Source organism: Panthera pardus, unplaced genomic scaffold, assembly GCF_024362965.1.
Source record: "Panthera pardus isolate Hobbes unplaced genomic scaffold, ASM2436296v1 HiC_scaffold_2, whole genome shotgun sequence".
In the NCBI taxonomy this organism is placed as follows: domain Eukaryota; kingdom Metazoa; phylum Chordata; class Mammalia; order Carnivora; family Felidae; genus Panthera; species Panthera pardus.
This window is the reverse complement of record NW_026526765.1, coordinates 60263451-60752338: the sequence shown is the minus strand read 5'-3', so window position 1 is coordinate 60752338 and position 488888 is coordinate 60263451. Positions and strand designations below refer to the sequence as shown.

At 46.8% G+C, this 488888-nt stretch overlaps 5 protein-coding genes across 12 annotated transcripts; 2 read left to right on the top strand and 3 right to left on the bottom strand.

The window, feature by feature from the left end:
• Positions 1-22017: 22017 nt before the first annotated feature.
• On the bottom strand, positions 22018-33093 carry LOC109267484 (uncharacterized). The gene is made up of 3 exons (XM_053907089.1): positions 32971-33093; positions 32316-32400; positions 22018-25323 (listed from the first exon to the last, which is right to left on the bottom strand). The coding sequence occupies exon 3, from the start codon at positions 25143-25145 to the stop codon at positions 23106-23108; it is 2040 nt and encodes a 679-aa protein (XP_053763064.1). The 5' UTR covers positions 25146-25323; positions 32316-32400; positions 32971-33093; the 3' UTR covers positions 22018-23105.
• A 6842-nt stretch (positions 33094-39935) lies between these two features.
• KCNIP1 (potassium voltage-gated channel interacting protein 1) lies at positions 39936-381884 on the bottom strand. Of its 4 annotated transcripts, XM_019450271.2 has the most exons (9): positions 250928-251101; positions 58965-58997; positions 53929-54053; positions 53049-53118; positions 51493-51563; positions 50671-50778; positions 45408-45512; positions 44445-44507; positions 39936-40794 (listed from the first exon to the last, which is right to left on the bottom strand). In XM_019450271.2, exons 1-9 carry the CDS (start codon positions 250986-250988, stop codon positions 40747-40749), a joined length of 684 nt encoding a protein of 227 aa, XP_019305816.1. In that variant the 5' UTR covers positions 250989-251101; the 3' UTR covers positions 39936-40746. The 4 variants fall into 4 exon arrangements, with proteins under 4 accessions (XP_019305816.1, XP_019305817.1, XP_019305818.1 ...); XM_019450272.2 differs by lacking the exons at positions 58965-58997; positions 250928-251101 and adding an exon at positions 381748-381884; XM_019450273.2 differs by lacking the exon at positions 58965-58997.
• On the top strand, positions 348869-359111 carry KCNMB1 (potassium calcium-activated channel subfamily M regulatory beta subunit 1). 3 transcript variants are annotated; one of them, XM_019450277.2, is made up of 4 exons: positions 348869-349013; positions 351391-351548; positions 352960-353131; positions 358051-359111. In XM_019450277.2, exons 2-4 carry the CDS (start codon positions 351415-351417, stop codon positions 358318-358320), a joined length of 576 nt encoding a protein of 191 aa, XP_019305822.1. In that variant the 5' UTR covers positions 348869-349013; positions 351391-351414; the 3' UTR covers positions 358321-359111. The 3 variants fall into 3 exon arrangements, with proteins under 3 accessions (XP_019305822.1, XP_019305821.1, XP_019305823.1); XM_019450276.2 differs by lacking the exon at positions 348869-349013 and adding an exon at positions 349101-349235; XM_019450278.2 differs by lacking the exon at positions 348869-349013 and having other exon boundaries at positions 351436-351548; positions 352921-353131.
• A 46446-nt stretch (positions 381885-428330) lies between the features above and the next one.
• On the top strand, positions 428331-474067 carry LCP2 (lymphocyte cytosolic protein 2). 2 transcript variants are annotated; one of them, XM_019450268.2, is made up of 21 exons: positions 428331-428624; positions 433201-433263; positions 439071-439117; positions 448104-448169; positions 448626-448657; positions 449269-449306; positions 452152-452353; positions 454550-454647; positions 456134-456200; positions 456306-456389; positions 459784-459809; positions 459924-459943; positions 460040-460147; positions 461976-462006; positions 464223-464235; positions 464923-465052; positions 465835-465884; positions 469363-469457; positions 470065-470142; positions 471646-471801; positions 473330-474067. In XM_019450268.2, the coding sequence occupies exons 1-21, from the start codon at positions 428547-428549 to the stop codon at positions 473450-473452; spliced, it is 1605 nt and encodes a 534-aa protein (XP_019305813.1). In that variant the 5' UTR covers positions 428331-428546; the 3' UTR covers positions 473453-474067. The 2 variants fall into 2 exon arrangements, with proteins under 2 accessions (XP_019305813.1, XP_053763063.1); XM_053907088.1 differs by lacking the exon at positions 464223-464235 and having other exon boundaries at positions 428332-428624; positions 461976-462019.
• Positions 474068-475467: 1400 nt separating this feature from the next.
• CUNH5orf58 (chromosome unknown C5orf58 homolog) lies at positions 475468-483407 on the bottom strand. Of its 2 annotated transcripts, XM_019450269.2 has the most exons (4): positions 483220-483407; positions 481731-481784; positions 480889-480982; positions 475468-475748 (listed from the first exon to the last, which is right to left on the bottom strand). In XM_019450269.2, exons 2-4 carry the CDS (start codon positions 481758-481760, stop codon positions 475597-475599), a joined length of 276 nt encoding a protein of 91 aa, XP_019305814.1. In that variant the 5' UTR covers positions 481761-481784; positions 483220-483407; the 3' UTR covers positions 475468-475596. The 2 variants fall into 2 exon arrangements, with proteins under 2 accessions (XP_019305814.1, XP_019305815.1); XM_019450270.2 differs by lacking the exon at positions 481731-481784.
• Between the last annotated feature and the right edge of the window lie 5481 nt (positions 483408-488888).

The following is a 488888-nucleotide window of genomic DNA, read 5'->3' as shown; positions in this document are numbered from 1 at the left end:
TTTTCCATTTACTCAAAAGTCATGTTGCCTGGAGAGGCATCTCTGGGTTTTGGGAAAGTGACTGAACTAAGGACTGGCCAAAGGCCATGTGGTAGGGACAGCAACCTGAACGCACACAATGCTGGCACCCTCCCTTACCTTCTCTGCTCAGAAGCCAGGTTGAGGCTCAGGCAGAGCTTAAGGCAATCAAATAACCTCCTGGTCTAGTCCCCTTTCCTGTGCTTCCACTAGGATTGACTCCAACACCATGGATTCTGTAACCAAGACTCTGAGGCTGGGGCTCTGGGAATGAGCCCAGAATTGAAGCAGGTTCCCTGCCCCCACCGAGGTAGTGTTGACATCATCCTACACTTGAACTCTGCCATGACTCTCTTGTCTCTTCTAGCTACTAAGATAATAGTGTGTGTAGGGCTCTTCATAGATTATGAATTGCCTTATCCAGCAGTTAGCTGATAGGCTAGGAAAGATGCTATTTGAGTTATATCTGGTTTCTTCATTCTCTGATTCAGCCAATAATTATTAACACCTACTCTGGGCCAAACCCCATGCTAAGTGCTGAGAAGGTAAAGATGTATATGACATGGTCTGTCCCTTCAAGGATTCATAGTCAGCTGGAGGAAAGAAAGTTATAAGCAACCTCTGTGCAGGGTGGGAAGTATCATCATAGAGAAAGATGCTCAATGTGCTGGAAGAAGGGAAGAGAATGGGTGGAACTATCTGGGAACTCTAGGAAGACTTCACCATGGAGGTAACAGCTGAACTGGTTCTTGAAGGATGGCTAGCAAAGGCCCTTCTGGATGGAGGGAACAGTGGGTACAAAAGGCCAGAGGCTGTGAAGGGGAGAGTGTGTCCCAGGAAAACACCCAGGTGGGGGACAAGAGGAATGTCACATGGTGGGCCTGGTACTTATTTAGAGAAGCTAAGAAGTTTGGACTTTATCAGATGGACAACTGGGAGCCAAGAAAGGATTCATCAGAGAGCCATCCACTTGGTGTATATAGCATGGGAATGCGGCCCATGCATTGGAGAAGAGCTTCAGGTCTGGGATCTCATGGTTGGTTCCAAGCAGCAGTAAGGTTTAGGTGAGGAAACTCTCATTGCTGGGGCTGCAGACTAATCGTGGTTGCCCACCACACTCATCAACTCTGCAGATCTGGTAAGAAAGTATAAATGACTCAACCAGCTTCCATCCCTATAACTGAAATATAAGGCAGCACTGAATGTACATCTTGTCTTGCGAAGGACAGCATGTAATAACCAACAAGAATAGAGCCTACATTTTCTAGCCAATACAAAAATGCAGACATATATCCATAGAAGTTTGGAGCAGGAGGGTCCTAATACACGTTTTCATTAAATTTTATTTTTCTTGTGGGTTTCAAAACTAAAGATCCCCTCCTTTCCTCCTAGTTTTCTAATGATCAAAGATCATCCTTTGTTTTAAAGGTGGGAAAACTGAGACCCTGAAAATGTAAGTGAATTGCCCCAGATCCCATTTGTGGTCAATGGCAGAGTGAGTGTGGGAACTCTTGAGGACAGGGGTAGGGGAGGAGGCTGGGATTCCTATAGATGAGGATGCGCTGATGAAATTTCTTAGGGAATTTTCTTTTCTGAAACAAACAACCCCCCTCCCCCCACCTCCCGCCCCAAGTAACACTATCTTCTACTTGACTTACCTGATTCTCAGGGCCAGAAGCTACTATTTGTCATCCATGTTTTCCCAGCTTCTTCAAGATCAGCCTTCAAGAACCCAGGAAGGAACAGCAGGACGGTGGGAGGAGGGAAGAAAGTATCTTCCTTCTTGTATTGTTGCCCTCGCCATCCAAGGTTCCCAGGCAGGACCCCAAAGGCAGGCTTCTTCATGGAGCATCTTAGCAGGGGTTTCAGTGGAGGGCAACATAACAAATAACACTGCCCCTCTCTCTGCTGTCCTTTCATGTCAGAGAAGTTTGCAAAACAGGGAGGCAACCATTCTTGCCCCCCATAGCTGGGATTCCCTACTCTGTTGCTTCAGTGCGGAACATTCACTACTATTGTGGGGGCATCTCTGCAGCTGTGTTTAATATGTAATTCACTAAGAAGGATGAATGAAAACTTTTCTCTTTCGCTCCTATATAGCATTCCCAGCTTTGGCAAATGAAAATATGGGACATCCATTAAATGTGAATTTCAGATAAGCAACGAATACTTTTCTGGCATAAGCATGCCCCAAATATTGCATCCGTTGATGCTTTTTCAAAATTTAAATCTAACCTGGTGTCCTGTATTTTATGTGGCAACTCTACTCCCACCATAAGGAAAATGGCCCCATGGTCATTTTCTCTGACCAGAGAGCAATTGCTTACACTGGTCTTTGCCCTGATGATCTGTTTTGAACTTGTTAAAATAATTGGTCAAAATGGATGTGTGCCTAGGGAGTTCAGATGTCTGCATTTCCAGAAGAGGGTGGGAAATCGAATCCAAATATTGCTATTTCTGATGATTAATCATTAATGGCGTTTGTGTCTAATGCCAGCTCCCTCTTTCGACTGAACTGCTAGATCAGATTAGTGGGGAAAAGCCAGCCACTCGCATCTACCTGAGCCCAGGTAGCATCTGCGCTTTTCAATGGGTGGTTCTGGTGTTTGGAACTATTGTGGTTATATGTAAGTAAGCCATGGAAAATACCTACTTGAGGCCAAAACCGGTCTCACTCTGTAAACGCTATCTTTATTGATTGAGCAGATAAACTCTCCGTACCTAACAGAGGGGATGCTCCCCTGTCCCTACCCCCCTCCCCCAGTAATTTAGAAATAAAGTAGCCCCTTGAGAGTTACAGAGCACATTTCACAGAAAATGAATGAAGGAAATCATCTATAGACTTATCCAAGAGGTTGACAGAGTGTTTTTTGAAAGCTCGCACTCCAATAGACGGGACGTGGGCAATGTCTCCTGGAACAGGTCCCACAGTGGAGTTGTAACTGAGGAAGCTGATAGGGCGGCAATAGGATCACGAGTCTCTGAAGAATATGAGAGTTACCCAGAGGGGAGGGTCAGCCTGGAGCCTTGAAAAAGGGAGCTCACAGACAAAGAGCCTGGCAGTGTTCATCCAGGACCTGCCAAGGGAAAGAGGCTGGAATCTGCCAGAAGTGTTTTCAGGTCACTGGAAAGATTTGTCTCTTGCTGGATAAAGGATAGTTCATGAGGCCTCAGCACAGCGCTGGGTGCCCCTGGTGCCCCCCACACCACCGCCTCATCTCTCGTGGCTTTTCACCAAGAAGTGATGTTCTGTTTATAATTTGGCTTTCCTTTTGAATGTGTTTGCAGAGATACCAGCACTGACCTTGTAGCATAACTATTCTGGCTTCCTCCCCACCCTCCCTCCTTTTCTTCCTTCCTTCTTTTCCTTCTCTCTGTTCCTTCTTCTCCTTCCTCTCCCTGTCCTCCCTCCCCCACTCCCTGTGTTCTTCTTCTTCTTCTTTTCTTGTAACTCTATTTCTCAAAATGAATTCATAAAGTGAAGTGAATTCTAGTTTGTCCCCGAGCCTCTTGTGAGAGTGGGTGGTATAAGCTGGTTCCCTCAGGGTCTCTCAGAGCGTTGGCATAGTCAAGTTGCTGGACTGGTAATGCTAGGGCCGGGCCCTGGAACCTGGCTGCCCCACCACAGCTACCGCATCACGGCCACCACACCATGGTCTCCGCCCCTGGGCCCGGCTCAGCGGCTCACCTGGCAACGTCTCTGAGCTTTTTTGAACTGCAACATCCTTGGGCAAACATGCAGTCGGTTTTGTGGCTTATCACCAATCCTGGTTCTATTTTATTTCTGTAAATACTGCCTGTATTTTTTTCCAGAGGCCTTTATCTTATTGTACGAATTCTTAAAAAAAAATTTTTAATGTTTATTTATGTTTGACAGAGAGAGAGGGAGGCAGATAGAGGGGGTTCAGAACATCTGAAGCAGGCTCTGTGCTGAGAGCAGAGAGCCTGATGTGGGGCTAGAACTCAGGAACCGTGAAATCATGACCTAAGCCAAAGTAGGACGTCTGACTGAGCCACCCAGGTGCCCCTTATTGTATGAATTCTTATAGACAGACACAGGTCTCTTTTGGAGTGAAGGGAGTATAAAGAAATGCATGGTTTAACTGCTAGGGATGTAACAGAAAATATTTAATTAAATACCATTCTTAAAAAAAGGCTAGGGGCACCTGGGCAGCTCAGTCAGTAGAACCTCCGACTTTGGCTCAGGTCATTGATCTCATGGTTGGTGAGTTCGAGCCCCGTATTGGGCTCACTGCTGTCAGAGCGGGGCCTGCTTCTGATCTTCTGTCCCTCACCCCCAGCCCCATTCTGCCCTTCCCCCAATTGTGCGTTCTCTCTCAAAAATAAATAAAAGATTAAAAAAAAAGACTAGTCTTCTTCAGGTGACTTGAGGTGGGGGAAACTGATCAGTATAAAATGCAATGTTCCTGTGTCTAAAGAATCCAAGACCCCTTGAAAAATGGGCCCCCAAACCTTCATATTAAGTACCTATTCACTGCTGCTTCCTTTGGCAAGATACCAACTGGCTAACCCTTCTGCCTCGCTATAGAAAAGGTGAGCAGCTGTTTGCAATTTTAAGTGCATATAGAGCAGGTCACTTTCATAATCATCTCTTCCACATCGTATATAGTATGTGATGAAGCTATACGCAGAGGCTGGGGCTCTTATGGCAGGTGGGGACTGGGTGTCACGTTAAATGCCATTGTCCTCCTTCCTGGAGATGTGTTTGCCATGTTGACACTGAGCCAAAAGGAATGTCCAGAGTGACATTTCAGGTTCCTCTCCTTTTGGTTATATTTTCGAGTTTTGTTGCTCAGGAGGCTGACTTAAACAATGTAAGAAGGAGGCAATTAATTTAGTTTGAAGGAAGGTTCATGCGTTCATTACATAAATATTAGCAGAGCACCTGCTATGTGCCCAGTGCTATAATCCCCTTTCAGCCTAACAGGAATGAACCTGAGAAACAAGCAGCTTGTTTGCTGGTTCAGTGGTGACAGGCATTGTGTGGTTTGGTGGCCTGGGCCTATGTCTTGTTGTGCATAGAACTACAGGTCACCACTAGGTCATGGAAATGGGAATAGAGCTGAACATAGGACAAATATGCGGGGGGGAGGGCAGGGGAGGGGAGTGCTGATCTGAGAGATATCTAGACCTGGGCGAGGATCCAGGCTCCCCCCAACATTCAGATCCCAGGCCCTAAGACAGGGTATTTGCATTTTATTATCCGCATTATACGGTTTTATCCAGGCTGGCAAGGTAAGTGGATGAAATGCTGGGTATGGTGTCAGGATCTAGGAAAGCCATGGGAATGCGAAGGGCAGAGTCTAGTAAGACCATCAGGATGATAGAAGAGAAAAATCTCTCCATCCCTCCACTTATTCATTCATTCACTCATTAATTCATTCAGCACACCTTTATCAGTTACCTGTTATGTGAAACACAAAGATAAATAAAACATGACACATACCCTCAAAATTCTTAGGACCTCAGGGGGGAGAAAGCAAGTCAGTCATAATGATTAGAAGTACCAACTGGGGCTTGCTATGTGCAATACATTTTCGTGCCCACCCCTACTTTCCTCAGGGTGACAGAAAGAGGGCCAGGTGTCACTTGCACACACCATGGGTTGCATTATAGGAGAGAAAACCTGAGCTTGGGGAACCTGAATCTTTTATAGCGGACAGTAAGCTTATCTGCCCTTAGCTTTGGAGGGGGACCATATCTATCCCATGAGGTCATTTGCTTTACAAACATGCTTGAAAAGATTCTCCATAACTAAGACGATGTCCCTGCCCACAAGATGTGCAGAAACATGAGAGACTCTTGGAAAACTGCATCCCAACAATGATCAGTTTTATGTCTTTGGGATGACAGTTTTTGTGGAAACAGAGAAGGGGATACTGAGGGAGGTCCGCAGCTTTGGTACCAAAGCAGGCTTTCACCCTCCTCTGGCAGGACTCAGTCGTGGGGTGTGGCCACAGTGGAACAGGTCAAAGAGGTTACCAGCAGGAGTGGGGAGGGGGTGGTGGAATCGGGCACCCTCTCCACTGGACAATGATGAAGGCTTTGCTTTGTGGAAAACATAGGGAGTCATCCTATTACCATCTCAGAGCAGGAATCTAAGACGAAAGGCAACCTTCCCTGGGTCAGCATGAGGGAGCGTGTTGTGTACAATTCCATGTGACGATCTGAAGGAAGGAAATTAAAATCTGCTCAGGACCTACTACGTACCATGTTCTGTGATCAACATTTCATTTCATTTAATCTCTTACTAAGCTATTTTTTTCTTTTTTCTTGTGGTAATGTACACATTACATAAAATTTACCATTGTAACCAGGTAAAAGTATACAATTCAGTGGCATTAAGTTCATTCACAGGGTTCTGCCACCATCACCACTACCTAGTTCCAGAACATTTTCATCACCCCAACGGAAACCCCTGATCCATGAAAGCAGTCACTCCCCGTTCCTCCCTCCCGCCCCCTGCAGCCACTAATCTGCTTTCTGCCTCTATGGATTTGCCTATTCTATATATTCCTAACAACCATTTGCTATAAGTATTGTTTTCCCCATTTAATAGATGAGGAAGCCATAGCTCAGAGAAGTTCACATCTTGTCCAAGGTCATAGAACTGGTAGGGGATGGATGTGATGGGTTCTCCACTGAGCTCCCCAGGTAGAGAAGAAAGGTCAGTCACTCACATGACCCTCAGGAGCACACCCCTGTTTAGCATGTCCGGAGTGTGGAGCAGGGCAGAGGAGGGCGAGCAAGAGTCCAGCGCACCAGGCCTGAATCTGGAGGGAGACAGGAAGGAGAGCTGCTCCAGGTTGAGGAAGGTTCAAGGTGTTGACGTGGGGCAGCCGGTCAGCCAGTAGACCCAAGGCCCCCGCAGTGGGAGGCACTGTGTTGCAAAGGTGGTGCCCGGAGCAGGGGCAGCCCCCCTGATTCTGAGGGAACTTGCAGCATAGCAGGCTGTGGCCCCCATACTTCAGACCTAACCGCTTTGTTCATCCGGGTGAGGCCACCAAGAGAACACCCCAGGAAGCCAGCTGACTCAAGTTTCTTTTTCTCCAGGGAAACCCAGACCTGTCTTTGGGTGAAAGTCTCTCTGTGAGCTGCCAACACCCCCAGGCTGTCTGGGGGGCTGAGAGACTGCGCAGAGTTCATGAATGGCCTTTAGTCAGAGACAGCTGCCAACTGACGCCTCCTGGGTCACTGTGTGGGCCTTTTGTTCATTTCCTGGGAACCCATGAGAAGCTGGGTGGGGGTGCTGCACACCCACGGCAGCCGGGCCCCTGCAGCTTTTTCCTCCTCCTTCAGCTCTATGGGGTCACTTTTTGGGCCTTCACCCAAGCCTTTGGGACTCAGGAGCCCTTTTCTTTGGGGGTATATGGTAGATGTTTGGGTGTTCCTTCCTTAATTCCTAAAACCTGATAGGAACATGGTCTCTCCCTTTGGGGAATGTTGGCCTCTCATCTTCCCCGTGCTGCCCACTGCACCCTGTCTTCCTGGGAAGCAGAAGGGCATGGGGGAAAGGGGGGTTCCTCTAGGGTACACTGACTCATCCTTGGTGGAGGGGACTCTCTTCTCTTAAATATCTCTCTCACGGGGGTATGGCATCCCTTGGCCCTGAGGGTCCTCAGAAGGGTTAAGTGTTCAGCAAAGAGAGCCCTTCCAGATGGGCTGTGCTGTAGCAGCTGTCGTTAGGGCCCCCGAGGGCCTTTGGGATACCATCGTGACGGCATCTGGCTGTGTCTGAGGCCAGTCAGATGAGCTGGGAGGTAAGGCATGTGGCTTCCTCCTGGCAATGATCTGTCTGTCTGTGAATGTGACCCCACAGATGTCTGTCTGTCTGCCTGCCTCACACCGCGCCTCTCTACGAGGAATTTCCAATGGCAGCCCGGGTCCGTGGGTGAGGCAGCTCCTTGGGGTTGGTTAGGGTGATGACCGTACAGTGCCTGGCTGGGGCGAGTGGGAATGAGGGGGACAGGGTAGGCACAGGAGACATGTGGCTGCCAGGAAAGATGGATCCTGGAGCAGGTACCCTATTCCCGCTTGGCAGAGCTGGCATGGAGGCAGAACTGACTGGGTTCACCCAGTGCCACCACGTGTGGCCCTGTGAACTTGCATAAATCCCTCTGCCTCAGGGAACCTTCGCTTCCTCATTTGTGAAAGGGGATAATACCTACCTTATTGAGTTGTTGTGAGGCTTAATGAGAGAGTGCATGTGAAGTTCCCAGTGGATGGGCAACAAATGTAAGGTTATTCAAGTCTAGTTATTTGACTTTGCCCCTTTCTGTTACCACTAATACATTCTAAAAGAAAGATGAATTTGCTCAGGGCCCCCTGTCTCTGGGAGAGCCTTTGACCTGCCCCAGCCTTTTTTAGGATGTTTACGTGATCAGTGCCCCTGGTTTGGGCCTCTGACTCAGGAGGGGACCTGAGGCATTGACTTTCTGTCCTTTTGGTAGGAAGTAAGGCCCTCCTGCTGTGTGACTCTCCCCTAAAGCCAGCTGCACTTCTCTTCTGTAAGGGAGGAGAGCCAGCTTCCACTCTCCTACTATCTCTTAGGCTCCCACCTTCTCTGCTTACCTGCTTTTTTGGGCATCCGTCAAGCTTGAAGAGGGTCAGCAGTGGACCCTCGGCACAGTTGTCTGGAGGAAGCCGTTCCTGTGAGTAAGGAATCCATGTTTGGGGAGCAGGGGGATTCAGAGGAAGGAGGAGACCGGGGCCCCTCTCCTGGGGAGCCCCTGTGGGGAGCACTGATGTCAGGGAATGCCACTGGAAAGAAAACTTCTGGGTTCGGTCCCACCTGAGCACCCCCAGATCAGGGGGGCTTATTCTGGAGGAGAGAAGGGGAATAGGTGGGATGACCTTCTGTGGAAATGGGGAAGTTTTCCCAGTACCTACTGTATAAATTACAAGGCCACAGTGAGTGGAAGTCGCTTGCCTTATCCGCTCTTTCTGGCCTTAACTCCTCTGTCCGTTGGCTGTTGTCTCCATATGACAAAAAGGGCAGCTGGGCCCAGTGCTGACTGGCCTGGGGGCCTTCACACACTCCCAGGAGACACCTCTCTCAGAACAGAGTGGGTGACAAGAAAAGACATGGCTGACGTCAGGGACTGTGTCTGTGGTGGCATAGGCAGACAGATGTTCTCACTCTAGAACGCTTTGGTTGGTTGGGACCACAGAGATCACCTACACCAATCCTCATTGCCCAAGTTCCAAGAGGGAGAATAGTCAGCCTTAGGTTGGGTTGTCCAACTTGTCGATTCAGCAGTAGGGCCAATGTCTCTTTGGTCAAAAGTGTGAGCTAGTCCTTGAATAAATTCCTACTGACTTCCTGAATATATGTGCGTCTGAGGGAGGTGATTTTGGTAGCCTGGCTGAAACTGGCTTAAGAGGAATGAGAAACACCATCTTGGACTAAGATTCCATTATTTTCTTTAGGTCTGTAAGGGAACACCACAGCAATCTCTGCATGGGACAGATCTGTGAGTGCATGTCATTTGTAGCAACAGTAATAGCTAACACTTGAGGTGTGCTCACCATCCTGAACAGTTTGCATGAGGTAATGCGTTGCCTCCTCACAGCTCTGTGAGACAGGCACTGTTATTACTGTTTGTGCTAGTTCCAGTCCTTCAAGAAGCATAGGCCAAGGTGCGGTTAGCTGAGCCAGAGACTTAGAGGACAGGATACCTGTGAAGCATAGAAGGGGCGGGTTGCTATAGGTCTGAGAGCTGCAAAAAGGAGAGAGGACAGGAGAGGCTGGGCAGCAAGAGACTTAGACAGCAATGCAGCTCTGAGAAGTGCATGGCAAGGCTGATGGGAGTCTCTGTGCAAAAGTTGCTCCTTAGAAGCATTAGGTGTCCCGCAGGAATGGGCTGGAACTAACATGCCCTCCATGCTCAGACACTGGCTGAGCACAGCGTAGACCAACAGCAGCCATCCCCAGGGTCTCTCTCTCTGGGGGTGGAGTGGGATGGTCACATTAACACTGTTACCTGACTCTCAACCCTTATGCATGAGGTGGTCAAGCAAGTTCTCCTGAAGGAAGTCTGACCAGCACATCTCCATGGCCACCATACCTCCATTTTACAGGTGAGGAAACTGAGGCACAGAGAGGTTAAGTTTCTTGTCCACGGTCCCATGGCTAATAAGTGGCAGAGCTGGCACCAAAGTTGGCTTGGTTCTAAATGCACCCTCTTAACCACCAGGTCATGCTGTGGGCTGTTAGATTGTTTGATGATGTTTAGGGGAAAGTACCGTTGTGTAAACTTTGGAATCAGGCAGACTGGCATGTAGCCTTCTCCCTCTGGCATGCACTAGCTGTGGGAAAATTGGGATTGGAGTGTGTGAAGTACCTGGTACAGTGGCTAGCACATAGTAGGTATTCACTAAATACCAGTTCTTGTCCTCATTCCACAGGGGAGGCCACCAGATGTCACACAACATAAACAGGGACGGAAAGAAGATATCCAAAAACAGGGTGGTGGTGTTCTCAGTTGTTTTCTAGAACGGCCCAGAGAATCTGAGAAACAGCTCCCCAGGCTGTCCCCATCATTTTGACCAACACCTTCAGGCCAGGACTGCTCTGTGCACAAGGGCTAGTTATAAATCAAGCCCCTCCTTGCCTCCTCCCTGATTACCATTTGCATGATCTCAGCCTAGGGCTTTATTTTCATGCAAGAGGTGGAGGTGTCAAGATCCAGCTTTCTGGATTGTTACCAGTAGTCCAAGAGTCCCATAAAGAACCAAGCCTGGGACCTGGGACCATGTCCAGCAGGAAGTGGAAGCACTCCTGGGTGGTTTAAAAGATGTGCCTCCTGCTGTCCCCCATGTACATGAACTGAAGCCTGGGGGCAGCCTGGCTCTAAGGAAAACCCAGTGGAGGAAGAGAAGGTGTCATTTCCTGGCCATTCATGTGAACTCAGTAGTAACGTCCAAGGTAGTGCACTTCTCCAAGTTATTAAAACCTCAGTGGTGCTGGCGAGAGATGCGTTCACTTAGCAAAGAATTCCCGAGTGCTTGTTATGTGTAGGCGCTGAAGGAGGCCCTGGATATGTGTGATGTGGGCCTTCTCCTCAAGGAGCTTGCAGTCCTGGGGGATGGGGACACGGCAACATGGAGCAGGTGCTCGGATGTGGAATGTGCAGTGAAGGAGAGGTCAGCCACGCTCAGGGCTGGGAAGCCTTCTTGGAAGAGGTGACAGTTACATGGGGCCTTGCAGGATGAGGTGAGGTTTGCCCATGGGCTGGGCGGAAAGGGCATTTTGAGAAGAGGGGCAGTGTGCACAATGGCGTGGACGTAGGAAACGCTGCAAATGAAGCTGCCTATAGCTTGGTCTGGCTGAATATAAACTCCTGGGAAAGAAGTGTCTGCAGCTGGGGGTGGGCAGGAGGAGGGGGCAGGCCGTGAATGGCCTTACAGGCCTTGCTAAGTAGGTGGGATTTTATTAGATACACCGTGTGGCCGCCTTCTTATGGAGCACAACTGAATAGAATCAACAACAAGGATAATTACTCTTACACAGATATAATAATTATTATGATTATTATTCTATTTTTTATAACTGAGTCCTTACTATGTGCCAGATGTTTTTCTAAGGGCTCTCCCCGAGTTAATGTGTTCATTCTTAAATTTAACACCGTGATAGGTGTCATCATCAGCCCCGCTTTACAGGTGAGGAAACTCAGGCATAGGCAGACAGGAAGTGGTTGGATTGAACCCAGGCTACGTGACTCCAGGGTACAAATTTGCTACCCTTTTTGCCTAGTGAAGAAAAGCAGTTGCATGAAGCCCAGAAATGTGACAGAGGCCCTGTTCGTTTTGGCAATCCATAATTCCCATCCTCGCCTTGTTTCTGAGATTTTGTTTTTACTCAGGGTTTGGTGTCAGACCGTTGTGAGAAGGAGTAAGTGAGCATTTCAGAGGTTCTTAGATCTTGAGATATGAGGTTTCGTCTCTCAGATCTAGGTTTACAAATAACTCACGGTTTGTCCATTGTTGATGTCGCCTGGTTAATGTCCCACTCTCTCTGAATGTCAACTATTATTCCCAAAAGACTACCTGCTGACAGCGGGAATATTTCTGAGCTGACTATGCTGTGGGCACCAGATTTGCCCGGGGCTCAGGGTGGATGGGTGCCGGGGCAGGCGCCAGGCCTGGTCCTGGGGTGTCCTCCCTACTGAAATACAGCAGCAGCTATCCCCAGCCTCCCCTCCTTCTGTCCTGGGGAGATTAACATTATTGACTTGACTATAGGCCAGGCAAGGTGCCTACAGCTTTGTGTCATTTAAGTTCTAAGACCTGAGGTAGGAGGTCTCAACATCTTCCTCTTTCAGATGAGGAAACTGAGGTTGATGGAGGTGAAGGTTCTTGCCCAAGATCACATAGCTAATAAATAGCAGAGCTGGAATCTGAACCCAGTCTGACCTCCTATAAAACCCACTCACTTTCCCCCACACCATGCTAATCTTGTGAGGTAAGTTATTATCATCTTTGCTTTATAAAATGAGGAAACAGAGGCTCAGAGAGGTGGGGTCACTTACCTGAGGTTACACAGCAAGCACATGGCAGCAGTGGGGTTGGAGCCCAAGCCTGTCTGACTCCACAGGCTCCGGGACAACCTCTTATTCTGGTTTAGCTGGGACTTTGAGGAGGGCACAGGCCCTGGACTCAGGACAATCTTCTGTTCTCCAGTGCCCAATCTCCAACCATAGCACCCACTCCTAGCTTTGTGGGTCTGGCAGATGGAGAAACGAGAGGGTCGTTCTGCCTTTTCTGCTGCATTGTCCCATGGCCTGGGGGCCCTGGTGCTGCGGGTACCAGTGTGAACATTGAATCAAAACCCAGAAGGCTGGGCCAAGGCTCTGCGCCACTCTCCTGACAGTGGGCAAGTGTCACTCATTATAAAGTGGGGGTGATGAGTGCCCTCTTGGCTTCTCAGGGAGCTGGGAGGAGAACCCAGCAACGTGAAGGGCCAGAAAAGACTTTAAAACAAGCCTAGGATTGTATGACCACCTGGGCAGCGTAAGTATTATTATCATTTTGTTGTTTTCTTCCTGCCCTCTGCCCTCCTGAAGCCTCCACCAGCAGGGAAGACACTGTGCAGGCCACTTTCTAGACTCACAGTTGGTCAACTCCCCTCCGGTGCCTGGTCTGGCACGTCAGACTGCATTTCTCACAATTCTCCCGCCCTCTGCCCTCCAGCCCTCCAAACCTGGGCCTCCCACCCAGCAGAGTATTCCCTAAGGGGGAGATTCCAGAGCGGATAACCCAGCTGCCTTTGTGACAAAAACCAAAAGCAAACAGAAGAATATTTACTGAGTACCTGCAACTTGAAGTATTTAATCCTCCAGCAACCCTGAGAATTTTCTCCTGTTTACTTTTGATGAAAGCAAGGCTCAGAGGGGCCACCTGCTTAGGGCCATGCAGCTGGAGAGAGGGGGAGCCAGGATTCCAGCTCTGGGCTGTCTCATTCACTGGCAAGACAGACCCCTTCCTTCCTGTCATTGTGCGCACACAGCATGCTGATGGGCACGTCCTTCTGATGGCCCAAGGACCATGTCTGTGGCTGTCTTTGCAGGAGGCAGACACCAGGCTTAAACATTTGGACCGGGAGGGCTGACTCTTCCTCCAGGCTGCCCAGGATTTCTCAATCACCAGAAGAAATGGAGACTCTGGGGACAGTTCTGCACAACCACCCTTAGTCCAGGCCGGTCTCAGCCTCTGAGCACCGAGTAGGCCTGAAGGAGGCTGCCTGGGGAGCAGTGCGCAGAGGCCTTTGTCTGGACCCAAGCAGGGCCCTGACTGCCCTGGGCAGCTTCCAATGTGGGCAGGAAAGGACGCTGCACTTGGGGGTCACACAAGCTGCTTCCAGCGGGCTCATCAACAACCAGTGTGTGATCTTGGACGGGTCTCATCACCTCTCTGAGCCTCAGTTTCTAGGTCTATAAAATGGAACCATATCCTCACCTCCCTGCGGCGTGGGACCGATACATGAGTCAGGATGTGAAAGTGTTGTACGCAGAAAGTTCTGGGTAGGACCTGCTGAATAATATGTTTGCAGGGCCTGGGGCAAAAATGAAAACGTGGCTGCACTTGTTCACACATTATGAAGGATTTCAAGGTGGTGGTAACAGAACATGACACCAGGCGTTGGGTGGACCCTTGGAAGCGCGGGGCCCTGGGCCTGCGCAGGTGGCACTTCCTGACGCCGGCCGTGGTTGGGGGTTAGGAGAAGAAGGGTGAGTCCTTCCCCGCAGGCAGGCACCCACCCCTGCCGCCCACCTGGGCAAGACGCTTGGCCAAGTGGAGGGTCCCGCGGCACGTTCGGCGGGGCGCCTGCGCCATCTAGCGGCATCACGGCGAGCAACACCCGCCGCTCGCACCCAGCCTGCCGGCCTCGGAGGCCCGGTAGCCCTGCCTAGCGAAGACGTGCGGGTGCTTCGGGGCCCCACGTGAGGCCCGCGTCTCCATCCCTCAGCTTTAACCCTCCACCGCGTCCTTTACGTCGTGCTCCGGGTCTCTCACATTGCCCCACTCACTCCCCGTGTTTGTTTTTTTCCATGAGGTTCCCTGAGGTCCTCAACCCTCCCTCCCAGAGCTGATCCCCTCAGGCCTCTCTGGAGCCCCCCCCCCCCCCCCCCACCCCGCTCCATTCCAGCCTGCAGGTCTGTCTTCCCTCTGCATCTCCTCGGAGCCCCGCCGAGGCTCTCTGCCACCTCCAGGGAAAGCCCATTTCCTTAGCCTGGCATCGAGGTCGTCCATCCTGGGGCCTGGGCCTGATTCTTCAGTTTCCCTGGCCTGGCCTGCTCCTTGTCCTTCAGACGCACCTGGCTTCCTGACACCCATGCCCGACTTGTCCCCTCCTCCTGCCTGTCTTTCTAGGTCCCACCTCTGAATGAAAGCCTCCCAGGACTACTGAATCCTAATGGCGCCCACGCCCACGGCAGTGCAACAGCAGCAACGTGTTGTCAGCGTGAGAGGCGGCCAGGTCAGGGGTGTGCATAGAGTGACTTTTTTTTTATGAAGATTAAATGAAATGACTTATAGTAGACATTCAGAACGGTAGTGTCTGGCTCATTATAAGCAGTGACTAAATGTTACAATCATTATTATTATAAGTTCTGTATCCCTTAATTATTAACGACCTTGGTCACGTGATCTCACCTCATTGCGCTCTTCCCATCTGCAAAATGGGGTTATTATTTATATTCCTAACTTTTCTGAATAAATGTAATTCACGACAGCAGCACTTTCTGTTTCGTGGCGGGGGGGAACTATTAATTACAAGGGAAAGGGAATACATGGAATTAAACGATTATAGTAAACATAAAGAGGGAAAGAAGTATAGAGAAGAACAAAGAAGGGTTAATACATCAAATCGGGTACTCACACGGTGCCTGAGTGGGTCAGTCCATTAAGTGTCTGACTCTTGGTTTTGGCTCAGGTTATGATCTTGGCTTTATGAGTTCTAGCCCTGTGTCAGGCTCTGTGCTGATAGCGCAAAGCCTGCTTGAGATTTTCTCTCTCTCCCTGTCTCTCTGCCCCTTCCCTGTTTGTGCTCTCTCTCTCTCTCTCTCAAATAAAATAAATAAACTTAAAAAAAATGAGTTACCGTACATACTTACAAGGTACAAATAAACAAAAGACCTAATGGAAAAGAGGCAAGGAAACAACAACAACAAAAAAAATCGGGTACTCACAACATCCAACCTCCTAGCTGGGAAAGCCCCATGGTGAAGAGCCTGGTTGGAGTCCCGACTGAGGGTCCTGGGTGGAGCATCCAGAACAATCTTAGGAGCCTGGGTGTCTGCATATTTCTCTTCTCTCCCTCATCCACTCCAGGGGCCAGCCTGGTCTGGCTCAAGGAGGTGAGGCAAGTTAAGCCCTCTTGGCGTCAGGAACTGAAGGGCCAATTCTTTTTTTTTTTTTTTTTAACTTTAAAAAAAATGTTTATTTATTCTTGAGAGAGATAGAGAGACAGAGTGAGAGCAGGGGAGGGGCAAAGAGAGGGAGATACAGAGTCTGAAGCAAGCTCCAGGCTCTGAGCTGTCAGCATAGAGCCCGATGTGGGGCTCAAACTCACAAACCAAGAGATCATGACCCAAGCCGAAGTCAGATGCTTAACTGACTGAGCCACCCAGGTGCCCCCAGAAGGGCCAATTCTGATCCCGAGGCCGGATGTAGAGCACAAGCCAACTTAGCCCCCCACTCCCTGCCATGATTGTGTATGTGTGGCTCTGGGCAGAAACGCATGACAAGTGACACAAGTTCTACATAGAACATTTGGTCCTTGGCTTGTCAAGCGTTATATGATCCCAGGCGAGCATGTAGAGTCTCTATGAACGTGTAGGATGTCTTTGATGAAACCTCCCCAATGTGGACACCAAGTAATATTCCAGGAGAAGTGGTGATTTTGTCAATTTCATGCTGCATATCATCAATGAGATCATTAATAGTTTTGGAATCATCAGTAATATTAAAACAACACATTCAAGGAAATCTCTGACATCCGAAATGGTGCAATAATAACAAATAATCTACGGTTGCCCTATTTTGTTAAGTTTTTTTTGTGGATTATTTCCCTTATGCAGGCAGAAGGAGCTCATGTTCAATACATTAGTTGCTAAATGTAACCACAAATTATTTTCTTTTAGAGGGGTTGTGGGGTTGTTATGCATGGTTACTAGAATAGATTCCTGTTTAAATTCAGTGGAGTCCCTTTTTTGCAGTTTAATACATATGTATTCATCATCATTAGCTAGAGTTGAATCCCTGAGACAAATGGTGAAATTATTATATTGTTGTTGCATTTGGTCTGTCACATTCTGAAAGCATCCAGCATGTTTCTGTGAGAAGGCTTCCAGTCCATTGTGGTACCAGTGTCCTGGTCCTATGGCCAGGGAGCAGTAGGCCCAGCAAGACAAGGTTAATTAATGACTGTCCCGCTGGAATAGAGATTGTCTTGGGCTGTACTTGAAGTACACAGTTAGGGCACATGGTGTAATTTTTCATCACCAGGATACATGACTATTACCGTTGTATCTCCTCCCTGTGCCACAATTTCTGCAGGGGTATGGATTCTGTCTGGGGGTTTAGTTACCCACTTTGACTTTCTAGGAGTCCGTACGTTTAAGTCCTTTGTCTCCTCTCCCTGTCAGCCGAGAGGGAGGTGTTCCATCTCAGCTCAAGCTGTGATTATAGGCAATAGGAGTAATTGTCCAATCTGGCCATAAATCTGAATTAGTAGGGGTAGTTTCCCTGAGTTGTTATTTCTTCCTGACAATCAGGGTCAATGACTCCCCCTAACACTTGTGTTCCTTTTGAGGCTAACCCTGACCTTCACATGAAGTGTCTGGTGGGCAGCCTGTGGGTATGGTTTGTTGACTTAGTATTTAGTTTTATTTATTTTATTTTTAAAATAATTTTTTTATTTTATTAAGAATTTTTTCCAATGTTTATTTATTTATTTATTTATTTATTTATTTATTTATTTTTTAACGTTTATTTTTGAGACAGAGAGAAACAGAGCATGAACGGGATAGGGTCAGAAAGAGGGAGACACAGAATCTGAAACAGGCTCCAGGCTCCGAGCTGTCAGCACAGAGTCCGACACGGGGCTCGAACTCACGGACCGCGAGATCATGACCTGAGCCGAAGTCGGCTGCTTAACCGACTGAGCCACCCAGGTGCCCCAATGTTTATTTATTTTTGAGAGACAGAGTGTGAGTAGGGTAGGGGCAGAGAGAGAGAGGGAGACACAGAATTCGAAGCTGTCAGCACAGAGCCCGACGCAGGGCTCGAACCCACGAACTGTGAGATCGTGACCTGGCTGAAGTCGGACACCCAACCGACTGAGCCACCCAGGCGCCCCAAAGTAATTTTTTAAATTTTATTTATTTTAGAGAGAGAGAAAGATTGAGAGAAAGGGAACAGAGGATCCGAAGCAAGCTACGCGCTGACAGCGCAGAGACTGAGTGGCCGGTGAACTCATGAACGGTGAGATCATGACCAGCAAAGTGGGAGATTTAACAGACTCAGCCACTCAGGCAGCCCTTAGTCTTATTTCTATTAATGAATGCAAGCCTGCACCGACTGATTCAGGTGTGGCCCCTATAGGGGAGTTTGGCTTCATTTGATATTTTCAGCAAAGGGATTCTGGGCCATGGCACTTGTTTACACTGGTCACTTGTAACTTAGGGGGTTTTCATTCATCCAATTGGAGTTTTATTTCCACCAATGAGTTGATTGTTTACACTTTTTAATGCTTCTATGAAGTGTTGCTTCCAATTTGTTAAAGAGCCATTACCCAGACTTTTTAGCTGTTGTTTTAACATATCATTCATTTATTCTACTAGTCCAGCTGCTTGTAGATAGTAGGGAATGTGACAAATCCATTCAATGTTACAAGAAGCAGCAAAAACCTTTACCAACCTACCTGTAACATGGAGGCCATTATCACTCTGGATCTGTATTGGGGTGCTGTAATATAATAAAATTATTTCTAATGTTTTGATAGTATTTTGTTGAGTTGCATGTGCAAAAGCACGTGCCACCATATACCCAGAATAGGTACCAACAGCAATGCAAATATATTGACCTGATTGGGACCATGGTAAAGGCCCATATAATCAATCTGTCAAATTTGTGCTAGGAATTCTCCTTACCAGATTTGTCCTTTATAGTGCTGGGGGACCTCCCCTTTAATGCCAAACCTGCCATATGGGACGTTTTGATATAGTTTCTTTAATTGCATCCTGAGTGATAGGAATCCCACGGTCCTCGGCCCATCTGTAAGTAGCCTGCTCTCCCAAATGTCCACATTTTTCATGAGCCCATCATGCCAGTCCGTAGTCAGAGGATGGTTCCAGAATTGTCACTGCAATGTGTGCTAGAGAGTCTGCTACTTTCTTGAAGTTTCATTCTGCAGAAGTAAGCATACTGTGAGGATCTACATGAAAAACAGTGATTTTGGCATTTTGTCCCACTGCAAATTATCTTCCCAGAGAGGGCTTTTCCTACATTTCCTTTCTGGTAGCTGTCCATCTGTGTTTTTTCAAATGGGCCATCCATACTTTCAGCCCATTAGCAACAGACCAAGAGTCAGTAAATAACATTGCCCTCCTTGTTCATATTTTATGGCTTAATAAACAGCCAACTATTCATTCCTTCTCCCTGAGTCTGAAGGTCTTTTCTGACATGGGTTAATATAGTTATTAGCAAGATTTAGCTCCTTTAACATTGAGAAGTTTTAACTTTAACTAACCAAAGACTTGATAAAGACCAAACATAGAAACTGGTTTTCCGGGACAGATAAAATTTCCTTCTCAAGAGCAAGCCAACAATCCAAGAAACCTTGCCTTTTTAACAGACAGCAAAGCAGAATTTTAATCTTATACCAGTGTACTTTTAAAATCTATTTATTTTAACCTTTGTCTATCCTGAACATACATAAAATTCCTTTCCAAAAGTTCCCTTCACAAGCCTTCTACAGCTTTTCGTTGCATTCGGATTTTGTCCCAAGCCATTTCTCTCCAGTCAGTCCCATTTAAGGACAAAATTACTTTCTTTTACCTTCAACAAAAGTGTATTTTTATTCTTTACAACTTTCTTACCTATCTCCTACTTTTCTATGTACAGAGTTACTTTTCTTATTCCTGTCAGTCTTAGAAACCTTAGTCTCCAGTGAAAACTAGCTAGTCACCAATTGTGAACGGTTACACCAGAATTCTTTAGACAGCAAATGCATGAAAGCACAAAGCATGTTTTTTCCAACAGATTTAAAAATGCTTAGTTTTTCTTTGCAATAAGAAGTCAAAAGCACAAACCTATGTTCATCAATCAATGCTTTAGTATTTTATCCTATCTGGAAAAGACCTAGATGTTCAATGAATTCAATCCCATTTATCATGCAAGCAAAACTAAAGTTTCAGGTTACCAATGACTTTGAAAGCTATCTTAACAATTACCCATGACAACTTGGAGATAGAATTAATTATTACTTTAAGTCATCTTTTTGTTAACAAATTGCAGAGATAACGCTAGCTTATTTGAACTTCAGCAAACCTAGACAGAATAGAAGTTATATATTTAATGCACAACTCTAAAGACAGGTCCATCTTAATTAAACCAATGAACTTAAATTAGTCTAAATACCAAATTATGTTCCACCTGGGTTCATTTAAAGTCAACCAACTTCGGGGCGCCTGGGTGGCTCAGTCGGCTGAGCGTCCGGCTTCGGCTCAGGTCATGATCTCACGGTCTGTGAGTTCGAGCCCCACGTCGGGCTCTGGGCTGACAGCTCAGAGCCTGGAGCCTGCTTCTGATTCTGTGTCTCCCTCTCTCTCTGCCCCTCCCCTGCTCATGCTCTGCCTCTCTCTGTCTCAAAAATAAATAAAAACATTAAAAAAAAAATTAAAAAAAAAAAGTCAACCAACTTCAAGGCACTGAGGATGGTATTATAACCAGTTATGCAGGCCACACCCTAATGCCCTTGCAGAAACAGGAGGAGGAGAAGGGGAAGGCAGAGAGGTCAGGTGCCCCCAGGAAGGCTGGAGGCAGATAAAAATCCAGAGGGCAGAGAAAGAGGTCTTCCGGTCCTAAAGCCTGTCATCTCAGACAGATGAGCAGACACAGTGTTTTGGGTTTTTGTCCCCCCCACCCCCACCCCCCGCCCAGCCCAACAAGTGTAATTAGACAGTCCAAGTCAGTCCAGAGAAGACAGGGAGCTTCCTGAAACAAAGGGAGTTTCGGCAGCTACTTGGGAATGTTCCTTAAAGTCCCGTAGACTAATCACAGTTAGTTCCAATTATTGTAACCATTATCCCAGAGAATGAATGAGGGAGAGGCCCCCACATCTATTAGGAGGAAGAACAGTGTGAGAGAGAGGCTCAGCATTCCCTTCATCAGGGATGGCCTGTTTCCTCCTATAACCTGGGTTCCATCCGGAGAGGAGATTAGACTCTACTCCCTTCCTGATTGTCTTCCTGCCGCTCTAGGCAGCAGCACCGAGAGAATGGGTTTGAGCGGGTGAGTCTGTTTCTCATGTTTATGCTCATTGCTCCAGTCCATTCCTGTTTTATCATCACCCCTGGTATCACCAGGCATCAGGGTCCCAACCCGGTCCAAAAGTTGCCAGGGCTAAGTGAACTTTTCTGGTATTAACCTTTCTCTTTCTCCTTCTTTTTAAATATTTACATTTAAATACCTGCATGGCAGCCTTTCTGGCCCCATGGTGATATGTGTGGACTTCGTCCGCCAATACGAATGTTGGGCATTGCAGCATAGCCATTCTGGACTGCAAATCTGCAATCTCCTTCTCTAGTCTTACTTCTTCCTGACACTCAGCCCTACTCCCTGTGGCACAGCGATAGGCTGTTAATAAGCACCATCCCCCACGCTCCAGGAAAGCCACATGGTCCTTACCAGCAACAGACTGGAGTGCCGCCATAACCTGCGGAGGTTTAAATGATTTTAGTTTCGTTCCCCCATTGTTCACATAACCCTGCTCTCTCTAACCATTCTTTTGCTAGAGAACAAAACCGTGGGTCTTCCCAGCTGAGAATTTCCATGTGCCGGTTTGAGTTTCCTTGTGGAAACAGAAATGGCGTCTCATGCATCCTGCCAACTTTGCCAATTTTGTTCTGAATAAATGTAGTTCCTGATCGCTGCACTTTCTGTTTCATAGAGGAAGGCTTTATTAATTATAAGAAAGAGGGAATTTAAGGAATTAAGTGATTCTAGTAAACACAGAGAGGGAGAGAAGTAGAGAGATGAACAAAGAAGGGTTAATACTGTCGCAGGACTCTTTACCTCAAAACCTGGGGTTCATGTCTCCGCACTTCAAAGAATGAAGAGGTGGACATAGAAAAGAATGAGCAGCAGACAAAAGTTTATTAGAGTAGAAGATCAGAAAGTAAGAATAGTATTGATGGGGTTTTGGAGTGGTGGGGGTTCAGAGCTGATGGCCAAGAAAGAATTCTTGAAGACATCTTTGGTGCACAAAAGGTGACTTTATTAAAGCATGGGGACAGGACTGGTGGGCAGAAAGAGCTGCATTAGGGTTGTGAAGAGTGACTGGTTTTATACTATGGAGTTGGGGGAGGTAAAGTCAAGAGGAAGTTTCTTAAAGGAATTTCCATATGCTAAAGACTCACAGATTACTGGAGGCCTAGCTATTGTCAAGCTAAGGTTGTTATTCCTGTCTAGCAAAGCATTAACATTAAGACAGTAGGGAGTTCCTGGACATCAGGCTATTGATAAGATTGTCTTTTTCTTGTAATTGTACTAAGATATTTGTAAACTGATGGAGACTCTATCAGTTTAATCACTTGTTTTCTGTCCTTTCCTTTGTTCTTGGGCAGCCAGGAGTGCCTGAGGAATAGCACACATCCCACCTTGAGTGGGGGGTGTGCCAGCTTGGGCCTGGCCCTCAGCTTGCCTTGTGCTCCCTCATCAGTTTGAAAGCCCTCTTTGCTGAGAGGGGGCATTCGAAGGTGAATGCCTGAGACAATAGGCAAGGGTCTTTGTTTTATAAAGTTCTGCTCCACCCGCTTTGTTCCTTCTCAAGTTGTAGCCTTACTGGCCGGATAACTCTAGGTGCTGGGTTGTCCGTTCCTGATTGGCTCCACTCCATTGTGTGAGGAGTCAGACTATGGTCACATTGTCCCTCATATGATGTAAGTTTTATGGTATACTTATTTTAGTTAGGTATTTTGATGGTCAAATTCCTGAGAGGAACCTGAGGGGAGTAGGTGGTGTTTTACATTCTTAAGAGGAGCCCTATGCCTGAGAGGATTTGCTGTGGTCAGAGCTCCCAGCATTGTTACAAAATATGTGTTTTTCCCACCCAGGGGCCTCAGATTCTAACTTTTCCCTCTCTGCCTATTTTAACCTATCTTTTCCCTATCATATTCCCCCTCTGAACACGTGACTCCTAACTGCCATTAGGAACTGGGACGACGACCAATCTTAACTGCTTCCTGCTGAAGGGGGGCGATGACAGGGGAAGGGCAGTCAGGGCAGGTTCAGAGGTCGATCCAGATGTCTAAAATAATGGAAGGGTGTTTGGAACCTCTGGGCTAGCAAAATTTCTTGGATGTCTTATTTTTCTGGCATATGCGACAGCATCTACAAATGACATATAAAAAGACTATCAGACCAACAAGCATCAATATTCCAAATGCAATGCCTCCCAGGGAAGAAGCCACACCATAGGAAAGAAAGATGCATTGTAGCCACCCAAAATATCTCTGGCATGTCTGGTCATATTGTTTTATGAATTTAACAATAGTTTTTCCTCCCTCTTCCATATTTGTTTCGATCTTGTGATATTGTTGATTAGAATAATTAAGCACCTGAATTAGTTCACGGCCCTCAATCCTCAATTCCTCCTTTGGCCATCCGGTTTCCATAGGAACAACTCCATGAGGCATATTTAATTCTATTTCAAGGAAAGATTGATCTTTGATATCCAGATTACTGTAAGTCTTGTTACTCTTTTGTAAATGTATTCGACCAACGGTTCCAGTGTTGCACCATACTCCAGTATGATTTAGTACATGATACATATGCTCACAAGTAAAGCTCTCTGTGTCAACTATTTCCCCTTGTTTACCTTCCCAGCAAAACTTCCCTCTACCCATGTACCAAATGCTATTGGTTATTGGGGTAGAGACGAGGGGCCAGACCTGAGTGAAATCAGGGTTCCATTTTTGTTGAGGGCACAGCCAGATTTTATTTCTCTCTTCACAGTTTGAAAGCGATATGGCAGCCCAAGCTGACTCATTTGGCATTACAGCCCATCGACTCCCCACTGGCAAAATCCTTGTCTGATTTAATATAGTCCCTATGCCTGCAAGCTGAACTATTGGATATGAATTAGCATGGTCCATCCGGGGCACATGTGCCTTTAAAAAGCAACGCCTCAAGTTACAGCTCCCATTAATAATCTTCCATAACTTGGGGCTTCCATACATGGGCCATAATTTTTGAGTTTCCACTTCAGCATTCATTAGAGTAGGCCATCGTCTCATAGCCACCTCAGATTCCATCTGCTTTAACATGGTGAGCAATCCTTTCTGGGTTAGAACACATGCCCTTTCCCAGGTTTGAGTTTGGAAATGTCTTTGTAGGGTTTCTCTGGTCTTACTTATCCACCCTACTATGGCCTCATTTTCTTTTAAAAGAACTTCCCATCCTTTACCTTCTTCTTGAAACAAAGTTCCTTCAACATGCCCTATTTTTGATAAGGAATCCTTTTCTAAATTGTGTTGTTCTTCATTGGCAGCAAATTCCGCCTGCCCCAATATACGTAATCCTGTTCCTAGCCGTCCTATAAGGTCTTTTTTCATTATCTTTTTGTTTTCTGGCCAGTATTGTTGTATCCACCATAGGTGTTGTTTCCGTTGTAAATCTAAGGAGTGGGAACAATTGGGATAGTAAGTATCAACCCAAAACCTCTGGGTGTCCCAAGTTAGACTTAACAAAATCCAGGAGACTCCCAGGTAGGCGGTGGTTTGGGTTTGCCACAAAGGTTCCCAAAGCCTTCCGGGTCTAACTGTGATGTTTTCCATGGGCACTTGGGTCCACCATTGGACCTTTAAGAATAATGTGTTATTAGCCTTCCAGCCGCATTGGCAGGGCAGGAGACTATTGGGACAAGCAGTACTATGGCATGTCACACATCCAGCCGCAATATCTCGGTCTTCATAACCTGGGACCTTTTTAATTTCTTTATCATCTATATCTATGGCAATACAATGTATCTTTTTATTTGAGTTATATAATTCCCTTCCAGTTTCATTATTGGGCAAAATTTCAGTCCAATATTTATGACTTTGGTTTAATTTTATAAATAAGTAACCTGAAAAAGGTTGGCCCTTAGGTAAATTAAGGGTATGGCTATTATCCCAATGCCAAATTGTAAAATTGCCATATTCCAAGTCATATTTTAAAACACGGTCTCCCTCTATAAAAGTTAGGTTAGCTGCCTCAACCAAAGGGGTCCCGTCGTTCAACCCTAATAGTGGTGGGGTCGGTGGAATACAAACAGGATGTGTTTCTGAACCCCATAGGCATATTATTATTATTTTCCAATATATTGCATTACTTATCTTCATTCTGTGGTGTCCTTTTTTTGAAGATCAATATAAGGCTTTCTCCTGCTTCACAAGTCTACTAGGGCTCTGTGTTGTCCTGTTCTGATGGAAGAAACCACAGCTTAACTCCAGAGTGAAGAATCCAGGATAGCAGTAGGAGTTGCCAAGATTACCATATGTGGCCCCTTCCACACTGGTTCTAGAGATGGGGACAAAGAAAGAAGGGTTTTCATGAATACTTGATTTCCTGGATTATATAGAGGAGACTGGTCATCCTGGAGTTGACATGCAGATAATTCCTGAAGAATCTGTTGGAATTTAGCCAAAGGAATTATCTAGTTCATCAAATCAAATACTTCTTTATCGGCCAGCAAGTCATTAACAAGAAAAGGTCTTCCATAAAGAACTTCAAAAAGGCTTAGGCTTTTTTTGTAGGGGTATTTCTAATCTGAAGCATAGCAATAGGAAATAGAATATGCAGTTCTTAATTGTTTCTTGGGCCAGTTTTCTAAGATGCTTTCATTGGTCTTTTCTACCTTCCCCAAGAACTGTGGCCTCCAGGCACAGTGCAGATGATAATCGATACCCAGAGCCCTAGATACCCCCTCAGTTACCAAGGATTTAACGAGGGACCATTATGGCTTTGAAGGGATCTAGGGAGTCCAAACAGGAATAATTTCATTTATTAGTGCCTGAACCACCTCGGAGGCTTTTTCAGTCGTGCAAGGAAAGGCTTTGACCCAATGTGTATGTGTGAAGGTATCTACCCATACCAAAAGATATTTATATCCTTGTGTTTTTGGCATATGTGTGAAATCTATTTGCCAATCCTCCCCGGGATCATTTCCAATTCTTAGAAACCCTATTGGAGCCTGCAGGAGAAAGGGGGTTATTTCTTTGGCAGATTTTGCAGGTTTAATAATATATTCAATAGTCTTATCTAAATTCCTTCCTGTAAAAACTTTTTGAGCCATTTGTAGGATTTCATCCCTACCTAGATGGAAGGTATAGTGTAGAGTTTCTAAAACCTTCCACTGGTTGGTGGCCGGTAAATGAAGTCTGCTGTCATCTGCCTGTAACCACCCTGTAGGCTGGGGAGTGTAACCCTGTTCTGATGCCTGTTGTTTTTCTTCCGTCGAGTAGTGGGGCTTTTCTTGAGTTGTAGAACCATCCCACACAAGGGAGGCAACAGTGGGGCTAACTTGAGATCTGGCTGCCAATTTTGCTGCGTCATCAGCCAGTGTGTTTCTCCCTGATAGCTCATCCATTCCTTTTTGGTGTCCTTTACAATGTATTACTGCTACCTCTAAGGGCTGGTGAACGGCATATAAAAGTCTGGTAATTTCCTGGTGATACTTGATAGGAGGCCCTGAAGCTGTTAAAAAATGTCTCTCCTTCCTTGACATGCCAATGGCATGTAAGACTAAGGAGGCATACTTAGAGTCAGTATAAATGTTAACTCTCTTATCTTTGCTCAACTCTAGGGCTGTAATAAGAGCAACTAATTTGGCCAGCTGAGCACTAGTTTCTGATGGCAGGGCATCACTTACGAGAGTTTTATGAAGAGTCACCACTACATACCCAGCTTTTCTGGAGCCTTGCTCAACAAAAGAACTCCCATCTGTGTATAGAGTCCATTCTGGGTTTTCTATAGGAGTTTCCCTTCAATTCTCTTGGGCAGCGTAAGTTTGGGGTATGATTTGTTGTATTAGCTCCATACCTTCCTCTGGCAGGAAGGCTGCTGGGTTCAGAGAGGAGCAGGTCTTTATATGCACAGCAGGCCCCTCCAGAAGGAGTGCCTGATACCATAGAAGGAAGCTATCTATGAGCTGATGGCTGCTGTCCCCCTATTATCCATCCCTGGATATTATGTGGGGCATATACGGTAAGGTCTTGCCCAAGGGTTAGTTTTGTAGTTTCAGGAATTAAGAGGACAACAGCCACGGCGGCTCTGAGACATACAGACCAGCCACAAGCTACCAGATCAAGTTCTTTGCTAAGACACCCCACTGGTTGCTGTACTGGGCCTCCTTTCTGGGTCAAAATGCCCAAGGTTACCCCCTTTCTCTCTGTAACATATAAATTATAAGAATTTCCAATGGGAAGGCTCAAGGTTGGGGGTGCCCAACAAAGCCAGCCTAAGTTTTCTAACTAAAAGCTTGTTTTGACTCACCTATACCAGCAAGTGAATATTTGCTGCCTGTGTGTTCTTGATTAGTTGGTAAGGAGTGAGCTATCTCTCCATATCCTGATATCCGTAAGCGGCAATAACCGGTAATACTTAAAACCCTCTCAGTTGTCTAAGAGTTTTCAGAAGGGAGTATGAGACAATAGACTGAATTCTGTCTTAACCTAGTCTTCTCACGCTTTCCAAAAGGATTAATCCTAGATATTTAGCAGAGGTCTCATACAGTTGGGGCTTTTGTTGGGAGACTTTATAGCCTCTTTCTGCTAGAAAATTTAAGAGGGCCTTGGTACCGGCCTGTATACTTGGTTCAGAAAGGGCACAAAGCAAGAGATCATTCACATATTGCAGCGAGGTGCAATAATCAGCTGAAAATTCCAAAAGATCACATGTTAAGGCCTGTCCAAATAGACGTGGACTATTTAGAAAGTCCTGAGGCAACATTGTCCAAGTTAATCGTGAAGCCGGATTGATAGGATCCTCAAAGGCAAACAAGAATTGAGAATCAGGATGTATTGGACTACAGAAGAAAGCATCTTTTAAATCTAAGACTATAAACCATTTCATAGCTGGTGGAATCTGGGCCAACAAGGTATAGGGGTTTGGAACCATGCAGACGGGGGCTGATGGGGACCACTGCTTCATTAATGATGGGTAGATCTTGCATTAGCCTCCATTCCCCATTAGGCTGTTCCCAATATTGGAGTATTACAGGGGCTGTTACATTTCTTTAAAAGTCTCTGTTTGTTTAGGGTTTCTATAATTTTTATTAGCCCCCTTTCAGCATCTGTTTGAGAGGATACTTCTTCTGGCATGGAAAAGAAGTGGGATCCTTAAGGTGTGTTTGGACAGGTATTGTGGTTAAGGCTTGGCCTGCTTCTCCTTGTATAGCCCATACTCATGAATCAATATCAACTTCCATCAGCTGTTTATCTCACCTGGATCCAGCAGCAGTATAGTCCCTAATTCAGTCATAATGTCCCTTCCTAGCAAGGGAGGGGCTCTCTGGCATTATCAAAAAAGAATGTGAAAAAATGAAGTCTCCCGAGAGTGGCTAAAATGAACAGCTCAGGAGACTACAGATGGTGGCGAGGATGTGGAGAAATGGGAACCCTCTTGCACTGTTGGTGGGAATGCAAACTGGTGCAGCTGCTCTGGAAAACAGTGTGGAGGTTCCTCAAAAAACTAAAAATAGAGCTACCCTATGACCCAGCAATAGCACTACTAGGAATTTGCCCGAGGGATACGGGAGTACTGATGCATAGGGGCACTTGTACCCCAATGTTTATAGCAGCACTTTCAACAATAGTCAAATTATGGAAAGAGCCTAAATGTCCATCAACTGACGAATGGATAAAGATATGGTTTATATACACAATGGAATACTACTTGGCAATGAGAAAGAATGAAATCATGCCATTTGTAGCAACGTGGATGGAACTGGAGAGTGTTATGCTAAGTGAAATAAGTCAGTCAGAGAAGGAGAGATATCATATGTTTTCGCTCCTATGTGGATCTTGAGAAACTTAACAGAAGACCATGGGGGGAGGGGAAGGGGGAAAAATAGTCACAAACAGAGAGGGAGGAAGGCAAACCACAGGAGACTCTTAAATACAGAGAACTGAGGGTGGATGGGGGGTGGGGGAGAGGGGAAAGTGGGAGATGGGCATTGAGGAGGGCACTTGTTGGGATGAGCACTGGGTGTTGATGTAAATCAATTTGACAACAAATTATATTAAAAAAAATCAAGTCTCCCCGTATGCACCCCAGTGGCTGGGAGAAAATTTAGTCATAAGGTTTCCAGAGACATCTCTAATCATTACACTGTGTTTGGATAGTTGGCCGGTTTTGGAAAGAAGGACAGAAAATGTGGCTCCAGTGTCAAGAAAGAAATCAACTGGTTTCCCTTCTTTTTCCAGAGTTATCCAAGGCTCTGGGTTTCTGATAGGTAGCTGGTTTGGGGGGAGCCACCCTAAAGAGGCCCTATTCCCTCAGTCCCTTTCAGGGACATTGGTTATCTGAGCCCTCACAGATTGAGGTCCCTGGGGGCATTCAGATCTCCAGTGATTGTCTCCATACAAGGGGCAGAGCTGACAGGGATTCAACTTCGGTTGTCCAGAGCCCTGAAGGGCCACATAAATGGCACTTGGTGCCAGGACCTTGGGAAGTCTGGTCTGACATAGTACCTAAGGCTGCAACTAAGGCCTCAGATTTTTTCTTAAGCCTCCTTCTTGTTCCATATTCTCCTCTTGATCTTGGTTGTAATACATCCAATTGGCAGTTCTTAAGAGCTCCTCCAGGGTCCCTTCTGGGCCAACAGCCAATTTTTGCAGCTTCCTTCAAATATCGGGGACTGATTGAGTGACAAATTTGTCCTTTAGAATCATCTCAGCCTCAGAGGTATTAGGGGAGATAGCCATCTATTTAATGAGAGCTTTTCTTAACCTTTCCAGGGAGGCCACCAGGTTTTAATCCTGTGTCAAATAGTGGCTAATTTAGGGTAATTTAAGGGTTTACCCTTTGTTCTTTTTAATCCTTCCCAAATGCAGGCTTAGAAATGGCAGTGACACCATTCCCCAATGGGATTATCATAGTCCCAATTAGGATCTTGGGATGAGACTGCCTGAACTCCAGTAGGGGACTGGAAGTTCCCTATATAGGACCTCCAGTCCCATGATAATTAATGAGTTGCTCATCCCCATATCTGTCAGCTGCTGCCAGAAACCCATGTTTCTCTCTTTCATTATGAGTCTGATTCCACAGAAGCATTATATCTTTCCAGGTTTATTCAGAAACATACATAATATTCTGAAAAGCCTCTATATACTTACCAGGATCATCAGAAAACTTATGTAGTATCCCCTTTTATCTGTCTTAAATTTTGTAATGAAAAAGGTACTTGTATCTTATCATAGTGGTGCCTCCCTGAGTCCCTCCTTCTGGCACTCCAGCTTCTTGTAGAGGAAACATGCCTGTTACATTACGGGGACGGCCTGGGTAAAGTGGGCAGCAGGGAGCAGAAGTGCATGTTTTTAAGTCTGGATATATAGATCGAGAACCTGAGGAGGAGGAGGTGGGGGTGGAAGGCTTCCCTTCCTCCATCTCTAGGTCTGCTTTGGGTACTGGCAAGGTGCCCTTGATTATTTCCCCTCCTGATTGCTGGACTTTGGAAAGGGTTGCCAGTAAGTCAGGATTAACCTTACATTGCTTGCACATATCTCTAATTTTTCTTAAGGCCCAAAAACACTGAACATAGGAAAATTCTCCCTATTTCCCCTCACGTTTGCACAACAAGTCCAGTTGTAAGATAGTATTATATTGATATTTCCCTCCAGCGGCCAGGTTTCCACCTCCAATTTGTATTGGGGCCAAGCCCCAGTGCAAAAGAAGATGAGTCGCTTTTTCTTCAGGATTTGTGGATCAAAATCATTCTAATTTTTCAGAATGCATCCCAAAGGAGTATTGACCTTGGTTGGAGAATTACCCATCTATAGGAAAAAGAGGAAAAGGCATCCCTTATGTCAGTTTCCTACAGCTGGCTAGGCGAAACCTCATCTCCTGACCCCAATTGGCCAAGAGAAACCTCATCTCCTGGCCCTGCATTTTGGCTGGCTATGCGACTGGCAGCCAAAAGCCCTGTCAGTCTCACAAGGTGCTGGGATTGGTCGCTCTTACTCAGATTTGACCCTACCTCTGAGAGCTGACCTTGTCTTCCCCACTTTCTCCTACCCCTCTGTTTCTGGCCTGTGGGACTTTGGGGGTATCGACTGAGACCAAGTAAGACCCCCCTGGTTGTAAAAGGTAGCACTAATTTTATTTTGGCCCAATGGTAATTTACGTTTTGATCATAATAAAACTGTTCCTCTTTATATTTCAAAAGGCTGGTGAAAACTATTTTTTGTAAGGATAAAATCAGCCATTGAGGGGAGCTAGAAGAGCCAAAGTTGGGGGCTAGTCTCCTGCCTTTTTCAGCAATGCCCACATAAATATGTTCCAGCCATGTGGGTATCCATTTTAAAGTATCTAGGTTGAGGGCATCTGGGTAGCTCAGTCGGTTAAGCACCTGACTCTTGATTTCAGCTCACGTCATGATCTCACAGTTTGTGACTTCAAGCCCCACATCGGGCTCCATGTTGACAGTGCAGAGCCTGCTTGGGATTCTCTCTCTCCCCCTTTCTCTCTCTGCCCCTCCCCCACACACTTTCTTTCTCTGACTAAATAAATAAAAAAGTTTAAAAAAAATATCTAGATTGGTACAAGTCACATACACTGGGCTAAGTGTAGCACAATGGCTCCCGTGTACCCAGTAAAAGCCCTTCAGATGCCATAGTCCTCTGTCCTTCATATGGCACAGACACCCGTTCCTCCACCTGGCAGAAACAACACAAATGTGGAGCATCTGGAGGTCAGCAGCGAGGACATCACTGTTGTTTTCCTAGGCTTTGGATCAAAGGAGGGGCAATTTCAACCAGGGCTTGAGCAAAACAACTCAAAAGGGAGTGCTCTCCTGCCCTTTTGGTTAAAATCACAGTTCTTCCCATTTTTCTTTTCCAAGACCATGAAGAACAAGAAGGGATACTGTAAATTCTCTTCTATATTTCCGTCAAACACACAGTGAATCCAGCATCCCGCAATTGATGCTAAAACACAAATTAGAGCCAGAAAGAGGAGAATTCCTCTGATTACCCAAATGGGTGGTCAGGGATCAGGTTCTACCGACAGCCTTCAGGCGTCCATCGGAGAGTAGACTTGGTCAGGACCCTTCAGTTGCTGTTTGGCCTCCCCTGAGTCTGTGCATCTAGGGGTCATTCTCAAAAGAAATAACCATACGTTCCCAACTATGCTGGGGGATCAGCTGGGAGGAGACCCAAGGAGCCTGTCACCTGAGATTTGAGAATGGCAGCCATACTATTTGCTTTTATCTGGCTGACAGGTGCCCATTGTTTGGTTTGAGAGTTGTATTTAGGATAGAAAGAAAAGAGGGGGTGCGGCTGTTCTCTACTTACAGTTAGAAGACGTTGATATCCCAGATGAGCCCCCAAAGTAATGTTGCAGGATTCTTTACCTCAATACCCAGGGTTCGTTGTCTCACTGCTTTGAAGAATGAAGAGGTGGGCACAAAATGAGCAGCAGGCAAAAGTTTAGTAGAGTATAAGCTTAGAAAGTAAGAACAGTATGAAAGCTCTCTTTGCAGAGAGGGGGCATTGAAGGTGAATGCCCGAGACAATAGGCAAGGGTCTTGGTTTTAGAAGGTTCTGGTCAGCCCCCCTTCCCTTCCTGCTCTTCCTTCTCAGGTCCTACTCTTACTGGCTTGATCACTCCAGGGGCTGGGTTGTCCATTCCTGATAGGCTGGACTCCATTGCGTGAGGATCCTGACTAAGGTCATACTGTGCCTTGTATAACATAAATTTTTATTGTTTACTTATTTTAGTTAGGTATTTTGATTGTCAAATTCCTGAGGGGAACCTAGAGGGAGTAGGTGGTGTCTGTTACATTCTTAAGAGGAACCTTACGTCTGAGGGGTGGTTTGCTGTGATCAGAGCTCCCAGCATTGTTCCAAAATATGTGTTTTTCCCCACCCAGGGACTCGGGTTCTAACCTTTCCCTCTCTGCCTATTTTAACCTTTCTTTCCTCTGTCATAATACATCAAATCGGGTACTCACAACATCCAGCCTCCTAGCTGGGGAAGCTCCGCGGTGAAGAACCTGGTTGGAGTTCCGACTGAGGGTCCTGGGTGAAGCATCCTCCCCTCAGGTGAGGCTTCCAACTAACTATACCCGCCAGGGCAATATATACACTACCCATGTGTGATCTATGGTTAGTCATTAAGTTTGCCCCAGTGCAGTCTTGAGCAAGCTGGTTGTTTCTCTGTTTCTCTTATTATATTGCACAATCTTAGGAGCCTGGGTGTCTGCATATTTCTCTTCTCTCCCTGATCCACTCCAGGGGCCAGCCTGGTCTGGCTCAAGGAGGTGAGGCAAATTATTCCCTCTTGGCATCAGGAACAGAAGGGCCAATTCTGATCCCGAGGCCAGATGTGAAGCACAAGCCAAGTAAGCACCACCCTGCCCCATGATTGTGTGCGTGCAGCTCTGGGCAGAAATGCATGACAAGTCACACAGACAAGTTCTACACAGAACACTATCCCAGAGGATTGTTAATACTAAATGAGGCACTGCCCAGAAGATGCTACGCATGTAGGAAGTGATTGAGAGAGGTGGTCCTCTCCTTTCACAGCATGCTCTGATGCTCATTGGATAGTCCCCTTTCATAGATCCTTCTTAATTATCCAAAATGATTTAATTCTGATATGCTCTGGAGGCCAAATTCCTTCTTCCCAGGACACTTTAGTCTTTTTCTTTAAGGCCTTCAACTAATTGGATAAGGCCCACCACATAATGGAAAATTATCTGCTTTACTCAAAGTTTACTGAATTAAATGTTAATCACATAAACCAAATACCTTCACAATAACAACTAGAATGGAATTTTACCATGGTACCATGGTCTAGCCAAGTTAACACATAAAATTAATCATCACAGTGAGCTAATATTTATCATGTAAGGACTTCTCTCCTTCGTAGAGTCCATGATAATCGTCTTTCTCCAACTCTCCTCAGTCATATACCTATTCTGTGTTGGCATTACCAGTGAGAGGCTTTGGCCTCTTAGCCAGGGAAAGGAGTGGGGGGTTAGGAGATAGGATTGGATACTCTTAGTTCCTAGTCCCCTGCCACAAAATCCTTGCCCCTTGTCAGGCATTCTAGTCTGGATAAGGGGCCTTGACTGGGCTTTGGAGGAGTGCAGAAGGGATGGGACTGGACTTAGCAGCCTTCCTGGTATGGATGGGAGTGATGTGATGTAGCTGAAGAAACTTGGCTGGGAATGAACTGGCCAGAAGAAACACCAGGGAAGGGAGGATGATGAGGCTTATTAATGCAAAGTACTTCTTGTGGGGGTCGGGGGTCTCAGAGTGGTAGATAGCCCATGAAAGGTGTTGGTGGCCCTGGGATACCAGACCAAAAAATTTTTAACAGTTTTAAGTTGACATGGAATCAACTACACACATTTAAAGATTATAATTCAATATATCAGATACATGTATGTACTCATGAAACCATCACACAATCAAGAAAGTAAACACATCCACCACTACCCAAAGTCTCTTCTTTGGTAATCTCTCTTACCCCTTGTCTCTACACTGACCCTCCCCATCCCCAGGCAACCACTGATCTCCTTCCTGTCCCTATAGATTTGTTTGCATTTCCCAGAACTTTATATTAATGGAAACATACAGTATGGACCTTTTTTTTTGTTTTGTTTTGTCTAGCTTCTGTCATTAGCATCATTATTTGGATTCATTCATGTTGTTCTATGTGTGTCAAGAATTCATTCTTCTTCTTCTTTTTAAAAAATTTTTAAATGTTTACTTATTTTTGTGAGAGAGAGAGAGTGCACAAGTGGAGGAAGGCAGAGAGAGAGGGAGACACAGAATCCCAAGCCGGATCCAGGCTCCGAGCTGTCAGCACAGAGCCTGACATGGGGCTCCAACTCACAAACCATGAGATCGTGACCTGAGCCAAAGTTGGATGCTTAACTGACTGAGCCACCCAGGCGCACCAAGAATTCATTCTTCTTTACAGCTGTATTGTATTGCATTGTATGGATATACCACAGTTTGTTTATCCATTTACTTGTTGATGGACAGTCGACTAGCCTGATACATTACCTCCACTTGCTAGTGGGGAAATGTGATAATAGGATTTAGTGCGGAGGTTGCAAATTGGTGACCCCTGTGCCAAATGCAGCTCCTACACTTGTTTGGTTTGGTCTGTCTGCTGTCTTTTAAATATTGAACTAGTTAATACAAAAGTTGGGAGATTTCACATGCAAATCCAGATTTTCAACTTGGAGAATTGTCAGGTCTAATAACTGGGCCCCCATTCCAGCAATATGACAGCAATCTCTGGAGCTATGACAGATTGCCTCCTTTACACTGGGCATGTATTCTTTGGGTTGCCACTAAATTCTTTAATTCTCTTGGCTCCATAATCTCACTGAACCTGGCAGTTCCTGGCTTGCAGTTAAGTGCAACAGTCAGAAAGTCTTGGGTTCAAATTGCTCTGTCACTTATTAGCTATTTGATCATGGCCAAGTTAACCTCTCTGAGCTCCAGTTTCCTCATCAGTAAATGAGATTAATAACAGAACCAGCCTCAGGGTCGTGAGACTAGAATACATGTGAATTATTTAGCATGCAATAAGTGCTCAGTAAATGATATTTAATATTCTTGTCATATTATGGTTGCAAAGTAGATGGCAGGGCAGTATAGTGGATATGACACCAGACTAGATTTCTGGTTCGAGCTCTGCTACCACCCAGCTGTGTAGCTGTGGGCTTTGGTTGCCCCATTTGTTATATAAAGCAGTGGGGCCTCAGTTAGCATGTGCCAAGTCACAAGTTTCGGAAAGTGACTGCTTTCCGAACTACTTTAAATTTCAAACTGCTTTAAATAATAAAAAATGAATTTATCGATGTATGCAACACAAACCGCTAGAGGTACGTGTAGCTTCAGGTGAAGTTTGATCCAGCAGTTCCAAAAAATCATTTGTTTCATCTCTCTGCCTTGATTTCTGTGGTATGATGTTCATCTGTAGATTGGTTTCTCTGTAGGTTACAAAATGATTGCCTGTATGTGCTAGGGCTATGTGCTTATTTATTCATGTCCAACAGGGAAGAGTGACTTTGTTTCATTCTTTTCAGCAATAACTCTAAAATTCATGCAGTTTGCATTGGCTGAGGTCTTAAGCTACCCCTGAACAAGTTGCTATGGCCAGGGGCATGGGAGAAAATGATTGGCTTAGTATAGGTCAAGTGTTCCATTTCTAGAACTGAGAGTGCAGTCAGCTCCGAGGGTTTCATGAGTCCTTGAAAGTCCACTCAGTGGGGCTGGCTGCCCTAAGGTTTTTCCCTGATCTTCAAGATCTGGATTTTTTTGGTCTCCAGGCAGTCACTGGACTAGAGTACAGAGCTTGTGGAGGTCTGGGACTTAGATTGGGCTTTATTTTGATGTGGAGGGACATGCTAATTTCAGCTCTTCTGAGAAACCATATGGGCATCTTTGCACATGTCCTTGGCATTATTCCCTATAGAGGAAGAGTAATTTGGCTTGAATTCATGGACTTGTTTTCATTGCTTTTTACTAATAGATTCATGGCAGCTGCTTTCCAACACCTTCTGGTGTTTGTATATCATTAGAGCTAGTTTTAGGAATAGGTGGGGAATGGTCTTCATGCTTTCTGAGAAATGGAGCTGAGCATACATTTTGGAGCATGGAATACTTTAAGCCCATTTTCAGCCATGTGGAGAGGTCCCTCTGTGTCTTGGGCGCCATTTCTTTGTCTGAAAAGCAGGTGCCTAGAATACCTGTCTCACAGAGTTGTTGTGAGATTCAAGTAAGATATCATCCATAGACAACCTGGCACCGAACAGTGGCCATCAGTCTCATCTACACTTCCTCCTAGGAGCCTCTCCAAGTGGCCTTGCTGGCCTCTGCTCAGAGGATTTGCTCAGAAATGTGATGTTAGAGAACCATAGGGTGGGTTGTGGTGAGATTCTACATTTCCAGACATGATTTCCTTATTGGAACAAGGGATATCCTCTTGATTGCCTGAGCAAGAAAAGATAGCAAGCTTAGGCCCAGATTTTCTGTAACTGCTTGGTGATCCTTCCCACCCCTGGTCCACCCAAGACCACATCAAACTCCACTCAGAGGAGACTTCCCTCCCCGCCCTGTCTGGAATAGCCTCCCTTGCCACCCCAGTCACTCTCTACCATGTCATACTTGTATTCTCTTCATGTCACTTTACTGAAAACATGATCTATTGTCTATTTACTCCTGCGAGATACAAGATTCATAAGAGCAGGTCACTTATCTGTCCTGTTCATCACTTTAGGTTAGCTTTATTCATCATTTTAGGTTAGAAGCCAACACTGACACATGGGTGAGGGGTTCAGTAGTTGATCTGGGAGGGGATCCAAGGAAGCAATGGTAGGGAAGTATAGGGAATGAGAGAGGGGACGGAAGGAGGTTCAGTAAGGAGTCCACTGTTGAGCACATTATTGCTGTGGGCTATTAGGGCTCAATGCTACTGGGGAAGTCTGGGAGACAGTATAGAAGTCACCCTGGAGTACTTCCTATGGAAAGGAGATGGGTCTGGGGTATTTATACACCAACTCTTGTCAGCCATTGGTTAAGGGCTGCTCCGGGGAGGTGTTAACTACCTGGTTCTTCTGGCCTGCCCTGCTCATAGGCAGAGTGCAGACGTCCTGGTCAGGGTCTATTTGTGACAGTCACAGTTATAAACAAAAGTCACAAGCATTTCCAGGTGGCACATTTGAATCCAACTGTGAGGTAATGGTGAGTGTCAAGGGTGTCTGGGTAAGACAGCCACAGTACCTGCTATAGGCACAATTGCTGGCAAATGGTGGCAATTTGTTAGACGATTCAGGAGGAGTAGGATCCCTCCAGAAGGACAAGTTGGAGCTGGGTGTTCCAAGCAGAGAACTTTGTTTCTCCAATAGCCCATTTTGTTTCTGAATATCTCCAGATGCTGATTTCCCTCTTGGAGTTTGGTGCTCAGGACTGAATTGTGTTTCTTGTGCTCTGGCCAGCACAGGGAGAAGAGTACCAGCCCTTGCACTCTTCTATTGCATGGGCTTTTGGCCCTAGGTATGCACTGGAATCACCTGGAGAGCTTTTAAAGCAGAGTGATGCTCAGGGCTCTACCTGTAGAGGTTCTTATTCAGTTAATCTGGGACAAGGTCCCCTGCCTTAGCACTTTAAAAACTTCTCCTCCTCTGCTCCCCAAGTGATTCTGATATGCAGACAGAGTAAAGATAAACTGGCTTAGATCTTATATAGGCATCAAACACAGGCATCTGAAAAGATCAGAGGTGTTCCTAGCTTCAGGTCCAGCTTGATCCAGCAGCTCAGTGATCTAATCAAGGTTTCAGTTTCTGGTGTGTTTTGTTTTGTTTAAACATCTCTGCCTTGCTTTCTGTGATTCTGGTTTATCTGCTCTTTGGTTATTGGATAATCCCTCAGAACTCCTAAATCACTACCAAAATGTCCTAAGAGTGCATGCTATCTCATGTATGCCCAGTAGAAGAGAGACCATCTTTGCCTTTTGTTCCCAGCACAAATCTTGTGATTCATGCTGTTTTGGACTGGCTTAGGTTTCAAGCCAATCCCTGCACCAATCATTATGGCTAGGGGGATGGCTCAGATCATGTGCTCCATTCTTAGCACTGAATTTGGTCAGTTCCCCATCTTAGCTCTGGATACACATTGCAATCACCTGAGCAGATTCTAAAGAATCCCGATGCCTAGGCCTCACCTGTAGAGATTCTACTTTAATTGGTCTGAGGTGGTGCCTGGCCCCTGGCATTTTTCAAAGTTCCCCAGGTGATTGTGATGTTTAGCCAAAGTGGAGAACCAGGGCCTAGACATTGTATAGACTCATGATGCAGGTTCAGACCCCTCATGGGTAGGGCCAACAAGTACAGGTCCTCTGCTTGGGTCTAAGTGTATGTATGCCTGGCTAGGGGCTGGCCACATGTCTAGCAGCCCTCGATGACCCCATAGCAGCACCCAGGAAGCCTGGAGAAACAGAGCTGCATCTTCTACAATTTCCAGCCATGAGTGGCAGGAGCCAGTGGCAATCATATTGGGAGTATGTCATGCACGTATGACATGTGGTGGCCTGCTCTCGCTGGTGACCCATGGGCACCTAAAGCCTTTCTCCCCTTTACCGTATCCGTTTCTTCATCTGCTATTTGGATTCAAAGAATACCCATGCCTTTTGAACGGACTCCAGATGAAAGAGGCATTTGTGTGGTACCTTCAGTTCTTTGCAGGGAGCCAGTTTCCCTAGCAGGAAGGCTCTATTACAGAGTGGGAAAAGTTTAATCTCTATGGAGCTGTGCTACCCTAGGTAGGTCCCTTTACCTCTGTGTTTCAGTGTCCAAACCAGTAAAATGAAGACTCTATCTCCCAGAATGCTCTACATGAGCATGAAATGAGGTAATGTATGTGAGCCCCTAGTCAGCACCTGGAACATACTAGGGGTTCAGCAAATTACTTTCCTTCCAAGAATGCCACGGTTAGCTCTAAATCTTTTTAAAGTGATGTCAAATGGAGAATCTAAGACATGGTGTCCAACATAAGTAATAATTTGTTGCTGATAGGCTGAAGCCACTCGATCAACCCTTGGACTCCAAGCCCCTCAGCAGGCAGTTCCGGCCACCTCTTCACCTCTGTATCCCCCACCATACCACATGAGACGCCAGACTTTCTACACCAGAGGGTCTTGAGAGTGACAATCTTGTTGGAAGGAAGGTGTTGTGAAGCATGTCATCTCAAAGAGGTATTTGCTTCTAGTCACAGTATTTGCTTTTAAGTGGGATATTTGCTTGGGGTCAGGGGAGGATGGTGCCCTGAGTGGCACCGGGTCTGGCACAAAGCAAGTACTAATAACTGGACGCCAATGAATGGACTAGCCTTCCCTTCTCACAGCTTACCTCTCCTGTCCAATGGAGTCATGAAAGAAATGAAGATTAAGAGTGTAAGAAATAGTTCTGTTTATTGATTAGAACATGGTATAAAATTACAGCAATTTTCAGGCATTCTGGGCTTTCTGGGAGGGGCATGCAGTGCTGGGCTCTAGCAGGAGATGGAGTGAGGGCATGGACCATTGGGCATTGGCTCTCTTCCTGGGCACATGAAGGGACTTGCATTACCAGCACAGATGCCGATGTGAGAGAGAATTATTGGTTCTTTCCTCTGGAAACAAAGGATGTGGGCAATTTGTGTCACCAGACAATGCCATGCTTAAGAATTCAGTTCTAGCCTACATATGTTAGGTGCTGGCTCTCCCAATCTAGTCATATACAGATTCATACTGTTCTGTGTAATGCTCATTCTTCCCACCAAAAGAAGGGAAACAGGCACGTTGGTTTGGGAGGCCATCAGAGGATGGTGTGCATTTGGCTCAGGTCATCTTGCTTCCAGACGCATCAAGGTCTGCTGGAGGCAGTGGGCTGGGGCACGCAAGCAAAAAAGTGTGCACTACTGTAAGCTCAAGCAGAGGGACCTTCCATAGGGCAGCAGTGTGAAGAAATGAGCATGCTTCCAAAACAAACCCAATTTCATCTTGTCTCTCTCAAGAAGACGGAGAAGGAAGAGCTGGCAATCAGAGACTGAGCCATATGATGCTGGGTTCCATAGAAAGTCTCCAGTGGAGAAGTCTTTCAAAATGCAAAAGGTGTTTCTGTCCCAAGAGTCGGTGTGTAAAATCAGAACGAGGGCAGAGCAAGGTATTAAGAAGTGGTTGTTCAGTACAACGTCTCTGAGAGCCAGATGGCTGGGTTCACAGTTACATGACATTTTGGAATAGCTGGAGGGACCTCATGATGTTGTCATCCTGGGAAGGGAGGAAGGGGAAAAGAGAGGACAGTTAGAACTCTCTGAGGATTTTCCCTGAGAAGTTCTGTTATGGTGAGCAAGTCTCCAGCATGGGTTTCTCGTGCAGAAAGAACTCTGCAAGGGAATGAGAAACAGGGGTGGGGGCCCAGAAAGTAAGCAACTCAAGGCAAGAAGCACCTTCTCTGGCCTTAAGAAATTTGTAAGAAATAAATTATCCAGTGAAACAGTGAGTATTGCTTCTTTTTAGAAGCTCTGGGCAACTGCATTTTATCAAATGATTTTTCTCCATCTACTGAGGTGATTGCATTTTAAAAATTCTATTATGTCATTAATTATATTGATGAATTCTTGAATGTTAAACCAATCTAGCATTCCTGTAATAAACCCTATTTATTCTTTTTTTTTTTTAACATATTACAGGATTTGATTTTTTGTACCTGTGTCCAGAGGGAATATATTAGCCTGAAAATTTTCTCACTTTGTAACAGCTTTGTCATGTTTTCTTATTAGGGTTATGATAGCCTCATAAATCAAGTTGAGAATTTTTTCTTCTTTCTCTATTCTCTGAATTTTTATGACATTAACATCCTTTCTTCCTTAGAAAGAGTTTGAAAGAATTTACCAGGTAAGACATCTGTGTTTGCCATTTTCTTTATGGGAAAGTTTTATTTATTTTTTTAAAGCATTTTTTTAAAGCATTTAATTTTGAGAGAAAGAGAGAGAGAGGAAGGGACAGAGAGAGAGAGAGAGAGAGAGTGGAGGAAGAGCAGAGAGAGAGGGAGACACAGAATCTGAATCAGGCTCTAGGCTCTGAGCTGTCAGCACAGAGCCTGACATGGGACTCGAACTCACAAACTGTGAGATCATGACCTGAGCCTAAGTCAGTTGCTTAACTGACTAAGCCGCTCAGGCACCCCTATGGGAAAGTTTTAAATTACGGATTCAATTTCTTTGACACACATAGGACTATTCAGATTTTCTATTTCTTTTGGTGTTAGTTTTGATAAATTATATTTGTAAGGAGTTTGTAGACTTCGTATGTTGCCAAATTTATTGCATAACTGACTTTTATCTTTACGATGTCTGTAAAACCTGTAGTGTTTTACATTCCTGATATTGATAGCTTGAGTGTTCTTTCTTTTTTGTTTAAATCAATCTTGCTAAGCATTTATCAGTTTTATTTATTTTTTCAAAGAGGCAAATTTTGGTTTTATTGATTTTCTTTTTGCATGTCTCCATTATATGTTCTCTATTTTACATTTACATTTTTCTATTGTATATTTCCTAAGAAATAAGTATTGAATGTAGAACATGTTTGGCTATTAAACAACATACTTCTAAGTCCGTGGGTCAGAGAAGAAAATATTTTGAATTAAAATATAATGAAAATATGACATAGTATAATCTATGGGATCTAAAGCAGTAGTTAAAAGAAATTTTATCCCTCTGTATGCACGTATTAGAAAAGAATGGTTAAAAATAAATGATCTAAATCTCCATCTCAAAAAGCTAGAAAGAAAACCTAAAAATTAAATTAAAATGAAACAGAAGGAAGAAAACAATTTACAGCACAAATGATAAAGTAGAAAGCATACCTATAATAGAAAAAAAATCAACAAAGAGAAAAGTTGATTCTGGGTGTCTGAAATCTTTAAAAGTTGCTAGACCTTTTTTTTTTTAAGTTTATTTATTTATTTTGAGAGAGAGAGCATGAGCAGGGGAGGGGCAGAGAGAGAAGAGAGAGAAAGAATCCCTTTCTCTGCACTGTCAGTACACAGCCTAATGTGAGACTCAAACTCACAAATGGAGAGATCATGACTTGAGCCAAAATCAAAAGCTGGACGCTTAACTCACCGAACCACTCAGGTGCCCCTAAAAGTTTCTAGAACTTTTAAAAGAAGTCTATGGAGTCAGGCTGTCTAAATTCAAATCGTGGATCTGTCATTTACTAGCTGGGTGACCTTACTCCCTTTGTGCCTCAGTTTCTTTATGTTAGAGTAGCATCCATCACCATATATATCTATGGGTGGGTTGTGAGCAAGAAATGAGTGAATTAATGGAGAGCAATAGAGGTTGCTAATGTGAGAAACTAATTTGAAAATTTCACTCACCTGTTAAGCAAAGTCAAAAAAGCACACTTAAATAGGGCATAGGATTTAAAATTAGAATGAAGTTCAGGGGGATCCTGGGTGGCTCAGTTGGTTAAGCATCTGACTTTGGCTCAGGTCATGACCTCAGAGTTCATGGGTTTGAGCCCCACAGGGGGCCCTGCGCCGACAGCTCAGAGCCTGGAGCCTGCTTTGGATTCTGTGTCTCCCTCTCTCTCTCTGCCCCTCCCCTGCTTGCACTCTGTCTCTCTCTCCCTCTCAAAATAATAAATAAACATTAACGAAAAAAAAAAAACCAGAATGATGGAATTCAAGTTCCATCTCTGTCACCTACTGGGCATTAGCCACATCTCTCAACTTTGCAATGTCTCAGTTTTCTCTTCTTTAAAATGTGTATGATCAATACTACCGTGCACCCAGTTCATGATGGTTAACATGTTGAAATATTTCTATCCTTGTTGGTAAATGAGCCTTCCATCCAGCATCTGTGCCTCTGGCTATCTGGTAACTGGCACAGGACCGCTGGAGCACCCAAAGATCCATCAGCTAGTGGGTTGGCAAGCTTAGAAGGATCCCTCTAAGGCACAGCTCCTTGACCATGAGGTCAAGGTCAGTTAAGAGTGGTTAGTTCTCAGTCCACTCTCATTATAAAACATTTTGAATATCACGACCAAGGCTAAGCTCGTACAGCGCCACCACCTCTCAGGATGGTTGTGAGGTTTATGCAAAATACCTGAAACTTGGTAGGTGCTCAGTATGTATTGATAACTTCTCCTCTGCTTTGTGTATCTGCAGTTCTTACTGGGTGAGCTCAGAGTAACTGTACTTTCTGAAATAAATTGGGGATAGAAATGCATTTTTCTAAAGTAGATAAAAGCAACTATTTCTAGTTCAATTGCTGGCAGAGGCTCCGGGCTAGTCTATCCTTTTGCGGAATGAAAATGTCTTCCAAGGACCCGCAGGATCAAGATCATCTGAGTGAGTGTTAGAAAAGCAGTGCCTCAAGCCCTGCTCCAGACCTACTGAATTAGAATCTGTATTTTAAGGAGATCCTCAAGGAGGTTGGTTTGCACAGTAAAGTTTTAGCAGCGTTGATCCCCAGGACATTTGTGTTAAAACAAAGATTTCTAGAGCCTCGCCCCCAATCTAGTGTTCATTTTCAGAACCATCTGGGCAATTTTGGGGCATACCATGGCTTGAGAATTACAGCTTTAGATTTTTTTCCCAGCTACCCCTCGTAGTCTGAGGAGTGGGTCACTGAGCTGGAAGCCTGTTGAAAAAGCAGAGTGTTGTCCACTTGAGAAGCCTATGGTTTCACAGAGACCCCCTTGGCCTTTCACATCCCCCCACAATCCTTCTCAGGCTGTCTGGCTCAGCCTGTGTTTAGCCAAGACCAACCACAGCCCAGCTCCAGGAGGGGATGGAATGGAATTCTACCTGAGGTAGAGAGGGTATCTCAGCTCTCCCTTCTGCAGGGCCCCAGGCCTCAGCTTTTCTTTCCTGGATCTAGTATGTTTTGTGCTCTGAGGTCTCTCCTTACCTCCTGACAGGATTCAAGAAATTCGTCTAAAGTCACGATGCCATCTTTATTTTTGTCCATTTTCTGGAAGACACAACAGGAAGCACTTTAACGAACCTGGGAATCTGCATTCCAAAACTTGCTCTTTGTTAACCACCTTTGCCCCGAGAATTCGGGTGGTCTTTCACTGGCCAGACAATCCCACCCAACTCCCTGGTTACAGCATTTTGAGCCCCATAAGCTTCCTTAAAATTGAGAGACTTGCTCCAGACTCTCATTGCCTCATCACCAGATTATTCTGCTGATACCCTAACATGTCTTCCCCAGACTCTCCCCCAGCCTGTCCACCTGGCAAAGAGAACACTGCATGTGAGAGGTTCGACTTCTGTCTCTGTCACTTACTGTGTGACCTCGAGTGAGTCTTTAAGCCTCTCTGAGTCTCTGCTTTTCCCATCTGCGAAGTGAGAGGATTAGACTAGAATGAGCTGGGACATTCTTCAATACTCTACCACTCACTTACTTTCTTACAAAAACACCACTGTGGTCATGCTACTCTTCCACTCATGGAATAACTATAGTCACCCAAGCAAGACTGAACTCTTCAATGCAAGACCTCACACTCCAGCCCCTCCTCGTTTCCAATCTTATCTCCCACTACTCCCCAGACATAAATACTTAACACTTAACACAAATGTGTTTAATGACGTCTTCTCTGGTTACTCTGCTCCACCAAGAATTTGTATGGAATGTAGAAGCTGTACTGTAGCATTTCTATTTCATAATACACTTCCCTGTTTCATTGTCTAGTTTATACTTGCTTGCTTAATGAGATCATCTATTACTTGAGGACGACGCATTTTGTAATTCTTTTCTGTTTTCTACAATGCATAGGACAGAGTTGGACACACACCACTTGCTCAGAGGCTTGTGGGTTGGCTGGTCTAAGTTGGGCTTAAATCTTGCGCACGACGTGTGTGCACTTACCTGGAAGAAGACATCCACGTGCTGCCTTGGAGTGTCTTCTCTGAGCACGGGATATGTGTATTTCCCCATCATGTCATAGATGGCTTTGACAATGTCCATCATCTCCTGGAGGATATGGAAGCACAGTGTGAGAACATGAGGTCAGGCTCTTTTTATGTGACAGTTTGGGGCTCCTTGTCCCCCTTGTGATTGAAAGTGATTAAAAGGACTCTCTTCAGCTGATGAGAAGGGCTGAGGGGCTATATTCTGAGAGGAGGCAGTGGGACATTCTCTTTGCCTTCAGAAGCTCTTGGATAGGTTACCTTTTCTTAAGCATTATCTTCAGTGAGAGGTTATATGGGGGGTTGGGGTGAACATGTTTGTGTACTGATCGGCCCACACTCCATTTTTGGAAGACCCTCTCCCTACTCCACAATTCCCTTGAATGGTTGGCCTGGGTGGCTGTGTTTGTACTGGGTGACCTGTCTCTGTGACCACTGCTAATTTGGAACAAAGGTGGACGTCTGACTAAAGCTGGGCTACTCTGTTTTTCTTCCTGGAGAAGTTTAGGTGATGAGGCACAGAAACTGTAATCAGGAGTGATAGAACCCTGGGACTCGAAAGTCAAGTGGCGTTGGGGCCAGAGTCAGTGCCACAGGCAAGCCATTTCCAGGTTTTAGCTGAGGTAGAGTGAAAACAGACATCAAAAACTTGTGCAGAAGAGTAGAAGTTCTGTGAAGAGGAGAAGGGAGCGAATACACAGAAAGTAGAGAAGAAGAGAAAAATGCAGGGAGAAAGAGAGGAGAGGAGAGTAAGGAGTAGAGGAAGGAGAAGGGAGGTGGGGGTGGGGGGAGAAACAGACACCTGTTCCCATGAGCACATACATGCATACCTGCACACACACACACACACACACACACACACACACACTCACACTCTCACTCACACTCACATATACTCACACATACATACTGTATACTCACATACACTCAGGCTCTCTGAGAAAAACAGTTGAAGAAGACAGAAACAGTAACAAGGACTCAAGAAGCCGCAGAGAGGCAGTGTCTCAGAACCGTTACTCTATAAACTAAAACCTCCTCTTGCACCTCCCCACCCCTCTGTTGCTAGCAACTTGAACCTGTCATTCTTGCAGAGGAGTGTGGCCATCTTGATCTCAGCAATGCTGGAGGAGGGTGAGGAAACAGGGGACAAAAGGGGGGTGGAGAGAGAGAGAGGAGACTAACAACCTTATAGTTTCAATAGAGTTTACACAAGTTCCATCAGACTAACTGTATCTTTATAGGAAATCTCTCAGCTTAAGATAATTTATTTTGATGATTTTTTAAAAAGTTTATTTCTTTATTTTGAGAGAGAGCATGAAAGAGTGGGGGAGGGGCAGAGAGAGAGGGAGAGAGAATCCCAAGCAGGCTCCACACTGTCAGTACGGAGCCGATGTAGGGTTTGAACTCACAAACCGTGAGATCGTGACCTGACCTGAAACCAAGAGTTGGATGCTTAACTGACTGAGCCACCCAGGTGCCCCTATTTTGATGATTTTTTATATTTGTAACCAAAAGACCTCTTTCTACAAAGTCATTCTTGTTTGATGGGGCCTGATAGATGTTACAAATGCTGTCATGTTTTCTTTCTAATCTTTCAATGCTTCTGGATACAGAATAAGTGATCATTAAATATTTATTAAAATAGTTAGATTGTTCTTTTTATTAGTTTATAGATCTGTTTCCTCAAGACCGTGAACTCGTGAGGACATGCTTGCTCTTTCATTGCTAAGGTCTCTGCATGGGCTGGGAGCCCAGTAACTGTTGAGTGGGTCTGTGATGTTCTGATCACGTTGACCAGGCATGGTATTCCATGGCCCCTCCTCCAAATGCAGGCAATAGGGTGCAGGAAGGCAGCCTTGTCTTTGAGATATTTGAAATAGTGTCTACGGAGACCCAGGGGACAGACTCTATCTTGGGGTCCTTGTCTGCTACTCCTCATTCCAGGTGCTTATTTTACTTGTATTTGTTTTTAACCTATTAATACTTTTAGACTTATACAAAAGCTGTAGGAATAGAACAGAGCATGCACCTATACCTTTGACCCAGGTTCTCCTAATTTTAACTTGCAAAACCACAGCACAAGGAAACTGACAGGAAACTGACCCAGGAAACTGACATTTCTACAACAATGCTACAGTGCTATTAAGGAAACTATCAAGCTTATTCACATTTCAACAGATTTCCCCCTAGTGTCTTTTTTATGGTTAAGGATCTCTCATCCATCTAACTGTTGTGTCCCCTTAGTCTCCTCAAACCTGTGACCGTTTCTGTTTGTCTTTCAAGAGCAAGGCACTTCTGATATGAAGTGTCAGTTATTATGCTGATCAGTTATTTTGTAGAATGTCTCTGCTCATGTTAGTTCCTGGTTTTCTGATGATTAGGTTGAAGTTATGCATTTTTGACAAGAATACCAAATCAGTGATATTATATCCTTCTTGGTGCATCCTATCAAAGTGGTTCTTGATATATCGTGTTAATGGTGATGTTAACCTTGATCATTTGATTAAAGGGGGTGCCTATCAAGTTCCTCCCCTGATCTTAGTTTCTTTCAGTGGATCTTGCCTGCAAAAATGATTACTGTGGTGTTTGCCTAATGCTGACTTTGTATTTCCTTTATTCCTTCTTTATTTATTAATTAGAATTCTTCTTTAAGGAAGAATTGTCCCTTATCCCCTATTTATCTATGAATTCAATTATTTATTTGAGTACATATTTATTATTTATTTGAACACATATTATTTGAATACATATAATCTATAATTATATATATATATAATTTAGTAGGGACTCATGGATGTGTTCTTTATTTTAAACCTTATAATCTAATACTAACTTTTTTGTTTTTTTTTTTTTTAGAGATAGAGTGTATGTGCAAGCAGAGAAGAGGGGCAGAGAGAGAGAGAGAGAGAGAGAGAGAATCTGAAGCAGGCTCCACGCTCAGTGAAGAGCCTGATGCAGAGCTCGATCCCACAACTCTGGGATCATGACCTATGCCGACCAGAGTTGGGACACTCAACTGACTGAGCCACTCTGGCACCCCTAACGCTAGCATTATTAGATATGTTGCTCAAATTGTTCTGGTTTTGGTGATTAGGAACTCTTTCAGGCTTACTCCTGCAGCTTTTTGACATGTCCCAGGCTTCCTCTCTCCCCCCCCCACTACTTCTTCCTTCCTTCCTTCCTTCCTTCCTTCCTTCCTTCCTTCCTTCCTTCCTTCCTCTCTCTTTTTCTTCTTTCTTTCTTTCTTTCTTTCTTTCTTTCTTTCTTTCTTTCCTTCTTTCCTTCTTCTTTTTCTTTTTTCAAGCACCCCAGTACTTTCCAGCACTACAAGATACTCCAGGCCCATCTTGCAATTTCTCGGTCCCAGTCCTGGAATTGCCCACTTCTTGAAGGAGACTGGTTCCTTTAGCTGGAGGATGATATTCAGACACCAAGGTCTGGGTGCGAGGTGTCCTCATTGCTGGAGGGGTGTCATTGTCTTAGACCCTCCCAAGAAACAGAAATAGGAAATAAACGTCTCTACCCATGGGTTTATTTTAAAATGTAGGCTTTGTAAGTCCTTCATATCTGCATTGTTATAGGTTTCTTTCCTGAGTACCTTTTATAAGAGGAAGGATTTAAGACCAATTTTGATTGCTGTCTCAGGATTTTCATTGCCTATAATTTGGATGAGATTATCTCCAAATGATTGTCAGGGGGAAGATCCAGCTATCTTTTCTAGGAAGCTGCTTATCCACACTTTCTTTTTCTTTTAAGGGGTTCTTTATTAATTCTGCCATCAAGAGAGGTCTGATGGGTATAAATGGGAACAATATTGTCTGGTCTACAAACAAGGAAGAGGGAGCTGGAGATAGTGAGATTATTCAAGTGATGGAATTATGGCTGAACCAAGGTTGACAACCGTGTTATAAGTCCCATTTTAGGGTCTTTTCTTTATCTATTTTGTAAAGTAGTATTTGAATATTTTGTCATAGCACATATTTGAGTATGTACAGAAGCATTACATTCTTTGAAAAATTGAGATAATATTATACATACGATTTTAAAAGATGAATTTTTATATCTTAATACTTTTGTATGATCTTAAACGGCCATCTGTTATCCCATTACATGTATTTCCTGGAATCCACTGAACATATCTGTTATTAGTAGATATTAGGGTTTTCACATGTGGGGGATCATTCACCACTTGATTTTCAGCACCTAGAACACCTAATAAGCCCTCAAATATATGTTGAGCAAATGCACGACTGAATGAATGAAGACTGAATGTCAGAGGGAAATTTGCAGGGCTGGGGTGAGACCTGGAGATGCTATTACTCTAGGCACTGGGCTTGGCACGCAGAAGCTCAGGGAATGGGATGTTACAGGATGCTATGTCCAAGCTTCAGCTGAGATACCAAAATACAGTAGATACCAAAGTGAGTTTTGAGACAGACCTGTGGGTATTTCACTCGCTAGACACCACATGTGGCTCTAAAAGTGTCAGGCAGTGAAGACTCAGACATTATTTGTGATTTGTTAAGAGATGGCTGCACTTGCCATCGTCCCCTTCTGTGCTTTTATTAGTAGGCAAAATAGATTGTGGCCAGTGTGATCCTATTGTAATCTCCCTTCTCTCTTCTGGATGATGTCTGGATGTTGTCTGCAATTCTACCTTTCCAACTTTTAGCTTTATTTTTTTTTTTAATGTTTATTTATTTTTGAGACAGAGCGCGAGCTGGGGAGGGGCAGAGAGAAAGGGAAACACAGAATCCGAAACAGGCTCCAGGATCTGAGCTACCAGCACAGAGCCCGATGCAGGGCTCGAACCCACAAACCATGAGATCATGACCCGAGCCGAAGTCGGACACTCAACCAACTGAGCCACCCAGGTGCCCCTCCAACTTTTAGCTTTAATTTGTGACTATTAACCTGTGAAATGTGAGTTCTCCTAGGAAGAGTAACTCTACACAAAAATCATTTGCATTCCCTTTGGAATGTGCACTGAATACGTGTGACCCAGTGACAATAAATGAATCTGCTTAATCCTTTCTTGAGTACTTGGGGGCAGGGCAGGGTGGGGCAATGGGGTAGGTCAAAGGTGACCAGGAATCTCTCTGTTAGCCCCAAGGCAGATCCCTCCTCATTCAGACAGTTTCATTCTCCAGACGGGGCTGTTTACTGTTTAATTAGATGCCTTCATTGCGCCTCCTTCGTGACCCTGGCCTCAGCTCACTTACCTCTTTGTTTATGTATCCATCTTTATTGATGTCATACAAATTAAATGTCCACCTTAGCTTCTCATGGACGGTTCCTCTCAGTAAAATCGACAGAGCAGTTACAAAGTCCTGACAAATGAAAGAGGCATTAATGACATTAACCACCAAGCCATGGGGTGGGAGGAAGCTCTGTCTTTGGGTCAGACTCTATGACTGCTTTTATATAGTGGTATCTCCCATGTCCTCCCCTGAAGGACATGGCCAAGCTCAGCGAAAGTGCCCCCCTTCCATTCCCTACCCTGCCCCATTTTGGGGGGACAGAGCGTCCTTGAGGAAGAAAGTATGTGCTGACATCTCCAGACACAGGTAAACACAGCCTCCTGTGGCACTGCCCTATCCCACCGCTGCAGTTAGCCTCAGAAAGGCAGTATAGTCTACCACCGGAGTTCAAATCCCTGTTACCACTTCCTAGCTGTTTGACCTTGGAAAAAACACTCAATCTTTCTTTGCCTCACCGTCCTCTTCTGTAAACTGGTAATAAATAATAGAACACTACCTTGTGGGTTACTATGAGGATTAAATGAGTTAATACATGGAAAGCATTAGTACAGAGTCTGTCTCGTGGTAAGCTCGGTGTGAACGTGAGCTGTTACACTCTTTTCATTAGTCCCTCTGAGGCCCTGAGTTCCCAGAGGGGTGGGGCAGCTGCTGTTTCTCTATCTTCAGGAAATGTTTGTTAAATGGATGACGGACTGAAGCATCTGAGGACCCGACTGTCCCATCAATAGCACACAGTTTAGAAGAGGAGATGGTGGGGACCCCGGGACTCTGAGACAAGCATACCTCGAACTTCACGGAGCCTGTCTGGGTGGTGTCGAAGGCGTGGAAGAGGTAATGGGCATACATGCTGGCATCTGAAAGGCACAGAAGGAAAGGCAGGTGACAGGAGCCGGGGCTTCACAGAGGGAAGGGAGAACGCTTGGAAACAATAAGGAAGAGAAGAGGGTGCTGCTGGGGTGATGGAAAGGAGGAAAGGCAGTGTGGGCAAGCCCACTGTGTAAACAGGGACCCATGTGGCTGTCCTGGATTTTAGGTGGAAAGTTCTCAGGACAAAGACAGGCCCTCACCCTACATCTAGCCATCCCTGGAGGAAGACCCTCCTGCTGGTTCACATGGGTAATTCTTGGTGGATGAGTGACGTGGCAACTGTGGGAAGAAGGCGCCCTTCTGAGTGATGTGCAGTGGTGCCATGGAGTGAGTACTCACTAGGGAGCAGACAGACCTGGGCTTGGCTAGCAGCTCTCTCCCTATGTAGCTGTGTGAACAGGCATCTAGCAGAACCTCTCTGAGCTCCTCTTTCCTGTCTCTGTACAAAGGGATGTAGCAAAACCTATCTCTTGGAATTTTTGAAAAAGTATGTTGAACTTTTCACATAGTCACATCATCTTAACCATCACCATGCCTGCCAAATGGTCAAAACTCAACAAACTGTGGCTCAACAGAATTCAACAGCAGTGTCTGGGGTCTTCATGGGGTGAAGCTGCTCCCCACCTTGCAGAGGGGCCCTGTATGGGGTCCCACACCTTAGGAGGGCCCCATCTGTGCCGAAGAGGCCCATGAGAGACAGAGCTCAAGAAATGTTTGGGACACTTGGATCCATTTCATCAGGACCCAGGGAAGGGATCCTGCAGGAGATAGCTCCTGGGGGCAGACAGTGAAGTGGCACGTGACTCATAGAAGCCTTGGGAAAGAACCATTGATGTCTTAGGCCCATGGAGGCAGAGCAACTTCCTTCAGGAGTCAGGCACGGGAACAGAGTGTCTGTGGGCCTGGCACACTCACTAACCTGGACTTCTATGCACAGCTTTATGTTCCCTACATCTTTTTGGATTCATTTATTTCTACAGTCTCTGGTATTGAAATTATTTTTCAAAGTTTCACCTTGCCCTCAGCTGTTGTAAGGAAAAGAATGGAGAGTGTGTAGAAAAATGGTGGAACCAACATGGCGGAGCTTTACATCAGACACTTATGGGATAGAACCCTGCCCTGCTACTTACTGGCTGCGTTATCTTGATCTTGATCTTGAGTGAATTGCTAACTTCTCTGAGATGTTGTTGCCCATCTGGGATATGATACAGTACCTGCTTTCTAGAGCTGATATGAGACTTTATGATATTGCTTTATTAATCTCTTCTCCTCTCTTGGAGAGGATCCATTTCAGAGCTCTTTTCTGCTAAAACTTTAGCTAATTCCATGTCTTGTAATAAGGGAGGGGAATCTTACTCTGAGTTGTCCCTGCTGTTGAGGAGGAGACAGATAACAAGAAACATGAACCTGGAGGAAGAAAGGCTGCTCACCAGAGAAGGAGTTGGGAAGGATCTTTTCAAGATCAGACTCACCTCCATGAGGGAAAAACTGAGCGTAGATCTGCTTGAATGTTTCTTCATTGACCACACCGCTGGGACACTCCTGCATGAAGGGGAGAGAGTCAGTGGGAGGGAGGGCTGATTGGCCCCGAAGGAGGAGACTGGGTCCAGCCTTGGGGTTTAGGATTCCTCATCATCCCTGATGAACAGCGACTGGGCAAACACCTGTACACTTCTGTGCCTCCAGGTGAGTGGCCAGGAGATAGCCCTGCCTTAAGAATGAAGCTGCCTTGCAAAATGATGAGACATCATCAGAGAATTGGCACTGTGAGGTAGAAACAGCTTGGGATTTGGGCCTAGGAAGGTCTGGGTTTGGATCCTGGCTCAGCCTCTTCTAGGCTTTGCAACTTTGGGTGAATTAGTGTCTGATCCTCAATGTCCTTACATGTAAAATGGGGCTAACAGTACCTTCTGACAAGGCTGTCATGAGGTTTAATATATGAAATAATACGGCAAATTAATACATGGGCATTCAGGCTTACACATCAGTCTCTATGAGCTCAGTTAGCACAGACCTAAATCTCGTCAGTTCTGGGCACCGACAATATTGACAGTGTGAATGGGTCACACTAAGGCTAGAAGTTGGGCCAAGGTGAATTCTCCAAGGTTGTGCCTGCCATGTTGTGAAGTTCCTAGGCTATTGGCCAGTTTCCCATCTATGGAGATAGTCTCTTTCTTGCCTGAAGTCTTTCTTTCTAGCCAGGTGATCTTGCTCTCATGTCTTTATAGAACTGGCCTTTCTTTTACAACTACACATATGGAAAACTCTCTGATGGGCCCTGTTGACATTTGGAAGAGCTTTGCTCCAGATGGGAAATCCTGCCTGGGCCTTCAGATGCCCTGTGGGCCTTACATTTTTGAAGCCTCGATAAAGAACTTGCAGCTCCCTCTTGGTGAAATTGGTCTGGGCCTCCAGCTGCTCCAGTCCCTCAGGCCGATGGCAAACCATGGTCATCTCCAGCTCATCTTCAATCTTATCTGGAACCAGAGGAGATGGCATTGGAGTGGCTGACTTCAGTAGCCACTTGTCAGACCACAGTCTGGGCTGTCAAAAGAGTAGCGTTATAACCTGGGATAAGGGATTCGGGGCTGGGGTCACACTGCAGATGATCCTTCTGCCTTGACCACCCCCCGACCCCCAACCCAGTCACTTCTGTCTCACACTCAGTCCAGTCATTACCCCAGGGGTGTCAGGCACTACTCAGGGAGGGAGCTTCAGGCTGGAGATGAACACGTTCCAAGTGGAGATGAAGGCAGGAGTGCTAAAAATAAGTCTATAATGAAAACTTTCCCTTTCTTTCAAAATAACTTCTTTGCACATTCAATTTGCTGCCCACTGAACCATGTGAATATTCTAGAGACACAAGTAAGTGAGTGGAATGATTAACAGCTTTCAAACAGCAAAGGGAAACAACTCTATTAAAAATGTAGAGCAAACTCTTACCATTTGGTACGAATAGATGAAGGCTAACCCAATTTGGCAAAAAGTTCCAATTATGGCATGTTAAATATTAATTTAAGAGTACGAGTGTATTTTACAGTGTTGTTTTGTAATGTCTACTAGACATTCTTAAATAATAGGCAAGTGACTTAAATGGGAACTACTTGATATAAATCAAAGCTTCTGAAGCGTTTGAGGGGTTCCAAAAACAGTTGTCTGAAGTAGCAGTTTGTTCCTCCAATAAGAATGACAATGTAATATAATTTTTCACCAGTTATTGAAAAAAGGGTCAGTCAAAGCAAGAAATCTGCCCATCTCCTACTGAAGGGCCACAAACTGAATAAGCGAAGGTTTCCACACTTTACCATCACAGCAGGATAAATGAGTGTTTTCCTCTGGGTCCTGCCAGACGCTTTCTATAAATTTATTCCAATCAAGAATCAATTGTCGACTAACCTTCGCTGCCCACAGCTGTCGTGCAGACATTAGCAAATCCATGTACTGAACATGTACTGGGCCGGCAAGAATAGTGATGAGATGGGCAAGCTGCTGGGAACGCCACACTCCACATCACATCCCATGACCACAGAGGGTGGGGGGCAGGCTGTGTTTCTGAGAGAACAGGGTGAGCAAGTGCTTTCCACTGAGTATATCTGTCTAGTCAGTGCCAAGCTCTTGCTATCAGATTTTCTCTTCAATTGTCACTTTTCCTTTTGAGACTGTGATCTTAATACAAAAGGAAACTCTCCAAATGGGTTTGCGTCTTGGACATCTTCCCTAAGGAAATGGATGTTTGGGGAAGGTGCCAGGGAGAGGCAGAAGAACTTGGTGATAATTGCCAGTGGTTGTCTTTCTTGTGTGCTGGGCAACTGGTATCACCTTATCCTCTTGGGAGTAGGGCAGATTATTTAATATAAATAAGATACTCTGTTTATACAACATAGCTGCAAGTGACCGATTTCTTTTTAATTCTTACAGAGCCTTTAATTATTGTTTTGTTTGTAGCTAACAAGTGGCAATTACCTTAACATTGCAGCATTTCTATGTAAATCAAAGGGCTGATCCACCCCTCCAACGCCCCCCCCACGTAAATTTAATTCAGAATACTTGCCTATATTTTTAGCTCATTTTAAAATAGAAATAAAATTATTGGTTTGAATCTCCCAGTGTTAGATTTAATAGCAACTTTATTTTGGAAAACACACAGATATTTAAAAGTGTGAAGAGAGGTGAACTATTAAAATGGAAACAAGGAAGGCAGAAATGTATTTTTTGGAAGAAATGATGTATTTTTGCAGGCATATAGTATACCATTCTCACTTTAACTTATCCAGAAGCTGAAAAGACTTCTTTTGAAAGATTGTCTTGTTTCTATTAATCTTCCTGTGACTGAATTCTTCACAAGATCAGGGAAGTCTGTTTGCGGGAGTCTGTGAGAATCTCTCTGATTCATAAGCTGCACTTACTTACCATCTCCTCTATTATAAATGCACTAAGTAGTTACTGAAATATCAAATATTAAGCCCACTTCATTAAGGGAGAACTAGACTTTATCAATAAATGATTTGTTTGCTGTCTGGGCAGAGGGATCAATTTCCGTATTGGATTCCATAATATCTGAATATTGGGATGATGATTGCCAAGCTTTGGTTTGGTTTTGCTTCTCATCACCCTCTAATTGTCAGGCTGTGGTAACATCAGTCACTGAAGGAAATTCATGTCTTTGGGGCTCAAGATGCTGGGAAGTAGCCTGCGTGTCTTCAACCAGTGGTTCTCAATTTTTTGTTTTAATGTATTTCATAGTAAGAGCTACAATTAACAGCACATTCCAGGATGCACATACATATAAACAAAGATTTTATGACATATTTTGAAGCAAAAATTTCCTTAAACACTTTTCCCTATTGATGTGAGATGTACTCTGTTCTCAATTTTAATCTATTTCTTTGTAAAATTGTGTTAACCTTCATGTGTCATGACCTGTGAATGGAAAACACTGAGTTGTCTACACTTGTGGCAACCTTCTAGAAGGGCCCACATCTCAGCATTCCTCTCCCTCATACCTGCTCTCCCTTCCCCTCCTTCATCTAGTTCCAGCCACTATAAATATATTCTGAAGAAATTTCTGAAGGGGCTGCTAAGGTTTTCACATTCCTCCTGTTGCACTGACCCCCCTCTCTCAGGGAGTCCCTGGGTGCTGCCCAGGTGGTCCCTCCCAGTAAAGGAAGGAGGGAGGCCCAGCTCTCGGGTTGGAGGAGGAGGAAACAGAACTAACAGGTGGGGAGCCTCTTTGACAGTTTCTTCTGTTAAGAGTCTGCAAGGTGAAATGTTGCTTGATATTATTTTTGTTATTAAAAGTAATGGTGAGTCAGTTACTAAGTCAGATTGAGTTTGGATGATAGACATTAAAATTAACCTAGAAATTTAGTACTATGGTGGTAACTACATAACAAGAATTAGAATACCTTCTGTTGGTAAAATACTGTTAATCTGTAAAATGTTTTCATGCCTTTTGTCCCACTACAACCTTGTGTGTGGTGGGGAGCGAGTATTAGAAAGATGGGTGTCTTAACAGACAAGGAGATTGTCTAACCGTGAGTATCTTAAACACTGATGAATTGCCTATTACTGCGGGTAAAGCAAGATAGAAAAAATCAACGGGAGGGGATTTACAGCAGGAAATTCCCAGACTGAAAGAGAAGTTGGAGAAGATGATTCAGATTAAGTGGTCTTTATTGTTTTGAGGTCACGGACTCTTCTGAGTGTGGGATAAAAGCTTTAGACTCTCAGAAAAAGAAAATGCACCTAATTATGGCATTTTTCTGTACTTTCAGTTAGGTCTTGGATATTTTAAACACATGGAGACATGTTAAGTGCTTCTAGCACAGGAGATCTCTTCCAAGCTCTGTCACTAAATGGCTTTGCCTAAGACAGAATGGGACCTAGAATCGAGCCAGTCCCAGGTCTCTTTTATAGATCTGGCTTCCATGTGCCCCTACAATGGCTTCCCTTTCCCTTAAGCACAAACTGCAAATTTGTTTGTGACCAATGTGACAAAGTTTGCAATATTAGGAGCTATGCTCCTAACAAGCTCTGTACAGGTCACACCCTTAGGTTATGAGTTGTAAGAGGACCCAAGCCTTTAGTCTCCTCCCTAGTGAATCTCCTCTGTTAGTTCTGTGACCATGACCAAGGCCAAGGCCAAAAACCATGGCCATGATGACTTCCTTCTCCCTACACTAGAAAATAGTCTCTTCATCGTGGGGTCTCTGGGTTGGACTTGATAATCACCTATCTGTTTTCAAGGTTACAAAATGGTGGCCCTTGACATAGAATGCAGCCCCCAAATAGGTCTTGTTTTGTTTATAAAATGTGATTTTTTTTTTGTTTGTTTTTGTTTTTGGAATTAACTGCCACTATTGAAAGATGAGAGATCGACAAATTCGGATATTTTATTTCTCTTGGAAAATGGGATTATCTAACAACTTTTAGTCTCAAATTCTCACAAGGAAATAGTTTATGAAAGCTGAGCGGTGGCTGTTCCCTCTGAGCAGCCAGAGCCTCTAGCGCTCCACCTGTACACCTGTGGCTCACTTCCTTCATTTATGCTACCTTCCTGGCCCCACAGGCATTTGACTTTTCCCTTTCTGATCTCTGCCCACTTACCGCCCACCTACCTACCTTTTTTCTTACCTCACTCACCATCCAGTCAACCACCTTTTCTCTCCTTACTACTTATTTAAACACATTCCACTTTGTTTCACAAAGGGCTTAAAATTGATTATAGGAAATAAATATAATAAATTTAAAAGAGATAAAGTAACAAGAAAAACTGCCTCAGAAAATGTTGATTTGATTAAGAGGTCAAGGCCATGGGGAAAAAGACAACTTAGAAATACAGGTCATTTATTCCAAGCAGTGACCAAGCTTGAGTCACAGACTGGCTCTGAGCTTTTACATATTATCTTGTTGCCCATTAGAGAAAAACATATCCGTTTCTTATTAGGAGCAAACCTCTTCCTATAACTTGTCTCTAAAAGAAAGTTTCCGGCTGTTTCTATATAGGTGGTGTTTGCTAACAAGGGGCAAAGAAAGTTGGTGAATGAGTAGACTAATTACAAAATCTATTTGATTAAGAAACTCTTCCTTCGGAGGCTCTTGGGTGGCTTAGTCGGTTGGGCGTCCGACTTTGGCTCAGGTCATGATCTTGTGGTTCATGGGTTCAAGCCCCTGCGTTGGGCTCTGTGCTGCTGGCTTGGAGCCTGGAGCCTGCTTCAGATTCTGTGTCTCCCTCTTTCTCTGCCCCTCCCCTGCTCACACTGTCTCTCTCTGTCTCTCTCAAAAAAAAAAAAAAAAAATAATAATAATAATAATAAACGTTAAAAAAAGAAGCTCTTCTTTTGAAAGTAATATGACCAAAGTAGTCAAGTTAGTTTAAACTTTTTTACCTCTCTGAAACTGGTAATACCACCAGGCGATGTCTAGGAAAAAGTAAGAAAACATTTTACCAAATCCATTCATCGAAAAGACAAAGCATACTTTTATTTTCCATGGAGGTTCCACTCGGAGGGTGTCCAGGTCACCATCCAGCTCAACATACGCAAAGAGATCTTGTAGCAGAGCTGGTGCTGACCTTTTCCTTATCCTTTTCCCCAGGTGGGAGCAGGCAAGAGTAATGGGTCACCTCGCAGTGCCCACGGCTCCCAGCAGGGGGCTCATTGAGCATGCCCGCAGCCATGCAGCCATGCAGCCCGAAGAGTGATGGGATGGCATGGGGCAGAGGATGCACGGATGTGGATGGGTCCTTGAAAATACCTGCACGTTTGGTTGTAAAGTGGCTTATATGATACCCTTCACAACAGAGGCCCCATGGTCCCCCTCTGCTACCTTGTCATTTGAAGCTGCACATTTTGTAGGATTCTATATTTGCTCACTCAACAATCATCAGTGACATACCTACATATTTCAGTGAATGAAACGACTCTGTTCCCTGCTCTCCTGGAGCTTACAGTCTACAAGCCTATGCTTCTCTTTTCCCTTTAGGAGCTTGATAAGTAACACCGATGCAGGGGAAAACAAGGTGGGGGGGGGCTGTGGAAAAAACTAATTAGCACATTAGAACTTGTGAGCAGAGTGGAGGCAGGTGAAGTCCCCTGTTGTGCTGAATACGAAACATAAGACGGATTATCAGACCTGGAAACTCCTTCATGGCACCATAGAGTTGGCTGGGTCCAGGTCCCAGAGAGTAGAAAGTGGGGGTCTTGTTGCTCTCCTGCAGGCCTTTGGGGTTGATTTGGGGGGTCAACTTGGTTTACCTCTGTAGGCTATTATTTGAACTTCCTCCTGTCCTTCCATCACTCCTGACCAAGAGTGTGTGAGCCAGTCCAGCTATCACTTTAAGTGTGTTTTGGTCACTCCCCACCCATAACCCCAGACAGCAGGGGCTCATTTTCTGCTGTGGTGGTATAGGGGCGCCTAGGTGGCTCAGTCAGTTAAGCATCCAACTTCAGCTCAGGTCATGATCTCACGGTTTGTGAGTTTGAGCCCCGCATTGGGCTCTGTGCTGACAGCTCAGAGCCTGGAGCTTGCTTTGGATTCTGTGCCTCCTTCTCTCTCTACCCCTCCCCTGTTCTCTCTCTCTCTCTCTGTCCCCCTCAGTGCTCTCTCTCTCTCAAAAATAAAATAAAACATTAAAAAAAATTTAAGTGGTGGTATAGGTGGATATCCATCCTCTGGTAAATATTTCTGCTCTTGACCTGGTCCTGATCTGAATCCCATGGGAGAAACTTATTTTGCCAGATTTAGTTGCCCTCTGTTATCACTCTGATTAATAGCATTTGCACTTATTTACCATTTCTAATAGACTTTATTTTTAAGGCAGTTTTAAGTTGACAGAAAAATTACGTAGAAAATACAAAGTTCACATGCACATCACCTCACGGCTTCCCCTATCATTAACATCTTGCACTAGTATGGTATATATGTTACAACTGATGAACCAAGATTAAAATATTTTTAGCTAAAGTCCATAGTTTACATTAGAGTGCACTCTTTGTGTGGTGCAGTTCTGTGGGTTTTGACAAATGTATAATGTCATGTATCTGCCACTACAGAATCCTCCAGAATAGTTTCACAGCCTTAAAAATACTTACATAGCATTTTTGTAGTGGTATGTCTACAAATAAGGGTTCACCGTCTCTGCCATGCCAGGGATGGGATTGGGAGAGAGATGAAAAGACAGACTGTTCATATGGAGCTGTCCGACTAGTGGTGAGACATGCACAGAGACCAGGATTACAAACTCAAATGCCAGTAGTAGTTGGTAAGTAATTTAAATGAGTCAGGTGCTGGGTGTACAACTTGAGTGGCAGGGACTGAGAACTGGTGAGTCATTACCCCATGAAAGGGAAACAGCTCTTACACAGCCAGTCATTGTTATATAGAATTTAGGTTCACAGAGCCCAGATTTTTAGTTTTTCTTAAGAGCTGCTACAGTTAAGATTGTTTGTGTCCTGACTCTTAGCTGTTATCAATGACTTTAACATTGGAAACATACAGCATGGGCCAAATATGATATTCCCATTTGCAGGATGCTATGGATTGCTGGCCTGGAACCCTTCGCTGGCAAATCATGCCAAGGCCAAGTAGTGGCATGGCAGTGTGGACATGGCTGAGGCATTGGGAGCCAAGAGGAGGAAGCTCTTCATGAATAACCCCTGGATGGCAGGAAATTGAAAGGGGTGGCAGGGATGGCTCCAAGGGGAGCTGGTAATTTATTTGAGTCTTCAAGAAGGAAGGGAAAAAGGGAATATCTATCATATGTGATGCTACAGAAGCCAAAAGGCCAGGGTGAGCTCTCCTCTAGTACAGCTGACTTCTTACTGAGAACAACTGGAAAAGGAGTATTAAAGAAATAAACCAATTAAAAAAATTTTAAAAATTACCATGGTAACAACAACAAAAAGACACCTAAAGACTGGGCAGGGGGTGGGGGAACAGGAAAAAATACCTTAACACATGTGTTTGAAGGCACTGGAGAGCTACCAATTTATCCTATCTTTAGAAGCAATGATTCTGGAGGGAAGAAAAACTCATTAAGGTGAGCCTGACAGTCAGTGCTGCTTTTCATCTCACAGGGTATGCTGATTTATAAGTGGCATGGGTTCTGAGCTTGAGAAACTGAGCAAAAGGGTCTGCTAAGGGGAAAGAATATAAGCAGAACTTTCAGCAATCTGGGAAGACAAAAATGGGATCAGTCCTACGAAGACATTCAGGGCTCGAGGGGCCAAGACCGGAGGGGCCACAGAGGAGGGGAGCACAGACATAATGTTATCAACCTGAGCTATCGTAAGTGACTGAGGTCAATGGAAACTAAGCAAAAACCACAGCCCAAAGGTTGCAGAGCTAAATGGAGCTCTTGGCAGGCTCACAGGGTTATGGGTTAGCAGTTAGATTCAGGGTCTTCTAGGAGGTAGGTTCCTGGTGAACATTCAGGCTTTCAGTTTGACCCCTAAAGGACTGTGTTCTAGGAGCAAGGCATATTAGAAGTAGATCAGGCCTCTCAAAGATTGAAATCCAGCCTCGAAACAACTCAATCCCTATTTGGATTAAGTTTATTTGCTCCTGCTCAGTTACCTTGCAGAAGTTGAAGGTTCAGCCAGATAGTGTTCACATTTTGTATTCTAATGTTCACCACTCATTGCAAGTTTGCCAGGCATATTAAGATAGGACCAAGAGAAAAAGACAGAATACAGTAATAGATTCATAGTGATCTAAATATTGGCTTTATCAACTGTGGGCCTTAAAATAATGGTGAATATGCTCAAGAAAATAAATAAAAAGATGGAGATTCCACCAGAGACTTGGAGAACTGGGATATATATATATATATATATATATATATATAGTCCTAGAATTAAAAAATATATTATCCAAGATTAACAACTAAATAGATCAATTTAACGGCTGGTTGGGCACAGATGAAGAGAGAATGATTTGGTGGATAGGTCAATAGAAAAATATAGACTTATGCACAGAGAGAGAAATACGAAAAATACAGAGAAGACCATAAGAGACATATTGGACTCGAAGAAAAGTTCTTTTATATGTATATATACATATATATATATGTGTATATATATATATATACACACACATATAGTTTTTTTTTGAGAGAGAGAGAGGCAGAGTGTGTGCAGAGGAGGGGCAAAGAGAGAGGGAAACATAGAATCCTAAGCAGGCTCCAGGCTCTGAGCTGTTAGCACAGAGCCCGAAGCGGGGCTCAAACTCACAAACCATGAGATATGACCTGGGCTGAAGTCAGATGCTTAACCGACTGAGCCACCCAGGCACCCCTCATAAAAGTTCTAACATATGTGTAACTGGAGTTCCCAATGGGGAGGAGATAAAAAATGCTGTTGAGGCAATATCTGAAGTGACAATTGATCATTTAAAAAAACCAATTAAATATATCAAGCCACAGATGTCAAGCCACAGATTCTGGAAGCATAAACCCAAGCAGAGAAACTCATAGGAAACCACACCAAGGCACATCACAATAAAACTGTTGAAATGCAAAGCTAAACAGAAAATCTTTAATACAAGAAAGCCATCTTCAGATAAAAACCAAGCCCTAGCTCGATGCTTATTAATTAGGACACAGAAAAAGTAGAAATGAAAGTACAACACGCAAACACATGTCAAGAAAAACTGGCTTGGCTATTTTAACACTAGAGGAAGTAGACTTTAAGGCAAGAAGCTTTGCTAGAGAGAAAGGGAGTTTGCATAATGAAGGTGCCATCCACTAGGAAGATACAACAATTCCAAATTAGTATGCACAAATAATATAGTTTCCAAATACAAAGCAAAGGCTGACAGAGAAAAGAAGAACTAGCAAATTCACAGTCATAATTGGAGATTTCAAAACCCTTCTCTCAGCAACTGATAAAAAAAAAATCGATGAGGGTATAGAGGATATGAGCAATGCAATTAACAAATGTGTCTCCATTGATAGGAGTGGAGCTCTTTATCCAACCGCCATAGATACCGCACATTCCTTTCAAGGGCTCAGAGAACATTACCAAAATTGACCACTTCCTGAGTAATAAAGCCAATCTCAACAAAGTTTGAAGAAATGAAATTGTTCAGAATGTTTTCTATCCATGTGGAATTAAACAAGAAATCAAGAGAAGAAGAAAAAAAGAGGAAATCTCCAAATGTTTGGAAACCAAGCAACATGGTTCGAATTCGTAATAACCCGTGTATGGAGGAAGAAACCTCATGGAAATTAGAAAGCATTTGGAATCAAATGATAATGAAAATATAACATATCAAAACTGTGGGACGCTGTGAAAACTGAACCCAGAGGGAAATTTAAAGAGCATGACATACTTGAGCTGCAAATAATTTAGGTGACAGTATGCATAAAATTGAATGCCTAAAATTGAATGCTGTGCTGCCTCTTGAAATCATATTTCTAGTGCTTCTAGTGGTTCATTTTCAGTGTTGCCTAAACTATGTTGGTTACATTAAAGACTACATTAGAGATGGCATGCTGGCATTTGAAACTGTGATCTTTTCTCTCCCCTTAAACATGGTCGATTGATTTATTCTGGGTGAGACTAACACCATTTTTTTTTTTGGATTGACAATTTACCCCATTATTATTAGCGATGAAGATCCTTGGTGGTGCCTGTATGGACCAGGGTGGGGGGCGCAGGGGACTGGGGGGGGGGGGGGACAAGTTCTATCTGGTCCTGAAGTGTAATCCTGGAGGCTGAGGGCTGAGATTCTTACAGCAGGGGCTTGGAGGTGAGTCATAAGCTCACTCAGACACACACAGCACACACAATCGTCAGCTCTGAATTTTATAAACTTAACGATGAGTCCCGGGAGTGCTGAGCTGAGCTTTGATAAAGATTTTCTGAGTGTTCCAGACATTTTTTTCAGTCTTCTTGCTTCAATAAAACTCAAATCATGTTTTGCTCCAAGCGTTTGTTCTCTTAATCTTGAAACCCTCCTGCCCCTTTTAAGCGAAATTGAATTTATACATTTCTCATTCATTTACACCTTAGTCCTGAAAATCTTCTGAAAAAAAAAGAGTCCCTCAAAGAAAATCTTTGAGTATTGCTTGTTCCATTTGATGGGAGATTTTCCAGGTCAAATGACTTGAAAATTCTTCCACATATAGCATATTTCGGTTCTCTGACCTTTCTCCCAAAAGGAGGGTGTTTTTGAACATGGCCTTCAGATCAGCACATTGGGTGGGTGCGTGGGTGGGTGTGTGGGAAGGTGAGTGTCAGATGTACCTCGGAAGCTGGTGGTAGTAGAGATTAGGTGTCAGAAATATAATGTAATTATTAAAAGTCCACAAAGCCATTATGCAGACATAAATCACAATTCTGTTGGTTGTGTGACAGCATAACATTTGCACATTTTCCACTGAGATTGAAAAAAACAAAGAAACTTCTGGGAAATAAGTGGGTCATTTAGATCCCAGAGTTGGCAGAAAGGAGCCCTAAGTGGTACTTCAGGACAGGGAGCAAGGCCACATACGTTAGGGACTCTTGTGTCTCCTCACCTCCAAAGCAACATTTCATTCCAGCTAAGGCTGTGGCCAGGCTGCAGGGTAGAAATGTCAGGGTCACTGCAGTGTCTCAGCTGCAGGTGGAAATCTCTCGATGATGTTTTAAGTGGACCTCTGTGTCTGTAAAAAGTGTCCCAGGATGAAACTGGATGGTGTACTTAGGTGGCACCAGCAGTCCTCACAGCTCTAGGAGCAATTAGTCACACAAGGCCCAAATCCTGCCACCAGCTAGCAGTCAGGAGGCAGTGGGGAACCTCCCGCCATTTCTCCTTTGGTCTCGGGGGACCCTGCCCTGAAGTTCCAGCACGTGCAGATGGCCAGTTCATGAGTGGTGGCTGCCCTGAGTTGGGGGGTGGGGGGCATGTTGCCCAGGATAAGTGAGTCTCGAATATTTCTGCACGAGATAAGAAGAGCACGTAGGTAGGATTTTGTTACTGCTCTTTTCCACGGGGAAAGGGCACTGCTAGTTTTAAGTTGGAAATACGAAGGTGCAGAGAGGGGTCAAAAAAATTACTCAAAGGAAAAGTAAGATTGCTGTGTGACTAGGACTTCTGTTAGGTTGGGCATAGAATCTTCTCATCAGTGGAAATTCCCTGGATCAAGGTCAGGCTAAGGTGTGAAAATCTTGTCTTTTAGCCTGTGTTTTGAAGGGTGGTTCATTGCTATCCAGCTAACTTAACAACTTACCAGGTGATAGTTTCCAGGCAGAGGGCTTGCCCTGGTGGGCTGGTAAGTGTTTAACAACTGGCATTTGGGGATGGGGGAAAAGCCTGATTGATACCATTTTCCAATTTCTTTGGTGTAAATATTCCCATCAGGCTGTCAACTGAAGTCACAGGATGTGGATTTGGGAAGTGCAGTGCACAATCCGTGGGTATGAGCCAGCTCCATCATATTACTGCTGCTACGTTGGCATATGTTTAACTATCCCAAATTAGTGTGCTAAGGGCCTGAAAAACAATGCATAAAGCAGGCTCAGCTCCAGTAGTCTAACCAAATAAACCTTTTCTTTGTTGCTATCGTGAAAATAAGGTTCTGTACCTCATATAGAATAATCACAAGCAGGGAAATAATGGAGATTGGCCTGGTAAGCTTTTGCTGGAATTCAGTATTAATGTATCCTCATATTAAGTGCCTGTCTTGGTGAGCTCAGAGAGCATGGTAATAGTTTTAGGATTGATCTAATCATCTCACTGTCCCTAGGAGGTATATGGTTATTAGGCTAATTCCAGCTATAATCATACCCACCTTGTAGTTGTGAATCTAAATGAGATAAGATATGTAAAGGGCTCTATGCACACAGTAGGTCCTCAAAAAATGTTTTTCTCATCTAATAGTGTGTTATGTCTGTGACTTTAAGGGTGATTCTCAAAGGCAGAATCCAGTAATCAAGTCTGTAGATACTCTGTAGGCCACAATTACGCCTTTTCTGATGGATCTAGTTAATTGTGCTTTTCTTTAATACAGGAAGATTTGTTTGTTCTGTGATTGACTCTGTCAGAAAGGCACTCAGTTGCCAGCTCAGGTTGGACATTAACTGATTAAAGTGAGTATTATCATTCTATATTAACCGCAATGGACAGAAGCAAACACAAGATGCTGGCTGAAAGAGCATCGAGCACCTCGGGCTGCAGATTGTCAGGGAACAGGGCAGAGCATCAGTGAGCGGTGGACACCAGAAACACAGGGCCCAGAGTGTAAAGTCTATGGATACAATAACTGACCGTCACGGAGAAAATTTCCTGCCTCTTCTCCCCTAGAGTTACTACGTGACTCCATGTCCTCTGCCCTTAATAATCCAGACGGTCAAAATGTGTATTGTTTTGGTCCATTTCTTAGCTGGAGAAGTCTATTGGACGTTACCCTCGCACATCCACTGCCAAATGCAGGGAGTGCAGCCAGTTCATCGGAGCGCGGATGTCTGCCTGCCCAGAGGCAGGGAGAAGATGGCAAGGTGTCATCTGTGGGACTCAGCTCAGAAGCCTCTTAACTGTGCACTTAATAAATGAAGCCTTGGCAGACATACCTTGAATTATTAATGGCGTTATTCAGCTTTGATTGTTTCCTTCTTTTGGGGAAAGGTTATTCACTCAAATGCCTTTGATTAGACTATACAATACATCACAATTGGGCATATTTTATGTGCGACTTTATGGTGATAATAGTTCTGTCTCATTTAGAAGCAAATCAGACATTATGAACTTCGTGATTTATTAATGTATTGATTTCTATAAATGTCAGCGCATCTCACATCCCGTCAGAGAGCCCGAGAGCAATCAGTGGAGAGCCAATAAAAATGTAAAATGAAACCATCATAAAAAAAAAAAGGAAATACGGCCTGTTTCAAAGCCCTGCTGCCTCTCTGAATTGTTTCAGGATCCAGATCATTACCATGAAGGCATCTCCCCCACCCCTGAGGAAACAGCCTACACGAAGCTGTCAGGGGAAGCTCTGGCCTGTTTGTCTGTTCTGCGTTGTGTCAAATAAGAAAACAAGAGGCAAAGAGTCAGACCTAGAGGGGCCTCTGGACCCAGTGCCCAGGCTCTTCATCCTGGAGGATGCAGGAGGATAAGGGGGTCCCTTTCCATCAGCTTTGCCCCATTACAACCTACCAGCTTCCTCCTGAGGGATCTTCAGGGTAAAGTCTAGATTCCCCAGCACAATTCTGCACAACCACCCTGCATGGGTCTTCTGCAACAGGCGCAGTCCCCTGTCTCTGCCAGAGTGTGTCATCAGCTGATCTCGATCTCAGCCACCCTTTAAACCTGCCTCGAGAGCCATCTCCTCTGGGCAGCTCTCGCAGACCACCGCAGGGAAAGCTCTCTCTGTCCAAACTCCTGAAGCGCCTACTGTCTCTAACCGTCCCCCAGCAGGTATCAGAATCTACCTTTGGGTGTCGCAGAGGTCAGTTACGGGAGTGAGGTGGGGTAGGATAGGGTAGGGGTGGAGAGACTGTGTCTTGTGCCTGTTTTTGTTCTGTTTTTATTTTTGGTACCTCACTTTTATGATGTCTAGAGCCACTCTGCACACAGTAGGCGCTAAGCGCTCATTATTTGCTCTAAGTGTGTAGAATTACGAGAAACTAAATAGGATATAATGTTGAATCCTGAGAAAGCTGCCAAGAGAGTATCTAGAAAGTATTTGGCTAATTTAGTGGCTAATTCTGTCGTCTGACAGTTTAGTTTAGAAATCCCAATCTGGCAGCCCACGGGGTACAGTTGTTGTTTCACTTCTTTTAAATGTGAGTTTTGACAACATTTATTGCACATAAAATATGGGGTTTTGGCTTCTCTTTAGAAATTGGAATTTATGTCTGTGTGGGCCTGCATTACCACATTATCACATGGCAACAATTGGCTGGAGCTGAGGAGCGGCTGCTCGCTTCAGACACGGCACACGCTCGCTAGTAAACCACAGTCCCCACTAGTCCCTATTACATCCCCAGAACTAAGACCGAGGGGCAGTCCTCCAATATCACTCATTCACATTACCTGCCTCTATGAGCCCAGTTTAACCACCCCTTTCCCTACCCCATATCATATTTTTCCAAGTGACTGTTGTGTATTTTGTGATAATCTAGAAACATGACAATTTCATTTTTTGGGTCCCAAGCAGCATGGAGCAAAAAGGGATGCCCTGTGATTAGAGAGGACCTCTGTACAGATTCAGGCTGTGTGAACTTCTGGCTCAGTGCATTTCAGCCTTCGATTCTAATAAGCCACTTTTCACATCACACAGCTCCTATGAAATAAGTGTTATATTGTTCCCATTTTACAGAGGAGAAAACTGAGGTGCAGAGAGGAAAGAGAACATATTAATTTTCCCATTTGAAGAAATGGAATCAAGAGTTCTTATGAGACCTCCCTGAAATCACAAAGATGGTGGGCAGAAGAGCAAACACTGATCTCATCATCTGATTAACACTCAGATGCTTTCTGGCCTAAGGGACCATCCCATGGGTCTCCCCTGGCCTCACTCCTGTTTCTTTGTGGTTGTTGCTCTGTCTCAGCAAGACAGGGACCAAATTCCTCTGCCCAAGCTTCTCACACTTGTGCGCTTGAGAATTTGAGGTCCCAGTGGGCAGGAGGGCAGACACCAAATGGTTTCAAGGGTCCCTCCCCCAGCTCCTCCCTTGCCTCGAGCTCTTTGCCATCCTTTTAGCATTTCCAATCTTGTTTCCCCTTTCTGAGAACGAAAGCAACCTTTGCTCTGGGTGACAGGCTGTGTAAGTCACAGGGCATATAAGTTACAAAGAGATGCTCTTATCCTGCCCTCTGACTTCACAGATATGGCTGCTGGGGCCCAGAGAGCAAAGTGGACTTATCCAAGGTCACACACTGGATTCCTGACAGAGCAGGATTAAACTCAGGTCGGTCTTCTTTTCATAGCACCATTCACTCATTCAACAAATAATCACAGAGCACCTACTGAGGGCGAGCCACTCTTGTAGGCACTGGGGGTCGGTGCATAGAGCAGTGAACAGAGGTGGTGATGTGTCTCCTGTCAATGAAAACAAAGCAGGGTTCCAGGACTAGAGAGAAATGGGTCACGGGGGTCATCATTTTATACACAATGGTTGGGGAAGGTGGCAGCCAAATTCAGCATCAGCGAGAGGGGAATGATGATGGTGAGCTTTGCAGTCAGAACAGTCAGACTTGAATCCCAGCTCTGCAGCTCAGCAGCTGGTGAGTGTGACCAAGTCATTTCCAGCCTACAGGACTCAGTGCTCTCAGTGGTACAATGGGCTCAGCAGCACCCACCTCCCCACCTGTTAGGATCAAGGAACCACTTCAGAGTGGATGCCTGTCATATTGAAGGCATTCAATAAAGTCCCCTCCTCACTCGTTGGGGAGAGCTGGGGCTCAGTTTCCTAATGGGTGTCTCTGTTCGGCTGAGCAGCTTGCAACCTATGGAGAGCCCACAAAATAACTCTTAGTAGTCAGGGTGGCCGGCTGGAAAACTTGTATAGTTTTAAGAGGATAAATGATCCAGGATTAATTATCTGAGTTAGTTTATGAATATGTTAGTGGGTCACAGGGCTCTGAAGCTTTTTAATCTGAGGGGTGGTGGGTGGCAACCACTAAGCCTAGAGTGATGCTTTGCTGGAATTTTCCGGATTGGAGCTCTGGCTTGGAATTCCTAGCTCTTCTAACTACTTTGCCGAGAGACAGCAGTATTTCTCCTCACATGAATCCCAAAGTGCCTTACCAGAAAGCTTCAGTTGGATCATAGGAATCTTTGAAAATTAAATCTCACATTTGAGAAACCCAAACAGCTTCCAGTCATGCCTCTCTGTGAAGCCTTCCCCGACCTCCCTACCTGCATCTCAAATCCTGAAACACCTTGTCTATAATGATCACTTCTGTAGGATTATGGGATGAGGGAACTGGGCAAGGAGGCATACTTTCCTTTTCACCTTATCGCTCATTACTGTTTGAAATATTTTTAAAGCTATGTGTGCGGATTGTTTTGATAATTTTAATGTTACAATTAAAATCATGATATTTCAGGTGGGATAATGTAAGTAGATGCTATTTGTTTCATTGTGAAGATGGTCCTAGCAAGTCTGGTCTAGTGCATTTGGTGTTCAGTTGTGTGTGTTGTGATTTTTGTGGAATAACACCTTTTTTTCAAACAAAACATAATCATTTGGTGATGACTAGTGCTGTCACCAACTATTTCTGGTTCTCTTCCTTACAGGCACATGCTGGGATGCATTTCCAGCCCCTTTGAAGTTAGGCATGATCATGTGGCTAGTGCTGGCCAATCAGATGAGAACAGGAGTGCTGCTTGTGTCCTTGCCTGTGGGCAGATATCAAATAAGTACTTTCTGAATTACAGTTGAGGGAAGTGCTATGGAGGGATGCCTTGTGGACTTAAACAGGTAACCACGGGGGTCCTCTGTGGCAGTCCAGATGCTGAGCCAAGAACAAGAAGGGGATGGCCAGGTGCAGTGAGGGAGGGAGCAGTCTCTCCAAGGACTCCAGGATGGGAAGGAGTGAGCCTGCTCCAGGGCAAGAGAGAGGGTGAGGTTGTGTCTGGAGGCAGGGACTCCATGAGCAAGGGACAGGGGAATGAGAGGCGGACATGGACCGTATGGTGCTGGGTCCTGGGGTCATGTTAACAGTTTTAGTGGCGTCAAACAGCAAAGCAAGTAGAGTACAGAAGGCTTTCCTTTTTGAGAAGCCAGTGGAGAGTTATGAGTTATAGCATTAATCACCCAATGAGAGCTGATATTAATCATAAGAGAATAGAGATGTCTTTGGCCCCTCCCGACTTGTGGGGACTTCACGGAGAATGGCTTTGCAGGGTCAGTTCTCTGCCTGTTGGCTTTGTGTCCTTCCTCTCCTTGCTGGCTCATTGCAATAGAGAGCCTCCATTAATCAAATAGGCCCAAGACCTTAGGCTCGGTTCCAGCTTTCTGCAAATGAGTGACAGAGAAGAAAGCCTGTTTCTCCCTATGGGTTAATAAAATCCACAATGTGAGATATTTGAAGTTTCTGTTGGAATGCCAAGCAACCTGGTAATTGCTGTTTAGAACGCCAAAGGTGAGTCAGGCTTGGCTGGAGACCTGACTCTAGGGCATCAGGAATATTATAAAGCTGGAGAAAATCTCCCAGGACTAAAACTTCTAGCTAATCTGCAACTTACTCCTTTATTCTTACTTCAGTTAGCCCATACCTTGTCGGGGGCGGGGGGGGGGGGTGGGGGGGGGGCGGGGGGAGGTTGGGGAGGACAGGTTCAGTTGTCATTGAAAGGGAGAGATTAAATATGCAAAAAAGGGGGCAGCTTGGGTGGCTCAGTCACTTGAGTCTCCGACTCTTGGTTATGGCTCAGGTCATGATCTCATGGCTCATGGGTTTGAGCCCTGTGTTGGGCTCGCCACTGACGGTGCGAAGCCTGCTTGGGGTTCTCTCTGGCCCTCCCCTGCTAGCTCTCTCTCTCAAACTAAATAAATAAACTTAAAACAATATGTAAAAATATGCAAAAAAGGTATAATAATAATTAAAGAAAAAGACGAGGGAGATAGGAAACAATAGGGGCCAGGATTAAGGATATAGGTAATTCCATACGCATTTCAAATTATTTCTCAGAAATATTCCCAGAAGTGGAAAAAAACAGGTTTTGTAGAACAGGAAATTATCTATCAATCTATCATCTATCTATCTATCTATCTCTAAGCTATCATACATAAAAACTTTTAGCGGTTATCACTGAGGGTTGGGGCTATGGATGGCTGTTATATTCTTTGTGCTCATGTGTATTTTCTAAACTTTCTGCAACGAGTAGGTACAGATCTCTAATAAGAAGAAATCCAAAAGGTTATTTTTTAAATCGACTTAAAGAGCAGATGGGGAGTGCCTCAGAAGCCCTGGGACTGGGGGTGGGTGGAGCCCAGAGCCCAGGGCCTTTTCCCTGAGGAGAAGCCCAGGCAGCCAGGCAGGTGACGGTGGAGTGCCTCCGGCTTGTAGCCTTGGCAACAGGTCAAGTTTACCAACCCAGTTTCAACACTGGAAAATGGTGGGAACGATCCTTACTTGGCAGGGCTCTTGTGAGACTCAAATGAGGTAATGAGAGTGGAAGTGCAGCTGGCAGGGAGTCTACGGTGTTAAGGGGGTTGGACAGGATGCCCTCCATTCTGGTAGAGGCATTTCTGAGACACTGGGGGGCAAGGGTAGGGTTGCGGGGGACAGGGAGGGGGAGGGGCCAGTCTTCCACGGATCAGAACGGTAGCGGACATTTTAGAAGCATTTCCTGGGTACTGGGCCCGCATCTAGTGCGTCTTGTACATTATCTCGCAGAACCTCCCCAAACCCTGTGAGCTCCATCCACCCTGCTTCCCCCTTGAAGAAGCTGGGTAGACTTAGAGATGTGCCGTGTCCTGCCCAAGGCCACAAGTGAGTAAATGGCAGACACGGGGCTCAAATCCAGGTCTGCTTGGTAGTAAAACCCACGTTCTTGGCTGCTGTGTTATATCATATCAGCTTATAACCACAGCGAACTGGATTAAAATGCCAATTCTGCCAGTCGGATGTGATCCTACCCATGTCTCCTGGTCCTCATGAGGACCCAGTGTGAAAAACACATGTGTCAGACCTGTGCCTGGCGCCCAGCACTCCTTGTCACTGGGGGTCCCCTCGTTCCCTCATTTGGGTCCCCAAGAGGACATTCCCACAGCACTTGGGTCTTTTGAGGAAGCGTCTCAAAACGACGCTGCTGAAAAAGCAATTTTTTTTGCTGTAGCTGTGTGGATAGATTTTTAATATTTAATTAGGAAGACCTTCTGCTTGGAGAGAGGGCAGGACTTGTTATTAAATCCCCGCTGCTTGGTCTCCCTCACTTGCCCGTGGGATTATTCATTCATTTCCAGTCACACAATTTAATATTGCAACAGCTAATGGGGAGATGTTGATAATTTGTAAAACTGGTTGGTCCCAAGGCCACTGGAGAAGCTCCTCGCCTGGGCCTGATTCCGGGGGCTACGGCAGATTCTCGGGAGACGAGGGGGCCGCTGAGCTTCCTGTTCATTATCTGCAACATTCATGAGTGTCTTCTGAGGTACCATGTGGGGGGCCACGAGGATTAGAAAGGCCTTCATCACACAGTTTTGTCTTTGAAGAGTTACGACCCTGGGACACCTGAACACATCACAGGGTTTTGTGTTAAAATGTGTACTTGGGATTTGTTTTAATCAGGTACAGTAAGACATGCAGAAAGGGACCATCACAAGGGAAGAAGTTTATACTCAGATCCCTACAAACAGGAGGCATGGCATGCGAGGCCACACAGGGAAGCACCAGGGGCAGTCAGGAGGCAGAGAGGGATGAGGGGACAACATGGCCCAGAGCCTCGATTGGGGTATTCGTGGGAAAGAATGGGTGAGGCAGTATGCTGAGTAAGTTTAGGACTGGAAAGTTGGAATGATCTTGGCCATCTCTAGGCAGTAGGGGTGTCCCTAGCTGTCTGGTACCCGGCCCTGTGGTGATTTAGAGCAGAGGGAATACTGCCTAGGTGTGTGAGAGCTAGAGAAGAGAGATGGTTGGGTATGGGCTCCGGATTGCTGGGTTTGTGTACCCAAGGTCCACTTGCAGGGGAGTCATTGCTATCCCTAGGAATTAGCCAGCCTGGGGAAGAGAGGTCTCTCCAAGATCAAAGCCCAGATGCCAGAGTATCAAGAAAACGGAAAATAAAAAAAATACAGCCGGTAGAGTTTGGTTTTGCAGTTAGGTGTGAGTTCCAAACGCCTACTTTGAGGGGCGACTGTGTAGCTCAGTCAGTTAAGTGTCTGCCTTCGGCTCAGGTCATGATCTTGCAGTTCGTGGGTTTGAGCTCTGCTTTGGGCTCTGCACGGACAGCTCAGAGCCTGGAGCCTGCTTCAGATTCTGTGTCTCTCTCTCTCTGCCCCTCCCCCACTTGTGTTGTCTCTCTCTCTCTCTTAAAAATAAATAAACTTAAAAAAAATTAAAACAAACCAAAAACCAAAATGCCTACTTTGAGATTTCTTAGCTGGGGCATGGGGCATGAACATCCCTTGGGCCCAGTGCTATGCACTGAGCATCTCTCCCCAAGACTATTGGAAAACTGCAGCCTCCAGCCTGTGGCCTCACTCTACCAATGGGTTCTTTGCACGAACAGGCAGAAGGCTCTTTGTAAAGCAGTCATTCATAGAGCACTTAACTGTGGGTTATCCAATATGTGCCAGACACTTCGACAGTGTGACTACAATGGTGAGCAAAGACAGGTATGGTTCTTGTCCCCAGTGACGTCACAGTTCGGTGCATGAGGGACTTCACCTAAGAATCAGACACACATATAATATTGTGACTGTGAGATGTACTGCAATTGGGGAGGTATTTGGTACTACAGATGGAGTGGCAGGGGCTCTGGTGCAGGGGAGGTAGTTAGGGGAGTCTTCCTTGAGGGAGTGAAGGTGGGCCTGAAATCTGAAGGAGCGGGAACTTACTAGATAAAGGAAAGTGTGTGTGTGTGCGTGTGTGTGTGCGTGTGTGTGTACGTGTGTGTGACATTCTAAGTGCAGAGGGAAGATAGAGGGAGCTTTTCAGGAACCTCTTGTGTGGAGGCTCTGGGGAAGGAGAAAACAAGATGTTCAAAGGAAATGCATCTGAATATGTCCCTTGCTTTAAAGCCTTTAAAGGCTCGCCACTGCCTGCAGGAGGAAGGCCAGCCTCCTTAATAAGGCCTGGAAGGTCTTTTATTATCTGCTCCTTGCTTAGCTTTCAGGGTTTGTCTGTTGCTTCCCTCCTCCGCATTACCCAGCACCACACGTTCTCACTCTCTAGAAGTACTTGCTGTTTCCCCAACCCGACTTCCTGGGTGACACTTTCATACCTTTGCACATGCTCCTGCTCCATCTAGCACCTGATTTCCTTCCCTTTGCTGGGTTATTTCTTGGGTTTCCTTCAAATCTGTCCCATTACAGTGTACTCCTCCAGGGGACACTATTTAGACTATAGTGTGAATGACTCCTACTGGAGTTGTATGGGTCCTCTACAAAATGTCACCTCACGGGCTACTTCCTCTAAAATGGAAGTTTTTCTTTCTTTCCCAGACAGCATCTTTACGGCAAGATCTCTCTCCTGCAGCACCCACTACATTGCACGATAGCTACAGAGACCTTTCTGTCTCTCTTGACCATGGGCTCCTTGAGGGGATGGTGAGTTCCTTCACTCACTTAACAAAGGTATATTGAGCTTCTATTCTGTGCCAGGTACTGTTCCAGGTGCCAGCAACACGGTCACAAAGAAGTCAGGCAAGTCCTCTGTTCAGCGTGACTGACACATTAACTCAATAATCACACGCACGGATATGCAATTATGCATTGTCTTGAGTACTCAGATGAAAAGAGTGGGGGCAGGGTGAGGAAGAAAAACCAGAAGGAACCTGGTGTGAGTTAGAGGGAGGGAGAGTCTGCAGACATGGGAGCAGAAGTGTAAAGATGAGAAAATGTGGTAGGAAGGGTCTCAGAGAGCAGGGACAGCATGTGCAAGGGCCAGGAGAGGAGAACGAATTTGGTCTTTTGAGGAACCAAGTAGAGGCCACGTGGTGGAGCAGAATGACCAACATGTCAGGTAAGATGGTAATTGGTCAGACCAGTCAACTTAGGAGTTTTCTCTTTATTTTTTTTTTTTTAATGCTTATTTGTTTATTTTTGAGGAAGAGAATCTCAAGCAAGCTCCACTCTCAGCATGGAGCCCAACACGGGGCTCAATCCCATGACCATGGGATCATGACCTGAGCTGAAATCAAGAGTCAGATAAATATTGAGCCACCCAGGCATCCCAGGATTTTTATCTTTAAAGCAAAGGGAAGGAGAGTTACCAAGTTTATAATTCCCCCAAGCCAGAAACTCACCCAAGTGTAATTAACATTAAAATAAACAACAAATTGTTAGCATGTTGACACAATGAAATGTTGCATAGCAATTCCAACGAGTTAACTACCCCAGCGTCCAACAATATGGATGAACATAGACTGCAAAATGCATCTGCGCTGTTACAAGTCAGGAGAGCCGTTATCTTGGGGGACAGGTGACTGGGTTGGAGTGAATAGGGACTTCTGGATGCTGTAATGGTCCTCCTCTTCTTTTTTTTTTTTTTTTTTTTTAATCTGGGTATTTGTTACATGGGTTCTGGTGCATATTATGGTTCAATGAGAGGTTTTTGTTGCTGTTTGTTTTGTTGTGTTTGTTTTTAGTAGATGCAGAAAGACCTGCTAGGAGACAGTTGCAACTGGCTGAAAAACGTTAACTTTGAAGGAGACCAATGAGGGGCAGATTTCCAGTCTCTCCAGCAGATAGAGTCCACCAGACCTGCTGATGTAGGGGAGGGGAGCGTGAGCGAAAGGGATCAAGAGGTGATGAGGAAGCTCTTCTAGGCTTGAGCAATTGGGTGGGTGTGTTGGAACTGGGGTGTGCAGTGGGGAGGGTTGGAAGGGGGCTTGTCACACCTCCCTCTGTCTCCTGGTGGGAGCAATGGGCTGTTCCAGGGATGGGTTTGGTTAGTGCTGATGTACCTTTGGCTAAATTGTAAGTCAATAACCTGATGATCAGTGCTGGAAAAAGAGCTGGTTACCACCCTTGCTTTCTACACATCTCACCTTCTTAGAATAGTTCAGACTTATTCTCCAAACTCAACAGCTTTTTGTGGCAGGGTTCCTGGATGCTTGTCAAAGGGACAGAACGTATTTGTTCTCTTTGTAGGTACTATGCCAGGTACTTGGGCACATGGGGGTAATAGCTTCAGATGTTTCTCCTGATTCTAGATGTTAGGAGGAGAGGAAGGGACATTTAAAGAGAGCCTCTCAGTGCAAGTTGCTGTGTCCAGTGGATTTCATACCCTGCATTATATACCCCTTAAATAACCTCACCAGGATTACTTGATAAATACCCATCATTACGGCTTGGTTATTAGTCATCAAGTAACAAAGCTGGAATTTGAACTATGTCTGTTTTTTATTTTGCCATGCTGATTCTGTCTGATCAAAGATGAAGGTCAGGGGATCAATGGTGTCTCACAGGGTAAGGGAGGCCACCCTCACGTCTCAATCTCCATGATGTCAGCAGGGAACACCAACGCTTAGGAAGTGCTTGGAGATCTCCAAAAGAGGGCAGCTCTGAGATTGTGTTTTGCCATTTTTAAAAAACATTTACCCATAATGTCTCTTTATAGGATAATAAAAATGAACCATCTGTGGTTCATTGGGAAACATGTCTCAGGCTTATTAAAAATATATGAATTTTTATTTTAAGATGGGATGGCCATATTATTCAAAATTGTAAGCCAAAATGTATTATCTATTATTAATTTATTTTTAATAGACATCTTTCTTATAGATTAGCATTCTAATTACTTCTGAAAAAGTGGGCAGCAGCGAGGCGAGGTTTCCAATTAAAATTGTCCTGAAGATAAATGGAGGGCTTGGGCTGAGAGACGTCACCCTCTCCCCGTCTGGGAGCGATCACATCTGTCACCCCCAGAGGGGCCAGGCCAGGCTGTCCGTTTGTGCTAGATCGGCCCCAAGAGTTTGAGGTTCTCCTCAGGAGTGAATGGGGGTGCTTCCAATGGTGCTTTCTGGAAAGGGCTGCACAGGTGAAGGTGAAGGCCATGGGGAGAGCCGCCTCCAGTTCTGTTGCTTTCCCTCCTTTCAGCTGCTTGCCCTTCCTAAGGCCCCTACACTGCCTGCCTGCTCGTCCCTCTCCAGGCAAAACCCCAAGTGCCTGCTGCAGTCGCTGCAGCTCACATTATATGACAGGAGAGTGTGTGGGCTCTTTCAAACCCTTATGTAATTGAAACATCTCTGCATTTATAGGTTAAAAAACTTTTTTAATGTTTATTTACTTTTGGGGGGGTAAGGGGCAGAGAGAGGGAGACACAGAATCTGAAGCAGGCTCCAGGCTCTGAGCTGTCAGCACAGAGCCCGATGCGGGGCTTGAACTTACGAACTGTGAGATCATGACCTGAGCCGAAGCCGGGCGCTCAGCTGACTGAGCCACCCAGGCGCCCCCACATTTATAGTTTGATTGAAGCTCAGTCACATCACTTCCAATCAGGTCACGTTGATGGCAAGCCTTCTGCTGTCAGATATTTGAATCTGTCAACTGGAGACGTGGAAAGGGTTGGATGCTGTGCAGAGGGAGTGTGGCTTGAATCCCATGCCTGTCACACACTCGTTGTGTGGCTTCCACAATTTCATTGCCTGCCCAATGGCATTTCTTCATGTGTGAAGGACACTCACTACTTAGGGTCTTCCCAAGGATTAGGTGGATACCCAGAAGTGTGCATTTAGTCGGTGTGCAACAGGTGTGGTTCCTGCCTTTTCCCCTCCTGTCCGTTTCTGTGTGTGGACTGGGTCACTCTGCTGGGTGTCAGTCTGGCACCACTTTTATGGGACAATGTGTAGGAGGTCTGGTCCCTTCCCAGAAAGACCAGCATAGGGCAAAGCACACTGAACAACATCCCTCAACCCCCTGGTTCAGTGTTCTTTGCTGAGCTGGACATTTCCATTCTCTGGGCTTCAGTTCCTTCTGTAGTAAAAGGGGTGGGGTGGACAGGGACCCTGCCTTTCTACTTTGTAGCCTTACCAGTACTCTGTATTTTTAGTTTACTAATCAGTTATGGATCTAGTCTTCAGAAACATCTCCAAAGTCACCTTGAACCTATGCTATTTTCCGTTTATATTAATTTTCTCTCAAGATACTGAGTTTTATTAAGTTTATTACTTTTGGGTGAGTCAGAGTTCTTTTCATCAGTCTCGTTTACTTCTTTTAACCTTCTAATTTTACTATATTTTAGATTTTCTCAACATTCTTGTACTTGTTTAACAAGCACGTAAATATGTCCATGCTCTCTGTATTCAGATTTTAGAAAAAGATGTGTAGAAAAGAAGTTTAATGAATTCCTACTATGTGAAGATATGCCGAGTGCTTTCACTATTTGTGAAATCTCCTTTTATCTTTCCAGAAATCTGGGGAGGTGATGTAGGGATCCTCAGTTTGCCATTGGACAAGCTAAGACTCAGAAAGCTTGTGTGACTCTCCCAGGGTCCCACAGGGAGCAAGCGCTTGTTCCGGGATCTGGAGCCAGATCTTTTTGTAATGAACGTTGTAATGCTGTAGTGTTGTGCCTGGCTTCTTTCCGCTTTCCTTCTCTTCTTTATACATCGGAGAGATGCAAGTTATTATTCCCCAGAGTTCCTCAGGACCGATTCTTCGCATCTTCAGACCTGGAAGATTTTTTAAAAGCCTCCCTATCTCGTCTAAAGTGCAGACTCGATAGGAAGGGGCCTCCAGGGCTCCCATCCAGCAGCTTGCTTCTTTCCTGTTGCACTTGACCGAGGAGGGATCTTAGGATAAAGTGCTGTGATTGCCTCAACTTAATTCAGACCCGGCCGAGTAGCAGCCTGCACATTTAACACCATGCATGTTTAATTGCATCTGGCCGATGAGTGCGTTGCATGTTTGGGTATCTTAGGTGGTTCTTGGGGAAAATTGAGGGCATGTATATCAAGCAATTTTTGAATTATGTCTCTATTAGCATCTGTGAATGTCTCCCCGGGGGAAGCCAGGAAAGCTCTATTAGCAGAGCAGTTTAAAACAGGATTGGAGGAAGCAGTAGGGGAATATCCCGTAGGGAACAATAATTATAAACAGCACTTCCATGTAAACAGGTCTTAATGTGTTTTCTATATTGAATTCCTGAGAGTGAGACTCTTGGGTGGTGTCTCAGCGCCCCCTCCAGGGAACTTAAGTAGAAGGCTTAGTGGACCCCTTTGCCTCCCTGGGCCCCAGAATCCTCTCAAACCATGGCAATGCTGAGCTGTAGGCAACATGATCATAAAGCCATTGTTGTGTGACCTTGGGCAAGTCACTTCCTCCCTCTGGGCCCTTGTAGAGTTATTTATAAAGTGTTAGCACTAAGCCAAATGCTCTCATACAACTCATGTCAATTAATTCTCCCAACATCCTACAAGGTGGGTTATAGTACCCCATTTTACAGATTAGGAGAGTAAGTCTCATGGGAGTTAAGAACCTTGTGCAAAGTCATTAGTCAGCAAATGGCAGAAGTGGGGTTTGAATTCTGGCTTCTGACTCCAATTCCAGGGTTACTTCCAAGACTCCAGATCATTTCCATGACTTTTAGGGTCTTGTCCAGCTAAACATTCTATGAAATATACCTTTTTGGTAGCAGAAGTTTGGTGATCTCATCTTGACTTTTGCAACCCTCCCTCAACTTATTTAGGCTCTGGCAGCCATGGGGACAGATATATTTCTCATTAGTTCTATGTTTTATGGCTGCTGCTGGCTTCAGTGTTCTAGGGTGTATGGCTCAGACCAGTGTACCCATTTGACACCCTAACTGAGGGTTGGTTGTCACGGTGATGGTGGTATAGAGAAATGTGGCCCTGGCTGGGTCATATCCCTTCTGTCTACCTCGAAAGCTAGTATATCACGTGTCTTCCTGTGAAATCATGAGATCATGATTCAAGTTTGGATGGATCTTGGATGTTATCAATGGTTTTCAAACTCCTATTAAGGCAAGGAATTCTTTAATGAAAAGCAATTTTGCATGGAGGCTAAGTAAAATAGATGAAAGCAATTAGATGCTGGGGTTAAAGAGGGAGAGCAGGAGAATGTTTTGTTTTGTTTTTTGTTTTTTCCTTCCCCAAATCCCGTATGGTCCTCCTTCTGGAAATTTTATAGATCAGCATTTGGAAACCACCGATCTAATTCAACCTGCTCATTTTATGGTTGGCTAAGGTAAACCCAGAGAGGAATGTGGATATTGCTGAGGGACAAGGCTGAGGCTGGAGTTGAGGGCTATGGACATGCTGCCTGGGGCTCTTTCAAAAACAAAGAAGTACCAATGAGGTGTCCAGGGTTGGGCTTGAAAGCATTCCCAAGCATGAGCAGGGATGGCCATTAATTTGTGCATTAATCCATTCATTCACCAGCTTTCACTGAGTATCTAGTTGTCAAGTAGGAGAGCTTGCTCTATTCTTGGAATGTTCTCTGAAATATCAAGGGATTACTCCCAGGGCAGCCCAGAGTGGGGAAAAGAAAGCTTGTCAATAATTAGGATGTGTATTAAGAAGGGAATGTAGAGGTCTGGAGAAGGAGCCAAGCTGTGGAGGAAAACGAAGGCCCAGTGGAGGGGAGTGAAAAATAACTCTGTATGGTGTGGGATGTGGAGTCTTTGCTGGAAGGCTTGGTCTTAGTCCCCCAAATGTATCCCAAGGTGTGAGGAAGCTTTGCAGGTAAACCTCGTTATTCGTTCATTCATTCAACACTTCTTGAGCATCTAGAACGTGTTGGGCACCATGCTGGGCAGAAGGAGTGTGTGTTGAACAGGGCAGACGTACTCTCTTCACAGACAGCCCCTCCTCAAGTCTCCTCTTTGTCGTCAGAATAAAGGCATTTGTTCATTCATTCAACAAATGTTTGTTCTTGGTGCCAGAAGTAACTCTTCTCTCAAAGCTGATTCCCTCGGGGGGTGTAGCTTAGAGTGTCTCGTGAGGGGGAAAGGTCACCCCAACCATGTTCTCTCTAGTTTTTAAAATAAGCAAATGTGAAAGCAGGTAATAGCCTAAAGCCAGTATACTATGTTAGTACCATAATTTAAAAACTTTTTTTTTTTTTTTTTTTTTTTTTTTTTTTTTTTACTCAGGCTCTTCACACACAGATTCACGGACAGGATGATTGCCTAAGTGGGGATCTGTGTTTCAGGGGTAGTTGGAGCTCAGTCAGTGTGCAGAAGGGTATACTTTGATGGAGGTGGATTAAAAGCCAGGAAGTCAGGAGAGGATGCACAGAAAGACCAGCCCAAGTGGGCGTCCCAGTGGAAGGGCCTGAGTCACTTGAGAGAGGTTGAGAGCCTGGGGCTAGAGAGACAGAAGATGGGGTGGTGGGGTAGAGGGGTAAGCACGGAGAGGGAGGGTGAAGGCAGAGAGGAGGAACCTATGAAGAGCTTTGACTTTTTCACCTTTGAATATTGCCTGGAGGGAAATAAAGGAACAATACTGCAGTGCTCACTTATTTCAAGGGCATGGGATCAGTGGTGTGCCTTGCTGAATAGACTACACAAGTGACTATGTGTGTGCCATTGAACTCTGACTTCAGAAAGCCTCAGATGCCCAGTTGGAGAGATGCCTGAGGAGGAAGTAATGAGACAGACTGCCCTTTCCAGCCAGGTGTGTGGCATCGGAGACAAAGGCAGGGTTCCTCCCTGGGGCTGGTTTGGCTGGGGAAGGCAGGGGGGTGGAGGGTGGTGGAGTTCTGGCTACAGCTCAGGTGCGAAGTCGGCTCCTAGAACTTTCTTTTGCAGCATACGGTCTCTAGAGACTGGAGTACAAAGAGCAGTTGGTAAGCGTTAATAAGCTAAGCGGACTCCTAAAAGCTGATGATTGTAGGCTGGAACTCACTGGACCCCCAGGTGAAGGCTGGAGGATCCAGAGAGCTGAGAATGCACTGAATCCACTTCCTGTGGCTGCCTCCCGCCCTTTCTCACTCCTGCCTCTTCACCCTCTCCCCAGTTCTGACCATTTCTCTCTTCCTCCCTCTTTCCTTCTGCCCCTCACCTTCCTATCTTGTCTCTCCCATTCTCCTTTCTCTCCAGGTTCTTCTGTAGTTGAAAATATGATAGACTTTCTCAGCAGGTTCAGTTTATTCCTTAAGCACATGCTATATTCACTTTTCTTAACATAAAATCAGGTGGTGATCCTTCTATGTCCATAGCAGGAATCTGAGCACTGGTGTCACAGCAGTACTTGGCCCTGGGGACAATGTGGGACTGGGATGGTAGGCCAACTATCACTTTGTTTGTATGGTAGGGGATTGTTTCTTTTTTTTAAAGTTTATTTATTTATTTTGAGAGAGAGCGAGCATGAGCATACATACACCTCCCGCGTGCCCATAAGCGGGGAGGGTCAGAGAGAGAGGGAGAGAGAGAATCCCAAGCAGGCGTTGCACTGTCAGGGTGGAGCCCACCTCGGGGTTCGAACTCATGAACCGTGAGATCATGACCTGAGCTGAAGTCAGACGCTTAACCGACTGAGCCACCCAGGCCTCCCTGGAATGGTTTCTGAGCACAGAATGCATCCTCCTGATGCAGAATGCATTTCTGTCCTCTTGGTGGTCGTATAAGTAGAAAGTTCTAGACACAGAACTGGGAGCCCATTCAGAGCAGGAGACAGGATTGTCCTCGTGGGAGATGAGAGGCCTGAGGAAGACCCTCCTAGTTACCTTGAAAGATGTTTTTGGGACATCATAAGCCTCGGCAATGTAAAAATGATAATATAATTAACAGATTTGGTAGGTAGAGGGAGACAGGAAGAATAGAGGAAGTAAAAGTGTCCTCGTCTCCTGATATTAAAGAGAAGGTGGGCAGTAGATACTGTTCAAAGCCAATATTGAAGGAGTCAAGAATTAAGGACACCATTGAAAGTATAACAATATCGACAGAAGCATTAAAAATAATGAGACCTGGAGGTAGAAAGAGGAAAAAGAGAAGAGAGGTTTGAGGCTACGTCTGTAGAGGAGTAATCTACTTGGGTTCTTTTGTTTACTCAGTGGTGGGAGGGCATATGAACCCTGGGTATATATCTATAGGTGTCAGCAAGGCCATGTTCCTTTAAAATTTTTTTAATGTTTATTTATTTTTGAGAGAGAGAGAGAGACAGAATGTAAGCATGGGAGGGGCAGAGAGAGAGAGAGAGAGAGAGAGGGAAACACAGAATCTGAAGCAGGCTCCAGGCTCTGAGCTATCAGCACAGAGCCTGACGCGGGGCTCGAACTCACAGTCGACGAGATCACGACCTGAGCTGAAGTTGGATGCTTACCCTACTGAGCCACCCAGGCGCCCCTGCCATGCTCCTTTTAAAGTCTCTGGGGGAGAATCCGCTCCTGACCTCTCCCAGCTTCTCATGGCTGGCAGTGTTCCTTGCCTTGTCCGTCACTCCAACCCCTGCTTCTAGCTTCACATCACCACCTTCCCTTCTGTCTATGTCCGGTCCCTGCCTGCCCCTCTTTTATGACAACATATAAGACTTATGATGACATATGCAACCCACCCGGGTAATTCAGGATACTTCCCTCATCTCAAGATCCTTAACTTAATCACATCTGCAAAGAACATTTTTCCTTATAAGGTGACATTCATACGTTCTAGGATTAGGGCAGGATGTCTTTGGGCGGCCACGATTCAGCTCACTACAATCTAACTGCGTTAGGTTATGAATACTTTGCCAAGAGGAGGGTTACAAATATTCAATGGGTAGAAATAGTGATATTATCAATGCTCCAGGCATGGTTTAATTACAAATTTTCCTACATTTGGACAACAGAAAGTGCTTGTAGTGGGACCAGAAGACTTGACTTGAGTCCTGAAATTGTTACTTTATAACCGTGTGGCCTCGAAGTCAAAGCCTCAGAACTTCAGTTTTTTAAAAACTATGAAATTAGTTCAATAGCACTATAGGATCTTCATATCCCACAAGATTTCTCTGCTGTCCAAGTTAAACACTTGATGGACGATGGGTGCCTATGCTATAAAGTACTACACAGGCACTAAGTCCATAAGAAATCACTAAAGCTGGCTATATGTGCGTAGCTGACTTCACATGAACCACATTTCAAATCTTTTGCCATCAAGTAGACCCAGCCAACCTCTGGAGTAATAATTCATGTTTCATACAATTTAGAGTGCATAGAAAGACAACTGTTTCTAAAGACTCCAATAGACACACTTGGATTCTCATGGTTTCCCTGAGTTTGTGAAGTTATTACTATTACTGCTATTTTTTGGGGTGGTTTTCAAAGCCTCTGACATTCCTGATTCTATAAACAAGCTATGGTTAGAGACATAGTGAAATTACCTTACGTTTAGATAGGTGTAAGATATGGCAGCAAGAGAACCCACTTTGAGAAACACCGATGTATGCCTCACTGTTACAGTTATGCCTGGACCTGTAACAGTAGGTCGCTTCCGCAGTTGCTGTAGCAGTGCCAGGAGACATGATGCTTTGGGGAAAGGGGACTCCCATCTGGCAGGGTGAAGTTGCCTCAGGCTGGCCCAGTGAGCAGCAGGTGGGACAGAGACAGAGAATTAACTGGTAATGGTCTCTGAACTTTCGGCGGGGGGGGGGGGGGTGGGCATTACTTGTCTGTCACCCCGCACCCCTGCCTGATCTCCTCTTTGCAGTCCCTGCTGCCCTCACTTTGGCGGAATGGGTGAGGAGTCGGATTGATCTGCAGGCCATGGCAGTGAGGGCTGGGTGTGCACGGTGACACTGCATACAAGGGGAAAGTCACCCCAGTCTGGTTTCTACTCTGGAAGTCTCACTGGCAACTTCCAAATCCCAAGGGAAGGACTGTACTGCCCAATAGGCCTGATGGACTTGGGTTTTGTCTTTTTTTTCTCTTATGAGCAGGGTATTCATTTGATTGGCATGATCTAAGGCTGAAAAATAATTGAGCTTTTAGGAAGTACCTGCTATGAGGCAGATAATAAGCTTGCTACTTTCCCATGTGCCACTTCATTCAATCCTTACAACAACAATCTGCAGCATTTACTACTACTGTTATGAATTGAGTTGTGTCACCCAAAAAGAGATGTTGAAGTCATGAACCCTAGTACCTGTGAATGTGACCTTGTTGGAAATAGGATCTTTGTAGTTAAGGTGAGGTCATCAAGGTGGCCCTAATGCAATACGGCTGCTGTCTTGGAGGAAGAGGGAAGTACTGAGTGAAGAAGAGACACACAGGGAGAAGATGGCCGTGTGCAGATGGAGACAGATTGCAGTGACAGTGTCATAAGCTCGGAAACACCTGGGGTTACCAGAAACTGGAAGAAGCCAGGGGAATTCTCCTCTAGAGGCTTAGAGGGAACATAGCCCTGCCAACTCCTTGCTTCTGGATTTCTGGCCTTCAGGACTGTGAAAGAATACGTTTCTGTTGTTTTGAGCCACCTGCTTTGTATAATTTGTTACACTAGCCCTAGAGAATTAATACAACCATCATCCTCATGTCTCCCTTTTTACAAGTGAGGAAAGTGAAAGCTGGGGAAGAAAAGGGCCTTGCCCACGGCCCTTATCACACTGCTGATAAATGGCACATCCAGGATTGGAACACACCTCTTTTGACTCTAGGCCCAGTATCTATACTCTTCTAAAATCACTAGTGGAAAATAAAATGAGAATAAGATGAGGCCCTAGGAAAGACTACCGACAGGTTCTTCAGAATTATTCCCCTGCTCTCTTTAGAATGGCTTCATCCCATTGGTCCTGGTGTACTCAACAGGAGGTGGTATTCTCCTCTTGGTACTCGAATGCGTGAGCAGAATTTCCCATGTCACGTGCACAATAAAAATGGCATTTTGGACCATATGGGGAAGGCTCTAGTATAACAGGCTGTGTGGTGTAGACTTAATGACAGACCACAGACGCCATCTTACTTGTTGAGCCACTTGGAATACAGGATGGAGGGCAAAATTTTAGAGACAAACATCTCCACCTTATTATTGCTGTATTTTTGGAAATTTTATCTAATTTCTCTAAACCTGAATTCTTTTTCCTTATATAAAAGGCACAATGATATCTACTTTCCAGTGTTATTTAGTTTTTTTCCTTAGAGTGTTATTTTGAGGATTACATTAGCTCATGTACATAGAAGCACCTGGCACTATACCCAGGACACTGCAGGTGCTGAATAAATGTTAATTTCTTCCTTCACCTAAGGTTCCTGGAGGCAGTCTTAAACATATGCTTTCTACATTTCACCCTAATCCCCTCATTACTATAACATTAGATGAGTAATTGATATATTCCGTGGTAATAAAACCAAAAGCTGTAATACTGAGAAGCTAAAGCAGGGGAAGAGAGATGGTTATGTCCGGATATGGAAAGGAAGAGCAAGGCACTATTTTCCACGGCACCTTTAGCCTTAGAAGGAAGTTTCTCTGGAAATTTCTCTTATGTTAATTTGTAATCTCAGTGGGTGTCTGCTTTGAAGCTTGGAACAGGGATGAAACACGTTTTTGGGATCTGATGGTGAACAGGGGCTTTGCTCAATTTGTTATAGACTGGCAGGCTGAGTTGGGAGCTCTAGAGAAGCACATATCAGGGGCCGAGCCTGGGAGAGTTCCTATGTGCACACAGAACTGTTCTACCAGATTGTTCGATTTCAGGTGGTTTTCAAGAAAAAGAATTTTTTGAATGTGCTTCAGCTTACAACATCTCAGGGAAACACAATCAGTTTTAGCTGAAGCCTAGCATACAGGCCTGGCATATAGGGCAGATAAAGTGAAGATGGTTTTGTTGAAGCAGGGACATAGGGCGCAGGATCTGCCTTATTGCGCCCAGCACCAAACTGAAAACAAGGAAACGTTTGGGTCACTTCAGAATGCCATGAAGCAGAGATTGAAAATCATCAATATTCTCATAAGGAAATTTAGATCCAGATAAAAAATGACTTGACCAAATTTAAATAGAGAGTGATCATTGATAGGAACCAGGTCTCCTGATTCCTAATCCAGGGCTCATCCGACCACATTATCCTGCATTCAGTCTCTGGTCTACCTCAGCTTTGTACTTCAGCTGGTCCTTTGTCTACAAATGTATCTCATTATTATGTATAGCTAAGGCATATGATGCTTCTTGGAAGAGAAATTCTGTCTACACAACCCAATCCAGTTATGGAAGAACATATATCAAATACACATTGTATATACATTGAATATAAATTACTGGAGGTTGGTTTTGTTTAATGCATTGCTCATCAAAATTGGAATCTTTCCAGAAGTCTAATTTTACGTGATAAAAATTATATAAACAAATGGTATCCTATTGGGGACAAAATTTCGTAAGGAGGAAGAAAATACTCTTCATTTCTTGAGCTCCTTTAACTTTGGAAACCAAACTACTAACTTTGTAGTCATAAACAGCATGGTTAACCTGAATTTTTGACTACAGTCTCACTAAGGAATGGAAGCTAAAGTCACAGCTAATGAGGTGATTTTAGGGTAAGGATTCTTGTGAGGGTTGAGGGTGAAGGGGTGAAGGAGGGGAAGGAATTGGCATTTGGTAATGATTAGCATTTCACAAAAGTTTTTAACACCACAGTCTTCCCACCTGCTTCTTAACTTTCATCAACATAATGACTTCTAAAAGTCATTGACTTCTACCAACAACAGAGCTATCAGACACTCTGAGAGAGGACTGTGATGTTATGTGCTATTCTCACACAGCTAGTAATCCACCAAGACTCACACGCACACGGGGCAGGAAGAGAATATTTAACCCCTTCCAGTTCCCCAACTCTCCAGGCACCACATTTCTGTACCATGGACAGCGCATCATCCCTGGGTCAACCTGAGCTCCGCGGCGGGGGCTAGGGTCAAAATGGCTGGAATTTAGCAGGGCTTTTGCAAAGCTCTCGGGTCTACGGGGTCTACGCGCTACTTTGCCGGGCGTTTTCTAAACTACTCATGACAACCTAAGCTGAAAAACATTCTTATAAAATAGGGAAGCTCAAGAGCTCGCTTACCGTCTGACAAGTCAATCAGCCCGAGGTAGTGCAAAAGTTTCAGAGAGGAGCACAGGACCACCACTATTCCCAGTGTTTGGAGTCCCTCGGACTCGCCCTCCGCCCACATCCTGCCAGAGCCCTGGCGCCACCAGCAAGAAGCCAGGCAGGCATTTAAAGCCCGTCTTCCAAGCCGTTCTTTCCGCTGTGCTGATTTTCACCACTCTCTTGGCATTCCCTCCCTCCCTCCCTCCACTCCTCCCCACTCCCTCCACCTTCCTCCTCCTCCTTGCCAGCAACCTCTACGTTCATAGCAGTCTTCGCTTTTGCTTTTACTGTCTCTTCTCCTAAGGCAATTCCCCCAAAGGCTTAACCAACCCCTGCACATCTAGTACCCGAGTGTAGCCCTAACCGGCAGCGTCTCATGGCTATCCTCTTTGCGACTGGGAGGGCACGTGTGTGAATGTAGACTATTTCAGACATAAAGGAAAACACTTCACAGCTTTCTATCTGCCATAGGCTTAGAGGGGAGGCTATTTTTCAAAAGGACAACAATTTGCCTGTAGTTCTCCAGTAAAAACCTATCAAGCTTGTTCTGGGGTACAAGCGGTCCCTGTTCTGACATCATCAAGTACCCCTGGAAACAGTATCACCAAGAAAGTATTTGTAAACTGGGCTGAGTCTACAGTTCTATTTGTGTTTAGGTTTTACATCAGTAGAAGAAATTACTAAAAGCAAAACTGATTGAGCAAAACTAGAAAGAAAGTAAAAGATGGGGAAGGAAAGGAGTAGGGTTATTGGTGTGTCCAAGCTTCTGGACTCTGTGGGGGCGTCACACTCTGCCTACACTGGATTGTTCCCAGTGAGCCTGGTGGAGAAGGGCAGCCAGCATGGAGAAGAGGGAAGACTGAGACTTCAATCACAGACACCTGCCCTTGGGAAAGTTCCTTGATCTCCACAAGGCCCTTTCCTCTTCTGCGAATAAACCTGCCTCAAATAAGGGAGTCCTCATCAAGTGTGATGAGCTTGCAGTTAGCAAATGCTGGCCTGAGATTTGGAGAATACAGCATGCGGGCAACAATGCAGGGGAAAGACATTCTCATGACTTCTTGGTAGGGATGTAAATACATACAACCTCTCAGGAGGGAAAATCTATCAGAAATAGAAAGTGTATATACCCTTTGATCCTGGAATTTCACTGATAGGGATGCCTACATGTGTGCACATGTGTGTTTGTGTGTGTGTGTGTGTGTGCATGTGTGTGAAAGGATATTCATTGTATCATTTGTTTGTAACAGAAGACAGAAAAAACTTATATGCTTATTACTGAGGAAAGTGGTTAAATAAATTATAGAGCATATGTAAAAGGAATACTATAAAGCCATTAAAAATATACAACACAGGAGTGCCTGGGTGGCTCAGTTGGTTAAGCACCCAACTTTGGCTTAGGTCATGATCTCACAGTCATGGGTTCGAGCTGTGCTGACAGCTCAGAGTCTGGAGACTGCTTCTGATTCTGTGTCTTCCTCTGTCTCTGTCCCTCCCCCACTCATGCTCTCTCTCTCTCTCTCTCTCTCTCTCTCTCTCTCTCTCAACAATAAAAAGTAAACCATTAAAAAAATGTAAAAAATACACAACATATTTATGTATCTTTTCTTGGAAGAACACGGAAAATATATCATTAAGGAAAAAAGTAAGTTGTTTAGTAGATTATCATTTTAATTTTGAAAAGGGACACACACACACACACACACACACAAACACACCATCTGCAGGCCTATACATAATATAGTTTCAGAAGGATACACTGATAATTGACAATTTAATTGCCTCTGGAGAAGACCACTGAAGGTGTGGTGTCAGAGGGAGGCCCATTGTTGAAATTTTCTCCTATGTATACAATCTGTTTTAAACCACAATAACTGAATGTGAATGCTCATGTCTCCTTTTCTTTCTTTGTGAAAGGGGAAGATATTCTACATATCAGACTGAGACTCGTGTCTCTGCTCTGCACTTTCCTTCTTGGTTCTGTATATCAATCTCCAATCTCATTTGCACCTGGGCAGTGGTGTCCTGAACCAGCCCATTCCAGCTCATAGTTAAGTTTTTAGGAAATTAACAAGGCAGTTGTTAAATCTTTGGTGGTTTGAGCAGCCGCAGTAGGAATATTTACACTATGGAGATTGGCAAACAGCACACGAGTGCTTCCTCTCCCTCCCTTTATGGCAGGGACACCACTTTGCTTTTCCAGACCCCACCTGCCCAGAAGGAAACCTGACAAATGCACCTGCCCAGAGGTGTTCCTGACTTTCTGGGTTTCCTCTCTTCTGGAGCCCTAGCAAGTGTAATAGTTAACCCAATGGGCTTAGTGGGATTTTAGGCATCAGCATAGCCAGACATGAGGAACTAAAGTAAGAACGGAGAGTCTTCAGTTTCTGGTAAGTCAATACTTTGTTCTCTTGGCTTCTCTAGCCTACACCTCTCCTGGTTTCTGCCTGCTTCTTCCCCTCTCTTTCCTGCTTCCTTGCCAACAACTCCCTGCCTTATAAGACTGGTGCTGTCCCTGACTCTGTTCTGCCTCTGCATGCTCCCCTTTTGCAAGCTTATGCCTGCTAACTGCTCTAGATGTCAGCTCAGGACTGAATGGCACTGACTGCAGCCATGATGTGTCCAACAGGGTTTCACCTTTTGCCCTCTTTCACGTCATGCACAGCACTCCCAGCTCAGTTCCACCGACACGTATTACTGAGCGCCTGTTAGATGGAAGGCTGGGTGCCAGGAGTGAGATTTCATCTCTTGTGGCATTCTGGAATTTCTGGGAATGAAAGGCATGAAAAAGAGGAGTAGTGGCTCCCATGTTCTGCTTGCTGTCACCATGTAAGGACTTGAATTTTTCCAAGAGCTCTGGTCTCAAAGCCTGGTCCCCTCCTGATTATCTCTGAACCCTGAGCTTTAGGGACATGTGTCTCCCAGGTGCCTTAGCTCAATGGCAAGCAGACAGACCGAACTATTTTCTAGCAATTGTGGGGTGCTTTACACAAGCCATCTCCCCAGATTCTCAGAACAGATCTTTGGGGGGGTGTTGCCATTTTCATCTCTAAGAAGATCAGAGGGATGTTCAAGTCTCATAGGTAGTGGGCGTCTGAGCGTCAGGCACAGATCTACCTGCTTCGGAAGTCCATACTCTCCCACATGTCCAGCTGATCAATGATGAATCTCTGGTTTGGTACTTGTGAGAGATACATGAATTGTTATTCGAGAGCCTGCCTTGGTCTCATATCCCATTTCCGTTCAGCATCACGTGGTGTCTACACAGCTCTTCCCTCTACATGTAGCCTCCTTTTAAATTTTTATTGGAGTTCCATCTTTCACTTGATGAGAATTTTTTGCCCTAACCGAAGCAATCATGGAATCCATTTGACAAATTGCTTTTTCTTATTTCCACACAGATTGTAAGGTGAATGTGTCTGCATTGTGGGTATGGGCCTGCACAGAATTGGGCACTTCTCTCACCAATTTGTCCCAATTGACTAGTTTTCGGCCAAGAATCTTCACTCTGGTGGCCCTCTTCAATTTTTTGTCAGCACTGGCAGGCTTTATTCCCCACCCCCCACTCTGGGCTGTTTGCCATAAAGAAACAAAGGTTTGATCATTCATGGGACATTCTCTTTGGGTAAGATTATAGCAGGAAGGGCTAGAAGTGAGGTGCTGAGGGGGGAAGTGGGTGGTGAATCAACCTCATGTACCTGATATCTGACTTTTGTTCTGACCCAGACACCACAGAAGGCTGGATTCCAATTCAGATCGTCACATACTGACACATGAATACCGGCCATGGACTTCAAGGTCCCTTAGGAATCTTGGGGACCACTCTGGTCACACTCCCAAATGCCTAGTGTCTTCGCTCAGGCTACTGTAACGAGATACCATAGACTGGATGGCTTGAACAACAGACATTTATTTCTCACCATTCTAGAAGCTGGGAGGTACTGATATAGGGATCTGGTAAGAGGCCTCTTTCTGGCTTGTAGATGGTTCCTTTCTTCCTGTGTCCTCACATGGTAGAGAGAGAGCTGTAATCTTTTTCTCTACTTATAAAGTCACTGATTGTATCATGAAGGCTCGATCCTCATGACCTCATTTAAACCTAATTACCTCCCTAATTACCACTTCCAAATACCATCAGATTTAGAATTAGGATATCAACATATGAATTTTGGGGAAACACAAGACATTCAGTCCATAGCACCTAATTCTGCCAAACAATCACATGTTCACCAAATCACTGGGTTTGAATTTAGATCTTCCAGCTACTAACTATGTGACCAGGGACAAATAATTAAACTTATGGAGTCAGTTTCCTCATCTGTAAATGGGGATAACATTTTGGTAACCATATCCTAGGATTGTTGCAATGATGAAATGAGCTAATGCTATAACCTCTTAGCACAGTCTCTGACACCCAGTGAATGGGGCTGCAACACAGAGGTTCAGAGCACAGCCTCCAAGACCAGACTGCCTGCACGGACTCTTAACTCTACTTCTTACTTAGCTCTGTGACTATTGGTTAGTTACTTAACTTCTCTGTGCCCAAGATTTCTCATCTGTAAAACAGAGATAATCATAGTACCTACTTAAGGGTTGTTGTAAAGATTGAAATGAATTAGTAATTAAGCATAGAAAGAACCATATTAGTACCATTATCATTGTTATCCATACTAAGCTCAAGGGGATAATATATTAGCTGGGGCTGATGGAGAAGTTATAGATTAAGTTGTTATGTTCTGGAGGTTTGGGTCTGGGGAGAGAAAGGAATACTGCTTCAGGTAGGGGAATCAGACCTACTCTGGAGATTTCTGGGTATTATGAACTTCAGTTCTCCAGCCACAAATCTTCCTTCCAGACAAATGGTTTCAGGCAAGTATTTGTTGCTGCTTAAATTTCACTTGTGTGTGGGCCCCTAGCAGTCAGCAAATAAAACTCTCTTTTAGCTAGCTACTTCTGCTGCTCTCAGCTTGCTCACTGATGTGTAACCTGAAGTAAACAGAGGTGTCCTGTGGTGTAGCCTCCCACAAGATTGGAGCAGTTGGCTTAGCTAACCAAAACCACATGTGCAAAGCCACGTCCACATTCATTGGACTCAGTAGGGCTTGCTGGTAGTATGTGGGTTTCTGAGTGGTCTCCTGGTAAGGTACTGTCTAAATCTCATTTGGATAAACTAATTTGGTAGGAGCCTCATCTTCCGGAATGTTCTTCTGCAGTTGGCATAAAAATAATGCCAATAATTGCATTTGGAGTTTTCTTTTCTTTAAAAGGTGTAAAGAAATGAAAGAATTCCTCAGAGCACCATCTTTGAGCTCTTGATTCTACCAGGAAGCAAATTATTTAACTGCAAGATGGTTATGGTTCAGAGAGAAAATCATTACTATTCCCATCACTGGTCAAAATGGGAAAATTATTTCTGTGTTCTTTTCCTAGCCCTTATCTTGCAGCCCTTTTGGGGGCACTGGCTGGGTTTGTTTAAATTAGTTTTATAGGGGTGCCTGGCTGGCTCAGTCAGAAGAGTGTGCAATTCTTGATCTTAGGGTCATGAGTTTGAGCCCCACATCGAAGGTAAAGATTACTAAAAAAAAAAAAAAAAAAAAAAAAAATAAATAAATAAATAAAAAATAAAATAAATAAATAAATAAAACTTAAAAAATAAATTAGTTTTATAATGATGATGATAACTGTACAATAGGAAAGTAATGACATCTTCCTTTTTTCTTTCCTTCTTCCCTTTCCTCTCTTCTTCTCTTTCTCTGTTACCACGCTTGTGCGAACACAAAAATAAAGGCTTTTCCCATCAGGAAGTTCACAATATCTAAAAAGTCCTTTAGGATTTTTCCTTTGCAAGTTCTGTTTCACCTTTTCAATTATTTTGCGTTATTGTAGTTTCTCAACAGATATTTGGTGAAAAAATACTATGCCCTAACTTTAAGTTAGGGTGCAGAATTATTTCCATTTTGCAGATAAGAAAACAGGAGCAAAGAGACAGAAATAAATGCTATTAACATTTTCCTTGGATCAGGCATTGTGCTGGACTTTCACATGGGTCTTCTCCTTTATCTTAATTGTCATAACAACCAATTAGATGCTCACTGGTGGCCAGCTTCCAGAAGAAGCTCAGAAAGGGTGAAGTGTCTCCCAGGAGGTGACACAGCTGGTTGGTGGCAGAGGCCAGACTGAGTTCAGATCTCTGTATCCTTTCATTCGGGATTTCTCTGGTTCCCCTGGTCAGGAGTGGGGTGGGTGGTTAGGGATGGGGTTTGGAGTTGGTCCTGATCCCCAACTTTCCTGTTTCTGCTCAGTTCTTTCCCTTGGGCCCTTTGCTTCTCTCTCCAGGAACAACTATGGTACCAATAGCCACCCCCACCCCACTGGGTTAGATATTCTACACATTTTATCTCATTTGGTCCCAGCAATGATTTGACTTCTTTTCTAGTCGTTAATGCCCCTGATGGGATATTTATGGATTTATGGGATGGGGCAGATGCTGAAATGTAAAAAAACAAAACAAAGCAACAAAAAAACCTCAATGCATCTAGCTGGAAACCTATCTCTCATATGCACATTGGGAAGAGGTGTCCAGCTCCAAGCAGCTTCCCGCAGAATCCAACTGGGCTGGTTCTCCATCCCAGGCTTCAGCACTTGAGTAGTCAATTCTCAAAGCCACATCTGTTTGTTTGATTTTGATTTATCACCACCCCATGGAGCCCGGGGGCAAGGAAGACTATGGTAGGATTGCTTTCTGGTTTTTCCTCTGCGATTTTAGAAAACCCTTAGGAAGGACCATTCCAAATACCTTAGGAGATCAATTTGGGGAGGATCCTGAACTCTGCTGCAACAATTCCATATCCGTTAGGATGAACTTCAGGACCCCCTCTCTCCGCACCACCCCAAATGTTCAGCCTGCAGACTCCTTCAACATTCTGCCCTTCCCTACCAGGGTCCTAGGCTGAGGAAGGAGAAATGTAGGTCTCTTTGCTTAAAGCAGGCCAGAACACAGGAGTTCACATTGCCCAGCAGGGAAGAGTAATGAGCACATTTATCAATGAGGCACAATGTTTGTGTCAATTGTCAGCGCGAATCATTTGTTGGTTAGAGCAAAACCTAACTGCCATTAGTGGAAATTCATTTGCAAATGAAGTCAGTGAGATATGGCATTTAGATATCCACTGACACGTTTCCATGTTTACCTCCTTTGCTTTCTCAGGAGGGATCCAGGCTCTGCTGGAATTTCAACAGAAATTCCCATTCCATACACACACTGTTTCCATCCTTTCTATCCTTGCCTCCCCTCTTCACTGCTTTCTTCCTTCCTGCCATCCTACCTTCCCCTCTCGTCCCACCAATATCATATTTCCTGTGTACTATGCCCCAGGCACTGGGGATACACCACTGACTAAGATCTATCTCAGCCACCAAGGAGACTCCAGTCCAGTGACTGTCCTTACAAACAGAACCACAGATGGGGCACCAGTTCTAACCAGCTATGTTCCCAACAGAATGCATTTGACATTGCCTTCCTGACCTGCAGAGCTTGACTTGCACTGCCCATTCTCTTGTCTATTTCCCCATATGGAATGCTTGCTCTTCTTTTCTATGCCAAATAAAACCAATTCAGCCATCTGCTCTCTTTTCTCTGAATGCAGAACATGTATTTGTCAGTCATGTGTTTTTTGGGAGAAATCTCTTGCTTTAGTTTCTTGCATTACTAATTAACTCTCAATTACAATGGTAAGAGTTATTACTGCTGTAGGAAGGCAGCATGACAGGGACATGAGATCTGAAGGCAGATTTGGGTCTATTCATGTCTCTGACATTTACTAGCTGGATGACTTTCAAATAACTTGACTTTGCTGAGTCTTCATTTTCTCACCTGTCAAATGAAGACAGGTGGTACTTCCTGGGTCTCAGGACACCTCTGTTGGCCATGAATACAAGGATGGTTTCAAGCACTCTGGCAGAAGCATCCACTTTCCTTCAAGGAAGGTGTTTTCCTCCTACCCCCAAGGGATCTGTCTTCAAGGTCCTGTCCAGGGCCCAACGTGAACAGTCCGTGGGCTGAGCTTTGAAAACTGGAAGGAGGTATGTTTGCTTATATATATTTTTATCCACACATATAAGATGTCCCAACCCAATTATTTTATGGGATCATAGAATATTAGAGGGGCAAAGTAAGTCTGAGGACATACCCTCAAGAATTCTCCAGTGACCACTGATTCTCAACCCTATAACACCTGAGGGGAAGACACATTTTATTGGGAACACTGGCCAAGGCATTGACTCTTGTTTGATGATATGGGGAGTGAACTGGATAGAAGATTTCAGAATCTCTAAGAGGCAGATGTGTGTAATCAAGGACAGTTCCCTAAATGATTCTTCTATGTGCCCTTCCCCCATTAGAACCACTCAGACTCCTTTAAAAATATTATGAAATATTTCAGACATAGGAAGAGGCAGGAAAATAATATGATGATACTCATATACCTATTTTGGGAGACAGCTATCCTTATCTATCTATCAATCAGTAGAACTGAAGCCCATATACCCTGCTCAGATTGCACTCATGTCCCCCCCGCCCCAGGAACCATATACTGAATTTGGTTATTTTTACTTCCATACATTTCTTTTTAGTTTTACTACACACACACATGTATGTGTATATTCCTTAAATAGTATACAGCATCATTTTATATGTCATTACATTTTATATAGGTAGAATCATACCACACCGAAACTTCTGCAACTTGCTTTTTATTGCTTTGCTCAGTCAAGCCTGTGTTTATGAAATTCACCCACGTTGACACGGGCAGCTGTGGTTAATTTTCATGTTGTATTATATTCCATTTGGTGACTATGCTGTGCTAAATACACTATTCAACTGTTGGTAGATTGTTAGGCTATCACTTTTAGGCTATTGTAAATGAGGTGGCTCTGCTCATTATTGAACATGCTCCTGTAGCCCATTTGCAAGAGTTCCTTTAGGGCGGTGGTTTCAATGGGGATTTTGCCCCCCAGGAGGCACGTGGCAACAATATCTGGAGACTTTTTTGGTTGTCAGAACTGGGGGATGCTAGTGGCATCTGGTGGATAGAGGCCGGGCGTGCTGCTAAATATCCTACAATGCACAGAATATCACAACAAAGAAATCCCTGTCCCCAGTGTCAACATTGAGGAGGCGGAGAAACCCTGCTTTAGGGTGACTGGTAGCATTGCTGCATCACAGACTCTTTACTAAGCATCGTCACGCTGTTTTCCAAAATGGTTGTAGTAAACTTACACCCAAACCAGTGGCCTGTGTAAGGACTCCTACACACCTCCATTTTATAGATTGGAAACCTGAGGTGCTGAGTGACAGGGACAAGGGTATGGAATGACATTCAAAAAACTTTGACAAAGACACAGATGTTGTTGTATTTTTCCAGAGAGGACACATCAAAGGAAGATAAATCTAGTCCTTCAATGCAAGAGACATTTACACAGTGTCTACTATGTTCCAGGAGCCATACTTTACACACATTGTCTCTCGTCTTCTTCAACTGCAGAGCTTGGTACATGAGGATCACACAGCACACGTCATGGCATGGACTTTGAGGTCAGAGGACCTGGTTTTGGGTTCCTGAGCAGTTATTTGCCAGCCCTGTGCCTCGTGAAAGTTACTCGACTGCTCTAAACTTCAGTTTCCTCACCTGTAAGACAGGGCTTGTACCCAGTACCTACATCACAGTGGTGTTGTGCCAGAGGAAATGCAGTGGTGGCCCATGAATATTAGCGGTCATCAGCATCGTCATCACTCATTTATAGATAAGGAATGGAGCCTCAGAGTTTGAATATGTTGCACAAGTGATAAGTTGTAAGTGGTAGAAATAGAATTTGAACTCAGGTCTGTCTGACTCCAAAGTCCATCTCATTTCAATTGTGTCATGTTGCTCCCCAAGAGGGGAGCGCTCCTAGTCCCATCCCACTAATCTGGACTTTGGGGCAGAGGGTGTAGCCCATATGAATTACTAAAAGTCAGCCTTCATCAAATACTTTTAAATGACACATTTGAATAGTTTCATGAATATTTAGTAACTCAACTAAGTAAAACAAATGCTGCCAAGGCTTAAGTGCCCTGGGGACCTGCTGGAGTAGATCGACAAGGATGATCCATAATTATAATACGGACTTGCGTGCAAACGGTGATGCTGCAGAGTATGAAAACACCTCACTCTCTTACAAATTATGACTCTCTCCTTTACTATGTTACTGCTGTTAACCTGCTCCATCTTTGAAGACAAACCAACTGAAACCTATCGCATCTGCAAAGGATCACAAATTTAGTATTAGTGGTGTCAGAATGAACGATGCTTGCCTTCCTACACCCTATTTGCAATCATGTCCTCCAATTTCTCCTCCACTCCCCACCCCACCCCCTTTCCTCCTGGGAAGACATTTGTCTTTAGAGACTGGCAATGAGGCATTTGCCATTATACACATTATGACATATTTTACATATGCTCCAAGAAGCTGGGGCTAAATTACACTGGTGAGTTATTAAAAACAGCTCTCAATGCTATTATTATTTATTGCATTTCCAACTCTCTGCAGCAGCTGATTACACTGCTTAATCTTGTATTTTTTTTTTAATTCCCCCTTCCCTGAAATTAATTCTCCCTGCAATGAATAAGCAGGGTCAGCTGCACTGAGTGCCCACCGGGAAAGAAAGTTTGGATTCTAGAGAAGAGTTTGATTGACAGCTCTGGGACCAAGCCTCTCTTTCTTCAGGGGAGGAAGTCATTCACTTGAAATATGAGCACCTTTTCTCCAAAGTACTTCCAGAGTTTTCCAAATCACAGGTCTCTCCATGCTGGTCCCCTCCATACAGTGTCTGTTGCCATCTCTGATTGTCATCGAAGGTCTTCAGTGCCATGGCCACTGCTCACCTCCCAGCCTCACCTCCTACAGCCCTGCCTCTCCACCCAGGATGCAGTCATCCGCGGGACTTACAGTTCCTCCAGGGCCAGGCTTTGACTTGTGAGCCTTCCTACCTAAGGGCCATTTCACTTGAAATCCTACCTCCACCCTTATTTCCTTGGCCAACACCTTTTCCTTTCAGACTCAGCTTAGGAAATATCTCATTTGGAAAGCCTCCCCAGTGTGGAACCCGAGTGTTTCTCCCCTGCCTCCATGAAACCTTGCACTTAATGTGGATTGTAGCTCTTGACACACTGTATTGTCATTGTGTGTTTACATATCTTTTTCTTGTCACACTGAACTACATGAGAGCAAGTTGTTCAAGTTCCCAGTATGAGGCCTACTGCAAGTTAGTGCTTTAGAAACTAAGAAATCCCAAACTCGGAAGTAGTTAGTGGAGTAGAAAGAGCCAAAGCTCTTGAATTAGGCATTTATGCTTTCATTCATTCATTCATTCATTCAACAAATATTTATTGAGCATCTGTTATGAACCAGGCACTATACTAAGCCCTAGAGATACAATGATTAGAAATCAATGGTTATAGTGTTAATGGCCTAATAAGGGAGAGGTATAAAACTCAAATAGCAGCATAAGCATATAATTATAAACTGTGATAAGTGCTATAAGAGAAAAATACTCAGTTATGACAACATAAACACAGAGCCCAACCCACACCAAAATTGGTGTAGGGAGTATCATCAGTGATGCCTTTCTTGAAGAAGTGATACTTGACCTAAGAGCTGCAGGATGAATAGGTGTTAACATGGGTAAGAGCACTTAAGGAATAAGTGAAAGCATGTGCAAAGGTCCTGAGGTGAGTGGCAGCCTGAGTGCTCAAGAGGTGCCTGGGAACTGACTGAAGGCCAGTGTAGGGGCCCAGGGAATGGGCACGGATGGAGGGGATATGATGGAAGATAAGACTGGGAGGCACTCAGGGGGTAGGCCACACAGAGTTTGGTAGACCATGTTATGGATTTGTCTAGCCTGGGCACAATGTGTTTTAAACAAAGGAATAACATCATGAGTGAGAGAGAAAGAGAGAGAGCAAGCATGTGTGTGTGTGTGTGTTGTATGTTTTAAAATGCCTGTGATGGAGAGAACAGAATGGAAGGTGACAAAGTACACAGATATTGTGGGGTATATACCTGTAAACTGCCTCAGATGACACGATGGCAAGATGGACTTAATGACTGAAGCACCAGTTGGAGGTGGGAAGTCTTCCAGAAGTCCTCATAGAGACACCTGGATCATATGTCAGGGTCGCAGACCTGCTCCAGGATGTGCCTCTTCCAATGCAGAAACTCATACTGGGGTTAGCTGGTTTGGGGGCCTCTGCTTTAGAGTTAACCTCCCAGGGCCTGTCCTACCTGAACTGAGGATGATTTATAGTTTATGCATCTAAGGTAAAGAGGTCAGAGAGCGAACTTCACCTCTAAATTCTGCCTTTGACTTCTAGGTCTTGACAATGTTAATTCAATTCCAGACTGGACTTAATTTTCTACCTTGGGAAGAATGGGACCTGGGATGTCATATGATTCATCTTTCCATTCTATCCATCCATCAATTTCTATCTCCCATTCATCTATCCATCCATCCATCCATCCATCCACCCATCCAACAAATATTCCCTGGGACAACACTGGAGAAGTGTCTAGGACATGGCCTCTTGATCCCTAATACAAGAGTGAGATCCCTTGCTCTTCCCTGGTCCACATCTGTCATTATGAGTTAGCGTCTCTCAGCTATAGCCACGGGGATGGAGTCTGACCCAGACACTTCACAGAATTTTGTTCTTTCAGTTCTTTGGTTGCTGAATTGGAGCCACAGGCAAACCCTGCATTCTTTTCTCCTGATTTAATTGGCCTATTATTTTAAACTTTTGTAGATAAGGGAATAAAAAAGTCAGTGGAATATTGTATTCATCACATTCAAATTAATATGCTTCATTACCATAAGACAAGAAGTGTAGTTGCAATATTTTCTCAAAACTTTTAATTGAACAGAGCATGGGAGGGAGTAAAGCAAAAATGGAAACCACCAAGCTCAGATGTTGTTTTTCACTTTCTCAGAATGTGTGCTGTTTGTGATCCACTCATCTCATTAGTGTTAATTATGAACAAAAATAAAATGGCATTTAACACTGTGCTGAGACTTTAATTAAAGACAAACCTTCATACCCAGGAACTCTCTGAAGTCCAAGGTAGTTATTCTAAAATGGTATAAACATCTGCTGAGCCAGTGGTACCCCTATACCCACTCCATCCCCTACTGTTGGAAGGCCACTTCTAGATGGAAGCCATCCATCCATCCATCCATCCATCCACCCATCCCTTCAACAGATAAGATTTAACTTGCTCATTTAAACTCTAATGTAGTTCTGGGGCAAGAAAACAAATATTTGTTAAGTACCACTGTATTTATCATTTTAAATACATTATCTGAAGGCTGATAGATCAGAAGGAATACAGGGAACATTCAAGTAAGGGTAGTTAGTAGTACTATTCACATTATCCCATTTAATCATCAAATGGTTCCACGAGGTGGGGGCAAATTATTATTGCATGTAATTTATAGGAACTAAAACCAAAGTCCATAGAAATTAGGTCACTTGCTGAAGGTCATATTGACTCCATATTTTCCTGCTTTACAATGCTAAGCTAGAAAGAGTATTCTGAATTATCTAAATACAGTTATTCATTAATTCAACAGATCATTTATTGTGTGCCAAGGTCTGTGCTAGCCGCTGGAGAGAGCGCAGTCCCATTGCTTATAGGTTCAGTGGAGTAGGTAGACAATTGGATGGTGATGACAAGTCAGTCAGTGATGGGTGCTAAGATTAGCAGAAGGACTGAGAGCATGATGCAGGGACACCGGGCCCAGCCTGGGAATCCGGGAAGGGTCCTCCAAGGAGGTAAGACTAGTGGGACAGTTTCATCGGAGATTCCTAAGAAGGATCCAGTGAGAAAGGAGCCTTCTTCTCTTCTTCTCTTCCAGAGATGGGCAACCTTGAGTCCAAGTGGACTTCCAAGAAATACCTGGAAACCGTTCCCACACAGCATGCCAATGAGTGACCGACCACATTCATCTGGGCTACCGTGCACGAGGCTCCATGGATAGTGATGAAGCATCAGTGTCTGGCACAGACTAGGCACTGCTATATATTTGCATTCCCTCCTCCCCTGTCATCATTCCCCAACTCTGTCTGGTTTCTGAGTTCTGATATCCTAACTGGGTTCCTCCCCTGCAGGCCCAGAGTTTCTTTATTTGGAGGAAAAATCAACACAAGAGAGCAATCACTGATATGGTCAGGGATTCAGGGATTTCTAGGGCTGACATAGTGTTAGGACAATCAACTCACCGCTCATTGACAAGGGAGGAGGTGGTGGTCCAGACTAGGGCAAGCCATCTCACCCATGTCAAACAGCAGAAGCAGGACTTGGACTCAAGACTCAAGGCTCTTGACTTCAGTTTGATGGTATTTCCCTTATCCCAGCCCTGCCCAGTGGAGAACATTTTAGGAGAGCCTAGTATAGGATACTAGGTGGAAGGCCAGGGTGCTGTAGAAAGTGATTCTTGCCCAAAGAGTATCTTCCTGTTTATCCACCTATGCTTTACCTCCTCCCCTCCCCCATCACCCAGAGCCTCACTGCACAGGGACTCTGGCTCTCTGTGACTTGCCCTGTCGGCTAAATAGCAGCTTGAGGGTTTCCCCTCTAAAGCTCCATCTTCAGGGAAAAGGAAAACAGTTTCAAAGAAAGGCACATATTGCTATGGGCCTCCCCACATCCGTTCCCTGAGATTTCCTTTAGGAATGAAACCTGTGGCTCAAAGTGGCCAGCCCAGGCCTAGGATCTCCTCAGTCACAGTGACTGGTTCAGAGATGGGCACATGACTCGATCAGAGCCAATGAGATTCTGAGAAACTCCGACATTCACTTACAGGGGTCAATAAATACTCTTTGGCTTAAAACAATAGTGGTTGGTTTTGTCACTTGCAACCTAAAGAATCCTGAGTGACGAAATAATAAACATAGTAAATAATAAGAATTGAGTGCTTACTCTGTCCAGGTACTGTTCTGAGTTCTTAATTTTGCCAACTTACTTGGTATTCACAGCAACCTGATAGACAAGCAATATGGTTATCCTTACATTAGACTTGGTGAGGTTAAATAACTTACTGAGTGAGAGTCACCTCGCAGGTAAGTGATGGAACCAGTGTTTGCCCTGCAGGAGCTCAGCTCTTGAGCTCTTGTTCTTGACAACAGTGCAATACTGCCACTACGTATGTATTCTTTTCAGTTAAGACCCCAGAGTCCTCTTTTGCATTGCTGGTCCTCTCGCGAGACGGTTCCTCACCCAGTCTGCCCAAATTCTCGGGAAGGACCAGATCGATTTCATGAGGTCCCCTGCATGGAAGTAGTTTGCTTGTGCAAATATGTCCCTCCCAGGGGCCTGCTTACCACCCTAGGCCATGCTTCTATCATTGGGGGTGTGTTTCTTTGGATTATTAATAATTGTAATTACAGCAATCACAGCTTTTACTTGTTTAACACCTGCTACATGCCAAGCCCTCTTTTAAGTACTATGTACACATTATCTCGTTTCATCCTTAGAAAAGAGAAAAGGTGAAGTTGACTATCATGTCCCAGGCCCTAGAAGCAGGAAGTGTTCTCAACATCAGAGTCTGCTGGAAGAACCCTGACTCCTGGGTTTCTTGGGTCTGTGAGCCTCCAGAAAGAGGAGTGGGCAGGGACCCAATGCACAGACAACACAAGAAAGACCAGAATGGTTCATCCGATCCAACCATAGCTGTGGGACAGAAGGCAAACCAGTTCTCCACCCCCCAGGTATCCTTGGTCTGATGGATAAGATGAAGAGTGAAAATACAGAAAGGACTTCTCAACAGCCAGCAACTAGAAAAAAGACCAGGTGGAAATACCCAAAATATCAACTGTGGCTCTTTTTGCTGTTGGGTTATTAGGGATACTTATATTTTCCCTATTCCTTCACAGAGTTGCTAAATTTTCCACAACAAGCATGACTTACTTTTATGCTCATACAAAAATGAAACAAAACAGCAGCCCATTATGAAAACTAATATAAAAAAAAATCAGGGTTCCTTGGAGAAATTGCTGGTTCCAGGGCTAAGTCAGGAAATACACAAAATGAGCATAGACCATCTTGTAGTTCCAGAGAGTAAGGAAGTGCTTGAAAACAAACAACTCCCCCCACCCAGTATTGATGAGGATATGTCAGAGACATAGGAGCCAACTGACAGAGCTTCCAATGGCCAAGGAAGGAATAATTTGAGCAAAAAAAAAAAAAAAAAAAAAGTAAAACAATATTGGATTATAGCCCAAAGTGTAAGCATAAATATTCATGAGTCCGTACTAATTTAAACAAATTTCCTGTGCAGAAGAATTCCAAATAATTTATATAGATACTCCACCCTGAAGGAGGTGGAACATAACTCCCTGCTCTTTAAGTGTGGTTTGTGCAGTGACTTCCTTCCAAAGAGAACAGTGTGGAAAGCGGGAGGGAGAAAAACTTTACAGAGGAGAAACCTGACAAGAACTACCTCAGCCAGGTGGTCAAGGTCAACATCACAGTAATAAGCTACGTGATTATAAGTATCCTTGACACGATGTGATGTGGATGGCCCTTCACCCTGTCCTCCACCTAGAACCCATAACTTCAGTCTAAGCATGAGAAAAACTTCAGGGTAAACCCAAATGAGGGATATACTGCAAAACACCTTCACAGTAAACTCATCAAAACTGTCATGGCCATCAATAGGAAGAGAAATATGAGAAACTGTCACAGCTAGGAGGAGCCTCAGGAGACAGGATGACTAAGTAACGTGATATCTTGGATGGGATCCTAAAACAGAAAGGGCACATTAAGTAGAAACTAAGGAAATCTGAATTAAGAATGGACTTTAGTTAATAATAATGCAGCAGTATTGGTTCATTAGTGGTGAGCTAAGGTAAGATATTAATAAGGAGGAAGCTGGATGAGGGGCATATGGGAACTTTCTATACTGTTTTTGCAGCTTTTCTGTAAACTTAAAACTATGCTAAAATGAAAAGTTTATTTTAAGAAGTGAGATGGAAACGGGATGCCAGCAATAGCAGATGCATATTATAGAGGCTAGGGATGATCACTCAGTTCTGGCAGCAGCTGAGCTGGAAGGAGATACTGTTCAACTCCCAGTGAGTCTTACTTTGCTTTTGTTCCCTTAGAAAAATCTGGAGCTCTGTAAATAAGTCTGTTTGCTGGACTGGAAAGGAGCAAGGTTATTGTATCTAACTGGCCTTCCCCAAGTCCCACAGGGATTTCATGGCAGTTAGATTCATTAACTTGGTATTTTCTAATCATTAACGCTGATCAATAATCCACTGGGTCTGGTCCTTAAATCAATTGCCCCATTAATGAGAATGAAAGCACCATTTTATTATCAAGCCCTGGACCTTTTGCAGAAAAGGCTTCTGGGGTTTTCAGCTGCCCTACTTGCTACTGCACATTGGGTTAATTAAACTCCCACTCATGTCCCTCAAGCCTCATGCTTGTGACTTGGAACAAAATTAGCCAGAGGGTAAAACTTCTAGGAGCATGGATTAGAGTCTTCATTCAGGATGACAGTGAGCCAGCTAAGTTTTTCTGAGGACCTACTAAGTACCCAAGTCTCTGGTCAAATGTCATCTCCTCAGAGAGACGCCTCCCACCTTTTACCACTGTATCTAAAACATCAATGCTCATATACTCAGGGGCCACTGCTTTAGTTTCCTTCAGAGTATTCATCACTGTTTGATATCATATTTAATATGTCTGTTTATTGTTGTTTTTGTTTTGCCTCCCACTAAACAGAAAGCCCCATGAGGGGCTTGATCTGGAAGGTGATGGCAGGCCACAGAAAGGAGTGGCATGGCCAGACTTGTGTTCTGGAAAGCTGACTCTGCCTGGAGTGTGAGGACAGGGCTGGAGGAGGCTGTAGACAGGATTCGAGGGAGGTGAAACAGGACTGGAGAAAACTGGAGACAGAATTACAGGAGAGAGCTAGATTGGGGGAGGGTATGGACGGGACTGGAGTCTCATTGCAGGGCGGGTGAATGCACACAGGGAGCTGGGGGGCAGTTCCGGGATCTAGTGAGACACGGTGCTGATGGGGTGGAGAGGACAATTGCCCCAGGTTCTTAGGAGGTGGAAAGGACAAGGGAGGTTAGATGACCGGCTGCGGGTGAAAAGGGAAGATCTCAAGGGTGACCCCGGGTCTCTGCCTTGGGCACCAGTCCCTGAGGCTGGGAACACTGGAGAAGGACAGACATAAGACATGACCTATGATCAGGTGTTATCATATGTCATAGGAAAAGGGCATTTGATGTGGAATCCAGATAGTTTTCTTTCTGTTCTGGTAACCCTGACGGTGCCCCCCACTCCCTGTCTTCCATAGCAGAAACGCTGGAGGCTGAAGCTAACATCCCCAGGAACTGACCCAGGAGAGAGTGTGTGGGAAGGAGGGGCTGGTGTGGTGAGACATGAAGCCTCAGGCCACCTCCCTCCTGGTTCCTATAGAAATGTGAGGTGTGCACAACGTTAGTCGGACCCCTCAGGGTGGTGCAGTGGGAATGAACAAGTGGGTAGCCGTGCAATATATAATATTACATTATATATACTCTATTATTATGTTGAATTGCAAAGACATGAGAAGGGCTTCTCATTACAGAAAAATCAGAAGTGTTAGACTCTGAACCCCAGCTGGCACTGCCCTGTGATGTACTTCAAGCAGAAAAATTAGTGCTTTGTATTAAAAACATTCTCCTTTAAATATTAAGGGGGGGAAAGTTTTCCAGTTTTTTTTTTTTTTTAGCATGGCTTTTATTATCTCTTGAGGGCAAAGACTTCCAATTTCAAAGTGGAAATCAATGTGAAACATGATTGAATTTTGGAAACTTGGTTTTACCACCAACAGTTCTGGACTTTGTCAGAAGTTCTAAAGGCTATAAATAGAATATATAATTCATACTAACAGTCTGGGGATTTAAAAGGCAACTTTCCTATGTCACTTTCCCATGAAGCTAGCTTAGAATCCAGCGTCACTTTATGCCTGTAATGTCCTACGTTCTTTTGGTGCTAGTGACATATTGAGATAACCTTATTTCTTTGTACCTTCCTCCACACTCTGCCCATCTCGGTGAGACAAGATAAGGATTAAATAGACTAGTGAGCATCAAGAAATAGGCAATACAGAGCAGGTCTTATAAACATTCTAATCTTGGAAGCCCAAAGGGGCCAAGAAAAAAATCTAGGGCGTTATCAGTAGATGAATAGCAGAGTCATCATGAAATAGAAGTAATAATTCCTATAGTAAAAGCTCGTCTCTCAGGATTAAATTTCTGCAAGTGCATGAAAACACAACAAAAAGGCAAGGAGTCTGGTTCAGGGCCTGGCTTAAGACAAAAACATGGAACGTTCCGTATACTGTGTGCGTTAGTTCTTTGCTACCCTTCACATATTTTTGGAACCGCAAGAGATTTTCAGACCTGCAGGATGCTGTGTGAGGCTTCAGGAAAGAACTCTCTAGAGAAATAAGGAGACAGGGAGAAGGGAATTCTCCACAAAGTGTCAACAATACTTCTGGCTGGTGGCAGTAGTTCAGGTGGCTTGTTTTGTCTTCTTGCCAGTCCTGTTTTCCAAGTTCTCCATAATGAACATATATTGCATTTATAATAAAGTCCCAGGTTCCTGTACTCTTACAGTGCTTCTCCTATATCCTGCCATACTTCTGTCATTTGTCCTTTGGAAATATACTAATTTGAGGGTCCATCTGTTTTGTTGGGATCCTGACATACACTTGCTCTGCACAGAAGGCCATTGGAACCGTAAAGAGAGTAAAGTGAATCAACGCCACGAAATTCTATAAGAGGTTGTTGCTTGCCAAAGGCTCTAAGATCCCCACCTGCCTTCTTTTGGTTACTAAAAAAAAAAAAAAAAAAAAAAGTGGATGGGGAAGACTGGCTTATCTTTGAGAAATGCTAAAGGCATGTGCCCAAGAAATACAACTTTGTCTTTGAAGTATATGGAATAGAAAAGAGGAGAGAAAACAAGTAACCTTCTTATCACCTGCCCCAATGTTTTTGTTCTAGGGCCAGTGTACCAAAGGCCCCATGCTTCTGGAAACATTGTCTTACGTGACTGCTCATGCTCTGTCCGCCAGGAGATTGCAAGAATTTCTAGGCCCCCAAGGCCAGACAAGAACCTGAGCACTGTTATGTGTTCAGACCCTTCGTGGAAGACATGGTCGAAATGGAAATATGGGACTCATGCAGTCTTTAGAGTGACCTGTTTCAAATGCAAATCTGACTGTGTCACTTGGCTCCATTTGCTTCTTCCTGAATTCACTTACTCAGTAAATAACATCCTATGTTTCTGCAGAGGCCAGGGCATTGGGCTAGACTCTGTAGCCTCGGTGGGCCACAAGAGACTCCTCCCTGGCTCTTCCTATAAAGAAGTGTTTGTACATGTGGGAGTTCCTCCATGACCTGCCTCTCTGCCTTTGCTTTTAAAATGCATCTCCTGCCATTTCTGAGAAAAGTGATTGCTGGTATGACACCCCAGTTTTGATTCAGTAGACTCCCCCATGCTAAATGCTTTTTTGGTGTCTGTGCTTTTGCGTGCACTGATCCCTCTCCCTGAAATGCCATTCCTTGAGGCCCAGCTCAGCTGTTACTTCTTCCATAACGCAATGGCCTTCTTAGAGACGGCTTCCATAGCCCCTGTGGGACTCCTATCTCAGTGGTTATTGCATCTGAGGCCTTGTCTATGTCCGTCTTGGGGTGTGAACACCTTGAGGCCAGGGTCTGGGTCTCGTTCACTTCTCAGTATGTCTGGGATTCGGTACAGAGTCTGGCACGCACTTGACATATAGTAAAGGTCTGCTGAGTGACTGAGTGACAGAGGAAATCCAGAGATGCTGCGTGGCCTGGAGATAAAGGCACCCGATTTCCACCAGTCCGCAGGTATGCACATGTTCTCCCAGAGTGCTTGTGTGGCATTAGTACTGAAGTCTGTCTCTGTTTTTAACTCTAATCTACCACCAGTAATCAGGAACCATAGGTGATGGGACAGGTTGTTTCTGGAGAGCTGAGGAAGCATGAGGGGCTCAGAATAATGTGGGGCAAGTTGTCTGCTTTTAGGAAGTGGTCCATCTCAGGGGTGTCAAGGGCATTTGACATGGAGCCACAGACCTGGAGGCCCGGAGAGACCCACAAATCTAACACTCTAGCATCCATATGGAAAACCGTGGCCTGGATGAGGGGTGGGGTTGGCCCTAAGGATGGGTAGCAGAACTGGGACTTCAATCCAAGCCTCTCCCCTCCTACCCTCACCTCCACTTTCTATGACTCAGGAGCATTATCCTTGGGACCTCTACTCTTCTTTGAACCTAAAAATAAAAATATGGTTGGGGGGTCCTTTGGGAGAGACATTTGAGTCTATTTTTCCAGGTGTCGTGTGCCTGGCACGTGAACTGGCAGAGGGCTCGAACTGGCTGTGTCCATCATGTAGGGCAGGGCGTGGGTGAGCACGTGTGGGACTGGCAGAGGGCTTGAACTGGCTGTGTCCACCAAGTGGGAACAAGGACATGGGTGAGCACGTGTGGGGGCTACAGTGGGAACGAGTACACGTGTATCATGTGAGCGACCTTCTATGGGTCCCTCCTGTTGTGGGTTTTTAAAAGGACAGAAAGAGACATCCTGAAGTTGTTATAGTGATGCTCCCCAAGTCTTACTTGAACCATAAAGGTTACACAACGTAGGAGAGGGAAGAAGATATATTTGAGAGAGTAACCACACTGCATAGTTTCCTGGGCCCCTGCATACCCACACTACCTCTGTCCCCAGATGGCCAGAGGCCAGAGTTCTGAGCCTTGTGGAGGAAGGCACAGAGAGTCAGTGCCAGGCCTATTTTGTACTCTTTTCCCCTCACCCTTGCCCACCCACACCAGCTCTTTGGGGCCCCAAGGCCTTTCTAGGATCCTTGTTCTAACCACCCCCAAGCTTTCTCCCAAATGCAGATCTTTTCTAATTTCCTGCCCTAAGAACTATCAGTCAATGAACAGGATGACTGATTGGTCTGAGATGGACTTGCTTCCAGAATAGAATTTTCCCCCACAGCAGGAACATGATAATTAAACTTTGTCTTAGTTGAGAGAACAAAATTTCCCCAAGCAGAACGTCAATTCTCAGAGCACAATGCAAATCAGAAATGGAGTGGAAATGGGGTCGGGATTCCAGCCATGGAATGTGCCTGCTCTTACCATGCTGAAAGCCAACCAAGTTTGCACCACTCCGATACACCAAGGGGCCCGGGTGGGCAAAGCTAGTCTGGACCGCCTGACGCTGGGGGAAGAAATTAGCTCTGTAGATCTCTGCATATTCCAAATGGCCCTTGGCACATCCAGGACCTGTCTTAGTGAAGATGGCAACGGTGCTTGCAGCTGGCCTGTGCAGGAAGTCACTTCAGACTCTGGTTTTAGCTAGATGCATGCAAATTAAACCAGGTAGAGGTGAACTCTTTGGTTATACTTGAGGGAGGGAGAGAGGGAGGGAGCAGGGTGGGAGGCAGCTAAGGACAGGAAGAGAGGTAAAATGGAAGTGGAGGAGAACTTCAGTGTTGCCATCTGAAGCCAAGCCTCACAGTGAGCCATAAAGTCTCCTGGCCTTGGTTTCCCAGCAGTGCCTCTTCTAGAGAGCATCACGTTGGGCTCAGTGTGCCCCATATATTAACATGACTAACATGAACATACATCACACAGGTGTTTTTGTACAACGAAGCCCCAGATATGCACCCACTTCTTCCTCTGATGCTCAACTAAGGAAAGAGAGATTTATCCTGATGTTGGAGGAAAAAACAGGTTTTGTTGGAGGCATTTTAAATTAATATATTTTCATATATTGTATTTAAGGATGATTTAGAGAACTTCAAGGACAATTTTGACTACATCCAATTGTTATCTTTTAACTCCAGAGCCACTGAAGTCATTATTTTGCAATCTTCTTTACCTATTTAACTTCCCAATCCTTATTTGTATAAGTCATAATGACACAAATTTGATCCTGGCTCATTTTTGAATGGTTCCAAATTTCATATTAGCATGCTCCAAAATAATGGTTTTATAATACACATTATAACTAGAGCTCAGAACCAGACAGTGTTAATATCATCTTACTATCTTCCAAAAATCCATAAAAAAAAAATTACTGTTTGTTCAATTAACCAGATAATGTTAATGCAAGTCATGTACCTAAATGTGAAACTGCTGGCACCAAGAATACTCTGGAAATGAGTTAACATTGTAATTTTCACCAACAAATGGCTAACCTAATTTAGCCACAGGTAGACTTGAGCTGTATCCAGATGCTTGATATGCAGGTAAATCATGGATAATATCCACATAGGAAAGAGTAATGAGCAAATTCAATCGTAGCTGGAATGAACACTTTGTTTTAAATATGTTTTACTCTCATTAAATGCATTAATATTCATGAGTAAATAATCATATATATGAATTTCCTTTGGTAATTATCCAGATTCAGCCAATCATGGATACTCAGCATCCAAGTACAGCACGATTTTGCTGTGACTGGAGAGGCATATGCAATTTTATGAATTTATTACCTATTTCTGGACATGACTGGAATGTGAGTTCATTCAAGGTTTCAGTGGCGATTTACCCTTTGGGGCATCCCCATAGCACTGAGGTGTGGAGCCTGGCACATGGTGGGCACTTGGCAACATCTGACAGATGGAAAATACAGGCACCCAGGCTTGTGGCATAAATACTTTGCGGCAAAAGAGCACAGAGAAAGTCAGGTCCCAGGGGCTGCAGGGACCAGGGCAGCCTTCTGGGGATGGTAGGAGGGAGGGACAGAGCTGAAACCCAGAGGAAGGGGAAGGCTGGCAGCTGCTGAAAAGTTGTGCAGAGGACATTTCTGAATGAGAAGAGGGAAAGACAGAGGCGATGGTGCAGGAAAAATGAAACATTGCAGGAAAGCAATAAGGACTGTGTAACTTTGTGGAAGATGAATTACTGGGGCATGGGGTCACCTGTGGGCTGGTCAGACCAGCACCCTCTTTCCTGGGAAATGTCGTCTCCAAGTTCAAATGTTTTTAGTGAAAACTGCCATATTCCTACCATATGAGCTGGCTGCTTGGCTGCTAGCTGTTTGATGGGTGGGATCTGCCAGTCTTCTTCAGGGGATGTGGGAGCTAAGGATATCAATTCACTCTCTGGGGGACCAAGCCTTTGACAGGAAAGAGCAAGGGAAGCAGAGATGAGAGAGAGCAAGTGGGGCTGGGGAGAGGGGAGCATGCTGCTGGGGGAACCTGTGCGCACCAGGCCATGGTCCTCCCCCACCCCCAGTCCCAACAGCTACCTCCATCAGCACGCCTCTGAGAAGTCTTCCCTTTGGCCTGAGATAAGAGGAGTTGGTTTCTGTTACTTAGCACCAAATCAGAGATTTTCATGTGCCTCTGTAGCATGAGTTTGGATTGGGCAGTGAAGGCCCCACAAGTCATGGCACAAAACCCCACCTCCAAGCTAGAGGTGGTCTCACAGATCCATTCATGGCCATGAGGAAGAGTGAGAAGATTCATGACCATAAGGAAGAGTGAGGAGATTCATGACCATGAGGAAGAGTGAGGAGATTCATGGCCATGAAAAAGAATGAGGAGATTCATGACCATGAGGAAGAGTGAGGAGATTCATGGCCATGAAGAAGAGTGAGGAGATTCATGACCATGAGGAAGAGTGAGGAGGAGGATGCCAGGGGGGAAATGCATATGCATGACACCGCTTCCTGCTCTTTGCCAAGGTCATTGGGCCAATCACATCTGGGCAGCAAGAGCACTTCTCCCACTCCCCATGTGCACACAAGATGCAGAATTCTGGAAAACTGACAGACGCCAGCCCCATGGCCAGTACTGAAAGAAAAGCCATCTGTCCTCCTCCTCTTGATCCATGCCAGGTCTTCTGTCTGCCTCCTAGTCCTGCCTGCCTGGGACTCCCACCTGTGACACCCAGCAGTCAGACAACCTCTCCCTGCAGATGGGAAGGGGGTGCTTCATACTCTGGATGCAGGCCTAGACCTTCCCCCCTTCACCCCTGTCTGGGTGTGTTTTCTGTCATCCCAAAACAAGCATGGAAGAAATGAAAGAATGAAAATCTGGGTATGATAATGTCCAGAACCAACATTAATGGCTGTAAGCTTCTGGAAGGCAAACACTGTGCTTTAGCTTTTTGGTTTTTTGTTTTGTTTTGTTTTGTTTTGTTTTCTTCCAGAGTGGGGAGGGGGAAATGCACTGTGGTGTCAGGAAAAGCATTTGGGTCTTTGTGCTTTGCTTAACCACTCTCAGTTCCAGCTTCTTCATCTGTAAAATGGGAGAGCAGTGACCATCTTTCTACAGGGATGTTTTAATGATAAAGAAAGAGGTGATGCACTAGCACATGCCTGGCATGTTGTAGGTATATAAACAAATGGTGGTCCCTCCCTGCCCACCAGGAACCTTGAGAGTCTGACATCTAATGTCACTCAGACAGGTACACGTGAAAACCTGAAGCCTTCTCCCATCCAGCCCTCTGTTTTTTATCTTAGGAGGGCAATGCCTGTGTCCTCTGTGTCTGGCTACCCCAGAGGAGACACAGTAACTTCAGGCCTTCTCTTCCTGGCCCCGGAAGCTCCCTCTGCACCCCGCCCCCCCCCCCCAAACAGCTGGCAGCAGGTATCACAGCTCTATTCTGCTCTTCATCTCCCATGCTCTCTCCTTCTCCCCCACAGCCAGCCAGCTCCCCCATCGCTCACCCCGACAGCCACAAACGCCTATTTATTTGCCAACTAACTTCCTGGTGGTTTAATATCCCCTTGAATTACTGTACAATCTCTTTCAAGTTATATTTGATTATTTTTCACATTTAAAAACATGAACACAATTACCCAACAAAGGCACGTGCTGTTACAGTCAGGAATAAAATAGTATTGCAATACTGTCTATGCATCTTAGACAAGTAGTCCGTCCCTGGAAATTATGTCTCCAGCATGAGCGAGATCTGCAGTGATAGGTACCATATAAATGTATATGAGACAATAAATAGTTACAAAGGGGGAGGATGCTGAATAATTAATCCACCCGCCTCTCCAGGAACATTCTTTATAAATCTGTTCCAGGCATTCATTTGTTTTTGTTTTTTGCTTTTTTTGTTTTTGTTTTTAGAGAAGCAGATATTTAAAAGTAAAGAATAAGTAATGTCCAGGAAGGAGAGACATAAAAGGGAAAAAATCAGTGGGAGGGAGACAGAAGATTATAGACTGCGAGGCTTCTAAGACTGCTGTAACATAGACTGGATGGCACTTGTAAGGAGATGGACGAGGTGAGGACAGAATGGAGTTGCTCCATGGGGAGACAGGATTGGCCTGGGGTCAGAGCTAAGCATTAGATATTCATGCTGGAATAAGCAGTGAGGGGGGCGCCTGGGTGGCTCAGTCGGCTAAGCGTCCGACTTCAGCTCAGGTCATGATCTCGCAGTTCGTGGGTTCGAGCCCTGCGTCGGGCTCTGTGCTGACAGCTCAGAGCCTGGAGCCTGTTTCAGATTCTGTCTCCCTCTCTCTGACCCTCCCCCGTTCATGCTCTGTCTCTCTCTTTCTCAAAAATAAATAAACATTAAAAAAAAAATTAAAAAAAAAAATAATGCAGTGGGCTTCTTACCTGGGCCCAAGCCTATGTGTAGTTGGAGAAGGAAAAACTCATATGGACACATTTTGAAAGTTCTAGAACTCTCTTCCCTTCCCTGGATCCAATCCAAACTTGGCTTTGATTTGCATCCCTCTGCTGAAGGGTACTTACTACCTATCAAGGTGACTTGTCTTATCTCTGCAGACCCTGACTGTTAGAAAGTTCATCTTCTGGCCTCTAGAGGTGTTTTACTGACCCAGCTTTCCCCAATTGTCCCCACAAGAGCCAAGAAGAGCCCAAGCCCTTCTGCCCTCCAGATGTATTACAAGAGATCGAGTCCCACCCGCCCTTTCTCCTGGGCCTAAACTTCCCCTGATTGTAGATGCCTTTGGATTCACAAGTTCCATTTTAAAATGTGCTCCTTGTACCAGTCATTCATACCTTAGTGGGAAATATGATTGTCATTCCATCTGTAATTTCAGATCTACATTAAAAACATTTTTTTTAAGGTTTATTTATTTTTGAGAGACAGAGCATGACCATGGGAGGGGCAGAGAAACAGGGAGACACAGAATCCGAAGCAGGCTCCAGGCTCTGAGCTGTCAGCACAGAGCCCGACGCAGGGCTCAAACCCACAAAACGTGAGATCATGACCTGAGCCAAAATCAGATGCTCAACTGACTGAGCCACCCAGGCACCACTCAGATCTACAGTCTTCATCAGTTATATGCTTTGCAACTATTTTCTCTCACCCTGTGGCTTGTTTTTTCTTTTTCCTAAAAATATATTTTTTTAACGTTTATGTATTTTTGATGGGAGTCGGGGCAGAGAGAGGGAGACACAGAATCCGAAGCAGGCTCCAGGCTCTGAGTTCTCAGCACAGAGCTTGATGCGGGGCTCGAACCCACGAACCGCGAGATCATGACCTGAGCTGAAGTTGGATGCTTAACCTACTGAGCCAACCAGGCACCCCTGCCTATTCCTTTTCTTAACAATGTCTCTCGGAACAGAAGTTATAAACTGTAATGAAATCCAATTTGCTAATAGAATGATGCTAAAATGTAAAATGGTACAACTACTTTGGAAAATCCTATGCTGGCAATTTCTTAAAAAGTTACCCATTCACCTATCATATGATCCAATAATTCTAGTCCTAGGTATTTACTCAAGAAAAATGAAAGCATATGTCCATATAAAGACTTGTACATGGGTGCACCTGGGTGGCTCAGTCAGTTAAGCGCCCGGATCTTGGTTTTGGCTCAGGTCATGATCTCACGGTTTGTGAGTTCAAGTCCCGCTGTTGGGCTCTGGGCTAAGTGTGGAGACTGCTTGGGATTCTCTCTCTCTCCTTCTTTCTGCCTCTCCTCCACTTGCATTGTCTCTGTCTCTCTTTAAATAAATAAACTTGAAAAAATATTAAAGACTTGTACATGAATACCATAGTAGCTTCATTTGTAATAGCCCCAAACTGGAAACAACCTAATTGTCCATCAACAGGTGGATGGATGAACAAACTGTGGCATATCCATACAATGGAATACTATGATACTACTTAGCAATACAAAGGAATGAAGGAACAAATGTATACAACAATATGAATGGGATCTCGGAATAATCATGTTGGGTGAAAGAAGCCAGATAAGAAAGAATACATATTGTACGATTCAAAAATGCAACTAGTGACAGGAAGTGGATCAGTGTTTGCCTTGAGGTGGGGGATAGCAGGATGGGCATGATGGAAGGGGGGATTAAAAGGGGCATTGGGGAAATTTTGGGGCATGATGGCTAAATTCATATCTTGATTGTGGTGGTTTCATAAGTGTCGCCATATATCAAAACCTAATAGCATTTTATCCCTTGAACGTGTATAATTTCTTGTATTTCAACTATATATCAATATATGTTTTTTTTTAAAAATAGATTTGAACCTTTACATGAAAGTATTTCCAATTTATAACCCTTGGCAATGCTTCTTAAAATTCCCTTTTCTTTCCTCTCTGATTTTCTTCCTTCTTTCAAATGCTTGGGACTCTCACTCTGTAAAGCAGAAAGCTCTCCAGGGCATGAATCCTCTGTGACTCTTCTGGATCTTTCCCTTACTCACCCCTAGCTCCTCTTAATATGATCACTTGTGCCTCTCTGGCTTTTCCAGTATTCTTTCCTTCCATGGGTCCCTTCCCTGAATCTTCATGACAAAGGCAGGACAAAGGATTGCCTCACCTTCCTCCCATTTCCCTGGTTTCATTACACAAGCCCAGGTACCTGCCCAGTTAGGACAGGATTGTGCTGGAATGGAGGCATTGGGTGGAAAACAGGGCAGGGCTCCTACAAACCTAAAAAGTACCTTTGTGTGAATTAGAAAATGATGCTCACTCTGGGTGGATGAATTAAAAACATGTCCTCTACTGAGTAGGGCCAGACTTGTAGGCACCGGGTTTGGGGAACAGATGGCACCACTGTGTGAAGTAAAAGGTGCCCCCTTTCTCTGGATAGACATTGCCCTATACCAGGGCACATGGCTTAGGGAGCAGAGCAAAGCTGGATTTCAGATGCCACTCACCCTCTCAAGACCTTTTGTTTGGTGCACCCTCTAAGCAACAGACCATGACAGCCCTGGAAGAGAAGAGACTTTGCTAGCTGGCAAAGCCAAATATACTCAACAGGAGGGGAAGTTGAGGATACCACTTGATAATAAATCTTGTCCCTGCATGTATTTGTATTTGTATTTTCCATAAAATGAATGTATTCCCTCAACTCTTAAGGAACATTTAAGTGGTATCCAGTTTTTTCTGTTGTAAATGGTCCAGCAACAAGCAGAATCACAGGTGTCTTGAGGAACTTGTTCAAGAGTTTCCCTAGGGTGAATCCTTCATTGTGGCAACTAGCAGTTGTGAAAATGTACCTCTCTGTGTCATAGTCTACACTTTTCTGACTACTAATGATGTTTAGCAGCTTTGCATAAATTGTGGGCCTTTGAATAATTTTTCTTCCTTGAAATTCCTTTTTACATCTTTTGCCCATTTTTTATGTTGGGATGTTTGTCTTTTCAGCGTAGTTCATAGGCCATGTTTATAGGAAACTAGTCTTCTGTTGATTGTATGTGCGGGGAATATTTTCTCCCCTGCCATGGTTTGTACTTTAACCCTCTTTTTAAAAGTGTCTTGGTGCACAGGGCTTTTAATTTTAATGAGGTCAATGTACCCATCTTTTCCTTTTTGGTTGATACTTTTCGTATCTCATTGAAGAAATTCTTCTCTAATCCGAGGCCATAAATGTATTTTCCTGTATTGTCTTCTGAAAGTATTATCATTTTTCTTTTCACATTTAGGTATTTAATCCCCCTGGAATTGACTTTTACGTGGGGTGGGAAGGAGGAGTTCGATTTCATTTTTTTCCATCATAGATGACCACTAGTCCCAGCACAGTCAAGTCCATCACCCTCTCCACTGCTCAGCAGGCACCCCTGCCACACGCAAGCATCTCCACTCGTGTGAGTCTTCTGAGCTCTCCACCGGTCGACTTGCTTACTCTTGCACAGCCGCACCGTCCTCACTGCTCCTGCTTTATCCTGAGTCTTAGGAGTGGGTTCAATCGGTCTTCTCATCTTGTTCCTCTCCTTCAAAAGTGTCCACATTCTTGGTCATTTGCATTTCCATAAACATTTAAGGAGCAGCTCTTAAAGTTCCCCAAATGTTGGAATTTGATCAGAAATGAATCACATTCGTAGTTCATTTTGGGACAAATGGACACCTTTACCATGCTGGGTTTTCCAATCCAGGACCACGGCATACTATCTCCATCTACATAGGTCTTCTTTAATGCCTTTGATCAAGTTTTGGAAATTCCTCCACAAATGTCTTGCACCACTTTGGTGAGATTATTCCTACATATTTTATACGTTTAATATTATTTTAAGTGGTACAGTAAAACCTTGGATTGCTAGTAACTTGTTCTGCCAGTGTTCCACAAGATGAGCAAACATTTCTAATAAATTTTAACTTGATAAATGAGCGACGTCTTGCAATATGAATAGTAGATGATGCTGAACATCACATGATCACGACAGAGCCAATGGTTCTTGAAATTCACTTTGATATAAAAGTGCTTTGAAGTACAAGCATGTTCCCAGAATGAATTATGCTCACAAACCAAGGTTTTACTGTATATTAAAAATTGTTTTCTATCTTTTTGTTTCTGGTGTTTGTTTTTCATTGATTTTTATCCAGAAACCTACTGAATATTGAAATTCTATTAACATATCTTAGATTATTTGAATTTAGGCAAACATATCTTCCATAACCAAGTTTTTTTTTTTGAATGCTAACTCATTATATTTATTTTTTTCACTTTCCTGTGCTAGCTTGGATTTCTAAAACCATGCTTTAAAGGGAGTGATGTCAATGTCCCCAAACCTGAAGGGAATACTTTCAATAATTCTTCCCTAAGTGTGATGTTTGCTGTAGGCTCGTTGTAGATATCCTTTATCAGGCTAAAGAATTTCTTTCTATTCCTGTTTTTCTATGTTTAAAAATATAATAGATGGATGGCATATTTTATCAAATGCTTTCACTTCATCTGTTGATGAGAATATGATTTTTGTCCTTTGTTAAAGTAAATATCTTGAAGTGAATTTCTAATATTAAACCAGCCCTGCATTTCTGAGACTCAACTTTTTTATGTTGCTGGATTCAGTTTGCTAGTATTTTGTTGAAGATTTCAAAAAATTCTGTATCTCTACATGAGTGATATGAGCTTTTAACTTCCCTCTCTCTGTCAGGATTTGATGTTAGGGTTATATTAGCTTCATAATGAGTTGGGGAGGTTTCCTTCTTAAAATTTGCCTTGAATATTCATTACAGTCTACTGGTAAAAGTGTCTGGACCTGAAGTTTTTTGTTGAGAAAAGGTGTGTTTCAACTGATAAGATCTTTAAATTTTCAGTTTCTTTTTTTTTTTTTTAATTTTTTTAACGTTTATTTATTTTAGAGAGACAGAGCATGAACGGGGGAGAGTCAGAGAGAGGGAGACACAGAATCTGAAACAGGCTCCAGGCTCTGAGCTGTCAGCACAGAGCCCGACGCGGGGCTTGAACTCACGGACCGCGAGATCATGACCTGAGCCGAAGTCGGCTGCTCAACCGACTGAGCCACCCAGGCGCCCCAAATTTTCAGTTTCTATAAGGTTTCAATTTCTTCTTTATTCAGTTTTGGCAAGTGTTTATTTAAAAAAATTTTTTTTAACTTTTTTTTAACATAAATTTTTTTAAGGTTTATTCATTTTTGAGCATGAGTGGGAGGGGCAGAGGGAGAGGGAGACACAGAATCCGAAGCAGGCTCCAGGCTCTGAGCTGTCAGCACAGAGCCTGATGCAGGGCTTGAACCCACGAACTGCTAGATCAAGACCTGAGCCGAAGTTGAAGACTTAATGGACTGAGCCACCCAGGCGCCCCTGGCAAGTGTTTATTTTTATAAAAAATTTTATATTTTCTATTGGTTTTCTAATTTATTTCAAGGAGGTTGTTCAGAAAATCCTCTTAAATCTTTGAAGGTCTTCAACATCTGCAGATAATACTTCTTTCTCTTTCCTGATATTTATTTATGTCTTCTCTGTTTTCCTTGATAAATCTTGACAAACAAGTTTATTCTTTACAAAAATTAATTTCTGCTCTTATCTTTATTAGTTCCTTTTATCTACTTTCTTTAGATTTATTCTGTTCTTTTTCCAATATGTCAGGTTGCATACTTCGTTCATTAATTTTCAGCCTTCCTTTCTTGTACAAGCATTTAAGTCTTCCAGGCCAAGCTGCACCGGGCCTGCAGACTGTCCTGAGGCCTAAGGGGTGCCCTGCCTCATCTCTGGGCCCCTGATTCACCATGCTCACTGCAGCAGAGGCTTCGGCTGAACTGCTGGTGACCTGACCAGGGTGGCAATGGAGGCCGTAGAGTCAGCTGGACCTCGGATTCTAGCTGGCACCCTCACTGAGGGACCCAAGTCTTTCCAGGCCCCTCCACTCTCAGTCACCTTGAATTCTTCTCCACCTCTCTTGTTCCCAACTGCTGTTGGGACACCCATCATTTCCCCCTGGGCATTTACTCTGGGACCTGCCTGGGTGCTGGGGATGTGGACACAAATCAGAAACGGGTTTTGGGGAGACAGGCAGGCAATCATGCTCAATCATCACTCAGCTCAGTCCCTCCTCCCCACATCCCTGAACTGACCCAATAGTCTTGACTCTGCCTCTGGCCCCTCTGTTCTGCTGCGCTCACCTAGAGAAGTCAAACTGATGCTCACAGATGTCAACATATTCATTCCCTGTTCAAAAGTCTACTGTGGTTTGATGGCTGACCACCACAGGCACTTGTCTGGCCACTCCATGATGGCAAGGACCTTGTCCCTTGTGGACACCATTAAATCAGAGTCTGGCTTTGGGTAGGTATGTGGTAAATACTTGTAGAAAGAATGGGAGAAAGGTGCCATTTAAGGTCCTTCATAATCTGGCCTCACTTTACTCTTCTTAAGACTTTTTACCTGCCCTGCACCCAGACTTCTCCATGGGGACAGAGAGACAACAACTCTGCTCTGGGTTAGCCCTGCCAGGCAGAGGTCAGCGCCGATGAGAAGGGTAATGCTCAGAGAAGTTCAGCAATCCATCCAGTGAGGGCTGGTGAGTAAAAGCCTGAACACGCATAACTCTCTTGTAGGCATCACCTCGCTTTATCCCCAGAACAACTCTGAGAGGGGCCGCTAATGTCCCATTCCAGATGAAGGCATTAGGTCCAGGTGGCTGAAGGCCTGGCCCACAGCCTCCCAGCTGGCTGGGATCTGAGCCCAAAATCTGACTGTAATTCCTCTGCCTCCTACTTGACCACCTTTTCCTACTACGGGGTGGGAGGTGAAGAAGCCACACAAGCCACACAAGCCACACAAGCCACACACGGGAGATAGTTAAATAGGCAGGGCCCCTGTCCTAGAAAGAACAGGATCTCAGGAAAAACTCACCGTGGCCATGAATAGTGTGTTTTGTTCTTAATCAGGGGAAAGTGAGTCCCACTTCCTGGGCATCAGTTACACATCAGACCCCGGGGATATAGTGATGGCACACCATGGTCCCGACTTTAGGAGTCTCTGAGTCCAGGGGAGTGACGGTGTCAGACCAGACAACTCCCCCCGAAGCAGCAGAGCCACCAGGACCCAGCACATGGCAGAGCAGTGAGGAAATGCCAAGTCAGAAGACTTGGGATTGGAACTTCCTATAGCCGTTGTAACAAATGACCACCATCTTGACAGCTTAAAAAAAAAACACAAATTATTCTCTTATGGTTCTGGAGCCAGAAGTCTGAAATCAGTTTTCCTGGGTTGAAGTCCTGGCTCCCTGGAGGTCTGGGGAGAACTGGTTTCCTTGCCACTTCTAGCTGCTAGCTTCCTTGGCTGTGACCCTGTCCTGGCCCCGTGCCAACCTCTGCTCCCGTGGTCATGTCTCCCTCTCTCTCTTCCTTCTGCCTCCCTCTTCCAAGGACACTTGTGACTGGACCCACCCAGCTAACCCAACACCCTCTCCCCATCTCAAGATCCTGAACTTAATGACACCGGCAAGGTCCCTTTTGTCGTATCAGGGAACATCCACAGCTTTCATTCTGGGCATCATTATTCAGCCCACCAAGCTTAGATCATTCACTTTTTAGCTGGTTGGTCCTGGGTAGGTCACTTGGTCTCTCAGAGACTCAGTTTCCCCCCATATCAGTGCGGATGATAATTCCAACTGCAAGGAGGTTGTGGGTTTATAGTTTAAATGGAATGATGTGAGCAAGTCACATTGCATTTCATGGGGTGCTGATTTTAATCGCTGCGCTAGAATGCCCTTTGCTCAGATCTGTCTGCAGCCCGTGGCCCTGCCCTGGCTAGGTTTGATGCAGACACGGGAAAACAAGTTCTAAAACAAAATAGGGGAGGGGGGACTTGAAGTACGTTCCCTTTGGAATTTCCCCTCATCCAACCTTTACACCTGGCCATGGGGCAGGGGAGCACTGTGGGGCCCGACGCTTCACTTTGATGGCCATACGTGGAAAGCAGGATTGGAGGCTGCTGTCCCATGTTTATTCAGTGTGTGAGGACCCTCTAATGACAGGGTGCACACTGGGAGAGGGGCAAGTGGAGCATTCCATCTGCTTCCAGAAGCTTTGAAGGTCTGTGACTCCAGAGATGAGTGTCAAGTTCCTGGCACTGTGTGCACACAGTCGGTGCTCAATACATGCAGGCTCCCACTCCTTTGTCTTTTAGGTGCCCCACAGTTCTTGAGGGCACCTCTGGGGCTCTTAATGCCCTTTTTCTTTGGTCTAGAAAGCCATGAGGGGTGGCAAAGGCATTAGCTAGGGCTCCCCTGAAGCACTGCTGCCTCCTGACTGGTGGTCCGGGGCAGTGGCTGAGCTGCCCGGTGCTCGGTTCCAACCTGCTTTCGCAGGAGAGAGGCTTCAGACCCCCCCAGGCCACGGCAATAAATGCTGGCAGCTACCTGGGAGTCTTGCCCCTTTACCCTTCTCAGGGGTATTTGCAGTCTCTGGGGTGGGGGAAGGAGTGAAGACTCCGCCAGAGGGAGGACAGTCCGGGAGGGACTCTTCAGGCACAGGGGAAGGTGGAGACATCTGGGGCATTGGGGGCTGTGGAACTCAGTGGCATGCCCTAAGGACCTGGGAGTCACTTCTTATATGGGCGCCCTTGCCTGATATGGGCACAAATAATCATTCATCCCCACTTTCCAGACAGGAGAGGTTCGGACGTTGGAGTTGGGGGGGTGGGGTGGTGGATGTGGCTTGGAGGAGGAGGGTCTGTGCATCGGGTGGGGACTGGGACCTGCAAGAGGTGACACTTGGGTGCCTTCTCTCTGCCTCTCACAGTGTTTTGTCCCCCTGCCTCCATTAAGAGCTTTTCATCTTAGTCCTAACAATCACCAGACCCACGGATCACCTTACAATTATTTTAAAAGAGACCTTTAAAGTGTTTAAAAATGAACTACCCTTATGCTCACAGGGCTTTTGTGGGCATCAGACCAGAGAATGTATGAGAGCCCTGAGGCATCGCCTCCCCCCCCCCCCCCCACCGCCCCCGGCCTCTGGTAGAATATGTTGGGCACTTCAGTTACCTCCTCCCTCCCTCTCTGCAGGACCCTAGGCTTCTGAGCCCTTTCTCCAAAGGCCTCATTTATGCCAGAAGGATTCTGTGCTGGGGAGAATGGAATGGTTGATGAGCAGCAACATTTCATCAATTTGATTTTGGGAAAACAAAGCCAATTGGAAGGCTAAAACATCCCCAAGAAATGATGTTGCTTTGGGGGCCCAAGACCAGGCTGTAGCCCAGGGGAGCAGGACTCCCCCACCCCAGCCACAGGAGGATCCAGGGTCTGGGATGAGGGGGTACGGGCATGGGGTATGTCCTGGGGAGAGACCCGTGGATGTCCCCGATCTCAGGGACATTTCACTTGTCAGAGAGGGCAGCCTCGTGCCAAACCCTGCATTTCCTGCCTCAGATTCACTTTCTTAAAGCTGGGGGTATGAAGGCAGTTCTTTGTCCCTTCATCCCATATTCCCATGGATACAGGGTCCAGGAGCAGCCGCCCCAAAGCACCTCAGGAAAAATCATTTGCAAGCCCTTTAGCACCTATTCTTAAAGCACCCTGGGGACAGTAATTTGTATATCCCTGCCATGTCCTATTCCCTTAAACTCCAGAGGAAAATAATTTGCTTAGCACTTGGGGGAAAATGTCCCGAACGTCTTTCCAGGTGAGAGAAGGTCCTGTCCAGATGACCCTGTCCACAATAGGGTCCTGAAACCACAGAGAAGGTAAAGAGGTTCAGGAGGAAGAGGAGCTCCCAGCTCCTGGGGCTACACACACAGACACATGCTCCCTGTGCTGCCCTCACAGGTGCCTCCATGAGCCATTGACGTTTAGGTGCCATAAATCAATTGTTGCCTCAGAAACCTGGCCCTATGGAGACCTTACAATCCAACCTTCTCACACACACACAGGTTACTGGAGTATAGAACTCTTTCCCACGGGCTGGAACCTTGATGTGAGGTGATGGGTGAGAGACAGTGATGGGAAGAGACATAGAACCGGGGGTGGGTGACATGTCTCGTGGGATGCCGTGAGTTTGGAAAAATGGCCGAGGCTGCATGCCACCAAGGACGAGGGTCTTCTGGAGCATCCACGCGGGACTGACGAGATCCCAGAGAGCTCCCTGCACCCCTCCGTTCCATGCCAGTAGGTCTCAGCCGTTTGAAGCTGCCAGAGGAAGCTCTTCAGAGCCGATGTCTTAGGTCACAGGGAGACGCCCCCCTTGGAGCAAGCAGCCCAGTGCAAGCCGCATGCACAGACAACTGGGCCAGATCCTGGCCCGACGGTACCTGAAAGCCACCGTCACCTCTGTCACCCCCAATCAAGGCTAAGCAGTCAAGGCTGAGGGCCCTCAGTGGGACCCCGAAGTCCAGCATCCTCTTTTCCAGACCCAGAGACATCTCCCTTGGGACAGGAGAGGTCTGCACACTGAAGGCTACCCCAGCTGAGAACTGAGATGCAATGAATCAATCATGTCTTACTGTGGCCGCTTTTGCTCCCAAACTGCCAACTGTGTCATCACACGCCCTCCCGGCCGCTCGAGCCTGACTTACCTGTAAGAAAGAACACAGATGGGGATGACAGACACCTTCCCTGGGGACCGGCACGGCCTCCAGGACTGGGCAACTGCAGCCCCTTGCACCACAGGAGAGCTGGCTCTGAAAGGGCCACGCTAGCAGGGCAGAGCCATTGGGGTAACCTGCACTCTTCTCTTGATATCTTGACCTTGACCAAGTCAACAGCTTGAGAGAAATGTGACCACACATAGAGGTGGGGGCTGGAAAGAGGCTCTTCCCCAGCATGATGGGGAGGCTGTGATGAACACGAATGCACTTCTGGAGGCAATCAGGGATTTGCCTTCTGGGCTGAGAGGTGAGTAATGCCTCTGGGTGTATCTTTTGCTTGGGGAAATGAACAATAGGGCCAAGAGATACTCTTTTTATTTCACAACCAGAGTGTTTGTGGTTCACTGAATGCTTTACCCTCTGCACAACTGCAAGCCAAAAGGAATCTGCTACTGTGCGGTGGAGTTCAGATTCTCCTTTAAAGATGACACTCCCCCTGCCTGTTTCCTGTGTGTCCAAAGGAAGCAAAGAGTCCATTCTGTTCATCCCATGTCAAGCTACCTTTTTATTGTGTTTTCCTTGTAGGATATTCCCAAGCTCCATAGTTCTCCAGACCATGAGGTGTGTTGGGGTCTCAGGCAATGGCAAGATAGGGCTGAGAGTTATAAATACCAAGTCTTCTCCTCAAATATATATAAACATGACTAACACACATGAGGAAATTTTAGTAAACATGGTTTATCCCCTCAGGTTATGCTCCATTTCTGATTGAGTTGATATCCTTGGTGTGTATGTGGAATAAAGAACACTCTTTTATTGTCAAAAGCTTGAAGTGCTAAACACTTTCACTATCAACTTTCCCTTAACAAGATTAATTTTAACCCAGCTTTGAATACTGACCTCAAGTTTGGGGGCACCACCATCCAGGGGCACACAGCACAAACAATAAGGTAAATGTTCACCTGAAATTCAAGATGGCAGCTCTGGACTCAAGTTCACCTAGATTTAATTGACTTTTTCACAGCCTGCTAATGGTTTTCTAGCACCAGGTTGGGTTAGACAGGTTTCTGCCCTGCATGCTTCCTCATGGTGTTGATATGCTAATGCAGATCGTGACCCTCTAGAGCCCACCACTTTCTGGCCAGTGGATCACTGTCTTTGTCTCAGGAGATGGGAACAATATCTAATCTGGCCTCACATCAGCCACTCACAAGTCACCCTTTGAACCTCCCTGGTCCTCATTCCCACAGTGAATTCATCACCAAGTTCTGTTGGTTCTACTCTCTAAAGCTCTCCGGAATCCACTGCCACCATATTAGACCAGGCCACCACCATCTATGGAACCAATGGCGAGTGCTCAAGCAGCCATCTTGGAGCATGAAGCAGCAGCCATAGACTGGTCTTGGCAGAACAGGTAGATAGAAGGAGCCTGAATTCCTCAGGATTCCTTGAAGCTGCCATATCAGCCCTGTACCAACCATCTCTTGCCATCTCTTATGTGTGAGAGAAATAAGCCTCTTCATGGTCTAACACAATGCTATTTTGGAGTTTGATCACACGCAGATGAACCCCATCCAACTGAATCACTGAGGTAGAGAGACGGGAATCTGACCTGTGAACATATGTACACCAGGTGGAACCGGCATGACTCTTAAATTAGAAAGGCTTGGGGGTGGGGAGAGAGGAAGAGAGGAAGGTTCCACAGGTGACAGCAGACCAAGGCACACGTGAAGGAAGTTATCACTGCAATCACAGGCGGTTGTGCTGTTACACGAGCATGGGCACTATGCGCCCACCCGTGTTAAACTCAGCCACGCCTCACAGCGCACAATCCTGAGTCTGGCTCCATTACGATTTCCATTTTACAGAATATAAAAGTGAGTTTAGGGTGGCGGAGTAATAAAGGCCACACATTTAGTGTCGGAGGCAGGATTCAAGCCCGGGAAGTCTGGCTCCAGGGCCTAGCCCGCCCCCAACCACTGACTTCCAGAGGTGTGCTTGCTTTCCTGAACTATCCAACCGATAGGTGTTTTGTATGGGATATTTTTGTGTTGTTGAACTACAAACTGAACTGTCCGTCTGGAAGGAAACTATAAGGTACTTTAGAGGGCTTTCAGTTTATTATTATTATTATTATTAATCAGTAGTGGGTAGGAGCAGCTGGAGAGGATTTGGTCAAGCAAAATCTCATGTGGCACCTCGTGAAGAAATAAAAGATAGCCTGCTGCAGGTGAAGCAGGGTGTTTGGTCCTACAGAAACCTTGCTTACCCTCCAATTCTGTCTCTCTTCCTCCCCCAACGCGGATACACCAGGGCTCTCCTCCCTGCAGCCTGGCTCTGGGCCTTCCCCAGGCTGCTGCTGCCCTCTGCTGGGCACATCTGGAATTGGTGGACCTCTAGCTCCAGACGCAGGTGAGAGGGTCCTCCTGAGGTTTCCTCTGGGGCCACTGCTCCCACTGCCCTGTCACTGTTGTGTGGGGGGTGGCCACACGACCTGTCAGGAGCTGAAGGAAGAGACTGCTTTATATGTACCTGGCCGCCCGCAGGAACTACCCACAGGGTTGCTCTGGGCGCCCGAACCAGGATGCAAGGGAAGAGGACTCAGTTGGCCTGGAGTGAGTTAGGGGTCAGGAGGAGCAGAGGAGGAAGGTCTGCTGGAGGAGCTGGGGCAACCTCCGTATGGCCTTTAAGTGACAGGCCTGCCTCCAGAATACAATTGTCACTTTCCTTTTCAGGAAGGGCCATTCAGAGTGGTGAGATGGTATGCATTCCACAGCTGCCGAGATCTTAGAGTAAGGGCTTTGTCTGCATTCCAGTCTCAGACACTAGGTGTGCAACCTCCGCAAGGTACTGCCTCTCCTCCGGGCCCTCTGTTCCCATTGGGAACCGGGGGTGCTGCAGGCCACGGAGAGGCGATGGGACAGGCACCCGTGAGCTGGTGCAGGAGAGTGCGAGCACAGGCCTGGCGTGGGGGAAAGAGCAAAGCCGTGGAGCAAATGCGATTTCTGTCCAAAACACACTTAGCAGATGGCCGCAGGGCAGACAGCTGTGAACAAGGCTACGTGCAAGGGCCAGGGTAACAGGTGGCGCTGTCCTGTGAAATGCCGGCTCTACACCTGGGAGCATCTGCGCCCTCCTGCTGCCACCTCAATTCTGGCCTACAGTCTACATCTTGGAGATCTCTGAGCACTTCCTCCACCGCCAGGAGCCACTCTCCTTCATCCTTTGGACACCTCTCCCTTCCCACTTTGAGCTGAACGGAGAGGGCAGACAAATCTTTCTCCTGGGGTCCCTGCACCACTTTATTCGACATTCATTCATTCAGCAAATATGTGCTGAACACCTTTTCTGGGCCCACCACCGTTCCAATCAGCGGTGAACAAAACAGACAATCAACCTTCCCTCATTTAAGGGAGATAGGAAATCAATATGTAAACAAGTACGATATATAGTATGATAAATGAAAATACCAGGGAGAAATACAGAACCAGGGCAGGGGAGGGGGTGTTGTTATCTGAAATAGGGGATCAGGGAAGTCTCCCTAAAGGGACCTTTAGGGAAAGAGCGCTCTAGGCAGAGGGTACAGCATGAACAAAGGCCCTGAGATAGAAATGTGGGCGCCATGTTTATGGAACAGCAAGGCTGCTCCTTGTGGCTGGAGCAGAGTGAGTGGTGGGTGGAGGGAGGGGGTAGAGGAGCTGGGGTGGGTGGGGGAGGGAGGTTAGGATCTCGCAGAGCCTTTACTTTGGGTGGGTTGGAAAGCACTGGAGGGGTTCTGAGCAGAAAAGACGTATGGTCTGACATTTTGTAGACTATCCCTTTGTCTACTGGCTGCAGAATGGACTGTATACAACAGTAAGGGGCAATGGCAGCAGTGGGGAGGCCAGTGATGAGGCTCCTGCAAGAATCCAGACCAGAGAGGTGGGGGTGGTAGTTTCCCAACGAGAAGCCCTGCCAGACATTTAGGGTCTGAGAAGAGGAGAATAGGGGTAGGAGAGGGAGGGCTGGGCCAGTGGTTCCTGGCTAGTAGGTCTCTGAGGGTGCTGGGGAGTATCTGGAAAGGACAGATGAATCCATATTCTCACTAAGTACACATATATATGCAGAATACGCCTGAGATACATGTATATACCCTTATTCTAATATACGTAGATGTTGTTGTCATAAAAAGAAAGCTAATTTTTAAATGTTGCTGATTTACCATATGCTTTGAAGGTATTCGTGTTTTCATTCAGTGGGTCCTACCCATTATTCTGTTGGTGGTATGCATGGATTGGAGGTGCTGGGGCACTGGGGTGTGAGGGCACCGCTCCCCTCGCCCCTTCCCTGCAGACACAGAAGTGGACTCTGGATTCAGACAGAGTTTGTAGGCCTGGCTCTGCCACTCACAAGTCGTGACCTTGGGCAGGTCATTGCACGTCACGTCTCTAAACCTCCATTTATCCATTTGTGAAGTGAGGCTTATGGGACCTACCTCATAGGGTGGCCAGTACTCTGGGTAAGGCACTCGGTATGCAGAAACTGTTTATAGGGGTTGCTCACTTTCCGCCCTGCCTCATGCCCCTGAAAGCTGGCGGCTGTTCTTGCTTGAACCCTGGCTTTTACTGTGCGATCGTGGGGGACCTGTCCACCTTGTTGGCACGCCATTTCCTCCCCTATTAAACAGAGATAAACCCAGGATGGATAATGCATGTTCAGATTGCTGGGATCAGGGAGTGTGACCGTGTCACATGGTTGAGCCATTGATGAGGTCTCTGCGTGCAGCAGGTGCTCAGTTGATATTCTCCTTGGGAATGAATCAAAGCCACTGGTGCAGAGGGGCAGGCCCAGGAGAGTTCCTCGGGCTCTAAGGCCTTGGGCCTTTCCACTCAGTCCCCCTGTGGTCACAGCTTGGGCCTGCGAGCAGCTGGCCTGTTTGCCCTCAGCCCCCAATGTCCCTGTGCAGGCAGGCCCTCGGGGCTCGGGTCTCCTCACACCCCTCTCTGGACGCTTACTGCCCAGTGAGCTCAGCTGGAAGCCAGCTCTGTGCACTGCCTGAGAGTCCACACTTGGTCTCCGCCGCGCCTGAATTCCAGACCCTCATTTCCAGCTGCTTTGTTCACATTTCCCCTTCGTGTCTAACGGAACCCTCAGACTTAATAAAACAGGACTCCTGAGATTTTCCCTCCAACGTGCCAGCGCTATGTCTTCCCGTGGCATTCAAGGGTGACTCCTCCCTGCTTCTTAGACATAACTCCTGGGACTTCCTCGATATTTGTCTACTGCACCCCCACCCAGTCCGTCAGTGTACCCTGCTGAGTCCTTTAAATACACACCCAGACGCTGGCTACTTCTCACCACCTCCACCTCCACCCCTGACCGCCCACGGCCCAGGTACTGGCACCCTCCGCTCGGCAACTGCAGTGGCCTCTCGTAACTGGTCTCTGGGCCTCCCTCAGTCTGTTCTCACTGCAGCTCAGTGATCCATCTATAAGTTGAAGTCAGATCGTTTTATAAATTCTGTAAATTAATGCCCAGATGTCTTCTTAACCCCCCCCCCCCCAGAAGCTCCTGATTTCCCCTCAGAACTGAAAAAAAGATCCTTGCAAAGAAACTTGCTTGGCTGGAGACAAAATTCTGAACGAGAGAGAAACTGGGCTTACCCCGTGGAGCTTACAGTGGGGGAAATCAGACAGCAGGGGCGTAAACAGCCACATGCACAGATGGTTTCAGACTGCGATGGTTCTTTCTTTCTTTTTTTTTTTTTAATTTTTTTAACATTTATTTATTTTTGAGAGAGAAAAACAGCATAAGCAGGGGAGGGGAAGAGAGAGAGGGGGACAGAGGATCTAAAGCAGGCTCTGTGTTGACAGCAGAGAGCCTGATGCGGGGCTTGAACTCACGAACCATGAGATCGTGACCTGAGCTAAAGCTGGACACTTAACCAACTGAGCCACTGAGGCACCCCCAGACTGTGATGGTTCTATGAAGACCCTGCTGACTTGGGTGGGAGACTACCTTGTCCAGGGGTTCCGTGAGGCCTCTGAAGAGGTAATACGTAAGATGTCAAAGAGCTGAAAGGGACTCCTGAGACATCTATTTTCAGTCTTCCTGCCCCATTTATATATGGAGGAAAAAGAAGCCCAGAGAAGTAAAGTGACTTGCTCATGGCCACATAGCACAGTACTTACAGGACTGGACTTCCAAGCAGGCCTCCTGACAGCCTGGTCCATGGCTTATGATTGCTGGACTAAAGCTACAATTCCTAACAGTGATGTCTGGGAAGGTTATGAGATATTAAGCTCCTCTTAAAATATATATATATATATATATATATATATATATATATATATATATATATATAAAGGGCACCTGGGTGGCTCAGTCAGTTAAGTGTCCAACTTCGGCTCAGGTCATGATCTCACAGTTCATGAGTTCGAGCCCCACATCGGGCTCTGACAGCCCAGAGCCTGGAACCTGCTTCGGATTCTGTGTGTCCCTCTCTCTCTGCCCCTCTCCCCTGCTTGCACTCTGTCTCTCTCTCTCTCAACAATAAATAAACGTTAAAAAACAAACAAAAACAAAAAAACCCCAAACATATATATAGATATTATATTTTAGTGTTAATTTATATATAGTTTATCTGTTATTATATTTATTCATATTTATTTTTAACATCTCTATATTATTTAAATAATATATATTATTTAATACAAATATATTTAACATAGCTCTATATTATTTAAATAATATATATTATATATTATGTAATACATATATATTTATATTGATTATACAAGATATATAAAATAAAAGGAGATCTATAATATGTAATGTAGGTTATATACAGTATATAATTATAACATATGACATAACTGTACTATATAGTTGTAATGTATAATTATAATTATGTAGAGAATATATGATATATATTACATAATACATATCCTTTATTTTTCAATACAAAAGAATCACAAAATCAAAATAAGTTATATTAACTATGAGGCCATATGACTCAATGCATCCGCACGCTTGATCTTAGCCAAAGGCCGAGAAGCGATGACTAACTCAATGCATCTGAATTAGTGATGCTGGACACCACCGATCACCCCTCCTTTCTGAAGCCCTTTCTCCTTGGCCCCCAGAGCATCACATCTGCCTGGTTTTCCTCGCATTTCCCTGGTGTTTCCATCCCAGTCTCCAAAGCTGATCCTTCCTCCTCTCCCAGTCTCTTACCCCTGCAGGGCCAGGGCTCCGGACTCAAGCCTTTTTTCTTCTCCCTTGACACACACATCCCTTGGCGACATCCTCCAGTATCATGGTGTTTATGCACCAAAGACTCCAAAATTCTATCTCCTGCTAAGGTCTCTTTCCGGAACATCAGAGTCACATACCTAGTCACCTACTTCAGCGCTACTCGGAGTGGTCTGCAGTCTGGCAGCATTGGGCACCACTTGGGAACTTGTTAGAAATGCAGCATCTTGGGCCCTGGCTCAGACCTAGTGAACCAGCACCTCGGGTAGGGGAAGGCCAGGAGAGTGTCCGGCATCTGGCTAACAAACTCTCTAGAAGACCTGCCATTGTGAAGCTTGGGAAGCACCTCACTCCCTGACCTTTCCACTTGGATGTCTAATAGGCGTCTCACACGTATCATGTCCAAACCTGAGCTCCTGAAATTTCCTCCCAGTGAGCTCCTCTACCAGCATTCTCCTCTGCCCTTTGCTCAGGCCAAAACCCTGTAGTCACCTTGGACTTCTGTCTCCATCTCACGCCCACATTCAGTCTGTCAGCAAGCCCAGCGGCTCTGTATTCAAAATATGTCCAGAGTCCCAGCCCTGTCCCCACCTTCACTGTTACTCCCTGGCTGGACCCACCATCACCTCCCAGGGCTCCCGCTTCTGCCTGGGACCGGACAACCCGGCAGCCAGAAGGACTCTGTTGCAATGCAGTCAGATCTTGTCTCTCTTGTGGTTCAAACCCTGTGCTGGCTCCCTTTCTCATGCCGAGTAAAAGCCATAGCCCTTACGAAGACACTGTAGGTGACACACTTTTGTCCTCTTGTTACGTCCCTGGCTGCATTGCTCTGCTCTCCTCCCGGTTCCGCTCTCACCCTGGCACACTCCTGGCCCTGCACTGGCTGTTCATTCTGTCTGAAGAGCTCCCCTCCCAGACACCTGCACATTAGGCCCTGGCATCCTTCAGGTGGTACCCAAAGTCATTGTCAGTCAGACTCCCCCGATCACGACCTAGCTGAAATTTGAATTTGTTTCTTATTTAATTTTTTATTTTGCTCTTTATTTTATGCAACACTAGCTGCCCTACCTATTTTTCTTATCCTGTTTGTTGCCTACATATTCAGTAGGGCATACACTTCCCTAGGCATCGCGCTCAGGGTACCCGCCTCCATCAATTATGCCTGGCTCCCGGTACCACTCAGCACAGACTCCCACTTAGCCTTGTATTGCTCACTTTGAACACCAGGTGGAGCCCCACACTGCTCCAAGCTTCCGGCTTCCTCTGCTCCCCTCTTGAAGGAGTCAGAGAAGCTGAGAAATCTGCCCAGGGAAGGCTGGTGGCCTGATCCCTCCCATTTCCTCCCACCTCCCAGCGACCTCCCCTTGAAAGAAGGATATGCTTTTTCTGACCTCACAGTGAGGATGGCTCCTCCTTGAGGTGGGAATTCACAACTCATCCCCATGGAGGCGGTAGAGGAATGGCCTCTTCCGGGTTCAGTCTAAGCTCAAGTCCTCCCACCCCGCCCCGTAGCAGCCCACACCAAGGAACACTGAGGAGGGCCTGCTGGGTGCTAGTTGCTGTGCTCAGTGCTTTTTCCCAGCTGTCCTACGAATCCTTGCCGTAGCTCTGTTCCCATTTATAGACTTTTTGGATGTGGAAACTAAAGTTTAGAGAGGCCAGGTTGTTTGCCTGAGGTTACGCAGCTGGTAAGTGCCGTCCTGGGAGTCCAGCCTGGGCCCATTTGACTCGAAAGGTTCTTCCGCTGTGTCAAATGTGTTCCCCCTCTCCCCCCAATTCACTGAGCAGAGAATGGCCTGGGGAAGAGGCAAATCCGGTCCATCCTTGGGTTATCACAGTTCAGAAATCATTTCACATTTCAAGAGAAATGATACTTGTTTGTGTGGCCACCTCCTTCCATTTACTCATTGCTCACATCCCTGATGATAAGGATGTGCCAGCTGAGCCCAGAGAGCCTACGGGCCCTGGCCAGAGGTGAGGCAGAACTGTGTTCTTTCTCCTGACCTCCCTGCCTTTGGGGCCTGCACGGGAATGGGGGGAGGGGGGAGGGTTGAGAGGCAGAGCTCTCTGCAGCCTACACCAAGGGAGGTCAGGTGCAGAGAGCGATGGGTAGTTTCTCCGCAAAGCATTCTCCAAAGCCTTGCAAGGAAACACTAGGGGGTGGGCTGAAGCCTAGGAGGGGCCTCCTGTGTCGGAAAGAGATACAGGATTGGAGGACAGAATCCCAATTACAGCAGAATTAATGATTCGGCCATCCAGGTGGCTTTGGTTGGACAGGGCCTGATTTCGGGGTTTTTCTAGTGTTTTCTGAGTCTCTTCCATGCACTGTCACTCTGGGGTATTTTCTTCCTGTAATCACTTTAAGCCTCCCTAGATGCAGGTGAGTCTGGGCTGGGAAATGGGCAGAAGGACAGAAGAAAAGGGACAAAGGGCCTCTGCTGCAGGGGAGGGCTCAGAACTGAGTGTGAAGGAGAGGCGCACCCTGGAATGCGAGGTCGTGGGTGTGACCAGCTGGCCCACTGCTGCCACTGCGGTGGCTGCCATCATGGAGCTGTGTGCGTAGGCACTGTGCAACGCCACCCTTTCCCTCGTTGGGACTTGAGCTATGGGCCGGCGGGCCTGACCCTGGCCCCCAACTGGTCAGTGGTGGCGCTGGGATACCTCCCGGTTCTGTGGCCTTGCTGGCTAACCGCAGGAGGTTAGAGCCTTTTCTTCTGCTCTTCATGAATCAGGAAAAATAAGTAAATCAGGAGTCTGGGGACTGGAGGCTCCGTGCTAGGGAACACAGATCTCCTTCTGTGCAAGGAGATAATTCTGTGTTGTTGTTTTTTAAAAAATTCCATCTGGGAAAGTTCCTCTTTGGGTCTCCAGCTGCTTTTGAAAAGCCTTTGATATGGAGAATGGCAGAGACTAATCACGGAGGCTCAGACTTGCCCTTGATTCCTGAAGCCCATGCCTGGGTCCTGGGGCCATGCTTGTAGACAGCAGCAACATGCTCCGTGTTTCCTGAGCACCTACTATGTACCAGGCACAGTGCTCATGCTCTCACAGACAATCTTTGCCTTCATCCTCACAGCTGCCCTGGGAGGTAGGAATCATTATGCCCCTTTCCTCGAGGAGGCAACTATGTGTCCAGTGAGCTACAGACAGGAGGTGCCCTCTCCTGTACAAGGCAGTTCCACAGCCATCATCTCCCAGACTGCCCCCGTTCAAAGAAAAGGGAACAGAAGCTGTGTGGCTTTCCTTTCTCAGGTTCCAGTTTCATTCATTTTACAAATATGTTTGGGTGTGCATTTGGTGTCTCCAGTGGGTGTGACTGTGCTGGGGATACGGTGGGGTGGCGTGGGGGTGGGGGAATGGAGGTGGCAGCCCTGAATGCTGGAACAGTCCTGCAGGGGGAGGGCCAGCCAAGGCCCGAAGAGGGGTTGAGTCAGACACAGTTGGGCAATGGCGAGGAGGCCAGGGTGGCTGGAGTAACAGAGGGAGAGTGCGGTGGGACCCAGATATCCCAACTACCACCTCTGGGCTGTAGTGGCTTTGCAGCTCTGCAGGGCCTCCCCTTGGCTGCCTGAGACCTCTCATCACTCCCCCTGCAGGGAGATGGGTCTCCGACTGAGGTGGTGGGGGGGGAGGCGGGGGGGGGGGCGGGGGTTGGCTCTCTAGGCCTCCTCTAAGGGTAGATAGGACACATTCCCAGAGAGCAGCTCCTTAGCCTATCAAGAGTTTCCGACTCACCCATCTGATCTACCTCTTTTCTTCTGGCCCTGACCTAGGATCCCAGCCAGGAGGTCCCTGCATGGACAAGTGCTCCCCCCGACCCCGTGACTCCCCGGGTCAGACTCTCCAGGCCTGCCTGCACCCTGTCACTCTGAGCTCCCAGACCTGTGCAGGGTCAGGAATGAGTGTCTGTTTCCCAGGCAGGGAGTTTAAGCAGCTAGGCTAGCATGAGATCGATGCATATGTCAGGGGTGAAGGAGGGAACAGATGTTTTCTGAACAGCAAATCCATAGATGCGGGAGGTGGGAGGGGAGGGAAGGAGGGATGAAATGATTTTGCATTCTGGAGTCGGCCCTGGGGCATGATGGATGGAAGTGCTCCGTGAGACTGGGTGTGAGGGGGAGCCTGTGGAAGCACTGGGTGGGCTCCAATCCAGAGCTGTTCCCAGCGCCAGGCTGCAGGCCCGGAGGGAGGGGAGGGGTGGCCAAGGGCAGATTTTCTCCCCACTGGGGGCTGGGGGCCAAACCTGCACTGCACGCCAAACATGAATCCTGCAAATTAACCTTGAACTCCCCTGTAAGAGAAACTCCATTCCCAGAAATGTATACACTGCAGCAGGGTGTGTGTGTGTGTGTGTGTGTGTGTGTGTGTGTAAATATGCATGTAATGATGGGCATCTTAGCGGGACAACCAGGCCTGGAGTGAGAGTATTAAATCATGGCTTTAGTTCTCTGATCCTGGGCGTGGAATATACCCCATATTGCTTTTTATGACACTTATGAGGAAATAAGTGCCTCCTTCTTTACTACATATTTTATTATTTTCCCCAAACAGTATTCCTAGCAGTTTCCTCATGGGGTCTGGGGGCGGGGGAGGGATTATAACCAAGGAGAAAAAAAACACCAAAACCTTTGGAGTCAGAACGGCTGCAGTTGAAATTCTTGCTCTAATGCCTATTCTTAATGCAATTTTGAGAATCTCCACCTCTCTGAGCCTCAGTTGCCCCACTTGTAAGAATGGGGATATTTTGTGAAGGTGCTGTTATGCGGACGGAATGCCATGGCTTATATAAGGGGAGTCAACCTCACAGTGGCCCTCCAGGATGGTTTGTCTGAACTTTCAGTGATGAAGGAGGCAGTGTGTGTGTTTGAGAGGAGGGTGAGGGGGGTGGCTGGCCAGAGGGTGTGACTAACAGGCTGCCTGGGAAGTCACTGGGCCCAATACTTCCTCCAGTGGGGTAAATGCCACCACAGAGACCCTCTGGGCTGCATTTTCATTTCCTAATGCCATCTCTGTGGTAGAGGGTGGTCTCAAAGGCAGAAAATCCTCACACGCTTCTCTGCAAGTGGGGAGAGGAAGGAAGGGTGGGCCAGGCCAGGACCCTCAACACCTGTGAGATTAGATCAGGCGTGGCATCTGGGATGGAGACTTTTTAATGAAAAGCTCTTACATTTATTGGAGAGAGAGGCCGTCTGGCATTCCCATGCTGCTGAGACTTCTCCTCAGCTCTGGAGTCAAGGGGGAGCCTCCAAGTCCTTCTCCTCTCCAGCCCCATCCCTCAAAGCATGAACAACTCTCCAGCCTGGGCCTCTGTGCTTAGTGGAGCTGAGAGGGCAGGGGGCAGGCAGGGAGCTTCCCCTTGGGCAAGCCTCAGACTTCTTGTGTGTCACCCAGGGGGTGCTAAACACGATAGGCTGATTCAAAACAGACCCCCTAAGTCTTCAAGTCAAACCAAGGTACTGTAGGCTTTGGCGGATGGCTGCTTGAGGCCCATGAGCTTGCCCACGGTGTCACCCAGGCCCTTGGGCAGTGGCAGGGGGACCTGGAGCTTTGTCGCCTTTCTGGGATTTGCAGTGACCTCAGCCCCTTCCCAGCACAGCTTGTCATCGTGTGAAGCAATGCCAACTTTTCGGGCATAGGCAGTGGCAGTCTGGAACATTCTCACCCTAAACTGGTGTGGGTCAGACAATCTAATGCTCATTCTGATGGAGGAATGCAGGAGATTTGCTACTGGCAGAGGAAATCTGCTTATAGGGGCTCAAGAACCAAGGGACCTCCCAGTTCAGGAGGAATGTGACCTAGTGGGCTGCCCCATGAGGGTTCCATCCCAGGTGGGGCAAGTGCTCTCAGCCTGGGCCTCAGGCTGCTGAAGATGAAGGGGGATTAATGATCCAGAAGGCCAGAGAACCAGGCCTGCAGATACACATATTCTCTCTTCATTATAAAATAATTTTTTCTTATGTTGTTCAGGGCCATTAACAGCTCTGTCACAGTAGCATTCTTTGAGAGCCGCTGAACAAATGGTGAGTGAGCTATGGGAAAATGCTGGAGAACCGTTCCCATTCCTGACTGTCTTCCCTGTGAAATCCACATGTATACACACACACAAACCAAAGTCAGGGCACAGCCAGGGCCACAGTCCACAACAGCTCCCTGGGAGGACACAGGCCGCAGCTCCTGCTACAGCCACCAGTTACCTTCTTCCTGGTTAAGTCACCTGCGGCTCTGTCTCTGGTTCCCAAGTTCCCTGGGCCATGAACATGGCCTCACGTGCTAGCTGCAAGGGAGTCTGGGAAAGTGAGTATCTGGCCTTCCAGGCTTCTCAGTTGGGAAGCCGACCCTGTCTCCCACTGAACACAAAAATGGAAGAATTTCTCAAACCAAGGAAGTGTTTTCAAAGGCTGAAGTAGCCATAGTAATCCCAACCCTCAAAAGCTAAATGTCACTACATGCATCTTGTGTAACAACCCCCCTGCAATGTGCCACCCAGGCTTCTTGGGCCGCAGCCCTGGTGAGTCCAGCTTCTGACCCCGGTCTGGGCAGCAGGAGGGCAGGGAGGCCCAGGGGAACATTCCTTGGGCCCACAGAGTCAGGGACGGCAGCAGCAACCCCTTCCCAGGCTTGCCCTTCCCTGTGTGAGTGTCCTGCCCCCGTCCTACCACAGTTAACTGGACGTGGGGCTGATAGAGCCTCCCTCCCAGCAGCATCCACTCCTCCATGGTGGGTTTCCAGGCTCATAGGCTGGGGAAGTGACACCTCCTCAGGGTGGTGTGAGAGCAAGTGGCATTCCCGAGCCCCAGTTTCCCTATTTCCTGAGTACAGGTGCTCAGACCTAGCCGACAGGGTTATTCTAAGGATTAAAGGAAGTAAAGACTTTAATAGGCTGAGCATAGCACCAGCACGCACACAGTCCATTCTCCACAACAGCTTCAAGTGGCCACACCTCCCCTTGGCTTCAAACTTTCCAGGGACACCCAAACTCCTCCCCATGCACTGCAAGACCCTGCAGGCCTAGGCCAGCCTCCTCTCTGACCTTACCCCGTGCCACTTACCCCAGCACGCACTACACTTGGGGCCTCTTGTTCTGTTCCATCCAGAGAGGCGGTTCCCATGGTGGGGAGGGGTGGGGGGACTTTGTCTCACCCTCCAAGGTCTGTCTGCATGGTCTGGATGTTTGCAGCCTGGCTGTGGCTCCGGGGCTCCAGGCGGCCTCCTAGCAGTGCGGCCCAGTTCCCCTCCCACCTCGGCTCCTGTGCAGTAGGTATTTCGAATGCTTTGCCCTCCCTGAAATCACTGTGACAGAAGGCGGAACGAGACCTCCTGCTGCCCAGGATTCTGGCGAAAGCTTAAAATCCGGGACAATGGCTGGGAAGCAGCTCTGTATACATAAATAGAACCGAGCTTGTTGGATGCACGTTAGACTTGCTGAGAGAAAGTGGGATGGGTTTTGTGACCATCTCCCTCCCAGATATACAAGCAAAGGCCAAGCATTCCCAAGGGGATAGAAGGAGCTTTGCAGCGGTAGAGAGCGCTTTGGACTTCCTCCTTCCCCTCCAGGCAGGGGTGCTCCCCAGGCCACAGCTCAGTAGAGGGCAGTGGGGAGAGCCCCTCCCAAAGATGAGAGTGTTCGTGTGAAGAGGAGCCCTGAGCTGGACATACAGGCCTGAAGTGTGGTGACAGAGCCTGTGAGAGAGCTTCCGGTGTCCCTGGGGACTGGGGGTGTCTGTGGACATAGAGCCTGGAGGCTGAACCCCCGCTGGAGAATTCAGGAGGCTGGGACACACGGAAGCAGCCTAAAGAGAGAGGCCGGCTGGGCGGGCTGCACGCCTGCCATCTGGTAAGGCAAGGTTAGGAGTTTCCTGTGGCCAGGGGCACTCTGAGGAAGGTAGACAGGCTGCCCAGGCAGCTGCTGCCAGGCGAGAGGGGCCAAGCAGGGGCGAGGGGGGCCAGAAGTGGGGGGCATGGGGAGCTGACAGGGGCATCTATCCACAAAAGCCCGGCAAAGAGCCCTCCACCCAGGAGCCCAATGCCTGTAGCGCACCAGGTCACAGAGTGTCGCAGACAGCCCGTGTTGGCCCAGAGAAAGTCCCCAGCAGCCCCAGCCAAGTCCGAAGACCTTTCCTGGTCTCTCTTTGCCAGGCGTCCTCCTGCCAGGGCCAGAAGCAGGAAGGCAAGGAAGCAGAGGGAAGTGTGGAAGCTCCTTTCCAGGTCTGAGTCTGTGGCCGTATCTTGCTTTTCCCAGCTTCCTGTCACTGGTTTCCTGTGTATCCAGGAGATGGACACCTCTGTCCTACAGCAGATTCCCTCAGCTAGGGACGGAAGCACAAGGTCCCAGGAAGCAGGGTGTACAGGCTGTTGGCCAAGAGGATTCCTGGGTCCATGAGGAGAGTCCCTGTACTGCTCTCAGTTTCAGACCACTTAAGAAAGAGCAGAAACCATTCCCTGGAAAGCCAATTAATGTGGGTGAATCTGCATATCTAAATGGGTTTATGAAAATTGCGACAAGCTCCCTGTAGACTCGGGGGTGGGTTCAGGCATGGTGAGTATGTGAAGGTTTTTTATTAGTTAGGATGCTTCTTTTATTTCTCCCCAAATTTAACTTTATCTGGTTTAAGTAATAGAGGGCATTCACTAGCTCCTGGATCTAAGGTGTCCAAATACAGATTTCAGGTATGGTTCGATCAGCCCTCAGCATCATTTTCTGTAATGCTTGCTTCATCCTCAAGTTAGTTCTATTAGGGACTCATGGCGAGTCCCTCCAAGGTAGTAAAATGGCTGTAATAGCCCCAGCCCTCATTTTTGCACTAAACTCCTTCCAGAGAATGCTTCTGTCTTCCTAATCAACAAACTAGATTTCTGAGCTCAAATCTTATTGAACCAGTTAGGTCTTGGACCTTCCCTACACCAGTGGTTAAGGCCAAGGGAACCAATGGGATTAAACTGCTGGGTGCACACCCACTGGAGCCCCCTTCCAGAGCCGGAGGTGGGGTGATGTCATCTCAGCTGGGACAGCACAAGGCAAGGGCGGATGGATGTTGAGAAGACACCCCAATGTCCACCATAAAGTTCTCCTGGGGGAAAGAACATGGAAACGATGTTCTTTGGGCAAGTGCTATGAACCAAGCCCTATGTTAGTTTTTACAACACACTGCACGGTATGTGTTTTTATTTCCGTTTTTGAAATGAATAAACTGAGACTCAGAGGTTTGTAGTTCATAACACTCTTGAGGTTAGCAAGGGGTAAGCTCTGGGTCAGGGCCTTGGGTCACTTGCCCCGGCTCCTGCCATCCGCTGAGGGGGTTCTGGCTCTGTTGCTTCCCTACCTCCATCTCCTTCTTTAGGCCTTTCACCCTTCCTCCCATCTGGAAGTCTGTGATGGGGGATGCCGGCACAGTTAGGTCTGAAGATCCCTAGCTCAGAATCCAGTGTTAACTGTGGCAGGAACTTGCAGAATCCTGTAGTTTTCCCTAGCACCATGAACTATCATTCCCCTTACAGGCTGTTAGGTAAAGGCACAGAGAGGGCAAGAGGTTTTATTAAGGTCACACAGCAACTAATTAAGGGGCAAGAACAGCAAAAGCGAGAAGGCCTGAGTTCTGATCATGACTTCTCTCAACTGCTTTCGGTTGTCTCTGGTGTTTGGGGCCGACACAGCATAGGAACCTAGTGTTTCTGTCCTGGATGCTGGTGGACACTGCCAGTACCTTCAGTCCAGCTTCACACATGGGAATCACTTTGTCCAAGTCTGTGTCACCCTGGGTCTGACTGTGAGCTTCTCAGGGCCTGCCAAGAACTCCGATCCAACAGACCTCCTGGTGCGCCTCCTGCCCAAAGTCTCCCAGTAAGGCTCTGTCTGGGTCCATTAGGCCCCGACCCCTCAATGAATGCCCTGCAAGAGGCAGGGCTCACTCTTCCTGGGTTACAGATGAGTAAGCCAAGGCTCAGAGAGTTCAATCACTTGTCCTGAGTCATGAGGCAGGCTACGAACTTGGATCACACACTGGTGCCTGACTCTGCCAACTTTGGCTGAGGCACTGGGGAAGGGTTTAATGAGGAGGCGGCATTACATCTGTTGGGAAGGGAGAGGAGAACGTTAACCAATCAAAGGGTCCCCTTCTCATTGGTACAGTGCTTTTCAGATCTCTTGCCCAGAGAGTCACTCACTCATTCATTCAATCATCCATCCCTTCAATAACTATTTATTGAGTGTCTACTATGTACCAGGCACCATTCAGGTTCTAAGGCTACAGTGATGGACAAGTCAGGGTCTCTGTCCTTAAGAAGTTTCTGGTTAGGTGATGTTTCAACAACAGTGTGAGGCAGCCCAGATGTCAAATTGTCATCCCCATTTGACAGCCTAGGAAATTGAGGCTTAGTCAAATGATGTGACTGGTCTAAGGTCACACACATAAATTGAGTACCATTACTAGGATTTGAATTTCAGTTCTCCAGTCCCTTCAGTTATACTGCCCTGACCACCAATGAGATGGCAAAGGAGAAAATGTCAGTTTTCTTTTTCTTCTTCCCTCCTTCTCCTTCCTTCCTTCCTTCCTTCCTTCCTTCCTTCCTTTCCTTTCCTTTCCTTCCTTCCTTCCTTCCTTTTTTGGCATAAAAATATAGAGAAGATTGTGTATCTTTACTAGGGTCTATGTGGAGAGTTGCAGCCACAGGGGACACTCCCTAGGCCTGGGGACCCTCCCTGAAGGTTCCAGAACTTTGCAACCAAGGTCCTTGTAGGGAAACCGTTAACACACATGTAAGTCATTGCAGCCAACCCGGGGTTTTTAATCAGGCAGCATTTAAACTGTCCCATTTTGTCTGTGATTGCGCCGGATGTTTACATCATTTGTAATGAGACAAATTGGGACAAATTGCCAAGGACACTTATGTAAATGAAACCAACAGAAATGTTCCCATCTCCAGTGGTCCGTTGGAGGCCTTCTTTCACTCTCTCTTTCCTTTCTCCCCAGGGATGTTTAGGGGGAAAAACTGGTGCTTTATATTCTGAAAACCTTCTCCCTGGGCAAACAGAACATTCCCTATAGGGCAACTGCTTCACATCTCTGGTTGTAATTCTCTCCTTCGTCTTATTTACTTTCTCCTCCACCTCAAAGGAAAAGTAAGTGCACAATAAATGCGATTGCTTTAACTTGCTCGTCTTTGTCTTTCCTGCACAGAGGGTGGGTAAGACCTGCATTTCCTGGAGTCTGTCTGCAGAACCTTTGGCGGGCCATAAAAAAAGATGGGTAATTCCATTGAGTTTAGGGAACAGGGCTACTGAAATTAACCCAGTCTTTCCCGCAGGGGAGCCTTTGCTGTGTATGAGCAATGGGACTTTCCAAGAGTGGATGTGGTTTATAGGATCCAGAGTTCCCTTTGTAGGAGACCTCTTATGGAATTGGTCATGAGCAAAACCAGCTTTGCAAAAAGTCAAGGGACATTAAAATATAGAGAAGGCATGCTAAAACGCGTCATCTCCGGGCACGTGGGTGGCTCAAGTCAGTTGAGTGTCTGACTCTAGATTTCGGCTCAGGTCATGCTCTCATGGTTCCTGAGATCCTTTTTGACAATGCAGAGTCTGTTTGGGGTTCCCTCTCTCTCCCTCTCCCTCTGCCCCTCCCCTGCATGTGCTCGCTCTCTTTCTCTCTCTCAAAATAAATAAATAAACCCCCCCAAAAAGAAAGAACATTTATAAGCACTAGGTGCTTCCACACGTGTTCTCCAATTCTCAAAACTACGTTTTGCAACTCGAAATATCATCGTCGCTTTTGGGGGAGGCTTGGTGGGAAAAGGGTCCCATAGTCAGCCATTGGTGGAGCCAGGATATGAATACGAATTTGCAGATTTCTGCTACTCCAAAGGCTAAAATTATATTTCTTCAAAGGCTGCTGCCACTACTAAAGTAACCTGCTCCCACACATCCCCGTTCTGCCTCTTCTGAGGTGACACAGCTCTCTGAGCTTTCTGGAGGAGAGATAGTAGAACCACCACCAAAATGAAATAAAGAATAGACACTGTTTATTGAGCGCTTACTATGTGCCAGACAGGACTTAACCTGCATCAATTCAATTAATCCTCACAGCACCCATACGAGGTAAGTATTATTATCACCCCACTTGACAGATAAAGAAATCAAGGCAGTTCAAGTAGCTCAAGGCCCCAGCAGCACATGGTGAGATCTGGATTCAAGTGCCAGACTCAGCTGGCATTCCTCTGATCCCACGGCTGTGTAGGGTGCCAGGCGGTAGAGAATTCGTTTTGCCCTTCCTGCAACTTTGGGGGAAAACCTCACACTGCTGGGATTCTCTCTGCAAGAAACGAGCAAGATCATGATTGTAATGGGGATGGTTTTTTTTTTTTTTTTTTTAGGACAGACAATTAATCAGGAGTATTAATGAAAATGCCAACTCTATTATTGCAGAAACTTAAGTAATTTATTGGGAATTGAACTCAGGCCATTAAAATGTTATTATGGGCTTGTCAGTCGGTGCTGGCGTGCTTCTGTTACGGAACCACTGCCTTAATGAAATTGTTCGGTGTTCCTGATTGAGAGCTGATGATGTCTGGGTGTGCTGTACCGGGGGGGTGACTTCCCACAAATGCACGTGGCGCTGGATCTCCAGGCTGGGGCAAAACAGCCACCACGTTCTGTCTTGCTTTAACCACCTGTGAGGCTCCTACTATGCACCAGGCACGGACAAGGAGAAGTACACAACGTAGACGCAGGCCCATCCCTCAAGGAGCTTGTAAACCTATGTGGGAAATCCATGCACAAAGATGGTGGCACGAATGTCAGGACAACAGCAAATGCAGCGATGTGAGGAAACTCAGTTCTGGCTCACGGTGGACGGGAGGCTTCCTGTAAGAGATGTCTCCATGCAAAACACATTTCTGTCCTGCTGAGTTGTTTTTCTCCCCTAAAATCCAATGGGACTGATTACAAAAATGTGTCATATGAAGGCTCTAGTGTGCAGCACACCCCTCAGTGGGGATAACAGCATCCCCACGGGGGTGAAAATTGGTTCTTCCCAGGGATGCAGGTGTGTGTGAAAAAAAAAAATCTTACTCTTACTATGTTTAAAGCACAGCTATCCATGTAGTACATAAACGGGAATAGAGTATATTTCTGGTATCAAAATTGCATTAGTGATCACCACTAATTTGGTGAAAGGGCAGGTTAGAAAAAGAGACAAGCCTCAGCAGAGGAAGGGAGATTGAAGCTGGAATTTTAGGGCAAAGCAGGTGTTTGCCAGGTGGAGACAGGTGATCTGAGGACAAAGAGATCTGACACGATAGTCACTGAATTGTGAGAGGTGGACACGGCTCTGGGTCGGGGGTCTTTAGCAGGAGACAGTCGTGATCAGCTGTGAATTCTAGAAAAACCTCTTTGCTGGGTGAAGAGTGGATGGTTCCAGAACTCAGTCCAGGACCTGAAGGGGCTGTTGCAACAATCCAGGGAGAGGCAGAAAGACTTAGGGGGAGCAGAGCCCACAGACTGATTAGCCCTTGGGGGTAGATGGGGAGTCAGCCCTAGGTTTCTGGCACACCCAAAGAGAGCAGAGCAGGACACAGAGCCACTGTCTGAAAGAGGGTAGACCATGGGTCAAACTGAGTTCCCTGAATTATGCTGGCCACATTCGCTAAAAGCTGAACCTAACCTCGTTAGTCCGGGGCAGGGCCATCAGTCTGTTCTCCTGCCTCCCTGACAACGACACTCCACACCATTAAATGAATTTGCTCCTTCTCCCTAGACTCAGGAAAATGGGAGCAATCTCTGGGGAGGGCTGTCTGATCCCTGACCTCCGGTTCACCCCAAGGAAGCAGTGCCTTTTCAGTTCTGTAGGCAGAGGGCCTGTTTGCTGTCATTTGCTGTCACTGAGGTTCCCAGGCTGTGTGAACCTCCTCTCCAGTCACCCCCGTTAGTCTCAGAAGGGGGGAGCGAGTGCTTCTTCCTCCTGATGGCTTAGTTCGCTAATTGCGTTTAATTCCTCCGCACTGTGCCCAGCAGGGACCGGCTGTGAGCTGCCAGCATTCTGGGAAGCTGGCTGGCCCAGGCCCTTGGAAGCCAGGCCTGTGGCTGGGCAGGAGATCTGGGAGAGGCAAGTGGGGGGCAGCGGCTCAGAGCGGGAGTGTGCTTTCTGCCAGGTGTTTTCTGGAGCTGATGCCTGCCTTTGGCCTCCTGCCCCTTCTGAGTGGTAACTGGGCGTCTGTATGTCCAGTTCCCCGTGGACCATAAGCTTGCTGAGGACAGGGATTCTGCCATGGACATCTTTGTCTTCAGGATCTGTCCAAACCTGCCACAGGGTGAACAGCCAGTAAATGTCTGTGCATAAATCAAGGGGTTTATTCACTAGAATGTAAGCTCCATGCGGGCAGAGATTTGTGCCTATTGTGTGCTGCTGCCTCTCAGCACCCAGTGCAGTGCCAGGCAAGTATTTAATAAATACACACGGAGTAAGTGAATGAGCACATCCTCCCTCTCAACCACCCTGCAAGGTGGATGTGGCAGATCGCATCGTTTATCGTAATGTTTCACTCCCTCCTTTTCCAGCCCCACTGACTCAGGGTTTGGCTCTGTGACTTGCTTTGGCCAATACAGTGACTGGGAACCCCGGCCTGACTCCAAAGTCCCTGCCTTTCCTGTGTGAGCTGCTAGGTCAGGAAGGGTTTACATTGGGAGTGGGGCAGGGTGGGCTTTGGAGGTGGGTGTGCTGGCTTCCTGGAAGGTAGCCGTGGTCGTGGACTCCAGGAAAGAAGGGAGGCTGCACAGATACATGTCTCTGTGGCCCCGACCCCGAGTGGGTTTGGTACCTCCCCACAAGGGCTATATGGATGGTTCCACATCATCTGACCTTTTCTTGCTCTGAGCAACTGACCCTAACTCTCTGCCCTTGGACTCTTGCTACACTCTTTCGTGGCCTGGTTTTCATGGGAATTAACTTCACTTTTCAGAGATGCTGTGTGGTATGGGGTAGAGAACTGAGCACCAGGTGTGGACAGCTGGAGTACTGGATCCGCGGAGGTCTCTCTAGGGACCCCAGAGAAGCAAAGCCCCTCTCAGCACCTGGGCTTTCACAACTGTGAACCAGGGGTTTGAACCACATGAGCTCAAATGCCTGGCCCTGCTCGGATGCTGAAAGCTGCCTTCCTTCCCCACGTGCACTGGGGCTGAGAGCCATCTCTCCTCGAATCCAGGGAGCCTGAGAGAGCAAGTCTGAGATCCTCAGGAAACAAGTGGTAAATCAGAGTCAAACTGCCAAGCCAGAGACCTGGAATCAAGTCCTACCTTTGGGGCTTCTTCCCTGTGTGACTTTTGAAAAGTCAGCTCATTTGGGGGACCTCAGTTTCCTGGTGCAGAATATGGGCAATCATAGCTAGAGTGCAGAGTTGTTGAAGAGGCAAAACGAGATGATTTATGTGAAAGAACCCGGCCCATACTAGGAGCTCATGAAGTTTGAAATAGGCATCTCTAGAATAGACCTCCATGGAGAATGGGGGGCATCCCACTATTGATGGTGGCAGGAGACACGGATACAGGCTGGCGGCTTGCATGATTCACTCCATCAGTTTATCATCATTGGGCCATTTGTTAAGTATATTAGCAGCCATTTAAACACACTGCCCATCAGCCCACTGAATTTTTAGAACAACTCCACAGAATAGGTAGAATATTCTCTCATTTTCTACACGAAGAAACTGAAGCACAGGGAGGGAGGGAATTTTGGAAACCGACCAAAGCCACTCAGTTAATGAAAGGCGTAGCCAGGATTCAAATCTGGGTCAGCCTGGCTCCAAAGTCCTGGCTTCTACCAGCTATGCAAGGATGCTCGCCGGGCTTCTCAGTCTCAGGGCTGTGCAGGAGCATGAAGCCAGGCCATCGTACTGTGTGTCCAGAGACACTGCTTGGGCCCTCTGGAGCTGCTTTCACTGAACTGTGCCTTCCTAAGTCTCCATGGGTCGACACTGAGGGGAAACTTAAGGAACCAGCCCTTGCACGTTCACGATGGTGTTTACAATGGGGATTTGGTTAGATAATCGCAAAGGGCTTACAAGAAATCTTTCCTAGACATCCACATCAGGAAATAGTGTGTTCTCATTCTAAGGTAAGTGGTTCACAGGTTGGAATGGGTTATCACCATCACCTGGAGAGCTTGTTAAAACACGGATGGCTGGACCTCACCCCCAAATTCTGGGCTGGAGCATGAGAATTTGTACATCTCACAAGTGCTCAGGCGATGCTGAGGCTACCGGCCCGGGGACCATATGTTGAGAACCACTCCTGTGGAGATTTGCATAACAGACCTTGCTTCCTTCTTTGCAGTGGCAGCAAGGAAGCTCACAGCCAAGTGGCCAAGTCAGGAGCCACTCCAGGAGCGTTTTCCATTCTAACTTTATGCCCGGCTTCCCTTTATTTTTCCTATGTGCATTTGCCCATTTGTCACAATTTCCTCCCTCACAAAAACGAGCAAACCTGCATTTAAAAAAATTTTGTTCAACTGTATGTCTGTACACATCACCAAAAACCTTGTGCAATGCATGAAAAAATATGCTATCGAAAGTTTCAGTGAAGGAGCTAAGAGCTTAGATTGCAGCGTTAGGCTGACAAGGGATTCAAATTCAACCCCTTTATGCATCAGTTTCCTCATCTGTAAAATAATAACTTCTGCCTCATAAGCCCTTTGCAGAGACTGCATGCGGTAACACACGCAGTGAAGTGCTTAGCACGGTGCCTGACATAGCTCGATAAATGGAAGTGATTATTATAATTATGATCGGGGAAAAAAATAGCCTCGTGGCTGTCATTGATCTCTGTTGACTCTCCCATGTGACTGGAAAGAAGAAAGGAAGCGCTTTCTCATTGTGCGCGATAAGAAGTCGCCGTGGGGAAACAGCTTTCTCTTTTCTGGTCTTTGCTTTCTACGGTTCTGCAGGAGACACCGTGAACAACACACACCGCGGTGATCAGCTTCTCCTGCCCAGAGCATGACACTGTGGGGAGCACTGGGAGACCCCATTATACTGCTACCACACTGGGAGGAAGCAGACATCTCCCTGTGGGAAAGTGATGAAAGGTAATGATGAAAGCACAGAACCCAGGCCGACAGAGCCCTCACTCTGAGCCAGAGAAGCTTCCCTGCCTCCACCCAGGAACATGCTTCCGACGAGGGCCTTAATCCTGGGTTTTAAACTTTTCCTCCAGCAGAGAAGCCTTTCCTCCTGCAGAAGGAGCCATATGGCCTTGTGGCTGTCATTTCCCTGAACAAAGTGCGGTCACCGAATTTCACCTTCATGCTAATTTCATTATGAGTCTGTCAGGTAGACAGAGTTCTCCCCCTTTTATGGATGAGTAAATGGAGGCTCGGAGAAGCAGAGGTCACACACGGTGCCATCTGACTTCAGCAGCCATCTTCACATGACTATAATGTGTAATCCAACAAATCTGCTGCCTCTGGGTTCAGAGCTCGTCCAGCTGGATGCATGCCCCTTCCCCTTCACCACACTTTATTCTTCTCTCGGGTTTGCTTATCAACAACAATGATGGCTGGATGAAAGAGGCCTTATCTGGAATGAGGTTAGCTGTGTCCTCATTCTCAGGAGAGTCTGGGTCCTGGGCAACAGCTGTGGGAGGCTGGGGAAGGGGCAGGATATGGGGTGTGTATCAGACAGAACTCCACTCTTTCCCTGTCCCCCCCTCTGCTAGCCATAGCATAGGCCGTCAGGTGCAAACCTTCCAGATAGCATCCAGGTGACCCAGACAGGCCCTAAGTCAAGGGACGTGACCATGGAAGACCTAATGGAACAACAGGTGGGAACCACGTGCTGAATTGTAGTGGAGGGAGCACTGGACCTGGGCTCAGAAAACCCAGTTCTAGCCCTAGTGCTCCTGTTTGCTAAAGGTAGTATGATCCTGTGTATGACCTGAGTGTGAAGCAGCCACTCCAGACAGCCCAGTTTCCAGCTTCACACCCATCTTGAGGCCATATCCTTCATTCCATCCTTCCTACAACAGGCTGAATAATGGCCCCCAAGATGTCCTTATCATAATCCCTTAAAGCTGTGGATGTTCCCTGATACAGCAAAGACTTTGAAAATGCAACAAAAATAAGGGTATTGAGATGGGACACCACCGAAGATTATCCAGGAGGGCCCTAAATGAAATCCCATGTGTCTTTATAGGAGGAAGTCAGAGAGAGGTTTGACACATTCAGAAGAGGAGGAGGCAATGTGGCCAAGGAGGCACATGTTGGAGGGATGCGGCCACAAGCCAAGGAAGAGTGGTCGCCACCAGAAGCTGGGACCGGCAAGGAACAGATCTCCCCTATAGCCGTTGGAGGGCATGAGGCCATGACAACACTTTGATTTCTTGACTTCAGCCCAGATATACTGATTTCAGATTTCTGACCTCCAGAATGGTGAGAGAATTCATTTCTGTTTCTTGCAGCCCATCTACTTTGTGACTATTTATTATAGCAGCCACAGGAAACATATACACTCCACACACAGATTCAATTCTAAAAGCACTGGCAAATCGGGAGGATTTTACTGAGTTTTATGGGGAGTGCGAAAAATAATTCACATCGAATCTGATAGAGCTAGAAATTAACCAGACTCTGCATTAGAGATCTCTGTCCTAATCACTCAGCTATAACCTTCACCTTGTCTCTATACAACCCTTCTGTGACCCTGGAGTGTCCTGGACGGTTCATCTACTGCCATCTTCAGGCAAACAAAAGGGCCTTCCTTGAAACAGAGCACTCAGGAGGTGGGGATTGACTGCATGTAAGAAGACACTGCATATTTTTGGCCATGAGTGAAATGAACACGGACTTTAGAGGCAGACAGATCCAGAGTCGTCCTCCAGGCTCTGTCCTTCACTGCAGGGTGCCTCATGACCTCGTCCGCTAAGCGGGGGTTGGGATACCTACCTCTTAGGGTCATTGCAAAAAAAGGAGAGGGCCCTAGCCCTGGGTTTGGTATATATTCATCACATATTGTAAGGATTCACTCATTCATTCTTCACCTCTGCTCTATGAATTAGGAGTTGTTGCCACGATTCCACTTCATCCATGAAAAAATGGAGCCACAGGAGGCTAAAGATAGGAATTGAAAGTGACTATGGCTCATAAGTGGATCCAAACCATGGCGGTTCAACTACACGGCCATACCCTTTGCCTTTCAGGACTCGGAGGAGAGCCAGATGGGGTCGTCCTGTTGAGAACGTAAGACAGGAATCGACCGTGTCTGGGCACGCGGCTGAACCGGGCGTGGTCCCTCCATGGGCCTCGGCAAGGGGACCCGAAGCATTTCCTCTAACAGAACACACCCCAGGGGAAGGGAGCATGTAGGAGGAGCAGGGCAGTGAGAGGGAAGCATTGTGGCATCTGGCCCCAGCCAAGGGCACTGCCTCGTGGGAGGGAACCATTTCTCGGACAAAGCAGTGCTTCAGGGGAGAGGAACGAGAGCAGCAGGAGAAAGAAACAGCTGATGCCGCATTCGTAGCTGACGTGGAAATACAAGCCGGGGGCATTTAAATTATGATTGTGGCTATGGCCCCACTGACACAGGCTGGTGAGGCAACGGTTATGAATTTTAATAAGGGTTGTTCTAAGGACTAAATGAGGTCGTGCACGTGTACTAGATGTGTCACATGGCCTGCCATGCCCGGTCCCCAAACTGCCAAACCCACAGGAAAGGAGTCCGAGATGGCCAAATTCAGGCCATGGGACTCCAGGCCCCTCCCACCCTCCTGTTCCTCAGCAAACTGACTGGCGAGCAAACATGGTCAGCATTTCACAGGCTGTGGACAGAGACTGGTGCCCGCTGAGGTTAAAAAAAAAAAAATGTGCTGCACACACATGAGGGCGCCTGTAATTTTTTACAACGGAGGACAGAAAGTCTCGGCAGGGATGTGGCAATGTTAGGACCCCTGTCCGTTGCTGGCGGGAATGCAGAGTGGTGCAGCCGCTGTGGGAAGCGTTGGCACTGCCTCAGTAAGTGAAACTCAGAGCCATGACTGGCAACTCCACTCTCAGGCACACACCCGAGAGAAGTGGAAACAGGTGCGCAAACAATAATGGGCACATGAACGTTCATAGCAGCACTATGCGCGAGAGCTAAAAGGCGGAAAGATCCCAAGTGTCCATGAATCAATGAATGGATAAATGAAGGGATAAACTGTGGTCTGTCCATGTTACGGGATATTACCCTGCTGTAAAAAGGAATGGAACACTGATGAATGTATACTATGGATGACCTTCTGAAAAAATTTTTTTTAACATTTATTTATTTGAGACAGAGAGAGAGAGAGAACGAGCAGGGGAGAGGCAGAGAGAGGGAGACACAGAATCCAAAGCGGGTCCAAGCTGTCAGCACAGAGCCAATGCGGGGCTCAAACTCACGAACTGTGAGATCATGACCTGAGCTGAAGTCGGACACTTAACTGACTGAGCCACCCAGGCGTCCCTACCATGGATGACTCTTGAAAACAGGTACCAAGTGAAAGAAGGGAGACACACAAGGCCACGTGTGGGATTATTCCACTAATGTGAAATACTGTAATAGGCAGTTCCACAAAGACAGAAAGCAGACGGCTGGTTGCCAGGGGCTCGGGGAAGGGTTGCTTAAAGGGTACTGGGTTTCCATTTGGGGGTGATGACACAGTTTGGGAACTAGACTGTGGTGACAGTTGCACAACATTGCGAACATACTTAATGCCACTGAAGTATATACTTTAAAATGGTGAAAACAGCCAATTTTACCTTATGCATATTTTGCCACAATAAAAAAAATAAAGATGGGTTGGGTCTATCTGGTTTTCCCCCTATCTGCCACAGAAATTGTTAACTGAGAAATGACAAGAAAATAGAGAAATAGGAGCACAGGCTTGATAATCTTGAGGAAGAGTGGGGCCAGAAGGGCTCAAGGACCTGCTACAGTCATAAGGACGCAGGAATCGGGATGCGCGGAGACAAGATGGAGAAGAGGGGGCAGGCAGCTGGCGCCGGGGGCATGGCAGAACATCTGGAAAGACCCACGAGCTCCCACTGCTAAGGTGGTTCACCTCATTCTACAAGGGCAGAACTGGGGTTCAGAGAGGCGAGCCCACCCTATGCTGCCCACTGACTCAGAGCTGAAAGTCAAACTCAGGTGGTTAACCTCTGTGCCACACTGCACTCCAGGTTGGGTCGTCCTGCTGCCTGGGTCACTTTCTGAGCTGGAGAAGGGAGCCGGGGAGACTCAGTGGCCCAGAGAACTGGATCTGTTGGGGAGAGAGGCACTGCAGGCCGCCAGTGCAAATGGCCCTTTGTTTCTCTGCCAAGAGGCTGTTTGCAGAGACCTTCCTGGCCTCTGGGATATACGTGCACGCGTGCATTAGCTGGTCCTCTCCTGGGGGGCCAAACCTGTCTTGATGCAGTTCTCAGTCATTGCAGCTGGGTGACAGACTAAGTCAGGGAAGCGCAGATCTGGGATATGCCTAAGCCGCCCTGTGTCAAGGGCTCCCAAAGGTAGCTCCTGAAGGAGGGTCTCCAACTTCCATTAGGTACTGGAATGAGCAGAGAACATTATTTTTCTGTGGCTTACACTTCCTCGTGTTGGCTCCTCCTCCTCCCTTCTTGGGGACAACACAGCCCACGTTTGCACAAAGGCTTGCCATTCCCAACTGCCCTTTGGCATCTCTCCCTGCAGTGTGACATGAGCCACAGTGAAGGTCAAGATGGGCTCTGGGCCAAGGATCCTAATATCCTGCTCAGCTCAGTGTGGTGTCTGCGGTTTCCTTCTGCTGCTCTGCTCCAGACCCCCTCCACTGCTCTGTGTCCAATATGGTGCTGCCCCATGGACCTTTTAGGCAGGGCTACTGCGGCTCCGTTACACCCCACCCTATTTTTCCTAAAGGTCATGGATCAGTATGTTCCCCAATCTCATTCCAGCTGACTTTCCGTCACTGGCAACCAAAACAATCCTGATGAATAGGACCCGAGGAAATTTCCCTGAAAGCAGACGCACCCTTCATCCCAGCCCCCCAGCTCTAGCAAGTGGCGCCACCTGTTGATCACGTCAGATGCCTTCAAGGTCCCTACTATCCATCATTCCCTCCTGGGCTGATTTGACTTCCTCCGGTCTCTTGAATTTGTCCTTTTGTCTCCTCCTTAGTTCAGGACTCATGAGTTCTTGCCTTTAGCAATGTCCCAATTGGCTTCCATACCCCCAGTCTCCTCCCTTCCACCTCTTGTTTTTCCCCCAGTCTACCTTCCAATAGTAAAAGTAAAGCCAGAGTGAGTGGTTTCCCTGAAACACAGATTTTGTGCCCTGTCCTCCCTGTCAATAACACCCATGGGCTGGAATACCAAAGTCCAGGTGCTTTTGCTTGGCATTCAGGACTCTGTCTGACCTGGGCTCTGCATATCCTGCAGCCTCAGCAGGAGCCCTTTCCCTACCACATGGAATTCCCAAGTATGCCAGGCTCTCTCCCCGCCCACCCGCACTCATGCTGGCTCCTCACTGGGAAACTCGCCGTCCCCCTGTGGCTAACTGGTCACCTCCATGAGTCCTGCCCTCACTTGCCCATATTTGTATCCCTTGCCCTCCCTGGGGCTCCTACCCAAATCGCCATGCATCTCCTATTGCGTCACATGTGTTGTGACCCTCTGTTCACTTGTCTGCCTCTGTGAGTTCTGTGCATCTAGAGATGGCATCTGTCTCATCTGTCAATGTGCGCCTGGCTCCCATCACAGGGCCTGCCACATAGTAGGGGCTCAATGTCAAATCAGTAAATAAGTTAAGAGAAAATGGTCAATGCACCTGAGTTCAAGGCCCTCGACTACGAGGTAAGGAGAGTGGAAGCTTTTCCTTCTGCCCCTCCTTCCCTCCAAAGGTGGGATTTGGATCATCGCGGCTCCTCTTTGCACCAATTCGGCTCAGCAGAACCTCTAGCGACACTTTGAATTCCTGTAAATTACTTCTCTGCTATGACTTGTAAGCGGGGTTGCCAAGCAACGGGAAGGGATTTGGTCCTTATCAAGGGGCCTCATCCACACATTATCCACTTGAAAGATGTCCTGGAACAGGTCGGGGGCAGGCAGAACCCCACTCCCTCAGCCCTCCACCTGCCTGGGTACTCCAGCTACTGTGGGCGTGTCACCTGGCCCTGAAAGGAGCTAGCCTTTCTCAGATGGGGACATCTGAGATATCTCTTGCTGAGATGCCATCCCGACTCGCTGACTCTGGGGGCAGAGAGGAGAGAGAGCTCACTAGCCGAGAGACCGGGTGCAGAACACCGAGACTACGTGCGTTGGAATCAGGAAGCTTGGGGTTTGCAGCCCAGAACTGGCACTCAGTGATGTGCCCCTGGGAGAGTCCTCCTCCCTGGGTCCGGTTTGCTCGTCAGATCCCTGTAAATATTAAGACCCAGCTGCCTGTGCTGGGGGCAGCTTAAATGGGATAATGTGGGAAAAGCCTGCTGCGGTGGCTGGCACTGAGAGGCAGCACAAGAATGGCCGCTGTGCTGGTCCTGGAGGGCTGACACTGTCCGAGGTTCCTGGCCACCATGGCACTGGGTGGTCAGCCTCCAGCGAGAGCCCTTACTTGTGCTCTCCACTGAACGAGGGGGCCACCGGAGGGACGCTCAAGAGAAACCGAGGTCACTGTTGCAGCCCTTTGGGAACGTTTTGTCACCCCAGACATCGCAGCCCATGTGGCAGATGGTGGCTGCCCAGCCCTCCAAATTTCCCTCCAATACTGAGGGCTTTTGCAGCTGCCATCTTCTAGCCTCTGCTAGAGCCAGGAAGTGAGCCAGGAGCCCCTCTCAGCATCCCAAACAGACAGTGATGAGGCTGTTAGTGTCTCCCTTAGCACCAGGGCTCGGCTATGGGGTCTGGGTGTAGCCGTGCCAGGGCATGGGGACCCGTGATAAGGATTTGTTGACAGGCTGGCCTTAAAAGCAAAGGACACCCAGGCTTTGTGTGGGATCTGATCTTAAACGGTCAGAGTTCTAGAACTTCAAGGCACCACAGAAATGTTCGCGTGTGGTGCAAGGTGAGCACCTGGGCTTCCAGGCACACACAGAGGTAGCCGCCTGCCTCATCTAAGTGGTGACAGTCCTGGGAGAGGTCATTTGACGCTGACCTCCGCGTGGTCCTCCCAGAGCCAGCTCAGTCTGCTGGCAGCTTCTGTCCCTTTACTGCCTGTGTCACTGCTCTCTCCACCAGGCTCAAGGCCCAGGTTGGATGCCAGACAGGCTCCACCTCTTCGAGGGTATCTCCCCCCATATCTGAAAGCTGCACTGATGATCCCTTATGTGCTGTGATGCCTCCTTTACAGTGCAAAGCACACGTTCCAACACCTTCTGCCCGTCTGAGCACAGGAGTCAGGGCCCGTCTGTCTTGGTCCACAGCACCCAGCACAGGGCTGGGGACAGACAGCAGGTGACTACTGGAATGTCATGATGGAATTTCTTCTTGCTTTGTCCACTGCTAATGTCCTTATTGTTTCTGCCCTTACTTGCCTCCTGATTTCATTCCATTTCCTCCTTTCATCTCGCGTGACTTTTTAAAACAACTTACATCCTGTTAGGATTAAGAACTCAGAGGATCCCTGCACAGACAAGCTGCCTTATCGTAAGAGAAGGTGTGCAGCTTGAGGGCAGGGCTGAAGCCAGCCTGACGTCCCACGGGGGGCTCTAATCCAGCTCCAGGCAAGGCCCCACCCTCAGCCTCCATCTCCAGTTCTGTCTCCGGGGATGGCTGGCAGCTGACTGTGGTTCTGATCCATTGCTCCCATAATTACTTCCAAATGTTATTTTCATGAAGCCATATTCTCCTCCACAACGCTGTGACTCCCAGCTGTCCCCAACACGTGCCCCATCAGCTCCAAACCTGGAGCTGGTGTATTTAAAAGGCACTGCTGCCCAGCCCACAGCCCTGGCGTATGAACTGGTACAGGACTTCTCTGGAGAGAGGGCACAGGAACAGACTTTTGTCGAACACCTACCTATAAGGTGTCTCAAACGTGGCAACGGCAGCCACGCTCTCTGCAATGATGTTGCAATGGCATTGGTACTGCATTTATAATCCTGTTTTAAATTCTGAAGGCACACAACCTGCCAAGACCACACAGAGGGTCCATGGCAGAACTTAAGCCTATGCTAGGGCTATCTGGTCCCCAGTCTGTGCTCTATCCCTTGCCCACACCTCCTCCCACAGATGCCACAGGTGACCTGGGATCACCTCTTGAGAAAGGCAGATCTATAAAAGCAAGAGAGGCCCCTTCTTGTCCAGGCAGTTCGGTACCCTCCCTCCATCCTCCCAGAGCCCTCTTTCCCTTGAATGCTTGTAGCTGGGAGTCTGACCCCGCAGTCTCACTCTGGGTTGGCCCAGGCCAGCCTCCCATGTGAGATTTCATGTCATTAAGTGCCATTGCCGAGCCCATGGCAGGCCTAATTCAACAAACACGCACTTACATAATGGAGGGAATACTGACTGAGTGCTCGCTGTGTGCTAGGCACAAAAGTCTGTTGAACTGAGCCCTAAGAGTAAGCCTGCTTGCTAGATGGGGAAACACACTCAAAGTGAGTGACTTGTCCAAGGTCACAGAGATGGTTAAGTGGTGAAGCTGGGATTCAGAACTAAGTCTGTCTGATTCCAGCCCAATTCTGAGGTGCAGTGTTTCCAAACATTGATTGGCCATCTGCTCACTGCATGTCAAGCACTGTGCTAATCAATTTATATGAGCGATCTCAACGAATCAGCATAAGGACATTGCAGGCGCATCTATTTACTATTAAATCAAGTTTATAGAAGAGGAAACAGAGGCTCCAAACAGCTGGCTGACTTGCTCAGGGTCACATAGCTAACAAATGGCAGAATGGACATTTGAATCAGGCCCTTTTGGTTCTAGAGCTTAAGCTCTAACCATTTGCTGTCCTGCCCCTGCAAATAGTACATGTCCACTGAATGCAAGACATCAAGCTGGGCGCTTAGGAGACAGCAACGAAGGAGACATGTTCTAGAAGAAGATGACAAGGAAATCCTCAGCTTCGAGGTGTTGGACTGGGGAGGGGGCAGGTGGAGTGGGGACGGGCATGGGTGCACAGAGCTCAAAAATGGCTCCCAAGAGTAGGGGGACCTTACACTGGATCTTAAAGAACAAGTAGGACTTGGGAGAAACAGTGGGAAGAAGGGCATTTGGGAGAGGGAACAACCTGTGCAAAATACAGCATGATGTACGCAGGGAAATGTAGGTCAATCCATGTGGCACTGGCCAAGAGTTCCAAGTGGTGAGCAAGTTAAGGTGAGGCTGGAGAGGCAGGCCAAGGCCATGCTGAATAAAGTATGGGTTAAGAACAGCAGTGCAAGGACTAGTTAGCCCGAATTCAAGTCCAAGCTCTATCACTAACTAGCTGTGTGACCCTGAGAAAGTTAATTGACCTCTCTGGGCTTCGGTTCCTTTATCTGGAGTGGTGACAATAGGGGGACCCACCCCACAGGGTTGTTTTTATAAAGATTAAATGAGCTGGTGCCTGTAATAGTGTCTGTCACACACACACTCAATAAATATTAGCTCAGGATTGACGCGGATCTTGAGTACCAAGTTAAAGAGCCCTAGTTTTCTCCTGAAGGGTGTAGGTGGTGGAAAGTGAATGGTTTTAAAAGCAGGGAAGTGCTGTTCTATTTCCATTCAATAAGGACTCTTTGATTAAGCCCTCTGTCTGTCCTCATTCAAATAACTCAGGTCAGTGCTGGAGCAAGGAAGAAAAGAAGGAAAATATATTTAGGTTAAAATCATCATTTTGGCTTCCTGGGTTCTCTAGTCTCTTCTCCTTTCCCATTCACGGTGTTCTGACTTTTAGCTCCCTGCTCCCAGACCCATCATATGCTCATGTCCATCTCACAGTCCTGAGTATCATGGAATCTTGGAGTGAAAGGGCACCTCTGAGCTTCCCTTGGCAACTGCCTCCTCCTCCACCTATAGCCAGAAAGGCTCCGCTTGATTGCTTCTGGTGATGGGAGACTCATTTTCTGAGATACAGGGCCTGTAACTCTGAAGAACTGGGCAGTGGTAAGACATTATCTGCCCTGGTCTCATTTGAGAGGTCAGAAAACTAAGCACATGCCACCACTACATGGCTCAAGGCTCGAAATTCCAGGGGCCAGGAAAGAGCCTGCTGGGCCGTGTCCGGATGAGAGGCATGGTGTGGTGTGACAACTTCTCTCTCTAGTGTAACCATAATAGCTAGCATTTACTGAGCATTTACATTATGCCTGGGACTAGATGAGGTCATTTTAATGGCCGTTTCGGCCTTCACTCACAAACTGATGGCAAATTTTTAGAGGCAAAATTTGCTGGAGGAAGGAATGAGTCCCTTCTGTCTGGCACATGGTCTAGTGCTCTCCAAGCCTCTGATTCTAAGAGAACATCAGTGGGCCTTGACCCTAAAGCAGCCATGTGGGTCTGTGTAGGCCTATAAGTCTAGAAACAGCCTTACTTATGGTCTGAGACCTCAGCCTTATGTTCCCTGTCCTGTCTTCCCCTCCTACCACCCTCTTCTACCGTGCACATGCGTAGGGAGGGGTACCGGAGGGGGCACATCGGATGTGCTTCGGGGCCTGTTTGCACTCTCAATATCTGGTTTTGATTTTGGCATCTGAAATGGCCCAAAGGTCCTCCCCCTGCACAGCCTCTGCTGACTTCTGTCCAGTGGTCCCATGCAGAGCAGGACAGCCCCTGTTCTTGTGGAGGGCCCTTCAGAAGTGTGAAGGATCCCCTCAGGTACCTCCCAGGCCTCCCCCGTCTGTGCAAGACAGAGATCTCTTCTTCTGCAACCTCCCAAGCCTCCCCTTTCTCAACTGTGGGTGTCCCTGGAAACAGGCCCTGCCCCAGGCCTGAGTGTGTGCAGTTTGAGCCAGATGAGCTCACTGGTTCCAAGGGCATGGGTGTTTGTACAAGGTTCCTAATGCTTAAATAACACCTCTGCCATTCGCTTGTAAGACTGAGTGTGTTCACCTCTCTTGCTCCTTTGATCCTTACAAAACCCTGTGAGAGAAGCCAAGTAGGTATTACTGTCTCTATTCTAAAGATAAGAATTATTGTTCCCATTTAACAGGTTAGAAAAATAAGGCTCAGAGAAGGGACTTGCTTCCCAAGAGCTGGAGTGAGAAATCAAACCAGGTCTATCCGAATCTTGATTCTCTGCTTCTTCTAGCCATTGATTCTGTGGGTTTACTTCTCTACTCACAGGACTAGGTCATGTGTCTGGGGTCACATGGCTGAAAAAACAACAGTGATAGAATTTGAACCTGGAGGCCATACAGGTGTCTGGCGAAGGGCAGATGTTCAACAAATGTGGATTCAGATGACCCCCCCCTCCAGCACCCCCCTGGTTGATTGCCTCCTCTCCTGCCTGTTCCTGTGGGTCTGGGCTCCCTCTGGTCATGGAGCAGGCAGGGGAGGGCTGGAAATCTCTCCCCTTCCCCAGCTTCCCTGGCTGCCAGAGAAGCAGGTGGTTTTCCCCTCATCTCCCATTCAAAGGGTGTTGAGCTTGCAGAAGGCAGATGAATGAGCTGCTCAGCCAGGGAAGATTTTGTTGCTAAAATACACGGTCTGATTACGAGTGATTGAGGGGCTGGAGAGAGAGAGTGAAGTTGGCTGTGATTTGTTCTGATTTGAAGTAGTTCTAAACAAGTCACTGGGAGGCAGGATGGGGGCTGCAGAGTTCAGAGGCACAAGGCTTGGCAATGATACATTTCCCGTGGACGCCAGGGCTGTTTCTGACAATTCCGGACAGGGTTTTCAAACAGTTTTTGAAATCAGATTCAGAACATTTATCTTGTCTCCTTTCCATTTGGCATGAAAGCTTCCCCATTTTGTCTTCCTCTCTTCTCTCTCTGTCTCTCTCTGTCTCTGTCTCTCTCTCTCTCTCTCACACACACACACACACACACACACTCATGTACACACACATATAATTTTACTTTTATTTCTCTGCAGCATCGGAAGTGAGCCACAAATTAAGTGGAGGCGGCTTGGGAAACTGCAACCAGCCTGGTGTGGAATAATGATGTTATCCGTGGCCCAAGATTCGTAGTGGCACTGCCTCCCGTGTCTGTCTGACAAGGAGAATCTGCTTGAGGGAATTCATCCTGTCAGGACTGAAGGCAGTAATTGGGGCCAGTGATTCATGACCCCTTTATGGGCTCATGAATACATTCATCTTCCAGATTTATCTCATTTCTAAAACCCATGATTGTCCATTCCAGCAGGAGGTGGGGTGGAGCGGGGTGTGTGGCGGGGGAGGGAAACGGGGGAGAGGCCTCTTTGCAAACAAAGATAAAGGAGGGACATGGGGCAGCTCCTCCGCGTGATGGGAAGTGGGGCTCAGTGGCGAGGTTTCAATTAGATGGTTTCGAGACGGCTGACTCAACCATGCAATGAGCCTGACAGCTCTTCTCTCACTAGGAGGAAAGGAGGAGAGTCAGGCCCCTCCATTTGTCACTTCTGCCTTGGTTTAGTCAGAGGACTGCCAGAGCTGCGAGTGCCTGTCCTGCTCCTGTCCTTTAAACTGGACTGAGCCAGCCTCCCACCGCTGATGAGTGCTCTGGGGGCCAAATGCTTGTTCTGGGTGATGGCTCTGCACCTATCACAATGGAGACAAGAAAACCAGCAGTGACGAGTGAGGGCCACAGATGCTGGAGCCAAGGCAGCTGAGTCCAAACCCTGGCTCTTCCCTCCAGTGGTTGACATGTCGCTAAAGTTCTGTGTGCCTCATTTTCTCTGTAAAAGTCACCTACAGCCTGATCGTGTGGCAGAGGAGTGAATCTATATTACACACCGAGCATTGCCTGGTCCACAGCAAGTGCACACTTATCGTTGGCTAACACCATCCACTCTCCTTTGCTCGGCCTGCCTACTTCCCAGAAGCTCGGGCGCACATCTGCTTCCAGTTCCATTGGTTGGGGACCTTGGAGGTACCTTCCTTTGGTCTCCAGAATCCCTATTTCCTGCACACATTTGGCCTTGGTCACAGCTCCAGATCAGGCCCACCAGAATCCCGGGGACTAAGCAGGTCCTGAGCTGGACGGGTGTGTAGGCAGCTTTGAAGCTGCTGTCCAGTACAACCTGTCTGCAGATGGCTGAGGCCCAGGGGAAGGAAGGTACTCGCCGGGGGTCACTAGCTGGCACCCTGGCACCCTGGCTCCTAGTCCAGTGCTCTCTCCAACGTTCCATGCTGTTTCAGATGGTATTTTTTTTGTGATGCCATTTCTTTTCTCCTTGACTGTGGCTCAGCCTGGAGTCCTGGTTTCTGCATAGCGTCCTGCATGAGACCTCCAGAACATGTGAGTCTCTTAAGTGACACTGTAGTCTGTCATAGGTCTCTATGGCAGGACTTTCTCCCTTAGCTCTTGGTCTAAGAAGCAGTTGCGAAAAATGTGATAGGATTTCCACATAGCGGCCGTGGCCTCACAGCCTGGGCGCATGGGCAGGCACGGCGCAGGGCATTCGTGTTCGCAGAGAGAAACGTGCTGATTTACAAATGGACACAGGAGCCTGCCTGTATACGGGTGGGGGCTGGGGGATTCTAATCTTCTAGAGTAAACTGGATGACTGGCTCTTTCTTGAGTATATGAGAATAAACAGACCCTTTGCATGCTGCTTCCTTTCTCTGCTTTCAGACCCCTGCTCTCAAAACCCTGTAGCTTCAGCAACAGCTTTTTGGGTCCCTGCATCTTACTGCTGAGAAGGCACCTCAAGCAGTTTGGTATTTGGAACCCCGACAGCCCTGTTCAGAATGAACTTAGATGAGGCCCGCTACCCTACCACTCACCCAACCCCCCCAGCACACTTCCCCAGACACATGCCTTCCTTGAGACTGGGGGAGAGGACTGCATGTCTCTTCCCATGATGCAAACTCGAGCAATGTAAAGGGATGACTGATAGACTGTAAAGAGCCTGGCTCTTTGGAGTCACAGACCTGGCTTCAAATCCAGCCATTTGCTAACAGCGTGACCTTGGCAAGATTATCCTTGGTATCTAAGTCTCTGGTCCCCCTCCTGTCAAATGGAATAAAAAGACTTATCTGGCAGAGTTCTCATGGAGACCGAATGAGCTAGCATACGTGTTCAGTAGGTGCTAGCTCCTTCTCCTCTCCCCTTCCTTCCACGTTCTAAAACCTGAGCACGCTGGCTGTCAGACTGCATCCTGGAGAGTTAGTCCTGCTGAAGGGCAAGGTATCAGCTCTGAGAGGCCTGCAGGGGAAGATGCAGAAGTCCCTCCTTCTCATCATCTTGGGCCTCTCTCTCAAGCACTTCTAGGCAAAGTGCTCAGTGCAAATACAGTGCTCCCTTGCTCAGGAGATCCCAGAGCCTTTCCCTAGGGGAGAGCACCTCTTCTCAGATGGCTCAGGGGTGGGGAACCTGGGGAGTGTGGGCAGCGTGCAGGGTTATCTGCCTCTTTGGCTAATCACATTTGCATGTGAGTTATTTTCATGGATTCCCCTACTGATGAAACTGGACGCAGTCCTCTCAGACCTAGCTCCCAATCCATGGGCCGTCCTTCAGAGCAGACACACAACTGAGTGCCCACAACGGTCCCATACTCCGTCCCCACCCCTACCTCCACTCCTCACCCCTCCAATCCCTAGCCCAAGCTAAGCCCCATGAAAACCAGTGAACACCTGTCCCTCAGGACTCTTGGAAGGGGCCAGGCCTGGGGAGCTGGATTTTATCTGACAGAATTTTGGTGGCCTTGAAGTGGACCTTTATATGTGCTGTGAAGGAGGTAGCCTGGGGGGGTCCTTCTGAAGAAGGGGTGGCTCAACTGGGTTGACCTGATGTTCCCCCCCTTCCACCTACGCACAGAGCACTTAAAACCATACGTGGACACTGGGCCAGGTCCTGCCTTTCACAAGTCCTTGAGAGACGACTACAGTTGTTTCCAATTTATAGGTAATGAAACTGCATTGAAATAGAGTCTATAGCATGTCCATCCCCGTGGTGGGAGAGGCTGTCTTTGAACCCTGGTGTTCTGACTACAAAGTGCTATGCTCTTAACCACACAGCTATACCGCTTTCCTGGAGACAGAAGAGCCAAATGCCGTTTCTTTCTACCCAAAGCAAGGGATGATCCGGGGCACTTCCCAAGGTGTTCTGCACCCTGGGGCTGGCTCTGTGCACCCTACACCATCTCAATGGATGTCATTTATTAGGAAGGAGGAAGAGCCAACAAAAATCAGGAAAGACAGGAACGTTTGTGAAGCTCCTACTGTGTGCCTCATACCGTGCTGGGTATCATTGAGTATTTAAAGACCCTGGTCCTGCCCGTGTCTAGGTGTCATGTAGGGGAAGTCACCTTTTTTGGAGCCTTGTGTCCTTCATTTGTAAAATGAGAAGGCCTTCGAACAATGTCAGGTGACTCCTTGTTGAGCATGAATTATATCCTAACTCCATCTCTTATGGGTAATCTTGTTTTCTGTTATACAACAGAGGTCCGGAAAGGCTAATTGGTATTTCCTAGCTCAGATCCCTCCTGAACCTCGAGCCTGTATTCTTCCTGCAATCTCCCACCTCTCCTCCCTTTTCCACAGTAATGGCTGGGAAGGGAAGTACCCTATCACTCATTCCCAAAATCCAGACCTCTCGGAGGCCCACACTGAGGCAGCACCCTGCCCGCCCCACCCCCACCTCCCTCTACTCTGGGAAAGAGTTGCTGAGAGCACTGGGAAGAAGGACCCCAGCCAGGGATGAAGTCTTGCTTAATGAGGGATTGTGGGAGGGTGGAAAATGCACCCAATTTATCTTTGTTGCCTAAATACCTCTTAAATTCTCCCTTGAATACTTCTAATTCAGCAGAATGTGAACAATTATAGCAGGAAGCTATTCATAGGTGGAAGGGGGCTGATGGAATTATTTATCAAACTGACATTTTAATTATAGTGAAGAATGAGTTTGTTGTCACTGAGATGGAAGGCGGTGTTACCAGGCCTCCACACACCCCTCCAGAGTAAATTAAAAATGCTCCCTCTTCATGATAACTCCATTAGGTGCTGGAGATACAGGAAGCAAATGGCAGGTTCTTTCCGGGAAACATTCCTGGGAGTCGGTGAGGTGAATCCCTGTGAGGGGTTCTGCTTCATGCTGGGATGTGTGGGGTCTCAGAGACACAGGAGGTTGGTAGATACAAGCTGGATGGATTCAGGACAGTCTTTTCTGCTCTCAGGGCTCCCTTCTTCCACCCCCACCCCGTGGACCAAGCCACTTGCCCACACTTTCCTAGTACACACACTCTATTCTAAAGGGTGGTGTAAGCTTGCGGTAAGTTCCAACTATACAGACATGTACACAGCAAAATTTAAGTCTCTTGGAAAAAGTGAGCCAATTTCCTTCACCTCCTGACCTCTGGCTCTCCTCATCTGAGGCATCCAGTGTCCAGATTCTCCTCAACTGGTCCGGAGATAACCTGCACATATTCAAGCACACTAGCAGTCTGTGCTGGCTTCGATTCCCTTCTTTAGTTGGAACAGGGTTCTTTTATCTCCCCAACTAGGAGGGAAGCCTGCAGAAGGCAGGCATTATGTTCCAGGCTTCTTCTCTCATGTTCGCCCCAGCTCATAGCACAGCCGCGTTCATGAAGTCCGCCATTCACTCAGCACCTACACCACGCCAGGTGCCGTGCTCAGCACTCCGCAGAGGTGCTAGTTAAAATCTGCCAGACGGGCCACGGAGGACTGAATTTCCCTCCTCATTTTGTGGATGAGAAAACCCAGGTGCAGAGCAACAACGACAAGCATTCTGTTGTGCCATGTGGTGCTTTCGGGTGCAGCACGGGTTGCATCCACTCCTTCAAATTTGACAGATTCTTACCCACGCCTACGACTGTGTCAAAGGTGAGGAAGAGCGTCTCTGATCTCCAGGTGCTACTTGCAATCTACGTGTGGTGGTGGGGGGTGGGCAGGGAAGAGGGCAGGTAAGTATATCCATGTGATATCATGTTGTGATGCTAGTTTAATAGAACGTGCTTAGTATTTGGAAAGAGGAAGGTGTGCTGGGGAAAAATGGACTGTTGTGTTCAGCCACTGAAACTCTGGGGCTATTTGTTACAGCAGTTGTACTGTTATGACTAATACATTGGGCAGAGGACCCAATCATTTCAAATAGAGACAGTTTCAGGAATAGTCAACATACTAGTAATTCCCTCCCAGCTGGGTTGGTGATAGCTGTGAGGGTGGGGGGCGGGGTAGGCACGGGCAGTTCAGTGTAAGACTAGAAACTTCCCATCCCTCCCGTCACCCTGTAAGCCAGTGCCCCCCGCCAACACTGACCATCACCAAACCATAAACCACAGCCCAGCTTCTAAGCCCTGACTAACTCGATAGACATGGTTCAGTGAAAGCCAGCCAGCCACCCACCCCCTCAACGGGGGGCTCATTTCTGACTCCAGACTTGCTTGCCCACACTTGCTTTGTCTGCCTCCTAGCCCTGAGGTTCAATCATCAGGGTGTGAATCTCTGGTCCCCAGGCTTTCCCTGTGAGCACCTGTGTCTGGTAACAATCCCAGTTGATGCCCTGGCTGGGAGTGACTTTGGCCAAAACCAGATATTAGGGTTTTCTGGGATGACAGCTCCTGGGTCTTCCCCAGGCGAGGCCAGGGAAGCGTAGAAGTTTCCAGCTGCCTTCCATTCACATTCAAGGTCATCCCTACTTGCTCTGAGTTGCCAAACTCCCATCCAATAACACGAATATCAGCACATCCCAATTACAAAGTGTGCGCTTTGTGCCAGGGCCTCTGCTCACACTTCCCGTGTTTTCTCTTCTGATCCCCATGCCCTTCTGGGCAGTTCTGAGCCATCCCCATATCCATGAGGCAGAGGAGGAAAGGGGCATTCAGAGAGGTAAAGCCACCCACTCTAAGCCATGCATCTCAAGAGTGGCAGAGCTGAGGTTAGACCCTCGACTGTGTGACTGCAACGTCCGCTGCTCCAGCCAGATTTCAGATCCTGAAGCCCAGGGGGCTCCCAGGCCAGAATCAGCCCACAGAAAAAGAATAATTTAAGCAAATCATGAAGCATCTTCCCATACTCTTCTCATTCAAGTCTGGGAGCCCATATCACCTTCTCTGAGAAGCCTTCCCTGGGCACCCACTCTAAAATAAACACACCCACAGGCACTCTCCACCCCTTAGCCTGCTTAGTGTTCCTTCAGAGCACTTGTATCTCTGAACTGACATGTTTATTTCTGTATTGGGTGTCTCTACCACACGAGTATGCAAGCTCAATGAAGACGGGGATGTTGTGATTTCCTGCTGTACTCCTAGCGTCAAACAGTGCCTGGCACAGGGTAGGTGCTCAATAAATATGTGAATTAATTGATTTGAGACTCTGAATACCTGATTAAATTGGGTAACAACAAACAGTACTTATTGGTACTTTTTAGGTGTTCGGAATCATGTTAACGCTAATATGAAAGTATTGTCTCATTTTATTGAAAAGGTAAACACCGTTATTATTATCATTATTTTAATGTTTATTTTTGAGAGAGAGACAAAGAGAGTGAGAGAGGAAGCAGGGGAGGGGCAGAGAGAGATGGAGCCACAGAATCTGAAGCAGGCTCCAGGCTCTGAGCTGTCAGCACGGAGCCCGACGCGGGGCTCAAACCCACAAACCATGAGATTGTGACCTGAGCCAAAGTCAGATGCCAACCGACTGAGCCACCCAGGCTCCCCTAGGTAAACACCATTATTATACCCATTTTATCAGATGAGGAAACAGGGTCAGAGGAGAAGTGACATGCCCAAGGCCATCAGCAAGAAGCAGAGGAGCACGAAGAACCCTGGTCTAATTCCCAAGTCTGGATGCTGAGCCTCTGCACAATACACTCTTTCTCCCTTTGGGCTGAACTTGGAGCTCAACTTGTGGCCATGTGCAGTCACACGGAGTCACGGGAAGCAGCCTCGGTATGTGAGCAGGGAACGGTCTGCTCTGCAAAGCTACCAGGCCCTCCTGGCGGAGTCTTGTACCTCTTCCCCAGGGGAGCTGTGCAGAGCAGCCGCAATCCAGGGAGCTGAAGGGTTTGGGGAGGAAGGTGGGAGCTCTCCCTTGGTCCTGCCTTTCCCCCAACTCCACCTTGTTAAATGACAGGGCATGCTCACAGGCACGAATGAGTGACAAGCACAGCCAGAAGCTGATGCGTGCTTTTTAAAATCTTGCAAGACTGCAAAATCATACATATAATCCAGCAGGGAAATAGGACGTTCCCTTGAGGATAACGCTGGGCAGCCCCAGGAGTGGGTTTATTAAATGTGCAGGAGAGAAATAAGAGTGCTGGCTCGACTGTCAGGTAGTTAGTATCAAGTCTCACTGGCCCTTCCGTCCTCTAGCTGTGTGGCCTCAGGTGAGCGACTGCACCTCTCTGTGCCTTCGTCCCTCTCTGAGAAATGGAGACAACAGTGGATGTTGGAACAGAGGGCTGTGGATTAGATAAAGCATCCTGCATGGGGGGGCCAGTACATGGTTGGTTCCATAGGTCCCTCCCTGACTTTCAGCTCTAGGGCACAATGAGGTTGCAAGGTTTAACTTTCTGGCAGTTTTGACCTTTGATGCTTGAGGGCACATCTGTAACAAAGCAACAGGTTCTCAGGGGACCCATGGCAGCTCATTGCAAGTCTGGACTGTTTGGGCCAGCCTAGCCTTGTCACTTTCCCTCTCTCTTTCTCTGCTGTTCGTTCATTCGTTCATTCATTCATTCATTCATTCATTCATGGCTTCTGCTGTACCAAGCACTGAGCCTAGTGATGGCAAGCACAGAGCCTACCTAAAGTAGATAGCCCCTGTGAGGTTGAAAATGGCCCCTGAAGGATGCCCATGTCCTAATATCTGGAACCTATGAATATGTTACTTCATATGGTAAAAGGGACTTTGCAAATGTAACTATATCAAGGATTTTTGAGATGGAGAGATTATCTGGAATTATCCAGGTGGGCCCACTGTAATTGCAAGGGTCCTTATTGGAGGCTGGTGGACGAGAGGCAGAGAAAGGCGGTATGAAGACAGAAGCAGAGCTTGAAGGTGGAGGAAGGAGCCACAGGACAAGGAATGCAGGTAGCATCCAGAAGCAGGAAAAGGGGAGGAGACACATTCTCCCCAAGGAACACAGCCCTGCAACCCCTTGGTTTTAGCCCCTTGGAACCTACTTCTGATTTCTGACCTCTGGAACTATATATAAAATAATACATTCGTGTTGTTTTAGCTACTAAATTTGTGATAATTGGCCACCGCAGCGATGAGAAACTAATATCCCTCACCCATCCCACATTATTCTATACCGTGCAACTTGTTGGCTTTCTTCAGAGCATTTACCTCCACTTGCAATGATAAACCGGTAGCTCGTCTGTCCTTCAAGGCCCACATACAAAGCAGTACACAACCCCGCTCTCACGGGGAGTGCTAATCCGTGGGTGGGGAGCCCAGAAATGTAATGGCAAGAATAACAGCAACGCCTGCTATAAATTGAATGTGTGCTAGGCCAAGAACTGTGCTAAGCACTTTAGGAGCATGGCTTCATTTACTCCTGCCAACAGCCTTATAGAAAATGAGGGACGGAGGCCCAGACTAGGAGCGATGAAGTAACTTCTCCTGGTCACACAGAGTGATAATAAATTGCAGCACAACTGTCTTAACTGTCTGCTTCCAAAGTTCATTCAATTTCCATTGTGACAAACTGCTGCCCTGTGATTTCTAAGATCCATTAGGACTTTTAAATCTTCGCCTCTTCTCCTCCTTCCCACCATTATCATTACAGTATCAGTATCATCACTATTTTAATCACAACATCTTATTACAGCACCTAATATGTGCAAGGTACTGTGAAGGTTACACAGAAGTAAACTTTACTACTATTGTTATTATTATTGTTGCTGCTGCTGCTGCCACTGTTTGTTGGACACCTACTATATACCAGGGACCGATTCAAACACTTTGATACATGATCACCTTTCATTCATGTGGCCATCCCATGGCATATGTAGCAATTATTCCCATTTTACACACAAGGGCACTGAGACTCAGGGAGGTTGACCAGCTTGCCCGGCATGAGGGCAAAGTTGGAACTTGAAAGCATATTCATTCAACATCAGAGCCTGTGCAATCAACCACTATATCCCCCAGCCTCCTTACCTGCAGGGTCAAGGCTGTGTACTTGTGAGGTGCTATAGGAGGCATGCAGACACACAAGCTCCTTCCAGGCAGGACTCAGGAGGGCCAGGGTCTAGGGATGGAGAGCTCTCTGAAGTGTGACCAGAGTGGGAGACAGCCCTGCTCCTCAGAGGTGTCAAGGTGGCCCTGCAAGTGGGTTCCATGTGAACATCTGCCATGGGCCACTCAGAGAAGGGCCCCATCTAACATGGAGGAATTTTCGCCACGAATGCATTCAGCTCTAATTTTCTCCATTCCCTACGCCATTATGAGCCGAGTTCTAGAGGCCACTGGGTGCACTGATTGCTCTAGTAATAACACAGTCATCTCTGCCGTGGAGATGAGAGGTGGGAGCTGATATGCTCACAGGTATTGTGAGTCTGGTAATGGGCAGAAATGATGTGCCTGGGAAACTTGTAGGTGCAGCTGAACATCTATCTCTAAGCAAGGGGGATGGGGAGTCACAGGGCTGAGGGAACAGGGAGATGTCGTGAATTCAGTCCTTGTTAAGGCCTTGTTGAGAAGTTAGTTGTCAGGATGGCATCCAACAGGGGGTAAAATGGCGGACCGTGCAAGAGGAGGTCAACAAGCAATACACAGTAAGTTCTGTGGATTCATGCTTCCTTCTACTAGTTCAAGTCCCAGCTCATCCTGTAAGTCGCTGGTAACCTTGGGCAAAACATATCCCTTTGTGGCCTCAGATTTTCCCTCTGGAAAGTGAGGGAGCTGTTGGGATTAGAAATTCTCTAAATTCACTTCTACTAGTGAAAATGTTATCGCTTAATTAAGCCAGAGGCATACGGTTAAGAGAGCAAGTTTTGGACTTAGAATTTATTTATTTATTTATTATTTTTTTAGATTTTAGGTTTTTTTTTAAGTTTATATATTTATTTTGAGAAAGAGAGAAAGCATGAATGGGCGAGGGGCAGACAGAAGGGGAGGGAGAAAGAGAATCCCAAGCAGGCTCGGGCATTGTCAACACACAGCCCGATGTGGGGCTCGAACTCAAGAACCATGAGATCCTGACCTGAGCTGAAATCAAGAGTCAAATGCTTAACTGAGCCACCCAGGCACCCTTTAGATTTAAAAGCAATTTTTTTTTAACGTTTATTTCTTTTTGAGAGACTGAGACAGAACACAAGCAGGGGAGGGGCAGAGAGATAGGAAGACACAGAATCCAAAGCAGGCTCCAGGCTCTGAGCTGTCAGCACAAAGCCCGACGCGGGGCTCGAACCCATGGACCGTGAGATCATGACCTGAGCCAAAGTCAGATGCTTAACTGACTCAGCCACCCAGGCGCCCCTTAGATTTTATTTTTAAAAATGATTTTTGTTTCTAGATTTGCCACTTCTTAGCTGTGTGACTTGAGGCAAGTTACTTTGCGTTTCTGAATCTCAGTTTTCCTCACCTGTAAAATACAGATACTAGTAGTTCCTACCTCCTAGGGCTGTTGGGGGTTGAAGGGAATACTGTCTGTGCAGGGCGACCCTGGGCTGGACACCGAGAGCACTCATGAATGGGGGCCACCGTGATGCTGGCCATGATGCCATAGGCCCCTCTCTGCTCTGGGCTGCCAGTTCCTTGTCTTTGGGAGAATGGGGGAGTCTTAGATTCCGGAACACTGCAGAGGGGAATGTGGAACAAGGGAAAGAAAGCACCTGGATTTCTCTATTACCACTGATTGGAGCTGAAAATAAAACTGAAATTCAGCTAGAAGGAAGGAGCATGTGAGTCACTGGGGAAAAGAGCCCTCTGCCAGCCACCGAGTCCTATGAGCTGTCCCTCCACATCTTCTTGTCTTTGTCACTGTGACCTTCCTCTCCTGTGGGCTGGTCACCTCCTCCACACCTCACAGTGATTATAATGCTCTCCAAGCTGCTCTTTCAGTCCCCTCAACTCCTTGCTGCCAGATCCTGGTGTTAAATGTGGGTTTTCTTACATTACTCCCCTGGACCCAAACCTTTTGCGACTCACAGGCTCTGAGTTCGGCATTCCAGGCTTTTCTCTGGTCCCAGTCTCCACAGTCATTCTTATCTCTAGCCGCCCAGCCTGGCCTCTGAAGACCCCTGTGAACAGGCCAGGAGCAACCGCTTTCACTTCCTACCCCAAACCCCTTCTCTAAACCTGGCATTAACGAAGTCGTCCATGTCTCCGTTAATTTATCCAGCCAATAGATGGGCATCAGAATTTCTAACAAGCAGACTCTAAGGAGCATGGCATGGCACTGGTGGCCCAGGGGCGACCTCTGCCCAGTCCAACGGCCATGGCAGACATTCCTAATAAGTCTCAGCACGTTTTAGCTCACCAAGTTCAGATTCAGCCTCAGAATTCTCAAAGCAATACCTCAGCCAGCCTCTACTCATCAAATGAGTTGGCAAAATCCATACTCCATCTTTAGGTCGCACAGTCAGACAGATGGGGGAGCCAGTCCCATCCCAGGGCTACCATTTAACCCTTAACCGGGCATGACCTCAGGCAAGGCCCATGTCCATTCTGGGCATCTATAGCCACACTTAAATAAGGCCAATTATTTTGACCTCACAGGGCTACTGGAGGATTGGAGCTCACGCACACTGCAGGATACTATTCTGGGGTTTTCTTGCTACCTTTCTCCCATTTGCTCAGCAGCATTCATTGCCTCAGGGGTGGGGGGATGCGATGGGAAAGCTGAGAAAAGATTTTCAGTTTATAGAGTCACAAGAGCCTAAGCCCTCCATGATCATCTTGTGTCCCACACACAATAGATTTCAAAGAGCAGAGGAAGAAGCAGGCTATTCTGCCCTCAGACTAGACAAAGCTTCTCTAGACCAGGGCAAGGAGGGGAGAGAAGGGCACTAAGATGCTGGAGGTCACTGAGAAGGGCAGGCAGTAAAGCGAACCCCTAAATCAGTTTGGAGATGAGGATGCACCTGAAAAGCCCGCTGGGCACCAAGGTCTCTGCGTACAGCAGGGCACGAGGGCAGCAGGGACGTCTAGAAGACGGGCAGAGGCAGCCTCCCAACGTGGGCCCAGAATGACAGGCGGTTCCTCCCAGTTCCCGGGAGGTGGCCCGGGCAACGGGAGGCCCTGATGAGGTCTTGAGTGGGACAGAGGGGAGGCAGTGGGGACTGCCCAGGATGGGATGGGGATGAGGGGGTCTCTGCATTCACCGAGGCAGATGAGGACAACTGAGAGAGAGCTGGGTGTCCCCAGCCTCCAGGGCACCTTCCTCCACCTGCAGCTCCTGCCCCATGCTTGGACGAAGTGGCTGACAGAGAAGTTGGGAGGGACCCGAAAGGGCGAGGACTACGGTCCTCCTACCCAAAAGGCTGGGGGCTCAAGATGGACACGAAACTCAGTGACAGCAAAGCAAATTCACATTTCTCTTTCTCCTGATTTTGAGGACTGCAAATTATCACCACGTGCATCTATACAAAGTACCTGGTAGTTATTAGTATGGCAAGTTTCAGCCATTTCACTGATAATTATTACTGTTAAATGGAAGTATTATAAGTGTCATTGTTATGAAGATTAAGTGGAATAATGTTACGTAAGCCATCTGACACATAGTACCACCAAGTACTGAGTACTGACACTCAGTATTAGCTTCCTTATTTTTTCTTCCCCATTTGCAGAGCTAAAACCCACAGATTCTGAGAACCTTCATTTCTATCATGTAGGTAACTTGTCAGGGGCTGTAAGACTTATGATCTGACTGGCCACTAGCTCTGTTTTCAAGTACATTTGATCCCGTTCATTTAAAAAAAATGCCTTGGACTTTGATAAATGTGGAAATAACAGGCTTGGGAGGCAGACTGCTCCCATGTAATTCAAGGCAATGTGCAATCCTTCAACATCAAGCCCCCAGTAAACGTCACATTCATTGTCTCTGGCTCTTCCCCAACATTTAGGACGATGGTGTGGACTTTGAGAATCCCCATGAAGGAGAACTGGAGGGTGAAAGGTGTTATGGAATTAAGAACTTTTCCTGGCCTCTCTTCTCCCACCCCGGCTCTCCCCTTCTCTGTCAGCTGGAATGCTGGTCCTCGGATCTCTATGAGAACAAGGGACTCCAAAACTCTGCCCCAAACCAACAGCCTGGAGTTGGGGACCTGTGTCCGCTGGCAATCTGTTTCTGGGTGGCCAATGCTACAAACCCTTTAACAACACAGAGAGATGCTGACAACAGAGAAGGGAGTAGATACAATATTATAATGGTAGCAAGTACTAAGAGAATGCTTAGCAAATGCTAAGCCTTACATTGTGCAAATGGTGAGCATTACATTGTGCAGAGTACTTGACTCACATTTTTCTCAATTTCTCGTGGCAGCCTTGTGAGGAAGGACTTAGCCTTCATTTTACCAAGTAGCAAAAAGATCTCAAAGAAGTACCAGCTTATGACCATCCACCAAGTAAAGGGTATGGCCATCCATGTGCCACCCAGAGCAAAGCACCTGAGTAAAGGTGAACTAGAAATTGTCAGTCCAAACTATCTTTGTGTCACCTGTCATCTGCTCTCCATTGTTGCGATTTAAGGCTACTGTGTCTTTTTCTTTCCATAGGTTGGCTGAATCATCATAAAAAGATCCTTGATTCCTTTTAATAAATAAGGGGGGCAAGGCCTTATCTCACCTTGTAATCTTCTGCAATATTCATATCACTTCCAGAGAGCTCACTGTGCACACATCCAGAAAGTCAACGTGATGCATTAGCTCAATGATGCCAAGTCCTTGGCATACAGGTTGTCACTTCTCCACCTGTGCCAGAGGCAGCCATCATAAATGATTTACAGATCTAATTTCCACTGAACCCAGATGTGGCCCCAGATTCCTTCTGCAACAGCTCTTCAGGAGACCATGCTGGGTTCATTAAAAGCTGGCACAGGAAGTGAATCCTATGTACCACCTCTGCTTGAGACGATTGTGAAGTATCCTTCGTGCTATGACGCGCCACAAGACCACAGGGTGTGGGAAGTGAACTGGCAGCAAGCTCAGGATCTGGGAGCCCGAGTCGAGCCCGACTCAGCTACTTGCCAGCTCTGTGACCTGGGACAAGTTTGTCCCCGTCTTCAGGCCTCAGTTCCTTCATCTGTATCATTTAGCTCTGTGGTCCCATCTAGTTCCAACAACCTGTGATTCATGACAGATCACCTGGTGGGGATTGGATGGGGAGTGATCCCATAGAAAGTGCATCCTAGGCCAACAAAACGTCATCTGGGAGCGATAATACCTACCTGTAGGCTTGTTAAGAAGGTATCTGTGCTGGGCGTTTGAATGACAACATAAAGTGGTGTTTGAGATGGGGGGGCTGATGAATCATAATAGAATCACATTTACTTGGGATCATAAGTGCCTCAAAAACTATTTGAGTCATGTGTCATGTGTATCTTACATTTAAGACCCCTTTATACCATGCCCAGTGAGATATTGCTAAGTAAGCTTGTATGCCTCCCATGACAGGGTGCTTCCTACTTCCCAAGGCAGCACAACCCTTTTATTGGACACTTCTGAGTATTTGAAAGCTTTCCCTAACTTGCTGCCATAACTTTACCTCCCTGGACATTACAACTCTTGGGCTCACACAGGGCCATCTAATCCTTTTTCCTCTTCTGGCTTCTGAAGTTAGCTTTCATGTTCAAGTTGGTCCTTATTTTCTGTTCAGCCCTGCCATGAGACTACCTTATCTTCATGCTAAAACATCCTCAAGTCCTGTCACCACTCTTTATGTGATGTGGGTCTGAGTAACCGTGCCCTGGATATGCCTGGGGTTGTCTACACAACATCCAATGTGAATGTAGCCACGCGGGCATGGTCTGCTCAATGCAACATGAAGAGGCAGGTGGTGAGGAGGTTGAGATTCTGGGTCCTAGGATCAGAACACTTGGATGTGGACCTCCACTCTGTGTGACCTTGCATAAAGGACTTCTCAGAACCTCAACTGTTTTATCAGGAAATGACAGTGATAATGTCAGTGATAATGACAGTGATTGCCTCATGGGGTCAATACAAGGATTGCATTGGTTAATACATGCAAAATACACACAGGAAGTGCTCAGTTAATATTAGCTATCACCACCCCATAGTTCTAGAGGTGATATTTCTGTTAGCATAAACCAAAGAAATAACTTTATCACAGTGTTTCTAAGAAAGTACCGAGCCCGGGGAGCAATCTGGTCATTTTGACATGGGCATGGTCCAGTGCCTGGTGGTGGAGGGGTCTGGAGGAAGTTAGGCCACCCAAGCAGTTAATGGCCAAGGAACCAGTAGCCAACTCTCCTTAAAGATGCAGAAAATCAAATTGAGAGCAGAGAAGGTTAAATCCTGGCCTGACAGAAAGAAAGCTTATCTATGAACTTGCAAGAAACTCATTAGTTTCTTTTTTTTTCTTTCCCGATTAGGGCTGTTCATTCTAGGGTGTTTAAGAGCTGGTTCAGGGCAAAGTACATGAGCTGGTAATGAGCTTTCGGAATGCTTCCCCCCACTCAGGCAGGGATCAGAGGAGATGTACGCAGGGCTGTCACAGAAAGGCGGAGAACACTCGCTTTGATTCCTTGTGAGCCACTCTAAGTCCTGGCCAGCAGGTCTTCCCGCCTCCAAGCTAGGAGCCAAATCCGGCTCTGAGCAGGGGATGAGGAGCCTCAGAATCCCAGGAAACCTCTTGCGGCTGTTTGAAGAACCTCTGACTTCCCTTTGAAATGCCAGAGGACCCAGCAGAGCTCAGTGGGGTGCAGAGCTCTTGGGGATGTGTGCTATAGTCAGGAAATGCCATTAACTCCTGGCTTCCCCTGGCTGGGCCAGCCACACAGCCTCACAGGGAAGAGAAGCACTTGCTAAAAATGCCCAGGTGTGCTTTGTGACCTTGGCAACTGGTGGGGTCAAGGCCAGCTTCTGCTTCACCCTGAGGATAAATAGGTAGAACATTTTTTCTGGCCTGCCTGTGGCCATCTTTGGTGAATTTACCACCATTAATTCTCCAAGTATGGCTCATGGGCCTCCTTCCTCAAAATTACTTGGAATGATTTTTTAAAATGCAGATTCCAGGCCTTTCCCAGGCCTGGGTGAGGTCTAGCATGTTATATACTCAACCAGTTTAATATGTGTTTCTCATGCCCATTAAAGTTTGAGAGTTGCTGCATCTAGAACTAGTTCTTATATACTCAACACGTTCTGAGTCTGCTGTAGCTTTCAGAGCAGATAGGTTGTATACAGGGAGGTAGTGAATATGGATGGAAAGAGAATAGAGTTTGGAGAGACTCATAGTCCCAGCTAGTTGTTGTATGCTCCTGAGTTCTGGGGTGGTTTGTTACACAGCATGATAGTGACACTTGCTGACTGATACACTGACTCCCGCCATTTTCAAAGGAGCTCACTAGGCTCTAGTCACATCTGCCTCTGTTCCTCAACATAACAAGCTTATTCTAATCTCAGGGCTTTGCTGTTGCTGGTCCTTTTGTTTGGAATCTCATTCTCCCAGTGTGCTCACAACTATCCCTTTCTCAATATTCACATTTTAGCTCAAACATCCTCTCCTCACAGAGATTCTCCTTGACCAGTCTAAGTAGACCTCTTCCCTCCTCAATCCACTTTATCTTGTCCATGACATTTATCACTTTTTGAAATTTGTTTGTTTGTTGTCTATCTCTTCTACTTTTTTAAAAAATTGTTTTAATGTGTATTTATTCTTGAGAGAGAGAGAGAGTGCAAGTGGGGGAGGGGCAGAGAGAGAGGGAAACACAGAATCTGAAGCAAGCTCCAGGCTCTGAGCTGTCAGCACAGAGCCCGACACGGGGGCTTAAACTCATGAACCGTGAGATCATGACCTGAACCGAAGTCAGACACTTAACCGAATGAGCCACCCAGGCACCCAATCTTCTGCTTTAAGATACCTTATCGGTTATGTTCATTGCTGGGTCCTCACTGCCTAGAACATAGCCTGGCATACAGTAGGCGTTCAACAAACATTTGGTGAATGAGTACATGCACCGCTTTCCCCAGTATCATGTGTCCAAGGTAACCAGTACTAGCTCTGGGATGGTTCTTTCAATGTCCTCTCATCTGTGGCACTCATGACCCCTGTCTAGCTTTCCGCCATTCTCAGCCCGACCCCCCTCAGTACTCACTGCTGTCTGTGAGGTTCCTCTAGCTGTCTTTCCTCCCTTCTCCTTCTGTTGGTTCCATGGAGGTGGGAACCTTTTGGTCCACCAATGGGTCCCCCAGTGTGTGGAGCAGTTCCTGCCTAGCACATAGTGGGCACTCAAGACATACTTGCTGGGGCGCTTGCGTGGCTCAGTCGGTTAAGCATCCAATTTTGGTTCGGGTCATAATCTCAAGGTTTGTGGGTTCGAGCCCCACCTGCGTTGGGCTCTGTGCTAACAGCTCAGATCCTCGATCCTGCTTCGGATTCTGTGTCTCTCTCTCTCTGTCCCTCCTCTGCTCACGTTTTCTGTCCCTCACTTAAAAATAAATAAATAAACATTTTAAAAAATGTAAAAAAAAAAAACCACCCTTGCTGACTGAGTGGATAATACAATACACACTTTATCCTAACAATTCCACATCTAGCAGTCTGTCCCAAAGAGGTAATCAAACCTGTACAAAATTGTTCACTGAAACATTTTTTAGGATAGCAAAAAATTGTAAACAATTTAAAGTTTGCTGAGAAGGGACTGACTACAAAAATTGTGATGAAGAATAATATGGGATTTGCAGCGAGTATAAATGAAGCCATTGATTTCTGTGCATTTAGGTGACTTCCAGCTCTTTTTTGCTGCTGTAAGTAACACTGCATTGGACATCCTTGTTCTCAAATACATTTGTTCATCTCTGATGTCCTTGGGATAAATCTCTAGAATTTAAATTATTGGGTCATTTGGTATGAACTCTTTAAAAAGTCCTACCAAATACACCATGCTGTCCCCCAAAATTAATCAACAAAGTTACTTAGAGCACTTGAGAGAACACTGGTTTTTTTTATTTCTTTAACCCTTTTAAATCAAATGAAAACAGTATTGGCCCAGAGCATAATTAACAAGCAAGACATTTTCTATGAAAAGATTCAGTTAGAATGAAGACAAAGGCATCATATGAGCTCTGACATTCACATGCAACAGACACATAAATGGATTTCTCATAGGCTCCAGCTTTTGACTCAATGTATCCAGGCAACAGAAGTCTGGATTTAATAACAGATGTTCGCTGCATAGCAATCACCATATAATGCCAGGGTAGACTAAAACAGCATTTTATCAACCAATAAATGTGCTGTTTGCTTTATTTTACCATGTTGTTCTTCAGTTGCCTTCAAAACCGAGAGGACAGATTGAGTCACTCGGCATCTGCTGGGAGCAATATGCTTGGCTTCATTTAAAATGAAAAATCAGGTCTGTGTTTACATTTTTCACCAAAGCTTGGGATCTGATGTGCTAACACTCCCAACTGGGCTAGCCGGAAGGGCTTTCAGGAAAATCTCAGGGAAATGGGACCAAAGTGGGGAGTCAGTCACCCTTCTGGGAAAGACATATGGTGGCCCATCCACTTTAATCAGCCCCACCAGAGGGAGGTCCAGGTTTCCCCCACCGATAGACCAGTGTGGGCAAAAGGACCCCTGCTGGGCTCCTTCCCACAGCCAGCAGCTTTGATAACCAGACTCTACTTTCAAAAGGCCAATCACCCCGCAGCATTTGAATAACAATCTATGTGTAACCTGTAAATTGACGGAATAAACACATACAATTTTCTGAGGGAAAATGCTGCCAAGGTGGTAGCAAAGAAGAATGCCATTTGAGTCTGTCCCCAGTTGATGAGATGAAGCTGGGGAAAAGAGAATGAAGCTAACATGTGTCAGGCAAGGTGCTACGTGCCAACTATCAGGCTAACTTTTTATATGTAATCTTATCTAATGATCACCGCATTACCTTGTGGTAATCCTATTTGTCCTCACTCTAGTGGAGGAGACAGAAGCTTGAAGACTTAAACTCACTGGCCCAAGCAGCTAATGGATGATGTGGAATGGTGGCAGGCAGGTTAGATGGCTCTGGGTGACTTCTGAGGCTAGATCACAAAAGGCAATACAGCTGCTCCCTTTGTTGCTGGAATGCTTGTTTGTGAAGCCTTTAGACTGTTCTTGAAGCAGTCCAGCTGCCTTGAAACCACCATCTACTGTGAGGCCCAAACCAGAAGCCTATGGAAGAGCTTACGTAGAGAAGAAACAAGCTTCCTGCCGGTAGCTCTCAATCAACAGCCAGCCCCAATTTACCAACCACATGAGTGAGCCAGCTTGCAAGTGGATCCTCCAGACCCCAACTGAATTATCCCAGCTGACTGCACATGGAACAGTGACAAAGTATCCCTACCAAGGCCTGCACAAATTACAGGCTTGTGAAAAAAAACAAATTATTTTTATTGTTGCAAGGTATTACATTTGGAATGATTTGTTACACAGCAATAGCTCACTGGTACACTGGGGAGTTCAGAAGATGATTTAAAGAGCTCCATGTACTCTCTAATTTTCAGTGCCTGGGTAAAACTTTTCAGCAAAGAAAAAAGATGTTTTCTACGTAACAGTTGTAATAAAGTGAATTGTTAAGAAGAAAGACCACTTATCGTTAGTTGTCTCTCTCACTTCATTGTCCAACCCCACACATATGCTTCTAAATGCATATTGAGAAAAACTGCAGGCTCTCTTTGTCCAAAAGGGGAGAGGATGAGGGGAAAGTAGTCTGAGTGGGTGTAAAGGAAGCAGGCAGAAGGACTAAGTGAGAGGAAACTTTGAGCCACTCTGCATAGCAGAGCCTAAGGGATGGACAGTGGAAATCAGCACACTCAAATACAGGGTAGATGGGGCACGTGGGTGGCTAAGTTGGTTGAGCGTCTGACTTCGGCTCAGGTGATGATCTCATGGTTCATGGGTCAGAGCCCTGCATTGGGCTCTGTGCTGACAGCTCAGAGTCTGGAGCCTACTTGGGATTCTGTCTCCCTCTCTCTCTGACCCTCTTCTGCTCGTGTTCTGTCTCGTTCTCTTCAAAAAACAAACATTAAAACAATTTTTTAAAATAATAATAACACTAAAGCAAATACAGGGTAGACACAGGAACAATGTTAAAAAATATTTAACCACCACCCTAAAATGAGAACCTGGTTCCAGCTTAAGCTTAGGGTTCTTATTTGATAATCCCCTCTCCCCTCAGACTGATGTGGAGACCTTCCCAAATACCTAAGATAGAATTTTCTAGCAGGGTGGCAGGTGGCAATTTAGAACAGATTACACTGATTTAAAGATACAACGTAATTGATATTTCTTACATCCACTTTTTCCTGCTTAAACTTGAGTAACATATGCCCTATTAAAGGGGAAAAATTTTAATGTGTTGATTTAACTTATTTTTATCATAAAGTTACTTAATATAGACACACATAAAGCTAGGTATAAAATCCTTATGCTTATAGCTCTTATTGAGCTATAAAACGGAAACAAATTTCCAAATTAAACACAAATAAGACTGCAAAACCAATAAACTTCAAATTAACAACATTAGTTTAATGCAAGGTAGTTTGGTTGAAAGTGAATTGCTGTTTGCAGTGCGATTGTGGTGTGGAGTTGACATTTTCTTACATTGTGCTTCAGCCTGCCTGTCTCTCTTATGCTATGAGGGCTCTCACAGCGCCTCTCTCCTGGAACTGCTAGAAAATTGTTTTTGTTCACAGACAGGTGCTTTAGGTACCTAAATCCTTCGCTATTTCTCTTTCCTTATTCTCTCATGACAGTAAAAGTAAAAACAAACAAACAAAACCCCCCGAATAAATAGGGTACCCAGGTCAGCTGGAAGCAAATGTCAATATGGATTGTAAAATCACACTGCATAGACGAAGCGTTGGTAAACTTGTTCCATCAAGGGCCAAAAAGTCAATGTTTTCTGCTTTGCGGGCTGTATGGTTTCTCTTGCAACTACTCAACTCTGCTGTCTTATTGCAAAAACAGCCATAGATAACTTGTAGGCAAATGAGTGTTGCTGTGTCTCAATAAAACTTTACTTACAGACATTGAAATTGTAATTTCATACAATTTTCAAGTATCATGAAATATTCTTCTTTTGATTTTCTCCCTAATGATTTAAAACTGTAAAAATCATTCTTAGCTCCCAGGGCCTACAGAAACAAGTTGGGCATTGATTTGCTCCACAGGCTGTATAGTTTGTGGACTCCAGGCACAGATTGTTACAGGTGGTCATGACAGATAATCAAGAATATTAAAGTGATGTTTAAATTATTCTTATTTAAATGCACATTTTTATTTTATTTTATTTTTTAATTTTTTTTTTTTTTTTTTTTTTCTGAGAGAGACAGAGCATGAATGGGGGAAGGACAGAGAGAGAGGGAGACACAGAATCTGAAGCAGGCTCCAGGCTCTGAGCTGTCAGCACAGAGCCTGACGCGGGGCTTGAACTCACGAACTGTGAGATTGTGACCTGAGCCGAAGTTGGATACCCAACCTACTGAGGCACCCACGCACCCCTAACTGCAAAAATTTAAATAGAAATCAGTTATCACTTCTCGGCCTTTTGGCTAAGATCAAGTGTAAAAATCAGTTTTCTTGGAGAATTCACAGACCTGGGGAGTATTTCCAAGGATTTGAGTTTGAGAGGCACAGCCGTAGAGCATCCACAGAAAGCAAGCTCCAGGCATATTCAACAGAAATGTAAGAGCTGGTGGAGTAAATCTCCTCAGTCCTCCGCAGCATCTTCCTCCCCAACCCCCAGCACAGGTGACATATTAGGGGCGTAACAAAAGTCCCAGCAGCACCCTAGACCACCCACAGAAGTATTGTAGTAACTGGAGTTTTTTAAAAAAAAAAACCACCTGTTCCTTCCCGGACGGCTTGAAAAAGACTGTGTGGTCCATGCTGCAGCTGGACGTATGAAAACAATGCCTGAGCTGAGGCAGGAGCCGTGAACACCGAGCTGGCCTCTGCTCTACCGCTTGTTTGTTGTGTGCCCTTGGGCTTAACCTCTCTCTGCCTCATTTATTTTGTGTGTAAAATACTCATGCCGCTGTCCAGGCTCCTTATCCTCCCCCTCCCCAAATACATTATGAGGTGTTATAAAGCTTAAATAAGAAAGGAAGTGTGATGTACCTGGCATAATACCTGGAACATAGTAAGCATTCCATAGATAGTGGCCATTAATTGTCATAGTAATGCCTTTGTCCGATAGTTATTTGAGCTTCCCTGAGTCCATTGGTAAATGGGGGTATGGGGTAGTCTCAGTCTCAGGGGTTAAATGAGGCAACATAAAACACTGGGCAGCACACACATGCCTCAAGCAATCATCAGCTCATCCCCGGGACTTGCATTTGTTCCAGAGGCCAAGTCTCGAAATGAACACTTCTGTTCCAGTCAATAACATTGTACAAATTGTGGTGAAAACAGAGAGGTGATTAATCATTGAAACCGGAAGCACTTGATCCTATAGCAGAGAGGAAGCGGGAACAATATGAGTGATTTGGGCGCTCCTCATTCACCTTGATCTTTTTAAGCACTGCCTGGTTGGGTTATAAATATCTTTCCTTTGGTGTGGGGGTTTCTGAAGCTTCAAGAAAGCACCGTGAACATAAGAAGGGAGTGTTTCGGTGTGCACAACCCTAAGCATTGCTTGGATTTGGGTGTTGGGGTCCCACTTGAGTCCATCTGCAAGGCGATTTTCTCTACTCAGCAGGAAAACGTATGCAGGAGTTGCAATCTAAGAACCCAAACCTCTCAGCAGATGTTTTATTTGGCTTGTTTATTTTGTTTTTGCTTGCGCGTATGCGTGTGTGTATGTAATTGAGACAACTCTTAAAAATTGGGATATTATACATGCGGTCTATTTCTAGCTTTGTTTGAAAAGGCAGGAGATGTGGTCACATTCCCCGGGGCAACAGCAGACTGGGGGTGAGAAACATCTGTCCCTTTAGATGGGACCTGTGCACCTCCATTCACCACAGCGCCCCCCCAACTTCCTGTCATCTTTCCAACAAGTAGACTGCCTGGGTCATCATTTATTACTATGCGTGGGGTGCTATTCGTCTTACAGTACAGACATAGTTCTCTGTATTCACATCTCTATTAAACGTGGGGAAATGAAAGATAGATCAAGAGGGATGCATTTTTCAAGGAAAATGATGGAATACATATTTTCTTGTGATATTGAAGAATATGCCTCTAGATTTTGTATGCAAATGGCCAACTCTGTTCACTTGCATGCCTCGTCTGGCCCAGAGTTACAGATTCTGCCTGATTCCCTAAACCTCCAGTCTCATTATTTCTATAACTCACTCAGCTACTGTCTACCGAGTCCCTGCTCTGCACTGGGCAGCATGCTTGGTCCTCGACTACAGTGGGGAATCAGGCAGTCGTGCCTTCTGTCCCCTTGCAGCCTGGCCAGCCAAAGGAATCCCAACAATGCAAACAGGCCATCCCAACAAAGAGCTGGCTGCTGTAACAGGAGGAAAGCCATAGCTGTATCTGTTGGGGAGAAAACACCTAATTAGGAGTCAGCAATCTTTCCAGGAAGAACTGATGTTTCAGCTGAGACCTGGAAGGTAAGATAGAGTGAGATGGTCCAGGCCTGGGGAAAGCATGTGCAAAGGCAGGAAGGCATTTGAGAGCTGGGGGAAGCTGAGTCTTGTTGGAGTATGCAGCACGGAGCTGAGTGGGTGGGAGTACTGTCCAAAAAGGATTCTGGGGAGGTGAGCAGCAGCCGGGAGGTGATGCACAGACTATTGGAGAGTGTTAGGGGTTCCCTGGTGGGGTGGGGTATGAAAAGCATGGATAAATCCCAGTAGCCACAGGAGAACAGGAGTCAGCCGCAGCCCATAAAATAACCCTGCAGGGGAGGAGAGGGAGGCGAGCAGGCCGGGCAGACAGTGCGGGCTTGGTAAAGGGAGGCAGGGCACCTAGGGCATCAGCGCTTCCCTGCACAGAGGGGTGATCGAGGGACAGAGGACACAGTGCAGGTTTCGGAGCTGGCCAGGTCTGGCCGTGTCACTTTCTGATGGGCCTTGCATTTTGTAGCCTCAGTATTTGTAAATGCCTCCCTGACTTGCTGTGAGGGCTGAATGGGACTAAAAGTACCCAGCACTTAAGGAGAACATAGTAAAAAAGCCGATTTTCAATTGATTTTGGTGTGCAGTTTAAAACCCGATGCCTAACCTGGGGTGACTTAGCTTTCCGTCTTCCCACAAGGCATCTCCTGCTCGGTGCCCCCACCTGGGAGGAGCCCTCCCCAGTGCCTGCCATCTGTCGCTGGCGCTCCAGTGCTGACCTGGAGCCTGGCACAGGGCTGCAAGGATAATTACCACTTCTGAATCGATTCCTTCGAGCCCTTGTGAGCAGGCTGAAAAATGCTGTGATTAAAATGATTAAAAACCTGCCTCCTATTTTACAGCTTTTAATATTTGATAAGATTTTGGAGAGAGGAATAAGAACAAGGCATGAGATCTGGCAGTTTACAATCCCAGCTTCCAGCCCTCTCAGGAACCTATCGGGGCACTGAAAAGGGGAGAGAGAGAATGACAGCCAGAGAGAGAGAGAGAGAGAGAGAGAGAAACAGAGAGACAGAGAGACAGAGAGAGAATGAGTGGATATGAGGAAGGATAAACTGGTGTGCATTCTCCAAGGGGGAAAAGCATGGAAAGAAAAGGAGATGAGATCTTCATTCTTCCAGGTTGTTCAGGGTCTTGAATGCCAGTAATAATTAACGTTATTATTATGAAAATAATGAGAAGAAGAAGACTATAGCTTCCATTTGTCAGGTATATATGCAAAGCATGTATGTAAGGAATATATGTCCTTGGATTTTCCCAATGATTGTTTTTCCCTAATTGTATAGAGAACAGAGGCTCAGAGAGATGAAGTGACTTTTCTGGTATCACTCAGCCAGTTACTGGAAGAGCTGAAATCCATATTGGATCAGCTGGACCCTGCACCCCACCACGTACAGCATTGTGGTACATAAAGCAGAAATGAGAAAATGCTGCAGAAAGTAGGGGACCTTCGATTGCTTTCTGTCCCCATCCGTGACAGCTGTCTTTGGAGAGAACAGCTCCAGTGGTCAGATATCAAATGCCTGCTTTTACTCTTTCTGTGACAGCAGCTCATTCTAAGCCTCTCTTCATGTTACTTTCCTTCGTTTCATCGAATCTTGATTACTCTGCTGGAGTGTAAGTTCGCTGAGGACAGCTTCTCTGTCTTGGTTAAAATAACAAGCCTAACAAAGCTAACCCTGGGCTTGAGGCTTCCCAAAGTGAGGTCTGGGAGGACACAGAATGTCTGCCAAGAGTGTCATGAAGAGGTCAGGGTTAGAAAACCCAGTCAGTGAAAGTCCCTCTCCTGCTGTGCCTTGGGAACAGATTTCGGGGAGCTCAATCAACTGGGTCAGAATGGGCTCCTTAGAGAGAGCCAGAGAAGTTGATTTGTTCTCTGAATTTTGGGAATGTTCCAGGTTACCTCGAAAGAGCTCTATCTCTATCTTTCTGAGGTCACCCCAGGCTGCAGGGAGGCCATCACTGTTGGTGAAAGGGTCACAGGGTTGCAGCAATTGGCTGCTTTCCACCTTTAGAGGGAAGGGATACACTGGAGCCCATTCTGAGAAGGGTCACTCAATAGTGCACAGAGTCGAAAAACCATCCTGATCTAGAGAAGGAGGCTGAGTGGGTTAGCCACTGAGAATTCCAAATGGGATGCAATGTGGGAGGGGAAATAAACAAGTCTAGGCAGTGTCAGAGAAAGAGCCCAAACCAGGAAGATATTAGCTCAACACAGGTAGGAATGTTCTAGCTACAGCGGTCTGTGAAAGGAGTCATGTACCTCTGGAGGTGGTGAGCTGGCCACCATTAGAAGTGTGTAAGCTAAGGCCACTTATTGGGGATGTTGTATAGGGTACTTAAGCCTAAGGAGGGCATTTATGACCTTTAAGATCCCTTTCAAATCTCAGTAGTGTAGTAAACACAGAACAGAAATCAATCTCTGTTCCTCCACATAATTTCAGCATTCAGCACGTGTCTGATACATACCAACTGCCAGGAAATGTGTGTTGAGTGAATGAATGATTCTCTGCAACAGATATGCACCAAAGTGTTCAGAAACACCAGAATCATGTTCCAATGATCCAACTGGATCCAATGATCCAACACGATCCAATGATTATGTTCTATAAACGATTATTGGAATTGTGTTCCAATAATACAAGCCACAAAGGCTATAGTTCAGGTAATCCACCATGGTAACCTCCTTTACTGCTCCCATTTTATAGATGAAGGAACTGAGGTTCAGAGAGAGGCAGTAACCTACCAGAGGTTACACATGTAGAAGGTGGCAGAGCAGGGATTAGGACCTACCTGGGTCTGACTTCATAGCCCATGCTCTACACACCAGGGCTGCCCTGACCCTGGATGCAAACCTCACCTTAAGCCCAGGGCAGCTCTTCAGTGAGACTCTGCCTCGTGCCTGTAGTAAGGAGTGTTTTTGTGGTCAAAACAGGAGGTGTGGCATGAGCAGCTGCCCCCACAGTCAGTTTTTCTGGATGGTTTGCATGTTCCTGCTTGCAAATTCCTGGCTAGGTTTTTGCTTTCCTAGAGAACTCTGTCTCTGGTGGCCTCTTTCTCCTTCTCAGGGCTCTCCCCTCTACCCCTGCTTTCAGCCATTGCAGATCACGTCCAACCAGCAGCCCGCCCTTGACTTTTAGGGCTCAGGATGGAATTTTAGATCTCACAGTCCGTTGATGGCCCCTGGCAGCGAAGCACTCAGGCCTCTTGGCTTTATTCAAACTTCTGTCCAGAATGCCATTGCCTTGACCCACAGCCAACACGCTCACGTCCCATCCAAACTTAGACCAAGTCTGGCTCCTTGTCGACAGCCTTTCTTCCTGGCTCTGGCTTCAACTGCCTTTCCTCATTGCTTCTTGATCTTTGCTTCTTTGATGATTAGATCCCAACCTTCTGTCTGAGCTCAGAAATTCCTTTGCACCTTCTGACTTCTTGCCTGACCTCCTGTATGATCTCCTAATCTGACTGATCACTTACCCTCCTTGTGTCCTCTTAACTCAATCTCTAGTCTGACCTCTTTTCCTCCTGACTTCCCATCTGATATTTGGTCTGGCCTCTAACTCTCTCATCTCCCGTATCCCACTTCTTACTCATCCTTTAGACCAAGGTTTCCCTACTTTGGGCTTTTGGGACCAGATAATTCTTTGTGGTAGAAGGAGGTCCTGTCATTGTAGAATATTTAGCAGTACATGTGGTCTCTACTTTCTAAATACCAGTAGCACCCCCACCCCAGTTGTGATAGTCAAACACACTTCCAAATAGTCTCCAGAATTCTCAGGGGTAAAATCCCTCTATGTTGAGAACCAGTGCCTCTCACCTGAGTGCCTGCCCCTGCACCTTAGGCACTGACCTGTATTTCATTGTCTACAACAATTGGGACTTGTACACTTCTGTTTCCAGCTCTTCTAAGTGACAAGTATTGCCAGTGCCCAAGCTACAAACCCCTGCTTTCCAGAATCAGATTATGCTTCTGAATATCCAGCTGCTTATCATAGATTTTGTGTTCTCCATACTCCATGCCATAGCTTCCTGCTTCCTGGTTCTTTGTGCTTGTTTTCTTCCTTTTCCTGGTTTATGGTTTTGGATTTTAATAACCAGTTCTGTTTCTCAGGTGCTTTGGGTGGGTCATTAATTTCATGGTGCTCCACTCTTGTTAACAGCACTGCCTCTGACAATCAGGGACCCATTTAACCTCCATCCTTACCTTTCTCTGCCTTGTTTTTTTGCTTCAGCCCAAACCTTCTTCACTGGTCCAGTCTCCAAGAGAGAAATTAACAGTGGTCCATGCACCAATGTAGACTATGAGGTCTCTGAACGATTGAAGATCTGTTTCCCAGGGGGAGTGAGACTGCATGGTGTTGGGGGTAGAGCATGGGTATTGAAAACATACACTTCTAAGCCCTGTCCTGGTCCCTCCAGTCTTTGTATGACTTTGGGCCAGTCACTGAATCTCTTGGAGGCTCAGTTTAATGCAATCATCTCCTTTTCCTTGAAAAAATTAAATGTAAATATATAAGGAAACAGATAGCTCAGAATTAGAAGACAAGTCTCCTTCCATAATTGTTTTCTTCCAGAATCCATACTGATAATATACTATTGTTAATATATGTTCTGTACTTGCCTCATTTTTGTCATCTTCTTACATAGTAGGCATCTTAACATTGTACTGTGTCGTGTGGAGACAAGACACTTGGATTTAAATGCAGTATCTAATTATTCCTCCCAACAATCCTGGAAGACAGGTATTATTTCTTCCCATTTTTCAGATGAGGAATTTGAGGCCACCAGGTCTCATAGGCAGAAAGTGGCAGGGCCAGGGTTATAATCTTAATTCTCCCTACTTAAAACACATGCTTTGAAACAAAGAGCATATTGCTTCCCACATAAAGCAGATATGCACCAAAGCATTCAGAAACACCAGAATCATGTTCCAAATTAATGGATTTGAATGAGATAATGTATGTAAAGTGCCTAACAGTGCCTGGCACACAATACTTAACAAATGTCAATTTTTCTCCTTACCTATTTTTTGGGTGGGGGGAGGGTAATAAATGGAAACTGTGAGTTTTTTAAAGACAGCAGAAGACCTTTGTAAGTTCTTCCCCCTCCCCAGCCACACTCCCCACTGAGCTCTTGGTTCTTTTAGGCAGAGGTGGTATGTGTCCCTATGCTTCCTGCAGCACCTCAGAGAAGGTTTAATAAATACTTATCGATTTGACCATTGATTAAAGCAGCACTGGGGGTGCCAAGTCACCTCTGTGGTGGCTCCGTGGGGAGCAGTGGGGCTAGTGTGCTGGTCCATGGCTGCTCTCAGACAAGGGCATTTGCATAACTGGAACGTGCTGTCCCCATCTTTAATAAAGATCCGAGCGTCACTAATTGGCAGGCAGAGGCTGTGTTCTCTCCATGGGAATCAGAAGAGAGCAGAATGTGTCCTGAATGTTAATTTTCTCTGCAGCCTGCACTTGAAGGTGGGGGATGAGAAGGGGAGAGGAAGAAGGGCCGAGGGGCACAATGCACTCTACACACGGAACTCCTGTCTGGTGGCCATTTCATTAAAATGTCCTGAAGTAAAATTAAAAAGACAGAATTTGGAGCCAGGTAATCTGGTTTAAATTTCTGAATGTATTTCTTACAAGCAAAGTCAGAAACAAATCTCTCTTGGCCTCAGTTTCTGTATCTGTCAAATGAAAGTAAAATGATAATAAGTGTAACCAGAAAAACATGTATTGAATGAATGAAAACTGATAGATATTGCAAAGGGATGAGGCATCAGCAATAAAAACAGCCTATTCTGAAAGAGTGTAAGCAGGAAAAAGTCTCACAAAAATACAAATAAAAAATAATGACAAACCACATGCAGGCTTCCGGGTGAGGCTGGACAAGGGTCTGTTGCCTCCCGTGGAAAAGAGCAACATCATGTCCTAGCCCTGTGGTGCCCGGGGTTGAACAATTACAGGAGGTGCTTTTAAAGATATGGACTTATAGCCTGCAGCTCTGAAGAGAGTGTTGTTCAATCAGCCAGGGAGGGCAGGAAGAATCCAGGAATCTGAATTTTTATCTGTGCCTCCTGCGATTCACCCTGTAGGCAATGCTTATTCAGGACCATGGTCAACACCACCTCACGGCACTTTCTCTGCTACCAAATACGACCAAATGGAAAGATACAGGAAAGATGCTGTTCAATTAAATGTTGTTCTCAATTTATCCTCCAGGACCCTTAGGGACATTTAAGAATATCTGAGCAGGGGTGAGATAATCAGATAAGAAGAAAAGTATGGTGCCATGATTTTTAAACACCTGAACAGGAGCACAGTTTTTAATATGCTAATAGCATCAGCTACTGAGTTAATATACACTGTGCCTTATCAAACATGCATAACTATAGCAATTAAAAGTGAGGAAATATAAAATTATCAATAGAAGGCCAATGGTTTTTTCTGTATCTCTGATAACCATTTGTGTACCCTTGGGGTACGGGCTCCTCATTTTAATAATGACCGCTGTTGAAGATTCAGCAGACTTTAATGTGCATCTAATCCTTGATGTGTTGTTCACTGTGTGCTATGACAGCAATGAAGTAAGGAGGACGTGGGGTAGTTGGGGACTATGCATACGTGTGTGTGTGTGTGTGTGTGTGTGTGTGTGTGTGTAAGAATAGTGTTTGGAGGCAAGGATGTATTGAGATAAGAAACTTCTTAAATATATACAGAATCATAAAATGTCCTCTTCTAAATTATGTGCATATTCTTTTGCATTCTTCCACAAGTAAGGTAAAGGAAAGAAGGAGACTAAGGAAGACTTTAACTGTATCTTTTATGCCAAATACTTGCGTAGATCCTCCACCTTAGAAATCCCAGGCCAGACTGTGAGGTGCCTGGGGAAGAACAGGAGAGGAAGCTCAGTGCATGGGCAGGTGGTGTCAGGGTTATAAAAATTGAATGCAGGACTGTGAGCCTGTGTCCAGCAGGCTCTGAGTACCCCGTCATGCAGTTCCATCAATAGCAGCCACTGGGATGTAATTTCAGTAAACTGAGCAACTGATTGATCCGCAGTCAGAACACTCACTACACTCATTCCTTCCCCCGCTGTGCCTACATGGTTGGGCAGTGCAAACTGTACCCCAGCCAAGGCAGAGAGCAGCAGCACCTGCTAAATCAACAGGCAAGAGAGTCACTTCCACTCCGGGAGAGGCTTCTGACCAAGAACAGGGATGAGTAAACGACAGATTGGTGGATGCAAGACAGGGAAGCTCTGGGTTTCTTGGGCTCTCCTAGCAAGTCTCCAGCACTTCCCAAGACTGGAAGGGCATATTATGAGGGAACCAGATCTGTGTGTGGAGGGGTATGGGCAGGGTGAGAAATGCCTCTGGAAACCAAACCAAAAGGCTAAAACTTTGGAGCCCTGGGCTCCCCTTCCAGAATGGAGGAGAAGATGGACACTGCCTTGGGGCCAGGACTGCAGGAAGCCACAGCACTACACCTGGCCCCATGTGTGATTCCAGGGCCTGAACCCCATTCTGGGCAGATGTCCCATTTGCTATGTTTCATTCTCTACCTGCGGCATGGAGCCCTGGGCTCAGGAAGACATATTCCTCTGTACTACAATTCTAGGAAAGTTTAAATGCAAATTTGCCCCGTGTTGAAAGGACTCTTGAGAAAATGGAGCATGCTGTTCTCAGACTCAGTGGCTCAGGGGCTGAGAGACAGCATGCAAGGGAGGAGGGAGTGAGGTACCTATAGGATTCTAGGCTTTGAAAAGGGTTCTTGCAAAATAAATGTACTTGCAGGGACCCACTGGACTTTGGAACTGGACAAGGGGAGGGAAGCTGGAGAAGACATCCACCAAATGTTTACCAAGTGTCTGTTATGTGTCAAACACGCTTCCCACCACTGGAAACATAGTAGTGAACAAGACAGATGAGGTCCCTGCTCTCACAGGGCCCATGTGCCGGTGGCAGAACCCCAAACAGTCGTGTGGTCCCTGTGTGGTCCCTGGACACAGACTTCACAGCGAACCTGTTATGTCCATGTCACTCACCACTCATTTATTCCTTGTCCCTAAGTACTCCTAGGCTCACCCCTAGCTTCACACTAGTGTTGGGCCCTCTGCCTAGAACTCCGTCTGCCTCTGATCTGCCTTGCAAATGCATGTTTGTTCTTTCTGTCTGGCTTTATTTGAGGTCCCCTGGGAGCTCCCCCTGTCATCCTTGCTGGGCCAGCTGCCTGTGCACCCATCTACCTTAGCATTTGCCTTTTCTATTTGTCTTCGAAAACATGATGCACTCCTTGGGGCCGGGTCTGAGTCCTCATCATTTTGTAGCCTTGGTTCCTAGGGTAAGGTGTCCCACCCAGTGGGAACTCAATTAATAAGTACTGCATTGAACTGAATAGACTATCCTAGTGTACCCACTGTGTGCCAAACACTGTGCATCCCAAGCATGATGGGTGGCAGGGAGATGAATCAAACACGTGCCCCCTGCTTCAAGAAGCTCCCAGTCCAGTGAAGGGTGATCAGCAGAGACTTTGCACCTAAGAGGTAAGTGCAACAAGATGAGCTTCAAGCAATGTCCTGAAGGGGCAGGCGTAAGAGCAGAAGAAGGCCAACGCTGCCTCTGACCTTGCCTCCCACAAGTCCCCTTCATACACCTGCTCTGGTCCACCTTGTGCAAGGCCTTGCTCCTGGCCTGGCGCCATCCCCCTCCCTGACTCTTTTCATGAGGTCCTCCAAGCCTGCGTGCTCTCACAGCCACCTCAGCCCACTCAGAGTCTGCCCACCCCTAATGTCACGGTCACTGTGGCTGCCGTGTCATCTGCATGCCGATAGCCCTCAGTGGGGCTGGCAGTGCAGGCAGGAGGGCAACGCTTATCTGAGGATCTAGGGGCCGGCCAAGCAGAACAGGGACTTTTTAATTGACATTTAAATGTCAATGCACCACATTAAATGTTACGGGTGTTTCATTGCAGCCTGAGAGGAGCATAAACACATCTCCAGCTCCTTAATCACTGCCCACATTAATTACAGATGCCCTTTGGTAAGTGGAAACAAACCACTGCAGATGCTACACTCCAGCCAGGAGGCTGGGCTCCTGTCTGCTGGACATCAGGAAAGTCTATGTTGTACAGGGTGCTTGGCCTGGCCACTGGGACCCAGAGGGGACCTTTTCTAATGAGGAGGATGGACAGTTAGAGACAGAAGTAGAGAGAGACCAGCAGAGAGGGAGAAGCAGGGGAGAAGGAGTAGGAGAGGTAAAGGGAGAAGCAGAGAGACGGATGGGGAGGAAGAGAGAGAGCTGAAGCAGGTGGAGAGAGAGAAGCAGAGTGAAAACCACTGAGAGGAAGAGCATTAGGGACCAAAGGAAACAAGGCGAAGGCAAGAGACAGCTTAGATAGAAAAAGACAAAGACAGAGCAAGGCAGACGGAGACAGAAAAAAGACACAAGCATACACAGAGAGGGACAGAGAAAAACTAACAGAAAGAAGAGAAAGAGTCAATTTCCAAGAAGAATTAGTCTCTAAATGAAATGTTTCTTACTAGACAGTCCTGAAAATTCTGGAAATCTCTGAGACATACACAAGCGGCCTGCCCCCTGCTGCCAAGATTGGATCACCCTGATCCCGGGGGGTAGGGGAGTGGGGAGACAGAACTACTGGCTAACGTAAGGTGGTCCTGGGAGGGAGAAGGCCGGCAAACTCACAACACTGTACTGTGTGCCAGGGAAGTCCCACTGTTCTCATGAGGCCCAAGGTCACAGGGTGAGATGCCTAGGTCACAGGCAGTGTTGAGCATAAAACCCAAGGTTTGTCTTTTCCAAGGCTTTTGCCACAAGCCGGTGTACCTGTCCAGACATTCTGGTTCTCCCCTTTGATCAGATCTGAACACTGACCCCATGTTTTTATGCTTTCAACCAAGATCCAGGCTGGGGTAACAAGTGCTGGGGCACACACAGCCCGCTGGGTCCAGTCGTTGAGAAGAGAACAGATAATTCTAAGAAGCTTTCTACTGCAGGGTCTGGAGACTGAGAGGTGAAACTGGAATATGGGTGATGGGTTGGCTTACTGAGCTCTGCCTGCCCCCCACAGCCCAGACTACCCTAAAAGACTTGGCTCTTCCTGATAGTTCCCTGGCTGTTGCTCAGTGCTGGCTCCACAGAAAAAATTTAGGAAACTTCTAGAACGTGTTTTACTCTGACCACCAGCATTATTTATCAACTGTAAATTTTGTTTCATAATTTTTTTTTTTTGCAAAGCAGTTGAATTACACAAAATGAATCTATGTAATATACGTCTATGTTGCCAAGCATACCATGGAACATCATCTATGAACTACCTCTATCCCCAGTTTTGGAAACAGAACAGTGACAAAGTAGCTGAATGTTCCCTGGGAGACACTGTTGGCCTTATTTATATGGATAAGAGATAAGCAGTAGGGAACAGGGGGTGTGAGAAGATGGTCAGAGGGGTTACAATGGCAATGAAGACACTGTCTGGGGCTCAGGATGAGATGTCTACCACTTTGAGGTCTTGCTTAGTTGTGGGCATCTGTCCATGCTGAGGTGGTTTTATACAGACCCCTGATACACCTGTCTAATGGCTTTACCATTGTCAGGCAACTAAGTTCATTTACCCTAACTTGCACTAAAGCCCTCTTGGATCCTGCCCAAGAACACTGGGGATGCAGAGGTAAGATGCCTAGGGACCTTTCTTTGAAGGCCCTCAGCCTAGAGGGAAGGACTGACAATAAACAGGCTTTGATAGCACACAATTTCCAGGATAGTAGAAGGGGTATGGGTCTGAAAGACCCCAAAGTAAGACTTTGCCTGGAGAAGACAGAGTTTAACAGAGGAAGGGATTTGGGGGTTGGACTTTGAAGGATGAACAGGAGTCTGCCTACTGGCCAAGGATATGGTAGGGCCAGCCTAAGCAGTAGATAGAAAAGGTGTGGAGTTATGAAGTTTGAGGAACTATGGCACGTTGGCTTACAGTTCCTATGCTAAGTACTGGGGAGGAAGCCATAACATGTGTTCTGGTTTCGTAGGTAATTTGACCCATATGCACATAACTGTGGGTATATTGTGATAGCTTAAATAAGAATGATTATAAACAATGCTTTGGGACTACAGAATTTTGAAAATAACGCATTTAGCTTTACCTCTATCAAATCTGTAAAGGAGTTTATGTGGTCAGAGAGAGGAATTAATTCTGTCTATAGTGATCGTGGCTGCTGCCTTGAGGAATGATATTTAAGCTGGGATTGGGAAGAGAATTCTCAAGAGCAGATAAGACAAGGTGCCAAATAAAGATACTAGGTATCCCAGGGTAGATCTGCACTAGGAAATATTCAGAATCAAAGCCTGTCTGAAATGGAAGGCAGGATCATCGTCTTTTTTAATCCTTGTATTTTACAGATGGAGAAACTGAGGCTCTGGCAGGAGAGAAGACTTGCTTAAGGCCATACAGCTTATTAGGGGCTAACAAGATACAGCCCCATATGTCGATCTGCAATTTATGGGTTAGATTTATAAGCACTTTGTTTTATTTTATTAGATTTGTGTGTCACAGCCGATACCCTTAAGGATTTCTGTTTGTGCTTTTCCAGCTCATTAAAACATAATAATAGACTTGGGGACCATTAGGGTTTCCCTGAATCAGCACTCAGCTGCCTCTTTCTGGAAAATGCACAGGTGGGCTAGATGGCAGCCCCAGGGTCATTCCCAGCTGGTCCCAGGGGCTACACAAGCTGCTACATTGGCAGCTTCTCTGACAGCACAGTCGAGGTCACACTGAGAGGCCTCCTGAGACCTTGGGTGGAGGCACTCTGTCCACTCCCCACCTGCTCTGATCTTTTTCTATAGGTGAGCTCCGTGTCCAGTGATGCAGCAGGAAGGGATGTTTCCCTGAGGCCCCAGTCAGCTTGCACCTTCTGATTTAGATGCCAAGAGCAGTCTGAATAATGAGCATATTTGACCGTAGTTCTTTACTTCCAAGTTCATGGTCACAACCACCTGGGAGATGATGCAGCCATTTTATAAAAGCCCAGGGAAGAAAGGGGGCTTGGCTGGGGCACACAACCAGGGAGGAGCAGAAATGAGACTTGTTGCCCAAGTCCATGTAACTTTAAGTACAGTGTTCTTTCCTAAGCCAGAATGTCTATAATATGCTTGTAGACAAGAGACAGCATGGGTACTAAGTGTGGAAAGATGAAGAGTAGCCATAATAAAGGCTAGCAATTATTTAAGGCACCAATATGCTAGATGTTGTTCCAAGTACTTTCTTTACCTTTCTCCTCTCACTTAACCTTCCTAACAACTTTATGCTAGAAAATCCAGACAAAGCCCAAACTTCTCATTGTGATTGCAGAGTCCTCTATGATATGATCCCTGGCTATTCTCCAATTTCATTTGTACATTTTTCTCCCTCAGCCAGTCCAGCTACTCTTGCCTCCCTCTTGTTCCTCAAACATGCTCCTACCTCAGGGCCTTTGTACGAGCTGCTCCCTCTGCCTGGAAATGCTGCTATTTCTAATGGCTATATGCCTCAGATACCACATTCACAAAGAAGCCTTCCCTGATCCCTACCAGCACTATTTCACAATCCTGGAATTGTCTGTCCCTAAGAGGACGGGGGCCACAGTGTTCATTGTTGAGTGCCTAACTTCAAGCACAAAGTTGGGCACACAACAGGGGCCTCAGTAAATGCTTGTTGCATGAGCTGCATGAAGAATGCCAGGGGGCGGCAAGAGAGGAAGAGGTAAGGGAAAGAAGACATGAGGTACCAGAACCACCCACCTGTTGCCACTCTTCCTGGTCACACTTCTTTGAGATGCCTTCACAACGGACGTATCTTTGGGAGAGAAAACTGTTGACCGAAGTTTATCCATATTCATTCCAGAAAATACTTGCCATGCCCTAATAGTGGCTAATAAGAGCACTTAATATGTGCCATATGTCCTTTCAATGCATGAGTTTGCTTTGTCTTTTTAAAATTTTTTTTAATGTTTATTTATATTTGAAAGAGAGAGAGAGACAGAGTGAGAGCAGGGGAGGGGCAGAGAGAGGAAGATACAGAATCGGAAGCAGGCTCCAGGCTCTGAACTGTCAGCACAGAGCCTGATGCAGGGCTTGAACTCATGAACTGTGAGATCATGACCTGAGCCAAAGTTGTACGCTCAACTGACTGAGTCACCCAGGTGTCCCCCCCCCTTTAATTTGCTTTGTCTTTTTGACAACCCCACCAGGTGGATACCTGTGGAATCCTATTTTGCAGCTCAAGAGCGAGGCCCAGGGGTGCTGAGATACTTGGCCAAGGTCACACCGCTAGCAAGGAGATTGCACACTAGAGCTGGAATTGGAGCTTTGGCAGCTTTGACTCTGGAGTCTATGCACTTAACCTCTACACTCCATGGCCTCTCAAGGAGGTAGAGGGACCTGCTCAAGGTCACACAGCTAGTATATGGAAACCCTGGGATATAAACCCAGGTCTGTCCAACTCCTGAGGCCAGATGACCCAGGATGTTTTTAACAGGCAACCTCAGTAATTGGGATCCAGGCTGCAGATCAGATTAATTCCCCTATATGGCAGCTGGAGTAAGATGATCTAGAAACCTTCTGCTACAGTGAGGGGGGGGGGGGGTCCCCCAAGTGTCTTTGCTAATCGCAGCTCAGATTCTGGAGCAAATGCCCAGGACCTCTCTCACCAAATGAGTCATCCACAGATGGGTCTGGATGGGGACAGTGAGAAAAGATCCTTCAGCCTGGCAGCACTGGGCAGCTGGCTCCAGCCTGCTGACACCAGTCTTCAGGAGAAGGCTCAGTCTGTAGGAGGCGGGGCCGCTGATCAGTGAGAGGAGGGGAAGTGTAGACAGCGCCTGAAGGTGCTCCTGAGGGTGGGACCACCAGGCAGCGAAGCCAGGGCCTGGACGGCACACGGTGGAGACTCCAGGACCCTCCTGAGATTGGCAGCTTAGAGGCGTTCCTCCCCACAGTCACCTCTGAAACCATTCCTTAAAGCTCCTCCAAGAAAAGCTCTGGAGGCTGGGAGCCCTTGGAACCTAACCCATATGGAAAGGGATTTTACAACACGATGGTTCAGACAAACCGTCAGGCCTACCTAAGCCTCACCCCTCATCTGCTGTTCGACCTGAGGGAAGCAGCTTGGTGAGTCTCATTTTGCTCGTCCATTAAATGGGGACAGGAGCATTTGCTTCATAGGGTCTTGCGAATTAAGTGTACTGATGTGTTTCACATACCTAATGCTGTGCCCCGTAAATATTTTGTGCTTGATAACAGGCAACTTGTTGCTATGGTCATTGCTGGAATGGGTCAAAGGTTCCGAGCAGGCTGGTGGCCCAGCCTTGCCTGGCACTGCGACAAGAGGCCAGGTCCCAGGGCACCTGGAAGCCAGGCTGAGCTTGGGTAGTGTTTTCAAACCATCAGCCTTTCCTCAGCAATACCCTTCCCTTGCCTCGTCTTCCTGGTCCCCCTGAATTACGCACAGTCTCAGTAAGTTGGTTCTTTACAGTTCCTAAGCCCTTCTCAATTTTCCCAAGACTTTCAAAGATGCCATCCAAGTTCGTTTCATGAGAACTCTGAGCCCACTTGCCAGATGAGTTCAACCTCACTATAGAACCCCTGGGCAGCATGCCTGAGGAGGAAGAATTTGCTCCTGACTTGGCTAGAACTTTCCAGCAGCTACCCAATAGCAGAGCCTGGGGGTGGGGGTGGGGTGGGTGGCATCCCCAGGACACAATGCCATCAAGTAGAAACAGCAGAAGCAGTGGGGTCAGCTGGTCCTGGTTAGAGTCCTGACGCCACCTTAGCCAACTTTTCCTCTCAGAGCCTCAGTTTCCCACAGATAATATAGGATGATAATGCTGACCTGGCAGCAGACAGGTAGAGAGTAGGTGCTTCATACATGGTGGCTCCTGGAAGGGTAACCTCTGTCCTTTTGGAGGCCGTGGTCCTCACCTCAATTCTTCTGCCCTAAAAGGTCTTTCTTGGGAGCAGTTTCCCTAGTGCATGAAGCAGGTGCTCTGAAGTCCCCCTCGCCCCACGCTGCTGCTGATAATTAGGCTGAGTGGCATGTCTGCATTAACCTGAATCATGGCCGAGCTCAATCTCGGCCTCACTGGTGAACCTAGGCATGCAGGCTGTTTATTGGTGGAGCAACGGAGCAGCCTGAGTACTCTTGTTCTAAGAAGATGGGGCTGGGAAGGAAAGTGATTCTGCCTCCGCCTGCCAGCGACGAGGGATAATTACAGTGCTTGTCAAAATAAGATGTGGAGATAGAGCCCATTGCCCGCCAGCCGGCTTCTCAAATCCCCTGGGAATCCCTGGTTTAATTAAATACCTGCAAATGCACAGCGCTGGGTGTCGGCAACACGCCTGGATTAAAAGTCCACCCCAAATGGAGCCAGGATGAGCACGCTGCCCCCACCCCCCCGCCCCTTCCCTGCACAGGCTCTGGGTGATGCAGAGGAAGTGGGAGGGGGAAAAGAAAGAGAAGAGAAAAACACAGGAAAGAAACAGATAGACAGTGTCGAAGAAAGCTCTGGCTGTAGCTGAAGAGACTAAATGGAACATGAAAAGAATTTCCCAATTGGGAAGAGTGCCTGCAAGAAATTTTCTCTCTTGATTAAGAAAATAAAACTCACATCTTTGAGTTTGGCCATGGGTGGTGAATCTCCATTTGGGAAGGGTTGCTGAGCTGTCAGCCCTGAACCTGGCCTCTAAGATACTACAGCTCTTTGAGATTCATTCTCTCATGAGGCTGGCTTCCACCATCCCTCTTGGCCTCCTTCTCCCACCTCGGCCTAGTTTTGGACACAAGATCCATCCTGTAATCCCGCTGCAGAATGGCCACACTTGGCTACAACATTAGACAAGATAAAACTAAAATCCTGGGATGACAACCGGAAAATAAACACCAATCGTATCTTGAATCTGGCTAAGCCAGCATGCAAAATGCAACTTCCTCTCAGAGGCTCCCGGGACCTTCTCATCTTTCTTCTCACCAACCAGAGTCCATTCTGGCCCATCTCCTGCTGAATCTGGACTGGAGGCCTCAAACCAATGGCCCAAGGGCTTGATCAGGCCAACCCTTAGATATATTTTCTCTGGCATACAGCCTTTTAAAGATCAGTTAGCTTTGTATGACATCTGTATATTCAGGTTCTCATGAAAAAATCTGAATCTCCTGAAGACCTGGCCACACTGGCCACATTCCCACAGGCTTGAATGACCAGCTGGAGCCAAGGAGCATCTGCTCCCTTTATTTATTTTTATTTGTTTTAATTTTATTTAAATCCAAGTCAGTTAACATACATTGTAATAATGCTTTCAGGAGTAGAACTCAGTGATATTCATCACTTCCATATAGCACTCAGTGCCCATCCCAACAAGTGTCCTCCATTTTAATGCCCATCACCCATTTAGCCCATCCCCCCACCCAATGCCCCTCCAGCAACACTCAGTTTCTTCTCTGTATTTAAGAGTCCCTTAGGGTTTGCCTCCCTCTCTGCTTTTACCTTATTTTTCCTTCCCTTTCCCTATGCTTATCTGTTTTGTTTCTTAAATTCCACATATGAATGAAATCATATGAAATTTATCTTTCTCTGACTGACTTATTTCGCTTAGCATAATACATTCTAGTTCCATCCACGTTGTTGCAAATGCTAAGACTTCATTCTTTTTTGGTTGCCAAGCAGGATTCCATTGTATGCATAGACCACATCTTCTTTGTCCGTTTGTCAGTTGATGGACATTTGGGCTCTATCTTATAATTTGACAGTGCTGTTATATCAGCATTTTTGGATGCTTTGGATAAATACCTAGTAGTGCAATTGCCGGGTCGACCCAGCAGCTGCTCCCTTTAGATAGAACATGCCCTTGCAAATCTTTGACAGTGTCACACTGGCACGGACCCCAGAATGTGAGGGCAAGAACCAGAGGCTGCCCTCCTGCCTTGCCCGCCTGCATTGTACTAGGTATGAGTCAGCTGTAAAAATGTCCTCACAGACTTTCTCATGGGAAGCATAAGCCTGTGTTCAACCACTCGTGTACCCATCCACGCGTCAAGCGTTACCGAGCACTTCCTCTTTTCTGGGTACCGTGTGAAGCTTGAAGATAGAAGTTTAAACCAGACAGACATCTTAGATCTACCTTCTCACTCAAGCTTCTTGTCCGAGGTCTTCCCCTTACTTGGGAATAAGAACTGGGAGCAACGTCCCCTTCCAGACAGGCCAGCCTGCTATGAGGTGTCCTTACCCGCACAGACCCCAAGATGGTAGCTGTGCCACTAACCAACTCTGCAACACCATCACATGTATAAGACATGTGTTAGCCTGCTGGGGGCAGAAGGTGGTAGGGGAAGATCTTTCTATTGTTCTCGCTCATGAACAGTAGAGGCGAGGTGGCATCATGCAGGGTTAAAAAGAATGTGGATTCTGGGACAGACTGCCTGGGTTTAAAGCCTGGTGCAGTCAGTACTACTTAGACAAGTTAGCCTCTCTGGGTCTCAGTTTTCCTCACCTGGCAAATGGGGATAATGATGGTTCCTACCTTATGAAGTGGTTATGAGAATTAACAGTTGTCAAGTGATCGGAATGTAGCAAAAGTTTTATTTAAGGATATAATTAATAACTAATGAGAGCCAGGGATACACACAGGTTGTGAGATAGGAGTGCGATCACGTGATTTCCAGGCATCCTTCCCTGTTCGGGATTCTAGGATTCATCTGCAAAACAGAGGTGTTCCTCATGGGACTGGTTGTGGGTGTTATCCAGAAAGTGCCTGTGGTGTTGTACCCAGTGTCTGGGCTGCAGGAGGTGCTCCCTGGGGTTGTTTCCTCCTTCCTCTCTCCCTCAGGCACTCGGCTGACAGCTTGATGCTGGTGTGTAGCCTCACCCTTGGGAGGAGTTCCCTGCGCGGAGCTGAGGATGATGTCATTCGTTGCAACCCTCCCGTGCTGCCAGGGTTTCCAAGGAAGAGAAGGCAGTGCTGGCCCCTGCTCCACACCAGCACTAGCCCCGGCCTGGACAGCTCCCGACAGCCTCTGGTGCACACTATCCCCTCCGCAATTCCTTCTCCACTCCAAAGTTTGAAAAGCATCAATGGGAGCTCATCATTCCTGCTTAAAACCTGCTAGAGGCCTCTCCTTGCACTTAGAATAAAACCCCACCTCCTTAGCATGGCCCACAAGGGCCTGCATGGCCTTGCCCTTGTTCACCTCTTAACTGCTTCAACCACCCTCCCCCTCATTTACTGTGGTTCAGACATGGCTGCCTTTGTTCTCTTCTTTCTGCCTGGCCTGAGGGGCCTTCCTTCTTCCCCCAGACGTTTACCTATCTGGTCCCTTCCTGTTTCTGAGGCCTGAGCACAAATGCCACCTCCTCAGGGAGTCCTCCAGGATCTCCACATTGAAAGCAGCTCTCGACTCCCCCTGCATTACTCCTCTCATGTCCCCTGTTTATTTCCTTTGTGGTGCTTATCATTCCCCCCAATTACCTTATTGGTTTGTTTCCTTGATTGTTGTCTGCCTCTACCCCAATTCATAGAGCAAAAGATCATAAATCCCATGAAAACAAGCAATTGGTTTTGCTCTTTTTTTGTTTAGCTTTATATCCTGCCCCCAGCATGGTGCCTGGGACACAGCAGACTCTCAATAAATATTTGTAGAGTCAATGTGGGAATGAATGGGTTCATTCCTTTCAGAGGCCAAGAGACGTGCCCTGGTCCCTCCCAGGGCCTGATGCTGCACTGAGACCTCCTGTGACAAATGGTTCTAATTTTAATAACTTCCTAAAGACTGGAAGAACGCAGTGTCCTTGATCTGTAGAGTGGAGGACTGGTTCTTCCTCCAGCCCATCCCTGACTTCACCATGGACATGCACACACAACCACCACACACACATAACAACATGGCTCTAGTGAGGCCACACAGATAAATGCAGAAATCATGCAGGAGACTAGGCAAAGGCACACAACAGTCCATTTTAGAGCAGAGACCAGTCAAAGCCCCAGCTCACACTGTTAAGTTGGACCCTGAAGGATGAGTATAGGTTTTGCTAAAAGACAAGACAAAGAAATGACAAGTAAGGGGACGAGGACGAGAAAGGCATACAAGTGTCAACATACATGGTGTCCTGGGGTACAGCGGGTTGAGTGTGGCTGAGCAGGGATACGTGTGAGAGGGGAAGAGATAAGGCTAGAAGGGAGACTGTGCAGCTTCTGGAATCCCTGCTAAAACACCCGGGCAGCTTCGGTACAGGCCCTAGGGAAACCCTGGAGGCTGTCTGGCAAGGGGCTGTCATGGTCAGACTGAAGCTTCAGGATGATTACACTGGTGCGGAGTTGGGCACGATTGGAAGACAGGAAGTTAGAGAGAGGGAAGGGAGAAAAGGCAGTTGTTGAGAAAAGACCAAGGCCTGTTCTGAGGTAATGGAATTTCAGAGAGAAATGAGAGGGTGTATTCAAGAGTTATTTGGGAAGTAGACTCATGGGCGGCTCAGTCAATTGAGCGTGTGACTCTTGATTTGGGCTCAGGTCATGATCTCCCAGCTCGTGATACGGAGCCCCATGTCAGGCTCTGCACTGTCAGGCAGTGCAGAGCCTGCTTGGACTCCTCTCTCTCTCTCCTTCTGCCTCTTTCTCTCTCTCTCTCTCTCTCTCAAAATAAATAAATAAACATTAACAGAAAGAAGTAGACTCACAGTTCAGCTCTTGGTGGCCAAGTGAACACAGTATTAAGTGAAAGGACAAAGTTAAGATTACTACTGCTATTACCATCATCATCACGGTCATTGTCATCTCCACCATCACTGCCATCATCATCATCATCACCATCACCATCTTCGTCATTCCAGCTAACATTTACTTGACTTGAACTCTGAATCAGACACTGTTACAAAGCTTATTTTGGGAAGACTCCTCAGATCTACTGGGATTCTGTAAGCCTTAAAAACCACCTACTTTGCTTACCTGTCTTCTCTGAACTTCCTCTCCTGGATAAATGCTTTCTTCTGTTCCAGAACCAAGTGTGTTCGTGCTTACTGTTCCTTACAGTTCTCGTGAGGGGTACAATTCGGTCAGTAAGTTCTCAAGCTTCTAGTGTAGACACAATGGCCAACTGCCCAGCTAACTGCCCAGATCATGGGGCCTGTTCCATGGCTATGGTCCAATAGCTTAAGGAACCACTGGGTTCTAACCACTTGATATTTCTTTCTTAATGCTTCCCATGACAGTTTAACGCTCTTATAAACTCCACAAAACAGAAACCACGTCTGTTTTATTCACTAATGTATACCGATAGTGGTAGGCATAGTGGGCATTTAACATGCATTTGTTGAATAAATGTTATTTATATCTCTACAACCCACTTTTCAATGTTCGTTGATGACATACATATCTTGTGACAGAAGTGAAATCTATCCAAAAAATGAATTATCACTGTTCCAAGTTCCTTATATTTTTGTGGTCCAATATTCTCAAATATGATGAAAACATCAAATTGAACAGGCTTTTCATGTGTAGGACTTCTCAAAGCCTTTAGTGTTCTAACGCATGTTGTGAATCTCCAAGTGAAGTTTCAAGTATATAACATTTCTTAAGCTTATTTAAACACAGAGGCCTCTATGTGGTTTACGGTTTCCAGGAACACACTTTAAGAAATGCTGGAGCTAAGTTCAGTGCTCAGTGATTTCAGCAGCAATAGGCCAGCCATCATTATCCCAGGTTTCCTTATTTACACTGTCAACATAGTTAAGAGACAGCAAATCCAATTTATCAATTAGTTGCATGAATGTCAGTTCCTTAAATCAGAGTAGGTTTGCTTAGCCAAGAACATTTTCATGGGCTAAGGTTGGGACTAAAAGTTTTTCTTTTAAAAATTTAGAACCCAGGACCATCTATGTTGAGGGTATTATGCTAAGTGAAGTAAGTCAGAGATAGGCAAATGCAAGATAATCTCACTTCTGTGTAGAATCTAAAAAACAAGCAAACAAATAAAATCACGAACACAGAGAAGAGTGGTGGTTGCCAGGGAGGAGGGAATGGGTGACGTGGCAGAAGCGGGTCGGGAGGCACAGGCTTCCAGGTGTGAAATGAATAGTTCATAGGAGTAGCTTGTATAGCATGGTGATGATAGTCAGTGGCAATGCAGTGCATATTTGAAGATTGCTGGGAGAGTGAATCTTCAAAGTCCTCATACAAGAAAAAGAGTTCCTTTTTATATCTTTTTATAGTGACTGGACTTCTGGTGTTGATCGTCTACAGTGTAAACAGGTACCAAATCATTACATAGTACACCTGAAATTAATATAATGCTGTATGTAAATTATACATCCAATTAATTAACAAATTAATTTTTAAAAAGAAACCAAGAATTCCATATTTGAAACTGTGGATGAAAGTATAGGTTAACCAAGGCATATACTCTTTTTTTTTTTTTTTTTAGCACAGGTGAGATTTGTTTTCACTACAATGAATACAGCTTCTGACGACAAGATAACTGTCCCTGTCAGACCTGGAGTGGAGAGAGAGGGGCTCACCTTGGGCTGTGCAGAAGCCAAGTAGGGACCCTATCCCTCACAGTGACCATGAGCACCTCCCAGCACTAGAGCCTGGAGCACTCCCCAGATTCTCCAGCCTGTCTCTATCTTAGAGGTCTCAGCAATAGGACTCTCTCATCTAAAAAGAGACAGGTAGTTCAGCCTGGAGCGACTCTGAAAGAGATGACCGTGAAAGCAGGGCTAGTGCACTTAAATAATGAAGGAAACAATCAGCAAAACTAAAAAGCAACCGACAGAATGGGAGAAGATATTTGCAAATGACATATCAGACAAAGGGTTAGTATCCAAAATCTGAAAAGAACTTATCAAACCCAACACCCAAAAAACAAATCATCCAGTGAAGAAATGGGCAAAAGACATGAATAGACACTTCTCCAAAGAAGACATCCAGATGGCCAACCGACATATGAAAAAATGCTCAACATCACGCATCATCAGGGAAATATGAATCAAAACCACAATGAGATACCACTTCACACCTGTCAGAATGGCTAACATGAACAACTCAGGCAATGACAGATGTTGGCAAGGATGCAGAGAAAGAGGATCTCTCTTGCATTGCTGGCGGGAATGCAAGCTGGTGCAGCCACTCTGGAAAACAGTATGGAGGTTCCTCAAAAAATTAAAAATAGAACTATCCTATGACCCAGCAATTGCCCTACTAAGTATTTATCCAAGGGATACAGGTGTGGTGTTTCGAAGGGGCACATACATCCCAATGTTTATAGCAGTACTATCAACAATAGCCAAAGTATGGAAAGAGCCCAAATGTCCATCAATGGATGAATGGATAAAGAAGATGTGGTATGTGTATATATACATATATATATATATATACACACACAATAGAGTATTACTCCACAATCAAAAAGAAGGAAATCTTGCCATATGCAACTACATGGATGGAACTAGAGGGTATTAGAGGGTATTATGCTAAGTGAAATTAGTCAGAGAAAGACAAATATCATATGACTTCACTCATATGAGGCCTTTAAGAGACAAAACAGATTAACATAAGGGAAGAGAAACAAAAATAATATAAAAACAGGGAGGGGGACAAAACATAAAAGAGTCTTAAATATGGAGAACAAATAGAGGGCTACTGGAGGGGTTGTGGGAGGGGAGATGAGCTAAATAGGTAAGGGGCATTAAGGAATCTACTCCTGAAATCATTGTTGCACTATACGCTAACTAATTTGGATGTAAATTAAAAATAAATAAATAAATAAATAAATAGTGAGCTGTAAGAGTTATGCATTCATGGGCTACTCCCAACTCCTGAGGTTAACTACAACCTTGTTTAGAAACCAGGATGTAAACTTAGTGGTGTCCACATAAAACTTGAACCTCAAAGGACTACACCTTTAATATAATGGGAGTAAGAAATTATATCTTTACTATAAAAGCGAGTAAGAAATGAATTAACACAGAAAATCTGCCTCTCCTGACTTTGATGTTGGGGTTAGGTGGGGAAGGAATGGGACCCATTTTTCTGGGAATCTGTAACCATATGCTAGCCCTCACTTGGGTTTGTGGTCTGAAAAATCTCAAGGAGAAAATTTTATTTAAAATGATTGTGGAGTAGTAGTTTTCCCAGGTAAGTGGGAGAAGCATATAGTCCTTTCTGGAGAAGTGAAAATTTAACTCAGTCCTCAAATAATTCTCAAAGATAAGGTTCCAAGGAACATTCACCCTCAAACATTATAAAACATACAAAGAAACAGGGCACTATGAGAGACAGCCAGCAGGAATAATAGATAGCAAAATTAGATCTGTAAAACTTCAGATATCAGAATTTCTCTCAGAATACAAGATGAGGATGTTTATATGCTTAAAAAAATAAGGGAGAGATGTGAAAATACGAGCAAGTAACAAGATACTATAAAAATGTCTTACCAGATTTGAAAAAGAATCATATAGAACATAGAAATGAAAAATACCTTAGTTAAAATGTTTAAAAGTCTCAATGAATGGATACGTATAGGTTAAAGCACAAAGTGGACCTAATTAAAGACAGAATTAGTAAATAGATAAATACAAATAAAAATTTTCTAGAATGCAGGCTAGAAAAGACAAAGATGGGAAACAAAATATGATTAAAAGATATGGAGGATAGTGAGAAGACCTAACTCGGGGCCACTGCTTGTGATCACTGAGGTAGGATACAGCAAAATTCTAGAAGGTGTACGTTACATCACAACAGACGACACAGAAATATTAAAAGTAGTCAAAGAGAAGAGTTAGATCATTGACAAACAGCAATTAGGGTAGCAGCTGTCTTTTTGACAATAACAATGGAAGCCAGTATGTAACAGAATGATATTTTCAGTGTGTCAAGAGAAAGTAATTCACCACCTGCAAATGTATGCCCAAGAGAGATTATATTTCAGGAATGAGAGCAAACTAAAGACGTTTTGGACAAAAACAGAGTTTATCACCAACAGATCCTTACCAAAGAAATTCTGAAAGACATAGCTTAGCCAGAAGGAAAACTGACCCAGATACAAGGTCTCAGATTCACAAAGGAATACTAAGCAAATATGTGATTAATATGAAGGTAAATCTAAACTAATATTACTGTATAAGTTAATAATCATGTTTAATTTGTTGGCTTGAAAATAACAAGATAGAGTACTATTTTCAGGTAAGATATAGTAGATCATGGCAAAGAACTCTCCCAGTGTAACAACTACAAAAAACATTTTAAAAAGCTGCAAAAACAAAAATTTTTAACATACAAAAGAGTATGGAAATGAAGGTTAAATGTACCAAAACTGCAGAAAGAGAACAGCCCTTCCTAGTTAAGCTGATGAGTATGACAGCTTCCTTTCCTGGGCACATTTGTGAGTCTGGACATGGGTTGAGGCCTGCCTCGCCCCAAGCAGAGGTAGTCTACTGAAGGAAAGGGAAACTAGCAGAGCTTTGGACAGTTGTGCAGAACTGGCATGATGGATTGAATACTAGAAGAGCCAGAAATATATGGACAATTTTCCCCTAGAACATTGCTGAGTGCTGGAGCACAGGGAGCATGGAAGCTGGGATGGAAGGTTGGAATAAAATCTCATAATCTCAGGATACTTAAGAGACAGAGTTCCATGAGGGAGAGAGAGCCTGACATAAATGCTTGACCGTTTTGCCCTTTGTAGGAATGAGGGGACACAGACCACCTAGGCTCTCATTCAACAGCACTGGAGGGCAACACTCAAGGAACAGGGACAAGCCAGAGATGATAGATTCAGTGTGCTATGAACTGCAACCCCTCCATGATGCAGCTCAATTCCTGAGTGGACTGAGATCATCAGCCTTTCATCCTGTCCCCCGATAGAAGAAAGGGGAAATCTCTCTGGTAGAATGTATCTGCTGAAGCTTCCACAGTACTACACAACATCCTGCAAACACTCAAAAGTATGAGGACTGTGAAGAGGCAGGAAGAGTAAGAAAAAAGGAAGCAAACAACAAAAACAGATCCACAGAAGGTCCACATATCATGGTCATGAGCCAACGATGATTACTCTGTTAAAGAAAACAGAGGAGGGGCACCTGGATGGTTCAGTCGCTTGAGTGTCCGACTTCGGCTCAGGTCATGATCTCACAGTCCCATGAGTTCAAGCCCTGTGTCAGGCTCTGTGCTGTCAGCTCAGAGCCTGGAGTCTGCTTCAGATTCTGTGTCTCCCTCTCTCTCTGCCCCTCCCCCACTCATGCTCTGTCTGTCTCAAAAATAAACATTAAAATAATTTTTTTTAAATAAAGAAAACAGAGGAAATTAAGGACAAAATGGATGAAAATATGTAGCCTCCAAAGTCTGCTACCTTTCAAGAGTTACGTGGAATCAATAAAAAAAAAAAAGGTACAAACTTACTGGATGGGTTTAACAGCAGGTCAGACATAATAGACTGTAACATCAGTAATTTGAAGACAGAACAATGGATAAAAGCTAAACTAAAATCAGAGGGGAAAAAGTAACATTAAAAAAACAATAGAGTATAAGTATGATGTGTGTCATCATAGAAGGTCTAACATACACTTAATTGGAGTCCCAAAAGCAAGGAGAGAAACTGGGCAGAAGCAATATTTGGAAATATAATAGTCAAGAGCTTCCCAAACTGCTAAAAGACAATTCAAGAACCCCGTGAAATCCCAAAAAGAATAAACACATAGAAAATCACACTCACACACTTTACAGTCAAACTGTTGAAAACCAAAGACAAAAGAAAAATTCTCAAGAGCAGTCACAGAGAAAAAAAGGACAAATTATATTCAAAGAAACATTAATAAGTCTATTACCTGACTTTTCAACAAAAGCAAATGAACTTTAGAAAATGTCTTTAAAATGCTGTAATAAAAAAGTAACAAAACTGTCACTCTCATATTTTATACACAGCAAAAGAAATCCTGCAGAAAATAAAACAAAATAGGGAAAGTTTTAGACAAATGGAAACTAAAAATCAACAAAAACTTAAAGCCATCAAACCAGCACAAGAAGATATACCAAAGGAAGTAAAATTATTTCAGCCAGAAACACAAAATTGTAAGAATAGAGAACAGTACAAAGGAAATAATCTGAGTAAGCATGCAGGAATATTGAGATTTAAAATGACAGTATTAAACATGTTTTGTGGGATTTAAAACATATGTAGACGTCAAATGTTTAACAACAATAGCACAAAAAGCAAACAGAAAGCAATGGAGTTCATTTGTTATAAAGTTCTTGTGTTGTTCAGGAACTAGTAAAAGTCCAAACTTAAAAATAAACTAGGATGTCTAAGCCTTATACAGGCTAAAGATTTATACGAAACTTGTGGGGTCATCACCGAAAAATAATTCTGAAATATGAAGCAAAAAGACAATATTAAAAAAAGACCTAGAATAATGGAAACATTTGTTTAGTTTCCAAAAAATACAGCAAAGAAAAAAATGACAAAGAAATGACAAGTAGAAAACATATAGCAAAGTGGCAGAATTAAACCCCACTGTATCAGGTAGTATGGTAAATGTAAATGGATTAAAAATAACATGATAGAACTAGAATAATGAACCATGGCATTTAAGTTGGGAAGAAGGTAATCAGAGTCCAAACATTGTAAAACTATCATTACTGAAAAAAAGGGTAAAGATATCAGTGAGATTTAGATTTTGTTAAGTGTGCATGTTAAAATATCTAGGATACACAATTAAAAAGAATCAACCTAGTAAGCTCTCTATTCTGAGTTCCTTTAGAAATTGTTATCAGTTACTCTAAATTTGACAAATAATTATTCAAGTCTGCACAGTTACAAGGTTTGGTAGAGAAATAAGTCTTCCTAACATGAAAATATTTACTAAGGAGCTGGCTACTTAAATATTTAGCTTATACTCAAGTAGTACTCCCCATTAACACTGTTTCCTAACCTTATTCATCTCACCTATATGTTTGTTGGGTTTTTTCAGCTTGTTGGTTGTTGTAAATGCCTGGAAAAGCAATGGAAATTCAAAGGAAATTGATGAAAAGAAAAATGCAAATCTTGAAACAAATCAGAATTTCATGAAATTAGCAAAAGTGCTGTTGGAAAACTGCTCCACTGACATTTAAACTACAATGAAGAATTGGCAGAGTTAAACTAGTTAAGAATTGAAGAAGAGAAAATTGACAAAGATGCCAGGTGTTTCAAAAGAGAATAATTTTATCATGTAATGACTAGAAGATGCCCCTGGGAAACTGACAAACCTCTGAAATATTGGCTCAAAACGAGCCAATCTTTATAACGAGCCACTCTATATAATCGTGCTGGGAGAGTCAAACACAAAATGAAGAATGTTACGTTGCATTAAGATATAACTCCATCTTAAAAATTTCACCCTCCCTCAAAATAAACCCTAATCAACACTTGATAATTCCTATTTTTCATTGAAAAAATGAGCCCATTTGACATTAGAACCTACATTTTGTTAAGAGAAGATAAAAAAAGAAATGCTTTCCTGCTTTCAGTTTCAGTTTCTCAAGGTATGACCCCATTCAAACTTTTTTTCCCTCAGCAATTACAATGAATACTTGTTATTTTGAGAAGCTTCTCTTTCAGTGGTATTTCACTGGTACCAATTTTTCTTAGAAAAATGAGGACTGCCTGTGTCTTCTTTCTTTTACCCAATAAGCCTCTTTTTGTGTATGTAGGTATGTGCCTCTTATTTTCTTTTCCATGCAAGACTGAGTCTTGGCACTTCCTGGGTTTTGACAGTTACCATGAACCAGACACTTTGCTGAGTGCATACCTATGAGACGTTTAGACTTAGAAGCTGAGGTCTATAGAGTTTAAGCGATTAACTTGCCCAGTGCCACACAGGGAGTTTATGAGTCAGTCCCAAACCAAGCTTTTGATTTGGATGCTACACTTTCCTATTCATTTTTCTCTCCCCTATTTCTCTTTCTCTCCATCACAGAGTCTGCCACATAGTAGGTGCTTAGTAAATGTTGGCGGGTTCACATCATACCTTAACTAAGGTCCTCGGGTCAGTGTGATGTGGCCAAATAACTATCACTACCATTGTTCAGTTTGACTTTTGGGGGTATGGCTAGGAGCCCAGGTGCTATCAATCTGTAGATGGGGCTACCTCTTTAGGACAGGAACTGCCAGTAGAGAATCTTTTTCCTAACTTACTTTATAGATATCACTGGTATCACTGGGATGGGAGAACTAGAAGGGAACCAGCAGGTCCTGAGTTTCTATATGTGCCAGGCACTCAGTGTCCAAGGTGTTTCAAATCTATTACCTGCATCTCCTAAGAACTGTGCAGTAGGTATTATAATCTCCTTATTGCAGATGCACAAACTGGACCTCAGAGAGGTGAAGGCACTTGCTAAGGCTGTACAGCCCACAAGCGGCAGAGACAGGATTCAAGCTGACTGACCGCAAACCCCTTCCCGCTTTGGAACACTACTTTATTGACTATGGTTTGGATCCTCCAGACTGGGTCTGAAAGTGATTCGTGGTTCTGTCCCTGCTGAGAAGGACTCCAAAGTACTCCTTCATCTGGTGTGGGGGGTGGAGGGGGATGGAGGGTGAGGTTTCAGGAAGAGAGCTTGCTGGTGACAAGTATTGACTCATCTAGCCCTAGTTTCTGGGGCATGGCTGAGAGTGTCATTCACACAGCTGAGAAAGGTGAATCCCTCCCAGTGGGATGCATGGAGCTGGTAGCACTTGCCCTCACGGACTGGCTAAAAGTTTGTTCTGAGTTCAGACAGAAGCCTCGCAGTTGGGGGACTTGAGGGACAACATAGTAGACTCAAGAAGGTCAGGGAGACAACTGACCTATCCAAGAGGGATGCCTCAGGCCTGGCACTCAGGACAGAGAGGTCACGGGGACTTGAGGAACATCAGGTCACTTGCAGCATAGAATCATGTAACGGTAGGAAGGGGCCTCAGAGGTCATCCTTCTGTCACCTGCCACCTTCAGCCCATTTTATAGACAGGGAAAACAGGGTCCAGAGAGGGGAAGGGACTTGTCCCAAGTCATATAGCCAGTGGACATCCAGCCCATTATTTTGATAGTGTGATTCCATTTATTTAAACTTCAAATTAAATGCAATATTTTAAAATGTATTGCTTAGGGATAGGTCCATTAGTGGTAAATTTAAGAAGAAAAACTAAGAGAAAGGTAGAGGCAAAGGGGACTGGAAGGAGGATTGGTACTTCCAAGGTACTGGACTATTTTGTTTTCAGCAAGGGGCAGTATACACAGTGTGTTTTGTTTTTAAGGCTCTCCAAGCCCATGTTTCATAGTTGGAGAAGCGAGTTCAGAAAGGAGAAGTTGTTTGCCTATGGTCACCCTATGAGATCATCCAACCCTACACCTCCATTCTATAGATGGGACCACTGAGGTAGAGAGGACACATTTCAGGCCCAACCCAGAAAGGCACAGGGAGCAGCACCAGATCTGCCGGTTTCCGCACACCTTTCAGTGCAGCCACAAAGACCTCCACCAGCGCCAGCGAGAAACGCTTGGGGTTCTCGTGCCACTCACCACACACTTCCACTGTGTGGCCCACCCATCCAGCTGTGGCCTTTCTGTGGCCTCAGCTTCCGCAGCTGAAGGAAGGTCAGTCTGACCGATGAGCTGGTGTCATGCAACCTTTAGGGCGGACATGGGAGCAAGGTAACCCCCTCAGTGCTTCTGATTTGTCAGTTGCCTCAGGGCCCTGCTGAGGGTGGGTCCCCATCAATATCTTATTACTGAGGAGGGGGACTGCTCGATTGTCTCAACCTCTAGTCGGAATTCGCTAAGGGAAGGGTCAGTCTTCATCACATGGGCCTTGGGCATGCCCCACCTGTTATGTGAGAAGCACGTGGTAGCCCGCGTAATTGTGGGTAAGTCGTAGTCTCCGTGACAGGAGCAGCGGAACCAGGCAACAGGACGTGGGGACAATAGCTCACTGTGGAGGTGCTTTGTGAGGAAGGTGGATTCATTGTCTATTTGCCAAACCCAGGGCCAGAAGTCTCTCTGGGCTCCAGCCAGCAGCGTCCTCACTATGCCTCAATATACCTTTTGAGACTCTTGCAGGGTGGAGGGAGGATTGGCTCTGGGGCATGTGCTCCATCCACCGAGCACAGCTGGTCTCTCTGCAGGGCATGGGCTGTAGGAGCCATGGCCCAAGAAAGCTCTTGGGTCGATTTCCACGCCTAGAAATCTTGGAGGTCTCCCCTTCGAGTCTTCCCGGTGTGTAGTGAGAAGAGATTTCTCTGGGATCCAGAAGGGAAGCGGTGTGAATCAGAGCCTCATTTGACACAGGAAGAACTCAGGCTCTGAGAGCAGAAGTGAACAGGTCAGATGCACACAGCCAGCTGGTGGAGCCACTGAGGCCAGGATATGGCTTGAGGGATGACTCCCTTATTATCACTATTTTTTTAAAAATCAAATCTCCTCTTAGTTCAGCTTGAGCATAAAGTCACTGGGGAGGATACATTTTTACTCACCCTGAGATCTTCACAGGCAAGGTACTCGAGGAGCCCTGAGAGCAGAGAGAGCCGGGGTTGGAAGATACACTTAAACTTGGAGCTACGTGCTTGGTGTGCACTCCCTTAAAGATAACTTGCTTAGTTGGGGTGCCCGGGTGGCTCAGTCGGTTAAGTGTCCGACTTCGGCTCAGGTCATGATCTCACGGTTCGTGGGTTCGAGCCCTGCATCGGGCTCTGTGCTGACAGATCAGAGCCTGGAGCCTGCTTTGGATTCTGTGTCTTCCTCTCTCTCTGCCCCTCCCCGGCTCACACTCTGTCTCTCTCTCTCTCTCTCTCTCTCTCTCTCAAAAATAAATAAACATTAAAAAAATTTTTTTTAAAAGAGGGGCGCCTGGGTGGCGCAGTCGGTTGAGCGTCCGACTTCGGCCAGGTCACGATCTCGCGGTCCGTGAGTTCGAGCCCCGCGTCGGGCTCTGGGCTGATGGCTCGGAGCCTGGAGCCTGTTTCCGATTCTGTGTCTCCCTCTCTCTCTGCCGCTCCCCCGTTCATGCTCTGTCTCTCTCTGTCCCAAAAATAAATAAAAAAACATTGAAAAAAAAATTGAAAAAAAAAATTAAAAAAAAATAAAAAAAAATAAAAGATAACTTGCTTAGCACCTATGCTGTTCCAGGTCCTGTTATGGGTGTTGGAGAGAACCCAGGGAACAGGCTGACACAGTCCCTGCCTCAAGTCTAGCAGGGGTGACAGGCACTAGGGCATACAAATTCCCAAGATACGTTTAGGCTGGGATAAGTCTATTGGGAAAATAAAGTGGGGGTGAGGTGAGACACCCATGTGAGCAGGGCATACTTCAGCTATAGCGGTCCAAAATATGAGGAGGGGGCATTTTTACTGAGGCCTGAATGCTGAGAAGGAGCTACCAGCATGGGAAGGTCTGGCAGCCGAAGGCAGGAATGAGCCTGTTTACAAAAGCACGAGGAATCCACAGTGAGCGTGGAAGATGAGTTCTGGGAGGTCAGGGGTCAGGACAGGGGGTGTCTTGAGGGCTATAGTCAGGAGTATGGATTCTATCCCAGGTGCCAAAGGAAACCCCTGAAAGGTTTATGCCAGGGAGTGATAGCCTGACATGTGAAATGATTTGCAAGAGGTGTGTTGGGTAGCAAAGAGACCAATATGGAAACTACTGCAATAGTCCAGGCTAGAGGTGAGGTTGGCTTGGACCAGGGGGTAGTGGACAAGGTGAGGAGAAGTTGAACAGTCAGGATGCATTTTGTAGGTCATGACTACAGGAATTGCGAATTGTATGTGATGATGTTTAAGGCTAGCAGAATGGATGAAACCACAGAGGGGTGAGCCCTGGGGCCTAGAGCCCTGGGGCCGGCCACAGTTTGGTAGGTAGCTGTGGAGGAGAAGCCAATGAGGACTGAGAAGGCCTGAATGAATGAATGCTTGAGGGGACATGGCCAAGTCTCTGCTTCAGAGGAACATGTGGTGAAGGGCCCCTAGGAAGAACGATGCCCCCAGTTGGAGTTGAGAGCATGGAGCACTGAGCTTCCTTGGTCATTTGCTTCAAGATCACCCCCATGGACTGAGCGCTTTTGAGGGCAGGACCTGGGCGTCCTTTACATATCTCTTGGGCCCAGGACATGGCGTGGTGTTAAGAGGGCTTCTGGAATGACGACTGGAGGACACAACCATGCATGTCATGGGATATGAGAAGTGCTCAGGGCCATCTATCCTGAAATAGTGCCCCCGCTCCGCTACTCCCTCAACTCCCCTCACCCCCAGTGGCAAGGCGGTCTGAAATTCCAGCATTAAACCTACTCCGGGCCTGAGTCTTCCGCTCTGAGTGAAGTCCTGTCTCTAATTAGATTTTACAGCCCAGAGGGGATGCATGTTTTCTCCCACTTCCCTAGGCTCCATGCAGGGAAGGGGAGGAGCAGGAGGGGACAGCAGGCTTGAAGGCAGGCTGGGAAGGGGGAGGAAGAGAGGTGAGAGTGAAAGGGGAGACCCCCACCCCGTGAAGTCCAAAGCCGCGGCAACCTGCTGGGGTGTTGAAAACAGGAGTTGCCAAGGCTAAGAGGCAGGGGCTGGCCTCAGGGGACCCTACTATACAAGGGTTTTGTATTAATAATACAAACAGAAATGTAGCAAACAGAATGTTTACTGTGTACTGTGTGTCTGCCTTATCAGGCCATGTGGGGCCAATCAAATCACCCGTTTAATTATCAGCCCAGATTCCAGGCTGGCATGTTCCTCAGAGTGGGTGTAGGGATGATATGTCTACTGAGAACATGCCTTGGAGGTTTGAGCCACACGCACTTAGAGGCCCCTCTGCTCATACCAGGGAGGGAATCCAAGATAGTCTTTAAGGGCTCCAGACCTAGCCCTGGCTGAAAGCAATTCTCAGTGCCCCCATTTCCTCATGTGCAAAACGGGAAGAACCACAGCGGCTTCCTCCCAAGGCTAGTCGGCTAGTTGGCTAGTTGAAAGGTTAGGTGAGATTTCATTTGTAACCGGCTTGGCACGGAGCTAAACTCAGCTTGTGTTCATTATTCTTGCTTTAAATGCCTGAAAGGAAATAGTGCCATGTCTGTGGCTACAGGGACAGCTGCTTCATGGTCCCAGGAGGACACAATGGCCCACTCAAATTGGGTGACTTGAAGACAGTGTATAACAGGGGGACTATTTACAGCGCTGTAGCCAGGGTGTGGGAAAGCACATGGACAGGGCAGGACCCTACACAAGGAACAGTGGCAGCCTCTTGCACCCCATCTGAAGAGTGGAGGGTGGCTATGAGCACCCAGGGGCAGAAAGATCTGTGTGGGGAGGGAGACTTGTCCTTTTCTCGATTGGCCTAGGAAGCCCACTACCACCCTACAGGGAGGAGCCTGTGAGGAGATACCTTGATATCATTCTTCCTCTGCCCTTAGACTCCTGCTGGTGCCTCCATTTGGAACAGCCAGAAGCCAGAGGCAGGGGTCTCACTGATAGGGTCCCCCCAGGTTGGCCGCCCCAGCCCACAGGGAAGAGGAGGCAGAAATAGAGACGAACAAGCACAAGGGTTCATACAAGGAGAAGGGGTAGAAAGCAGACACTTGCTCATGCCCACGTTACAGATGGAGAAATTGAGGCTCAGAAGGGTGACATCACTTGCCCAGAATTATAGAATTTGGACCACCTGACTCCCAAGTCCATGTCCTTTTCTTCTCTTAATTTTTTTAACCTTTATTTATTTTAGAGGGGGGGGGGAGGGGCAGGGAGAGAGGGGGACACAGATCTGAAGCTGTCAGCACAGAGCCCAACATGGGACTCAAACCCACGAACTGCGAGATCATGACCTGAGCTGACATTGGATGCTCAACGAACTGAGCCACCTAGGCGCTCCCCAAGTCCATGTTCTTAACCATTATCTCACATGGCTCCACTCAATATTCTGAGCTGGGTGTTATTTTCCTCAAATACAGTTAAGGGAACATATGCTCAGACTGGTAAAGTGACCAGTCTAAGGTCACACAGCAGAATCCAGATGGTAGAAATGAGGCCTGGAGGTCCCTTTTCCTCGGTTGCTTTTATCACTCAGCACAATCCTGACTTGGCAGGAGGAGACAAGCTTCTGGAAGCTGTTTAGCTCAGAGCCACTACCTCTCTGAGCCACCACCCAAAGTGAGGTGGCCTATGTGAAAGAATGGCTGTGAGGGTGGGGGTCCAGGGAGAGTGGGCTCTTCCCCCTTCTCACTTTGAGAAGCCCTGTTTCAGTGAAGCTGTGAGGCATAATGTCTCCTCAGCAATGATTTTTCCCGAGCAGAGCTTCATAGGTTTGACTCTGTTCTCCTTAATCCATCTTGCCTAACGCCCCGGAGACATTTCCTACTATCCTACCTCCCTTCTTTCCTGTCCTTTACCTTCCCTTCCCCCTTCCTCCCCCCAGCAACTCTCCAGGCTTCTGAATGGGTTTTCTTTGACTCTGTTCTCTGCACTAGACAGATAATACATAAGGCTGTTTGCCAAGGTCATTTTTAACTCCAGTGCACTGCAGGTGAGGGAAGGAGGGAGAGTTAAATCACAGAGAACCAGCCCAAGGCAGCTCCCCTCTCCCTAAGTTCTCAGCAGGTGTGTGGAGGGGGAGGGGACATTCTGGTCTCTCCCCCCTCCCTCTAGCTTGACAGTTGGGACTGGACTGGCAACAGGGAAATGTTTGCCTTCCTTATTTTATCCTTGGGGAGGGTGGAGTGAGAAAAGAAGGGTCAGAGGAGGAGAGGGGCATCTTGATGATGGTAGAGGAAAGGTTCGGGCCAGTCTGGACAGCAAATGGTCATCTCTTGGGAGAAAGTGAGAGAAGGCTCTGCCTTTTCCTAAAGTGGAGGTCTGGCCCTCTCTCTAATAATATTCCCATTCTGCTGATGGGAAAATTGAGTTCCAGGGAAAGTAAGGTGGTACCCAAGGACAGACAGTAGTAATTTGGTGGAATGAGACAGCAAACTACACCTCCCCTGGGCCAGTGAAAGGAGCTCTCAGGTCAGGACTAGGAGTTCTCAGTTTGAATCTAGGCTCTGCTCTGATGTGCTGTGTGTGCCTGGACAAGCCACTGCCACTCTCTGGGTTTTGGAGTTTGATGGTTTTGTTTTTACTAAGCACCATGTATGAGGCACTGGGATACTGCAAAGAATAAACAAAATCTTCCTTTTATGGAGTTTATATTCTGAAAGAGAGTCTCATCTGGGTCCTCGGCTGGCATCACTTCTAATCCCTGGCACCCCCATCTAAGAGAGGGGTTACTAGTGCCACTTCACAGGTGATGAGTCCAAGCTCCATTTCTGCCCTGGGGGGACCAGAGGAGGAGATTCTTTAGACAATTCTCTCCCACCCTGATGCTCTGGCAGAGAGAAGCAGAACCCAGCTCAGGTGATAATGCAGATCTCAGAGACCTGAAATTTTATTTATTTGGTCTAGAGATGAACGATGAGATTTTTTTTATTCAAAAGTAGATTTACCTTCTTAATTATGTTTGAGTTAGATTTGCAGTGATATTAATTTCCACTCCCTGAATGCACACGGGAGGCAAGTGTTTATTTAGGGAAAGGCCTCTACGAGTGTGAGAGGCAAGGGATGGGGCTGGCGATTTCAGAACTTCCTGCAGGTTTCCAGAGGGTGATCATTCACATGGTAGAATAACAGCGGTGGGGTGGTTCCGGAGTTACAAAGAGTTTGGGATTAAATAGGAGGGAGCCTCTGAAAGCATTCCCTCCCATCTTTCCTCTGGTCCTTTATCAACATGAGCAGGGTGCTCGTTATGTACCTACTAGATGTTGCTGGGGAAGCAAAGTAATGTGCAACACCCAGGGCCCTGTTGCTTGGTCTGAATGTTTATATCCACCCCCCCCCCCAAATTCATATGTTGAAACCTAATCACCAATGAGCTGATATTAGAATGTGGGGCTTTTGGGAGACGCTTGGGTCATGAGGGTGGGGCCCTCCTGAATGGGATTAGTGCCCTGTAAAAGAGGCCCCAGGGAGCTCTCTCACCCCCTCCACTGTGTGAAGACACAGTGAGCAGGTGTCCTTCTATGACCTAGGAAGTGGGCTCTCTCCACACAGAAACCTGGCAAAGCCTTGATCTTAGACTTCACAGCTTCCAGAACTGTGAGAAATGACTGTTGTTGTTTACAAGACACCCAGGCTATAGCATTTTGTTACAGCAGCCAGAACAGACTCAGACACCTGTCTTCTGGCTTCTTCTATCCCACAAAAGCTGCTGGCCTTTCCTCGTGGCCTCTAGCTCAGAGTAACCATGTCAAAGAAAGCTCATGCCTTCCCTTCTCTTCCTTCATCCATGGGCACTGAGCTGTGAGGCCAGAGGTCAAAGCTGGGGAGTGGGGGACAATGGCACCCCCTCCTAAAGTCTCCAGGGACAGGAGCTAACCTAGTCTGTGCCCTCTGAGACTGAGCCTGGCAGGCACCACTGCTCCTGGTCCCCTTCCGGGTTGTGGGAGTGGCCCTGGGACTGTAGGCCTTGCAGCCCCTGCAGCCCTCACTGGCTGAGTCAGCCACCATAGGGTCTGCTGCCATAGGGACAATTTAGCAGCTAATGAGAAATGGAAACTTTGAGAACAAATAAATGAAGCAGCTACTGCTGTGGAGGGAAACACATTCATCAGACTCTCTCCGAGAAACCGAGGCAGGCAGCACAGGCCACTGCACACAGGAGGAGGCTTCTGCTAAAAGCAGTGTCCTAGGCTGGGAGGCGGCTGCCCTGGCCCCACTCCCAAGAGGCCCCGTGCATCACCGCACAGGCTCATGTCTCCTGGGCCTCAGCCCTGGGCCAGGTAGCCGGTCTTGCCTGGAGCTGGTATGGGTCAGAGACTGCCTGGAGGCTGGGGCTAGATGCATTCTGGGGCCATACCAAACCAATGACCCAATAATGACCCAGGAAAACATTTGGGGGCATGACCCCATAGCCTACCTCGTCAAGTCTGTCACCCTCCTGCCCTACTCTCTGCCAGAACTGACATTTGTTTACAATGTCATCGGAGACATCAGGTGTGCCCAGTTTGTAGATCAGGAGACTGATATTTGGAGAGGGGCTATGACTTCCCAAGGGTCGTGATCTAAGAGATGAAATTTAAACTTTGTGCACCAAGTCTTAGGATGCAAAGTCTGAGCTCGTTTGGTCAAACTTTAACCGGAGTCACTTACGTCCGCAGCGGCCCTTGGCTGAAGAGCCGATTACCCACATCGTAAAGACCAAAGTGAGGCCTAGAGGTGTTGAGCCACTGATCTGATGCCATGTCACTAGGAGATTACAGAGCAGAGGTCCATCTGCTGGGCCCTACCATGTACCAGCCACTGGGCCACGTGCCATAGAGCCCAGTGGGTAAGGCTCCTGAGGCTTAGACTGTTAGCGGGGCTGTGGGCTCTGGCAGCATGACCTCAGGCAAGTGAGCCAACCCTGTCTGCATTAGTTTCCTTGGGTGAAGAATCAGGATAAAAATAGTACGTGCCACATATGATTGTGAGATAGCATGAGGAAAGGAGTGCCTGGCTCACCAGTGAGGCCCCATAAGTGTTGGCTCAAATGAACCCTCCCCACATGATGCCCCAAATGTAGAGATGAGGGAGACGCCTCCTTTCCCCTCTCTGAGCCCTCTGATCCATGTGTTCCCCTTTCCTGGTATTCTCAATGCCCAGAGACCCTTCCCCAATTTGGGGTGCAAGCAGTGTTCCACACCAACCATTTCCGGGAAGCAGATGACAAAGAAGGCACTGCTTGACTTCTGAGCCTCTAAACAGACTCGGAAAACTATGGGCAAGGACTTACAGACATGAGAGAAAAGCTTTTTGATCTCTTGGGCTCTCTGAATTCCAAAAGCCCAGAGCTTTGAAGGACGCACACAAAAACAACAGACATGGAAGACGAACAAGCCTGGTCAGAGAAACCTGAACCTCGTCTTTCCATTCCCTGCCCTGTACATAAAATGTGCCTGGACGAGGGTGAGGAGGAGGAGGAGAATCAAAAGGGAAGGAAGATGAGGCACTTATTGGTGGTCATCTGAAAGGGACTGTCACCCTGCTCCCTAACCCAGTCTCCTGGGCAGGGGGAGGCAGACACTCCCTACCTAGCTGGAAGAGAGCAGAGGGTAGCCAGGCAGCTTTGTGACCCATGATCTAGGCACCAAGATGGTTTTCCAGGGTGTCCAGGGCAGTGGGTCTGAGGTGGTGTCAGAGGACCTCATTCCACAAAGCTCAATATCTCTTTGTGCCAAAGGGGGAGGGAAGAATGAACTGGACTCATGAGCCTTTGAAGTTAAAATGAGGAGAATACCCCAGGGATCAGCACCAACCTGTGATCTGAGGCAAGATGGCTCAAGGACATCTGGGTAGATGCCAACACAGACAGAAGACAGAGGACCAAATGCCCTCGACCCTGCTCCGTACTTCAGCACCCCTGCCTGAGATGGAATCTGTCAGACATGGAAATGCAACTCCAGAGAAGAGGGAGGAAAACCCAAGTTGACTAGGATTTTGTGTCTTTCACTTGGCATAATGGGAGCTTGAAGTTGGAATTAAGTTGGGTTCCTGAAAAATAAAGGAAACAACAGTTCTTACAGGCCCAAGTCTGTGGTCTGAGTTTGCTGCAGGCTCTAAGCCAAGAAAAAGTCTTAAAATGAGGTACTGATCTCCAGGATTTAGGTCAGCCTAAGGACTAAAAAAAGGAAGTGTCATGGATGGCTTCTTAGAGGAGGTGACTCAGGAACTGGAGTTTCAGGTCACGGAGGGTACCGTTGGTAGCAATGAGGGTATCCCAGGCTTGGGAACTGCCTATGGAAAGGTTTGGCAGATAGAGGGTAGTTTTCTTCAGGGAGTTGAGAGTGGCCTAAGACCGGGTATCAGTGGAAAATAGTATGAATTCGTTTGGAAAGAGATAAGGTCAGGACTTGGATGTTTGTAAGTGACGAAGATTTCAGTGAAGATTTCAGAGGCTTTGCTGTCTCAAGGAGCTGCTTCCCATGGGCAGGGGACTGGGGTTCCTGCAGTGCCTCACACACTGTTGGCACACTGTGGCACTCTCTGGGCTGAGTTAGAGGTAAAAATAGCATGCCACATTCCTATCATACTGCCCCGTGGGGCAAAGGAACCAATCCTGTTTATTCAACAAAACAAATTACTCCTCGTTAGGAGCAGGAGCGGCATAACAAAGCACCCTAGTTATGAGATTTGAAGCTCTCCGTACCTTAGGACCGATATTACCAAAGATTGGAATGATTGTTAGTAGTGGACTTGCCAGGGAAGGATTTGAGCTCATTATTTCATGAAACTGTAGTCAGCACTTATGTAATGTGTAACGTTTTGTCTGAGGCCTAAGGGTCACAGGAACCTCACCAACTTTCTAGTAGTCCTTAGACTACCAGCATCAGCAAAACCCGAGTCGGGGGAGAGCTGGAAATGTAAGATCCCAGGTCCTAGTCCCGACCTCTTATATCAGAATTTGCACGTCAGCACAACAGATCCCCAGGTGATGTGTGTGCACAAAAGTTTGAAAGTGCTGATGTAGAAGACAAAAGCTTCCAAAGACCTACTGATGTAACAATTCCCCTCTCTGATTCCCTGTTTGTTGCCACATCCTCACCTGCTTCTATGGACAGTCCAGAGCTCATGCTGCCTTCCCACAGGACCATGTATGAGGATGATGATGGGTCTATCATCAGGGATCTTGGTGGCAAACTATGGTATCCCCTCCAGTTGGTTTATCCAGGGAAGGAATTTATTAAAGGATATTTGGTAATTCAGAGAGTCTCCAAGAGGGTCCAGGTGTTAGATTTGGAGGCCAACTTACCTGGGATAAGTTTCAAGCGCTATCATGGAGGCCTCTCCAGGAAAGACCCCATCTGCTATCCCCACTGCTCAACATAGGTGCCATGGACACAATAGAAGGAGACCCCAGAACTTCCCCACCATGACATCCAGAGAGCTGCTGGCCTCTGCTGCCACCTTCATCACAAATTGACTCCATACTTGATCCATTCCCTCAGGTATACCTCTTCCAAATAAAGCCTCACCTGGGTCGCTATGCTATCTTAGCCTTAGATGCAAGGGTGGTAGGAAGTCTGAGTGTGAGTTCCCACCTTAAGGAGGGGGAATTTCTGATGTTGGGAATTCTCTGAACATAGAAAAAATGTTCAATAGATCATGGAAAGCCACAAACTGCCCAGCTAAGGGGCCAGTCTTGTGGGTATCTCCCTGGGTATGTGAGGCAGGGGGTGAGAGGGAGTAGGGCAGTCCATCCTTGTCCTTGAAATCCAGCTATGTGATATGCTAGACTTTGGGCAGATCATCTCACCTCTTTGAGTTCAAGTTTCCTCATCTACAAAATGAGAAGAGTAATAACATCATTAGGATGATTAAAAGGAGCAGTTCGCAAAGCCCCTAGTATAGTACCCGACACATTGGCGGCCATTAACATAATACTCAATAGCTATGAGGTCATCACCAACATAATACTCCCATCCTGAAGTCCCAGCAACCTGCTGTGCTTTGATTGTATCTGTGTTGCTATCTAAACAATCAGACATTTGATGAACATGCAAGGGGGAGCTGGAGTAGTAGATGAGAGATATAGCCTCTGCCCACCAAGGGCTGGCCATCTAGGAGAAACAAACACCCCTCCCCCACCAGTTCTGTAATGAGCTGAGCTGGCGACCATGGTGGTGCGGAAAAGCAGCTCTCCTGGTATTAATCCTGGAGGAAACTATTCAGAGGAGAGAGCATTCAAGGACAAGTTTTGCAAGTGAGCAAGGAGTGGAAAGAAGGGTACCTAAAGTCTACAGACCAACAAGAACAAAAGCATGGAGGGGGGAAGTTGTGAGGCACATTTTGGGGAAGAGTATATGACTAAGAGTCTACACTCTGATGTCAGACTATTTAATGCGGGTTCAAATCCAAACTCTGCCATGTATAAGCTCTAACTCTGGGCCACTCTGTTCCTTTACGTTGTAAGTGTACAGTTTGCCATCTATCAAATGGGAATATTAGTAACAGAACCAATCTCAGAGGTCCACAAGAAGAGGTGTGTTCAACAACAAGCACAGCACCTAACACAAAGCAGGTGCCCAGCACACATAAGAAAGAATGATATGATTATTCAGACTGGAGGGGAGAGTGAGCAGGGTCTCTGCATGAGGTTAGGTTTTACCAAAACCTTGCATCCTTTTACAAGGCAGTGACATCTGTTGTTTATGCTGGCCCAGCAACCATTCTTCTTCTAGGAAGAGCTCCTTGGTTTTCCTACTCTCCAATTATAGTCCATTTGGTTGATGAGATGGAATTCTCCTTGTCCCAGATGCTGGCCAATCAGAGCATAGCACATGATCAATCTAGGCCAATGAGAGCCAGCCCTGAGACTTTTCCTGTGACTGGTGAGAAGAAGCTTTCCCATGGAGGTTGCTGACCTGGCAGGGTATAAGTCTGGGGCTGCTGGTGACTACTCTTGGCACCCCAAGGTTAGAGCTCTCCTGAGAACAAAGCCCAACAAGAGGAGAACAGATCTGAGAGAAATGGAAATCAACAGATTCTTGTTGACATTTTCTTTGAGCACCTGGATGCAGGTGTGACTGAAGTTAACTCTATCCTGGCCTTCCTATTACATAAACCAACAAATCCTCTTTTCTTCCTAAACAGTAAGAGTTGGCTCTCTGCGGTTTAAAACCGAAAAGGTCCTGGCTAACACAGATGGAATGCTCACTCACCCTTCATCCCACAAAGGGTCCACAAGCCCATCTTTGAGGCTAGTGGCCATCTCCTCTTTAATAAGACCGTCAGCTCTGTTGAATAGTTTAATGGAGCCTACTGGGCTCCAATCTCAAAATCAGAGCATTACCCTATCTGGAATGACATTTCCACTTGCATTTAGAGACAGTATTAGTTCAAATCCCTGAGAGAAGTTTCCTCCTTCCCAAATGAAAAACTGCCTAAAGTCCTTCTAGACCCTTCCTTGGATTTCTCTGACTGGGTGTCAGTGATCCTGTGACATCTTTGGTCCCAGAATGGGTCCCATATTTCTTGCCTAAGGCAGAGAGTATGCAGTGGGAGGTAATGGGCCCTATTTACTCTAACATCCCACAAAGCCCTCATCTTTCCAAATAAGCCTGGGACTCGTCCCATATCAGCTACATCGTGTTCCGGGGCATTTGTTTCCAATCATCTTCCAGACACCTTAAGAGAATGAACTAAGTTTTCTGGAGCTCCTGCTGTGCCCCAGGCACTAGGCACAACACTTCTCATTTACTGTCCATGCCAGCCATGCAGGGTGGCCCATTATAGACAAGGAAGGTTGTCCTGCTAGCAAAGATCACAGCGAAATGAAGTCTGGCTGGCAGTCCTTTGCACTAGTCCACATAGTGATGAGAGGGTCTGAGGCCTTCAAAACAGCTCTCCAGATACCAGGGACCATTCACCTGCAGCTCAATCCTGCAAAAAGGACCTGCTGACTGGATCAGGATGAGGTGGGGGTGGGGGGTAAGGGGGTAGGGCGGTAGGGGCCAGGGAGCTGCAGGAGCCTCAGACTCCAGAACAGCTGGGATGCTGAGCCAGACCAGCTTGGGTGGAACTGGCTGCTGAGATGCAGGTTTCCTCCAGGGCAGGCCCCGGGCAGAAATCATCCAGTTCCTACTGCAGTGAATCCTTGGCTCTCAGGGAAGCTCCAGAGGCCTTTCCAGATCTTCCAGCTCACAAATGCCACTGAGGCCTCCCATCTCCCCCAAGCAGTAAAGGAGAACTGAAAAGGAAATGACCCCTTCAGAACTGCTGTGTTTCTATAAATACAGAACAATATTGTTTTTGAAACTATTGAAATAAAACTCTGACCCCAAATAAATGCTATGTAACATCAGATTACATCATTAGTCTTCAAGGTGTTTTTTTTTGTTGTTGTTTTTTAAGTACTTTGGATATCACTGAGCGCTCAAGGGCAGATACAGGAAAATGCAATCGCTTTCAGATGTGTGTGCTAGGGGTGGGTATGTGAGTGTGCAAGCACATGTGCAAATTTCTAAGCCCACTGACACTCCCACACCTCCAGGCCTCCAAAGAGCACCATCCAAGTTTGCACCTTTGCAAAATAATCAATGACCACCTGCCACGCTGTCTTCCAATCATTCGTGAATATTCTAAAAGGCCAATGTCAAAGTCCTCTGCTTGGTTCTGCCACAGCTCTGAGCTGCTGACCTCAGCATATGGCCTCACACTGGGTCTTTACAACATTCAGAGCCCCATTTAATGGGAGAGCTAACTTAGGCTGTAGGAGATAAAAGGACTTCTCTGAAGTTCTACAGAAGCAATAGCATCAGGTTCAGAATTCTCGCCTTGATCTTCCTGATGTCAGGCCCACATAGTTTCTCCTGGGTCAGCACCCCACCTCAGTCTAATTCAGCTCTGCAAACATTCATTCATTCAGTTGTCTCGACTCTTTTTTTGTAATGAGGCAGAATATTGGCAAATAAGTAGGTAAATATATAGCTTTATTTAACTCCTGCCATGTGTCGGGCACTGTAAATGGTAGGCTTGCTCTCTGACCTTAAAGTTTCATGGCCTGGAGCTCCGTGCTGGGCTCCTATGAGCAGCAGTGTCTTGAAGCATAGAGAAGGCTAACTTAAGCCAGTCTTGGGATGGAGGAAAGACAAGGGATGGCTTCCTGGGGGAGGTGATACCTGTTCCAAGTCCCAGTGGACACAGAATAGCTCGTCAGAGGGAGGTGTGAGGTGTAGCTGTGAGGCTGGGCAGAGAAGCTCCTAACACTGGGGACAGGATGGATGTGGCCAACAATGTCTCAGTTTTTCCCTCCCAAACGTTATGACCTGCATTCCACTGGTGACTCTCCAGTTCCAGCAAATCTTCAAGGCCCAGAAGGACAGATCTTCACTTAAAAAGAGGCACGATCTGGTGCAGTACATATCTGATATGCTGGAGGATGAATGAACCTCTCCAGTGACAGATCCAACACAGCTCAGAAAGAGCAGCAAAGCCCAGGATTTGAAACTTGATGGGCCTGGGTTCGATTGCCCCCAAGCACGTCCCTTGACTTCATGGACCTCTCCCTCATCAGCAGAAACGGGCTCCCATGTCAGGTTGATGATTTTGAGCATGTACTACTGGCCAGGCACTGTTCTAAGCTCTGCAGACTTAGTTCTGACTTGAGAGTCACAACATACAAACTGGCTTTTACAAGTGAGGAAACTAGGTCCCCAGGAAGGTGACACGAGCCTGGCAAGTTCACACAGCTGGAAGGTGGAGGAGCCAGGTTTTGAACACAGCCATAGATGAAAGTGCCTAACAGTCCAGGCATAGAGTGGGAGCCTCAAACGTGGGACTCAGCAGGGCTGAGCACGGGCCTGGCACCTGGGAGAGACTCCAAGGTGGTTGTAAGACGGAATTGCACGGAGTGAATGTTGCCCCAGGAGCACAGCCTGGCTGGCTCTGGCTTTCTCAGCAGCCCCGTTTCCCTGGTGACTCTGACGCAGAGCCCTGTGCAGAGAGGAGGCTTCTGGGCACGGGACACCGGGTAGGAGGCACTGTCAGCACGCCCCTTGCTGACGGGGACAGCAGAAAGACAGTTACTTGCATTACTCCCTTCAACCAAACTCCCTTCAACTCCTTGGGGAGTCAGACGGCACCTCCATCCCACTCCAGGAGACGCTTTCAGAACACCCCTGCCTCTCCTCAGTTGTCTGAGAAAGGGGCTGGCTTTTCACCACATTCTGCTGTCACTGCAAAACTTCGGTCTGAGTCAGAGACCCACGTGGCAGGAAAGGTCAAGGCTTCCTAATTAACTCGAGGAAAAACTGCCAGTCTGCAAAGATCTATGTAGGGTGTTCACAGAGGTCTTCCTTCCTGTGCATTCCAAGGAAGAAATACTCACTGATCGTGCGCAGGGATGGATGCCCTACAGATACTGGGAACTCTTTATTCCCAGTGTTATCTCACTATTAGGTGTGTGTGGAACCTTTGCTAAGTGTCAGGCATGACCTAGCAGCTTTTACACGAATGATGTCCTTTATTCCCACAAAACCCTATGAAGCAGGTGCTATTATGAAACCCCTGTTTTATAGAAAAACAAACAGAGGCTTAGAGAAGTTAAGTCACTTGTCTGAGGTCACCCAAATGGTAAGCACTAGAGTCAGGGTTAGGACCCAGGCACCTGGCAGAGTACAAGCCCAGCCCCTCTGGGACAGGCCCTTTGGACACCAAAGACAGGGACCTACCTAGAGACAGGGAGCTATCTAGCTCTACACTAGGTGGGCAGGGCAGCAGAACAGAGAGCTCCAGGCTGGCATTCAGGGGTCAGCCTCCAAGGGTGGCCAGGGTGAAGCCTTTCCCTTCTCAGAACCTCAGTTTCTTTCTCTGTACAATGAAGATGTGAACTCTTTGGAATCTTTTTTCTTTCTGGATTTGACATTTTGTGAGTATCCACCTTGGGACATGCAGAAAACTAGATAAAATAGCTACTGTGCACTAATTATGTTCTGAGTGCTTTACATGAATTATTTTGCTGAATCCTCCCAAGAACCCCATGGGATAGGTTCTATTGTAACTATCATTGCTATGTTATAGATGCGAAGAGAGAAGAGCAGAGGGGTCAAGTCGTTTGTTCAAAGTCACACAGCTAGCAGGGGACGGAGCCAAGATTCAAACCCAGAGAGGCTGGCTCCAGAGCCTGGATCATTCATCTTACATTCTCCCATTCCACACATATTTTCAGGCACGACAAAGCCACTTTTGAGGAGCCAGAAGTGCACAGCGACATCCAATAGGCTTGGTTGTCATGAGAATGGCAGGAGACGCAGTGTGGGAGCAAGGCCAGATTAGGAAGGGCCTTAGGCAGCCTGAAGGGGTAAAGCTGATGCTGAGGGTGATGGGAAAACATTGGAGGCACTAGGAATGGGAAGATGCAACCAAATTTACACTGAAAGAGAGAGATCTGAGGCAGTGGGAGGATGGTCTCAAGGGGGTGAGGGTGGAGGTAAGGAGGCCAGTGAGGAGGCCACTACAAGAAAGCTGGAGATGACCAGGGAGCCTGGTCCTGGGCCGTGCAAGTGGGGTGGGAGGAGAGGCAGAATGAAACGACATGATGTGGCCTCACATGACGTGAGGACGGTGGAGGAGGAGATCAGGATTCAGGTTTCTACCTGGGGGTCTGGTCTGGGACAATGAGGTGTTGCTGGCTGAAAGGAGAATACTGGCAGAGGGGCAGATTTGGGTAAAGGGAGCAGAGCTGAGGTTGGGGTGTGATGAGCTGCTTCTGAAGGAGATGCCCAGCATGCATTTGGGGATGTGCGGCTAAAGCTCAGAGGGCAACGTGGGTGCCGGGGAGCTTGGCACCATCAGCATGCAGGTGCTAGCGGGAGGGGATGGGCTCTCCCAGGGAGGCGAGGCCTGGAGGGAGTGCACAAGGGGGCTTGGGCTAGAACTCTGGGGGCTCCTGCCCTGAAGAGGGTGGGTAGAAGAAGACAGAATGCATCAGCTTCCCACCTCTCTTGGCTTTATGTCTGCCAAATCCTGACCCTGCCAGGTAGGATTCTTAGGAAGCTGAATGGTTCCCCTCTTTCTTTCAGACTCAGCTTTGAGAAGCAGTAACCGGCCGCAGTCCCAGAACCCTGCCTTTCTGTTCTGGCATCAGCCCAGGATTCTCCAGCAGGCTCTGAATCGTGTAATTATCCATGCAATAATTATGCCTGGCAGAAGCTGCAGCTTTGCTGGGGGAGGGCTTCCCAGAGCATCACCTAACAGTCGGATCACCATCAGTCTGCTCTGAGGACACCCCCTGTAGCCCAAGCAAGCCCTGCCCATGATCAGAGCCAGTCCCTGGCCTGAGGGAGTGGAGACATCCCGTGCAGGAGCAGGTGGGCACCTGTTAAGTCAGTCTCTCCAGGAAACCTGTCAGCACCATTCGGTTTGGCTTCCTGGATGTACACAGCCCCATCTCAGACTGCTCCCACCCAGAGAGTTTTCATCTCCCACGGCCCTGTTTATGACCCAGAGGGAAAAAAAATCTATCAACTCGGAGCAAGCCGCTAATCAGTTTACTTGGTTGCCTCAGGTCTTCCAATGTAATTATAATTCCTACTAAGGCACTGGTGAGTGTCAGACTCATTTCAACAACTGCTGCAGACACAATAATCAAAGCACCAGGATTCCTTTGTTCCGAATCCTGTACAGACGAGGCTCACAAGGTATGCTTTGGAGGGGAAACTAAGCACGAGATTGTTTTTTTCTCACCTCCTCTCCTTCCTGCTTCCTTCCTTCCAGAGATCACGGAGAAGCTGCTGGAATGTCCCACATGCTGCTGGAGACAGACCCGGACCTATAGGGCTGTGAATGTGGCTCCCACATGCACACGGACCAGCCAGAGAAGTCTCGTGATGAGGCAGGGGAGGCTGCTGGCTGCTTCCCAGACACCTCACAAGGTGGCATTTACCTTGGCACATTCCCCAGCCTCTGGCCCCTAGCCTTGGAGGTTCAGAAACCTGATTTTGCTGGCACGCACGGAAGGGACTCATCTGTCAGGAGAACACTCTCATTAACCCAGATCATGAGATCAAAATATAAACCACACTGAGAGAAATGGAACTGCCATGCAAACCAGGGCTGCTGAAGTTGTCACGAGCAGCACTGTGTTTTCTTTCCCTGAAGACAGGGCTGCCTGGGGAGGCACATTGTAACAATGTTTCCCGGTGAACCTAGAATTGGCCGGGGTGTTGCCTGACCACTGGACGTCTTGGGCTCTGACTGCTGCGTCTTTTCCCCCGGAGGGAGACGGCTGACACCATGATCACACAGGCATGTCCCTGGTCAGGGCAGGACTGCCCTAGACAGGTTCCGTGTGAACCCTGCCAGGTGACCTCTGGTTCTTGAGCTTCCCTCCTCCATGCCCAAGGTGACCCAGTGGCATCTGAACTCAGACTCCTTCCCCAGGCAGGACCCACCCTGCTGACTTCTTGACCGTCCCTGACTGTTTCCTGCTTGTGCTTTCTCAAGCGTGTGGGGTTGTGACTGGGTCAGCCAGAGACCACATTCTCTGACCTCCCCCCCACTCCCGGCTGCCCTTCTGTCTGGGTGGGGTTATGAAGCAAGCTGTCCCCAGTGAACTCTGAACATAGTGATGTCTGTCACTGCCAGGTCACAGTCATTAAAAGGCTGTGTGCCATCTGTAGTTCCTTCACCTAAAGGTAAAGGGGGCCATAGGATTGGTAGAGTGACACGATGGGAGGAGGCTGGGTCCCTGAGTAACCACACAGAAGAAAGCTACCTTGCTCATTAGGAACACTCATGCTGAATAGTTCAGAGATACATACAAACCAACCAACAGCAAATGACTGGAATGTTCTTTCAGCCTGGAAGCACAGTTCAAACATACACACACAGTCACACCCACACACGAACTCACAAAAGAAGACTGGAGCCAGATAGCCTGGGCTGTAGAGAGGGAGAAACAAATATGAACTTCATCAGAACTAGGACGCAAATAAATTTCAGCTATCTCCCATGCCATCTGTAATCAATCGATAGTGGCTGGCTGGAGTGCTGTGTTAAGAAGGATTCTGAGGCCGCCATTATAGCTCTGAAGGAAAAAGTGCTGTGATGGGTGATCAGCATGTGCCATGGGTAATGGACAAGGAGTGATGGCACATGCCAGGAATTTTCACACTTGTGCTTGAGACTAGGATGTGGTCGCAGAGGAGCTTACAGTCATTAAGGCTATAGCCTGAGACTCGCTGGGCCAAACCATAAAACTCTTGTTAACCCTCAAATGAGTGTCTACCCTAGAACACGTATTTTATATACACTTTTCTAACTAATCATCACAGGAGAGAGGAGATAGTAGGGGAGAGCTATTAGCCCTATTTTACACATGAAGGTCCTGAGGCTCAGAGAGAACAGGTGAATTACCCAAGATCACAAAGCTCAAGAAAGGCAGAGCTGAGTTCCAGACCAGGGCTGCCTGGTTTCTAAGTCTCACCATTATGTGGGGCATCTCTGAATTAAGGGGGGGGGTCTGGATTGAGAAGAGCAATGTATGTCAGTCTTTTGGTCTGGCTGTTGCCCGCTGACCTATTAGGGCAAGGTGAGGGTGCGGGGAAAGGGGTTTGTCTCCCAGGCAACTGACTTGGAAGTCATTAAAGGACCAAATGGGTTTGGGGTTTGAGCTTCCTAGAGCCTTTCCCTGCCTCTTGAGTTGGTTTATTGTTCCTCCAAAGTCCTGGAAGAAGGCCAAGAAAGGCAGGAAGAGAAGGAGAAGGAATGGGATATTCTTGCACTGTCAGTTTCAATGATGTGTGAGCCACCAGGGTGAGATGGTGGGGTTGGCAGTCAGGAGAACTGGGGACGAGTCCCGGGTTGCTGCAAGCTGGTTGTGCAGCTGTGAAGCCTCAAATCCCCCAAATGTCAAATGGAGCTATCCCAGGTAGTAGGTGTAGAGTCTCTAAGCGACAGCGCTACAGAGAGTAAGGGACAGAGAGGTCTGGGTTCAATATTGTCCCTACACTTACCGGCTGGTTGACCTTGGGTAAGTCACTTCTCCTCTCTGAGCTTCAGTTTCATCACTGCTAAAATACATACAATAACAGTATCTCCCTCATAAGATTGTGTGATGATTAAATGAGATGATTTAGAGGATGTGCCTGGCACGGTGTCTCACATTCCATACGTTAGCGTGCTTTCCTTCTACTCACAAAGGCACACACACCAAGCACCCTTTAAAGAGCTCTTCCTGTTCAACACACAGAGTCAGTGGGTGGGATTACAAGTTGTAGGGGGGCGGATGGGAAACAGCCTGTCTCAGTGTCCACGCTTTGTGGATCGCACATGGTGCTTTGTAACTTAGACCAAATTCAGCCTAGGATCAGCCTGTGTTTGCTTGAGTTCTCCTTTCTACCTGAATTCCTTTCCACATGTTTAACAATAATAGCAATCAGAACAATAAGTGAATCCTCTGTCGACTGCTTGCTATGGGCATGTAGCCTGTTACCTGCACTCCACGTGTTTACATTTCCATCCATACTCTTGTTACCCCTCTTCCTTCCTTCCTTCACCCCCTCCTTGACTTTGTTCCAGGGTTTGGGGGAACAACACATCAACTCCAGAGACTGATAAAGGCTGCAGGCAGCTCTAATCCCAAAAGCACTTCAGTCTTTCCATTACCTGCAGTCCTGAGCTGCCTGGAAAACAAATGTCCACCCTTGCTCCATTTACACTTTATTTTCCATATTCTTCCCAAGGAACAGATGTGGTCAGTATTATTAACCTCACCGGACACACAAAGAAACCAAGGTTCACCTCATAACTTACCTAGGATCACGCAGCCAGTGAGAAGCAAGTCTGAAATTTAAATCTAAGATTGTTTGGTCTCCAACTCGTATTCCTCGTTCAACAGAACAGCACCTAAACCCAGTTGCTTACAGGTCATCCCCGTCTTTCTCAACAACCCCCCCCCAACAACATATGATCTATTCAGGGGACACTGTGGGCTCAGTTTCCAGATCAGGGTATCCAAAATGAATCCAAGCCACGTGTATTCCATGCAAAAGAGATATGCAAAGTCTATGGTCTATCATTATTCACCACTTTTTATGTTAATCTCTCCACTAATGATAGAAATAATAAATGCTACTGTTGTTAAGAATTACTACCATTTAGGCACCTGGGTGGCTTAGTCAGTTAAGTGTCCACCTTCAGCTCAGGTCATGATCTTGCAATTCGTGAGTTTGAGCCCCGCGTCCAGCTCTGTGCTGACAGCTCAGTGCCTGGAGCCTGCTTCAGATTCTGTGTCTTCCTCTTTCTCTGCCCCTCCCCCACTCACAGTCTGTCTGTCTGTCTGTCTCTCTGTCAAAAATAAGTATTAAAAAAATTACAAAAAAAGAATTACTACCATTTATTGAGCCCTTACTGTAGGCCACATACCTAAAAGCCACAAGAACACTACAATGTCGACATGTGATTATTCCTTTTTTCCAAGGAATAGAAGGGTAGAAGGGTAGAATATGGGTTACGGAGACACTAGATTTGAAACTACTTCTGTAATCCCTCCCAGCTGCCAAGAAGAATGTCTCCAGGGGCAAAACATGCCTCTCATTCATGATGCATCAGAAAAGGGGCTAAGGAGAGAGGCATGGACACTCCAGAATTTGCTGGTGGGACGTGCCATTTTCTCCACTGTTTGTTGTGCTCAGTCAGTGCAGAATCAGGGCAGAAATGGATCAGGCCAGGATGACATCCAGGAGGCTCCCAGGAAGTCTTCCCAGCCTGTTAGAATAGAAGGGCAGCTCCATTGCCAATACTGGTCATGGTGTGAGAGCAGGTGCATTCCGACGGGATAGACAGCTACCTGATGACCTTGTGTACCTCTGGAGGTGGGACGTTTAAATCCGATGAGTTCATCCAAGAGTATAACCTGTGTCCTCATGCAAGTTTACTCTTTCACTCCACAAATTTTTACTGAAGATTGACTATGTAGCAGGCGTGGCACCATGCTATGTCCTGGGAATGCAAGTGTCAAGAAGACAGCTTGTACGCAAATGATTCTGAAAGTGCCAACCATGGATAAATCTAGAGGCATGAACTAATGTGTCTTATTCTTTCCTACTACTGACAGATACATCTAGGGGAATTCAAAGTCTCAGGGTTAGAAATCCTTCTGCATAGACTAGTCAAAGAAGATAGATTGAACAAAGGGAAAGACAGCCTCCAATCCACTGCTGCCACTACCACCACTACCCCTATTACTACCACCATCATCCCACCAGCAATACTACCACTACCACCACTATTTCGCCACCACCATTAGCGCCAATGTCACCATATTGTTATCATCATCATTACTAATACCACTTCTCATCACACTACCACCATCGTGCCCCCATCGCCACTGGCGCCATCCCATCACTGTTGTCCCTACCAGAATCATCACAATTACCACTAACATTATCATGCTCCAGCAACACCATGACCCGCCCTCACCACCATTAGTACTCTAATACAACTATCTCTAATACACTCTAATACACTGTCGCCAATATCTCTGGTATCGCCAACGTTATCCCTACGGTAACCATCAACACCCCTAATGCTATCTGCTACCACCTGTCACTACCATCATTGCTCCCACCAACACAACCATCACCGTCACATGCACCGTCCTTGCCACCGTCATCAAAAGTATTACTATACCTGTGATCACTATCATCACCTACGTACTAATACTCACCACTTACGCATTGCCTTACAGTTTATAAACACTTGCATTCACCTGATCTCATTTAATCCCCATGACAATCCAATGAGTTGATATGATGACTGCTGTTAATAGATGACAGACCGGACACGCAGAGAGGAGTCAAACAATTGGCTTCAACCACATAGCTTGTAAAGGGTAAGCTAGGACTGGCCTTTAGTTCTATTTCACCCAACATGCCATACCTTTTCTATGAACTCTGAGCTGTTATGAAATAACCTCCAATGTTCTATTTTTTTTTTTTTACACTAAACCACTGTCTTTGATGTTCTGGATCCTGTGAATATGCTGAGGGGAGCCTCAAAGCTGTGCCCAGGCTTCTTTGCTACATTAATCCCAATTAGGGAATTCCAAGTCCTCATGCATCTCAGTATAATGTCAATTCAAGCCACCAAGTACCAACCATGTGCCCAGAACTGTGTTGGACTCCTTGGAGTCCAACAGAAGGGCAGGAAGGAAGGTTCCAGCCTTTGAGGAAAGTGTACTCTTACTGAAGGGCCAGACCATGTTTACAGGAAGTGATTATAGAGCAATTCAAGGCAATCAATTGCTAAATCATGCAGGACAGTGAGTGCATTGGTGGTGGGGAAGAGGGAGCAGCTGTGGGCTGAAGTGATCACTGGGAGACTTCTGGGAAGACAGGGTGAGGATGAGAGGGGACAGCCCTGGTCCCCAATTACTTTGTCCTTTCCTCATCCTTCCTCTCGGCTACCTTTCAGGACTTTCCCCCGACCTTCCTGAATGTGGACACCTGACTCTGGTCGCTGGCTCCAATCTGTTCCCTCACATTTCTTTCTTTCTTTCTTTCTTTCTTTCTTTCTTTCTTTCTTTCTTTCAAAATGTTTTTTAACATTTTATTTTTGAGAGAGCCAGGAAGGGGCAGAGAGAGAGGGAGACACAGAATCTGAAGCAAGCTCCAGACTCTATGAGCTGTCAGCACAGTGCACGACATGGGGCTCAAACTCACGAACCGTGAGATCACAACCTGAGCTGAAGTCGGACGCTTATCCAACTGAGCCACCCGGGTGCCCTGACTTCTCTCACGTTTCTAATAACAACCTTTCTACTGACTTCCTCCGAGTCACAAAAGTGCTTCACTGCCATTTTTATTCCTTCTCTTTTCTTCTCATCTACTTCAATGATGTTGCTCATACCATTCCTTTTACCTAGAACTCTACTAACCTACATTCTTGCATGGGTCAAGCCCTTGCTCTTTAATCAATCTGAAATGCCATCTTTTTCAGTCATCCTCTCTGATTCTTCAGCCCTGTGCCTCTGGTAGAGATGGTCTCTCCCTCCCATGAACCCCCACAGGGTAACACAATCTGCAATGTGGTATAGGTAGACACTCAGATACAGTCTAGCTTAGTTGATTAACCAGGCAGGTACAGGTGTTGGAGTCAAATCAGCTGGGTTCAAATCCTGGCTTGGCCACTTTCAAGAGGTGAGACATTGGTGAGACATTGGACATTTCCCTATGCTTTCTGTTCTTCAGTTTTCTTATCTGTAAAGAGTCCAGTAATAATGCTGACTTCCTGGTGATGCTGTAAGGCCTAAATAAAACCAAGCCGCTAAAGTGTCTGGCACATAGTGGGAGCTCTATAGATTTGTTGTTAATATTATTATTACGGTCACCAGAGTGAAGCACCTTGAGGGCAAAGATAGTATCCTCCATAACTAATCTCCTTCTGGCAGCTTCTTTCCTCAGGGGGCAGATGGGAACCTGACTTAGCTCCTATACAGCTTATATGATGTGGACCAATGCACAGAGTGGTTGCTCTGGAAGGTCAGGAAGATCCAGGGATGGCGGGAGAGTAGCACAAGATGAGGGCAGATGTAATAGGCAACGGGAGGACTAAAGGGGACCCCTGAAAAAGTCAGGACAGGATTCTATACTCAGTCTTTACTCCAGGCCTTCCTACCCCTCCTTATAACACACTCTAGGGATGTATCTGCATTTGGAGACAGTCAGAGTTGGTGAGAATCCTGGCTCCTCCACCAGCCATCTGGGGGATGCTTGGCCAAGTCACTTCCTCCAAAGCCTCAGTTTCCTTATCTATCAAGTGGGGAGTTGAATGTTACTTCTCATAGCATGAGATTTCATGTGTTATATGGGGATAATCATAGTATTGGGTTATTGTAAGGATTAAATTAGTTTAATGTATCAAAAGAACTTAGAATAGTACTTGGCAAAAAGTGCTATATAAATCTCATTTCTTTTTCCTATTCTTTTTCTTATTATAAGAGCTTTAAATTGTATTTGTGTTGTTGTTATATTTGTCAATAACTTGCATGGTGCCTGGCACAAAGCAGGTCCTCAATACAGATTGGTTTTTGTTTTTTGTTTTTTGTTTTTTTCTTTTTCCTGTCTGGTTCCAACTCCGATGCAGAAATACCAATAGGCACATTCAAGAGATGTCTACAGCACCAGCAAAGTAGAAGCATCAAAATTGTGAGCAAACATGTTTTGAAAATGTATTATCTTTTTTTTTAAATCATCAAAGTAGTCATCATGAAAAAAAGTCCAAATTTCATTCCATTTCCTTAGACTTACTTTCCTGTTTCAGTTGTGAATTGTCTAAGTAGCAGTTGCTAGGGTCAGGGGCGGGGGGATGGGAGTGTGGCAGATATAATCATTTTAGCCCTAGGACCTTTAGGGCTTGGAGTCCTAATCTAGCCCAGTGCTGGCAGGTGCAAAGGAGAAAGGAAAAGGAGTGAGCCCCCTGCTGTCCCCACTGGGTGAGCAGGGAAACCTCTGGAAGGGCCCCTGCTGAGTGTGCAGTGTGGCCATCTGGGAGAGTGGCACATGGGTGAGTACCAGGGATGGAGGGAAAACGCGACCTCAGCCCCACACGGATGCCAGTGCACTGGCTTCCCCACAGCAGCTGGGTGCTGCACAGCCTCCAGAAGTCTCCCCCAGCTGCCAGCCCTCCTCTCTCTTGGGGCCAAGGGTGGGCATGGGTGAGGAGCTGACAGGGCCAATGGGGGAGGCTGGTGGCTGTCATGTTCGGTTCCCAGGGGCTCAGAAGCTAGAAGCAGTTGTTCAAGGCTTTCCTGGGCGTCAGAGGCCTGCTTGTGGCCTGGATGTGGCTTGGGTTGGAGGAGGAGACCATGTGGTGGGATGCCTTTGTCTCAGGCACACTTCACATCCTTGCTCTTTAGTCATTAGACAATCATAGAAGCTCCATGAGCCTCAGTTTCCCGATTTGCAGAGCAAGATGAACAACACAACCATCACAGAGCTAATGTAAAAGTGAAAGGAGACTAGGTATGCAGAAGGGTCTGGGACACGCAGGCCCTTAAAAAATCCAAATCTCTTCTCAAGCAATGCTGCCCTATCCCTCCAGTTTCTACCCCAAACAAGCCTAGTGACCCTGGATGAGTCCTGCTTAACTGTTTAGTGCAGAAAGCTTTCTACAACAGCCAGTAGGATTGCTTGTTTTCCAACAGAGAGGTCCTACTATGCCCCATGGAAAAGGCATTTAACTTCCATGCTTCAGGCTCTTCCTTTGTCTATTAGACTTCTACTAACTCTGCCATACCTGGGTTCAAATGCCACACAAACACTTTGTAAGGAAACCCGGCTGCCAGCCTGCCCTAAGATTCTGAACGTTATCAGTGAAATCCCTTGTGGAGAGAGGTCTTTGGTCCTGCGCTCTGTCCTGGCCCATGTCTGAGATGCAACTGGTTGAAGACTCAGAATCCCTCCTTGTCATACTGTCTGGTAACACAGAACTTGGAGGTATAGCTAAGGTGAGGGCTGGCAGAATCAAGATTCAGGATCTCACTTGGCTGGAATAACATTTCAAATTAGTAAATTAAAACTTAATGGGCATACGTAGCCTGGCACTTCTGTTTTATTTTAAAAAGAAAGAAAGAAAAGCTCAACGGAAACCATGTGAATCTGGGGAGATCTGACTTCAGAGCAACTTATGTGCAGACAAGCAGGGCTGGGGAGGCCTAGGGTTCAGGCCCCAGACTGGACACTCCAACTGCGTGACTGTGGGCAAACCACCCACCTCTCTGGACTCCATTTTGTTATCTTAAGTGACACTCGAACCAGGAGCCTTCAAAGGCCCCTTCCAGCTTGATATGTAAACTTATAAATAAACACAAAAAGACATATATATGTACTATAATCTGTGCTCTAGGTCGTGGGCACACGAGCCACCTGGCGATCTTAGCAAAATGCAGGTTACGATCCAGGACCTGAGGCTGAATTTCTAACAATCTCCCAGGTGGCATCAAGGCTACTGGTCTGAGGACCACACTGAGAACAGCACAGCTCCAGATGGTCATATCTCACCGCTACTGCGTTCGTGCTGTCCTTTGGCCACTGGGGTCTTACGTGCATTCTGCATTTAATCCTCATAACGACCCTGGAGGGAATTGCTATCAATATCCCAATTGTCTGGATGTAGAAAGGCAGATTCACAGAGTTGAAGGGCCTGCCTGAGGCCGCATGGCTAACAATCTGCAGGGCCAGACTTTGTATCCAGGTTATGTATATGTCCATAATAGCCACACCACATGCATATGTGTAATACAGATTTAGGCCAACATGTGGCCAAGGGCAGAAAGGAATTAGTGAGAGAGCAGAAAGCAAACACACCAGCGAGGTCCTGTGTTTGTTTCCTCTGCAATGATGACCACTCATCAACTGGCTGACCCCTCTCTGCCTCTCTGGACCATGTGAAAACACTGACTGATTCTGGTCCCTGATTTGGAAGGTTTGGAAATCTAACACACTTGAAGACCGATGTGCTCGATCCTTCACTGACAGGCAATGATGGCTGCAACAAAGGGAAAAGAATGTAGTTCACATAAATGATTAGAGCAGAGGAGCAATGTTTAATCCTATTAATGAATTTGCTAATTGGCCTTATGCCCCCAATCATTTCATATTTAGGCTTTTGCAGTGTCAGATTAAATAGAAACGGATCCAGGGGTGGTTTGAGATGAGGCTAAAAGCATTTTGCTCAAGGCCTACAGATGGCTCGGTGGTGTGGTATGGCTAATGAGGGCTGTATCTGAATGCCTTCTCTCCACATTCCCCACTGGGGCTGCTCTTTCGTGAGGCAAGGCCAGCAGGGGAGGGAGAGGGTGTGGTGCCTAAGAGCTCACGGTCAAGGATTAGCCGGAACTGGGCACTGCTATCCAAGGGCCGTGTGACCCTGGGAAAGGAACTTCGCTTCTCAGAACCTCAGTTCCTCATCTGCAAAATGGGAACTGTAAAAGGGTCTGCCCTCCAGGGCTGGGAAGAGGTTAATAAAGTAACAGGGAAAAGGGCAGAGTAAGGTGCCTGGCAAAGAACAGCGGTCAACATCAGCTATTATTATTATTATTAACCTTGGCAGATGATCCACATTCTCCCATCTCACCACTGGGAAGTTTTCATCATCTAAAACTGCCAGCTTCCCTTAGGAGTTACCAGAGAAACTTCTCGGGATGCTAGGGGCCAGGGTTGTGATGGCTCTGGGTCCCAGAGGGATGGAATCAGAGGCCACAGTTTGAAGGACACAGATCACCAAGGAATGCTCAGTCATAGTGCAGAGAAAGCAACAGAGGAGGAAGGACCTGCTCCAAGATGGATAAAGGCAGCAGCAAAGCCAGTACAACCCGAGTTGTTAAAATCATCTTATCGTATGTGAAGCACAATGCTCACTACCTCTTTGGCCCCATACGCATCCCTGTAAGGTAGATGCTGTCATTGTCCCCATTTTACAGAGGGGGAAACTGAGGCTCAGAAAGGCTCAGCTAAGGAGTCACAGAGCCAGAGTTTAAACCCAGGTCTTACTTTCACTCAGGGGTCCTAACCATTCTGCAACCCTGTTCCTAACCCCCTGATTTGAGTGGAATGCAGTTCCCATTTCCCCCCACTGCCCCAGTGAGGATTCCTGCCTGGACTGGAATAATAAGAATTAATCCAAAGTTCTGCTCCCATGGCTAGTGTATGGGAAACCAGCGATATCCCAGCGGATTACAGCTACTCCCCAAAGGTGACCCATTTAAAACACTCCCTGGAGGGAGGGGAAGCATTTAAAGATAAGTCAAGTTTGTCTGAAGGTCCCAAGACTCTCAGTCACAGTCTCTCTCTCCCTCCCTCCCTCCTTCCCTCCCTGCCTCCCTCCCGCCCCGCCCCACCTTTCCCCCTCTCTCTCCTAAACACTGCTCATTCCTTGCCTGATGAATGGGAACATCAACTCCAGGGCCATTATGCAGAACTTTGCAGTGTTCCCCGCCACGAGCAGACCTGGATTTCTCATCTGTGCTGCCGCATTCTTGCACTACTTGGAGCCATCAAGAACACGCCCTGCTCCATCCATCCTTACCTCCACACAGCCAACATCCATCAGGTCTGGGCCCAATATCAGGCCTGACAGAAACACTGGAATATTACTCATTCCTTTAGAGCTAGTCAGAGAGATAAATGTATAAACCCATAATCACGTAATGTTCATAATTGTAGCGTGCAGAAGCAGCAACAGCTGCAGAGGTAACAGGGGAGGGAGAGATGTGCTCTACCTCCAGGAGCCTGGGAGTGGGTGATATTGAATGAGGTCTTGAAGGATGTGTAGGAGTTTGCCAGGTGAATGGGGAGGTAGAGGTGAAAGGGTGAGTGGAAGCCAGAGTGGACCTCGGGCAGAGGTAATATCAGGGAAGCAATGCTTTAAGGATACTTCAGATGTTGCTTAGTGAATCAATAAATGGGCAGACAAATACACAGGTTCTTGGTCTCACCCAGACAAGGTAAAAGTGAACTCAATATACAAGGGAGGTCATTCTGGATCAGTCCTTGCTTTAGATTTTTTTTTTTTTTTTATCAATCAACAAAAGAGCGAAAGCTTAAGAGATACCTTCCCATCTTCTTGCCTTCCCCCAAAACACTACACACCTACTGATACCCAAAAAACTACAGGGCTTTTCTTGACTGAATTTATAATTTTTAGCTTTCTAAGAAGCACATGCTATGTTTATTATTATCTGTACCATGGCTTCCTGTCCCATGGACTCCTTCTAGTTTTCATGGGGGATAGCTTAGATCCAGGGTTGGGGTAGCATGACAATCAATGCTCTTCATGAAAGACAGTCTTTCACTATAGCCTTCCGAGGACTTCATTACTCATTCATTAATTTATGGATACATTCATTCATGCATGTACTCATATCTTCAATCATTCCCTCTGGCATTCATTTGATATTTCATTTGCTCCCTTTCATTCATGTATTTACTTATTCCTCCATTCATTCAATCATTCATTCTTTCACTCACATGTCAACATATGCACTCACTGTTCATTTTCACATTTACTAAACATTCATTGAGCAAAGCCTTTCCAGGCATACAAAGAGGTCCAGACTGTGTCCCTTGCCAGGGACAAACCTCCTCATTTTAGGCAGTAGTCCCTCACTTCTATCTTTCAAACTTTCCATTTCCCTCTTTCTGTTCACCTTGATCTCCACTGAGTTTCTTCTGGGATTGAGATCCCAGAACTGTGCCTGGCACTGGGTGTGGGCTCCTCAAGCTTTTGTGACTCTCAGGAGCTGGGGAGTAGGAACGCTGTTCTCAGCATCTCCTTGCTAAATGGTAAACAGATTCAGTACGTTTCATGGACAAAGCCAATTCAAAGCCAGCAGACCAAATAAGAGAATTCATTCAAGGCAAAGGGCTGGTAACCGAAATTCCAGCCGGAAGCTAACTTTTCCTGCAGGGTCTGCAATTCTAGAAAATAACAGAGAGTGGCCGACCATTCCATTATTTATAATTTCCTCCAGAAAAGATGTATTGAGTACCTACTATGTGCAGGAAACCAGGCTGAGGACTTTGAGGAATGATTCAGACAAGTTCCCTGCAAGAAGCTGACACTCCGGAGTCAGGGGTTGGGGGGGGGGGGGGGTTGGGGAGGTGTGGTTAACACCTCCATCCAGTGCCTACTTGAATGCATGACTTGAAAGTCATGAAAATGCATACTTTAAACTATTTGGGAATGTAGATGAGAGAAATCACTGCCTCCCGGGGCCCAGGGAAGCCTTCTTGACTGTGGAAATAGCTGAGTGAGGTCGTGGGTTATGGGTGGAGTGATAATTATTGGACCAGGAGATGGCGGAATGGTAACACAGAGTTAGAAGGGTAACACAGAGTTAAAAGGATGGACAAAGATGCAGAAGCAGGGGACACCCAGCACAAACGCCTCCGTAAATTAGTACGCCTCTCTTAGACATAAGGAAACTGGCATCTCCAAGGTGAAATGATTTGCCAAAGGTCCCCTGATACAAGGGCTATGCGACAGCAGGGTTTCTGCTCCTCCACGCCTCGCTGCCTCTCCTTGGTCTCCCAGATCTTCTGGGTTGAGCATGCTGCCCGATTAAAAAACTACAAACCCAGCTTCATCAGGAACCCTCCGGTTCCACAAATTCTCCAAGGTGTTCACTGATCTAGGAATCAGGAAACCGATTCCATATTTGTCCCTAACTTGCCACGGGGACTTAGAAAAAGCATCTCATAGCTGTGGGCTTTAGTTTGCTCATCTAGTCAGTGAGCACTCTGGAGATCCCAAGCTCAGACCTTGCTGAGGGTTCTGAATGTTTTCTTCTGGCAGTGGAGGACTGATAACCCATTTGCTTACAGGCATACCTCCACTGAGATGGCCTTGGTCTAGTGATGTTCTGCCTAAATTCTCTTGGCCCGCACAGGCTCCACAGCTGCACCTGCATCAGCCTTCTCTGGTCACCCCACACCCCAACCCTTCGCACTTACTTGTTAAAGCAGTGTCCCGAGCAGTGTCCTTGGTATAAGCACATGCAAAACTCCTGGAGCCAGAAATTCTACCTAGGACCGGGCTGCAGAAGCTGAATCCCCCAAAGCAGGGTGGCCTTTCCTCATTCTTAATTAAAGAGAAACAAAGATCCCAAACAGAGAAAGAAAATGAATTTGAATGTTTTTAGTCAGTGACCCTGCTCTTAAACGAATTCAGATTTCGGCTGCCTTCAGGAAGCTCTCCCTGAACACTCAGCTTGGGCTATGTGTGTCTCTCTCTCAGCACTAGTCACATGGGGTTTTGCCCTACTTAAAAAAATGTATACGTGCTACCAGATTATATTTTGGAAACACGCAGGGATTTGTTCAGCAAGCTATGTTGTTTTCAGGACCAGCCACGGAGCAGAGGTCAGTGGAGGCTCAGTACCAGGACCAGCCTCGGTGTATCTAAAGTTTTGGGTCCTAGTTATCTGGACAGTGCTGGAAGAGGGCTCCAGAAACAAGGTGGTAGGACTCCCAGAGGCACTGCCTACTTCCAGGATGGCCTCACTCGAGGCATTTGGAAGCCACAAACAGTTTAGAGCCATAAATTGAACAGAAGCTAAAATGTGCTGACCACTTACTACATAGCAGAGCTCGTGCTGAGCATCTGACTTGCATTATCCCTGAAATTCACACAACCCAACAGCTATTTTAAAGTGGTAACTACCACTACTGTCTCTGTTTTACACTTGAGGCAAACATGGCAAGTGAGTGGTAGGCCTGGATTTGACTCCAGCAGGAATTGAAAATCCCCACCATCCTCTTCTTACTGCCTCTAATTAGATCCGAGCCTGATGTCTCAGAGATCATAGTAGCAGTTCCAGCAAGAGCATCAGCAATAAAAACCTCCAAGTTTGAGAGCAGGATGGAACCTGAGGAGAAACTGAGGTCCCAAGGTGGGGGGAAGGGAACTGGCCAGGAAGTGATCCCTGACCACTAGCCTCCCCAGCCAGTTTCTAAGTCACTTCTCTCTGCAGGAAAGGTCTTCTGCTGATTAGCATTCCACAGAGGAAGATGGTAAGATAAGACTCTGCTCGGGGGCAAATGCCGGGAGAAATATACACAGCTGGAGCCCTGGACAATTCAGCCAACGTGGTGGAACTCTGTGCAAGAGGGGCTGACCACTCAGGGCTGGGGCTTGCCATGGCGGCCTGCCCCACAGCCTTGACCCGCTGTGAGCTTCAAACAGGCGTTGTTGTGACAGTTAAATAAGAAGGCACAGAAGAAGCACCCAGAACTGTGCCAGGCACACAGTAAGGGCTCACCGAATGCTGGTGCCCCTCTTCTCTTTCTTAGGATCCTGGGAGAGAGCAAAGAGCTCTGGTCTCTGGGACTCCAATGGGAATTCACTGGGGTGACCTAGAATTTTGTGCAGGAGAAGGGAATGGTAGACAGTAATGTTTGAGCTTTTAATCTTTGCCTGACCCTGTGCAAGGAACTTCATATCCATCCTTCTTTTTTTTTTTTTTTTTTCATGTTCTTACAAGTCTCCTTTGGGTCCCTGGTGGCTCAGCCAACACTGTATATGTAGCATGGTCCTCCCTCCCTGTACTTCCCACACACCCAGTTTCCTGCCTGGATGTAGTATTGTCACCCATGTTATGGATGAGAAAACTGAGGCTAAGAGGGGTGAGGCTGGCCTGAGATCTCAGAAGGAGGCGCTGATGAAGCTGGGATGCACACCCAGACCCCACTGGACTCCAGAGCTCAAGATCTTTCTGTGACACTTAGCTGCCTCCCAGAAGTGCCACAGTCATTGAAAATATTTCAAAACAAACCCCTGGGTTTCTTGTACCCACAGTCCCCTGGCCTCTGGGGCCTCACAGTGGTCAGACAGATGATGGGGCTTTGGTGCTGAATTGTGTTCCCACACAAGTGGTATCTGAGGATCTGTGAGAAACAGGGCTCTGAATGTCAAGGTCCTGGACCAAGGCTTGCAGACCTGTCCTGCCCAAGACTGGTAAAAAGGCAACCAGACCCTTCCCTGCCAAAAGGATGTGTAACTCACGTGGCCTTAGACTCGTGTTCTAAGATGTAAACACCAATCCAGCTTCATCACCTAAGATCTACCTCCGGAGATCTCACTGCTCAGTGTTCAACCAGCCCAATGTCTCTGGGAGCTAGGCCAGATGCCTGGACCCCTTGAAGGCAGGTTACGCATGAGGAACTCTGAGACACAGACCTGCCTAACGAGTCAGGGGAGACTAACCAAGTCCTAAGAGCAGATCATTGAACACCCTGGGGTCCAGCCTTACCTTAATACAATTCGAATCACTAACCAGCATTAAGGATTGGGAGCTATGACCCCCACCTATAGCCAGAACCTGAGCTCCAATGGTAGAACTTGAAGGTTTAAGTGTCAGTTTACTTGAAACCCTTCTGCCACTCACAACAGGATTTGAGCATTAAATGAAAGAACACAAAACCCATCATTTTCTTGCTTCCTAACTGCATCCTGTCCTAACTGCATCCTGTCTCTTCATTCCAACAACCAACTTTCTAACTGCTGGATAGGAGGCCTGCGCAGTCTCCCGTGATGCAAGATATGTTTGCCCCAACTTCACATGGACCCATTTGACTCCTGTCCCACCGGCGGGGGAGACTGGGCATGTCTCAGCTGGGGAAAGGCAGCTATGGAACAGGGTCCAGGAAGGAGGGACTGCAGGGACTCACAGTTTCTAATCCCTGACATAAGCTCACTGCTCCATCACACCTCATCGGTGCCTTCAGCACCCTGGTGGTTCCCAGAGCATGACAGCACCCTTGCGTGACACCCTGGCTCCTAATGACTCCCCCAGCCACCAGGACATGAGCCCTGGGAGTTTCACCACCTGGCAGCAGCTGATTCCTTTTGGCTTGCAGAGGTTTATTGGGGTGGGCACACAGAGCACTGTCTCCCGGATGAGGGACTCCTAGGTCTGCACCAGCACTACTACCAGGAGGAGTGTGTGCATGTGTGAGCACCCCTGCTGGGTGCCCACAGTTGCACAATCGCCAGCAGTCATGGGAACGGGAAGGGCTTCCCAACATTCCAACCAGACAATCCAGTCACCTCCCACCTGTGAATCTGACTCTTCCTTCTGTTCCCAGAGATTTCCAGGAGGAGTGTCCTGGCACCCAGCGCCCTACAGGGTATCTCCCCCGCCCCTGGGGCCAGTGCCCACTCTGGCTCCTTGTGCGTGTTCAGGATATTCACACCAAACCTCCCGCCAGGTTTCTGACTCCTTCGGATACAAGAACCTGCCCTCGCTCGTGATGGAGAGGAGGGTCCAGGCCAAGGAAGGCAGGCGGCACACCCCAGCTCAGCACGGAGCACCCCCAAACCCAGCCAGGGGAACAAAAGGAAGAAGGAGGTGGCTTACCTTTAGAAGGTCGCCTTTGTTTGGTTTGCAGAGACGAGAAGGTGCCCATGACGGCCCCCATGGCAGCGAAGACTTGTGTGCGACTTGGGACCCCTTGCCCGGCCCCTCCCCTCCCCTGCAAAGAAATCAGTGTGGCTCCTCTACTCTGAATTGGAGGAGGGAAAAAAAAAAAAAAAAAAAGCACCCGGCAGCTCGCCTGCAGCTTGGTATTCAGTGAGCGTGGGGCTGGGGCGCTGGGAGCCTTTTCTTTCCTTCTTCAGCCCCGCACATGCACTGACTCACAGGGCCAGCGGCTCCCCGCGAGCCTTCGGAACCGGGCCGGGCCGCTTCGCGCGCCACCGGCCGAGGACGCTGCCCCGCAGCCTGCTCGGTGCCGGACACGGGGCGGCGCGCCCGCCGGCCAAGGCTCCCGAGCCAGCGGCGCGTGCGGTGCGGGAGCCGCGCTCGCCCGCCCCTGCTGCCGCACGCTCCGCTCCCCTCCCGGCGCTCGGGCTGGCTCTCGGGGGGCCGGGTACCAATCATGAATGAACAGAGCCAGGGACCGCGCGGAGCGGAGCCGCGCGCCCGCCCGCCCGCCTGCCCGCGCTCCGGGCGAGTCTGAGGCGCGCGGAGTGGCCGGCGGGTAACCCCGGAGGGGCGGGGCGGGGGGCCGGGCCCACGAGGGGTGCCCGCTGCCCGCGCCGCTGCCCACCGCCCTGCGCGCCCGCACCTGCGGGGCCATGCGCCCCTCCGGGGCTGCGCCCCTGGGCGCACAGACCGAGGTAGGCACCTGGCTGATGGGTGGGGTTCAGGGGGCGGCCGCAGATTGCTCCCCGAGAGAACGTGTGCCTGTGTGTGTGTGTGTGTGTGTGTGTGTGTGTGTGTGTGTGCGCGCGCGCGCGCTCGCGCGTGTGTGTGTTCCTGCGTGTGATCCGCTATTTCATTTGACTTCAAGGGAAATCTTATTTAACCCACCACCTGAATTCGCGGGATGGGGAGAAAGTCTGCCCCACCCAGGGAGAGATGTAAAACATACATCCAATTGGGTTGTCATGGGAGGAAGGGACCCTCCCGCTCCTGGCCAGGGCCACCCTCTACTGATGGAAAATTGGGGGAGAGGGGCAGAGGAGCCCCTGTGGGCCTTGCCTTTTCTTTTTCGTTTCTCCCCTCTTTCTGTCCCTCCTTCATCCTTCTACCTCCTCCTGCGTCCCCCTTCCCCAATAATTTCTTAGCCATCAGCTACAGGGCAGGCTGAGAGTTAGTGCTGTGGGGGTAAAGGCTGAATTTAAGAAACAGTCTCCCTGCTGTGAGTTTTCCCTCCAGACCACGCAGAACCCCAACGGCTATCTGTGTCTCATGCAAAAGGGCAAAGTGTGGGTTCACTCTTGTGGGTTCTCCTCAGCTCTCTGTGGTGCTGAAATGCAGTCTGCTCCCTGGAAGCCTGAGGAGGAGGCACCCTCGTTCCATGCAGGAGCCGCCTCAGTTTCCACTACACACTATGCTTGCACATCACAGGGTCCCGCAACACATGGCCTCACCAAAACACACATACTTACACAAAACTATGGGCACAGTCCCACAAGTCCCACTTTGACATTACTGTGTTATACACATAGACACACTCAGCCCATAATACACTCAGGTGCATCCTCAGGACCCCACACAAGATCCAGACACACGACCACAGAGGCACAGAGACGTGCACACAGCAATGCAAAATGGCATCACGATTACCCACATTTATGCAGGCTCAAAGCTGCACAGGCATATAGTCATACCTCAAGGATAGAGGGCGCCTCAGGAGCTATTTCCTGTCATTCCAGCCCATTAGCTGCCCCTTCAGGGACAAAGGTGGCCTGAGTCTTGGCCAGGGACCCTGAGTAATTTCCTTTACCTATTCAGCGCTTAATTCTTTCTCAGATCCAAACACACGCCATATTCTGTGCAACAGGGAAGGTGTACTTAATAACATCTGTCCCTGTAATTTGCAGTCCCCTGTGCTGTGTATAACACACACCACCCCATGCCCCGTGAAGTTAGACAGGTCATGTCTAATCATTACTGTAGCGAGAAACTGAGGTTTACCAAGGGTAAAGGATTTGCCTGAAGTGACTTAGCCAGAATATGGGATTAGAACTTGGAGTACAGGGCTCTGTCACCACCTCTTGTTGGCAGGTGGGGACGCTGGGGGCCCCTGAGCTGGGGAGATCTCTTCTGGGTCCCACCAGATTCAAAGCTTCAGCTCTTGTAAGTGCCAGGGTTTATCTGTCTGTGTCCATGAGGCCTAGAGTTCTGGCTGATGAATAAGATTGGTAGCGGCTGGCCCCCTGCCTCCTGCCTGTGCTCCCTGCTGGAGAAGAAGGGTGGGGGTGGGGGTGGGGTTGAAGCCACGGGTCAGGAGAGGACCCATCAGGATGGCCAGGACTCAAGGAACAGAGGAGAGAGCTCTGCCAGGGAGAGGGTGGTGCAGCCTTCTAGTGCCCCTGGACCCTCAGGCACCTGCTCATCTCTACACTACCTGCAGATGAGAACCAACACTTGAGAGTTTACAGAAGACTAGGATGCTACTCTTGCATTTCTTCTTCTTCCCTGTGACTGTATGAAGAGGCAGAGTGGAGATGAATTGCTCCATTTTACAGATCAGAGATAGTAAAGTACCCCTGGAGGAGTTTCCGACTGGCTGCCTCTGAGCCGTGGGAATAAAGTCAAGCCACCAAGATAAAGTCCAAACTGAGGAGCATGCATTATGAGGCCCTTTTGTGACCTGACTTCATCTCCCAATCACCTTGCTCTCTGGTGCTCCCTGTGGGGCCCCAGCCACACAGAACCTCACTGGTGCCCTCTAGGGTTGTGTTTCAGGGCCTTTGCACTTGCCGTTCCTGCTGCCTAGGATGTCACTCACCCCTTTCACCCCACATATCCTGGACCATCTAATTCAAGTATCATTTGCTCCAGGAATACCTTTCTGGCCCTGAACTGGTGCTTGCCTCAGGGGTTCCTGTGGCACTCGGGCCTTTGTGCCCATCAGAAAACTCATTTCCTTGGTTCTCATTGTGCCTTTCCTGTCTGTGTCTCCCTCTGCACAGAGAGTACCTTGGGAGCAGGGACCACTACTGATTTAGCTCCTCACTGTCTACTTAACCCCTCATTTCTAACAGGGGTGCAGTCAATCTGTGCTGAGTGAATGAATGAATGAATGAATGAATTTTCTTTGCTCAGCGAACCAATTATTAAGTAAAAATTGGTGATTACCAGATCATCCTAGCTCTTCAAAGGAAGAAGCACACTCCTCTAAGTAAAGATTCATTTATTCAACAAATATTTATTCATTCATATGTCAACCATGTACCAGATATTTACACGCACAATAGCTCACTTATTCCTGGTGATGCCCTGTGTGGTAGGCATTATCTATAGATAAATGGACACACACATGCATTGTATGATGCGGCAGACATTGCCCGGGAAAGGCTCGCAAAGAATGCGTCTAGGGAGGAATGCACGTCAAGTGTGAGGGAGAAGAGAGAGAAGACAGCAGACCTGCTCCTGCCTCTTGGAGATTCGCCACAGAGAGCAGAGTACCGCGTGGGCAGTTTGTCCTGTTGTCCCCAACATGTACTCACCGAGGCCATCTTGCCAGCCCTGTCCAGCTGGGGCTTCCCTGGCTGTGGCTCCTTCTACTCTTGAAGGTGACCTGATTCATGCCCTATGTCCAGGTGTTACCCCTCCCTCATCCACGCTCTTATGGGCTGAATGTCTGTGTCTCCTCAAAATGCATATGTTGAAGCCCTAACCCCGAGTGTGGTTGTATTTGGAGATGGGACCTAATTAAGGCTAAATGAGGTCACTAGGGTGGGGTCTTGATCCTAGGGGATTAGTGTCCATAATGTCTTATAAGAACAGACATCAGAGAGTTCCCCCAACCCCTGCACACATGACTAAGGAAAGGCCTTGTGAGCACACAGGGAGCAGAAGGCAGCCATCTGTAACCCAAAGGGAGAGCTCTCACCAGACACCCACCCTGCTGGCACCTTGATCTTGGACTTCCAGTCTCCAGAACTGTGAAAAGATACATTTCTGTTGTTTAAGCCTCCCAGTCTGTGCCATTGTGTAATAGCAGCCCGAGCTGAGTAATACACACCCACGGCGCCTGTCCATGCCCTCAGAAAGCTCTGGAGGCAAGGCCTTCCCTTTCCTCTGACATAAACACCCGTGTAGCACTCCTTAGGGTATTCCTGGAAGGCTGTTCAGGGAAGAAGGGGTGAAATGGTCAGAGACCTGCAGGTCCCATGTTCCCTCCCCCTACTGTCATGTGCTCACTCACCCCTGTTTCTTTCCATCCTTGCCGGCTGGGAAATTCAATAAGTTCCCACCACCCGTGGAAGCAGCAGTGTCAGATTAACAGCGTGGACCTGGTGGTGCTGCTAGATCGGGGTTCAAGTCTTGATTTTGCTGCTTTTTAACTGTGTGACCTGGAGCCTGAGGAGTACCTTCTCTGCACCCTACTTTCACCTTCTGTGGATTACATTAGTACCTACCTTATAGTGCTGCTGTGAGGGCTTGGAGGTGATGTAAGGCCCTTGGTAGGTGCCCAGCACACAGTGTGGCCAGTTACGGAGGGCGGACTGCCACTGTCACTGTTGCTGTGGGCCAGGTATCGTGCTGGGTTAGAGGGGTATAGAAATGAGTCAGCCACAGCCCTTCCCCTTGGCTTCCATCTTTGCTCTTCATCTGTTTCATAGGAAGTCTATTCTCAGGGTCCCCATCTGGTATTAAAAGACTCAGATTAGTTAAGGAAGGGAATGTGGTTGGCACCTGATTATGTGCAATTCAGCACTATGCTAGCTGCTGTCTTGTACCATTTCCCAAATGTTCTGCATGCATAAGTCTGGCCTCCTCAAATAGATCCTGAGTTTTTAGAAAGCAAAGCAGGCACCCCTCTACCCTGCCCCCATCCACCATGGCTCGACCAGACCCAGGACATCCCAAGTGTTCTGCAAACACTCACGCTGAGATCAGCGGGATAGGGGAAAGGGCACCATCATTTAGCCCTGGGATCAAGTCCCACTTCTCTTACCAAATGTACCTCTGGGCCTGGGCTACTTCTCTCTGAAACACGAACAAAGTCCTTTCAAGGATGGTGTGAGGATTGGGTCAGATAAAGTAAAGGGAAAATACTTTGTTCCCCTGCAAAGCAGTCACAAATGTCCTTTATTATTATTTGCTCTGGGCCCTATTTAATTATTCATTCAATCAACAAATACTTATTAAGCATGATCCACCTGCTAGGCACCATTCTATATAATGAACAAAAAGAGGCCTTCAGGGAGTTGGCAGGCTAGGACCAAAGGCTATCAGATCCTCTTACCATTACAAACTGTGACCAGACTGGTGGGGAGGAGGGGACAGATGAGTTTGGGATGAGGTGGGGTGGGGGGGGATGCTCAAAGCCAGTAGGATGAACCTTTTGCAAACTACAAAGTTATGTCACAACTGAGTAACAACAAAGACAGGGAGTTAGATACAGCTTTCAAGTCAAGGAGATCAGGTTACAAATGCTGGGTTTGTTGGGTGACCTCAAGCAAGTTATTTGACCTGGGAGAGCTTCAGTTTCAGCAATCTGCAAGCAGAATAATTCCGCCAGCCTCAGTCGCAGGGTGAGGCTGAAAGTGATCATGATTACAAACGTGCCTGGCAGGGGGCCTCTCGCCTAGAACAGTCCTGGCTCAGAAAATGCTAACTCCGTTCCTCAGTTTCCCCTTCTGGTCTTTTTTGTAAACAACTTCTTCACCCCCTTCCCAGGAGGAAGAAAAGATCTTGGAATAGGACCTGGGCTGGGGAATTGTTTCTCTGAGGCCACATCCTTAATGCATCGACAATGACCTTATCTGTCAAGGTTGAGTGTGACCTTTCAGGGAGCAAAACTCATTCTTGGAAGCCAGGTCACAGGCTCTGTCTTTGATGTCCTGCTGGCTGCACTGCCCCAAGGGTTCCCCCTTCATGCTCCAGTGCTGGAACAGTCTCTCTACCAGGGGCTGAAATGAGTTCAGACAGAGTGCAGCCACCCACGCAGCCCAGACACTGGCAGCAAAGCACTTCCAAGTTACCCAGATCCAACGAGGGGGGAGGACATTCCAGAGCATGTTGGCTTTCAATTATCTAAAGCAACATACATAATGTGTCCTGAGAAGTCATGGGTGCCCTCCTTAGGCCAGGCGCAAGGTAAGTACTTCGTGAAATTGATCAGAAGGCTTTCTGCGGGTGTATGGAAGGCTGGGTAGAAGGAGGAAGGGTGGAGAGGGAGGTAGATTTAAATATGTTCAAATAAACATTTAAATATCCAATGAAACCTGTGAACCTTCTCCCCCAAAGTAGCCATGCATGGGTACACACACACTCACACCTTGCATAAAATTTTATGGAGTTTACAACTCTCCCACATGAAGCACATCCGTGGACGCCTAGTTAAGAAACTCCGTACTACAGGGGGAAAGATTCTAAGGGATTTTATACAGTCATTTCTTAGCTGTCTGACTTAAACTTTTCTGAACTTCAGTGTCAACATCTGTAAAATGGGTGTAAATAATTGCACCTATTTCTTAGGGCTGTTGTAAGGATTAAATGAGTGCTGGTCTTTGTTAACCTCCTCACTAAACTGCATTCACTCACTCACTTGTTCATTCAGTCACAAGTTAGTGAGTGCCTCCTGTTCCATCACACCCTGAGCTGATCTCTGCGGCTGCAGAAGTTTATGCTCACTTGCTTGGGGGACTCACAGTCTGAGAGGGCAAAGGGCAGATAAGCAATTCACGATAACACCCCAGACTTCACCAAGAATGAGTGGGAATGACTACTCTAGCTCTGCTGCTGAGAAAAACAGCCTATGACTCTGGCCAGGATGGCTCCCACCAAAAGTCCTGGGAGAAGCAAGTGTTTGGATTCAGCAAGGTCAGAGGCCTAGATCAGGCTATGAGGGCACAGGTCAGGGTGGAAGCAGGGGGGAGAAAGGCACAGGGCTGGAGGTAGTGGAGGGTAGAGTCAGGGACAGAGTAGGACTGAGATGGGGCGGGGTGGCCCTGGACAGTTGCCATTGCCAGAGTTGTGTGACACTGAAATGGCTGGGGCAATGAAGACAGAAATCAGGGCAGAATTTCTAAAGTGCGTGCAGAATATGGATCCATAATCTCCTTGGGTAAATGTGCAGGAGGTTATCATGTTCACTCCCCTCCTTTAGTCTCCTTAGATTATATAACCATTGCCTTAACAATGGTAGCCACTGTCCGTGGAGTTTTTACTATGTGCCGGTTTGTTCCTGGTCCCATTACTCATTTCAGTAAGGTAGGTATCCTCATTATCCCCCATTTTATAGAGGATGCAACCAAAGCACAGAGAGGTTAAGTGACCTGCCCAAAGTCACACAGCAAGAAGTGGTAGAGCTGGCTTTGAACTTGATGGTCTGACTCCAGATCCCACACTCCCTTTCTGGCTCCAAGCCCTCCTGCTCTACTGTAACTTATTTTTTCTACCACTGTTTCTCTGGGAGGCTACAATTCACTGGGGATTCACAGGTATTGTCTGACTTCTTAGAGCCAAGGGACAAATGCGAAGGTCCCCTGGGTCCTGGCCCTCTGGCTGGTGCTTGTGGTGGTTGCAGCTTCCATTCAAACCCTCACTGCCTAGGGGCTACAGCCATACCCACCTGCCTATGGGAATGCAGAAAAGCACACAGGGTCTGTTTTCCCTCTGTGGCTTCGACAAACTGAAGACCCCAGAGGAAATGAGCAGGGAAGGAGGGAAGGAGTAGCAGCCATGCTGTGTGATGATTAGTAATAATGCCAGCGATGAGCGCCCCTGGCCCTACACGGCCCACTGAACCTGTCAGCGCTGGCCCCCAGCTTCCCAGCTAGGCGGCTGCAGCCACAATTGGAGCCTGAGGAAGAAAAGAAAAAAAAAAAAAAAAAAAACCCAGGAGCAGGGAGAGAGGGAGGAAGGAAGCGGGGAGAAAAGTCATGGTTGCCTCCATGCTGAGGACTGACTCTGGGACAGAGCTGCAGAAAGGAGGCAACATAAAACTACAAGATAACAGTGGAAGTTTCTTCTGTTGTTTCCTGTGACCACAGACCCTGCCCCATACTTGAGACCTGTGGCACTCACTGCCTGGGGCAATATGACACAGAAACAATGGACCCATCTTCTTAGATTTTGACTTACAAAGGCTCTGGTCTGATAGAAGGCCTAGAAGAATGGGGCTTGGAGATTGGGTTTGTCCTTGACCCACCTCAGGCAAAGCACCATTCAGCAATGAAGCCCCCAGACTCCAGTGGAATCTGGGGGCCAGGGAGGCCCTTCCCCTTTCCCAAGTGGAGTCTGGGAGAGTGGACAAAACCCCAAGTGGCCCTCCCAGCCCTGCCCGTCCTCTGTGCAGCACAGTGTCCACTCCACTAGTCTGTGTGACTTTGCTGCGACAAGGATCCTGACTTGTTTCTCCTAGCTGAGCCTGGCAAGGAAAGGAATCTTTCCCCCACACTCAACAGAGGCATGGCCTACCATGCCCCAAAGAGTGGGCAAACCTTAGGTGCAGGCCAGGGGCCCTAGCTATGACCTGGATGGCAGAGGGACCACAGAATGCTCAGGAACCAGGACGTCTCAGAGGCCACCTGCCTGGAAAGGCTACAGAGCAGAGGCCGAGTATACCCCACCGCTCAAGGCTTCATAAGCCCCCAGAAGAATATTTGGGCAATGCCGAGGAGACAGGAGTATTGTGAGTTTCTTGAGATTTCATTTCTGGCCCCAAGAAGAGTGGGGCTTTGGAATAGAAATTAGGTTCGGCACTTTAAGAAATAAGCCAAGTAGCACTTGAGGCGCACCAGGGGAAGTCGCCTGAAATCCTTAGCTACCCACAAAACAGTGCTCAAAATACCTCTGTCTCTGCTCTCTTCTCCATTTTAGGCATTAGCAAATTGGAGGTCAGAGAGGTGAAGTGATTTGCCCGTGGCCACAAAACTGGAGATAGCTGGAGAGTCAGAGTTTGAACCCAGTTCTGTCTGTCTTCAAAGCCCATGCTATTACCCATGAAGGAAAGGAGGGGAGGGAAGAGAAAGAAGTGAGCAGAGGGGGAAGCAGAGCAGTGTCAGGAAGAACAGGAGGGGTGAGGGGGTGCTCTCCACTCACGGTCCTCCCTGAGGATGCCCTGGGTCGGAAGAGAGGGGCTGCAAGGAAGCTTTGTTTTGGCTTAGAGGACCACGATGGGTCATGGGTCATGTGCACTGACACTGGCACCCAGGTGGCCTGGCTTGCAGCTGGCAGGGTGGAGGGAAGGGCAATGCAGTACCTCCAAAAGCAGGAACACCATCCCTCCTCCCGAACGCCCCTAGGAGCCCCCTTCTTGAGAGGACGCGCTGGCCTCCTCCTCCACTCCCTCTATATAGAGGCTCCCTTCCCGGGAGGCTGCAAGGCATTTCTTTAACCACAGTGGCACTTCAAGATGACTTCTGTGTCTGTTGTTCCTTCTTGCCCTGGCTGGCCCCTAGTGAGTGAGGGGATTGGGAGCTCTAGCAGGTGCTTGGGGGAGCTAATTGACAGTCCAGGGCTCTCTTTCCCTGAGCTGGCATTTGCATGCTGCATTAGTATTCTTGCCCACAGCTCAGGGCTGTTCTGGATGGAGGATGCTATGCAGATGAGCATCGAGCCTGGTGTGTGATGGGGACCTGATGCAGTTTGCTAGGAATCAAGGCTACGGAGGAAGAGGAGGCCGAGGGAGGCTGCAGAAGAGACCGGGGCTCTTCTCCTGGTTCCCACATTGCCAGTCCCTGAAATCTGTCATCTGTGAAGTATGAGCTCCCAACCAGTCCCTGCAATGATTTGACAGCACTGCTGAGCCCTTGCTCTGCCCCACCTGTGCTGGGGTGGTAGCAGAGATGCAGAGACAGGTGAGGTGGGCTCGGTCCTGGCCCTTAAGAAGCTCCTGTCCTGTGGGGACACAGTGACGTACAGAGTCCATCTGAGGACTAGAGGATAGGCCTATAGCAATCAGCTGAGAAGCCACACCAGCTCCGAGAAGAGAAGTCTAACTCAACCTACAGGAAGAAGACTGGGGGGACGGGGCAGTCAAGCAAGCCTTTTCAAAACAGGAGATGCTGGAACTGGGTCTTAAAAGACAAATACGAATTTAGCAGCCACACATCACTGTAAACACATGACTTGGTTCAGGGACCATCTCCTAAGCAGCTCCATGAGAGCCACAGTCTATTTTGCTCCCATGGGAGTGTCTCACTGGCCAGGGCAGCAATGCACCATTGGTCCCATTTATGGGGACCTATAGTTGGATGGACTTTGGAGAATGCTGGCCCAGGCACCACGTGTCCCCATGTGACAGATGATTAAAGTGAGCAACTGAGTCATCCCGAAACATCTTTAGGGATGGGAGCTTCCTGGCTTCTGTATGCAACCTGCTTTGGGGTTTTATTGTGCCCAGGGCTAGGAAGTGACTTCTAATGTCTTACTGGTCTGCTAAACTGAAGGACACTTACTCTTTATATTCCAGAAAGCAGGGAGTGGAATGCCTTGTTCAGGAGCCCTTTGTGCAAACTACCAGAGCCACACAAAGCTCTGATCACCCCAAGCCAAGCCCTCAAGTAGGAGGGGAAGCTCAGTTAGGTGGGAGATACAGCTATTTTCTACAGTGGAAACTGAATGACTGGGGAAGGGGGTGGCTAAAGGACTTGGGCTGTATCCCAGGCTCTAAATCTGGATGTGCCCTCATCTCAAAAACTCTGATTCTCTCCAGAGTTGTACCCTCTTCTAGGGTTATGTTACTCAAAGCTAAAAAGGACCTCATATGCCACTTTACAGATGGCCAGGGGAGGGAAAGAGATTTGCTCAGGGAAATGTATGAAGGGAACAATAGAATTGGGACTAGAACTCCAGGCTCTGGAAAGGGTCTTACATATTTTAAAGTACCAAAAGTTGTCCTCAGAACCAGATTCAAATTTGCTCTTGACTCTCTAAGAGGCATGACATTATGGGCATAGGAAATGTGCCCAAAATGGACCTCACTCCTCTTTACTGAAATTCCCTCCAGATGAAGTGATATCAAATAAAGTTTATAGTACAAATCTCTGGAGGAAGTTGGTACTGACCTGGAATTCAAACTAAAGTTTAAATGAGATGTTATACTATAAGCCAGATTTGCTGGCAATTAGGAAGCTTAGCAATGAAGAAGTAAGGGCACTGGAGATTTGAACTGTATGGAGGGGTGGGGGACCGGGAGAGTAGTCTGGGCCTATAGTAATCAGGGAGGTGATATGTGTGTGTTTAAATAACAGTGTGAGTCCTGGTGGAGAACCTCTGCACGAAGTAACTTTTTTTTTCTTTACCTATGGCTCAAATGCAGTCTTGTGTGGTGTATCCAGCCAGCCAGCCATCTACCATTAATAAATATTCACTAGCCATCTGCAGTACCTATCCCCGTTGTAGGTATGGGGATCCACCAGTGACTAAGATGGACATTTTTCCTGCTCTCTGTAGCTTCCATTCTCGTAGAAGAGCGGTCAGGACACAGTGAACAGCAGTTAAGCAAACAAATAAGGTCATGTCTGCTGATGGTTGGCACTGTAAGGACACCAGGAAGGTCCCTGTGGGAGAGATGAAGGGGTCAACCTGAGACAGAAGGCCTCACTGAGAAAGAGGGTTGCTTCTGAAACGTGATTGACAGGCAGGAGTTACTCACGCCTAAGTTTTAGGGTGAGAGAACATGAGGTGAAGGCCCGAGGCCCCGTGGAGGGAGTTTGCTGGGAGCACAGAGAGAAGGGCAGTGGGGTTAGGCCGTGCAGAACAACGGAGGAGGTTCTAGGGAGGCCAGCTCGCACAGGGCCTGTTGTCCTTGGCACAGTTTGGATTTATGCTAAGGCAAGGAGAGGCCATAGCAGAATATTTTTTCACTTTTTATTAAAAAAAAAAAAGTGTAGACTCACAAGAAACTGAAAAAATAGTACAGAAAGGTACCCTGTCCCCTTCATCTGGTGTCCCCCCCACACGCCCCCGCCTCGTGTTAGCTTCTTACATAACTATGGTGTAATATCAAAGTCAAGAGATGGACGTTGAATCCAAAGACCTTGTTCAGATCGCCCCAGGGTTACACGTGCTCATCTGTGTGTGTGTGTTCCTGGGCCATTCTATCCCAAGTGTAGACTGCTGTAACTACCACCACAGTCAGGATGGATACCAAACTACTCCATCTCCACAAAACAACTTCCTTGTGCTCCCCCTTTATTGTCACCCCATCCCCCTGCACCCCGTCACCATGAGAGAATGTTAAGCAGGGAGCCAGAGAGAGAAGATGTGGACCTGTCCGCTGGGGCAGGGACATAGCCTATGCATCTTCAGAGGCCCCGGAGGCCTCTCAACTGTGAACACAGATTGTTTGGGCTGGCTTTACTTTGCAGCTGAACAGCAAGAACAGAAAGACTAAGCAACTCACACAGAGTCACACGGTACAGCTCATGGCTCACTGGATGTCTCCTAATTTAGATGATTCTGACAACTCTCTGCTGAGCTTGGTGTGCTGGTCACTAGGGGATCGTGGGTTGCGGAGAAGAGAGGCCCGGCCCAAGGCCACCACTGCAAGGCCTCATCCCTCAGTCTCTTGTACTTCCCTACCCCCTCTGTCACCCACTTCAAACAGTCCCAGTGAGGAATTGATTAGAAGACACTTGCAAAGTGCCAAGCATAAGGGAAAATCCCTTCTGCAGTCAGCATGCCAACATTGACCCTAAAGTGTTTGAGAGAAACAGCGGTGCTTCCTTGGGCCTCCCCTCCAGCTTCAGTGGGGAGGGTGGACATGGGTCCCCTGGGAGATGGGTGACCAGCCCTCTGATCCTGTAGCTCAGCCCCTTCCTCCAGATGCCTGGCTTACGAGTGTCAGCTCGTGCCCCCTGCATGTGGCAGATGGCCCAGGCCATCTGTGCATGCAGGAGGCCCTTCCAGTGCTCCTGTTGCTCTGGGTGGGACCCAGTGGCCAAGTTCACTTCCTGAGGCTACATGTTCTGCCCCACCCTCCAGTGTAGCTCCCAGCAGTAACATAGGAGGGGCCTTCACTGCACCCAAGCTCTCCATCTATTTCTCAAGTGGTCCGGGGAAAAGAGTGGGATTGATGGGACCAACAATTGATGGGACCAACTCCAAAGCCAACAACCCAGGCCCCCTTGGTCACTCAGTCAGTTAAGTGTCTGACTCTTGATCTCAGCTCAGGTCTTGATCTCAGGGTCGAGTTCAACCCTGCATTGGGCTCTACCCCAGGCATGAAGTCTACTTAAAAAACCAAACCAAACCAAAACAAACCCCCAAACAAGCATGGCTCTGTGCACAGAGTTGCTGCTCCAAAAAACACCACACTTTCCTTTAGAGTGGTCTGCTCAGAACTGCCCAGGGATGAGGTGGGGGGGTGGGGGGGGGGGTGGGGGGGGGTGGACAGGGATGAAGAGATGGGGTTGAGGAAGATGGGAGATGGGAAGAACTGGGGTGGCTCTGGGGCCTTCACAGGGCACTGAGGGAGACTAGAAAGGTCAGTGTCCCCCACCCCCACCAGTCATCACACCACCATTTGGCCCTGGCCCGAGTTACGTTGGCCCCCGACAGACTCATTCCTTCTCTGCTCACAGGGGTGCAATCAGTACTTCCTATAGCATGGCTTCTCCTTTCTCGAGGAGACGTTCTCTCAGTTTCTGGCAGCTGTCCTCCATCTTGCAGGGTAAGCGCTGAGGTAACAGATGGGGTCCTGCTCTCCCCCCTCCTTTAGTGCCAGTAGCTCCCAGGCTGCTCAATCACCATTAGGGGCCATGGGGTCACCCTCCCCGCCTGGCCAGCCTCCTGCCCTCAGGCCTCAGCAGGAGCAGACACATCCGTCCTCTGTCCGACACTAATGAAATCTTCCTTCTGCTCAGTGCCTGGCCAGACTCAGGGTCAGTATTTTTACCCATTCAGCTCTGCCCTGTGCTCCGGCTCAGTAATGACACTCACACCTCATTACAGACAGGCTGCAGCAGCACACCGGGCAGGCTTCTCTGCACCATCACCCCCTTGGAGCCTTAAAAAGTCCTCGCTGGGCTGCAGGGACTAGTGATCCAGCCCTTGCCTGGCATCTGCTCACACGAATGCCCTTTCCATCACACAGCTTCAGGAGACCCTTCCCAGGCCCCTGTTCCGTTCATCTGAATCCTATTCCTTACTCCAGACTTCGCTCATATTGCCCCTCCTCCAGGAAGCCTTCCCTGATTGATTCTACCATCTCCTTCCACATTCAGAGACCTTTGATTCTCTCAGGGACTGCTTGCTTCTCTGAGCACCAAACACCAGGCATTGGGCTTGGTTCTTTGCAGGTGCATAAAATAAATGGGGAGCAGATGAATGCATGAATGGATGAATGAGTACATGCTTGTACATCTATCCTCCTCCTCTGACACTTAGCCATATGTTATTTGGTTTTGCTTTTTAACTGCCTCACAGAGAACGATGAAGGAAAACCCTTGAACGAAGTGACCTTTTCCGAAATGTGATTTCTTCATCACCCATGCACATTTAGTAAACCTCTTAGTCTGCACCAGGCACGAGGCCTAGAGAAACTAGTGAGCTCGTCTCCGCCCTTGAGAAGTTCTGCCTCATGTCATGGCTTCTGACTTCATGTGACCCTTCTGAAAATCCGATGCATTTGCAAACCCCCACCTCAGAAACACACACAAACACACACACCCACAGCTAAACCCACCCACAAATGGGTAAAATGTGGGGTCTAATTCAAAAACTCCTGAAGTCCACAGCCACAGCTGAAGATTTCCCGGTGTGGTGAGAAAGAGAAACAAGTTAGCATCTTTTGTCTGGGGCCCCGCCAGGAGGCACGGAGAGCGTATACTGGCCATCACAGAAGACAGAATGGTTAACTCGCTTTGAGTGGGATGGAGTCTCTCACGGAGGCTGGAGTCAAGGAAGAGATTTCAGAACGGCTGGCTTTCGAGCAATGAGTAGAAATTTGCAGGGCGGGCAAAGGGAGAGGAGGAGGAGGGTGAATAAGCATGTGCAAAATACAGAAGGTTTCCAGGAGCTGGGAGAGGGAGGATGGAGGGGTGAATGAAGGGCTGGGGTTTCTTTCCAAAGTGATACCATGGTCTGTGATTGGATAGCAGTGATGGTTTCATGGCTTTGTGAATATGCTAAAACTCCTCGGTTGTACATTTTAAATGGGTTGATTTTATAGCATGTGAATTTTGATGGTTAATTTTAGGTACCAACCTGGCTAGGCCACAGTACCTAGTTGCTTCATCAAACATCAGTCTGGATGTTGCTGTGAAGGCACTTTAGAATGAAATTAACATTTAATTCAGTAGACTTTGAGTAAAGCCAATTAACTCCCATAATGCAGGTGGGCCTCATCTAATCAGGTGAAGGGCTTAAAAGAGACTGAGGATCCCCTGGGGAGGAGAGAATTCTGTGTCCCCACTTGAGCTGCAACATCAACCCTTCCTTAGGTGTCCAGCCTGCTGGCCTGCCCTGCAGATTTCTGGCTTGCCAGACTCCATAGTTATGTGACTCAATTCTTGAAATAAATCTCTCTCTCTATGGAGTCTTATTTATTATACATATGATATATATAATACTGTTACATATAATAACCAGTACATTTATACTATTGGTCCCGTTTCTCTTGAGAACCCTGACTAATAAGCGAATTCTATCTCAATTTTAAAATCCTTGCTGTGGGGCAAGGGGTGAGGGGCCTGGCTCAATATATGACGGTACAACCATAGAAAACAAGTGGGCAGGCATGATACAGGGCAGCACACTTGGAGTATAGCAGGCACAGGTAGGAAGAAGCTGGTTGGGGCAGGCTGGGAGGCCTGACCATAAGCAGCCTTGATTACCACACTATGGTTCTCTATTGACCGAAGGATAGTGATATATTAGAGTTATTTTTGGTTGCAAGCAACAGAAAATGACTCTAGCCAACTTCAGCTGAAGGAAGAAATTATGAGAAGAGTATGAGGACACACACACCCAGAAGATGCTTAACAACTAAACTGCCAGGAACTGCCAGGAACCTGGCTGGTTCCAGAAGTCTTGGCAACGGGAACTTGTGAGCAGGGTATCTTCAGGGAAAATCCATTGCCACTACTTTTTGTTCTAGGTTACTCCGCTCTAAATGCACAATTTCAGAAAGGAAAATTCAATGACCACTCTTGAGTCCATATGCCCAATCCTCAAACTGGAGGGAGAGGCAAGATCCCATATTTGACCTTCCTGCCAGTTGGGTGGTAACTGGGTTGCACAGTCTGGGAGCTGCTGCTGGACAGATGGAGGGTAGTTGCCGGCAGGTGCATCAGCAGAAGTGCATGGTGAGGATGCTGCTGGGGTCCTTGCCCAGCCAATGGGCATGAGCTGGGGCCTGATGTTCTGAATTAAGTTTCTGGGTCTGCATTACAGCAGTGACGCTGCCCTATACCCAGTTGTGTCAGGGCCACAGAACCCCTGTTGCCAGGGAACAGAGTTATTTAGTGGGAAGACCGGAGCTGGACAGGCCTTGATACTTCTAGCTGTGTGGGCTTGCTCAAGTCACTTAGCCTCTCTGAAACTCAACATCCTCATCCGTTTGGGTCAGGCCCAAACCTTCTTAGGAAGGATAAATGAGAAGACAAATGGGATGAAGCCTGGCCCCGGGTCTGATAATTCCAAGGGCTCTGTTCTTCCTTCCAGGGATGGTCTTCAGTCTTAACAATGATGTTGAGTCTAGAAGAATGATACAGGGGATCTTGTCCAGTCAGTTTGCAGTTAAACTGAGACTACTGGGCCTGGGGTCACCAAGGTGAGTCCTGGGGCCAGGCTCAGCTGTTCTCTCCTCGGGGTCCTTGCTCCCTCTCCCTTCACGTGCCAGGCCCAGTGGCAGCCTAGAGGCTGCCTACCTTCCTCTGAGACTGTCTCCTCAGCAGCTCCCCCTCCCCAGCCCCTTCAGGAAGGGAACAGAGGCTCAGCCCCTGAGAGGCGGGGGGTGGGTCCTATGGAGACTCAGACCTGCCCCAACTCCTTTGCAGATTCCTGGAGGTGGTTCCCAGAATAGTCCCTGCAAATCTACATGACCCTGAAGGTGGGGTGTGTGAGTGTGTGTATGTGTGTGGGGGGGTGGGGAGGGGGGGTCAGCCACCTTCTTGGTCTAGACCCTGGGCCCAGAGCTGGGCTTTGTGGGCTTGGGTTTGGGATATGGGGGAAGAGTTGGTGAGGGAGGGAACATTGCCAGCAGCTAGAAGGAAGATGGGATTCTGCTCTAAGCCCAAGCAAGGCCAGAGACCCAGGCCAAAAGTTCTGAGAGGAGCGAAGAATCAGTTCTCACTCCTGCTGGGTATGGCTGGAAATGGGGTCGCGACTTGCAAATGGAGGAAAATATGGAGGAAACAGGAAAGGGAGAAGAGCCAGAGAGATGGAGTGAAGGACAGAGAGACAGAGGGAGGGGGAAACAGCAAGGAGACAGAGAGAGAGAGAGAGAGAGAGAGAGAGAGAGAGAGAGAGAGAATGAGCACTCTGGCCTTGGAGGGAGAGGGAGGGCTGAGCAAGGCTCTGTGACCCAGGTTCATGCCAACCTCTCTAAGACTTGTGTGTGGCAGAGGGTGTGCTGGTGGGGAGTCACCAGCTGGGGCTCAAGGAGGGGCCACATGCCTGGTTAGCTTGTTGGCTTGTTTTCGCTCTCTGATATATGACATGCTCTAAATGATCTATTAAAGCAGAGTGAATTCTACAAATGCTTCCACCCACCGCCGCCCCCTAGGGAAACGTACTATATTTGTGAGGTGACTCATCTTGCTGCCACAACCCCTGGGGATCTGATGCAGAATGCTTGTCAGGAGTTCACCTTGAAAAGGCTACAGGGACAGTGGGGATGGCCCTAGAGGGGGTGAGTGTTTGTGGAAGAGAGACTCAGATGAGTGAGTTTGTCAATCCCGTTGGGGTCCATGTTAATCCAAATGACCAGCAGGGCAGGGGAGTGATGGCAGAATGTTGCAGATACTGTCTAGGGATGGCTTGAAGTGACTGCTCTCCTGCTGCCCCTATTAGGCTAAATCCCACTGAGGAACCAGAGAACTTGCCTAAGAATGTCCTGTTTCTCTTGGAAGCAAAGCGATGAGGTGGAAAATGGCTGCTCTCCCTTCTGGTTGCAGGTCAACCCCCATTTCATGCTGTCTTAGTACCACCTACCTCTATCTCATTGTATTTCCCAGGGGCATAATGTTACACTTTTTGGTGAGGTATTCTCACTGTCATTACCATCTGTCATGCCTGGTAGACTGAAATGAGAGAGCAGATAGGGGCTTGGCTCAGGATTGTGTCTTCAGCATCATGTACCCTCTCGAGAAACATTTACAGAACGAATAAACAAACATTAATGCACCTATTTGGAAATCCAGCAATGCTGAGATTGTATACAACAGAGGTATCTTTTATAATCCTTTTGCAAATGAGGAGAATGAAGCTCAGAGACATATGTTTACTGACCCGAGGGACCAAAGCTAAGAAGGGGAAGAATGGGGGTTTATCCCACCCAGAACTGTCCAATTCCGGACGCATCCTAACCATCACTCCGGAACTTGCAGCCCCACACAAATCATCATTGACAGATCTTTTCCAGAGTTTTGCAGTTATTTGTACTTTTCTGTTGCATGCTAACTCCAAAAAATAAATTTGATATCTTTAAATAAAGAGAAGCAAGGGGGACCATAGCATACAGGAGAGACAGTGTTACAATGGACTCCAAAGCTTACCTTAGGCAGATCTGATCACTAGCCCAATGATGGTCACAAGAGAGCACAAAAGTTACGTTTCCTCCTGGAGTGGCTTTTGGCTTTCACCCTTTCAGTCAAAAGGTCCCCAGCCTTTGGGTCACCCTAGGTTATTTCCCCCACAACCCAGCTGGCTCCCACCTCACAGTCACCTGTAAATTTGGGGTGGGTCGGTGGGCACAGGTAAGTGTAGCTGTAAATAAACACCCGTCTCAACAGCCTGCAAATGAATATTCTCACTGTCCAGATTTTCAGGCACAAGACTCACTTTTGACCCCATTCATCCTTGGATACAAGACTGAACAAAAGTGAAGAAAAGCTATTTCCCCCATCTGATATTTTCAACTTAGAATTTAGGCTTAAGACTTCCAAGGGTCATGTGGAGTCTGGTTATTGCTTCCTCGAAATACTGTTAAGACTAAATAAAACCTTTCAGGACAAAGAGACTGGGACAGCAGTAGCAAAAATGCTTCTCCTGATAAGTATCCCAAATACATGGCTGTGAATGTCACCACGGCTGTATCAGTGGAGGGAGGAATTGGTGAGAGAGGGCTTTGGAAGTTATTATAATTTTGGAGTTAATAAATCGCTCTCTCTCTCTCTTGCCTTCTCCTCTCTCTCTCTCTCTTTCTCTCTCTCTCTCTCTCTCTCTCTCTCTCTGACAGCCTTGGCCTTGGACATTGCTTGACTCCCATAGCATACTAGATAAAATCTTCCATAATTCTGTCAGGATTCTGTGGACTTTTAAAATATAAATGCTCAAGCCCCAGCAAAGACAAATTACATCAGAATCTCTGGGGGCTATGGCTTTTGGCAGGAGGCATGGTTCCTCAAAACACCAACATCACATATGCCCAGTTCTGAGTTCTGCCATTAATCAGCTGTGAGTCCTTGAGAAATCACTTCAGTTACCTGATCCTTGGTTTCTTCAAAGGTAAAATGAAGCAAATAATTGTAAAAATTTCATGGGACTATTACGAGGGTTTAATGATATAATAACTGGAAAGAGCCTCGTGCTGTGCTTGACACACAGTAGAGATTCAAGTTGGCCATTGTTGTAATTATTGTTGTTATTCCCGCTAATAAATATTGACTAATCCTTGGCTGAAAGTCGACACTTCCTTGGCCTCCGGGGAAAGGACATAAACTGGACCTGAAACATCCAGAGTTATGGCAGGTCTATGGAGCAATGTCGGAGGAAGCTTAATGGCGTTACTCAGGAAGTATCTGGTGCTATCTACGTGGTAGATTTCTTCCCAGAGTGGATTCCAAGCAGACAGTGTCTTTTCCTGCTAACAACTCTTTTGAAAGCATTAGCATCTTCTATATTCTCAATTGGCCTCACACACCACTGCTAGAGGGAATGTCAATACATCATGCTTGGTGGAAGATATAGATTGCACCGTACCTTGTCACCGCAGCCAACATTCTGTTAGCCATGTCACCGGGAAGCAAAATGCCTTAGCAGTGGATAAAAGACCGAGATTCAGAAATTCACTTTACTATATCTATAAACCAAGAATAAGACTTAGAAAGAAGGGCTTAGAAGCAAGCAATGGCAGTTGCATTTCATATGTGACCGTGTGGGTCACTCAGAAAAAAACCCCGGCATGGACTGGGCCTTTTTGCTATGAAATAAACTATAAATAGCCATCATTATGGAATATGGGTGGGGTTATTCTTAACAACATTTCCTTCTGTCATTGTAATAAATTCCAAATAAATAAGCCTATTTATTATAGAGTTTATTTATCTATTTGTTTGTTTGTTTATTGAGAGAGAGACAGAGCGTGTGTGCATGTGAGCACAAGTGGGGCAGAAAGAGAGGGAGAGAGAATCCCAAGCAGACTCCATACTGTCAGTGCAGAGCCCAATGTGGGGCTCAATCTCATGAACCTTGAGATCATGACCTGAGCCGAAATCAAGAGTCGGGTGCTTAACAGACAAAGCCACCCAGGAGCCCCAATAAGCCCCTTTAGGTATGGTTAGATGTAAACCCTTCACTAAAATGGATTCTACCTTACTTCTACATTCTCTAATCACCTGACTACGGATTAGTGAAAAATATTAAGCATTTTATATGTATTTATTTTATAAATATGAAACAAAAGACAAGTGAGGTACAATTTACAGTTTGGATGAGAGGTTACACTGGCACGTCACTGAGAAAATATATTAGTAACTTTTACATCAAACAACATACCTGAGCTATGCTGCAGTTAAATTGGAAACGCTAACGTGAACTCCTCAACTTTAAACGTTTTCCCATCTCTGTCGCTAAAAGTGGCCACAGCAGCAGCATCTGTATCCAACCACCAACTCTCATGTGCCCCCTAATGCTCAAATTTTGTCTCTAATACTTCTCTCCACTGAAAGAAATGGAGCTCTTGGAGGGTAGCCTTAGGTAGGAAGGAAGTTCCTTTTTGCAGAGAAAGCAAAATGTCACAGAGTAATTCTGAAAGGACCAAAAAACCTAGAGTAGAGACTGCCATTCGTCAGGCTCTGACAATTTGAGTATCAAATGAGATTGATAACTATAATTAATTTAAGCACATGGAATCTGTGAAGGGCCATAAGTTCCTAATGAAGCTCCAAGGAGAAAAAGTTGATATAAATTGTACAAAAAAATGGTGAACATGATCCAGTTCCATTTTATATTAAATAGCTGCCTATCTGAGTGATATTATTTCTTCTATTAAATACATGTTGGTTTATTAAGTACACAGGTACTTTTTTCTATCCTTGCAAGGAAGAAAGAGTGGCTTTTGAATACATCTAATAGTCATGGAGAAAAAAATAGAAATGAGTAGTCATGTACAATAACAGGAGGGAAACAATAATGTGGTAGGAGATGCTGAGTTGGCTAAATGTCTTCACGAAGATAGCAAACTTCTGACTTTCAATCCCTGGTTTCGTGGGAGATGAAACATCACTTTGAGAAAAACTTCTGGTCACAGAAAAGACGTCTCTGTGAAAAGCATGGACTTTCATATTCTTAGTGAGGCCATATTTAATAATGCATTAATAGTAAGTGTAATAATGTTGGGAGACCCTTTACTGGGGTCCCAAATAAGAAACAGTAACCCCCAAACAGCTGGCCTGAGATAACATTACTTTTCTTTTGGTTCTGGAATAAATCTGTAATCCTAGCAGAAAATAAATTTTGTTTGCCCTAATTCTAGAAGCTATCATATTAATTCTAAGACAGTAGCTCTGAGTTGGGGCACCTGGGTGGCTCAATCAGTTGAGCGACTGACTTCGGCTCAGGTCATGATCTCACCATTCGGTTTGCGAGGTCGAGCCCCGTGTCGGGCTCTGTGCTGACAGTTCAGAGCCTGGAGTCTGCTTTGGATTCTGTGTCTCCCTTCGCTCTCTGCCCCTCCCCCACTCATGCTCTGTCTCTCTCTGTATCAGAAATAAATAAACCTTAACAAATTAAAAAAAAAAAGAAAAGAAAGTAGCTCTGAGCAAGTGGTAAGTATAAAAATAATGAAAAAATCAATATATGTCCCTAATCTTTATACTTTGTAACCAGTTTAAGAGTAACGGTAAGTATACATTTTTCAGTCATGGTGGTGTTCTATGTACATTTTGGCGGACTTTTTAGGCATTTGAAGCATTTAGGAGGGTCTGACACATTAAACTTATGGTTTTAATGAAACATTTTGGAAAATGTGGGTAACTAATGTAGTAACCAATATGTATAAGCTTGAGAAATTCTAATTGTTTCAGTTTTTAAGAAGTTTTGATCCATCCATTAGGTAAACAGTGTTTGAATGTCAAGGAAAAATTGCTTAATAGATTCCCAATCTCATGATTGGGAAGTTGAATAGAAAACAAAGTGCAAATAGGTGTGCGGGTCACTCCCTCCTGATGACAGATGTCCCACAGGCATAAAGGACCTATCGGCCAAAATTCCAGAGCCCCGGGTGGGCCAAAAAAGAGATATTATCTTCAGGAAACAGCAGTAAGACAGGAAAGACTGAAGATTATTTTTGCCCTTGGGTATGCCATGCTGTGCTTGAATTTTCACGTGAAGATTCCTAAAAGTGGAGAAATCTTCAAGTCTCAAAGGAATTGATCAACTGAAGCTTTTCCAGGTCCTATGCAGAAAGTGAGAGGGGTCTTTGGGGCAGGCGTCCTGACCTCTCACCCAATTGTCTTCAGCCCCTCCCCTGAGGTTGCCATTATGATGGTGATACTATATTAGATATATATTATAATATATATTATTATCTGGTATTATTATTATTGCTGTTGTTGTTTTATTTAGAAAAGCAACATTTTATCATATGACAAACAATAGGTCATTTCCTGTTCAGTACCTTCAGCTGGCAACTTCTTCAAAACGCCCCCAAGGCAAAAAGTCCTAGTTTTCTAAGCAACCACTGGGTGGGAGGGGCGCTCTTTGAAGACCTGCCCCTGGATAGCAACACCATGCAATTTGGATTCCTCTGGTTTGATGTTTCCTTGACAGGTAACTTGCAATCCCACTTTTCAAAGTCCAAAGGAAACAGGATTGAAACATCTGGGGGCAAATGCCCTGAAAATACTGCTGACCCTTTTCTTTCCTTTCCTTTCCATTGACCACCTCGAGAGTCATGCATGGAGCTCAGATCCATATTGCTGTTTCATTGCAGGAAGTGTTCAGCTGTCTGTGTCATTTTTATTCACCCAAACCACCTTGAAAATCCTGCTGAACCGTAATCTTGAAAGCTAACACCTCACAAGAACCTTTTCCTTTTTTACTTTAGAGCTTACAAGTGTGTCCTATTTAAAAGGAACCCAAGATGCCAAAATTCTCACCTAGAAACTCAGACATGCTGAGAATTGTTCTGACAATGGAAAACTGGGCTCAACAGGAAGATGTTCTCCTGGGGAGGTGAGCATGGAAAATTGACTTTGGAGTCTCATGGTCTTGCATAAACCCTCAGGCATAGGCTGAGTTTGGAGTCTCCAGGGTCATCATGAGTGCCCAGGGTGTAAGACACCCTTGTGGGAGTAGCAGAGGAAGCATCCTAGAGGCCTGAGGGATCCGTACCCTCATCAGGACCTGCATCGGCAGCAGGTTCCCTCCCAGGACTGGAAGGCCAGGAAGCCTTGTCCTCTGACCTGGAGTGCTGTTGCTTTTCCTTGTCCACTGAAAAAGCCAAACTAAAGGAACTCCTATCCTTTGCCTGCGTCTGACCATCATGCCACCAAACTATAGGGCAGTCACGTAATAACTAAGCAAGGAACTCGCAAAAGATATCAAGAGAACATGACTCTGAGAAAGTCTATTTGAATAAAGCTCCAATTGTTACCTCCAGGGTTCCATCATTCAACCCCTCCCGCCCTTCTGGCTGCATCTTGAGGAGCTCCCCTGACTCGCCCTCTGCATTGAAGTATGTAGACTTCCTGGATTCAACCTGTTACTCCAAGCCTGCAGGAGGCACTGAGATCCAAGATCCAGCTCAATGACGCTTCTTCTCTGAAGCCCTCCCTTCCCCTCCCCCCACAAGTTGACTTGCTTCCATCCTCCTTGAGTGTATGACTACTGGGGTTTTTGTCATACCGGATGGCAAATGTTAATTTACAAATCTCTGAAGAGTGAACTCCGAGGACAGGGCCCTGTTGAATTCATCTCTGGCTCATCAGTGGCCTGCAAGAGGGCCCACACAGCAGCATTCAAACACGTTTATTCAATGATTGAACAATGACAATAGCCACTAATGACTCTAAACCAGGCTATTAGGTAAATAGTTAAGAGCCGACCCAAGAAATAAACAGATGGTTGTCTTAGACTTGTAAAAAGAAATATTTACTTTCCAATAGGTATAAAATCCCAGAGGGAAGTTATAGGTCCAAGTAACATATAGGAAATGTCCTGTCTGTGGGCCCAAGGGAAGGCCATTTATAGTAAAATATTTTGCATTTCAAAGCTGTCTTTGTGCTTCGTAATTTATGTTGAGCATTACTGGTAGGACGTGGTCAGAATATTTTCGTTCTTCTTGAATCTGAGGAATTTGAGGCTCTTTGCTACATAGTAGGGAGTGATGTGTTAGCATGTGTGATAACAATGCTTTTCTCTGAGAACAGCTCTCCAAAGCAGAAGTCAGCAGAAAAACAGGTAATTTTATTTACCAAAATTTTCTTTAAAATCAAAGTTTCAGGCTATTAACCATGTCAGTGAGTCATATCATACCACTGTCCCAAAACGGTAATTTAGAAACAAGCCGTTATTTGAAAGGTCAAAAGTCAAGACAAATGACAACATGTCTATTTTAAAAGACTGAACCAAAATCTTTTCTTTTCATTCTGTTATCAACAGTATGCCTTTCTGGTCAGCCATGAAGAGGGAAATAAAAAACCCAGATTGGAACGGAGACAAGTCTGTCATCTAAGGTGGGACGATAAGGCAGTGAAGTCAAACTGTGGAGAAACAGAATGTATTGGCTCCTGAAGGAAGGAAGTGGCAGGGGGGAAGCTCTGTGCTTTGACATTTCATCATCCCCTGCTGTAATTAATCGGAGAATGAGCATCTAATAATTTGGAACTGCAAATTGGAAACAAATTTAAACCCAAACCAATCCAATAATCCTGAGCTCATCTCCCTGACTCCCTACAGCATGGGCCATAGCCACCCCTAAGCCCATCATTAGAAAAGAGGGGATACCGGGTCATCCGGGATTTCACCTTGAGCTGAGCATAGGCTCAGCTTCCTTGGGGGATGGATTTGTGAGCGAGATTAAGTCTGTTAGCAGGGAAGTAAAGAGGAAAGGAGGGAGGAAATGCAAGTTGAGCAGATGACCAGTGTCTGGTCCAGCATTCTTTAAGGGCCCTCGAAACTGCAGATCAAAACTTCCCAAAGGGGCCCTTACCCCAGTTGTGTTAGGAGTTGTATCCAGAACAGAAAGATATTTTGAGAGTTCTTGTAACTTTGTGCCTTTCTCTTTTTGTTTTGTTATTTTTATCCCCTCTGTTTCCTTGTTTTACCAGAAGAGAGAATCCTTAACTTAGAACAACCTAAGAAAAGCTGCCTGCTTGCTCCTGGGACAGCAGCGTGGGAGACCGCTTCCCTGGGTCTGAGGTGGGAGCCAGGGAAGCTCCTCCCCCCAGAGACCCTCCCCTTCCTGGGCCAAAGTGAGCAGGCCAGGTAATGATGGCAGGTTCAAGCGCGCCACACACTGTAGGTGCTCAGGGTGAGGCTGGAATGAATGCGTGGAGGTGGATATGATACAGAGGGAAGCAGGGCAGCAGAGGAGAAACGCTTTGAGGTCGGCAAGAACTGGGTTTGACTCCCAGCATTGCTATTAGCTTGGCTGTGTGACCTGGGGCAGGCCACTTAGGCTCTCTGGGCCTGTTTCTTCATCAGCAAAATGGAAGTAATGCCGATGACCCCAGAGGAGTCTTGCGGGAATCAGAAATCATTGTATGTACAGCTTATGGCAGGATGGGGCCTGGCACTTCATAGGTCCTCAGTAAATGAAAGCTGATTTCACTCCTTCTGGACCCATGCACTGTAATTATTTTCAAATTAATATGCCATGTCCTAGCCCTGTGTGAGCTATACCAACACCACCTGTCTCCTTGCTCACCTCCTAATGTGAGTGGGGAGCAGAGAATCAGCAAAGTTGCCAGGGATTTGTGGATGAGATGGCAAGATTGGAATCTGTCTCACTTGTAAGCACAACAGGTGTGCCCATCGCCTCCCTATGAAGCTTCCCGGGACCCTGGTGCTCAGCTAACCTCTGCATTCCCCTCAACTTTAGGGTGAAATCACCCTGATTATAAAAGTTTCTGGTCTCTCCCTGATTTCTCCCAAGGCATTGTCCTCAAATCTGGCTTCACCACCAACTAGCTCCGTAACTTTGGGAATATTGCTTTTGCCTCCCTTTGCCTCAGTTTTCTCATCTGTAAAATAGGGATGCTACTCGTCCCAACCTTGTCACGCTAGTAACAACCAGCGCTGTTGTGAGAATTTTGGGATTTGGTGCACCTAAAGCCCTCAGCACAGGGCCTGGAATAGACAGAGCCCTCAGTAAAGGCAACTGTGTCTGTCTCTGGATGAGGTGCAATTTTACCCCGTCCCTTACCCAGGTAAGCTGATTCATAGGCCATGGGACAAGTGCCATCATGTCCAGCTTGCACACCCGCGGGGTTGCCTCCATTGGCCTGTTGGAGTGGCCTCTCACTCCAGGATCTTGCTTCTGACCCTCAAGATGGCTTTGTCAGGTTTGGACCCAAACTATTTTCATTTTGCAGGTAAGTTGAGGCCCAGGGGTCTATATACAGGTGCCCCCCACATTGGGAAAGTTTGTGTTATGTTACTTCACTTTTACAGAAGACCCACATTAGTACCTACTTCCCCTAACTGAAAGAAATCTGAAGAAGAGTTTTTGCCTTTGCAAACAAAGGTGAAAGTGAAAATAGCCTGCAGTGTTGGTTTCGCAGAGGCCCAGCACACACCAAGAGCAGCGAGAGAGGCCTCACCAGCTCCTTCCCCGGGAACCACACTCAGCATCTCAGCGTCAAGCCACCACAGCTTTGAACCGTGTCTGTGAGCATCTGTGCTTTATCTCCATTTATTGTGTGCATCCATTGGCAAGATGTGGCCTAGGATATCAAAAAAGCCTAGGAGAGGTGATTTTTTGGGGTCTGGGAACGCTCAAAAGTTCTTCCATATAAGTAACTGCTTCTTCACTTTATGCCATTTGGCCTTGGGAGATGTGTCATAGAAGCTCTCGACTTTTTTTCTTTTTTTTAATTTTAACATTTATTTATCATTGAGAGATAGAGAGAGACAGAGCATGAGCAGGGGAGGGGCAGAGAGAGAGGGAGACACAGAATCTGAAGCAGGCTCCAGGCTCTAAGCTGTCAGCACAGAGCCCAACTTGGGGCTCAAACCCACAGACCATGAGATCATGACCTGAGCCGAAGTCGGACACTTAACCGACTGAGCCACCCAGGCACCCCTAGAAGCTCTCTACTTTCATACAGTGGGGAGACCTGTACCTTCCCTGCCTGGCGGTCTGTGGCACAAGCAGGACCTAGTCCCAGGCCTCCTGACTCCACGAGGGGTGCTCTTCTGCCCGATGCCTCCAGTATGAAGAGTAAAGGCTGAAGGCTGGGGGAGAGAGGGTCAGGGACTTGCCCCCTCACCTTAGCTCCTACAGGGCCAGACAGGGCTCTGACACTGCCTTCCCTGCAGCCTCCACTCCTCCCACCTGGCTGCCAGGAGGCCTCTAGCAGAGAAGTGAAAAATGAGCCACTAAATGTATTATGACTTGTGAGGCTGTCTTAATAATTAAGTTTTATTAAAACGAACACCGAGAAATTTCCTGACACGGCTTGCCTGGCAGAGCTCATCAAAAGGTGATAAATGGGTTCTGAGGAAAGAGAGATGTAGAGGAGGGGAAAAGGGACACAGGGAGGGCCTCAGGGCAGGGCAGCTGGAGGAAGGAGGCCTGAGCCCCCTTCCCCCAGCAGCACACAGGGCCAGGCCTGCTGCCTTCCGGCTTCTGCTGGGATTACTGCCCGGGGCCGGGGACTTGTGGGGTGGCATGGTGGGTGCAGCTTCTTTGTCAGAACAGACTTCAGAGCCCGGCTGGGCCACTGCTGGCTGTGACAGCTGGCCTCTCTGAGCCTTCCTGAGCTTTAAAAGAGGGATGAGAATTTTCTTTGTCTAAACAGGGGTGAGCAGCCATCCCTTGTAGGCAAGTTGGCCACTGCTTCCACAGACGGTTGCCAAGCTATTCACCAAACCAATGGTGGCTTCTTCCGGAAAAGGCTCTGGGACTGGCGGGTGAGGTTACTTAAAGCAATTCCGTTATCTGGATCTTCTCTTCTACAATAGTCATGTATTGCTTTTGTACAGGGAACCAACGGATACCTCTACCCCACGCACATCCTAGAGTGCTGGGCTGAGGGTCAGGGCAAGGTGGAGGGCACAAGTCAAACCAGACCCGGGTCCTGCCCAGGGAAAACCCACGGTCTGGGCAGAGAGCTGTGGGGCAAGAAGGGATGTTACTCATGGTGTGCATGTGCTAGGGGCTGCGGCAGAGGTGAACCCAGGCCAGCAGGTCAGAGAGGAGCCTCAGGAGAGGTTTACTGGACAAGAGAACACCTGAGCTGAGTTTTGCAGATTTGGACTGTTTAATAGAAGAAAGGAGGAAGTGGGGGAGGGAGGGACGCAAGGGAGAGCCCAGAGGCGTGAACAAGTGCTAGGGATTCAAAGACTTCCAGGTTCTTCTGTAAGGATGGAGTAGAATCTCTGATGGGCTCTTCAGTTTCTGCACAGGGGTATCAATTCTAGCATTTGCTGATAGTTCTGCACCCTCAATCAATAGCCCAGAGTAATACATTCTGGACCTCCCCAGAAAAGAGTCTTGGACCTCTGTTATCCCCACATCTTATTAAGAAAGAAGGAGAAAAGCCTGTGGAGGGAATTGTTATTTATGGAGGATTGAGTGAAGGGCATTCATGCCCTGGAAGAGTCTAGGTTTTATCCTTGAATCAAGTCAGATCATCAGAAAAGTCGCACCCAAGAAAAGAGAGATCAATGGTACCAAATGGAAAGGCCAGAAATAAGCCTTAATGCCAATGGGAATTCAGGGCCAGATAAAGGTGGCTTTGCAATTCAGAGAGGAAAACATGACTCAGCCCGGAGGCTGGAGGAGGGTTGACTCGGCATCGGCATCAGGAAGAAAACAAAGCTAAAGGCTCATGCCTCACCCCCAAACACTCATCAAACATTTGCATGCCAAACAAGAAAGAAAAAGAAAGAGAATACACAACATAGGAAGGAACATGGATAATACTTTTATAATATTGGAGTAGGAAAAAACTCATTCTGAGAAAAACAATGAATCTCAAAAGCCACAAAAGACTGACATATTTGATCACAAAAACATAAAAATGTCTATATGTTGACAAAAGTCAGAAGAAAAATGATCGTGTGGCAAAGAGCCTTTCAGTGGGAAGGCGTTAAAGGGTTTTAAGCAAAGGATTGTGGGGAAGTGGATGGAGTGGGGATGAGTCGTCATAGTTAGGTTTACATTTGGAAAAAAGTGAACAAAGAAACCCTCTCTGGCCATGGTAGGGATGGTGGAGTGATGTGGAAAGAGAGAGGTATGGGGATCAAGACAGGGTTGGTGCCATCGGCTTGAGAGGAGATGATGGCAGCTTGGGACAGGCCGCAGGGGGCCCAGTCAGCTGCGGGAGCAGAAACCTTCCGGGGGCATGATAATGCAGCGGATAAAGGGCTGGATGCTAGCACTGCCATCCACCGCAAAGGACAGATTTGGTGGTACGGTGGGAGGTGTGTGCTTCTTCCTGGGCTTGAATTTGATATGCCTTTGAGCAGGGCCGGCCTCATGGGTGCAAGGCCTGTACAGTCACATCAAGCCCCACACATGGTTTAATATTCTTCTGTCTCCATCTTGAAACCCTTAGTACATTTTTAGCAAGGGAACCTGCATTTTCATTTCGTACTGCGCCCAGCAAATTCTGTAGCCAGCGCTGCCTTTGAGCCAAAGGGGAACAGGTACTCCTTGAGTAGTTGTCCAGATCTGTCGAGAGCCTGGAGGGGGCTTCTGGGTTGGAGAGGTACAAATATATACAAATATATGCGTCCACTGTTCATAGGTAGGGAGGGAAGCCGTGGGCAGGGACACACTCACTTCAGGAAAAGGTTTAGGATGACACGAAGACACTTAAGGACCGGATTTTGAGGTACTTATAGATGTAATGTCTAGGTAGGAGAGCATGTGAGGATAGAAGAGGGTGGAGGGCGGTAGAAGGCAGAAGACCATGGGAAGCCCAGTGAGTGAGAAGAAAGAGAGAGCCAAGCGTCAAACCTACAGATCAAGGAAAAGAACTGAGGCCTATCTGGTGATTTGGTGCTGTGGAAGCCATTGGTGCCTGGGTATGTGCCGTTTTGGGCACCGAGGGGGTTTGTGGAGTGGGTGGGAGGGAAGTGGAGACACCTGGGCGTGGGGCACTAGTTCTGGGGACAAGTGTGGCCCTGACTTGGAGGAAAGAGGTGAAGACCTAGCCCAAGAGAGAGAAGGGGGAGGGGGGAGGGGAGCAACTCTTACCTTTATTTTTATGAGCTACGTGGATATGTTTCCAAATTACATCATTAAGCAAAAAAGCAGTACAAAGCATTAGACAGACTAGATCTCTTTGTATACAGAATGGTGGAATGGGGGAGGGTGGGCTATCTGTGTATGTGAAGAGAATTTCTGGGAGGATCCCCAAGGTACTAGCAGCGATGGTGACCTAGAGGGAAAGGGCCTAGGGGTTCACCTTTTCCCTTCCATGTTGTTGAATTGTTTATTACAACCATATGTTTTTTAATAATAAAAAACTATTAATTTGATGCCCTCAGGAAAGCTCTTGGACCCTAAAAATATTATTCAAAGGTTTTTTAAAATTAATGTTCAATTTATTAAAGTTACAAATTCATACAGACCCAGGTCCTTCCACAAGCTTTAAAGTTTAGTTTACAAATCCTATTATTTATTTATAAGTCCAGCAAATTTTAACAATCACTTTTAAGGGCACCTTTGAGAAATGTTTCTTCTCATTTATAAATGGGTTTAATTAAATTGCTGTAAACATTGTAAACTGCATTTATACATTTAATATATTTGAATTTCTTTTTAAGTACTTCAGTTGTCTAACAAACCTTCTTAAGTATTAAGTAACTAGTATAAATCTAATTCATTAAACTTACAAATACAGCAAATCTTATATTCTTTTGCAGGCTCCAATACTTACTTAAATTTAGTCAGATTTCAACTTAAAATCTGAAGTCAATTAATTGCTCAATTAATTATTTTACATTAGAATGAAAAATTTAATCTATAACTCTAAAAGGCCACGTATTCTTAAACATTACAAATACATAAACACAGCTTATTTCAAAGCACAAATATTTTATTGCAAAGGGTATGATTCTCTTCTACACTTCTATTCTTAATTCCAAATCTTTCCAGGGCTAGTATGTGCTCACCTACTGTGGGCTGAAGCTCCTAGCTGACCATAAAACTCATCTTCCAGAGTGTAGGGACAGTTAGGTATGGCCATGTGACCAAGTTCTAAGCAATCTGAATATAAGGAGTGACAGAAACACAAGTCTGGCCCATAAAAACCTCCTGTGTGCATTCCTGCCTGAACAGAGACATCCCCCCCGAGAAGCACACATTAGCTAAGTCTTTTGTCTTATGATGGCTCCCTTGTTAACAAGACTAAGAAAACTTATACTTCCACTTAAGATCAATTCATCAGAGAACCTGAGTTATCATTCTAAAATTTAAAAAGCGAAACTGAGAACAGCCCATACTAAGCATGTCTAGGATAACCTCTCTTGGGTGTGGTGACTTTCCCTAACTTTATACCTTTCTGAACTTTGAAAAAAGTCATATTAATTATGAACCTGAATTACTTTTTTTGTTTGTTTAAAGCTAAGTTTGTTTACTTTGAGAGGGGCAGAAAGCAGGAGAGAGAGAATCCCAAGCAGGTCAGAACTGTCAGCACAGCGCCTGACGTGGGACTCGATCCCATGAACTGTGAGCCAAGATCAAGAGTCGGACGCACCGATTGAGCCACCCAGGCGCCCTATGAATCATTTTTATGAGAACAACTGTATAGCTTTAACATGTATTCCAATCTGAACCCTCCCATAGTAGCACTCACCGAACTGTGCTTGAGGCATATACAACTGACCATTTCATGAACCTGTCATTGCATTTGTCCCTGGATGTCTTTCATCCCTCCCTGTCTCCCCAACATCTCCTCCTCCCTTTCTATAATTGCTGCTCCAAGATCCTAATTTCCTCTTATTCTCAGCATTGTCTCATATGCCTTGTCTCCATTCCCATGCCTTAAATGACTCCATCTTGGCTCCTCAGTGACCACTTCCACCATGGCTCAAACCTATGGCCCGGCCACTGTTGCCTCCCTCATCCTGAGAGGATGCCCTCCTAACCTGGACCACTGGTGGGGTCTCACTATGCTTCCTGCCACTGCACCTGCCCACCTCCGTACACCTGTACCTGCCTCTCCTTTCTTCCCGCTGGAGTAGAGAGCTGTCCCTCCTCCCAGCTAAGGCCCAGACTCCCACCCTTGTCTTGCTGTGATCCCTGCACTTTCTTACATGCCTGACATCCATCATTTTTCTCCCTCCTATACTATTTCACAGTTCCCTCTCACTTGGATACTTCTCATTAGCATTTTAAGCATGCTTAAGTCCATCTAAAAAAAAAAAAAAAATGGATTAAGAGAAAGCACTGCAACTCCCATGCCCTGTGAGCCATCTTCCCCTTTATCTCCTCCAGGTCACGGCCAAACTGCTTTTGAGCTGTCTACTCTGGGCGTCTTCCTGTCTCTACCTTTGTCTATCCCTTAGCACACTGCAGTCTGGCTCTGTGTCATCGCTCCACCAAAACTTCTTTCCCTAGGGCTGCCAATGATAACCACATCACCGCATCCAGTGGTCAGTTTCCAGTCTTACTTTACTGGACTTCTCCGTAAAGTTTGACTTAAGATCTTCTGCATGTGAGACATTATATTCCCCTCTCTTCCCGAACTCATCCTTGTTTCATTTTCCTTTGTCCTGCCCGGCCGCCCCTCTCCCTCCTATGCTGTAAGACTTGGCTGCAGATGATTTGTTCTTCTCACTTTTCACTCTTTCCTTGGGGGATTTCATCCATTCTTTTGACTTCAATCACCATCTCTTTGCAGATGAGGTTTGTATCTTTCCTCCAGACCTGTCCTCTCAGCTCCAGCCCCACATAGCCGCTTGCCGACTGGACATACTCACCTGGACATATACTGCAGCTTGAATGCATGCCCTATCCCCAGCCACCCACGTCTTCCTCTTGGGTGTCCTCTCTCAGTGAATGACTCCACCATTCACCCAGTTATGCGATGCAGATTGGGGTGTCAAGCTTGACTCTGCCTTTCCTCTCCTGCCTCACACCTCATCTGTCACCATGTACTGTCCATTCTTAACTCATAAATATCCCTTAGCCTTCCCACTTTTCCTCATCTCAATTTGAAACATCCTAGTGCCAGCTGGGCACTGTTTCTTTCCTGCACCATTGCAAGAGCCCGCTCACTGTCCCCTCACTTGTCCTTTAAACCACTGTTCATAAATGCGAGGCTTATCATTCTACCCATCCCTTCTAAGGCCCCTCGGTTAAATGTGACTCTTAAGGTAAAACTTTAAGTTCTCAGTGTGGCGTTCCTACCCTCCCCTGCCCAATTGCCCCACTGCTCCCCCTACTCCCTGTGTCCCAGAGAAACTGGTCTTTCAGTGGCAGGAATGGATGATCTCCTTCCCTCTTGGGACCTTGCTTATGTTCTAGAATGCTCTCCTGGTGTGCTCTCATTCCTGTCTGACCAGCAATACCTACTCATTTCTCAGATCCTAGTTCAGAAAGCTTTCTCTGCCTTCCGGTTCAGATGACATTCAGAGTAGTAGAGCCATATCTAATTATGTATGCATTAGTGTGTTGATTTGGTCAAAGTCTGTCTTTCCCAGTGAACTATAAGCCCCTCGATGTCAGAGGCCCTGGACAAGTGACTGAAGTCTCTAAGCCTCCGTTGTCTCATCTGTACAATGGGAATAATGACACATGCTAGGGAGGAGAATTCCAGGTAGAGGGAGTAACACAGCTGAGACCCAGAGTCTGGGAATGCAGGGAATGGTAGGAAAGCTGTTAATAGCCGGATGTAGCCAAAGTGAAGGAGGTCAGGTAAGTCATGCAGAGGAGCATGTGAGGTTGGGTTTTATCATGAGATCAAGGAGAAGTAGGGCAGTTACACGGTTAGATATAGTCCAACAAATCGGATGTTAATTGAGCGTCTACTATGTGCCAATATTTGCGATACATCAGTGAACAAAATAGATAAAAAAAATTCCTTGTCCTGTGGAGGTTATATTCTAGTAGAATGAAATAGACAATAAGTAGACTCAGTAAACAAATTAATTAAATAGAATGTTGAAGGAGATAAATACTATGGTAAAAATATAAATAGAGCAAGAAAAGGGAAATTGGGAGCTCCAGGGGAGGTGTGGGGAAGGTGGGTACAAGTTATAATTTCAATTTTTTTTATGCTTATTTATTTTTTTTTCAGAGAGAGGGAGACACAGAATCTGAAGCAGGCTCCAGGCTCCGAGCTGTCAGCACAGAGCCCGACAGGGGGCTCGAGATCAGGACTTGAGCCAAAGTCGACGCTTAACCAACTGAGCCACCCAAGTGCCCCACAAGTTATAATTGTATACAATGTCCTCAGGGTGAGGCCTTGTTGAGAAGTTGACTTTTGAGCAAAAACTTTAAAAAAGTAAGAGAGTGAAACACATAGTTATTTGAGGAAGACATAGTCCAAGCAGAGGGAAGAGTTAATGCAAATGTCTCGAGGCAGGAATGTACCAGATGTGTTGGAGGAAGAGAAAGGAGCTCAGTGTGGCTGGAATGAAGCACCTGAAGAAGAGAATGGAAAGAGGTGACCTCAGAGCTAAGAGGGTCAGATCAGCTTGGCTATTATAGTGAATTAACTTTGGGGTGACATGGGAGGGGTTGGAGGATCTACTTTATGTATGTTTTAATTGTGCTGGCGAGCCCACAGAGAAGATTGAAGGTGGGCAGTTGGAGGCAGGGTAATCACTGGGGATCTTAGGGATAGCTAATTCATGTTTTTATGTAACAGAGTTACTGAGACATCATTTACATACTATATAATTCACCTATTTAGAGTGTATAATTCAACGCTTTTTGGTAGATTCACAGAGTTCTGTGACCATTAACACAATCGCTTTTAGAACATTTTTATCACTTCCAAAAGAAGTTTGTTCCCACTAGTAGTCACTGCTCATTTTCTCCCAAGCCCCATCTGCAGTCCTCGGTAACCACTAAATATACTTTCTGTCACTACAGATTTCCCTATTCTAGGCGTTTCTTAGAAATGGAATTATATAAGAGGCAGTCTTTTGTCGAAAAAAGCCTGCAGCCTTTTTTTCACTTGGCTTAATATTTGCAGGGTTCATCCATGCTGTAGCACATGTCAGTACGTCGTCTGTTTTTTTCTTTTCGTGGAGGAATGATATTCCGTGCGTGGACTTACAGCACTTGTTTCATCCTTCAGCATTTGATGGATGTCTGAACAGTTCACCCCCGTTGGCTGTAGTGCATAGGGCTGCTGTGAATATTCAGGTACAAGTTTTGGTTTGAACACTTGTTTTCCAGCCTTTGGGGGATACACCCAGGAGTGGAATTACTGGGTCATGTGGAAAATTCCGTATCTCACTCACTGAGGGAGCACCAAACTGTTTTCCACAGTGGCTGCACCATTGTAGATTCCCGGCAACGGTGCATGAAGGCTCCGTTTTCTCCACATCCAATCCAGAAGCAGATCTCTGGGGTAGTGGATATTTATTAAATGAGATGTCAGGCACTATTTGAAGTGCTTTTCATAAGTGTCTCATTTAACCCTCATAATCACTTGATGAGGATGTACTGTTATAACGCTGTTTTAGAAATGAGAAAACTGAGGCTCAGAGAGCTGCAGAGACTTGCCCAAGGCCACACAGCAGGTGAGTGGTAGAGGGGAGAGAGATGAGGGTGGTGTAGACTAAGGTAAAACAGATGCACATAGGGGTGCCTGGGTGGCTCAGTCGGTTAAGCATCCGACATCGGCTCAGGTCATGATCTTACAGTCCGTGAGTTCAAGCCCCGCGTCGGGCTCTGTGCTGGCAGCTCGGAGCCTGGAGCCTGCTTTGGATTTTGTGTCTCCCTCTCTCTGACCCTCCCCGTGTCAAAAATAAATAGACATTTAAAAAAATAACATAAAATAAACAGATGCACATGACTTAACAGAACTTATTCCACAGTGGGACCCCCCCCATCTCCCTCTTCTAGTCATCACCCCTAAAATTAGCGGCTTTAAACAATACCATTTCTTGTCTCTCACCATCTCAGTGGGTGTCTCTCACCGTCTCAGCAATTCAGGAAAGACTTGTTTGGGTGTTGCCAAAGATTCTCATACAATTGCAGCCAGATGGTGGCTAGAGCTGGGCCCTCCTTGGACATCCATCTCTCTTCATTCAGGTAGCCTTAGGGTGTCTTTACATTGTCCATGTGCATGGACAGGTTTGGACCTCCTCACAGCCTGGTGGCCTCAGGCAGACTGCTTACAGACCAGCTGAAGGCCTCAAGAGAGAGCATTCCAGTGAGCAGAGAGGAAGCTGAGTTGCCTTGGACGACCTAGCCTTAGTGGGGTCATTTCTGCTGAACTCTATTGGCCAAACAGTCACGTGCCATGCAGATTTCAAGGGAGGGTACACAAACCCCAGTTTCAGTGACAGGGTTGTCCAGATGACACTACAGATGATAATGTGGGATGCAGTCATCCTGGGAAATAGTCAGCCATGTCCACCCTTGGAGGAGGACGGCTCCAGGCCCAGCTCCTAATGGGTGAGTGCACTGTGACCCTGCACTCTAGGGGTTCCTCTGTTTAGCTCCTGCCTCTCCCCTTCCCTCCCAGCCTAAGGTGTGAGGCCCTGAAACAGGACTCTCCCTGAAGGTCAAGGTCTAGCTTTGACTTAAGATGCTTTGCATGGGATGGTATTTTCATAGGGATTTTTAGCTCAGCTCTAACCTGGGACTGGACTCAGGGCCAAGAGACATTAAATGGAGCTGAAGGTGTTGGCCAAATAGAATTCCACTGGCTAATGAGCACTGGGGGAGAAAATTGACAGACATGATCCTCTTGGTGAAACAGATTTCCAGAGTGAGGTCCAGGCTGGACTAGACAGTGGTTATAGAGGGTGAGGAGGGCAGCAGAGCGAAGTACACTTATCGGACAGCATCTCTGCACCAGGCACAGCCAAGGCACGTCTCAGGCATTCACCTCATGTCACCATCCCAGCAACCCTATGGGGGCGGGTAGTATGTACTTCTAGAAATGAGAACACAAGGGCTCAGAGAGGTGAAGTAATATGCCCAGAGTCACACAGTTGATAGGAGGTGGAGCCAGGACTGCAAGGAAATTCTTCCAACTTCAACTTCTGTTAGAGTGCTCTTCAAGAGATATGCCCAAAAGTTACCCTTAGATCCATTCAAAAGTGAACTGGCGCCGTAGGTGTGGTCCCATTCCTTCCATCCAGCAGAGTGCACGGAAGTGTATCTGCAATCAGTGGGCAGCATGACGGCCATGGATGTGTGCAGACTGCCTTCCCCAGGCCTCAGCCCTAGTCCAGCACACTGAGGGACACAACAAAGACCATTATACCGAGATGGGGGCTACTTCCCCTAATACAGTAACTTTCCTTTAAAGTTAAATTGAGAAACTGAGTGGCTGGGTGCTACCCTTTTAATAGCCGCAGAGCGTAAATGCAGTTCGAGGGCAAATGGTCCTTCAGAAAAGAGCATTTCTAATGTTCTTTCAAATTGTCAATTTGGAGGGTGAAAGGAAATGTGATTAGGAGACCAAAATAACACAAGTTTTGAGACCAGCAAAAACGTTGACTGCACGAATGTGTAATTTAAACCACCAAAGTGCTAGCACATTTCTTGATGCCAAATATACTTAATCAGTAATAATCCTATCCCTCATGAAGGCTCCTAATTTGCTTTATTGCCTTTTTAGATTTGTCCCCTTTCATTTTCTAAAATATAATCATAGTTCAGCGACTCCATCTGTGAGTGCTCCGGCGACGAATTCTGGGTGGTAATGATGTACAGCCAGCGAGTAACAATTCCTTAATCACGGCTTTTCCTCTATTGTCGCCTCATTTGAATTCATGGTTTTCAGAAAATTCAATTATATTTGCAATTTCATCAAGAAATTACTCAGATAAATAACTGACAGAGTAACAGTTCATTTATTTGTCAGGAAGGGAGCGAAAGGGAGGGGCGAGAGAGAAGAAATGGCAAAAGACAAATTTGATAAAAAGCGTCATGAAGAAGTTTTGCTTTGTCAAGGGGCGAGGGGAAGGGTGACAATTTTACACCTGCCCGTGTGAGCTCGGCCTGAGGATGGGATGTGACGGGAGCCCCTGAATGAGGCTTTCTCATAGATCAGGCCTAGCCTAATGTCCCTCTCTGGAGCCATCGCTGGCCTTTGCTGACATTTGTGATGCCCTGGCCCTCATTCCAGGTAGAAATTTATGATGGGACATTTGTGACCCCCCACTGGCCATCTTTATCATCGGAGTTTCATATTGGATTTCTGCTGCCATACCCACCAGGTGCTTTCTGGCTGCTGAGGAGAGGCATTATTTGGACTTTTATCTTGCCCATTAAGAGTCTCTGAGTTTCTACAAAGAAAATTAATCATCTTCCATAAGGCAGACTGACCTCTGTTAGCCTCCTGCCTCTTTTAAAGAGATTCGGCCCATTATGCATCCACTGTCAGAGAAGATCCAGTCACCACATAATACGTCTGTGCTGGGCACTCAGCACCCAAATCTGTTCTGTTCTCAGTCCCAGGTGCTATCAACTAGACTTCCTCCTGGATGTTTGCATGGGAATCAGGATTGCGGGGGGGGGGGGGGGGTGGTGGTGGTGTAGAAATAGAGCCACAGAGGTGTCCACTGGATGGTAGTGATATCACCAGGCATTTTTGAGGATGGCCTTGCAGACGGTTACCAACCTATGACAACGGCCACCGGCTCAGACTTTACACAGGGACGCTCCTGGGACAGACGACATCTGCCCCATGTTTCCCAGAAAGCAGATGCAATTATCCGATGATGACACTCATGTTTTCCAAGAATGTTAGCTGATGTTCTTTCAGATGAGACGTAGCCAGTCACAAGCAACGGGGACGTCCGGCTGAGGCAACTCTCTGGGAACCAGTGTGATACTCAAGGTACTCTGCTTTGGCACAAGCTCTCTATCGGAAATATATTCCTCACCATTAATTAGTGTGCCGAGGTTTTCAAATTGAGATTTCTTTTAACAAATTCAGGGTGACAAGAGCTAAATGATATGAGTGCGCTTTAACCAAAGACCTCCGGGGACACACAGTAGCCGAACTGAGTTGGGTTTATTGACACTGCGGTGAGAGGGAATGTGCATCATGGGGGACAGTGACGTGCCTGAGCAAGAGGGTGTGAGGAAAGACTCACCAGAGGACTTAGGCTTGTGCTAGGTGAGTTTAGGGCGTGCTCAAGCAAGTGAGGCTTTGCTCTGGATTGGATGTTGTCAGGCTGCAAGGGTGATTCTGTCATGAGGGATCTTTGGAAATTGTATCAGGAAGGCAGACGGAATGATACTGCCATTGATAAACAAGCAGCCGCTACGCAGATGAAGCTAGGAAAGGGGGAAGCTGGTCCTGTTTATGGTTTGGACAATATTCCATTTTTGTCTCTGCTCAGGCATGACTACAAAGTGGTCTTAGTTGTGTCTTGCTCCATCCTGGTCAGTGTAGCCTCGCCTGATGTCTCTGTTCTGTGAAATCATTTACATCCAACAAGTAGATGCTAGGGCCCAGCTGTGAGTGCCAGGCCAGCACCCACCTGCGATAAGCTTCTTCAAGGTCACGAATACCTTCTTCGTGTTTATATTCTTAGTAAGTCCATGTAGTTTTCGAAATATTTTCAAGCACCTCCTCCTCTATTGCCAGGACACAGCTCAGCCCTCCCTGGTCCTGCAGAAGCAACGATTGCAGTGGACGGTGGTGAATACCCGGCTTGAGATACACAAAGGTGTTATCAGCTACCAAATGCAAGACACTCTGCATGGCCAGGGGTTTAGCCTTAAAAAGAAATAGGAGTGGGCCAGGGAAAGGGAGAAAAAAAAGTGTTTCTAGTCGGGGGAACAGTGGGTCAAAGCTTAGATCCTTAAGATCTGAGCGCTACAAGTGGTTTCGTGAGGTGAAGCTGGACAGCCGGGAGGGGCTAGACCAGGGGAGGCCTCACAAATTTTTCAGGGGGGTCTGGGTGGAATTGAGCCTTACAGAGAGCCATGGGTGGGTATTCAGGTGGGAGAGACATGATCCCATTTTACACGAGGAGATGCTCACAGAATGGGGAGAAAGGAAGATAGCCATCGATGGCCGAACTGGGCATCTCGATTCGTGAGTGGAGACCCCAGGGCCATACAACTGTGAAAGCAGAGAAGAAACTGCTTGGGGAGGTGGGCCCAAAGGTGCAGTTGAGAGTGCTGGCCCATTACCGAGAACCGGGCTGCATCAACTGGGCAGTCACCAAATTCGGCTGATGCTGTTCAAACCTCCATACACAATTGTTTTATTTTATCCTTACAACGATCCTATGGAGAAGGTGCTTTTTCTTAGCTCTGAGTTACAGGTGAGGAAACTGAAACGCAGAAACCTTCAGCAATTTGCTCAAGACCATCTAGCTGGTGGGGCTGGAGTTCAACGCTAAGCAGCCATCTCGGGATCTGTGTCACTTTCCTCTGGGCTTCCCCCAGCCCTCCAGCTGCCAGGCTCCGCTCTGAGCTCTACATGCTGCAGCCCTTGTGGACTTCACAAAACTGAGTGTGGAGCTTGCAGGGGCAAAGTCAGGGATAAAGGGCAGTTTGGAAAGGAAAGGCCACTTTCAGGAGTGGACAAGAGGCCTGGAAGGTCAGCAGTTACGGAGAAGCCTTTTTACCTTAGCGAGCGTACCAAGTGCCCCAGCACAAAGATTGCTGGTTTTGCGCTGAGAGTCTGAAATTGTTATGTAGGTCTGAATCAATAAATGAAGCAATGGAGTGCCTATCTTTGAAACAGATGACATTAGAACATGGTGCCGATAAGACACGAGGAAGCTTTCTCATGAAGATGCTATCACAATGTCAACAACAAAAGGAGAATTTGCTGCCTTGAACCAAGTGTAAGCCTAAATGCTGCCCCTGCACTTCCCAGCTGTGCAATCCTAGACAGGTCATGCATACTCTAGGAGCCTCAGTGTCCTCATCTGAATGACGGGAATAATGACACTTTATATACAGTAGTTTCCAGAATTAGAAAATAGGTCTTAAATGTCTGTTGAGGTATGTGGCACATAACAGGTGCTGGGTAAATAGATGGTAAGTATTAAAAACTGTGGTTTTATACCAGTGTTATAGATCACTGAAAAGTAGAGCGTTCTTGCTTTTCAGTGGGAGTAGAAGAAGAGTGAGGAACAGGCCTTGAATTGGGTCCAGACCAGCTCATGCACTATTATTTGTTTGCAGTGTCTTTTCACTTGTGGCTTTATGTCTTGCCCAGTCTTGAAAATGGTGAAATAAATGGCTGCTTCTTTGGTAATTGTTCCCTTTGGTGGTCAGTGTTTTTCAAGCAACTCTCTCTATTACAGAGTCACCATGGCAACTTCCCACTTAAGAGGCTTGCAGCTGGCCCATGCTTCTTCCAGGGAGCAAGCGGCCACTCCTCCAGCTGCCCAGAGCCTCCCCGACTGGGCTGATGGAGGAGGACAGTGGCGATGCAAGCACTTCTCCCTGAAGGATCTGCAATGTGGATGAAAGAGGGAAGGGAGAGGTGTGGCACCCAGTAGATACACACATAAGAAGTGCCGGTGGAAGTGGCATGAGGCAGCACCATTGCAGGGAGGTATTCTAGAACAGGGCAATTGCCCTGAATCCAAAAACGTATGATGCCTTATTCTGCCAGGGACAGGGCAATTGTCCTGAATCTAAAAACCTAAGATGCCTTATTCTGCCAGGGAGTGATGGTGGGGGCCTCTACTGGGAATTGTTGTGGCTTGGGATAGTTTCATCGTTCATTTATTTGTTCATTCAACAATATTAATAGGCCAGGCACTAGTATATGATGGAATCGATACAGTTTCTATCCTCATATAACTCACAGAGTAGTGAGGCAGACACAGAAATAAACAGACAAGATCCAGAGAGGCAAGTGTTATCAGGAGGGACACACAGAGTGCAGCAGGAGCCCAGACTTGGGCAATATGGGAGGTTCCTAAGAGGAAGAGCCATCAACCCCGACACTCAGCTGGATAAGTGTGAGTCACCCAGAAGAGCAGGGGGTGTGGATGACTGCTCCAAATGCAAGAAATGGCATGTGTAGATGACTCCAGTTGGAAGCTCAAGACCATCTGTTTCGTTCAGGGTCTTATTTGTAAATGACAAATAGTAAGCTTGGCTTATCTGAGCAGAAAGGGGATTGATTAAGTAACATTATCTGGCTCACTGAATCTCTGAGAGACCAAAATCAACTTGAGGCCAAGATCCAGGAGCAACTCCTGAAATGACATTGAAGAATGGGCCCTGTGACGACTCCTCAGCCAGGCAGCTGGCCCTGAGGCTAAATTCTGGATGCTGCTCCTGGAAGCTAGATATGGAGGCTTCCCTGACACTCCCTTCACAAATAGGTTCTGTGTGGTTCCTCGTTCTTCAAGTCACAGCTTCTAGTTCAAACTTTGGGGGCAGGGGACTTGGTTGATTTGGCCTAGGACATTCATGTTCAGCATAGCTGCAAGGGAGGCTGGGACAGAGGGTATTTGGCATTCCCAGATTTATGGTGGGAAGTGAGATCTGCCTCATTAGAGGAAGGCTTTTCCAAATATAGTGTGGAGGGATAAGCAACAGCAGTGAACTGACAAGGAGAGCATCATCATGGAAGACATTGGGCCCACAGAGGTGAACAAGACATAATTGACTTCAACCTAATGGAAGTGACAGTACTCTCCATCAGTAACACAAGAGGATAGAGAAAGTGCAGGGAGGGGATCAGTACTATCAAAGATGGGCAAGAAATAGGAGGAGTCAATGTCAAGGCTCCAAGTTGGAATCCTAGGATTTTGATGCAGTAGGAACCACTTTGATACTGTATATGAGTAATGCTGACCTTGCGCCATGCTGCCTATGAAGTCTGAGTCAGTGGGACCAGAAGAACCTAATGGTCCTACAAAGATAGGGTCATCCTCCAAACATCTGGTTACCCTTCATCGGTCATTAGTCTAACCCTTCCAGAAACAAATTTCTATTTCATATCTGTAATGATATACATTATTGGATACTTGAACTCTCAGAACTGTAATTTCACACCCGAGTTCTCCAAAAACATCCCCTCCAATAGTTTGGGCTGTTGCCTAATGAATATGGTATAACTCCTTCAAAGTCCTGGTGGATTTGGGTGGTCTTCAGCCTTCTGAGAACAGGAGAAAGTGCTGGGGGAGTCTGAGAAAGCAAACATTAATACCTCAATAGATTTGGAAGCTATAATGGAGGCCCAGCTAAAGGAGGGAGCATTTGGATTCTTATCTCTTTGGACAGGATCTCTGTTTTCCAGGATATACGTACCAAATCCCTTAAAGCCCTTTATCTCTTAGATAGGACCACTGGGAGACATCTGTATTTCTTTTTGTCCTAGAATGTTTCTGTTTCACCTTTCAGATTTTCTTATTATGTTTTTATGTAATTCTGCTGTTCGTCTAACTTGCTAATGCTGGACAGACATTGAGAAAGTCCATAGTCACCTAGAATTCTCAGTGCTTGTGGTTGGTGGGATAATGGACACCTCAAATATATCCATGTCCTAATCCGTGGAACCAGTAAACGTATTATGTTACATGGCAAGGGAGAAGTAAGGTTGCTGATGCAAATAAGGTTGCTAATCAGCCGACTTTAAAAGGAGGAAACTACTTTGGATTATTCAGGTGGACCTGATGTAATCACAAGAGTCCTTTAAATGTGGAAGAGGGGGCCAGAAAACAGACTCAAGAAGAGATTTGACTATTCTCTGCTGACTTTGAACATGGAGGAAGGCAGCCACAGCCAAGGAATGCAGGTAAACTGTAGAAGATGAAAAATGCAAGGGAGTGGATTCTTCCTTAGAGCTTCCAGAAGGAACCCAGCCCTGCTGAAACATTCATGGTAGCCTGATAAAGCCCATTTTGGACTTCTGACCTCCAGAACCCCAAGATGATAAATTTGTGTATTAAGCAACCAAATGAACATTAATTTGTTATAGCAGCAAAGGCAACAGATACAGTGCTCATTGACAGGGCTTCACTATCAGGTAAGAAGCTACAAGAAGAAGGAAGGTCCAAGACCCTTGTAGAGTTCTGAATAGAGAACGAATGCCCTTATGTACACACTTGCTCCTGATAAATAACGAGCCCAATTTCCTATTATGGGAGATTCGATCGTATGGTGATGGGAAGAAGGTAGTCTGAACTGAAAGGAACTATTTATATTATGGGGCATATAAGGGGCTTAACCTTAAAAATATATACTCCCTTGAACTGGTCCTGAGATGCCAGTTCATGAAATCGAGATTTTGTCAGACAGACAGGTTTCCGTTTTCTGTTCTCAAAGGGTCAGATCTACTGGTGGTGGTAAAAGACTTGATGAGCTTGGAAAATAGTGTTGAGTTGATGGGGGGCGGGGAGGACTTCTCAAATCCTAACGGAATACTGGGGTGATCTGCAGCCAGTGGGGGGGTGGTGGTATGGGCTCCTGCTACTACAGGGGTGACTCCCAGCTTGGTACCGTAGGCCGAGAACAGAAGAGAATGGAACTCAAGAGGTTAAAATAGATCGTAAGTGAATCTGCAGGACAATTTCAAATAAGGAACCCATTTCTAGGGGTTTGATGAGAACTGAACTGATGGTAATGTGAAACCAATGAGACCGGGGCAGATTTTAGGGAAAACATCCGTTATTCCCCTTCTGCAAAGAAATATTTCCCCCATTTCCCTTTGAGAAACCACCCACCTCCTACTCAGTCTTTTTGGCTGAAATGGGGTTGCATACATCAGCTAACTCGAGGATGAGCAGAACCTAGAACTGGCCAATCACAGGCTTCCATTCCTCTGGCCACAGTGATTGGTTCAGGGTTGGGCACGTGGCCCACGCTGGCCAATGAAAGCCCCCCTCATGACCGTTGGGATTGCTAAATGGATGGGAGGGGGTTTGGGTGCTGCTGAGGACCACCTTGTTACCAGAGGGGAGAGCCTCAGGGGCGGTGAGGACGGCTTAGTGGGAAGCAGCCGTAGGGAAGGGAAGGGCTCCGGAAGGTGTCCAAACATGCAGGTCCAGCCGTGCCTGAAGCCCCTCTGCTCAGTCGTCTGTGCCGATAAATGCACCCCCGCGCCCGTGCAGCAGGAACTGAGGTCACCTCGCTGGCGGTGGGAAGCGCCCCCAGCTTGGAGCCCAGGCGGGGACGCAGCACCAACTCCCACTGTACGTGTGGGGGCACTGAGCCGGGCACTGATGGAGTGTCACGGGAACCCCGCGGGGTGAAACAAACAATGGGAGACACGGACATCTGGAGAATAAAACTACATTTAAATGACACCACCGGTTAAGGCAGGAACACTTATTATGACTTGGGCACGGGAGAAGGGAGACCGAGTTCAGTCAGGACCTGGAGGGGGTTCCCGTGTTCACCTCCCCCCCCCCCCCCACCCCGGAGGGGGATCCCAGGCGAGGGATGTGAAGGCCCAGGTAGACGCTTGGTGGAGTGCTTGAGGACAAGAAACGGAGATGACGACGTGCCGCAGGTCCTGCCTGACTTTACAATAGGGCTAGGGGTGAAAGTGGGAGAAGTGGGGCGTCAGATGCTGCACCCCCAGACCTGCTGTGGTTTCTTGGCCGTTAGGGCGACGCAACGAGACTCGAGCTCGGAGAGAAGATGTAATTTCGAGTTCACACGCCCCGTGCAGAGTCGACGAACTCCAAACCCAGTGCTCTGTGCACTGCGCCACCGGAAATGGATTATTCCGGTCAGAGCTTTCTAAGCCTCAGCAAGTGAAACAAGGGCAGAAAATCCCCAGCTCTCCATCCCCTCGCTGCTTGACTGATGCCAGCCGTGCTGCAGGGACGCTTGCTTGGGCTTAGTGTAACGGCTGTTCTCACTCAGAGCCTGTTCAAGGGTAGTCAAGGCAGGAGCTGCTCAATGTATTTTCAACTGTCAGTGTCTCTAGGTTGCGCGGCACACTTAGGAAGGATTGAACAGAACAGATGGAGGGTGGCAGTTTCCCTGGTCTTGGCGCGGACTTCCTGGAAGCTGCACACACCAAGCACTTCTATCGTTGCTCAGGGAAGGTAGCAGAGAGTGATCAAGGGAACTGAGGAGTAAAGGACTTAAGTATTGCCCCCAACCCAGCCCTTTAACCTTCTTCAGCCCCCTTCAGCATAGCCTGGCGTTGAGGTCCCAGTGATTAAGATGCAAGGAGATCTCTAGAGAAGGGAAGGCAGCAGGGCGTAGGGGGAAGGAGAGGGTAATACAGCTGCTGGATGGGATCTGGGGAAACCATATATGTACCTGTGAGGAAAGGAGGCAAGCTGCTGTCCTTGTTCAGGTTCAAACCCCAGCTGACTCTTACTAGCTGTGTAGTCTTAAGTTTCTCCTTGGTAAGTCCGCCTCTTCATTTGTAAAGCAGGAATGATAATAGGAGTCAACTCATAAGGTGGCTGTGTGGATTGATACAATCTAGCAGATGCTCTTGCCAGCAGCAGTAGGAATCCACCCCAGAACTCCTTCACCACCTCCCTCTTCCCACGTCCTCTCCTCCAGCCTTGGTAACACGTCTCCACCAGCGCTCCTCTTGCCTTGCTCGCTGCTTTTTCCGCTGACCTGATACAGTCATTAACTGTCAGATCAGGAAGAGCTATTCTTTCAACAAACATTTACTGAGCGTCTACTATGTGTTCAAGGCTTAGGGAGAGACAACCGTGAGTGAGAGAGGCGAGGGCCCTGCCTTCATAATGGGTCTCTTTACTGCTCGTGAGATTGATAAGAAAACTGAGGCCCAGAGGGAGGAAGGTTCCTGCCCCCAGTGACTGAGCTAACCAATGAGGTTAGGACCCATGTAGTTACCACCTCTGTATCTCCAACTACAAGCATTAGGCCTGGCAAGAGTAGATGCTAAATCAATATTTGCTGAACTGGTGAGTACATAAATCATTAACTCCCAGTCTAGTGCCCTTTCTGCGGCCTGTTCTGAAATCATTGGGGAGAGAGCATGTGTACAGAGGGGTAAGGGTTAGTACTTTCCATCGTGTGGCCCCAATTGCCTTCCCCCTTTGCAAAGGGTAGGCTGAGAGAGTTGGAGGGGCTTTCTATCTCTACTCTGAGGACATTACCAAAGTAACAGAATCATGCTGTTCAGAAACGTGGAGCTCATGCCCAGGCCTGCCAATTGTGTCCGGTACATAGCCCTGAGGTCTACAAGAAATCAGACTCTAAGGAGAATTGTATTTTTTAAAAGTAATTGTCAGGCACTAATACTGTTCTTTCAGCACTCAACAAATCATTCTCCAAACTTCTGTAGGGCTTGGGATGAGAATACAAACGGAGGCTGTGGTGGGCACAATAATAGCCCTCCAAAGATGTCCACGTCATTTTTTAAAAAAATATAATTTATTGTCAGATTGGTTTCCCTACAACACCAGTGCTCATCCCAACAAGTGTCCTTCTCCATGCCCATCACCCACTTTCCCCTCTCCCCCACCCCCCATCAACCCTCAGTTTGTTCTCAGCAAAGATGTCCACATCCTAATCCCTGCAGCCTGCAGATATGCTGTGTGGCAAAGTTTGCAGATAGAATTCAGGTGGCTAATCACCTGATGAGATTATCTGGGGTTATCTTGGTGTGCTCATGTAATCCTAGGGGTCTTTATAAGTGGAGGGTGAGGCAGGAGAGAGAGAGAAACAGAGAGATGGCAGTGTGAGAAAGACTTGGCTGGGCATTGCTGGCTTTGAAGAGGGAGAAAGGGGCTTCAGGCCAGGGAATGCAGGGATCTTCTAGAAGCTAGAAAAGGGAAGGAAACGGATTCCCACTAGAGCCTCCAGAAGGAAGGTAGCCCTGCTGACACCAGGATTTTAGCCCAGTGAGGCCCAATTCTAACCTCCAGAACTGTAAGATGAGACACTTCTGTTGTTTTAAGCTTCTTACTTTGTGGTAATTTGTTGTAATACCAATAGGAAACAAATGTAGAGGCCCACTTAACCCTCTGTCTAAATGTAAAGTTATAAATCAAGTCAGTTACTTGCTGAGTAAAATGTGTTCTACCTTCCTATGTTAACAAAGATAGCTTCTTAGCTGCTCGAGTTTGCAGATTTTTAGTCTCCTTGGGGTTGCTCAGGAGAACATGGTCGTGCAGGGAAAGCAGGTCCTACTTCCTACTCCCAGCCCACGGCCTGACTCCTTTCTCTTCTTCCACGGCTCACCCCTATTGGAAGAGGCCTTCTGCACATGCATGTGGTCACCCAGGCTTCTGTCCAAGCCTGTCCACAGCTCCTGAAAACAGCTGCTTTTCAGGAAGGCCAACCCAGAAAGCAGGCCTGTGCAGATTCTAGAAGCAGTTTCAGGGCTATTAGGACAGGGAATTCTGGGGTCTTGGCATCCAGAATATGGTCTAAATAGAAGGAAGGTATGAGTTCCTGGTGCACAAAAGCCCCGTGGCCCTTTCTGTCTCCTTGCCTGTGGGGAGGGCACAGCAGGAGGGGAACCAGATGGGGTCACCTGAGCAGGGGTTCTGTTTAGGAAGATCTCTAGTCCTTCCTCCTGTCTCCTTTACTTTCTTTTTTCTTTTTATTATTTTTAAAGTATTTTATTTATTTTTGATAGAGACAGAGCACAAGTGGGGGAGGGGCAGTGAGAGAAGGAGACACAGAATCCGAAGCAGACTCTGGACTCTGAGCTGTCAGCACAGAGTCTGACACGGGGCTCGAACCCACAAATTGTGAGATCATGACCTGAGCTGAAGTCGGACGCTCAACCGGCTGAGCCACCCAGGCACCCCTCCTTTACTTTCACACAGAACACTTCATCAAACATGTAGGGGTCTTCCCACACCAGAGAATTCTCCGTGACACCGGCTGGATGTCCTACAACTCAATATAATTCTGATGCTGCCTACACGGAGATAGTGTCGGATCCCATAAACGAAGACCTCAGTCCCACCAGACTGATGCTACCCCACTTCAGATGCCACCCTCCAAGTCTAGGTTGTCCTGTATTTCTGACCAATCAGCTATAAATCTGGGGTTCTCACAACTCCCTCCTTGGGTTCAATTAATTTGCTAGAGTGGCTCACAGAACTCAGAAAGACACGTTTACCAGATGAAGAGATCTATATGGTGAGGTCTAGGGGGATCCTGAATGTAGGAGCCTCTGTCCCTGTGGAGCTGGGATACATTACCCTCCCAGTACATGGATGGGTTTACCAACCTAGCTCCTTGAACCCTGTACTATTGGGATTTTTATGGAGGCTTCATCACGTAGGCACAATCGATCATTAGCTCCATTTCTAGTGCTTCTCCTCTCTCAAGAGAAAAGGGATGGGCTGAAAATTCCAAGTTTCTAATCATGGCTTGGTCTTTCTGGCCATCAGTTCCCTTCTGGAGCCGTCCAGGAGCTCACCCGGAAGAACTTTATTAGAACCAGAGCTATACCTATCACCTAGGAGATCACAAGGGTTTCAGAGCCCTGTGTCAGGAACCTGGGGTTCAAAGACCAAATGGTAAAACAAAAGATGCTCCCGGTGCTCTTATAACTCAGGAATTATATGCATAAGGGTTTTGGTGGCTCTCTGTGCAGGAACTGGGGGCAGAGCCAATATATGTATTTTCTAGTATCTCACATGTTCCAAGCCCAGAGAAAGTTGAATAAGTTGACAGGCAGCTGGGGTTTGTTGCCACAGGAAAGTACCTCAATTTTTCCCCCCATTTCCTTTACTGATGGAGTAAATCTTGCTGCACCTGTTATTTCACATTAAGGCAAATAGCTATAGTTCAAATCCATGATGAGGCCTCAAAACCCAAATGTGTCATGGGATAGAGAACTGCAAAGTCCAAGGTCAGGATCAATCCAGAAAAGTGGGAAGAAAGCAGGATTGGCCTCAACTTTTCACTATTCAAGAGATTGCCCAGTAAAGTAGTGAACCTCCCATGGAAAGGAGTATTCAAGAGCAGGTCAAATGCCTATTTCTCTGGGTTTTGTAGAAGGGACTCCTACACACAAAGGCATGGGATTCTGTGTCTCCTAGAACATATTCACATCAGAAAACCTATTCTAACAGACTGAAGCCCTGCTTCTACTCTCCTCCTGTGTTCTGGGTTCTTGTCTGTTATGAAACATGCCTGGGTTGGCAACGTTATTCTAGGTGTGCCCCCCACCCTCACCCTGAGGCAGAAAGATCTTTACCCCAGAGGGGTTGTGGAAGACATCAAGTTACTCAAACGTGGTGACATCGTGTCCAGATTCACTTGGCAGAAATAAGACACTGTCCTGAGTATAGAGACAGGGTGCTTTGAGAGTCACATGTGGTCCCTGCAGCCAGACTCAGCAAGGCCGGCGGGATGGGTTTCCCTTGGAGACCCTGATCCTGTATATTAAGTGAGGACCCATCTCCAGTTAACCCAGGGCAGACACCCAAGGTTGGACTGGATCCTAGGTCAGGTCCAGAGCCCTTGCAGACGAGCACACACTGAGCTGAGACTGGGGGAGGGACCCGATCATGGCACATATCTAATTAGTGCCAAAGCCCTTAGTAGGGCTCCAGGGACCCTGTGGATCTGGCCCTGTCGCCCTCTCCTGCTTCACAGAGGCTTTCAGCCACAGGCCTCCTTTCTGTCCCTAAAAGGACCATCCTTACTCAGCCCCCAGAGCCTTTGCAATGTTGTCTCGTCCACAAGGAACTGCCAAAAGGGAAAATGACTTACCAAAGGTCACAGAACTCATCAGGGGCCAACCTAGGATGTGACTCAAGCGTCTAACCCACTGCACAGGCCTGCAAGGGGGCAGCGTTCAATAAGGTTTTGGGGGATGGATGAATGCTGAGAACAAGCTTGGCCCCAGCTCTGATTGGTTGCTGCCTCTGCTAGAGCAGCCGCTGTGCTTGGCGGTAGTGAAGAGTGTCAGCACCTGCTCATTCATTAAAGAGCTTCTCCTGTTCTCCCAAGAGCCAAGCGCTGCGATGGGTCCCAGGGACCCCAGGCCAGAGCAGAGAGGTGCAAAGTGCATGCGGAGCCGTGCACAAAGCCATGCACATGGGCGCAAGGCACCAGGTGCTCATGGACAGGGACCCAGTTTCCAATACAGGAGGCGCGAGTGCAGGCTCTGAGGTGTCTCTCCTCATGGGGCACTCCTTTGTTCCAGGTTCCCTGGAGCTAGCCCTGTTACCTGAATCACAAGGCCTCACTAAAATGGCCCCACAATCCCTCTACTTCCTACCAGACAGATTTCCAGGCAGGGCCACTGCATATAATTGGCTACGGATGAACAAAAGGGGCTTCGAGGTCTGATCACTGCAAACGTCCTGCAGTCCTCCAGCAGGACCTCTGCAGGCCCCGGATGGTGCCCAGAGGAGCCAACAACTCTCATGCGAACCAAAAATAAAGTTTACTTACAAGATACACAAGAAGTCACCTCCTTGCACCCCCGAGGCTTCAGACTTTAAATACATCCTGGTCACACAGGCTCAGACTGATTGCTGACGAGGAGGGATAAGGCAGGTGGAGAGAGGGATATAAGAGCAAAGGCACGGAAAGGACAGACATAGACGGATGACGGGCTGGGACACGGATTTAGCCCTGGGGCGGGAGGGAGAGAATATGCAAAGCCAGCAGCCCTGCCTGCCAGTGAGGGGTCGGACCTCTGCCCGGCAGACAAGGATCCTCAGCTGTGACTGCCTTCCTGCTCCGGTTGTCTCCATGGCCACCATGCTTTCTCAAATCACCAGCTGTTCTTTGGCCAAAATTCCATTCACATTTCTAGGCAGCCCCATCTCTGCCCCAGACTCAGGAGGCAAAGCCATTGCTGCACCTACCAGAGTCCCCACTGAGCTCCCACACCTACGAGAGACAGGGTTAGCCAGAGGTGAGATCCTGGCTGACGCAAGGGAAAGAGAAACCAGGAACTCCACCCCGAATGTCTGAGCCCCAGGGGACTGACCCTTGGGTCCTCCGTACCGTCCTGGGCAGGGGCTTCGTCAAGGTTAAGTCTTTCTCTTGTCCTTCATCTTTTAGAGTTGACAGCGGTTTGCATGTCATGGTGTCATCCAGTTGTGCTGACTCTCCTGTGAGGTAGGTGTGGTTAACTTCTCCACTTTGGACTTGAACCAGGTGAGACCCAAGGTCACATCACAGATCTGTGGTCACAGCTAATTTGAACTGCAGACCTCCATGTTCTTCTTTTACTACTGCCACCGAGTGGATTACACATCCTATTCCCGTCTTGCTTCTGCCCCCATCACCCAACAAAATCAACTCTTTCTGAAGTCATGGCCGACGTCTGTGGCGCTGAATACAACATACTAACATTCTCCTCTTCGGCTTCCAGGATACACTTGGGTTGGTTTTTCTCCACCTCCTCCTCCCTGATCCATGTTCTACCCTTTCCTGTCCTGCTCTGTCCGCCTGGTCTGTGTCACCCTGGCTTCCTTTTTCTCTGACTCTGGCTGCGTTTGGCCAACGAGAGAGGCACCAGCAGACTGGAGAGTGAGAAGAGGAGACGGCAGGCACTTGTTGCTCCAACCCCCTCCCATCCATCTGCAGGGCCGCGTCCCTTCGGCCATAGCCCCACCGGGCACTGTATCCCTGCTGCCTCAGGCCCAGGGTTGCTAGTTCCTGGGTATACTGCCATCCTGGGGTTTCCTCAATGCTGCCTGTACCTCTATACAAAATCCCCTCCTTAAAGTCTCTTCCTTTAGACCTACTGAGTATGCTACTGTCTCCTGCGGGGACCCTGAATGGTACAAGGCTCTCCCACTTTTCCTTCTAGTTCTCTGGCCATTCCTGTTTTGCCTTCTTGTAAGGCTCAATATCTTTTATCTGTCTATCAAACACTGATGGTCCTGCAGGATTGGTCCAAGATGGTCTTTTTTTGTCATTTCAGTACCATCACGCTGGGTGATCTCCTATGACCCCAGAGCTGCAATTGCCACCCACCCAGATGACTCATCAAGGTCTCTTTCCACTCCAGCCTTGTCTACTTGTCTATGTCTTCTAGAGCCTTTCCTTTCCTTCTTCCTTCCTTCCTTCCTCCCTCCCTTCCTTCCTTCTTTCTTCCCTCCCTCCCTCCTTTCCTTCTTTCCTTCTTCCCTTCCTTCCTTCCTTCCTTCCTTCCTTCCTTCCTTCCTTCCTCCTTCTTCCTTCCTTCATTTCCTAAATGTTTATTTATTTTTGAGAGAGAGAGAAACAGAGTGTGACTGGGGGAAGGGCAGAGAGAGAGGGAGACACAGAATCCAAAGCAGGCTCCAGGCTCTGAGCCATCAGCACAGAGCCTGACGCAAGGCTCGAACCCATGAATCATGAGATCATGACCTGAGCCGAAGTTGGATGCTTAAACCAACTGAGCCACCCAGGTGCCCCAAGAGCCTTCCCTTTCTTAAGGAATGATGCCGCCATCAACCTACATATGCAAGGCGGCAGCCCAGAGGTCATCCTCGACCCTCCCTAATGCTCCCCTCCCACACCTCAATCTATCGCCATGTTCCGCGATTTCTCTTTGCACCTCCACACACACCTGGCCCTGGCTACCCTCAAATTTCATCTTGGCGCTTGGCCTGCCCCCACTCTTGTTACCCCTCCCAGCTCTCTGCAGCTGCTCTTTCCTATGTAGTCAGAGTGATCTTTTCACAATACACAATTGGTCACACCAGCCCGAGGCTTAAAACCTCCAGTGGCCCCTGGTTGCCGTTGGTACTTGCCTCTCTGCCAGCCTCTCCATGTGCCATGGCTCACTTGTTTTTCACACGGTGGTTCCCGAGGGTCTCTCCTTCCAGATGGCAAGCTGGCCTCTCAGCTCCAGCCTCACTGGCCCTCAGGCCTGGGTCCCACGGGAAAGAGCCAGAGGACCCATTGCTCCTGATCACCAGGTAGCTTTCCTCTGAGGTGGTGTCTTCACATGCTGTTCCTACTTCTTACTGCGGCAGCCCTCAGTGTGTGTGTGTCTTCTCTCCCCCATTTCTGTTGGCCTGGGTGGCCACATGGCCCAGGCCCAAAGCCAGTTGTGGGTCTCATTTCCCCGGCCTCGGTAATGAGTTCAGGGCCGGACATGCGACATAAGCTATTCGATCGGCAAGCATGCCAGGAGGTTTTCAGGAGCCACAGCCAAAGACTCTGGCTCTTTCCCGTGGGACCCAGACCTGAGGGCCAGTGAGGCTGGAGCTGGGAGGCCAGCTTGCCACCTGGAAGGAGAGACCTTCGGGAACCACTGTGTGAAAAAGAAGCCCACACAGAAAAGCAGGGCCAAGAAATGGAGGGAAACCAGTCCTGTTCACACCCCAGGACTCAGCAGCGCCTGAACTCCTCCTACCCCTGAACTTGTCAATTATGTGAACCATGAAATCTCTACATTGCTTATGCCAGTTTGGGCTGTGGTTTTTGCCACTTAAACAAGATAGAGTCCTCACTGAGACAACCTCTCTCTGTCCTCTCCACATCCTGATGCTCCCAGGACCTTCTCAAGGTCTCAGCGGAAAGTGTCAGGCAAGGCTCTCACCTGGAATCTGTTTGCTTTGGCTCCACTTTGACTCTAACTTGCTGTGTGAGCAGGAACGTCTTTTTCCTTAAGGCCTTCAGTTTTCTGATCTGTGAGATAACACCCTCTGCTCTGGGATCCAAGGCACCCCATGCTTTTTCTGCCATGGCCTTATCATAATTTTCTGTTTAATTATCTGAGTCCCCCTTGCATCCTGTGGGTGGCCTGGCAAAGCCCTGGAAAGCAAGGATGGACCACTCCTTTGGGCTCCTGAGTCTTCTAAGGTCTGTAGGCCCATCTACTCTCAGGAGGTCCTAAGCTGTCTGCCCCCAGTGAGCAAAATGGCCACACACATGCCATCCCATGACCGATGGGATGGGGGTGGGGGCCGATAAGGCCTGGGGAAGGAATGTCTCCAGTGTCTTAAAGGCTCACCAGACCCCGAACTGCTGTTTCAGCCTGGAAATAGTGAGGTGGAAGCTTCCCCAGGCTAAACCTTCTTAACCAAGAAACTCAGAAGGGCCCTGCAAAGTGCGGGAACCCCGCCCACCCCTCTCCTTCCCTGAGCAAGCATCAAGTCTTCTTACTGAGACACAGTGGAAAGCAACAGGGGGACAGATGCCAAGATCGCCCCCCTCCCTCCCATCATGCTCGGCTCTCCTGACACATTTCAGGAACGAGCTGCAGCGGCAGGTGGCGGGGGGACTTCCTGGAAGGCAGCCCGGGGCCCTGGCACTCGGCCGAGCCTGCATGCTTACTCCTCACCTGTGCCTGACTGCCAGTTAGCCTGACGAGCTTTAGAAGTGCTGTAATCTGTGGAATTAAAATTTTCTTCCTATTTTCATCTGGCAGCATGGTGGCTGGGAGCAGAGGAAGGCGTAGGTGGGGCTAAAGGGCTCTGGTTTTTTCCTGGGCCTATAGTGGAGGTGCTAAATGACAGGGACCCCCTCCTGCCCGCCCACCTGTAGGGACAGGGAGCATCCATGGTCCAGGAGGCTCCTCCAAGGGACAGAGGCAGGGGATGGACATGGGTGAGAGAAGGGAGCTAAGGGGCACAGGCTGCAGTGGCTGGGGTGCCAGCGGGAAGAGGCCCAGCATGACAGAATGACTGCGAGCCCCTCCTCATTGCTTCCAGGCTGGTTTCCCCATCATCCTCACAGGGCAGGCCAGAGGCAGATCCTGCCACGACACTGCCTTTGTCCTAGGTCAGTTTCCTGGAAGCGGACCCTGAGACCAGAAGTCGCGTGCATGAGATTGATCAAGGAATTGCTTTCAGGAGAAACCAGTGAGGGTGGGGAAGAAGAAACTAAGGAAGGCAAGATGCCAAGGAAGGAGGTGATCTCAGATGTGATCCTGTGGGACCTCAGGAAGGCCACCTGCATTCGGAGTCTGTCCTGCCTCCAGGCAAGGGGGAAGGGCTTTCCCACTCCCAACTTCCGCCAAGGTCCTGTGTGAGACATAAACTCCCAGGCCCTTCAGGCTCTGGGCAACTGAAAAAGCAACTGGAGCAGCCTGGGGACAGATTTCAGAATGGGCTTGACGGGACTTGTGCTCACCCAGAATGGCAGGAGGGCAGCCTTGGTTTCTTGCCACAAAGTAGACCCAGAATGTGAACACAGGAATCTTGACCCCTGTGACCAAAGGGTCTGGAGGGCAAAGTTGAACACTGCTGAGGGAGGAAGTGAGGGAGTGGCGGGGGGGGGGGGGGGTGGGTAGCTAAAAGTCGGAGCAGCTGGCCAGCCTAGGCCTGACGGGGAGCTGAAGGGCCTGAGCAACACCCAGAGGAGCCAGGAGAGTCACATGCCTCTGGAGTGTCCCTTGAGCCCGCTGGGGACCTGTTGGTGGAGCCAGCACCCCAAATGTTGAGTCCCCCTGAGTTTCTGGAAACAGTAAGGCTGGTGCCAAGAAGGACAGCAGAGACCTCATGGAAGGACCACGAATGGCCAGGAATGACAAAATGTATGAAGCCAGGACATCAGCCTCAGAGCAAACTCTGGGAAAAGGCTTCTTTCAGTGGCCCAGGCTTGGCTTGGTCATGCGCTGACAGCACAGGCCTGAGGGACCAGGAAACCCACTGCAGTGTGGTTCTGAAGACTGTGAAGGCCCAGGGTTGAGGAACAGCTTGAAGGTTTTTAGATCTTCCCATAGTTCCATCTAAGAGTGTGAAGAGGGGGTGCCTGGGTGGCGCAGTCGGTTAAGCGTCCGACTTCAGCCAGGTCACGATCTCGCGGTCCGTGAGTTCGAGCCCCGCGTCAGGCTCTGGGCTGATGGCTCGGAGCCTGGAGCCTGTTTCCGATTCTGTGTCTCCCTCTCTCTCTGCCCCTCCCCCGTTCATGCTCTGTCTCTCTCTGTCCCAAAAATAAATAAAAAACGTTGAAAAAAAAAAAATTTAAGAGTGTGAAGAGGTAAGAAGAGAGAAATGATGTGGCAGTGGTGGGGGGACTGCCTTCCTGCCGCGGGCCCTACCCAGAGTGGCGGCTCAGAATCTGGGGACGGGGATGGAGCCCAGCTTTGAAGGAGAGATTCTGGTTCTACCTGTTCCTTGGTGAGCTCTCTGTGCCCTTGCTAATACACTCGCCCTGTGACGGGCTCCAAGTGTCCTTCCTGGGCCAGATGCCCTGGTTTGAATCTTGGCTCACTTCCTTGGGCAGTTTGCTTCACCTCTCTGAGGCGGGCACGTGTGGGTTCGTAGGTTCGTTTTGAGGACTGGCTGGCATACAGACAGCACATAAGTACTTAGTAACCAGCCTAGGAGGGGTGCTGCAGACAAATGCCTGGATAGGGTTTGTGGATCCTAAGGGGCTGGGTCACAGTTGCTGTTTCTGTTCTTGTCTTGTTCTCTGTGGCTGAGAATGGGGTCTACAAGCTGGTTCCCAACCAGGAGTCTGAGCTGAAACACCGCAGAAAACAAAAAACAGGAGAACACACACACACACACACACCTGGGAATTGATCAGAAATGCAAATTTTCAGGCCCCAGCCCAGACCTCCTGAATCAAAAGCTGGGGGTGGGCCCAGCCCCCTGGGTTTCACGGAGCCACCCTGCCCCTCCCCAGGGTGAGCTTGGTATGTCCTCAAAAAAATTTTTTTTAAATATAATTTATTGTCAAATTGGTCTCCATGGTATGTCCTCAAATTGAGAACCGCTGAGCGGGGACAGGCCCACCTTACCGGTTCTGGCCTCTGGCCCAGCGGCTGTTCCCTGTCACCCAGCATGCAGCCTGTCCCCCTCTGATGTGGTTGCTGAGACCTTTCTGTTCATCAAACAGAGCAGGAATTGGCCCTATGGGGAGCAACCTGACTCAGCCTATATTTCAGGCTCTCTTTACCTGGATCCACATTCTCTCCCAGAAATGAATAGGCTTGAAGGGCTGCATATTTGCATGATGGTTCTCTTGTCCCTGTCTCTTGCCTTAATTGTTTTGGTTACTGCTTCCCTAGTCTGGTTGCCTAGAGCAGTGGTATTTTGACCTTGCAGGCCTCAAAGACACCTGGGCAGCCTGTGAAATGGCAGATACCCACGCCCACCCCTTCCTCATTCCAGAAGGAGGTGTAGCTGCAGTGTAGCTGGAAGCTGCATTGACACTGGACGTAAAATCGAGATGAGGCCATGGTCTTGGCCAGTGAAGGGGTGTGAGAATGTTGGTCTCATTGAGATCCCCGCGGCTGCCCTCCAGAAGCCTTCCAGGAGCCTGATGGCTCTGGGGCCCCTCAGGTGGTGGTAGGCTCCCTGGAGGTGGGACAGGAAGGTGATGGGAGGAAGGGAAAGACATGGGGTACCGGTCCTTGAAGGAGCATCCTCCTGGTGGGCTCCGAAGGGTGTGCCCTAAGGAGCAGTGGTGTTGCTCCCTAAGCACGGTGCCGGGCACTGCGCATGTGGTTTCTCATTTAATGCTCCTGCAACCCCACAGGGTAGGGGTTTTATCTCCAACTTCACAGAGGTTAAGTGGCTCGTCCAGAATCACATCACTGGTCAGGAGCAACCATAGTCCTGCCCTGTTTTGGAGCCCGTGCCTTCAGCACCGTCTTGTACTTCCTCCTCCTGGGAGAGAAAGTCAAGGACATAGCTCAGTGTCTGGCGCAGAGTGAGCTTACAACAAAGACAGCTCCACAAACAGCCCCTTCCAACCCCACTTTATAGATGAGGAAGCTGAAACCCTAAGGGCTGCCTGGACCTGCAGATGCCGGGACGCTCGACTCTGGAGCAAGAATGTAAGGGCTTATTCCCTGTTTGCAGTGAAACTTCTAAGCAGCCTAAGAGATTCCGGAAGACCTCCTACTTGGGGTGAATGGGAGAAGAGAGGCAGGGTGCCTCCAGCCTTTGGGAAAGAGGAGGGAGACACTGAACCCAGGAGACTGGGCTTGGTAGTAAAACCTTGCTAGAAAAAAGCTGGGCTGGGGAGAGGGAGCAGGCCAGCCTGTGGCCTGTGCCGCCCTCTGCTGGTCATGGGTGGTACTGGTCACAGCCGGCAGGGGCCAGCTCTTGGGACTTTATGGGACTCAGGCCAGGTCACCAGGGGAAATTGTCTGAGACCTGACTCTGGCCACTTTCACTTCAGCTCAGACAGTCTCACATCAGCGTCATCCAAGACCATGTGTTGGCAGCTGGCTGGAGCCACGCACTCCCTTCTATTCTGTTCTTGGAGAAGGTATGACAGTCACATTACCCTCTCCGTCAACCCAGGTCCCTGGTGCTGTTCTTCTGGTTCACAGGGATCGGCCAAAGTAGCAGTTTCCTGCTGGATCTTCCATGGTGCCCATCCTGCCTGAGCCAGAATTCCTGGCTCTCCTAAAATTGTCCATTCTGACTTCCAAGGAGGGGCTTGATAGGATACCCCCTGATTTGGGGGTTGTTGGAAAGTAAGAGTCTCAGGGTGCCTCTCACTCCAGCTCCTGGAATAATATGAACAGTGTCTGACATTAACTGAACACTGACTATATTCCAGTGGCTTTTCTTTTTATGTATTTTATTTTATTTTATTTTATTTTATTTTATTTTATTTATTTATTTTTTTTTTATTTTTGAGAGAGAGAGAGTCAGAGTGAGAGAGGGGAGGTGCAGAGAGAGAGGGAGACACAGAATCTGAAGCAAGCTCCAGGCTCTGAGCTGTCAGCAGAGAACCCAACCAGGGCTTGAACTCATGGATGGTGAGATCATGACTTGAGCCGAAGTTGGATGCCCAACCGACTGAGCCACCCAGGTGCCCCCAGTCACTTTTCTAAATATAATGAATACGTAGTAAGTATATGCATACAGAGTTGTCACAAAAAACTTAGGAGGGAGGTACTGATACTATCCCTGTACTGTAGAAGACAAAAACTGAGATTCAAAGAAACCTCACCAACAGTTTGAGATCCCACAGCCATTAAACAGCAGAGCAGGATTTGAACCCAGGATTTGGTTCCTCCGCCCTTGCTTTCTAGCCATGACACTGTGCTACTGAAGGTGGGCATAATCCACAGACCTCCCTCTGTGGCCAGCCCAAAGCAGTGGCATCCGGGCCGGGAAATGGTGCTGAGGCAAGCAGGAGGCACCTCTGGATGGATGGAGATACAGAAGTCAGGGGAAGGAATTCAGTCTCTCAGCCAGGTGGGCCTGGGACAGGATCTCAGGACTGCCCCTGGTGAGCTGGCGGACTCTGGCAAATTGTACCCTGCTCTGAGCCTCAGTGTCCTTATCTGTGAAATCATACTAATAATAACATTCCTTTCTCTGAGGGTTTTGGTAAATGTTAAATGGGACAAGTAATGTGACACTCAGTAAGCCCTCAATAGAGGTGGGTTTCTTTCTTTCCTTTGAAATTGGGCTTAAGCCACCAAGCCATCTGGGGAGGCAGAGGTAGTGATGATGATGGAGATGTTGAACATCCCAGCTGCTTATAATTATTGAACATCTACTATGTTTAACAGGATAGCTATGAATGTTTATTGTCTGCGAGTGCATTAGCTTCGGACTTACTTTTTGTTCCATTTCAGTGGTTCATCCATGAAGCTTTTAAAGACACTGGTACCCAGGTCCTACTGATTTAATTGGACTGGACAATACAGGATCATGGCTTCCCAAGGGGTTCATATGGTGCAGCTGGGATTGAGAGCCACTGAGAATATTCCCATTTAATATTTACTTATCATTCAGATCTCAGCTCAGATGTCACCGCTTTAAAGAAACGTTCCCTGACCACCTAGACCAGGCCCATTGTCCTTGTTTCATACCACTGTATATTCCTTTCCCTCAGAGAGAATTTATCCCGTTTACATTTATTTGTGTGGCCATTTCAATGTCTGTCTCTTTCACTAGACAGTTTTCTCATCTGTAAAGTGGGGAGATAAGTTCCTACCTCACAGAGCTCTTGTGAGGATCTAATAACAGACTGCAGGTAAAGAGTTTGGTGATCTTCTAGGTGGTCCCTGTGAGTGGTGATTCACTGCCTGTCACCCAGGGGGCCTTTGGACTAACTCACTGCTGTCTTCTAATTTCGTAATTAGCAATGTCACTCATGGACCTGGCATTAGTCTCTGTGGATTTAGGCTGTGAGGCGATCCTCAGGTCGTCTGAACTTCCCTGTTAGTGTGACCTCATATCATAGCCCCTAAGCTATGGAATCTGAGCCCTCAAGTGCCAGCTCTGAGCTAGTATTCTTATTCTGTGTGCCCAGCTGGCCTGTCCTTTTAATAATCAGATTACTCACTCAAAAAATATGTAACTAAGGCCCAGTTAGGTGCCAGGCCTCGCCCCAAATGCTGTATACATATTATCTCATTTAAGAACTTTTGCTGTTTCAATAAAGCCTGTCCTCTTATTTCTAGTTAAAACCTAGGGATGAGGGTTGATATAAATGAGTTCCGGGAGAGTTTGAATTGGGGGGGGGTAGTGGTGGGAGAAGTGGTCCCTTACCTGCTGGGATCTCAGGCCTCATGGAAAGACTCTGCTCTTTAGCATCATCTAATTGTTTCTGCACAAGCCCAGGCCTGCCAGATTGCCCTACTTTTAAAGAGAAATCAGCAGCCTACATTTCTATATGGAAATCTTGGCTTTTAGAAAATGGCTCAATTTGGGAAAAAAAAAAAAAAGAGACATAACACCATGTCTAACCCAAACTCAACTATATGATGGGATCTACTCTTGAACAGACTTAAGCCTTTGAGGAGAGAGGGTGGGATGTCCTCGAGCCAGGCAAGGACAGGACCAGGAGGAAGCTTGGGGAGAAAGATGGAAAAAAGAGAGACTCATCTCCTTAAATCCAGAAAGAGGCTGAGAATGTGCGTGGGTGGTAGAGCCTTGGTGGGAGTGATGGTTAATTCCATGTGCCAGCTTGTCTGGGCTAAGGGATGCCTAGATTGCTGATAAACATTATTTCTGTGTGTGTGTGTGTGTGTGTGTGTGTGTGTTTGTGTGTGTGTGTGAGGGTGTTCCCAGAAGAGTTTAGACTTAGTACTTTGTCAGTGCAAGTGGGTTTCAGCCAATCCCCTGATGTCCTGAATTGAACAAAAGCCAGAGGACTGGCAGATTTCCTCTCTTTGCTTGGACCAGGATGTCCATCTTCTTCTGCCCTCCTCTGACCTCACATCGGGCGCCCCTGGTTCATGGGCCTTCAGACTCCAACTAAGACTAATACCACTAGCCCCTGATTCTCAGACTTTCAGAGACAGCCTGGGTTTCCCGGTTGTCCAGGCTGCAGATGGCAGACTGTGGGACGTCTTGACCTTCACAAGCACGTAAGCCAGTTCCTATAATGAATGTCCTCTTATGTACATCTACACGGATCCTATTGGCTCTTTTTCTCTGGAGCACCCCGAGGAATCCAGTGGTGTGCCTGGCTCCCTATGTACCAGTCTGGAAAGCCCAGTTTCAGCAGAGACTTGGTGCCCCACAGACCCCAAATAGCAGAGCCTTGGACTTGTAGGACCCTGGGGGCTTGGAGATATATATATATATATATATATATATATATATATATATATATATAATCTAAACTCTCCCAGATTCTTGCATGAAGCTAGAGAGGGGGAAGTGCAAATCATGAGACAGGAGACACCACCCCCGGCCCAGGGTCCCATACTTGGTTTCAAGAACAAATGACAGACAAATGGATGGACATTCCTTCCACTGCTGGACACAGGGAACATGACTCTGGAACACCCCTCATGCCCTCCACAGACAGCTGTCCAGTCCGTGGAGGAGAAGCCTGCACGGTGACAGGCAGCAGGTCAGCCTGGGAAGGCCACCAGTCGGGCCGACTGGTTTCTGTGGAGCCTGTAAACTTTAGCGCTCGAGTCGATTCACAGCCCAATTGTCTGTAAAATGAGGCACTTTCGGCAGGTCCCTTAATTAGAATCCGTTTCTCTAACTCAGAGGCAAGAGGCTGAGGCTGCTCTGCCAGCATCTATTGATGGAAGGAGATGGGTGAATCTTCCCTGCAGGAGCAGAGGGGCCGGGAGGGACAGGGTGGCAGGGGAGCGTGCTTGGGGTGTCCAGCTGTGTGAGGGAGACAGTGAGCAAATTTTGGGATCTGGGAAGCAGTTGCTCTTATTCCTTTTGGAGCTAGTGAAGATGTCAGTTAAAGAACGGAGATCCAATAATAACACCTGCAGGGGCAAATAGTGACAGCCGCGGCTACCACTTCTGGGTCACTTCTTATGAACCAGCAAAGTGCACACCGTCTCACATAGTCCCCATGGCAATTCTTTTCCATTTCCATCCTTCCCTGGTTCTGAACAGGGGGCCAGGGGCCCCAAGGTGAGCCTCCGGTTTAGGCAAGCATTTACTGAGTGCTTTCTTTGAGCACAGGGCTACAAAGGTTCCTGATAGGACTTTCCAGTCCTTAGGTAGAAATGAGTATTTAGGAAAGTCACCAAGTACCAAAAAATACTAAGTTCTGCATTAACCATACAGGGTATGATAGAGTCAAGAAAACAACAATGTGATCTCCTTTGGGTGGAATAGTTGCCTAAGCAGGGTTGGGGGTATGAATAATGGGCTTTGAAGGGTATGTAGGAGTTTGCCAACTGGAGAAGGTAGAAGGAAATGCCAGGCAAATAGAACACCTTGCACAGAAGCATGGGAGTACTGGGGGGAGTAACACACACTGCAGTGTGCTATTACCCTGGGGTATAAGAATATATGTGTTGGAGGGATAATAATAAGAAAGAAACACCAGGCTGGAGTTGGTGACAAGTGTGACAAGTCTCATGCCATGCCATGAAGCTAGATTTTATTCCCTAGACACTGGAGACTCACGGAGGGGTTTTAGCAAGGAGAACGATTTATCTAGTCTAGCTCTGTGGTGTAAGATGTCCCCTCTGGCGGCTGATTGGACATGGGCACTGAAGGAAGATGCATGTGGTGGGACCAGGGCAAAGGAAAATTCCTGGAAAGTCACCTTGGGCTCATGGAAGGAACTACCTGACACATCAAGCTGTCATGTGATAGGAAAGGGTGGTGCCCAGAAGTAACAAGTTCCCCGTCAGTGGAGGAATCCAAGTGGAGGGGAGGCCTCCTTCGGTTCGTTTTCATCTTGAGACTTGGAAACTGAGTGGATGCGAGAAGGACATTTGTAGCTGGGGCACAGTAGAGAAGGCCTCTCCAAGCTCACTCCCCCCACCCCTGCCGGCTGAGCAGGGGTGCCCGAGCCCCCTTGGGCCCCTCTGCTGCAGCTTGCTAACTCAACTGCCACCTCTGCCCCCTCGGTGGCAAGGTACAGCTCTCACGACAGAACTGGTAAACCCCAGATCCTTTGCCACACTCCCAGCAGAGGAGCAGGGGCATTGGGTCAAAGTCGGATCTAGGGGGCATTAGGCAGAGGAATATTCTCTTCCCACATAAAGGCCGGAAGTGAAAGACATACACACCTTTCTTCCTGTCTGACACTGGATGGGGTAGGTCATACAAGACTGTGGTGCCTGTGACCTACTGACAGGACAACAGAGAGTCACAGAAGCCACCCCAAGGCTTGGCTGAATCACGACCCTAAAATTGTCTACACCCTGACTGTTGATCTGTAAGGCAATAAATAGCAGGGTTTAAGCTATTTCGAAGTCAGATATTATGTCTCTTGCTGCTAAATTCAGTCAGGAATATTGCCATAATAAAAAAACAAGATAAAATTAAACACAGGTCCAGCTCCCAAAACACTGGTAAGCAGTGTAGACTTTGACTTAAGTTGTGGGGAGACTGCAGGAAGCATTATGTCCGACATTCTGCCTTTTGGAAAACCCCCTTCACCCTTTCTGCCCTTTCTGTCAAGTTCAGGTGCTTGCCACATCATTTTCCCCAGCCTCCTCCCATCTCTCAATCCCCTTTCCATCCTTTTTTCTTATGTGGAACGAGTTAGGTTTTCCTCAACTTCTTTGCTAAGGAAAACAGAGGTTCTCTCTAGGACACATTCACACCAGAAGGCGGGCATGGGAGGAACAAGGGGGAGGGGAAACTTGAGCATGGCTTTGAAGCACTAAGAAGAGTTCACTGAGTCAGAGAGGGAAGAAGGAAATAGGGAACTGCACTTGTAAATCTAGCAAAACTGTTTTATTTCTATCATGCACTGAAAATGCTACCTTTGAGGCTAACCCTCTCATCTAGGAGGCTCGGGGAAGCTCGCTGACTCTGGGGTTGGGGATCGGACCCAGACACTGTAGGGAGTGTGAGCAGAAGAGGTGTCCCTGGGTCTTGGCAGCCTGACCTGCACACTGTCCCTTGGGAGGGAGGAGAGGGGTGGGGAGCCGACTCTCAGGAGCAAGATGAAAGTGTCAGACCCCTGTGGTCTGAGAATAGCCCTGGTGCCTTCTGCAGGCTGGCACACGGGGTGTGGCTCACATCCCTGCCTGCACTGGCTGGGGACTCGGGAGCTTGGGTGCAAAGGCTCCCGGGGAGGAGGTCCCTTCCATGGCCCTCGTGCTAAGCTGTGCTGGGCGGGGCCGGGTCGTACTATTCACTGACTGTGTGAGCCTGGGAAGTCACTTCCCCTCTCTGCCTTTCCCTGAAGGGGAAATAAGAACGCCCGCAAAGGCAGGATGAAATGAAGTGGTTGTAGCCAGAGTATTCTTGGCCACACTGGAGAAGAGTGGCCATGAAGGATGCAGGCCTGGCTCAGAGTCTCATACCCTGTACAGTGTCTTTGTGTTGGCACCTAGCAGGAGGCACAGCAAGAGAAGACCAGGCTTCCAAATTGAGCTGGGAAATGAAACACATAGGACATGTGGGCTAGTAACAGGTTATCAACATGTGTGTTATTATTAACAGCTGCTTCATTGAGCTAATGGGCCTGATAATGTTGAAATAGGGTGTGTATGTGTCCATGCGTGTCTGTAAAGCCCTTTCAATCACAAACACCTAAACGAGCACCTCCCCAGGTGTGACAGGCCCTGAGGATACAGAGACCAGAGGTGGACAAGAATGGTCCCTTCCCTGGAAGGGCTCTGCATCAGAGTCAGTGCAAAAAAGAGGGACCACCTGGATGCTGTAATGAGGAAGGGACTTACTGAGGGAAATGGGGGGGCCTACGAAGTCACTGGAAGGGCCAGAGAAGTAGCCTCCAGAGGTGACCCTGGAGCACTGCCTCTGGGGTGGCTGCTGGCATTGCTGAGCTCAGGGCACGCTGCTGGGGCTGCAGTTCGGGAAACAGGAAGCTGCCTCTACTGTGCCGGCACAGCAACTTCCTCTAGTCGCCAGGAAGCTGTAGGACGGATCGCGGAACAGGGCCACAGACAACCTGTCCCCCGACTTGGCCTGCCAGCAGAGAGCTGCCCCAGGAGTGGGAAGATGGCTTCCGCCTTCCAAATCTCACTCAGGCACGTGTGACTGGTGTCCAGGGTCTGGGCTTCAAGAGGTCTGGGGTTAGCTATCTGGCCTCCATTGCAGAGCAAGGGACACTTGTAGGAGGGAGGCTGGGGTTGGAGCCAAGTCAGGGACAGTGACTGAGTCTCTGGCAGTCACCACTGGCTGTCTAAAGCCTGGCCAGAACCAGCAACCTGCCCCCCGTTCTATTTCCTCCTTAGACTCAACTTTGCAGAGATGGGGACACTGGTTGGCCCTCCTTCCTGTGGATACAGGAAACCCCAGAGGGTCTCCTGGATTTCCTTCACCAGCTCTCTGCCTTACACCATGACTGACATCACCTACAAGGCTGGGATACATACAGGAAGCTTGGGCCTGGAAGTGACAAATGGTTTTCAGATTCAAATTCTCTCTTTCTGGGGGCCAGGCTAGGTTTACCCTCATGTGGGTGTGGGGGAAATGGATGTGGCAAGTTAATTCATTTATTCAACTAATATTTACCAGATACCTTCTATGTTTCAGACATTACCCTAGGGCTGGGGAAATAGAGGCGAACAGCTCAAACACCTCTTGTGGAGCCTACTTTCTAGTGAGCCAGAATATAATAACAAAGTCAAGAACTGAGAAAAAAATAAGCCCTTCAAAGTAAATGACACAGAACTATGTAATGAAGAGAGCCCAGGGGAGGGCAGCTTTTAATGGAGGGTGCAGCTGAGGGCCTTTTTGGGGAGGTGACTTTGAACTGAGGTTTGATTGATAGGTTGGAGTCAGCCATGGGAAGATCTGGAGCATGAGCAAAGAGTTCAGCATGTGCAAAGGCCCTGAGGCACGCTTGCTCTTAGTGCATCAGAGGACGAGAAAGAAGCCAGGATGTCTGGACACAGGAGAGTGGTAAGGAAGAACAAGCAAATGTCAGCATATGTCATTTCACTCAAGACCTTGAGGGTCATGGCGGGAGGTTGGGATTTATTCTGAGAGTGGTGGGAAGCCATTGGAGGCTTCTAAATAGGAGAATGGCATGGTCTCATTTACATTTTAAGGAAATGACTGAGGCAAATGGGTGAATGATGGATTGAGGTGGGCAAGAACGAGGGCAGGGAGGCTGGCAGGAGGCTGGCATGGTGAACAGGTGAGAGATGGCAGAAACTTGGACTAGGGTGCTGGCTCAGGAAATGGCGTTCAGATCAGAACTGTTCCGCTCCCAACCCCCCAGCCCCAGCTCAAAGGAGTCCCTAGATCTTTGAGCCCTGCTCTGGCCTTTGTCAATCTCATCATTGCCAAAAGGCATAAGGTGTGTGGAGTCTGGTGGGTGGGGTGATGTGCCCTTTGTTCTCAGACACACTGTGTCGAGGCCCGGGCAGACCTGGGTTCAAATACAGGCCCTATTACTTACTGTGGGAACTTGAGCAGGTTATTTCATTGCCATAGGCCTCACTCAGTGTCCACATCTATAAAACAGGAACAATAATGCCTTCTTTTGGTGAGGATGAATCGTGAGAAAGCCAGCCCAATGGTACACACCCAGTACAGGGTCTCTGTAAGTGGCCGCTTCACTCCTGTCTCACAGTCCACATCCTTTTACTCACACTCCTGCTACCCAGCACGCGGGTAGGGAGGAGGGGGGCCCAGATGGTCTGTCTAAAAAGTCCCCCAGTAATGAAAATGTCAGCAGCAGAAGAAAAGGAGCCAGGCTCTGCTCTGACGGTGGTGATGGCAATGAATGATTTATGTCCAGCATAATGGTTACATAAGCAGCTGTTACATTTTAAAAGCATCATGCAAACAATATGAAACATTTATTTAAGTGGTTCTGCACTATGGGGAATTTGATTTAATCAGCCTTTATTTCTGTTCTCATTAGAATGAAGTCTGGCAACTCTAGTAGACAGCCCTACCTCCATTTGGTAGCTTCCAGCTACTGAAAGCAAATATTTTTACTGTGCCACAATTAAACATTTATACAGCACCCGGCTCCCCATCTGGCCTGTGGATGGGAGGGGAGGTGCAGTGAATTCGTGCCACGAAAGTCTCACATACAATGAAGGAAGAAGCACCCCCACATCTAGCAGAATTAATAAAGCATACAAAAAGCCCATTTGAGAATTAAAAAGTTCACTGATTCATAACATTTTGGATACGCTGGGAGGTGTAGGTAGGTAATCTGAGGATCCTTTAGGTGGGCTTTTTATCTTTGTTATTGTGGCCTGAGTGAGATATTTTGTTTTTGTTTTTAAATTCTAAGACCCATCACAATTTATAAATCATGGACGATGCTAAGAGGAGCCTGTGAAGATGATGGGATTTACTTGAAATTCCACCAAGATTTTCATGAATTATGTTACCAAATTCAGGATAGGGGTTCCCTTGTGGAGAGTCTTGGGGGGGGTTGTTACACAAGGGGTTTTTACTGACTTAGCAATGCTTTATTTACTTTTTAATTTTATTTATTTTAATTTTTTTAATGTTTATTTTTGAGAAAGAAGGAGAGACAGTGTGAGCGGGGGAGAGGCAGAGAGAGAGGGAGACACAGAATCAGAAGCAGCTCCAGGCTCTGAGCTGTCAGCACAGAGCCCGACGTGGGACTCGAACTCATGAACCGTGAGATCATGACCTGAGCCAAAGTCGGACGCTTAACCAACTGAGTCACCCAGGCTCTTATTTATTTTTTTTAAAGTTTTTATTTATTTATTTTGAGAGAGAGAGAGAGCAACTGCAAGCAGGGGAGGGGCAGAGGGTGAGATAGTCCCAAGAGGCTCCATGCTCCGTGAGGAGCCCGACGTGGGGCTCTGTCTCATGAACCGTGAGATCATGACCTGAGCCAGTATGAGGAGTTGGACCCTTAATCGACTGAGCTCCCTGGGTGCCTTGGCAATGTTTTATTTCTTAAGAGGGTGGTGGCAACATGGATAACTCTGTAGATCTTTTGCATGTGTCAAATAGTGTGTTCTATTGGTAATAGAAAAAAAGGGGAAAGAATTTGCTGGGTATTGGGGTAAAAAAACTGAAATTCCAGTCTTGTCTCTGCCACTGTCTCTGTGAATCTTAGACTCCCCTCCTGCCTTTTCTGGGCCCCAGTTTCCTTATGTATGAAAAGGCAGAATTGGGCTAGAGCAGTGTTTCTCAAAGTTTGTTCCCTGAATCACTTCTCAAGTGATGGCCCTTAAAAAAAAAATTCCATAGTTAAATAAGTCTGGGAAATACTGTGTACTGTCTGCCCCCTGGGAAGATCATAGAATGTTAGAGGTTCTGAGAAGTCCTGTGGCAAAGAGGTGTCTTTTGTTAAATACCTATTTAACCATCATGAGGTACCAGCATTCTGTAAAATAGCCTTTGAGATTTGTTATTCTGGATTAGTTCAAAGATCCTTTTAAGTCTACACTCTTTAATAATTTAAGCCAGCTTCCTGCCCCTGAATAGGATAATCGCTAACTATCCCTGGAATAGAGAATGAGGACATCCCAGCCCATCACTTTTCTCTAGGTGAGCCAGCTGATATCCTTCCTTCCTGCAGTCCTTCCTCTTTCGGCACCTGGGCTCATGCCCTCCCAATGCTGGGAACCTCTTCCTCAGCCACTCATTGAAATTCCTAGGTGTCTATCTTTCCTTTCTCCTTGGCTCCCCACCCTGTAAGTATAAATTTTCCAGATTGTCTATGGCTTAGTATGAGATGATAAAACTGAGGATCAGAGAGGTTGTGTGGCTGAGACATGGCCACATGGCCAGGGAGTGTCAGGGCTGAGACCAGAACCAAGTTCCCTTCTCATTCTCTTCAAATGCTCAAATGCTTGCTTTACATCCAGTTTACAGCCTGCCCCGTGCTGCGATTGAAGGACAGTTTAAGTCCTTGCATACTAACCTGATGCTGTCTTTTCTTGTTATTGTTTTTCTATGATGTTTGTTTGCTTTTTGTTTTGGTATGTCTCCCCTGGGAAGATTAATAGTCTCCTTAAAGGTGAATGTCATGTCTGTGTCTGTACGAAACCCAGCACCGTCCCAAGGATAGCAAGGTGCTGATGACCCTGTCAATGCCCAGTCAGTGAATGTCCCACCTGCTTCTTAATCTGCCTGCCAAGCCATCTTGGTGCCAAGTACTCCTCTCTTGAGTGATGCTGTGACATGATTTTCTTCACACAAAGTCACGGTTAAGGCTCCCCCTCCACTGTGGGGTACTTCAGAAGGCGAGAATCATGTCAGCTCTCCTCATAGGTTCTTAGTCAATTATTCACGTTGGAAAAAACCTTGATTAACTGGAATCCTTGAGCAACCACACCCCATTTGAGTGAGAAAGAGACAACTTGGGGGAAACCAGGTTTTTACCGTGGATTAAAAGAGAGCTATGTCATTTCTAGGGAGAAGCCCTTTATACAATCATACAGTGAAATTAGGTGTGAAAGTGAAAAAAAGGAAGTCTGCCTTTTTGAAGGATGGTTTTAAACACATCCTGAAAAACAGTATCATTTTCTGCGAAATCCTTATGTGACTGGGAAACAGAAATGAACCATGGCTGAGGGTCCCTGATAGCGTGTTGATTTGAATTTGCTCCGTGGCTGCCTATCTGCCCTGGGGGCCAACTCAGAAATGACACTCCCCCTTCAAATTCTTTTGGGGGAGCTACTCCTGAGGTGGGTTGTTCTGGATGCAGTTTTTCTTTGGAGATGGTTTTCCAGGAGAGGAGCACACCCACTAGATGGCAGTGTGCCTGCGGCCGGATCTCACAGGGCCTGTCACACTGGGCTGCACCCACGGACCCCCACCACATGTGTCTATTGAGCCCTGGAAAGGTGGCTGGTCTGAGTTGAGCTATGCTCTATGTGGGGGGGTGGGGGAGGGGTAATGTACAACATTTTATGAATAATTGTTTTCTATTGATTGCATCGATATATGGAGTTAAAGAAAACACAATATTAAAACTGATTTCACCTGTTTTCACTCGCTTTTTAATGTGGCTACTAGAAAATGTAAAATTACATATATGGCCTCATTATATTTTCATTGGCAGAGAAGAGAGAAGAGAGCAGGTGGGGAAGGTGGTGTTAGGACAACTGGGCAGAGCCAGCATAAGGTCCTGTGCAAAATGGAAGCCTGTGGGGTTTGGCAAACGATCAGCTGGGCTTGGGTTGTGGCTCCTCGTCTGTTCTGGACTCATGGCTCAATCATTTTAGGCATTGTTTCCTCCATCTGTAAATGGGCAACAAGTGTTACTTCGTCATATGTATGTTGAAAGGCTTAGCTGTAGGATAGCCATGAGCTGTGGTCCTCTCAAGCTTGCATCCCAATGCGATAGTAACAGCACCCACTTCAGTCCCAGAATCGTCTCAGTTAAAACAATAAATTACATGGTCTCCCTCGTTAAGTGAGATTATGAATATTGAGCACCAGGCACATTATAAGCACACGGCTTTATATACAATAGATCCCACAACTCAGATATGAAAGATGCTGACTTCTGTAACTCCGTGCAATTCTAACTTCGAGCCCTATTTCTGCTTGAAGCACAAAACTCAGCCTTGGCATTTTCAGGTAAATTCAGTTATTTCAGAATTACATTCAAATCCAGAGCTCCGTCTGTTTCCTTTCTTCCAATGTTGCATCTAAGTTGCATCTAAGCACCTAAGTTGAGGGGTGGTCATGCAGGTGGATGGCATTGGGCAGGGAGGGGATTTTGGCCATTTACTTGTTTTCTCCAATGGACTGTGTTCCTCCACCTCTCTGGTCACTGTCCCCATGTCTGATGAAGTCACAGCCCATAGCACCTCATCTGTTGTGGCACCCTCAGCCCCTCCTCAGGTCTCTGCACCCTCCTGGAGACTGGCTGTGGTTTGCAGAGGTCGGCACCAGAGGCTGACTCTGTAGTCCCCTCCTGGGGAAGCTCCCTCCTTCCTCACTCAGACGATGGCTTTACATTGTAAAGCAAGAAGGTCCATTCGTTCAGTAACCACAGAGACTTTGCACCTACTTAGACCAAGACCTATGGCTGAGCCCATGGGATACAGAGACAAATAATAAGTGTCACCAGCCTCACCAACCATCTTAACCAAGACACTCACCCAAATACCAAGTGGAAAATAACCACTTCCTAGAAAGAAGTGCAACTAAATTAGGACTTTGGCATGGGTTACTCATGGGAAAGAAAACCAGGGTTGGGACTGTGTGCATAAGCTTTGTTGAATAGCTTCTGAGGACACTTGGAAAGGTGGAGGGATGGTGATCCAGCAGAAGACCCAGCATGGGCAAAGGCTTGGGGATGTAAAGACCCAGAGTTTCAGTGTGTTTGAAGGTCTTTAGGTGGAAGGTTGAGGTGTTTAGGTTTGGCTGAGTTGGCCTTGGGTTTTTGAGTGGAGTAGGGAGGACCAGAACTGTGTTTCAAGGACCCTTTGCCAGAAGTCACACATAACACAGACTCAAGAGAGGAGGTGTGGAGAGACTGGAGGCAAGGGGAGCCCACCAGGAGACCTGGATGAGGGAGGGAACTGGAGAAATGGCATGAATGGGGCTGTTTGAAAAAGACATTGCTGAGGTAGCCTTCACAGGCTTTGGGCACTGAAAGGATATGACAAATTAAAGAGGTGCAGATAACGATGATTCGAGGTTTGGAGTGGGTGGGGGGGTAAAAGGGAAAAGAAGAGAGAATTCGGTTTGGGAATCCAAGTCAAAGTCCTGCTATGGGCATGGGTGTTATGAGTTTCCCGGTTGTCCAAATGAAGATGTCTTGTGAGCAAGACCAGATGCCCGGAGAGAAAGTCAACTTTGACAAGTCAACAGGAGAGTCATTTTATTTTAGGGATTAGGACCGAGGAAAAGAAGAAAAAGCAGATAGGATAAGTGTATCGGTCAGAGTCTGAACCGGAAACAGATGCCGTACTCAATTCTGGTGATGTGAGGAGAGTTTTTTTTTAAAAAAGGACTAGTGGCAAAGTTGTCAGTGGAGTACAGAGACAGCACTGGGAGAGCTGGGGAACCTTGCTTTCTCTCTCTCCTCTCCTGGACGGGAAGGTCACCAGAACCCAGCAAACAGGAGAGTGTATAGACTCAGACACCTTGAAAGTGGCCATCTCTCCACGTGACCTCACAGAGAGGGAGCCCAGTGAATGCACATCCTGGCCTCATGCTCCCTCTCCTCCCCTGATCACCTGCATCGTCTCCCCGTTGGCTGAGAGCAGATCCTGAGAGATAAATGGAAGGTTCCAGCAAAGCAACTGTAGCCCTTGTCGTCAGACAAGATGCTAATTCCTCAGGAGAGAATGATTTCCAGCTGTTTATTCTTTTATCCAATAAATTTTATTGGGTTTCTTGCTTATTACAAAGGTAGTACATGTTCGTTGTAGGAGAACTAGAGACTATAGGCCAGCCAAAAGAAGAAATTAAAAATCATTAGCAATCCCATTGTTCAAACCAAATCGCTGTTTATAAAAATGCAATTTCTTGGACTTTTCTATTAAAAATGTAGTGTAGATGTCTTTCCATGTTGGTACATATGGATAATGTCATTCTGAACAGCTCTTTTTATACGGAGGAACCACAATTTATTTAAATAACCCCTCTTCATGGAGATGCCGGTTGTGTTCTACATTTTAAATAATAATGCATCTCTGCCACTGAATGCTTATACCTCCTTAGGCTCAGTTCCTAGGAGTGGAATTGCTGAAGCAAATGGCTTATTCATTTTAAAAGATAATGTGACATATTCTGGCATTGGTTTAAAAAAGAGAATATAATGTAAGGGTTAGAGTGTGGACTTCTTGACCAAACCTGATTTAGAATCCTTAGTGAATCTAGGGAAATTAATTCACCTCTCTGGGCCTCAGTTTCCTAATCTGTAAAATGGGGATAGTCATAGCATGGTCCTTACAGGTTTGCTGTGAGGATTCAGTGAACTATTATACATGATATGCTTAGAATAGAGCCTAGAACATGGTAAATATTCAATACAAAGTGTGCTATCTCTCTTTCTCTCTACCCCTCCCCTGCTCTCGCTCTTTCTCTCTCAAAAATAAATAAACATTAAAAAAAAATTAAAACAAAAACAAAACCAAAAACAAAACAAAGTAGCTGTTATCATTACCGAAAGTCTTCTTATGCCAGAGATACTGAATAGACTATAAAGTTCTTCATATCAAATGCAAAAACTCAGCTTTATTCTTCAAGACCTTCAATACCAGCCCAGCCATAGCACTGCAGCCCAGAATGAGGAAAGCGGCTCTGATAGGGTGGAGTTAACCTGACCCAAGGGCTCCCAGATGGTTTCACTGCGCATAATGAGTCTCTTTGATACTCTTTCCTACGTATCACTTCTTTAAGCTGATTTCTGTGAGGAGCTGCAAGCAGAAAGTCCAGGCCTTCCTTGCCAGGGCTTGGATTTGTGGTTTCCTGTGTAGCGTAAGGGCAGGTCCATGCCGGTGCAAAAAGTGGCTAGCTTTTGCTGAGAGAGGAAATACCTGGGCAGCTTTGCCTCCTGGATGCAAGGACCCTCTCCCACCCCGAGATGTGGCTCGGGGGCCGCATCAGCTCTTGCTTTAGACTCAAGAGTTCAGACCAGATTTAGAAATCCTCCCCACCTGCCCATGGTGAGGCTGGAGACCAGGGAGAGAGAAGAAAGAGACCGGAGGCCAGGAACAGAATTTGTAGGCATCTAGGGGGTCTCCAAAGGGCTTTCTGTCACTCTTAGAACAGGGTCTGCACTCCTCAGCTTGGCCTTCCGGACTTCCCAGTCAGGCTACTTTTTGGCTCTTGGCCCTGCTCCTCCTATCTTCCCCTTGCCCCCTGACAGCAACCTTCACATGCCAAGCCCATCCCTGCCTACGGGCTTTGCAATGGCTGTATCCTCTTCCTGGAATGCTCTTCCTCAAACTTCCCATGGCTGGCAACTTCATATCCTGGAGATATCACCTCCAGAGAGAGCCTTCCCTGAACACTTCCTCCTTGCCTTCATCCATTCAACTGCATTTATTGAGAAGCTACTAGGTGTTGGGCACTTCTAGGACCTAGGATAGAAAGATAATCAAGATAGAAAGGCCCCTCATGGAACTCACATTCCAGCATAGAGAGGCAGACAACACACAACAAATTATCAGAGAAAGACAGTTGCTCTGCAGGGAAATAAAGCACCATGACAGGATGGTGAGTTCTGAGACTGGCTTGAACCTAGTGGTCACAAGGCTCTCTCAGGAGGTGCCTTAATGCTGAAATCTCTCAGAAGGAAGAAACCAGCCATGTTCCCAGGGAAGGTGGTGGCTAGGGCGCAGCACCATAGCAGTAGTCCTCAGTCTGGGAATTTTGCTCCCTGGGGGTCATTCAGCAAAGTCTGGGGACATTTTTGGTTGTCACGACTTGGGGTAGTGGGTTGCTATGGGTATCTAGAGAGTAGAGGTGAGCGATACTCCCAAATGTCACACAAATGCACAGGAAAAGTCCTCTGTGACAAAGAATTATCCTATACCAAATGCCAGTAGAGCTGAGGTTGGGGAGCCAGAGCTTTGGGTTAGGGGTCCAAGGATGGGGAACATATGAGGGGAAATATGAGAGACAGACAGACAGCAAACAAACAAATACAGAAGTGAGAATAATTGGCAGGAAAATCCCTCCCTCTTTCTTCCATCCAGCTCATCCCCTCACTGAGAAAAACAACCAATGTCCACATGACTTATCCCAATTAACAACCATAATGTTTGCTCACAGGGAGAACAATTTGACAGGAGATGGCATATTACATTCAAATTCAGCTTACGTGACAATATTCATGAGTCACTAAAAAATACACAGAAACTGAGCTCATCCTTCAAAATTCATTCCATGAATATTTGCCAAGTACCTACTATGTGTCAGACATTAGAAACCTTACCAAGTACATCGAAGAAACTCTGCCCTGCTTCTACCTCTTTTCTTGCTACGCACAGAAACAAGAAGCAGCCGGAGTGGGAAAGCCTGAGTAGATTTTAAACATTTAGTTATACTCCAAAGAATACTCTTCAGATTTTTGGTTGAAGAGCTCAAGCAGGTTTTGATAGAGAAAGGATAGCAAATAATGATTTCCTTCTTACACACACACACACACACACACACACACACACACACACACACACATTTTATGAGTTTGAAACCTGGATCCATATGAAAATCAACATCGACATTTAATCATTTAATATTTAATATAGACCTTTTCCAGAAAAGTTGTCATTAGGTTGATTGCATGTCTCAAAATAGATTTGGCTAGATATAAGAAGGGATTATTATATATGACATTTACACGTCAGTTCCCCCTCCTTTGCCCGGGGCAGACATTGCTAACTGATGGCAGCACTCTTGACTGGATATACAGAGCTATGGACCCAGCTCTTCTTAATGTAGCATGCCAGGCACTCAGTGCTGGTAAATCTAAGTTACCACAAGGACGGAACATTTTTGCCTTCTATGCTGACTGTTTTTTTGCATTATGTCATTTCTTCCTCATACTCAATTTGTGCAGCTGTTTTGTTTTGTTTTGTTTTGTTTTGTTTTTTAACCTTAGCTCAGGAATGGTCACAGATACAGTTAGACAAGATTAGGGAAACATTCAGGATGCATAAATGGCTGGGGTTTGTTGATTTCTCTACAGGAAAGAAAGATGATGGGTTCTGAGTTAGTTGATGGCTTTTGTTCCTCCTCGCCGTGACGGCAGGTCCCAGGGGCATGCGGGACCAGTGAACAGGGGAGCAGAGTCCATGATGAAACAGAGATCATTTTTATATTTTTATATACACGTCAGGAGATCATTTTTATATATTTATATACACGTCACGTCCAAAGTGCTGGGCAAGGCAGAACTGGGAGTCCCCGGGCTGAGGGCAGATTAGACGTGAGTTATGAGTTGAACACTGTCAGTAGACACAGAATGATATGGAGTCACCCCCTTCCCCGATTCAGGGCCAGCTCCTGGCTCCTGCACAGGATGGTTCTGCTCTGGCAGCCTAAAGCCATCAAGTAGGGCTGGAAACTCTCTTTCACAGACCAGTCCTCTGCCCCTTCCCCATCCCTTGCCAATCACAAATTGTCACTGTCCTTGAGCTTCATAGAAATTACTCCCTTTAATGGAGTGCAGGACCTGAGCCAAATCTCCTCCCTTCTGCCTCTTTCCTCACCATTTCCCAGGCACAAGCACAGAACAAAATAAATGCAAACCGAAAACACGGAGTAGGTTTTACTCCCCCAGGAAATTCTGGAACAGTTCAGATCTCTGCTTGCACTCAGACCCGGCGGACAAAGAAAATGAGCTCCAAGTACCACCACGTGGCACTTACGTTAGGATTCTGGGCTGGGAAGAACTCAGAAGGTGTCCCTCTCTTTCTGCGCCCGTGCACCACCTTCCCTTCCTTTTCCCTGGTGCCAAATATGCCTTCATTCATAAATGAAGCATGGGAACACCTGCCCTTGTTCATTCGAGAATCACATAATGTTGGGTTATCTTTGTGATGCTTTTCAATTGATAAAAATCAACTACAAAAATGGTTTGATCTTCACAACACCCTGTGACATAGCTACTGTTACTATTCCCATCTCACAGACAAGGAAACTGAGGCTCAGAGAAGCGAAGGGTCTTTCCCAAGAGAGAGAAATGGGTAGATACTTGGGATGTGAGTCCACGTCTTCTGACTCACGGCCCGGAGTCCTTCCCGGTACAACACAGCTGCTGTGTAAGCGCTGTGACCTTTTAATCGAGTGCGGCTATGCTGAGAAGGGTTTCATTATGATAGGAAATGAGCCCACCGAGGGCCAAGGCCAGGCGTAATTAATTTGAGAGTGTCCACTGCACTTTGGACACCTGTCGGTAGGGCACCGAGGAGCTCAGGCCAGCATCCATCTGCCGAGACCCTGAGGGCCTGCAGCAGCAAGGAACCCCCCTGGCCTGTTCCCTAGTGCTCAAGCTGAGGTCGCGCGTGAGCCACACACTTAGAGATCCACCTACCCATCATTCATTCATTCATTCATTCACGCACTCGTTCGACAAGTCTTCACTGGGGGCTCCCTGTGTGCCAGGTGCTGCCCTAGCCCTGGGGATCTGACAGCGTGCGGAACGGACAACGATCCCTGCCTGTGTGCGGTTCGTGTGCCAGTGCGCATGTGGTTAGGGGACAGTGGAGACAGGTACACAAGACAGGTAGACTGTGAAGTACGTCAGGTGGTACCAGGTGATAAAAGTAAAACGGGGGGCATGGGGCAGCAGGGGTTTGGTTAACCGGGGGAAGGAAGGAAATTTCATAGGGTGGTCAGGGAAGGTGTCGCGGAGAAGGGGGCATTTAAGCAGAGCTGGGAAGGAGTGAGTCATATAACTGGGCAGAGGAAGAGCACTCCAGGCAGAGGGAACAGCTGGTGCACAGACCCTGAGGTGAGGGGCAGGAGGGGAAAAACGGGGAGCCGGGCTGCTGGAGCAGCTGGCCTGCTCTACGCTGTACCCCCAGAGGCAGCTGTGTCCCAGTGCTCTCTGTCTTAGACTACACTGCAAGGATCTCCAGAGATTGTTCTTTTCTGTGTGTGTCCAGTGATCTCCTTGGGCAAATGTCCAGAAATCAAATTTCTGGATCAAAGAGTTTGCACATTTTCAACGGTAGGAGCCACTTTTGGAAGCTTTCTCCAAAGACATTTTTCTTCTTTCCTCCTGCATCCGCACCCCCCCCCCCCCCCCGCCCTGCCCCATGCTCGGTACATTTTTCTTAGAGACCCACATTAATCTTCCCCCAAACTGTTTACCTCCTGCTATTTGAATGTTCAGAGATCCCAATGGCCACCACTTGCCCAGAGGACAAGGCTAAGCTTTTTGGCCTGGAACTCAAGGCTTCCTCCGTCTGCTCCTAGCAGATTTCTCCCACGTTTCCTCCGGCTGCTCCCTTACACCGTCTACTCACTGCTCCAGCAGATGTTTCCCAGGATGTGTTTGGTCCTGGAAAAAAGGGAAAGCTGAAAACTGAAGAGTGTCAGTCTGGTTGGTGGGGTCACAGTCAACTGAACTGCACTTGGTGGGATGTTAGAGGTTCAGTGGCCAGCCACCCCCATACTCCACAGTCCCTCAGCCACACCTTGCCTCTCAGCCATGTGTCCTCTATTTTCATTGGATCCAACATTTATTCACTCCGCAAGCACATATCATCCCCTGCTAGAGGCAGGCTCTCTGCTAAGCATGGGGACCCCTAAATGGGTATGATTAGGGCCCAGCTCTAGTGCCTTTCCCATTTCTCTCTCTGAAATCTTCCAACCCTATTGGGATTCCACCTACCCTAGGAATCTCCTTGACCACCTGGGAGCCCAGTCAGCTCCCTCCTCCCACTTCCCACAGCACCTGCCTTCCATTTGGCACTTGGCATGAGTTTATCCACAGTCACTAATATTTTTATTTTTTTAATGTTTATTTTTGAGAGAGAGAGAGAGCGAGAGACAGAGTGCAAGTGGGGGAGGGGCAGAGAGAGAAGGAGACACAGAATCCGAAGCAGGCTCCAGGCTCTGAGCTGTCGGCACAGAGTCTGATGTGGGGCTCGAACTCATGAACTGTGAGATCACGTCCTGAGCCTGAGTCAGATGCTTAACCGACTGAGCCACCCAGGTGCCCCAACACTAATTATTTTTTGGTAGTTGTGTGTTTCATTGTTCCAACTAGACCGGAGCTAGGAGAGGACAGGGACTACAGCTTATTTTACATCTTTGTAATGGTCTTTGTGCCTAATAGATTATCTGGCACATTGTGCTTTCTTACCAAATATTGGTTTGTTGAGGATCTGGTTATGCTTCATCTCTGCTCAAAAAACACTTGATAAAATCCAAATTCCTTAGCCTGTCACTTAAGACCTTCTCTTTAGGACTTGATTGAATATCGCCTCCTCCAGGAAGTCTTCCAGGAAGGATTATCTTAGGTTGAAGCTCACCTATGCCCCACCCCCCCCCCCACACACACACATGCGCACACACACACACACACACACACTCCTCTGTTGTCCTCTATTACAACAGCTGTCTGCAAGGTGGATGAGAACTTGGTCTTCAAACTCACAAGCCCCTGAGTTCTTTCTTTTTTCTTTTTTAATGTTTATTTATTTATTTTTTCGAGAGAGGCAGACTGCAACTGGGGGAGGGGCAGAGAGAGAGGGAGACAGAATCTGAAGCAGGCTCCAGGCTCTGGGCTGTCAGCACAGAGTCCATCGTGGGGCTTAAACCCACGAACTGTGAGATCATGAGCTGAGCTGAAGTCAGACGCTTAACCGACTGAGCCACCCAGGTGCCCCACAAGCCCCCAGAGTTCTAACCTTGGCTCTGCCACATAATGGCCACATGGCAGTTCCTTCAGCTCTTAGACTCTCAGCTTCCTCGTCTGTTGAATAGGCATCATAATCACATTTGCCTCCTGGCAGGGATAGAGGGCCATGCTGTGAGAAATAGTAAGCAAAGGTGGCCACGGGCTCCAGCACCACGCGTGGAAAGCCACAGTAAATTAGCATCATCTTCTTACTGGCCACGTCAGGTGTCTGTGTGCTCCTTTAGGACCGTCCAGAGCCGGCTTAGCTCCCCTCTGAATGGCTGGTGCCTGTTAGGGTCTGGGACAGGGAAGATGCTTAACCAATGCTTGTTGGGTGAGCGACCAGACACATTTACCTGTCATCTCAGGAAAACAGAGCTAAAAGCCCACTGATAAGGCATTGGGAACAGAGCTAAGGCCTAGCGGGATTGAACTCGCCTCTCCTTGGGCACGTTCTCCTATTTCATGACCCTGCCAGGCTTCCTTGGGCAGCTGTGCTGAGCCAACCTCAATATCTTTCTGACAGATTCACTCAGATTCATCTAGACTCCACTGAGTTCTTCCTTTTTTATCTTGATTCGAATGTATATTTTCCCATTATAATTTAATTTTCTCCCTTCCTCCCAAACCAGAGCACTTTGCCCATAGAGATATGGGCCACTGTTTGCATTTATAGCATCCTTATTAATCCTGCCCTGACCTCTGGGCTCAGCGCTCAGCCTGGGGAACAAATTTAGTTCCCTTTCCACAGGGCCTATTAAAATGCCTTTCTTTTAATTGGTCCAAAATGGAAGATGAGCTAAAAAAAATATGCCAGCTTTCCTTTTCCATTTCAGGGTGCAGGAAGGACACACGATGTGCCTGCGTTGTGTCACAATGCCCTGTGTGAAGGACTCAGGGGAGCCGAGTGAGGCAGGCTGATGAGGCAGGGTGGCTGGTGGGGGCTCAGGGATCCTCTGAGGGCTTTTCTGGGTTTCTGGCGGTGACCCTGGGGCTTAGAACGAAAAAGATGTAAAATTGCATAATACTGCGAATTCAAATTTGGCCATCAGCAAAATTGTCCTTTAAAAATGCTGGTCAGATACTATGGATAATATAGATACTTATTACATGGTTTGAACACTTACTATGCTTTAGGCTCTGCTCTAAATGCTTTCTGGGTGTTCATCCCTCAAACCCTCATACATTGGAGAAATATTTTTTTTTCCATTTTCGGGTGAAGACATTGAGGCACAATGAAGGTATAAACTCAACCAAACAACCTAGCTCTAAACAGCAGGGAGCTATGGCTAACTCACATGGATCCTTTCTAGAAATGGTGTAGGACGTCCTGTTCTCTTGGTGGTGGCCCAGCCTCCACAGCTTGATGATAGGAGCACCGGGTACCAGCCCTCCTTGCCATCTTGGACAGAAGCCCTTGCACAAGGTATAAACTACCCAACCTCCCATGGTGGCCCTGGTGGCAGAAGTAGGATCTGAACCCAGACTGGCTCTGGAGTCTGTATGCAAAAGTCCTGTGCACCCCAGCCCTTGCTGAGCTGGCTCACTGGGAGGGGGGCTCTTCTGTGCCTGAGTTACCGGAGCTGAGAGCAGAGCTGGGGACGGAGAAGTAGCTCAGGCTTGTTGGTTTGCTAAGATCAATGGGTCAGGAGGGTTCATGAACATGTTGAGACCCAAGGATTTAGCCCCGAGGGCAAAACTTTAGGGTCTGAAGATCCTGAAGGCAGGTCCCAGGCAAGTCTCTGGATGGATTTGTGTAGGTTAGGAACCCACGCTCAGATAAGGCGGAGTACAAAATGACACTGTCAAGTTTGAGATTTTGATTTCAGGAGATGACATGGTGGAGAAGGAGAGGCACGGCTTTGAGCATCAGACAGAGCAGGGTTTCTGTCGCAGACCCACCTCTCACCGCCTGCGTGACTTTGAGTGCATTAGTAGGCAGCCACGCTCAGTCTGAAGAGGAACAAAGTTGTCCTTGTTGGGTGCCTAAAACAGAGTCTCCCCGCTCTGCTCCTCATCTCTTCAGCTGTGAGGGTATCTCACGCCCCCAAACCTCCCCTGCCACATCAGCCCCCCCTCCTGCCCACCCCCCGCCCCTCAGCTGGAGAAATGAACAGAGTTCCTGCTTGTGTGGGCCCAGGGGAGTTGGTGCCATCAATGAGGAGAGGCTCATGGCCTTTAGGAGCCCAGATGCTCCTGGGGTAAAATGTCTTCAGAACCCTCCCCTATCACCTTCGTTTTTATGCAACACACTCACTCAGAGACCCACAGGCTGAATCTTCATTCTGTTTCTCTTTTTCTGTGCTTATTTTTCTTTTCCACTGAGACTTTTGATCAGGGCTATGGCAACAGCCAAGAAAACATTCTTCAAGAAGCCAGAGAATATTTAAAATACAATTTTAAATATTTGCCCTCATAAGAATGACCAAAAATAAACCGAAACACTGGCCTGGACCATTTCCTCCTGGTCTGGCACACACATCTCAGGGTCCAGGGGGAGCAGCTAGGGACAAATGTGGTTCTAACAGGGTGTTCTCAACCCTCCAAGTTCAGGATGCAGGATAATTCCACTCACATCCTCACTCCTATTGAGTTACATCACAAAGAACTCACTCACTCAGCACTTGGCCGAGCAGATTATGGACCAGCAGATCTCTTGGCCAAGCCCAGGAGATGATTCGAGGAATAACAAATGCGCTCACGCCCAAGTAGCGCATCTCCCTCTGGTGGGCCTGGCCTGTTTCGTGAAGGCCCCGACAGGCCAAGGACTCTTCTGCAAGCACTTCTGCTCCAGCCAACAGTCATAATCTCCTTCCATCATCCAGTGTCCTCCTCCAGTTAATCCTGTGCACCATTGACTATTGGCCGGATTTCGAGATGACAGTAAGGACAAAATGAGAGCAGCTGGCATTTGCTTTCTCAGGAATTGTTCTACGTGCTCTACTCATATGATCTTCCTTCATCTACCTCAGAAGCTAGGAGCTGTAATTCTCCCAGTTTACAGATGGGAAAATGGAGGCTCAGAATGATTAAGCAACTTGCCGTAGGTCACACAGCTGAACAAGTTGTGGTTCAACAGAACTCACACCTTTGAAGGGCTGCCAACCTAGACAAGATGCCACCGGTGGGGGTCACTGGGCTCACTCACGGGGAGTGCTTTCCAAGTGCATTTTGTAGGCATGTATTTCCCTAAAGCGTTAATACATCTTCTAAAAAAGATTCAGGGGTCAGATTTCATTTGTGAAGCAGTGGGCTAAGCATTGCCAGTTTTGTTTCCCTACCTCAGGATGTCTTAGGACTTTTACTCTCCTAATCTGCAGGAGGCTCCCCACGCTGCATTTCCTTAATCACAAAGGTGTCATCAATTCTAAGGTGCATCATTTATGCAACAACTACTTTCCTAGGAAATAAACATGTTCGCATAGGCCGTATATCAAGTGTAAGACACGTGCTGATTTCCGAAGCGTTTATATGTGGCAATCAAAGAAATGTGTTATTAGGCAGGGTTTTCCCAGGACTTTGGGCCAAGGAACTCATCTTATTCAAGACTGGTGCTCCTCAGAAAAGTCTTTGGCCACCACGGGATGCAGGAGAGAGCTGTCTCAGAGCTGGGTGGCCGGGGAGACATCAGGGAGGCAGCCTGGAAATACGTCTTGAGATCTGGGCAAGAGGGGAAAAGAGAGGCTGAAGTGGGCTGGGTGCTGGAGCACATACAAGGAAGGGCTGCCTCCTTCCCTCAGGACTGTGTCCTGCCTGGCACCCCATTACTAAGGGGGACTGCAGGGAAGAGGAGGAGGATGTTCTCGGGACATGTTTCCCCACCACCACTCAGCCAAACGCTAAATACACAGAACAAGCAGCCATGGCTCCTGCCCTTGGGACCTCACGGTCTATTATGGAGACCTTGAAACCAGCAGTTTCGGCACCAGCCAGGCATTGCTATGGCAGGGGAAATGTGCGTGCTATGAGAGCTTAGCGGGTACTCTTCATACCTGGGAAGTGGTCAGGGAATGTTTCCTGGAGAAAGTAGATTTTAAGCCAAGGCCTGATGCATAGGGGGTTGCTGAACAAAATTAATAATAGTTAGGGTAGCTGAGATGTTGGGGTAGAGAAATGGGACACTGAAAAGGCCCGGGTCATGCAGGGTTTTGATGACCATGGGAGGACATACGGATCTCACCTTGCAGACCGTGGAGATCTGGTGTGGGGGTTAAGACCAAGGGACTTAAACACACTAAGTCGGAATCCCTGCTACAATCTTGTCTAGCCTAGGGCAAGTTTGTCTGCAGAGCTAAACCTCAGCTCTGTCATCTGTATAATGGGGATAATGACAGTACCTACTGCAGAGTTGTTGTGAAGGTTGTATAGGAAAGTGTGTGCAAAGTGCCCGGCATGGAGCAAAGTATTATTGTGGAAGAGCCCTGGCCCCAGATTTGGACAGTACAGATTCAGGTCTGGCTCTGTCACATGTTAGCTGCAGGCCTTATCAACACACTGGACCTCTCTTTCCCACCTGTTCAAAGGAGATGGTACCTGTCCAAACTTCTAATGTGGCATTTTTTTTTTTTAAATAAGTTTTTGGTTACACTCATTAGTAAAAGGAAAATAGAGGTATCGGTCAATGCAAGCATTCTCCTTTCTCTTTCTTTCTAAAGTCCTGCCCTTTTTTAGATTTATAAATGTTCCTCCCATTCACATTGACTGACTGTCAGACATGTCCTGAGACCCCAGGCTGCCCCCCAGCTTCAGCCCCTCAGATTAATCTCCAGGCTCCATATTTCTCTGAGAATTGCATCAACTGATTCTTTCTTAGGCCAGATATCTCCTGAGCAAAAGGAGAGCCACAAGGGCTGTTTTGTCTTGGAAAGTTAACGAATTATTTAAAACTGTGCTGGGCTCAGGTGAGTGAGCTAATGGCCCCACAGCACTTGGAGGTTTTACTTGGCGTCTCCAGCTCTGAGACCTTCTTCTGTCACTTTCTTTAGAGAATCATGGCACCGACTTAGGCACATGGCTTTCCCTCCTTTCTGGCTTTGGGTCTCACCAGTGCAGAAGGTCTGGTGTTATCAAGCTCTAGGCAGGGAGGAGGGTCATTTATGTGTCAGGATGCTTCTGGCTACAAGGTTGCCCAGTCTTCAAAAGGAGGAAGGAGCCTAAAGGGGAGAGTGGATGAATGAACCCTCTGTCTTTCCCAAGCTGGGGCTTGGGAACAGGAAATAGGGAAAGATACTGTGGAGGAGACAGAGGAAGCTTCTTTGGATAGGAGGCCACCTTGCTGGTTCTGGTCCCGCTGAACAAGTCCCAGGCAAGGCTGCTTTGGACAAGCCACTTTCCTCTTTGTGTCCGAGTCACTTTTTAAAAACTCAAGAGGTGCAATTATTACTACCTGCTGTTTATTGCCCAGATCCTCGCACTCACTCCTATGGATGATTACGTCTATTTTACAGATGGGAAAACTGTGGCACAGAGAGGTGAAAAAACTTGGCCATATTCCCAGGACTAGTAATGGGTAGAGTGGAGATTGGAACTGGGGTGTGTGAACTCTAACTCAGTGAGCTCACACACAGTACACACAGCCCCTCTCCAACCTACCCCTCTTAAGGCCAGTCCCTTCAAACTCCAGAGAGCTCTTTCAACATCTAGACCCATGTATCTGTGATTTCCCATGAAAACACCCCAGATATCTCTTCCACCAACTCACTAATCATGCTATCCACTATTCCCCCCAGATTATGCCATGTGTTTCAGAGGGTTTCCACACAGCTGCAAGTCTGTTATCTTAGAGGAAAGCATAGTAACTACAAACACAAGCGTTTATCTGATCAATTAGTGTTTTAAAATCACAGGAACTGAGGAAATAGCAGAAGAAGCAAATAAGTTTTGAGGAAGTGGAAGAAGGTGTCCCCACTGGGAGGTTGAGCCCAGGGGGGAAATATGGATGAGCCCTGAGTCTCCATCCGGAGGTGGGAGCAACCTCAGTGTTGCCAGTCTCGTGGGTTTCCAGGAGGATCACCTGGAATCATGGCTGAGCAGGGGCTCTATACACAGCCATGGGAGGGGTTGCCACACCCAGCCCAACACCAGAGCTCGTCTGGGGTCCCATCTGCTCCCCAGCTTGGATGCAGGTGGTACAGGTGGTTAGAATCACTGGTCCAGGAGTTATATTATCTATGCTTTGACAGACAGGAGATAGGAGATTGCAGAGACCTCAGTCAGTTGCTGTCTACCACAAAGCTGACCTGTAGGCATGGACCCCAGATGCTAACGTGGCCCAAGGAAGGGTCTGCCCAGCCTGGGCTTTATTCCAGTTTCCTGACCTGGTGTACCAGCAAGCAAGAGGATCCCAGGGAAGCCAGGTGGCCCACAGGGAGACTTGCATACAGGCTGGTGTTGAGAATCTCTCTTCTTCTTGGGGTTGGAGAAAAAGCACCACATATTTGCAATGCAGCTGGACAGCATGTATCAAGGACATTAAAACAATTTATCCTGGGGCACCTGGGTGGCTCAGTCGGTTAAGCGTCCGACTTCAGCTCAGGTCACGATCTCGCGGTCCGTGAGTTTGAGCCCCGCGTCGAGCTCTGGGCTGATGGCTCAGAGCCTGGAGCCTGCTTCCGATTCTGTGTCTCCCTCTCTCTCTGCCCCTCCCCCATTCATGCTCTGTCTCTCTCTGTCCCAAAAATAAATAAACGTTAAAAAAAAAAGATTTAAAAAAAAAATTAAAAAAACAAAACAAAACAAAAAAACCAATTCATCCTTTTTGACTCTATCTGGGAGACTATTCCAAGGCAACAATCAAAATGACCAAAATACCTACCTGCATAAAGATGTTCTGTGCAGCCTTATTTATAACTGGAAGTAATCCTTATGTCCAACACTTAGGAGACAATTGAGTAAACCGTAGTCTATCTACCTTCTCACCCTTATGCAGGCAGTAAAAATAATGTCATGAAGACTTTGTATTAACAAGAGAAAATGATGATAATACAATAATAAATGAAAAGGCAGAAGAATAAAAACCTTGCAGTGGTAGATTGCAAAAATGGCCACAGTGTTTTGTAGATTTCCCTATCAGGAGGCCATCTTTCTTTCCCCTCTCGAATCTGGGCCAGCCTTGGGACGAGCTGGGACTAATAGGATGTGGTGTGATATGGCACGAGGGCCAAGCCTGGACCTTGAGAGGATTTGCAGCTTCCAGTTCGCTTTCTGCTCTTGGAACCAGCACCATAAGAGCAGGCTCATCTAGTCTGCTAGGAAACCCCTTGTCACCCGAGTCACCTGGTCACTCCAGCTGATAGCCAGCCACCCGTGGGACGTGAGTGAGACCTTCCAGAGCCAAGTGAGTACATGAGTGGGCCCAGCTGAGGTCAGCCAAGCTCGGATCAGACGAGAAGGACCACACAGCAGAATTATGAGCCTCTGTTGCTCAGTTTGGGGGTAGTTTGTTACACAGGAGTGGATAACTGACACACAAGCCTATGAGTATAACCAGGCACAGAAAAACTACTTACAAGGGGGGAAAATAAAATCCTGGAGGACAAGATTCCAAAATGCAAGGACTAGGTTTATTAAATGGTGGTGGGATTACAGATCATTTTTAAAAGATCATTTGTTTCAAAATGTTAAGACTGTGTTTAAGCTATTTGCAAAGAAAAATAAATGCACATTTTAAAAAGCGAAAATGGGAGCCGAATTTTCTTCTCTGTAGAGTTCTAATTCAAATCCCTCTGACACGGTTGCTTTTTGAGTTGGGACCTCATCAGTCTGCCTACCATGGATACAGGGGGAGACTTGAGCTCTGCCCTCCAGGCAGGGCCAGGACGATGGGCTCTGGAGGGCTATCCCTGGGACACTTGGCCTCTTTCCCACAGGCTCTGAAGCAGGAAGCTTGGGAACTGTTTTCTGGTGTTTTCAGCCGCCATCTGTAGCTCCCGCCACCCCCCAACCCCTATGGCATTCACAGTCCACACAGGGCAGGCAGTCCCACACCCTTGTTACTTTTTAATTGTTCCACTGTGTTTAGAGAGCTCCAGAACCAAAGCTGACACAGGAGGAGGAGCCTGAAATTTGGCGTGTAAAAGCCTGGACTCAAATCGCAGCTCGGCCCTTCCTGGCTCCTGCACTCCACCCTTGGCACAGACTGTGCTTCAGGGCCTGAGCTAGGCCTGAACATTAAAAAAATTTTTTTTAATGTTTATTTAATTTTGAGAGAGACAGACAGAGTGCAAGCAAGGAAGGGGCAGAGAGAGAGGGAGGCACAGAATCCGAGGCAGGCTCCAGGCTCTGAGCTGTCAGCACAGAGCCCGACGCAGGGCTCGAACCCACAGACCACGAGACCATGACCTGAGCTGAAGTCGGATGCTCAACTGACTGAGCCACCCAGGTGCCCCAGGCCTGGACATTTAGAGATGAATTGTGGGGGGACCTACACACTCAAACACCAAATTTACTGTTTGAGTAATTTACTCATAGTTTACACATAATTTACTGTTGAAGCTGGGTTGGTTTTGAGAGTGAAGAGGGCTGACTGGAGTAAGCAGGGGCTGTGCAAGCTGCTGGGGCCCTCCGGTCATGCTGCCCGGAACCCATTCTCTCCAAACGGAGCTGCAGTCTAGAAGAGCAGTCCCGCAAACAAAGGGAATTTAAACAAATTACAAAGAAAATCACCGCTTTCCTTTAAATGCATGAAAGTAGGTAATACTCATAGTTCACAGTTACACTGTTCCTATTTTTCCTTTGTTCCTGAATTTTTCCTAACTGAAGCTGTTCCAAAACCCCTCACATGTCAAACCAGAGAAGATTTTCTAGGACACTTGGTCCACGTGGGTTTTCTCTCTTTCAGCCACCCCCTCCCTTTCCAGCTCTCAGCTCTATGTTACCTCTCTGCCTTCTGCCTCTCTAAAGCCAGCTCTCTCCCCCCATTCTCCAGAGGGACCGGAAGGGGGAGGGAAGGAGAATCTGACAGAAGAGGACAAAGAACTGACTGCTTGGAGTGGGGAACCAACAGGGAGGCCCATGTAGAGAAATCTGATCAATGTTATTCTTGGTACACACACAGATAACACAGTGTGCAAAGTTCAAAGATAGAGCGGGCCTACCTGAGGGAGGGGCACCTAATTCAGATGACCCTTAATAAACATTGATTGAATTTTGATTTAAATGCTCTGTGACTTTAGTCAAATCACTTAACCCTTCTTTTTATTATTTTTTAACTTTTTTTAATGTTTATTTATTTTTGAGAGAGAGGGAAAAACAGAATGTGACTGGGGGAGGAGCAGAAAGAGAGGGAGACACAGAATCCGAAGCAGGCTCCAGGCTCTGAGCTATCAGCACAGAGCCCAACACAGAGTGGGAAGTCACAGACAGTGAGATTGTGACCTGAGCCGAAGCCGAACACTTAACCGACTGAACCACCCAGGCGCCCCAAATCACTTAAGCCCCAAATTCCTCTTCTGGGTGAAAGAGTGAATTATATGAATGAGAAGTACATGAATGAATGATACTATGACAATCACAGCCAGCTGACCAGGAAATTTTGATATCCTACCCAACTCCAATAATGTGATATTCATACTAAGAAGTGGCATTTTATCCAGGACTACATTTCCCAGGCTCCCTTGCACCTGGGTGACACCATGTGACTAGTCCTCACAAATGGAAGGTGAAGATAAGCGGTGCATGTCACTTGTAGGCCAGGTGGTTAAGTACCAATCACCCTCATCTTCTCTCTGCACCCATTCCCTCCTTCTAGTCTATTGGCTAGATAATTCTGGGGTCACCTCAAGGCCACAAAACAGTGGAGCCATAAGATGAAGGAGCCTGATTCCACGAACAACCACCTAGAGGGGAGCCGCCCAACCAGAAGCATACATTCTGGACTCCCCGCAAATGGAAATGCACTGTTGTTGGGAAAAACCAATAAAATCTTGGGATTGCCACAGCTGTTAATCCATCCTTGATAATTCTCCTGCCTCTCAGGGTTGTTACCCAGATTAAAGAAGATGGGCGTAGTGGCTTCAATGGTGCCCCAACACCCACCCCCCTCCTGCCAGCCCTGGAAAAAAGATTTGTCCGTGTCCAAATCCTTGGACCATGTGAATGTGGTCTTATTAGACGAAAAAGGTCTTTGCAGACATAATTAAGGATTTTGAGATCATCCTGGATTACCTGGGTGTGCTCAAAAACCAACGACGACTGTCTTTGTAAGACAGAAGAGGAGAAGATCCAGTGAAGATAGTTGCAGAGATTGGAGTGACACGACCACAAGCCAAGGAATGCCCGGGACCTCCAAAAGCTGTGAGAGGCAAGGAAGGACCCTCCCCTAGAGCTGTGTAGGCAGCCTCTTGATTTCAGACTTGTGGCCTCCAGAAGTATGAGACAATACATTTCTATTGCTTGAAGCCGCCCAGTGTGTGGCAATTCGTTACAGCAACACCAGGAAACCAACATAATGAGGTATGTACAGAGCCTAGCAAGAAGGCACTCAGTAACTTGTGAATTGTAAAAAAGTAGCCCCAGAGGCCGTTACAGTTTGCTCTTTGGAGACAGGGTCTTCTGGGAGGTAGTGTCCCCTGAGAGCAGGCGCACTTCAAATCTATCTGGTTAACCCCTTGAGCTTTGTGCGAGCAATCTTATTGCTTGTGGATGACAAACATACATATTTATTAACGTGCCACAAGGGAAATTAAAAAGCCCTTTTCTGCAGTGTCTCTTTTCAAATGTCTGCAGATGGGGCGCCTGGGTGGCTCGGTCGGTGACACGTCCGACTTCAGCTCAGGTGATGATCTCATGGTTCATGGGTTCGAACCCCGTGTCGGGCTCTGTGCTGCCAGCTCAGAGCCTGGAACCTGCTTCGGATTCTGTGTCTCCCTCTCTCTCCACCCTTCCCCTGCTCGGCTCTGTCTCTCAAAAATAAATAAATCTTTAAAAAAATTTTTTTTTTTTAATTTTAAAGGAAGCAGCTGCTGCGGCCAGCGCCCTGGGCTGGCAGACCAAGAGCCAGCCTCAAGAGCAAGCGGTGGCTTCCTCCCAGGGTCCTGGCTCAGACTGAGTCACTGGCTGAGGCGTGGCCAGGAGCTTCAAGAAGGCAATGCCCGGCCCCTCCCCAGGCGGAGGAGAGGCCATAGGGAGAGACTTCCCGGGGGCCCCCTGGAGGAGGCTGTGGAGTAGCGAAAAGAAAGTCGGGGGAGTGGCCAGCAGGCCAGCACCTGCTCTGCTTTAGTGTGCCCATCTATAAAATGAGGGCAATCATAGTACTTACTTCATAGATCACAGGATCAAATGAGATGCTGTGTTCCAAGTACTTAGCACAGTGCCTGTCACATGTTAGTGCATAGGAATTGAGAACCCTAGTTATGGGTAGAGAAATAATCTTCAGAAGGAGTATGGTAAGAACACTGCCTGGGAGTCAGTGGACATGGGCTCCAGACTACATTCTGATACTCATGAGAGGCTGTAGAGAAATGTCTGACTTCCAATCCCTGCACCATCAAAGCTGTGTGGTTTTGGGTAAGTCACTTCACCTCTCTGAGCTCAGACAGCTCACCGGCAGAAGGGAAGTTCACATGTTATTGGATCCTATACTTCTGGGCAAAGTGAATCCTATGATTCCAGGAAAAGAGAAGGGGTTAAAGCCTTTAAAAGGCTCATAATCTTTGACTGTGATCCCTGCTTTTAGAAATCTATTGGAAGAAAAGAATCGGAGAGGTGAACAAAGACTGATGTTCGAAGGTTGTCACTGGAGGAGAGTTAATAATAACAAAACCTTGAAAATAGTCTAAATGTCTCCTAATTGGAAAGTACACATGTTACGGCACATCAGTAAAATGAACTATCACAGACATGAAGCATTATGTTGCAAAATAATATCACCTTAATGGGAATGTGTTTCTATTTAAAATAAGAAGGACATACTTAAAATCATACAGAACATTCCTAAATTTATTTTTAAAAAGCATTTGCATTTGTCTTTAGAATATAATCTAAGCATCAATACTTTGACAGTGGTTTCCTTGGGATGTTGGACTTGATTTCTTCTTTTCTGTGCTTCTCAGATTCTCTACCACTTCCCTCTGTTAATTTGTGAATAGAAAGCCTTACACACAGGAAGCTGTTGACCTACATGATCTCTACGGGCCCTTGGAGGGACGTTCTATGACTCAGCAAAACGGTGGGAATATTCTCTTTGCAGCTTCGAAGCCCCCACCATGCAGGGAGTCGGAAGGGGACGGGAGAGGGAATATCGTTCAGTCCTTGGACCCCATTCTGACAAGCACCACTAAGAATAGTTAATGCATTTGGGGCCCTGAATCTTGCCAGAGTCAAACATGTCCAGGGTGGGGACTTCTTGTTCACTCCTGATCACATGCCGTTGACTTGCCACGAACACGCACTTAGGAGGGGGCTACTGCCCAGGACCACAGCATCACTGGGAGCCCTTGGTTCTCATCACCCCAGAGTCCGAGGCCCATGGACTATGGTATGAAAAGAGCTCCATCAGCCTGCATCTACTTCCCCTATCTTGTCTCTCCCCACCACCCCCAGTGCTCAAATCAGGTCTGTCCTGGGCTAGGAAATTGAAACCCGCTGCCATCTTCCACTTCTATGGCTCTCTCACCTTTATCCCCAGGTTCTGGTCCCCATATTGTGTTCTAATAGATCCAAACTCTCCCAGACCTATCAGTTCCAGAACAATGACGGGTGCAAGTGAGGGTAGGGGTGGGTGGAGCAGGTCCACCTACCAGCAGAGTGTGACCTGAGCTCCACTAAACTAACAAGCCAACAAGCACCATTCCTCTATATCCAACAACATGGCGTCCATGGAATATACTACGGCTCACCCATATAAAATGTGTACTGTACAAGCTTTTAAAAAGTGTTTTTTGGAATGGGAAAACAAGTACAATATTCTGTTACGTTAAGGAGCAAGAGTTTCTTTTCTGGTCAAATGCTACAACACGGATGAACCTTGAGTACATTATGTGAAGTGAAATAGCCTGACACAACGGGACAGCTTTGGTATGATTCTATTTATACGAGGAATCTAAAGTAGTTAGACTCAGAGGAACACAAAGTAGATAGCGGTTGCCAAGGAGGAGGGAGAAATGGGGAGTCGTTGTGTAATGGGTTATAGAGTTTCAGTTTTGCAAGACGACCAAGTTCTGGAGACCTGGGGCACAACAATGTCAATATCGTTAGCACTTTCAAATTGTACACTTAAACTGGTTAAGATGGTGAAGGTTTTTTGAAAATGCAAAAGATTTTCTTCTGACGAAACCACAAACAGCAGCAAAACCCCGATTCTCTGTTTATCTAGTGATGCGACAGTGGTAAGAACAGCTCTGGCCCCGGATCTCAGAGAGCTTATACACTCCAGCGGGAAGACCAGTGAATGGGGAATAGGCACAAGAAGAAACAGAGCATCACAAGGACAGGGAGGGAAGGAGCTGCATACATGTGTTCCGAGCATGTTAAACCACAGCCCCGACCTGGCCCAGGAGTCGAGGAGAGTGGCTAAGGGAATAGAAGTGAGGGGAGGACCCCAGGACTGAATCCCAGGGAAGGGGAAGAGCTCACTAGCAGGTGGGGACCCAGGAATGTGCCCTCTGGAGGCAGAGAATTGCATGAATCCTTTTAGGAGTGTCTGGAAGGACACACATGCGCCCTGACCAACAAATTCTCTCCAGGTGGTGGGGTCATCATTGTGCTCTATCCTCCTCCTGCACTTCTCTATCCTACAGCTTTTCCACGGTGAGCTTGGATGATGTTGCAGTAAGGAAAAAGCATGAGGAAACGACCTTACTGCGCAGATGGATAGCAGTGCTTTTTATTTATTTATGCTCTTCCTTGTTTCAAAGAGGATTTCAAGCTGCTTACAATTATGTTAACAATATAGCAGGCTAAAATACCTTGTCCCTAAGTAAGAAACATGAGGGGAAGGAAAAGTGCGGCTGAAAGAGTGAAACGAGAATGGTGGGAGGCTTCCCTTCACTCGGAGGGAGCAGCCCTGTCCTGCTCCTCCTCAGGTCCAGTCTTGCCATTTAATTCAAATATGGACATTTAATTGTCCTGTTTTTATCCATTGTCTTCTCAACTCCAGTGAAAAATCGTTCACCGTGATTTTCTCTGTCTTTTATTACTCTCTCCCCGAAAATATGTCATTTTATTTTTCCATTGTGCCTTTTTGCAGTTTTAAAAATCCATCTTCCCTTCCCCACGGGGACCCACGGCAGTAGAGTGACATATTCAGAGTCTCTGCACGGTAGGTCCTCAAGTGTGTGAGCGAATGGCTCAGCGAGGACTGAGGGCCACTCATTCCCACTGCCAGCGGCACGGGCTCAGCACGGGCTCAGGACATGGTTGCCAATTTGATTTATGGGACTTATTATCCCAAGTGGTGGCGGAGAATAGATATTGATTCAAAAGGGTTTAAATAAATAAATGGATGCACAATCCAGAAAGGGCTATAGACTGAAGAGGGGGGCTTGTAAAGCAGCTGAGGCAGACGTTGTAAAGGAACATTGGTCCTCTTGAAAACTATGCTTAAGGGAGTCACGGAGGAGCAGGCATGAGCTGTGGGGTCAGCAAGCACAGGTTCACGTCAGGCTCCATCACATCATGTGACAGGGGAGTGACCTTGGGCAAAGCATAGAAACGAGGCCTTTTGTGAGGACTGCTGAGAGGAATGTATATATATTTGTGTATGCATATGCATGTATATGTGTATGTATATGCATGTGTGTGTATGTATAGGTTTATGGACATGTGCGTATGTGTATATGTGTATGCGCGTGCATATGTACATTGTGTGCACATGCACATGTACATTTTGTACACGTGCATATGCATATACATCTGTAAACATGTGCATGCATGTATATGCATATGTGTGCATATATGTGTATATGTATGTGAAAGTGTGTACACCTGTATATGCGTACACATGTATGTGTGTGTGCAAATATGTACATGCATGTGCGCAGTGTGTGTCTACACATATGTATACATGCATCTGTATATGTATATGTATTTGCATTGGGATGTGGCTCATGCCCTGGCCCATAGTAACTGCTCAATAAATGAAAATCCCACTTATAACTCTACTTCTATTCCATTTGTGCACTGGTGAGCAACCTGATATAAGAATATAGAGGGCATTTCTAAAGCTCCCCTATACCACTCCATATAGTCATTTCAGGCTTTTTCATCCCCACTGGTTCAGTTCTACCACAATCACTAGCAACAGTAAGTTTCCCTTTTAAATCACTTACAATATATTCTAGTTACTGGGACTGCCTAACAAATTCCCTCAAAATATAGTGGCATAAAACAACCATTTAATTTGCTCGTGGGTTTTGTGGATGGGGAATTCAGAGAGTGCACAGAGTGGGTAGCTGGTCTCTGCTCCATGATGTCTGTGGCCGCAGCTGGGGGACTTGAAGGCTGGGGCTGGCATCATCGGTAGGCTCCTTCACTCATGTCGGTGGGGGATGCTGGTTGTTGGCTGAGAGGCGAACTGGGGCTGTCAGCTGGAACACCTCCATGTGACCTCATGGCTTCCCCATGATACAGTGGCTGGCTCCAAGGGAGGTGTCCTGGGAGAGGGTGCTCAGTGAAAGCTGTATCGCTGTTTATGACTTAGCTTTGGAAATCACACAGTGTCACTTCTACCACATTCTATTGGCAAGGTGGTTACAGAGCTCTGCCAGTGTTGAAGGACACAGATGCCCCTCTTGATGGAGGAGCGTTGATGTCACATTGTAGGAAGAGCATGTGGGATGGGATGCATATTGGTGTGGCCATCTTTGGAAAACACACTCTGCCGGTCAGAAAGCTTAGGTGATCTCTTATTTTTCAAGAGGCACCGAAGGTTTAGGTATAATTATCTCCATTCTAGAAATGGACAAACTGAGACAAAGATGCAAAGTAATTTGCCTTGGGCACTCTATTTAACCTCTCTGAGCCTCAGTTACCTCATTTATAAAATGCGTAGAAAAACCTCTACCTGAATAGATTGGTATGAGCCCGCAGTGCTTGTTACATTAGAGTGTTGGAGGTTTGAAGTTGGGAAGGCGTTTTGTGATTTCTAACAGCCCAGGTGAATGCAGAGCACTAATCTTTATTGCTGTAGTATTGTTATTTCCTTGCCCTTCACCTACAGCCCCACAGCCAGCTAAGGACCTGAGTCTTTCTCCACATACCTTCGAGAGCAGAGCTTGTCCCAGCATTTCGGAGGGGGGCTCACTTTCGTGCAGCAGAAGAGCTCACGGGCCCCATTTCTTGTCTCTTTCCCTCTTCCAAAAGGACAAGTACCTTGGGAAGAGGCTACCTGGCTGAGCAGGCTGCCCCTGGACCTGGCTGGCTGGCACAGCAGTGGGACTGTCACTGCTTTCAGCTTCTGCTTGGCTGGGCTTTAAAAGGTAGATTTCTCTTCCTCTGCCTCAAATCTCCATTATTCCTAACCTTCCTCATTACTCTGAACGAAGTAAGTTTTAAAAAAATCCCAATAATGTAGTTGAGAAAACTGAAGCTCAGAGAGGTGCGGTGACCTGCACAGGGTCACACAGCATGCAAGTGTCAGAAGGCTCTGGAGGGTTTGGACGCTCCTGTGGGGAAATGCCAGCCCCCTAGTGGCTGATAAGCCCAACCCTTTGGAGCTCTAACTCCTCCTCCTTCCCTCATGTCAACAAAAGGAAAATCATTTCCCGTTCCTGACTTCTGTGCCAGACCAGAGAGACTGAATGACGAAGAAATGTCTCTAAATGCACCGGGATGGTCTTTCCTGGCTTCTCAGTTTTGCTGTCTTTTGTTGTTCAAAATCTGTTTTCTACAGACCCTGGAAATTGCAGGTGTGGGGGCCTGGTAACGGCTGCTGTTGTCTCCTGGGTTGGTACCTACTCTCTTGAGTTTGTGTCCCGGGGCTGTGTGCTCAGACTTGACCATGTTTGGGCATGGAGGCTTGTCCCAGATGGGGACCAAAGCCCGCTTTCCCAGAGATGGGCTGGGAGCCCAAGCTTCTCGCTGCAGCTCAGGCAGCCTCTTTTGGGGTGGGGGCAGGGGCCAGGCAAGAAGTATCTGCCTGCTGAAGACTCCAGGGCACGGGAGACTGTGAGTAGTGCGTCCAGAGCCCTTGGGGAGTGGTTTCTCCAACGATTGACGACTGACCGGGGGTTAGTGGGGAGATCGTGGGGGAGGGAGGCTGGCTGCACAACTTCCTTCCTTAAGGGAGGTCCATCAGGATTCTGGGCTCCAGAGGGGCTGACAGTGGTGTCAGCAGAGAGATGAGAACTGCTGGTGTCTGGGCCCGTGGTCTGGTGGCCTACTGGGGGATCACTCCATGGCTGGATCATTCTAGTACCTCAGTGTCCTAGCACTCAGGTCCCAGCTCCCAGAGCACCAGAGGGTAGCCACCCGGAGAGCAGGGCTGGTCCTGGCATTTGTCCCGGGGGAGGAGTGGGACAAAAAATAGGCTCAGCAAGAGCACTGGGGGCTTCTGCTCCAAACCTTCAGGATTCCCTTTGTTATACTAGTAACTAATGTTTAGTACAGCCTGCATCGGGCCAGACCCTGTGATCAATATGTGATATTTGGCATGTGACTTGATCTTTGTCAGAACTCTCTGAAGCAGGTACTATTATTCTTGTTTTATAGTCATATGGTTGCTAAGTGGCAAAGTCAGGATTTGATCCCGGATCTGCTGACTTCAGAGTCCTCCCTGCCCCACCCCCCACCAAACCCTTAAACACCATACTCTACAATCTGTCCTTAAGGAAGAGAATGTCAACCAAAATACCAGGTCTAGAGGACCCTCCAAAATCCTACCTTCTCCTTCATTCTCCGTCTTTCCGAAATTCACCCCAGACATTGAATGACTTTTCCAAATGAAAGATATATCCAAAAAGTCCAGATATTTAGCAACTCTCAAAAGTGAGAAATTCTTCCTGGAGTCTAACTGAAATCCCTCCTCTTATAGTGGCAATCCATTTCTTCCTATCCAGGCCTCAGGGGATATCAGCAGTTCCTACTCTTCTTCCTGTCTGAAGGCCCTCCCTGCGGTTGTTAAATCCCATCCATACCGATAACCGTATCCATATCCATATCCTCACCCCATTCTTTTGTCCTGCGTGGTTTTATCACCACCCTGCAAACCTACTCTCTCAGTGTAGGTAAACAGTATCACCAGAGCATTACAGACAGGTGAGACCTGAATAGACAGCAGGTTCCAAACTTCTCTGTTATGGGGGGAGCCCCTCCCCTCCCCTCTCCTTCCCTCCCCTCCCCTCCCCTGTCCTCTCTCCTCTCCTCTCCTCTCCTCTCCTCTCCTCTCCTCTCCTCTCCTCTCCTCCTGAGTTCCCAGACGTGGTCACCCAACACCCCTGCCTTCCCAGTGTCAGGAGTGCCCAGGGGCTGGGAGGACACAAGAAGGCATGCAGCAGAGGGGGCAGTGCCCCTGGGAGAACTGAGTAGCCTGGAAGGTAGGGGACTCACCAATGGCAGCTTCTGGAGTGCACCCCCCCTCTTCAGTAAAGAGCCCGTTGTGTTCGGGGTAGTCAGCCTACCCGGCTGCTTGCTTGGGGGCCCTGCTGCCCCTACTCTGCTTGCTGCCCCCAGCCCGGCCAACCTTGCCTGGGGATTGTTTGGTAAACTGTGAAGTGTCCTAGGAGAAAGTGCTTGGGTGTTCCACACCTGCTGCCTACTGTTTTCCATTTATGTCACTGTATTACTTTTCTATTGCTGCCACAACAATTACTACATACTTGGTGGCCCCAAACAACAGAAATCTCCTCTCACATAGTTCTGAAAGCCAGAAGTCCAAAGTCTCCTCTGGCTTCTTACCTTCTCCTCTTGTCAAAGGACCCTTGTGATTACATTTGGGGTCTGCATGGATAATCCAGGATAATCTCCCCATCTCAGCATCCCTAAAGTCTTTGCCATGTAAAGTACCAGTCGCAGATTCCAGGGCTGAGAATATGGACCTCCTCTTAGGAGCCATTATTGAGCCTATCATACATGCGACCTTGGACTAGTCACTCTACCTCTCTGGGCCCCGGATCCTTCAACGGTGGAAAGGGGATGATACTTGCCTCTCAGAGCTGATGGGAGGCTTCCATTGGGGTCAAAAAAGCCCTCTGAAGTTGCAACACTCCACATAAAACTAGAGGTGGTGTTGATCTTTGAGTACCCTCCCCTCTTGCCTGTCCCCCTTGTGGGGATTGCCTGTTGCCTGTGCTCATCCCGTGTCTGTTTGCCTCTGTGGCTCCAGAAATGACCGCTGCCTGCAGTGGCCATGGGGAAGAAGCTGGTGATGGCCCAGAAGCGGGGAGAGACTCGAGCCCTTTGCCTGGGTGTGGCCATGGTGGTGTGTGCTGTCATTGCCTACTATATCCTGGGCACGACCATGCTGCCCCTCTACCAGAAAAGGTACTGCACTCTCCTGGCTGCCCCACCCTCCAGCCATTCTCCCAAGGGTCTGTTCTGCCAGGAACCCCAGCCTATTCCTAACCCTCCCCTTGACTTCACATCAGGCAGGAAGGTCTGGACAATCCTCAGTCTTAGGGTTCACGGTTCAAGTGCAGGGAGGGTAGGCCTGACTGGACCCTGCTCATCCGGGGTTCTGGGACCTGGGGGTGGCAGACATAGGAGGCCCTTCTCACAAGAAACAGTGAAGGATCAGAGCAAATGCTCCAGCGTGAGTTTACCCCCGGAGAAATCAGAGTTCTAGATTTTCATAGCTCATTTGCACAGTTTGACTCCCCTTCGGAAACCTCCTAGTCAGGTGGGCGTCTAGCCTCCTGTTGAATACCTCAAGTGACAGGGAGCTCAGTACTTCATTGTACATACCATTTCATTTTGGGGCTTTTCTGAGTAGGAAATGTCACACTGAGCCAAAGCCTGTTCCCCTGGAGCTCTGTTCTGGAATCTCACAGATGTTCCATGCCCTTGCTCCCCGACATGTCAACCACTCGAGCTTTTAAAGGAAAAGGTGTGAAGTTCCTGACCCATTCTCTCCACTTGAGTTTTGAGGATGAGTCTCAGACCCTCGCCTCTGGACATTTCCCGCTGCTGATAGTCCCCCTCCATCTGGCAATGTGTGTCCTGCCTGATAAACGGGAGATGAGTCACAGTTGATCCCCTGATGGGTTGATGAGCCTGTTAGCCTCTCCTGGGCCTGCTTCTTCCCCATGTTTTATAACCCTGGAGCGATTCCAGGTTGGAATCTTACCCGAGAGAGGCATTGTACAGGACTGCTGTGTGCCTATGACACGTTATCTCCAGGTTGACCGCCATCCCCACCAACCTCCCTACCCTGGCACAAATCAAGTCCCTTCTACATCCACTCATTTTAGGGGAACAGGCACAGGTCCGGTGTGGCCTCAGAAAAGTCATTCGACTTTTCTGAGCCCTCCTTCCCACCGCCTGCAAGATGAGGATGGTGTGGCTCAGGGCTAAGGGGTCTCAGGTCTGGCTGCTCAGCGGAATCAAGGCAGGGGGCTTTTAAAAACATACCAGGGCCTGGGCCCCGCCCACCTTAGAAATTCTGATACCCTTGTTCTGGGACATGGCTTGGACTTGGAAATCTTTTCAAAAGCTCCCCAGGGCTTTGGGTCAGCAACCCCGGGGGAGAATCATTTATCTAGATGATCTCTAAGAGGCTTAAAAGCATTGATATTCCGATTCTATGGTTCTTGTGAGTGGGGTCACACTCCTTTAGTGCTAGATGATTGTGGCAAGATGGAAGTCCCAGGCCTAGTCTCTCCAAAGGGGTTTAAACCTGGTGCTCTGTGCCACCCAGGTTCTGAGATATGTATGTATGTGTACATGGTCTCCCCAGCGTGTGGACCCAGGAATCCACGTGCCACCTGATTGAGACCAACATCAGGGACCAAGAGGAGCTGGAGGGCAAAAAGGTGCCCCAGTACCCATGCCTGTGGGTCAATGTGTCAGCTGTGGGCCGGTGGGCTGTGCTGTACCACACGGAGGACACTCGTGACCAGAACCAGCAGGTACTGACTGGGGGGTGGGGTGGGGAGGGGATGGGCACATATCCCCCTTGCCCCTGGCAGGTGCATGGGCCTCTTCCTAACTGGATCCACATCTCCACTCTAGAGCATGGAGCCTGAGCCTACGTCATGAGGGTCCACAGCTGATATGAGGTCCAGCCAGACTTAGCTCTTCTGGGTTGGAGTTAGACAGACCTGGGTTGGAATCCCCACTCTGCCACTAAGTGCTGTATGACTTGGGGCAGGCAGTGAGCCCCTCTAAGCTCAGCTGCCACCTTTGCTGCAGTGCTGCTAATGAAGACAGAGGCTGCGTAGTGTGCTGAGTTCAATGTCAGGTGGATAGCCGGCACTTGTATAAGGTGAGTCAAATGAGAGACCAGACCCAGAGCTGACCCCAAGGGAGGGAACTCCTGAGATCCCCCTCGCTTCCCCCAGGAAAGCAGAGGCTGGAGAAATCTCTGGAAACCAGTGCTTGGGAGATTTTTCCCATCACTACCTCCTGCACCCCCAACCTGCCATCCTAGTCTTTCCTATAGAAAATACAAGTTGGCCCTATCCATTCACTCATTCATTCCATAGTCACTGAGCACTTCCTGTGGCAGGAGCTTTGGACTCAGGAGGAGAAAGCTTACATGGGAAATAATATCTAATGGGGAGGGATCAGTGCCATAGAGAGGAAAAGAGAAAATTATGGGGTCAAGGGCAGGAGTGACTTTTTCTAGCCAACAGCGAGGTGAGGGTGTCAGGAAAGTATTTGTGTTAGGCTTTAAAAATCAGCAGGGGTGAGATACACAGAAACATGGAGGGCAGCATGCATGGCAAATGGAGGGCATAGAATAGAAGGTACTGGAAGGCGTGCTGCAGAAACCAACGCAGAGTTCAGTGGGACAGGAAGATGTTGCAGAGATGGGCTCCACATGACCCACCTATGGAATCAGAAAGTTTTTTGTTTGTGGAAGGTTTTTATATGTTTTTTTTTTTTTTTGAGAGAAGCAAAACTTTAGTGAAAGCACTACAAGTTATGGATAATAATTAGTTCCCATATTTTAAAAAAAAGATGATAGAAAACACTTTACTGATTTTTTTTTTTTGATAAAAAGATGGTCTTTAAGTATATCCGGGTGAAACAGCGAACACAGCACAGCAGGAAAGGAGAAGTAAGTGTTGAATTCCACTGCAAGACACAACACAGCACCATTAGCAAAGTGGGTAGAACAAGCTATCCTACAACGCATGGAGTTAGACTTTTATATCCAGTAGAGATTTTTTTCAAGCTTTAGAAGTCCAGCATAAGGAAGCGAATTGGGGGAAGGGCTAAGCTTATCTACCATCACCATTTTACCAAAAAACACAATGATTCAACCTCATGAGAAATAGAGGTTGATCTGCCTGAATAGCAAATAGAGCAAATGCCAAGGCGGTCCGATCTCTCCGATTCCATTGGGACAGATAGAGAGACCTGTCTCATCAACCTGGGCCCGGGACAGGTCAAGTTCCTTTGCATTTGTACCAGAAAGCCAGAGCTTTATCTGGAACAAGTTCACTCCAAATAATGCTCCATGGTGCTGATTTTAGCAGGAGGTGGGGTCATAAATGCCTACCATTTCCTAGGGGATGGCTCTACTGGTTACCGGGAACTTAAATCCAAGTAGACCATAAAGAAGGGAAATGCTAATGATATTCTGGCACAGTACAAGCTGTGTGCCTGTCATCTCTGCCAAGGACTATGCAAGTATGGAATTGAAATGTGATCAGGCATTCTGGCACTGGTCAACTCTGGCCATGCATTGGAACCACCTGGGGACTTAACAAAACTGGATTCCTACACCAGACCAATTGATGCAGAATTTTAGGGCTCTCCAGGTGATTCTAAGGCTTAGAATTTCCTCTGGGAACAAACAGGAGTCTTTAAATGGTCTGTGGTCCTGGGGGCATGACCAGAGTGGTACAGAGGAGTGTGAAGTTCAACGACTGGGCAGAGAGCCTGGGGCCATGACAAGCAGCCAGGATGGAGGTAGGGCCTGCAGTAAGGATAGACGCTGACAGTCAGAGTTTGGTAGCTGCTGGGATGGGATGGGAAGGGCAGAGTGTTGATGGTGCACAGTGGGATTACTGACAGTGTTGGGGGGTCATAGAGAAATGGGTCTGGACAGTGCAAGGTGACCAGACCTGTTTTGTCAGCACTAACATGACTCAGCTCCACCAGATGGGGATAGAGCCCCTACGTCCTCCTGAATCAGCACCTACCTGACTCCTGCCTCTTCTTTGGCATTCAGTGGCTGCTGATTTATCCCAAGGAGCAAGAAGCAAATTCCCAAAGACAACCAGAAGGGATCACTGGTGTGATAGGAACTGTGAGCAGGCCGGCTTGCAGGCTGCCTGCCTGACTCTGAGGTTGCCAGTTCAGAGGAGCAAGGGGCCAGATCTGCCCCTGTAGTGAGCTGTCTGCAGCATGTGAGACATGTGAGAGCGTGTGGGCATGCTCTGCCTGCACCTGTAAGGACAGTGCAGGCTGGTAGACACAGACTCTTCGTCTTCTTTCTCCTAGCACCCAGGCATCACCAGGAGAGGTGCTAAAGAGGCTGCTACTCTGGTGGGACAGTGGAAGCGCCCTTTGTGGTTTTGTCAAGCAGCTGGGTTGGTGTGCCATCTACCCCATCTACTTTCATTCAGCTCTGGAGTACAAGGAGCCAGTGCTCTGGGCCAGCTGGGCATGCTCCGGATTCACATGTGAAAGGCCTGTCAAGGCTACCGCCCCCCCAGCCTCACTCTGAGGAAGGAGGCTACCGGTCAGCTACTGGCTCTCCCATGGGCCTTAGTGTAGGAGATTCTAAGCCCCTTCCCATGCTCTGTGCTGAGAATGTGCTGTCACAGGACTTGGGGAAAGGTTGGACCATTTCAGATCCTTCATATAACTCAGAGGTAGCTGGATTCCGGACAGGGGACAGAGGATGCAGATAGGCCCCAGGCCTCTGAGGTCGGTCCTGCAAAGTGAACTTCTGTCCAGTGTCTTGTCAAAAAGTCCCACCAAAGGATCCAGCATGACCACATGCTGGCAAAAGACACAGAGGGGCCCAGGATGGGCACAAGCCCTCACCTGAGAGCTTATCCACCAGTCCCTCTTTAAGAATGGAAAGAAAGAGCTGTTGTTGCAATTTCATAGTTAAGTCACATTATTTTTGTTATTACTTTTGATAGCATCTTCCATTTACTGAGCACTTAGCATGTTCTGGGCTCTGTGCTTGGGCTTTACATGTATCATCTCTTCTAATGTCCTCACAAACCCATTTTGCAAGACTCAGAGAGGTTGTACAACTTGGAACTGGTGGCTGAATCCAGGTCTGTCTGGTTCCACAGCCACACCATTGCTCAATGGGGTAGGTTACCAAGGTCATAGTGAGAGGCACCGGGGAGACAGGCTAGGTCCTCTCGGCTCAGAATTCTGAATTCACCTGCTATGGGACCCTGCAGTGCCCAACAACTTAGACTGACAGATTCCCTGGAGGCAGTGTTTCCCAGCCTTAGTTGCTCCCTGGCTGGCTGGGAACCTACTTGGGTGGCAGTTCCCCCACATCCCAGGCTGTCAGAACGTGAATGCAACCATCCTCTTTACTGCTGGATGAGTGCTGTGTGGGCCAGCAGCTTTGGGGACGGGGTCTCATTCACATTCAGGAAGTGACCAAGGCCTGGGTAGAGGCTGGCTCAACATTACACATGTTGATCTTGGACATGATTATACTAGGCCAGTGGTCTCCAATCACTGTAGGAAGGGATCACTTGTTTTCTGGACCCTGCCCTCAGTAATTCAGAGTGAGTGGGAAGCTGTGCTCTGGCCAGGTGGTCTGCTGCAGATTCTGTGACGGGGGAACCACCTTTGCAGAATATCTCCCAGAGCCTCACATACATAACATTCAGACCTCCCGGCACAGAACGGAGATAAAACCAGGGTCTCCATTCTGTGCCTCCTCTGCAGAACTTTCCAGATGGACCTCACCTGACCAGGCCAGAGGCTCCTAACAACCAGTGTCAGAATTAAGTGTGTGCCATGCTTTGCCTGCACAAGCTCTTTCAAATGTAATGTCTTTTTCCTTTGAATCCCAGTATCAAATACTGGCTTGCCCATATCTTTTTTTTGGCTCACAAAGGGCTAGAACCACGGAGGGTTTTTGATTCAAATTTTTGCCAATGTTTTAAAACTGTGGGAGTTCACATTAAAATTTGGGGTTCTGGCCTTTCTTGAAATTTTGGAGGCCTGGCTACAACAGGTCTTCTGGATCGCATGGCATGCATCGTCCGGATGGTGTGAGGACTGACAGTCTGGAAGCTTCTGGCTCTCTTCATTTCATCAGCCCCCCCCCCCCGACAATTGTCCCTGGCACCAGGGGAAGTGTCAGGTGGCACCCGTCATCTCTTCCCTCCCCCACTTCACATGTGGATGCTGCAGTGTGAGCCCCGTGGGCGACTGAGCGTATGACCTCTGCCCTGGATCCAAATGCAGACCCTACTCGGTCTGTGTCACTCATTGGCCAGTTAAGTTTGAAGCCCGCCTTTAATAACATCCTTTGAAAGAGATATTGCTATTAACCCATTTAAGAGATAAGATATCAAGGTTGAGAAAGGCGAGCAATTTGCCTAAGGTTCTACAGCCAGTGGAGGCAGAACTAGGACTCCAGTTGGGCTGCCCCTCCAGGTGTGGGCATGTACCCTGAGCAGCTCCTGGGCCACTGTCCTCACAAATGACACTGTGAAGGTGCCCTCTGGAACCAAGCAGTGCACAGCCTTCCAAGCTTCAACCAGTCCCAACTCCCAGCCGGGGGCCCAACGCCAAAGCCAACACTTTCCCTTACTTCATGCCAGCCCCTCATCTTGCCCAAAGCGACGGGGATTTCTGACTTCATGGGTGCTCTTGCTTCCCCTCACAGTGCTCCTACATCCCACGCAGCCTGGAAAACTACCAGGTGGCCCGGGCCGATGTGGAGAAGGTCAGAACGAACTTCCACGAGCATCGGATTTTCTACTGCTTCTCAACGACTCGGGAGAATGAGACCACTGTCCTGTACCGGCGCCTCTATGGACCCCAGACCCTGCTCTTCTCTCTCTTCTGGCCCACCTTCCTGCTGACCGGTGGCCTCCTCATTATCGCCATGGTGAAGATCAACCAGTCCCTTTCCATCCTGGCGGCTCAGAAGTAGACCTATCCATGCCACAGCATGCTCGGCCGGGGCTGGGTGGGCCCCCAGGCCTCTCCCTACTCTTGTATCCATGTCTCCTCCCCCTGCCTTCTCACTATTAGGGCTCTTATCCATCCCACCTTCCGCTACGTGGGTGGGCCTTGGGAAATCCCTTTGTTAACTCATTCCTGATAAGATGGGAATGTGCAACAGCCCCCTGGTGCTTCAGAGAGCTCCAGGCCAGCTGGTAACAGCTTCCCATAGCCTGTCCCCACTCAACTGGCTCAAACCCACTTTCTACTGCACCACGGACCCCGCCCCACAGACAACAATGATGCTTATCTCTGTGCCTGTGTTTTCTCGGTTGGCTCAAAGGCCCACCTTTGCCGTCCCTGGCAAACCTCAGTTCCTTCTTTGAATTCCATAATGAAAACAACAGCAGGTCCCACGTATACAGAACATTTAGAATATTGCTTTTAGGACACTCAGTGCTATATGCATTTTTATTCCAAAATTAACAAATATAGGCACAAACTTCTGGTTCTAAAATACTTAAGTCATGGGGATGTCATGTACAGCATGGTGACTATAGTTAACAATTCTGTGTTACATATTGGAAAGTTGCTAAGAGAGTAAATCTTAAAAGTGCTCATCACAAGAAAACAAATTTGTAGCTATGTATGGTGACAGATGTTAACTAGATTTAGTGCGGTGATCATTTTGCAATATACACAATATTATGTTGTACACCTGAAACGGATGTAATGTTATATGTCAATTATACCTCAATAAAATATACATATATACATCAAGAGGCTATAAGGAAATATACTAAAATACATCAAAATATTAACAGAGGGATTGGGATGGTGGTTAATTTTCATTTTCTTCCTCATCCCTCTTTTTATTTTTCATACTTTTCTAAGTTTTCAGCAGTAGGAAGGTGTGGCTTCATTGGTTTTGTTTTTAATGAGAAAAGCAATAGTAGGTATTATTTTAAAAAGATTTGGAAGGGTGGGCCTCACATCCCCAAACAGGTGGAAGTAGGCTGGGGAGGGGCTGGGCTCCAATCAGAGGCAGGCTTTTGAGAACATACAATTTTAAGAGCCCTCTATGGAAGGAAGGTAACCACATAGATGGGGATGCATAATTTACAATGCAGGTAAGTATAAGGCACTGGCCCTGCAAGGGAAGCCTGTCTCACACGTGAAAAGGGCATAAGTGGAGGATGCCATCGTCTCTACTGTTACTACTCCAAGAAGTTTCCCTAGAGCAGTGGTTCTCAAAGTACAGTCCCTGGTCCAGCGACATCAGCATTCTGGGGAGCCTTGGGAGAAATGCACGTTCTCAGGCCCCGGCTCCAGCCCAAGGGAGTGTGGTGGAGTGGGGTGGGGTGGCGGATGGAGGAGGGGGACAGCATTCTGTATGTTAACAATGGCTGCAGGGGCTTCCGTGGTACCCCCAAGCGTGAGAACCACTGGTGTAGGGAACAAGTGCCCTGTCAGCGGGCTTTTCGGAATGGATGGATGACTGTTTGACAGTGCAGTTCCTGAGCTGGATGTGAAGTTAGGCTGGCATCTCTGAAGTTCCTTCTGGAGCTGTGATTCTAGACGCAGCCCCGGGGTATAAATCTTGTCTCTGCCTCTGCCAGATTTCATCTCTCAGATTCACAGTTGTTTCATCTTGAAAAAGTGACTCCTCCTTTTGGGTGGTTGGGAGGGCTGAATGAAGGTTTGGCATATGGTAGGTGGCCAGAACGGAAGCAATTATTAATTACCATAATAAGAAATAAATACTCAGAAGCTCCCAGAAGCAATTATACCAAAGATAATGTTAGCTAGCATTTATTGGTGCTTATGTATTATATGCTGGGCACTGTGCTAAGCAGTTTGCCTTGTAGAAATTCAGCAAGGTACTACTCAGCCTACCTCAGAGAGGAGAGAACAGCACAGGACAGTGGTTAAGTATGTGAACTTGTGATGTGGACTGCCTGGCTTCAAATAACCAACCCTGCCATTCACTAGCTGGGTGACCTTGGACAAATACCTCAATTTCCTCATTTGCAAAATAGGAACTAATAATATCTCCCTTTTAGGACTGTTGGTATTAAATTAGTTATTCTACAAGCTTCTTAGACTAGTGACTGGCATATGGCAAGTGCTCTATAAGATACTATGAAAAACTGAAGCTCTAAGATGTCATTGGCCAAGGTCATTCATATAGCAGGTGAGGAGCTAGGAATCAAGCCCTGGGCTGTGTGTGTCATTCCAGAGCGGACTGTCAACCACAGTACTTGAGCAGACGCAGATGAAAGGCTGAGGGCCCCAGTCCCCCAAAGCCCCAGGGACCAGGTAAGGACTAGTTCTACGTCCCTGGAACCCAATGGTGCTCTCATACAAGTCAGGGATGTGAGGGGAGAGCATCTGTAATCTGCATGAACATCTCTTACTTCTAACCAGAGAGCCCTGATATACCCCATACCCTCCAGGTTCTTATCTGGGGACATTCCTTCTAAGGGGACTGCACCATTCCCCAGAGGTTCTCCCTTCTGGGGTCAGGGAAGTCTCAAGTCCTCTGAGTCTTTTAAGAAAGCCTCAGAGGTGACACTGTACTATGGTAATGGTACTAATGGTAAGACATTACCATTGGAGGAAATTAGACAAAGCATACAATGGGATGTCTCTGTATTATGTCTTCTAACGGTATGGGAATCTGCAAGTATCTCAAAAATTTAAGTTTGATATAAATAATAATAAGAAAAAGTCCCCACCATAAGTCTCGCTTAAAGGGACTCCTTCACACATGGTTTTCATGCATCTGCATTTGGGGCTAAGATACATAGAAACTCAAACAGCCCCTGCAAGGGGAAAGGCCATGTACCTCTAGAAAAATGCCCAGCCCCCAGTGCCCCATGCATCATTAATGGTGACCTTCATTGGCTTGGGACACATGCCCTCCTCCTGTCGATAAGACTGGATTATATCTGCCTGCTGCTCACAGAACTCCATGTACAGGATGAGCGTGAAATAGTGGGCATTTGAGCATGATAAGTTAGACACTGAGGAAAAATGTTTTTTGGGATAATAGCTGCCTAGGAGCAGAAAGCCCTCATCAGTTCTTAATAAATCACTGCTAATGAGCATCTTGTGTTTCCACCGTTTTTTGCTTTTCATCTCATGGGCCAGTGACTCACACCTGGAGAGGTGCACCTGGCTTGCTCCCCTATGCCCCTCCCCTGGGAATCAGCCCATGTGGTAGGGATCAGAGACAGGGGATGGGGAGGGCAGAGATCAATCAGACCCAGTGCCTGCCTTCCAGGAGCTTTTCCATCCTTGCCAGTCTTCCCCACCATTACTGAGGTCTTCCTTTTTCACAGCGAAGAAAAAGGAAGGAACCTAACTTACGCAAATTTAAAACAGTGCAATCTCAAATATTGATAAAATCTTTCTGTGAATTATTGAAATGATTCCAGACCCACTCCATCAACAGTGTATCCGGAATTTCTCCTAATTTTAAAGCTCGTTTTTCAAGTGAGTGGATTGTAAACTGCAGTCATTCTATTGCTAATTGACAGTACAGGCTGGTGCGTAAACGTTATCTCCTGTCTTTTGGGGTAGAGTTGCATTTAGGGAATTTTGAATTATATGAAATGTTTGGGAGTATACTGTTTGAACAAAGTGTAACTATCCTGTACCTCACCAGTGGCTGCCTTTTCACATGGAGGGACAAGAGGAAGATCAAAGCAAGATCAGAAAGACAGGGAGAAATTCACCCCAGTGTAGTGTAGTGTTTCTCACAGAGGAGGCTTGCAAGGTCAAAAATGTTCGCAATAATATTAAGATGTTCAGCTGCTTCCTAGATTTCCATGACTCTCCCTTCCCACTCACATAAAACAGTTGATCCTCAGCCAACTTCCTTAAAGGATTTGGGAGATGGGGAAGGGATGGATATGGATGCAAAGCCAACAACTTCCAGCTGACGGGTGGACAGAGTTGGGGATTTATCCAAAGGCTGCATCTTCTCCCTCAGTTGCAGTCTTTAATCTCTTATAATCTCCATCACCCCTTACCAAGCTCCCTCTTTCCTGATACACACAAACTAAAAACAGGGCCTTGTTACCTAGCTTTTACATGTATAGCTCATATAATCCTAGCAATATTCTTTAGTTTACTATTGCTATCTTCACATCCTAAATGAGGCAACCGAGGCACAGAGGAGGAATTTAGCCTGTCACAGATCAGAAGTTAGCAAAATGCAGAGCTGGGATTCAAACCTGGACAGTATGGCTTCAGACCTTACTCTCAAAGCTCTGTGATTCCTGCCCTGCAGCCTGTGCTCCATATAACAAACGGAGAATGCCGAGCAGAGCACAGTCAGTACTGGGAATCTGTTGGATGCTTCCATATGCCTTCTCACAGAGCCCAGGCTTTCAGCTGGCTCCCTGGAGTCACATCCCTCAAGGGTGAACAGATGTAGGCTGAGTATGTGTCCAAAAAGGCCCTGCAAAGCTTCTGATATGGGCATTACTGAGACAGACAGGGGCCATGCGGTCAGCTACAATCTGTCTGACTCCACCGCCACCAGCCCGCAGCCCATTAAACACTAGATGGGAACCCAGGGACACTGGGGCTACGACAATCCCACGGCTCACTCTATTAAGCAGAATGGGGGGCACCGGGGTGGGTCAGTCGGTTAAGCATCTGACTCTTGGTTTCGGCTCAGGTCATGATCTCACAGTTTCATGGGTTCAAGCCCGGTTTTGGGCTCCATGCTGACAGTGCAGAACCCGCTTGGGATACTCTCCCCCCGACCCCTGCCCTGTCTCTGCATCTCCCCCCACTAGCACAGTCTCTGTCTCTCTCAAAAATAAACAAATAAACTTTAAAAAAAAAGCAGAATGGAAGAGAGGCTGGTCTCACATGACTTTCTCAAGACCCCACACTTCTCTCAGTGATCCTTGTTTTCTTTCCCAATTGTTCCCAAACCATTGGCTTAATAGTCCACTCAGCCACTCTAGAATTTGTCCAGGAGTTGACAGCATGCTTATTTATACAGAGCTTTGGAGTCCTCTCTTGCTATTAGTAATAAAAATCAGGCCATACCAAGAGTCATGTGACTCTTCTTGGTATTTAAGTAATTTTTCCTGTGACTCTATTGACAACTCAAGTAGTCATATTCTTAGAAACCTCTTATACATACGTGTCTTTAAACACTGTTTTATACACCCTCCATTGAAATTCCCTGAGCCACAAGCCAGAACTTCATTGATTTTGAGTAGCCAGAGCTTTCTGAGCTCCTGACCTTGTGTGAGCCTCTTCAGCATCTTGGATCATCACTCCCAGTTCTCAGACCTCACTCCTTGTGGGGAAGACGGGAATAAACCCAAACAGAGGTGGGTGTTGTTTGGCTCTCCATCAGATTATTTCCCCAAGTAGACTCAGCTATCAGTAATTTGTACTCTTTCTCTAGGGCCACGTTCGAAAAGCTTTTTTCTCATTTTTACATTTTTGGGAGGTAAGTTTCAGCTGAGTGTGACCTTCTCCTTATGGCTCTGAATTATGTGTTTTATTTGTCTTTGGAGAGGGAACCTGTAGGGAAGAAAGCTCACAAAAGTGAGAGTTTGAATCTGGATTGCCCGGGACCCTGGGCAGTTTATTGAATCTTGCTGGGTCTCAATGTTCTCAATTGGAAAACGAGCATAACATAGTTTGTTTTATAGATGGCTCGTGATGATTCGGTGCAGTATTGAATGGGGAGCGCTCAGCACTGTCCCCGGCGCAGAGAAAATGCTCCTCAAATGTTCATTCTCTCTTGGAACAAACATGTCTCTTTCCTCTGATTATACAGGTTCTTCTCTGTTTGAGCCCAGAGAGCTTCCTACTGCCCCCTTTCCTTACTAGCAAATTCCCACTTCTCTTTCTTGCGAGTACCACTGAGGACCAACTTGCCTCTCTGTCCCTCTCAACCCATTTCTATCTGTACTCCATCTTAAAAATTTCTGCCACAAACAGACTGCCTGTCTTTACGTTGAACTTTCTTGAATCTACTTGCATAAACTTAGCTCCTGAGGAAAAATGTTACCTGCACACAGAGGCCACATCCCTGACTGGTTGAACCACTCAATGGCCGATGGGCCAGTGTCCATGAAAACCTACTTCCTGGGAGTACTATCACCATCGACAACAATAGATCTGGCTGGAATAATCCTCCAAGTGTGAGGCAGGCAAATACTTTGGCCTAGAAATCAGGCTTAATTGGAAACGAAATTGTATTTCCATGCCAACTGCAGGACGCCTATATCCACAGCTAATTTATCAAGGTAATGCCTCATCTCCTGGAAGGCTCCTGGGAGTAGAATGGCTGCATCAGCAAAATTACCAGCTTGTATATGATGAGAAGAACTTTCTTGAAAGCACAACCTGAGCCCTTCAAGTCCCTCATTTGGGGTTTTGTGCACTTCTTGGCTTCCTCCTCTGGGCCAGACACTGTGCCAAGACCTGGAGGTATGGATGCCAGTGGGAACCGTACTGCTCTCTGGCTGGCCCAGGCCAGAGGCAGGAAGAAAATCATGCTAGCAAAAGATTTCTGAGCCACAGAACTTCCCTTCGTTATCCGAGGGTTGAGTTGCTCAGGGAGGTAGACAGTATCATGGGTCACATCGTTGTTCAAAATCTGATTTCTATATTTAACACTGGTACTAATAGGTCACGATGCTTGAGGGTGTGTCAGACTCTTCACCCAGCCCTTTGCACACACTTATTCCATCCTCCAGGCAATTATAGGGCATAAATACACTATGATATTTGTTACCCTCATTTTACCGACAAAAGAACCCGAGGCCTAGGAAGTAAGTAACTCGCTTCAGGTCACTGCTGCCCACTTAGCTTATTTCATAGCAAAGCCTATACCTTGAAGCACATTATAATGCTCCTTCATGTCCCCCCCACTTTTAATTTTAAAAATCTCCAACTATAAAAGAGTTGCAAAATTAGTACTAAGAGCATGTACTTGGTTCACAAATTGTTTTCAATATTTTGCTGTTTGCATTCCTTCTCTTTGTTTGTCTGTGTGTGTGTGTGTGTGTGTGTGTGTGTGTTTCTGAATCATTTGAGAGTAGGTTCAGGGGCAGGGCGTAAAGCACAAGTCTGGTTTGGAAACCATGAGGGGACCAGTCTGGCTGGAGGAGAATGTGCTAGTAGACGGGGAGCCATGATCAAAAGTGGGCTGAGGCCAGGGGCTGTGGGATCCAGGCCTAGAAGTTCAGGGCATGTTCCAGCGTGGACAGGAAGGCCGTGGTGTAGTGCCAGGGAAGGCACAACTTTCATTGAAGGTCTTGAGAAGAATTAAAAACCTGAAGATGTTTATTCAGCAAATGATTTCTTTATGGTCTGATTAAATATACATGTTTATTGAAGACAACGTAGGTGATACAGATAAGTATCAGGAGGAACTTCAAAAAATAACCCTTAAGTCCAACTAAAACCCATGCCAAGATTTCAGTTTATTTCTTTTCTATTTCCCTTTTCTGTGCACATATCTATTCACAGATTGGAACCTCATTGTACATACAGTTTTGTACCCCCATTTTTTTTTACCTAGTAGAATATCTGCTTGTTTTTAAGTGGTCCTCAAAATACTTTTTCAAAGATGTAATATTACTCCATCAGGTAGATGAACCAAAATGTTGGTAACCCACTCTTTTTTAAACTGAAGTTTAGATTATCTCCAATTGTTCACTATTAAAATGTAATACCATGATGAACACTCTTGCGTGATGGTCTCTGTGCACATGTCTGATCATCTGCTTAGAACGGATTTCTAGATGTAGGGCTCCAGGGTCAAAGAGCTGGGTGGACTATCTCTCTGTCTGGTTTGGAGAGGACAGGAGAGGGAGAAATGGGAAGAAATGCAGTTGGCAGGCAGCTGCAGCTAAGACATGAAGAGGGTTTAGACTTCAGGGACTGTGCTGAGGATGGAAAGAGAATGACAGGAGAAACACTGGAAAGAAATGATAATAGGATTTAGTTGGCAAGATAACTTCAGGGTGCAAGACTGGGGACATATTGAGGGAAACAGAGAGAAATCAGGAGACAGAGGTCCGCTTTGTTTTTACAAGGGTTGAGTAGAGGCCACAGGAAGAAGGCATTTAAATAGAAGGGTTTATGATCTATCCTCCCTCCCTCCCTCCCTTCCTCTTTCCTTCCTTTCTTCATTCACCCATCTTTTGAGCCCCTACTCTGTACCAGGCCTTGGGGTGAGTGTTGAGCATTCTTAAATAACTAAGATATGGCCCCTGTCTCCCATGAGCTCACAATTCAGCTGGGGAGTCTCCTACAGGCCTGGAACTTAAGAGACAAGACAGAGCAAGGAAGAGAGATTTGGGAGGCCCTGCTAGAGAAGTAGGCACAAGGTCAAGAGTGCAGGGTCACAGCTAAAGAGACAAGGGCCCTTGTTGCTCTGTCTCAGCCTAAGTCACTGTGTAGACTTGTAGAGCCCATCTGCTGGGTGGTCACACCTCTTCATCCCTGTGTCCCTGGCTGCCAGCACCCAGACTCTGCCTCAAGGTACCTAGGTCAAGGGTGTTCCTTGCTCTGGCCTCAGTTTTCCCACCTGTACACCAAAGAGGTTGAGGGGTGGAGTGTTAGGAGAGCCTCATGCTGGTCACTTGCCTGAGTGGCCTCATCTTCCCTTCACATGCTGGCCACCACCAGGCTCTTGGCAGCTTGCTGAGGAGGACCTCAGAGTCTAAAGTACAAAGCACAGGCACTGGTTAGTGCTGGGGAGCCACATGCCAGCTTCCCTTCTACATCACAGGGCCCAGTGAGACAGGCCGGCAAGCAGTGGCAGGTCCTGTTTAGTTTCCGGCCTTCAGTTCACCACATTTGCTAAGTGTCCTGCCAGAGCCCTTGAAGCTTTGAGATTTGGGGCCCAACTTCCTGCCTCCAGGGTGGAGGTGTCCTTAGGGGAGTCTGACCCAGGCCATAAGAGATGAACATTGAATATTCCGGTTTTAGGCTTCTGAAGCATATAGGGCTCGGTTTTCACTGCCGCCCGTCTATCTTTCACCAGGGGGAGAGTGCTCACTCGTGAATGGGCAGGGCCAGGGGAGGGACTGGACTGAATGAGTTTTGAAGACTCTGGATGTTAAGCTCATTCTCTGAATGGAGTGCTGGCCCTCCTGTCCCAACTGCCTAGAGTAAAACTCTGCCACTGGCTATCAGATTCTAGATAGGGAAAGGGAAGGCGAAGAGAATGTTGGAGAAGTCTCGGACTCTCTTCTGGCCCACATGGGTGATTTCAGTCAACCAGCCATTTTCTGAGACCCAAGAGGTTTTGACTAGGCAACTGATGAGAGGAGACATAACCTCAGTCCTTATAAACAGCAATAACACATAAAAGCAAAAACAGGTGATCATTTGTGAGCTCTTTATCTGACACAGCACTGCATGAAACACTTATGTGCATGACCTCAATAAACCTGCAAGGCTGATATTATTGTGTCCACTTTCCAGCAGAAAGCAAGACTCAAAGAGGTATGGAACTTCTGAAGGTCAAATGGCTTCCAAAGGGTAATAGTTGGCTTTAGAGTCCGATGAACCCCAAAAATCATGTTCCCAGAAAATCCTGGATACCCAAGGGCTAGAGCACTGGGGCAGCAGGAGCCAGCCCTGTCTGTAGCCTCCAGTGGCCTTTGCGGGCGACTGGTCACTTCACATACCCACAGAGGAGCCTCTTAGCCGAATGGAGCAGAGGGCAGACTGGAAAATAAAAATAGTGCCAGTCCTTTCCCTGTGGCAACACTACCTTCTTTCCGTGGGAAGAATAAATCAAAGATTAGCTAAATGGCCCATAGCTGCAGTGACAGGAAAGGACAGTTTTCAGGATGGGGGTGCTAAGGAGTCACACAAATGGCTCAAACCCTCATGCCCTATTGCAGGATTACTGGTGGGCTTACCAAAGGGTAAGTGTGGATGGACAGACAGACATGGGAAGGTGGAATACAGAACCAGGCTCTTTAACAGGAAGGCAGGGCAGAGGCTCTGGGGAAAAAAAAGATTCAGAGGCTCAGATTCAAGGCCAGTTTTGCTGCCCGCTTTCTGGGTGGTTTTCTCCTGGGCCTTGGGCTTCTCACCTGCCTTGTCAACCCCTCAGCTTCCAGTGAGTCCTGCTATGTGTCAGGCCCTGCCTCAACTGCTGGGAAAGCGGTGATGGCCAGAAAAGTCCCTGCCCTCACGTTCCCACTCTTAGTGGGCAAACCAGACCGGAAGCAGGTGAATCAATGTGTAATGTCATTGCATGAGCAGTGAATGTTATGCGGAAAAACAAGGTGGTGTCAGCAGACAGAAAGTGCCTGGTGTGTGTGTGTGTGTGTGTGTGTGTGTGTGTGTGTGTTGGTGGGGAAGATGAGGAAGGAGTGCTGCACAGGAGGGGATGTGCTAGACAGAGCCAGGTGAGCTCCAGTGTCCAGTGGAGGTGACAGGAGCTGTGTGGGTCCAGAGGCTGACAACGCTGGTGTGACTGGGGTGCAATGCAGGGAGAAGATCAGAAGTGGAGGACGGAAATGCAGAGAGAAGACCAAGCAAAGCCTGTCAGCCCCAGAGAAAGTCTGCACTTGACCCCAGATGTGTCAAGAAACCACTGGAGGCAGAGTTGTGAGCAAGAGGATAATGGGATCTCTTTTGTATTTTAAAAAAATGGGAGTGGATGAATAGCAATGACGAATGGATAAAAGAAATTATGGTATATCCATACACAGAACATTATTCAGCCTGTAAAAGGAATGGAATTCTGATGCTACATGGGTGAACCTTAAAAACATCGTTAAATGAAATAAGACAGACACAAAAGGACAAATATGCAGTACCTAGAATAGGTTGATTTATACAGAAAGAAAGTGGCATGGTGGTTGCCAGCCCTGGGGGAGGGGGAACGCAGAGTTGGTGTTTAATGAGGACACAGTTTCAGTTTGGGATGCTGAAAAGTTCTGGAGATGGATGGCGATGATGGTTGCACAACAGTGTGAATGTACTTAATGACACTGAATTGTACACCTAAAAATGGTAAAAATGGTAAATGTTATGTTGTGTATATTTACTACAAGAAAAAATATGGGAAAGGGTGCTATGCAGAGAATTGTCTCTGAGCGTAGATTACTTTTTTTTCTAGGGTTGCCATAACATGATACTACAGACTGGGTGACTTCATAGAAATCTTTTTCTCATAGTTCTGGAGGCTGGAAGTCCAAGATCAAAGTCCGGACGGGGTTGAGACCTCTCTGGTGAGAACTCTGTCCTTTGCAGAAAACCACTGTGTTTTTGCTGAGTCCTCAGGTGGCCTTTGCTCTATGTATGCTTTTCTTTCTTTTTTTTTTCTATTTACACACGTATTTAATGAGGATGATTTTCTAATTCAATACATTTTTTAACTTTTTTTTTAATTTACATGCAAGTTAGTTAGAAGATAGTATAATAATGATTTCAAGAGTAGATTTCAGTGATTCATCCCCTACATATAGCACCCAGTGCTCATCCCAGCAAGTGTCCTCCTTAATGCTCCTTGTCTATTTAGCCCATCCCCCCACCCACAACCCCTCTGGCAACCCCGAGTTTATTCTCTGTATTTAAGAGTCTCTTATGTTTTGCCCCCTCCCTGTTTTTATATTATTTTTGCTTCCCTTCCCTTAAGTTCATCTGTTTTGTATCTTAAATTCCACATATGAGTGAAACCATATGATATTTGTCTTTCTCTGACTGATTTCACTTAACATAACACCATCTAGTTCCAGCCACATTGTTGCAAATGGCAAGATTTTATTCTTTTTGGTTGCCGAGTAATACTCCATTGTGTGTGTGTGTGTGTGTGTGTGTGTGTGTGTGTGTACCACTGCTTCTTTATCCATTCATCAGTCGATGGACATTTGGGCTCTTTCCATACTTGGGCTGTTGTCAATAGCGCTGCTAATAAAAATTGGGGTGCATGTGCCCTTTCGAAATGGTACACCTGTATCCTTTGGATAAAAACCTAGTAGTGCAATTGTTGGGTTGTAGGGTAGTTCTATTTTAAATTTTTTGAGGAACCTCCATACTGTTTTCCAAAGTGGCTGCACCAGTTTGCATTCTCACCAGCAGTACAAAAGGGGTCCTCTTTCTCTGCATCCTTGCCAACATCTGTCGTTGCCGGAGTTGTTAGCCGTTCTGACAGCGATGTCTCATTGCGGTTTAGATCTGTATTTCCTTGATGGTGAGTGCTGTTGAGCATTTTTTCATGTGTTTGTTGGCTGTCTGGATGTCTTCTTTGGAAAAATGTCTATTCACGTCTTTTGCTCATTTCTTCACTGGGTTATTTGTTTTTTGCGTGTTGAGTTTGATAAGTTCTTTATAGATTTTGGATACTAACCCTTTATCTGATATGTCATTTTCAAATATCTTCTCCCATTCCATCGGCAGCCTTTTAGTTTTGCTGATTGTTCTTTTCACCATGCTAAAGTTTTTATCTTGATGAGGTCCCAATAGGTCATTTTTGCTTTTGTTTCCCTTGCCTCAGATGTGTTGAGTAAGACGTGTTGAGTAAGAAGTTGCTGTGGCCGAGGTCAAAGAGGTTTTTGCCTGCTTTCTCCTCTAGGGTTTTGATGGCTTCCTGCCTTACATTTAAGTCTTTCATCTATTTTGACTTTAATTTTGTGTCTGGTGTAAGAAAGTGGTTCAGGTTCATTCTTCTGCATGTTGCTGTCCAGTTTTCCCAACACCATTTGCTAAAGAGACTGTCTTTTTTCCATTGGATATTCTTTCCTGCCTTTTCAAAGGCTAGTTGGCCATATATTTGTAGGTCCATTTCTGGGTTCTCTATTCTGTTCCATTGATCTGTGTGTCTGTTTTTGTGCCAATACCATACTGTCTTGATGATTACAGCTTTGTAATACATCTTGAAGTCTGGAATTGTCTGGAACTTTCTAATACATTTTGAAGTCTGGAATTTTCCTAGTTCTGTACAAATTTTAGGATTGTTTTTTCTAGCTCCGTGAAGAATGTTGGTTTTATTTTGATGGGGATTGCACTGAATATGTAGACTGGTTTGGGTAATATTGACATTTTAACAATATTTGTTCTTCCAATTCATGAGCATGGAATATTTTCCATTTTTTTGTGTCTTCAATTTGTTTCATGAGCTTTCTATAGTTTTCATTGTATAGGTTCTCACCTCTTTGGTTAGGTTTATTCTTAGGTATTTTATGGGTTTTGGTGTAATTGTAAATGGAATTGATTCCTTGATTTTTCTTTCTGCTGATTCATTATTTGTGTATAGAAATGCAACCGATTTCTGCACATTGATTTTATAACCCTGCAACTTTGCTGTATTCATGGATGAGTTCTAGCAGTTTTTGGTGGAATCTTTTGGGTTTTCCATATAGAGTATCATGTTGTCTGCTAAGAGTGAAAGTTTGACTTCTTCCTTGCCAATTTGGATGCCTTTTGTTTCTTTGTGTTGTCTGATTGCTAAGCCTAAGACTTCCAATACTATGTTGAATAACAGTGGCAAGAGTGGACATCTCTGTGGTGTTCCTGACCTTAGGGGGAAAAGTCTCAGTTTTTCCCCATTGAGGATGATATTAGTGGTGGGTCTTTTGTATGTGTTTTTTATGACCTTGGGGTATGATCCTTCTATCCTTCCTTTCTTGAGGGTTTTTATCAAGAAAGGATGCTGTATTTTGTAAAATGCTTTATCTACATCTATTGAGAGTATCATATGGTTCTTATTCTTTCTTTTATTAATGTGATGTATCACATTGATTGTTTTGCAGATATTGGACCAACCCTGCATCCCAGGTATAAATCCCACTTGTTTGTGGTAAATAATTCTTTCAGTGTATTGTTGGATCCAGTTGGCTAGTATCTTGTTGAGAATTTTTGCCTCCATGTTTGTCAGGGAAATTAGTCTGATGTTCTCCTTTTTAGTGGGGTCTTTGGTTTGGAATCAAGGTAATGCTGGCCTTGTAGAATGAGTTTGGAAGTTTTCCTTCCATTTCTATATTTTGGAACAGTTTCAAAAGAATAGGTGTTAACTCTTCCTTAAATGTTTGGTAGAATTCCCCTGGAAAGCCATCTGGCCCTGGACTCTTGTTTTTTGGGAGATTTCTGATTACTAATTCAATTTCTTTACTGGTTATGGGTCTGTTCAAATTTTCTATTTCTTCCTCTTTCAGTTTTAGTAGTTTATATGTTTCTAGGAATTTGTCCATTTCTTCTAGATTGCCTAATTTATTGGCATATAATTGCTCAGAATATTCTCTTATTATTGCTTGTATTTCTGCAGTGTTGGTTGTAATCTGTCCTCTTTCATTTTGTGTGTGCCTTTCTTCTTAAAGGACACCAGTCCTATCTGATCAGGACCCCACCCTGTGACCTCATTTAATCTTAATTACCTCTTTTAAGGTGTTACCTCCAAGTACAGTAACATTGGGGGTTAGGGCTCCAACAAATAAATTGGGGGAGGTGGCACAGTTCAGTCCACAACAGGGGGTGACAGTGCTGAGAGATTTGACCTAGAGAGTGTTCCTTTAGCACTGCTTGGAATCTTCAGTCACAGTCTTGGCTCTGTGACCTTGGGAAGTGATTCAACCTCTCCCATCCTCTCCTATCCTGGGAACAGTGAGCATAGGTAACTTACAGCTAAGATTGGACTGAAGGTAGGGATCCTCAGAAAGCCCCAGCAAATAAATAGCCCTCAAGGGATTATGGAAATTATTATTTTTTACATGATTCCTGTTGAGTGTGGAATGACAGGCTGCTGTTTCTGGGCTTGCAATGATGCATGGGCAGGGTTAACCAGCACAAGGATGTCAGTGTGTCCTGTGGCCCAGCGTGTCTCCTGTTGTCTCAGGCTCTGAATGACAGCTGGTTCCAAGCTGATGTTTGCAGATAGTGAGCAGCAAGCCTGGGCTTGGCTCTGCCTGCCAAGCAAAGATGTTTGAATGATGCCACCCAAACTGGTCCAGGGTTAATCAAAAGATTATGGAAAGAAAATTAGGGCAGGCTAACCCTGGCCTTCCAGACACAAGCATCAGAATCACATCTCTCTCCCTGACTCCTGCCCAGTTCTCTGCCTCTGCTTCCAACCAACCTCTTTCCAGCAAGAAGTGGAAATTGGCCAGACTGGCATTAGAACAGGAAGGCTTGCAGGGTGGTGCTATTTTGTTTTGTTTTGTTTTGTTTTTTTCCTTCCTGTGCTTGTAGTGTGAGCTGTCTGTCCAGGTCTCCCATAGTTTCTGTTGTTTTCCTGGAAAAGATGGCCCCCAATGTTGGTTTGCAGTATAGACGGGGGACTAGGGTGTCAGGGGAATTGTCCAGAATTGTGTTGCTTCAGTCAGAACAGAAGTCTTAACACCTTGATTTCTGAAAGAAATCTTGACCAAACTGGGAAGGCATCAGCTTTGTCTTCATTGCTTTCCTATCCCGGATCTGAGTTTTAGAAATGGAGGGCATGAAATGAGGGGGGCAAAGCCGGAACTTGGAGACAGACAGCCTGACTTCCACTTACAGCTCTGTCCCATGCTGGGTGTGTGACTCAGTGCCTGGCCTTCCCTTTCTGGGGCTCCAAATTTCTCATCTGTAAATGGGCCTAACTGGGGCTCCCGCCTTCACACATTCTGGTGCATGCACAGTGCTTAGAGCGGTGTCAGGCCCAGAGCGGGAGCCGTGATGGGAATTGTGATTATTGGTATCGAATCTTAAAACTTTAAAACTGGATGGGAACTTCAAAGTCAGAAACTCCCTCATTTTAGAGATGAAGAAACTGAGGCCCAGAGAAGGAAGCCACCTGTTCAGTAAGCAAATGTGAAGATTTGAATTTGAACTCAGGCTTGGCTCCAAAGCTGTTATTCACTGCAGGTCCAAGAACATGGACTGGACATATGGTGGCTTTAACCAGAGACAACCAGGGTTGGCTTTGTGTTCATGGCCTTCCTGCCCTCACCCCAACAGGAGGCAGGCTTTCTTCTGCTTCCAGACTGGGGATCTGTGAGGAATACAGGGAGGGCAGAACTGGTGGTGGTAAACGCCTTCCCTCACATCTTTTCCTGGCCTCCCTTCTATCTAGCTGGTCTGGGGAGCCTGTGTTATCTCATCTCTGCTTCCTTTCCTCTCCCCAACCCTCTGCCCTTCCATGAGGTCCTCAGAGCCTGGGTCCTCCTCCCTGCCCTCCTGGTTGTGGTACAGATGGACACTGAGGGGACACTGGTCAGCTGTGGTGGACAGGCAGTGTGGGCCTGCTGCCAAGGGGCCAATCTCACAGAGCACATGAGAACGGGGATGGAGGGGAGTCAAAGCTTTGGATTTGGTCTGGATTGCACTGATCCAACATGTCATCAAGGTCATTCTGATTGATCGCATCTGTCGCCCTCCAGCACAGAGTTCAGAACAGCAAGATGAGACCAGGCCTCCAAAAGGAACTCCAGCTACATGGCCCGATGCTGTTGGGCAGGGAAAGCTTTCAGTCACTGTGTATTCAACATGCATTGGATACTCAAAAAATGAAAGCCCAGCCCAACACATGAGCCTTTGTAGGGCTCATGTCCTCATGGGGCTTGGGTAGGAAACACATAAACCACTAAATGAAAAGGATCATTTCAGCTGTTGACAAGTTTTTGATTACGGAAGTTGTAATCGAGAGTGATGGGGTCAGGGTGAGGGGGTGGCTTTGGAGGAGCAGCACATCTGGAAAAGAGCTGGAAGAGGACTTGATGCATAGCTCGCTCCTTTCAGCAATGCCTCCTTTCTCCTGGCTACCAGTGCAAGGTCTCATAACACGAGAAGAAGACAGGGCAGAACCTGGCCTCTACCAGGCAGCTGCTATGTGCTAGGTACTGTGCGTGTCACATGCGCCATCTCGTTCAGTCTTCTGGTAGCATTGTGTGCTAGGAATTACTGGCCCCACTTTCCAGAGGAGGACATAGACTCAAAATGGGAAATACCTTGTCCAAGGCTATCCTGTGAGGCAGTGGCAGGATTTGAACCCAGGGCTGGCTGGCTCCAGAGCCATTCTTTGGCTTTCCCTGCATCTTGCAGCCTTCTTTCCTGGCTACATCACATGACCACCTCCACACTTGGGAATCAACAGCTCTCAAGGATTCTATGCCTGGAAGATTCTGTAACCCTGTGAGGACTGGGGACGGTGAAGGTCACACTGGCATGGTAAGTGACCTCCAGGTCTCCAAAGACCAGTTAAGACATGACTTGATCCACTCCACCCTTGTCTTAAATATCATAGCCCACAGTGTCCCTCCCCCCTGCCAAAGGGGCCCATTTCTAGCTACTTTTAATTTGGAACAAACTAGCCACTCCCCGTGGTCCTGAAATTAATAGGATGTGTGTGCAGCAGTGCCAGGATAAGCAGCCCTGAACAAATTATTCCTGCCTACTGTCAGGGTTATCTGGAAGAGAGGCCTGGTGGCCCTAAAGAGGAACAGCCTGGGCTGGTGGGGGGAGGCCCCACCTTCCTCTGCTATGGGACTTAGGGGACCCCAGAGAGCGCATGGCCAGCCAAATGGGTGAGGGAATGATGGGCATGGCATAGGGGGGCAAGGATGAGAAGACAGGCAGGCTTATTCCCTACCCTGGCAGAGGCTGACTGTGACTGAAGGGGAAGGCATGGACCAGAACCCCCAGCAACCTAACTCTCTGCCTATGACAAGGCACAGACAGCACTCAGAGGTTCCTGGAAGGAACCCGGGAGTAGAGCTGTCCTAACATGACCCAGTGCTGGCTTGTACTGCCAGGACAGGAGCTAGCTGTGACCTGGGATGGTGGGGACTCTCTCCTGCCCCAGCAAAGGGAAGTGCACACAAGCTGAGCTTCTCATGGGACAGGTGGTATCCTCCTTTTCACAGAGGGCTCTGTAACATCTCACAGGCCCCAAGGTTCCCAGGGTCAGGGCCGTTTCTTTCCCAGAGAATTCTAGTAAACGGTGAGTCTCTTAATTCCAGAGTGTCTGGTGCCTAAAACTCTGTGTATTTCCACACTGACATGACCACTCCTCACACTTGCATGTGAGGAGCATGGTGGAGAGGGTCCCTCATGGACTTGGAGCCCATTCAACATGGGTGCCCTGGCCCCAGTGTAACTGCCTGAGAGGTGACGGTGATGTTGGAAGAGTGTGTATCTAGATGTCTTGCTGACCTTGGCCTGCAGAGTGTTCTCTTCTCCATAAAGCTTATTTCTTAACCCAGGCCACGCCACGTTAAGGAATTTGTCACCAGCCTTTGGAAGACGGGTGGCTTCCTTAAAAGGCCCCAGCTGGTATGACAGTCCTTGGCAAACCGTCTACAAAATTGGTGGGAAGCTGGGGGCACTCTTTGCCAGTGATAGATCCCCTCTGGGGTGTCTTCTCCAGCTCCCTGGCATGGAGCACCTGGTCTTGGCCCCAGGGGGACCTGGGTTTCAACGCCAACTCTGCCACTTACTTCCAGCTAGGCCATCTGGCTTAATTAAAGGTCAATTTCCTTATGTGTTAAAATGGTGATTGCAATACCTACTCTGAGGGTCAGGACTGGGGCAAGAAAAGAGAGTTGCCTAGGGCCCAAAGATTAAGGAGGGACTCACCCTCAGCTCCCTGCAAGTTCAGGGTCACCACTTGCCCTGCCATCTGCATCATCCTCACTGAATTAGAAAACAACCTTGTGCTGTTGGTACTGTTATTATCTCCAATTAAAAGTGAGGAACCTTGGCTTAGGGAGGCTGTGTACCTCACCCAAGCTCACACAGCTGGTAGATGACAGAGCTGGGACTCAAGCTGGGCCTGCCTGAAGGCAGAGCCAAGTTCAAGGTTAGTTTCTTGAGGGGAAGAGGCAAGAAGAACAGTATGTCTCTGACAGGTCTGAAGCACAGAAAGAAACAACTGACTGCGTGGGAGAGGGGAGTCGGGGCTCCGGGGCATTGTCCTTGAGATAAATCATACAAGGTCAGCCCTCCCACCCCCTCCCCACCCTGCAGCCGTGCGGGTGGCCTGGACAACTAGAAGCTCTCCTGGATTGGATTCTTCCCTCCTGCTGGCTTTGGCTTCACCATCTGTGCCTGGGGTGACGGATGAGTTCCCAAAGTACAGAAGGAGATGGGCTTTTAAACCTCCCCAACCAGAGTGGAGCCTGAACAACTTCTGTTCCCACCCATGGCTTAACTAGGCATTCAAGCCGGGTGTCTGCTCAAAGAGCAGGGGAGGGCCCAGCTCTGGGAATCATGCTATTAACATCTAATCTAATAAGCTAATCGGGTGTGGGAAATGTCTCAAAGGTCAGTCTTAGCACAATCACTAGGTGGGGCCTTAGGAAAGCAAGTTCTGGAGAGGGGAATCGAATGTTCTAGAGAGGCCACTCTGAGAGTCTGTGACAGCGCTGAAGAAACAAGCAGTTAGTGAGATGGAGTCCCTGCCCTGAGGCGCTCACAGTCTTGAGTATCAGCTAATAACTGCAGTCACATCAACAAACATTTCCTGAGTGCTTAATATGCAGAGAGCTTTACATACACAACCTTGTTTAATCCTATAAAGAGGACATTGTGATTCCATTTTGTAGATTAGGTAGCTGAGGCCAGAGAGGTGAAGGACCCTGCAGGAGACTTCCTTGCCAGTGTGTGGGGGACCCAAGGATGTCCCAGTCTGGCAACCAATTGTCCTTTCCTCTGCATAATTGGTTTACAAATTTTTTTTTTAAAGCGAGAGAAACTTGTTCTTTAAATTTCAAAGAAATTCAGTATGTGAAACAAATCAAAGTAGAGCTGAAGGGGCAGGGATGGGTGTGCCAGATCTTCCCCTGCACAGCCTCCCCTCGTGGGGACAATTAAATGCCCTTCCTGAGATACCGAGAAAGCTCAGGCATGGTTCTGAATGATTTGTCTGGCTGGAGGCTCACCTTCTGGCCACAGATTCAGGTCCTGCTGCTGGACAGAGTACAGAGAGCCTTTACTGAGCGCCTCTGGGACAGGAGCTTGAACGGTGACTTCTAGAAAGCTCACAGTCTAAAATCTTCTGGGGACCCTCAACCAGTGTCTGTGCCCTGAGTTGCTGCTTCGTCCGTTTAATGCTATTGGTGAAGCAGTCACTGCAGGCCAGGCACATGACAAGTAGCTCTGGGCACCGGGTCCTCTGTGATCCCTGCCCTCAGAGGGCTGAAGTCCAGCAGGGAAGACAGCCTTTAGCAAACATGTTTTTAAAAGGAACGGGGATCGCAGATTGTGATCAGAGCTATAAAGGAAAAGCTCAAGGTCAAGGAGATGTGTGAGCAAGAGGACCTGATCAGTTCATCTCTGAAAAGGGCACCTGTGAAAAGTCTGGGCCACCTTTAGCTTAGACCAGTGGGAAAGGGGTGCTAAAATCAGGGGCAGGTGGCTGTGATCCAGGAATGGAAGGATGGGGAGGGGTGGTCATGGGCTCTCCTTGTTCTCCAGGTATTTCCAAGGCAGGTAAGAAATAACGAGTTGTCCCCACGACCAGCAGCAGGTACCTGGTCCTATCAAAACTTTACATTCCTCAGTTCTTCTTCTTTTTTTTTAATGTTTGTCTATTTATTGAGAGAGAGAGAGAGAGAGAGAGAGAGCAGGGGAGGGGCAGACAGAGAAGGAGGAAAAGAATCCCAAGCAGGCTCTGCATGGAGCCCGATGCAGGGCAGGACCTGAGCCGAAATCAAGAGCCGGACACTTAACTGAGCCACGCAGGCACCTCTACATTCCTCAGTTCTGGAAGGGAGAAAGAAAAATCCTCCTAAGCGTTGGATTATTGCGAAGTGAGGGCTCAGTGCAATGAGTAAGGAGTAAGGGAAATCACAAACCCAACAATCATTAAACTAATGTCATGTGTCCACCTAGGGTCTAATCTAGTCACCCAGGGCTGGCCTATGCATAAGAAAGACCTTTCTTTGCTCCCCCTGCTCCAGTCCTGGCTCTGCTCCTACAGTCATTTATTTAACAAATATTTAGCAAACACCTGGGTTGGGCAGAACAGCAGTTTCCCAGCGCGTGCCTGGCACAGAGCCAGGGCTGTGTAAACACTCGGTGCTCGCTGCAGACTGCAGAAACACAATCCTGCCCTGGTACCCGCTGGGGGCCGCCTCCCTGAGCCCTGGCTATAGGAAACTCAGTAAGGAGGCTGGTCGGAGAAAGGCCAGGTGGCCACTAGGTCCCCAGTGTGGGTCCCGTGGAGCCCTTTCTGTGTCCCACAGATCTTAGTCTCTGGGATTCTGAGGCGAGGGAGGGGGCCATCCTGCCTGGTTTCTCTGCAGAGGCCGGCACTCCATGCCGCTCTCTGCTAGTGCCAACCTGCTTCTACCTGCCCGGTTCTGCCCTCCTCGTCTCAGCTGAGGTCTGTGCATTCAGCCTGTGCTCCCACAGCATGCACATTGCTGGATGGAGGACTTGTGTCATCTTCTCTGTGTGTCCAGTGTCCAGCAATTAGCGTGGCACAGGGTAGGTGCTCAGTCAATAAATGTTAAGCGAATGATTGTAGGCAAATATGCAGAAGACAGTATCTTCCTGCTCACTTATTCAAATTCAAATAGCCATCTATCCACTTTCTCTCTCTCTCTCCCTCTCCCTCCCACCCCCCACACTTTTGCACGTGCTCTCTCCCTTATTGACTCACTTTCTCACACTGACCCTTATTGCTGTGATCTCTCTCTCCCTCTGGTGCTGCCTGGAGTGCACAGACTCACCTGTGGTCAGCTACATTAAAGGCCCTTTGACCCTGGTCCTGCAGACGGCATGGCCTGGGTCACCCTCTCCAGACCCACGTCCATCTCAGTCCCTGACGGCTCCCTCCCGTCTGCTCATTGCAATGCCATCTGCAGAGGGATCCCGTGTCTCGGCTTCCCTGGATCCTTTCGACAGGGCTGGGAGGTAAACAGATGGCAGGTAATGGACTCATTTTGCAGATGAGGAAACTGAGGCTCAGAGAGGCTGCGGCTTGCATGGGGAGTAAAGCCAGAGTTGAGACCTAGGTTTCCTGAGTCCGGGTCAAAGCTCTTTTTGCGAAACCTCTGGGAATCAGAGGCTGCCCCTCATCCCTCGTCCCCTGAGATCCTGGAATCCATGACGCGGGGAGAAAATCCCATTTGTCTGGAAGGATTGAATTTCGGCGAGGACTCTGTGCCATCCTCTAAGCCTGGCTCTCTCCTCCTCACCTCTGTCCATCCTACAGGGGCCCTAGGAAATCTGCCCACAGCCTGACCCTCAGCATTGGGCCGTCGGTCTCCCTGAGGGTCCTGGGGGGCAGCGCCCTCTTTCAGGAGTGTAGTGGGGACAGAGCAGGGGTGCCGAGAAAGGAGAGAGGCAAACCTCACCAAGTCCCTCCCTCCCACACCTGCCTGCCCGGAGCACCTGCCCCAGGTCATCAGAGCTGGCCACAGGCAGCCTTTATCTTCTCTTCTTGTCATTTAAAACAAATCCCAGTCAAGGGTTTGTGTCCTTCCCTCCTTCCCTGAATACCCTCTCTGCTGCTTCCAATGCATCTCCCCCAAAGACTCTTTCCTCCTGAAAGAGGGCATGAATATTTAAAGACTTTTTTTCAGCCAGTGAAACCACGTCATGCTGCTGCTCTCTCTTTAAATGTTATCTCCAGAAAGTTTGCCAGAGTCTCTCTGAGCGCCTCGCCCTCCCTGGCATAGTGTAATAGGGGGCTCCAGAGATAGGAATGGCCCTGAGAAGTCAGCCTTCCCTCCTCAGCCTCTGGGGCTGACTTGTGTACACACGGTCCCAGGGCCCCTTCACAACTACCCTTTCTGGGCCGCCTAGGGAGTAGAACCTGCCAACCCCCTGCCGCCCCAGTTCTTGGAGAAGTAGAGAAGGCAGACATTGACGTAGGCAGGGTCCGCAGAGTGACAGGGGTCCCGGAAAGCAGAATGATGAACAAAGCCCCAGAAACGCAGGACCCTGGGACTCAGTGAGAGAAAGCTCTTGGCACACCAGACCCAGAGCTGATGGGAATCCGAATCCTGTGTTCACCAGGGCATGGTGGATCCCAGTCCTGCTGCCATCTCCTGCTGGCCTCCTCAAACGTCTCTGTTCTGCAGAATTACTCCCAGCCCACCGCATCAAATCTCTCCTTTATCAACAAGACACAACGCTCCCTGGATAACTTCTTGAAACTCTAGTCACGCTAAGCAGCTTCCAGTGCTCTGGGAAGGGCTCTGTCCCTCTGCTCGCCTGTAACCAATCAGTCACACACCACCAAATCCATTTCCAAAGTTCCAGGCAATTACGGCCGGCTGAGCTCCCTGGCACGGTGCCTGCCTGCTCAGAGCCTAAGCCCAGGTTGCCAGCGACCCCGAATCCCAGCCACCCATTTCCCCCCACCCTCCTCTGAGACCCCGGCACACCAGAACGGCCACAGTCGCCACACCAAGGCACTTGCTACTTTGGCCAGCCAGACCACATTAAGACACAAGACGAGGGTCAAGGCCAGGCTCCCTACCTTTGCTGAGGGTCCCAGTGATGAGCTTAAAGATGGTCTGGGCAAATTTCACGAACCCAAGCTTGCATCTTTTGGAACAGCCGCTCATGGTGGCAGAGGGAAGGTAGACTCTGCTGTGAGCGCCCAGAAGGGAAGGCACCCACCTTGCGCGATCCTGGAACTTGGAGCCCGCCTAGGCAACCCCTGAGAGCCGGATGTACCCCAGAAGCTCTGGGAACAGAACAGCTGCCTCTGCAGTGAGTCTGGCTTCTGCATCCAGAAAGCCTGCAGGGCACGATGTTTGCTCCCTTCCTCCCTCCCTCCCTCCCTCCACCCCCTCCTGCTGTCCACTCAAGTCCTCACCAGGCGAGGACCTCGGGATGCCAGGGCTGGGAGCGGGACACACTGCCAGGGCACAGGGTGCTCCGAAGGCACCAAGGAGGAGTGAGGCTGAGCGGAGCAGGGAGGGAGCAGCTGGAGCTCTCCCAGGCTTTGCTGTCTTTCTTACATGGCAGTGGTAATGTAGCAATTAATACTCGAGTCAGAAGGGAGGGGACAGCTACGCAGAAACACTCCGCTCAGCAGCTCCTGCTTGCTCTCCCGCTCTTTCCTTCCTGGTTAATCTAATAGATCAATTCTCCCTGCCTTGATCGGGATGTGGGTGAACTCCCCACAGAGCCGAAAGCCGCGGCTCGGCACTCAGTGGAAAGTTTACAGGCAGCAGCCGAGGAGCCTGGTTTGCATCATGAAGTCGGGCTGAGCCGGAGCCCCGGCGAGCTGGCCTGTGCGGTTCCTTGGGCACCTGCAGCAGGGGTGGCTGCCTCCGTGACTTGGAAGGCCAATGCCTCGACTGCCTCCAGCTCGGCTCGAGGCACCCACCCCCGCCTCTCAAAGTCGGCTGCGTGGCAAGAGTCTGCGCTCTCATTAGGATAGGAGTGCAATTAGGACTTGCCTGGATGATGAGAGTGTTCCTCAGAAATGCCACAAGGGAATTTGATTTGATTACAGTAAAATACTCTTAGAAGTAAAACTGCAAGGCGATATGCAAATATCAAGTCCAGGGTGAAAATACATTTAATAAAAAGTCTGGTTGCTGTTCAGTCCCACAGACTGTACAGGTCAGAAGGGACCTCGCAGGACGTCTCATCCCACCCCCACCCCCCCCCCCCATCCCCCCCACAGGGCCTGAACCTCTCCCATGACGTTCACATTTTACTTTCCTTGGTGATTCAAAAGGTCCTCCTGGGCCATCAGCATGGGCACTGTCTGTGCACGGTGGCCACATGAACAGCAGGTATGAAATCTACTTTCAGCTGAACTACGCTATGCCCTGGGAAAGTCTTTCTCTTCCTCTCTTGTCTCCCTGTTATCTGCTTCGCTGGGATGTTGGAGAAGAGCAGATTGCTTAAGGGCCGGAGGATGGACTGACTGCCAGTTGACAAAATGCCAGATAAGTGAACTCATGCTCCCTGTCTGGTTTCTTCCCCATCTTACATGACTCACGTGGAAGTGAATCTTGAAGCAAACCTCAGCCCTTAGCGGGGGTCACCATCAAAGCTCAGCTCCAAGACCAGACCCTGGAGACAGCCAACAAGCACAGAGCCCCAAAGTGGCCTGCATGCTCTGACTCACCAGCATGGTAAAAGTCACAGCATGTACAGAGAAAGACATTGTGACAGAAAATATCCCATCATGCTTGATGTCTTAGGGCTTGAAATTGACACACTGTTCACTCTTTGCCTTAAGGCATTGAAGGTGCCAGTTAAAATGCACATAGTATCTGGGAATGTTAATGTCTTTTGTTCACTTATTCACATATCCAATATTAACCAAGCTCCCAGGATGTAGAAAACACCAAGCCAGGCCAACTGGACACACAAGGTCAGTGCCCTCCCAACCTCACGGTGAAGTGGATTCATCATTAGGCACCGTACCTTGTTAAGAATCCATTGGTCTGATGAACTTTCTTCACTTTGCAGAATCTTAGTGGACTGGAGACACAGGGCAGGTAAGTGTGAAGAAAGAGAAGGAGGGGAGCCTGGGTGGCTCAGTCGGTTAAGCATCCCACTTCAGCTCAGGTCATGATCTCAAGGCTTGTGAGTTTGAGCCCCGCGTCGGGCTCTGTGCTCACAGCTCAGAGCCTGGAGCCTGCTTCAGAATCTGTGTCTCCCTCTCTCTCTGCCCCTCCCCCACTGTGCTCTGTCTCCGTCCTCTCAAAAATAAATAAAAACGTTTAAAAAATTTTTTAAGAAGGAGGAAGAAAGAACTAGGTCACGGAACACACCTGGTGGGCAAGGAGCAGGCAAAGAGCAGCGCTACCTGGCACCAGGGAGGAGGAGAGAGTTTAGAGAAAGATGGAGGGAGGCTGTGGTATCTACCTGGCCATTTGCTGAGGAGAGTGCTACCCTCTGAGCTTTGTAGGACAGAACTCTCAGCTAGACCCTGTTGCTTCTCTCTCCCATCCCACATGAGGCAGGGACACTGAAGACTGAGAAGGCAGAAGAAACAGTGACTGTGACTTTAGTGGCATTAGCTGTGGCCAGGAACCTGCAGGAGGAGGGACTCTCAGAAGGCTGTAGGCTACATCTCTTTCTGGATGACAGGAGATAGCCGGCTGTGGGGTCGGGGTGGGGATTGCATTTGGGCTTCAAAATCTGGAATCCCAGCATTTGAAATGTAGGGGGGAATAAAACAACAATATTGTTTGTCTGAGGGAGCTGGAAAATCCCGAGAACCAGTATCTCATCCCTCCTCCAGGGAAGACAGGTAACGGTTAAGAGCATCGCCCTTTGCCCCAGGCATTGAAACACCTGCTAGTTCACTCTGCACAAATGCGAGCGGAAGACATACCACCTTGGCCTCTGCTCCAGGCGCTGAGCACACAGTGAGGTAGGAAACAAAGTCCCTGGGCTTACTGGGGTCACATTCCTGAGGCCGAAGAACATTGTGTCTGCATACAGGACTGTGCTGTGAAGGAAAAGAGAGCTTATTGAGTGGGTGGAGAGGGACAGGAGTTTCTAGGTTATAGACTCACTGAGAAAAGCTTTGTCCCATTAAATGACATTTAAGCAGAGACCCCGAACCAGCCACAAAGTTTTGCGGGGTAATAACTGTTCCAGCTGAAAGAACAGCAAGTCCAAAGGCCAATGACAGGCCTGAGATTCTAGGGTCTGCAATCTAGCGGCGGTTGAGCAAGCAGTAGAGCCTGTTATTCCTTCTGGAAAATGGGAATAATAACCCTTATCTCATTTGGAGGCTACAATGAAATCAATGTGCTCAATAGCGTATCTGGCATGGTAAGCCAGTCTGTCAGTGCAGAGGTCATTGTTACTGCTCCTACTGCTGCCACTCTTGTGGTGGTGGTGCCCCCACACCTGCCCCTAGCCCCTAAAACAGCTCCATAGGTATAGATAGGTAAAGCTTTGTGATTACTGAAAATCCTAGAGCCAGGCTCCAATTTTCAATCTCCCCTTGTAGTAACTCAAGCACTAAGCATTTCAGATTCTCCTCTGATCTCAACAAGGACCAAGCATTTGAACTCTCAGTATGAGAGAAATGACTCAGGCCCAGAGAAGGTCACCGGCATCCAAACTATCACACGGCAGAACCCCCAGAAATGTGGGCAAGGTGTTTAGGGTGCCAAGAACATTCCCCGCAAAGAAAGGCCAGTTGCATCAGTATTAAATTCGTGATAGCAGAGTATAGGGAAGAATCGTTCTCTGCCTGAGGAACACCCTCTTCTGCAAATAAGGAACAGAAAAGACCACATGGTAACAGAGCATTCAGGTGACAGCAGGGAAATTAGATCATCAGCAGGTTTGTAATTAGTCAGCTTCCCTGTCACAGATGTGCATTAGTGGAAGGAGCTTGGGAAGACAGAGTCATTGCTCTGCCTGATACTGTTTACAGGAATCTTCACACGGCATTTCCAGAGGGAAGGAGGAGAGGCAGATGGGGGCTCCAGATGTCGTCTGTGCCCACAAGAGTGTGCTGACCCCTCTGAGAGCAAGGCTAAGAGGACAGACATGCTGTCCTTTAGAAGGTTGAAAGGCTGTCCTCACGATGAGGACAGTGACAGCAACGTTCATCGAGTCTTACATGTGGAGGTAATTACTCTCAGTACTTTTCCTCACATATGTAATCCTTACAGCACGGTGAGCAAAGTATTATTCTACCCCTTCTATAGATGAGGAAACAGGCCCAGAGAGGGAAAATAACTTGCTGATGGCCACACAGCTAAGGCAGAATTTGAATCTAAGACCATTTGGCATTTGACTCTAAAATTCATGGAAATTTAGGGGCACCTGGGTGGCTCAGTCGGTTAAGCGTCTGACTTCGGGTCAGTTGGAAACGTTTCCTGGGTTCAAGCCCCACCTCGGGCTCTGTGCTGATAGCCCAGAGCCTGGAACCTGCTTCGGATTCTGTCTCTCCCTCTCTCTCTGCCCCTCCCCCACTCACGCTCTGTCTCTCTCTCTCTCAAAAATAAATAAACATTAAAAATGTTTAAAATTCATAGAAATTTACTTCCTATCCTCAGTAGGGCTCAAAATTAAAGCAACTGGCAGTTTGAGGAAGACATATTTTGCCTTGATTTGAAAGAAACAAGCAGCTATTATAATCATAAACTCCCTGTTCCTGGAAGCATGGAGTGAGTTGAGACAAACGTCCTGGGAGGAATCTTGTTGACAGCCATGGCTGTGGGGGTGGGCGGCCAGGTGGTGAGGGGCATGGCTCGGCAGAGATTCAGTCACACAGCAGCCAGGAGACACAGCCACACGAGCTATTTGGAGAGCAAGAATGTTATATGGGTATTGGGGGACTGATAAGGCAGAAGGGGACACTGAGGAATCACAGAGGTGGTAACTATAGGAAGCAGCTGCCAGCTTTCTCCCTGGACAGGGGAAGGGGACAAAGAACTGGGATCCCAGAACCTAGAAGCCTGGAGGAGGGGATCCATGAGGCACAGACCCGTTCTTCCGAGGATGGGGGGCTGGCTGGCTGGTGCTGGTGTGTCTGAAGCGGAACTATGAGGTCGATTCTGGGAGTTCAGAAGATATGTGTCAGAAATGAACCAATTGCTGCCACCGGAACCTGATGCCACTGCTAGCTGCACTGGGGACACAGGGCGGGAACAGGAAGTCTCCTGGAAGGAACATGGCCCTCTCCTCCAGCCTGCAGCCTCCTTGTCCCCCTGCTGGCAGAGCCTACCTTGGGGCTGCTGGCAAAGCAGAAATGTGGCTTGCAGAGTCCCAACCAAGCATCACGGAGCAGGACCGAGAAGGGAGCCCTTGAAGCTGAAGGTCAGCAACTCAATGAGTGGTCAATCTAGCTGTCTTCCTTCCAAAATTGTAGAATCCCACCTTGTGCCAGGTATTGAGGGCACACCAGTAAATGAGACAACATCCCTTCCCCTGTGGAAATTGCATTTTAGGGGTGGAGTGGGATAAGGGCGCTCAGACTATAAACAAGGAAGCAAATGTATAAGGTAAAGGATTTCAGAGCATGCAAATATCTGAAGCAAATGGTGACCAGTCTGTATTTTCTAATCAGCGGGAGAGAGTCCTCTCAGAGCTCGCTGAACAGTTCATGATAGAATAACCATTAAGATGAAGAGGGCAGGTTCCATGGGGGTCATGGCCACTATAAAAATAATCATCATGATTTGCTAGTCTGTTACCAGACGCTGTGCTAGGTGTCATATTTGGATTATCTGGGTCTTACAACAAGCACCTGGGGTCAATATTATTCATTACACCCATTTTACAGATGAGGAAGTAGAGGCTCAGTCAGATTTGGTGATTTGCCCCAAGAGTTTGAATCAATGGGACTGGTGACTGATTAGAGGAAAGTCTGGGGAACAGGAGGGGATCAAAGCCATCAATAGTTCTAGAAACAGAACCAGGAAAGGTATAAATAAAAAGATCAGGTCTGGAGAGGGAGATGATTTCAGATTTCACATGTCTTGGGGAGAGACACATCCAGCTGGTAGGTGGAAATGAAAGTGAGGAACTCAGGAGAAAGGGTGGGGATTCTAGAATTCTCATAAATAAATGATTTTGTTGTTGTTGTTGCTTGGGAAAAAAAAAATAAATGTGTTATCCCAGCAGGCCAAACATATTAGCATTTAAATATAGGCTTACACAGGTGGGTAAAAAGGCAATTTCCCAAGAATTAAATCAGATTTTATTTTTCCTCTAATTCTCAGGAAAAAAAATTCCCTTCTGCTTACGTGGATCCTCAGAGAGGGATTCGCCTTGTTCTAGGGGCATGCCAGCTCCGTGTTCTCAGTGGACCCTGCTGTAATTATGTGAAAATGATGCCTGAAGGCTGATGGAAATTCATCAGCACTGTTGGCTGGACAGCCTCAGGCTCATTTGCGTGATGGGCAGGGCAGCTCGTGTCCGGGTCCGATGTCCTCTGCACTCAGTGTGTCAGCAGATCCACAGGGCCCAACTGTGGGCCAGAGGAGCCACAGTTATCTACAGAACCGGCAAGAAGGAGGGGTGTGCGGCTGCTGTTGCTTCCAGACAGAAACTGAGAAGAGGCCAAATTGGTCCCCGAAGCCACCCCTTCTCCCTCTGTGTCCCCAGTGGCTGCCCTATTGCTGCCCACTGGCATGTCCTGCCCATTGCTGTCTTCTGACCCCACAGCACACTACGCTCACAACCGGACTCGCTCCTGGAATACCATGGGGACCCCTTTATTTTGTAATCATGGAAAGAGAAGAATCAGTTGTAACTGGACACCAAAGGCCACAGGTGTGGACAGTGTTGGCTCCCGGCTGACCAACAGAGAGCCCTCAAAGACAGGCCAATTTAAGTCTCAGGGCTGCTTCCCACCCCGCCTCCCAGAGTCACTGAAAGCAGCCCCTCAGAGATTAAGTCTTGGGGCCCAATTCCTAGATGGGTTCTGGATGCTTCTGTTCTCCTACTTTCTCATGAACGTATGTATACCTGTCCTGTGTCCCCAGTCAGGGTCCTGCTCTTTGCAAATAGGCCGCATGGCTTCTCCATCATTCTCCAGCTCAACAAACCATATCATCAGCCTCTGGGACAGCCAGGCAGTGACACTGGGAATCCTTCTTGACTCTCCCTCATCTTCTTCCTCTCTGTATCGGTTCATTGTGGCAGCTGTAACAAGTCATCTCCTCCTAAGAAGCTTAAAACAGCAGGAATTTCACCTCTCACAGTTCTGGAGGCCAGAAGTCTGAGATTAAGTATTGGCTTTGGGGAGAAACTGTCCCTTTGTGGCCCTGAGGTGAGGTGTCAATAATAACAAAGGGGAAATCAGTCATGGTGCCTAGTCCCTTTTGTTTTTGTGATTCTTTCCCCCTCCCCCCCAACAAGTCAGGGTCCTATCTGGCCAGGTCCTCTGCAGAATAGGGCAGCAGGCCTTAATGTTCACAGCCAGGCCAGAATGACTGGTCCCCTCTACCTTTAAGGTCCCACACCTAGACAGTGGAGAGAATGGTCACATGACCACTCGCAAGGCCAAACTACAGGCAGCTCCGGGTCAAAGTCAGGACAATCTTTCTAGAATCCATCCAGAGACAGTGATGGAGGGAATTGGAGAGGAAGCATTTGCCAGTTAAATAAGAGTCCCTTTAAATATTCATTCTCTTATTGGTAATTACATCAGTGTCCAGAGGGGCTGGCAGAGTCCTGGGTGGCTAATGGACAGGCAGGAGACAGGGAGGCATTTGCATAGGGCACGTAGTGGGGTGCTGAGGAGGGGCTGTTTCCCATACTCTCGTATGATGCTCACTGCGGATCAGAGATCACCGCCCCTTGTCACTGTGCCCAGTGCCTCAGACAGCAAAACCAACTCAACTCTTAGAGGAATTCAAGCCAGTGTCAAGCTGGTGTGTTCTGGGAAGGGCAAGAGGTGTTAGGCTGCCGGAGGTGACTCTAAGGCTCCTTGGGTGGTTTGTGTCACTTTTCTCCATCTAGCCTGTAAGTTTGCTCATGGTAGAGAAGGCGTCCGTCACTCCTTTTACAAGTACCCCCAGCCACCGCTGTCCTCAAGTGATCTCCCTGATGCAGAATCAAGACCCCTTACTTTTGCACCACGTTCATGCTCCTATAAGCAAAAGAAAGGTGGGCAGACCCCTGTGTCTATTTAAGCCTCAGTTTCTTGTCTGTGATATGGTTGTAAAATAGCTTCCAGGTTGGGTGTATCCAGATGAGGATTAATGAAATAATACATGAGAATTACATTTCTAAATTGCAAATTGTACATAAGCATTAAATGGCGTAGTGCTTAAGAGACAGTGCCCAGCTCCTACACCTCCAACTTACGTGACTTTAGACAAAGGAAATCATTTAAGCCTCAACTTCCCCATCTATAAAATGAGGGTAATAACTACTGATCAAATGATTATTGTATCCAGTGAAAAATGCATGTAGTATCTGGCACATAGTAAGTGCTCAAATAATGGCAGCTATTATTATCTGCAGTCACTGTTGTTGTTATTGTTGTAATGCTGACCAGAGAGCACACTATACAGGTGAAGAACCTGAGACCCATAACTGGCCTGTCTGGAGTGTTCTGATCCCACATGGAATTATCTGAAATCTCGAATTACTGGGAGTCTTGCCTCCTTACTACTCACAGCTCTTGTCTGCCTCCTTACCACTCACAGCTCTTGTCTCTCTCTGGCCAGGAGTCTGAGAGCTAGGTGTCCTTGGGTTTCAGAGGTTCCAGAGCAAAAGCACAAAGGACTGGATGTAAGGTGAGTTTCCTGGGTCCCCTTCCTTACGTGGCTTCAACTTAGCTTGGAAAGGATGTGGGTCCTGCGTCCCTAACAGTGAACTCTGTCCTCACAGGACATACCTTTAATAAGATGCTGCCATGTAGATGGAAAAATGCTTGAGTTTGATTCTCCAACTTCCAGATGGGGAGCAGAGACCCCTCAAAAGTAACTGTGCAGTGGAACAAGGAGAGGCATTGGAGCCCCTCTCTGGGCCCTTCCACATCTCCCCCTGCTCTAGTGTCCCTTCAGCCTTCACTCTCTCCTATCTCTGGTCCACATGAATGGGGAGCCCGGAGAGAAATAAAAATGTAGTGAAGAGAAACACATTATTATCCCATTGGCTGTCACCTAAATTCCTTTCAGGGAAGGACTTGTCTTTGTTGGGGTCTCGGTCCTGAATGTCGCCTTGATAAACAAAAGTTGACAGAAGACACAGAAAGAAATATTTAAACTTCTCTGTTATAGGAACAAGCAGGAATTGGGATGGGAGAGAACTGATGAGGACTTAGGAACGAGGAGAGGGAGGTTGACCTGAAGGTACCAGAAGTAGCCAGAGGACGTCTCGGAGGATGCACGTCTGACACAGACAGTCATCTGTGTGGTAAACTTCCTCTGTTTCTTATGAAGATGGCTACACACAAGGGATTGTCAGATTTTTTTTTTAATGAAAATTAGGACAAGGGGCCATATTACAAATTCAGATAGATTTGATGTACAACAGGTCCAGGGTACATAGGAAACCAGGCGGGTCCCTAAACTGGCTTAATTCAGTGGAAGCAGGTGCTCAGAGGTCCAGATGACTGGGAAAAACTCTACCCTACCCATAACCCCCCACCTCTGCATAATAGCAGAGAGGTTCAGAGGGGAAGGGGTCTGCTACTTGGTGGGGGGACATTCAGGTAAAAGCCATTTGAGTCTTGAAGGATAAGGCATCTGAGCTGACTTCTCTGTTTCAGACATAATAGAAATATCAACAACAGCTTGTGTATGATACTTCCCAGAGTGCTTTCCCATATTTTGTCCGTTTTAACCTCAGTCATTTCAATTTTTAGACAAGGAGACTGCAGCCCTGAGAGGTCATGTGACTTGTTTCCAGGTACACTGGCCAGGGTCTGCTCCTCACTGCTGTTGGGACCTCTGCTGACTCAGCAGAGCCTAGGCATCTGGTTGCAATAGTTTGCTAATCATTAGGATGCTAAGTGGCTCCAAAAATACTGGGTGGTGTTTTCAGGAGGCAAAGCTGAGCCTGGAAATGGGAGTCAGGACCAAACTTTGCCATGATCTACACACCCCTGCCCCTAGCCCAGGGGTGGTGGTGGTGGTGGTGGGCAGGCTGGGGTCCAGGGCAAGCCCAACAGGCCCAGAAGAAAAAGAAGTATGTGCCTGGTGTGGCAAAAAGGAAGGTGAGGAGGCCACCTCCAGCGGAGGCCTAGGGGTTGAGCTACATGGGGCTAGACCCAGGGATCTGTACGTGCACAGCTGGGGAAGTTCAGGTTAGAGGCAAGTACCACAAAAGAGTAAGCATTCCAGACAGCTCTGCTGCAGAGTTGTTGCTGTCCTTGGTAGCCACAGGAGGTGCCATTTTTGACCAGGACTCACTCAACCCCATCATCTTCTTGATGGGAAGGAAGTTCTTTCGAGGTTGCTTTGTGCCTAAGATGCCGGTGTTTTCTGCACTGCTCCACCGCCTCACTAGAGGGAGCCCAAGTTCCCGCTCCCCACCTGCCACCCACTTGGCCAGGTATAGCCTCCCTGCTACCCCAGAGAGGATGTGGGTCTGGGCAGCCCTCCGTCCTAGCATTGGGGAGGTCTCAGCCGACTCTAGAAAATATTTTCAGGAATCACAGGCAGCAAAGGCTAGATTTGACCACAAAATGAACGCTGTTTCTCCTCACAGTTTGCAAGAACTTAGGACACCCACACTGAACCTTCTGGTCTCTATTCTACCCTAAGCCTGTTCCCCCACCCCCGCATCAGAGGTCTTCTTAGCAAGTCCCACCAAGCACAGAGTCCCAGAAACCCTGACACAGGATGGGGGATGGGAGAGGCTCCAGCTGTGTGCTTGCAACAATAAGACCTATCATCTGTCAAGGAGGCAATTTGATGGTCAGACCCATGGGCTCTGGAGTCAGATGGTTTCATTTCCAAATTTCCCCCAATTAGATTTGATTGCCAAGAGACTAGGAACATTGTCTATCTCGTGTACCACAAAATCCCCAATGCCTGGAATAGAGTCTGGCACACAGAAAGCAGTCGATATTTTATGAATAAACCAGTGGCTGTGACCTTCCTGCTTCTTTAACCTTGCACCAGCTACCTCATCTCTTTGAGCCTCAGTTTCCCCTTCTGTAAAGCAGGACAAAAGCATACTTACCAGACAGGAGGTGGTGAGGACTCGTGAGTATGCATATAGTATCCAGTAAGTCTCTGACAACAAATAGCGGTGACTAGCAGTTCATGTGGGCTGGCCACTCTCTGAGGTCCTGTGTGGCATTCATGTGTGTACATGTGCTTGTATGTATGCACATAATCCCACGTTGTCCTCCCAGGAGGACGGTTCTATTATGATCTTACTTTTACAGTTGAGGAAGCTGAGGCACAGAGAGGGGCTGCGTGTGTCCAAAGGTGTTCTGCTTGGTAAGTGGTGGCAGAAGCGGATTTCTAAGCCGAGTAAGTCTGACTCCACAGCTTTGCTCTCAGGCTTAGAAACTGCTTGCTTAGAGTCCTTCTGGATCTGGTCATCTGCAAACGACAACGTACTGTTTTGGGTCATTTTGTGCAGAGGACAAGGCAAGTCTCCAGCCATCCTTTTCTGCACCTGACACTTCTAAAGCCAATGACCACAGGCACCCAAGAGCTGATGAATTGAGTTGCCCAAGGACGTGACGATCAATTGCTAAGTGTCAGACATGGGGCCCTGACTTGCATCTTGCTGCTAGGTGGAAATAGGATGGGCTCAGGAGTTTACTGGCTTTCAAACTTGGGCCTCCATCAGAATCTCCCAGGCTGCTAGTCAACTGTAGATGCCAATGCCTATGCCCAGCTGGCAGATGCTGATTCTGTAGGTAGACTTTGGGGCCTAGAATCTTTGACAAGCACCCTGGGTAATTCTGAGCAAGTGTTCTTGGGAAACACTTTGGGAAATTTGAAAAAAGAAAAAAAAAAAAGATCTACTAAATGGGTATGTACTCGGGAGGGAAGGAATGAACAGGCTTGTTTTGGCTTTTCAAGAAAGAGAGAAATGCCAAAGAGATGTTAGTCTATGGGTAGTTCCCCCTGCCCCTGCCACTGCCAGCCCCCATCCCCCCCACCCCCCAGGCACCATTCCCAAGGCCCACCCTCCAAGGGAAGTGCTGAGTTGCCTCCAAGGCAGCCACCCAGCCCTACCAATGGACAGAGAACATTAAGCCCAGATAAAGGGACAGAGTAGGGAATCTGAGCTCCGCCCTTCGTCCTGTTCTTCCACCTCCCTTTGCTTCCATTGGAAAAAAGAAAATTGCCAAGTAATTGCTCCTCGACAACCCCTGCTGGTCCTTGGTCTTCTTTCTTGCTGAGATTATAATTAGGGAATCAGTAAATTTAAATAGAAAGTCCATGAGCAGCACAGAACTTTCATTTTTCAAACACTGTTTCTTGTACCTTGTAAGTGCCACTTGCAGTTGGTTGTGGGCCTCAGTGGGGGCGAGGCCCCGGATCAGGTGGGGACAGGAAGCTAGAGAGTCCCTCGGCTCTTTGCAAAGGCACAGGAGCAGCACCAGCAGCATGGGGAAGAATTTGCTGTGTGTAGGAGGCTCGGCCAAGTGTTTTCCAAGCTTTGTTATATCCATCCTTGGAGGTATCGCTAATTTTCCCATTTTACAGGTGAAGAAACTAAGGCTTGGAGAAATAATGACTTGCCCAAAGTCACACAACTCTTAAGGGACAGAACAAGGACTCGAAGTCCTATGCATCTGAGCCCTTAGCCTATGCATCTACCCTGAAATTTGACTGCTTTTCCAATGGAGTGTTGGGCTAAATTCCAGATTCTAGTAAATTTCAATTCCAGATTGCATGGTCCCTCTTTTTCCCCCACCAAAGCCTGGATGCAGCCACAGCCTGGCTTCTCCTTTGTGCCCCTGAGGTCCACAGGTCAAAGCCAGGCTCCTGGATGGGCTGAGGCAGAGGAAAGGAATTTTGTCTGTCCAGTGAGTTGTAGTCTCTCCCTGGACTAGTAACACTTCCTCCCTACCCTGGGTCCTCGAAACAGCCTCTCTGGGCAGGAGGACCCATCCCACCACCTCCATCTCTATTTTAGATATGAGGGAGTCAGAGACTGCGATGAAGTGACTTTGCCCAAGATGCCTTAACCATTAGCTACTGGCCGATGGAGTTGGGATTGGGTGCCCCTCGGCCCCTGCCAGGGCTGAGCTGCTTCTCCAGGGCTCTGTAGCTGTGCAGGCCCTGGGCTCTGGTGGCAGGCAATGGGCTGGTCCAAACAGAAACCCAAACAGGTGACAGGCTAGGCAAGGAAAGGAAGCTCACATTTCCTAGTCATGTGCCAGCTGCTAATGGGAAGGGATTAGGGAGTCACCCTGTCAACAGTAGATTTTGGCTAAGACTTTCTGTATGTTGTGTAGAAATTGAGGGTGTTTTGTGGTCCTCACCTGGAAGGAGTGATGTGAGGACCAACTGGGATGATGGATGTACAGCACGGACTCAGGGCAGTGCTGAATACATGGCAGTTGGGTGCAGAAACCATTAACTGTTTCCTTGTTTAATATTATTAACAATTCTTATAATAAGGCTGTGAGATATTAGTGTCTCCATTTTCCAGATGGGAAAGCCAAGGCTCTGAAAGATTAGGTGATTTGCTTCAGACACACATCTCATCAACAGCAGATCCTGGGTTCCTACTGGGAGCTGTACGATCCAGGGACCCTGTTCCCCTTCCATGACATCATCTCCAGCTTGGGGACAACAGTAGGACAGGGATATGCAGGGGACAAGGGGACGTGAGGCGCCCCAGAAAAATCAACTTATGACATGGGCCTCCAGGGCAAGCTCCTGTGTCTTGTCTACTATACTTCTCAACCACCCTGCACCCCAGAAAAATGTAGGAGGTATAAGTCTTCCTATAGGATAGGAACAAAGGCCCTGGGGACCTTGCTGCTTCTTAACTGACCTTGGTTCCTATGGTACTTTCCTGGATCACCAGTCACCTGCTGTGGGAGGTTTCTATTTAGTAGTGAATAAGGACAAATCCCCCTTTAAACCCTTTCTGCTCTCTTCAAATCTTATTTATGATTTAAAAAAAATATATTTAAGAACTATGTCACTTTTTTCTTTCCTTTTACCATTTTGATTTTTAGTTTTTCTCTCTCTGTCTCTTTGTATTATACTCTGCCTCCCACTTCCCCTCTTTGCTTCTCTCTGTTTCTTGGCTTGAGAACATTGAGTTAATTCCCAAAACCAGAAAGAGCATCAGACCACCTCCTTTCTGACACTCCCCTCCCCAGGCCCCACAGCCTCCTGGGCCCAGCACTAGCTCAGCACCTTGGTGAAGGCAAACCCTTTATGCATGGCTCTAATTTTCCCTGGCCTCAGAAACTCACAGCTAAGCCTCTCTCCTTATATTCCTAAATGTAAATAAACATCGTTCCCAGCTGGGAAGGGCAGGGTCATAAATTGGCTATGCTTCTGCAAAGCAGGACTTCTTAACCAGAAAAAGGCAGACTCTGGTCTTCCTGCCTGGAGGGGGCAGAGAGGAGAGAGACCAGGGGACCCAGGGAATGGGAGGAAAAAAGAAAGAACAAGCTAAGGCAGGGGAGAAGGAGAGAGGGCAATGGAGGGGTGGGGGAGGCTGCCGAAAGGCCCATGAGAGTCATCCCTATCTCTCTCACATCATAAATAAAGAATTTGAAATTAGGTTTTCCATCTCACTGACAAGGAAACTGAGGCCGCAGGAGCCTCAATGTAATACCAGGAGTAGGTACAGTTTTCTCCACAATAGCAGCGGTGCAGCAAGGCAGGGAGAGAGGGAGTTTCAGAGCTCCTGAGGCCCCAGGAACTGAAAAACCACATTCTGCATCCTCTCTCTTCCAGCGGAACGGAACTGGCTCTTCTAGTCTGAACCTGCTGTTCTGCTGATTTAGCTTTGCATGCCAAATGCATCTGGGGCTTCCGCAGTCTTCCAGAGAAACAGCACATTTCCTAGGGAGCAAACACTGCCGCTTGATTCTTGTTCTTTTCAGTTTTGGGGTCCACCTAGTGAACAACACCCAAACCTACTTTGCTAAGAGAGGGCAGGTTGTGAAAGGATGCAGTCATCTTAGCAGGAAACGGCGGCCAGGCAGGATCTAACTGGGGGCAAGGGTGTTGATTAAGCCTTCAGGAGAGGCCTCACCATATAAGGGACGGAGGGAAACCCCAGGTGAGAGGCTCCAGCCCCCTGTACACTCCCATGCTTCTCGAGGCACAGCCTGCAGCATGCTCAAAGCAGTAGCATTGTGAGGCCAGCTGAGGGCTCAGGAGCTAATCTGGCGTGCAGCTTGTGACTCTTGGAGAAAGGCCACGTTTTGGCCAAAGAGCATGTCCTGTAGCTGTGGACTGGGTGGGGGGGGGGGGGGTTGGGGAGAGGTGGGAGAAGAGAGCAGTGCTGTTCTGCCCTCTGCCGGAGTAAGCACAATCAAATTTCAGTGGGCTGGGCACAATCAAATCTCCATTAAGCCCCAGCCCCGGGAGCAGGATCTCACATTTCTTGGGTTTCAGATTGTCTGAGCAGAAACCCTTGTGAACCCCACAGGTTGGGAGTGGAGGAACCTTTGAGACGTTGCCTGGCTGGTAGAACGGAGGCCATCGTGGAGTCTTGGCACTGGGCTTGGCGAAGACAATAACCAGAACGCAGAACGGCCTTGTCCCCTCCCCAGGCTCTTGTGCTGTAAGACGTTTTCTTTTCTGATAGACCTTCACTAACAATATCTGTTTGTCATGTTCCCTTTTCTCCTAAAAGTCACACGTAGCGATCTACCCCATCTCTGGGTTCAGTGAAGTGTCTTCTGTTTCCTGAATGACTCTGAATTTCTCTCCTTCCTGTGGTTTGTCTGGCCAGTGCCGTTTTGCACTGACCTCTTGTCTGGGATGAAAGAATGCCAGGGCACTCACCCACCTTCGGCCTCAAAAGCCCTCTGTGACCTGAGGCAAGTGCTGATTTGGGTCACCAGAATGGCCCTGTGGCAGTCTCCGAGTGACCTGGGATGGAAGGGCTGTAGGCAGAACTGGTCCCCAGGGCAGTGCTCACAATCAGATCTATGGTCGTTTTCAAAGTCTGTTGGCTTTACTTGGTGTGTCTCTCTCCTCTCTATCCCTTTCAAGGACGATGGGTAGCCTGCAGGTGGATCACAAGAACAGGGGGCCATCATTTTCACCAGAGAAAAGAAAAGAATCAAAGATGCCTGATCCAAATCTTCCTGAAGACTCATCCTCCTCATCTTCAAGGAGTTGTGGAAACATCCCTCATGGATTCTGGGGGTCCCCTCCCCAGCAGACCCCTTCCCCTCCTACCACCATGATACCTTATGAAGAGAGGGCCCCTGCCCCTCTTCTTTGATTAGTCCCAGCTGAGCTGAGGGGAGAGAACTCTGTGGTTACAACAGACCTGACCACGTTCCCTCACGCACTGAGGGTTAGGGAGAGGGCTAGGTGGAGGGGGGTGGCAGGCTGGGCTGGGAGCATGTCATGGTGTTCTCATTTATTGTCTCCCTGAAGGCAGCAGCTCCTGAAGGAAAGTTTGAAAGCACCAGTAACCAGCTATGGTGCCAGATATGCATGGCCTCAGTTTCCATTCCTGTGCCTTCCCTCTGCGCTTACATGTGAGTACATACATGCACATACCCCCCTTGCCACCCATGGTGGAGTTTATATTAGCCCCCTTTCGCCTGCTCTGCCCACCGCCCCCATGCCACACCAGCGGCACCAACCCCAGACCTAAGCCTCATCCTGGGAACACGGACCTTTACTAGGAACAAGGGCATCCTTACCCCTTGAGATGAGCAAAGGGACCAAGGTGTTTCTAAGTCACAGTGCAGAGGTGGGAATTTCCCTGGGGTCAGAACCTCCTCTCCTTCTCAGCAACTCCTTTGGCCCCAAGAGTGAGAGGGCAGTCTTATGCCCCCAAACAAAATGGAATTGCCTGTGACTCATACCAGCCCTTGCTGGTTGAGAAACCTACTTCCTGGGGTTGAAGGATGGGGGAGCAGTGAGGAACTGGGACCAGGGTGTGTGTATGAGGGGGGTGGGTGTGGGTGTGGGTGTGTTCACAGTTGGCCTCCTAAGAAAATGGTCTGGTGAGGCCCAAAGTCTGTTGGGACATTTTTGCGAGAAGAAAACAAGAACAAAAACGACTTCAGCCTCTTGAAGCCGAATTATCTGCTCCCGTTCTGTTGGGAAGTGAAGGCACTTTAGAAGGCAGGTTCCGGGGGCCCTTGGAGGCTCTGTGGGATGTCATGCAGGGAGCTCCCACGCCCCACCTCCTCCTGGGCTTCTAAAGCCTTGGAGAGGCCACATTGCCTTCCTTCCTCTGCCACTTGTTTTGACGGGCTGATCTGCCTCGGGAGCAGTGGGGACTGTCATCTGGATCTTGAGGGAACAAGAAGTGAAGCTCTTGTGGTTTTTGCTTGCATTTCTTTTGTTATTGTCAAAAATTGGAAATATCAGTCAACTTGGATATGAACAAAATGGGGAACTGAAACACACCGTATGATTTTTGCCATTTTCTTACTTTTGTAGAACAGGAGTGAAGAACGAAAGTGCTTTCTAACGGTACAACTTTTAGGCAACAAGGTCATTGGTTACAAGCAAGAAAAGGAGAACAAATGATGTTTGTTAAAACCTCTTATTTTACCACAATATCTTATTTAATCTTTCCCCCAGACCCCAACGACATAGGTGCTTATGTCCCCATATCGTGGGGGGGGGGGGGGGACAGTGAAGCTGAGAGGTGAAGTGACTTGTCCAAGGTCATACATGTAGAGATAAATGCCAGAGAAAGGATTCAAAATCTGAACCGACTATTGCCAAACTTCTGTGTTTCTCAAGTTCTCACATCATCCCTGGCTCTCTTCCTCTCATCCCTGCCCCTTGCCTTCTCCTAGGATCCTGAGGAATTGCAAGAGAAACAGTCCTGGAGCGGGAGGTAAGGGATAGCCTTGGACTGTTTCTAGACAAGGCTGCTCTCTGTCCCTCTGTTCTGGTTCTGAGACAGGGCCAAAAGTTTGTCCGACAGCAACCTGAGTGGAGCGCAGGACAAAGGTGGTCTCCCCTGATACCAGGTGGTCAGAGGAGAAGACCAGGTAAAGGTGGCGGTGACGGCTCAATGCAGAGACAAGCCACAGACAGACTAAATTCAAAACAATGCACCTGTGCCATGTTTATGTATTCACTTACTCCTTCATTCACTGAGAAGTTACCTATGCCCCTAACTCAGAATGAAACCCAAACTCCTTTCCATGGCCTGCAAGATGCTACATGATCCTGTCCCTGCAGACCTCTTCAAACTCACCTCCCACCCCTCCACCTGCTTACTCTGCTCTTTCCTGTTCCTCAGACACACAAAGCTCACTCCCATATCAAGACTCTCTGCCACTCTTTGCTTGGCTGCTTCTTCACTACCATTTGGGTCTCATTACAAATAACACCTTCTTAGAAGGTGACCTGACCATTCCTTATAAAGCAACACCCTCTGTGACACCACTCTGGTTAATTTACTTTCTAGTAAGCCTCACTCACCTATCTGGCTTATTTGCTTCTCTTATTTCCGTATTCTTTGACCCATCCCCACTAGAGTGTAGGGCTAGTGAGAGCAGGGCCTTCATCTGTCTTATTCTTCTTTATATCCACAGAGCCTAGGAAAAAAGCTGATACCTGGAGGATATTCAGAAATATTTGTTGGATGGATGGATGGGTGAATTGATGGATAGGTGTATGGATGGACACAAAGGTTGACAGATGGGTATATGGATGGATGAATAAATGAACTGATGAATAGATAGATAAATGGATTGATAAATGATATCTACTAGGCACCAGGTCCCAGTGGGGATATATAGATGAATAAAATTCTGTTTCTCCAGTCAAAGAGTTGACTGTGAAGTAAGGGAGATCTTCTCGTGGTCAGGTAGATGGAAGAAGCATATCTGGGGTAGAAAGGAGGAAGGGATATATTCTTGTTGGTGGATGATAGGGAGGTGACACTTCCAGCCATGAAGGATAAAATGGTGATTAGCCAGGTGATCAGTGAATTTAAGAGTATTTTCTATATACCAGGAAACGGTAAAGAGGCTGAACGCAGTCTTACGTAGCCTAGCAACTGCAAGGTGTTTGGTGTGGTGAAACATGGGGTGTGAAAGTTCTTGCGTTGTTCACTGCTGCAACTGCAGTGTTTAGCATCTAGTTAGTTAGTCTATTATTGGCACTTGATAACAGTACTCAAGAATACTTGAGTACTTAAAAATTATTTGTTGAAGAAAGGAACAAAAGGAGAGCACAGTGAGAAGTAAGGCTGGCAAGGTTGACCAGACTAAGGAATTTAGACCTTTGCTGGAGGACAATGGGAAGTCACATAAATATTGATAAGATGTAGGTTTTTGATAGCCACCCACCCCGCTGCAGCACAGGAAATGTGCTGGGGAAAGCCCATGCTGAAGCAGGAAGGAGATAGACTATGGTAGCGGTCCAAGTGAGAGATGAGAGGTGGTCCAGTAGAGATGAGAGGTGGACCAGGAGAGAGGTTGAGGAACCGAGCTATGAGAAGATGGTTTATATGAGGAGGTAGAGAGATGCCCCAGAGATGTGAGGAAGAGGGACTTTGCATCCTTGATTCCTTACGGATGAAGAAGGGAAGGGGGTGACAATGGAAGGAGAGGAAGGTTCCCAGTCTCCAGCCAGAATGACTACATTCTGGTCATTGAAATATACAATGTATTCGGGGAGGGGTGTTAATTATGAAGCTAATGAAAGTTATGTGTTAGGATCCCTCAATTTCATGGGCCACTTTCAAGACCCTGAACCTGATTTGGTATTCACTGTTTTAGTTTTCTCAAAGAGCTTTTCTGCATCCAATTATAGAAGCTCCAGGCCTCACCAAGCCTGGATCCTCTTCTGGAAAAATAATGGAGGTAATTTTGGGGAAAAGATTATAAGTTCCATTTGGAGCATGTTGAGTTTGAGATGAATGGAAGGCCTCTAGGTGGAGATGTTCTGCAAGGAGCATAGTGTGGTGGTTAGAGCATAGGTCAGGATTCAGATCCTGTCTTCAAGCTGTGTGAATTTGTGCAAGGTGTTTGGGAATCTGTCTGTGCTCAGTAAAATGGGACAATAATATCAGTAGCACCTTCCTGAGGTTGTTGCAAAGATCAGATGAGATAATGTATATAAAATGCTTAAATAGTGCCTAGGGTGGGGTAGGTCCTCACTACAAGCTATATGTTGGCTCTTGGTATTATGTAGGGAAGCACAGATCTGAGGGGCATCAGAGTGATGGAAGCCTTGGAAGGATCATGCAGGAAGAGTGTGTAAGGGCATGATAAGAAGACCAAAAACAGAGCTCTGATGTTAATCAGGGTGACCAGAGGAAGAGGAACCAGCAAGAAAGGCTGACAAGGATCAGCCAAAGGGGTGAAGGGGGGAGAGTGGGTCCTGGAAGCCTGAGGAGGAGAGACTGTCCAGCAGGCACTTGGTCATGAGTGTCACCTGCTGCTGAGAGTCAAGGCTCTGGCATGGGCTTTGGGGGAAGTCATTGTTGAGTTCATCAGAGGGATTCAGAGTGGCTTTGGACACTGAGAAGTGAACGTGTGTGCAGATGGCAAGTGTGGACCATCCTCCAGAGGACTCTGGCTATGGGAAAAAGAGAACTGAGAAGAGAGAGAGAGAGTGAGAGAGAACTTTGGGGTGGTTGGTTGGTTTTGTTTTTGGAGGACACAAATTATTTGAAGATGAAACTCACAGGCTTTGGGAGGCTGTGAAGAAGAATTGGGGCAGAAGATTTGAAATCTGGGAAAACAATGAAATAATTGATGAGAAATGTGAATGATCCTGGAAGGATCAAAGACAGGGTGAAGGCTGAACCCTGAATGGCTCTCTGAGTCTAGAAGGAAGAGGGTGAATGGGGAAGTTATAAATAAGTGTGTATGTAGGAGGACAGGAAGTGGGGGGTTATGCCTGTTGGCCCAGTTTTATTCTCTGAAGTGGGATAATAGGTTATCTGCAGAAACAGGCAAATACATAGCATCTCTCCAACTGCGGGGCATTTAGGAGAAATTGTGATTAAGAAACTTAAAATCTCAAGAGGGAAACCAGGGCTGCAGGAACCAAAGCTGATGATGAAGCTATTAATAATGTCCTTATAAATTATTTCGTATCAAGTAACACAAAGCAGTGAACACAGCATACCAAGAGAAGACAACTTCAGAGGCAATTTGCACATCTTTATTAGTACTGTGTGGTTCACTGTAATTTACAATCCTTTGTTTGCTTGCTGGCTGCTTGAAGCTTTTAAGGCTCTTCCTACCCTGCAGTTTAAACAAAATGCTTACAAATTTATCTTTTAATTATGAATAATTTCAAACACACACCAAAGTTGAAAGAATTTTATAGTGCACACCAATGCTTCCATCATTAACATTTTACTAAGCTTGTTTATTTAAATAAGCTTTTCATTTAAGGATAGTGTTGGAGCTACAGAAAAATTGTGAAGAATAGTGCAGGGTTCCCAACATCCCACGTACCGCTTTCCTCCATTATTGACATCATACAATAATATAGTACATTTGTCACAATTAATGAACTAATAGTGATGCATTATTATTAGCTGAAGTCCACAGTTTTTTTTCAGATTCCCTTAGTTTTTGCCTAATATCCGTTTTTTATTCCAGGATCCCATCCAGGACTCCACCTTACATTCTATTACCTTTTTCCTTAGGTTTCTTTCAGCTGTGACATTTAGGTTTTCCCTGCTTTTTAATGACCTGGACAGGGATAATGGTCACGTATTTTGCAGAATGTCCCTCAACTGGGATTTGTCTGATGAATTTCATTTTTTAAAAAATTAATTCATAATTTATTTTTCCATCTTTATTGAGATATAATTGACATATAACATTGTGTGTATTTAAGGTATACAGCGTGTTGAGTTGATACACTTACACACTGTGTGACTACAGTGCACTTAGTAAACACCCCATCATCTCATATAATTAGCATTTCTTTTTTATGGTTAGAGCATTTAAGATCTACTTCCTTAGTAACTTTCAAGTATATAATACAGTATCGTCAACTATTACCACCAAGCTGTGACTGACATTTCCCTCATTTTCCCCCATCCTCCAGCTTCTGGCAACCACCACTCTACTCTGTTTCTCAGAATTCAACTTTTTTAGATTCTGCCTACAAGTGAGATCATACAGTAAGTATGTGGCTTTCTCCGCCTGACTTATCCGTCTTACCATAATGCCCTGCATGTTATCACAAATGGCAGGAATTCTTTATTTCTGTATTTTTTAAAAGTGTATTTATTTATTTTGAGAGAAAAAGAGAGACAAAGAGGCAGAGAGAGAAGGAGGGAGAGAAGGAGGGAGAGCCCAGGCAGGCTCCGCATTGAAGTGCAGAGCCCGATGCAGGGCTCGATCTCAGGAACCCTAACATCATGATCTGAGCCAAAATCAAGAGTCAGACACAACTGAGTGAGCCACTCACGTGCCCCAGAAATCCCTTCTTTTCTCATGGCTAATAATTTTCTAGTGTGCGTGTGTGTGTGTGTGTGTGTGTGTGTGTATACACCACATTTTCTTTATTCATTTGTCTCTCTATGGACCCTTAGCTTGTTTTCGTACCTCACCTGATATGATGATTTTCTCATGATTACAATGGGATTATGGGTTTGGGGAAGAAAGATCACAGAGGTAAAATGCCATTCACATCACGTCATATCAAGGGCACATACCATCAACATGGCTTATCACTGTGGATGTTGGTCTTGATCAACTGGCTGAGTTAGTATTTACCAGATTTCTCTACTGTAAAATCACCCTTTTTCCTCTCTTTCCACGTGTCCCCATTGGAAGGAAGTCACTATGTGCAGCCCGCATAGGAAAATCTGGGAGCTGGCTCCACCTCATTGAGGACTCATTTGTTTTTCTCGCTCACCAGTTAGTCACCCCTCCATCCATCATTCCACATTCTCTTTTAAAAAATATACCTGAAAATAAATTTGCAAAGTTATTTTATTTTGTTTCAGGCGATGCACAGGTGAAGGGATATTGTTTCTGTGCCTTGTCTAGTCCTTATCCTAAGTTTTAACTGTATGCACCTTCTGGGTTCTGCCTTCTGGGTCCCACTGGGATCCCTACATCACAAAATACTGTCAGTCATGAAAAGGAAATAAGCATGAAACTGTTTAATGTATTTGTTTGCATCACAAATAGATATTTCTCAAGGCAATTGCCAGTCTCTGAGATTATAGGTCTTGGCTCTGCCATGGCACCGCCTTGCCCAGCATGCATGGGCAGTGCCCCACACACTGGCTATCTATGGCCTGTTCTTTCATTGCTTGTAGGACTTCAGTGAAATAAATAAAGAGAAACAAGCAAAAGGAATAAAGAAGCCTCTGCTGACCTTCTGGTTTCATTCTCATGTCCTAATTCCCTCTTTTGCTAATGATCTCCATCGAGAGGGACACTAGATTCACACACTGAAACTGAAACTCTCCAATTCCCAATACATATGCATACAGTAGATTTGCATCTCATGTAAAGTGAACTTGGAGTTGAAGACAGATATGGTGTGTTTAATAAGGTATATACAACATAACATAACTACCACACATTTTTCAGATATGCCAAATTAGATATTTTGTGCCGTTGTGCAAATAGTTGCATGGAGATAGCGCTATGGGAAGAATAATGGAAGGCTGTTGGACTTGATATGAACTTGGCCAAATTCTCATTTAAGTAGAAACTACTTCAGAAACTGTTCTTTTAGCCATGAATGTACTTCTTTGTTGACACTCACCACACTTTGTCCTGTTTTCCATATCTTCCATCCATTTTGGATATTCCATGAGCACTGGACATGTGCTGGTCAGAACAACCCCAGATGATTTTTTGGTTGGATGGATAAATGTAATTTATAAATATTTTCTAGGAAATGCCTGATTTTTTGCTTACACTGTTCAGTCTTCCTTCCTCAATTCAGAACTATTAGTAATGATGGCTGACAACCTTCAAAGTGTATGGCTGCTTCCAGGATTTAAAAAAAAAATTACATTTTAATTAACTCATATTAATACTGACATTTATATGTGTGTAGTTCTATGAATTTTAGTATCTACAACAATCACTACCACAACAATCAGGACACACAACAGGTTTTAACACCCCAGAAAGTGCCCTTCTGCTACCCCTTTGTAACCTTAGCCTCACCCCCACCCCCACATCCCTAGAGCCTGGCAATCACTGATAGTTATCCATCACTATGTTATGTCTTTTTGAGAATGTCATATGTATGGAATCTCATAGTATGTAATCTTTTGGGACTGACTTCTTTCATTCAGAATAATACCTTTGAGATGTTGCGTGTATCCAGAATAGTTCATTTGTTTTACTGCAGACTAGCATCCCCTGTAGACGTGCCGTCATTTGTCTACCCATTCACCAGTTGAAAGACATCTGGGTTGTTTACATTTCTTGACAGGTATGAATAGAACTGCTATAAACATTAATGTGTAGGTTTGTGTGAACGTAAGTTTTCATTTCTCTAGGGCAAATACCTAAGAATGGGAACGCTAGTCATATGGTAAGTGAATATTTAGCTGTATCAGTAACCGCCAAACTATTTTCCAGAGTGGCTGTACCATTTTGTATTCTCACCAACAGTATGAGAGTTCCAACTGCCTTGTATCAAGTCTCTGATAACGGAGCAGACTTTGGATCTGGGACTTCATCTTACTCCTTACTAGACCAGCGGTGCAGGCCCCCTGATCGAAGCCAGCCTAAGCAGTGTGCATCTGAGCCCCTGAGAGCTCGTAGTGACCTGGCCCTAGTTTCCTTCCCCAGCCTCATGGATGTGTGCACTCTTCCAGAAGCACAGCACACTCCCTCTTGCTTCAGGACTTCTTCTGGACTTCTGCAAGCGCTTTGAGTTTTGATTTGCATTATTGTATTATTTGACTGCTACTCTTTGAAACCTTCTCTATGGTAAGCACTTTGCTGAGCACTGTCTTGTTCTTTATTATTGTTAAATATTTCAAACACAATACATGATGATAAATCCCAATGTACCCTTCGCTCCAATTTGACTAATTAATATTTTGCCCATTTTGCTTCAGATCCTTTTGTTTTAAAAATTAAAACGTAACAAATACGTTGGAGTCTCCCTTCCCCAATCCCATTTCTCTCTCCCTTCCTAAAAACAGCTACTTGCCAAAAATTGGTAGGCAGCCCCCTCCCATGTTTTTATACACTTGCTATTAATGTAAATATTCATAAAGAATGTATGGTATTGTTTGCTTAAGTCTTTTTCCTTTAAAAAAAACCCTTTTAAATGTTATTCATTTCTAAGAGAGACACAGAAACAGAGTGAGAGCGGGGTTGGGGCACAGACAGAGGAAGACACAGGATCCAAAGCAGCCTCCAGGTTCTGTCAGCACAGAGCCCCATGTGGGGCTCGAGCCCACAAACCAAGAGATCATGACCTAAGCTGAAGTTGGACTCTTAATCGACTGAGCCACCCAGGCACCCCAGCTCTTTTCCTTTAAAAAAAATTTTGTTTAATGTTTACTCACTTTTGAAAGAGAGTGACAGACAGAAACAGAGACAGAGGCCCGAGTGGGGGAGGGGCAGAGAGAGGGAGACACAGAATCCGAAGCAGGCTCCAGGCTCCGAGCTGTCGGCACAGAGCCCGACGGGGGACTTGAACTCACGGACTGCGAGATCATGACCGGAGCTGAAGTCAGACACTGAACCGACTGAGCCACCAGGCACCCCAACCGTTTCCCTTTTTTATTGTGATACGAAACATAACATGAAATATACTAACAAAGGTTTGTGCATACTATACAGTAGTGTCACCTATAGGCACTTTGCTGTGCAGGAGTCTCTGGAGCTTTTCCATCTTGCAGGACTGAAACTGCAGACCCATTGAACAGCAACTTCCACTGCCCCTCCCGGACCTGGCAACCACCATTCTACTTTCTTCTGCTGCTAAGTAGTACTCGACTACTTCACACACCTCGTGTAAGTGGAATAATGCAATTTATCCTTCTGCAGCTGGCTTGTTTCATTCAGCATAATGTCCTCAAGGGTCATCCTTGTTGTGACAGGATTTCCTTCTTTTTTAAGGGTGAATCATGTGCACCCTCATGTTCACTCTGGCATTACTTAAAATATGGGGTGCCTAGATGGCTCAATCTGTTAAGCATCTGACCTCAGCTCAGGTCATGATCTCAAGGCTTGTGAGTTCAAGCCCTGCGTCAGGCTCTGTGCTGACAGCTCAGAGCCTGGAGCCTGCTTCGGATTCTGTGTCTCCCCTTCTCTCTGCCCCTCCCCAGCTGGTGCTCTATCTCTCTCTATCTCTCAAAAATAAATTAAAATGTTAAAAAATTAAAAAAAAACAATAACCAAAAATGTGGAAGCAACCTAAATGTCCCTCAGTGGATGAATGGATAATGAAAATGTGGTATGGCCATATGATTCACTATTATCAAGCCTTTTAACACATTCCTTAATTTAATCTCTTTGCATATTACTATTCCCATTTTACAGATGAGGAGACAAAGGCCCAGTTAAATTAAATGATTCGTCCAAAGATCAACAGTAAATAGAGGAGACTTGCGACTACCTGCTTGACTTAATCATGGCCTCCGTCACCCCTCTTTTCCTCCGCTGTCACACTCCCCCACAACACAGAGGAAGCTCAGCACTCCTTAATTCCTTTGGCCCTATGCTAACCAGTGCCACTGCACCAACACCAGGGAGCCAAAAGGATGGATTACCTGTCTGTCTTACTCAGAGGATAGGGACTCGGGGCTAGGCCAGCACAGTGTCTGGCACCTGAGAAGTGGGCAAAAAGTTTTCAGTGAATGTTGGAAGAGAACAATGAACAAGCAGAAGCGGCTCAGCTCCGAACTCCAACGTGAGGGCGAGCTTCGTCCATGACCCTGGGTTAACACCAGCCAGACTTCCCAGAACTTCCTCTTATATAACCAGTAAAGCCCCAACTTGCTTCTATCATTTGCTCGTTAGAGCTGGACGGAAAAGCCTATCTCCCTGGCCCAGCTTTGGTTTTGATGGTACTTCCAGGTAAAGGCTAGATGACCAATAGTTAGTGGAAGCTTAAAGATCATCCATCACAAGTGAAGATTCACATCCTGGACCAGAATCTGGCCTTAGACTCTTTCCCTAGGTTCTTCCCACGCGACTGGAGTCTCAAATTTCAGAGCCTCATGTCTCACAATCATCGTTTTTGTTTTCTCTATGATTAAGCAGGGTTACTTCTATTTGTTTATGATTTTATTTTGATACAATTAATTTTTTTAACTTTAAAAAATCTTTTCCTTTTTCTGAACAGCATCCATGAAATCATGAGTTAGATGAGCTCATTATATTTTTCTAACACGTGGCCGTACGTGTGTGAGCACTGTGCACAATACTTACATCTGTCAAACATGTGTGTTCATCTGTGTCCTGAGTCACGGTGCTTTGTACGCCACACCATTAGATCCTTGCACAATACCAAACTGCCATTTTGGCGGTGCCCGGATTTGGCCACCCTGATTGCACAACTCAGGAAATAATCTGGTGTGTAGGCCTCAGTAAGGAAATCGAACCAAAGAGTCACAGTCTTTTTAGGTACCAGGGCTCAAGATCCAGCCTAGCCCAGGCTGCACTAGCTATTTCTTCATATGAGTTGTCTAGAAGGGGAGTTTTTGTTAAAGAGCTATAGCTCAGAGCTACATTTCCTTATCTGTAAACTGGGGTCAAAAAAATTCAGAATTTAAAAAAAATTTTTTCTTCTTTTTTTAATGTTTATTGTTGAGAGAGACAGAGACAGAGCATGAGCAGGGGAGGGGCAGAGAGAGAGGGAGACACAGAATCTGAAGCAGGCTCCAGGCTCCGAGCTGTCAGCACAGAGCCTGATGCAAGGCTCGAACCCATGAACTGTGAGATCATGACCTGAGCCAAAGTCATATGCTTAACAGACTGAGCTACTGAAGGCCCCCCAAAATCCAGACTCTTAAATACAGAGAACAAACTGATGTTTGCCAGAGGGGAGGTGGGTGGGGGGTTGGAGAAAATAGATAAGGTGGATTCAGAGTACACTTAAGGTGATGAGCACTGAGTAATGTATAGAATTGTTGAATTACTATATTATACACCAGAAACTAATATAACACTGAATGTTGATTATACTTCAATAAAAAAACTTACAAAAAAACTTCATACAAAAAAATCTCTGGAGATCAGATTAGCTTTTTAGTTATAAGCAGCAGATACTGACTCTGCATGAAACAACAAATGACTTGCCTTGAACAGCCTGGGGGCCTGGGGGCTCAAAGAACCAGAGGGAATGGGAACAGGCGGGGAAGTGGGCAGCAGCCGTGGGATCTCAGAGGCCCAGACGATGCGAGCCAGTCCAGGCGATGCACGCATGGAGCTCTAGATGTTCAAGCTGGACCTAGGTCTCTCTTCATGCTTCAAGCTCAGAGCTCAGCATCCTGGGACATGGTGTCTGATGGGCCACATCACTAGGGGAAGGGATAGGGAAAATTGCCCCCTTAGATTCTGCAGCATAATACATACCCCTTCCACTGTGACTGCCCTGATGGGAGCGTTCCCTGAGGGATGTGCTGAGCATGAATTAGAAGCAGGAAGGGGACCCTGGACAGTCAAAAGTGGCAACCAACAGACATTGACCAGTACAAATTGTTCCGAGAATTTGAAATAATTTGTATAAAGTGACTGACAGAGTGCTTAAATAATTAATTCTATGGCCTGGGAAGATATATGGAAACCTGTAAGGAAAGGTAAAGATAGGAACTCTAACAATAGAATAGAATAGAATAGAATAGAATAGAATAGAATAGAAGTAGAGTAGAATAGAATAATAAAATAAAGTAAAATTTAATTAAATTAATTAGTAGTTATCTTTCTGGGAGGACTTGAAAGAACCAGTGTAGTACTGACTTAAAAACTCCCTCTTTTCCAGGGGCGCCTGGTGGTTCAGTCAGTTAAGCGTCCGACTCCAGCTCAGGTCACAATCTTGCAGTCCGTGGGTTTGAAACCTGCGTTGGGCTCTATGCTGACAGCTCAGAGGCTGGAGCCTGCTTAAAATTCTGTATCTCCCTCTCACTCTGCCTCTTCCCTGTTCGTGCTCTGTGCCTCTCCCCTCTCAAAAATAAATAAACATTAAAAAAAACTCTCCCTCTTTTCTAGACCAAGCTACCAGTTATGAACACAGCGGTTTCTAACACAAGGCTTCTGCAGACAGAGCCAGTTGGAAGCAGCACTTATGTCGCCAAAGGATAAATGGAAAACAGCACACTCTCCAGAATGACTGCATCCTCAGGGATGGAAGGGGAGCCCTGGGCTATGCAGCTCAGCCAGCACTCTGAACCAGAAGGCACACTTCACAGGCCCCCTGAGAGACTGGTCTAGGATGGAAAGAAAAATATAACATCACAAGAGAAGGCTTAAAATTAAGGGCTGACTGGGGCACCTGGGTGGCTTAGTCTGTTGGACATCCAACTCTTGATCTTGGCTCAGGTCATGATCTCACAGTTCCTGGGTTCAAGCCCCATGTCAGGCTCCACACTGACAGCATAGAGCCTGCCTGGGATTCTCTCTCCCTCTCTCTACCCCTCCCTTGCTATGTTCTCTCTAAACAAACAAACAACTAACAGCTGACCTTGTTAAAAGACCCAAGACCATGTTTTCTTCTGGATATAGTAGAAATGACACTTTGGTAAGTGTTTTTTGCCAGAATGAAACAAAAATGGCATTTTTTTTTTACAAGTCTCCAAACATCCAGTTTATGGATGCCTTCTGGCATTTCCTAATGCCAATTTGCAGTCTGGGGCTCAGCTAGCTATAAGAATTACCTGGAAGTTTGCTAATGAGATCTCTGGCGCCCACCTTGAGACCTGAGCCAGGGTGTCCACTGAGACCACAGGATCTGTGTTTCCCCAAGTATACCTGCAAAGGAGACTTTGGCCTGGTGGCCAAGCCTGAGTTAGCTTTAGCTAGGGCAAGCTTTATGAAAATACAGTCTGTTAAGCCAAATAACATTTCATAGGGCATATTAAGGAACACTGAATTACAAAACAGAATATAGTAAATATCCAAGGAAATTAACTCATCTCCTCCCACGAGAATAGTTGCTACATTAGTTAGAAATCATTCTTAACAGTTTAACAGCTCTCTTAAGGGCCTCAACTAAACAATTTATTATATTAGTTCAAATTATTGTGCCTATTTAATAGTAGTTCCAGCTACTATGTGCTGAAGCCTCACTTGGTACTCTGTGGTATGGGTTTTACACACCTGATTACATTTAATTCCCGACCAAACACAACATATCACATAATGTGCTATGATTCCATTTCACAGCTGAGAAAACTGAGGCTCAGTACCGTTTTGCCTCAAAGTCAAGATTCAAACCCCAGAATCTCTGAACCTCTATGTTTTGTCTGATAGGATCATCATGGCATTTTAAAAATCATTGTTCCAAGAGTGATTCTGATATTCTCACCAGCCATCCTTGGCATAAACCAGATTATTGATGTTTCTCTGGGGCTTTTCCCAGGTGGGCACTGGGGCCAACTGCATGGCCCACCATCCACCATCCCACTGAAAACAGGTTGAGTGAACACCAAAGGCAGCCTTGGCCAGAGAAAATGGTATAAAATGACGATACATACCTCTCTGCCCTGCTGCCAGGAGCCAAAATTAAAGCTTTCCAGGTAGAGAGCCGTGGGCGAGCTGTAGTAAAATTATAAAAGTTCATATCCTCCAACTAAGCACGTGTAATCCAGCAATCTATCCTAAAGAAATAATTATGGCTGTGTGCAGCAGTTTAGTTGAAAGAATGTCTGTTTCTGAGTTGGTTATAATAGTGAAATTTGGAACCCACCTAAGTATCGAACCATGAGAAATTAATGAAATAAATTCTAGTACCTGCATATCACAGGACATGCTGCAGCCATTTAAAAAGCTGCTTTGGGATGATATTCAACCACAGGGAAAGTTGCTCACAGTATGTTGCATATATTTAAAAAAAAAAGAGGTTATAAAGAATTGTATGAAGGGGTGCCTGGGTGGCTCAGTCAGTTGAGCGTCTGACTTCAGCTCAGGTCATGATCTCACGGTCTGTGAGTTCAAGCCCCGCGTCGGGCTCTGTGCTGACAGCTCAGAGCCTGGAGCCTGCTTTGGATTCTGTGACTCCTTCTCTCTCTGCCCCTCCGCCTCTCACGTTCTGTCTCTCTCTGTCTCTCAAAATTAAATAAACATTAAAAAAACATTAAAAAGAAAGAATTTTATGAAGAGTGTGATCCCATTTGCGTGTATGATTTTTTAAAAAAAAATGATAAAATTCTAAATGCTTAATTTTTATTATTCTTATTTCTTGCTTGTATTTTGTTGTCTCCATAATGACTGTGTTTTAACTTTGTAGATAGAAAAAAGTCATAACTTTGTTCAAACAAAACAAAACACGAGGGTAACAGACAACTTGAAGGGATTTGGGTGGTGCATGTGTGTAAAGTCACTGGCCCCCTTACGGGCCCCTCTGCCTTCTGACTGGCTCAGCATGCTGGACAGTGCCAGGGATTCACAACATTCTAAACAGGGGTGGCTTGGAGTCTTTCTGGAAATGCAAAAAGCCCCATCGACCATGTTGGTTATGTCATAGGAAGTCTGGCTTCTGTGCTTACAATCACACGGTGCTCGTGACACATGTGATTCTGACCCTTCAGCCCTGGCTAAGCCTACAGATCCCCCAGTTTTTTCGCGTTTAGGAGAAACCAAAGAGGAAGCAAGCTGAAAAGCCATCTTCTGGAGGGATTCTCACACCTTGGATACTCAGAAATGGAAATGAACATGCACTTTGGTTTTCTATGGTCCTGGTGATAGGCTGGCGGCAGCCTCATACTTGGGCCAGCTGGACCTCATAAGGCTCATTCACTTATGTGTGCCAGGCACCCTGCCACTCCTAAAGATACCATGTTGACCTGCCTTCTCAGAGACCTCCTTCTAGTGGGAGAGAGTCAGAAGACCACTCCTGGTTGGTGCTACATGAGGGGTAGGTGCGCACCCCCTGGAAGCATTTAGGAGAGAACCCCACCCCACATTTGGAGGTTCAAGGAAGTTTTCCAAAGGAGGTGATGCTCAGCATTGATAGGGAAGAGACTTAGGAAGGGGACCCTTTAGACATTCTCATAGAAGGGACAGGATAATGTTCTTAATTTGCATTGAGTTATCTAAAGTGATTCTGGTATCTTCCAGATAAGTGGATTCTGGGGGCTCTAAGTCTGGCCATGGGGCCCTAGAACCCTGGCCAGGTGATTAGAGAAGAGCTGAGAAGAACCAGGAAGGGTCCATAAGCCTGGGGGTGGGGGAGCAGGGGAAGGGCAACCAAACTCAAATCCAGGCATCAGGACCTACCAAGCTTGGGTCTGAAGGGGGCTGGGCAGAGAGGGAGAATAGAGGTGTCTGAGGCCTGGACAGAGAGGGAGGGGGCAGCAGAGGCTGAAAGGCAAGTAGCTTGGAGAAAGGACCCCAGGGGGAGCTCGAGGGAGCTCTTGCTGTCAGCTCTCTCCACTGTGACTGTTGCTTTAAGCTTCCTCAGCCTCTGGTGCCAGTAGGAGAAAAATCTGTTAACGAGAACCCAACCAGAGAAAAGAGGGACAAGGAGAGAAGAAGAGCTGATTGACATTAAGCCTAATGGTGGAGATGGAATATACTGCTTGATGAAGAAGGGCTGGCACTGAGAGGCAAAAACGCCCCTACATAGTTAGTGGTTAAGGAGCCCCACAACACCCTGTGATTTCCCCAAGGTCAGCCATGCACCTCCCCGCGCTCTGGATGGCCTGACTCAACCTCTGGCCACTTCCCAACCTGGCCCCGCCTCCCAGAGACGTGCTTCCTCCCTGCTGGATCTGGCACCCACCAGCATGAGGTAACCTTCCCCAACCGCCCAGTGGAGAAGATGGCTCCACTGTGCTTTCTCACACACTGACCTGTCTCCATGGGTCCACAGCAGTCATCCCTCCTGAAAACGTTCTGGCTGCGTTCATTGTTTTCTCTCCCACTGTTCTCTGTGGGCAGGGCCCTGTCTGTCTTGTTCATCACCATCTCGTGCTTAGAACAGTGCCTGGTACATATTATGGCTTGATACAGAATTGCTGAATGAATGAATGAATGAATGATAAATGAATGAACGGTGATTGTGTCTGGGGGAAAGAAAACTAGCTTCAGAATCAGACATGGACGGGCCCAGGATTGAACTCAACTCCATCACCGACCCCTGGGGGTAATCTTGAAGCCCAGGGTTCCAGTTTGTAAAATTGGCTGTGCAAGGATTGTGGATTTGCAAAGTGCCTAATATAGAATAAGTGTCCTAGAAGGTAACTGTTTAATTTTATTACTACGATGAAGAATAAGGAGGAGAATTTTGCTCCCAGAGGAAGGATGGGTAAGAGTCCAGAATGGCCAGCTGGTGGGCTGGGGAAGCAGACTCCCTGCAGGGGTCAGGAAGGGGAGGTGGGAAGGGGAAGATGCTTGACCAGCTCTAAGGCCCTCTAGGCCATCACGTAGTGGGAAGGAAAGGCTGAGCTTCCAGGTGTCTCAGCTCTCAAGAGCAGATTGAGTGTGGTTTCTCAGGGGCAATCCCTGGGCAGGTACCAGAGAAAACTCACAACCCACCATTATTGCTGAGAAGCGTGAATATTTCAAGGAAGGATGCTGAGCCGGCTTAGCTCCCCCACCACACTCCCCCATCGGGCCCCAGCCACGGGGCCATATCTGTGCACCTTATTGTATAGGCTGCCACAATGGAGAAACCAAATTGGACATCTTAGCGTCTTGTTCCCTTTCTTTCCACATGATGCATCTAACTGTTCAGATATTGCCATTGAGCCAGGACTGTAGAAAAAGGAAAGTTTAGCCAAACAGAAGAATACAGCCTGGAAAAAATGGGGAAGTGAGGAAAGACACAGTTGGGTCATTGGGAAAAGTGACAACTAAACACAGAGAGAAAAAAATGCTCATCACTCATGGGGAGCTCCAGCTCTGAGAAAAAAGGGAAACTTGCCTCAGGTGGTGGGGAGCAGGGGAGAGTACAGGGACAGGGGTGGGAGGTCTGGGGCTCCAATACGGGCTCTGCCCTTAACTGCTGTGTGGGTTTAGGACAGTGTCTTCCCTTCTCTGTGCTTGAGTTTTCTCAATTATCACCTGTTTCTCGCTCCTTACCTATACCATTCATTCATTGATTCATTGATTCAAAAATACTTCCCAAGTACCTAGTTTGTGCTGGGACTGCTCTAAGCACTGGGGATTCAATAATGAGCAAAGCTGACACAAATCCCCAACCTCACACTTACTCCCCACAGTAAACAAAACCAGGAAAATATGCTGTATTTTAGTTTAGGGTAAGTGCTAAGAGGGAAAAAGTAGGGAAGGGTGATAGGGAGCCTTTTCTGAAAGGGCGACTTCAGTCAAGGGTGAGTCAAGACCTCAGGAAATAAAGGAGTGAGCCAGGATAGCATCTGGGCAAAGCGGGTACCAGGCAGAGGGGACAGCCAGTGGGCAGGCCTGCCTTGAAGGTGAAACTTTCTCATCTCCATTCCTTTCACTGTTACCAGCTGGCTTGTTGTCTACAGCAGCCTCCTACGGGGCCTCCTTGCCTCCGCCCATGACTAGGGTGACCCTTCAAAAAGTAAGTCAGACCCCATCACTTCTCTGCTCAAAACTGGCCAGGTGCTCCTACCACACTCAGAACAGATGATGGTCCTTCACTATCTCCTGAGCCTGGCTCTCTCCTCTTTCCTTGGTTCACTCCTTCCCAGCTACTCTAGCTAGGCTGCTGTTTCTGGAACACTCCAAGCAACTACAGCCTTAGGGACTTGGCCCATAGCCTCTGTCCAGATGTCCTTCTGTGGTGACCTGAGTCTGGCTTCCTGACTTCATGCAGATGCCATCTCCTTCAGAGAGCCACCTTCACCAACCTGTCCACATAGGCAGCTGTCATCGTCTATTCCCTCACTGTGTTTTATCTGTTTGTGTAGCATTCATCACTCCTATCATTTTATATATTCATAGTCATAGCTGTAATGGATCGGATGGTTACTGACAGCTGGACACTGTTCTAAACATCCAAGAGTTAATTTAACTTCTCCCTGAAGATGGCATTATTCTTAACTACATTTTCTAGATCAATAACTTGAGATACAGAGAGGCTAAGAAATTTGCTCAAGGCTCCCAGCTGGAGAGTGTCAGGGAAAATTCAAATCCTGGAGCTTCCATTATGAACCATGACAGGCTAGACCAGCACTTCCCGAAATAACTGTGTCCATAATGGCAGCCGCTGGCTCCAAGTGCCTGTTGAGTGCTTGAAATGTGTGTGACCAAGGAATTTAAATTTAAATTTTATTTCATTTTAATTATTTTTAATTTAAATAGCCACATGTGGCTGGTGGCTACTATATTGGACAGTGGAATCCTAGAGCCTCTTATTTGTTCTTTTGTTAATGTCGGTCTTCCCCATAAGGAGGGAACTTCTCTGTGCCTCAGTTTCCTTATTTTATAGTGGCAAAAATACTTTATAAGACTGTTGTGAAACTGTTATGAATATATATCTTATATAATTTTATTACATTTTCTGCCTATCTATCTATCTATCTATCTAGTATGTAAAGGGCTTAGAACATAGTCTGGCACAAAGTATGTACTCAATGCTTGTTATTCATCGTAATCATTGCAATTCTTATTGTCATTATGAGGCTCCATAAGTCCAAGGACTTTGTTCACTGGTGAATCCCATTAACTAGAACACCCTTAGCACATAGTAGGTGCTCAATAAATATTTTTTTGAACAAATAAGTGAATTGAATTATGTGGAACTTGGACAAAAATTAATTGCCACAAAGCCAAACTCTTTGGGGGCCTTGACAGGGAATGTAAATGAGTGAAGAGGAACGGTCTAAGATAGTGGGGTGGGGAGGACTGGGGACTATGGCGAACTGAAAAGAACATGCTCCAGGTAAAGACTTTCAAGATCATTTTCTGGGAGGGGGGAAAGTAGGGAGCACTGTGGTCCCAACAGGACACCCATAGCCAAAAGGCACTCGTGAGCTACCATTTTTGGGGGACTTCGCTGCTCTGTAATTACAAGTGTACAGTTCTCTTTCCCAGTGATTCAACTCTAGACATTCCAGTCCTGAAGCATCCTTTCTTCATATGTAAAGCAATCCCAGACCCAGGGCTCAGAAAACCAATGCCAGAGATGGTGCTGAATGAAGACATATTTGTTCATGAAGGGTGCCTTGGAAATTACCTGTGGTAGGAAAGAAAGAAGGAAGGAAGGAAAGAAAGAAGGAAGGAAGGAAGGAAGGAAGGAAGGAAGGAAATAAATGAGGGAGGGATGGAGGGAGGGAGGGAAGAAGGAAGAAAAGAAGAAAGAAAGAAAGAAAGAAAGAAAGAAAGGGAAGGAGAGAGGGATGGATGGAGGGAGGAATGAACGAAGGAAGGAAGGAAGGAAAGAAGGGAGGGAGGGAAGGAGAGAGGAAGGGAGGAAGTAATAAAAAGAAAGAAAAAAGAAAGAAAGAAAGAAAGAAAGGGAAGGAGAGAGGGATGGAGGGAGGGAGGGAGGGAGGAAGGAAGGAAGGAAGGAGGGAAGAAATGTGAATGGCTTGCGAAACAGAAACATCAGTCTGGCAAGTGGCAGCTAAGTTGACAGCAATGACAAGGAAAGGATCCAGCACAATTCCCTGTGTCTAGAAAGAGGTCTTTTTTGGGACAGAATTTGAGGTCTGGAAACAGTGCCCGTAATGGGCCTTCTTGAACTCATGGGGGGCAGTCATTTTGTTGTCGTTGAAAAGAACAGTTGGCAAAATGGCCTCCACCCTTTGAATCGCCATTTCTTTCTCTCTACCAGCCATGTGTAGCTGTGTTTCTGGAAGGCATAAGCACATATGACGCACTTGAATGTTATTCTAAGAATCAGCATCCCTAGTGTGAGTCACTGCTATGTGATCTTGGGCACCTCTCAGACATGGATTAGGTCATCAGGCACTTCCAACATGAAAAGTAAGATATCATTCAGATTCTCAATCAGAAGTGGCTTGTAGGTACTCTACAGTCAGCATGTGTGGTTTGTTTGGCCCACGTGGTTTTTTAAAAGTTAATCGATATATTAGTTTTCTACTGCTGCTATGACAAAGTATCACAAATTTAGTGACTCAAAACAATAGAAATTCATTATCTCACACTTCTGGAAATAAAAACTCTGACAGAGGTCTCACTAGGCTAAAAAGAGGGCTGCATTCCTTCCCGAAGGGTGTAGAAGAGAATCTCTTTCCCTGCCTTTCCCTGCCATCACTCACATCCCCTGGCTTGTGGCCTCCTTCCTCCATTTTCAAAACCAGAACATCACATCTCTCGGTGCCTTGCTTCCACAGTCACATCTCCCTAGACTCTTTCTTCTGCCTCCCTGTGCCATTTTTAAGGACTCTTGTGAGTACATTGGGCCCACCCAGATATTGTGGGATAATCTCCCTATTTAAAGGTCAGCTGATTAGCAACCTGAATGAATTCCTCTTTGCCATGTGACTGAACTTATTCACAGATTCCAAGATTAGGACATTGACTGAATTCCACACACCCCCTAATTTTTAATCTTTATTTATTTTTGAGAGAGAGAGAGAGAAACAGAGCACAAGTGGGGGTGGGGGTGGACAGAAAGAGAGGGAGACACAGAATCCGAAGCAGGCTCCAGGCTCTGAGCTGTCAGCAAAGAGTGCAACGCGGGACTTGAACTCATGAACCACAAGATCATGACCTGAGCCAAAGTCGGACTGAGTCACCCAGGCGCCACCAAACTGCATCTCCTTTTTACATAAAATCAAGTTTTCTAGCTTTCCTTAAGTAAATATCTGGTGACTGATGACACTGGGCCCTAATCACCAGCCCTGCACCAGCAGGCCCTCATAATAACGTGGCAACAATTAGCTTGAACCGGGCTGCTTCATCTTTGCCCCAGACTTCCCCCCCTCCTTATCATCTTTCTGATTAATATCCAGAGTAAGATGCCGTTTGTTATTTCCCTGGGCTCCTGTTTTTCCTACCAAGATTTCTTTACTCACTCACATGTCCCCCTGGCCGCATCAGCCTGTGAACCTGCAGAATCTCTTCTTAATTATTAGGAAAGTTCAGCTCTGTCACTCTTGCTATCTATCTCCATCAGAAATATTACAGAGTAGTGTATGCAGCTGATGCCTACCGACATGTGATGCGGGGAGCTTGGTGTCACGTGCAACCTGGGGAGCTCATGGCAATGGAGAACTGCCCCTCTGGGCCGGTGCCTGGGAAGGGATGAGTGAGACAAGTTCCCAACGGTGGACTGTGCCAGCAAGGGTCAGCATCCACAGTGTGCCAGGGACTGTACTCTGAGCTTGGGATTTTCTTTGGCTCAATCCCCCCAACTGCTCACTGAGGTGGATGTTATTATTTAGCTTTCCCCATCCCCTTGTGAAAACCGTGGCACAGAGAAGTTAAGTAAGTTGCCTCACGTTGCACAGTGGGAGAATAAGGGTTGGGGTTCAGACACGTTATTCTGACTCCAGAATCTGAGTCTTGACTCCTATAGCTTCTGTCGGTAGAGAGAGAATTGCATGTGGCTTCAAGCTTTTGAGGGGCTAGACTTGGGAAGAGAGGCTGGACCGCAGGAATCATGCTGGCAGGTCTCCAGAATGGACTTGAGTCCATTTGAGTCCCTGGGTTCATGCAGGAAACCACTCAAACAGGAACAGAAATCCTCTGTCAGAGGATGCTGCAGATCGGGGAGATTTTAGCCTGAAGTTGCCTTGGCGAGACTTCCTAAATCATAAGCCTGGCAGTATGGGAGTGCGAGAGGCTTGTGAGAAGGCATGAACTCTATAACAGATTAACAAGGGGCAGTGGTAGGGTCGGGGAGGGAGGAGGGAAGCTTGTGAGAATCTAGCACTTCGGTTAGTTTTTCACCACATTAAATTAAGAGCTGTGAGCCTGTGTAGTTTCCTGGGTTTAAAAATAGAGTGGCCCCTCTAGGTCAAGACAGTGCTCTGAGGAGGCCCACTGAATAGCTGGGCAGTAACAGTCACTAGGCTCATGGCCGTGGGCTGGAACATACCTCTACCTAGTTACATTTGAGGCTTCTGCCTGTGGCACGTGGGATTCTGACTTCTTGCTAAATGCAAACACAGTCCCCATTTGCCGGGACAAGTAAAGCATAGGGGATTCTGTCTGATGAGGGCAGATGACATCCCGTAGAAGACTTGCCAAGGAAGAAGTATAACTGTGCGATAACTGAATATAGGGTGCCCGTTTGCAGGATGGCCCCCAACGATGCCTCCTGTCCTGCAGTAGTTGTTGTTTTTCTTTAACGTTTATTCATTTTTGAGAGACAGAGAGAGCGCGAGTGGGGGAGGGGCAGAGAGAGAGGGAGACACAGAATCTGAAGCAGGCTCCACGCTCCGAGCTGTCAGCCCAGAGCCCGACGCGGGGCTCAAACTCACGAACCGCGAGATCGTGACCTGAGCGGAAGTCAGACGCTTACCGACTGAGCCACCCAGGCGCCCCTGGAATAGTTTTATGGTGTCCCTTCCACTTTCAAAAAGTCCCAGGTTAGCTGATACTTTAGATGATCATCCTCTGATGACCCTCCGTGAAAGCTTTTCAAAATAAATCCTCTGTATCAGGTTATGGGTGTCTTTTTTGCTTCTGTTCCCAAAGAGAAAATGGATAGAAAATTAATCAGCTACTGAGAAGTATCATAGAAAATTAGAGCTGCAAAGAAACTCTAGAAATTGTCTGGGGACACGAAACAAGCGTATGGCATCTCTGTTACAGGCCAGACACAGTTCAGGCACGTAACACGAGCAACTTCATTTCTCACAAAAGTGCCAAGAGGAATGTTAAGTATTATTAGCTTCTCTTAAAGATGAGGAAGCTGTAAAAAGGACTCAAGGTCAGACTACCCGGTTGATTCTACCATGATTAGAATCCAAGCCTGGGACCTCCCCACCACAAAGCCCAAAGCTCTCATCCTTACCCCAGGCCACCTCATTTTCTTCCCCTTGACATTTTTTGGACAAATTAAAGAGGACTGGTGCATGTATCCTGAGACAATTATGGATTTTTTTTACTGTGCTATGACCTGAATTCTTGTGTCAAATGCATATGTTGACATCCTAACGTCCAATGTGATAGTATTAGAAGTCAAGGCCTTTTGCTTAGGTGGTGTGGGTGGAGCCCTCCTGAATGGGATTAGTGCCCTTGTAAAAGAGATTCCACAGAGCTCTCCAGCCTGTTCTATTGCAGGAGGACACAGGGAGAAGGTGCTGACTATGACCAGGAAGAGGGCTTTCACCTGAATATGACCATGCTGGCACCTTGATTTTGGATGTCCAGCTTCCAGAACTGTGGGAAACAAATTTATGTTGTTTATAAGCCACCCAGTTTGCGATATTTTGTTATAGCAGCCTGAACTGGATTAAGACAGGTTGCAAGCAACAGAACCCAATTCTGTGCATCCTGTGCAACAAGGTAAATGATTAGAAGGATACAGGGTATTCACATATTTGTAAGGATGGTTTTAAGAAACCAGCTCGGTGGCGCCTGGGTGGCTCAGTCGGTTGAGCATCCGACTTCGGCTCAGGTCATGATCTCGTAGTCTGTGAATTTGAGCCCTGCGTTGGGCTCTGTGCTGACAGCTCAGAGCCTGGAGCCTGTTTCGGATTCTGTGTCTCCCTCTCTCTGGCCCTCCCCCGTTCATGCTCTGTCTCTCTCTGTCTCAAAAATAAATAAAACGTTAAAAAAAAAAAAAAAAAGAAACCAGCTCGAACACGAACAAGCCAGAAAACTCTAGGGGGTCTCCACAGCAGGGCACTGCAGGCTTTCTAAGGGTCCCAGCCCAAGTGGATGTGGGCTGTCACTCTCCTCCCTTACTCTCCTCTTCTCCTCCAGTGCTCCCTTCCCTTGCCCCACTCAGCTCCACCCAGCTGAGCTGTTGCCCCACGTCATGTCTCCCTACTTGAAAGGTGTGTTTAAGGGATTCAGTGACCCTGTGGCATCTACCCAGCATTATAATTGCCAAGGCTGTATTTTTTTTTAATAGAGAAAAACATATACATATCAAGATCCATTATTTTAGGAGAACTCAAATAGAGAATAATCTCTCTTTCATAGCCTAATACATATAGTTGGCATGACCTGTTCTGCGTAAATATTAATTATTCACCTAATAAAATTTCCATCCTTGGAAACTGCATCTTTCAAAGGAAAGAATCTTAGTATCAGACAGGTCTGGTTTCAAATCCAAGACTCCACTTCTGATTATCTGTGAGGCCACAGACAGGAATCTGTTCTCCACGAGCCTTTCTCTGCAATCTGTAAAAGGGGTATCTATCCTCTAGCTCCCTTTCCCAAAGAGCACTCAAAAGGATTGCTTTTGATTCTGGCATTCCTTTCCCCAAGCCCTTGAGATCTCATGGAAGAGTTGGATAGACATGGTGTGTGTTTTCTAGGTCTTCTTCTCCCCAAACCCCTAACCCACTCCTTCTAAGGGGCCCACTGTCTATTCCCATGCTCACGGGAAGGCTCTGACACTCACGTGAAGTAGGGTGCACAGGACTGACAAGGACCACAGGGTGACTCTCCTGGGACAGTGTATTGAAAGATGCATTCTGACTGAGTCAAAAATCTGGAAGGTCAGATAGAAGCTGGTGGTCAGGGCCCTGATATTTCCAAGGCAGGTAATGCAGCCAACATCAGCAGCTCTGGAGCCACAAGCACCAAGGCCACAGGTGAAGCAGGAAAATCCAGACCGAAAGTCAACAGCTAAGTGACTTGCTGAGACTGAAGGGACAAGTCAAAAAAGTAGAAGAATGAAAGGAAATCCACCCAGTCCTGAATTGGCATTCCTGATCCACTGTGAATGTGAGAAAGTGAGTTTTGGTCTCTCAACATCTGTAAAATGGGAGCATTGCCGTCTAGTCATAGGACTTTTGTGAGGATCAAAAGGGCTGCCTTTCCCCCAACTCTGCCCGCGGAGGGGGGCAGCATCTTTTCTCTTTTATCGAGATGAGAAACCTGCCTTCCCCTCTCCTGCCCCTGCCCACATCCCACCCACCCTTGTGGGCACTCGGGGAGTTTCCCTTGGTGGCGGAACTATCTGGGGATAGGCTGCTGAAGTCAAAAAATAGGGCAGACGAAGAAGGGAGGCCTGACAGGAAGTCCAAATAAGCACTTCCTCCCACCCACTTTCAAATTTCTGAGGCACCTCAGTGAAAACAGCAGAGAAAGAGATAGAAAAGATGAAAAAAAAAATACATGTGTTCTTTTTGAAAAGAATGAAATCGTCAGCTCTGAGGAAGTGGAAAAATATTGCTTCTCATTGTCTCACATGCAGCAGCTGGTTCCTGCTTTCCTCACGCATCTCCCGGAACGGGGGAGGTGACGACAGTGTCCAGTGTGGGGTGGGAGGGAGGAGTCTGGAGGCTGTCAGGACAGAGCACAGCAGGACCTGGAGGAGGGCTGCTGTGGGCTGGCGCCGGTCTCTCCCCACCTTTCCCACCCGGCAGCCTGCAGGAGCCCTGGGGAGCACGGCCTCTGTGCATCCCTGGCAGCTGCATGGCAGGCCTGTGCCTCCTGGGACAGGATTCCGTGTCTTCGTGTGAGGTCACTGGGTGTGTGGAGCTGCCCTGCCCAGGGAAGCGGTCGGGGCCCCTTCCTGGCTTTCCTGCTCCACCCGCACAGGGCCCTGAGAATGCAGGGGGAAAGTGTCCCCTCCCCATGAAGGTGACAGCTGTAGTCTTGTTCCCCTTATGGGCAAACCCACCCAGGCTCTTAAGAAAGTTCAATAGCAGTTCATTTTAGCGGTACCTCCGTCAGGTGGTACTTGGAGCCATAAAACTTTGGTGGAGGTGAAGCCACGTGAGGGCGTTGTCTCCATTGCCCACCGTGCTTCGTGTGGTCACCCTCTCTGGGCCACGTGCTGCTACCCTTTTCTCTCTCCCCCAGCTGAGACTCTCTGCACAAATCAAATCCAAATAAGCACATCCTCCTAGCCACCTTCTAATGTCTCAGGGGCCTCTCCTAGTCTCCTAGGGCCTCTCCCACCCTTCGCTCTGAAGTCCCTACTTTCCATTCTCTTCTGGTCTCCAATGACAGCTCCAGACCCCTGCCCCTGCTCTACATGTGGTGGCTGTCGCTCCCAAGTCTCTTCTAGCGAGTTTTCTGATCTTTCTTACCTCTAAAACTAGCTGTGAAGAAGACAGTTATCTCCCCACCTGATCCTGCTGTGGGTTAGCAGGAGAGAGGGGGGGGGCTTCAAGTCCAGATGGGGTGGGGTGGGGCAGGGGGGATACGGGGGAGAACCCCCACTCCGGGTTGTGGTGTGAGATTCATACATCCGCTTTTTGTCCCTAAGGTCAGAAATCTGACACATCGCTCCCTACAAGTATTGCTTTCTCGTCCACAAGCTCATTGATCGCACGTTTGAAATTCCTACCCCGTGAGCCCCTGTTCCCCTGTACCAGCATGTCATTCTTTTTGTGCTGTGAGACCGTGTCCCCCCTTCCTGGCCTGGAGATAATATCGTAAAGCTTAAAAAGGCCTCTGCTAAACTTTCCATTTGTTCTTTGTGAGTCCTGAGTTTCTCCACCTGGCTGAAGGAGAGGGTGAGAGAGGGAAGAGGGCATTCCCACCCAGGTCATGGCTTTAATCCCTGCACCTTATCTGCCCCTCTCTGCTCTGCTTCATGGTTGAAGCCAGGACTGATGTCCGTTAGAGGATCGGCATGAGCTACCTGGCCTTCACCACACTGTCCCCTCTGCCATGAGCCGTCCCCAGAGCCTGCTATGATGCCTGCCCATTTTACAGGCAAGGAGCCTGAGGCTGGGCCATGTGAGCCAGGCTGTACAGGATCACTGTGGTCTTCCTGGCATCCTGAGCCTCTCTCAGGCACTAACTGGCCCTGCCCCCCGAGCTTCTGGATACTTCGCCAGAGACAGGAGATGTGAAATTCGTGATTGTTGGGAAATCACTGAGGACTGAGAAAGAGGAAAGTCTTCAGGCCCGAGGCAAACTGCTTCCCCTCACGTCACCTGCTCTGGTCATGACCCAGCTGTCCTTGCGAGGAATGGGCTGTGGTCCTATACAGAGGGGTCACCAAAGGCCTACCTCCAAAAGGCAGTGGCTGGATTCTCTTTGTAACTTGTCCAGATTGGTAACCTCCTTGCCCTCCTTCATGGAAAGGAGACTGATAGAGTAGGAAGGAGCACAGGCTCTGGAGACAGAGCTGAGTTTGAATCCCTACTCCACCTGGGCAGTCTGTGTAACATGTCAGAGCTTGGAGGTGGCAGAGAGGTGAAGACAGGGACTCTGGACCCAGAGAGGGTCCAGGTGAGACCTGGCTGCACAGCCTACTTGCTGGGTGTAAGGCAGCAAGTAGCTTTACCTCTGTGAGCCTCAGTTTTCCCTTCCGTAAAATGGAAGAGATAATAGTGCCGGGACACCTGGGTGGCATCTGATTCTTGATCTCGGCTCAGGTCATAATCTCCCAGTTCATGGGATCAAGCCCCTTGTCAGATTCCCTCAGGATTCTTTCTCTCCCTCTCTCTCTCTCTGCCCCTCTGCTGCTCATGCTCTCTCTCTCTCAAAATAAATAAATAAGCATTAAAAAAAAATAGTGCCAACATTTAAACAAGACAGTGGCAAGTCCTTAGCCTACTCCCTGGCACATGAGAAGGACTCCACCTGCTTCACCTGTGATGATTCTTGTCGTCGTCATCCCTGTCGTCCGTGTTTCTTACCTGCTATGGCTCTCTTCTAAGTGGGCTCCATGGATTGTCCATCTTGATCACATTTAGTGGATAGCCCTTTCAAAGGAGCCTAATGTTTAGCTATACCTAATTCAATTTCTGTGTTTCTGTACATATTTATTCTCCTGAGTGGGAGTGAACTTTTTTTGAAAACACTTCTAGTTGTAAGGATGATTTTAGAAATTCCTTTCCACAGGTGCTGTGTGTTCTGTTTCCTCATGAAACATTGCTCCCTCTTCCAAGGCCCCGCTTAAATTCCAGCTAATTCCATGACATTCTTTAACTACCCTACCTGAAAGTGATTTCTCTCTCTGTCTCTGTCTCTGTCTCTGTCTGTCTCTCTCTCTTCAAATAGTTTTTTTGTCATTTGCCACTATTCCGGTGATTTGAAACACCAAGTGATCTCTCCCACCAACACAGAACTTTTGAACAGCAGGGCTGTGCCCTGTAGAGCACAGTTCGTTGTTGAGAACTCTTAGATACCAGGCCCTGATGATTGATGCCCCCAGCACCCCTGGCACCACGTGTTATGGACCGCTTCCGCCTGGAATGAAATGTGGATCTCCTCGAAGCTCACAATGACCCGGAGAGGCTGGTGCAGTGACAGTGGGGCTCCTTGATTGTGTATAAGATGGGAACTGTACACGGCCAAAGCTACCCTCGAAAAGGCTTCAAGAAGTTACCTCCTCAGGGACCAACACAGTGTCACCCAGTAAGTGAAAGAGAGCTTGATCCTGTCCTCAAACATCAGAACTGATTGGCTGTATGTGTGTGTGTATGTATGTGTGTGTGTGTGTGTGTGTGTGTGTGTGTGCATGTGTGCATGGAGCATTAGCTGAAGTGGAGAACCTGTATTTAGAGACTAAATACAGAAATCTAAATGCAGAAATCTATTTGTTTTTATACACCAGATTCACCCCCTGCCAATGACGTACACATACTATGAGAAGAGCACAGGGTCTGAGACCTGCTAAGAAAGCAGCCGATTCCTATGTCCTGTCACAGGGCCACTCCAGGGAATATACTCTTTGGGTAGAAGATACAGAGGAATCAATAGTGACTACAATCTGTGGTGGAAACAGTAGAGAATAAAATCTCTGGAAGCATCAGCAGCTATCATTATCTTTTTGCTCTTAATTTTTTTTTCCTTAGTTACCCTTAATTAACCTTAGTTACCTGCATCTAAGGTTTATGTGTATAGGAAACACTTTCTCTGTTTCCCTATTTTACGGATATGGAAGGCTGACGTTCCTAGATTGTTAAGTCCTAGTGTGAGTTGCACAGCGTGGGAACAATCACATCAGAAGTTAAGCCTGGTTGCCCGACTCACTCACCGAGTCCTCTAGTAACTGTAAGGAGGCGGCTGAAGGGATGTCAACGTTATCCTTTTCTCAGAGGCTCAGGAATGGTCGAAAAGCATTAAAAAGCCATGCTCCTTCCCCAGGCAGTTTGCCTTTGTGGGAGATTATCTACATTTTAGGCCAACCGTCAAAATAGATTTTCATCTGCAAAGACCCAGCCACGCAGGACTGCGGTATAAACATCTGAGGGCCAGGAGTTTTAATGGAAACACGCTTGGACTCACACAGGAGTCTAAGTGCCTTTCACCATCCCTCCCACAGGGCTGGAGTGGCCAGGACCAGGGCGAGATGACCAACCTTGTCGCTCTCTACCTCTCCAGCCACCAGAGCTAGGCTTCCTTGTTTACTTATTTAGAGCCTAGCAGAGGAAGTGGTAAAGGAAACTTGCTGAGTCGTTTTCTGAGAAGAGACCATATTTGTTCGCAGAGGAAGCCGTTGCTCTCTGGGATCTGGTTACAGCAGAAAAGACGTCTGTTCCAACAAGGGTGTTCCAGACGGTAACTGGAAGTTGGAAGAGCCAAGGACACCTCCACGCTCTAGATTTGGGATTCTCTGTCCATGGGTGCAGCACTCGTGCTCAGCTTGTGACTTTTGTCCTGGGAGAGCAGCCATGGCATTGAGGAATGTGCCCTTTCGCTCAGACGTCCTGGCCTGGGACCCCGACAACCTTGCAGACTACTTCAGGAAGGTGAGTCTTGCCGTTTTGTTGGTGGTGAGGCTGGCTGCCCTTGGCGGGCTGGGCAGAGCTTGAAGAAGGAGCCAGAACATGAGAGGGATAAAATATAGCAGAAGAACTTGCAACCCCGCGGCAGCCTTCCAAGTTGAGCAGGTGTTATGTAGATGCACACACACCACTGAGTGTTCCTGGCAATGAGTTCTGGGGAGAAGGGGGGCCCTCAGATGGAAGTGTACTTACTAAGCACCAGCACTCATGTTTGTGCTCTGTAGGCACTGTCCCACTTAACACTCCCCAGTACTGCTATCCTCTTTTCTCAGCTGCAAAATAGGCTCTGGGAGGTTAGATAACCCAAAGCCCCAGGGACTGCATGTGACAGGTAGGATTCCAGTCACACCTGCCTGGCTTCAGCATCCATGTTAGATACTCAGAATGACTGTAACCACTAATGAGATCAAGGCTGCTTACTAGAAAGGGGTGAATGGAGGGGAGCTTGGGTGGCTCAGTTGGTTAAGCGTCTGACTTCAGCTCAGGTCACTATATCATGGTCTGTGGGTTCCAGCCCCACATCAGGCTCTGTGCTGATGGCTTGAAGCCTGGATCTTGCTTTGGATTCTGTGTCTCCCTCTCTCTCTGCCCTTCTCCCACTTGTGTTCTGTCTCTCTGTCTGTCTGTCTCTCTCTCTCTCTCTCAAAAATAAAACAAAAACATTAAAAAAATCTTTAAAAAAAAGAAAAAAGAAAAAGAAAGGGGTGAGTGGAGCCCCAAGCCTGGGAGAAAGAAACAGCAGGGCAGGAAGAATGGATGAGGCAAGGATGTGCAATGCCAGAGAGGGCGTCTGGACAGTCATTGCTCATGACCTGAAAGAGGGCTCCTCACACCCTTACAGAGAACAGAGTCCCTTTGGAGCTTTAGGAGAGTCTTGTGAATCAGGTGGAAAAACTGCTATGAGCTCCAGGTTGTGATTGCTTGAGAGAGCTGGGGAAACTGAGGCCCCTGAGAGGGAGAGTTTTGCCAGCATGGTCAAAGGTCAAGCTTGCGGCAGTCCTGGGACTTGAGTGTTGCTGTCCTGCCTTCCAGCCCTGGACCTCTGTGCTTGGTCATCTGCGGGGGGGATCACGGGTCAGACATCTGCTGGCGCAGACCCTAAGCCACACGACTCGGGGACTCTCTACCCCTGTTCAAGGGATAAGAAGTCTTGTAAGGGACGTCTGAGCTTCTAATACCCCTGTCCCTGGAGGCTGGGATGGAGTTCAGTTGACCCTCCAGATGGTCGTAAAGATAAGACTTTAAAGTCAAGACTTTAGAGGTCATATAAGCCAACCTCTCTTTTTCCTGAGGGATGGAATGGAGCTCCCAGGACCCACAGACACATGGAGCTTATATAGTAGCTAACTGCTCTTCCTCAACCTAAAGAATAAAGATATGAAGATACCAGGCATGGTGGGATAGATCCCCTTATTTGCTGTTTTGTTCTTTTCTCCAAAAGGTCACAGTAAACTTAGGTGTTCAGCACTGTGGGTGCAAAAATGATTGGGACAACTGACTTTTGAAGGATTTTTCTAAACGTCTTTCTTAAACGTAGAACAAATACATTGGGGCAAGCAGATAAAATCTGCCAAGATGCTATAAAGTGTCATGTTAGCTCAGTCGAAGACAGGAGACAATAATTGACAATTAGTGAGAGGATCCTGGAAACAGACTGAGATGCATGGACAGGCCCCGTCTTCAGTGTGAGGAGAAATATAGAACCCAGTTGGGCAACAGCGGAATCCATGGGCAAATCTTCCCTTAGGGCAGGGAGATGGATTACAGGTCAGGGGTGATTTGGGAAGATGGCCGTCTGCCTGAGCTAGGGCACGAGAGAGGCTCTTTCTTGGAGACCCCAGACCTGGGATGTGTCTGCAGCACTGGGACAGGTTCCTTCTCCTGACATAAAACCAAAAGGAAAAACTGATGGTGGGAATCTGTGATCCAGGAAGTCCCAGCCCCCCACAGACTCAGATGGACACCCTTCAAATCCTGAGCATCTCAGTTCCCCCCAGAGAGAAAATATTGAGTGAATTGACCATGGAGTCATTTGGGGAAGGGTCTTCGTCATCAGATATTCTGTTCAAAGGATTGATGAGCAGTGCAATTTCTAATGAAGGAGGGGGGCCAGGACCCCATTGGAGACACCTCCCAGCCAGCTCTGGAGTCAGACAGTTTGGTTTGAATCCTGGTTCTACCACCTGCTAGCTTGGTGACCTTCCTTTAGTTACTTCACCTGTCTGTGTCTCAGCTTTCTCATCAGTAAAATGGAGATACTAACAATAACTACCCTCATGGGATTGTTGAAAGAATGAAAGGAAATATAGCGTGTGAAGCACTCAACAGACTGAGGGGTCAATTCATGTTTGATATTACCTTTTTTCCTGCTCTGTTTACTGGACCCTAGCTGGGGAGGCCCATGCAGATTGGCAGGCCTTTGTGTCTTACTGTCTTAGCTATGTGTAGCTCATCCTTTGTCTGGAATATAGGCTCCTGAGGACAGAGGTCATGTTTTGGATTTCTTGAACCCCTCCAATTTTTTTTGAGTTGGCAGGAAAGCACCCCTTGGCAATGCAGTGGAGAGACACTGGCTCAGAGCCATGAGTTCTAATCCCAGCTGTGTCCCCAACCCACTGTGGGACCTTAGGCCAATCCCTTCCCCTCTCTGGGCCTCAGTTGTCCCATCTACAACACGAGGTACCTGCTCTAGACCACTGCCTACCGAAGCTGGGTGCTCATAAGAATCCTCTGAGTGCCTGCTAACAATACAGATCCTAGCTCCCAAGCCCAGATATTAATGGATCAGAATCAAACTTCTAGGGAGGCTTAGTCTTCAGAGCTGTCTGTCTACATAGAGCCAAAGTCAGCGGACTGCAAAATCAGAGCTTATCTGGTAATAACGACAGCAAAAATGATAAATTAAAGGCAGTCAAATACTATAAGAACTACTCCTTCCCCTCTGCGTGAAAATAGAAAGGATGTTCAGGATGCCTCAGATGCTGCCTGTATTCCACATTGACCTCTAAATCAGCTTTTTCTGAGCTTTCTAACATTTACTCCACCCTTTCAAGCCAAGAGGCTACAAAAAATATATTCACTTTTTAGATTGGTTGACCATTAAAAAAAAAGACCATGATTTGCCCCCAAAAGAAGGCTGACACAAATTGTGAGACTCACACTTGTGTTGAGAACAGAAGATTCTCCAGGGCAAACATTTAACCTTAAATACTCCAGACCGAAATGTCACATTTGGAGATACTTCAAATGCAAATTCTTATGCTGTCGAAGACAAGGTGAAACAGAAAACTGATAAGATTGTCAATTAATGTGACTTTTGGGGAAAGCAACCAAGATAATTCCTGTTGATTTTAGAGCTCTATTCTGAGAATCCAGCTTAATCTATCTTAAACAGAGGTGTGCAAAATGATTTCCATGATCGTCTACAGTTTGATCTGGATGGTGTTTTAAGATACACTTAAATGTATTCATTTGCTATAAGTTATACTGTTACTAACAAAAAGGAGAACATTCCTAACAGAGACATTAAAGCCTTGTTCTGAAGCCCAATTGTCCCCTCTGCCACCTGCTACCCATGGATCTCATGCAAGTTACTTAAGTGTCTTCACCTTTGACTCTCCATCTGGAAGATGTGAGGGTTAAAGACTTAAGACTGGTTTAAATACATAGAAGAGTGCCTGCCCTATAGCAAGCATTCAATAATTATCAGCAGTTTCTAGTACCATTATTGGAACAGCAGTCTGGTAAACAACCTAAATGATCAGCAATATGGTAGCAATTTAATAAAATAATTGTTTAAAAGAAGTTTGCAAGAACATGAAGCAGTGCCTATATTATCACTTTAAGGTAATTTTAAGAGAAAAAAACAGGATAATAAGATTAAGTATGAATTATAACCTCAGTTATATTTAGAAATATGCTTAGAATTAAGCATTGTGGGGTGCCTGGGGAGCTCAGTGGGTTAAGCTTCTGACTCTTGATTTAGGCTCAGGTCATGATCTCACGGTTCATGAGCTCAAGCCCTGCATCAGGCTCTGCGCTGCTAGTGTGGAGCCTGCTTGGGATTCTCTCTCTCTCTCTCTCTCTCTCTCTCTCTCTCTCTCTCAAAATTAAATAAATAAATAAACATTTTAAAACAGAACAAAGCATAGTAGGAAGCACATTGCGACATTTGCCAAGGTTGCCTTTGGGTGGCAAGACAATGGATGCTATTTATGCACTTTCTGACCTCTTCTCTACCTGCCTGAGGGACATGTGGCCACAGCCCGTATAGGCTTGAGGTCACTCCTTTTCTGTAGGGATTGGCCCCCAAACCTTAGACTGAGGCAATTTCTCCATTTCAGAGAGTCCCAAGGGGCAAGTGAAAGCAGGGTTGAGGTAAGGATGGGGCCCCTCTGTTCGATCATGGGGGGAAGGGCGGGAAGGGGGTCTGGCTAGCCACAAGTACCACAAATTGCTAAGCTTCAGGGGCAGGCAAACAAGGGGAACCAATGGCATATGCCTGCCTGCTGCTGATAGCACTCTCCTCTCCTCTTTGCAGCTGAACTACAAGGACTGTGAAAAGGCAGTGAAAAAGCACCACATCGACGGGCAGCGGTTTTTGGTAAGTGCTGGCCGGTTTGACACATTGGGACCAAAGCTGTTCCACACTTTAACCAATTATGGCAGGGCCAGCCGGTCTACCCTGTTCCTGGGGATGCCCAGAGTCAATGCCTGTCTTCAGGACCCCTACACAGCCCTTTGCCTTCTTCTGAGGTTTTATATGACCCTTGCTGTCATCACTTCTTGGGATCCTATTATTCAGGATACCTCCCAGTCTTTCACTGATACCAAGGTACATTCTATAGTCAAAGTAGAAGGAGGAATCCAATATAGCCCCCCTCCCCCCAATCTTGAAAATCTATTCAAATGCCGTCCATACTTAGGCAAGTCTAAGGGGAAAAAAGACCACATGGGAGAACGGAAGATTCTTTTTTCCCGTCTCTCATTCCGGAGTACATACTTACTGAGTGGAATAAAGTGTAGAATCACCCTCATTATTTCATTCCATCCCTCTTTCTCTCTACCAAATGCACATAGTTGGGTTTTTGCCAATTAAACACACATGTGATACGGCTCTCTCTACTCCAGTGTGTTGCAAAGAGCTTTAAGGGTAAGACTAAGATGCAGCTCTACATGAGCAACGAAGCCATTAAATAGAAAGGGATGCACCTCTGACAAGTAGCAAGTTGCTGGAAGGTGGTCTGAGCATTTCTCTTGAAATAGCACCTTTGTCTATAGGCAAGACAGACCCGACTCTACCAATCCAGCCCTTCCCATCTCATGTTTCCTCACCCTTCAAAAAGAAGCAGGAACAAGACTTCAAAGGTCTCATGGGTAGATGTTCACAATTTGGGTTTGGAGTGAGGGGGGCAAGGTAAGTTGTGTTTCCTCACAAGGCGTGGTCAGTAGCAGTGAGGGGACTGGGCCATGAGACTTCAGGGTTAGAAGGGGCCAGAGAGGTCACGTGCTCTGGCTTTCCACTCAGCACTCCAATCCGTTTCCTATATTGCCTCCCTGCCACTAACATCTGCTTGAATTCTTTTAGTGATGGTGAGCTCACTACTACGCATGGTCATCTGCCCTTTCTAGGCAGCTCTTAAGTTTCATGTGGAGACCAAACTGTGCCCTGTTGGTCTGAGTTTTGCTTCCATATGCCATGTAAGACATGTTTACGCACTGCTTCACCTAAATCATGCATGCATTCACCCACTCATTCACTTCACAAGCATTTTCTTGGGCTCCCTTTACATACTGGACCATGCCACGTTCTGAGAATATAGAGGTAGCTAAGATGTGATTTCTGCTTTCCAGAAGCTGGTTTTACAGCAAAAAAGTATCTTTTGGAAGGCTCTAACCACCCCCTTTGCAACTGAGGAAACATGTACAGAGGTGTGATATGAATGTGTACAGAGGTGTGATGTGAATTTTCTAAGTCACGTACCTAGTAATTGGACTAAAGTACACATTTAATTTACTCTAACATTACATGAGGGTTTTTAAAAATTTTTTAATGTTTATTTATTTTTGAGAGACAGAGTGCAAGCCAGGGAGGGGCAGAGAGAGAGGGAGACACAAAATCTGAATCAGGCTCCAGGCTCCGAGCTGTCAGCACAGAGCCTGACTTGGGGCTTGAACCCACAAACTGTGAGATCATGACCTGAGCCAATGTCGGATGCTTAAACAACTGAGCCCCAATACTGTATGAGTTTTTAACAATGTTATTTCTTCATACTGAGCTTTGAGCCACGGAATACCTGGGGTTCTGTTGTCACTTTTGCACATTAGTACTATATGTAAGTATTTCCTTCTGGTGCCTTCAGCACTGAGAACTGAGATTGAGACTTATCAGTGTGAGTGGAAGGGAGTAACACATATTTGAGGATGGTCCTGCTTACAGCCCTGATGCTCTGGGTCACCTTGAGCAAGCACTTGACTTTTCTGAGCCTCTCTCCTCTCGAGCATGAGCACGAGCACGTTGGACTGGGTCAAGAGTGGGTGACAGTCCCTTCCAGTCCCTGCAACACTCCCTGTGTTAACTGCAGGCCTACTAGGACAGGGTTGTTTCCGTGGCTGAGAGAGAGTGTCTGAGCAGTTCTGTCTCCTCTGCTTTCATATCCAGGACCTGTCAGTCCCTGGAGACTGCTGTTCTGTTTATTGTGGGAGTAGGAGGAAGTGGAAAGAAGGGGACTAGGAATCCGCAGAGCAAGGAGCAGAAGCTGGTTCCTGGTCCCACAACTGGGGTATTTAGAGACAGCTTCTGCTGATACCCACCCTCTACCCCAGGTGCCCTGGGTACAGTGTGAGCTCTGATCGGAGTCCTAATTTCTCATATATCATTCCTGGTTTTATAATATCCAGGACCATTCTGCTACTGAAGGCAAAAGTGGAAGACCATAGTCTCTCTGTCTCTCTGTCTCTCTCTTCACTGTTGGAGCTAGTAGGTCCCTTGAATCTGTTTTGCTGCCATTTTGGTTCCCCAGTGAGAAGAGTAGGACCTTGTCTGGTGGGGAAAGGGGTGCCATGTTTTCAGAAGGTAGAGGAAGAGGATGAAATGTGTTAGGAACCCATGTCAGTTGGGAAGGCGGTGGCTGCCTGTAACAGAAACCTGACCACAGTGGCTTAACCAAATAGGGCTTTATCTTTCTCAAGTGATAAAGAATCTAGAGTAGGCTCTCGGGGCCGGTGAGTTGCTGAAAGAAGTCACCCAGAACACAGGCCCCTTCTAGTCATGGAAAAAGCTTGTGGCTTCTGTCCTACTGGTTGTAAGTTGGCTATGCCACCTCTAGACCTGACATCCACACTCCAGGCAGGATGGAGTGGGGGAGGGCAAAGAGTAGAAGGCACAAAAGTGTGTGGGGAACACCTCCCCTTGCTTTCAGGAAACTAGTAACTTTTCTGGAAGTTCCACCCCCTAGACTTCGGGTTATATCTCACGGGCCACAACTGAGTCCTGTGACTTCCGCCACCTCCAAAGAAGTGTAGGATGTTAAATATTTTGGACTTGGCACATTTACTGCCCCTAACAAAATCCAGGTCCAGTCAGTAAGGGAGCAAGAGAGAGGGGATACTGGGCGGGCGGGCAGGAGTGTCCACACGTCGCCTCCCCAGGCAGGGGCCATGGTGAGGACACACTCACCACATAATCACACTCCTGCAAGACCATAAGTGATCATACAGGTAACCCAGAGTTGCTGGAAGCTTCAGAAGGAGGTAGAGGAGGGGTTACATCACGCAGCAGAACTCTCTGAAAATCCTGTTTAAATATCTCTCATCTTTCCGCCCAGTTTCTGTCCTTGTTCTAAAGGCCTTTCTCTTTCCTGATATCCTGTTCCTCTGTGTCTCCAGCCATGCTCACATCCACCTTCTCCTTCACATTCTTCCTCAGATCCCCTCAGCTTACATCCTCACGTTGGCCAGTCAGTAGTCAGCCCCCAGCTCTCTGGTGACCCCCAGGAAGTCCTGCATTCTGCGTGCCACTCTGAACATGTGTCTTGGTACATCCCTGAGAGGGAGGAGAAGCCAATGCACAGGGGATGTTAAAATTTAAATTAAAAAAAAATTAACATTCATTCATTTTTGAGAGACAGAGCACAGGGGAGGGAGGGGCAGAGAGAGAGGTAGACACAGAATCCGAAGCAGGCTCCGGGCCCTGAGCTGTCAGCACAGAGCCCAATGCGGGGCTCAAACCCACACACCGTGACATCATGACCTGAGCCAAAGTCGAGGCTTAACCAACTGAGCTACCCAAGTGCCTATGGGATGTCAACATTAAAAAAGAGAGAGAAGTTAAGAAGCTTGACCAAAAGCCTGATTGTCAAGCTGGTGCATCCACTCTGGAAAGCAGTATGGAATTTCCTCAAAAAGATGTTTATAGTAGCATTATCAACAATAGCCAAACTATGGAAAGAGCCCAAATGTCCACTGAGTGATGAATCGATAAAGAATTTGTGGTATATATATATGCAATGGAATATTACTCAGCCATGAGAAGGAATGAAATATTGCCCTTTACAACCATGTGGATGAGAGCTAGAGTGTATTATGCTAAGCAAAGTAAGTCAGAGAAAGACAAATATCATACGATTTCACTCATATGTGGAATTTAAGAAACAAAACAGATGAACATAGGGGAAAGGACCAAAGAAAGAGGGAAGCAAACCATAAGAGGCTCTTAATGATAGAGAACAAACTGAGGGTTGATGGAGGGAGGTGGGTGGAGGATGGGCTAACTAGGTGACGGGTATTAAGGAGGGCACTTGTCTTGTTGAGCACCAGGTGTTATATGTAAGGGATGAATCAGTAAATTCTACTTCTGAAAACAATATTACACTGTATGTTAACTAACTAGAATTTAAATAAAAACTTGCAAAGAAAAAAAAAGCCTGATTGTCTCAGGACTCTGGGCAAACTCCGGCCCCAACCCTGCTGCCAGGTTTACTGAGGGGCCTGGGTCCGAGAGCTGGAGCAGATGGGCCCAACAAACACACTGCTAAGATGCCCCCAGCCCTGTGCCACTGGGCTCAAAGGGGAGCGTGCCCAATGCTTACCCATAGGAGGCAAACAACCTGCCAGGCTCCCAGCCCAGAGCAGAAGAAGCAAAAACCTCCAAGAGCCAGCCAGACCCCAGCTAATTATTATTTATTTTCACACAAATTATTCACATTGGGTTTATTATTCATATAGGGCGTGTCAAGCACTGAGCCAAGCACCTGACACGCATCATCTCATTCAGTGCTCACCACCCCTGAAAGGTGGCTCTTATTAGTATAATGATTCCTATTTTACAGAGAAGGAAACTGAGGCTCAGTGAGCCTAACTGTGTGCCCCAAATCAGACAGCTGTTAAGTGGATGAACCAAGATGCAAATCCAGCCTGACTCAGAGCCTCCACCGTAACCACCTGGTTCTCTAGCCTCAGAATGCCAGTGGATGCCCTTCTCTGTCTCGGCATTCATCCCATGGAAAGTGTGCTCACCTCTTTTCTGTTTCCAGTATCGGCACCCTGCCTCTCCTCCTCCCTCCAGGGCACCTTCTTCTCTTACCCTTCCCCCCGCCTCCTTCCCTCCAGCATGGGCCAGCGGGTCCCTCAAAGGGATCAGATGTGGGAAGAGAGGAATTTGCAGGGAGAAAATCGATCGCAGATACCACAGGGCAAGCTTCCAGTCTCAGCTCCATCACCCACAAGCTAAAATTCCGTCAACATCCCAGGGCCTCGGTTTTCTCACCTATAAATGGGGACGCTGATACTTCCTAAATCACAGGACTGATGTGAAGATTAGTCGAGGTGCTAGCAAGGCAGAGGCCCAGAGTCAGTTCTTCACAAATATGAGTTCCTTTCTCCTTTCCCTTCTCTGTTCCCTCAGGAAAGCCTCTTTCTTGAATCCTACCACTAACCCTGATGAGAGAGGCTTTTGCTGGTATCAGGGCACAGATTCCTTCTCCAGGCTGGCTTCTCACAGCTCCTGCATATGGAAACTGAGAGGGACCCTGAAGTCTGGGGTAAGAGCCTAGGCAAGAGGTCACAGCGTGTGGCCAAATTCGGCTCACGAGACGAGTGGTTTGGCTCCACGGTTTAGCTCTCACGGTGCGTGGTTGTTTGTTTGCTTCATTTAAAGTTATTTGTCGATATTTCGAACTCAGGAAATTTCACCTAAAATCCAGGGTTGGGTATTCCCTTTGAAAACGTAGACGCGGCAACACCAGGACCACAGGTTTTCACGCAACATCTGGAAGCTGGGCTTTGGGTAGGTGGGGGAGGTGTACCCTTCACTCAGCTGAAGGCCCACGGCTCCCTGTTTCACACCTCCCTCTCCTCACCTGGCCCAAGGCCCCTCCTGTGAGTTGTAACCTGCCCGTGTCTTCGTTTCAGAACCTGACAGAAAATGACATCCAGAAGTTCCCTAAGCTCCGGGTGCCGTAAGTACTCCCCCCGATTCCTTGAGTGTTTTGGGGAACCGAGGCTGGAATGGGACATAGCCCAGGGATAGCTGGGTCAGTTAATCTGTCACGGTTGGTTTGAACTAGGAAAGTGAACAGGAAGGCTATAGAGAGGCAAGTGCATGGCACGGGAGAGAGAAGTGATACTTGATAAGTTGAAAGAAAAAAGAAAGTAACAGATCCAGCCCAATTGGTGTATTGGCAGCTCTTGCCAAAGCCAAGCCTGACTGTGAGCCACGTCTTCATTTCCTCTCTCCCTGTGGGGTGGCTTGGGCACCAGCATCACGAGATCTGTTCCACGAGGGCATCATCATCAGATCAGTGATTGCTTAAGCTTTCTGGACCACAGTCTCCAGCTCTTGGCCATGAGAGAGTTGGACCCGATGAAGAGTGGCAACGGACATCATTCTGTCTGTCGCTACCTGTTGCTTGGGAATGGCTGCCGGGGCCACTGTACTGAGAAGAATCCTGAGGAAGGGAGAGTGTGACGCGTTGCTGAGGTCTGGGGTGGGTGCGGACGGGAGAAGATGCATCACGCGCTTTGCGTCGTGTGTTTTCATCCCTCTAGCAAGGGTCTTCCGGACTCAAAAGCTTACCCGAGCCAGGCAGGAGATATAAATGTGTAAAATGGGCCATCTTGAGCCATACAAAGTCCTATCAATTTCTCCTTCATTTTACCACCTTTGAATAGAATATGAGTATGAAGAAATATTTCTCCACTATCACAAACATAATAGCACAATTATGGTGTCAAAAGAGGTCATCAGCACTAAGCCGCGTTGTCGGTGAAGAATTAGGGAGTGGTGGAGATTGTGGAAAATCGGAATATTTTCCCTCCCAAGAGAGCTGCAGCCACTCCGTGCCAGTCCGTATGGACCTGATGATGTCCCATCTTTGAACTTATCAAAAGGCACTAGAAATCTCCGTGTTATGTAATATATTCTTAGTATACATAATAAACATATGTAATAAAATATATTTATGCAATATATTTATATAATATATATAGGATATATTTATACAATATATATAGTATATATTTATACAATATGTATTTTGTATATATTTATACAATATATATTTTATGCAATATATATTTATATATATATATATATATATATATATATATATATATATATATATACCTGGTCCTTGAGAGCAGTTGGGTTTGCATCTCCTGGTCCCCATACAACACTAATACTTCACTCATTTAATGAACTGCTACTAGACGCCGATTTAACGTCAGACCCTTGTTAATTACTCAGGCTACAAATACATAAGGGACAGAATCCCCACTGCAGGACACTCACATTCTAGTGGGAGGGTCAGATATACAAAGCAATCATACCATGATTGATTAACGGTGCTGGGGCACATGCATGGGCACGTTCACCGGGAGTAAGAGGGCAGGAGTCGTTTTCCCCTTGGCATTTGGGGAAGACTTTGGGAAGGCAGGAAAGCTAAGTTGGGTCTTGACATATACCAGGAATGGTCAGATAAAGAAGGGGTTGAAGGACGTTCTAGGAATGGGGACTATATTGCCAAGGCACAGGCACCAGGAGTTTAATGAAACTACAAGTGGGCCAGAGCAACTGGGGCATGCACGTGGGGGCACAAAACAAAGAGGCTGCAGTGACTAGTCACAGTTTAGAAGGGTCCTGTGAGCTATCCTAAGGAGTCTAGGAGGGGTGTGGAGGTGAGTGCAACAGGGAGAACGCGAAGGTAAAGCTGGTGTCTTGGCTTTCTCTAGCCAGTGTGAAAGACGGAGGGCCCAGCCTGTGGCATGACAGCCAGCTAGGGGGTGATGGCCATGACCCTGCTAATGAGGTAGGAGCCTCAGCGAGGGCTGTGGCCCCTGAAGACGCAGGGATCAGGCCAGAGGGGATTTAATCAGAGCGGTGGAAGGAAAGAGATAAGGAAGGCCCTTTCAGCTTGGAAGATTCTTTTTTTATTTTAAGGCTGAGCTCAGTTGATGTCTGGAGCTATGCCTGAGTGCTTGGAGAAGGAGGCGGGGTGAGAAGTGGTTTTCGGTTAGCGTGCAAGGCAGATTGTAAACACTCACACGCTGCGGGTGCGGTAGGGCTGGGGTATTCCTTTAGCTATTTGAAAACTGAAACAAAATCCCTCTCCAACGTGTGCATGTGTGCCCCAGACAAGCTATGGACCTGCCCGTGGAACACGAAGGTGAATGGGGAGTAGTGAGGGAGGCATCTAGGGAAGGTCCCTGCTGCCCTGATTTGGTGATTCTAAGCGTGACTGTCCCTCTTGGCAGACGTGTATAAGAAGCACCAATCCCAGTTCTACTTCTAATGAGCTCTGTGCCTGGGAAGAGTCCCTAGTCTACTCTCACTTTCCCAGTCTCTAAAATAAAGGAATGTGACCATGCAACTCACTCTTTTAAAGGTTATAATTTTAGGTATAAACAGGCAGACAGAAGAGCTTAGTGAGTAAAAGTACAGGCTCTGAGGTCTGACTACTTGAGACCCAATTCTTCCATTCACCAGCTGTGAGTTTGTGGACAAGTTATCTGAGTTCCCTGAGCCTCAGCTTCCTCATCTGTAAAATGGGGATAATAATAAAACCTACCTCAAAGAGTTAGTGGGAAGGTTAGAGGAAATAATAATATGCCCTGAAGAAGTGTTAGCTATTCCTGTTATTTTATGGAAAATCCCAATGAGCACCATTCTGTTTTTACTAATCATTCTATCCTGCGAAAGGGGGAGGATTAGAGACTAGAAAGGCATGGACTTTGGAGCAAGGGAGAGCCACGTTCCAAAGTGGGCTCTGCCTCCCACCAGCCATAGGACCTGGGGGAAATCCTGTCAACCCTCTGTGCCTGTTTCATCTGTAGAAGGGAAACGAACTAACTCTCAGGCATTGCTGGGTTATAAAGGAGGCAGCCCATGTAAGCTGCCTGGTGGTGCCCTGGATGCATATAGATATTCAATGCTGATTTGTTTCATTCCCTTGTACATAGGTTCATTTGCCATAATCATTACCCTGAAGGGTTATGGGAAAGAAATTGTGTTTATGTACAGCAGACCAAAACAAGATTATGCTCCTCTGAATATCTTGATTTTCTTCTCCCATGCTTAAAAAAAAAGAAAAAAGAAAACTCTATTAAATAGATGTGTAGGAAGGTAGATTCTGGTGAGGAAGGCTTTGTATGCAAATACAGTACCAGCTACTCTCTCGGACAGTTTCTCCCAGAGACACCCTGGATGCTGTAATGGAGGAGAGTTTTTAAATAAAACAACAAAGCTTCCCTTATAGGGATGAGCTTAAGACCCATGGCATAGCTGAGCATTATCTGGTTAAATCAATAGAAGACAGGTTAAAATCTGATGATGCCTGTTTGGAGTTTATTTTTAAAATTTTATGAATTTTATATTTAAATCCATAGCATAAACTAAAAGATAAGGAGAAGGGAGTGATGGGGTCACGGTGTATGCAACAGATAGGTGTTGGATGAGTCTCTTTATATCATGAGTTCCCACTGTACCCATTACCGATAGTGGAATTAGGCTGGGAAAAAGCTAAGATCCCATCAGAGGGGTGATGCGGTAATACCTGTTTATTCGTCCACCCTCCTGATGAAGCTGTCGGTCTCCTCATAGCAGAGACAGCATACCTAAGACACAGCAGACAGGGAAAGAGGACGGAGGCAGGCTGGAGGGAGGGACCCAGCGGTAAATAGGCCTTCTTGTGCTCCTTAAAGAATGTGACCAAGCCTTAACAGAATTGCCAGGATGACAGGCTGTCTGCCCTTCTCCTTCCTTCTCACATTCATTGGCTAATCCCTGACCAGGTAGCCAGTCCTCCCCACATGAGAAGGGCCTCCTCTCAACTGATGTCACTCCTTCTCCTCGAAAACAAGTACAGAAACTTGACTTCCTAGATCAGCCCCACAGTAAAACTGCTCACGTGGCCCTTGACAAGTGCCTCTCTTAGCGCCTCACTTTCTTGGGTGGTAAAAATGGGAATAATTTAATTTGCCTACCACAAAATAATTGTGAAGCCCAAGTAAAATACTACGTGTAAAATTATCGGGGGGTCCAAGGCTGAGAAGTGGGGAGACCACGCCAGGCCCTCCAACTTTTGCTTCCCACCCACACGTGATTCTCTCCTGAGGCCGGAGATGGTGGCAAAAGGCACCTTCCTGAGTCCCAGGACCCACACCTGGCTTTTCAAGTTACGAGGACAGACCTTCCAGAGGTTTGGCTCTTGGTTCAAGGAGGAAGACCCTTAGAAGTGGAACATCCTTTAAAGAAGGATGAAAAGCAGGGGTGCCTGGGTGGCTCAGTCGGTTAAGCACCAGCTTCAGCTCAGGTCATGATCTCGCGGTCCATGAGTTCAAGCCCCACGTCGGGCTCTGCGCTGACAGCGCAGAGCCCGGAGCCTGCTTTGGATTCTGTGTCTCCCTCTCTCTCTGCCCCTCCCCCACTCACACTCTGTCTCTCTCTCTCGAAAATAAATAAACATTAAAAAAAAGTTTAAAAAGAAGGATGAAAAGCAGAGCAAGAGCCAGAGGGAGAGTGTGAATGTGTGCTGGGTGCCCTGGGGGAGGGGCTGACACGGGGACAGAGGACAGGCAGGCAGTGACAGGCGGAGAGCTGGAGATGAGGCTGTAGGAGAGGACAGAGCTGAGCAAAAAGGCTTCTCCTGTTCTGGGCCTGGGAATGTGTTCTGCTGGGAGGCACCGGTGTGCCCTCTGGAATCAGAGTCGAGGGAGCAAGGCTTCCATTGTGGGAGGGCCTGGAAGAGAGAGAGAAATCTCTCTCAAGTTCTTCCTGGGGGAGCTGAGGCAAACAAATGCATTTGTATTATAAGCCTGTGAACACCACAGGAGCACCTGCCACAATATAGGACACACAGAGGGACTGTTCCTGGACGGACGTCTCCTCTTCCTGTGTTCTATGGGATCTGGTACTTTCTATCCTACTCCGCTTCCTCCCTACCTCCCCTTCTGCCTGCCTTTCTTTCTATACTGTCCTTCTTACTTCTCTGTGACCAGCAAAGTTGATTTCAAAACCTGGAGTGGGCCTCCACTTGTCCTTGATAAAGCACAAGGGACCATTGAAAGGGAGCCCATCTCCTCCCTCACCTCCTCCTCCTCCCCCACCTCCTCCTCCACATTCTCCACCTTCTCCTCCTCTTCCATCTCTTCCTCTATCACCTCCTTATCTAGCTTCTCCTCCACCTTCTCCTCCTCCACATCCTCCTCTCTCATCTCTTCTCCTTCCATCGCCTCCTCCTCCTCATTCACCTCCCCCTTTCCCATCTTTCCCTCCCCCACCTCCCCCTTCCCCTTCTTTCCCTCCCCCACTTCCCCCTTCCCCATTCTTCCCGTCACCCATCTCCTCCTCCCCTGTCTCCTCTCCCTCCATCTCCTCCTCCTCATCCTCCACCTTCTCTTCCTCCAGCTCCTCTCCCTCCTCCCCCTTCCCCTCTCCCTCCATCTCCTCCTCCTCCTCCTCCCCCATCTCCTCCTCCTCCAGCTCCTCTCCATCCTCCCCCTTCCTCTCTCCCTCCATCTCCTCCTCCCCCATCTCCTCCTCTATCTCCTCCTCCATGTCCTCCTCTTCCTTCTCCTCCTCCAGCTCCTCCTTTCCCTCCTCTTTCTTCCTTCTCCTCATCCTTCTCCTCCTCCTCCTTAAAATTAAAAACAAAGTTCCAAGAACACAAAGAATAACAAGATTGATTTCACGACCTTTTGAGACTGTAGGAGTCACCCAGGAAACTCATTGGTATCGCTGCTCCCAGGCCTCCCCCATGTAGGCTCTGATAGGCTAAGTCTACAGTGAGCTGGTAATCTGTGTTTATAGCAGGTGCACCCATGTAATTCTGGCAGTCAAGCTGGTCGGGATTCCCTAACCAGGGCTATCCCTCTTATTTTGCTGCTGAGGAACTGGAGCCTAGGGAGGACAAATGCCTTGCCGCGGTCATCTAGTAGGCACTGCTTATGGGGCAGGACGTTGCAGTCAGACTCGGGACAGAGACCCACACTCTGTCTTCTAACATCACCAGGAAAGGCCTGTGGCTGAGAAGTCAAAGACTGGCCCCCATCTCGCAGCAAGCTAGGGCTGCAACTGTGCTGGAAGCACCTTGCTACAAGGCTTGACTTCCTGTCAGACGGTTCAGCCCCAGTTTAGCAGCCAGTTTATCCCTAAAACAAGGCAAAGCAGAGAGAATCATGTCTACCCGCCACCCAGCCCTGCTGCTGAGTGAGGCCTGGCATTTGTGGGGAGGAGGAGGAATGAGTCACCTCCGGCCACTCACTGTCACGTGGTTCTCTGAGGGTGTGAGAGTAGGGGACAACTTTGAAGGTTCACACACAGCTTCCACACACCTGCCCTGTCCGTCAGCACTGCCACCTGCCCACCCGCCCCTCAGTAGTGGTCCCGGCTGGCTTGGAAGGTGCCCTTTGATGCCTGTCAAAATAGGAGGACCCTGGGAGCCCATGTTTTGCTGCAAGCCGGCCGGGCGGGCCCTGCTCTGCTCTCTGTCACCTCTTTGCAGTTCTTCTGTCAGGGCCTGCGGTTTGACATTTCCTTCCTTAACCAGTTAGAGCCCCAGAAGCCTCTAGCCTGGCTGTTAAAGATACTGGTAAGAAGAGACACCGCAGAGAGCAGGTCTTTTCAGGACCAAAGCAGCTGTGTGGGCTGGTCAGAGCCTACCAAGCGCTGCTGGACGGGCACTTTGAGGGGCGGCCTAGTCCCCCCTTCTTCAGGTCATTGCTGAAATGTCACCTCTGTGGGGAGGCCTGCTCATTTTCAATTGCAACCCCACCCTACCCATGCATTCCTGCCCCCTCACCCAGCCCCCATCTCCCTTGCATGTATCTATACACAATACTTAGAATTTCACTTCCTTAAATGTTCATTGTTTATCCGTCCCTCTCCACTAGCATGTAAGCTCCGTGAGATCATGGGCCTTTGCTTTATTCAGTGAGGCTTCTTGAGCTCTTAGCAGAGGTGCTGGCACTCTGAAGGCCCTCAATGCATATTGTTGAATGAAGGCGTGCCTGCATGGGAGTGGCTGCTGTGGCCACCACTGCCGGACCCGGCCAGGAGGCAGGGTACCAGCAAGCCTCCCCCTGTGGCTCTGTGGGAGCCGTCCGTCCCACCTGTCCGACGAGGATGGAGAGGGACTCCCATCAGCTTCTCAAGATAATCGCATAGAGGAAGCAAAAGAAGAGTGTCACAGGTGCTCCGGTGGCGTAATCAGGAGGCCACTGTGAAGTCCCCGCCCCTGCTTTAAAGCATCTCCCCAGTCGGGGCAGTGTGAAATCCCAACAGTGACATTACAGTGGAGGACGGAACATTGCCCTCTCTCCTCTGTCCTCTTAAGTCCCCAGTGTGTTTATAAAATTTATCCTGTCATTCTAATGAGGGAGAAGGGCTGAGAGCAGCAGTGTCCTGGGACCACAGAGAAGCGGGGGTTGGGGAGACTGGGGGCATGATGAGGGAAGCAGGTGGTAGTGGATGCTAAGGACCACCTTTGCCAACTTAGCTATTTTGTTTTAGTCCAAACTAGTTACCTTGAGATGGTCACTTAACAGAAGGAATGTAGATACTGGCTCATTCTTGGATGGGCCACAGGCTCAATCGTGTCGGCTCCTGGGAAGCTTGTAGCATAATGAAAATTAACACAAGGTTGTGGGATGTTAAAAATATGCTGCCCTGGTAATCAGGGAGCCTGGCTTCTGGGGCAGATGTGTTTTCTGGGAGGGGGTGGCTTTATCACTAACCCACTCCTTTGGCCAATCCCTTCCTTTGTCTGAGCCTCTGTGGCCTCATCTATAAATTTATTTATTTATTTTTGAGAGAGAAAGCGACAGAGCGTGAGCAGGGGAGGGGCAGAGAGAGAAGGAGATACAGAATCTGAAGCAGGCTCCAGGCTCTGGGCTGTCAGCACAGAGCTGACGCGGGGCTCGAACTCACAGGCCACGAGATCATGACCTGAGCTAAAGTCAGACGCTCAACTGACTGAGCCACCCAGGTGCCCCTGTGGCCTCATCTAAAAAATGACATGAATTAGATCATCTCTGAGGCTCCTCCCAGTTGTCCCCAAATCTCTCAGAAATACTGAACCTGTTTACTAATGAGGGCTTTCTTGGTCTCAGTGGTGGGTGCAAAGGGAGGCTGGAGTCTCCTGTACTGGAGATTTGAGAGACCCCACGGACTGGACACTTACTGCTAGGGTGTGCTGGAGGTGCAGTCCTGTTTGTGAAAGCCCTCTCTGTTCTGGAGTTTGAGGATTTGCTAGCTCCCAACCCCCAAGGACTAAGAGTATCTCCAAGGTTCCTGGCCGAGGTTGGTCTCGGGACATGGATGAATCAAGGAGTCTCCCACTTTGCAAGATGTGCCCTGACTGGAAATGCTTCTCCAAATTTTATGAAAATCCATGTCACTGAGGAGTCAGAGAGGGGAGAATAAAAGGAGATACAGGCCAAAGAACAGCTCACCAGGGCTCCTGTCAAGCTCTGTGACAAGCAGCTGGTTCCTCCAGGTATCAGATGGTTCGAGGGTTCCTGGAGGCCTGCCATCACCACAAGGACATTAAGCCAACCGTCAGGGGACCTCAGCCCCAGGAGCAGTAAGACAAGAAAGTACACGGTAGTCGTGTCCAGGTGGCAAGGCTACAGGATTTCAGAGAAGGGGAGCCAGGTGAGAGCTGACTAGTCTTCACAGAGGGTCTTTGAGCCTCACTGAGGAGGTGAGCCAGCACAGAGGGCCTCCTGCACAGGAGCAGCGACTGCAAGGGGATGAAGTTGGCAAGTTCTGGGAGGAAGTGAGGAGCAGAGGCCCCTGCAGAGGGGACTGGCTGGAGGCCAGAGGAGGCTGGTCATGCTTGGCCAGGATGTCTGAGATTACGCAGATAAGGGAACTCCAAGACTCATGGGAAGGTTTGGCTGGAGGGACAGAGGATGATTTAGTCACCTTATCTGTCATTCATCTCCTAGGATTCTCAGTAAGTTAAGTCAAGAAATCAACAAGAATGAAGAAAGAAGGAGTATTTTCACACGCAAGTGAGTGGGGAAGCCAAGGGCCCAGTGTCACTGTGACGAAACCCAAAGAATTTCCAAACCCAAGCTGAACCTTAAATGGAAGGCACAGGACTGTTTTTGCCCAAATTTTTGATATGTGACACTCCTTCAGTCCCAGGGGCTTGAAGCTGGTGCCCAGGAAGGGATGGAGAGTTTCCCTTCTCTGACTTACATCCTGCCCCTGGGTCTGGGACTTCAGGGAAACTTCCCCTGGAAAGTCAGACAGTCACAAGCCCCCAGTTACACCACCAATGTGACTTTGATCGTTTCCAGAATTTTCGGACATCCTGGCCCGGGTAGCTAAGCAACAAGGACACCAGTCTTGGGTGGGGAGACATACCCCCTGCTGGGAGCTGCTCTTGTAAGGCTGGACTGAGGGAAGCGGGAAATGCCCCTACATCAGCAGCACCATTAATGCAATGCCATTTGCCTTTGCAGACCCCAAGTCCAGCGGTTTCCTGAAGAGACAGGTAAAGGTGTCAGGGCTAAGAGTGATGCGTTGGGAGGTGACAGATACTTCCCTTCTGTCTGCTGGTCTTACTCATTTGCCTGCCAGGCAGTTCTCACTCAGAGAGAGGTTTGGGTCCAAATGGAGAGCAGGAGAGATCTTACTATGCCAGGGACCTGGGTTTTGGCCCCTGCTGAGCTGGGACCCTCTGCAGATCTAAAATGAAGAACTCTGTGGCGAGGCATAGGAGGACCCAGGTTCTGACTGAGCACCTGAGTGAAGCCAGTGCCTCTGCTTCTGGGTCTTTAAAGCAGTTTTCAACTGTTAAATTGTACCGTGTTACAGGGCAGATCCCTGGGCCCCACCCAGTCCTGCTGAATCAGAGGCTTTAGGGATGGGTCCCCAGTGACTGTTACGTAGTGAAAGGTTGAGAACAACTTCTTCCCTCTGGTAGAATGAACTGCTCAGGTAGAAACTCTAGAGCTGATGCTAAACTAACCCCCAGGTACATCGAAGGTAGGATGGAAGCCTGGGATGGACAGGGGGGTGAGAACACATCAGATGGGGTGCTGCTCTGCCTTTTTTGCTAAAGGCTTCCTTTGGTACTGATGATGGTGTTATCTCCTTTCACAGAATGCCATGAAGAAGACAACGGGGGCTGGTCATCCTTTGTGAGTACAGTGTGGGCTCGTCTTCCACCCTTACAGAAATTTCCAGAGCACCTTTGTAATAAGGAACTAACACAATGCCAAAACGAGCAAGGCCTCTAACAAGATGCCAGTATCCCCGCTGGTGGCGGCAGGGGGAGGGCACATAAGATATGTTCTATGAAGGTCAGATAGTAAATATTTCCAACTTTGCCATTCACACGACCTCCAGCGCATCCACTCACCTCTGCTCTTGTAGCACAAAAAAAGCCATAGATGATATCGGAACAGTTGTGCTTGGCTGTGTGCCAATAAACCTTTATTTGCAAAAGCAGATGGTGGGCCGGACTTGGCCCATGGACTGCAGTTCACAGATCATACCATTATTAACTATTATCACCCCCACAGCAGGGCCTTCCCCCAACTCCCTCCCCTAAGCGGTCTACACTAAAGTAGCTTTAAAATAGCTTTTATTATAGGGGCACCTGGATGGCTCGGTTAAGTGTCTGACTCTTGATTTTGGCTTAGGTCCTGATCTCACGGTTTGTGGGTCCGAGCCCCACATTGAGCTCTGCATATCAGTGCAGAGCCTGCTTGGGATCCTCTGTCTCCCTCTCTCTGCCCCTCCCCTGCTCACTCTCTCTCTCTTTCTCTGTCTCTCTCTCTCTCAGAATAAATAAACATTAAGACATTTTTAAAAAATAGCTTTTCTTATAGACTTAAGTCCCCACTGGTGAAACGAAGGAAAGAGATTTCAGAATCAATTATTAGCCTGAAAAAGGCCTCAGGGAAGGTCCAAACCAATTGGGTTTTATGTTTGAGGGGTCACGATGACCCCTTGGAGAGTCTGAGGAACTCTGGATGTCCTCTTCCCAGAACACTGCATCCACTGTCACCGCATGAAGCTGGGCTCTAGCTAAGAATGCTATTGGCCCATAGCCCACTGTGTTCATTCTACAGAGGGAGCGGCCGGGCCCAGTGGAGAACAGGACTTATGTAGAGCCACACAGCTAATTACAGGCAGGCCTGGGACCCAGGTGGCCTGACCCTCAGTCTAGTGGTCTTTCTGGTAAGCAGCTGCCTCAGTGCCTTCAGGAAGCAGATAAAACATTCCTTGTCCTGTTGGGAGTCTGGCAAAAGGAAGCACAGAATTTGAAAAATGCTAGCTAAGTCTGTGCTTTCTACATGAAGTCAAAGGAATTGGACAGATTTATTTTGTACAAAAGGGAAAATAGACCAGAGATTCACCTAAACCGTTTACAGTTTTGCACAGAAGCTGCATCTTGGCCACTGCTTGCATTTGGTCCCTTCTGGGTGGGAGCCCAGCCTGCGGCTAGTGTCCTTCACCCTCTTCATGAACAGAGGCTTTCCATGAGTGCTGCCTCAACACTCATGCGTTCCAATACATACCCAGGCCTGCACAGGGCATGGGGCAGGTGGGGTAGAGATAAAGAACCCACTTCTGTGAGCACTTCACAGCATAGATCACACATACACATGGCAGAATATGATTAGGAATGCATATGCACATTTAGGAGACAAATCATGGGGGAAACCCACTGTTCTCAAAGTGAGAGGAAAAGTCTGCTGTTGAGAAAGACCTCCAGGGTAAAGGCTGGTCCAAAGCAGGAGCAATGAGGCTGAGGGGTGCAGGCTGAGACAATCTAGGGATTCCTCTGTCAGTCAAGGGCAGTCGGTAGGGCCCAGAGAGTGGTGGAGGCCACTATTCCCAAGTTCCCTGACTCAGGGGTTCCATCCCCTGCTCTCAAGTTACAGGAACACAAAAGATGGCATGAAGACTTTCTCAGAGTTCAGGAAGATACTCAACCTCACTTTTCCTTCCCATATTTTAAAAAAAATATTCCTCTATCAAACATGAACACAGCAGTCTTTCAATAGAACAATGAAGACAGTCTTTCTTAAGTCACTTAGCAAAGCTGTGAGGATTTCACACCTTTCCTCATCAACATGCGACTTCCTGCTGCTTCTTTCCATGCTGCCCTTGACTTTAGAGAACTGCCCTGGGCTCGTTTATTACCCACCTGACTTTGGCATGAGAGTGATAAGGCATGTATTGCTCGGTGGCTGATGGTGCCACCTCTGCTTGGGAAACCATTACAGTGACTGTCCGCTTTCATGAGCTACCTCAAAGGCAACCACTCAGTCCCCAGGGCTCACTCTCCCTGAGGCCCACAAAGAAGCACACATAAAATACAACAGAAAGTTTAAAATTTAGAAAGAGAGTCTCTTCCAAAAGAGCAGCTTTAAACTCAGTGTCAGATGTCATGAATAATAGGCTGGTGTTTCCATACGTTCAGCTCTCAGCAAAGAGAATAGCACAGCCCTGACTCTCCCCTTTCAGACACAATTTAATCTGCCTTCTAATTAACAGGCTTTGGTTATCTGGTTTCCCCATTAGCATGGCCTTCAACACTGCACTAGATTATAATGAGAAGAAATGTTTGGAGCACAGGCACACTAAGACAGAACTGACAATTAACCAGCGGCATCACAAATGCTCCAGGCGTTTAGACTTCCTCTTGGTGATGCCCGGAATAAAAAACATGTTTACTCCACACAGAGCCAGCTTCTCTCACCCCTCTCTTCCAATGTCCTCTTCATTTCTTTTGCTTTTGTCTCTTGTGCAAAAAGGTGCAGAGGAAAATGCACTCGCCTCGTGGTCTAAGTACCTTGACAGAAACCCCAAATCCACGACTTGCTAGCCCTATGATTTGTACGCCCAACCTCAGTGTCCTTACCTGTAAAATGGGAGTGACCGTCCTAGTACTGGCAGAGAGAGAGTCGATGCAGGCACATGGGTGTCACGGAGCCTGTACAAACTGGGCCGTCCCTGTCACTGTGTTGGTAGGAAGAAGATGACTATGAAAGCCCCAATGACGATCAGGAGGGGGAGGACGAGGGTGACTACGAGTCCCCCAACGAGGAGGAGGAAGGGGCGCCCGTGGAAGACGATGCGGATTATGAGCCACCGCCCTCCAATGACGAGGAGGCTCTGCAGAACTCCATCCTGCCTGCCAAGCCTTTCTCCAACTCCAACTCCATGTACATCGGTAAGGCCCTGGCAGCCTGCCCCGCCCGTGCAGCTCAAAAGTGCCCGCCAACGCCAGCTCGGCTCCTTACCGGCTGTGTGGCTTCGGGCAAGTGACTCCACCTCTCTGGGCCTCAATTTCCTCATCTGTGAAATAGGATAATAACCATACACAGACCCCAGAGCTTTGCTGTCAGGATTTTATTTTATTTTTTTTAATATGAAATCTATTGCCAAATTGGTTTCCATACAACACCCAGTGCTCATCCCAAAAGGTGCCCTCCTCAATGATTTTAAATATTACAGACAAATTGTTGCCTGTGGGGGCTGATACGGGCACTGAACTGCCACCGAAAGGTATTTGGCAGTAACAATTCATTTTGTGTACTACTTAGGTACTCAAGAACGCCTCCCCGTTGCCCATCTTTTGAGCAACTCCTAGATACACGGCACTTCCATCCACAAACCGCCACAGTAAACAGAACGATACTGAGGGGGCTGGATCCTGACTCAAAAATTTTTGAACAGTATTTAAGATTTTTCTTGTCGGTCTGTTCCTATCAGCCTGTTTCTCCCTCATTCATTCATTTTTCCATTCAACAAAAATTACTGATCTCCTATTGCGAGCCAGGCATCATTCTAAATGCTGACATTTGAAATCGTCAGGAAAGAAGACTATAGCCCTTACCTCGTGGGGCTTACACTCCAGGCGCGGTGGTGACAGAAAATAAGTCTGCGCCCACTTGCAGAGCCGAGGCTCAGAGTCAGCTAGAAAGTTGATGACCTGTATCACAAAAAGATTGGTACCACTTATCCGTTATGCCATACAACACTTTCGCCATTTTCAAGCCCTCTCGCAAACACTTTGTCATTTCATTTTGTGTTTTGAAGCACACTGTGTGATATGGGGAAAAATTATCAAGCCTGTTTCATATACAGGGAAACTGAGGCCCAGAGAAGAAATGGATAATTAAGTTGTTGAGTGCCTCGTATGTGCTGGTAATGGAGACACAGAGTGAAGAAGACAGTCCTCACCCAAAAGAACTCACCGTCCGGTGGGTGAGGTAACATCAAACAAATGGGGCACAAATGACTTAATTAAACCACGATATGATATATACTGATATAGACGCAGGGAGGCAAGTGCGGGAGATAAGGCTGGGGCTCGTGCCTCGTCTGGGCTTGCTGCCCTTAGGGTATGGGATTTAAGCTGAAATTTAGCAGCTGAATGGAGTGGGGGGTGGATAGGAGAAGTGAGGGTGGATATTTTCAACTGTAGGAACAGCCGTGCAGAGGCTCTGAGCTGGAAGGATCCATGTCAGAGGAGTGAGAGCTGGCCAGTGAGTGTAGAGGCGTGAGGTTAGACCAGGTGTGTCCTAGTTCGGAGCCCCACTCTCTGTGGAAGAGCAATACCTCTCCAAGGCTGGGACTGTGGTGTGGCAACGGAGGCCCCGGGGGGCACAAAGTGTAAGGAGGCCCTCAGTTACAGTCCTGGCCTGGCCTTTCCTCCACCAAAAGGGAGGGACATAGCCAGCCTATCAACTGGGCCCTGGGATACTTCAGTGGGATCCGAATACTGTGAGCTTCTGTCCAGAGCAAGTCCAAGTAACCAGTCCAGAGTCTGAGATTAGGGGGCACCTGGCTGGCTCAGTCGGTGGTGCCTGTGATTCCTGATCTCGGGTTATAAATTGGAGCCCCACGCTGAGTGTAGAGATTAATTAAAAATAAAATCTTACCAAAAAAAAAAAAAAAAAAAAAGAGTCTGTGATTCCTTAAAAGGAGTTGGTGACCGGCCCCTCCCTTTAAGGGAAGAGATGAGCAAAAGGAGGAAGTGACAGGGGAGGTCAGCCCAGAGCATTTGTGAGGGGAAGGAGGGGACCCACAATCCCCATGAACCATGAGAGCCCACTTAACCCTGTCCTGGAGGCTCTGTGTGTGTGTGTGTGTGTGTGTGTGTGTGAGTGACCCAGGCAGGCTGGTGTTGACAATGGTGGGGGTCTGCGGCATGGGGCGCCCCTGGGTGTGTGTGCGCATGTGTGTGTGAGTGACCCAGGCAGGCCGGCATTGGAACTGGTGGGGGTCTGCGGGATGGGGCCTCCAGAGCCCACAGGTGCTCAGAGCCGGCGGCAGGGTCAGCTGCTCCGGGACAATCCACACTTATCTCAGTGTGGCATTTCCGCTCTCATCTCACTGCCCTACTGCCCTTGCCTTTCCGCAGACCGGCCCCCCTCCAGCAAAGTCCCGCAGCAGCCGCCAGTGCCCCCCCAGAGACCAATGGCCGTGCTCCCTCCTCCGCCTGCAGGCCGGAGCCACACGGTAGGCCTCCTCGCTTTCTTCCCTGGTGCTGTGTCCACTCTGATCCCTCCTTTGCCAGAAAGAAGGGAAGAGTATACGTATCTTCACCCAGTGCTGACCAGTATGAGAGGGTTATATATAGGTGGGGAACATGCAAACCCCAGCATTCACAGAGATTTTCATTCTCGTCATAGTGCATCGGCATTTTCTTTTTACCACAAACAATTTAAACTACTTGTATAATAAAAGGCCTCCTTCTACTATTCATTGTGCTATTATTTCCTACCTTTGAAATAAACATAAACTGTGAAATAAACTCTGAAGGACCTAGGCTAAGTCTACGGCCCCTACTGCTATTGCCTGGGTCCCTGGCGCCGTCTCTCGCCTGCGAGACCTGCGCCACCTGCTGGCAGAAGGCGGAAATTCCACCGGTTTACAATGCAGTGAACCCAGGAGTAAAGAGAGGGGCAGCAAACCCCCTTTCCTCTTTCTTCAAGCTTACAGTCCCAGGTCCTGTAGGTCCAATTAAGAGACACCCAGAGAATTTCAGGCTAATGTGTCAATAGCTGGAAATGTGTTCTCTTCATAAGGGATCTGAGCACTTTAACAGCGGTGGCAAATGTCAAAGTGTCAGGGCTAGTAGGAGGAAGACCATGTATTTCCCCAAAAGCTCAAAAGGCAGACCACACCACCTTTGGGACCTTTCATCCAAGCATAGATGGCTTCTTCTTGTTCGTGCAGTTTTCTTGCAAAGGGGACTCAGAGCTACATTGATCTACAAATGCATTTTGCTTTGAAATCTGCAGGCATCCACCTTCACTATTGGGATGAAGAATTCACTCATTCAGTCAAAAGATTAGCCGCTAGTCTCTGCCAGGCAGTGTTCTAGCTGCTGGGAATAGAGCATAAACAAGGCAAATAAGGTCCCTGCTTTTAGAAAGGTTCAATTCTGGTAGGGGGAGGCAGATACTAAACAAGTAAACAGATGTATACGCAAGACAATTTGAGTAGTAACGTGTGGTTAGGGAAGACAGAAAACCCAATAACTTGATGATGGGTGGGGAGGTAACACTGAGCTGGACAGAATGAGTCGGTAGTGACAGGAGCTGGGGAAAGAGAATTCTAGGCAGAGGAAAACACAAATACCAAGATGAGAAAGAGGGCATGAGCTTGAGATTTTGCAGGAACTACAAGAAGACGTTTAGAGTGGGAGCCCAGTGTGCACCGGAGAGAGGAGTCTAAGGGGGTTGGAAGTGAGGGCACACGGCCAGTTGCTACTGTGTTCCCAGTATGATAGGGGCTACTCGAGAGCTTGGCAGGGGAGTGACATGCTCAGTACCCCAGATGGAAGAGTGTGGGATGGAGAGCTCAGGTAACAGGCTACTATCCAGGTGAGAAACGGAGATAAAGAAAGTGAGCAGAGTGAGATTTGGGGGGATAAGGCCACCAGGACTTGTGGATGTGTCATCATGAGATACTGCCTAACATGTGGCTCTTTTTTAAACAGCCACTCCCCCCACCCCAGCCCAACCACGAAGAGCCTAGCAGAAGTAGAAACCATAAACCAGCAAAGCGTAAGTACGGGGGCCTTTCCTCTCTTGCCCACCAGAGTACCCGTTCCCTCACCCCCAGCCAGCTGCCTTCTTCTTTTAATTGACTTCAGTCTTTTTCCCTTCCAGTCCCTGCTCCTTCCATAGACAGAAGCACGAAACCTCCCCTCGATCGTTCATTAGCCCCATTTGACAGAGAGCCCTTCACACTAGGTTGGTATCACTCTATTCGATGCATTGTAACAGAGGCCAATATGTATAGAGTGCTTACGGCGTGATTTACACATGTCCCCCCGCAATCATAAGGGTACTGTAAAGCGGGACTATTAGAATCGTCCTCATTTCACAGATGGGGCAACTGAGGCACAAAGAGTTAACTTTCCCAAATCACTCACCCACCAAGTGATGGAGGTAGAGACCCAAGTGGAGATCAGACTGACTGCAGAGCTCCTGCTGTCAGCCCTGTGCTAGGCCTGCTTCTTCATGGGTGTGATGTGTACACATATCTCATTGTCCTCCTGACAGATGGTGCAGGGGGCTTCGTAGCGCAGGGGGAGGAACTGGGCAGAGACAGGAGGTCCGGGAGAGCTGTTGTCAGCTGCCTTGGCTGCTACCTAGCAGCTTACTGACCACAGGGACCATAGGATTTCAGAGTTGTCCTCTTCTTTGTCAGGTGGCTGTTCTGTAAGGAGGAACTGCTTTATAAAACTCTAAGGTGCTATTCAAACATAAGGATTATTTATTGTTGTACACGTGCAATTGATCCAACTGTGGGTATCCGACAGTCCTTTTCCTCCAGAATTGACCTAGAGTGTTCTTGGATCACAGCTACCTCTAAATAAAGCTATTTTCAATTCAATTCTAAAACTTAGCTGCCATTTATTGAGCACCTACTATGGGCCAAGTGTTTTACCTACCAAAAATAATTTACCTACATTATCCTCACACCAACCCAACAAAGGAGGTGTATTATGACCCCTGCTTTGTAGATGATGAGAGGTTGAATAATTTTTCCAAGTTTACATAACTAGGTTCAGGATTTGAACTTATGTCTTTCTGACTTCAATGAAGGGTGCTCTTTTCTACCGCATCATGCTGTAGTTGGAGACCCTGGATTTCCCTTGATATGGGTAGGGGGTCCTGGGGAAGGAGCTACAAGCCTTGAGGGACAAGGAGCCCCAAATCCCAGCCCCACTCAACCTTCCTGACCTGCACTCTGAGCAAGGCATTTAGGCTTTTGTAACCTAAGGTTCCTCTCTGTCCACAAATGAATTTCAGTTCTTGGATATGAGGCTCCTGCTTGCTGCTTTTCCCTGAACTGCACCACAGCTCTGATGACTCATGCGAAACTGTGTGGGTTACTTGAGTTTACAGCGGTCTGCTGCACAGGGCTATTCAAATTATGTGAAAAGGAAGAGAGATTCAACTTCAGTCTCTAGGTGTGCTTACGACCGTAAGTCAAAGCGTCAGGAGAGTGAAATACTGACATCAAATCCTTCAGAGTCACCTCCTGAACAAAGGTTATCTTTTAAAAAGATTCTTTTTTTTAATTTTTTTAAAAAAATCTTTATTTATTGGTGCGCCTGGGTGGCTCAAGTCGGTTGAGCATCCGACTTCGGCTCAGATCATGATCTCGTAGTCTGTGAATTTGAGCCCTGCGTTGGGCTCTGTGCTGACAGCTCAGAGCCTGGAGCCTGTTTCGGATTCTGTGTCTCCCCCTCTCTCTGCCCTTCCCCCATTCATGCTCTGTCTCTCTCTGTCTCAAAAATAAATAAACATTAAAAAAAAATTTTTTTTAAATCTTTATTTTTGAGAGAGAGAGAGACAGAGTGCAAGCAGGGGAGGAACAGAGAGGGAGAGGGAGACACAGAATCTAAAGCACGCTCCAGGATCTGAACTGTCAGCACAGAGCCCGATGCGGGGCTCAAACTCTCGAACCAAGAGGTCATGACCTGAGCCAAAGTCGGATGCTTAACAGACTAAGCTACCCAGGCGCCCCTTAAAAAGGTTCTTTTAAAAAAAATTAAATACACCCTTTCTTGACCATACCTACTCTTGAATTATTTCCTTGTTCATGATGTTTTGAGAGAACTAACCTCTTACAGTGCTCTGAGTCTTAACAGAGAGAGAGACTCTTAACAGAGACAGTGCCCAGAGAATCTGTACAAATCAGAAGATATTTTTTTTTAAAGAAAATCTACTTAAGCCTAAAAATATAAATATAGGTTTTCTGGGTAACCCTGTAAAGTTGAGTTTTCATCCTAAGGCAAAGTTTTATGAATAATACACATTTCTTATACCACCAAAACAGCCTACCCCTGGGCAGTGAGTTCCTCATAGTAGGACAAGATTCTTAAGACTTCTTCATGGCTTGGGCTGTACCTCAAGTTGTGAAAATCATATCATCATTCACCATAGGGTGTTAACTGTGCAGAGGTATAGGAGGGAGGGAAAGAAAGAACTATCTAGCAGTTGTCAGCACCCATGTATCATGTGCCTGACCCTGCATATAAATTGTCACCCGCTCCTAACAACAAACCTATACATTTTAGATCTATAATCCTGATTTTACAGATGAGGAAATTGAGACTCAAAGACCTTAAGTAACTTGTTCAAGGCATACAGAATTTGCTGGTAGACCTGGTTGAATACAGTTAAATGGTACTTTTATTGCACTGAAGACATAGGACATAATCTACTCGAAGGGATTTCAGACAGAAAAAAATAAATTGCTTTGAATAACTTTGCAATGCAGAGTTCTCAGATTCACCTAGAATTTCTTCAGCCTGCATGCCATCTTTTCCAAGAGAAAAGTAAAAGGAAGAAAGAAACAAAACCCAACAAAATTAAAACAAAATGATTTGCACTCTACCAGGAGACTCTCCTGAAATACTCTTCTCCAAACTAAACGTTTTTCCAGAAAGTAAGTGTAATACTTTATATAATGTCAAATGTACCACAGGATTGGAGGAAAATTAACCCCTCCATGGCAAATAGGTTTATTTCAGATACAGAAATAAACGTAGGCCATACAAAAAAAAAAAAAAAAAAAAAAATTTAGTCAGTGAAAGAAGCATAAAATCCCCAAGAGACATTAATCCTTCTTATCATCGGTTACATAAAATAAAATGTTGAAAAGAATCACAGAATCCAAAATACTGTTTGTATGTACACAACTCTGTGTGATCTTGGGCAAGTCCCTTAATTTCTCTGAGCCTGTAAAATTAGCTGTTCTATATCGGGATCTTCCAGGTTGAAAGTCTATGATTCTTCAATGCTTAAACCCAATCAGCCCCCTCAGGCGCTCGTATTTATGGTTTCATCAAACTGTGTTTTAATGTTTATTTCTGAGAGAGAGAGATAGCATAAGGGAGGGAGCGGCAGAGAGAGGGAGACAGAGAATCTGAAGCAGGCTCCGTGCTGTCAGTGCAGAGCCCAATGTGGGGCTCAAACCAACACACAGTGAGATCACGGCCTGAGCTGAAGTTGGACGCTCAACTGACTGAGCCATCCCAGAGCCCCCGCCCCCACCGCCCAGACTATGTTTTAATACTTCATGCTTAGCTGATAAAGTATTCAAGGTCTGCCTGCTATTTGTTACTTACAGGAAAGAAGCCAGCGTTTCCTGACAAGGTAAGCTGTTTCCCTATTTTGTTTTGTTTGTCTTCATTTTTGTTTTATTTTGTATCTTGTCTTTGTTCTGAGAAGTGCTGAGGACACTCACATGTCTTCCCTCCTGTTTTACAGCCCTCGGCTCCAGTGGGAAGGTAAGGTGCCTTGTTGCATCCATGTGAGGGTACACGGTATATGCTGTAGAAATAGTTCAGTTTCTTACCCACACCTCCTTTCTCTCAACTCTGCAGGCCTCTCGGGGAGCACTTACCCAAGATGCAAAAGCCTCCTTTACCGCCAGCCACCGAAAGGCATGACAGAAGTAGCCCCCTGCCAGGGAAGAAGCCACCTGTGCCAAGGTACTTGTCTTCTGTTGCTTGAGTTTGTCGTTCAGACTGGTGATGCCAGTAATTTGCCTGGTATTAGCCTATAACGGAACTGGACATCACAGGTGTTCCTGGCGAGGAGGGGACTGTTGGCTACTATGGCTTGAGGCATTCTGGCTTTTCAGGTTGGATGTAAAGTTCTGGGTCCCTCTGAAGACAAATGATAGTGATCTAGCAAAGAAAGGAGTGGAGAGATGGTCCATCAGGAGGACGGGAATGACTGCTGTTTGTGGAGAACTTCTCCTCAACCAGCCAAAACCATGCTCGTGTTTTCCTTCCATCTCAGTATGTGGGAACTGAACCTTCCACTTTATTTTTCAAGACAGTAGCAAACAGGAAATAATTGGGAGAAGTTTTTAAGTCACTGTGTCTTCCCCACTGTTCAACCACATTTTATAATGTTAGAATACTGAAGTTGGCTCTAATGTTCCTAAATTTACTATAGTTTTTTGGGACCTATGTACCAAATGGCATAAATGTATCTGGGGTCAGGCCTAACCTTACCACTTACCAAGGGCATAGCCAAGGCTTCTGTTTTTCCCATCAGGATTCAAACTTGGTGTTGCTTGGCTAGTGTGATGATTAAATCAGAGTCAGGGCTAGAGGGTAGTAAAAAAAAACCTCAGGGGCGCCTGGGTGGCTCAGTCGTTTGAGCGTACAACTTTGGCTCAGGTCATGATCTCACAGCTCGTGAGTTCAAGCCCCGCGTCGGGCTCTGTGCTGACCGCTCAGAGCCTGGAGCCTGTTTCAGATTCTGTGTCTCCCTCTCTCTCTGACCCTCCCCCGTTCATGCTCTGTCTCTATCTCGAAAACAAATAAACGTTAAAAAAAAATTTTTAAAAAAATACAAAAAAACCCTCAGTCATCAAGTTAATATTTTAATGGAATATTTTTTGAGTTTCTTTATTTTGAGAGAGAAAGAGAGAGAGAGAGCAAGCGCAAGTGGGGGAGGGGCAGAGAGAGAGAGAGAGTCCAGAGCAGACTCCGTACTATCAGCACAGAGCCCAGCGTGGGGCTGATCTCACAAAAGGTGAGATCACGACCTGAGCTGAAATCAAGTCAGACGCTTAAGCAACTGAGCCACCCAGGTGCCCCTAATGAAATATTTTTAAAAATTGCAATGTGTGTAAAAAATATCAATCATGAACGAAATATCAAAATTTTAAATAAATGCTTTATGGGATGATGACATATGAAGCATCTGACAGATGGGAGACGATCAACATATATATTCCTTCTCTCGTCCCCCTCTCTGAGGCGAACATGATGTGGGCACAGGTATACAGCTGCCTGCCATAGCTCTAAGGCAGCGGTCACCAAATCTGTCTGACTAGCTCCTGCATCTGGGAAAAGTCCCAAAGCACTAGCATTTTCCAGCTGTTTTCCCTTCACCGAAGGGTGAGCCCTGAGATGGCTGTTTTAAAACATCAGCAAAGGAGAATATTACCTAAGATGTTTTCATTTGCTTTTGGAGAAACATCTACTCGGTGAAATTTAATAGCTGCTAAAGAGTTAGTTTGCTGACTAAACCTTTTTTATATATATGTAATTATTTGCTGCGGTAGCTGAAAGAATAAAGGTTTGCCTAGCTCAGCTCGCAATAGTGACAGAACATTGAGTCACCAAACCTTCCCTCCACTTCTGCTCCCCTGCTCTTCTGCTGGGGGTTTGTCTTCTCATTTTATCACAGCTCAGTGGGTTTGATTTCTCATTATTAGAGTAAGTGAAACCATCTGTATTCTGAGGCTGGCTCGCTGAAACTTCATGCTCAGTCGTTTTTCTTTGCCCTAATTCATTTCAGGCATGGATGGGGACCCGACAGAAGAGAGAATGTAAGTACAAAATGTTATTTGGTGAATGCTTGGCACAGGGAAAATCAGTGCAGGCTCTGTGGGGTGTGGGGGCCATGCCCGTCTCAGACTTCATTGAAGCCCAGCACAGGGAGCAAGGCCTGCACACAGTAGGCCCTTAAATACTGATGCCTGTGGGGTCTCCATCTTTTCCACCTGCCCACAGTGCTGCACTGCTTAGCTCTTGTTCCTCTAAGAGCTCCTGGGGTGGTTGGATTCATTGCAGCCCCATCATCAGGTGGTAATTCACAAGATAAAGTAACAGTGATTGGAAGGAAGGATAAAAGGAGGGGTGCCCAAGAGTATGGGCCGCACAGCAAAGTTGACAAGGCCTCTGTTTTCCCTTTTAATAAGTCCATGACCTGAACAAGTGAGGTAATACCAATTATTTAATTCCTGCTAAGTGCACGTTGGCAAGCTAGTGACTTTTAGATGATGAGCTGTTTGCCTGGGAAATAGCAATGGAAGTTTTATGTCCAGTTTTAGCAATGAAAATCTCATGTCCCAGAAACCCCATCGGTCTCAGGCGGGGCAGAGGGACTGGGGCAGTTGGTCATCCCAGCTTCACACGTTTTGCCTTTAACAACCCTATGAAGAATCATTATTTCTTTTTTACTATGAGGAAATCGAAGCTCAGAAGGGGTGAGATATTCATCACAAGTTGCACAGCTAGTAAGTAGTCAGGATTGGAATCCAGGTCTGTCTGATTTCCTCTATGCTATAAGCGCTCTGAAGGTGATCACATCCCTGCCACTATTCAAGGGCTCAGCCCACAAGTGCCTGCTATCTTGCAGCTCTGTGCTAGATACTCTGCTGGTTGGGATAAAGTGCTAAGCTATGAGAGACATGCAGACCCACACACAACACACAACAGACCCCCACACAATAGCATGTGATCATGGGATAAGCTCCAGAGGTGGAGAGAAGAAAGTGATCCATGGGGCTTGAGGAGTAGAAGTGACTTGTTAGAGGTGAGATTTATGGTGTCATTGGAAGATGGGGAGAGCACAGAATAGAATCATCCTAAGAGAAAGCCGAGATGCATTGCAGCCTCAGGAATGTCCTGAGCAAAGGCAGGTGGGTGACCCTATGGGGACAGCAAGGACAAAACTTGGTTGCAGAGCCAAGGGACAAAGGAACAAAAAGGGGACAAGATTGTAAGTGAAGGTAACTTTATATTCCTGAGGGTCCCAGGGTTGGGAAGGGTTGATGCTCATGCCATGAGAATCTGAGAGTTGCAGAAAGAAACAAGATATGGTTGCCATGGTGTTAAAGAGGGATTTCATCATTCCCTGAGCCCATGTGGGTTTAATTATGCAGCCCTTTGCTGGGACTCCCAGTTGGCCAAATGGGATGAGTGATTCTGGCTGTGATCCTTCTTGTCTTGTCTCAATGGTAGGAGTCATGAGAGCAAACTTTTACTGACCACTCCACATATACCAGGAACATGTAATAACCAACTTAATACTTGCAACAACACTTTGAATAAGGTGGTTTTTCTTTTCCAGTGTGCTGGCCTAGCAAAACAAGTCCAGGTTGACAGGTGTGGCCTGCTAGTCAATGGCAAAATCGTTTCACCTCTCCAAACATCATTTCTCATCTGGAGAGTCTAGCAAATAGCTCCTCTCTTGCCTGTTTCACAGGTTGCCTGGAGATAAATGCTGAGCAACGTAGACACGCCTTGTAAGCCACATGATATGCAAGGTGGAGTTGCTTTTAAGGGGAGTGGCCGAAAGAAGGCTGAGCCTTGGGTTAGACATATCAGGTGTCCAATCCATTTCTGTAACCCTTGGCAAGTTAGGACTCCTTCCTGAGCACCACGTTTCCATTTGTACAAAGAGGATGCTGAATTTTTAAAGGGTTGCTAGGAGAATTGGATGAGATATCGTGTGTAAATCTTTGAGGTACATCGTAGATACTGCCATCCTTACTGTGTCTTTAGGCCCTCTCGGGCACCTCAGAACCTATTTTGTGTTAAGTGTGTAAGGAGAGTCTCAGATTAGAGTGTCCTTAATGATTGTTTGTATTAACAAATTATGAACCACTTAGCAAATTCTACTGTTCTTTACAATATATTATGGAGTCATACAACTACTAAAGAAAGAAACAGAGACATTTATGTGATTGAGAAATGCAGTTCTTTTAGGAATTGTGTTTTGATGATAGATTAATACCTTTTTTTTTTTCCCCTTTACCAGGATGAAGATGACGGTATGTTCAGAAAAGCCTTCTTATAACTTATAACTCATTCCTTCATTTTTCTGCCCAGAATTCACATGGAATTATTTAGTACAGAAGCCCCATAGACATAATTATAATTGTTAAATTTGTGTTAAGTAGACATAGATCAGTTGGTATACAGCAAAACTATAACAAAATGGAATTGTCTGGGTTCCCAAAGAGAACTGTTACTTTCATGAGTAATGGTGCACATGGCTTAATAGTACAGCAAAATTAAAAATTGCATATATGGCTTGATAGAAAAATTGCTAATATTTATGCCTTCTAACACAGGAAAGGATCACTAACTGCAGATAAATGAGATAGCATAAAATTTGGCTTACATAAAACAAAACTTGTGAATCATTTCTGAAATTCATATGGTTTCCAACTGACAATTTTCTGCCAAGGTAGTGTTTCACAAATGAAAAAATAAAATAAATGCATATTATAGAGAATGATATAGAATGGCAACATTTTAATGCATTCTAAGGTAGTAAGTCATCTAGAAAAGTCCTGGGGTTGGGATTCCATTGTACCACTTCCTAATTATGTTGGATCTTTTGGATTTTTCTATCTCTCTGTGGACTAGTGGTTTCTAACTTGGGAGCAGTTCTGGAATGTTCCTGTGACACCTGGATGCTGACAAGCTGTTTTATTTTTCCTTTTCCCCCACAGTGCATCAAAGACCTTTGCCTCAGCCCACAATGCTCTCCATGAGCTCCAATACTTTTCCTTCCAGATCTGCCAAGCTATCGCCCAAGCACACCCTCCCATCACCTCACATGCCGGGAGCATTCTCCGAAAGGTCTGTGGTAACGTCATTCAGTGCTAACTTAACATCACCCCCAGGTCCACTCAAAAGAACTAATGTCTGGTGGGTTGGGAAAGAAAGAAATGAGCCAGTGGTAGTCAGGCCAGAACATTTTGGGTCTTCAGGAACAAAATCAAACTGAGCATAAGGACCCACACATGTTAATCCACTGCTATTCTTGGAGTCTCTGAGCTTGGGGTTGGAGGCATACAGAATTGACTGCCCCATGGTCACTGAGGCAGAATGGACCCTTGGGCAGGGTTTCAAGGGAATATTTTCACTTGGTGAATTAAAACGAACACTCGAGAAACCCAATTAACTTAGGTGCTTGGAGTTCATCCAGATCGTGGATGCAAGGACCTAGCTGATGTGCGAATTCACTGCACAGGCTCTGTCCCCACAGGCCCACTTTCTCAATAGCAACAGTGTTTCTCAGGGCCCACGAACTGTGAGATCATGACCTGAGCTGAAATCGGACACTCAACCGGCTGAGCCACCCAGGCACCCAACTTTAAAAACAACAGCCAAGTTTAAAAACAACCTTCCAATACCCTTTACAGGTTATGTTGTTTTGGCTGGTGGAGTCTGTTAGAATTTGGGGTAGTAGTGAGATGTGCCCCACCAGCCCCTCCTCTTTGCTCAGCTGCCGCAGCTACAGAGAGAACTGGCAGTAGTCATGAAGGAAGCAGCATTGTCGGCGGGTTTCTCTAACCCACCTTCCCCATCAGCCTCTTCAGCCCAGCGCAACTCAGTTCAGTTCTTTTCTGTCTCCGCAGTAACAGTGGTTTTCCGCAGAGCGCCTCCCTGCCGCCATACTTCTCTCAAGGTTTGTACTCTGGGCTCTAGTGACCTACTCCAGGCAACATGCCTCCATGACTGGATTCCTAACCTGTCCCAAAGCCTTTGGGCAAAGGTTCGGTTATTTCCTAAAAGCTGGAAAATCTGTTTTCTCACTCAGTACTTAATTCAGTTTCTGTGGTGTGCCAAGGGCTGTTGGAATGCGAGGATGCTACACACACACACACACACACACACACACACACACCCCACCTCAGAAAGGCAGCCTTGGCCTTCGTCTTCCCACATAGAGGTTTTCCTCCCTGCTCTTTTTACATGGTGCTCAGGGTAGTGCTTGGCTTGCTCTGTAGTTTTAGGTTTCTATAATGAGTCCACCCTTGAGTTGTGTTGAGGACCGTGTTTAAAATGCAGATTACGAGAATACAACCCCCCCAAGATTCTGATTCAGTAAGGCTGGATGAGACTTACATTGTGAATAATACCTTCTCTGGTGTCCATGACAAGTTTTGCTGACAGTGCTCTGAAACTTCAGTATGAATACAGATGACTTGAGAATCATGTTAAAACGTAGATTCTAATTCAGTGGGCCTGGGGTAGGGTAGGAGATTCTGCATTTCTAGCAAGTTCTCGTGATGCTGATACTGTTGGTCCATGGACCACTTTGAGTAGCAGCAAAGGCCACAAGGTAGGACTAGACTGTTTCTGTTTTAGCCTTAGGGACTTGCAAGTGATTGGCACATGCTAGGGACTTTTAAAAATGTTTCTTGAATGACCGAGTGTCAAATGACTGTGGAAAGTTACCCAGCTCTAGTAAATAGATTTTCTTCATTCCAGGAAACTTGCCTAGCGTTGCCAGATTTTCTGATTATTTTTTCAAGAAATACTGGAAGTGTGGCTTTTAATATGAAATTACCTGATTTTTAAAGGTTGACTTAAAAAAATTATGTTTATTTTTGAAAGAGAGAGAGAGAGAAAAGGAGGGAGGGAGGGGCAGAGAGTGATGGGAGACACAGGGTCCAAAGCAGGCTCCAGGCTCTGAGCCGTCAGCACCGAGTCTGGCATGGGGCTTGAACTCATGAAATGTGAGATCATGAGCTGGAGCTGAAGTCTGATGCTTAAGTGACTGAGCCACCCAGGTGCCCCCATAAAGGTTGACTTGAAAATTTTTTAAATGCTGTGAGGAACCCTCCCCCCCTTTTTTGGTCATAGTACACATACATTCTAGAACACCGGTGTGTGTTATAAATAGAAAAGCATATTAGTACTTGAATCATTGCTCAAGAGTGAAGACTTTTTTTAGGAGCGCATCTATTACATTCAGTTGAATACATTATCCCATATATGTGTGAGATCCTATTGCTGACACCAATGAAATCCATTATGTTTTTAATGCTTCCTAAGCATTTGAGGGTATAGTGACTACTATGTGGTTTCTGCCGTTGCCCTCACGTCTCGCACTTTTCCATAGTGTCCACAACTCACTGCGTTTTGCGAACCCACATTGTGTTACTGTCCTGGCTTCTGCAGGCATCTAAGGTTCAGACACTTCACTTATAGCCGTGTCTCTCAAAGTAAGTTCCACAGACACCCAGTTTTAGGATTGGTGTTGGGGATTCTTGATAAAATAATATAGTAATATGATCTGGAGAGGAATGCTTACCTTAATCAAAATTGATCCTTTTTCCCCTAAGACAGGTAGGACACCTGGTCCTCAGTCTTCTCCATTGGTTGCTCCAGTGTTACATAAAGAATGGTCTGTGTATTAGCCAAAAACCCACTCCAGCTCCCTTGAAGATCTCAATAGTAAGGGCAGTGTGTGGATGCAATAAAAAGTAGTATATTGTCTGCTGCAAATATGACTTTATGGTGCTGACCTGCAAATGCAGAAGTAGAAGAGAATAATTCCATGCAGGATAGGCTTTGGTTATATTTGTTAACTATACAGTTAGGTTGCATTCATTCAATACACAGTATAAAAGCCCCTGCCATGTTGGACTGCGAAGGTGGGGATAGGGAAAATCTGTTTAGGCCATGGGAGACTTAAGAAGGAAGATCAACAGTTCAGGGCCATCTGATCTGCTTATTTAGAAGGAGGCAATGAACGCCATGGTAAACAATTATGCCAGCATGGCTCAGGGCACTTCAGCCCTTCCCATGTAATTCTCCTCGCTCAGCAACCCGGGCAGGCATATTGTGGATGGCAGAACAACCCCACTGCAGAACCACTTGGAGTGCTTGTCAAATGCAGACTGGGTGGTTCAAATTCTCCCTGGGATTCTTATGCCCAGTAATGTTTGGGAATCACGGGTTGAAGTCCTGACTCTGCCACTAGGAGCACACGATTCATTCAGACTCTCTGTTTCCTCATACTCAAAAAGAAGGGAATACCCGTCTTGCAGTGTTGCTGTGAAGATTAAAGGAAGGGTCCACGGGTGCCTTACTCAAGTCCTGGGCAGCATAGTGCTGAAAAAATATTTGTTGAATAAATGAATGAATGACACATGAATAATTCAGAGAACATTCGGCTCACACAATTTTTCAGTTCTTAACAGCTGTCCTGGCATATAGAAAACAGCCTTGGCAATTACAAATCAACACAATCAAACCTTTCCTGAGTTTAGGAAACACCCTCAGAAAGTTTCGGGGAACCGTAAATGAGAAAATACCATGTTAGGGAAGTTTACAGGTGCCTAACAAAGACTTCCTCATTGATCAGGTAGTTGGTAAGGGCTTCTGTGAGAGCTGAACACTTCTACCTCTTTAGAAAATTCAGTAAAGAACAGTAGGTAGCAAACTGGTTCTAGACACTGACAGTATTTTCAAGGTAATTTCACTTTGTCTTAGGTAATTTACATTTCTTTTTGTGTAAACAATGAGAACATAATCATCTTTATTACTGCATTATCATCCTATCAGTGGCTGGGAACCCCTTCTGGATTGCTGGAGTCTGTAAAATCTGAAAAATGTGATGATTATATTTAAACTACGGTGACTTTTTCATTAATGGACTAGTTATTTTATATTATGTAACATTCCCGTGTAAGAAATCACTCACATTTGTGGAACTATTCTCAAAGTTTCACTGGTATGTCTACAGAACAATGCCTGCACAGCCAACAGCCCTTGTGTGTGTGTGTTTTTAAGGTTTATTTATTATTTTTGAGAGAGTGCGAGCGGGGGAAAGGGCTGAGAGAGAGGGAGACACAGAATCTGAAGCAGGCTCCAGGCTCTGAGCTGTCAGCACAGAGCCCAATGTGGGGCTGGAACTCACCAACTGTGAGATCATGACGTGAGCTAAAGTGGGACACTTAACCGACTGAGCCACCCAGGCCCCCTGCCCTTGTGGTTTTGAACAGGTGAAAATTATTTTTGAAGCTATGGCTTTTTAAACTGTTTCTAAAGTGCTGGGAACAATTGCAAGGGCATTTTAGGGGGAAAATGTGTGATGACAGAAAATGAAAAATAGCTTACAGCAAATTAACTTTCAAAATGTTATACTTTTGAAGGCCTTGGCAATAGACCACCTCCCAGAACTGAAAGCAGAAACTTTTCCTTACCAGTTCCAAACAAACCTCGACCACGGTCTCCTGGGGAAGAAGAGGTAATAAAGCACATTTTCGTGTTATTTTATTTTTTCCCCAGCAAATAACCAAAGCTCCCATTGTATACTCCTTTGTATTTTTATTATTATTTACATTACCTTTAATTTTTTTTTAGTGAAAAAAAAAAAATTAAAGGGGAGGATCCAAATGAAAAATATGTTCTTTCTCCTTGGTATTTTTCCAGGCTCTTCCAATAGCAAATGTGTGCTTTGTATTTAACGAGAAAAATAATCCTATTCTTCATTTGTCTTCTAGTTTATGACCTTGAGTAAGTCACTTAACTGCTCATTAACCCCAATTTTTTATTAAATATACTATAGTAAACTGAAGAAATTATACATCTCTATCTTTCCTGATTAAAGGTTCCATTATATACGGAATGCTTATTCACAACTACCTTTACAACCATGATAAAAAGCAGTTCATGCAAAATATCTTCTATTTAGCCCCACCTAAGTGATTCTATATTCAAATTAAGAAAGCAAATGTTTCAAAGCTCATGGAATTGAGGTGGTGATTTATGAAAATGATTACTTGGAGGCTTTTCTTTTCGCTTACACATATAACTGCAAAATTTATTCAGTTTTTAAAAATTTACATTTTCAGAACTCATTAAATGAAGAGTGGTACGTTTCTTATATTACCCGACCAGAGGCGGAAGCTGCTCTTAGAAAGATAAACCAGGTACTGTGCCAAAGTTTATTTTTAAGTAGTTATAAATATTAATGGGAGGAGAAAAAAGGAGCTGTCTTTTATTGAGCACCAATTATGGGCTAGGAATTCTGCTAGGTGATATTCATGCTGTTATACCAAGGGGACCCATTAGTAGCAGATTTACACCCACCAGCATCCATAGCAATGATTCCCAGGATCTGGGAAAAATCTAAATTAAGGCAGTCATTCGGCTGGCAGAATCCAAGGAGCTTCTATTAACAAAAAGCATCTGTCTTGTCACAGGAAGCATACCTTATCAAAAGGAGGCCCTTTCCCCCAAACTTCTAACATCTTACCGTTAGCATCTTCATTTTTTAATATACAACTGCCATCCACATTGATGTGAAGGGATCCATTATGGAGACAGGCAGCAGCAAGTTTTTGCCCTTTTCCCTAGAAATTTCTAGCTGTTCTTAACCAGATTTCCTGTGATCTGGCACCGAATCTTAACCTTAAATCTATTTATCAGAGAAAGAAGAGCAAAGATCCTTCATCTCTCACATCTTGAGTCTGTAAGAATAGTTCTCAATCTTCGCTGCACATTTAAGTCACCTGAGAAACTTTAAACATTCTGATTCCTGGATTTCATCTGGAGAGATTCTGATTTATTTAGTCAGGCATTTTGTGTGGGTTCTGGGTCTCCAAAACTCTAAATTCTAAATTCTAGGCTGTGAATCACTGGTCCACAGGTGTATTTGTTGAACAGAAGGTATTCTGAATGGAATTTACTCAACTGGAATAAGAAGAACAAAGGAAAGCCATTATTGCAGATTGAAGGCTCTTTAAAGCCATCATGATTCAGTATACAAAGCAGGGAGTGGTTTAAACACTGCCTTACTAATTAATCCTATTTTAATATTAGATCTTTACAGTATTAGTATTATGTACAATAATTTATGGAATGACATTTTAAAGTACAGGACAAATCACATTATTTCAGTAAATAGGAAAAAAAGGTGATAAGAACACAAGACAGTTCACATTTGTTTATGTTCAGATATTTAATGGTGAACATTTTATGTGGAGATCACGAGGTTTTAAAATGGATGAATGTCATAGGCATTTGGGTGTTTTCTGACTTTGGCTGTGGAAAGTAAGGGTTAGGGAATTAGTTCCCAGGAGTAGGAAGATAAATCTTTAGTTAACCAATAAAGTCCTTATTTTGTCTGGCCCTTTGTCCACTCAACCACCTATAATTTGTTTTATAACTGAAAAAAAAAAAAGCGACTTTTTTATCAAGAGACTTCAAAAAGTCTCTTTGGAATTTGGAAATTTCTCTGATACAATCTTTGCTGCCTCTTGACAACCAAGAAATCTGTGACACATGGGGCTGTAACGGTTCAGGGCACTAAATGTTCACTGTCTTGGCAACTGGTAAGTTTCCAGATCTCTCGAGTCTTGTCTACTGCTCTTACAGGCAACAGAAGTATTGCCATGTATTGCTCACGTAATAATAAGAATTTATTCTTTTAGGATGGCACTTTTCTCGTTAGAGACAGCTCTAAAAAAACAATAACCAATCCGTATGTCCTCATGGTGTTGTACAAAGATAAAGTTTACAACATCCAGATCCGTTACCAAGAGGAAAGCCAAGTTTACTTGTTGGGAACTGGACTCCGAGGTAAAGAGGTAAGGAATTTCAGTTGTAAAATGTACCCAAATCGTTGTTTATGCTATTCTGCATACCTACCTCTATGGAAACTTGCTGTAACATTCTTTGGGGGTTCATACTCTCCCGCAACTTTACAGAGTTAAATCACATTGGTGAAGCCCTTCCTTTACTGGAAGGAAATAAAACAAAGTAACAACAGCTACCTCTACCATGGAGTCTTTCTTATATCTTCTATTCCAACTAGTCTAAAATCACATGTGTAAGTTTTAAAATTAAAAAAATTAACATTCAAATTAAAAAAATATACAGTTAGATGGTATCAGAGATAAGCCCCCTCTTTCATTCACCTCTGTAACATAATTTTAATGTAAGATTGCAGCGTATTTACAAGGCTGTATTTTAAAATTTACATCTGGAAAAGAGTAAGAAAAATGGAATTCTTGTTGTGGTGATTATTTCAATACTTGGGTCATTTCTCACTTGAAAGAAATTTTCCTCTGTTTGGTCAATGTTTATGCTAATTACTTTTTGGATGGTAATCAAAAAAAACTGCTTCTGCAAGGAAGCTAACAGCTAAACGTAAGCCCCAAACATGTTCTTTAAGTTCAAAGGTCCAAGAGGAGGATCAGTCGAATCAAACATTTCCAGAATGAAAAACAGCTAGCCCTTAGACTCTACTCCAAAGTTATGATCATGTAAATGAGTGGAAAAAAACATATGATTCTGGTCAAATGTTTCAATCACTAGTTCAGCGTGGCTAGAGCTGCATCGCTGCTGTAGAAGCAGAGAGATAGATGTCTGCCCTCCAGAATTTGTCGGTCTGGTGTGGAAAAACAGAAGTGCTCACCACAGGCCGCAGCCCTGGAAGGCGGCATCCAGCAGAGTGGTCTTGGAGGAAGCGCATAATCCTGTCTGGGGACCCGATGTGATTCTGACCCATGTCTAGGAGGCTCGATGGGTTGTATTCCAGCCTGGCCATCAGGGATAACGTGATAAAGGCAATGGGTGTGAAGACTTGGCTGCAGAGTCCTGGGGAGTGTAGAGATGACAGTGAAGGCACAGCAGAGAGATCATGTAGGAACCATTGTGCAATGCTACAGGTTATCACCTCCAGACACCGGGACACTGTCTGCCCTCCTGATTCCTTATAGCTCCTCCCACTATTAGTGATTGAGAGTGAAGTAGGGATACAGAAACCAAAATCAAAAACACAAACAGAGCAATTCTAAGGCAAAGGTATCACAGTTAGACCTCCTATATATTTATGACCCCCATGAAGTTAAAATACATATATACATACACACAAATATTTACATTGTCTTTTATCCATAATTTGTTGGATGTTGAAAAATTATTTTTTCAAAGTTCTGTAGAGAAATCATGAAAATATTTGCCAAATTTTACATATTTTTCCTCGCCATCCTCATAACTGAAGAGGTAGGATCTTATGCAGATAAAAAAAAAAACAAACTAAGAGTGAAATTCAAATGCTTGGCTTCTCTACTCATTCCAACGTTGACTTATCTCCTTATTTTGAATTTTTAGGACTTTTTGTCTGTGTCAGATATCATCGACTACTTCAGGAAAATGCCACTTCTGCTCATTGACGGGAAAAACCGAGGCTCCAGATACCAGTGCACGTTAACGCATTCTGCAGGTTATCCCTAGCACGTTAGCCAAGCCGACAAGGAAGCTTCCTCCTGGCTATGCTGCCATCAGGGGAAGATCAGTCAACCTTGCTGAAGGGACCAACACTTAGGACTGGATCGAACCCCTCAACGTGAACACAGCGTTTTGACCTTTCGCATAAAAAAGTGTTTGAAATGAAGACTGTCAAATATCTCCTAATTTATTTATTCTTCTTCAATGTTTGTGAAGTGCATGATGTTCACACTTGAAGTCTAGTAGGGGCCTGTAATAACTCATTTAAAACATGTGTATTTTGGAATACCCGTTTCGAAGTACAGTAGTTTACACGGTGACAGAAATAATTTGGAGCAAGTTTAAAAACACTGCAACAAATAGTTTTTGGTATCACATAAAACTGATTTTTTTTATAGCCAAACCTTTGTTAGTCGGAGGCAATCATGGGTTTTATATATATAATTTGAAAATTTCTAACATTCACTTTCTCGGCAGCAATAATTTAAGAGGCTTCAAACTATTTCATTCTTTCTTATTTGGTGTATTTTGCTGGGGGGATTTTTGTGTACTTTTTTATGAAAAGGTAAATGTATGATAGGATAACTTCCTAGGATTAAAATGAATTTACCTTTTGCTTTACTTCTGTGTCCCTAAAACTATTAACTCTGTTTAGGCCCTGCTCTTGCATTTTAGTTTTAAAGAAAACTTAAGCTACAAATACCAGAAGAAATCATTTTACATTTAGAGATGAGGCTTGGGTGTCAAATAGATCTGATGTAAGTTCATCATATACCGACACACCCCACCACCCCTGCACCTCCCACAACTCCAAAAGCATTTTCAAGTGATGCGGATTTTACCAAAGTCTTACTGCAAAGATGAAAGAGCAATGCATATACACAGAAAAATGTGATCAGACTTTCCTATTAGAGGCCTTTCTTCTATCTCTTTTATCCCCTGACAACTCTACCATAAAGCCCTTCTCATCATCCTTCCTAAAAAGGCTTTATAAATCAAATCCTTTGAAGCAATTCAGCTCTTGGCTTCAGCTTACATATCTCACTTAACACACAGTAGTAGGTGTTTAGCACAACAAAAACCAGGCACTCGGTTGTTCTTCAAGTTTTCCCCTTTGGGGCCTTGATTATTATTCCATAACTTTTATTAACAACAAAAATTCTTGCCTTCTCTGCTTCATCTACGAGTTTTCGAGTGGCAAAAGGTATCCTGCATGTTCATTTTCATAAGCTAATTAATAGAACATAAGGGGGCTTGGAAGTCACGTGGGTAAAACTGATGGTTTGCTAAGATAACAAGTATGATGATGATAATGTTTCTTCATCAAGTTTCATCCTTACAAACTGGGAGTTCTCAGTTTAGGATCTGCAGCTTGGGAGTTCTAAAGCTGAAAAATCTGCATTCATTTACAAGTTTACTCAAGAGGATTTCAACAAGCATTTATTTAGTGCCTATTCTATGTTAAACAAGGAGCTGGGTGGTGAGGATAGCAGACACTGGGAGCTGACCCTGTGTCATGCTTTATGGTACGCTATCCTTTATGCTTGAAAATCTCTACAATGAAGGAGGTAGTAGACTTCAAAGCAACGATTTGGTAGTGAATCATGTCGGCTGCCATGCCTCTACCCTCTTCTCCCTGCCATATGTAGACCAGCCTATAACAGAAGAGGATGAGGTCAATGCATAGAACTAGAACCAGGCTACAGACACGCGGTAAATTAGTAGAGTCCCTGAAATCTATTTCAACCATGTGGACTTCCAAACCACATGACCCAATAAATGCTTCAGTTAGCCTGAGTTGTTTTTGGCATTTGTTACCAGGAGAGATCTGATTAATACAAACTCTATTTCCATCTGCTTACAATTTTGGTTAACTCTCTTTCAAAAGGAGCCAAATTCAAGCATAAAATAAAGGATAAGAAATGCCCCATGGCCAATTTCCTATGTTATATTCTTGTCACTAGTGAAATAGCCATTCCTTGAACCATTAAAACAATAAAACAGCCTTCAAGAATATTAAGTGATTATTTACAATTCATATTTTTATTTTGTTTTTTATCATATTAAATATATTAGTAAACTTAATTCTCCCAAATATGTGTTAAGTCCACAATAAATACAGTTATAAATTCACAACAAATAAAAAGAAATCAGACAGAAAAGCTGTTAGAAGCAAAGGACACATCTGATATTTTAGATTCATCAAAGAGGGGCGGTTTTCCTTCTGTTTCCTCTAAGTCATCTGTCTTCAGAGGATGATTAAAATGTAAAGTAAGGTCACAAAGCAGCAACTGGGAGAGCTCTGTGTAAAACAAAATAATAGAAGATACTATCTTGGAGCACATATATCAGAGACAACTATTATGACTTTCTTTTTAAAGATTTTAAGTAATCTCTACACCTAACATGGGGCTCAGACCCACAACCCCAAGATCAAGAGTTGCATGGTCTATTGACTGAGCCCACCAGGGACCCCTATTATTACTTATACTAGCTATTTCTCATTCTTAAGTTTTCTCCTAAGTGATTATTGATCGGACCACAATTAACTATGCCCCATTATGACAAAGTCAAATTTATGTACTATAAAATAAGCATGACATAAAAATTAGCTAGCAGGCTCTTTAGTTCAACTTGTACACTATCTTACTAAACTGCAACTTGAGTTATACACATTTGATTTATGCTTTTTTTTAAACTTACTATTTTTATGTTATATATGTATACAGAATCAAATAGATCTATAAGGCATGTTACAAAAAATAGTTTGTATCTCCAAGAGGCAACTACTTTTAACTTTTCTTCCTGCTTATATTGCTTTTCTTGCTTTGTTGTTGTATATGTCTGTATTTAGTGTCTTCTGGCTTTGTTTGAGGGCAGGTTGGTATTTGCCTCTGTATCTCTAAATGACATGTATATTTTATTTTTTCAATTGTAGGTATTATCTACCTCCTTCTGACTACAGAAGACTAAGATACAGCTCTTTTCACTCACCCCCACTCCCCTAGAGAGTACTTAAGAATACAATTTTTGCTAGCTCAATATTTAAAGGTTAAAAATTTTTGATTATATAAATATGCTTCACAGCTGAACTTTGCAGTACATTTCCCTTCTTGCATGGTACCACCCAATCACGGTTAATTTTTTTCATTACTTAATTATCATAAATATATTCCAAATATATTTGTGCAGATCTCCTTTTGGTACAGTCAGATGCCTTAGCTGTCCAACTGTTGAAAAGTCTATCTTCTCCTAGAGCCTTCTGATCCACTCTGGTCTGGACTGACTGTTCTCTTGGACTGCTCAACTCCGTTCACCACTATCCCAGAGATTCTTTTCACCCCTCCCACGTGTGGAGTATCCTTTTTCCAGAATTTCGTTTCTTTCTCTTTTTGGTCTGCTACCTTGTTGGATGGAATAGGACCTCAGTAACTTCCTGAAGGCGGTAAACTTATGTGTGAAAATTTCTTTCTCTACACCAATGCTTAATAGTGACTATAGAAATCTAGATTGGAAATCATGTTTCTTCAGATTTTCAAAGGCCTTGCCACATTTTCTTCTAGCTTCCAGTGTTGCTGTGAGAATTTTCATGATTTTAGTTCTTAATCATTGTTTCTCTTTAGAAACTTCAAGGATCTGTTTTTCCAGAACAAAATTTCATAGTATTGTACCTTGGGGGTCTACTTTCAACCACTGTGTTGGGCTCTTTCATTATAGAAACTCCTCTCCTTCAGCTTTTTACATTTTTCTCAGATTATTTCTTTAATGAATTCCTCCCCATGCACTGTCTGTGTTCTTCCTTTCTAACACTGCTATCTACTGAATGTTGAACTTCCTTGACTGATCTTATCATTTTTTTTTCCCTATAACTTTCCATCTCTAATTGTTTTGCTCTACACTCTAGGGGATTGTCTTCATTTTATCTTTAAGCCCTTCTACAGAATTTATTTCTACTGTCACACTTTTAATTTCCAAGAATTCCCTTCTCTAAACTATTTTTCCTAGGATCATGTTCCTGTTTCATGGACATAGCATCTTTTCTTACTTCCCTTTAGCTATTGACAGTTTCTTGGGAGTTTTCATCTCATTTCATGATTTCTGTGTCTTCCTCATTGACTGAATCTATGTACTGACTTTGTCTCTGCTTTTCATATTAGATGCTTCCATTAAGTATCTATTCCATCAGAGCTATCTGCTCATACTTAAAACTATGGCACTAAAGACTACTGGAAACTCTGTGCCTATGGTAGGCTCTACTGGGAGGTGAGCTGGCTGGGTATTTTGTTGGGGGGAACTTCTGCTATCAGTACCTTTAGTTGTTTTTTCTGTTTGTTTGTTTTTCTCTTAGACTGGTCAAATTCCTGAAAGAAAAATCTGCTTGAAGGCATAAATCTGGCTGCCAAGGTTTTGTAGCCAAGTGGGAAAAGAAAGCTAGAGGGTCTTATAATTCAATATGTAAACTTTGTCCTAATACCCTTGTTTTCAGTATAATACTCTTTCCTTCAACTTGTGGCTAGTGGCTCCAGGCCACAGAGCCTCTTAGGGAATAAGCCTCAAGTTTTCTGTCCTAGAGAAGGAACAGTTGCCTAGTTATGCAGAGAAGGGAAGAGAACTTAGGGGTCTACAACTTCTTAAACATTTAACCAGCCTTCCTGTCCTTAGCTCCACCTCTACCCCTACTTCCAGAGGATTCTGGTGCCACCATGTATTGAGTCTTTGGGGTCGTTCGTTGGCTTTACCCAGCTCACAGTTCAAATTTTTGGACATTTGCGTTCAGACTTTTCTGTTTACCTCAACTTGCTTTCTATTTCACTATTAACTTTTTTTGAGAGCTCTTTTCCTTGTTGATTTTTGTCTCTTTAAAATCACTTTAAATTTAAATGTCAAGTTTACTAGTGACTAGTTGTGTGACCTTGGGAAAGTTAGTTAACTTCTCTACCTGTTTCTGTAGCCATAAATGCCAATGGTAGAATTCCTACCTCACAAGGTTGTAACGACAATTGAATCTGTTTATACAGGGCTCTTGGAAAAGTATCTGGATTATAATAAATGTTATGTGTCAGCTACTGACATTATTATTTAGAGAAGGAAGTGTGGCTGAAAGGAATGTTGTTCATTTAATCTTCCACGTTTACCAGAAGTCCGCCCAGAAGTACTTTAGCTCTGCAAGTCCCCATATCCTAACTGCCTGACCTACCCCACAGCTTCTCAGGAACACAACCATCATATTTACTAGTTCTATTTTACTTCACAAAAGAATAATCCCCAAAGTAGAATAGTTAGATAATCAAGTTGGAGAGAAATCTAAAGATTCTGTTTAAAACATTTTTTTAATGTTTATTTTTGAGGGACAGAGAGAGACATGGCACTAGTGGGGGAGGGGCAGAGAGAGAGGGAGACAGAGAGTCTGAAACAGGCTCCAGGCTCCGAGCTGTCAGCACAGAGCCCAACGCGGGGCTCAAACTCACGAGCTGTGAGATCATGACCTGAGCCGAAGTCGAATGATCAACCCACCGAGCCACTTAGGTGCCCCTAAAGCTTCTCTGTTTTAAATGGGGGCAAGCATCCAGAAAACGATTATTCATTTAATAAACATTTCCAAGAACTTATTATATCAAGGCACTGTGTTAATTGCCAGGAATACCCTTAAGGAGCTTACTGTTGAGCAGGGACAGGAAAAGTAAGTAAACATGCAATTATAACACAGTGTGACAGGTAATATGAAAAGGTAAGGGATAACACGCTTGCTTAAAAAAGTTTTTCCAATGTAAGTAACCTTGACTAATAAGTAGCAGTTAACCTGGTGGGGTGGAGGAGGGGGTAGAGCAGTGGGCATTTCAGAAGATGCATCTGTTAAGATACAGACACGAAAAAAGAGGAACTATGTAGATGTGCAAATAGTTCAGTATGGCCGTAGCACAGTGTGCTGGGATAAAAGAATGATAAGATACTGTAAAGGTAGGCAGGGGCCTGATCTCAAGAGGTCTTATAGTCCATTCTAGGAGGTCTGGACTTTATTGTGGGGCAAGAGTGAGCTAATGAGTCACATTTTAGAAAGAAAATTCTTGCTGTATCATTGAGATTGGTTTCGAGAGATGATGAATGAAGCAAAGACAACCAAAGAGTGATCTGAAGGGTGCCTGGGTGGCTCAGTTGGTTAAGCGTCCGACTTCGGCTCAGGTCATGATCTCGTGGTTCACGAGTTCGAGCCCCGCATCGGGCTCTGTGCTGACAGCTCAGAGCCTGGAGCCTGCTTCCAATTCTGTGTCTCCCTCTCTCTCTGACCCTCCCCCCATTCATGCTCTGTCTCTCTCTGTCTCAAAAATAAATAAACATTGGGGCGCCTGGGTGGCTCAGTCGGTTAAGCGTCCGACTTCGGCTCAGGTCATGATCTCACGGTCCGTGAGTTTGAGCCCTGCGTCGGGCTCTGTGCTGATGGCTCAGAGTCTGGAGCCTGTTTCAGATTCTGTGTCTCCCTCTCTCTCTGACCCTCCCCCGTTCATGCTCTGTCTCTCTCTGTCTCAAAAATAAGTAAACATTAAAAAAAAAATTAAAAAAAAAATCTGAATTAATTCTGGGGCTACCCTACCTTGGATCCTTTTATTTCCTTACTGTATAAGCCACATTAAAGTGTTTTGTTGTTTGTAGCTGAATTCCTTGTAACTGTCAGTTACAGAGAAGCTATCTTCAAATATCCAAGAGCTATCATAAGAAGAATAACTAAATATTTACTGAAGTTTCCCATTTAGAAATAGGACCAGGGGAAGGTCCCCTTCCAGGGGAAGGAAGAGGGGAATAGATTTCAGCTAGTCCATAAGGAAGAACTGTCTAAACAGGAAGAGGCTGAACTGGTGAGATAGGGGGTTCTCCAACACAGGAAATATTTGGTCAGGGATAGACTGTCCCTAAAAATACTCAATCATGGAAATTCTACATGTCTGGGGTAAAATAAGAGAGTGTCTGTGAGGTGAATGACTAAACATCATGAACTGTAAGGTCTAATCCTACTCTATGAATCTGTTTAAAATGAAGTACCCTTAACTCACAGAATCAAACAAACTCATAATTTTTAATTTGGAAGGAACCTTAGGGGCTTAAAAGGATTAGTGGATGGAGGCAATGAATGTTGCAGAATGTGACACCATCGTGCAATAGTTTACTGAAGAGAAGGAAGAGAAGTAAATTTAGAAGGTTAGACAAGAGCATAAGCTTGTTAGTGTCAAGGATGGGAATTCAAGTCGGCTAACTCCCAGGAAAATTCTCAAACACAATTTTTCTTTAGAGATCTAGTTCATATTACAATGTAAGCATTTCTGAAAATTATAGAAATCCTAATTAGTAGGCAAAATTCAGTTATATCCCTGTAGAAGCACAATTTGGCTCTACTGTTGGTTTTATAACTATGGCATGCAAACATTTTAATTTGGTGGTTTCACACTTACCTTGCATCTTCTTCAACTCCAAAGAAATCATGTTAATGTTTTTAATTATGGCTTCCATGTTTAGCTTATGGTCAGTAACATTATTCTTAAACATCTGATTTTAAAAGAGAAGCAAGATGAATAAATCAGAGGCATTTATGTGCACTTTGAAAACACTCAAATTTTCAAGTATTTCTAAAAGGAAAATCTGTTATTTCAGAACTGAAAGCATTGTGAACAAATATAATGGTGAGAATTCTAACATAGTAATGCATTAACTTGTTTATACTTTCCAAAGATTCATAGGATAAGGTTTCTTCTTTAATGGAACCAGATAACATGATGGGACCCTTACAACCGAAATGCAGATGTCCCCTGTTCAGAAAGCCTCAGCACTTATAAACTATCTTAGAATTAAGTAGTCATATAAAACCTTCTTTAATTTTGTTTATGTAAGACAGTGTATTTTTCTAACTTATTTTTGAAGGATAAAATCCACAGTAAAACTCAAAGTAAGATTCAATTATAATTCATAAACTAACGAGATGGTAAAATGGCCACTTTTAATTTTGGGACACAGGGCAATACACTTTTTAAAAAAATCCTGGTTAATTGAAATGTGTAAATCAACAGGTTATAATGTTGTATGTATAGTACATATTTTTAACCAATTGCATCAGATACAAACACATAAACAGGTTTACTAAAAACTAATGTTAGCCACTGAAATGTCTCAAAAAGACTTGAAATAATAACCCACAATTAGCACACACAACTCCAGCAATGTAAAAGGCGAGTAATTATGGGTCAGGCTGCTTGTCCAAGATAATGAAAATAAACTAAACTTTAAGTCAATTTCTTGCCTCTGCTTTCTCCTGAGTCCAGAAATTCATCCTGTATCACTCACTTCAGAGCCACTACAAAGAAATAAAAATTTTGTTTTCCAAACAACGAATAAAATATACTTTGCACCCACCTACAAGACCCTACAAGCCAAAAAGGGAATGGTAGTTTTCTTACTTGGTTGGGTATAGCAAATCAAAAGATTTATGTTTGAGGGAAAAAGAAAGATGACGGGAAGGGGAGGGGGAGAGGGAGGGAAGGGAAGGGAAGGGAGGGAAAAGAAGGGAAGAGGAAGGGGTAGAGGAGGGGAAGGGAAGGGGAAGGAAATGAAGGGAAGGAAGGGAAAGGAGGGAAAAGGGAAAGAAAGGAAGGGAAACGAAGGGGAAGGAAAGCAAGGGAAGGGAGAGATAGGGAAGGGAAGGGGAAGGAAAGGATGAAATAACTTTAAACATGAAGAATAGGGGTGCCTGGGTGGCTCAATTGGTTAAGCATCTGACCTAGGCTGAAGTCATGATCCCACCCTCAGTGAGTTAGAGCCTGCATTGGGCTCTGTGCTGTCAGCTCAGAGACTGGAGACTGCTTTGGATTCTGTTTCCCTCTCTCTGCCTCTCCCCTGTCTGTTGCTCTCTCAAAAATAAACAAACATTTAAACAAATTTTTTTAATTTAGAATGTTTGTAAAAAAAAAAAAAAAAAATTAAAATTAAAAAACCAAGAGACAAGTAGAAACTAAGTGGATAGAGATATGCCCGAGAAAGTTGACCGCCCCCCGCCCCCCCAGCACGGTCGGGTTTCCCGCCGTCCTTGAGTGCCCCTGGATGGGTGGGGTCAGGGGCAGAGCTGGGGCTGGACCCCACTGGACTGGAGAGCTGGGTTAGGCCATTGGTCAGAAAAAGGAGAGGCCGGTCAAAGGGCATTCCCCAGGAGTGACAAGTGGTGAGCAGGCTCTAGGGACAGAGGAAATGGTGGACTAAGAGGCCAAGATACTGTAGACACTAACGCAACTAAGGCGCTAACCTTCAACCAGGAGGCCTGGAGGCACAGTTCGTTCTGGCCCTCAACCTGAGGAGGGATTATCATCCCTAGAGCGTTTGTTCTAAAGGCCACCCCCTCCTCCTCAGCCCAACCTCCACCCGCGAGGAGTCCCCGGGTGCCGCTGGCCTGCCCAGCCGGCACTTGGTGACTGAAGATAGCCCCCTCGAAGCTTCCACAACCCCTCTGCTCCCAAACCAGACCAGTAGCATGTACAATGCGCCCGGCGTGACCCTGGCCTTGGGACGACCACCCGCACTGCCTGGATCCACCCAACCATCAGTTCCTTCTAGATCCAACCCGTGGCAGTGAGGAGCCTCAGGCCCTTAGGGCCTGCCCACTCGGACGCTGCCGACGGAGTCTGAAGCAGCCTGGAAATTTCAACAGCCTCCGCCTGCCCCCTCCCCAAACCTGATTAGGATTTTTTTGAGACCCAGTAACCTCGTTTTGTCCACAAGCCAACCCTGTCTAGACCCACCTGGCCAGCCAACTCTCACAAAACCTCTGACTGCAGGTGGGGCGGGGCCGAAAGTAATGGCGGAGAATGTGCTTCCTGATTGGCCAGCTTCTCCACCTGGTGCATCCTGGGAGTTGTAGTCCCAGGCAAGGCACTGTAGGAGAAAGTTCTGGATGTGAGACCGGAAGTGACTAGCAGTGACCTGTGGGCTGAGAGGGAGAGAGGGAAAGGCGTTGACGTTTTACTTCCTGTGTGCCAGGCGCTGTGCTAGGTGAGTCCCAGCCCTTAATCTGCATTCAGTTTTAACAGTAAAAGAGTGTGATTAAGGCCAGACTCTGGACTGAAACCGCTCAGGTTTGAATCTGACTCCAGCATTACGTTTAGCTAGAGAGGTGCTGGTAAGCTCTTTAATCATTTAGAGTCCAAATGTCCTCATCTATCATGTGGAGGGCATAATAACTACCTTCTAGTTTTCTTTTGAGGGTTAAGTGAGATAATGCATCAAAGGGACTTGGCAGATGATGTGCCCAATAAATGTTCGCTATTACCATTCTTATAAATCCTTACAGGTGAGTGAAGAGTACAGTAGAGTGGAATACTTGCCGGTGGAGAAGCTGGGATTCAAGCCATCTTTGCTAGATTCTCTGGCACTACAGAGGACTCTCTGGGACTACCATCTCTGGGGCTGGCTCAAAGACATTTCTTAGTGCCCTCGGGAATGGGGAATGGGCTTAGACTTTCTAAACAAGTCTTTGCCTTCTCTAAGCCTCCCCTAAAATACCCAGCAGCCTCTTGAACCAGTGTTTTCCTGACAACCCGCAGCACATAGTCTGCTGTGTATTTTATACTCAGTTACTTTCAGTTTAACACTAGCATTTGCTGTGTGATGCAGAGTTAGATGAGGAGGGACTTGCAGAACCAACATCAGTCCTAAGGAGAACTACCGATGTAATCTTGGAAATGAGTACCTGCCTTCCTCCCAACTTCAGTTTCCTTGTCTGTTTCCTTATGAGAAGGATGGGCTAGATCAGTGTTTCCTAAATTTCACTCACTGTAAGGCCACTGTTACGACTATTTGCTCTAAACTATGTACTAACTGTTTTATTACCTTAGTATTTTAAATTTATTTTCCTTTAAAATTTAAATCTACTTAAAATTTTTTTATATCATCAATGTAAACAGAAGGTGATAGGCAAAATAAAGACTGTGGAAATAAGACAATATCTGTAACCATCAAGACATTCTTGCCTCCTGATGGCTGTGTTCCTGCAGCTGGATCTTCTTTGTGAAGATGGGTTATTATGTGTTACAGAAGTGTTAAACATAGTCTAGCACAAACTGAGGATTTCTTTTTGATGTGAGTAGGATTGAAAGAGTTGCACAGGGAATAACTCTCACTCGTGATTATGTGTTGTTTAATGCCTGTGTGTCATATAAAACCATCTCTCATCCCTCGTAGGATATGTCCCACCCTTTGCTCAACCTAGAATTAGGTGCTGTCCCTTTCTAGGACACCTTCATTCTCAACATGCTATGGGTGCCTTTCAAAACTCACCCCAATCCTGGAAGGAGTCTTCCCGAATTAATCCTACCCCAATCTGCAGTTTCATACCAGTCTCTGCCAAGGCTTCCCTCACTAATTTTAACTGTGGACACTTGCTGGTGTCAGTCCTGCATTTTCTTATTTCTGATATATGCGCCGAGCATTTGTTACCTAATTCTTCAAGTGCTGAGTAAGGGGGGAAAAAGAGGCACAGAAGGTCAGCTAACAAACATTCATTTAGCACTCACTGTGTATTAAGAATTATGTTAGAGGCGGGGCACCTGGGTGGCTCAGTTGGTTAAGTTTCTGACTTTGGCTCAGGTCATGATCTCGCAGTTCATGAGTTCAAGCCCTGCGCCGGGCTCTGTGCTAATAGTTCAGAGCCTGGAGCCTGCTTCAGATTCTGTGTCTCCCTCTCTCGTTGCCCCTCCCCTGCTCACACTCTGTCTCTCTCTCTCAAAAATAAATAAACACTAAAATAATTTCAAAAAAAGAAAAGAATTATGTTAGAGGGGAACCTGGGTGGTTCAGTCAGTTAAGCGTCCAACTCTTGGCTTCAGCTAGGGTCATGATCTCACAGTTTGTGAGTTTGAGCCCCACATCAGGCTCTGTGCTGACAGCCTAGAGCCTGCTTGGGATATTCTCTCTCTCTCTCTCTCTCTCTCTCTCTCTCTCTCCCCCTCCACCACCCCCCATCTCTCTGCCCCTCCCCCGCTTCCTCTCTCTCTTTCAAAATAGATAAATAAACTTAAAAAAATTAAAGAATTATGTTAGAAGCTTTCATCTTCTAACAATGCTCTGAGGTAGCTATTATCACCCCAGCTGTGTGGAAAACAAAGCTTAAGATCAGAGTCTAGTGCCTCCTCAGGGGCACAAGACCAGATTCACATTCTGTATGTGCAACTCCAGAGTCTTCTGTTCTTTTCTCTGCACCAAGTGGTCTCCCAGTCCAGGATACCATCTGTTGAAACAAGTACATCATGGCTCCATAACGTCCGGGCTTCACAGATCATTGAACTTAAACACGAATGTACTAATGCACATACAAGCATAAAAGTAACCAACATAAGTTGAGCTACATTTATTTTTCAAATTAAGGACATTAACAAAACAAAAATAACTGCCATCACTGTTTTTGTAAAAGCAGAGATAATTTAATTTAACATCAAAAGAGAAAGGAAGAAAGAAGGAAGCTAATAGTAATTTCAGAGTAAGACCAGCTTAATAAAAATCTTACTGGATGTGTCTCTTTTTTCCCTCCCCCTTACATTTCTGCAGACTACTAAAAACTGGACCTCAGACGTGCATCCAGATGTGTGTTTGGAAACTCCACAGAGGTTATAGCAGGAGGAAATAAAGTGTTTAAGAGAAGTAGGGTGAAAAGCATAGGTGGGTTGAGATAGCATTAAGACCGAGAATCCTGAGCAGCCAGAGATGATGGGGGCGGGGCTTGGTAGGATGTGGTGCCTGTGGGGCTCCACCGTCTCAAACACAATGACTCCATTCACAGGATGTTTTCACTTGTTACTTCAAACACTTGTTTGAAGTACCTGCCTCAGCTCAGATACCTGTGGTTTAGGACTCTGCTCACAGAAGTTCTGATGGAATCCAAAGAACTCCCACCCATCTTGAATGCTGATGACTTCTTATGAGTAGATTCAAATGCTGTAATTTGGAAAAGATCATCATTAAGCCTTTAAAGACAAAGAAGAAAAAGAATCAATTTTGTGCTTTTTTTTTTTTTAAAAAATACATGGTATAAGGGGAAAAAAGAGATGCGGACTCAGAAGAAGATAGATTGTAATAATGTATTTTCCTTCATAAATATGTCTTAGAGCAATGATGACTACTTATTGTAGTGCTTTTCCTTCTTAAGTAACTATAGATTTTTTTCTTTTCCTGAGAAAACAAAACTTTAAAAGCATGATCTGCTGCTTCTTGAGACTATTATAGATGAGGCCCTAAAAAATCTGTCTTCCTTAATAAGTTTGCAATGCTCTACTAGAACTCAACACAGGTTACTGTTGTTGATTCTAATGTTGATCAAATAAAGAAGATTAAAAAGCTGGTAAATTCTCCCATAAAAAGAAAAGCTGTTACAGAACAACAAGGTGATTAAGCATTTTATGGAGTCGGGTGTGAGTGCCTCAGTTAGTTTTATTGCGAATTCTTGATTTAAAGTCTTTCATTTCCAGGAAATCAAATTGAGTAAAATATCTCACTTCTTGCACTTGCTCTCAGAGTTCGCATTCACAACACTTCCGTGCTCATCATCAATTAGAAGTTCTGGGCTTTGTGCCTGTGGACTGGCTTCCTGCAGGAGAGCCAACTCCCATCTGAATATGGCTTTGTGCAACCTTCTTGCATACAAATTTAGGAGGTGACAAGCACGTGCTTAGATCATAACTTGTGGAGCATGACCAGTGTCTGGTAGATCAAGGTAATCCCCATGTGCCAGAACCACCAATGCTCTCCCCCTAGCCAATCATGTAAAAAAAGTGAGAAGGCACGTGACTTCCACCACTGTGGTCTGCAGAGAAAGTGGGTTCCTGGGCATTGTCTTCTTCAAACAGCTGATGTTTCATTGGGCAAAATCATTTTCTTTTTCTCCAGAATACTTCTGAGCTATAGAAAGGTGTTGTTAACGAAAACCCACATGGCTCACTGTGACTGTTTTCACTTCTAATTAAGAAATTACGTAAAAGAAGGAAATCCTGCCATTTGTGAAACAGGAATGGACCTTGAGGCCGTTATGCTGAGTGAAATACGTCAGACAGAGACTTATATGTTGAATCTAAAAGCATGGAACTCATAGAAACAGATTGTAGAATGGCAGTTACCAGAGTTTAGGGGTGGGGGAAATGTGAAGATGTTAGGTAAAGGGTACAGATTTTCACTTATAAGATGAATAAATTCCAAGGATCCAAACTGGTGACTATTGTTAACAATACTCTATTATATATTTGAAAGTTGCTGTGAAAGTCGTGCTTTAATGTTTTCGCCATAAAAACAATAAAATGCTTATTATGTGAAGTCAAGAATGTATTAACTAACCTTATTGTGGTAAACATTTCACAATAGATTTGTATATAAAGTCATCCCACTGTACACCTTAAACTTAATGTCATATGTCAATTATATCTCAATAAATCTGAGGAAAAAAGAAATTACAGTCTGTACCAACATTTTCCTCTGAAATAGGAAGCTACCCAAATACAGTTGCCAGGTAAAATACAGCACATCCAGAAAAAAAAAAAAAATACAACACATCCAGTTAAATTTGAATTTTAAGTAAACAACAAATAATTTCTTTTTTAAGTATGTGCAGCACATACTTATATTAAAAATTCATTTGTTTATCTAAGAGTCAAATTTAACTGGGAATCCTGTACTTTTATTTGTAAAATTTGGCAACCCTAGGCCCCAAACACTTCAACCCTAAAAAGAAAAGCAAACAGTCTAAAGGCTTGTAGATTCAGTAGGTATGGAAGCCAAGAGAGAAGATTGAAGTTTTCCAACTTGATGCCAGAAATAATAAAATGCATACACTTACTGTGCCAGAATTTGGCCCTCTTCTTCCTTCAACATTCCTGTGATGCAAGAATGAAGTTAGGTCTTTGAGAAAGCAGATGGGCAAAAGTGGATGCTATTCGACATGGTGCTGTTTTTGACAGTTGCTTGCCTGTTTGTCTGAAAACTCTTTGTGCCTGGCTTTTTAGAAAATGCCTTCATCCAGCAAGGCATATTCATGATACGAGTTGTGTTTATTTCCAGAGATCCACCAATCAGAGAAAACCTTTTCTGTCCCCAAATAAAATATGTTTCCAATTCTATCATGTCAGCCCGGCATCCCCCTGACGATACTTCTCCTGTTTATTAAAGACATAGATCCTGATCAGATGTTTCTCCCCCTAGGCAATACCCTCAACTCCCGACGCCTCACCCACATCAGCCAGCCTTGCACTGAAAAATCAGCATCTTCGTGAAAACAATTATATTATGTTCACGAAGTTAATTACAATAGAATATAAGTGTGTACTCACCATTTTTTAAGCAAAACAATGTGTGTGGGCATAAAAGCAAGTTTGGAAGAATATACACCCAATTGTTAGCAAACATCTCTGGGTAGTAAGATTTACAGGTGATT

What these genes read in the sequence shown, in the direction of transcription:
- LOC109267484 (XM_053907089.1), bottom strand. Translation starts at nt 25,145, where the DNA reads ATGAAGATAAGTAATGCAATATATTGGAAAATAATAATAATATGCCTA.
- KCNIP1 (XM_019450271.2), bottom strand. Translation starts at nt 250,988, where the DNA reads ATGGGGGCCGTCATGGGCACCTTCTCGTCTCTGCAAACCAAACAAAGG. An exon ending in TCAGTTTTTCCCTCATGGAG is followed by an intron (nt 51,564 to 53,048) that starts GTGAGTCTGATC and finishes TGTGCCTTTCAG; the next exon opens with ATGCCAGCATGTATGCCCAT. An exon ending in TTCTTGAATCCTGTCAGGAG is followed by an intron (nt 40,795 to 44,444) that starts GTAAGGAGAGAC and finishes CTCCCTTCCCAG; the next exon opens with GATGACAACATCATGAGGTC.
- KCNMB1 (XM_019450277.2), top strand. Translation starts at nt 351,415, where the DNA reads ATGGGGAAGAAGCTGGTGATGGCCCAGAAGCGGGGAGAGACTCGAGCC. An exon ending in CTGCCCCTCTACCAGAAAAG is followed by an intron (nt 351,549 to 352,959) that starts GTACTGCACTCT and finishes TGGTCTCCCCAG; the next exon opens with CGTGTGGACCCAGGAATCCA. An exon ending in CTCGTGACCAGAACCAGCAG is followed by an intron (nt 353,132 to 358,050) that starts GTACTGACTGGG and finishes TTCCCCTCACAG; the next exon opens with TGCTCCTACATCCCACGCAG.
- LCP2 (XM_019450268.2), top strand. Translation starts at nt 428,547, where the DNA reads ATGGCATTGAGGAATGTGCCCTTTCGCTCAGACGTCCTGGCCTGGGAC. An exon ending in CCCTCGGCTCCAGTGGGAAG is followed by an intron (nt 459,944 to 460,039) that starts GTAAGGTGCCTT and finishes TCAACTCTGCAG; the next exon opens with GCCTCTCGGGGAGCACTTAC. An exon ending in GGTCTCCTGGGGAAGAAGAG is followed by an intron (nt 469,458 to 470,064) that starts GTAATAAAGCAC and finishes TTACATTTTCAG; the next exon opens with AACTCATTAAATGAAGAGTG.
- CUNH5orf58 (XM_019450269.2), bottom strand. Translation starts at nt 481,760, where the DNA reads ATGAATTTCTGGACTCAGGAGAAAGCAGAG. An exon ending in GGACTCAGGAGAAAGCAGAG is followed by an intron (nt 480,983 to 481,730) that starts GCAAGAAATTGA and finishes TTTTAAAATCAG; the next exon opens with ATGTTTAAGAATAATGTTAC. An exon ending in GGAGTTGAAGAAGATGCAAG is followed by an intron (nt 475,749 to 480,888) that starts GTAAGTGTGAAA and finishes TGTTTTACACAG; the next exon opens with AGCTCTCCCAGTTGCTGCTT.